This window comes from Tamandua tetradactyla, chromosome 8, assembly GCF_023851605.1.
Source record: "Tamandua tetradactyla isolate mTamTet1 chromosome 8, mTamTet1.pri, whole genome shotgun sequence".
In the NCBI taxonomy this organism is placed as follows: domain Eukaryota; kingdom Metazoa; phylum Chordata; class Mammalia; order Pilosa; family Myrmecophagidae; genus Tamandua; species Tamandua tetradactyla.
In genome coordinates this window covers 122,408,230-122,984,945 of record NC_135334.1, presented here as the reverse complement: position 1 = coordinate 122,984,945, position 576,716 = coordinate 122,408,230, and the positions used below count along the sequence as shown (strand labels likewise).

The 576,716-nt window shown below is 43.9% G+C and overlaps 8 protein-coding genes and 5 long non-coding RNA genes across 47 annotated transcripts; 4 read left to right on the top strand and 9 right to left on the bottom strand.

Moving 5' to 3' along the window:
- Nucleotides 1-1,686: 1,686 nt before the first annotated feature.
- LOC143645287 (uncharacterized) lies at nucleotides 1,687-24,105 on the bottom strand. Its single transcript, XM_077114793.1, has 7 exons — nucleotides 23,857-24,105; nucleotides 23,505-23,645; nucleotides 5,548-5,789; nucleotides 4,999-5,212; nucleotides 4,654-4,707; nucleotides 2,248-2,381; nucleotides 1,687-2,153 (listed from the first exon to the last, which is right to left on the bottom strand). The coding sequence occupies exons 1-6, from the start codon at nucleotides 24,103-24,105 to the stop codon at nucleotides 2,331-2,333; spliced, it is 951 nt and encodes a 316-aa protein (XP_076970908.1). The 3' UTR covers nucleotides 1,687-2,153; nucleotides 2,248-2,330.
- On the bottom strand, nucleotides 12,969-20,543 carry LOC143644924 (uncharacterized). Its single transcript, XR_013156973.1, has 3 exons — nucleotides 20,403-20,543; nucleotides 14,070-14,178; nucleotides 12,969-13,055 (listed from the first exon to the last, which is right to left on the bottom strand). It is a non-coding gene; the product is annotated as an uncharacterized LOC143644924 (long non-coding RNA).
- A 19,209-nt stretch (nucleotides 24,106-43,314) lies between the features above and the next one.
- LOC143643786 (uncharacterized) lies at nucleotides 43,315-53,106 on the bottom strand. Its single transcript, XR_013156401.1, has 3 exons — nucleotides 52,968-53,106; nucleotides 45,235-45,348; nucleotides 43,315-43,729 (listed from the first exon to the last, which is right to left on the bottom strand). It is a non-coding gene; the product is annotated as an uncharacterized LOC143643786 (long non-coding RNA).
- Nucleotides 53,107-53,300: 194 nt separating this feature from the next.
- LOC143644923 (uncharacterized) lies at nucleotides 53,301-68,729 on the top strand. 4 transcript variants are annotated; one of them, XR_013156970.1, is made up of 6 exons: nucleotides 53,301-53,410; nucleotides 57,661-57,734; nucleotides 66,134-66,318; nucleotides 66,887-67,044; nucleotides 67,203-67,470; nucleotides 68,605-68,729. It is a non-coding gene; the product is annotated as an uncharacterized LOC143644923 (long non-coding RNA). The 4 variants fall into 4 exon arrangements; XR_013156971.1 differs by lacking the exon at nucleotides 66,134-66,318 and having other exon boundaries at nucleotides 67,206-67,470; XR_013156969.1 differs by lacking the exon at nucleotides 66,134-66,318.
- Nucleotides 68,730-95,049: 26,320 nt separating this feature from the next.
- On the bottom strand, nucleotides 95,050-97,941 carry LOC143643785 (uncharacterized). The gene is made up of 3 exons (XR_013156400.1): nucleotides 97,856-97,941; nucleotides 96,120-96,273; nucleotides 95,050-95,412 (listed from the first exon to the last, which is right to left on the bottom strand). It is a non-coding gene; the product is annotated as an uncharacterized LOC143643785 (long non-coding RNA).
- Nucleotides 97,942-118,444: 20,503 nt separating this feature from the next.
- Nucleotides 118,445-407,667, top strand: PHF21A (PHD finger protein 21A). 22 transcript variants are annotated; one of them, XM_077114525.1, is made up of 20 exons: nucleotides 118,445-119,034; nucleotides 121,681-121,861; nucleotides 151,080-151,120; nucleotides 152,474-152,585; nucleotides 159,938-160,076; nucleotides 165,491-165,523; nucleotides 167,979-168,065; nucleotides 370,286-370,492; nucleotides 377,431-377,682; nucleotides 378,838-378,927; nucleotides 382,739-383,032; nucleotides 387,851-387,949; nucleotides 390,664-390,715; nucleotides 391,514-391,593; nucleotides 392,052-392,112; nucleotides 394,662-394,825; nucleotides 401,277-401,432; nucleotides 402,701-402,776; nucleotides 404,056-404,159; nucleotides 405,967-407,667. In XM_077114525.1, the coding sequence occupies exons 5-20, from the start codon at nucleotides 160,023-160,025 to the stop codon at nucleotides 406,228-406,230; spliced, it is 2,073 nt and encodes a 690-aa protein (XP_076970640.1). In that variant the 5' UTR covers nucleotides 118,445-119,034; nucleotides 121,681-121,861; nucleotides 151,080-151,120; nucleotides 152,474-152,585; nucleotides 159,938-160,022; the 3' UTR covers nucleotides 406,231-407,667. The 22 variants fall into 22 exon arrangements, with proteins under 22 accessions (XP_076970640.1, XP_076970639.1, XP_076970643.1 ...); XM_077114524.1 differs by having other exon boundaries at nucleotides 121,650-121,861; XM_077114522.1 differs by lacking the exon at nucleotides 118,445-119,034 and adding an exon at nucleotides 119,992-120,130.
- LOC143644920 (uncharacterized) lies at nucleotides 373,975-377,539 on the bottom strand. Of its 2 annotated transcripts, none has more exons than XR_013156967.1 (3): nucleotides 377,474-377,539; nucleotides 376,727-377,100; nucleotides 373,975-374,265 (listed from the first exon to the last, which is right to left on the bottom strand). It is a non-coding gene; the product is annotated as an uncharacterized LOC143644920 (long non-coding RNA). The 2 variants fall into 2 exon arrangements; XR_013156968.1 differs by having other exon boundaries at nucleotides 377,411-377,530.
- A 3,465-nt stretch (nucleotides 407,668-411,132) lies between the features above and the next one.
- On the bottom strand, nucleotides 411,133-419,846 carry LARGE2 (LARGE xylosyl- and glucuronyltransferase 2). 3 transcript variants are annotated; one of them, XM_077114512.1, is made up of 14 exons: nucleotides 416,591-416,695; nucleotides 415,919-416,264; nucleotides 415,584-415,666; nucleotides 415,203-415,326; nucleotides 414,829-415,000; nucleotides 414,618-414,722; nucleotides 414,050-414,162; nucleotides 413,854-413,979; nucleotides 413,624-413,779; nucleotides 413,350-413,510; nucleotides 412,598-412,876; nucleotides 412,143-412,292; nucleotides 411,858-412,053; nucleotides 411,133-411,596 (listed from the first exon to the last, which is right to left on the bottom strand). In XM_077114512.1, the coding sequence occupies exons 2-14, from the start codon at nucleotides 416,201-416,203 to the stop codon at nucleotides 411,387-411,389; spliced, it is 2,160 nt and encodes a 719-aa protein (XP_076970627.1). In that variant the 5' UTR covers nucleotides 416,204-416,264; nucleotides 416,591-416,695; the 3' UTR covers nucleotides 411,133-411,386. The 3 variants fall into 3 exon arrangements, with proteins under 3 accessions (XP_076970627.1, XP_076970626.1, XP_076970628.1); XM_077114511.1 differs by lacking the exon at nucleotides 416,591-416,695 and adding an exon at nucleotides 416,345-416,390; XM_077114513.1 differs by lacking the exons at nucleotides 415,919-416,264; nucleotides 416,591-416,695 and adding an exon at nucleotides 419,828-419,846.
- On the top strand, nucleotides 419,682-425,974 carry PEX16 (peroxisomal biogenesis factor 16). Of its 3 annotated transcripts, XM_077114514.1 has the most exons (11): nucleotides 419,691-420,119; nucleotides 420,325-420,360; nucleotides 421,156-421,232; nucleotides 421,619-421,752; nucleotides 421,888-421,988; nucleotides 422,687-422,767; nucleotides 422,898-423,050; nucleotides 423,167-423,239; nucleotides 423,399-423,518; nucleotides 425,323-425,387; nucleotides 425,827-425,974. In XM_077114514.1, the coding sequence occupies exons 1-11, from the start codon at nucleotides 420,008-420,010 to the stop codon at nucleotides 425,883-425,885; spliced, it is 1,011 nt and encodes a 336-aa protein (XP_076970629.1). In that variant the 5' UTR covers nucleotides 419,691-420,007; the 3' UTR covers nucleotides 425,886-425,974. The 3 variants fall into 3 exon arrangements, with proteins under 3 accessions (XP_076970631.1, XP_076970629.1, XP_076970630.1); XM_077114516.1 differs by lacking the exon at nucleotides 421,619-421,752 and having other exon boundaries at nucleotides 419,682-420,119; XM_077114515.1 differs by lacking the exons at nucleotides 419,691-420,119; nucleotides 420,325-420,360 and adding an exon at nucleotides 420,386-421,014.
- Nucleotides 425,975-428,162: 2,188 nt separating this feature from the next.
- Nucleotides 428,163-428,834, top strand: FREY1 (Frey regulator of sperm-oocyte fusion 1). The gene is made up of 3 exons (XM_077114517.1): nucleotides 428,163-428,330; nucleotides 428,513-428,586; nucleotides 428,690-428,834. Exons 1-3 carry the CDS (start codon nucleotides 428,227-428,229, stop codon nucleotides 428,806-428,808), a joined length of 297 nt encoding a protein of 98 aa, XP_076970632.1. The 5' UTR covers nucleotides 428,163-428,226; the 3' UTR covers nucleotides 428,809-428,834.
- Nucleotides 428,835-428,908: 74 nt separating this feature from the next.
- Nucleotides 428,909-447,765, bottom strand: MAPK8IP1 (mitogen-activated protein kinase 8 interacting protein 1). 4 transcript variants are annotated; one of them, XM_077114509.1, is made up of 12 exons: nucleotides 447,623-447,763; nucleotides 437,357-437,462; nucleotides 435,247-435,546; nucleotides 433,795-433,876; nucleotides 432,693-433,499; nucleotides 432,455-432,530; nucleotides 431,814-431,986; nucleotides 430,638-430,747; nucleotides 430,384-430,500; nucleotides 430,226-430,296; nucleotides 430,003-430,101; nucleotides 428,909-429,645 (listed from the first exon to the last, which is right to left on the bottom strand). In XM_077114509.1, exons 1-12 carry the CDS (start codon nucleotides 447,721-447,723, stop codon nucleotides 429,573-429,575), a joined length of 2,115 nt encoding a protein of 704 aa, XP_076970624.1. In that variant the 5' UTR covers nucleotides 447,724-447,763; the 3' UTR covers nucleotides 428,909-429,572. The 4 variants fall into 4 exon arrangements, with proteins under 4 accessions (XP_076970624.1, XP_076970625.1, XP_076970622.1 ...); XM_077114510.1 differs by lacking the exon at nucleotides 447,623-447,763 and adding an exon at nucleotides 438,423-438,728; XM_077114507.1 differs by having other exon boundaries at nucleotides 430,226-430,500; nucleotides 447,623-447,765.
- Nucleotides 447,766-450,210: 2,445 nt separating this feature from the next.
- On the bottom strand, nucleotides 450,211-486,220 carry CRY2 (cryptochrome circadian regulator 2). 2 transcript variants are annotated; one of them, XM_077114506.1, is made up of 12 exons: nucleotides 485,997-486,220; nucleotides 479,077-479,185; nucleotides 476,884-477,026; nucleotides 475,138-475,322; nucleotides 474,313-474,401; nucleotides 469,975-470,115; nucleotides 463,718-464,029; nucleotides 463,318-463,469; nucleotides 463,010-463,212; nucleotides 462,630-462,722; nucleotides 461,344-461,485; nucleotides 450,211-452,467 (listed from the first exon to the last, which is right to left on the bottom strand). In XM_077114506.1, exons 1-11 carry the CDS (start codon nucleotides 486,209-486,211, stop codon nucleotides 461,346-461,348), a joined length of 1,782 nt encoding a protein of 593 aa, XP_076970621.1. In that variant the 5' UTR covers nucleotides 486,212-486,220; the 3' UTR covers nucleotides 450,211-452,467; nucleotides 461,344-461,345. The 2 variants fall into 2 exon arrangements, with proteins under 2 accessions (XP_076970621.1, XP_076970620.1); XM_077114505.1 differs by having other exon boundaries at nucleotides 461,344-461,497; nucleotides 485,997-486,193.
- A 19,003-nt stretch (nucleotides 486,221-505,223) lies between these two features.
- On the bottom strand, nucleotides 505,224-510,234 carry SLC35C1 (solute carrier family 35 member C1). 2 transcript variants are annotated; one of them, XM_077114502.1, is made up of 3 exons: nucleotides 510,165-510,234; nucleotides 508,278-508,804; nucleotides 505,224-505,964 (listed from the first exon to the last, which is right to left on the bottom strand). In XM_077114502.1, the coding sequence occupies exons 1-3, from the start codon at nucleotides 510,194-510,196 to the stop codon at nucleotides 505,405-505,407; spliced, it is 1,119 nt and encodes a 372-aa protein (XP_076970617.1). In that variant the 5' UTR covers nucleotides 510,197-510,234; the 3' UTR covers nucleotides 505,224-505,404. The 2 variants fall into 2 exon arrangements, with proteins under 2 accessions (XP_076970617.1, XP_076970618.1); XM_077114503.1 differs by lacking the exon at nucleotides 510,165-510,234 and adding an exon at nucleotides 509,813-509,884.
- Between the last annotated feature and the right edge of the window lie 66,482 nt (nucleotides 510,235-576,716).

Genomic DNA, 576,716 nt, shown 5'->3' with positions numbered 1-576,716 from the left:
GCGGCTCAGGCTGCTCGGGCTGCAGGGGGCCCCTCTCTTCTCATACGCGCCCCATGAGGTGTCACCCACTGGGAAAAACAACGATGACGTCGGCAACGGCAAATGCCTAAGTGAACCCCGAGAAACACCGGGTGCTAGGCTGAGCCCCCCGGGCCCGGCAGCGTCACACCCTCGCGGCCACGTGCGGCCACCCTGACCCATGCCCGCTGTGGGTTTCTGGCGTCCTGCTGTGCTACAGGCCCTGTCGTAGGCGCTGTGGTCCCCACCGGAACCGCCCCGTCAGCAGGGAGATGGGTCACAGGCTGCCACGCCCGCCCGCAGTGTCACACTGGGTGGGGTATCGTCGAGAGTGACAGGCCCCCTGTGCAGGCTCCGGGGCCGGGAAGGGGCACGCGTGGCCAGTGGGGGGCAGGGCAGAGGCTACAGGCCCCAGGTTCCCATCTTGCTCCCCCTTCCCCGCCAGCACCCCCAGCTCCCGTCTTGCTCCTCCCCCCACCCCCACACCCCAGGCATGCGGCTCAAGGGCAGGGAGGAGGCTGGCCAGTTCCGGGGCTTTGGACGTTATTCTGATGGGAGGGGCGCCTGCAGAGGGTTTGGCCGTGAGGACCATGCGATCCTGAGGAGGTTGTGACTCTGGCACTTGGGGGTAGCCCCCCCGCTCATGGGGGGGATCGTCGGGGTGAGGCTGCACACCGGGGTGAGGCTGCACACGCAGGCTCTGTCTGCATGGAACCCCGTGCTGGGGGCCGCTGTGCTGTGGTCTCCTTCCCGCGAAGGGACAGGCCCGTTCGCCTTGGTCTCAGGTGCCCAGCAGAGGGCCTGGCACACCAAGTGCCCAGGATGGGCTTGGGGGGGCTGATTCGGTCCCGCCTCCACCACTCAGCAAAGGCGGGCCTGGGCAGGTATTCGGGTCTTCCGGAGTCTCGGTTTGCTCATCCGAGACACCTGCGTCGTGAGCATCAAATGAGACTCGTGTGGGGACGGCCCTGTGCAGGGAAGGTCCGGCAGCGCCTGCTATGTAACAGCCTCCGTGCCCCCCATGCACGTCTCGTGACCTGGCCGCTTAGGGCACAGGCGTGTCTCGGCACAGGGTGCCCTGCCCTACGGGGAGGCACGTTTGGGTCCCTTGTCTTGCAGGTGTGCATGTGTGTGCGCACGCGCGTGTGTGTGTGTGCACCCGTACATTGGCCTGCGCTTCCAGCACGCAGGGAGCAGCTGCCTGGGCCTGTGTGGTCTGGGGGGCCCCGACCTCTCCACTTTAGAGAGGGAGTGGACACACAGGGACTGTGGCTACTCTCCCTGGGAGGGTCCCCCGATTCCTGGGCTCCTTCTGCACCATCTGTCCCAGCAATTCGTGATGGGCGGGGGACTACCTGTGTACCTGCCGCTCTGTGGCCCCTGCCCGAGGGCTCCTAGGACAGCTGCTGTCCCCTGCGGCCAGGGCGCGGCCATGGCGTCCGGGGTATAGTCGGTGCTCGGAGAGTGATGGGCGGCTGAATAGGGCCTGGATTCCAGGCCCTCCGAGGCTTCTGCATCCCCCCTTGGGGGTTGTGGGGTTTGTGGGGTCCACTCTGGCCTGTTGCTCTATCTGGGCCCCGGTTTCTCCTACAACGGGGCTTTTTCTACATTCATTCATGCACAGTCATTTCTTTTCTTTTCTTTTTTAAGGAAGACATTCTTGTCTATTTATTGTTGTTTTTCCAGTTCTTAGCACAATAGAGACTCAAATAAAAATAGAGCAGAGACTCAGAAATGTTTTTTTCCCTGTTTTGTGGAATCTGTATTATGAATGGCCCATGCTGAAACTGTGGAACGTGGACTGGTTGCCTGTGAAGTCGTTGGCGGGCTCCAGCCGCATCACTCTACACGAGCCCAGATTTTCTTCCCGGGATGTATGATTCGGAGTTTGTTCTCTTTCTTCAGAGTCATCACAGTGAGATGATACTGCGTGTGTCCTTCTGTGCCGGACCTGTTTCACTCAGCGTCGGCCTCTAGATTCATCCTTGTGTCACGTGCTTCAGACCTCCTTTTGTCTTACCGCTGTGTAATGTCCTCTCGTGTGTGTATACCACATTTTATTCATCCACTCGTTGTTGACAGGCACTTGGATTGTTTCCTTCCACACTCATTTCTTGTGAATGTGATGGTAGGTTCTGGAGGTTCAGAAAAGAATTAGAATCAGTATTGCCCTCAAGAAGCTGAAAGGGCTCACAGGCATGGGTAGCTGTAATTGCAGGGTAGCATTACCGTAAGTGCCACCACGGAAGACACTGAAGTAGCTCAGCGGAAGGAATGGTCTGCTCTGCACTTGCCGGAAGAGTAGGAAGCCTTCATAGATAGGGGCTTCTTGATGTGGGTCTTGGAGGATGAGTAGGAGTTTGCTAGGCAGACAAAAAGGGAAAGGACATTGTGGATAAAGGGAACAGCATGGCAAAAATCATGGAGCATGAGCAGAACCTGACTCCTTGGGGACTCTGCTTCATGTGTTGAGTACAGCAGGGTGGGGCACAGTGAGACACAAGGGCTGGAGAGGGGGGCCGAGGGCTGGGTTTCTGTGGAACCTCTATGGAATTCTAAAAATTATCCTGAAGGCAAAAATGGGAGCCACTGGTGGGTTTTGGGGAGGAAAATAATGCAATCAGGAATGCATTTGCACAGGCTGATGTGGCGTGGAGAAGACCGTAATCTGTGAGTGGAGCTGGGAGGCGGGTGCTGACAGGACGTGGTGAGGACCCGAACAAAAATGACCAGTGGCTGCCAGTCACTGAGCGCTGACTCAGAGCCAGCCAGGCCCCATGCCAAACATTTGCAAATGTTGTTGCATTTAATTCTCATAACTACGCTGTGCTGTGGGTGCTGTTATCATCGTCGCCCTCGAGCAGAAATGGGGGAGGGCGGCCCGGTCCCACAGCCTGCCAGTGTTGGACCCAGGTTTGAATCCATCGCCCTGGCTTCTGCATCCGCTGCCTTAACTAACCCAGTCTTCTGCCAAGGAGGGAAGGCAGCGGCTGTGGGCGAGACAAGGGCTGGGAACCCAGAGCTGGGTCGGAGGTGGGCACACCGGGGCGGCGGAGTGAGGAAGAAGAGGACATCAGGGGCTTTGGCCTGGAGCCCAGACAGGACAGCGGGTTTGCAGGTCCTTCCAGCTCCAGGCCCAGGACTGTGGGGAGGTGTCCGAGGCAGGGAAGAGGGTGCTGGTTTGTCTCAGAAACGGTCCCGCTGGCCGCCTTGGGGTGATGGCGTGGACTAGGCCTCCGTCAGAGGCCCGGGCGGGAGCTGGAGTCCGCGTTGCTTCCACCCTTTCCCTTTCCCGGTAGGAGTTCTGGGAAAACTGAATGCAGGCCCCGGAGCGCCTTTCGGAGCCCTCCCCTGTCCTGATAGGAGCCGGCCCCTCTCAGAAGGCCGAGCGTGCAGGCCACAGGTGGGGCAAGGCAGCGCTATGGGTGCGCGCGGGTGGTGGGTCCACCAAGCTCTGGTCACCACAAGGACAGGCCTCGGCTGGCGTGGGGACGCCCCACCAGGGAGGGCAGAGCTCCCCAAAGGAGTCCAGCCCTTGGGCCTGAGCTGAGAAGGTGGAAACTGTCGCGGCGCAACTCTGCCTGTGCGGCGTGTCCTGGGCCGCGGGGGAGGTGCCGGCCTGCCCACCCGCCTCCACGCCGCCCCGGGCCTCGTGGGCAGCTGGGCCCGCGGCGGCAGGTGCCCGACAGGTCGCCCTTGGTGCTGTGGATTCCCGCCCGGCAGGGCACGCTGCGGCCTCCACCCCAAGCTCCGCTTTGTCCTCGGCAGGCCGGGCTGTTAGTTTCCTTTTTTTAATAAATAAAGCTGAACCTGATTCACAGCTCGAGAGAGGCCGCAGCTTGCGCAGAGAATCAGCATCACCATGGCAACCATGCCATCCGCGAACACTTGAAAATGTCATTATCAACAGCTACGCGGCTTCTTCCTTCTCACCTCCCAGCAGCCGGAGCTCCCCGGCCCCCTCAGCCTCAGGACTGGGTGAATGGCTCAGGCCTGGACCTGTGCTCCCCCAAAGCGGGGGCTGGGAACAGGGGGCGGGACTCGTGTCCTCCCCAGTTCACCTGCCTGCCGTGTGCACACCCTCCTGGAAGGAGCGGGGAAAATCTCTCTCATGCTGGAATCCACAAATTCCCTTGGGAGGATAAAGTGATGCGGTATGTGTGGCTAGGAGATAAGGAGGCCGGCAATTAAAATGCATGTGAGGATGGCAATAGTGGCAGCCACCATTTATCAGCGCCTGCCACCATGGGTGGGTCAGGCAGGTGTGAGATGCTTTCAGGCCTTGTCTCCACTCCCTGCTGTGATTACTTACCTAGAGGCAATTTTAATTAATAAATCAATTTTAATTACCTTAACGATGATAATATCTAGCATTTATTGAGTACCAGACACTCTGCTGAGCACTTAACATTTAATTTCATGTCGGAAACACTATGGCCATGCCCATTTTACAGGTGGGCAAACTGAGGCTTGAAGGGGTTGCGTCATTAGCCTGAAGTGACTCACGGGAGCTGAGATTTGGGTTCAGGGCTCTCTGACCGGTGTCCGTGTGGTTTCGTTATGGTTTAAGGCTCAATTAAGTTCAAGCTATAGGCTGAGGAGATGGAAGCACCAAGTTTATCCAAGTACGACTACCTCCAGTCTCCTGATATTTTCCCCCAAAAGTGGCCCCTGACTCATCAGGATCACCTGTGAGATTAAAAAAAAAAAAAAAAAAAGCAGATGATAGGTGTGACCCCAGGATTCTGCATGTTAAGGCAACACTCCAGGTTGAACCCAAACCTTTGAGAATTTAGAAGTGACCCAGCTCCTGCAGGGCAGGGGCTGCACCCAGGACATGGCTGAGCAGAGGCCTCTGAAGCATCCTGTGCACCTGAGTGGAGACGGGCTCGGCCCCACCAGGACCCCTCACCCTGGCCGGGTCTTCTCCTGCACCCCCCCGAGAGTGCCCGCTCTCCTCCTGCTTCCACGCTGAGTTACCTGCCCCCCGAGGCAGGGGCGCCTCGGATCTAGTGCCCCAACCGTGCAATCTGCCCCCATCGGGCAGAGCTGCCTTCCTGGCCCCATCCGTCCCTCCACCTCCTCTGCATGGCGGGGCAGGGGCAGCGGCCGCCAAGGACCCTCATTCGTTAGCAGGAGCCAACTCAGCAGAGGTTGTCCTGGTGTCCAACAAAATATCCTAGGTGGGTTCACACTGGGGAGACAGGAAAGCCTGAGATCAATTCCTTCTGCAAATTATCAACACAGAAGAGGCTTATAGAGAAAACTGAAGCATTAATACCAAGGGATGAGGCACTGAACCTATAAGGAATGCTGCAGGCATCTTCTGGAATGTTAAGCAGCCATTCAAAATTAAGAATTTTGAAGAATATATAACGATGTGGGAAAATGTCCACCAAAAAAAATGAGAGAAAGCAGGAGGATACAAAACTATACAGTGGAAGGATGTTTGCAATATTCAGCAGAGACTTTAGCTGTCCCCCAGTAGCTGTCCTCCCCTTTGGCCATAGTAAGAGAACCCCTACTTACATAAGTATCTCACTTTCCAGCGGCCATGGGACCACGCCCTGGCTGGTGGGTACAGACAGCAGCGGTGCATGTGGATTCCAGGACACGTGCTCCCTTCTTTGCTGCTTCTTACTTTCTGCTCCCGGGCACGTGGACAAATCGGCCACCTTGGCAAAAGGTGGAAACTCTGCGTCTCTGTGCTGAGGAGGGCAGAGCACAGAGCGACCAGAACAGCCGGGGTACCTGCCTCTGGGCCGAATTTGCTGGAGAGAGATTTAACATCTTTAAGCCATTGTGACTTTGGGGTTTCTGTCGTTTGTAGCTGTAACAGTCATAATCAATATAAGATATATTGTTGCGTTAGCAAAAAAAAAAAAAGTGAGTTAAAAAATAGAATGAACTGCATGATTCCATTTTTATATAGAAATATGTTTATATATATTTACATATGCACACAGAAAGCAGACCAAAAGATTAAAAACTGAAGTGTTAGCAGAGGTTATTTCAGAATGTGTAGCTACAAGGATTGTGTAATGTATTCTTCTCCACCCCTCCCCACTCTTTTTTTTTTTTTTTTTTTTTGCTTATCTGCATTTTCTAACTTTTCTACAGCAAAAGTGTATAATATAATAAAAGGTAGAAATAGTATGGCTAATTTTTGTTTAAAAATATACCTTATTCATAATTGCATGGAAAGAAGACTGAAAAGAAGTGTACTGAAGTAAATATTAACATTTCAGGGCATGGGAAACTGGTCCTGATATACTGTTAAAGGGAAAATCAGGTTGCTAAACAACATCATTCCTTTTTTTTTTGTAAAAAGAAGTATTTGCCAGAAAAAGAAAGAAATAGGCCCTCATGTTGACAGGAGAGATTCTGGAGACATCTTCTTTATACTCACTGGAATTTTATAAAAAATTTCCCCATAAACCTATGTTGATTATATTATTTAGAAATGTTTTCATTTAGAGAAATTTTAACAACATAGAAGAGTATTTCACAGAGAATACTCGGACACACACTCACAACCCCGCCACCCAGAAAGAAAGCTATTGGTGCTTTGTTACACTGAATTTCAGTCTTTACTTTTAAGAAAGAAACACTAACAGTTACATCCGCTTTACCTATTTCTATCACCATCAGTTTAAAACATCTGGATTAAGGAGACCCTGCCCTGCCAGGGATAGCCAGGGCGGAGCGCTTGTGGTCGGTGAGATGCACTCAGGGGTTTTAGCTCTGCCTCCACCTCCAGGCAAAGGTCTGGCTCCAAGGGACTGTTTCCAGGACAGAGGCAGCCCGGGTGCAAGGCTGCCAGACTTGCCTGGCGCTTCCTCCGGAACCCAGAGCAGCAGGCAGGGCTGGGATCAGAGGGTCCCAGTGGAACACTTCCCTCCTGAGGTCAACCGGTGCCCAACTGGTGTTTACGGAGGGTGGGTCCTGCGTCCGGCCCTGCAGCCGTTGCTCCCGGGGGAGCAGCCCTTGGCGGCCCCGCCAGGGGACCGAGAAACCACTGTCTCCTGTGGGGATCGGCCAGCCCTCAGCCTGGGAGGGTTTTGGAAGATGAGGGCCTAGCGGCCAGGTGGTAACGAGTCAGAGGCACTTGTGGGGTTCCAGAAGGAGGACAGAGAAAGGAAGAGGTGGGGAGCAGTGACTAGGCACCTACTGATGGGAGGGTGCTATGCCATTCTACAGATGAGGAAATCGAGGCTCAGAGGGGCAAAGACACTCGCTCCCGGCCTCACAGCCCCTACCAGTCAGTGCTGAGATTCAGACGGGTCCCAAGGCTCCCCTGTGCCCGTGGGGCTAGGAGCTGTGCTGGGCGGACTGGCTGAGGAGCCTTTCGGCACTACTCAGAGCCCAAGGCGAGACTTGGGGCCATTTGGGCTCCATCTCAGGATGTGGCAGCCCTGGGGCTGAGACTTTCTGAGGCGACCTGTCCTCGGTGGGCATCCACGGGGCTGGCACCGCCCGGTACAGAGGCCCAAGAGGCTGGTGGAGCCTGAACCGCTTTTGGACAAGAGTTCCTTAGTGTTCCCTCTTCCTGAGTGTGGGGAGCACCGACGCCGGGGCCACAGCCAGCGCCCGGGAAAGCACAGGGCATCTCCTGGGAACCCGGAGGGAGAGAGGAAGGTCATCTTCCTCTGGCCTGCCCACTTGACCTGCCAAGGCCACAGCATTCACCCTCCCTGCCTGGGCCCACAGGGTCAGGCTGGGCGTGTCCCACGTGCCTGTGTGTGCGTGGGATGCGTGTGTGTGCACGCACATGAGCACCAGGCAGGGGCCACCTCCACGTGAGCCACACTTTTCAGGTCTGTCTCTTGGTTCCAACATCAGGTGCCCGTCCCAAAGGCAGACAGGCCTGGAAGCCCAGGCTGGACAGCGGACTGGATGTGAGAGCGACCAATTTTTCTCCGGCTGCCCGCCTGCTCAGATGCCAAGACCGTCACCCTCTCAATGCCAGAGCCACAGGCAGAGAGCCACGCACCACGTCCTCGGGCATTAGGCTGGATGTCAGCAGGGGTGGTTGAAATCCTGGCTGTGTGACCTCAGGTGAATTCCTTAACCTCTCTGGGGCTCAATGTGTTTATAAAGTGGGAATGTTATTGCTGCTGCTGCTGCTGCTGCTGCTAACAGGTACTTCTTATGCTGGTTGGAGGAGTAAACACAATGGTGCACAGAGCCTGGCATATGGCAGTGATGGAGCTGATCCTGTGTGGGGTAGCCCCTCCTCCCCTCCCTTCCCCTCTCCCCCTCCCCCACCTTCCCCCCCCTGCCCTGTCTCAGGATCCAGCCTTTACTCTGAAGTGGCAGGGGGAGATCAAAACCTCCACCCCCTTCTCAGGCACTGAATGTTCCCCTGCCTTGGGAACCAGGTCAGCTGAGTGAAAAGTGGAGCAAGTGATGCCTGAGGGCTGCCGGGAGGAAGGCACAAAGCTGAGTCTGAGATGCCAGGGAAGTGGGTGCCAGTCATTGGGGGTAGGGAGGTGGGCAGACGGCCCTGCGATTCACAGACCCCGGGCCTGACGCCCCCTTATGCCCTCTGCCTCTGCACTCTGCAGGGCCCTACAGACAGGCCACTGATGCCTCTGGTACCGCCCCGGCTATATTGTCATTGACAATAACAACAACCACAACTCTTGTTTCCTGACCACTGCCTGTGCCTGTCATTTCCCCGCCACGACCACCCGAGGAGGCCCTGTTACTTCCCCGCACCATAGAAGAGGACACTGATGGACACAGAGGTGAGGGACTTGTTCTGGTCACACGAGCGGAAGTGGCCCGGCTGGAATTCTTCTGAGGCCCAGGGAACACGAGTGACGGCGTGACTCCTGGTGGCGTGGGGATGGTCTGTGGACGGACGCGCCAGGGGCAGCTCTCCGGGTCTGGGGCCATCGGCTCCTGCTGGTGGCAGCGGGTCTTGCTGCAGGCTTCGGCCACCTCACACTCGGCAGTGTCCGTCCTGCCACCCCGCCCGGGAGCCCCTGGCCCGACCCTCAGCTGGGGGAGGCGGGGAGGGTCCTGCTTATTTCCTCCCAGCCTGGACCAGGCCCCGTCGGGAGGAGAGGGCCCGGGCCGGGGGACACAGCTGGCGGTGCTGGGGTCAGCGGCTGCAGGGAGCCATCGCCAGCTGCGAGATTGGGAAACAAGGGGGGGCCCAGGAGCCCAGGAACTGCTGGTGCTGGACCATGAAGGGGGTGCTGCCGTGGCTGGAGATGCCCCCCAAAGCTGGGGTGGGCCAAATGCCAGGCTTCTTTCCTCCTCCTGCTCCCCATGTCCCCCAGTGCCTTCCCTTGGCCTTCCCCCGGAAGCTGCTTGGCAAGGCAGCTGTGCCGGTTTCAAAGGACAACATACCCCAGAAAAGCCACGTTTAATCCTGATCCAATCTTGTGGGGGCAGCCGTTTCTTTTAATCCTGATTCAATACTATAGGTTGGAAACTTTTGATTAGGTTATCTCCATGGAGATGTGACACATCCAGTTGTGTGTGTGACCTTTTGATTAGATGCAGATGTGGCTCCACCCATTCCAGGTGGGTGTTGATGAGTTTACCAGAGTCCTTTAAAAGAGGAAATATTTTGGAGAGAGCTCAGAGCAGAGCTGACACAGATGCCAACATTTGGAGAAAGAGACACGGATGCTTGGAGATGCCTGGAGCCCAACAGACATTGCCATGAGATGCTAAGCAAGCCAGAGCCTGGAGGGAGCCAAGGGAAGCCAAGAGATGAAAGCCAGCCCTGGAGAAGCAAAGTGAGGAACCCCACAGGAACAGAGACTGAAAGCAACAGAGCCCAGGAGCCAGGGACCAGCAGATGCAGCCACGTGACCACCAGCTGACAGAGGGGTTCCTGACCCATGGGCCTTCCTCGAGTTAAGGTATCTTTCCCTGGATGCCTTACTCTACACCTTTTTATAGGCTTAGAACTGTAAACTTGTAACTTATTAAATCCCCCTTTGTAGAAACTGTTCTGGCAGATCACATTCCGGCAGCTTGCAAACTAACCCAGGAGTCGAGGGTACGTCGTTTGCCCCCTGAGATACTGAGCAGAGCAGAAAAGGGACAGAAAACTGACACAACAAATGGCCAGGGCAGGGCCTTCTCCAAGCCTGCTTCCTGCGCCCGCGACCACTGCCACCTGCTGCGGGGTCCTGCTGGGGGTGGGGGCGGGTGGAACCCTGACATCCTCCAGGCTCCCCCTTACAAAGAGGGTCTCTGCCCTCTGCTGGGGCTGAGCCTCTTCTTGACCCGCCCCTACCAACAAACCGGCCCCGCTCTGTGCACACGCGTCCTGGACAGCCTCGCAGTCCTTCGTCACCTTGACCTTCCCCCTTGTCCTCATTTCCTCTCGGTCAGCACTGACCTCATGGGGCTAAGGCCTCACCAGGCCCTTCCCCAAGGCTGCCCAAGCTACAGGGCCAGAGAAGATGCCACCACACTGCAAAGCTCTCCCACCAAGCTCTCTGCCGAAGGTCCCAGGGTGGGGCGGCTCTCAGCCTGAGGGCGAACCCAGCTCCCCCACTTACCAGCTCTAGGTTGTTTCCCCCCCTCTAAGCCTCGCTTTCCTTACCTACAAAATGGGAAACTACAGCAAGGATTGAATAAGCCACTGTGGGTAGAGTGTTCAGCATACAGGCCCGTAGGACAGCGTGGGGTGGATGGCGAGGGGTGGACGGCGAGGGGTGGACGGCGGGGGGTGGGCGGCGAGGGGGGGACGGCGTGGGGGGGACGGCGAGGGGTGAACGGCGTGGGGGGGACGGCGACGGGGGGACGGCGAGGGGGGGCGGCGAGGGGGGGCGGCGTGGGGGGGACGGTGAGGGGGGGCGGCGTGGGGGGGACGGCGAGGGGGGGCGGCGAGGGGTGGACGGCGAGGGGGGGCGGCGTGGGGGGGGCGGCGTGGGGGGGACAGCGAGGGGGGGCGGCGAGGGGGGGCGGCGTGGGGGGGACGGCGAGGGGGGGCGGCAAGGGGGGGACGGCGAGGGTGGACGGCGTGGGGTGGCCGGCGTGGGGGGGACGGCGAGGGGGGGGTCGGCGTGGGGGGGGCGGCGAGGGGTGGACGGCGAGGGGGGGCGGCGAGGGGGGGCGGCGTGGGGGGGACGGCGAGGGCGGACAGCGGGGGGTGGCCGGCGTGGGGGGGACGGCGAGGGGGGGTCGGCGTGGGGTGGACGGCGAGGGGGGGCGGCGAGGGGTGGACGGCGTGGGGAGGTCGGCGTGGGGGGGTCGGCGTGGGGTGGACGGCGAGGGGGGCGGCGAGGGGTGGACGGCGTGGGGTGGACGGCGTGGGGAGGTCGGCGTGGGGGGGTCGGCGTGGGGTGGACGGCGAGGGGGGGTCGGCGTGGGGGGGTCGGCGTGGGGAGGTCGGCGTGGGGGGGTCGGCGTGGGGTGGACGGCGAGGGGGGGTCGGCGTGGGGGGGGCGGCGAGGGGTGGACGGCGAGGGGGGGCGGCGAGGGGGGGCGGCGTGGGGGGGACGGCGAGGGGGGGCGGCGAGGGGGGGACGGCGAGGGCGGACAGCGGGGGGTGGCCGGCGTGGGGGGGACGGCGAGGGGGGGTCGGCGTGGGGTGGACGGCGAGGGGGGGGGCGGCGAGGGGTGGACGGCGTGGGAGGGTCGGCGTGGGGTGGACGGCGTGGGGAGGTCGGCGTGGGGGGGTCGGCGTGGGGTGGACGGCGTGGGAGGGTCGGCGTGGGGTGGACGGCGTGGGGAGGTCGGCGAGGGGGGGGCGGCGAGGGGTGGACGGCGTGGGAGGGTCGGCGTGGGGTGGACGGCGTGGGGAGGTCGGCGTGGGGGGGTCGGCGTGGGGTGGACGGCGAGGGGGGGGTCGGCGTGGGGGGGGCGGCGAGGGGTGGACGGCGGGGGGGGGCGGCGAGGGGGGGCGGCGTGGGGGGGACGGCGAGGGGGGGCGGCGAGGGGGGGACGGCGAGGGCGGACAGCGGGGGGTGGCCGGCGTGGGGGGGACGGCGAGGGGGGGTCGGCGTGGGGTGGACGGCGAGGGGGGGGCGGCGAGGGGTGGACGGCGTGGGAGGGTCGGCGTGGGGTGGGCGGCGTGGGGAGGTCGGCGTGGGGGGGTCGGCGTGGGGTGGACGGCTAGGGGGGGCGGCGAGGGGTGGACGGCGTGGGGTGGACGGCGTGGGGAGGTCGGCGTGGGGGGGTCGGCGTGGGGTGGACGGCGAGGGGGGGCGGCGTGGGGTGGACGGTGAGGGGTGGCCAGTGTGGGATGGATGGCGTGGAGCCACTGCAGACTCAAGAGGAAGCACCTTGGGGTCCTGGCCAAGCCGTCCATCCACTGCACACTTCCCCTGGCTCAGCACCGAGGCAGCTGCTCCCCAGGCACTTCCCCGGGCTGTCCAGGTGAGCAGGGGGTCAAAGGGCATCTAGACGCCCACGAGGCGCTCAGGGCTGGGGGAAGGGGATGTTTGCCTGGAATGGCTCACCGTCCATTTTTGGTAACCCTGATGGCAATCTGGATGACCAAGCATGGGGACGAGGAACCTGGATGTCCACGATGCCAGGCTGGCTGAAGGTGTGTGCAGCGCCCCTGCGAGGCGGGTCTCATCTGGAAGGCCATGCTTAGCTGGTCGGGGGCATCCGCAGGGCTTCCCCTTCCGCTCTCTGGGCAGGGGTTCTCATGGGCACCCGAACAACGTCTCGTGCTGAGCACAGCATTACCGGAGCTTGGGTCTTGGCCCTCAAAAATATTCCAATCTGAAGCCTGAAACTTCAGCGCTGCAGGGGCCCGCCGTAGGAGCGCAGGGCCTTCAAACGGGGCCCGGGGCTCTCGGGGAACTGCGCAGAGCTCACGCCGCAGGCGCCCGCGGACCTACGGGCAGATCCCTCCCGGCAGGGCCAGGGCATCAGAGGCAGCGGGGCCTCGGGCGTGGCCGCGGCCACCTTCCAGCAGGTCAGCCGCCTTACTCTATAGCCGCGTCCTCAGCGTCCTGTGTAAGCAGCCAGGGGTGAATGTTTTAGAGATGAGTCCGCGTGACCACTCCCGGTGTTCAGGCTGGGACAAAGAGAGAGAGATTCGTGTAGCTTATCTGTGAGATACAAGAAGAAAAGCAGCAATTGGACATTTGTTCCACAATTTATTGGCTCATTCTGTACACTGAGTTCTGGGCTTGCCACGGAGGGGCTATGAAGGGGAGGGAACACTGGGGGTAGGATGTGACAGGGAGCCAACTCAAGCTGGCTGTGCCAGTCTGAATCTGTGGTGGACCCCAGAAAAGCCATGCACTTTGATCCTCATTCAATATTGCTGGGTGGGAGCATTTTGATTGTTTCCATGGAGATGGGACCCACCCAATTGTGGGTGGTAACTTTTGATTAGATGATTTCCATGGAGGTGTGTCTCCACCCACGGAAGGTGGAGTTGCTTGCTGGAAACTTTAAAAGAGGAAACATTTTGGAGAGAGTCCCTTTTGGTAGAGCCACGAGAAAACCAGCAGAGCCGCCATGTTTGCCATGTGCCCTTCCAGCTGAGAGAGAAACGTTGAACGTCGTCAGCCTTCTTGAATCAAGGTATCTTTCCCCGGATGCCTTTAATTGGACATTTCTATAAACTTGCTTTAATAGGACATTTTCTTGGCCTTAGAACTGTAAACTAGCAACTTATTAAATTCCCCTTGTTAAAAGCCATTCCGTTTCTGGCATATTGCATTCTGGCAGCTAGCAAACTAGAACAGGGGCTTACCCAAAAGGACATCTATTGGCGCACATAACTGGGAGCCCAGAGGCGGGGCGGGCTTCAAGGTTGTGTAGTCCAGGATGCTGACTCCATTTCCCCGAGACCCTCAGCTCCGCCCTCCTCTATGCACAGGTCCCACCTAGGGTGGCATCGTGAGGACACCAGAGTGCCAAGCCCATGGCCTCCTCAAGCTGCAAAAGAAGCCTGGAAATGCGCTCCTGTGTGAGGCAGCCCAAACCAAGGCGTTCTATAATCAAGGAGGGGAGAATGGATATTAGCACCCCAGAGTCGCCCCTGCACACACCGATTAGCACAGGCCCAGCTTCCTGACCCAGTTCTCGGGAACGGCGGTGGGTTTACATCATACCTGAAGCCAAGGCGCGCGGACTTGCTCACGCCTCTGTAGCTGAGTCTGTGTGTCGTTTGTCCTCTAAATGATAAACTCTGCTTTGCATTGCCTGGGTTCTCTTAGGCAGCTGGAAGAGGGAGGGAGGGTGCCAGGCAGTCAACACTGCATGACCCGCCCTTGAGGTCTTCAGACTCTGGTGAAAGGGGCACATGTAAACAGTAACTATGGGTCAACGTGACACATGTTAAACTAGCAGCAATATATACATCTCAATGAGGGAAGAAGGAAGGATTCAGAGAAGGCTTCTTAGAAGGGGCAGTGTTCACTTTGGCTGGGTCCAAAGGGTATGGGAATTTTCCAGATGGTTCTGGGGAATGGCATTTCACAGGAAGGGAACAGCCAAGGTGAGGGGTTGTGAAGCCCACGGGGCGCGCTGGTGGCTTGGTGGGGTGGGAGAGGGGGAGCCTGGGAGGTGCTGGTCACCAAAGGCATTTGGGTGCCAGGGGGAGAAGCCGCCCCCCTGACCAGCCCCGGCACACGGCTCCGAGCCTGGGAGAGCCATGGTCATGGCTATGCCCTTCTCTGCGACAGAGACCAGAGGACGACTAGTTGGGAAGGCATTTCACAGATTCAGCTGAGTGGTGACGCGGGCCTGCATCAGCGCGGCAGTGGTGGGACCCGAGACCAGGAGATGGTTTGCAGAGACGTTTTGGTGGTAGGATTGGCAGAACCTGGTAACTGGGTAACTGAGGCGGGTCAAGTGAGGACGGGGCCGGGGGTTAGCTAAAGTGTGGTTAAATATGATCCTATATTTACATGCTTACGCTGAAAACCCAGAGAAGATATGCAGGAAAGGCAAATTTTGGGGGTGAGGAGAAAACAGCTTCCCCTGACCTGAGCCTGGTCCCTGACAATCGTCTTTTGACTCCCTGAATGTGCGCCACTCTCTGTTTATCTTATTTTATTTTTAAAATACTTTTATTGAAAACTCTCCACATATACACAGTCTGAACATATTGTATAAGCAGTGGCTCACAATATCATCATGTAGTTGTATACTCATCATCATGGTCATTTTTAGAACATTTGTATCACTCCAGAAAAAGAAATAAAAAGAAAAAGAACTTGTATATCCCATACCATTATCCCTCCCTCTTATTGACCACTAATCTTTCAATCTACTCAGTTTTTACCCTTTATCCCCCCATTATTTATTTATTTTTATCCTTATTTTTTTACTCATCTGTCCACATCTTGGATAAAAGGAGCATCAGACACAAGCTTTTCACAATCATACGGTCACATTGCAAAAGCTAAATTGTTATCCAATCATCTTCAAGAATCAAGGCTACTGGAACACAGCTCAACGGTTTCAGGTACTTCCTTCTAGTCACTCCAAACACACCATAAACTAAAAAGGCATATCTATTTAATGCATAAGAATAACCTCCAGGATAACCTCTCGGCTCTGAAATCTCTCAGCCACCAACACTTTATTTTGTCCCGTTTCTCTCTTCCTCTTTTTGGTCAAGAAGGCTTTCTCAATCCCATGATGCAGGGTCCCAGCTCATTCCCAGGAGTCAGGTCCCACATTGCCAGGGAAGTTTACACCCCTGGGAGTCATGTCCCATGCAGGAGGGAGGGGGTGAGTTCATCTGCCCAGTTGGTGTAGAGAGAGGCCACATCTGAGCAACGAAAGAGGTTCTCTCATCATTCTCTTAACTCAAGGCTTCTGAACATTCTGTCCCTACTCCATTGAACACTTCCTCACCCTCAAGTCTCCTACTGGAGAATTCTTCCAAGAGACTTTCTTGACCCCCTAATTTAGGTGATGCGGTGATGAACTCTCTTATATACTCTGGAGCACCCTCCTCCTCCCACACCTGTGACTGTGTGACGTCTGACTTTCTCCACTGAGCCCAGGCTTTCAGGAGGGCAGGAACCGCCTTTGCCTTGCTCATGGCCTTGTCCTCAGCACTGCGTAGGGTGCCTTGCACACAGCAGGCACGGGGCTGGGCGTGAGGCATCTGAAAACTGCCACTGGAAGTAGGAGTTTTGATCGGGACCCACTCAGATGCAATGCACGACAATGGGGCTGCATGGACACCGTATCGCTTTAGACTAGCCATTCCCGTGCCATGGTGACGTTGCCTCCTAAGGGGTGCACGGCATGACTGGGGATTTATGGTTGCGTGACTGAGAGGGGAGGCTGCCGCGGGCACGGCCAGCCTAGAGGCCAGGGATGCTGCTAAACACCCACAATGCACAGCACAGCCCCCCACCACGAAGAGTTCTCCAGACCAAAATGTCCATAGTGCCGCGGTTGAGAAATCCTGCTCTAGAAATGGGCCAGTCAGTTGGCATGTCTAAGTTCTGACTTGGCCAACTGGCTGCCATGGCCCAGTTGAGTAGGAGCAGGGAGAACTCAGCGGCTGTCACAAGAAATATGGCCTTGTAATGCGCAGCCAAGAGCCACCCTGGGTTGGGCCTCAGCCAGAGGCCCCGGCACCTTGGGCGGTTTCCCCTTAACTGATCCCACCGTAAGCCCAGCGGGCCCGGCCCGGCGCTGGCCCCTCTCTGACTCACTCCGCTGGCTTTCTCTCACTCTTTGGTAGAAGCAGCCACCACACTGTCTTCCCACCCTCTGCCTTGCTGATTATTTTCAGCTTGGCTTACAAAGGCCCAACGCTGCAATTACACCCCAAAAACCTCAGTGGCTCCTTCTGAAAATAACATTTGGGTCGAAGAAAACCTCAGTCTGGTGGGCTGGGTTTTATACTAAATGGTTAAAGAGTGGGTGTGGGCCTGGGGGGAGGTGACAAGGGAATGGCACAATGGTACAATTGAGAGGAGAATCTAGAAAAGGGGGAAGGAAAAGGAAGTGAACAGAGGGAAGGCGCGGTGGCGACAGGGCTGTTGCAGAAAGAAAATATATTTACTGGACAGGGGTCAAGGATCTTTCAGAAGTTTTATGCCAAGTCTTCATTTGTGTCTCTAATTGAGGGCTTTATTTGCAGTAATGAAATAACTCCATCCCCAATCACTGAGGCCTGGGAAATTCACGTTTGCCTGGGCCCGCAAGCATTAGTCGGAGGCTTGCCAGTCTTTATCCAAACTGGTGAGCACATTTTCCAACCGTACAATAGGAACCACATGGTCTGACATAAGATTTTTGTGCTGCTTCCAGGTGGGAAGGGCAGCCTGGGAAATGTAGTTTCGATGCTGACATGTGCAATTTCTAAGCATTTCCATGGCGAATGGAGAGAGGAGATAGGGTGTTCAAAATTGGGATTGTTGAGGGAGTCAGGGATGTGTGGGTTACTCTGGTTCGGAGAAGAGAATGAAACACCAGAACTGAGGCCATCTCTGCTCTCTGGCAGAGTGGAGAGCAGGGAGGCAGCCGAGGGAGGAGGGGGACACTGGAAGCATCTTGTGGATTCCAGAGGAGGCAGAGATAAAGAGGTTGTGGGGGCTGAGATTTGGAAAAACCGGCAGGGAAGAGTTCTGCCCATCAGTTAAAAACTCAGCGCCGGGGTCAGTCAGACTTGGTTTTAAATCTTAACTCCTTGGAGCCTCCATTTCTTCACCTGTTGAAACAGAGTTAGGGACAGAATCTGCCTCCCCTGATTGTTGTGAGAACGACGTGAGCTACTGTGCACAATGTAGGCCCGCACACGTGGCTAGCACGGCAGAAACAGGACATCAGGAGAGCTGCTGCTGGACACAGGGAAGGAGGAGTGAGGGGCCTTGGAGCACAGGGGCAGGCCTCCGCCTGTCACCTCTGCCCACCGTGGGCCGCCGACTGAACTAGCCCTGTACAGTGCGGGTCCCTTTGCGCCACGTGCTCACCACTGTGGAGCTGCCAGTGCAAGTGATTCAGGACCACTGTGTGCCTTTAAAACCATGATCTAATGGGTTTTAGCACCGAGCTAGGCACTAGAGCCACAGGCCCTGCCCTCGAGAAGCATCCTGTCTAAAGGGGGGAAACAGGTGACTACAATACATGGTATTAAGTGCCACAACCCAGGAAAAGACCAGATGCCAGGAGAGCACACAGGAGGGGCCCCGGACACACCCAGCCTTGGAAGGGAAGGAAGAAGCTGAGGATGATTCTGAAACGGGTGATAAGGGCTGAGCTAACCCAGTGAGGGCGTGTGAAGAAATTTACCACGGACATTCCACGGATGACGAAACCAAGAGGCTCGGTCACACCACTAGTAATGGCAGAACTACTGCCATTATTACTGCCTTATTATTGGCAAGGGCCCTGAAGGAATGAGCTACTTGAACCTGGGTGGCTGCCTCTAAACGCCCCTGGGTAGACCACGTGGGCTCGGGGTTAGAGCTTGGCCTTGAAAGAAGGGCAGGATTTGGACAAATCCGTGGGTCTTACCACAGGGCAGCGGCGTGGGCTCTAGACTCAGGCCAGCAGACTTTTATCCTGACTCCGTCATCTTTGGCAAGTTACTTAACCCCTCTGTGCCTCGGTTTCTTTCTCTGTAAAGTGAAACCACCCATCTCCTAAGGTGTCAGGAGGACTAAGTGGTTGAGAATACATAAAGTGATTTGAACCCTGTCCGAGACATCGTAACTTCTCAATATATGGTAACTCTTACTACCTCTGGAGTTTTTCTCAAAGTGGAGTAGTAGGTAAGACATTTTGTTAGTTAACATATAGATGGTTTTATTTTCATGGTTATGAATTTGTTTTCAGGTATATTAAAATAAAAGATTTGCACACCAAAGGTGTAGTTTCACTGATATTATCGCTTTCGGCAAAACTATGTAGAAAAAGGGAATCAATTTAAAGTTAATTTAGAGAAAAAGAAAAGTGAACCAAACGCCAGTTAAGTATACAATATAGATGGAGTGCAGGTACGGAAAAAAGACCATGAAGGTAATGCATGGGCTCGCGGGAGATTTCCGGAAACAGTGCGATGCCCGCGCCCCTCCTGCCGACAAAACCTTCGAGCGCGCGGCTGGGGAAGGGAGGCAGGGAGGGCACCGACCTCAGAGGCCTGCCCCTTCCCGCCCTCGACCCACTGCCCCGTCGAGAGGGCCGGAGTGAGGTCAGGGCGGGCGGGCCTGGACAAGGCGCCCCGGAAGCCCGGGGCAAGGCGGGGAGATCGGGGGCTCCGGGGAGGCTGAGCCAGGGCCCAGCTCTGGAAATGCAAAGCCGGCTCCCAGCTCCACTCTCCCGGCGCGGTGGGGACGACTCGGGCCTCTCGGGTTTCTTTGGATCACTGGGTCAATCACTCAGCCAAGGCCTCGGGAGAAGTTTAATTAAGCTCAGATCGCGCGGCGTGCGCGCGCGCGGCCAAAAGCCCCCCGGGCCGCGCGCGCCCCGCCCCACCCACATCCACGGCAAAGCTGCTCGGGGCTCCGCGGGGCGGGGCTGCAGCCCGCGCATGCGCGTCCTCCACGCGCCCGGAGCCCCGACGCCGGGCGCCGCTCCCAGAGCAGCGTTGCAAACTGTTGCATCAGACAGCAGGCAGCCGGCGGGGCAGCCGGGGTTTCTAGGAAGATGGGAAGGGTTTGAGATCTAGTTTGATCTAGGTTTGAGATTCCCCGAGAGCTCAGGCTTTCACCCGGCTGGTGAAAGGGCCTTGGCCACAGGGGAACCTCGCCGAATTCCTGCCCCCGCCCCCGGCCCCCGGCTGGACCAGAAGAACTGGACTCGGTCTGCTTGATTATTGGCGAGGGCCCTGAAGGAATGAGCTGGGTCGGATTTCTCTTCCCGAGTACAAGAATGCCCCTGAGGAATTTCTCACTCAGTGAAAGTGCAAAACTGATTTCCCCAGACAAGCGCGGCTGCCGGTTCCCAAAAGGGCTTGGAAAGGTCCCAGCAGGAGTGGGAAGTGGTTTCCAAATCTCCTCATCCCCAGCAGCTGCACAAGCAGAGATTGAGCGAGGGGCACTTCTGGCCACCCAGAGCTTCTTGGTGGGGGCACACACGTCCTTCCCAGGTGGGCCTTCTTTGGGGCACATCTCAGCCCCAGAGCCAGGGAATGCACAACCACAAACTGCCGCAGACACAGGCCCCCTATAAGGAATTCCCTAGATTCAAACGGCTCTGCGGCCCCGGTCAACTTAAAAGTTGTCCTCACTCTTCCCTGGTCTCTGGGCCACGCCCTCCCTCATGAGGGGAGGGGAATGGGACAATCTTGGGGTGGCCGTGGGAGTGGATACTCAAGAAGACTTAAGAGTACTGATTTGGAATATACTTTCTAAAAGGGTTTTCAGGGATAACCTGAATTCTACAGTTCAGTCCTCTTTTTTCAGTTTTCTTTTGGATGTCCAAATCATTTCATATAAATGGATTTTCCAGAAAGACAAAAACTGGCGACTTACCTTAAGCCTTCTCTTTTTTAGGGTGTTGATGGTGAAAAGCTCTCCATTTGAATAATCTTGAGAGCTAAAATAGGTCTAGTGTTCTTCCTTCCCTTATTATGAATCACTCATTCCCAAGATTCAAAAAAAAAAAAAAAAAAGACCCAAAAGGCTCGTAAGCATTATCCAATGCATCCCTTGCCAGATAGTCACTGCTGTTTGTTTAAGCCAGCATTTCTCTTTGAATAGTGGAGTATTATGTCATACGGGATTTTCACTGTAATAGATGCTTCATAAATGCGGCCCCAGCTATATCCAGTCACATCAGCCGTACTCTCGGGTGAAGGAATGGCTACTAAGATGGGAAGGCGTGTCAGCAAGTGCTGGGACTGAAGCATTTCAGGGTCTGTTTCGGAGGGTGTATCAGGGCACAATCTACTCCTGGAGGGCCAGCCAAATGGGTGCAAACAAAACAAAACAACCCTGGGGTCAGGGGGTGTGGGTCCTGGGAGCTGCCAGGAGCCGAGAGAATGCCAGCTGCGTCCAAGCAGCAGTGCCAGTTGGGGAAGAAAGCCATTTATGACTCCGGGACTTTGGTGAGGCATGAAAGTTGGCGCCATGAGGTCAGGAGCCAGGTAGGAAGGGGAGAAAGTGAGCTCAGAAGGGCAGGAGATTACCTGTTAGGGTCTCTGCTGTACCCCGAGCCCCTACACACGGTGGGCCCTCAATACATGTTTGCTGAATAAATTAAACAGAATGAAAACTGAAAGAATGACGGAAGGAGCAGAGAGAGGAAAAGGCAAAGAAGTCCAAGAATTTTGCAGAAGGCGTCTGAGATGCCAGTGTTCTCCTGTTTGGGGCTAAGAGGGGACCGTTCTGAGTTAGAGACATGGGGCAAGAGAGTCAGACCTCTCAAGTGACAAGTCCCTTGAAGGCCTCTCTGCCTTGGTTTCCCTCTGTGTGGAAGAACCTCCAGTTGGTGATTCCAGAGCCGAGCAGCCATTCCACTGAACCACGCCTAGGGATGTCAGCAGAGACTGCCTCACTTGGACTGAGTTCTCAGAGGAACCTTCTGGAAAAGCAAGGGGACTGAGATCCAGAGGTCAGGAACCCCCCCCCCCCCAGTAGCCACGCTTTAAAACCATAAGCAAAGTGATGGCCCAGACAGTGAGATGATGCAGACATACATTAAAGTGTGATTTGTTTTCCACATGTATCGGGCTCTCATAGAATCTAGACACTATACTGAACCCAGACCCAAACAAAGCTCGCGTTCTAAGGGCTCATGATCTAAATTCCTTGTGGAAAGTCTGTCTCTGAAATGTTTAAGGCACCTCATTTAATCCTCATTTCCACTTCGAGTCATGTACCTCCTTCCTGAGAACCCACCACATTTTCAGTTTGTAGCTGGCCTTCCTTCTGTTTTTGCTATTTATGTGCCAATTTAAAGGGTGGGGAGAGCCACATTAATTTTAAAATAAAACATGAATAGCAAAAATGGGGCTTGGTTAAAATAAAAACCACAGAAGGGATTTTTTTCTCTCTCCCATACTTTTCAGATTTTCCTAGAACCACCTTTATTTCCTCAGAACCCGACATAGAAAACGTGTAGGCCTCTCTAAATGCTCTTCCAAACCGAAGGGAAAAGCCTTGCCTCCATTCTCCTCTCATTGCATCCTTAGTTTTGCTTTTCCTTTTCCTTTTTAGATGTCTGTGTTCCAAGTTGAGGCCTAACAAAGTATTTGAGGGTGGGCCACAGTGGCTCAGCAGGCCGAGTTCTCGCCTGCCATGCTGGAGACCAGGGTTCAATTCCTGGTGCCTGCTCATGCAAAAAAAAAAAAAAAAAAAAAAATATATATATATATATATATATATATATATATATATATATAAAGTATTTGAGCCCCCAATTCACGTGTTGCTAAGCACTCAGAGTAGATGCTGGCTTGTTTTTGCATGATTTGGCTCCTGCCTCGTCTGTGCAATCACATCAGCTCGTGCCATCTGGGGGTGGAATGCTTGTGTCCCCAAGCAGAGCTGATGCAGAAGCAGCATAAACAGGAGAAGCTTGCTCTACAGTAACAGGGGCATGGCTTTCCAACCAGACGCTCCAGGTGGAACCCCTAAGCTGCCCTGTGACCCCATCTGTCCGAGGGGAATAGTGACCCCAGGCCTCGCAGGCTGTAGTGAGGATTAACGAGTCCACACGCAGGGCTTGGCCGGATGCCTGCCACGAAGCAAGCACCAATACGCGGTAGCTATTATGAAAATAGATCCTTTTATCTATCTCTTCCCTCTTTAATCATACCCTCACATTTTGGAGGGAAAAAAAGGAAAATTAGTTATCTGTTCGAAGTAATTCTAAGAAGATGAGGGCTCCCCATTCCAAAGCCCCGAAAGGGAGGCAGGGCCGAGCTGGACTGGCCAGCACCCGGCCCTCCTTATGGGACGGGGTCTGCGTTCCTGGCCCGCAGGACTGGGGGAGCCCCGAGGTCTGGCTGTGGGGCGGTTCCGAGGGCTGGGGGGGGGGGGAGCGGCCTGCTCGGGCTCGGGGGAGCGCGGGACCCAGGCGCGTGCGGCGGCGCCCTCTGCCGGCTGCGGGGCCCTGCGGCGCTGCAGGGGCGACCTCGGGACCCCGCCCCCGCCCCGCCCTTCGGAGGACCGCCCCGCCTGGGCCCCAACCGGATTCCGGAGACGCCTCCCTACCCGGCGCCTGCGGCTGGAGCCAGACGAGGCTCCCGAGCCACCCAATTCACCTGGGGAGCCGAGGCTACCGGAACCCGCCCAAACCCCGCAGGGACCCGGGGCCAAAGGCATCGCCTGTGGTCCAGGCTGCGGGTGCTGCGGACAGAGGAGCCTTGGGTTCGCTTTCTCCCTCATCCATTATTTCCAGCTAGGTGACCTTGGGCAAGGCACTTAATTTCCATGTGCCGTAGTTTCCTCCTCTTAAAGATGGAGAAAAGAATCCCGACCCTGGTGGAATGTCCTGCGGATTACACAGGACCCGACAGCCTGGGTTTGGGATTCGGGCGCTTACATCGGCTAGCTGTGTGGCTTGGGACAAGGTACTTAACCTCTCTGTGCCCTGACTTCCTGCAAATTAGGGCTAATAACAGTACTTACCTCCGAGGCTGTTGCCTGCAAGGCGCTTAACACGGTACCTGGCACAGAGTAAGCGCTCAATAAATGGTGGCTGTTATGGTAGCTGAGATTATTGCAGTTTCTTAAGAGCGCTGAGCACGCGAACAGAGCTCGAGTCGGCGGCTGCTGTTAGTCTCTTTCTTGGGCCCGGCTCTCTCTTTCCCGGCACTGCTAAAACCTGTCACTGCTGCGCGCGACCTCAGCCGCCGCCGCGGGACAGCCGATCTTCCCGAGTTTGGAAAATCGAGGTTCCCCTGGCTGAGCGCCGAGGACGCGGCCGCGGGCTGCGAGCACCGGAGCTCGGGGGAGGAAGCGCGCGCCGTCCGGTGCCCACGAGCCTCGGCGAGCTGTCACGAGCCGCCACGGGCCCCCACGAGCGCTCATCAGAGCCGCAGTGACGCCGCGGGGCCGCGGGGCGGGGCGGGGGCCGCGCGAGGCGGGGCAGGCTGCGGGGCCCCGCACCCTGCGGGAGGTGCCAGGTGGCGGCGGAGCGGCTGTGTCCGGCCTGCCAGCGCCGGGCGCACCCGGGAGCGGGCCGTAGCGGGCGGAGCGCGGGGCTGCCCTCCCGCAGCTGCTCGGCCATGTGCGGCCCCGCTCCCCGCCCCGCCGCGGCCCCCGATGCCCGGCCAGGTTCTCCCTCACCCCGGCTGGGGCCTCAGTCCCCGGCGCCCGCGTCCTCCGCCGCCGCACTTTCCTTCCCCCTGTCTTCCCCGGTTACTGCCCACCCGGAGGGTGCTGGCCCCGCTCCGTCACCCTGGCGCCCTCGGTTTCCCTGGACACCTCCCCAGGCACCCCTGCCGCTCCATCCCGAGCCCATGCACCCTCGCGCACACCTGCCAAGGTGCCCCTCTGTTGGCTGCTGACATATCCCCCCTTTAAGTTCCCCTTGTCCGCCTTCGCGCCTGCTTCAACCCCCCTCCATGGACAGACCCAGGGAGCCACCCCAGCCCCTGTGGCCGCCCCCCCCCGCCACCCCCCCCCCCCAGCTTCCTGGACACTCTCCCCTGCGGTTTCCATCCCACACACTGGGACCGGGCCTGGGTGGGGGCCCCGCTGTGTCTCCCTTGCTGCTGGGCTCCATCTACGGAATTAAATTCTCATTGTAGCCCGCAAGAGGCTTTCTCTTACTCTCCCAAACTCTCCCAAACAGGAGTCACCTCTTCGTGGATGCCGTCCTGCTCCCTCTTCTGGCTGGGTAAAGGGCTCTAGGTAACCACAGCTGTGTCCCACGGCCTCGGAGGCCTGGTTGGTCTCTGCTCCAACTCAGTCCCTCCCTCCCTGTGCTCGGTCCACAACGAGGGATCAGGCTCGGTTTCCCAGTCTCTGGGTTCAGCCCTCCCGCCCCAGGGTCTTTGCACAGGCTCTTCTGTCTGCCTGGAAATCCTCTCCTTCTTCAGCTCTTAGCTTAGGTGAGCACCGTGTCCTCAGAGAAGGCTTTCCTGCCCCTGCGCCCCACTTAGTCTGATCCCCCTCTGATGGGTCAAAATGCAAGGTAGAAAAAAAAGATTAAAGCATGCCACAACTACAGAGAATCATTTAATTGACACCTGCTTATTTGGTGCTTGCTCCTTCCCTCCCCTGTTGTTAAAGCTTGCCACCTTTTCTCCTGATCTTTTATGTAAGCATGTAAGCTTTACACACCAGGTGGTCCCTCGCCTAAGCCACCAGCCATTCACTGCATTTGGGGTTTATTCCCAAGCACGTTTTCATATTTTTGCCGTATATGTTTGTGTCTGTGAACACTATAAAATTGTTCACTGTGTTTTTGAATTTTGAAGAAGCGGCCTTATACTGTATATTATTGTGCAACTTGCTTTTCTCACTCAGCATTACATTTTTGAAATGCAGCCACACTGATACATGCATCTCTAGGTCATAGGTCCTCACTTCTGAGTCCTGTTGTGTGAGTGCCGCACACTTTGTACACGCATCTCACTCTGGAGAACATTCAGTTTCCAAGTTTTTTTTTTTCCTTCACAGTTTTTGCTTTCAAACAATGCTATAATTGATCATTTTGTACCATCCCCTTGTGGGACAGTGGGCCTTCCTGGGAGACACTTGGGAATAATTACCTTTTATTATTTGTAGGTATTCTTTATATATTCTGGATACTAATCCTTCATCAGTATGGTAGAATAAAAACCTTTGTCAGCTTTTTACTTTAAGGCGTCTTTTACTCCACTCAACCACAGCTTTAGATTGGTGTCCTCATTTGATTAATGCCTGCTTTGCTTAGTGAATATAAGACCCATGAGAAGAACCATTCCTTGCACCTGGTGCAGTGAGCGTCTCACTCATGCCAATTGTTGGGCACAGGTCAGACAGGTCAGCGGCTTTACTAGACCTGGCTGGATGGTTTCCCGAAGTGGTTGTTCCAGTTTACACTTCCATAGCAGTATATAGGAGTTCCCATGCTCAGTATCCTGACAGCACTTGGTAATGTCAGACTCTAAATGTTTTGCCAATTTGGTGGGTGTTCTAGTTTGCATGCTGCCAGAATGCGGCATGCCAGAAACGGAGTGGCTTTTAAAAAGGGGGGATTTATTAAATTGCAAGTTTACAGCTCTAAGGCCATGAAAATGTCCAAATTTCAGGCATGCAGGGAATGATACCTTGGTTCCAGAAGGCCAGTGATGGTCAGGGCTTCTCTCTCAAATGGAAGGGCACGTTGCGAACATGGCAGTATCTTCTAGCTTTCTCCCCAGGCTTCTTGATTCATGAAGCTCCCCGGGGGTATTTTCATTCTTCATCTCCAAAGGTCCCTGGCTGTGTGGGTTCTCTCATGGCTATAAAGCTTTTTCCAAAATGGTTCCCTCTTAAAGGGCCCCAGTAAGCAACCCCACCTTGAATGGGTGGAGACACATCTCCATGGAAACCATCTAATCACAAGTTACTACCCACAATTGGGTGGGTCACATCTCCATGGAAACAATAAAAAAGATTCCACCCAGCAATATTGAATGATATTAAAAAACATGTTCTGAATGAGATGAAAGGACATGTTTTTTCTGGAGTACGCAAGATTCAAACCGCCACAGGTGTGAAATGGTGTTTCATTGTTTTAATTTGTAATTCCCTGTTTACAAGTGAGACTGAGCATAGTTTTATTTGTTTACTAGTGTGCTGGTTTGAAAGGATGTATGCACCCTAAAAAAGCCATGTTTTAATCCTAATCCCATTTTGTAAAGGCAGCTGTTTCTTCTAATCCCTATTCTGTGTTGTGTGTTTGAAACTGTAATTAGATCATCTCCCTGGAGATGTGATTTAATCAAGAGTGCTTGTTAAACTGCATTAGCTGGAGGCGTGTCTCCACCCATTTGGGTGGGTCTTGATAAGTTTCTGAAGTCCTATAAAAGAGGAAACATTTTGGAGAATGAAGGAGATTCAGAAAGAGTGGAGCAGAATGACTTAGCCACGAGAAGCAGAGTCTACCAGCCAGTGACCTTTGGAGATGAAGAAGGAAAATGCCTCCCGGGGAGCTTCATGAAGCAGGAAGCCAGGAGAGGAAGCTAGCAGATGACGCCGCGTTCGCCATGTGCCCTTCCAGCTGAGAGAGGAACCCTGACCGTGTTCGCCATATGCCCTTCCACTTGAGAGAGACCCTGAACTTCATCGGCCTTCTTGAACCAAGGTATCTTTCCCTGGATGCCTTAAATTGGACATTTCTATAGACTTGTTTTAATTGGGACATTTTCTCGGCCTTAGAACTGTAAACTAGCAACTTATTAAATTCCCCTTTTTAAAAGCCATTCCAAGTCTGAGAGATTCCAAACAGAGTTGAGAGGTTATCCTGGAGGTTATTCTTATGCATCAAGTAGGTATCATCTTATTATTCAAGATGTAATGGAGAGGCTGGAGGGAACTGCCTGAAAATGTAGAGCTATGTTCCAGTAGCCATGTTTCTTAAGGATGATTGAATAATGATATAGCTTTCACAATGTGACTGTGTGATTGTGAAAACCTTGTGTCTGATGCTCCTTTTATCTACCTTGTCAACAAAGGATTAGAACATATGGAATAAAAATAAATAATAGGGGGAAGAAATGCTAAAATAAATTTAGTTTGAAATGCTAAAAAAAAAAAAAGAAAGCCATTCTGTTTCTGGTATATTGCATTCGGCAGCTAGCAAACTAGAACTGGCCATTTGCCTTTTCTCTTTTTAAAATTGTCCATTTGTTTACTTGATAGTGCTTCTGTTGGATTACCTTTTATTATTTGTAGGTATTCTTTATATATTCTGGATACTAATCCTTCATCAGTATGGTAGAGTAAAAACCTTTGTCAGCTTTTTACTTTAAGGCGTCTTTTACCCCACTCAACCACAGCTTTAGATTGGTGTCCTCATTTGATTAATGCCTGCTTTGCTTAGTGAATATGAGGCCCATGAGAAGAACCATTCCTTGCACCTGGTGCAGTGAGCGTCTCACTCACGCCAAGAACTCAGTAAATACTTCTGCACCGAATCCTGTTGGAATTATTTTTCTTTATGTTTGCCTCCCCAGCCCTTACCCTTGGTGCTCCACAAGCCTATAAACTTCTAGAGACCAAGCATCTAGAGATAGTTTATTCATCTTTTGGGGCGGTAAAAATGTATTTTTTAGGGGAGTCATAGGTGTTTTATTCATCTTTGTGTCTCCACAGCTGTCACAGCATCACACCTCTGGCACAGAGGAGCTGTTCCATAATTTTTGCTTACTTAATTTCCTTCCTTACTTTGAGCTTTCTCTTTCTTTTTCTTCCTTTCTCTTCAGTCCGTCTTCCCTCCCTGGCCCCAGTGTTATCATCTGTAGAATGAGTGAATAATAAAGCCTCCCAGTGTGTGTGTGAGGCTTGTCCCTAGAAGGTGTGCATGGTGAGTTGGCGACTTCCTGGCAGTGGCAGGCACAAATGTATGGTGACTTTTGTTATTCCAGCAACAATCATTTTCTGGACTAAAGGTACAGTCTGCTTAATTTTAACAGCCAGAATTCTTTCAGAGAGAGAATAAAAGTGAACTTCCTGAAGATCTGGTGAGAAAGCTTTTTTTTTTCCCTCCCTTTATTGGCATTTGACCCACAATATAAGGCTCAGTTCCAACACAATCTCTGAAAAGCATCAAGTGTCTTTCTTCTCCTTTTCTTTTATAAATTCCAGACATATCAAAGGCATATGAACCATACATAGAATTCAGAACTGTAAGTGGAAACATATAAAGGCCAATTCCATGTCCCTGGCCAGAAGTCAGAAAGAGAGCAGAAAGGAGGTTAGCTCGTGATGACATAGGTGGGATTTAGCCGCTGCAGCGGGGGACAAAAGCGGAATTCTTACATCTGTTTCCTCCATCTGCCATTGGTTGTGTGACCTCTGATCTATTTATAAAGTGAGGATAATGATTCCTGCCTTTCTCCGTAGGTTGAAATTCATTAATTACTCTGAAAAATGCTCTGAGGTCTTCTGTATGGGAGGCCGCTGGGCTATATTTAGCCCCAGTGCCCAGAGGTCAGTGCCGGCCCTGAGTGCCTCCCCAGCCCAGGTGAGGCCCGAGGGTGGGTTTGCGGAGTTGTTAGGTGGCCCACAGGTGGGGGGCGGGTGGAGCCCTGAGGGGCCACGTCCTCCTCCGGGCGCACACCCCTTCCTACCCCCCAGGGGGTGCGGGGACGGCACGCGCGGGGCAGCGTCACTGGATTGGGCGCGTGGGTGCTCAGGCCCGCGGCCCCTCTCCCGGGGGGGGCCCGCGGGGACAGCGGTCAGAGGCTCGGGGACCGCCCGGCCCGCAGCTGGCCCGAGACCCGGGCAGCCTCGTGCTGGGTCGGGTAGCGGGGCCGAGCGAGGCCGGGGCTGCGGCTCCGGGAGCGAGCGCGGGGGGCGGGCGGGCAGAGCTGGGCTGTGGGGAGCCCCGCGCGGGGCCAGGCTTCAGCGAAACCTGTGATCCCTGCGGCGCGGTCCCTGAGCGGGGTGAGCCGCAGCCCCGCAGCCCCGCAGCCGCGGGAGGCCCGGTGACAGCGCCCAGCCGCCCGGGTTTCGGGGAGATTCAACTAGGAAGGGGCGTGCCGGGGCAGGGCGCGCGCCAGGGGTGCCGGCCGGGCTGCCTAGGACCGGTTTACACTGAGCGGAGCTCGCTCCCTTTTGAACGATTTTTCTTTTCTTTCTTCTTAAAGTAATACCTTGTGCCTGGTTACAAGACAAGCAGCAGGAAGGAGAATGAAGTGGAAATGGGTGTCCTTCTCAGCCGGACGCCTTGTCTCCCAGTTCTTCTCCTTTGGTGACAATAAATATCACCAGATTCTAGTTAATCCTTCAAGAGATGTTCTATGCACACATCAGCATCTGTGTGGCTGTCTAACCATGCCTCCTTTTTACACATAACACGCTCTAAATGCTTTAATATTAGCTTATTTTTCACCTAAGGATGTATCCTGGAACTAATTCCAAATTCAGTACATTTAGCGCTACCACAGTCCTTTCAAGGCTGCATGGAATTACACTGCAGTGTTTTAGCCAGTCAGTCCCCTACTGATGGACATTTAGGTTTGTATAAGTTTCCTCCTGCTGCTATAACAAATTATGAAGACTTAGTGACTTAAAGCAACACATATTCATTATTGTACAGTCTTGGAGGTCAGAAGTGCAAAGTGAGTCTCTCTGGGTGACGGTAAAGGTGTTGGCAGGGCCGCGTTCCTTCTGAAGGTCCAAGGGAGCCCTTTCAGCTTCTGGGACCCACCCCACCTTCCTGGGCTCACCGCCTTCCCCCGTCCTCAAGGCCAGCAGTTGTGGCTTCAGTTCTCCCACCACTTCACCGATTCTCCTCTGCTTTCCCCATGTTCCACATTTAAAGGACCCTTGGGATTACACCCACACGGTTAGGATAATTTCCCTGTTGTAAGGTCAGCTGCTTAGTAATGTCAATTCCACCTGCCCTTTAATTGCTCTTTGCCATGTAACGTGGCATCGTCACAGCTTCCAGGGCTCGGTGTCTGGACTTTTGGGGGAAGCATTATTTTACCCACCATAAGGTTATTTCCTGTCCTTTGCTATTATAAACAGAACTGCTGAATATCCTTGTACAAATGTCATTTCCTACCTGTGAGTACATTTGTAAGATGGATTCTTAGAAGTGGACTTTCTAGGTAAGAGTGCATGTTTAAAAAATTGGGGGGGGGGAGAAATTTCCACATTTCACTCCGAAAGGATTGTACCAATTTACATGCCTATGCCAACTTGTTGATTCTGGTTTCCTTACCCCTCTGACACACAGTGCTCTAGCAGACTCTTTCCTTATGGCCAGTCTGGTAGCTGGAAATGGGCTTTTTTACTATTTTATTGTGCATTTCAAAAAATTGCAAGTGAAGTTGAACGTCTTTTCATATTTATATTTTTATTCCTGGAAACGGCTGTGCATATTCATTTATCTGTTGGTTTGCTTTTTCTTAATACATACAACCTTTTTATATAACAAGAATACTGGAAATTAGTATGTCATATTTTCTAAATATTTTGTCCAGCTTATTGTTTGTCTCTTGACTTTTTCCGTACAGAAATTTAAAATATTTATGCCAATTTATACATTTTTTTTTAATTTAGGGGACTTCTGTGTTTTGTGTCTTGCCTTTCCCAAATCTGAGATTTTACAAAATTTCCCCATTTCATTTCATTTCTTTATATTTTTACTTTTTACATTTAAGTCCTTGATACTGTATTTGGATATATTTAGATGTAAGGAGCAACAGAAGTCTCCAAGTGTCTTCTTCCCCATTGCCAGTCCATCAGGGAACGTTGTTCCAACATCATTTTCAAAATAATCTACTTTCCTTTTATTTACATACTAAATTCTGGTGGGCAAATGTATCTTTCTAGTCTTTTGCTTACCAAAACTTTATATTACAAATATTTTATATAGTAGTTTCAAGATGTTTAGTTCACAAACTAAAATTCACCCTTCTGAAGTGTACTCTTCAGTGTTTTTTTTTAGTATATTCACAGGGTTGTACAACCATTACCAGTACCCTAGTTTCAAAATATTTTCCTAACCTAAAATAAAAAAGCCCATACCTGTAAACGGTCATCCCCCTGCCTCGTCCCACCCCTGGCAATCACTAACCCACTTTCTACCTCTGTATAAATTTTATATCTTTCGTCTCTGTGCCAATTCTTGGCATGTAATATAAATGGAATCATACAACATTTGGCATTTTGTGTCTGGCTTCTTTCTGTTTGCATAATGTTTTCAGGGCTCATCCGTGTGGCAGCACGTGTCACTGCTTTATTCCTCTTTATGGCAGAATAATGTTCCACTGTATGGATTTGCCAAATTTTATTCATTCATCCAGCAGTTGAGGGACATTTGGGTTGTTTCCACTTCTGGGCTGTTATGAATGATGCTGGTTTGAACATCTGTGTACAGGATTTTGCGTGGACATATGTTTTCAGTTCTTTTAACTAGGAGTGGAATTGCTGGGTAACTCATGTTTAGCTTTTTTTTAAAAAAATTTTTTTTTAAGCATAGCAACATATAAATACAAACATCCTTACCATATGATCATTCCATCCTTGGTATAATCAATAACTCACAATATCATCACATAGTTGTAGATTCATCATCATGATCATTTCTTAGAACATTTGCATCAATTCAGAAAAAAAATTCATACATATCATACCTCTTACCCCTCCCTTTCATTGATCACTAGCATTTCAATCTACTAAATTTACTTTAACATTTGTTCCCCCTATTATTTATTTATTTGTAATCTATATGCTTTACTCATTTGTCCATAGGTGGATAAAAGGAGCATCAGACACAAGGTTTTCACAATCACACAGTCACATTGCGAAAGCTATATTATACAATCGTCTTCAAGAAACATGGCTATTGGAACACGTTTAACTTTTTGAGGGTTTGAGCCAAATTGTTTCCCAAAGTGTCTGCACCATTTTACATTCCCATCAGCAGTGCGGGAGGGAATTCCCATCAACATTCGCTATTGTCTGGTTTGCTTTGGGCATCTCAGTGGGCGTGTCTCAACGTGTGTTTTTGTTTTCTTGGCTGCGAACATCTTTATTGCTTATACTTCTTCAGTGCTTACTAGAGGGCTGCAGGGTGGTTGGCTGAAAAGATGCCTCTTGGCTGAGGGAGGGGCTCAGGGTTTGAGCCTCTGGGCTCCTGGGGCTCCTAGGGGTGCCTGAGGGAGCCTTTGAAGCGTGGCTTGCCCAGCCCAGTCTGCAGGCTGCTCGGCCTCCGGGGCTCGGTTTCGCCTGGCCTAGGAAATGGCTCTCCAGGAGTCACAGAAATGAGGGGCTGCGCTGGCAGAACCCTAAAAGTGAAGACACAGATGGGCCTGGTCCTCCAGGGCCACGATGGCTCCCATGGCGTCCAGGGTTTTGCTCCCTCGTCCTGGGGCGGCGTCTGCACTCCTGGGAGAGGGCAGGGCTGCCGTGCTGGTTTTCCGTCTTCAGGAGACACGTGTGCCCTGGCGCACCTCCTTCACCAACGTGGGGAGGAAGTGGAGCCTGTCCTGCAGGGTCACGTGTCCGTGGTCCAAATGGAAGTCCAGAGAGAGGTAGGTGTGGGACCTGCAGACACAGGCTGGCCGCGCTTGGCTGAGGCCTCCACCGGGATCAGGGAGCTCAGGGTTGGCTGGCAATGAGGGACTAGCCACAGAAAGGGATGTTTCCTAGTCCCAGAAGCAGGGACAGAGCCGAGAAGATGGATCCAGAGGGGCAGCTGGAGAGGACTTTGAAGGGGGTCGGGGCTGGAAAGGGGACAGTTCCTGAATGGTTCTGTGCAAAGACCGCCGGCGCCAGACACGGGCCCGTGGCAGCTCCAGGTGCCGTCCTTGTGCTTTTGGTCACCCTCCCTCTCCAAGGACTGATGGCGCTGCGCGCCTTTTCTCGTGCTTGTTGCCATTTGTACATCTTCTTTGGAGAAATGTCTATATAAATCCTTTGCCCTTCTCTTTCAAAATAAATTTTTGATTTTTTATTGGTATGTATTATATATTCCCACACCACGTAGCCATCCCAAGTGCACGATCAGTGGCTTCCAAGATCACCATATACTGTGCATTCATTGTCACAATCGACTTTTTCTCTTTTTTTAAAAAAATGTTTTTTATTGTTAAATATAACATACATACAAAGAAAAGAAAGAAAAAGATTTTCAAAGTGTACTTCAACAAGCAGTTATAGGACAGATTTCAGAGTGTGCTGTGGGGACCATTCCAGCATTTCAGATTTTTCCTTCTAGCTGCTCCAAAACACTACAGGCCAGAAGAAGTATATATTTTTCTTTTTTTGTGTGTGAAAAATAACATATATACAAAAAACCCAATAAATTTCAAAGCACATTGCGACAATTCGTTGTAGAACAGATTTCAGAGTTTGGTATGGGTTACAATTCTACAATTTTAAGTTTTTACTTCTGACAGCTCTAAGATACTAGAGACTAAAAGAAATATCAATACAGTAATTCAGCAATCATGTAATTTGTTAAACCCTACCTTCTCTGTATAACTCCACCATCACCTTTGATCTTTCTATCCCTCTCGTTAGGGGTATTTGGGTTATGGCCATTCTAACTTTTCCATGTTGGAAGGGGCTGTCACTAATATGGGGTAGGGAGATGGAACTAGCTGATGTTCTGGAGAGGCTGGGCCCTCTGGGTTTCAGGACTTATCTGGTCCAGGGGCCCATCTGGAGGTTGTAGTTTTCTGGAAAGTTACCCTAGTGCCTGGAACCTTTGTAGAATCTTATATAACATCCTGGGTGTTCTTTAGGATTGGCAGGGATAGTTTTGGTTGGGGTTTGGCAAGTTATGATAGGCAGCAATATCTAACTGAAGCTTGCACAAGAGTGTCCTCTAGAGCAGCCTCTCGACTCTATGTGAACTCTCTCAGCCACTGATACCTTATATGTTACACTTCTTTTCCCCATTTTGGTCACGGTGGAATTGTTGATCCCACGGTGCCAGGGCCAGTCTCATCCTGGCCCTCCCACGTCACCAGGGAGACTTTTACCCCTGGATGTCATGTCCCATGTAGAGGGGAGGGCAATGATTTCACTTGCAGAGTTGGGCTTTGCCCCTTTCTAATTGCATTATTCATCTTTTTATTGTTGAGTTTTAAGAGTTCTTTAAATATTTTGGATACAAGTCCCATATGAGATACATGATTTACAAATATTTTTTCTCATTCTATAGATTGTGGTTTTGCTTTCTTGATGGTGTCCTTTGAATCCTTTGAAACACAAAAGTTTTAAATTTTGACAAAGTCCAAATTTCCCTATTTTTTCTGTTATTTTTGTTTTAGGTATTGTATCTAAGAAATCCCATTCTGGTTACTTTTCTTCTTCCACATTATGCTTTAATGCCTAACAGTATCCATTCTCACTGTCTTTTCTTTCTTTCTTTTACCCAGATTCTTTCCTGTCTATTCAAAAATATATATTTTTATTGATACATCTTCACATACGTACATTCCATACATGGTATACAGTCAGTGGCTCACAATATCATCACAGCCATGCATACATCACCATGATCATTTTTTAGAACACTTGCAATACTCCAGAAAAAGAAATAAAAGGAGAAAAGAAAAAACTCATACATCCCATACCCCATACCCCCTCTCTCATTGACCACTAGTATTTTCATCTATCCAATTTATTTTACCCCTTATCCCCTCCTATTATTGATTTTTATCCATATTTTTTTGTTCATCTGTCCAGACCCTGGATAAAAGGAGCATCAGACACAAGGTTTTCATAATCTCACAGTCATATTGTAAGCATTATATCTTTATACAATAGTCTTCAAGAATCAAGGCTACTGGAACACAGCTCAGCAGTTGCAGGTACTTCCCTCCAGCCTCTCCAATACACCATAAACTAAAAAAAGGTATCTATATAATGCATAAAAATAACCTCTCGACTGAAATCTCTCAGCCACTGACACTTTATTTTGTCTCATTTCTCTCTTCCCCCTTTCGGCTGAGAAAGCTTTCTCAATCTCATGATACCAGGTCCCGGCTCTTCCCAGAAGTTCTGTCCCACGTTGCCAGGGAGACATGCACCTCTGGGAGTCATGTCCCACGTGGGGTAGGGGGAGAGCAATGCGTTCACCTGCCCAGACAGCTTAGAGAGAGAGGCCACATCTGAGCAACAGAAGAGGTTCTCTGGGGGTGACTCTTAGGCCTCATTTTAAGTAGGCCTAGTCTATCCTTTGCCAGAATAAGTCTCACAGGGGTGAACACCAAGATCGTGGGTTTGGCCTATTGATTTGGTTGTTTCCACTGCTTATGAGAATATCAGAAATTCTCCAAATGGGGAAGTTGAATATTTCCCCCTTTCTCCTCAGTTCCCCAAGGGGACTTTGCAAATACTTCTTTATTCACTGCCCAAATGGCTCTGGGATATATCAGGGCATCAACTAACCTGGACAAACCAACACAATCTCACGCCTTATTCAAAATTCCAGGTTCTTATGGTGTTCAAGTAAACTGACCATACAAGTTAAATTAGGAAATGTACTACCCAAAATATAAATTTTGCACTAAATGAACATCTCTCCCTTTAGTCGCACACACAAGTTGCAGTTTTAATGCATGGACAATAGCATCCTTTTCCCAGTCTTCTGGTATACTTTAGTCGTCTCCAGATCTGCTTCATTCATACATTTACTCGGTGTCTGATCCCTTTTTCAACTTTTTAAACATTTCTTGTATGGGGTACTGCTGACTTTTATAGCTTCAGAGCTCTAACTCTGAGTCTCAGGTGTCACATAAATACTCGATGTTTCTGGCAATGACCAGATTACATATAAACGGCTCAGTATCTCAGAATTTAGAAAATAGTTACACGTCGTGAAGAGATGTGACTGCTGTAACAGCTTGCAATCTAGGACCCTTTACAATAGACTCCAACCTAATAACCCATGCTCTCAGCTTTAGTTCACCAAGTTTATATATTATTGTTGGTCTGTATGATTGAGTCATGATAATATTTGTCCTTTTATTTCTGACATCTCATTCAACATACCTTAATGTTCATTCACCTAGTTGCATGCCTCACAGCTTCAATCCTTCTTGTAGCTGCTCAGTAGTCCATTGTAGGTAAACACCATATTTCCCCCTTCCGTTCCTCAGTTGTTGCACCCTTAGACCACCTCATCCATTGCGAATCCCAAACACTGCCACCAGAGACACCAGTGCAAATGTCCCTTCCTGTCGGCACACTCAGCTCCTCCAGGTACATATGAAGGAGCTGGGTTTCTTCCTGTCTAATCTTGCTTCTTTATTTTCCATGTCAGTTTTAGAATCAGCTCAACTTTTCCCAAAAGCAATCCTTTTAGCATGTTTTAAAGATTGAAGTCACTGAAATTCATAGATTTGTGAGACGTGACATCTGTACAATAATGCAGCTTCCTATTCAATTTAAGGCAGGTCTCTACATTATTCAGACTGTCAAGTCACACGACAGCATTTTAAAGCGCCTTCTAATAGATCTAGCACCTTCCTCACAGCTTTGCTTTGTGTTGTTGCTCATACAAATGGCATCTTTTCTTATATTTTCTAGTTTCTGTAGTTTCTGGTTGCATATAAGAAAATTACCAACTTTTGTATACCTACAGCTATTCATCTTATTTTCTTGATAATTGACACTGAATTATTTTATTGATTATTCCTTAGTGAGTTATCTTGAGTTTTCTAGGTTTACAGTCATATCTAAAAATAATGGCAGTTTTGCTTTCTCCTTTCCCATTTTCGTATTTCTTGTTCCTTTCTGTTGTATAACTGTAGGCCAACCCTTCCAGGATAATTTTAAATAATGACAGTGTTAGTGGAAATACCTGTGTTGCTTCTGACTCTACGGGAAATGCTTTCAGTGTTTATGGACTGCAGAGAGAAAGTGCCATGCTTCTCTTTCTGTGGCTTTCTTTTGTTATACCTTGTCAGGTTGCATACGGTGTAATGCTGGCTCCATAAAAGAATTTGGAAGTTTTCCTGCTTTCCGTATGCTCCAGAACAATTTAAATAGCAGGTAGAATTCACCCGTGAAACCATCTGGACCTGACACTTTTTTGGGGTATAACTCTTTGAAAACATTCTTGATGTATTCTGCAGTGTTTGAAATGTTTCATTTTGTGTGTGTTTTAAAAAGTCTCCTGGAATTAGTTATAACATTTTCTATTTTCCTAGAAAATCATCCATTTCTACAGGGCTTTAAACATTTTTCTTAGGTGGACTGAGGTAACTGCCTGTGAGTCTATCAATGAGCCAGTGTGGTTATCTCCCAATTCTCATGGCTTATTTTGTGTGTTTGATCTCCAAAACGCTGGTGGGAAGCTTGCCTTGCGGGACTGCTTGTCTGCAGGAGCATTGCCACCGGAGAGCCCTGATCCCCAAATCCCCCCACGAGCCTCGGATTTAGTCTGAGATGAGGAAAGACAGACATTTGTCCCTATCCGGGGCTGGGCTATGCCCAGTGGGGTCCCAGGCCCTGTGTGAAGCTCCTCACTTCCTTTTGATTCTCCCGCGCTCCCCCGAGGCGGGTGGCATGGCCCCCTCCCCACTCTGCCGCCGGGGAAATGCGGGGTGGGGGTGGGGACACACTAGGAGCCTGGAAGGGTGGTCGGCAAAGCTGGGGCTCCAACCCGGGCTGCCGCCCCCAGGCCCATTCCAGGCCTGCCGGGACTCGCCTGTCCTCGGAGAACTGCTCCGGAGGGCCGGCTTCCTGCAGCGCCGAGCTCCCCGCCCTTGGGGTGCTGTGAGGGTGCGCCGGGCAGGGCTGGGTGCGGGGAAATCGGGCGAGGAGCGGGGTCAGGTCTCCGCTGTCAAGACACGGGATTTCCAATCTGGAGGGGAGAGCGCTGTGTCACCAGCCGAATTCTGATTCTCATTTCGATAGCAGAGCCCCCCCCCCCGAACACCCCCAAATCAACACCGAGTCACAGCGCCGCAAGGGGCCGGGCTGGAGACACCTGGGGCCAGCGACCCACGCACGTCCGACCCCTGTGGCTGCGTGGCCGACGCAGGTCACTTCGCCCCCCCCAGCCGTCCTCGCACCTGTGGAAGGGGGCGGCATGCTGCCGCACGCGGCAAAGCACCTGCTTCCCAAGGCCACCTGGCAGGGTTTCTCTTCCTTACTGTTGCATGAGATAGCGGTGTGCCCTGTGGGTGGCCTTACTGATGACATGTGAGACAATCGCACAGTGGCTGCAGGGGTGAAATGACGTAGTATAAAGAGAGAAGCCCTGTACAGGTCAGGTCAAACCCGGGCAAGGCATATCCGTCACAATACCAGCCTGGACTCTATCGTCACGGCCTTGCTGGGGGGCTGTGCGCAAGTCACCCCCACCGTCTGGGCCCCCAAACTTCCTTCTCTGGTCTTGCTTCTCAGCAAAATAAGAGATGAACATAATTCATCAATTCAGCAAATACCTATTAAGCACACTTTCTGTGCCAGGTGCCGTGCCCCTGGGGGCAGGTGTGAGTCAGGGAGGGGCCAGAGTCAGCAGGAGCAAAGACTTCTGTGAGCCTTGCTACAGCGCAGGGCGAGATGAGAAGCGGGTGAAGTGTCAAGGTTCTCTTCCAACTTTAAGTTCTGTCCTTCTGGGCGTAGGAGGAGGGACAGGCAGGACAGGCATCTCTGTTGAGGCTGTATGCTATAGGAGGTTAATGTCCAGGCCCAGGGATCACTCAGCCTTGGGCTGGCTCTGTCACTTTCTGGCTGTGTGACCACGTGTTAACAACTTAACCTCTCTGAGCCTCAGGAATGTTATCTGTAAAACTTGGATGCCAATAGTCCCTATCTCATAGGTTTTTTGTGGAGATTTTTTTTTTAACGTTTTTTATTTGAAATATAACCTATATTTCAAAAAAAAAAAAAAAAAGCAATGATTTTCAAAGTACACTCCAACAAGCAGCTACAGAACAGATGTCATGGTTTGGTACAGGCTGCCATTCCACAGTTTCAGGTTTTTCCTTCTAGGTATTCCAAACATCTTGTGAAGAATGAATGAGACATTGTGTAAAGCTCTCAGCTCAGTACTTAATAAGCAACTAATTAATGATAACCTTTCTTCCCTGCCTCTTCTTTTCCTCCTCCTTAATTTACCTGCTGTACTTGAGCAGCAAACACCTTCTGGAGCAGCGATCCCCCTCCACACCTTTCCACTATCTTTCTATTCGGAGGCACAAAAACCTCAGCTCTGCTGAATAAACTGATACCCCCACTGCTAGCTTTTGCAGAGGCTTCCACCATTGCACAACTTTCTGATGCTGTCTGCTGTGTGTGCCCAGAGGCGGAGGGGCTCGATGGAACCGTGTCCTTGGTGGGGCAGGGTAGACACACAGCCCAAGGCCTAGGAAAAGGTTTGAGATGAAAAAAATATTATTGGTTCCAAAATCTGAAAAGAAAACTGAAAAATCAGGAAATGTTTAATTAAATATCTATAAAATGTAGTATTGTGTTAACTTCATTAATTGTTAAATTTAGTGTTTCTTAGCATTTGAAAACAATTTGTAGGCTGGATCTTTCTCACTTTGCAAGTTTCCAAGTATGCAGAATAATTGCTAAGAAATTATAGCCAATTGTAAATTAAGTGAGTTGTTTGCACTGTAAATTAAATGAGTACATTTAGCCAAATTCAATAGCAAAATTATAAAAGTCCTTTAAAAAATTTTACAGTTAAAATAGTTAATATGGAATATTTTAAAGTATTTTAAAGCCTCTCCAGGGCCTAGGAAAGTCTTAAAAATGCCTCGGGCTTGTGCTGAGGAGGCCATTAACCCTCTTTTTAGTTCTTCTATTTTTTTTCCCTCTATGATAGCTCATTTTTCTAGCCTTTTTTGTAAGGCATCTAATATATACAGAGAATTTGTAATCGTTTTTGAAAATGTTCACAATACAACACAAAATTCTGGGTTATTAAACTATAGGGTCAGTATGATCTCAACCAGTTAGAAAAATCTATGCAAGTGTTTAAGAAAAAGACTAGAAAGAAATATACTAAAATATTGACAGCTCTAGGTAAGAGCAACCTGCATACTTGTCTTTTCTTTTTTGTAGTTTTCAGGCTTTCTAAATTTTCTACAATGAAAATATATTACAATCAGAAAAATTTTTTTGCTAGTAAAAATTTTTTCTTACTCCAAAAGTAATTTATGCTCATTATAGAAAATCACAGAATACATGTAAGCATAAGGAAGGAAAAGAAACATGCGAATTCCACCCGCCCAGAGACAGCCACTGGATTCTTCCAGATCCTTTTTATGCATGCGTAAACATTTATATTTTTATCACAGAATGGGATCATTCTGTACATAGTACTGTTTTGAAACCTGCTTCTTTCCCTCACAATGTATATTGAGAACATTTTTTAATGTCAACAGCACATTTCTACAAGATGATTTTAATGGCAGCATACTTTTACATTAGAAGGATGAAGGATAATTTACTTAACCCCCAGTTATTAGACATTTATGTGGTTTTCAGTTTTCCTCTATTACAAATAGCGCTGTGAGTAAAAATATCCTAGCGTCTAAGACTCCTTCCTACTCCCAGGAAAGCATAGCCCACGACCCAGTAGACATTTACTTTTGAGTCCCGCCAGGTTCTGAGGACCCTCGGGTGTCCCATGGCAGTTCCTTTGTGGGGGAGTTTTCCGGCCAGCAGGACACAAACTTGGACCAAGAAAGCCAGGAGACCTTCTCTGGGAAGGTGGCATTGAAGTGGGATTTGACAATTGTGTAGGAGTTCACTGGGGAGACAGGGTGGGATGAGGCAGGGAGACCTTTCAGAGAACAGGACATGAGTAACTGGCAAGACAGCCTTTCACTGAACATCTTTGGATGCTGGGTACTTTCCTAGAAGTTTTTTCATTTATTCCCCCCTGGACCCTATTTGGTAACCATTATTATTCCCATTTTCCGGATGAGGAAATTTGCAAAAGAGAAAAACTGAAAACCACATAAACGTCTAATACCTGAGGTTCCAGTTTAGCCAGCGGTGGAACCAGGAACTGAGCACAGGTCTTCCCAACTCAGAAGCCCAAGCCCTTTCGTGCTTCCTTTCTTTTTCTTCTTTCCCCCAGTTCCAGGAAAGGTGAGGCTGCAGTCTAGTTCCTTTTCCTCGTCGGGTGCCTCTTGGCAGCAGACGTGCCCTGCATGTTGCGGCCTGCGCCTCCCTGGCCTGGAGAAGTCCCTGCACCCCAGCCGCGTGGGCTCCTGCAGCAGCCTTTTCAGAAAAGAGGAGGGGAGCGCCTGGCTGCCATAATGTGCCCCGTTTCCTGCCACCACATGAACAAGTCTGCACTTTCTCTGCTACTCCTCATTTGTCTTGGCACAAAGACACAAGTCAGGCTGAGAGTGGCCCGCTCTGGGAGCGGTGAGATATTTGGTGGAGCGGAGGCCTAGGGTGGAGAGGCTGGAGGGCTGGAGACACAGGGCCATGCTAAGGCATCTGCTGGTGGAAGGACTGGTCAAATGGTTCCTTAGGAAGAGGAGTCGGACGGCTGTGGGAAGCATGGCTTGGCCTGGAGAGAGACAGGCATTGGGGAAGATAGGTGATGGACCAAAAATAATAATAGGGGACATTTTTTTTTAATCACCAGACATTGTTCTTAGCATTTTACGTGTTTTAACTCTGCTAATCCTTAAGAGGTAGGTACTATTATCATCTCTGTTTTCCAGGTGAGAAAATGGAAGCCCAGACAGATTAAGCAACTTGCCCAAGGTCACACAGTAAGTAGAAAGTAAGAGATTTGGACAAAGGCAGCCTGCTTTTGGCCCCTTATCCAGTTCAGCTCTTGTAGAGTTGGGTGACGCCGTCTGTTAGCTCTGTGAGGGTAGGAATCATGAGAGTCTGGGTGAGCACTGGGTCCCCAGTGCACAGCTCAACTTCTGAAGCTGGATGGGCTCCACCAGTGATTAACCATGTGAGAGAAGAGTCTGAACCGAAACGGTGGCGGAGAAGGGAAAGGATGGACGAGGAAATGTTTCTGAGTCAGAATGGCAGGACTTGGTGGCGAGGGCGCATGGTCTGAGGGTTTCCAGCGTGGCCGAGGCTCCGCCTGCGCGAGGAGGGGTGGAGGAGAGCAGCTCGGGCCTGTGGGTGGCTCTGGCCCTGGAGAGCTCTTCGAGTGAGAATAAAAAAAAAAGTTTGTTCTTTTGATAGCAAAACTAGCAGGCTTGCAAACGTCTCACATGCTAATTAAGAAACTAATTTAAACCCACTAGTTCTTAAAGGCATATGGTTTGTTTAAGGTTGATCCAAGATTGAAGTTTTGGTTAAACAAAGTTTTAATAAATCATAAGATAAATTGGCTCTAATAATTGTAGTATGGCTTTCCAATTTTCATGTGGGCTTTTTTTTTCTCTTTCATTTGAAATGAAGTAAATGAGACAGTGTAGCTAAGAATGTCTACCACCTAATTGTCATTTACAGTTAGCTAGGGGAGCCCTTCTCTTCGAGCTCCAAGGCAGGCATGGTCTTCGCCCCAGTTACAGGTGAGCGAAACAGGTATAATTCAAAGAGGTCAGGGGTCCAGAGGAGGGCATTTGCACAGAGGTGGGAGAGTCAGGACTCATGTACCTAAATCTCCTCCCTGTTGCTGTATCATAAATTACCCAAATGCAGCAGCTTGAAAAATAAATATTTATCATCTCACACAGCTGTGGAGGATGAGGGATCTGGAGCCGCTGAGCTGGGCGATGCTGTTCAGGCTCTCGGGGTCAGTCGGGATTCTTCAGAGAAACAGAAGCGATGGGATGGATACGTGTATATATAAAGACGTTTATTTTAAGGTGTTGGCTCACATGATTGTGGGGGCTGGCAAGTCCAGAATTTGTAGGGCAGGCCAGCAAGCTGGAGACTCAGACAGGATTTCTGTGCTGCAGGCTTGAGGCAGAATTGCTCCCGCAGGAAACCTCGGTTTTTACACTGGAGACCTCCAGCTGGCTGGGCGGGGCCCCTCGCTGGCCTTAAGGCCGGCTGGGTGTAGATGTCATTACATCACGGCAGCATCTAGAGCTGCGTCTGATCCACTGCAAAATTAACCATCGCAGGCTCTCAGGAGGCGGCCGTCAGGCTGCTGGGCAAGTTGCCCTTTCCCGAGGGTGGACTGGAGTTGGCGGTTCCACCCTTGAGATCCTTCCAGGGCTGTTGGCAGTGGGCTCCAGTTCCTCGTCACGTCTCTCCATTGGATGTTGGGGACACGGCTGTCCCGAGCAAGTGACCTGAAAGAGAGAGTGAGTGATCCAATGGACGCCTCCTTAAGACCCAATCTTGGTCCAGCCCAGGCTCAGGGGGAGGGGGGCTCAAGAGGATGTGGCCATCAGGAGGCGGGTATCCTTGGGGACCCCTTAGAAGGCACCTTTCCATCCCATCATGGGTCTTGGTGTTTTCATCCTTGCAGCTACTACCCCCACCCCCACCCCCCATGGTACCTAAATAGAAGTACTTTATGAACTTCATAAAGTCGCAATGAGACCCGTTTGGGGCGATTTATATCTTCGGTAGATAACAGAACAGCACTGAACTACTTAGCAAACCAGGAAGTGGAAAATGGTTATAAACGGATCCAATTACTTTCATTGCCAAGGCAGTGGAAAAACGCAACATGTAAGAATGGACTTAATTGTTGAAAAATTAATTAGACAATTAAACTTATTTCTGCTTAAATACATCTAGGTGTTAACTGGTAATCTGAGTGGCAGTTTATTTTAAGGTGGATTTGTTATCTCGCTTGTCCCTTAAAAAGTGATCTCGGTTTAATACGCCCTGAGCCCGCTGGGCTGGCCAAGCACCTACGTCTGCTTCGTTGTCCCGACTCATCTCCAGACAGGACGGTTCAGGGTGACACGGGCCCGGGGGGCGCAGCATTGGCTCTGGGAGCGCGGAGGGGCCCGGGCAAGGCCGATGGTGCTGGCCGAGATGCGGGTTTGCCCGGGCAGGACCTGGGGCTCCTCACGCCGCCACTCACTGCCCCGTGGCGTGGGCAGGTCGCTTCTGCCGCCCAGGCCGTTTCCACGCTGCGGAATGAGGTGGGGAGGGGCTGAAGCCTGACTCCACCTCCCCGAAAGTCCCCTGACCTTCAGGTCCAGGTCTTACCGCAGGGGAGGGACCCTGAAAGGGATATCCCCCCCCTTTTTAAATCGTGAGCCTGATCTGCTTCGTGCATTTGTTTTACAGAGTGCCTTAAGTTCTGGTTGAATGTGGTGGGTTAAATGCACGTTTGTCTGCGCGACTCGCAGCAGGTCCCGCTTAGGTGAGCACGGGGAAGGGAGCCTTAGCGGGCGCGAGGCGGGTGGAGGCCCCGAGAGGGAGAGCTGGCCAGTGTCCCTGCAGGGCCCAGGAAGGCCCAGGGGGTTCAGGGGACCCCGCGAGCAGAGTGAGGAGAATGAATGCAAGGCTGCTGGAAGCAACGGCGGCCCCCAGCGCGCCCCGGACTTGCCCTTTGCTCACCAGCTGCGGGGCCAGAAGGGCCTTCTCTTTCCCGAGGGAAGCGGCCCTCCGCGGAAGAGCCCGGTGCCCGCTGGCCACCCCGCCGCCACCGGCCGGCCCTCCTCATGCCGGGCGCCCCTCCGACGTTGGGTGCCCCTCCTTAGAGTCAGCGACCAGCCAGGGGTCACCAGATTCGGGGGAGAGGCACGTGGGGAGAGAGAGCAGGAAAAGGACGGACCAAAGGAACTGGAAAGAAAGAGAGACAACGCAGGGAGCAGAAGGATGCCATTTTCCTCACCGAGATGGGAAGCTCCTCATTCAGGTTTCTTCTCAAATGCCACTTCCTCAGAAGGACTTCTGACCACTCTCTCCAAAATACTGTCTCCCGTCACCCTCTGCTTTCTGACTCGGTCTTATCTCAGCAAAAGAGAACAGGAGAAATGGTTGGGAGAGAAAACGATCGAATCAATAATATGAAATATTTTCCCAGACCTGAGTTTCCAGTCTGAAAGAGCCCACTGAGTACCCGGCCCAGTGGAGGAAAAGACCCACTAAGGCATATCATTGTAAAATTTTAGAACCCCAGGTATATAGGGAAAAGATCTTAAAAGCTTCCTGAGAGACAGAAAGGGAGGTTTTTTAAAAAAATTTTTTATTAATTAAAAAAAATTATAAGAAACAAACATTCCCAACACATACACTCAGCAATTCACAATATCATCACATAGTTGCATATTCATCATCATGATCATTTCTCAGAACATTAGCATCAATTCAGAAAAAGAAATAAAAAGACAACAGAAAAATATAACAAACAGAAAAAAAAATTTTACAGGCTGTTCTAGTTTGCTAGCTGCCGGAATGCAACACACCAGAGATGGATTGGCTTTTAATAAAAAGGGATTTATTTTGTTGGTTCTTCAGAGGAAAGGCAGCTAACTTTCCACTGAGGTTCTTTCTTATGTGGAAGGCACAAGATGGTCTCTGCTGGTCTTCTCTCCAGGCCCCTGGGTTCCAACAACCTTCCCTGGGGTGACTTCTTTCTGCATCTCCCAAGGCCTGGGCTGAGCTGCTAGTGCTGAGATGAGGAATGCTGAGCTGCTTAGCAGTGCTACATTGCAATCTCTCATTTAAGCACCAGCCAATTAAGTCAAGCATCACTCATTGCAGCAGACACGCCTCCTAGCTGACTGCAGATGTAATTGGCAACATATGAGGTTCACGTACCATTGGCTTATGTCTGCAGCAACAAGACGAGGTATGCTCACCTGGCCAAGTTGACAACTGAATCTAACTAACACACAGGCCATACCCTTACTGATCCCTTTCATTGATCACTATCATTTCAAACTAAATCTATTTTAACATTTGTTCCCCCTGTTATTAATCTTTATTCCATATGTTCCTCTCATCTGTTGACAAGATAGATAAAAGGAGCATCAGACACAAGGTTTTCACAATCACACAGTCACATTGTGAAAGCTATATCATTATACAATCATATCAAGAAACATGGCTATGGAACACAGCTCTACATTTTCAGGCAGTTCCCTCCAGCCTCTCTACTACATCTTGAACAACAAGGTGATATCTACTTAATGTGTAAGAAAAACCTCCAGGATAACCTCTCAACTCTGTTTGGAATCTCTCAGCCATTGACACTTTGTCTCATTTCATTCTTCCCCCTTTTGGTCAGAAGGTTTTCTCAATCCCTTGATGCTGAATCTCAGCTCATTCTGGGATTTCTGTCCCACGCTGCCAGGAAGATCCACACCCCTGGTAGTCATGTCCCACATAGACAGGGGGAGGGTGGTGAGTCTGCTTGCTGTGTTGGCTGGAGAGAGAGGCCACATCTGAGCAACAAAAGAGGTTCTCTTGGGGGTGACTCTTAGGCTTAATTTTAAGTAGGCTTGACCTATCCGTTGTGGGGTTAAGTTTCATATGAACAAACCCCAAGACTGGGGGCTCAGCCTATAGCTTTGGTTGTCCACACTGCTTGTGAGAATATCAAGAATTCAACTTGGGGAAGTTGAGTTTTCCCCCATTCTTACCATTCCCCGAAGGGGACTTTGCAAATACTTTTCCACTCACTGATCAAATCACTCTGGGATTCATCAGGGCATCACCTGGACAAACCAATAAAATCTCGTGTCCTATACAAAGTTCCATGTACTTAAGGTGTTCAATCAACTATCTACATAAGTTATATTAGGAGATGCACTAGTCAAAGTATAGATTTGTACAAATAAACATTTTTTGCTTTAGTCTCACACATTAGTTGAAATTTTAAACTATTAAGTACCATCTATTTTCAGCACACTGCAGTAATGACATTCTTTTGTTCTTCCTCACGCAAAAACATTTTTTAAATTTGTACATTTAGTCACTATCATTATACACTCTAGGCATTCCTAGATTATACCATCTCAATCTTTATCGTCTATCTTTCTTTGTGATTTCATTTATGCCCCAGCCTCCTCCCTCTATCATTCTCATATGCAGCTTCATTCAGTGTTTTAAAATAATTGTATTACAGTTAGGTAATATTGTGCTGTCCATTTCTGAGTTTTTATATTCAGTCTTGTTGCACAATCTGTATCCCTTCAGCCCCAATTACACAATATCTTACCCTATTTCTATCTCCTGATGGTCTCTGTTACCAAGGAAATATTCCAAGTTTATTCACTAATGTCAGTTCATATCAGTGAGACCATATAGTATTTGTCCTTTTGGTTCTGGTTAATCACACTCAGCATAATGTCCTTAAGGTCCATTCATGTTGTTACATACTTCATAACTTTATTCTGTCTTACAGCTGCATAATATTCCATCTTATGTAAATGTCACAGTTTGTTTAGCCAACTGTCTGTTGATGGACATTTTGGCTGTTTCCATCTCTTGGTAATTGTTAATAATGCTGCTATAAACATTGGTGTGTAAATGTCCATTTGTCCTTGGCCTCATGTCCTTTGAGTAGAGACAGCATATAGATGAGTCCTGTTTTTTAATCCATTCTGCCAGACTATGTCTTTTGATTGGGGAGTTTAATCCATTAACATTCAGTGTTATTACTGCATGGGTAGTACTTTCTTCTACTATTTTGCCTTCTGGATTTTATATGTCATATCTAATTTTCCTTCTTTTTACCTTTACTCATAGTCTTCCTTTCTACACTCTTCTCTACACCTGTCTCTTCTGTCTTCATATCTGTCTCTAGTGTTCCCTTTAGTATTTCTTGCAGAGCTGGTCTCTTGGTCACAAATTCTCTCAGTGATTTTTTGTCTGAAAATGTTTTAATTTCTCCCTCATTTTTGAAGGACAATTTTGCTGGATATAGAATTCTTGGTTGGCAGTTTTTCTCTTTTAATAATTTAAATATATTATCCCACTGTCTTCTTGCCTCCATGGTTTCTGCTGAGAGGTCTGCGCATAGTCTTATTGGGCTTCCCTTGTATGTGATGGATTGCTTTTTTCTTGCTGCTTTCAAGATCCTCTCTTTCTCTTTGACTCCTGACATTCTGATTATCAAATGTCTTGGAATATGTCTATTTGATCTATTCTCTTTGGGGTATGCTGCACTTCTTGGATCTGTAATTTTAAGTCTTTCCTAAGAGTTGGGAAATTTTCAGTGATAATTTCCTCCATTAGTTTTTCTCCTCCTTTTCCCTTCTCTTCTCCTTCTGGGACACCCATAACACATATATTCATGCACTTCATATTGTCTTTCAATTCCCTTAGTCCCTGCTCATATTTTTCCATTTTTTTCCCTATAATTTCTGTTTCTTGTCGGATTTCAGATGTTCTGTCCTCCAGTTCAGAAATCCTATGTTCTGTCTCTCGAAATCTACCATTGTAGGTTTCCATTGTTTTTTCATCTCTTCTACTGTGTCTTTCATTCCCATAAGTTCTGTGATTTGTTTTTTCAGATTTCAGATTTGTTTCTTCTTTTTGTTTTTTCCTTGCCTTCTTTATATCCTCCCTCAATTCATTGATCTGATTTTTGATGAGGTTTTCCATGTCTGTTTGTACGTTCTGAATTAGTTGTTTCAGCTCCTGTATGTCATTTGAATTGTTGGTTTGTTCCTTTGACTGGGCTGTATCTTTAATTTTCCTAGGGTGATCTGTTATTTTTTGCTGGCGTCTAGGCATTTAATTACCTTAGTTAGTTTAGTCTGGAGATTGCTTCACTTCTTTTACCTAGGGTTTTCTTGCTGGATGAATTTGTTGTCTATCTGTTCTTTGACATTCCATTCAGCTTTATCTGGACCTTTAGCTTAAGTTTTGTTCAACAGAGGAGAATTTTTCAGTTCTTGTTTTCTTGTTTCTTGCCCTGCTTGTGTGGTGCCTTTCCCCCCCACACACTTAGGTAGGTCTACTTAGATATTATAGACCCCAGCCAGATTTTCCCAGACCAAACTGGCCTCCTATCAGGAGGAAAGAGTCACCTGCGTTGGTTTTCCCTGAGGGTGAGACCAGCAGGTTGAAAGACTTTCCTGTGAAGTCTCTGGACTCTGTTTTTCTTATCCTGCCCAGTATGTGGTGCTTGTCTGACTGCAGGTCCCACCAGCATAAGATGATGTGGTACCTTTAACTTTGGCAGACTCTCCCTGCTGGGGGTGTGGTGGAGACAGAGGAGAGGTTGTAGGCTGGTTTTAATGGCTTCAAATTACCAAGCCCTGGTGTCTGAATTCCTTGAGGGAGGGATTCCACCTGGGTGGGGCTTCACCCCTCCCCTGGGGAAGGCACAGGCTCCAGATAAGCCCCCCCAAAAGATCACTTCTGCCTATGCCTGGGGAAGTTGCAGCCTGAAAAGTCCTGCCACTGTATCCAGAGGCAGTCAAGCCTTTGTAGATACACAGCCACAAAAACCTCTGTTTCCTTTTTTTTTTTTTCCCCCTTTTTCTGTCAGTCCTGCCCCCTTGGCGCTGGGGCAAAAATGAGCAACCTCCGCTTTGATCACATTCACCTAAGCTGGGGGCCTATTTTTTTTTTTTTTTTTTTTTAAAGAGAGAGGGAGGAAAGGAAGGAAAGACAGAGAAGGAAGGAAGGATGGAAGAAAGGGAAACATTTTTTTAAACATTTTCTTGTTTTATTATATTTTGTTTGTTTGTTTGTTTTTTACATGGGCTGGGGCCGGGAATCGAACCGGGGTCCTCCGGCACGGCAGGCAAGCACTCTTGCCCGCTGAGCCACCGCGGCCCGCCCCAAAATATTTTTTTTTTTTTTTAAACATTTTTTCTTATTTATTATATTTTGTTTGTTTGTTTGTTTTTTACATGGGCTGGGGCCGGGAATCGAACCGGGGTCCTCCGGCATGGCAGGCAAGCACTCTTGCCCGCTGAGCCACCGCGGCCCGCCCTGGGGGCCTATTTTTAGTAGTCAGAATTTGTTAATTAGTTCCACAATTGGCGTTTGATTGTGCCCAGTCCCTGCTGCTAGTAAAGTCCTTTCCTTTCCCCTCTGGGAAGCGGCCTGTGGGGGAGGGGTGCTGGCCACCACAGCTTTGGGAACTCACGGTTCTGGGGGGTGCTTGCAGCCGGTCCAGCTGGTCCAGACTGGGGTACGCTGTGTGACCAGTCACTATCGTGGCTCCGGGAGCTGTTCTGTACTGTTTCTGGTTATTTAGTAGTTGTTCTAGGGAGGTTTTTTTTTTTGACAAATGAACAGCAGGGTTACCCCAGAGCACTCAAAAAAAAAAACATCAGAAGCTGGAAGAAAATAGAGCAAGTTATGAAGGAAAATGATTCCAGCTCAGTTCAGCTATCAATTAAGTGAGGGTGGGAAGTAAAGACATTTCTAGACATGCAGATTCCCAAAAAATGTGCTTCCCACTTTTTGGAGTAAACTGAGAAAGGGGATGACATGGGAGGCAGGATACAGGAAACCCGAATCAGGTTTTCCTGAAAAGGAAAGTTTCCTGACAAAGGAAGTTCCCGGGATGAGGGAAAACAGAAGCAGCAGGTCCAGATGGAAGGAGAAGGGCAGGAGAGACCGAGGACCGTGGGAAGGGATGGCTGATCCGAATCACTCTATGAATGGAGATGCAGAAGGCTGTTAGGAGGGCTAAGCAAAGTTATTACCAGGACTCCAGCACACTAAGAAAATGGGAAAAAGAGCTAATTATTAACTTCAGAGAAAAGAAAAAGTTGTAGAACAAGAGAAGCATAGCTTCATACCCTTGACGGAGTGGACGGAAGTCCCAAACATAATCATGTTAATGTGGACAAGACTATAACTGCATTGAGCAGAAGATGGGAACAGGCTGTTCTTTAGAAATAAGAAGTTGGAGACCAGGAGAAATGTACAAAGAGTGATAGTGGTTGCTTCTGGCGGGAAGATGCGGCTGGTGGAGAGGTGGGAGAACGTATTGCTATTTTAAGTTAAAGGTGCCTTAGGACTAGAATTTGACTTCTAGAACTAACTGCAAGTATTAGGTAGAGACAATAAGGATTAAGTAAAAAACAAACAAACAAACAAAAAACCAACTCTGCATCCCAGGTACGGGCAGCTCACGTTATCTCTCCATCAACAACCAGCGTGAGCCGAATAAAACAGCCACGAGAAGTAAGCGCTGTCTCAGGCTTACGTGCCCCTTGATTTGGAGGGGCCCCTGGGCAGGCTGTTTGATCCTAAATCTCACCGATGATGGAAGGTCCACCATCATGTGGCGATGTGGAAAGAGAGCAATGGCCTTGCAGTTAAAGGACTTGGCTCAATTCCGTTTCTGCCGGGTATTGGCTGAGCGACATTAGAAAATAATGCATCTTAGACATTCCTCAAGCACCCACTAGGACAGCGTTAGACATGGGCCATGCTCGTCCCTGCCCTGGAAGAGTTTAAGGAGCAGGAGCTGGGGGGCGGGACAGGGGAATTAGTTTTCTCATCAATAAAATAGGAGTCCGTTTATTCACATATTCAGCAAACACGTCTATGGAAATGAAAACCTGTATCCTGTGACTGCCCTCCTTTGCATATTGGCACCAGATAACTTGTTTTGAGATTCATAGGTCCACAGCTAGAAGAGAATCTTTTGCACCTAATGTTGTTTAAGGTGATGCGTGTAGTTGCCAAGTTGACAAGAAGTGGACATGCGGTAGTTAGATTCAGTTGTGAACTTGGCCAGGTGAAGGCACCTAGCTCTGTTGCTGTGGACATGAGCCGATGGCATGTGAACCTCATCTGTTGCTGATTACATCTGCAGTCAGCTAGGAGGCATGCCTGCTGCAATGAATGATGTTTGACTTAATTGGCTGGTGCTTAAATGAGAGACTCAACGTAGCACAGCCAAGCAGCTCGGCATACCTCATCTCAGCACTCCCAGCTCAGCCCAGGCCTTTGGAGAGGCAGAAAGAAATCACCTGGGGGAAAGTTGTTGGAACCCAGAGACCTGGAGAAAAGGCCAGCAGAGATCACCCTGTGCCTTCCCACGTAAGAAAGACCTTCAGATGAAAGTTAGCTGTCTTTCCTCTGAAGAACTGACGAAATAAATCCCCTTTTATTAAAAGCCAATCTGTCTCTGGTGTGTTGCATTCTGGCAGCTGGCAAACTAGAACAAGCCCCTACTGTATGCAGGAGCCTGGAGAAGAGCTATTGGGATAAAAATGCTGAGGCAGCCTGGCTGCAGGACAGGGGCCTGGGTTCTGGGTCTCCAGACCCACACAGGAGAGGCTGGGGACTCATCAGCCTGCGACAGTGGCCTAGGCTCAACCCCCCTGGGCCGTGTGCTGGCTTCACCCTACGTGGGTCAAGCTGCTTCCTTCCCTTCTGAGGACTCTCCAGAAGGCTGGGATTTGGGATTTAGAGGTGAGTGCTCGAGAGAAATACCTAGGAGTTCATTCCCACACGTTTGAATTCATAAACCAGTAACATCTCCAAGGTGATTGGGGGACCAGCAGAGGGTCCCCAACTTCTTATTTGATAACGATATGAACAGGAAATATCAATACAGGGGAGGAAGAAAACCTCCAGCTCCCGTCTGCCATCCTTTTACAAAAGGCCGGTCCCCCACCACGGAGTCGGAAAGAAGTCTACCTCCGAATAGAGGGCGGGCTTTTAAATAGCATACAGTCGTTCATGAAGAAATGTCTTTACTTTCTCATTTCACCGCGGTCACCTGAAATCTTGGGTGAGGACTAGCACGGGACCGTGGCCAGCTCCCTCCACTACTGACCGTCAGGCCTGCACAGCATGAGCCGCCCAGCCTCAGCCCCGCTTCAGCCCCGCCCCAGCCCCGCCCATGCCCCGCCCCGCCCCGCCTCAGTCTGGCCTCGGCCACGCCCCAGCCCCGCCCAGGCCCCGCCCGGCCCCGCCTCAGTCTGGCCTCGGCCACGCCCCATCCCCGCCCAGGCCCCGCCCAGCCCCGCCTCCGTCCCTTGGGCCGCAGCACAGGAGCGGACAGCGCCGAGGGCCACCGGGCATCCCTGCCCGGGTGAAGGGAGGACAGACCGTCGGGAGAGCCGTTTCCGCGGAGGCTGGTGCGTCCCCATCACCCTGGCCTTCCTGGCAGCTCTCCCTTCGCCCTCCGACCAGCTTCCGTCTCCTTCCCTTCCCGGGGCGCCGGCCTCTCTCTGCCCCGGCGCTTGGCACCAGCGTCTCGGTTCCCTTCCGCTCCCCACAGCCCTCTGGCCTTGGCGCTTCCCCTTTTCGCCCTGGAGATGCAGGCCCCGCGGCCCGACTCCTGGCCACGGCGCCCTGGGAACCGCTGTCCCGGTGCCCCTCGGCCCCAGGCCTCCGCGTCGTGTGGCCCCCGGAGGTCCGGCCCTTCCACCGGGGCGCGCTGAGCAGGCCACGCCATCAGGGCCTGTTTCCTCCCCGAGCCCCGGCGCTCCCCTGCCCTTCCGTCCCGGGCACCCGGCCGCTCTGAGCCCCCGCGCCGGCCCGCCTCGCCCCCAGGCCCACCCGTCCCCCCGCGGGGTGTCTCCCTGACCGCCCCGCTGTCGCTGCGGGGGGTGTGGCCCCGCGGACCGCGGCCTCCCGACCCGCCTCCACGTCCGCCCGCGGCCAGCCCCCCGCACCCAGGAGGTGAGCCCTAGGGACTCCTGGCTCACGAGACCTGTCGGGGGAAAGTGAAAGCAATGGGGAGTGTTTAAAAGTGCGAGCCTCAGTTCTGGAGAGCACGCTGCCAAACAGGCGACCTCACGTGTTGCTAATAGAAATGCAATTTGTGAGCCCTTTTAGCCTGCATTCTAATGACACACGGCAAGAGCTTAAATATATCCAGTCTTTGACCCAGTATTTCCATTTCTGAATAGCTAAGGAAATAACCCTGTTTATGAAGAAGTTATGTATAGATTTATTTATTGCATCATTATATAGAGAAAACCCGGAAATAATCTAACTATGTTACAGTAGAAGTAATGTATGATACTGATGGCGATACACAGTCATTACAAATGAGTCTTGCTATAGAAAAAAGACAAAATAAAATACACCAAAATGCCAGTTGTGATTACTTGTACTTGTTGGGATTATGGATGCTTTTAATTTTATTCTTTGTAATTTTCTGTATTTTCCAAATTTTCTGTCATAAATTGCTATTGTAATTAGATAAGAAAGCTTTTTTAAATGATGCTTAGAATAAGTTTATAGTAACAGTGGGGGGAAAAGCAGGATACCAAATTGTATATAAAACATAATCACAACATAAACAAAAACAAGAGTGTAAGGAAATACAATAAACTACTCATAGTAGATGCCTTTAGTTACTGGCGCTGTGGGTGATTTCCTGGTTGATTCTATCTTTCTGATATTCTAACTGTGGTGCAAGAGGAGCACACACACACACACGCACGCATTTATTACTAAGAAGCTCTCTGCTACCTGCAGGATTTAATTGACATACTTTAGTACAGCTTACATGTCACAGTGACCCTCTATGGCATTTCCAAAAATTGAGATATAATCCACATACCATAAAATTCACCCTTTTAAAGTCTACAATTCAGTTTTTTTTTTTTTTTAACATACTCACAGAGTTATAATATACTGTCTAATTCTGGAACATTTTTATTTCCCTGAAATCAAGCCTCATGTCCCATCCACCCTCTCCAGCCCTGGGAATCCACTACGGTGTTTTCTGTCTCAATGGTTTTGCCTCTCCTGGACATTTCCTAAGAATGGAGTCATGTGGCATGTGGCCTTCTGTGTCTGGCTTCTTTCACTTGACGTAAGGTTTTCAAGGTTCATCCATGCTGTAGCATGTCTCCCTACTTTATTCCTTTTCATGGCTGAGTAATAGTCCATTGCATGGATATTCCACGATTTATTTATCCATTCATCCCTTGATGGGCACTTGTGTTGTTTCCACTTTTTGGCTATTATAATGTTGCTATGAATATTATTTACAAGTTTTTGTGTGGATGTATGTTTTCATTTCTTTTAGGTATATACCTAGGCGTGGAATTGTTGGGTCATGTAGTAATTCTATATTTAACTTTTTGAAGGACTGCCGAACTGTTTTCCAAAGCATCTTGACCATTTACAGCCCACTAGCAATATCTGTGGCTTCCTGTTTCTCTGTACCCTCACCAACCTTGCTGTTTTCTGTCTTTCTGGTGTTTTTTTTTGCATAGGCAGGCACCGGGAATTGAACCCGGGTCTCCAGCATGGCAGGTGAGAACTCTGCCTGCTGAGCCACCATGGCCCACCCTGTCTGTCTTTTTTATTATCATCATCCTTGAGGGTGTGAGGTGGTGTCCTGTGGTGGTTTGGTTTGCCTGAGGAGCTAACGGCATTGGACATCTTCACATGTGCTTATTGACAACTTGCCTGTCTTCTCTGGAGAAATGTCTATTCGGATTCTTTGCCCGTCTTTAAATTGGGTTATTTGTATTTTTATTGTTTAACTGTAAGAGTTATTTAAATAATCTCTGACATTTAGGTCTTTGATGTATCTTTGAGTTAATTTTTGTATATGGTGTGAGGGTAGGGGTCCGATATTATTCTTTTGCACGTGGCTCTCCCTTGTCTGAGCACCATTTTTTGAAAAGACTGTCCTTTCCCCATTGAATGGTCTTGGCACCCTTATCTCAAATCTACTGGCCATAAGTAGAAGGGCCACGATGGTGTTTTCTTCTTGTCCTCTTCTCCCCAGCGCAGTTCCCTCCTCCTGCCGGGCTATGGGCTGATGACCACACTTTCTTACTCACTGAGCAGAGAGGCCACCAGGACGCTCGTCTCCCCCACTAGACTTGCCGACGTCCTGGACCCCACCTGGGTGCTCTGACCTCCTCCCTGTTGCAGATCACACACCATCCTTTGCTTGGGCCTTGCCAGCTCGCCCTCCCCCGCCCACGCCGTGGCTGTCGACCTCCCTCACCTGCTGAAGGACGACTTCGACTGTAGTCAGCTCCTTTTTCATGGATTGCCATGTCTCCATCTCTCCTGGGGCACTCAGTGTACAACACCCTGTAAGGCCCCCCATCTTGAGACAGAACTGCCCCGTGGCGCTCACGGGCTCCCCTACCTCCTGTCCCACTTCTCTGCTCCTCTTAATAGCAAAATTCCTCAAACGAATTGTCCATGGTCCCCATTTAGTATTTCCCCAATTTGCTCGGTCAGTTCTCTCTACACTGGACTTCTGCTGTGGTCTGGACTTTCCAATTCATTCCTGCCCCAGTGCCTTTGTCCCTGCTGTCCCTTCTGTTTGGAAGACTCTTTCCGAAGGCCTTTGCATGGCCTGCCCATCACTTCTCTGTTTCAGTGTCATCTACCAAGAAGGGTTTTCTCTCCTACCTGTATCTGAAACAGTCACCAGCCCCGAGTACTGTGACCACACACTGGAGCCTGCCCAGCTTTGTTTTTCTCCACAGCACTCTCACGGCCTGACATTCTATATGTACTCATGCATCTGTCTGTGTCTCTTCCCTTGCTAGAATGGATGCCCCCTGGGGGCAGGGCTTTCTGTTGCTTACCATTGTATTCCCAGCCCCCAGAATATTGTCTGGCACATAGTAGTTGGTCAATAAATATGAATTAATGAGTGGGTAGATGGCTATCCAGGAGTCTAAGAGAGCAGCTAAGGGAAGATTCCTTCAATCAGGAAAAGCGGAGTATGGTCTGTGAGGAAGTGTGCTGCACGGAGTTCTGAATAAAAGGGGGCACCAGCTGGGGGAAGCAGGGAGGGACAGAGCTCTGGACAGAGAGCATGCAAAGGTCCTGAGGCAGGAGTGAGGGTGACAGGCCGGCCCGGGGGGAAAGGGAGGGAGGCAGCAGGCTGCGTGGCTGGAGGACCGTAGGCAGCTTGAGCTCTGTCCTGGGTGCTGAGGGAGGCCTCGGACACGAGTCAGGACAAGCTTCGAGCCGCAGTTCGGGGTATCCCGATCCGCTTATGATTGCTAGAGGTGACGACGCGGCGATCTGCTGCGCAACACTTCTTCTGTGCAGGAAAGGTCTTCTCAAAGCATTTCCACATTCTCTGTCCCTGCCTTGGCTTCTCCAACCCATCCATATAAGGATGGTGAAGTAAGGACATGGTGTTCCCTTGTGACAGGGATCATGCTTTCTGAATCCTAAATCAGGGCATGTTGTCTGACAAAGTATTATATATGTGTGTGTGTGCACACATGCACGCAAAGTTGTATGTTCCAATTGCATTTAATTACAAGTTTAACAAACCACCTCATTTTAAAAGAACAACATGCCCAGCCTTTGAGAATGTTCTAGAAAATTCCGGAAAACTTTTGCTGTTTGATAGCCACTCACCAAGGCACAACCACAACCCCAGTTTCAGATGAATCTGTGACCTGACTGTTGGGCCGAAGTTCAATGTGCTGTGAAGAGGATTGGAAAGTTAAGTAGGTAAGTCCCCCGCCCCTCCAAAGGCAGGTGCCCCTGTGAGTCCAGGAGTCTCCTCCCACCTCGGGGAGTGGCCGGCAAGGCTGGTGAGGCCTGAGCCGTGACCCTGTCGGCCCCTTCTCAGCCGAAAGTGCCTTCGGTGAGTCATCCTGGTGCCATCTCTGCTGGTGAAGGAGCCGAGCCCCCCGGGGTGTGTAAGTGGGAAACACAACCTCGGAGAAGGCAGAGAGGATGGGGGTGGGACCGGGGGCAGGCGGGACGGACAGACGCTCTCTGCTTAATGAGGAATAGAAATAAGCATGTCTAGACACGCGCAAGCACACGCACGTACAAACTCACGGGCACAAAACTCAAGGCCTCCCAGGAGGTGAGTAAAGGGACGTGGCTGACCTTGCACCGGGCCAGCAGCCCTCGAGGAGCCGCTGTGGAACTCTCCGGAGAGGAGCCCGGGAACAGACGGTGACTTTCCGCGATGTCTCTCGGGACCAGAGGATTTGTGGCAATCAGCCGACATCAATGAGTCACGTTCTTCCCCTTTGGTATTAGTAATTGGCATCACTTGGCTGGGAATAAGAGGCTGAGATGTGATTCTGTAACTTCCTTCCAGTAGGAAGATTCTCCTTTGGAAGATGGGCAGGAGCTGTTTTCAGCCTCCGGAGGGAAGCACGTCATTCCCTTGCTGGGTATAGATTTCAAGAGCTCTTCAGCTTCAACCTAAGAAGGGCCTGACCCCCGAGTTGGCTCTCTGTTGTGGTCCCGGAAGGTCCCAGAGGGTCCTGAGGGCAGAGGGGGAGGCTCTGGATGTGGAGGATTGTGCTGTCCCCTGCAGCCCCCGCCTCCAGGCCTTGGGGCAGCGGTGAGGCTAGCCCAGCACCTGCCTCCAGTCCTCCACTCTCTGGGGAGTCCCTGGGACCCCCCACCCCATGAAGACAGGACACTGGTTTTCCCAGCAACAGTTCACCCTCCTCCCTTTCTCCCGACAAGGGCACGTTTCTAGAAACCTCTCTGTGGTCACTTAACTGTCTTCCTACAGTTTTTCATTTTGGGGGTAGGTAGACGGAAAGGTGCTGTGGGCAGCAGTTTGATACCCCTTGCTCTCTGAGGGTGGGCCCCATCATTCCTTTATTCATGTCATAATTTCTGAGCACCTGCTCTGTGCAGGTCCCTCGGCTGGGTACCGTGAGCGAGGCGGAGATGTCTGTCGCTGCCACCATATGATTTGGGGGTTCCTCTTTCAGAAGATTACAGAATTATGACCTCAGAAGGCCCATGCCCTCCCTGGTGCCATGTGACAGGAGCGTAGGGGAGGGAAGCCACAGGGGCACGAGGCAGTAGTCTTGATTGTTTGTTCTGAACATTCGTACAAATGCATGTGGCCATGTGACCCCCTCCCCGCCAGGACACCCACCCCCCACCCCCCGACCTCGGAAGGGGTTCATGCAGGCGCGGGGATGGGGCATGGACACTATACACTCACGCTTTTATTGAATCATCATGAAATTCCTACGAGATGCAGTTCCCTCCCCGTTGTCCAGAAGAGAAAACCGAAACCCGGGTGGTGAGGAACTTGTCACACAGGCAGGGTCTGGGTGGAGCAGAGATTCGAACCCAGCGCCCGACCCCAACCTCAGCCTCCTCTTCCTCTCCAGGAGCTTCTCATTTTGCAAGCGAGCCGAGCACCTGCAAGTCTGGGGCCCCTTCCACCCTGTCTCTGCTCACATGTCGCCTCATCGGGAGGTCATCTCTCCCTTCCCTTAAGAATCGCCACCGCCCCTCCCTCTAACCCTGCTCTCCTTTTCTCCGCCGCACTTTAGACCAATGACATACTGTGTATTTGTGAGTTTTCTGCTCCCTGCCCTCAGGCTAGAATGTGGGCTTCCTGAGGACAGGGGACCTTAGCTGTTTTGTTCCTTGCTACGAGCTCGGTGCCTAGGACAGGGTCTGCCATGACGACGGTACCCAGCACCTATTACATCAACTGGCACCAGCCTGCATTTGATAAAACAGCCCACAGGTGTCACAGCAGTTAGAAGACTGACAGCGGGTCCGAGCAGGGGATTCTCAGAGCGGGTTTCCAGGAGGAGGCTGGCCCGTGCAGGAGGCAACGGAGGGGGAAGGTACGGGCGGGTGGCAGCCCAGCACGCTGCTTGGCATGCCTCCCTGCCTTCCAGCCGCCCTGGATGTGGGCTCCGCGCTATATTCACACATCATCTAAGTGGGTTGTTAAACACAGGCACCAGCTTCTGAGGGATGCTATGGTTTCTCCTTCCTTGGAGATCTTTAAAAATAGGCATATGTGATCAACTGTCCTAAATTATTTGTGAAGGGAAGCGCGAGCATTGTTGGCTCCTGCAGTGTACCAGGCAGATTGTCATCTGATACCATCGTCTCAGGAATAACAGCGGGCACTTATTATCCCCATTTTGCAGATGAGGAGACTGAGGCTCAGAGAAGTCGGTGCCCAAGTCCCAAGCCTGGGCCGAGACTCAGCTCTTTGCCCGCAGAGCTGTGCTTTTCCCACCGCACCCAGAGGCTCTCGAGGCTCTCTTTTGCAGTCTGGCTTTTTAGGATTTCATGTGTTCTGTATTAGAATAGCTTGTGGAGCTCAGTAAGGCCGGAAGTGGTCAGTGGACTTGTAATAACAGTGATGGAAAAAGCAGCTCCAGTCAAATCATGGAATTCTATTGATTTCAGGGCGTTTGCTGTTTGGAGGCTGGAGGTTGGACTGGACGGCCTGCTCATGCCTCGCTGTCACTGTGGTTCTATTCATGATGATGTGAGTGGCTGTGAACTGCACCCTCCGTAGTGGGCTAGTTGGGGAAATATGCATTAGAGCAATCACTGAATTAAACCCTGTTCCCAAAGTGAAGATGGAACTACATCAGTGCAGTGATGTGCAGTTCTACCCCTGCAGGAAGAGACGGTGAAGTAAGCCTATAAGAATTTTATAGGGAAGACTGGAAAGCAGGGGAAGTGAAGTCTCACGAGCTCCATCCCTCATGCATGGTCTGTGAGAGGCAGCAGGGGGCTTGGACATCAGTCCGAGGTTCAAATCTTCACGCTACCGCTTCTTAGTGGGCAGTCTGGAGTGCAGATACCATTTCTGCATTACGCAGCATTCTCTGGTTGCAGGCCACAGAAGCCAACCAGGGTGCCTTGCTCAGGAGCAGCTCACAGAAAGCACAGAAAAGTCCCAACAAAGGGCTGACCCATGAGCTCTTCAGATCTTCCACCATTGAGTGTCGCCCTGAGCTGAAGATGTCAGGGGGAGGGAACTGCGCCCTAGACCACCTGCTGGCCAGAGAGTGGATGCTTCCACCATCGGTTCCACCATTACCAATGAGGGAGAAGTTTCCCTGCTGGAAACACTGGACAGTCGCCACAACCTCTGAGCCTCAGTCTATCCATCTGTTAAATGGGGATGATGATACTTGCCTCACAGGGGCTGTTGTAAAGTTGAGAGTTAATATAAACTGGTTTGCGTAAAAACCACTTTCAATAAATGATTATTTCTATAATAAAGGCAAATCTCTATTACCCCCCCTTTTTCCAGATAGTGCATGGTAACTTTTATTTGCTTGTTAATTCCAGTTTGTACCTCTAAAAAAAGAGGTAGCTATCCCTCTCTAGCTAAAATAATATCGATATCACACTAAACACAATTAATAATAATTCCATAATGACATGTAATATATGCATATTCAAATTTCCTTGGTGACTTTTAAATCTGTGCCTTGCACAGCAGGCTCTCTCTTGGGCTCATGGAAGAGAAGCTCATTGTAATATTCATCTAAGCCAAACAGAACTGAGAAGTTAAATCTGTTACAGAGAAAAAAATTTTAAAAATCATGGGCTGTATTTTAAGACTGAGCAGAGGTGATCTGGGATTTCCCTCTGTTCTGGTGTATCCAGGTCGCCCCCTCGTTGGGGCTGGCTGTATTTAACACTACTGCAGTTAATGAAAACTTTCGTGATGAGACGCATGCGTGCACATGAAATCCCCGAGTTCTCCAGGGTCACGTCCAAGTCTTCCAGCGCCGTTTGACAAACATTTATTGAGTGCCTACTGGATGCACGATGTCTCTCCTGACAGTCATTCCTGTGGAGCTCTCCAGTCAAGCTTGATTTTTTTCCAGTAAGTTGTGTCCACCCAGAACCAGACTCAGTGTAAAGTGGGGTAGGATTAGTCACGGTAAAGAGCGACTTCCCAGTGAGTTGTCAGAATATAAAGGGACTCTTCCCGTTCCTGGGGGGACAGACATTTCATGGAATAAATGTTTAAAATCCGGCAAGGATTTTTTTTTAAAGAGGAAGGTCAGACTGTTTTCTTCTTCTCACCCAGTGATGCTTTTCCACTGAAGCTGAGGGCAGAGCCCTGCAGAGGTGGTCTCATACGGAGACCAGGAAAAAGCGGCCTTTTTGGCTTTGCTGAGTGAGGGACAGACAGCAGCTCCCAGCCTGGGGACGCCTTTCCAGTCCCTTGAGCCTGAAATCACTGCCATCAAGGCAGCAGAAGGAAAAAGGAAAGTTCTGGGCCAGGGTTAAACAGGTGCAAAAATGTTTTAGAAGACCAAACATGAGCAAGCAAGCAGGGAAATGGGCTCTCTTTGACACGGCTGGTGGGGGTGTAAATTGATACAACCTTTCCAAGGCCACTGTGGAAATACCATCAAAAGCCTTACAAGGCATGGTACCCTTGGAGTTGATCCCAAGGAAATTAATAGGGCTATCTTGGCAGATTTATCCATAGAGAGAATCATCGCAACATTGTTTAAAGTAGTGGGACATTGGAGAGAATGGAAATGTCCATCCATGGGGGACGGATTTAGGCTGGCCCAGTCCCTTTTGGGGATCCTCCCGTGAGGGACTATGACTCAGGCCTTAGAAATGAGGTGGCAGCCCGGAGCTCTCAGCTGTGGTCCACGGACACCCGAAGTGCGGGTGGGACACGCGCATGGGTGCATTTCGGGGCGAGGAGGGAGGAAAGGTTTTTATGGACTCTCAGGTAGATCAAGAGAGTGAAAAATGACCAAGGCAGTGAAAATCACCATTGTAGAAAATATTTCAAGCAGAAAGATGTTGACAATCTATTAAGTGAAAGAGTGAGAAGGATTGGTTAAAAGGAAATATAATATGATCCCACTTAAAACCACGTGTGTGTGTTTGTGTGCACGTGCGTGTGTGTAGGAGAAAGGTGAAAGCTACTCACTGGTTATCTTTGAATGATAGGATCATAAGCTCCCCCCCCCGCCTTTTTATTATTTTATGTCCTCTAAAACTGTTACCCAGAACATATTTTGCTGTCATGTAATTAAAAAGAAATACTGAAAAAAAAAAAAAAATCACAAGAGCATGGGTCCCGGGACTGGAATCACATTGCCTCGGCCCGATGTACCAGCTGAGGGATGTCCGGTGGGTTTCTGGACCTCTCTGGCTTCACTCTCTGAATCTGTCAGGTGGGGGTGTAAGAGCCCCGCTCTCAGGTTGTGAGCCCCAGGGCTGGCGCGCGCGGCGGGGGCCTGCTGGGGGCTTCGGGAAGCTCGGGCCCCGCTCGGCCCCACGCACGTGACCGCGCAGCTGGTGACCTCCTTGTAGAAGATTCACTTTTCCACTTTCACAGGTGGACGCAGCAACGGCTCCTTCATGGGTGGATCTTCAGAGGAAATATACGTGCCTGGCGCATAGCAGGGGCTCGGAAAATGACTGAAATGTTCCAACTAAAAACCATGCGCCGTGGCCATCGATAATAAATACTTGGAGAACCAATCCCCTCACTTTTTGCCCCACCTTAATACGAATCTCCTCCTGGGCTTCACGCTAAGAGCGCAGCCACGGCCCCAGCGGGCAATGCCCCGTGAGTGCCGCCTCTTGTTAGCGTTGCGCCGGCCCCGGGATGAGTGGTCTGCTCTTTCTCTGCGCTCACCCCAATCTCACTTTTTCCAGAACCTAGCTGCCGACCACAGGAAAAATAGAGCTCAGAAAAGAGGATTCCCCGGGGGCCGGGGTGTGGCCGCTCGCCCCTGCCGGGCCCCACGCGCCACCTGCTCCGGGCACCGGCCGCGCGAGCCAGCCACCGGGCACGTCGCCTCCCTGAGAACCGTGGTCTCTCCTGAAGTCGCGTGAGGTTGCGCAGTGCGCGCGCGCTCTGTTCCCTGCTTGGCCCTGTGCCACGTCTGTTCCAGGCGTCTCCCGCCGGGCCGTGGGCTGGCTGCTCTCTGGCCCTCGCGCTCCCCACTGCGCCACCAGGTTCCTGCCAGCCCTTCCTTCAGTTTATCCCCAATCCAGCCTCTTCTCAGCTCCCGCCCAAACCTCCACCTTCCTCCTCCTGCTCGTCCTCTGTCGCCGGGCCCTTGACTCAGTGAGCCTTTAAATGCCATTACATGGTTCTGTCCCAGTTCAAAGCCCCCCAGTGCTCTCCACCTCCCGCGGGGTAAAAGACAAAGAGCCGGTCCCCCTGGCCTCCTCGCACCGTGTCCACCGGTCTGCCGTGGGTCCCCTCTTCTCCCCCAGACTTAGGGCTGCCTCGGGGTCCTGGGCTCCCCAGGGCCCCCTCCCTGGCAGGTGTGTGCACCGCCCGCCCCGCTGGGCCACTTCCCGTGGCCATCTCGCCGCTCAGGGCTCCCCCTTCCTGGCTTTGCTCGAGGCCCCCCACGCACAGCCGCGCTGTCCCGTCACCCTCTGTGTCCCCATGTCACAGCCCCGGCGGCCCTCCCTGCTGCCTTCTCCATGGCACTCGCCACTGACAGCCTCTGGGGTCACGGATGGGTGGCGGTGGCTCCTGCACTTCCTCTCCCTCGCACGGCGAGTGTCCCTGAGGACAGAGGCCTCACCTGCTTGCCCACTTCTGCGTCACCAGTGCCTAAAGCCACACGGGCATTCGGCAAATTCTCGGTGAGCATTGTCCAGTGGGTTATCTTACTTAGATCCACATAAGGGGCTGGGGTGTTCACATTGAACCCCAGTATTTCCTCAAGATCATTGCGTTGCACAGGAGGCCTGAACTAAGACCGCTCAGCACTTACTGTGGCACCTCACTGTGGCCCCTCGCCCTGCCGCAGCCCCCTGGCCAGGAGGGCCGCCCCAGGCAGCTGAGAGGACCTCGCATCTCTAAAGTAAATGATAAAAACCTAAAGAGCTTACATTTTACAGCCTACATTCTACAGCCTTTGAAGTACCTTCAAGTACTTACCTAATGCGCATCTAAGGGCCTGCGCTGGGCGGTCATTACTGACCCCGCTGTTTGATAAGGAAACCGGGGTCACACACGTCCTGGACTGGGACTCAATTCTCCTGACCCAAGGAGCCCAAGTTCTCCACCATCTGAGCTTCCTCCAGCTATTCTCATTTAGGTTGACCACCAGTTTTAATTTACCATTTGCTGACTTCTACTCAGGGGCAGCACCCGGGTTTCTGATGGTTCAGATGGGTAGGGTGGGTGGGAGAACGAGTAGGTGCGGGACGCCATTGTTTGTGGCTTCCCAACATCGGTGCTTTCCTCTCTTGGTAACGGCCCCAATTTCCTCTTTGGACAATGACTTCTACTTCACTGGGGTGTCTTGGTTAGGCTGTCAATCAAGGTGGCAAAGGAGAGAGCCTTTTACCTAAGCCAAGCCAAGGTAAATTCAGGTCAAGGTCTTAGATCTTAACTGGAAAGGCAGAAGAATAAAAAAAAAGATTGCAGGCAGCAGTCTCCTAACGAGATGGTAACTGACTCCTGTTTCAGAACATCCTGCTGCCACAGCCGCAACCGTTCCAGCTTGGTCCTGAGCTGTCACTGACCCCGTGGGCAATCCCCATCCTCCCCAAAGATCCTCTTGGTTAGGTTTCTGTCACTCAGAGAATCCCGCTTAGAGGGACCATGGGAGGCTGGTCTCTGTCCACAGAGAGGCCCCTTCTGCCCCGGCAAGCTGGAGTGACAGCCCTGCGGTCCCCTCCCAGGGGAGTGGGTTGGGTGTGCCAACTTGTTGGCTTCTCACCTGAGACCTCACCACCTGGCACAGATGTAGGTCCTGGTAAGGGCTTGAAGCAACCCGGGGAAGGTTCAGGTTGATGAGAATGTGGGTGAGATGAAGGTTTGGGGTGCTCCCCAAGGGCCCAAGGAAGAAGAGAGAATAAGGAGGCTTTTGGATGTCTTAACTGAAGTTTCAGGAGTTCTCCAGGCAGGAAGAATGAGATCAAAACTTGGAAAACAATGTTCAGCTGTCCTAAAAAGTTCTGTGGAAGCCAGGATTTCAATGTCACATCCTCAGACCCCAATTCTCACATTGAACGTAAATGGCAAAATTATGAGACAATCAGCATGGAATGGGAGCAGTGCTGGTAGATTAAAGGGTGGTTTACTGCTGCCAACCCAAAAAACAGGGAACAGGGGCTTTTCTCTCAGCCTGCCCTTCCCCTGGCAGCTTCTGCATTGGCAGGCCCTCCCCTCTCGCCCCGATGTCACCGCTGTGGACAAAGCGTGCCGAGGTTTCTCCGATCGCTCTGGTGGGTCAGATTTGAAGAGCTGAGCCCTCCCCCACCCCCGTGCCCTGGTTGCTGTTTGCCGGGAAATCCGTGTCTGTGAAAGCACAGTGTGGACCAGGCCTGGGTGAGCGTGTCAGCCCTTTAATCCTCACGGCAACTTGGAGGGGAAAGTGTTATCCTTGTTGATAGATGAGGAAATCGAGCTGCCGAGAGGGTAAATAACTTGTGTAAGCTAGGCCAGAGAGCTGACGAGTGCCAACGGCAGGCTCTGAACCCACATTTATTGACTCCTAAAGCTCTTCAGGAGTCCCGGGGTTTAGTCCTAAGCCTGCACCTGCTGCTCCGTGGCTGGGTCTGTGAAGTGCCTCTTGGGTGCTGGGCTCTTTTATTAGTAAAATAAAGGCAGATGCCTCTGATTAATTGGCTGCTGGCCCCAAGAAGTACCCCAAGGCCAGGTCCAGCTAACTAGGAGAGATTTCTGCGATCGGTTAGTGATGTCTACCATGGACCTGGGAGGTGGGGGAGGCAGCATTTAGGTCACACATGACCCATCCCTGACCCAGGGGCTCCCAACATAGTTTAGGTTGTTAAATGCTATGATGCCTTGATTTAAACATTTTGAGTTTTTAATAATAAATAAGTCCACCCTGGTTATATTTTTCCTGTCCTCTTTCTGTTTTTTCCCTGCTTAGGTCCTTTCAGTTTTCTTCAACCGTCCAAAACCCATCATCAGCCTCCCAGGGGCACCAACAGCCAAGGGCTCTGCTTCCCCAGCCTGGACAGCACTGGTGTGTCGGCCATTCACTGCTACACAACCGACCGGGACAAAGCATAATGGCTTAAGCCACAGGTGATTCAGTACAAACCCTTCTGGGGCTTGTTTGGGTAGATGTGCTGCACAGGCCACCTGGCTGGGGTCACTTGTGTGGCTGCAAACATCTGGGGCCCCCGGGTTCTCCTCCATGGGGTGTCTGTCTCCTTGTGCCATCTCGCGTGCTCTTTCTCCAGCAGAATAGTGCGACCTTCTGACTCCTGGTGGCTGGGTCCCAGGAGGGAGCACTCCAAGAGGACAAGCCCCCACGTGCACGCGCTGACTAAGCCTCTTCCTGTGTTACCTTGCTAACGTGACAAGCACAGAGGCAGTGGGGAAAGGCCAGGAGGCGTGGCTCCTGTAACAATCACCCATAATAAGCAATTTAAACTATTCTCAGGATTGCTGCCACACATCTGAGTAACTGGGAAGCATTGACTGATGTGCTGGGTGCTGTGATAAGAGGTATGAGACAGAGTCCCTGTTTTGTGGCATTTCCAATCCAGCAGATGCTATGGAACATGCTCTGAAAGGTGACACAGTGCAAGTCAGTAGGAGCAGCTTCCGACCCACAGTTACATATTCCAGAATTACACTTGTACATAAACTGTGCGGAGTTTTTTCATGTATAGCAAATGACTGGGCCACAGAAGACTATATAACCCATATTCAACCGTGGTTGCATTTCCAAACCTCACACACTCATGCACCAGTTCATGACTTGTGCCGTTTACATGTACGCGGGAACTGTTATTTACTTCACGCTTTTCTTTGATTCAGTACTTTTTAATACCTAATTTTAAGATAAAATTTTATATTACTGCTGTAAAGGCAAAACCAGTATCATTTGCCACAAGTGTAAGATGGTCATAAAAGTAAACTCAGCTAAAATGAAATGTAGTGATAATACTAAATGCTAGTGAGGATGTGGAGAAATGGAATCACTCATATGCTGCTGGTGGGAATATAAAATGATACAGCCACTCTGGAAAAGAGTATGGCAGTCCCTTTAAAAACTAAAAATGAACTTACTGTACAACCCAGCAATTAGATTCTTGAGCATTTAGCTCATAAAAATGACATTTTCATGCAGGAACATGCATATTCATAGCAGCTTTATTACTAATAGCCCCAAATTGGAAAATACCCAAATATCCTTCGATAGCTGACTAATTAAACAGACTGTGGTACATCAATCCCATGGAATATCACTCAGCAATAAAAAAGAACCAGCTATTGACAACAGCTGGCATAAACCTCAAGGAAATTATGCTGAGGGGAAAAAGGCAGTTGCAAAAGTTTACATATTGTATGATTCCATTTATATAACACTTTAAAAAAGATAAAATTTTAGAAACGGAAAATAGAATGATCAGAGGGTAGAGATGGGGAGGGAGGATGGTGTGGTTATAAAGGGGTAAAGAAGGTAGTTTAGAGGTGATGGTACAGTTGAGCATCTTAATTGTGGCGGTAGTTATGCAAGGCTGCACACACTGATAAAATCACATATAGTGACACACACACAGAACAGGTGCACATAAAACTGGGGAAATCTGAATGAGCTCTACAGATCGTACCAATGCCAATTTTTTTGTTTAGATATTGTATTGCAGTCATAAGATGTTACCACAGAGGAGACTGGGAGAAGAGTGCACGAGACTTCTCCGTACATTTCTTTGCAACCTCCTGCGAATCTAAAATTATTTCGAAATAAAAAGTAAATTCAGAACCATTAAAATAAAAGACATTTGTCTTTACACTACCTAAAAGCACTTCAGAGATCAGCAGTGGTCCCGGGAGCCCGTGTGGGGTTGAGGCGTGAGGGCAGGGCACAGCACCTGCCACCAACACGTGGGTGATGGTATGTGCCGAGCTCGGTTCCAAGACCATTCCTCTGTGTGGAAGCGTCACAGGTTGGATTCCGTGGGGAACAGACATTAAGGCAGAGATTTGCACAAAGGACGTGGTGTGCTTTCAGGAACACCACCTGTGAAGGAAGTGGAACTGCGAAGCAGTTACAGCAGAGCACGCAGCATGATCTGTGGGCTTCTGTAGCTGGGCTTCCCAATTAAAGCAAGGGGGAGGAACTGTTTTATCTGCTCATTAATGAGTCAACGGATGCAGGCTGCCTCCAAGGAGAGGGCATAGATTTGGGTAAAGCTGCTTCCTCTGGCTGCGGGCAATGCCTGGAGAGGAACTGAGCTGTGAATTGTTAGCAACCAATACCTTATCCACTACAGTCCACCCCCTGTGCTCAGATTCACTTGCTTAACATAGTAAGTTCACCCACCTGGAAGCTGCCCAGGATACTTTTTCTGGGGAAACTCAGAAGAGGCAGGCAGCAGAAGAAAAAACTTACCTGACTCCCCAGGCCACTACTTATCCTCATTTCCTCCTCCTCTCCATGCATTCTAGATTTCCCCTCACTCTTGGTTAGTACCTCTGCTGATCTGGGCAGCTCGCTTGGTCTCAGGATGTGGCTGCTGCGTTTGTCCATCTACTGTCAATACTGGCCGGGGAGATTGAAGAGACGTCCCAGTGGGTCATCTGTGTGTCAGACGCATTCTTCCCTGTTCCCATTTGCCGTGGCATCCTGCTTCCTCTTGATGCTCAGGCTCAACTGCCCCTCCCGTGGTGCCGACGTCTTTCCTTTCTTGCTGGCCTCTTAGGACAGGAAACTGGAAGTGTTCAGGCAGCTTAAAGTTTAAGTGCATTATCAGTGTACCCCGTGGAAGGAAATGTCTAGGAACTAAGACCTAGAGCTGAGGTCAGTGAGTAATGAGGACACTCGGGATGCCATGGAGACGCCCACAAGGTGATGGGCAAGGCCTGGAGCAGCTGCATGGATGGGCGTGGGCATAGCCTTCTAATACCCACCACAGCCAGGTGAGTGAGCTCAGAAGTGGACTCCCATCTCGGTCGAGCCTGGATGACTGTCCCTCGTGAGGGTTGCAGCGTCCCAGCTTCCAACCAGGGTCCTGACCTTCACGTAGCAGATCCACTGAAGCGGAGGCCCCGTCTGCTCTGGAGTTGGGCTCCTCCTCTAGTTCAGCTCTGGGCCTGACCCCTAGGCCAGGTGCAGGAGCTTACAGGTGGCCAGAAAGCCTTCACCTGCTGCCAAGCATACCTGCTGGCTGTTGCACTCCACCTTATATTGGGATTCATCACACTCCATCTTCCATCTTCCATCTTCTTTCTCCAACAAGTCAATGCCCCTCCCCTCCCCAGCAGCAGCCATCTCTTTCTGCAGCCTTTGCCAGTGCTATTCTCCCAGAACTTTCCACCACTTGTTATCCCGCAGCCCTTGTGCACTGTCCTCCAGCCTGGTCCCGATCCCAGCTCGCCACCCGGGAACGTTGTAACGCGCTCCCTCACCGCACCCCAGGGGCCCTTGGTGTCCACCACCCACAGGGAGGGTGCCTGGGCGCTGGTCAGCGGGGCGGGTCCAGCTCCCCAGCCCGATGTTTGAGATCACGACTGATGACATCTGCTGTGGGTCAGGGGCCCTGGGAAACTGACGCCGAGCCAGAGAACCGCACGCGGGCAGTTTATTCCAAAGTGATTTGGGGAGTAACACCTGGGAGGGGAAGGGGGGACGCTGCGTCGGGCACAAGGAGAGGGTGAGCTCTACGTGGCTTCCACAGAGCCTCTGCGGGTTTTACCCGACTGGTAGAAGCTGGGAGGCCCCTTCGAGTTGTCCGCTCACAAACAATGAGGCCGGGTTGCTGCCACCCGCAGGGACCCGAGTGCTCCGGGTTGAGCCCGCGGGGCAGGACCCCGGGCCAGGCACCCGCCTGTGGCCCAGGGCGAGCCCGTGAAGGGACGGGCCGCGCGCACCTGCAGCTGCGAGGCTGAGCGTCTCGGGCGAAGCGAACCTGGGCGGCCCGTGAGCACCACATGCCCTTCCGCGGGTACAGTTGTTACCCCCATTTTACAGAGAGGTAAGACTGAGGCACAGAGAGGGACGTTACATGCCAGCCCGGAAGATGCAGCGCCGAGCCCAGGCTCTTAACTGCTACTCACTGACGCCTCTTTAGAGAAGGAGGAGGAGTGAATTTCTTCCCCCATTCCCGGGATCACAGCCAAGTCAAGGAATGAGTTAGAAATGCAAAGTCTCTTTTTGATATCTCCTAGCCTCCATTCTGGTGCCCCCTTCTGCTTCTGGGAGTCTCCTTCCCAGACCTGGAGAAGTAGGGACAGCATTCCGGGAGGTGCTGGGTGGGCGTGGACGCACAGCCGGGAGGCCCGGAGTCAAGGGATGTGGCTGCAAGAGGGAGGGGTGCAAAGGCGAGGAGGAGGTGCAGGGAACTTAGGAGCGCGAGGCTAAGGCCGCTGTGGACCTCTTTAAAGCCGCACGAAGGAATTTGGACATTCGTTTGAAAACAGTGGCGAGGGGTGGAGAGCTCTGAGTGGAGGGGCCTTGGGGGCTGGAAATGACATCCAGAGGGTTGTGTCAGGAAGATTTAATGTGGCCCTACAGCCAAGGGCTCTCCAGAGAAACAGAACAACAGGATATATGGGTACACACATGCACACCCACACATAAGGGAATTTATTGTAAGGAATTGACTCACGTGGGGGCTGGCAGGTTCGAGTTTCACAGGACAGGCGAGGGACTGGAAATTCCTACAAGAGGAGCGTTGCAGTCTTGAGTCAGAATCTATAGGAGAGGCCAGTAGGCTGCAACCTCAGGAAGGAAAGAAGATAACAGTCTTGAGGCAGAATTCCTTCTGATTCCTGGAACCTTGAGGCCTTGTTCTTTTTTTTTTTTTTTTTTTTTTATTAACGGAAAGAAAAAAAAAAGAAATTAACACAACATTTAGAAATCACACCATTCTACATATGCACTCAGTAATTCTTAACATCATCACATAGATGCATGATCATCATTTCTTAGTACATTTGCATCGGTTTAGAGTAACTAGCAACACAACAGAAAAAGATATAAAATGTTAATATAGAGAAAAGAAATAAAAGTAGTAATAACAGTAAAAAAAAAAAACCTATAGCTCAGATGCAGCGTCATTCAGTGTTTTAACATGATTACTTTACAATTAGGTATTATTGTGCTGTCCATTTTTGAGTTTTTGTATCTAGTCCTGTTGCACAGTCTGTATCCCTTCAGCTTCAATTACCCATTATCTTACCCTGTTTCTAACTCCTGCTGGACTCTGTTACCAATGACATATTTCAAGTTTATTCTTGAATGTCCGTTCACATCAGTGGGACCATACAGTATTTGTCCTTTAGTTTTTGGCTAGACTCACTCAGCATAATATTCTCTAGGTCCATTCATGTTATTACATGCTTCATAAGTTTATCTTGTCTTAAAGCTGCATAATATTCCATCGTATGTATATACCACAGTTTGTTTAGCCATTCTTCTGTTGTTTCCATCTCTTTGCAATTGTAAATAACGCTGCTATAAACATTGGTGTACAAATGTCCATTTGTGTCTTTGCCCTTAAGTCCTTTGAGTAGATACCTAGCAATGGTATTGCTGGGTCGTATGGCAATTCTATATTCAGCTTTTTGAGGAACCGCCAAACTGCCTTCCACAGTGGTTGCACCATTTGACATTCCCACCAACAGTGGATAAGTGTGCCTCTTTCTCTGCATCCTCTCCAGCACTTGTCATTTTCTGTTTTGTTGATAATGGCCATTCTGGTGGGTGTGAGATGATATCTCATTGTGGTTTTGATTTGCATTTCTCTAATGGCCAGGGACATTGAGCATCTCTTCATGTGCCTCTTGGCCATCCGTATTTCCTCTTCTGGTAGGTGTCTGTTCAAGTCTTTTTCCCATTTTGTAATTGGGTTGGTTGTCTTTTTGTTGTTGAGTTGAACAATCTCCTTATAAATTCTGGATACTAGTCCTTTATCTGATATGTCATTTCCAAATATTATCTCCCATTGTGTAGGCTGTCTTTCTACTTTCTTGATGAAGTTCTTTGATGCACATAAGTGTTTAATTTTGAGGAGCTCCCATTTATTTATTTATTTCTTCAGTGCTCTTGCTTTAGGTTTAAGGTCCATAAAACCACCTCCAGTTGTAAGATTCATAAGATATCTCCATACATTTTCCTCTAACTGTTTTATGGTCTTAGACCTAATGTTTAGATCTTTGATCCATTTTGAGTTAACTTTTGTATAAGGTGTGAGATACGGGTCTTCTTTCATTGTTTTACATATGGATATCCAGTTCTCTAGGCACCATTTATTGAAGAGACTGTTCTGTCCCAGGTGAGTTGGCTTGACTGCCTTATCAAAGATCAAATGTCCATAGATGAGAGGGTCTATATCTGAGCACTCTATTCGATTCCATTGGTCGATATATCTATCTTTATGCCAATACCATGCTGTTTTGACCACTGTGGCTTCATAATATGCCTTAAAGTCCGGCATTGCGAGACCTCCAGCTTCGTTTTTTTTCCTCAAGATGTTTTTAGCAATTCGGGGCAAACTGCCCTTCCAGATAAATTTGCTTATTGGTTTTTCTATTTCTGAAAAATAAGTTGTTTGGATTTTGATTGGTATTGCATTGAATCTGTAGATCAGTTTAGGTAGGATTGACATCTTAATTATATTTAGTCTTCCAATCCATGAACATGGTATGCCCTTCCATCTATTTAGGTCTTCTGTGATTTCTTTTAGCAGTTTTTTGTAGTTTTCTTTATATAGGTTTTTTGTCTCTTTGGTTAAATTTATTCCTAGGTATTTTATTCTTTTAGTTGTGATTGTAAATGGGATTCGTTTCTTGATTTCCCCCTCAGCTTGTTCATTACTAGTGTATAGAAAAGCTACAGATTTTTGAATGTTGATCTTGTAGCCTGCTACTTTGCTGTACTCGTTTATTACCTCTAGTAATTTTGTTGTGGATTTTTCTGGGTTTTCTACGTATAGTATCATATCGTCTGCAAACAGTGATAGTTTTACTTCTTCCTTTCCAATTTTGATGCCTTGTATTTCTTTTTCTTGTCTAATTGCTCTGGCTAGAACCTCCAACACAATGTTGAATAATAGTGGTGATAGTGGACATCCTTGTCTTGTTCCTGATCTTAGGGGGAAAGTTTTCAATTTTTCCCCAGTAAGGATGATATTAGCTGTAGGTTTTTCATATATTCCCTCTATCATTTTAAGGAAGTTCCCTTGTATTCCTATCTTTTGAAGTGTTTTCAACAGGAAAGGATGTTGAATCTTGTCAAATGCCTTCTCTGCATCAATTGAGATGATCATGTGATTTTTCTGCTTTGATTTGTTGATGTGGTGTATTACATTAATTGATTTTCTTATGTTGAACCATCCTTGCATACCTGGGATGAATCCTACTTGGTCATGATGTATAATTCTTCTAATGTGTTGTTGGATACGATTTGCTAGAATTTTATTGAGGATTTTTGCATCTATATTCATTAGAGAGATTGGTCTGTAGTTTTCTTTTTTTGTAATATCTTTGCCTGGTTTTGGTATGAGGGTGATGTTGGCTTCATAGAATGAATTAGGTAGCTTTCCCTCCACTTCGATTATGTTGAAGAGTTTGAGGAGAGTTGGTACTAATTCTTTCTGGAATGTTTGATAGAATTCACATGTGAAGCCGTCTGGTCCTGGACTTTTCTTTTTAGGGAGCTTTTGAATGACTAATTCAATCTCTTTACTTGTGATTGGTTTGTTGAGGTCATCTATTTCTTCTTGAGTCAAAGTTGGTTGTTCATGTCTTTCCAGGAACCCGTCCATTTCATCTAAATTGTTGTATTTATTAGCGTAAAGTTGTTCATAGTATCCTGTTATTACCTCCTTTATTTCTGTGAGGTCAGTAGTTATGTTTCCTCTTCCATTTCTGATCTTATTTATTTGCGTCCTCTCTCTTCTTCTTTTTGTCAATCTTGCTAAGGGCCCATCAATCTTATTGATTTTCTCATAGAACCAACTTCTGGTCTTATTGATTTTCTCTATTGTTTTCATGTTTTCAATTTCATTTATTTCTGTTCTAATCTTTGTTATTTCTTTCCTTTTGCTTGCTTTGGGATTAGTTTGCTGTTCTTTCTCCAGTTCTTCCAAGTGGACAGTTAATTCCTGCATTTTTGCCTTTTCTTCTTTTCTGATAAAGGCATTTAGGGCAATAAATTTCCCTCTTAGCACTGCCTTTGCTGCGTCCCATAAGTTTTGATATGTTGTGTTTTCGTTTTCATTCGCCTCTAGGTATTTACTAATTTCTCTTGCAATTTCTTCTTTGACCCACTGGTTGTTTAAGAGTGTGTTGTTGAGCCTCCATGTATTTGTGAATTTTCTGGCACTCCGCCTATTATTGATTTCCAACTTCATTCCTTTATGATCCGAGAAAGTGTTGTGTATGATTTCAATCTTTTTAAATTTGTTAAGACTTGCTTTGTGACCCAGCATATGGTCTATCTTTGGGAATGATCCATGAGCACTTGAAAAAAGGTGTATCCTGCTGTTGTGGGATGTAATGTCCTATAAATGTCTGTTAAGTCTAGCTCCTTTATAGTAATATTCAGATTCTCTATTTCTTTATTCATCCTCTGTCTAGATGTTCTGTCCATTGGTGAGAGTGGAGAATTGAAGTCTCCAACTATTATGGTATCTGTGTCTATTTCCCTTTTCAGTGTTTGCAGTGTATTCCTCACATATTTTGGGGCATTCTGGTTCGGTGCGTAAATATTTATGATTGTTATGTCTTCTTGTTTAATTGTTCCTTTTATTAGTATATAGTGTCCTTTGTCTCTTTTAACTGTTTTACATTTGAAGTCTAATTTGTTGGATATTAGTATAGCCACTCCTGCTCTTTTCTGGTTGTTATTTGCATGAAATATCTTTTCCCAACCTTTCACTTTCAACCTATATTTATCTTTGGGTCTAAGATGTGTTTCCTGTAGACAGCATATAGAAGGATCCTGTTTTTTAATCCATTCTGCCAGTCTATGTCTTTTGATTGGGGATTTCAGTCCATTAACATTTAGAGTTATTACTGTTTGGATAATATTTTCCTCTACCATTTTGCTTTTTGTATTATATATATCATATCTGACTTTCCTTCTTTCTACACTCTTCTCCATGTCTCTCTCTTCTGTCTTTTCGTATCTGACTCTAGTGCTCCCTTTAGTATTTCTTGCAGAGCTGGTCTCTTGGTCACAAATTCTCTCAGTGACTTTTTGTCTGAGAATGTTTTAATTTCTCCCTCATTTTTGAAGGACAATTTTGCTGGATATAGGAGTCTTGGTTGGCAGTTTTTCTCTTTTAGTAACTTAAATATATCATCCCACTGTCTTCTAGCTTCCATGGTTTCTGCTGAGAAATCTACACATAGTCTTATTGGGTTTCCCTTGTATGTGATGGATTGCTTCTCTCTCGCTGCTTTCAAGATCCTCTCTTTCTCTTTGACCTCTGACATTCTAACTAGTAAGTGTCTTGGGGAACGCGTATTTGGGTCTAATCTCTTTGGGGTGCGCTGCACTTCTTGGATCTGTAATTCTAGGTCTTTCGTAAGAGTTGGGAAATTTTCAGTGATAATTTCTTCCATTAGTTAGTTTTTCTCCTCCTTTTCCCTTCTCTTCTCCTTCTGGGACCCCCCCAACATGTATATTTGTGTGCTTCATATTATCATTCAGTTCCCTGAGTCCCTGCTCATATTTTTCCATTTTTTCCCCTATAGTTTCTGTTTCTTGTCGAATTTCAGATGTTCCATCCTCCAAATCACTAATTCTATCTTCTGTCTCTTTGAATCTATCATTGTAGGTATAAATTGTTTTTTCCATCTTTTCTACTTTATCCTTCACTTCCATAAGCTCTGTGATTTGTTTTTTCAGTTTTTCTATTTCTTCTTTTTGATCAGCCCATGTCTTCTTCATGTTCTCCCTCAATTTATCGATTTCGTTTTTGAAGAGGTTTTCCATTTCTGTTCGTATATTCAGCATTAGTTGTCTCAGCTCCTGTATCTCATTTGAACTATTGGTTTGTTCCTTTGACTGGGCCATATGTTCAATTTTCTGAGCGTGATCCGTTATCTTCTGCTGCTGGCGTCTGGGCATTTAGTCAGATTTCCCTGGGTGTTGGACCCCACAGGTTGAAAGATTTTTCTGTGAAATCTCTGTGTTCTGTTTTTCTTATCCTGCCCAGTAGGTGGCGCTCGTGGCACACGTTTGTCTACGGGTTCCACCAGTGAAAGTTGCTGTGGGTCCTTTAAATTTGGAAAACTCTCGCCGTAGGGGAGGTTTGGCAGCCGAAGCGTCTTGGAAGAGTGCCAGCTGGCCCGGGGGTCCGAACGCGGGGAGGGTCGCCAGCCGCAGCAGCCCGGGAGAGCGCCCGACCGAATTTCCTAGTCGGCCCGGGGTGCCAAGCGTGGCGGGAGGGCGCCAACCGCTGCAGCCCGGGAGAGTGCACTGTTCCCAGCCGGACCGGGGAGTCACGTGTTTGGAAGGGACCCCCCGGTCACCATTCTCCGCAGTCTGGGGATTTCCGACCCAACTCTCTCAGTTGGTCCGGGGGGCCTCGCGTGGTGGGGGCGCCAGCTGCCGCGGCCTGAGGGGACCGCCTGCCCAATTCTGCCAGCTGGCCTGGGAAGGAGGAAGGGAGGGACTCCGGCCGCTTGCCGTCTCGCCCGGGAAAGCCCGCGCCCCTCGGTGATCTCACCGGAGCTGGTTCTCCCAGACAGTCAGCCGTTCCAGGATGGGGTACGCCGTCCCTTTGATCTCCGTCGTGGCTCCGGGAGCTGCTCTGTATTGTCTCCACTCCCCCAGTAACTTCTGGAGGAGGAAAGGTGAGGGTGGCAAGGCTGTCGAGGCCGGTGGCGGAGTAGCCGGTGAAGGCGGAAGAGGGCACGGTGGTGGTTGGAGAGCCGCCGGAGGAGGGGAGAGGAGGGAGGGCGGGCCGGCTGCTGCGGGGCATGGGCGCCGGGCGTGCTGAGGCCTTGTTCTTAAGACCTCCGACTGATTGGACAAGGACCCCCCACATTATGGAGGGTCATCTCCTTTGCTTAAAGTCAACGGCTTGTAGACGCTAATCCCCTCTATGAAATACCTTCGCTGCAACAACGAGGTCAGTGTCTAGACACCATAGCCTGGCCAAGTTGACACATGAGATTAACCACCACGACAGGGAAATCCACTCGGAGATGGCTGCAATAGTGCACAAGGTGGAGGAAGCAGAGGCTGCGAGAACGGAAAAGACACCACGGTGGGACAGGCATTTAAGGAAGAATGTCGGGAATGGTACATATGTCATCTTAGATGTCGTCATGGACAACAGAACCTCGAGTCTTCTGAACAAGGGGTCCCGTGGCAAAGCTGTATATGAAACCTTTCCATGGAAGCGGCAACATAAATTGCTTTTCCGTAGAGGAAGTAAGTAGAGGAAGGCATGTGGGCACACGTGTGTATTCGTCAACCTCGGTAAGGATTTTATTTAATAACTTTGATATGGTGCTTGCTGTGTGTGTCAGGCACTGTTCTCTTTATAAATTTAAACTCAATTATTTATTGTCATCACAACTCTCCCGGGAAGACGCTGTTTTTATCACCATTTTACAGCTGGGGAAACTGAGGCACAGAGCGATTAAGTAACTTGCCCAAGTGTGCATATCCAGTACCCCAACAGTGCTTCTACATTCCAGGCCATTAAGCACTGTGCTTTGCTGATGACACTTCATAACTACGTATGATAAAAAGCAAAGTGGAGAGCAAAAGGTAACCACCCTTTGGTTGAATTATCTGGCGTGTAACTTTACCGCAGTAAAAGTGCATTAAAAAAAAGATAATCACCACTTACTAAGTCCAATTGGACTTTATATTAATTAATTACTGCGAAAAATAACATATATACAAAAAAGCAATAAATTTCAAAGCACACTGCAGCTGCTGGGGGATGAGCATCTCGTCCCGAAGTAGAATGTGGGTGGCCCTCGAGCTCTGCCTGCCCTTCAGCGGGACTGTTATTACCCCTTTCCAGGTTTCAGAGTTTGGTGTGGGTTACAGTTCCACAATTTTAGATCTTTCCTTCTAGCTGCTCCAAGACACTGGAGACTGAGAAATATCAGTGTAATGACTCAGCAGTCAGACTCATTTATTAAATCCTGTCTTCTCTGTTATAACTGCTCCTTCTCCTTTGATCTTTCTTCCAATCTTTAGGGGTATTTGGGCTATGCGCATTCTAACTTTTTCATGTTGGAAAGGACTGTCAATAATATGGGATATGGGATGAATTTAGTTGATGTTCTGGCGAGGCTGGCCCCTCTGGGATTTAGAATTTATCTGGCTTCAGAACCCATCTGGAGGTTGTAGGTTTCTAGAAAGCAATCATAGTGCGTGGAAACATTGTAGAATCTCAGGTAGAACCCTAGGTGCTCTTTAGGGTTGGCTGGAATGGTTTTGGTTGAGGTTTGGCAAACAATGGTAAATAGCAATATCTAGCTGAAGCTCGCCTAAGAGTAGCCTCCAGAGTAGCCTCTCGACTCTATTTGAACTCTCTCAGCCACTGATAGCTTATTTTATTACATTTCCCCCCCTTTCGGTCAGGATGGCATTGTTGATCCCACGGTGCCAGGGCCGGACTCATCCCTGGGAGTCATACCCCACACCACCAGGGAGACTTTCACCCCTGGGTGTCATGTCCCTTGTAGGGGGAAGGACAGTGATTTTACTTGCAGAGTTGGGCTTAGACAGAGAGAGGCCATGTCTGAGCAACAACAGAGGTTCTCCAGAAGTCACTCTTAGGCATAACTAGAGGTAGGCTTAGCTTCTCCGCTGTATAAATGAGCTTCACAAAAGCAAGCCTCAAGAGCAAGGGCTTGGCCTATTGACTTGGGAGTCCCTAATGTTTGAAACAGAATAAGGGGTTTCCCGGTGGTAAAATTTAATAGTTTCATATTTATTCTCCCATCCCTCAAGGGATATGTTCTAGTTTGCTAGCTGCCGGAATGCAACACACCAGAGACGGAGTGGCTTTTAATAAAAGGGGATTTATTTTGTTAGTTCTTCAGAGGAAAGGCAGCTAACTTTCCACTGAGGTTCTTTCTTACGTGGAAGGCACAGGATGGTCTCTGCTGGTCTTCTCTCCAGGCCCCTGGGTTCCAACAACTTTCCCCGGGGTGATTTCTTTCTGCATCTCCAAAGGCCTGGGCTGAGCTGCAAGTACTGAGATGAGGTATGCTGAGCTGCTTGGGCTGTGCTACGTTGAGTCTCTCATTTAAGCACCAGCCAATTAAGTTAAACGTCACTCATTGCAGTAGTCACGCCTTCTAGCCGACTGCAGATGTAATTAGCAACAGATGAGGTTCACGTACCATTGGCTTATGTCCGCAGCAACAAGACTAGGTATGCTCACCTGGCCAAGTTGACAACTGAATCTAACTAACACAGGATACTTTTAAATTATCTGCTCAGCATGCTCTGGAATGTATCCAGGCATTATGTTAAGCTATACAGAATTATAAACCCTCGTTTCCATTGTGGGCTCAATGTGTTTGGATTGTTTAAATGACCTATCCAGACAGGTTGCGTTAGATTATGTGCTAAAGAAAATTTAGGTTTTGGACAAAATAAACCTCTCTTCCTTTGGTCTCATAAAGTAGGTGAAGTTCTAAAATACAGGCAATGTCCTGCTTACCCCTGTGTTCTGATTTACCTTAATCCCGACCCCATCAACTTCACTCTTATCTCTGACTGAAGCCTGATCTATCTTTTTCTGTTTCTTTAACAGTTGTTTTATGTGGCAGTGCTGACTTTCAGACCTGCAGAACTCCTACTCTGAGTCTTAGTGGCCACAGGAGAGTTCCAGGCAAATACCAGGTTATATGTATACAGCCTCTCAAAATCTAGAAATAACAAGTACAACTCCAGACTGAATGTGACTGCTCTAAGAGCTTACAATCTAGGTCCCAATTTTTAAAAAAGTTTTTTTCTAAATGAGACCTTACAATATTTGCTATTTTGTTTCCGTCTTATTCTGCATGACGGAATGTCCCCCAGGTTCATTTACCTCATTGCATGCCACATGACTTTGTTCCTTTCTGCAGCAGCACAGAATTCGATCCGTGTGTGTGCACGACAGCTCACCATTCTACTTCTCAGTCAGTGTTTCCTTCAGCCACCTCCAGACATTGCCAATTGGACTTGAAAAAAATTTTGGACTTCTGATTTCTGTTGGAAAGCTGACTGCTTCTCCCACTTTTAGCCTGTGACCTTATTTTACCTTCGGTCTTAGATTTTCAGTTCATCGTGGTCTTTGGGGAAGCCACGCCCATATCATGTCTCATGTGAGACCACAAGTCAGCACAGCCCGAGTCAACCCCCTACCTACCCTGACAGTGAGAGGAACGTGTAGCCTCCTTAGCTTAGCTGCAGGAGTCATTTATTCTTCCATTAAGTTCTTCATTTATTTGTACAAGCAGCAAACATCCAATCCCTTCTGTGCACAGGAACTGGGTTGCAGATTAGAAATACGGAAGTGAGTAAAGCTTGGCCCCTGCCCCAAGGGCTTGTGGTGGAGAGACTGCCCCCTTCATCTCTCGTCATTCCTTGGCCTCTTTTCATCCCCAGATCTCCAGAGCAACCAACTGTTGGGGTGAAGAGCCTCTGTCCAGGGCTGGTGGAGGCAATGAGCAGGTGGGGGTCAGCTGGCTGGGGACGAGGCGTGCATGAGGGTCGCTTCTCCATGAGGGGAAGTGGTGATCACCGAGTAACGCTTTGCCTTCGTCCCCTTCTCCCCTGACGCTCAGATGCTTCTCAGCTATTTTCTCACAGCCTTCGAAGAAGCTCAGGGGGGCCCTATTTCATTGGCATCTTGACATATCAATGAAAGAAGCTGTTTGCTCAATGGAAGTAGAATTTTCTCTGTCCTCAGATTTTATAACATTTATTTCTATCCTTAAAAAAAGTTTGATAGATAAAGAATATCTACAGCATATATCTAAGTATGAAGCACATGATAAAATGAGCATTTGTAAACCACCCAACTTAACATTTCCAATCCTGTTCACCTCCCAGTGAGGTCCTGCCTGTCTCACAGGGAACTGCTGCCTGGAATCTCTGTGTTTATCGTTCCCCTGCTCCTTAGGAAAGTTTTATCACATGTATTTGTCATTTAATGATAAAGTGCTTAGTTTTGCTTGATTTTTTTAGCTTTATAAAAATGGTTTCTTTTGGTATAAGGTCACGTGACTTGCTTTTAGCACTCCACACTGTGTTTCATACAAATTGCTCTGTGCAGTTGTATTTCATTTTCACAGCCGCTTATTAATTCATTCAATAAGCATTGATTGGGCCTCTCTAATATTCTATTAGGTGAATACATCACACTTTATTTATTTAGTCTCCCGTTGATGGGTGCTGGGGTTGTCTTTCCCTTTTTTGCTCTTATGAATAATGCTGCTGGAACAGTTTTCGTAATGCCTTCTCACGCACGTGTGCGAGAATTTCTTGAGTCCTGGTTCCCCACCTGGGATTCATGATCTTTAATGGGTCATGAAATCAGTTCAATAGATTCAACCAACATTTAAAAAAAAAAAGAGGTAGCAGTAGAAACTGAGTGCATTTTATGTAGAAATGCTGAGTATTGCTTCACGACACTTGTTTTGGTTGTTCGTGTGTTCTGGGTTGCAACATGAAGAGTTTTTCTTACTCTGGGTCTCAGAAAAGTTTGAAAGCTCCTGCTCCAGGCTGGTGCTTCTTGAACCTTCTGTGGTGAATTTAAAAAATTTTTCCAATCTGCAGCAGAATGATACCTTTGTAAAATGCAATGAAAATGGATTACTAGAAAAATGAAATTAAAAAATCCAGACATTCAAAATATAAATCCCAATTTTAATTATTATATTCAATGGGTATAAATTATGTTTCAATAAATACAGTGTGGCAGTGTCAAGTGGCTATAAATTTTCTAAATGCTTATTTAAAATTTTTGTACTTTTCTTGGGGTGGGCTAATAACAGAGGATGATGGACTGGCGGCAGTCTGCGGACTCTACTCTGAGTGGCACCGTTCTCAGATGGTAAACCTGAGAACAGATGAGCTGAGATGTTGGCTCGGTGATGTTCAGTTCAACAGAATAATCCCAAATTGTCTTCCAAAGAGGCTGTTTCAGTTTACGCTCCCACCTGCAAGTGTATTAAGTTTCCTTTGCTCTCATCCTCGCTATTGCTTGGTATTGTAAAAAGAATTAATGTTTGCCAGCCTGGTGGGTGTAAAACAGTATCTTGTTTTGCCTTAATTTGCTTTTCTGATTTTACTAAAGTCGAGCATCTTTTAAAACTTTTTTTTATTGACTAATATAGCATATATACAAAGCAAAGAAAGAAAAAAGCAGTAGTTTTCAAAGCACTCTTCAACCGGTAGTTACAGGACAGATCCCAGAGTTTGTCATGGGCTACCATTCCATCATCTCAGATTTTTCCTTCTAGCTGCTCCAGAACATTGGAGGCTAGAAGGAATAAATATTTTGTTGTCATTGCTTTTTTTTACTTTTTGGTGAAAAATAGCATATATATTAAAAAGTAATAAATTTCGAAGCACATCGCAACATTTAGTTGTAGGATAGATTTCAGAGTTTGGTATGGGATACAATTCCACAATTTGAGGTTTTTCCTTTTGGCTACACCAAGAGACTGGAGACTAAAAGAAATATCAATATAATGATTCAGCAGTCATACTCATTTGTTAAACTCTACCTTCTCTGTTTATAAAGTCAAGCATCTTTAAATATGTTTTTTTGACCATTTGTGTCTTTTTATTTGTGAAATGCCTGTTTATCTCTTGCCCATTTTTCAATTCAGTTGTTGATATTTTTATTATTGTTTCATAGGCGTTTGTTTAATCCACAAATATTTACTGTGGATTAAATATTATGTGCCAGGCACTCTTCTATGTGCTGGTGATACAGTAGACTAAATTTCCTGCAATTTCGGACTTTATATTCTATCGGTGGGAAGAGAGACAAGCACATTAATTATTAAAATATAGTATGTATGGGAATGATAAATGTTATGACAAAAAAATAAGGCAGGAAAGGGTAAGAGTGGTGGCGAGCTTACAGTTTTAAGCAGCAGAGAAGATTTTATTAAGAAGGTGACATTTGAGCCAAGGTCCTGGAGGAGATGAGGAAGAGAGCCTGGAACAGCTGTGGGAGGGGCTGCCCCATGCCCATCCGTCGGGCTTGTGAGCCCCAGACATCGCCTCCCGTTTGGGGCTCACCCTTGTGCTTTTCTTATGATGTGTTTGATGACGGAAGTTCTTGATTTTGATACAGTCTGATTCATCGGTCTTTCATTTTATGGCTGATGCATTTAGTATCTTGTCTAATCAATCCCTCCTTGTCCCAAGTCAGGAAGAAATTCTTCAATATTGTCTTGTAAAATATTTCAAGTTTTGCCTTGTACACTTTGCTTGTAATTCAGATGGGATTTATTTTTAGATATGGCGTGTGCTAAAGATCCATCTTTATTTTTCCCCCATATGGACGGTAAGTTGTCACAGCGCCATTTACGGGATGAGCTGTTCTTTCTCTGGTGGTCTGCCGTGCCGGCTTTATCATAAATCCGGTTTCCATGTATGTGCAGGTCTGTTTGCGGGCATTTCATCCAGTTCCATTGGTCAGTTTGTCCGTTCCCTGCACCTGTACCATGCCATGTTACTCACTATGGCTTTATACTGTATTTTTATATATAATAGAGAAGGGGCTTCCACCTTATTCTTATTTTTCAGGAGTGACTCGGCCACAGTGAGGATTCTGCTCCTCTATGTAAATTTTAGAATTAGCTTGTCAAGTTCCTTGAAAACCCCTCCTGAGAGGTGGGCTGGAGCTGAACTGACACTGTCGATCAGTTTGAAGAGAGATGACATCACTTTCATATTATGACTTTTTATCCATGAACATGGGTCATCTCTCCATTCAGTTAAGTCTTATTTAATGTCTTTCACTAGAATGAAATTTCAAGAAAGTTCTTTTTTCTTGTATAGGTCTTCTATATCTTATGTGTATTCTCAGGTACCTTAATTTTTTTTGTGGGGGGGGGGGGTACGTGGTCCGGGAGTTGAACCGGCTCTCCTGCGTAAAGGCGAGCATCTCCTGCTGAGCCCCCGTGCGCCCAGACCTGACTTTTTATCGCTATTATAAAAGTCTTTTTAAAAAATTATTTTTCTAAGTGGTTATTGTTAAGTGTATAGAAATGCAATGGATTTAGATTGTTCACCCACCTTGTTAAACTTTTAAGAATTAATTGTAGTAATTTATCTATAAGGTCTTCCGTGTTGTCTAAATAAATAATTTTATTATTTGCAATGTCAGGCTTGCTTCTCCCTTTCCAGAACTTATACATTTTCTTTCTTCTCTTTTCCAATTGCACTGGCTAGGGCCTCAAGTACAAAGCTGGAAAGAAGAATTGATGTGGATACTTTCATCTTGTTCCTGATTTTAAAAGGAATGCTTCTAATATTTCATCTTGAAAAATGATGCTTGCTGTAACTTTTTTTGGTAGAAACACTTTATCAGGTAGGAAGTTTCTATACGCACTGATGATGCAGTTAGCAAATACTTTTTTCTGCAATCGTTTAGAAGATCATGTGGTTTCTCTCTTTTATTAATGCGGTTAATTATATCAGTATCTTTTCTAATGTTAAATCACCCTTGTGTTCTAGGATCAACCTAACTTGACCATGTTATAGTATCTTTTTTATACACTGCTGAATCTAATTTCTAGGATTTTTGCATCTGTGAAAATGAATGCGCTTGGCTCCTAATTTTCTTGACCAATTTCATTTCTTTACATTTTCCAGGAGATTTGTCATTGCTGCTAAGCACAGGTCAGTTGTCTCCAAATTGGCAGGCCCCTCCTCCCGGCCACCTGCTGGCCTCTCCGCTCTGGCCTCTCCTTACAGCAGAGCCCGGGGCGCCAGCGCAATGAGGCCAGATACAGCTGTGAGTGGTCGGGGGGGCCCGAGGAAGCCGAGCTCCTGAGGGCATGGCTGCATCTCAGTCCGCATCCCTGTTCGCCCCCGTCTAAGCTTTCCTTGATTATCGTGCCATGATCTACATTAAGGGCAGCAACCGTGTCCTGTGTCCCCATGTCCAGAGAGTAGCGCGAGGCCTCTACCGAGTGGGTGCTGGTGTTTGGGGAACTGAGTTGACCCAGCCCAATTCTAAGCTGTTCTTGACTCAGTTGACGCTGATTTTTGAACTTTCCTTGCAGTGTTCTTGAGCCTTTTGACGGGCATGTGCTGTGTGTTACGTGGCAGAGAGCGGTTGCTCTGCCATCACAACTGTACCCACTGAGGGATTTCTCGTGACTCTCCGACATCAGGGCCAGCGCTGCACTCACCCAGAGTCTCTCCAGTCGTGTTCCATCTGTGTTTCCAGCCTCATTCCTCACCCACTGGGATCTCTGTGCAGGCCTGAACCTTTAATGCTTCCAGGGCAGGTCATGTCTCCTGGCGCGTTCATGCAAACCTTTGCTCATGCCCGGCTCCAACCCCCCCGCCTGTGAGCGCCCCTGGCTTTTAAGAATTGTTCGAATGTCACATTCTTGGTGACGCTCCCTCTTCTCTTCTCTCCTTCCTCCTTCTTCCTCCTGGAGTTGATCTTCCCCTCGGTGCTCCCCAGACATGTACATGCAGTCTTTTGAAGGCTTTTTTTAAACCCCAAATGCGTCAGCGTGTATTTCCTAAGTTCAAGGACATTCTCTTACATAACTGCAGTACAGTTGTCAAAATCAGGATATTTAACATTGATACAAATCGTATTCTCTAACCCATGGTTCATTTTCAAATCTCATCCCTATCCCTTTACTTTTTTTTTTTAACATGGGCAGGCTTCGGGAATCGAACCCGGGTCTCTGGCATGGCAGGTGAGAATTCTGCCACTGAACCACCGTTGTACTGCCCTTCCCTTTACTTTTAGTGTAACAGCTTTCACACGGTTCCACAGACATTCATTCACATTTCCCTGCCCCCTGTGTGTCTGTGTGCGTACGCTGACCCTGAATCTGGGGTCCCGCCTCTCATCCTGGCTTCCTGTGAGGGGCCCCGTAAGTAGGCCTCGTTTCCAGGTGCACGTGTGTCTGTGTTTAATGAATGAACGGAACTACAGGCGTCGTCTCTGGCTCCCTAGTCTTCGTGTGTGCCCCCCTGTGCCCCCTCACGTGGTGGGGCCACCCACTCGGGCCCTCTCTAACCCTAAACTCAACCCCAGCGCTGAGCCTTCATCTCAACTAAGTAGTAAATGACTTATGGTGGCTCTCAGCGCCCAACCCCAGGGGGAGATAACGAGGGATTTAAAAAAAATGCACATGCCCCCTTCTGTCGCCAAGGGCCTCAGTGTCCAGGTCCTGAGCTTTTTTGTCCCCACCCCACCCCGAGGCCGGCACTGTGCAGTGCCCACAGACGCTAACCTGGGTTTGGTGCTTTAATGCAGGGGTGACAGGTGGGCCGTCAGGTGGGGCCCAGGGCCCCTCCCCTCCCAGCCAGGCCTGTTAGCCACGTGGACAAGAGCTGGACAGACTGTCCCAGACCAGGGCATGGTACTATTTTCCTTTAGCTCATTTAAAACCAACGTGCAGTTCTGAGAAGCATATCTGACTAAAATCTTGGACTGTTTTATGAAGGAAAAAAAAAAGTCACAGAGAGACCAAGGAGAGAAATTGATAAAGGATGGAAACCTGTCTGACGGTGGTTGTCACTGTTTTTAAAAGCTTGACGTCTTAGCTCCCGTCCGTTATCCCTGCACTCTTGCAGCACCAGGGGAGAAAGGGCTGCGGAGCTTGCAGTCAGGTTCCTGCCCTCAGTGAGCTTATCCTTTATGCTGTGCACTAGGTGCTTAACTTCTGGGCTTCCCCAGTTCTCTACTGGCCTGCCGACCCCTCGCGCCGTTCTTATGCTCATTTAATGGCCCCTCGGGACAGGCCTTCGTGGGGCACCAGTAGAATGTGTGACAGTGTGAGAAACGTGGAACTGGGTCCCACTGGGCTTATACCATAAGCCGGCAGACTTTTCGGGTCCCCCATCCATTTGCAGCCTTTCGTGTCCTCCTTGCCGGCTCCTTTTCCGTCCCTTCTTAGGCGGGCCCCAGCCTCTCCCCACTCCCTCACTGCGCTGTAGGCCTCCGGTCCCACCTTTCCCTTCTCTTTGGGGAGGTGTTTCAGAGCAGCGCCTGCCAAAATGGTTTGATCACGGTGGACAGCAGACAGAAAACTTTCTATCCTCTTCTGGGATCTGGCCCTGTCACTCCCCAGGCCTCCACTGGGATCCCTAAAAAGGCACGAGCCGCATCCAATGGCCCAGGTGTCCCCTGCCCCTGCCCGTGGGGAGGGGAGCCGCTGACAGCTGGAGGAGGGCGACACTCCGCCGGGGCTGCCCACCCCCATTGGGGTCCTGCCGTGGGGCCCACTTCGGGGGATGAGTGAAGCTCCTCTGCCGTGGCTGTCCAATCTCCAGGTGACTAAAGCTCCTCGTCCTCACCCCTCATCCCCCATCCCCCACCCCCACCCTGGTTCTGGCCCCTTCCCTAGGGGGTCATCCATCACCTGAACCCGCCTGCCCCTAACTTTCTGCCTGCTTTTGATTCCAGCCATCGCGTCCCTTTTCTTTAGTTTTGTGTGCTGTATTTTTCCATGCGAGTATTCCATTGTTGCAGCACCATTTTTTGAATTTTATTTGTTTGTTTTTGTTAGTTTCTTTTGTTTGTTTATTTTGGGAAGTGCATGGGCCGGGACTCAAACCCACGTCTCCCGCATGGCAGGCGAGAATTCTACCACGGAGCCACCCTTGTGTCACTTTTAAGCACTTACCAAATAGCCCACCCCTCTCTCTGATTCCTTTCACCTTGCTGGTGTTTGCAGATGGAATGATCGCCCTTGATTTATGAGCTGGCCAAGGTTGGCGTAATTATTTCTTCATCTTCACTCATGGATTCTTCCATCCCTTAATCACTCTTGTTTTTCCCTAAAGTGTCAGTTTCCTCTACATTTGTCTGGTAACGAGGCGGCCGTGGCCGAGCCCAGTCCCTGCCCTGGGGATGCAGTGGGACCTGCCCCGACCCCTTGGCCTGGGGAATCTGCTCATGCCTGATTTTTTAGCACTTAACACTCGTTTATTAAAAATGCGTTTTGACCATGAAATACTGTAGTTCCTGTCTCTCTCTCTCTAGTGTTTGGGGAAGGAAGCCTGGTTCTTATGAACATAAGTATTGTCTGCATTAGGTTCTGCAGGGACTTAAGACGTTTTCTGAATCTCCTGCTGTGTGTGTGCATTCCGTACTGGAGCTAGCTTCAGGAGTCCTGGGTTCAGATCCTGCTCTCTCCCTCCCCCTCTGAGCTGAGCGACCGTGGACAAGTCACGTAACCTCTAGAAGCCTAGCTCTCCTGACCCCTCCATGGAAGCACTGTTGCCACCTGCTGCGCTGTGAAGGTGAAATGGGTGACCCACATGCGTAGAAAGCTGGAGCGTAGCAGGCGCCCTGTCATGGAAATGTCCCCCAGTTCACACGCGGGGCCCCTTTCCAGGCCGATAACCAGACTCCAGGAGTGCGTCGACGAGCAAAATCTCAAAATACATTTTGGTGAGCAAAGTTAGTTTGCCAGCTTTTATTCAGCCACGTAAGAGCAGAAGAGAAAAACAACACAACTAAGCTCTATCCATTTTTGCTCAATTTTATAAAAGAATGTTTGAACACATATAATAAAGAGGACACAATTTAAGAGTAAAAAACGGAACACATTTAAAAATTTATGAGAAACTCTCTCGATTTTTCTTGTCCCGCTAGTGATGGGTGAAAACTTGGTCCCCAGATCAGCATTTGGGACGTGGTGGCCGCAGCCCCCGAGGTGGGGGTGGCTGGACAGGGGCACGACGGAGCAACACATTTCCTCAGTGTTATGATTTAAAAAACCGCTGAGGTGTGATTTCTGGGTCCGGGAACGTTGGGGCAATTAGAGACAAGAGCAGATGTGCGAAGTGGACGCGTGCAATATCCAGTGTCATGCCAGCCGAGGCAGACCATTTCATGTCTCTGAGTTTCAGGTAAAATAATGGCCATGTTTGTATTTGGGCTTTAAAACAAAACAAGCAAACAATCAGAACTTGCCCCAACCGTTGCTCAGTGTGTTCTGGCTCACCATGATTTCTCTTGGACCTTGTTCTGAATCGCTTGCGGGTTCTTTGCACACGCAGGTATACTTTGGGGTTGAAATTCTGTAGTTGGTCTAAGTCCACAGGTGAACTGTTTTGAGAAATTTGAGCTCACCCTGTTCAGCTGGCCTGCTTAGGGAAGTGCAGGAAATTCCTTGCTCCTTTCTGGGGGTGGGGGTGGGGGTGGGGCGGTCTTTAAAATTATTTGGGGTCTTTTAAAATTGAGCTGATGTATGCCTTGGCCTGGTGTGAAGTGCCTCATGTGTCCCGTCTTGTTTTACCCTCTTACAACCCTCCGGGTGAAATGTGATTATAAGGCCCATTTTACAGATGAGAAAACCGAGGCTTACAGAGTTTGGGTAAAGCTGTCGGCAGTCACATCAGAACTGATAGGAGGCAGGGGTGGGGTGGAAATGCTGACCATTTCTGACTCTTTTCTTCAACCACTAGGAACTTGAACTCTTAAAATCTCAGGCCCGACCTGTGTGAGGAATGGACAGGACAGTTCCTTGAGAGGACCATGTTGTTCCCCAGCTGGCCGGGTCCTCCCTCTGCACTTGCTGAAGCAGTCCTCAAATGCAGAGCATTCTCTTCCTTTCTTAAAAAGGCCACCTAGGAAGTGATCTGGGGGATTATTTAGCAATATTTATCAGAAAGCCTTAGAGTGTTTACGCTCTTTGACCCAGCTGGGCTGAGAAAGTCCCGGTCAGCAGTGTGTCCCCGGGGACCTGGGAGCCGCCTCCCCGCAGGCGCAGCCACCCTCGCACAGGCCCTCCTTGCACTGTCCTTCTGCACAGAGCTGCCCAGGCAAGCACTGCCTGTAGCCCTCAGCGAAGGTGGGCCCCCCCCCCAGCGGGGACTTGTCTCTGCCTCTGCCCTGTCCCCAGTGACTGACTGCAACTGGCACGTCGTGGGCCCCAGTGGGGGTCCACGCAGGGCTGCACACTCATGGGTCATAAATACCTCCATGCACAAGCCCCCCCCCCCCCCCCCGCAAGCAGCAGGCGCCCTCTCCTGGCTGCAAAGGTTCCCCCCACGTCTGCACCGCCAGCCCCGGCCACTGCTCAGGAGCCCTGTGGCGGGTGTGGGGGCCACTCAGCCAGGCCCCTTTGGCAGGGCCACCCGCCCCGGCCCCTGAGAGCTGCTCGTGGCCACACCCGCAGCTCCGTGAGGCTCCTGGTGGCAGCGGGTCGCTCCGGGCCACTGCAGCTCTCACCGAGTGACATCGGTGCGGCCCCGTGGTCCCAGCCTCTGCCTCTCCGCAGGGGCAGCCAGGACTCTCTCCTTTGTCCGGTTGTCGCCGAGTGTCCCTCAGCAAAGGTGCCTGTGTGTTACGGCCCCTCCTTGCCCACCAGGAGCACACTCAGGCACCCGGCACGTCGACTCGGGGCTGCCTGGAAGGGGGCGGGGTCCCTGGGCCCGGGGCCTATGCTAGACACTGGTCATTCAGCACCTGGGGGTGCAGGTGGTGGCAGCGAAGGGCAGGCGAGCAGGGTCCAGGCCCCACCTGCTTCCCTGGCGAATAATAGACCCTCCTTCCTGTGAGAAAACAAAACCCAACAAACAGAACTCTACCCTGAGGGTTTTCCTCCCCACATACCCCTCCCTCAGTATTCTTTCTTTCTTTCCTTTTTTTTTTTTTTTAATAAACTTTACTTTAAATTTACATCCATTTTTAATTTTTTTATTGTGAAAAATAACATATTTACAAAAAAGCAATAAATTACAAAGCACACTGCAATTAGTTATAGGAAAGATTTCAGGGTTTGGAATGTGTTTAGGTTTTTACTACCAGCTGGTCCCAGACACTGGAGATTTAAAGAAGAAACAATATAACGATTCTGCAGTCATACTCATTTGTTAAACCCGACCTTCTCTTTATAACTCCACCATCACCTTTGAGCTTTCTCCCACTCTTTAAGGGTATTTGGGCTATTTCATTCGAACTTTTTCGTGTTGGAAGGAGCTGTCAGTAATATGGGGTAGGGAGATGGAACTGGCTGATGTTGTGGAGAGGCTGCCCCTCTGGGTTTCAGGACTTAACTGGTCCAGGGACCCATCTGGAGGCTGTAGGTTTCTGGAAAGTGGCCCTGGTGCCTGGAGCCTTTGGAGAACCTTATCTAACACCCTAGGTGCTCTTCAGGGTTGAGTGGAATGATTCTGGCTGCGGTTTGGCAAGTCATGATGGGTAGCAAGGTCTAATTAAAGCATGAGGAAGAGTGACCTCCAGAGTAGCCTCTGACTCTATTTGAACTCTCTCTGCCACTGATACTTTATTTGTTATACTTCTTTCCCCCCTTTTGGTGAGAAAGGAAAATGCATCCATTTTAGGTGCACAGTTTAAAGAGTTTTGACAAATGTATAAACCCAGTCCAGCACACAAGGAAGGTATGGGCATTTCCATCACCCTCCCTTGAACCCCTCTGCAGTCAATCTCCCCTTCCAACCTCACCCTACCCCCACCCTTGGGGACCACTGATCTGTTTTCCATCCCTATTGATTAGTTTTGCCTATTCTAAAATCTCATATAAGGGGAATCATTTCAAATATATTCTATTGTGTCTGACTTCTCTTGCACAGCATATTGTTGAGTCTTCTGTGTTGATGCAAGTATCAATAGTGTATTCCTTTTTGTTGCTGAATACTTTTCCAGCATTTGGATATACCACCATTTTTGTATTCACTTACTTATTGATGGACATTGGGTTTGTTTCCAGTTTTTGACTATTACAGATATAGCTGCTATAAACATTCAGGAACTAATGTTTTGTGGACATACTTTTATTTCTCTTGGGACTGGAATGGCCAGCCAGATAGAAAGTGCATGCTTAAGAGAAACTGCCAAACTGTTTTCCAAGGTGGGTGTACCATATTTCATTCTACCAGCAATGTATGAGCATTTGATTGCTCCACATCCTCCCCAATATTTGTTGTTGTCAGCTGTAGTGGGTTGAATTGTGTCTTCTAAAAAGAAATTGTATCTTCTAAAAAATCCCAGGTTGGGCCATGGTGGCTCAGCAGGCAGAGTTCTCGCCTGCCATGCCAGAGACCTGGGTTCGTTTCCCAGTGTCTGCTCATGCAAAAAAAAAAGTCCTATCTCCCAGTACCTGTGAATGTGGCCTTATTTAGAAATGGGGTCTTTGCCAATGTAGTCAAGTTAAGATGAAGCCATACTGGATGGGACAGGATCTAATCCAACGACTGATATCATAAGAAGAGGGAAATCTGGACACAGAATAGACAGACAGAGAAGGAAGAAAGCCACATGAAGATGGAAGCAGAGATTGGAGTTACACTGCCACAAGCCACGGAATGCTAAGGGCTTCTGGCAACGACCAGAAACTAGAAGAGTCAAGGAAGGACCCCTAGAGTCTTTTGGGGTGCATGACCCTACTGACATCTTGGTTTTGGACATCTTTAGAACTGTGAGAGAATAAATTTGTTTTTTTTTTCTTTTAAATAATCTGTGGCACTCTTATGTCATTTATTTATTTATGTTATCTTTTTTTATTAATTAACGGAAAAAAAGAAATTAACCCAACATTTAGAAATCATACCATTCTACATATGCAATCAGTAATTCTTAACATCATCACATAGATGCATGATCATCGTTTCTTAGTATATTTGCATCGGTTTAGAAGAACTAGCAACACAACAGAAAAAGATATAGAATGTTAATATAGAGAAAAAAATAAAAGTAATAATAATAGTAAAAAAAAAAGAAAAACAAACAAACAAAAATCTATAGCTCAGATGCAGCTTCATTCAGTGCTTTAACATGATTACTTTACAATTAGGTATTATTGTGCTGTCCATTTTTGAGTTTTTGTATCTAGTCCCGTTGCACAGTCTGTATCCCTTCAGCTCCAATTACCCATTATCTTACCCTGTTTCTAACTCCTGATGGTCTCTGTTACCAATGACATATTCCAAGTTTATTCTCGAATGTCGGTTCACATCAGTGGGACCATACAGTATTTGTCCTTTAGTTTTTGGCTGGACTCACTCAGCATAATGTTCTCTAGGTCCATCCATGTTATTACATGCTTCATAAGTTTATTCTGTCTTAAAGCTGCATAATATGCCATCGTATGTATATACCACAGTTTGTTTAGCCACTCGTCTGTTGATGGACATTTTGTCTGTTTCCATCTCTTTGCAATTGTAAATAATGCTGCTATAAACATTGGTGTACAAATGTCCATTTGTGTCTTTGCCCTTAAGTCCTTTGAGTAGATACCCAGCAATGGTATTGCTGGGTCGTATGGCAATTCTATATTCAGCTTTTTGAGGAACCGCCAAACTGCCTTCCACAGTGGTTGCACCATTTGACATTCCCACCAACAGTGGATAAGTGTGCCTCTTTCTCCGCATCCTCGCCAGCACTTGTCATTTTCTGTTTTGTTGATAATGGCCATTCTGGTGGGTGTGAGCTGATATCTCATTGTGGTTTTGATTTGTATTTCTCTAATGGCCAGGGACATTGAGCATCTCTTCATGTGCCTTTAGCCATTTGTATTTCCTCTTCTGATAGGTGTCTGTTCAAGTCTTTTTCCCATTTTGTAATTGGGTTGGTTGCCTTTTTGTTGTTGTTGAGTTGAATAATCTCTTTATAAATTCTGGATACTAGACCTTTATCTGATATGTCATTTCCAAATATTGTCTCCCATTGTGTAGGCTGTCTTTCTACTTTCTTGATGAAGTTCTTTGATGCACAAAAGTGTTTAATTTTGAGGAGCTCCCATTTATTTATTTCCTTCTTCAGTGCTCTTGCTTTAGGTTTAAGGTCCATAAAACCGCCTCCAATTGTAAGATTCATAAGATATCTCCCTTCATTTTCCTCTAACTGTTTTATGGTCTTAGACCTAATGTTTAGATCTTTGATCCATTTTGAGTTAACTTTTGTATAGGGTGTGAGAGATGGGTCTTCTTTCATTCTTTTGCATATGGATATCCAGTTCTCTAAGCACCATTTATTGAAGAGACTGCTCTGTCCCAGGTGAGTTGGCTTGACTGCCTTATCAAAGATCAAATGTCCATAGATGAGAGGGTCTATATCTGAGCACTCTATTCGATTCCATTGGTCGATATATCAAATTTCTGTTGTTTTATGTCATCCGGTTTGTGGTAACTTGTTGTGGAATCCCCAGGAAACCAATACATCAGGTAAGTCCCGCTTTTATACCCAGACCCGCAAAGTCTCATCACGATGCAGGGATGGGGGGAGCGACATCTCCTCATTTCACTTGCCACATGAATCCCATTCCTAAGTGCAAATGGGCCTGTTGGACAGAGGGAGTTTTGGGTTAAATCCTTTCACCAGCCTTGTCTCAGCTCCGGTTCCTGTCCTTTTACAACTCAACTGAAATCATCAGAAAAATGCACCCATTTAAAAATATTTTCTCAAGGATGTTCATCGCAGCCTTGTTTAGAAATAGTAGGGGGACAGCAACCCTGGAAATAATCTGATTGTCAAAAATTAGTAGGCTGTTGGTTCTCAGGCTGGGGCAGGAATGTGCAAGATGAACCTGGAGCACCTTGCAGTGCTGGAAAGCAAAGACGTGCTCAAACGAACAAGCAAACAAACCCACAGTGATGAGAATATCTTGACTCACAAGAGTCAAATGAAAGAGTTTCCAAAGGACAAAACTGGAACAATTTGAGCAAGAAAGTAAATGAAGGATTGAATTATAACCCAATTTATAAAATAATGCACATGAGCCCATACTCTTATGAATGAATGAATGAATGAATGAATGGGGAGAGGGTTGGTGGTTCAAGAAACAAATACCCCATGCAGAAGAATATCAAATAATTTATGCACAAGTTCTCTGACCTGAAGTAAGGGCTGTATAACTCCCCACTCCTTAAGTGTGCACTGCACATAGTGAATTTTTTCCAAAAGTGTTTCTTCTAAGTTTAAATCAACAGGGATAAGCCAAATTGATAGTATGTACCCTTGATAAGATTTGATGAAAATGTAGCCTACCTTCCCAAAATGATGCTCCCAGTCTGATCATGAGAAGAGTGGCAGACAAATCCCAGGTGAGGCGCATTCTATAAAATACCTGAGCACTACTTCCCAAAACTGCCAAGGCGTTCAAGGCAAGGACAGTCTGAAAAACCATCACAGCCAAAGGAACCTAAGGAGACATGACAACTAAATGTAATGCAGTATCTTCGTTGGGATCTTGAAACAGAAAAAAGGACATTAGGTAAAAATTAAGGAAATTTGAATAAATATGGACTTTGTTAATAATAATGTATCAAATATTGGTTCATTAATTGTAGCAAATGTACTATACTAACGTTAACTGTTCATAAGAGGGTAATCTGGGTGTGAGGCATGTGGGAACTCTAGTACTTTCTTTCTTCACAATTTTCCTGTAAATCTAATGCTGGCCCCCCCCCCCAATATTTAAAATAAAAAAAAAAATAGTAGACTGTCCAAATTGTGGTAGCTTCATAATATGAAGTGTTTTCCAGTCTTTACAATGAATGCAGTAGATAGTTGTGTGTGGAAATAGAGAGATGTTTGCAAAACATAGTTAAACTGGAAAAAAAAAGAGTCAGTAACAGGATATTATGTATTCCCTTTTTTAAATACTTAGTCTTATGGGAAAAGTGTAGAAGGCTGTATCAACATGCTAAGAGGATTTTCAACTACTGACAGATTTTTCTTTTTGTTTATCTGCATTTTCTAATTTTTTAATGATGGCTCAGTATAACAAAGATGATGTGTAGGCAGAATTCTGAGTTGATCTCCAATAGCCCTTGAATAATCCCCTTTCCTTGAGTGTGGGCAGGCCATGTGCATATGGCAGATGTCACTCCTTTGATAGGTTACATTATAGGGCAAAGGTGAAGGAACTTTTGTATGTGTAATTAAAGTCTTTAATCAATTGGCTTTGAGTTACTCAAAAGGAAGGTGATCCTGGGTGGGCCTGACCTAAGCAGGTGAACCCTTTAAGATTTATGCTTTCCCTGGGATCAGAGAAGATCCCACTGCTCTTGAAGAAGCAAGCTGCCCTAAGTTATATGGCTGCAAGGAAGCAAATTCTGCCAAACAGCCACAAGAGCTTGGAAGAGGACCCCAAGCCTCTGATGAGAACTCAGCCCTGTCCAACACCACGAGTCTCTGAGCAGACCACCCGGCTAAGCTGTGCCCAGACTCCTGGTGGATGAAAACTGCCAACCAATACATGGGTTCTCTTTAAGACACTTAAGTTTGTGGTAATTCATCATGCAGGAATAGAAAATGAATACAGATGAAACAAAAAATAATAAAGAAAGGAAAAAAGAACTTAGGACAAGTGGAATGTGACAGTTTCATTTCTGAACAAATAATGTCATCCAGGTTCTTAGGTCGGTTTGCTGGGCTTGTGCTATTCATGTCACCCACGTCTCCTGTTCCAAAGTCTTTCAGACAATACAGGCAAAGTTGTTCGCATTTTATGCTGATGAATTAATCACACCAAGTGCTATGGATAAGAGTATAAATATTCCTAAAAGACACGTCACTGTCAGCCAGTGAGATACTGCGCTTGTGGCATAAGCAGCTGTAGAGGAAGGAGGCAGGGCAGCGACCATGAACCGGCTGTGCTGTTCCCTCCCAACAGAAAACTTTTTATATTTTTAAAACTGGCTGTGCTGTTCCCTTCCAACAGAAAACTTTTTATATTTTTAAAATACGTAATATAGTTTTAAAAATCCAACAGTACTGACCAGATGAAAAGACATCCTCTAGGAAAGTCGGTTTTACCATCAGGACGTCATCGGGGAAAGGGGGTGAAGCCTTCGGGAAGAGCTCCAGCTGCACTCCGCACCTGGGCGGGCACCTGGGGGGCACCGCCCCTCCCTCCCCGGCCCCTCCCCCTCCGTCCCCCCCCCCCCCCCCGTCCCCCCAGGTGACACGCCTGTGGCCAGAGTGGGAGGCTGTGAGCCTGATGAGGGAGAATGGCCCCCGCCGGCCCCTCCCCCCATCCCCCCGCCTCCCCTCCCCCCCGCTCCTCCCCCCCGCCCCCCCCACCCCCGCTCACGCCCGCGTGGGGAGCGCGGCTGCTCCAGCCCTGGACTGTGGTGTGCTTGCCAGTTGGCCTCCAGCACCCGTCTCAACACAGCTCGGCAAGGAGCAGGCTGGTGGGATGCAGCCCTCCTGTACTGCAGCCCAGGTCCTGGCAAGCCTTGGATACCAGCACGAGCATCTGCGGAGGCCACTTCAAGATGCCCCGGACCCCAGTGTTACGATGCCAGCGGCCACCGGAGCGGTATTTGTGAGGCGCCATCAGCTCGTGGGATCCTGGCGAAACCCAGCGGACGCTTCCCTTACCCAGACCAGCTCAGCCTGGACAGGGTGGGTCCTGGGCGACCCCCTGGGCCTCCTGACCCGGAGCTCGTATGCTTCCCCCCACCACCCCAGCCTTGCTCAGGCGAGATGTCGCAGATCTGATGAGGACAGAAGTGGTAAAATAACAGTAAATAAGTAAGTAAGGAGCTTCTCTGCGCAGTCCTCCAGGCCGATCACTCAGCCCCCAAACAACCCTGGCTTAGCTCACCACTAGCACTCCCGGTGCCTGACTCTTGTGGGCATTACAGCACAAGGACTTAAATGCAGTTCATTAATAACGCTCTTTCATTTCAAAATGTGCCCATTCCAAAGTACCCAGAGTAAATCTCCCTTCACCCGTCCTTGCCAAACCTAACCCATGTGCTGTGTTAATCATTAAGAGTTTTCTGAGGATTCTTCTAGACATTTTTTATGCATTTTTACACATAGATCTGCACACACAAATGTACATGTTTTTGAATGTATACAAATAGGATTTTACTATACATATTGTTCTGCAACTTGCTTTTTCACTTCGCTGGTTCTTGGAAGGCTTTCCATGTAAGAATGTGCACATTTGTGTCATTCATTTTAAACTGCTGGCCGGTGTTCAATAGCAAGTGCCGTGTTTTCCGAGCCATTCTCCCACCAAAAGACCCTTAAGTGATTAGCAGTTTTTTGGTTTTGCAGACAGTGCTGCAGCAAACAACCTTGTAATTGCAACCTCTTTCACATGAGTGTTTCCTTCTGATAGACACTCAGAATGAAATTCCTGGGTTCAAGTGTGCATGTAGTTTCTGTTTGGATAGATCCTGCTACGACTCCAGTAGCTGGTGCCATCACACTGTCTCCAACAGAGTGAGGACAGGAGAGCAGCCCTTTCCCTTCTCTTTGCCGCCGCTGGATTTCATTAATCTTGGAAATCTATATTGACTGGTGGGTGGACATTGGTATCTTGTTTTAATTTGTGTTTCCCTGATCATTGGTGAGATTGAACAGTAGGCATCTTTCGGTTCTTCATTCACTTCCCCATTTTTGGCTCCCTTGACAACTCATACCACACTCTCCTGGTTTTCTTTCTTTCCTTCTAGCCTTTCTCTCTCCAGTCTTGACTTCTCCTCACCTGCCTTTAAGTGCTGATGTTCCCCAAGGCTGGGCCTCCCAGCCTGGACACGCACACCGGCTTCTGAATCTCCCCTCACTCCCAGACAACCTTCTTCAGCCCCATTCAGGCTTTCAATGCTGTCTGCACACCAGTGACTCCCGTGCGAGCCTCCTCTCCCGCTTCATACCTGTCGGTTCACCTGTCTGCTTGGACGTCTGAGGGCCTGGTAAGCACTCCGGTTCAAAGCTGAGCCCACGTGCTTATCGCCCACACTAGCCCTTCTTCGGATTTCCCCCTCCGTGACCGTCTCACTGAGCTTCCTGTGGCCCGACCAGCACCGGAGGAGTCATCCCAAGGTGATGTCCTCACCACGACTCGAAGCCACCCAGCTCCCAGCCTCATGGCTCTGTGTCCTACCTCTGGAAAGTGTCTCTTTCCATCTCCTCGGCCCCATGCTCAGAACTTCTGCCGCAGCCTCCTACCTGGCTTCTCTGAACCCGTGCTTGGCCCTGGCCCATCCATTCTCTACAATATTTATCGTGACACTCCCTTGCACACAAACCTGTTAAGCACAAAATTGTTTATAATATTTAACAATAGAAGATTGATTGAACACGCTTGGTACATCCATTTGATGAGACAATATGCAGTTAAAAGTATGGTTCTAGCAAGTACTAAAGAGGAGATATTCTTATTTAAAATTTAGAGCAGCACTGTCTTACAGAAACATAATGTAAGCCACAAAAATAAGTTAAAATTTTCTAGTAGGCACATTAAACAGTAAAAGGAAACATGTGAAATTGATTTTATTAATATATTTTATTTAACTCAATATAAGAATGATCAGCATTAATCAATATCGAAATTATTAATGGAATCGTTTACATTCTTTTTTCATATTAAGTCTTTGAACCCCAGGGTGTGTTTTATGCTTACAGCATCTCTGAGTTCAGACACCAAATTTTCATCAGAAATACTGATCTGTATGTAGATTTTATAAAATGTACAGTTGAAAAAGTAGATTCACATATCACAGTTGTTCTAAGGATGCTTAAAAGTTTTCCAACAACTGAATGGAGGCTCAGTTTTAAAATTTAAATGCAAATTAAATAAATTAAAAAATTTGGTTCCTCACTTGCAGTAGTCATGTTTCAAATGCTCAGTTGCTGTACGTGGCTGGTGATTTCTGTATTGAACAGCACAGCTCTAGGTCAGGTAAAAATCGAAAATTTCCTAACTCATTTGAAATTTAGCAAACATTATTATAAAAATCCTTTAAAGGATAAAAATATTATAGCCCAACCTCTCTTGGGAATAAATGCTAAATAAAATATGAACAAATTGAATCAAGCAATATTTTAAAATTAGCATACCTAGATGGGTTATAGTTAAGGAATGCAAGAATGGTCCCTTCCTCCACTTTTCTATTGGTATAAAAGACCCCATTCACAATTGTCACAAAAATTAAAATGCAAGGACGCAACAAAAATGCATAAGGTATTTTTGAAGAAACTATAACACCTTGCTAAAGGACACAAAAGAAGACTCGAAAAATAGACAAGCACATAGCTCAAAGGGGATAGGCCCACGGGTTCACGGGAATTTGATACATACTAAAGATGGTATTTCAGCATGGTGGGGAAAGTATTGATTTTTAATAAAAGGTATAGGACTCACTGAATGTCCTTAGCAGAAGAAATAAAGTTGTCTCAAACCACACCCAAAAATAAGTTCCGCAGAGTTTAAAGATCTGGGAATTAACAAAACAGAAAATCTTGAAAGCTTGAGAACATAAAGCTAGAGGGCATTTTAAAGAATTGTGGGGTAGGAAGGGCCCTTTGGTGACATATACAAAGCTACAAACCAGTGGAAAACATGGACAGATTTGATAATTTTGGCAGTTGCTATTGGTCATCAATGAGAGGAAAGTAGAAATCCGTTGGGGGCGTCTAGGGAAGACGTTCTTCCCAGATGAAATGATAGAACTGTGAGATGAAATTATTTTCTGTCTTCGACCTCTTCTTTCCTGGTTGGAGTGGGAGGGTGCTTGGAGGTGTAACAGCTGTATCACCTGCAAGGGGAAACACTGCCAACACACTATGGATGACAAATCTGGAAAACATAGAGACTGATGACATCACAGACCCATCAAACCAATTCTGGCACCAGCTACCTTTGGATTTCAGTTTAGTCAAAAAGTAAACATTATGTAGCTTAAGCCACTACTACTTTCTATTACCTACAGCTGTTATATATATATAAAACTCAAAACTTTCTATGGCAAAAGATGCATCAAGTGAGAAAAAATATTTTAGATGTTAAGATTAATAACCTTAATATATAAAGGACTTTTACAGATCAATAAGAAAAAGTATTTTAATAAAATAGACAAACAGATAATTCATAAATTCAGTTCAGTGGAACAATAAAGATGTTAAAACATGCTCAACCTTACAAAAAATCAAAGACTTACAAATTAAAACCATAATGAAATATTTTTTAGTTATCGTACTGGTGAAGATAAAAAGGAGTGCCAAAGTTGAACAGGGTGTGGAGAATCAGTTGATCTCATACACATTGAGGAAATGTAAAGCAGTACAATTTTCTAGAGGGCAATTTATCAATATGAACCAAAATTTTAAAGATGTACTCTTTTTTTCCTCAGCAATTTTCCTTTCTGAAATTTTTTTCTAAGGGAACAATCACACATGTGGACAAAGATGTGTATGGTTTAGTGCAATATTACTTATAATAGCAAAAAAAAAGGGGGGGAAACAACTCAAATGTTTCCAACATTAGGTGATTGGTTAAATACACATGGTATGTCCAGTCAATGAAATGGAGTTCTATGTAGCCATTAAAATGGACGATGTGTTATGTGTAGTGACACGCATAGATGCTCATAGCAATAATGGGACAAAATAAGTTACAAAACACTACACGTTATGAGTCTATTTAGGTAAATGTATGTATATATGTATAAAAATGGGGAGATTTTCTAATAGTAGTTATCCTTCAGAGGTGGGATTATGAGGGAACTTCAATTTCTTTGTATTTGTTGAGTATTTTATACATCTGAAAAGCAGAATTGATTCCAATTTAGAAAGTAACAATTTTCCAGAATAATATGCAATGATGTTAAAAGAAACATATGATATACTGCTAGGTGAAAACATAGATACAAATCAGTATTATAGTGGGGCTGTTTTAAGAGCAGGGCTGATGGGATGGGAGATTGTCTGGGAGGTGGCACGCCAGCGTGCTAACAGTGGTTATTTCTGGAGTGGGAGTGGGGTACGTGGAAATTTGAATGATCATTTTTTACTGGTCAGACTTTTCTGGGTTAAAGGACAATTGAAAGGTACATGTGTCGCCTCCACAGTGAAGGAAGGAAAGAAGGAAGAAAGAGAGGGAGGGAGGGAGGAAAGAAGTAAGGCTCCACTGGAACAAGTACCCTCAGGAGCGCTAGGATGCTGAGATGCCCGCAGATGTGCGGGGCTTTGGTGATGACATTAAATCCAAACCCTGTTGTGGGGGGGTGGCTTGTTTGCTTGATTTTGTCTTCTTGTCTGGACCCAAAGGATTTGAGGCATCTCAAAAGAAAACATGTGATAAAACAAAAATTATGAATACAGAAGAATAGACAGCATGCAGGAAAATACAGTTGTACTAGAAGGCCGGGCCTGGGGAGGGCAGAGCCCTCAGGGGAAGTCTGCAGGATGTGCTGAGCTCCCACAGCCCCTGGGTGCCGTGCCCCCGGTGGGACTGCGTACCGGGCCTCGGGGCAGGGAGAGCCACAGAGAGGGCGCGGTAGGTGCTTCGCGGGGTGTCTGTCTGTCCAGCCGCAAACCACCCCTTTCCACCTGCCTCCCAGGGGCTGGTAGCAACCCACCTGGCTGTGCGGGGCGGGCCACGGCGTCTGGCCTGGATGCTTGGAAGTGGCCGCGGGCTGCCGGTGGCCTGGCCGCCCGGAGCACAGCCCGCTTGCCCCAGGCCCGCTGTCCCTTCGTGGGGCTCCGGCTGCCCTGAGAAAGCAAGAAGCGGGATTACAAAAGCGGCGGCGTGTCTGTAATGTTTATATTGAACAAATTAAGGCTTTTAACACCGAGAAACAGAGTGCCACCAAAATATTCTGTTCACAAGATAATTACAGGATTTATTAAAAATATTAATGCATGGTGCACTACAGGCGGTGTGGTCTTGAGCCAAAGGGGCCGGCGCCAGCCTCCTGCACCCTCCCGCCACATGTCCCCGGGGCAGGGGACCAGCTTCTCCAGAGCAGGAGAAAGGGACAAGCCCACGTGGACTCCTGGCAGGCAGGTCTGGGGGCTGGGCCCCTACATACTCCTGGCAGGCAGGTCTGGGGGCTGGGCCCCTACATGTCGCTGCTTTCCAGGCTTGGGCCCAGCTCTCCTGAGGCTGCCTTGGTCCCATGTGGCACCCCGTATCCTCCCCGCGGGGTCCCGCGCTCACAGCCCAGCTCCACAGGGACTCCTCTACTGGCAACCTAAAGAACTTCACCCAAGACAACTTGCCAGACACCCCACATTCCCATTTTTTTCACGGGAGGTGTGATTTTTCCACTTGTGATGTATTCCCCATTGAGGGAGAAAGAGAATTTTCAGTTCTCGTGGCCCCGGTGGGTCTGCAGTGAGTGCGTGGATGCTGTCCTAGGTGGCGGAGGATTGTTTAAAAGATGCTGAGTGGCGGGGGAAGAATGTCACCTCAGCGTCCCTCCGCCAGGCCCAGAGAGGTCTGGCTGTCTCAAGGAGGCAGGTTCAGACAAGGGCAGGCCTGCTGCCGTACTACCCCGGACTCTTCCCGAAGCTGAGAAGGCCAGGGAGCCTGGCTTCTCCTTCCAGGCCTCTCCAAGAGGGGTGAGCCCTAAAATGGGCGTCTGAGGCGAGGGAAGATGGGGAGGTATTTGTCCTCTGAGCATCTGCTTTGCTAACTCTGTTCCCTGGAGAAACAGGGCGGCTGTAGTGGCAGTCACCATGGCAAACTGCTTTCTCACAAAGGCCACCCCGAGACTTGTCAGGTCCCCACAGCGCCTAGGTGTGAGCCTCAGAGAAAGCTGACCCACAGCAGCTGTTTGCGGTACAGCACAGCCTTTCTGTACTTTCTGCTTAGGCAGCTCCGGGAGACGGTTCCAGGATTCTTCCCCTCCCCCGCACTGGCAACCAGAAGTCGTTCATTTAGTCACCAAGTATTTCCTGAGCATCTGCTTTGTGCTCGGCTCAGTCAGGCTGCTGGGATACAGGGCCGATGAACAAGACAGGTGCCGCCCTTTCTCTCTGAAACTTACATCTTTCCACTCTCCTCCCCCCCGGCCCCACCCCCAACATATATATATATATAATATATATAACAAAAACACAGGAAGTGGAGAGGATCGCGTCTCATTTCTCTTGACCCACAAAGAAGACCAAGAGAGAAAGAATGGAAGAGAGAGAGACATTCCCAAGGGAGGAAACGCCCAGCTTCTGTGGTAGTCCCCAGAACGAGGGGTCCATTTTTGTCATCCCTTGATTAAAAATCCCATGTCCCCCTCTCAACACGCAGGTGCACACATGTCACTTGTACAGTTTCCATTCACCACATGCACAGCTGGAGAGTGGCGAGGGCTGCCTCCCACGCTCCTCCGAGTGGACTGGCAGCTGGGGCTGAAGGCGATAGAAATAGGCTATTGATCAAGGGTTATAAAAGTCCTGCAACTGGGATCCTGTGATGCCTGCAAGCTGAGGGCAGCAGTAAAGTGCCATGCAAACGCAATAACATTTATACCCCGAGGGTAAGTGCTTCCTACGTGAAAATAAAAAGCTGATCCTCTGTTTAATTCTTTCCCCCTTCCTTGGGCTGGGCCCTGGCAGGGGTGGCCCCCAACTCTCCTAGTCATCTCAGCAGCTCTCTTGTCCCCCATGCTGGTGGCTGCTGGCAGCCCGTGGAGTCACCTGTGCTTTTTACACTTCTCTGGGGATGAGGGGAGGCTGAGTCATGCCTAGCCTTGGGGGTCTCACTTGGACTGCTTCGTGGGTGTCGCCAGGTCCCATTTGGGCTGAACTTTTTATTTGAATGGATGCTGGAAATCAGTCTTGAGAGGGTTTTTTTGTGTGTGTGTGTGACATTTGTACAGAGAAGTCTTATTTAGGGAGAAGTACACAGGTGAGAGTGACAGCCCTGGGTGACACCGGGGGGCCAAGGCATCCTGGCAACGGCGCTGAGGGTCCAGCTTGTTCTTCTGAAAGGCGACTGCCCACTGCTCCCCAAACACCAAGGCTGCGAGGTGCCCTGTAAAAACAGGCGGTAGAGGCAAATAAATCGGGAAAATGCTTCCACTTGGAGACTCACATTGCATCTTTGCAATTTAAAGACTCTGAGAAGTCCTGCAGGAAAGAAACAGTTTAATTGGCTAAGAGCATCTCCTGGATTTACTGGACTGCCAAACTGCCCCTCCCTTAAAATGCTTTTCACTCTTTCCCTTGTGGTTACCTAATGCCTATTAACACTGCATGTAGGAAATTCTGTCTAGATACTTCCAAAAGGGTGTGCTATTTTGCCTGCCATGTGTTATACGCCTACTATGTACAGGCACTTCACATCGATTATTTCTAACGCTGAAACAGCTCTGCGAGTATTATTATCTCCATTTCACAGATGAGAAAAATGAGGCTACAAGTGGACAGGTAGCCTGCCTAAGGGCTCTCAGGTAAATGGTAACTTAGCCAAGATTCTGGCCCAGGCCTTTTTGACTCCATAACCCACACTTTCCATCATACCATGAGTCTTCCTACACGGGACAGAGATTTACTTCTCCTTTTGCCTAAGAGCAGGCGGTTTGTTCTTGGAGTTTCATGTCTCAGGGTCCAGCCGATCTTCTAGAGCGATGCCTGGTCCATCTCCCAGCCTGGCCTTGTCCCCAATCCTTCCCTGGGGCTCAGGGGAATTCCCATTGGCGAGCCGGACCTGAATCTAAGAAGCCTTGGACAGGAATCCCAGTTTCGCCATTGTCTATTCCTGTGACCTTAGACAATTTACTTAACCCCTCTGTACCTTAGTTTTCTTATCTATGACATTTTAAATATGTATAAAACATCTGGCCCCGAATGCTTAGTAAACGGCAGCTGTCACGCTTATTGTTAATAATGAACAGTAAGACTTCACGGGGAAAAAAAACAGGAAAATTTTACGGATCCCTGCTTTAAACCCCCCAACTATCTGGTGTGATAAGATACAGATATTTTTGTGTTAAAGATGGAAAAACTGAAGCCTGTTAAACCAGTGACTCTTTCAAGTGTACAGCTAGCCAATATCAGAACTGGGGCCTGGATTCCCAGTGCACAGAAATTTAAGACACCCTGATGTGTCAAAAAGTTAAATGCACTTGAGAAGGAAGAGAAATTTTTATTTAAAGCTTCTGGAGCTGTTTCCAATTGAAATCCAGTTGGCAATGAGGATGAAATTTCTCTAAATTTATAAGTTTGGTAATACAAAAAATGAGAAACTCTAATTTTAAAAATGAGATCTGAACACATCTTCCTTTTGAGAGTTTGATTTAAAAAATCTGTAGCAAGTCTCACTTGTATTCCCTATTGTCATTTTTGTTTGTTTGTTTTTGCTAGTTTTGCTGACAATAACTCAGGCCCATGCCATTTTTCTTAAAAAATTCTTTTTTGTAAATTGACTCAAGTTCCAAGAGCAGAAGAGCATCGGATCTCTGCGTCAATGTCGCCGCACTCTCAGTTGGCTTTGCTCTGTGATCTTTTTGGTTTTGCCTAAGCTGCTGAAGCGAGGACACTCCAGGATGAAATGAGCTGTCTTTAGGCACAGTTAGTTACAAAGCTTAGATTCGAGCATTTCTGCTTGAAATGGGTCTGTTCTCATCAACCCAGTGATGTTTATCAAAGGAAATGTAATATTCATTCAGACTGGAACTGGAGTGAGTTTTTCTTTTCTATTAGATGAACAGTGACAACACAATGTACTTGGAAAAATAATAAGCTTGTGCTTATACTAATTGAGGAACTAGTATTGAAATAAAGTGTTTATGGCTTTGAGACTCACAACACCTGCACTTTTGGGGAGTCAAAAGACCCCAAGTAGCTATTGGAAAATGCTTCTTATCTTCTACTTCTCCCTCCCAGTAAATCAAGAGAGCATAATGTTGTTTCAGATCAACTTCTCTGTTGTATCCACATCTGCAGAGCCCCTAAGCCACTATTCACTGAGTGTCACTCACAACCCAGATGCTGGGATTAGTCGAAGCGCTGTTTTTAAACTAAAAGCAAAACTTTTTATTTTGAAATATGTCCAAACAAAAATAATACAAACCAGGGGTAAAGGATATGGTAGATATGGTATGTATGATTTATCTTCTGTTTTCTTTTTATTTCTTTTTCTGAATTGATGCAAATGTTCTAAGAAATGATCATGATGATGAATATACAACTATGTGGTGAAAAAAAGAGTGTCATTTTGTATGTTGATTGGTTTTATTAATAAAAATAAAAAAAAATACAAACCCTATATAGAGAACTCCAACATACTCCTGTACCCTGAGATCCCCAGATCTACCAATTTTAACTTCTTGCCATATTTGCCACATCACTCTATCTAGTCATGCATTTTCTGAACACTCGAGAGTCGGCTGTATACATCACACTCCTTGAACACTTCATTCTGCCATGTACATTTCCTAGGGACAAAGATATTCACTTACATATCCACCTTAAGTGTAGTTATCTAATTCAAGCAATTTAACATTATATATAGCTAATGTTCTATATTCCATCTTTTTCATATGTCCCATGAACCTTTTCTCCTCCCTTGCTAGGTTCCATCCAGAACTGTGCATTGCATTTAATTATCATTGTCTCTTTAATTGCTATTTTTTTTTTAAACTGGGGAACCATAATACAATATAAACTTTCCCATCTCAGCCACTCCATTCAATGGGATTAATCAGTCACTATAATAATAATGAGACCCTCATAATAATGAGACCCTCATCACTTTCCATTACTAAAATGTTTCCATCTCCCCCCCCAAAAGACCCTACACCCACTACACACTAACTTTCTGTTCCTCCTGTCACCGACTCCTAGAAACCTCTAATTTTTGTCTCTATGAGCTGACATATTCTCTGATTTTTGTTGTTGTTGTTGTTACATGGGCAGGCACTGGGACTCGAACCCGGGTCTCTGGCATGGCAGGTGAGAACTCTGCCTGCTGAGCCACTGTGGCCTGCCCTTCTCTGATATTGTGTTTGTAGTTATCATGGGGCTTAAATTTAACATCCTAAATCTATAGCACTCATTTGCTTTGATACCAACTTAACTTCAATATTATAGATAAACTATGTCCCTACATCCCTATATCCTCCCACCTTTATGAAGGTCTTTTTACAAATTGCATGTTCACACATTAGGAGTCCAAACCCACTGACTTACCATAACATTTGATGCATTTGCATTTTAGATCCTGCAGGAAGTAAAAAGTGGAGTTGCAAACCAAAAATACAATCATACTAGCCTTTACCTTTACCCATATCCTTGCCCTCACTGGATATCTTCATTTCTTTGTGTGGCTTTGATCTATCGTCAGTGTCCTTTCCTTTCCACCTGCAGAACTCTCTTACAGGGTTAGTCCAGTGGTGATCAACTCCCTCATTTTTTGTTTATCTGAGAATGCCTTAATCTCTCATTTTCAAAAGACAGTTTCACTGGATATAGGATTCTTGGTTGGCAATTTTTTGCTTTTGGCACTTTATGTCACCTCCCTGCCTTCTTGCTTTTATGGTTTCTGACGGGAAATCGGCATGGTCTTCCCGGGGCTCCCTAGCACATGACACGTGGCTTCCCTCTTGCTGCTTTCAGAATCCTCTTTTCTTGGCATTTGACAGTCTGACTATAATAGATAGGTCTATTTGGATTTATCCAGTTTGGAGTTCATTGAGCATCTTCGATGTGTATTTTCATATCTTTTGTTAAATTTGGAAAGTTGTCAGCCATTATTTCTTTGAATATTCTCTCTGCCCCTTTCTCTCTTTCTTTTCTTCCTGGAACCCCCACAATGCATATATGGGTGCACTTGTGTCCCCATATGTTGTCCCACAGGTTCCTCAGGCTCTGTTCATTTTTCTTCATTCTTTTCTCTACTTCTCAGACTGAGTGATTTAAATGGTCTTATCTGATTCTTTCTTTTGCCAGCTCCAATCTGCAGTTGAACCCCTCTAGGAATTTTTAATTTACTTTACTGTGGTCTTCAGCTCTGTTTGGTTACTTTTCATAATTTTCATATCTCTTTTGATATTTATTTATGTTTATCAACTATTTTCCTGATTTTCTTTAAGACTTTTTCTTGATTAGGAGCTCGCCCTGTTACTGTGGTCCTTTCCGGTTTTTCTGAGCGCTAAGCAAGGTGTGTCTGCCAGTTCTTGCTGGTTGTTCAAAGCTCCTGTGAGGGGATAGAGCCCTGAAGGGTCTCACTCCACCATCTTGATCCAGGCAGGACTTAAATATGCTTTTAAATTTAATAAATTCCTCTTTCACTTGTAGCACTAGTTTTCAGTAAATTCAATCTTTTGCAACTTCTAGTTTGCCAGTTCTCTGCAAGCAAAGAGAGAAAAATGAGCAGTATGGTATATCCATCTCACAGACCGGACAGTGTGAGCTGTACTCCGAAACGGAAACAACCTCCCTCCCAGCTCATCAGCATCATGGTACTGAAGAGATTTGATTTCTTTGTATGACATCCTTTAAAACACAAATGATTAGCCCGGAGGTAATAATGGTTTTCATCAAAGGGGGCTGTATCTTCAGAAATAATGCTTCAAGTCTAAAAATTTCTAGTTATGAGAGCCTTGAAAGCATTTATAATTTTAATAGTTCCCCTAACATTGCCATCTAGTAAATAGGTGAAATTAATATCCCATTTTAGAGATGAAAAGAAATGAGGTGAAAGAGAAAGCAGATTGGCTGGACCTAAAACGAGGTCTAGGGCTTCTGCTCATCCGCCCCCAGCACTTCGGGGTGCAGGTCTCCACTGATTCTAGCCTGGGGGCACACTGCTGGTGCCAGGTTCATCCAGAGAGGATGGCCTCAAAACAGGTAAATTATTCAGCAGTGGGGTTGATATGACTACTTATAGGCCATAAATCAGTTAGACATATGAGAACTGGTCCCTAAATAGAGAGGTCATTGTTACCTGTCCAGAGGTTTATTGTAAATATGCAGGGCTGAAGCCGGGTATTCATATCTGATACCCTTTGTGTTGGGTGTTGGGAGGAGAGGATAGGAAAAGGGTACGTTAATTATAGTGAGGGATGAGGGTTGAGTCCGGGTTTGATAAGGTGGATTTATATCATGGGCAAGCTCCAAACAATTGGTAATGACTGCCTGATGCACTGTGTTGAGAAGGGTTCTGAGGCCAAGTTCAGGCTCAGTGGGAAATCCATAGACCACAGATTTACCTGGCTTGATTATTTCATACCCTTGATTCATCAATAACAGATATTTCATGAAAGTGAGAACAACAGTTCACATTTATTGACCATAATTCTTCTGCTGAGTCTTATAAGCTGAAACGTCTCCTGCAACCAAATTGCTTCCTTTCAAAGACCCTTATCATTCTTATAGTGGTGATAAACATTCACAAGATTCAGATAATGAAGAAATAAGAAATAAGGTCCAACTGTGTCAAATCAGGTTGCTGGCTGGATTGGGGGAGCTCCTTATTGTCATCAGCCAGAAGGGGAGATTCCTCTTCCATGCGTAGGTTAGGAGACCCAGCCTGCCCCGAGCCTTTTCAGTGTTAGCATATCTCTTCCTCTTGTTCGGGATTCACGGTGACTCAAGTGCCCAATTACATCTTGTTTCAGCGTGAGAGAGTGCCAAGTCATTCACACACGACAAGGTCCTCTAGTCACTTGGTCTTGGATAAAGTCCTGTGCTCCTTGGAAGGACTTTCTAGGTTCTGACCCCCAGGATTATGATTCCTGAGGCTGTGTCTTTTCTTATTCTTCTCTCCAGGTCCACATCAAACAAGCTATCATTCTCAGACCTTACTCCAGTCTCTGAAAAATCAGGTCGTTTGCTGTTCGGATGCCAGGCACACCCCATGGCTGTCTGTTCAGAACTGCCCTGTCTTTACATCCACCTGGGTCCTTCCCTTGCACGCTGTCTCCCTGGCACTGCCCTCCAGAGCCCTGCTGTAGCTCAAGCTTCAAGCTCGAGCCTTTATTGCAGACCTGTCCTCTGTGCTGGTATGTATCCTGGGGCTCTGGGATAGCACCCCTTAACTATTCTGATCCAGCTCCCCTTCTGTTGTGAAATTTCCTTATTTTCTAAAAGAATTCTTGAGATCTCCAAAACTTCCTATCTTTCCTTGGGGCATCATCCTAAGCGGATGACAATAATTTGTATTAATTGAGAGTGCATGTACTAGATAGTCATCCAAGCCTTTCCATGTGTTATTTCAGTTAATCCTAACAACAATCCCACTGTTATTCCCATTTAACAGATGAGAAGACTGAGGTGCTTGAAGTAAATTGCTCAGAATCATTTAACAGGTGGCATGTGGCAATATAACGTTGGTAATCTGATCCTCACTGATTTTGCAGTATCTCGATGTGTAGGACTGGCTAAATGTTGCTCTAGCTTGGCATGTATACCTGACCCCACCTGCTCCATGTGAAAAGGAGGTCGTAAAAAACTTATTAGAACTTTATTTCAATAAAGGAAGGAGGATCTTATGTTATTGTGACCAACTTGTGTCCAAACAGATTTAACTTGGAAGATAAAAGGTTGCAAACTACAGTTTAATGCTGTTCTCACTTGATTGGAATTTGGGGTGCAACATATTTATAACAGGGTTTCATGTATATAGGTGCATTATTGAATTCTTCAGGTTTCCATGTTTCAATGTTCACATAAAATAAATGATAATAAAATGACATGTATTTGTGCGTATAACAGAGCTTACCAAAGGCCTGATGATAACTTTTATCAAGCATGGATGACACACATTATCTCATGTAAGCTCTATACAAACTCTATGATGTCCAATGGCTATTTTTGCATTTTGCATAGAAGGAAACTGAGGTTTAGAAAAGTGTGTCATTTGCCCAGGGTCAGCCCAGGATTGTACATAATTTCAGTGCTTCCAATTCCTCAAGAATAAGCCCTGCTACCTCTCATTAACAGCCCGGACCCCCACGACGACCCAGTGGATTAAATCTTAGTGCTTCCCACATTTTGGACAAGGAAAACAAGTCCTGAGAGAGAAAATAATTTGCTAGACATCTGCAGAGCCTGGACTCAAGCTCAGGTTCTCAGACTCCAAATCTGGTGCTGCTTTCCACTAGATAACACTATTGCTCGGGTCCACAGTATAATTTATTTATGTTGATAAAAGATAAAGTAAAGGCAGAAATAACTCAACAAGATGATAAAATTCTTTAAACAGCCCCGTCTCTCAGGATCTCTGGGTGATGCTTTTAGCAGATCAGCAGCTTTAAGGCAGGCATTTCTACAACTCTAACCGTGACCATTTCAGCTTTGAACAACAGGTCCGGCCGCACCCCTGACTGCGCGGTGTCCAGGAATCAGGACCTGAAGGCAGAGTGACACGCACACAAACACGTCCATGCTGTGTGGTCTGGCCCAGTGGTTCTCATCCAGGTGCAAGCTGGCAGTGTCTGGAGACATTTAGGTTCTCACGACTGGGTGGGGAGGGGGCAGGGGGACAGGGGGTGGTGGTTGCGCCGAGTCTCATGGGAAGAGGCCAGGGGACCCTGCCAAGCACCCCACATTGCACAGGACAGTGTCTCCCAACCCAGAATCATCCGGCCCAAAACATCCATGGTGCCGAGTTGAGCAGTTCTGTACTAATTAATTCGTTTAAACACACACACACACACCTGAAATTGTTTAGGATTAAATTGACCTTGCAGATTATGGCAAAGTAATGAAATTGATGGTGTTGTCCCAGGGTGGACCGCTTCTTCATCAGTATTTATTTATTTACTACTTATACCTGATCCATTTCCAGTTATGATTGGCTTACCATAAACACACCTACTAGACAGTTAGAATGGAGATTTATAAAAGATCAGAAACCATTGAGAAAGGGGGAGAAAGAAGGTACCGTCAACTTCTGCTAGTCACTGGGGATTTTCTGTCATAGCTGTTTAAAAATCACATCGATATATCTCCTCCACTTATTTAAACACTTTGTTGGCTTAACCTGGGTTTTCATTTATTCCAGCCCAATAAAAATTAGAAAAGAAGAAGACCTGACTTGAGTTCCAATAGTTATTTTCCTGTCTCGAGGAAGCCATAAGACCCTCAGGTTTTCAGACCGAGTTCAAATCTTTAGGCTGTCGTTTTTAGAGATAATGGGGTTACTTTTCAGCCTGGGGTATCAAAAAGGATAGGGGTTGAGTGAAGGCAGGATTGGATCATGAAGTTGGTGCCATCAATCCTTTTCAAGGAGTTTTCATTACTTTGTTTGAAATACTGTCAAATTCCAGAACATCAGAGATAGACATATTCAAATACAAGTATAAAATATCTTAAAATCCATGGGTACAGGTGTGTACTATGCTACTACAACATTGTAAACTATGAAAATTTAAAAGAATATACCACGCTAATAGAAGGTGTTAATAATGGAGTAGGGGGCGGTATATGGGAACTCTGCATTTTCTGCATGATTTTTCTGTAATCCTACAACTTCTCTAATAATAAAAAAAAATTTATAAGAACCCCCTTCTTTATTCATTCTCTATTATATATTTATAATGCCTCCATTATATTTTTCTGTATTTACAGTTTCTCTGCATTAGACTGATGGTCCTTATAGGGAGCTAGCTGTTTTATCATTTTGAATGTCGTTTTTTCATTACCCAATCCCAATATTAGTTAAATATGTTTTCTCAAAAGAAGCTGTGTAGTTCCCTACCTTCTATTCTACACCCGCCCTGCAAATTTACAAATGGTAACAAGGTAAATGTAAAAATGATAAGCCCTAAAAGTACAAGAATAATACCATGGGTATCCTCTAATCTTGAAATTTGGATGACCTCTTCAAACACAGAACAGAAAGTAAAAATATATATGAAAACACTGATGTTTAATAACATTCAAATTTTGAGTTTATCTTTGTCCAACAGAGGTTTTTTTTTTGTATGCCGTGGTCACATTTCATTATTTTTCCATGTGGGTATCCTTCATTGCAGAATCATTTGTTGAATTTTTGTTTCGCTTGCCTTTTGGGAAGTGCATGGACCAGGAATCGAACCCGGGCCTCTGCATGACAGGCGAGATCTCTGCCACTGAGCCACCCTCGCGCCCACCAGCGGTTTCGGTGGCTTCTAGTGAATGATCTTTTGGTGTGACGAGGTGGTAGGAGAGCAAACTCTAAGTTACTGTGTGACTGCTAGTATTGTTTCGTCACATTTGTATCTGTAAGTTGAACTTTTAGTGGTAAACTTTCAATTCCCAGCTTTTATTTCTGGGATTTTTCACAAACTTATACTAATTGTTATCTTTTTTTTTTTTTTTGACCCCCATCCCATGTAGCCCTCACCACAATCCTATAAGGTATTATCTTTATTTTATATATGGGATGCACTTGGGTTCTGAAAAATTAAGTGCTTTCTCTAAGCCCATACAGTTAGTGTGTGCCTACTGAGTGCCTTGTAACAGCACACAGAGATGCTTTGGGTCTGAGGGACACCTACCAAAATTCATCACAATACGAATCGACAACACTCCTTCAGTCCGCCCGAGACTCCTTATACCCCATCTGCCACCTCTGCACTCTTAACTTTCTCCAGGGCAGTTATGTCAACCCAGAAAATGAATTTGAGGGAAAGATGCATTACAAGTCCTATTTGTCAGGCACTGTGCTAAGCACTTTACATGCATTATTTCATTCAGTCATCTCAACAGTCGGATGGCATCATTGATAGCTGCATTTTACAAGATAGGGAAAGTGAGTCTGGGAGATACCTGGTTGCTCTAGGTGTGTTAGCTGAAAAGGAATAATGCTTCTTACACTGAGGAAGGATATATATATATATATCCTTTATATATATATATAAAAGAAAATGTGTCCCATCAATGAATCATAAGCTAGAGTACTCTTTTCCATAAAATTTTGTAGTTACAGGAGTATTACATGACTATTCAGTATTTTAAGTATAAATATCTATTGCATGACTTTGCCTGACAACTAATTTTTGATGGCTATATAGAAATTTCAATAACCAAGCACCCTCTCGTACAAGCCCATGGGGCTAGTCCACTAGTCTTCTATAGCAGGGGTCAGCAAACTATCCTGCCCACCCACTCCAGCCCACCACCTGGCCTGTAAAGCCCACAAGTTAAGAGAGGTCTTTACATTTTTTTTTAAGGTTGAAAAAAAAAATCGAAAGAGCAATATTTGGTGATGTGAAAATTTCACGAAATTCTTATCCTCAGCACCCGTAAATGTAAGTTTTATTGGACCACCATCATACTCTTTCATTTACATATTGTCTGTGGCCGTTTCTGCTCCGCACTAACAGAGTTGTGAAGTTGGGACAGCCTGTACCGCCAGCAAAGTTCATGATGGTAACCAGCTGGGCCTTTACAGCAAAGCTCTGCTGACCCCACGTTCTATACTTTTACACATTCAGTTACAATTTGAACTTTGGGAGTTTTTTCTATGAAATTCTAAAAAAATTTCCAGGAAAAACACTAACGCCGTCTTTCTGTGGAAGAATTCTGACAGTCTGGGCTGATGTGAAATGACACCATTCGGCTCCGGTTCTGGAAACTAGTCCGTGCCCGGCCCCTGCTATCCCTTCAAAATGTAAGCGCTCTCTTCATGGTTGAGGCTACATCTTACCACCCAACCTGTCCCTCCCTTATTCATCTTGACTGTGTCATGGGTTTATTTTCACGACAGTATGAGTTCATTGAGGCCTCTTGAATCATTTATAGAGGTTTTTATTTTGCTCTCAAACTCACATACTTTCTCTGCCGTGAAATTTTTGTAAATATAAAGCTCAGACTACTAAATGGCCTACACTTAAAGCCCTTACTTTTATTTTTTAACTTTAAGAAATCAGAATTTTTCTTCACTGCTTTCCCTTGAGAAGCAAAACTTAATTTTCAGATCACAGAAGAAAGAAAATACCTTCAATATATCCAAGGATCTCAAAGCACCACTGGTGAAATAACAAGGTAAAGAGAGGTCTGTTTATTTTAAAATACTGTTTATTTCTTGGAGGAAATACTGTTTAATGGCAAAGATGTGACTAGTAACAAATAGCGCCCAAGGTTATTCCTGGTTCTGCCAATGACTCACTTTGACTTTGGGCAAATCATCGCACAACTGCTGCTCTTTATCTGCAAAAACTGGACTTCATGCCTGTGGGAGCTGCATGGCTAATCAAGGCCTGGAAAATGAGTAGTGGCAGATGCTACCAAAGTGCTGAGCCTCAAAAACAGAACCGCCCCCACCCCCATTTGTATTCAGTTGAGGTTGGGGTTTATTGTTATTTAACATTCGTAGGCCAACACTGTGTTAAGTCCAGCGTGCTGCACAGCGCAGATAATATCATCGTCCAGTAGGGCTTGTTTTTTTTTCAATCTAGGATTTTGGACTTTTTTTTTCTTTATTGTGGTTGGGGGTTATTTTAGAATCCAGTATTAAAACCCATACACAAATATTAGGCTTTAACTTTAAAACTATTGATCTGAAACCTAAATAAACCACCACCACCAACCAAAAAAAAAGAGGTCCTCCCCCGCCCCGCCAAGAAACCTCTCCAAACAAGAATTCTTCTGTTTTTTTCCGTCTCTGCAGGTCTCCATGTTCCAGTCCTGGGAGGTAGATTAGGCATAAAATACTTTCACTAATAAAATACGACAAACCGCCAGATCGTACGTGGCCGAGTCGCGGCGACTGCCCTGCTGCACAAAGCGGAAAAGTAAATGCCATCATCCCCCTCAGAACAAAAGAATTTAGGACTAAAAACATGGTGGGGGCGGCAATCCTGAAGTGCGCGAGCGGCCCCCGCGGTAACCAGGCGGCCGGGGCCGTGCTCGCCGGGCAGCGGCTCGCGGGGGGCGGGGCGGCGGGCTGCGGCCGGCTCGGGCCGCGGCGCTGTCCTGCCGCCCGGACCCGCGCCCCCATGGCGGGCCTCCCCGCGCCGCCCTCTTCCCCCGGCCACACGGCCGCTCGCGCCGGAGGGAGTTGAGGCCGCTCCGGCCCCGGCGGCTCCCGCGGGCGGGGGGGCGGGTGCTCGGGCCGCGGGGCCGGGGGCAGCGGGCTCCGGCCTCGCCTCGGCGGCGGCGCGGCCCCAACCCAGCACTGCGGCGGCCCCGGAGCTGGGAGCCGCTCGGGCTCGGCCCCGCGCCGCGGCGCTGGAGTTTGGCCGCCGCTGCCCTACTTCACTCTAGTTTAGTTTCACTCACTTTACATCCGGGTTTTTTCCCTAGGCAATGGGGGCCGCAGCACACCCCGTTCCTTAGGCAAAGTGAAATAAATTCGCCGCACCGACACGTCAAGTAGTCCGCCCGCCCGAGCGCCGCCGAGCGCCGCCGCGGGCCCCCGCCGCGCCTTGCTGCCCCCGCCAGGGCCCGGGCGTCCCGAGAGCCGCGGGCCGAGGCGCGGGGGCCCGGGCCGGCCGCCGTACTGGCTCCGCTTGGCGAGGCCCTCCCTCCCCGCCGCGGCCCTCTACCCCGCGGTCCGCTCCTCCCTCCCTCGGCCCCGCTTTCCCGGCCCCAGTCCCCTTCGCCCGGCTCTCGGGAGCGGCGGGGGCGCGCACGGCGGCGGCGGCCGCGGGCCGGCGGGGCCGCGCCGCGGGCTCCCGCGCGGGCGAGTGTGTCTGGGCCTGGGCGGAGGGATCCCCGGGCTGAGGCGGCGGAGGTGCTGCGGCCCGGGGCCGGGTGGTGAATGGGCTGGTGGTGCTCGCTGCTGCTGCTGAGAGGAGGAGGAGGATGAAGAGTTGGGCTTGTTTGTCTCCCACAGTTTCTCTCCTGCTGCTCTGATTTCTCTCACCCCCCCATTCCGGCCCGGGGCCTGTGTGTGTCTCTCCGGGAGGAGGAGGAGGATCCAGTTCCTCCCCCCACCCCCTCCTCCCCACCCCCCCTTGCCTGGGGAAGAGGAGGAAAGAAACAGCCCAGAGAGAGAGAGAGAGAGAGAGAGAGAGAGGGAGAGAGAGAGAGAGGGAGAGAGAGTGAGAGAGAGAGGGAGAGGAGAGGAGGAGGAGGAGGAGGGAGAAGGGAACAACCTACCATCTTAACACACTAATATCTAAAAAGTGCGAGAGGCCCAGAGCAGCAGCAGAAGCAGCAGCAGCAGCTCCAGCTTCTTCCCTCCCTCCCCATGAAGAAGAGTTCCCTCCTCCTCCTCCTCCTGCTTCTCCTGCTCAGAGTTCCTGCCTCCAGCTGCCAGGGGGGACAGCCAGCCAGCAGCAGGAGGGTGCAGTATCCCAGCTTTTCCATTCTCTTCTCACTCTGCTCTCTCTTTTTCTTGAGTAGCTCTGTTTCCCCTCCCTCCTCCCCTTCCCCCTTCCCTCTCTCCCTCTCCCTCTCCCTGCCTGTCTCGTCTCTGGTGTTTGTCTCTGGGAGGGACAGGGGCTGCCTGCTCGGAGTTTGCGGTGGGGGTGGGGAGGGGGAGGGTTGTGTGGGAGGGCGGAGGGGAGGGGGTGCTCTCGTCAGGACCCCTCAGTCAACTTGAGGTTCGAGCGGCAACTTCCCCTCCGGGCGCCCCCCGCGTGCCCTCCCCATCCCTCCCCCTAAAAAGACAATGGGAGAGCCGCGGCGCCCCTCGCTCCCTCTGCCCTCCCCCTCCCCAGGGTAAATTGGAAGTAAGTTTACGAGCCGCCTCGGGAGCCTGGGCGCGAGCGCCGGGCCGGAGCGGGTGACAGGGCGGCGCGCCGGGGGCGGCGGCCGGGGGGCGGCACGTTGTCCCGCGGGGGGCGCGGGGGCGGGGGCGCGGGCCTCGCCGCCCCCCGCGCTGCCCCTCGGCCCGGGGGGACCGTCTTGGCTCCTTCGTCCTCCCCCCCCCGGGATGCTGTCGGGGGGAAGTTTTTAGGATAATCATTTATTTCTTTCCTTTTTTTTTTTTTTTTTTTGGAAAACCATCTTGTTTGGCGACTGAGGGATCTGGTTAAAAAAAAAAAAAAGCTGCGGCTGCTGACGCTGCCGGGCCCGGCCGAGTGTGAGCGAGTGTGTGTGTGAGTGTGTGTTGGTGCATTTGTCTTGGGTGGCCGGAGCCGCGCTGGGGAAATTCCGCTTCTTCTTCTTCTTCTGCAACTTGTTATTCGGGCGCCCGGCCCGCGCCCGCGCCCCCCGCCCGCGCCCCCGGCCCGCGCCGTCCGGCCGCCCCTCCCCCGCCCCGCCCCCGCCCGCGCCCCCGCGGGGGGAGGGGCGCGCGGAGTGGGACTCTTTCCGTTGGGTCCACCCCGGCGCGCACGCAGTTCCCAGCACTTCTCGTCATCCCCGCTCGGCCTCTTTATTCCGCCGAGCGGGCTGTTAGGATCCCCGGCCGCGGCCGCGAGGGTGGGCCGCGCGAGGTGGGCCCGCGGCGGAGGCTGGGGCCGGGCCCGGGCCGGGGGCTCCCTCAAGTTTGTCGGCGGCGTGCGCCCGGAGGAGGCCGCTCGCCGGGTGGGGCGCGAGGCGCGGCGGACTCCCGAGTAGTTGAGTTGTGGAGGTGGAGGCAGGACGCTGAGGGCAGGCAGGTTTGGCTTCCGTCGGCGAGCCGGTGTCATCCTATTCCGGTCCTCTGTTGAAATATTCTTTGTTTAGGTCTGGAAGTAGAGGATCTCACGCCGCACGTCCACATTGTGCCGTGTCGTAGCGATGTCTCTGGAAGGATGGCTTTCTAGAATTTCCAATGGGAGTTGAGGTCGGGGCGTGCGTGGGCCTCGACGCTGCCCTTGACAGTGAACTTTGTGGCTGGGTCTGGGATTTCGGAGGTCGGCCCCGTGGCTGGGTGCGAGCTGTGCATTCTTCATAGTAGGGGCCAGGAATGTGGATGCTTGAGCCGGGGCAAGTTTGAAAGGGAGGAACATTTAGATGCTAATCATTGATAGCAGAATGGGACAACCAGATCCTAATGTGGGCTGGGAAAGTTTTTCTTTTTTTTGATTTTTATTTTTAATAGCCGTTCTGCACTCTAGGAAGGAAGCTTTTTCGTGGGCATACTTTATAGAGATCCTGTAGGGCCGGGAACTCGACTATCTCCTTTTAGAGAGAGGATATTCATTGTCATCTGTAGCTTTATTGAGGGCCTGGTAGGGGGACTGAAATTGGAGCTAAAAAATCGAAGCATAATTTTTAGGTTGTTTGTTTACATCTGGTGTTCATTCGCATTTGGGCAATAGAAATAAATAGGTCAGCTTTTTTTTTTCTATTTCTGAACACTCGCCACCTCTTTTAAGTTTCACAATTTACTTGGTTCATAGCATTGTAGTGAACTGTTATACATTTTTATTGGGGACAGTATTATTCATATTCTATTTTGTAAGTTTCCTCTTATTATTTTCTGCCTCTGTTTGTATATGGAATCTGCGTTTTGGGCTTAAAACGAGATTTCTGGGGGCCGCTTAAAATATCTTCAGAATGCTTTTAAAACCCCAGGATATAATTTTTCGGTGGCAAAAACCAATTTTTTATGTGTAGTTACACTTACGTGTGTCAAAAAAATTTCTGTATTTAAAACTTCTGTGGATGTACAACTCTCAAAGTGAAGAGTAGAGTAATAGTGCAGGAAATTCTCAAAACACAAATGTCTGGCTAACATGTTAAAAATAATTCAGGTGCATTTCTTTACATCAGGCTTTTGCTTTTGTCAAACGTAATAGTGTTTACAGTTTAACTGGGGTTGTTTGGCTGGCCTTATAAAGTTAAAAGCTTGAGTGCTTTTGAAGTCCTTTTAACTTAAGAAATTTTGCAAGATGTAAGCATGTTACACTTTGGACTCAGGCAAGTCTTTGCGGAACTGGAATAGTAGTAGATTGAAACAGACGCCTGCCCATGCCAAATTTTATTTTTGAGAGGTATAAGTGATGGACGGGGCCCTATTTCTTTTAGCTTTGAAGGGTCCATCCTTTTTCCTATTCAGTCATCTGGAAGGAGCTGCTGCAGAAATATTCTTCTTCTGCTTACATGAAGAGCTCTAAATGCTATCCAGCAGGAGGTGCTACAGCAAGAAAAAGCATATCTGAATTTTGAGGGTCTTGACACTTAATACGGCTTCAGCCAAGCAACAGGATTAACACCTTAAAGTTCCAGAAAGATTTTGAGTAAGTCTGTTTTAAATTTATATTATTTAGTTACATTTGCTTTTTGAAACTGAACTATTTGACTGTTTTTTTTGTTTGTTTGTTTTTTTTTAAGACTGCCTACAAGTAGTTTTGTTATTGTGCATTGCTTAAGGGTGCTGGGTTTAGGAACAGAGTGCTGTTAGAATTAATTTATTTCTAGGGGAGTTGTATTCGTGAGTGGGGTGTTGAAAACATTTAAAAAGATGATGTGATGGCTATAAACAAAAATAGTTCATGTCATTTGGTGCCTTCAAGCTTTATGATTATCCCTTTAATTTTAATACAAGTGGGGTATAGAGAACTTGAGATTTTAGAAAGGAAACTATGGTGTGGTAAAAATTTTAACTTTGTGTAAGTGTGTGTGTTTTCACTCAAATTGAGGTACCAGCAGCACACAGTTTTGTAATTATATATGGCTCATGTATTTACAGTGGCCTCTAAAGTCTGTGAAATTCTTGAACTGTAAACGAAGCTATAATGATGGGCATAGATCATTGCTGATATGTCCATTACTTCGCAGATGGCAAGGTACAGGTGAAAGTAGCTGCTTTAACTATTTCACAGTATTTACAGCACATGGTCCTTTGAAACTCTTGTTAATGTTAGGTGAATTGATCATTCCTGGAAATATCATGCTACTGTGTTGCTTGTAAAGTTTTATGTCAGAGTTATAGAAACTTAGGAATGTATAGAAAATTTGATGAACCTGCTTTGAATTTTTTCTGTTTTCTAGGCATAATACTGTACTTTTTTTCTCAGTAGGATCAGATGAGATAATACATATCAAAGTTCCTTGTAAATTGTTAGAAGCCATGCAAATGTCAAGTTGTTGAGATAGGTAACTAATTAATACCTGAACAGAGGAGTCTGTCCTTAACATGCTTTTTCTATATCATTTAGGAAATAAAAGTGTACCCTGAACACTTTATGAATTTTTTTTTTTTAATAATGCTGTGGTCACCAAAAAGCTCTTTGTTACAGTTTTGAAGCTTTGTTTTAAACATGCTGCCTAAGCAGTTTTACATAATTCAAAAAAAGATCATTTTTCTTTTGAAGATCCTGTAAAATGTGTATCCCCTATTAAAGATTTTCTTCATTTTTCCATTGTTGTGATAATTTAGTAATTGATTTTAATTAACATTTAAGTGTCCAGAGTTTCCTGTAGACTCTTAATAACACACAGAGTAACATATCATGTTTTTGATAGGTTTTGACTGCTAACTTTCTGAAAAATTCTTACTGACTAAAGCTTTCGAGCTTGTTTCAAAGTGTAAAAAATGTTTATCCCAGGCTTGAGTATTAGGTACATGTGTGTATCATTTTTTGTTTTTCTATTTTAGAAGGATGCATGAGGAAATGACTTACTCAAATCTAGAGGGGTGCATTTAGATGTTTACTTGCAAGAGAGCCCAAAGGTTTAAAACTCATAGCCGTGACTATCTTAATAGACTGTCCACAAATTTGAAGTAGAAAAATTTAAAAATAAAAATATGGCTAATCGGGAGTTTCTGTATTTATGAGCATATCAAAAAGCACAGTATCTTAAATTTTAAAAGTGGTTATTCTTTGTGAAATAGCCCCAATGAGAAAGTAAATATAGAAACTTGCCTGAGTGGAAGGTGAGAAAAACATTTAACTGTTTAGAAAAAAATGAAACTTCTCAGGGCAATATTAACTTTTTCATCCCACAGACAGTGACTGCTAAAGTTTCTTTGTGAGGAAATAGTGAAATTAAGGTTATAATAATATTCTTTTAAATTTTGTATCCCTGGTATTTTATTGCTGAAGCCTTTTGTATTTAATTACTGTTTAAAGGGAGAAAAGGAAGGTATTAAAGTTTTAGGTCTCCATCCTTTGATAGAATTTCTTTAAGCCTATATTCATAGCTGATTTCTTGAAGTATGTTTGAATTTTCATGTTAATTAGTACTGAAAAATATTAATGATTGATGTTGACTTCTTATGAGCTTTTTTTACATGGGCTTTTTTCATAGGCCTATGTATTCTTTAGCAGCACGACAGTGTATTTTGATCACATTAACTTTACCAGGTGTGTTTTTGCTGCTTTGAGATATTTTTTAATAGGTAATATGTTAACACTGCGTTAAATTTTGTTGTAGATAATTATTTCTTAAATAGCCTATGTTTTGTTCTTTTTAAGTTTGTATGTATATGTGGCCGTACTAATTTGTAGGCTTTCATATAATTCTTGTGTATTAAATGTTTGAATACTTATCTTTTGCAGAATGTTGAAATAGACTTTTAAGAGTAACTTTTTTATTACTTGTCCATAAATCCAGTCTTAAAACTGGGGTGGTGGTGAACTTTTTCCTTCTACAGATTATTTGTGAGGTTCAGTCATCCTTTGGGCTTTTCTAAATCAACTTTCTTACACGAGACTGTTGTCTGGCAGTTTGAATACCCCTCCACTTCTCTCCCTTTAATATTCTGCAACCCCCCCCACCCCTCCTTTTTCTTTTTTTTAATGAAAAATGGTTAGTGAGCAGGTCTTGGTTGAAGGAAAAAAACTGTGTACAGTTTTTTCAGTAGACAAGACAGTGAACGGGCAATGTGGAGGTAGAAGGGGGTTGGGGACTAACTGGTTGATGATCTAGGCTTTATTTTGTCTCTGTTTGTGGGCCTAGGGGGAAAAAATAACTTAAACACAGAAGCCAAAAAGATAGCTTTTGTTTTATTGTTTTGGCTGCATTGAGAATACAAACTGTCAGTACTTGAGGAGAAGGAGCAGCAGAAAGGAATTGATTTTTTTTTTGCTGCTGCAGATCCAAGTATTGTTAACCATGTGCATCTCTAAAGCAGCATACTTACAGACCAAACAGTAGTTGATTCTTCCACTCAATTAATAGTCAGAATCCTCAACCGTCCACCCCCCCCCCTTTTAAATAAGTACCAAAAACTTCAGGATAATGACAATAATTTCCTGATAAGAGTGGGTGATAGTAACCATGGCAACTGCTATCTCTGGCCTTATGGACAGTATATTGTATTGATGAAGCTTCACATCCTTTAGTAGCCTGTCACTTATGGTGAAAGGTAGTAGCACGTGTTGCAGGTGATTTTTAGCTGGATTGTGTTAAATTTGTGTGCTGGCTTATCTTTTCTTGGACTGTTTTCCACAGCATGTTTGTGAAGGTGCTGTTGCCTGAAAATAACCCACCACCTGTGTTATAAGCCTCTTGATACAGATTGCTCTTAGTTCTTTCTCAGCCTCCTTCCTCAGTCTTCTAGAAAATAGGGGTGTGTAGGAACTGTATACGTATAAATTATAGCTCAAAATTATCTTACTGGGTTTGGACATCTTATGGATAGCTTTTTTTTAAAAAAAGCCTTTGTGCTTTTGAAAGAGGTTATACTGGATGAGAGAAATGGGCCTGTAGTTGGAGTGTTGCTTTCCTGACTATTCTGTCCAGAAACGTGTACATGTGTGTGTGTGTTTGTGTACATGGAATGAAGCGTGAGGGGAAGAAGGTATAAACACTGAGTAGAGATTTGATAAAAGGGAAACTTAAATATTTTTTTGTTTGCTTTTGTATTGGTGTTGGGTGTATGTATTCCTAAGAGAATATATTCCCTAGTGGGGACTAGAGTGATATTTTCTTATGAGAATTTCCTCTAAGAAAAATTATATATAAAATATAACTTGAAAACTATCTTTAAGAGAAAATTTGGTAAAACTATTAAAACTGTTTCTTTTTTTATAGAGAGCCTTAAACTGATCCAGCCATACTTTTTAAAAAATTGTTTTAGAAATTGTGTTTTCCATCATATATTATTTGATTCCCATCTTTTCATTTACTCATCTTGTATAAGGTTTTTCTAAGGTGAAAATGTTCATCTAAATATTAATAGTTTTTCCAGTATTTGCTAAAGAAACTGTGTGCCAGAGCAGAGAACAAATTTAGATCTGAATTTGCATAGACCCTGATAATCAAATGTAGTTAGATTGTGTTAGATAGTTCAGACTGGCTTGAAACTTGGTGTGGCAGGGGAAGTGGTTGTGCTTACTACAAGTCCCAGGATGCACTGCAGTTTCCCCTGCACTTGGGGCAGAGCATTGCATTGTGGGGCCTGTAGTTGATTTAAGCAGTGCAGGCAACCTTTCCGTCTTGTCTACTCCATTTTATACAGTCTCCCTCCCAGGCCACTCAGAACTTTCTGCTAAGTAAACTAATATGCTTGTTACCCTGCTGAAATTCTAAAGTGAGTCTTTAGAAACAACCTAGTGTTTTAATTTACCTTAGGTTATTGTTTTAATATCAGCCACTCTATGGCTTACATGTAGAATAACAACACCACACAAATATATATATATGTGTGTGTGTGTGTGTGATCAACACTTAGCAGTTGTAAATCATTTTTATGTCTGTGGTGATATAGGTCTCTTTATACATAAAATGTTACAGATTGCCAGTATGGGCTATTTGAAACCTATTATTGCTTAAATGGTGATATCTAATATCATTGTTAGGCCTGATATATATACATTTTTTTTTGAATGGAAACAGTTAAGTGAAGTTGGATGGAAGGCTTTTGCTTGTGTTTTGCGAGTATTAAGTTCAGAATTCTGTGATTCTGTAATAATTGTCGACATCTTGAACATTACTACTCCTTAGCAATAGGATTCATGAAAATAAGTATTGTTTTTGTGTATATTTAGCACTCAAACATGTAGAGGGTACGATTTTGTTAATAATGTGTTTGTTTTTATTTGTAAAATTTAAATTTCTGTCCTTTTGAGGGCGGCTAATATTTTAATTTTTGCTTTATTAACTAATGTCAGAGGATTATTGCAGGGATTAAATGTTGAAATCTGTGGAATTGCTTAGTACAGTACCTAGCACTTAATAAGGACTGAATAAAATTAGCAGCTTCAGTAGTAGTAGTGGCTCTTGTTTTTAAAAAATAACATGCTTTACATTTTCCTTCTTTTTACATTATGATTTGATCAGAAACAGGCTGTTCTAACTATAACTTGAGATTTTTGGCTTATGGTAATGATGTGGCAATTCCTTAGAATTTTTTGCTGTATGTAAAATGTCTTTACACCTCACTTCCTCCCTAAGGATATATGCCCGAGGTGAGACAACCAGCCAGTAGCAGAATTTTGACTAGGAAATCAGTCCTGCCTATGCAGTGTTCTTTGCCATTTTACCGCAAGCCTTTGGTTGGCTTTGGAAAGTTTAGAAGATTATGAACATTGCTTTGGTCGTAATGTTTGCACTGGTAGAATTTCCAAACTAGTTGATTAATGAAAATAAGGTGTTGCAGAAAATGCTCTGTGTCACATTGTACGTACCTTGGAAAAATTGTGTTGTGTTTAGAAGCATGTACCAGTCTGTCACTAAAGTAGACGGTGTTGTGACTGATATGTTGGAGGCCAGTGAGCAGACTCAGAAAGAAATTGTAGTTTCAGGTCTGTGTTGTACGTAGAATATTAGGTTCAAAAACATCTTTTAAAGGCTTTATATTAGATTTCTTTTTTAGGGCGCTCTTAACTTCTTGTAGGCTCTTGAAAAAATTGTAGGGCATTTTCATTTGCAAGGCTGATCTCTTAGCTTTTTGTAAAGGGAAAGGGATGCGTAGGAATATTGAAAAACGTAAATATAAGTTGTGATGTTTGTATCTTAGTTTGATTGTATGTAGAATCAGTTTGGCTGATCTGATTGACTAGTAGTATCTATTCCAGCTTTTTCCCTGGAATATTACTGCTGAGGGCTCCTATGTTTATTTAAAAGAACTCTGCTTCTAAATAATTATTTAAGTATTTGTTTACATAACAAAGCCACTTTGCTAGTATAACCTTTTTTCTTCGTAAATGTGATTTAAATTATTGTTAATATATTTGTATTAGACATTAAATAGATTATTTAGAAGTGTTGAAAACTTGTGGAATCTGGTCTGATGTTTCCACATTGTGAGTTGTTTTATTTATTTTTTATCAACTTGTCTTTGCCAGACTAATATTAAAATGAAATAAATTCAGTTACAAATAAATGAAATTCAGAGAGCTAACTATAAGGGGAAAAATGGTCTTGGGGATTAATTGGCCAATGCAGGAAATATCAGGCTTGGATGAACTCCCCTTTTCTATATTTTATGGTTGCACATACTCCTGTAATTCCTGAAGTACTGAATTTGGAAATAATGAGAGGAAATCTGGGTGGCCATGTGTAATTTTCCTGTAGAGTCCTCTGACACATCTAAATTATTGAGCACAGCTTTCTGTCTTTTTAAATGAAATGTCCTAGGCCAACTTACATGAAATAGTTTTGATGTTGTCAGAATATCTGGCTTCAAGTCCAGCCATGTCACTTAACTTGTGCGCTCTTGGGAAATTCAGCCTTAATTGGACTTTGTTTTTCCCAGTGGTAAAATGGGAATAATAGCACAGTCTGCTTCACTATGCTGTCATAGGATTAGATGAATTAATAATCATGAATGTACTTTATATACTGTAAAGCAGTATATGTAAGTGACATTTTATCACTAATAAATGACTGGATTAAAAAATATTTGTCTGTGTCAAGTATCAAGTTAATAATGTTAATATTAAAAACTTAAAATATATGAGAATCAAATGGATCATATTGATTCTCCCTACCCTCACCCCCTCAGTGGTAAAGAGACACATTCTTGGATTGTATTTACAGAGTGGTTCTTGACAACATGCATTGATATATTTGAGTGTGTAATATAAATCATAAATGTACCAAGTGTGTTAAGTTCTTATGATAATGAAAAATTTTAACTATGGGCTTTTATATTGAAAGGTATTTTTGTGTGTTAATATTCAGATTTACACAGATTACTCATATATATATTTCTTCTTCAAGTAATGGCATAGGTGTAGATTTTAAATGTTTGATTAGTTGTAAACAGTTTCTGAACGTTAGGGTTGCCCGTTATTATCAATTATATTAAAAATGATAATTAGCATTTACTTGAGCATTTATCATATTTAGGGCTAAGCCTTTTTACATATAGAATCTCATTGTACTTTAATCACGACAATATTCTGAGGATTTACTAATAACTGTCTTATGACCATTTTACCGATGAGGAAATGGAGGCTTCCAGGGATCACAAAGTTAGCAAATTGGATTCAAGCTCATATTTGAGTCCAGAGCCCATGATCATAAGAGTCCAAAATGCTGCTATGAACTATGTACTTCCCATAGAAACCTAGAAGATGAATTACTAAAGGAGTTTTCAATTTTACTGAAAACTCATTTTGAGAATGTTTCATGTTGATTTCGGTTTGGTACGGTTGAATATTTTGGATATATGTAATGGAAATGAAGACATTTGGGGCAGCGCGCATCATGTTTCTCATTGTATGCCCTTTTCCAACACGGTGCCTGTTATAGAGTGGGGTCTGATATCTATTTTTTAGAGATTGGAAGTTGGGCATTTTAGCATGGTAGGTTATTTTATACATTTTCTCAGTAGGTACAAATACTTTACACTTGTTATTTCAGTAAGTTCTTACTTAACATTTTAGAGGGTTAGATAAGTATGCTTTCTTTTAAGAAATGTTATAAAAGCAGTGCATCTGAATTATAAAAGTAATTCTAGCACTATAGAAATGTATAAAGTAGGAAATTAAAATTCTCATTCCCCTTGTACTTCTAAAAATTTCCTCTGCATTTAATGTTCTAAGAAATGATGAATATGCAACTATGTGATGATATTGTGAATTACTGATTATATATGTAGAATGGAATGATCATATGTTAATGTTTTTGTTTGTTAAATTTTTTAAATAAATAAATAAATAAATAATTTTCTCTGCATTTAAATATGTGTAATATATTTGCATTTTAGAAAAAATGGAATTATACCATAATACCCCCTTGTAATTTACTTTTCAAGGTGCTATTTTAAAAACTTGCCTTTAATTGAAAGTAGTGTTCATGTAGGAAGAGGAAATGAGGTTGGAGGGAGAGAGGTGGTTGAAATTTATTCACTAAGGTTATAAATTTAAAGCCCTATGGGGAAAAATCATTTTACCTTCTTCTTACTTGCACCTCATGCCTAAGTGATTGTTATTTTTAAAGTAAAAAAAAGTTAACTAATATAAAATGGCAACATTGTTACCTAGCCTACATAAGTAATTTAGAAGACATTTAAGAATTAAATTCAACTAATTCATTTTTGTAGCTCCTTATAAAGAGAAGAATTGTGATTTCAGGTAACTTTTTTTTTAAAAAAACAAGAAACTACTTGTTATATTTTAGTTAATGGAAACGCAAACCAGTGCTGCTTATTTGACATACAGATGCTTTCCATAGGAATTAGTCTTGTGAGTTCCAGGACTAATTCCTATGAATTAGTGTTGTCTGACCTCATCCCCATCCCCATACCTAGTCCCACCACTAAATGCTATATATCAATAACAGTATTTTTAAAACAACAGGGAAAAAAAAGAAGGTAAATTGATTGCTATTCATTTTTCTGGTATGATATTAAATAAAGGCATACTCAAGGCCTTATAATCCATTTTAAATATCTTTTGACTCTGGCTTTCAGAGTTTCAATTTGTTACTAAGGTCATAATACAGCTTTGTAATTTTTTATTTTAATTATGGAAGTTTTCTTAAAAGTTTTCTAATGCTAAAATTCATTCCTTGCATTTAAGATGCTTTATTTTTCTTTAGACCCATATTTCGTGAACTGCTGAAGCCTGGCCTTAAAATTCCAAGAATTGAATGTGATAAGACATAGCTTATTTAAACTGTAGCATAGTCAGAATTTTACCAAGCCAAATTGAATATTTCTCATTGGTAACATTCAAATGTGCTTTTCATTTTGAGTGGTTTATAGCATGCCCTGGAAAGTGTTTTATTATGCCTCATAATAGGCTCAGAAATGTACAAAAGGATCAGGTAATGTCGTGAATGGTGAAACTGAGGCAGAGACAATAATTTGAATATATTAATGGCACCAGCCTAATTTTCCTGATTTTCTTATTCTAGCCCTGGCTGTCTTGTCCTGTGGTCTCCGAACTTTCTTTTTAAAATTATGGCCACCAAGTCTGGCTCTGGCAACGTGGGATCAACAATGTCATCCTGACCAAAATGGGGAAAAGAAGTATAACAAATAAGGTATCAGTGGCTGAGAGAGTTCACATAGAGTCGAGAGGCTACTCTGGAGGTCACTTAACAAGCTTCAGTTAAACATTGCTACCTATCATAACTTGCCAACCCATAACCAAAACCATTCCTGCCAAACCTAAAGAAAACCTGTAAGATTCTACAAAGGCTCTGTGTACCGGGGTAACTTTCCAGGAACCTACAATCTCCAGATGAGTCCCTGGATCTGATAAGTCCTGAAACCTAGAGGGCCCAGCCTCTTCAGAACATCAGCTAATTCCATCCTTCTATCCCACAGTGTTGACTACTTCTTCCAATGTGAAAAAGTAGAATGGGCATAGCCCAAATACCCCCTAAAGAGTGGGAGAAAAATCAAAGGTGATGGTGGAGTTATACAGAGAAGATAGGATTTAACAAATGAGTATGATTGCAGATTCGTTACATTGATTCTTCTTTTACTCTCCGGTGTTTGGGAGCAGCTGGTAGTAAAAACCTAAAAACGTAGAGTTTTAACCCATACCAAACTCTGAAATCTGTCCTACAATTACTTGTGATGTACTTTGAAATTTATTACTTCTTTATATATATGTTATTTTTCACAAAAAAGAAAAAAAAGTTGGTTGTGATGATAAATACATAGCTATATGATGAAAAAATTATATATAAAAATTATGAATGTGTATTTATGTATAATAGTCTGAACTAGTGTCTTAGGCATGTTATAAAAAAGTGCAGGAAAGTTGAAATTTAAAAAGGATGAGATTTAAAAATGTAAGTTGTATTTTCTTCCCCTCCCCTGGCTGCTCGCAGGCACTTGGAGACTGGTGCTCTAAATAGGCGGTTCTGTCCACGAAGGGGTAGCCGTGGGGACGTCTGGAGGACGATTGGTACAAGGTGTGGGGCTTTGAGTTGGAGTGATCTTTTGCAGCTTTTTAATTTAAAAAAAACAGCCTTTCTTTCTGTGAAAGATTGAAAGATTGGAAGTAAAGGCCTTGAGAGAGTTGGGCTTAAAAGAAATATAAGCTTTATTTATTTTCTTCAGAATTGACCAAAAGGAAAAGGCTGGCTGCCCTGACACATTACTCCCGCCCGGATGGCAGCGCCCTTTTCTGTCGTTAGGCAGTTTATACAACGCAGGATAGCTTAGCAGTAGAGCTTGGTAAGCGTCTTCTCTGTGCCTGATATGACGTAACATTGTGGAGTATGCAGCATGCATATTAAGTACAAGTGATTGTATTTGGCTTGTTGCTGCAGCATTTTTGAGGATGTCTTAAAAAGCAGTTATCACTCGATAGAGCTGGATATGTGTAAATTATTGAAATCATCATTTCATGGAGACCAAACTTTATAACTTGAATTATTCTATTTATTTGTTTACTTCTCTCCCTATCTCCTGCCCCCAGCATCTCAGAGCAGAATTCTTTTTCTGAAAGGAAAAGGTGACATTAACTTATCAGGACTTGATTTTAAAAAGCCTGCAAAACCTTTCTGCTGTTTTATTTTCTTTATTTAGTCTTTATGCAAAGCCTATTGTAATCAGTGCTGTAAGAGGGTTTTTAAGCTGATGGTTCCTCCCCAAATCCCTTTGTGCTCAGGGACGATAGATTAGAAATTCCAAATTGACAACTTGGTCTAAAGAAATAATGACCAATGAAATAAAATAGAGGAGTTAAGGTAAAAAGCAAACCAGATACAAATGTAGAATGAAAATATCTTTTAGTAAAATGTTAGCATGCTGTACTTGGAACAGATGCCACATTAATTCAAAAGAGAGTCCAGAAAATGTGGCAACTTTACGATGTCAATGGGGGGAGCTGCAGTAGTTGTGCTCTTATTGTGTCAAGTTCTCAGTGCCTCCAGGTCTAGGCCTCTTCTATACATTTATTTACTGCATGTATTACATGCTCATGTTCAAAGATCAAATCCATGCTTAATATTTTTATCTCTGTAATTAAATACATTATCATCCTATTAGATATTAGGGTAGAAAAGCCCCAAAACTTGTAATGCAATAGTAATGATTCTTGTTTTAAATATGCATTTGAAGATATGCAGAATCTGAGGCATAAATTGACTTTTCTCTGCACCCTTCAGGGCACATTTATGATAATAAGGTAGTCTAAGATTTGAGTCTTTCACAGAGTCCTTGTGCTTTTTGAATGTAGAATTTGGATAAGTTACAAGACTGAGAATTTTACTTTTTTCCCCTCATTTAAATTTGTTATCATTGGACATTTGTTATGATTTTTAAATAGCTTAGATTCATTCATTCCTTTTGTGGTGTGTTTTTATGGTGTTTAGGAGAAAGAAGAAGGGATGATGGAAGGGTACTGTGTACACTTGGATATTTCCGGAGTGACATTCGTCTTATGGAAGGTTGCATTGGGCTATCTGAATGGCCTGTTTCTTGCAGTGCTTGGTTAGTGTGGAGAGAGATGGGCTGGGGGATTGTAACCAGATTTACAGTGTGCCACTTCCTGAGCAGTGCAGTGATCTAATCACCAGGGGCAGATCCTGTGTGCCTGTAAAGAAGTCTGGTATACATGCTTGGTAAAGCATTGCTAGTTTTCTCTTAATTGGTTTAGGCACAAAGGCTTACAATTTGATAATTTCGTTGTGAAAACATTAGAAAAGTTTTGTTTTCATGCAATTCAGGTTAAGGAATGTTTTTAGCAAGCCGTTGAGCACAGAGTGATGGGTGCTGGAACCAGCCTACATGGGCTAAGATGCTAGCTCTGCTCCATCATCATGGCCAAACCACTTAACCCTCTCTGTGCCTTGGTTTCCTCATCTGTAAAGATATGAGTCAGTGATGGTACCCATCTTCTGCAGTTGGTATGAAGAATAAATAAGTTAATATGTAAGCTGCTGAAAGTGTCTTATACGTGGGAGGCACTAAATAAATGGTAGCTAGTATTAGGTATTATTATTAATATTAGTTCTCATCTCCTTTCCTCCTGTCTCAAGGGTTGAGATATAGGTTGCATACTGAGAAGAGAGCCAGAGCTTTGGGGTCTGATGTGACCCTGGAAATCTCAGTGGAACCACTTAAAGTTGAGTGTGTCACCTTGGACTAATTATTTAAGCTCCTTTAGCATAGATACATCACTGATGCTTTGTATACCAAGCACTCTGCTGGTTGTTTGGACTTCATTTTCTTTGTGTATAATGTAGGAATGATAATACCAACTTCCTAGGTAGGGTTGATATGAGGATAAAATGAAGAAATCATAAGACACCTGATAGACAGTAGCTGCTCTTAGCATTATATTATCATCATCATTATTGTTAATTTAATTCCTATTAAAATTTTAAATATGTAAACTTTAATAATAGGTAAACTTTTAAAATTTAAAAAGGTTAATTTGAAACAATTTATTTGGAAAGGAGAGATTTTTCTTTACTGAAAATGTCATGAAGAGAAAAAATTATGGATGGGAAGGTGTATCTAATGAGTTTTTATTTTAGGACACTTTGTATTTATTTGAATCCCTGGTGATAATGAGTTTTTATTTTTTTAAACAAACAAAAAAAAAACCTGATGAAACCAGCACCAAAATATTTATGCAGATTATAGTGGATCACTTAGGGTCAAGTCAGTGTGGACTAGGTATTAACTCACATCACCCAAATACTGATCAGTTGATGAATCCTTTAGATCTACTTCTTAAAGCAAACTGTATGTGTTTAACCCTTGAGAACACATGCTAGTGTATTATAACTAATGCTAACAATTGTAGAACACCAGAGATATGAAAGTGGCATGGACATGCTTTCTAGAAATGATGGGTGCAATTTATTTGCTTTCTGATTGGGGGCACTTTGTCTTTGTGAAATTTCCTTTTATCTGGTACCTGGTCTTTTCTTATGGTAATTGTTATTTTCTTTCTATATTTAATCGTCATATGCTACCTATACTGAGCATAGAAACAGAGTCTGAGAAGAAGTTGGATATGAGAAAAGTCATCGTTTAAGTCTCTGTTTTACAGTGATGTCCTCAGAATTGATTTTTTTTGTTGTTAAAAATTTGGTTTTTAATATATCCATTAGAATCTGCCTACCTATCTCTGTCTGTTTTTCTGACAATTGAGGGAAGGAGAAAGATTTTTAAATGTGAAATGGAATTTTATTCACTTCTCTGATCTTAAACTTTTCTGACCTTTGGTCAGTGTAGTTGTTTTTTGGGACTCAACAGATGTATTTATGATGGATTACCAAAACAGTCTCCTCCCCAACCCCCGCAGCACACACACGTGTATTTATTCACCCATTCTAGTATTGACAGATATTTTCAGTTTTTGTATATTATGAATAAAGCTGTTATGAACATCCCCTTTTTTTTTACTTTTTTTTTTTTTACATGGGCAAACACTGGGAATCAAACCCGGGTCCTCTGGCATGACAGGCAAGCATTCTTACCTGCTGAGCCATCGTGGCCCACCCTTTTACTTTTTTTTTATTGTGAAATATAACATATATACAAAAAAGCAATAAATTTCCAAGTATATTTTAACAAGTAGTTATAGAACAGATTTTAAAGTTTGGAATGGGTTGTAGACCATCAGTTTTTTTTTTTTCCCTAGCTTCTCCAAGACACTGGAGACCAAAAGAAATATCAATATAATGATTCAGCATTCATACTCATTTGTTAAATGCTATCTTTTCTGTTTTCTGTTAATACTCCTCTTTTCTGTGAAAAATAATATATATACAAAAAAAGCAATAAATTTCAAAGCAAATCGCAACAATTAGTTGGAAACAGATTTCAGAGTTTCATATGGGTTGCAATTCCACACTTTTAGCTTTTCACTTCTAGTTGCTCTAAGGTACTAGAGACTAAAATAATTGTGAATATAATAATTCAGCAGTCATATTCATTTGTTAAATCCTGCCTTCTCTGTATAACTCCACCATCACCTTTAATCTTTCTCTCACTTTTTAGGGGTATTTGGGCTTTGCCCATTCAAACTTTTTCATGTTGGAAGGGGCTGTTGATAATATGGTATAGGGGGATGGAACTAGTTGATGTTCTGGAGAAGTTGCCCCTCTGCATTTCAGGACTTGTCTGGTCCAGGGACTCATCTGGAGGTTATAGGTTTCTGGAAAGTTACCCTAGTACATAGAACCTTTGTAGAATCTTACAGTTTTTGTTTAGGTTTGGCAGGAATGGTTTTGGTTATGGTTTGGCAAATTCTATGATAGATAGCAGTGTCTAACTGAAGCTTGTTAAGAGTGACCTCCAGGGTAGCTTCTCAACTCCATGTGAACTGTCTCAGCCACTGATGCCTTATTTGCTGCTTTTCCCAGTTTTGGTCAGGATGGCATTGTTGATCCCATGCCACCAGGGAGACTTTCACCCCTGGATGTCATGTCCCACATAGAGGGGAGGGCAGTGGTTTCACTTACAGAGTTGGGCTTAGAGAGAGGCCACATTTGAGCAACAAAAGAGGTCCTACAGAGGTGACTCTTAGGCATGTCTATGGGGAAGACTAAGCTTCTATACATAAGCTTCTTTACATAAGCTTCACAAGAGCAAGCCTGAAAATCAAGGGCTTGGCCTATTGTTTTGGGTGTCCCTAATGTCCCTAATGTTTGACATAGTATCAGGGGTTTCCCCTGGGGTAAAGTTTAACAATTCCATATTTTTTCTCCCATCCTGCAACGGACTTTGTCAATACTTTTTGATTATCTGCTTAATATACTCTGGGATGTATCCAGGCATTACTTTAAGCTGTATAGGATTAAAGGCTCTCATTCTTATTCTGGGCTCCCTGTGTTTGGGTTATTTAAAATGATCTATCCAGATAGGTTTTAGTTAGATTACGTGCTACAGAAAATCTTCATTTGGTCTCAAAGAGTAGGCAGAGTTCTGTTAGAAAGAAAGCTGTACCTGAAAGAGAAAAAGCACTCCATCCGATTTTGGAGAAGAAAAGAATTTATTCACAATCTTGCAAAAACGGGCATTCAACTGAAAAAATGATGGCTGGTGTTCCAGGCTATAGAATGCCACAGGTTTTTAATACCCTAAGCTTAACATTCAGGGCCCTCCTCTGTTTCTCCACTGATTGGATATTCAAGAGGTTACAGCCTATCCGGATAGTCTAATTCAGATTTCCCACCGAAGGTTCTCGCTTTTGATTATGCTTTACATTTCAGTGACCCTGGCTGAATTTAAACTTGTATTTATCTTTTTAAGGATTGGCGTCAATTCTAGGCTTGCATCAGGGGCCCTCCCCTTTCCCTGCCTGCAAGACCAGTCTGAGCCCTTTTGCAGCCCTTTGTTTAGTGAATTCCATTTCTCTCATCCTGTGCTATCTTGTGTGAAAGCTAAACTTAATTTTATTCTTACAGTTCTAAAATACGTCTTCCTTACCCCTGTATTCTGAATTACCTTAATTCTACCCCAATTGGCTTCGTTCTCCAAATACCGGGTTATACATATAGAAAACAGATTCTTAAAATCCAGAAATAACAATTTCCACTCTGGACTAAATGTGACTGTCATAAGAGCTTACACTCGGGGCCCCAGTTTCTGTAAGTATTTCTCAGTGAGATCATACAATATTTGCTCTTTTGTTTCTGACTTATTTTGCCTCACCAAATGTCCCACTGGTTCATTCACATTGTGCATGCCTCACAACTTGGTTCTGTTTTGTAGCACCAGTACGTTAAATCGTATGTAGACACCATTGTTCACCAGTCTACTTCTCAGTCAGTGTATCCTAAGCCACCTCTGTTCATTGGGCATCATGCACAATGCATAATGTCCAAACTCAGTAGTCTGACACTTCCAATTAAAAATAAAATTTTATATTGATTTAACATATAAACATACATTCTTAACATACCTATAAGCATTTCATACATGGTGTATGGTCTGTAGCTCACATAGCATCACATAATTGTGTATTCATCACCATGATCATTTTTTTGAACATTTGCATCACTCCAGAAAAAGAAAAAAGAAAAAACTCATGCAAACCATACCCCTTACTCCTCCTTTTCATTGACCTCTAGCATTTCCATCTACCTAATTTATTTTAACCTTTGTCCCCATATTATTTTTTTAAATTTTTTTACTCATCTGTCCATGCCCTAGATACTCTGGGATTTATTGGGATATCAGCTAACCTGGACAAACCAACAAAATCTCATGCCCTATTAAAGCTTCCATGTACTTATGGTATTCACCTAAAGTGACCATACAAGTTAAATTAGGAGATACTCTACCCAAAGTATAAATTTTGCACCAAATAAACTCTCCCTTTAGTCTCACACAGAAGTTCAAGTTTTAAAATATGGATTATTTCATCCCTTACCCAGTCTTCTGATACACCTTAGTCCTTTCCGGATCAACTTCATTCAGATCTCTATTCAATGTCTGTTCTCTTTTTCAACTTTTTAAAGAGTTCCTGTATGTGATACTGTTGACTTTCATAGCTTCGGAGCTCTAACTCTGAGTCTCAGGTGTCATATAAATACCTGAAGATTCTGGGACAGACCATTTTATATACAAACAGCTCAGAATCTCAGAATTTAAAATTAACAGTTACACTTCGCTGTAAGAGCTTACAGTCTAGGACCCTTTACAATAAGCCCCAGCCTGATAACCCATGCTCCCAACTTTAGTTCACTGAATTTTTATATTATAGTTAGTCGGTATGATTGAGACATGGTAAGATTTATCTTTTTGTTCCTGATGTTTCATTCAACATGAAACTTTAGAGGGTCATTCATCTAGTTGCATGCCTAATACTCTCAATTTTAGATAATTTCATTGTTCCCAAGAGAAAGATAACCAATAAACACACCCTCACAAATAGAAAATCTAAACCTCCCCTTAATTCTTGTCCCTCCCCCCCCCCTTATGTATCCCTGGTATAGCTGGGATACTGTTGATTTCCTGTTAAATATAGCCCATAGCATGCAATAACAGTTTTCCCTCTACACCCTCAAATTATACCCTTTTTGTACAAAATTCATACCCAATATGAATAGTTCATGCAGTAGTTCATGCAAGAACTTATTTATATTTGTAGTGATAATCAGTGGGACACATGATAACCCATTTCAATCATGTTCACCTTCAATGTGATAATAGTACTCTGAGACCCACTAGTGAACTCCCTTCACTAAAGTTCAACCTCTTTAGCTAACTGTTCACACATCTCAAGCTTCTGTGTGTCTCTAGGTCCCTTATATTCTGTGTTATGAGCCTCTGATTTTACCTGTACTGTGGTCATAAAGGATGGTCATATATATATCTATCCTTTTGTGTCTGGCTTATTTTACTCAGCATTGTGTCCTCAGGGTTCATCCATCTTGTTGTGTGCTTCGGGGTGTCATTTCGTCTTATTGCTGCATAATATACCATCATATGTATATACCACATTTTCTTAATCTGCTTGTCTGTTGATGGGCACTTGGATTGTTTCCATCTTTTGGTGGTTGTGAATAATGCTGCTATGAACATTGGTGTGAAAACCTCTGTTTGTATCACTACTTTCAGCTCTTCTGGGTATATACTGAGTAGTGCTATGGCTGGGTCATAGGGCAACTCCATATTTAGTTTTCTGAGGATCCGCCAGACTGTCATCCATAGCAGCTGTACCATTATACACTCCCACCAGCAGTGTGTAAGTTTCCCAATTTCTCCACGTCCTCTCCAACATTTGTAGTTTCCTGTTTGTTTAATAGCAGCCACTCTTATAGGTGTGAAATGTTACCTCATGTGTAGTCGTGATCTGCATTTCCCTTATAGCTAATGAGAATGAGCATCTCTTCATGTGTTTTTTAGCCATTTATACTTCCTCTTCAGAAAAATGTCTTATCATATCTTTAGCCCATTTTATAATTGGGTTGGTTGTTCTTTCATTGTTGAGTTGTATGATTTCTTAATGTGTTATGAACATTCTTGAACATGACTTTTTGTGTCATATAAACACTTCTTTTTTTTCCCTCTCTTTTTTAAACAAACACTTCCCCCAACTCTCCTGGTTACCTCTAATCTGCTTTTTATCTCTGGACATTTGCTATTTCTAGTCATGTCCTATAAGTGATATCATGCAATTTTTGCTCTTATGTGACTTGCTTCTTTCACTGAGCATACAGTTTTCAGGGTTTTTCCATGTTGCAGCATGTCTCATAATTTCATTCTTATGACCGGATAACTTCCTAGGTATGTGTAAGTACCACATTTTGCTTATCCATTCATTTGTTGATGGATACTTGGATTTGTTCTGGCTTCTGGCTGTTGTGAATAATGCCGCTATGAAAACTGATATGCAAATATCTGTTTGTGACCCTGTTTTTACTCTCTTTGGATATATTCCTGGAAATGGGGTTGCTGGGTTATATGATAATTCTGTATTTAACTTTTTAAGAAACTGCCATAATGCTTTCCACAGTGGCTGCACCTTTTTACATTCTCACTCACAATGCACTAGAGTTCCAGTTTCTCCACATCCTCTTCAATACTTTTTTTTTTTTTTTAATAATAGGCATCCATGTGGGTGTGAAGTGGTATTGATTTGTGGTATTGATTTGTACTTCTCAAGTAACTAATGATATTGAGCTTCTTTTCATATGTTTATTGGCCATTTGTGTATCTTCTCTGGAGAAATGTCTGTTGAAGTCCTTTGTCCAGTTTTAAATTAGGTTGTTTTTTTGTTGTTGCACTGTAGAAATTCTTTATTTATTGTGGATATTAAGCTTTATCTAATAGATGGTTTGAAACTATTTTCTCCCATTCTGTAGGTCGTTTTTTGCATTTTTGATAATTTCTTTCAATGTACAAAAGTTTATATTTTGACAAAATCAAATGTATCTTGTTTTTTTGTTGTTTCTTGTGGGTTTTTTTTTTTAATATATGTTTTTTAAGACAACAAACAATACACTTAGAACCACCAACAATGGACATCCTAGTTAGCTTAACCATACGCATATCCAAGCAAAGCATTCACATAATCGTTGTAAAGCCTGTGTTTGCGCAGTAAGTTTCATAAACCAATTTAAAAGTAAGACAACAAGGAAAAAAATCTACAAATCCAGAAAGCAAAGTTCTTAAATTCTAAGTATTAAGCACTAACTTAGATACCATTTGATCAGCTGTCAAAACTGTGAATGTTTTCATAATATCAGGTAGAAAGTTCTTACAAATATCTGCATTGCTATAGTAATGACCTATGTAACTAAATATTTTCCTGGTTTCAGGAAAAATATCAATATACAAATATTTTTGCAGTTAACATATAGGAATCTTAACCATCTAAAATAGATACCTTAGTTTGCTTAACCATAGGCATATTTTTAAAAATAAGTAATCACCATAAACTGTACAATATGAACAAAGTGTTTCATAAACCAACAATTTAAAATTAAAGCAAGGAAGGAAACAAATCTATACATACAGATATCAGAGGTTCCTTGTGTTTTGAGGTCGTATCTGAGAAGCCATTGCTGGATCCTAGGTCATGAAGATTTGCCCCATGTTATCTTCTACGAGCTTCATGGTTTTAGCTCTTATATTTAGGTCTTTGGGCAAAATATTTTGAATATGGTATATTTTATTAGTAGTGAACATCTGAGCTCATGTAGCATAATAGCTTTCATAAACTTTTTTATTCTTACATGTGCAGCTGCATTCTTTGATGAAGGCCTACTAGGTGGACATATAGATGTATTTTACTATGTTTTATTTTGTCTGTGTTCCTGAAACAGTGTTTCTGCTTTCTGACATTTCAGCAGAAATTTCAACAAGGTTTTTTTTGACAAAGTGCTTTACTTTACTCAACATATATATTTAAAAATTAAGCATTTTTAAAATAGGCTGTATAGTTTTCTTTCAACTTAAAAAATGGTAATGTTACCTTACAGTAGTTATAAAAGTAGTAAAGCTTTGTAGTTTTTACATTAGCCTAGCATTTGCATAGTTTTAGGTTTTCTTTACTTCAGAACATATGCAGGGCCTGTAAAAATTGTTTTTCTTGGTTGAATGGAGTTGTAAAAAGTTTAGAAGTAAATTTCATGTCAATAAATACATGAGATAGACCGTGCTGGGGTTGATTTAAGAAATTATACAGTTTTGAAAAATCAGTTTGTATCTGCCTATTTTTATTTATTTTATTTTATTATTATTTTTGCATGGGCAGGCACTGGGAATCGAACCTGGGTCTCTTGCATGGCAGGCGAGAACTCTGCCTGCTGAGCCACAGTGGACCGCCCTTTACCTGCTTATTTTTAAAAGGTGGTACTGCTTATGACTGGGGTGAACTTCTGTTACACCTGTGCAGGAATCTGTCAGGTTCAGTAGTGCTGTAACTCCTTTAGAGAGGCGCTGTTGATTGCCCCCACTCCCTCCATTGCCTTTCCTCTTCCGTTTTCTCTCCTGCCTCTTTGCTGTCTGTCCTTGGTCTCTTCTCTGCATACACCACCCCCTGTCTGGGTTTCTACTCCCTCAGAGTCACCACTGTCTTATTCTGTTTCCCTTTAATAAAACTTGTAACTATTGGTTGTGTTGTTTGTTTGTTTGTTTGCTGTATGGTGAGAGTCACATTTCATTGTTTTTCCATGTGACTATCTTGCCTAGAAATGAGCTGTGGTTACATGTTGCATTCGATTTAAATTCAATAGCCTCTAAGCTGGGCATTTAATCCATCATTTGATTATAGATCGAGAAAAACATATTTGAGACAAGAGGCTTAACTTTATAGGATTTTAAAAAAACTTCTTATTTGGGAAATTTAGAAACATATACAAAAGTAAAGTCAATGATAAAACAAACTCTATGTACCTATTTACCCAACTTAAACAGTCATCAGCATTTTGCCAGTCTTTATCTACAGTTTGTAAAACATCCTAGGAGAATAATTCTGTGTTTTCAAAACAGGCATACAAATATATGCATTGGTATAACTTAAAAAATGTGTGTGAGAATTTTAACTCTTTTCATACCTTGTAAATTTAATACTGACCCCCACCTTTTAGGACAAATTGTTTTCATTTATTCTTTAAATTGTTGAAGGTATCAACAATTTAAAGTTGTTAATGAAGAACCACATCTGCTGGAAAGGTTTTAGTTTTCTTACCCCTTCTGTATTTTAGAAACTCTAAGACTACTAGTTCTGAATTTACTATTTTTATGAATTGCATTTTATTTTATATACACTTCCTACTTGTAGCTTTGCTATGGGTTACCAGTGACAGTCATTTCTTCATGTGTAGACCAATTTTAAGCCAGCTTCACATTGCAAATCACTGGATCCTTTTCTGTGCTTTTTCCTTGTACATATTCTATTTTTGTTTGGCTCGTGTATATGAATTGAATGATTAAAGAATACATATTATAATTTATAAAATGGTTTGTTGAGGGAATTTTGAGCCACCTGTGATCCTTAGACCTGGTGACAGTGATTGAGAACTTTATTTGCTCCCTTGTACATTCCTGTTTGGAGGTGTAGAAACTTGTGCATGTGCCAACAGTCATGGGCCCTGTTTATTATTGGTCACTACAAGGTGGCAGTACTCTTATTTTTCAGATTTCCTTGCTTTTATTAGTCTAAATTAGACCCATGGGGGTAATTATTCCACTTTAGTACACGGGGAAGCATAGTTGGTTGAAGTTGTGCATCTAAACCCCTGTGCAGTGCATTGAAAATGTATCTTTAATGTTATGATGCTGTTTGGTGTATTAAGTTATTTAGCGGGACATTTAATAAACTCCCTCTACAATAAATTTACATATTTTAAAGATTATATGTAAGAAGACTTTCATATATGTAAGAAGACTTCATCTAGAGCTGCAAAACCTCTCTAAAATAAAACTTATTCTTATAACTGATATTAATTTAAGTGGGTTTCTCTTTACTTTGTTTCCATGGAAATCGCGAATAGCTAACGTTATTTATAAGGTGGTAAACTAGGGTGTCTAATGGGACCCCATGCTGCTCTGATGAAGAGACTTAGGGAAAAAATCGATGCTCATGGGATTTTTTTTTTTAACACGGTTAATGTAAGTCCTGATTTCAGTCTTAGGTAACAACATATTTTAGTTTTGTTTTGGTTTTAAAGGCTAGCATTAATATCAAAAGCAAATGACTTCTTTTTGAGGTCAGTATTGCTTTAATTTATAGGTTTTAGGACCACTTAGCATGATTGAGGCTTCATGCCTCAGACAACTGTTTCTTTGTGGTTTTTGTTTCAAAAGTTAAATCTCCAGCATATTGTAGCTGTTTCAATTTCCCATTGACATTTTAGAGTACAGATAAAATGATAAATGTTCATTAACGATAGCAAAGATGATAATCTATGTAGATTTTTAAAAATGTGAATATTATGAAACAATTTTTAGTGTTCAGGCCTTAAGTGAGTGTTCTTTATTATTTATGTAGTGTACCTAAACCTGTGTAGTCAGAGAAAGATTTTGATTTTTTTTTGGGTGTGAAAATGAGAATCTTTATTTCTCCTCTTAATCTTAAACATATCTTAATCTTAAAACATATACAAAAGTAGAGTCAGTGATAAAACAAACTCTATGTACCTATTTACCTAACTTAAACAGTTATCAGCATTTTGTCAATTCTTTATCTACAGTGTGTAAAACATCCTAGGAGGATAATTCTGTGTTTTCAAAACAGGCATACAAATATATGCATTGGTATAACTTAAAAAATGTGTTAGAATGTTAACTCTTTTCCTTTTTAACATATTGATGGTTACCAAATCCTTTAAATTGAAATAAATGTTAATTCTTTTAGTCTATGAAATATGAATTTCGGATAAACTTGTCTTCTTTTTTACTTTTAAAAGACCTATTCTTGGTTTTGTTAGGCCTACAGCAAAGCCTGACATTTCTTAAGGAATATCAATCCCTTTGTGTTTGTGTCTCGGTGTGTATGTGTGTGCATCTCCCTATAGCCTGAAAGGTGCCTATTGCTCATTTTCCAGCCTGGTGAATACAGCAGTGCCATATTGAGAAGTGAGGCAGGATGGAACACAATAAAGTGCTATAATTTTAATTTAGTTAGTTTTGGTTGTCCTTGGCAGCTTGCGATTGTTATCCGTTTGTCTGGAAGTACTTTGTGATTATTCTTGGCTATAAATGCAGCAGTTTTCCTCTGTTCAAAAGCAAGGATTGTAGTGTACTTAGGGCTCCATCAGGGAAGGAGTTTTTGTTTTGTTGTGTTTCTTTGGACTATCCTCTGACTGCATTTGGGTTTGTTGTACTTTGTTTTTTTTTTTAATTGTTCATTGTAACACTGCTGAATTTATTTTTTTGATGTATTTTATCTATAGCAATTCATGAGTTTCTTCTATGCATATTCTGTGCTGCTATTTTATAAAATAGCCTTAATGTGTTAATTGTTCTTTTACTTTAGCTTTTTCTTGTATATTTTTTCAACTAGTGTTTACCAGTGACCTTCCTTAGTGACTTTTATTTGAATTATCTTTGTTCTTTAGAGACATAGGAATTTGGGTCTATTATCCCATTTCTGAGAGAACAACTCCCAGAAGTTGCAGTTACTACAACGGAAAGGATTTTCACAGATGCGGTGCTGGGCATTGATCCTCCTCCTTGGTGCTTACGGTTTACCCCCAGAACTCCCATTAGTGTTAATAGGAAGCACTTGTTTAAATCCCTGTGTACCAAGATAAACCCACACAGTTTCGTGATGCCTTATAGGTACCTGCCTTGTTTTTTGTTGTTGGTGGCAAGAGTTTTGGTCCTCAGGTTAACTGATATTTTTTTTTAATGATTATTATTAAGATAAAATTTGAGTCCTCTTGGGATGTGGGGTGATTTACTAAATCTGATCTGTGATTAGTAAGTCTGAATTATGATAAACTCAAAACATAACTTTGTGAGCTATGGAAGCTTGTGTGAATGGGAATTTTTTTCCTTTATAGCATGATGAAGCAAGATTTTCTTCTTCCATTTATTTCTTCTACAACTTTTCAACCACAAAATAAATGATTTTATAAATTCTTGTGTTATTGTAAGAATACTTAGTGATAATTATTCTTTTCTATATAAGCGTTCTCACACTTATTCTCTTGCCTCTGTCTTTTGTCAGTTAGTTTGTTCACATTTTTCAAGCATACAGAAGTTAATAGGTACTGTCTTAAAGCTTGGACTCTGCAAATCACTGGTGTCAAGTATTAGATAATCACTCATCTCTATGAGTTGTGGGCTTTATTACTTTCATTTATTTATGCATATTCTAATGGAAGGATTCCTGGATGGAGAGCAGTGAATCTGAGTTTTAGGTTGGGCTTTGCCACTTACCATCTTCATAGCTTTTGGCTAGTCGGTCTATCCTCGTTAGGCCTCTGTTCTCCTGGGAGATGAAACTATGAATCTGGGTACTCTGGGGTGTTCATTCTAGCTGTAACCTGTTTGAGGACCTACTTTGCTAGGTATTGAAGGATGTAGAGGAGGATAAGGCAGTGGGTTTTATTTCTGACTCCAAGCAGAATATTCTGGGGAACTTTTAAAAAAATGTAGATATCTGGGCTCCGGATCAGACCTAATGAATTCATAATCTGTAAGTGTAGGGCTTGTGAATCTATATATATTTTTGAAGTTTTACAGGTTATCCTGATGTAGGATTGAGAACCTTTTTTTTAAGTGGGCAGGCACCAGAAATGAACCTGGGTCACTGGCATGGCAGGCAAGAACTCTGCCTGCTGAGCCATTGTGGCTCACCCAAGGATTGAGAACGTTTTTAGAAGGCATTATTTTTATTCTGCTCTTTTTATCTATGAGTCTCTGTGTGTGTATGTGTGTGTGTGTAGTCTAGCTAGGGAAATAAGATACGTAAGTAACAACCTGAGGTACTATGTGGTTAAATCTAAAATGAGTGAGAGAAATGATGAGCACTCCAGGAGTTCAAAGAAAGGAAGGGCTGGCAGGGTGGGATGTTAAGTTTGGGAAGGTTTCCGTTAATCAGCGGTATTTATCTGGACTCTGATGGTTGGGTGAGATTTAGTGTTTTTTTTTTTTCATGGATAGACTCTGGGAATCAAACCCCTGTCTCTGGCATGGCAGATAAGAATTCTGCCACTGAGGCACCATTGTACCACCTGATTGGGTGAGATTTACATAGGCAAAGAGAAGGTAAAGGAATATCTAGGTATAAGAAAGGACATGAATAAAAATTTGGGGAGGGGGACAATTCTGATGACAGTTTTAGTGTTTATTTCCTTTTTTTTTTCTAACTCTTGCAACTGCTATAGATTTTCTGGATATTTTGAGGGAGTGAACCATGAAGGTATTTGGAGGAGAGTATTCCAGTCTGAGAGTAAAAGCAAGTACAAGAGCCCTGAGAAGGGAACTTGCTTGGAGTGTTTGAGGTAGAGAAAGGAGGCCTGTGTACATGGAGCAGAGTGAGTGATGGGGAGAGGCAAGGAGATGAGGTGTGAGAATAGCAGGGCCCACACCATTTAGAGCCGTGGAGACTATTGTGAAGATCTTCAGCCTTTTCTTTGAGTATGAGGTGAAACTTCTGGAGGCGTTTGAGCAGAGGAGTAACAGGATCTGTCTCAGATTTTAAAAAGATCACTTTGCTGAGAGAGCAGCCTGTAGCAGGGCAGGGCTAAAAGCAGGTAATCTCCTGGCATTAGTTAGCAGCTAATGTAGTAATCTAGATGAAAGATGATGGTGACTTGGATGACAGTGGTGTTGGTGAAATTGAAAGAAGTGATTGAAGTCGAGATATTTTGAAGGTAGAGTTTTAACACATGGTATGCTACTGTATTGGATGTGGGGTGTGGGGCAAAAGTCAGTGATGACTTCAAGTTTTTTTTGACTGATGGGATAGAATTGCTACTTACTGAGATGAGGATGATTATGAGGAGGAGGTTGGAAGATAGGTTATCAGAAGTTTAGTTTTGAGATACCTCTTTGACAACCTTGTGGCAGTGTTGAATGGGCAGTTCAGTTTATGAGTTTGAAGTTCAGGGGGAAAGGTCTGGGCTGGAGATAAATATTTGAGATTCATACTGCTGTAACATGGCTATAAAAAGCCATGAGACTGGGTGAGGTTACATAGGGAGAAGAATTCTGAGAACTGTGCCTGTGAGGTCTTAGAAATTGAGGAGAAACCAACAAAAAAATTTGAAAAGAGTGGCAAAAGAGATTAGAAGGCAAATCTAGAGAATGGTGTCTTGGGAGTGAAGGGAAGAAAGGGTTTACAAAAAGGGAAGGGTCATTTGGGGAAAATAATGCTGCTCAAACGTGGAAATGGAAATGAAGACTGAGACTTCACTATTAGATATAGCAACACAGAGGGCATCGGTGATCTTGATGAGAATGGATGGAGCAAAAGCCCTAAAGGGCGGAAGACTGGGAGGAGAGGAGCTAGGGACAGTGAATATGGTTAACTCGGGGAGATCTTCTATAAACAGGAGCATAGACATGGGACAGTTACTAGAGGAAAACATGGAGTCATGAAAGAAAATGAAATAATCCAGTAATGAGGGAAAAATTGATGCTTCATGAAGCAGTGGGGAGAAGTGCTGGAGAGATGTCTTTTAGAGAAAAAGAGGGATGGGGCAAAAGGAGGTAATTTTGATGCTGGGCCTTGTAGAACTAAATCTGAGATAAATAGGATTTTGCTTTTTCTCCTAACCCCTTATCTGCATTTAAATTTATTTCAAACTTATTATGCTTTCTGTTTTAAGTTAGGAAGGGCAAATAAAAAGCAGTAAAGTTTACTGTATTTACAACAGTGTGTTAGGCTGCAGTCAGCTTGACTTAGTTGGAGAAAAGAAGAGTTTGAATCTTCTGGGTAAGGTGACATTTTAAAGTGTCTTTGAATGACAATTATCAGTGCTGTTCTTGTCCTTTATCAAAATTTATGATTGAGTACAAGCTATAAACTTAATCATTTGAAATTTGTGGTAGGGTGAATTAAATTTTAGTCTAGTTTAAAACATAGTCTAATGTTGAAATTTTTCTCTGCAAAACTTGTTTATTGTTTACTATGTATTCTTTATATGCAAAAGTTTTAGATACTTTACTTAAATGGCTATTAGTCACCTCTGATTTCTTTACAGTATTTTAACTTTTTCAACTATATCTGAAATTGAATGATTCATTTCTTTATAGTTCTCATTTAAAGCAGTTACCTGTGAAGTTCCTGAGAGGTGTATAATCTCCAATTTGCAAAAATTTGCCTGAGGATATGTTAGCAAGATAATATCTTTAAAAGCAAAAATAATTTCACTTGCTCTAACTCATGTGTTTTGAATGTATTTTTCAAGAATAAATCTGTATTGTCAAAATTCAAGCAAATATGGTTAATTAACATTTTGAACTATCTTAACTACAATTCTGAGTTGTATGTGAGAAACAAATGAAATGGGCTTTCAGTGAGTTTAACATGAGAAAATAAGGGTTGCATTCAGATTCAAAGCCTTTCCGTGAATGGTTAGTGTCAAAACGTAGAGATTTATTTAAAAATCTTACGTTTTGCTTCTCAGTCACTCTCTTATGGTGGTGTTTTTGTTTGTTTTGTTTTTATTAACAGAAGTTCTTTTTTAAAAAAATAGAAGTTCTTAATTTTAATTTAGTCCAATTTATCAGTCTTTTCCTTTTCATTATATTTTAAAGCAGTAATATTTTACTTCTTATTCAACAATTTGGGTAAAAACAGTTTTAGAAAGTTGTTCATTTAACAGATAATATTGTGGGAGATCAAGGCATAAGAGATTATCCCCTGCCCGAGAGAGAGCTAACAAAAGGCCTTATAAAGAAGATAAGTCTGAAACAGTTTAAATGTCCACTCAGTCAATTCATTCATTTTATAAACATTTATCGAGCATTTACTGTGTTCCTGGCACTGTTCTGTGTCTCTTTTGGGTGGTACAGAGTCCTGTAGGTCTCTGTAATCTTAAGAATTCACTTTTTAATAACCATGTTCTACAGATTGTTGTATAATTTTTCTTTTGGTTGGGAGTTTAATCTTGGTGATTGTTATTTTATGGGCCTGAGAACTTACAGTAGTTATATCATAGTTTAGTTTTTGTAATCTTTGCTTTGTTGCTTTTGTCTTAAAAAGGACTGCTGCTGAAGAAAAGGCAAGATAGATCAGCAAATTGAATTTCCTTTGGAAATTAATGTTAACTGCATGAACTAGGTCCTTTTAAATTATTATATTGTATGTTAGGTATAACTGCCCATGATTAACAAAGATTTATAATGTGTGACATGAACAGTTCTTGAAACATCTCCTGGGGAAATGGAATGGTACTTGAGTAACATCAGTCAATAAATATGCTATGTTTAAGGCAAAAGGAAGTTTGTGCTCTCAGATTTACAGAGCATGGCACATGGGATTTAAATGATTTAATGCTAAAATATTAGGGGTAAAGTTTTCATTTGTTTTTCCTAATTTTTATTAACTTTATCAGAAAAGAATTTTGAATGCAGATTTAAAAAAATAAACAGGATAGCCTGATTTGATTTTTCTGACTTTGAAGTCAACTTGGTTCAGTTTAGTTTATCTTCATAATACTTAAAAAAAATAATTGATAAAAGCATCGCTGAGCCTTGGATCAGGCATCCCAAAACTTTGGTTTTCTTTCTGTCTCTATCACTGATTTAGATATGTGGCATAGGGGAAATTACTTTTGTGGATTTGGTTTACTGTGAAAACATGGTAGGTCTTTAACAGTGTGAGTGAAAAGTTTAAAATTCTGTTCTTGTGTTATAAAATGCTGTGAATTTTTTAAGCTTATATAAAGCAAATCCATTTTAAGATTAATTGAAAAAATTTAAGTGTACCAAACTAAGGGTTGATGATGGTAGCATAATTTAGGTGAATTTCATTTCTGGTTTCTTAGGAAAGGGAAACCATTAATAACTTTATCTTTCCTTGTCTTGAAAAACTTGTGGAAGAGTAGAGATTGAATGGCCCTTGAGTTCTTTCTCTTGATGTAAAAACTGCTTTTCTTTTGGGTTTTAAACTTTGATGATTTTTATGTTTTGATTTTTCTTCATAAAATTAGATAGAAATCTTCAGCTTCTGATGATGATGTAAATCTGTGTTTGTAGTCTAATTCCCTTTTCCCCTTCTTCTCTCATAGGGGGCTAAAGAGCTGAAGGAGAGCCAGTTTCCCCAAAATTGGTAAGTATTTTTACCAGGTAGGCAAAGTGTGTCTGACGCAAGCTGAAATAAGAATTCAAATGTTCAGAATGATGTTTTACAAAAAAGCTCTCTCCCAAAAATGAGGCTTTGCTGGTTTCACTGAGTGAAAGTAAAATTTTTGTCTAATTTCACATAGGCATATCACAAATGCATTTGGTTTCTAATAATACTGCTAAGCTTGCATGTTCCTGCATTTGATAACCTGTTAAAACGTTAAAGTTTCTTTGCCAAAAATGTCCTTAATGCAGTGGTTAGGACTGAGAATTGAAAAGTCAGGAAATTCAAAAGTTAAGGTTCCTGTTGTGTTTTGTATTACTTAATACACTGTTGAATTTTATGGTCTTAGTATTATGTGCAGAATGGCTACGTTAATGTAACTGTGGAAACCTTGACTTTGAAATTTGGGCTTCTTAAGCATTAATATTCTTAAACTTAATGTTGGACTAGCTTCACATCTGCTATTACATTTTTAGTGTGTGTTGTTTTGTATTATGTTCAAAGTGGAAAAATTAAAAAAGAGAGAGAAAATAACAATGTGTGGGGCATTTAAGCAAACATTTTTTTCTTAATACCTAATATCTGCTTTAATAGTTTTTAACGGCTTATAAATTGTCACACAATATTTCTTTGTCTGATTCAAGATCACAGATTGCACAGGACAGTCTTGTGACCAAGCAGCAAACAAATATTACCCTTTTTTTGAGAGTGTGTATTAGTAGAAAAAATTAAACTCAGTAAGACAGTTGGAGTAGGGTAGTCCCTAACGTAAGAGTACTGTTTTTTTTTTTTTTAAATCCTCTCTCTCAAATGGTAATTAACTTGGTGGTTGGAGAAGATATTTGCTTAAGGCTTCTTTTTTGAGAACTTATGGTACTTGAGGTGCCTCTCTTACTTTTTAGAAATTGAGCTTTGAATACGAAAGAGAAGCATTTGAACTGGTTTAACCTTGCAATTTACCACTTTGTTTTCCTACTTGCCTTTCTGTCATGGAACCTTTTAAAATAAATAACCAAGACCCTACCAGCTTTTACTTTGAGATGCAATCAAATCATAGAATCTTAGGGTTAGAAGTGACCTTGAATATCTTTTCTTCCAGCTTTTAAACCTACTTGGCAATTTCTTCTCCCATATCCCTAACAGATTGTTATTTAAGTACACATTGAATACTTAAAAAAAAATGTACTTCACTGATTTCTGTTACATATTATCAGAAACTTTAGTTTCACAAAATCTGAGTAAATATTATTGGAGTGGGTGGGGGGAAAGGGTTCTGTGGTCAAATAATTTGGAAATGCTGGGTTAAACAAAGTTAAACAGGTTTTTTTACTGCAGGACTTCTCAGAACCTTTAATATGCTAATGTGCATTGTGAATCTCCAAGAGGGGGATATGATATGCAGCATTCTTGAATACTTCTAATGACAGGGAGCCCACTACCTCATAAGGTAACCCATTCCTTTTTTGTACAGCTTTAATCCTTAGTTCTTCCTTATAATGATCTGAAGTCTACGTCCCATAACTTCCACTTCTTTCTATTAAGTAATTTATTGATTATGCTGACACCACCACAGCCTCTTATGTTATCCTGTATGTGATACATCTTTATAAGACTTTGGCCAGGCTTGTCGGGATGTCTTTTATCATTAAATAGCATTCTGGTATACGTGGCAACCAATTCTAAAATCTTGGCCTCATTGTCACTTTGCTCTAATACACTACTCCCTAGCCGCCTCCTTTCTGAATTTCTGTAAATTTCTAAACTTATTTCATTGTCCCTGTTGTTGGGCGTGGATGGAGTAATTTTAGTGGACGTGCTTGATTTTGGTAAAGAAAGGCAGGAAGTGGAATACTGTATATGTGTAGCCGAGGCCTGGGCCCCAGGAAGCTAAGGTAGAAACTGTATGTTGGAATAAGCACTCACAGTACAGAGAGGTGCAGGATACTGCAGCAGACCTGAGAAGGAAGGCTGCTATGGCTTGATCCAGAACATCGCAGAAACCCTTGTGCTGCAGTGTATGACCCATAGAGGTATTCTGTGATGTTTGTTTGTTCTTTAAATGAGTAACTCCCCCCCTCCCCCAGATAAAATAGAGGAAAAAGATAAATATTATTCTCAAAAACATTCAGTCATTCAGATATAAAAAATCTAGTTATATTTATATATGTGCATGTTTATGTATTAATTTAGTAGTTAGGAAACATTAGCCTAACTAGCTAAGGTGACTTTTGTCAACAGCTGCAATAGCAGAGTTTGAGCACAATAATCTTGTCAGATTCAGCTTCAAAGGGGGTCATAAAAACAGGGGCTGCCAAGCCCTTTGTGTGATAGCATTTTCTGTTCACTTGCGGACTTTCACCAAAGAAATACCACCATGAGAATAAATCAAGATTTGTTGAAGATTTGCTAAATGATAAAAAAAAACATTACATTGAGTTTTTTTATGTTGTCACATATTGATTTATTTTAGTAAATGTTGAAGTTTTCATTACTTTTAAAAGATATTTTATTATTTTTAGCTTCCCTGGTAATTTTTAGTACTATCAGTTAAGTTAAAAGTTAAAGATATTATTTTGAATTATCTCCTAGCATGTTAAATACATGCTGGGAAATATATATTTTGCACAGACAATATCAGGTATCTGACCAGTCAGAATATTTACATCTGCCAAGGCGTTCTTATTTTTAGTAGACCCATATTTTTAAGAACTAATTAAACCTACTGTAAACATTGTGTCTGAGAAAATAGATCAAAAGAGGTAGAAGAGTCTTCCATCAAATAATATATGTTATAGAGAACATGGCGCTCTCCAGTTTTTAGGGAGTTCATTCTAAGGAGCACAAGGGTTTCATGGACTTACTACGAGTTAAAGTAACTGTTGGTTACTTTATATATGTGCATGTTTGTGTATTTAATAGTTAGTTAAATTAATTGGTTGATGAGTAAATCTTTGATTGGAAGAAAGATTATGCCCTTGCAGGAGCAGAGGACAGTGTTTCTTGGCAGTGAACTCAGAATTACATAGAGCTTTACCACAAGTTACCAGAACTGTAGTAGAAGACATAGAGGTCACGTAACTCCAGGCAGAACCGCAGGAAGAAGCCCCTGCTTTAGGGATTGGAAAAGAGGAGAGTCTGTGGTCTTCTCAGCAGTGTACCATGCTGAGCAGTTTTATTAAAATGTTTTTAAGTGTGTGTGTGTTTGTATATATAAAATAGTTAAGAATAGCATAGTACTTTACTGTTTACAAAGGGCTTTCCGTATGACTTTCCCATATTTAAATCTCATAACAATCTTATGAAGTAGATGAGATTGTTCCCATTTTCCTCTAAACAAACAAATAAACAACCATGAGGCCAAGAGTGGTCAGACAATAAGTAAGTGGATTCAGGTTTGTTCTGTCTTTTTTTTGACAGTGAATGTTCTTTCCAGATTTTAAAGCTGTTTTTTTTTTTCGTGAGATTTGATTGTTTTGTTTGCCTGGTTGGCTTATGGGGTTTTTGTTTGTTTATGTCTTTGTTTTTTGTTTTTCGTTGTTCGAAGGTAAGAGGCCATTAGATATCCCAGTGCTTTAACATATATAGCTTTGAAGATTCCAGACATTGGTTTTTTATAGTAGGTAATTGCCCTACCTGATGAAATTATATAGAACTGTTGGATAGCGTAAGGCACTAAATCTGAATGAAATGTGTCTATTACTATTTTGTGAGCTTGATTATATTCACCTTTAGCAACTAACTTGTAACTTTTTAATTTATTAGAATTGGTCCGAATATGATAAATCATGTTTTCAAATTCAGCAAACAATGCATTCTCCATAATGCTAAATATACTGCCCCCAAACCAGTCTTCAGATGATGGCTACATTAGTTGTCTAAGCCCCCAAAATATGTTTTAAAAGGATGCAACATGTGCTCGTCTTGTTTTCATAAGCTCTAAATATATCTATAAATTTGTTCCTTTAGGCAGATACCAGTCCCTTAAAATTGCTATCCGGAAAGAGACCTTTTTTTTTGAAAAAGGATTTTAAATGTATCTTCTAAACCTTCATAAGTTTTTCTGTAACTATTCACTATCTTTCTTAACCCTTTAGTTTTATTTTGAAATAAAATGAATAATTAGCATTTAGAGTCCTTGTGAAACAAAACTTCATTCTCTTGTGTGTCTCTAATAAGCAGACAGTAGTCTGATGGAGGAAGTGAAAGTTGTCAGCTCTTTATTAACTGAGTTGCAGACTTACTGTGAACATTTGGAGCCTCTAGGTTAAACTCTGATTTTGCTTTTTCTGTTCCTGACCACTTTGATCACTATAGAATTTTCTGTTACTCATTTATCAATCCTCAGTTATTTTTCCTTATTTAAAAATAAGTGCATGTTGTCTATAGAAAATTTTGAAAATATTGATACATACCCCAAAAGAATAAAATAAATATCACTTAGTGCTACCACCCAGAGATAATCATTATTAAAGTGTCATCTTACTCAAGCTCAAGACAGTACAGATTATTTTACAAAGGTTTGACAGTTTGAGAGATAGAACTTATCATCTTAAAATTTACATTTCTGTGATACTAGTCAGGATAAATATTTTTCTTGTTTGATGGTCATTTCTATTTCTTCTGTGAATTGCCTTTACATAGTTTTTTAAAATTTGGGAGAGATCTACCTGCATAACTATATTAACCCTTTGTCATGAATGTTGTATCTCTGTTTTTAACCTACTGTGTATTTCTAAAGTTTATGTGAGTTGAGTTGAGCTGGGGTGTTTTAAGTTACTACTAGTAAAAGCCTTCAATTTCAAAGTGATTTCTATTTTGACAAAAATTATAAAATATAATGTTTGGACACATTTTCTGTTAGAACCTTGCAACTAATTTTAGAAAAATTTAATTCAAGTACTGTTCTCAAGAAGAGCTCTAATATATGTCAAGATTTTGAATAGGGAAATTATTTTAGTATTTAAAATTAAAGTGATTGTATGGTTTTAAACTTTGCTGTTGTATATAGAATAAGCCGACATAGCAATAACAAAAATCTTGGTCTAAGTCAGTAGCTTAATGATACTGATATTTATTATAATAGTTCCAAAGATTTTTTTAAAAATATGTTTTTATTGATAAAACTTAATATACAAACATACAAACATTTCATGCATGGTGTACAGTCTGTGGCTCACAGTATCATCATATGATTGTGTATTCATCACCAAGATCATATTTTTGAAGATTTGCATCACTCCAGAAAAATAAATGAAAAAGAAAGAATGCATACGTACCATATCCTTTACCCCTTCCTCTCATTGAACACTAGTATTTTCCATCTACCCAATTTATTTTAACCCTTGTCCCCCCCATTATTTATTTTTTATTCATATTTTTTACTCATCTGTCCATACCCTAGATAAAAGGAACATCAGACACAAGGTTTTTACAGGCACAAGTCACATTGTAAAAGCTATGTCATTGTACAACCATCTTCAAGAAACAAGGCTACTGGAACACAGCTCAGCAGTTTCAGGTACTTCTCTCTGGTCACTCCAATACACCATAAACTAAAAGGGATATGCGTATAATGCGTAGGAATAACCTGCAGGTTAGCCTCTCTGTTTGAAATCTCTTAGCCACTGACACTTTTATTTTTTTCTCATTTTTCTCTTCTGCTTTTGGTCAAGAAGGTTTTCTCAATCTCTTGATGCCGGGTTCCGGCTCATCCTAGGATTTCTGTCCCATGTTTCCAGGGAGAGTCACAACCCTGGGAGTCATGTCCCACATAGTGGGGAGGGCCGTAAGTTCACTTGCCATGTTGGTTTAGAGAGAGAGGCCACATCTGAGCAACAAAAGAGGTTCTGTGAGGGGTGGCTCTTAGGCCTAATTTTAAGTAGGCTTAGCCTGTCCTTTGCAGGAATATGTTTCATAGGGGCGAACCCCAAGATAGAGGGCTCAGCCTGTTGATTTAGTTGTCCCCACTGCTTGCGAGAATATCAGAAATTCTCCAAATGGGAAAGTTAAATATTTCCTCCTTTCTGTGTATTTCCCCAAGGGGACTTTGCAAATACTTTTTTATTCACTGTCCAAATCACTCTGGAATTTATTGGGGCATCGCATTAGCCTGGACAAACCAACAAAATCTCACTCTTTATTCAAGCTTCCATGTACTTACAGTGTTCAACTAAACTGACCATACAAGTTAAATTTTGAAATGCACTACCCAAAATATAAATTTTGCACCAGATAATCATTTCTTCCTTTAATCTCACTCAGAAGTTGAAGTTTTAAAATATGAACAATATCATCCTTTACTCAGTCTTCTGATTTCCCTTAGTCCTATCCAAGTTGGCTTCATTCATATCTCACCCTGATGTCTGATCAGTTCTTAAACAGTTCCTGCGTGGGGTACTGCTGACTTTCATAGCTTCAGAGCTCTAACCCTGAGTCTCAGGTGTCACATAAATACCTGAGTTCCAAAGATTTTTAAGATAATAAGCAGTTTAAAAATCTAGGCTTGTTTCTTGATACCTATCCTTTTCCGAGAAGGATTCTACTTTCTTCATAAAAACTTGTCTCCTTTTCCAAATTATCTCCCTTTTAAATATATTGTCATTATGAAAATTTTTGATTGGCAATATCATACAGTCATCGTTTCCTAACTTCCCCAAATGTAAATATGAAGGAAGGTTACACTTTGGGAATTTATTGTTTTTCAGGTTGGAGTAGTTTGAGATTACATAAAAGCTCTTGGGGAGAGATAGCCACTGATGTTTTAAACCTAGCAAGAGTAAGCAAATATAATTAAATCTATATTCATAAGAATACATTCTGTAGTTAATTATTCCATCATAACTCTGTTAAATCAGTTTCCAAAGAACTTTTAGTGAAAACAGGTTAAATGGGCAGGCCACAGTGGCTCCCAGGCAGAGTTCTCGCCTGCCCTGCCAGAGACCCGGGTTCGATTTCCAGTGCCTGCCCATGAAAAAAAAAAAAGTTGAAAAACAAAACAGAACAGGTTAAATATGGGCTTTATCCATAGGTCAGTAATTTTTAGAAAATGTAGAGATCATGAAATATACTAATTTGATTTAAGGTGTTCTTTTCTTAAATTTGTAAGAATGCTAAGAAACTGCTCTAACTATAAGTTTTTAGATATAAAGAAGAGAAGAGACTAAATCCATTCATGCAAAAACAGACTTGTTTGGGGAGAATACCTATAATCATGTCTAAGGCCATATTTCAAGAAAAAGCAAAAAAGGGGAGAAATATTTCTGAGTTAATTTAGATTGTGGTAGTGAGGGGAGGAGGGAAGGAAGGTCAGGCTGGGTGTTGCATGAGGAGAGGACATCGTGTTTAGACTTTTGACATTATCTCCAGATGCAGTTATAGGCACAAAGAGATGTGCTGGCAAGCTTGAAAGATGTGGTGCATTGTGATGTTTGAAATGTGTGCTCTATTATGAAACCACCTCACCTGTGTGCCGAGTAGTTAAATTTTATAATATCTCTGTCATAACTTAGTGGATAGCACAGTTACATTATATCTTATTTGTCTGTGTTGTGTTAATTTGTTCAATATAAAATTATACCAGAGTTTACTCATTTTCTGTTTCTTCATTTTTTAAATAGCTCTGTCCAAATCAATGTGTCCTGACCTCTTGTTTTCTTTTTTACCTTTTAAAAATGGATTTAATTTTTTTCACTTTTTTTGGTTTTATTGTGAAAAATAACATATATACAAAAAGCAATAAATTTCAAAGCACACTGCAACAATTAGTTATAGAACAGATTTGAGAGTTTTGTGTGGGTTACAGTTCCACAATTTTAGGTTTTTCCTTCTACCTGCTCCAAGACATTGGAGACTAAAAAAAATATCAATATATTGGTTCACCAGTCTTACTCATTTGTTAAATCCAATCTTCTTTGTTATAGCTTTTCGTTCTCTTTTGATCTTTCTCCCAGTCTTTAGAGTATTTAGGCTATGCCCATCCTAACTTTTTCATATTGGAAAGGGCTGTCGATAATATGGGTTAGAGTGATGAAACTAATTGATTTCTGGAGAGATTGGACCCTCTGAGTTTTTTGACTTACCTGTCCCAGAGACCTATCTGGAGGTTGTAGGTTTCTGGAAAGTTACCGTAAGTGCATAAAAACTTTGTAGAACCTTATATACAGGCCTGGGTGTTCTTTCAGGTTGGCAGGAATACTCTTGGTTGAAGTTTGGCAGACCATTCTAAATAGCAATATCTAATGGAAGTTTGAGTAAAAGTATTTTTTGAAGTCTCTCAGCCACTGATACCTTATTTTGTATAATTCTTTTCCCCTTTTTGGGTGTCCTGGCCTTTTTAACCTCTGAGAAATCTTGAACTCTCTCATTCTGTCTGTGTGATGTTTAAAAATGTGTGGCCATGATGTTCTGGTTCTCTTTCTAAGGACAGTGTGCCCGGGGTGGCTGCGGTCCTCCCTGCTGGTCTCTGAACTCATCTAGGGCAGAGGTGGTCTCAGCTCTGTATTCTCAGTATGTAGCATGGGGCTGAGCATGTAGTGTGGGCACTTAGATATTTTCACAATCAGGTTAAATTTGCTTTTTTTTCTTCCAATTCTCAATTATTTGAATTGCTCTATAGAGGAATGCTCGAGGAATTAAACTAAAAAATTTTGGTACTAAATTATTTTGGAAAAAAATCTGTTTGGGAAAGTTCTTGCCCTGTGTTGGAGAGCCAACTATTTTAAATTAATATTTGTTTTCTTTTACATGAATATTTTCTTTATGCATAACATAATGCTCCAAAACGTTTTATGATCTCTACAGCTGCAGTGAGAAGAAGAGTTTGTTATTTTAAACAGAGGCTGAAGAAACTGTAGAATTAGCAGACAGAAAGTGGAGAAGGTAGAGGATGGAGTTGCAGACTCTACAGGAGGCTCTTAAAGTGGAAATTCAGGTTCACCAGGTATGTAGCATCATTGGCTTCTCCCACATTGTATTGTTAAATAATGGCTAAGATTAGTAAACAGGCCCATTTCTGATTTTTAGTTCAGTTTTTGATCATCTTTTAGACAATTTTCCAAGAGTCATATCATTTGCCTTTTATCAATACTCAACAAATTTATCACTACTGTATATTTAATTATTATTTTTAAGAGCTTTAATAAACTGACTCTTCCTTTCCAGAGAAAAGAACTGAAAATGTTTTTTTCATATCAAAGTTGTTTCTTAAAAAATTGTTTTTCTCATAGTTTTTGGTTCATCTGAGGGACTTAGTTTATGTGAACTAAGTTGCAAGTTTTAGATAAGACATGTTTAACTTGAATGCCGTGCATACTGAAATTTTTACTCATCTTATGACTCTGATTTATGCCTGATTCTTATCCTTAGTAAAGAAAATGTGATTGTTTAAATTTCACAGTTCTTACATTTAACCTCCAGTACCCATGCTGAACAAACCTTTAAAAAATGGGCAGGCCATGGTGGCTCAGCAGACAGAGTTCTTGCTTGCCATGCCGGAGACCCGGGTTTGATTCCCAGTGCCTGTCTGTGTAAAATAAATAAATACATACATACATACATACATACATACATACATACATACATACATACATACATACATACATACATACATACATACATACATAAATAAATTTCCTGATTAAAAATATATAACTATGTATGTGAAACTATAATCATGAAAAAAATTATCCTTAAATAACAATAATTAACATTTATTATGTAAACAGACTATCACTGTTTTACATGTTTTGTAGTTATTAGTTGGGATGTAGTTTTAAGCTAATCACACACAGAGACACATAGATACACATACATGCATATATATTTTTAAAAATTTGTGATACTCATAAGTAGTAAATGTTGATGAATTGACTACTTTTGAATGTGTAACAGTTGAATGTGGGGGTGGAGAAGAGAAGACAGAAACTATCTTTTAGGTATAGGTATTTTCTTGTTAGTTTTAGGTATTGTCCTAATAGAAGATTAATTTCTGAAATTGTTGGGAGAATATTTCAAGCTTTTTGATATCTAGAGCAAGTTGCCCAGAATTAGGGTGGAAAGCTTCAAAGGCACTTACGTTTTTTTTCTTTTTTACATTAAGTCTCTGTAGATATATTCAGAATTATTTCTAAGTATGCCATTGAAGTATTAAACTACCCTAAATTATACTTTTCTAGAGATGCATGGTAAATATTTAGTATACTGTCATAAAGATAAAATAGATTGACAGGTAAAAATTAGCTCCTTAATTTGCTCCTTTTTTTGGTTCTCTGATATAAGAACCTTTGCTTCCTATGCTAAATCCCTGCCGCTGCTTTGGCTCTTAAGTTTAACAAGTTTAGTATATAGTAAGTTTTGCATATTTTATTTTATTAGGCCAGGCTTTTGGTACTAAACGGGAGAGCAAAAATTTGTTTTTTAAAAACGAACTTCTCTTTTTCCCAGGTAAGAATATTTTAACTTAGAGTTATACTGAATACTCAATTTGGCTGAATGACAAGTGATGGAAAGTTAAATTCACTATTTGTTCAAAGTTGAACATCACCATCATAGAATGAATTTATAGGGTAAAATAATCAATCTGAAGTTTGTGTGGCTCAAAGACAACTTAATGGATATTTTATATGATTTTTGGATTTTATCATTCGCAAGAAAGTTTAAGATAGCAAAATCGACATTTAACTTTTAATTCATCTTCATCGAATGTAAGACCCAAATAAGACTTTCTTGAAAGACTCATGGCCTAAATTGAATTAAATTATTAAAAATTAAAGAGTTCTTAAATTTTACTTTCTTTCATATTTTGAGTTCAAGCATAATATTTTTATAACATTTACAATTATGAAAAATTTAGTCTATTCTGTTTTAAAATCCAGTGTAAAATTTAAAATTATATATGTTGACTCAAAAGGGATATATTATTCTTTGTAAAGTTAACCCAGCACACTTTTTTTTAAATTTTATTTTTTAACTGACAAATAAAGAAACAACATACAAACATAGACATTCTTAACATACAAACATTCCATACATGGTGTACAATCAGTGGCTCACAGTATCATCACATAGTAGTATATTCATCACCATGATCATATTTTAGAACATTTGAACTACTCCAGAAAAAGAAATAAAAAGAAAAAAGAAAAAACGCATACATACCATAACCCTTACCTCTCACTCTCATTGACCACTGGTATTTCCATCTACCTAGTATATTTTAACCTTTGTTCCCCCTATTTTCCAGCACACTCTTAATGTTCATATTAATTGTCAGTTTGTTTCCCTGTATATATGTATGTATGTGTATATATATATATATATATATATATTTATGTATATACACACACGTATACAGGGAAAATACATATATTCTTTTTGCGGGGGGAGGTGTGCATAGTCCAAGAATTGAACCTGGGTCTTCTGCATGGAAGGCAAGCATTCTACCACTGAATCACTTGTGCACCCTTCCCTGTATATTTAACTATTTTGTTTTTCAGCATAAAATTACTAGCTTTGATTTCATCCTTAATTATTATACAGCATTTTGTTTGTGAATAATAAACATTTATGGGTCTAATGATTGATAATATTTTAATATAGCCCATAAGATATTTTCAAGTTATATATGAAATACTTTTTTCTATTTTTGAAAAAAAATTTAGATGTTAACAGTAAATCCAAATTTAGACGTTAACAGTAAATCCAAATGGCATGCCTTGTTCATAAAATTAATGTTGTCTGATTGGATTTGATGGTAAGCTATAGGATCATTGATCATGACAACTTCTGGGATGCCAGAAATGACATCAAAGTAGACATTTGACTGTTAGGCTGATGTCAACACTAGATTGTATATTTGGTCAAATACTGGGGTAAAATCTATCCATTGATACATTCCCAATTGCCATTTTTAGGATTGAAATTAAGGATTGCTGGGTAGAAAGGTTATTATGAAACAAACTGGTGGGAGATACATTTTTGTTCTTTATGGACAGGGGAGATGGATAAGAAAGTAGTGTTGTAGACACAGTTATTGTTCAATAAGTGTTTAAATAATAATGGCTTGGGGCGGCATGATGATGGCTCAGTGGCAGAGTTCTCGCCTGCAATGCTGGAGACCAGGGTTTAATTCCTGGTGGCTGCCCATGCTAAAATAATAATAATAATAGTAGTAGTAGTAATAATAATGGCTTGTGATGGATATCTCATCTTTCAGGGGAAATAACCTTTTTTCTTCAGTTATTCTGATGAAGTTTGATGAAAGCCATGTTTAAACTTTCAGAGTATTTACTTCATATGGAATGGAGAATAATATAAAGCAGAGATTGGTAAACTTTTTCTGTTAAGGGCCAGATAGTAAAATATTTTAGGTTTTGTGGTCATATATGGTCTCTACCAGAACTGCTCAGCTACGCTGTTGTTGGGGACAAAGCAGCCATAGACAATATATAAACAATGGGTAGAGCTGTGTTTCAATAAAGTTTATTTATAAAAACAGTTGGCAGGTTGGATTTGTCCCCTGAGCTGCAGTAAGTAGAGATTTAGTGTTGTTGTCAGTTAATTTTTAAATTACAGTCAAGGAAGAAAGCTCTTTTAAATTTTTTTTTTTTTTTACATGGGCAGGCACTGGGAATCGAACCCGGGTCCTCGGGCATGGCAGGCAAGCATTCTTACCTGCTGAGCCACCGTGGCTGCCCTCTTTTAAATTTTTAAAAGGTAATTTAATATGGTATTCAGCTATCTGGTAACCAAGTCAAAAAGGAAAACCAAAGGGTTTTTCTCATTGAAGAGTATGGCTAGTGTTTAAGTTGTTTAATAAAAATGTACTTGTATAAAACTTTGTGTTTCAATTCCATTAAACTCTTGGCATGTGTATTGGTACTATTTTGTAGGTTGAGAGCAGGATATAGAAGAATCACTACTGTCAAATCTGAGGTAGAATTTAGTGACATATCTCATATTCAGAGGTCATGTGGTTGGCAACCTCCACTATCCAGAATGTATCATAGCACCAAGAAATAAAGCTTTTGACCAGCTATTATAAATGTCAGAAGTCATTCAGTGAAGATTATACATTTCATGCAAGGGGATTTCTTAGGCGTGTTACTCAAAATTTATTCATGCATCTTAAAGTTCGTCCAGAGAGCATATCATATAGCAGATCAGAAGCAGCAGATTTGAATTGGGTTTCAGAAGCTGTTAAGAGGAGGCACAATAATAGTAGCAGGATTTGCCAGCAGACTTTGGTATTAAGAAGTACACTGAAAAACTGAAGTGCAGACACAAGAACTCTTTAGAACGTAGCAGTATTGGCCCTGTTTTTGCAAGGGTCTTGTATTGTAGTATAGTATATTAATTGATGTTATCATTTCTCTGAATATCAATAAAAGCTTGACTTGTTTTTCTATTTAAGATAGCAGATAAATACATATTTTAGAAACATTTTTATCCAGTATGACAAAAAAATTTAAAAGTGCTTTGTCACGTGTGAATGATAGATTTTTCAGTTCTATGAAAAATTCACTTGGGGAATAGCTTATTCCCAGATATATTTAGGAAACAGCCTTCTGATACTCCGTTATCCTTCAAATTTTTCTGCCTGTGTTTATAGGTAACTTCGGGTAGTGATGTTTTTGAAACTTAGGTCCTCTGATACTAATTTTCTTTGTTTTTCATTTGTTTGGGCTTTTGTTTTCCCTAGTAAGGCCTTTCTGGTTCACTACTCAGGTAGTAGGAACCCCGAAAGGTAGAGATTTGTATTTCTGCTCCTCTTCTTTCCTTACTCTCAACTACTGAGCACTGCTGCTCTTCTGTTTTGCTCCTGCTGCCTCATGAGAAGACAGAGACAGAGTCTTGACACTGGGGCTGTTCTTTGTAAGAACCAGACAGACAGACCTGCCAGATCTGCACTTTGCTGTATACAGACAGACCTGTTTTGTGTGTGAGCTCCTTCTTTCCAGGCCTTGTTTGGGACTCTGAGCAAATGACAACATTTTAAGGGGATTTTGGCTCTTGGAGCATTTAGCTAGTTTAAATTGCTCTTGAAAAGCTACTTCCTCTCCCCTTCAGCCCCTCAACCATCCTGCCACCTCTCTATCTCCCAGATTTGTTAAAAATCAAGTGCTTTTTCACTTCAGTTATAAAGTGATAGTTTGGTTTTTTTTTCCCCCTGTTAAGCAGAATGTCTCATTGACCTTTTTTATGGATCACATAATCTTTTGATCTGTTCTGATTGTGGTATTGCTTGTTTTTTGTGTGTGTGTAGACTTAAAACCCTAGATGTCTTGGGCCGGTCCTGATTAGCTGTAGTGTTCGAATGTGTAAGACTGATGACTCTTTTTCTTTCTTTATTGCCAGAAACTCGTTGCTCAAATGAAACAAGATCCACAGGTAAAACAATTATTTTAATTCATTTAATTTTTTAATTAAAATGGTTTAAAATTAAATGATCCTAAAATACTAAAATGTAGACTGTACTTAAGTTTAAAGAACTTTCCTCTCCTTACTGTTACTCATTTTTAGCATACTTCATGTTTTAAGGGTTTAGAAAAATCCAGTCACTCTGTTACAGTATAGCTCTCATTTCATTTTTGTTAGTTACTTTACTTTTATATTAATTGCTTTAACTATTTTGAAAGAAAAAATGAGAGTTAATAGTCTTCATATAGTTTAAATTTTATTTATAAGCCCACTTAGTCAAAATCAGTGTCTGTGAGCCTTTCTGTTTTCTCAGCATTGTTGAAAGTGGCCCAGGACCATTCTTAATAACTCACAATGTATAGTACAGATACCGAATCCCACTATGTTCAGGGTAAGAATTTTAGAAGTATTATTGAAAATTTTATTCTCTGTCCCTGAATAGAAATCTTTCTAAAAAGTTTTCTTGTTTTCTAATGATTGTATTTATTGTCCAGGCAGTGTCTCTTTTGCAGCTATTATTTCAATGGGTCATAAATGTGGACAGTTCTTATCAGATTCTCTCAGGATTTCTCCCTGCATATGTCTACTCATAAGCTGTTCATATATATACTGTATATATACATACACACACACACGCATTTAATGTGTTACCTTTTATAATATGCAAATTAAATTATATAATAAAGTATAATATAAACACAATACATAAATATATTTATATAGTATATAAAGATTATATAAATATTTATTTATATAGTATAAATATATATATTTTTAGTTTGTTAAACTTACCCTGCATGCCTCATTGTCAGGTAAATTACATTTTTTTTTCTCAATTAGAAAATTTGTAGGTTTACAGAAAAATCATGTGTAAAATACAGAGTTCCCATATTCTACCCTATTATTGAACACCTTGCATTAGTGTGGCACATTTTTTACAATTGATGAAAGAACATTTTCATAATTGTACTACTAACAATAGTACATGGTTTACATTAGGGGTCACAGTGTTATACAAGTTTTGGCTTTTAAAAAATTTTTATTGTAATAACATATATACAACCTAAAATTTCCCCTTTTATCCACATTCAAACATATAATTCTTTTTAAAAAATTTTTTTATTTAAAAATTTTTAAAAATATATGACAACAAAGAAACACAACATTCTTAACATATGATCATTCCATCAAACATATAATTCTTGAATTGAACAATGATACTGAGGCAGTTCATTTTTGAAAGTACAAAATAATATTTATCTCTATCAATTTAGGGCCAAGTGGCCTCTGTTTTAACGTCCACTGATTCTGAGAGCTGGCCCACACTTAACTCTTTTTGTAGTTCATCTTCCATAGCAGCTTCTCCGTATTTATTTATTTACTTTGTATATTAGGCAGAACACCTTAGATTAACTGATCCTTTTATATCTAATGTTGGTAACCTACGTATTGGCAACTAAAATGTTAGAAAATTTTAGCATTTCTGATGTAACTGGTGATCGGTGTGACAGAACATGATCTCAGCCTAAGAATCTGAGGGCCTAAGTAGTTGGACTCTCTTGTTGGTGATCTCATGAAAGGCCTTACATTGAATGCACTTTTAGAAAGGGGGTTCTGGGACCCAGTCACTGTGAAACTCAATAGAGGAGGAGGATGTGTACCCCAACCCTGGCAGAAGACCAGAGTGAATTGAAAGAATTAGATATGGAATGGTTACGTAAAAGTAGTCTGTCATTGAAAGTGTTGTTCAGTCTACTAGTAGGCTGTTGTACATTAAGCATTTGAAAATTTTGATTTTATGTTTTTGCCACTTGAGTAAAATATAAGCATGATTACTGTTTTTTTAAAATCTAAAATAGTATTCTTTTTTTTTCCCTACACTTCTAGAACTAAGAAAATGCCCTGGTAGTCAGTGTATTAATGTGAATGATGTAGTGTTAAGGCAGTTGCAGCACTGACAGCTTTTCAAATCTAGGCTAAAATAACAAATGTATTCTACTAATAAAGGAGAGGGCAAGTGGAGAAAAACCTCTTATCTTTGTTGATAATGCAGTTAGCATGCTGCATATGCATACTTATAATCCCCATTTTCCTGCTTTGCTGATTAGTGGAGCTTTAGGTTTTTTTGTCAACTGACACTTTGTATAAAGAATAACAATATTTTAGTATAAAGGTATTATGTGCAAGATGCTAAAATACAAAACTTCCTCTAATTTAAAGCTATTGCAGAGAAGCTGCCCTTCTTTGGTGGTAGGAGCCTACATTTAGGATCTATGTGTTAGCTGGTGATCTAATATGACTGTATTGTTTAACAAGAGACAAATTTGGCTGGCTAAATGTATAACGTTGCTTTATCATTTTTAATACAGTATGCACAAAGTCTTCTTGCTACTATTTGTTAACAAATGAAATATCTTTCTCACAGATATTTTTTCTTTCCAATCAGAATGCTGATTTAAAGAAACAGCTTCATGAACTCCAAGCCAAAATCACAGCTTTGAGTGAGAAACAGGTAGAGAAGGGGGGTGGGGGGGCATATTTTTAACATTGTGTTCTAAAGATATGTCTCCTCGAGGCTTCTAAGAGAACTGCTGTTTTTTCTCATGTGTGAAAATAAGTGTGGGCAGCTAGACTCAGTTTTAATTTTGTTTGAGTTCTGTTTATCTATTTTTATTTTTGGTTGAAATCAGTCTCTAGAGTATTCCCTGGGTATATGTTACTGGCAAATATGTAAAAGCAATGTGGCAGGCTGCTGTTAACTGCGTCGATTAAGCCCTAGTTTACCCATAGGAGAGAGGGGTAAAGAAAGTTAGTAGGAGTGTGTGACAGAGATTCTTTGGGCTGCTGTATGTGCCTTGTTACGTGTTTTGAAGTCTTGAGATGACATTTAACTTACTGTGGAGAGAATCATTGTGAGAAGATTGCTCTAAATGTAGGTTTTCTATTCTGAATATTCTCATACCTTTATGTTAATCTCTATTAATCTGCTATTGCATGAAAAACACTTGGATGGAATCCTGTAAGATTTATTCTGTATAGGGCAGGAAAAGAACATCTTGCTTTTTTTCAAGGACCTCTGAAATGTATTCTTTGGCATCTCCTGTATCATGACTTTCACTTCCCTAATTCAGGCAGCTCCTACCACCAGGTGGAGTGCAGCCATTGATAGAGCTCTGATTAAATTTCTACGGTAATATGACAGTACATTCATAATCTTGTTCCTTCACCTTAGATTAAAAGGAAAGATTTTCTACCTGGAGTATGTGAATGTTTGAACCAAAAAGATAAGGTGATTTGCAGTTGATGTTTTATGCTAGTGACATTGAAGATTTTTGACTAAAACATTCTCAATAATTGAATTTTATGTTGTTTTCAAACTTGCATTTAGTGAAATAATAGCAATGAGAATAATTTATTCTTGGAGGTTTCTGATTATGTCTGTATTGTGTTTTCATTTAACTAAGTGGAGAAATAAACTTTGAGAACTGTGGTATATGAAATAGAATTAGCAAATCATTAATGTTTCAGAATAGAGTATTTTTCCAAGCTGAGTGAACAACTGCTTTTTTCTCTCTTTTCTTCTTTTTCCTGATATCCCATCTCATCTTCTACAAACTGGAGGTATTTTAGATTAGGAAATTGCTATACTAAAATTAGAGAGTGGGATGGTGGAGAACAATTTATAAGAAAAAATATAAGCAGAGTTTGCTTATATGTATATATTGGCTCGGAAATTGATTCAGTTCTTTAAGGTCAAAATGATGTGTTAGTGAAAGTATTCTAGCTTTAGAATTCTATTTGCACTGAACTTTCTTATAGTTTCAGTGTTAGTTTGACAAGATGCCAATGAATGAGTCACTTTTGCTGAAAAATTCACCTGTTTCAGCAGGGAAAGAAGATGAACACTGACTCATGGATTGGAGATGGGGGATACCATCACAAAATTGACATCCCAGTGCCGCATTTGGGGATATTGGGGCATTGTTTTTTTTTAATTTTATATTTATTTGAAACTTTTGTTCATGAAGACTAATGTAAAGGTTTGGTTTATGTCTGTAGCCTTTTTTTTTCCTGCTGTGAATCTCACTTAATAGACAATTGTACCCATTTATGTTCAGTCAGACATCCCATCAAGTGGCATACTTTAGTTGGCGTCTGAACTGAGTTTGCACTTTGGAAACTGGAATTAAAAAAAAAAGTTTAGCAAAACAAAGTAAACTAGAGTTGGAACCTGAAATGTAGTCTTGCAGTTTTATTTGTTTAACTGTTAATATAACCTTCTTGATGGAACAGAAAATATATCATTTGGGGGTAAGATAGTACTTGAAAGAAGCACAGATAACAGAGTTCAAAAGGTGTGATTCTTCCTCAGACTTCTTTCCAGCATGAAACATTACTATTCGGTTCAAAATGGTTTTATTTTAGAACAGCTTCCTAATGTTATATACTCACCCTTTTATTTTTAAACATTTTTTATTGTGAAATATAACATATATACAAAAAAACAGTAAATTTCAACGTACATTTTAGCATGCTTTTACAGAACAAATTTCAAAGTGTGATATGGCTTACAGTTCCACAATTTCAGCTTTTTCCTTCTAGCTGCTCTAAGACACTGGAGACAAAAAGAAATAGTCTTTTAGTAGTCTACTCACTTGTTCAGTCCTAACTTTTCTGCTACAACATCTCCTTCTCCTTTGGCCCTTCTCACAATCTTTAAGAATATTTGGGCAATGACCATTCTAACTTCTTCATGTTGAAGAGGGGTGTCAGCATTATGAGGTAGGGGATGCAACTGGTTGATGCTCTTAGAGAGACTGGTAACTCTGAGTTTTAGGGCTTATCTGGCCTAGGAACCATCTGGAGGTTTTAGGTTTCTGAAAAATAAACTTAGTGAGTGAAACTTTCGTTAAGTCTCAGATAGAGCCCTGGGTATTCTTTAGGGTTTACAGGAATACTATTTGTTGGTGCTTTAGTATATCATGGTATAGTCCTTAGGTTCAGGTATGAACTTGGTCAGGTGATGGTGCTCAGTTCTATTGCTGTGGACTTAAATAATAAGCATGTGAATTTCGTATATGGCTGATTACATCTGTGATTGACTAAGGGGAGTGCCTTCTGCAATGAATGACATTTAATTAAATAATTAAATTAGCTGGAGGCTTAAAAGGAAGAGTCAGAAGAGAGCAGCAGCTCAGTGCAGATCAGAGCTCAGAGCCAGCTCAGACCTTGATGTTTAGAGATGCAGAAGGGAAATTTTCCCCAGGGAAAGCCATTTGAAACCCAGAAGCCAGGAGAGAAGACAAGCAGATGTTTTCTTGTGCCTTCCCATGTGGCAGAGAAACCCAGATGACAGCCGGAAACTGTAAATTTGTAACTAATAAAGCCCCTTTGTAAAAGCCAATCCATCTCTGTGTATTGCGATCTGGCAGCCTTAGCAAACTAAAATACATGGCAATTAGCAAAATCTGGCTGAAGCTTGCATAAGAGTAACTTCTACAGTAGCCTCTTGGCTCTTTTTGAAATCTCTTAGCCACTGGTACCTTAATTTGTTATGTTTCTTTTCTCCCTTTTGGTCAGGAAGGCATTGTGGATCCAACAGTGCGTGGGCCAGGCTTAACCCTGGGAGTTATTTCACATGTTGCCATGGAGACTTTCACCCCTGGATGTCATGTCCCACATATAGGGGAGGGTAATGTTTTTACTTGCAGAGTTGGTGTTAGAAGTCACATCTGAGCAACAAAAGAGGTTCTCTGGAAGTAATTCTTAGGCATAATTATAGATAGGCTTACTTTCTCTGTTATAGAAATGTTTCATAAGAGCAACTCTCAACATCAGGGTCTTGGTCTATTAACTTGGGAGTCCCTTATGTTTGAGATATACCCAGCCTTTTATTTTCTTCCTTCTTGAAAGATTCACTTACTGTTTAGCAAAACTTACTGATTTTTTTTCTACTTTAAGAATAAAATCTGGCATGTGAGAATGATAGAGGGAGGAGGGCTGGGGACATAAATGAAATCAGAAAGAAAGATAGATGTTAAAGATTGAGATGGTATAATCTAGGAATGCCTAGCGTGTATAATAATAGTGAAATGTAAAATGTACAAATTTTAAAAATGTTTTTGCATGAGGAAGAACAAAAGAATGTCATTATTGCAGGGTGCTGAAAATAGATGGTAATTAATATTTTAAAATGTCGCCTTATGTGTGAGACTAAAGCAAAAAATGCTTGTTTATTACAAAATTTATATTTCGACTAGTGCATTTCCTAATATAACTTATGTAGATAGTTTGATTGAATGCCATAAGTACTTGGAATCTCAGGTAGGACGTGAGATTTTGTTGGTTTGTCCAGAGTGATGCCCCGATGTATCCCAGAGTGATTGAATCAGTGAGTGGAAAAGCATATGCAAAGCCCCCTTCTGGGAATGGTGAGAACGGGGAGAAATTCAGCTTCCCCAAGTTGGATTCTTGATATTCTCACAAGCAGTGTGGACAACCAAAGCTATAGGCTGAGCCCCCAGTCTTGGGGTTTGTTCATATGAAACTTAAGCCCCCAAAGGATAGGTCAAGTCTACTTAAAATTTAGGCCTAAGAGTCACCCCCAAGAGAGCCTCTTCTGTAGCTCGGATGTGGCCTCTCTCTCCAGCCAACACGATGAGCAGTCTCACCACCCTCCCCCTCTCTGCGTGGGACATGACTCTCAGGGGTGTGGACCTTCCTGGCAACGTGGGACAGAGATCCTGGAATGAGCTGAGACTCAGCAGCAAGGGATTGAGAAAAACCCTAGAATGAGCTGAGAATTAACATCAAGGGGATTGAGAGAACCTTCTCGACCAAAAGGGGGAAAAGTGAAATGAGACTAAGTGTCAATGGCTGAGAGATTCCAAACAGAGTTAAGAGGTTATCCTGGAGGTTATTCTTATGCATTAAGTAGATAGCAGCTTGTTGTTCAAGATGTAGTGGAGAGGCTGGAGGGAACTGCCTGAAAATGTAGAGCTGTGTTCCAGTAACCATGTTTCTTGATGATGATTGAACAATGATATAGCTTTCACAATGTGACGCTGTGATTGTGAAAGCCTTGTGTCCGATGCTCCTTTTGTCTACCATATCAACAGATGAGAGGAACATATGGAATAAAAATAAATAATAGGGGGAACAAATGTTAAATTTAGTTTGAAATGCTAGTGATAAATGAAAATGAGGTGTAAGGGGTATGGTATGTATAATCTTTTTTTTTCTGTTATTGTTTTATTTCTTTTTCTAGTGTCTTTTTATTTCTTTTTCCAAATCGATGCAAATGTTCTAAGAAATGATGAATATGCAACTATGTGATATTAAGAATTACTGATTATATGTGTAGAATGGAATGATATGTTAATATTTTGTTTGTTAATTTTTTAAATTAATAAAACAGGAAACTATAAAAAAGAATAAAATCTGAATTATCTTTTTCACATGACTGATATTCTAATTTAGCATTAACTTTCTGCTGCAAGAAATTTTTAAAATACAGAAAAATTCAGAGTAGTGTCATAGTTCTAGAAATAACAACCATTAACATTTTGTCCTATTTGTTTCCATTCTTCCATATGCATTTTTTCAGTACTCATTTTTCTGTATCTACTTGAAAAATTAATTATACAAGTTGTAGATATATAGATTCTCTTATTTTCTTATTTCCTCAAAAATTGTTCTTAATTTTTTCTTTTTTATCAGTTTTTAAAAAATTATGAAACATAACATATATAGGAAAAAAGCAATAAATTTCAAATTTATTTCAATACTTTGTGACAATTAGTTATAGAATAGATTTCAAAGTTTGGTATCAGTTACAGTTCCACAATTTCAGATTTTTCCTTCTTGCAGCTCCAGAACACCTGAGAAGAAAAAGGAATATCACTAGTGATTGAGTAGTCATATCATTTGTTAAATCCTAACTTCCCTGTTATAACACCCCCTCCTCCTTTGAACCTTCTCCAATCTTTAGCGGTATTTGGGTTATGTCCATTCTAACTTTTTCATATAGAAAAAGGGTGTTGACAATATGGAATGGGGGATGGCACTGGTTGATGTTCTTGGAGACGCTGGTACCTCTGAGTTTCAGGAGTTGTCTGGCCTAGGAACCCATCTGGAGGTTTAGGTTTCTGGAAAGTATTTATAGTGCATGGAATCTTTGTAGAATCTCATATAGAGCCACAGGTGTTCTTTAGGCTTGGCAGGAGTGGTTTTGATTGGAGGTTGGCAGACCATGATAAATAGCAATACCTATCTGAAGGTTGTGTAAGAGTAGCCTCTCAACTCTATTTGAACTGTTTTAGCCACTGATACCTTATTTGTTAAAATTCTTTTCTCCCTTTTGGTCAGGAAGGCATTGTTGATCTATGGTGCCAGGGCCAGGCTCATCCCTAGGAGTCATATCCCATATTGCCAGAGAGACTCACACCCCTGGACTTAATGTCCCAAGTATGGGGAAGGGTAATGATTTTACTTGCAGAGTTGGGCTTAGAGAGAGGTCACATCTGAGCAACAGAAGAGGTTCTCCGGAAGTAACAATTAGGCATAATTATAGGTAGGCTTAGCTTCTCCCCTACAGAAATAAGTGTCATAAGAGCAAGCTTCAAGTTTGGAGGCTTGACCTATTAACTTGGGAGACCCTGGTGTTTGACACAGTATCAGGGGTTTCCCAAGTGGGAAAGTTTAATAGCACCATATTTTTCCTCAGTCCCTCAAGGAATTTTGCGTATTTAATTATCTGCTCAACATACTCTGGGATGTATCCAGGTATTACATTAAGCTATATAGAATTAAAAGCCCTCATTCCTATTCTGGGCTCCATCTGTTTGGGTTGTTTAAATGAACTATCCAGACAGGTTGAGACTGTGTGCTATAGAAAATTTAGGTTTTGGACAAAATACAGCTCTCTTTCTTTGGTCTCATACAGTAGGTGAAGTTCTAAATAACAGACACTATCATCTTTTACCCTGTATTCTGATTTACCTTAGTCCCAAGCAGATCGACTTTGTTCTTGTCTCTGATTGGAGACTAACCTGCTTTTCTTTTTCTTTACCAAATTGTTCTCTATAACAGTGCTGACTTACAGAGCTGCAGATCTCCAACTCTGAGTCTTAGGTGTCACCCAGGTACCCAAAGTTCCAGGGAAATATCAGATTATACACATATAGCACAGCATCTTAGAAATAACACTAAGAAATAAATGTGACTGCTATAAGAGCTTACAATCTAGGCCCCAGTTTTCTTATTAGTATTATCTAAAAGAGACCATACAATATCTGTACTTTTGTTTCTGGCTTATTTTGCACAACATAATGTCAGATTTCATTCACCTCATTGCCTGCCTTAATACTTCGTTCCTTTCTGTAGCCAAACAATATCCTATCATACATATATGCACCACAGTTTGGTTTTCTGCTTCTCAGTCATTATACCCTGAGGCCATATTCACCCATTGGGCATTATGGATGATGTCCAAAATATACACTCCATGTCTAACAGTATTCTCACGTAGTTGTACAAGCATCATCACTCTCAAATTCTAGACACTTTTCATTGCTCCAAAGAGAAAAATAACAGATAAATACACCCTCATTAAAGAGAAGATCCAAAACTCCCCTTAATTCTTGTCCCCTCTTCTCCCAATTATTTACCCATAATATTGCTGTGGCAGTGTTGATGTCATCCTGTTAAATATAGACCATAGCATGCAATAGTAGTTTCCCCTGTACCCGTCAATTATTGACTCTTGTATAAGATTCTTACCTTTGGAATGGTTCATATAAAAATTATTTATATTTGTATTGTTAATCAGTGAGATACATGGCTCTGTATGACCCCTTTCAATCATATTCACCTTCAGTATGACAACATTACTTATATACTCACTAATGAACCGTCACATCTGTCCATTCTCATATACTTAATTTCACCCTCATTAGGTAACCATTCACTTCTCTCTAGCTTCTGTGGATCTCTAGGTCTCCTATATTGTATGCTTTAAGATTCTGAAATTACCTTTACCAGGGTTGTATTAGCAAAATCATACAGTATCTCTCCTTTTATGTCTGGCTTATTTCACTCAGCATTATGTCCTCAAGGTTCATCCATGCTGCCAAATGCTTCAGGATCTCATTACTTCTTACTGCTGCATAATATTCCATTTTGTTTGTCCACGTATCTCTTGATGGGTACTTGGATAGTTTCCATCTTTTGCAATAGTGGATAATGCTGCTATGAACACCAGTGTGCAAATATCTGTTCATATCACTGCTTTCAACTCTTATACTGAGTACTGGTATTGTTGAATCATAGGGCAACTTGATATTTAGTTTTTTGAGGAACCGCCAAACTGTCTTCCACAGTGGTGTTCTGTTATACATTCCCACCAGCAGTAAGTGTTCCAGTTTCTCTGCATTCTTTCCAGCATTTGTAGTTTTCCTGTTTGGTTAATGATAGCCGTTCCTGTAGGTGTTAGAGGGTATCTCATTGTGGTTTTGATTTGCATTTCCCTAATAGCTACTGAAGATGAACATACTGAAGATGAACATCTTTTCATATGCTTTTTAGCCATTTCTATCTCCTCTTCCATAAAATGTCTTTTCATATCTTTTGCACATTTTATAATTGACTTTGTTCTTTTGTTGTTGAACTGTATGATTTCTTTATATATGCTAGATATCAAACCCTTGTCTGATAAATGCTTTCTGAATATTTTTTTCCCTTTAGTTCACTGCCTCTTCACCTTTGAGACACAGAAGCTTTTGATTTTGAGGAGTGCCCATTTATCTTTTTTCTTTTGTTGCTTGTGCTTTGGGCATAAAGTTTAAGAAGCTTCTTCCTATTACTAGATTTTGAAGATGTTTCTGTATAATTTCTTCTCGGAATTTTATGGTACTTACTTTAAAAGTCTTTGATTCTCTTTGAGTCAGGTTTTGTGTAGGGTGTAAGGTAGGGATTGTTTTTCATTCCTCTGGCTATTGATATCCAGTTCTCCCAGGCTCATTTTTTGAAAAGTCTCTTCTGTCCCAGTTCAGTGGATTTGGGGGCCTTGTTGAAGATCAACTGACCATAGATTTGGTGGTCTATTTCCACACTCTCAATTTGATTTTATTGATAAGTATGTCTATCTTTCTGCCAGTATCATGCTGTTTTGACCGCTGTGGCTTAATAATAAATAAGCTTAAAAATCAGGAAGTGTTAATTCTCCCACCTCATTCTTCTGTTTTAGAATATTTTGGACTATTCGAGGTCTCTTTCTCTTCCAAATAAAATTGATGACTAGCTTTTCCAGGTATTCAAAGTAAGTTGTTAGAATTTTAATTGGTATTGTGTTGAATCTATAAATCAGTTTGGGTAGAATTGACATCTTGACTAACCTTCCTTTTCTTGAGCATGGAATATCTTTCCATCTATTAATTCTTCTTTGATTTCTTTCAGCAATATTTTGTAGTTTTCTGTGTACAGGTCCTTTAAATCCCTAGTTTATTCCTGAGTACTTGATTCTTTTAGTGGCTATTTTGAATGGAAGTTTTTCCTTGACTGTCTCCTCTGTTAAGTCATTACTTGTGTTTAGAAACATTACTACTTTTTACACATTAATCTTGTATCCTGCCACTTAGCTAAATTTGTTTATTAGCTCTAGTAGCTTCGTCATAAATTTCTCAGGATTTTCTGTGTATAGGGTGTTGGAAAATAATGAAGTTATATTTTGCAAATAATGAATCTATAAATAATGGAAGTTTTACTGTTTCCTTTCTGATTTGGATCCCTTATCTTTTTTCTTACCTGATTGCTCTAGCTAAAACTTTTAGCACAATGTTGAATAATAGTAGTGAAATTGGTCATCATTGTCTCTTTCCCAATCTTAGGGGGAATGCTTTTAGTCTCTCACTGTTAAGTATGATGCTGGCTGTGGATTTTTCATTTATGCCCTTATCATATTGAGGAAGTTTCTTACCTTTTGAAGTGTGTTTATCAGAAAAGAATTCTGAATTTTGTTGAGTGCTATTTCAGTGTTGTGCTTGTTTGAATCTGTCATGTACCCTAGAAAAGCATATCCTTTAATCCTCATTCAGTATTGTTGGGTGGCATCTTTCTGATTGTTTCCATGGAGATGTGGTAATTGTGGGTGGTAACTTTTGATTAGATGGTTTCCATGACAATGTATCTCTACCCATTCAAGGTGGGATTGCTTATTGGAGCCCTTTATAGGGAACCATTTTGGAAAAAGCTTTAGAGCCCACAAAGCCAGAGATCTTTGAAGAGGAAGAAGGACAGTGCCCCTGGGAGAGCTTCAAGAAACTAGAAGCTGGAAGAGAACACTAGCAGATATCGCCATGTGCTCTTCCAGCTGACAGAAACCCAAACTTCATCTGCCTTTCTTGAGTGAAAACCTCTTGTTGGTGCCTTAATTTGGACATTTTCACGGCCTTAGAACTGTGAACTTACAATTAAATAAATTCCCTTTTTAAAAGCCATCTCTGGTATATTACATTCTGGCAGCTTTTGCAAACTAAAACAAACATCAATCAAGATGATCCTGTGATTTTTCCCTTTTGATTTGTTAATGTGTTGTATTACATTGATTGATTTTCTTGTGTTGAAGCATACTTGAATACCTGGTATAAAACCCACTTGGTCATAGTGTGTAATTTTTTCAGTGTGTCATTGGATTCTATTTGAAAATAAATATTTTTTTATTGTTAAAAATAACATATATACAAAAAAGGAATAAATTTCAAAGCATGCTACAACAATTAGTTGTAGAACAGATTTCATAGTTTGGTATTGGTTACAATTTCACAATTTTAGGTTTTTCCTTTGAACTGCTCTAAGACTGGAGACTAAAAGAAATATCGATATAATAATTCACTAGTCATACTCATTTGTTAAATCATATCTTCTCCATTATAATTCCACTTTCTCCTTTGATCTTTCTCCCAGTCTTTAGGAGTATTTGGGCTCTGCCCATTCTAACTTTTTCATGTTGGAAAGGGCTGTTAATATGTGATCGGGGGATGGAACTAGTTGATGTTCTGGAGAGGCTGGCCCCCTCTGGGTTTCTGAACTTATCTGGTTCAGGGACCCATCTGAAAGTTGTAGGTTTCTGGAAAGTAATCATAGTGCATGGAAACTTTGTAGAATCTCAGATAGAGCCCTAGGTGTTCTTCAGGGTTGGTGGGAATGGTTTTGGTTGAGATTTGGCAAACCATGGTAAGTAGCAATGTCTATGTGAAGCTTGAGTAAGAGTAGCCTCCAGTGTTGTCTCTTGACTCTATTTGAAGTCTTTCCACCTCTGATACCTTATTTGTTACACTTCTTTTCCACCTTTTGGTTAGGATGGCATTGTTAATCCCATGGTGCCAGGGCCAGGCTCATCCCTGGGAGTCATCTCCCATGTTGTTAGGGAGACTTTTACCCCTGGATGTCGCGTCCCATGTAATGGGGAGAGTAATGATTTTACTTGCAGAGTTGGGCTTTGAGAGAGGGAGAGGCCACATCTGAGAAATGAAAGAGGTCCTTTGGAGGTAACTCTTAGGCAATACTATAGGTAGGCTAAGCTTCTATTTGCACGTATTTTGTTGAGAACTTTTGTATCTGTATTCATCAGGGAGTAATTTTCCTTTCTTGTAGCTTCATTATCTAGTTTTGGTATTAGAGTGATGTTAGCTTTATAAAATGAGTTAGTGTGGGTGGTGCGATGGTGGCTCAGTGGCAGAATTCTCACCTGCCATACCGGAGACCCGGGTTCGATTCCCAGTGCCTACCCATGTTTGTTTGTTTGTTTGTTTTTTTTAAAGATTTAGTGTTCCCTTTTCCTCAGTTTTTTGGAAGAGTTTGAGCAGGTTTGGTGTTAGTTCTTTTCATAATGTTTGTCTTATTTTTTTAATTAAAAAGCTAAAATAGTATAGTAGGACATTTAGAAATTCTTATTGTAGGTACTTATTAGTTCTTATTTATTATTGCCACCTCAGTTCTTGATACTTAGTAAATTTCTTCCTCAAGACTAATTGTGAAGTGATGCACCCCATTTGGGAAAACAGGGTCTTCAGTGAGCAACCTTCATGGCTAAATCTCACTGAGTTTCATTGAACTCTTTGTTAGAAGGTTCTAGCGCTTTTAAACTACGACTTGAAATTTCTGAATAAAAGCCAGCGCTGGCAGATTTTAATGTCAGCTTCCTACTCTACAGAACTTCACGTTAGTTTTTATTTATACTCATGCATATTTTCTAAGTTCTCTATAATGAATGTGTTTCTATTTTATCAGAAACAAACTGAAAGAATTATTTAAAAAAAAATGTAACACCAAACTCTTTTTTGTTTCAGTGATAATTAGCATTTAAAATCTAATGACATTCTCCTCATGGTGTATAAACTACTCTAATTAGAGAATCCAACTATTTTAAACACTAGTAACGCTGAAGTGTGGAAACAACTCTTAATATCTTTAACAGGGTTTAGTCTCATTCCTCCTTCTACCTTAATTTTTTTTTTTCCACTTTTGTTTTTGATGTGCGTATGTGGTCTTTTCCTTGTCAGAAGAGAGATTCTGTTATTGGAGCCAACAGTTGTTTTAGGTCTCTGCTTCCATTCTAAATCATCGTGGAGGCAGTCTCAACATTCTGAAGTTTGTTTTGCTCATCCATGTGCTGAGTCAGGCTTAAGCCATAGTAGTTCAAGCTTTTTGCTAATAATTAATGAGAGCCCTGTTTAGAAGTGTATGTGTGTGTAATTAAGAGTTCTAGCATTGGGAATGCAAAACAAGTAGGCTCTTTTAGGCTTAAATCTTAAAGAGAAAAATTAATTTAGCTGTCGCAGAGTTAAATTGTATTTCATGAGGCCTACATTAGCCCACCTTAGAGCGGTTGTTATGAGAAGAGTTAGAAGCATACTTACTGTATGTACTACGAAACACTTAGGAGGTGATAAAGTTTTGGCTTATAACTTTTGCTGCCGTACATTTTTTCATATTTTCTGACGTAAGATGTTTTGTCTGTAAGTTATTTTCATTAAATGTTTTAATCAGTTTTATTAACTTAATAGATCTCCAAATCTACACCAACATGTGACAGAATGAGCTAAGAGTTAAATTTAGCATTTATAAAATTTATTTTTCCACTAAGAACTGAAAAGACTAGTCAGGGGACTTTGGACTCTTCTGTCAGTTTAAAAGTTACAGCAGCTTGTTTTCATATTGCTTTTATTTAACAAGGACCATTAATTTTATTTTGCATGTATAAGAAGAAAAAGGAAAAACCTCAGGGATTTATTAATGTGATACATTGTCACTTATGAATAAAATATTTCAGGGTATCTCTGGGAAGAGTGAAAAAAAGCTTTGGATTTATTTCCCAGAACACAGATAGGTAAACATCCGTTATGGAATCCTTAATTTGTTGCTGTTACTAACAATGTCTTCATTTAAAAGGAATCAGCATATTGATAATGATGTTCAGAGCAAGCTGATGAGGACAAATTATCTCTTAGTTCTAAGTACAGATTAATTTGTTAATTAACATTTAAGTACTCTGTTAGCTATGGCCTGTTTCATATTAGAAGGTAGAAATTAATTTCATTATAAAAGGCCATTTTCTAAGTCATAACAGTGATCCTTACCCTCAAGAAACTTACATTTTAAAAGAGCCCTTAATATAATGGTTCAGTAAAAACTACTGATTTTTAGTCATAATGGAATAAAGCATATGAAAAACACTTTTTCCAGATTTGTTTCCTTTTGTTGAGTTAGGAACTATGGATAGAGTCAAGATATGAGAGAAAACAGGCACAAGGTATGTTTCTGAGGTCAATGATGGAAGGCCAAATAATGAGAAGAAGGGATAGAGGAGAGGTCTCTGTAGAACTTTGGTAGGATAAATGCCTTCTTCAGCAATCTGATTTGTAAGAAATGCATTAAATATAGGGATGTTACTGGTTTCATGGATTGAACATAGATTGCTACCAAATTTGCCCTGCAGGCTTCTAACTCATTCAGGTCTTCAAGAGAGCTCTGTATAGCAGCTTTTCATCTGCGAAAAGAGGAAAAATTCCTTGGGTGTTAAATATTCAAATATGTCTTTTGAGGTTTGTTCAAATTATTGTTTCTTATACTGTATTTCACATTCTGTGGAAATGAGCAATACTGTGTTTTTTCTTTATTATAAAAGTAATGTAATACGTAATTTTTGGTTAAAAAGTTTGTAAAATACAGAAAGATGCATCCTCCACTCAGTGATACGTACTGTTAATATTTTGGTGCATACTGAAACCACTATTATTTCTCACCTGAAGTTTATTGAAAGAGCTGGATTCTGTGCTTTGCCCATACTCACCCCACCATTCATTTTTCGCAGAGTGGTGCATGATCTTTTGAGCATGTAATATGACTTTCCTTTATTTGAATGATAAATTTCAGAATTCTTAACATGGTCTACAGGGCTTATGTGGCTCCTGCCTGCCACTTCATCCCTGTCTCAAACTATTTGCCCTCTATGATCCAGGAATATGCCAAATTCTGTCCTCAGAGCCAGTGCCTCTTTCGTTTTTCTGCCTGGAATGGTTTGCCACTTTACCTACCATTGCCTGGTCAGGCTTGTAGTCACAGCTTAGCTGTTACTGCCTCAGTTGAGCTACTCCTGAACCCTCTTTCTCCAGTCAAAATCATCTCTTTCTATTATGACCTCCCATTGGATCCTTCCTTTTATCTCCATAGCTGTGCCAATTAGGATTAGGTTCATCTGTGAATGGCTGAAAACGCAAAATAAAAATGGCTTAAACAAGGTGTAGTGATTTTTCTCTCTCATATAAAAGTTCTGTAGTGGGGCTAAGTGCTTCCACAGTGTCAGGGAACCCAGGCTCTTCCTATTCTGTTCCTCTGCCATTCTCAGCATGAAGCTTCTACGTCATAGTTCAAAATAGCTGCTCCATCTGCTAAGAAGGGGGAAAGCAAAGAAAAGCAAGCTCTTTGTTTTTCAGGATGCTTGCTGGAAGTTGCACACACCACTTCCAATTCGATCCCACTGGCCAGAACTGAGTCACATGATCTCACCTAGAAGGCTGGGAACTGTAGTCTATTCCAGGTGGACATGGCCAGTTAAAATTCTGTTCCTGAGTAAGAAGGGGAAGCAAAATGCTGGGGATAACTAGCAATGTCTGCCATAATAGTGCATCACAATTTGTAAATAGGCATCTGTCGCTATGAATATTACTTTAGAATTCACTTTCTTCACTAGACTGTTAGTTTCAAGAAGGCAGTGACTGTATTTGCTTTGTTTACTTCTGTATTCCTTATATAGTATTGAGTATACTGTTTAGCGTAGTATTTAGCACAGAAGAGGCATCTGTATGTTAAATGAATTAATTTATCCACCAGATCTTTTTCTTTGCTTGTTAATGATTCTCTTTTTAAAGCACAGTATATCTTTAATGCTGCTTTTTAAAGTTAATGTATTATGAACATCTTACACTTTTGAGTGTTCTTTGAGAAAATGATTTTTAAAAGCATCAAATATTTAGTTGTCTGGCTATATAATAATTTTACTTAATTACCCCTCTGTTACTTGATCATGGGTTGTTTCCATGTTTTTGCTACTATAAATATTGCTACGATAAATACCCAGTTATGTGCATCTGTGTTGCTTTGTGATTGCCTTAAAATAAATTCCTAGGTTGAGATTACTGGGTATATTGGTCAGCTACTGCCATAACAACTCTGTATACCAAATCACTGTTTGTGATTTACTACAATAAGTTTTTATTCTCACACTGGGTCTGTAGGTTACCAGAGGTCTGATTTAGGATGGGCTTGGCCAGCCACCTCTGCTTTAGTTTGCAGTTCGCTGTGCTTGACCCCAGGCTGCAGTTAGGTTAGGTCTGCAGTTGGAATAGGTCTACTCTAATTGTGTTTGTTCTGGGTTGTAACTTGAAGGGACAGCAGGTACCAGAGGCACACAGACTTGTTTCATGGTTTATTGCCAGAGTGCAAGAAAGCATTCCAAACTACCAAAACATATTTCTGGCATCAAGTTCATTAACATTTAATTAGCCAAATCAAGTCACATGGTCAGGCCCTACAAAGTTCCATGGCAAAGGGTGTGGATGTATACTATTCTAACAGAGAGGATATAAAGAATTGAGAACAATAATCCTCTACTATACTGTATTAAAAACAAAAACAAAACTTTACATATTTCCAAATAACTTCCTGAAAAGGCTCTATTAGATTAACAGTGTATATAGAGTACCCAGTTTTCCTCAGGTGATACACGGTGGGTGTTGGGGTGGGATAAGATCTTTGCTAATTTGGAAAATAGTTTAAAATGTTTTTGATGTTTATCTGGAGATACATTTTTCATAGAATTTACCATTTATCCATAATACAAATATTCCTTAGTATTCTGTTACCTTTCGGTTTTGATTTTCTTGACCCTTTTCCTCATTTTTAAAATTCCCTTTTAAAGAGACTGCCTTGTTATCTTTGGTCTTTGCTGTTAGTTTGCTTTTTGGATTTTATGTTTATGTTGTGTTATGTTCTATCCCTTACAGATTGCCTAACCTAGTACTGGATGAAATGTTTTCTGAGTTTAGTAAATAGTTGCTGTTTATGGAATCATTTCCCATTTTAACATATTTTAGTAAAGTGGATTCTGAAGCCTTTTGGGGGAGAAATTTCTCTCCCTGCCATGACTAGTTATGTTTCTGGTGCATAGAGAACATCATTAAAGCTGACTAGGTGACTGAACAATGAACCGGATAGAGGTGGGAGGGTAACATCTGGACTTTAATTCTATTTCTGAAACATAATTTAATAACTCAATATGTATGTAAAACCATTGATCCAATACTTTGTTGAGTATCTTACCAGTTGTGTACAAAAGACACCGGCTCCTTGTCCTCTGCATCAAATACAGGAAAGGTTAATGTTTCAGAGTTTTCCTGGTGAAATCTCCTACATTCACCAGGAGAAAATGAATGAAAGGATCAGAAATACCATTCAAGAACATGAGGGTTCTGAAGGATGAAAGGCTGGATGCCTGTGATATGATTCTGGTTCCCAGTGCTACATCATCTCCTGTTTTTTTTTGTTTTACCTTTATTAATGGAGTACAATTGTCTCTGCTAATAGAACCTAACTGGTTACAGAATTGATTGGCTTTCTAAAAAAGAGAAGCTTCATAAAGTAACTCATATTTTAATAATGTTTGTGCCATGTTATTGTAGGGTGTTGTACCTGAGAGTGGCAGAGGAAATCAAATAAATCGGAAACTTGTTCTAAATGTGACAATGTGCTTGCTGAGTAAGTTAGAGCAACCCTCTTCTGAGTTCATCCTAATAATTTATTCTTGGTGTTGGCAAATGGAATGACTTTTAAAATTCAAATTGAAAATCTTAACCCTCAGATCAGGATAGCCCAGTTTGTGGAACTATTTTCAAGCCTTTTGTTATCCTTTTTGATTTTTGCATAGAATATAAAAGTTTTATTGCTTTTTTAAACAAATACAAAGACTTTGAACATTTACTCAGCACACTAGTGAAATCCTTTGAGTTTGAGTATTTGTTTACTTATATCTTGTCTTGAATGAAGATTTGAGAATAATAATCACCATCATTATGATTATTTTTTAAATAAACTGAATTCCAAGTGTGCAGGTATCTGTGTTTCAAAATGTTTAGAGGCTTTTCACTTTGACCCTTGAGAGGACGTTAATGTAGTGTTAGGCTGATAGGTATTGTGCACAGCAAGGGATCTTTAGGGCTTTAGTTGGTGTGTCTTGGACTTCACCTTTCCTACTCTGTACTCTATCAGAAACTTAATGTGTCTTTTTAAATAACCATTCTCCTCAGTTTACTCCCTTTTTTGACTAGGAGCTGCATTTTTTCCAAATTCTTTATCTTTCCAAGATTCCCACTTACCTGTTTGTTCCACATACATTTATTGTGAGTTTACTATGATGAAGGGCCTGGTACTACACCCATGAAGGATAAAGGGAATGAAAATCTTACAGTGACACTTCTCTGTGACTGATCATCATCTATGAGATGTTCAAGTTCATTGACACTCATACCTTTAGGAACTCATCCTGTCTTGTGTCTCTTGCATCCTTTCCTGCAATACATACGCCATGTGTTCCGTATATGTTACCTTTCTTCATTTGGTTCTCTCTCGAGTCTGTGTATTTGCACATGCTGTTCTCTATACCTGAGGTTTTCTTTCCTCTTTGCCTAGTAAATTCCTGCTTCTTTTTTGAGGACTCTGTTTAAGCAGAATGTCCTCTTAGGGTGCTTTTCTTGATTTCTTTCCACTCTAGGCATTTAGATACCTCTTTTCTGTGTACCCATAGTACTTGTACCGCCCTCTCTTGTTTGTGCGCATCACATCCTGTTTTAATTTTTTTGTAAGATCCTCAAGAGCAAGGACTGTGTCTTGTTCATGTTATACTCCTCAAGCCTAGCAAGATAGATAAGTAGCCAGCAAATTTTTGCTGTTGATTTATTTGTTTTTAATTGTAGTATAATATGCATAATATAAATCATTCTAGTGGACAATCTTTGAGGCCCAGTATATTGACAATATTGTGTAACTTTCACCACTGTCTGTTCTCAGACTGTTTTCATCATTGAAGCAAAAACTCACATTCACTTAGCAGTAACTCCTCATTCCAGCCTCCCACCATCCCTTATAACCATCATTCAGTGTTCTGTCTCTGAATTTTCTTATTCTAAATGTTTCATATAAGAGAAATCATACAGTACTTGTCCTTTTGTATCTGGCTTATTTCATTTAACATGATGTCTTCAAGGTTCATTCACATTTATAGCATGTACCAGCACTTCACTTCCTTTTACAGATGAATAATATTGTATTATATGGATATACCACATTTGGTTGGTCCATTTATCTGTTGATGGACATTTGGAGTGCTTCCACTTTTGTTGTTGCAAATACCTATCTGAGAACTTGCTTTTGGTTCTTTAGGATATATACCCAGGAGTGTAATTGCTGGGTGTATAAGCTAGGGTTCTCTAGAGAAACAGAAACAGCAGGAGAGATCTATGAAAATAAAATGTGTAGAAGTGTCTCATGTAACCATGGGGATGTAGAGCCCAAGGTCTGAAGGAGGCCATGAGCTGGCAGTGCCAGTGAAGGTCCTCAACACACTCTCAGGGGAGGCTGACTGGGCAGCCGTGTGTATGTAAGAATCCAAGGTCTGTTCTAAGGCAAAATTTTCCTCTGGCACTGGACCTGCAAAATTCAGAAGTTATTTTCTGCCAACATACGAAGGAGGAACAGTTGTAAGATACAAATACCTGTTTCCATAGGGAGTAGTGGGAAGGAACACAGGGGTCACTGGACCCAAGCAGGTTTCAAAACCTGCAGGGCAAACTCCATTAGATTTCAAAGTCTGAGACTCATTTATCTTCGGGGCTTTAGAAAGCTCCAGTCCCACCCTTTCCAAGAGCCTACACAGCAGCCCGCCTCTCTCCAAATGCAACCTTGGGGGACATTGGGGAGACCCCCTTTTTCTTGGCTCCACCCTCTCCAAGCATTGGGGCCACATCCAGGCTCTCTGCTATCTCCCGGGTATGCGCTCAGCTCCTCCATGTGGTGGCAGCCAGGCTCTCCCCAACCCCCAAGAATTGTGCTCAACCCTCTCCAAGGCCTGAGGCGGCATGACTCTTCTGCTGCAATGAGGTAGAAGGCCCATCCTCTGCCTTCAGGGCAAACACACCCTCTCCACATGTTGGGTAGGTCTGCTCTCCTTTCCTCAGGTTTCTTGACTCTAGACATGAGCTTCCATAGTTCTGCCTCTGAAGTTATTTTTCCTCCGATGGGTCCCTCTTCTGTCCCTCTCAGTCCAGACTGGCTGTGAGTCTCTTTATACAGATCCCACAGCACTCTTGTTGGCTTTCTATGTAGTAAACTTGGATTGTGCCTATCAGACATAAGGAGTTTCCACAGATCCTTCCTAGATAACTCCATCTCCAATCCTGGCTTTCTCTGTAATGGCTGACTGGTTCCACATTTGGCCAAATTCTCTGTGGAGCACTATTCTCTGAGGTTTACCTTCCTGGAAGCCCAGAATTTTCCAGATCATCAGTTTCTGGTTTCTCTGTACCCAAGAGTTCAGTTCTTAGGTTATCTCTTTCCTGTCACATTTCATTGTAAGCTGCGAGGAGTAACCAGCCTGCATTTTCCACATTTAATTTGGAAATTTCTTCTGCTAAATATCCAATTTCATGGCTTTTAAAATCCGCCTTCCAGCCAAAGCCACTAGTCAATTTTGCCGGATTATCTGCCATTTTAAAACAGGGATTGCCTTCCAGTTTGCAATAGCACACGCCTCATTTCTGCCTAGTGCCTCACCAGAGGCATCCCTGTAGTCCACATTTCTGCCAACAGTCTTCTTCAAGGCATTTTAGACCTTCTCTATCAAGCTCTGCACAACTCCTCCAGAGTCTTACCTCTTTCCATTTAAAAAGCTGTTCCAACATGTTTGGTATTTGCAAACTGCAGCAGCACCCCACTTCTGCAGTACCAAAATCTGTTCTAGTTTGCTAGCTGCTGGAATGCAATATACCCTAGAAATAGAATGGCTTTTAAAAGGATGAATTTAGTGAGTTGCAAGTTTTCAGTTCTAAGGACATGAAATTGTCTCCATTAAAGCAAGTCTATAAAAACGTCCAAATTAAGGCACCTGTACGAGGTTACTAAGGCACTCAAGAAAGGCTGATGACATTCAGGATTTTTCTCTCAACTAGAAAGGCACATGGTGAACAGGGTGACGTCTACTAGCTTTGTCTCCAGGACTTCTTGCTTCATGAAGCTCCCCCAGGGTCATTCTTCTTTATCTCCAAATGTTATTGGCTAGGTGGAATCTGTAGTTCTTGTGTCTCTTCTGAATCCTCCTTAAAAGCCCTCTGATGATTAGATTAAGTGACACTCATTGCATAAAACACTCCCTTTAGCTGATTGCAAATGTAATCAGTTGTGGTCATGATTTAAGTCCATGAAATGTCCTCATAGCAACAGACAGGCCAGCACTTGCCCAACCAGACAACTGGGCACCACCATCTGGCCAAATTGACACATGAACCTGACCATGACACTGAGTCATATGATAATTCTAAGTTTAATTTTCTAATAAATTGCAAAATTTTTTTTACAGTGGCTGGACCATTCCACATTCCCACCAACAATGTACGAGGTTCCTATTTCTCTAACTCCTTGTCATACTTCTTATTCTCAGTTTTTAATATTATAGCCATCCTAGTTGGTGTGAAGTGGTATCTCATTGTGATTTCAACTTGCATTTCTAAAATGGCTAACGATATGATGTTGAGCATCTTCCCATATACTTATTGGCCATTTGAGTATCATCTTTGGAGAAGAGTTTATTCAAATCCCTGGACCATCTTTTAAAATTTGGGTGTTTGTCTTTTGGTTGCTAAGTTATAGGCGTACTTTATATATTATGGATATTAAATTCTTATCAGATATAGGATATCCAAATATTTTCTCTTATTCTGTAGGATTACTTTATTTTTTAATTTTTAAATATTTTTATTGGTAAAGCAACATACAGATACAAATTTTTTTAACATACGAACATTCCACAATTGGTGTACAATCAGTGCTTCACAGCATCATCACAGTTGTATATTCATCACCATGATCATTCCTTTGAACACTTGCATCACTCCAGAAAAAGAAATAAAAAAGAAAAACTCATACATACCATACCTCTTACCCCTCTCTCTCATTGACCACTAGTATTTCCATCTACTCAATAGGTTTTAACCTTTGTTCCCCCTATTTTTTTCTATATCCCTTACCACTTGTTTTCATTAATCACTACTGTTTCAGTCTACTCAATTTATTTTAACATTTGTTCACCCTATTATTTATTTTTTATCCATATTTTTTACTCATCTGTCCATACCATAGTCAAAGGAGCATCAGACACAAGATTTTCACAGTCACACAGTCACATTGTGAAAGCTATATCATTATACAATCATCTTCAAGAAACATGGCTACTGAAACACAGCTCTACAGTTTCAAGCACTTTCCTCTAGCCTCTCTAATACATCTTAAACTAAAAAGGGTATATCTAAATAATGTGTAAGAATAACCTCCAGGATAACCTCTCGACTCTATTTAAACTCTCTTAGCCACTGTTTGGAATACTTTATTTTGTCTCATTTCTGTCTTTCCGCTTTTGGTTGAGAAGGTTTTCTCAATCCCTTGATGGTGAGTCCCAACTCATTCTAGGATTTCCATCCCATGCTGCCAGGGAGGTTTACATCCCTGGGAGAGGGGTTGGGCAGTGAGTTTGCTTGCCGGGTTGGCTGAGAGAGTGAGAGGCCACATCTGAGCAACAAAAGAGGTTCTGTGGGGGTGACTCTTTAGGCCTAATTTTAAGTAGACTTAGTCTGTCCTTTGGGGGATAAGTTTCATATGAACAAACTGCAAGATTGAGGGCCCAGCCTGTTGATTTGGTTGTCCCCACTGCTTGCAAGAATATTGGGAATTCTCCAAATGGGGAAGTTGAACTTTCCCCTTTTCTCCCTATTGCCCTAAGGGGATTTTGCAAATACTTCTTTATTCACTGTTCCTATTACTCTGGGATTTATTGGAGCATCACACTAACCGGGACAAACCTACATAATCTCATGCTCTATTCAAAGTTCCATGTACTTATGGTGTTCAATTAAACTGTCCATATAAGTTAAATTGGAAAATGCAATAGTCAAAATATAAATTTTATACCAAATAAACATTTCTTGCATTAGTCTTAACTCAGAAGTTGAAGTTTTTAAAATATGACTGACCGTCTATTTTGAACACCCTGCAATATTGGCATTCCTTTGTTCTTCCTCATGCAAAAACATTTTTTAATTTGTACATTTAGTCACTATCATTGTACACTCTAAGCATTCCTAGATTATGCCATCTCAGTCTTTATCATCTATCTTTCCTTCTGGTCTCATATGTGCCCCCAGCCCTCCTCCGTCTGTCATTCTCACATTCAGCTTCATTCAGTATACTTACATTATTATGCTACAATCAGGTAGTATTGTGCTATCCATTTCTGAATTTTTATAGTCAGTCCTGTTGCATAGTCTGTATCCCTTCAGCTCCATTTACCCAGTCTCTACCCTATTTTATCTCCTGATGACCCTCTATTCTTAACTGAAATTCTCCAAGCTCATTCATTAATGTTAGTTCATATCAGTGAGACCATATGGTATTTGTCCTTTTGTTTCTGGCTGATCTCACTCAGCATAATGTCTTCATGGTCCATCCATGTTACTACATTGTTATATGATTCATGACTTTATTCTGTCTTAATAGCTGTGTAATATTCCATCATATGTATATACCACAGCATGTTTAGCCACCCATCTGTTGATCAACATTTGGGCTGTTACCATCTCTTGGCAATTGTAAATAATGCTGCTATAAACATTGGTGTGCAAATGTCCGTTTGTGTCCTTGTCCTCATGTCCTCTGAATAGATACCTAGCAATGATATTGCTGGATCACATGGCAATTCTATACTTAGCTTCCTGAGGAACCGCCAAACTGTCTTCCACAGCAGTTGTACCATTTTACATTCCCACCAACAGTGGATAAGTGTGCTTCTTTCTCCATATCCTCTCCAGCTCTTGTTGTTTTCTATTTTTTTGATGATGGCCATTCTGGTGGATGTGAGATGACATCTCATTGTGGTTTTGATTTGCATTTCCTAATGGCCAGTGAAGTTGAACATCTTTTCATGTGCCTTTTAACCATTTGTATTTTCACTTCTGAGAAGTGACTTTTGAAAAACTTTTTTTTTATTGTAAAGTATAATGTATATAGAAAGCAAGGGAAAAAAAGCATTAATTTTCAAAGCACACTTCAGTAAGTAGTTACAGAACAGACCCCAGAGTTTGTCATGGGCTACCATTCCACCATCTCAGAATATATCTTCTAGCTGCTCCAAAACACTGGAGGCTTGAAGGAATATTAATACAGTGATTCAGCAGTTATACTGGTTTGTGAAATTCTATTTTTTATGTTACACCTCCTCCTTCTCCCCTGATCTCTCTCTGAATCTGACTTTTTCATGTTGAAAAAACGGTGTTGACACTAAAGGATAGGGGGATGTAATCAGTTGATAATGCTGGGAGAGCCTGATCCTTCTGGGTTTCAGGATTTATTTGACCTAGGAACCCTCTGGGGATTTTAGGTTCCAGGAAAGCAAACTTAGTACATGAAACTTTTATAGAGTCTCAGTTTAAGACTTTATAAAAGGTGTTCTTAAGAGCTAACAGGAGTATTGTTCGTTGGGATTTAGCAGACCATGGCATTTAGTACTATCTAATTGAAACTTGCATAATAGCCTCCAGAAGAGTTTCTTGCCTGTATTTGTTCTCTCTTGCCCACTGTTGCCTTATTTTATTACATTTCTTTTCCCTTTTGTTGCGGAAGGCATTGTCAATCCCACAGTGCCGGGGCCAAACTTATCCATGGGAGTCACACCCCACCCTGTCAGGGGCATTTTCACCTTTGGATGCCATGTGCCACGTACGGGGGGACGTAGTGATTATCCTTGTGGAACTGGGTTTAGAGAGAGGCCACATCTGAGCAATAAAACAGGTTTCCTGGAAACAACTCTTAGGCCTTCTTTTGGGTAATCTTAGCTTTTCCCCTGGAGAAATAAGTTTCATGAGGGCAAGCCTCAAAATTAAGGGTTTGTAGGGGTGTCAAGGATATAGTTCAGTAGAATTCTCGCCTGCTAAGTGGGAGACCTGGGTTCGATTCCCAGCCCAAGAACTTCCCCTAGCCCCCAGAATACATATATATTTAACAAATGGTGCTTCAGTAATGGGATAGTTACATAGTAAAATAATGAGATGTGATTCCCCACTATATAGCATATAAAAAAAAATTAGGGGCTTGGCCTGTTTTTTGGGCATCCCCAATGGTTGAGAGGGTACCTGTATTTCCCAGATGGGATAGTTTAATAGTTCCATATATATTTTTTCCTTTGGACCCTCAAAGGACTCTACCTTTAATCAGTATACCACCATAGTCTACAATGAATCCTGCTGTTGCATTAAGCTGTATGGAATTATAAGGACTCATTCTAGTTCTGGACTCCAGGAGTTTGGGATGTTTAAATGAACTATCCAGACAAGTTGATTTAGATTATGTTATAGAAAATTTAGGTTCTTTTTTTTTTTTGTACTTTTTTTTATTGTATAATATAAAATATATACAAAGCAAAGAAATAAAAAAGCAATGGTCTTCAAAGCACTCTTCAACAGGTAATTACAGGATGGATCCCAGAGTTTATCATCAGCTACCATACAATCCTCTCAGATTTTTCCTGCTAGCCGCTCCAGAATATAGGAGGCTAGAAAGCATAAATATTTTTTTTATCGCCACAATGGACTTGTTTTCTTTCTTTTTTATTAAAAATAACATATATACAAAAAAGCAACAAATTTCAAAGCACAGCACCACAGTTAGTTGTAGAACATATTACAGAGTTTAGCATGGGTTACAATTCCGCATTTTAGGTTTTTACTTCTAGCTGCTCTGAGATACTGGAAACTAAAAGAGATACCAGTTTAATGATTCAGCAATCATATTTATTTGTTAATCCTATCTTCTCTGTATAACTCCACCATTACCTTTGATCTTTCTATCCCTCTCTTTAGGGATATTTGGCTGTGGCCATTCCAACTTTTTCATGTTGGAAGGGTCTGTCACTAATATGGGTAGGAAGATAGAACTATCTCATGTTCTGGAGAGGCTGGGCCCTCTAGGTGTCAGGATTTATCTGCATGTTTCAGGATGTAAATTTAGTTCCTAACATAGTAAACATCTTTGCCTTTGGTCTCATATAATAGGTGAAGGTTTAGAGCACATAACATTGTATCTTTTACTCTGTATTCTTATTTACCTTAGTCCAAGCCTGATTGGCTTCATTTTTATCTCTAATTGAGGCCTCATATATTATTTGGTTACATTGACTGTTGTTACATGTAGCTGTGCTAACTTTCAGAGCTGTAGCATTCAATTTCTGGGTCTTAGGTGTCATGGAGTTGTTTATAAATTCAGGGAAATGCCAGCTGATACACATATAACTCAGTGTTTCAGAATCTAGAAGTACATTTACAAGTTCAGACCAAGTGTGCTTGTTATAAGGGCTTATAGTCTAGGCTCCAGTTTTCTTAAAAGTATTTTCTGAAAGAGACCTTAGCATATCTGTCCTTTTGTTTCTGGCTTATTTTGTACAATACACTGACCCCAAGGTTTATTCAGTTCGTTGCGTGTCTCGCACCGTCCTTCCTTTTTGTAGCACACCACATTCCATCATATAAAGTTATCACATTTCACCATTCTGCCTCTCAGTCATTGTACACTTTGGCTCCCTCAATCTATTGGGCTTTATGGATAATGATCAAAGTAAACAAACCATGTTTTACAATATCCTCACTTGGTTGTAGAATCGGCAGCACTCTCAGTTTTAGACAGTTTTCATTAGTTTATATTCAGCGTTGAACTAGAAATCCTAATACAATGTAGTGATTAGACAGGAGAAAGAAATAAAAGGCATCTAAATAGGAAAGGAAGATGTAAAATTTTAATTATTTGCAGATGACATGATCCTATACTAAGAAAACCCTGAGAAATCTATGACAGAGCTACTTGAACTAATAAACAAATTTAGCTAAGTGGTGGAATGCAAACTTAATGTACGAAAATCAATAATGTTTCTATACACAAGCAGTGACTTATTTGAGGAGACAATTAAGGAAAAAATTCCATTCAAAATAATCCCATATCTAGGAATAAGCCTAACCAAGGGTGCCAAGGACTTGTACACAGAAAACTGCAAAACGTTGTTAAAGTAATAAAAACTGACCAATATAGATGGGTAGACAGTCCGTGCTCATGGATAGGAAGGTTAAATGTCATTAAGATGTCAGTTCTGGAAGAACTTGGGATTTTGATTGGTATTGCATTGAATCTGTTGAACAATTCTTCTGTTCAACAGATTCAATGCAATACCAATCAAAATCCCAACAACCTATTTTGAGGACTTGGAAAAGCTTGTTATCAAATTTATTTGGAAGAGAACAACCGTGAATAGCCAAAAGTATTCTAAAAAAGAAGAGCAGAGTGGGAGAGCTATTACTTCCTGACTTTACTGCCACCATGGTGAAAACAGCATGGCATTAGCACAGAGGTAGAAATATTGACTAGTGGGATTGAATTAAAAATGTGAATACAGACTGCCAAATCTGTGGATGACTGATCTTTGAAAAGTCCCTCAAATAGACTGAACTGGAACAGAATAGTCTTTTCAATAAATGGGCATGGGAGAATTGGATATCAGTAGCCAAAAGAATGAAAGAAGATCCTTACCTTATACCCTATACAAAAATTAATTCAAAAATGAATTAAAGACCTAATTGTAAAAGCCAGTATGATAAAACTTCTGGAAGAAAATGCAGGGAAATATCTTCAAGGTCTAGTAATAGGAGGTAGCTTCTTAATCTTTATACCTACAGGAGGGTAGGGCAGGATGGTAGCACAGTGAGTGGAATTTAGGTCGTCCTCCACGGAAATAGCCAGGAACTGTATGGAACAACTACTGGGGGGACATCAGTAACCAGGCAGACATCATACACCAGTATAGAAGGGTTGGAATGGCTGAGATCCCACATAGAAGTGTAAGTCCCCCAAGCTGCAGAGGCTGGTGCCTCTTCCCCGTGGATGTGGCACACTGGTTCCTGAGGGAAAAACAAACAGACCCTACTAGGAGAAAGGAAGATATCTCAACCAAGCTCCAGTTGCAGAATTAATGAACAATTTCAGAGTGCTGAAAATAGGCTCTGAGCACAGTTAAACCTAGAGTAAATTCTAAAGGAACCCAGAATTTTCACCCAGGTATGGAGAGGATGGGGCTCACGGAAAAATAAAAAGCAAAAAAGTCAACGGGGGCTTTTTGAGTTGAATAGCACAAAATACTGGAAAAGGGCTAGGCCCCAAGTAAAGGGGGTACACAGAGCCTGGGGACAGACACATAGGGCCATGTACGAATTTTAGCCCTTGATTTGCAAACCAGAGGAGCAGGGGTCTGGTTCTGGAAAGGCTTTCTTTTCTCTCTTGCTCTCTCTCTCTCTCTCTTTTTTTATCTTAACAGTTCATTAGATAGTCCTGCCAGCACTCTCAAGCTTCAGCACTGCACCATGCAATGGCAGAATTAAGACTTGTCTGAGAGAAAAAGTAACTAGTCAGTGAAAAAGAATAATTCCCTAAAGGGTGGTTCTTCCCCAAGAAAAGGGGGGAAGGGCCTAGCTTAAGAAGCTGCTTTCCACCCCAGGGGCTAGAAAACAGAAGTTCCTAAGCCTACCTTCTATCTCAGGCTTGGTCTCAAGCACACCATTGGCAAGGAGAGGCTGCTTAGAATTTAAATTACTGCATCATTTTATGCTGGTGAGAAGCTGCAGGCTGACAAGTGCCACAGGCTGGGTATGAAAGGAAAAGCACAGAGTCTAGATTCTAGAGGCTTCATTGGAAAGTGTGATAACCTGCTGGTCTCACCCTTAGGAAAACTTGATACTGGTTACACCATACTCCTGGACATGGGCCTCTCTGGTCTGGGAAAATCTGGTGGGGGTCAATCATATCTGAGGAGACCCTCCCCCCAAAAGGGTTCCATATAGGAAGCAGAAAAACAAAAACTGGGAAATTCTGATCCGCTAAGCAGAAACTATGGTAGTGCTCTCGAATAAGTTGAACCGAATGTCAAAAAAACAGAGCACAAAGCCAACCAACAAGAAAACCCTAGGTAAAAGAGTGAAAACAATCTTCAAAATAAACTAATTAAGGAAATCAAATGACTAGATGCCAGCAAAAAATAAGTCATACCAGGAAAAAATCGAAGCTATGGCCCAGTAGAAGGAACAAATCAACCTTTCAAATGAAATGCAGGAATTGAAAGAACTAATTAAAGATGTTTGAACAGACATGCAAAATCATATCTAAAATCAAATCAATGAGTTGAGGGAAGATATGGCAAATGAGATAAAGGATATAAAGAAGACATTGGGTGAACAAAAATAACTCAAATTTTGAAAAAACAAATAGTAAGACTTATGGGAGTGAAAGGCACAACAGAAGAGATGAAAAATACAGTAGAGACTTAAAACAGCAGATTTGAAGAGGTGGGAGACAGGATTAGGGAACCTAGAGGACAGGACATCTGAAATTCTACACACAAAAGATCAGATAGGGAAAAGAATGGAGAAATAGGAACAGGGTCACAGGGAATGGAATGACGGTGTGAAATGCATGACTATATGTGTTATAGGTGTCCCTGAAAGGGAAGAGAAGGGAAAAGGGGTAAACAGAATAATGGAGGAAATAATCACAAAAATTGCCTATCTCTTATGAAAGACATAAAATTACAGATCCAAGAAGCACAGTGTATCCCAACAAAACTGATCTGCATAGACCTACTCCAAGACACTAATAAGATTTTCAAGTGCCAAAGACAAAGAGAGGATTTTAAAAGCAGCAAGAGAAAAGCAATCCATCACATAAAAGGGAAGCTCGATAAGACTATGTGCAGATTTTTCAGCATACCATGGAGGCAAGAAGACAGGGATATGATATATTTAAGATTCTGAAAGAAAAACTGCCATCCAAGAATTTTATTCCCAGAAAACATCCCTTCAAGCATGAGGGAGAGTTCAAAAATTTTCAGACAAATTCACTGAGAATTTGTAACTAAGGGACCAGTTCTATAAAATTATTAAAAGGAGCATTGCTGTATGTTGAAAATCCTGAAAAATTTACAGCAAATCTACTAGAACTAATAAATGGGTACAACATAGTTGTAGGGTGTAAGATCCAAATCCGAAAGTCAGTAATGTTCCTGAACTTACTTTCTTCTTGAGGAAGAAATCAAGAAAAAAATTCCATTTCTCATAACAACCAAAATAATCAAATGTTTGGGAATGAAATTAAATAAGGACACAAAAGACACAGAAAACTACAAAAAATTGCTAAAAGAAATCATGGAAGACCTAAATAAATGGAAGGTCATACCACGTTCCTGGATCAGAAGACTAAATATCATTAATATGTCAATTCTACCCAAATTGATGTACAGATTCAATGCAATACCAATTCAAATCATAAGAACTGTCTTTACAGAAATAGAAAAATCACCAACTAAATGTATTTAGAAGACAGGGTGCCCTGAATAGCTAAAACTATCTTGAGAAAGAGGAATGAAATGGGAGGTCTCACACTACCTACCTTTAAAGCATATTACAAAGGTATAGTGGTCATGACAGCGTGGTACTGGCATAAAGGTAGACATACTGACCAATGGAATTGAACTGAGTGTTCAGAAATAAGACTGTCTTATCCTACAGACAGTTGATCTTTGATAAGGCGGTAAAGCCAACCCTCCTGGACAGAGCAGCCTCTTCAGTAAATGGTGTTTGGAGAACAAGATATCCATATACAAAAGAATGAAACAGGATCTGTATCTCACACTCTTTGTAAAAATCAAATCAAAATAAATCAAGGGCCTAAACTTTAGAACTGTTACCTTAAAAATTAGAAGAAAGTGTAGGAAATACCTTACAGATCTAGAGGTGTTTTCCTAGACCTTACACCCAAAAGCATGAGCAATGAAAAAATAAGTAGGTAAATGGAATCTCCTCAAAATTAAGCACTTTGTGCATCAAAGAACCTCGTCAGTAAAGTAAAAAAGGAAGCCTACCCAATGGGTGACAATATTTGGAAACTGCCTATCAGATAAGGGTTTAATATCCTGAATATATAAAGAGATTCTGTAACTCAGCAACAAGAAAAAAGCGACCAACCCAGTTGAAAAATGGGCAAAAGACATGAACAGAAAATTTTCAGAAAAGGAGATACAGATGGCTAAAAGGCATAAGAAAAAGATGCTCAACTTCACTGGCTATTAGAGAAATGCAAATTAAAACCACAGTGAGATATCTCACACCTACTAGAATGGCAGTTATGAAAAACAAAAAACAAAAAATGACAGGTCCTGGAGAGGATGCAGAGAAAGAGGCCATGGAAATGGAAAATGGTGCAACCCCTCTGGAAAGCAGTTTGAGAGTTCCTCAAGAGGCTAAGTATAGAATTGCCATATAAGCCAGCAGTCCCATTACTAGATGTATATTCAGAGGAACTGAAGGTAAAGACTCTGACATTTTCACACTGATGTTTATATCTCATTATTCATGATTACTAAGAGGTGGAAACAACCGCAATTTCTGTCAGCGGACACACACACAATGGAATATTATTTAGCTGTAAGACAGAATAAAGTCATGAAGCATGTAATAACATGGACGAACATCGATGACATTATACTAAATGAAATTAGCCAGGAACAAAAAAGGACAAATAGTGTATGGTCTCACTTATAGTAACCAATACTAAAGAGTGAATTTTGAAGGTTAAAAACACAGATTATCAGGAGATAGAAAGGGTAGAGATTGGGCATTTGGTGCTGAAGGAGTATAGAATTTGCAGCAGGACTGATTGTAAAAATTCAGAAATGGATAGCACAACACTGCCTGATTGTAGCACAATAATATAAGTACATTGAATGAAGCTGAATGTGAGTATGATAGAGGGAGAAGGGCTGAAGGGACAAATGAAACCAGAAGGAAAGATAAAGACTGAGATGGTATAGGTTAGGAATGCCTAGAGTGGACAGTGATAGTGATTAAATAAATGTACAAGGATAAGAATGTTTTTGCATGAGGTAGAACAGATGAATGTCAACATTGCAAGTTGTTGAAAATGGGGTGGTATACAGGTGAAAATACAATCAAAGCAAGCTAGGATCTATAGTTAACAGTAATGTTGTAATATACTTACATTGAATGTTACAAAGGCATTATGCCAAAACCAAATGTTATTAAGTGGGGGATATGAAGGAGGGTGTTCTAGTTTGCTAGCTATCGGAATGCAACACACCAGAGATGGATTGGCTCTTAATAAAAGGGGATTTATTTCATTAGTTCTTCAGAGGAAAGGCAGCTGACTTTCCACTGAGATTCTTTCTTTTATGTGGGAAGGCTCAGGGTGATCTCTGCTGCCTTCTCTCCAGGCCTATGGGTTCCAACAACTTTCCCTGGAGTGATTCCTTTCTGCATCTCCAAAGTCCTGGGCTGAACTGCGATTGCTGAGATGAGGTATGCCGAGCAACTTGGGCTGTGTTATGTAGCGCTCTCTCATTTAAGCACCAGCCAGTTAAGTCAAATATCATTCATTGCAGCAGGCACGCCTCCTAGCCAATTGCAGATGTAAATCAGCAACAGATGAAGTTCACATACCATTGGCTCATGTCCACAGCAAGAGAACTAGGTGCCTTCACCTGGCCAAGTTAACAACTAAATCTAACTAATACAGAGGGGTATGGGATTGCTTGTGGATGAAAAGGCAATATCCTCATAGATTGTGGTGGTGAAAGCATGGACTACACTGGGAACTATTGATTTTTCACTTATGTTGGATTGTATGAATATGCGAATAAAATTTTAGAAATAAACAGAGAGATGAGTTACTGGAGAAAAATATGGAGAAGGAGATGTACCTATTCATTGTGGGTTGACAATCAGAGTAGTGCAGCCCTCTGGAAGGCAGTGTGGTGGTTCCACAGGAGGCTAGAGGTGAGGCTGCTATATGACCCTGCAACCCCATTCTTCCAAGGTATATACTTGGAAGAACTGAGGATGGGGCCATGAATGGACATTTGCACACTGGTGTTTATGGCGACAGTGTGAGCAATTTGAAATGGGTGGAGGTGGTCTGAGGGTACCTCAACTGAGGAGTGAAGGGGGAACTGTGATGTATACATACAACGGACTACTGAGCAGCTCCAAGAAGGAATGATGTTGTGAGGTATGAAACAAGGTGAATGAACCTTGAAGACAGTATGTTGAATGAAATGTCAGAAACAAAAAGACAAATATTGTCATTCCTCACTCATGTGGACCAGCTATAATACACAAACTCAAAGATTTGAAGTTGAGAGCATGAGTTATGAGTTTGGGGCCTGTTGTAAAGGGTCCTATATTGTAAGCTCTTACAACAGACATACATATTCAGGTGCTCTAACTATTTTTTCTAAATTCTGAGATGCTGAAATATTTGTGTATTGCCTGGTCATTCCCCAGAACTTTGGGCATTTGTGTGACACCTGAGATTCAGACTTAGAGTTCTGAAGCTATGAAAGTCCACATTACCCGATACAGCAATAAAGTTGAAAAAGTGATCAGACTTCAGCTACTGATAGGAAGCTAATCTGAATTGGAGTAAGGTAAATCAAAATATAGGGTAAAGAGTAATATGTTCTATATTTTAAAACTTCAACTTTTGTGTGAGACCAAAGGAAGTGATGTTTATTTCATGCAAAATTCATGTTTCTGATAGTACATTATCTAATTTAACTTTTATAGTCAGTTTATTCAGATGTTATAATTACATGAAATCTTTTTTTAATTTTTTTTAAATTGAGAAATCTTTACCCACAGACAGTATAAAATCAGAGGCTCACAATATCATCACATAAGTTGTGTATTTATCACCTTAATTTTTTAGAACATTTGCATTATTCCAGAAAAAGAAATAAAAAGAAAAGAAAAAATTTATACATACCATTCACCTTATCCCTACCTTTCATTGACCACTATATTTCCATCTGCCCAATTTATTTTCCCTTTGTCCCCCCATTCATTTATTTTTTATCCATATATATATTTTAAATATTTTTATTGATAAAATTTAACATACAAACATATAAACTTCTTAGCATACAAACTTTCCAAACAGGTGTACAATCAGTGGCGCACAATATCATCACATAGTTGTGTATTCATCACCATGATCATTTTTTTGAACATTTGCCTCACTCCAGAAAAAGAAATAAAAAAGAAAAAACTCATACATACCATACCCTTTACCCCTCTCTCTCATTTACTACTAGTATTTCCATCTACCTGATTTATTTTAACTTTTATCCTCCCTATTATGTTTATTTTTATCCATATTTTTAATTCGTCTGTCCATACTGTGGATAAAAGGAGCATCGGACATGAGGTTTTCACAATCACACAGTCACATTGTAAAGGTTATATGTTTATACAAATTCAAGAATCAAGGCTACTGGAACACAGCTCAACAGTTTTAGGTACTTCCTTCTAGCCACTCTAATATACCGTAAACTAAAACGGGATGTCTGTTGTGGTAGTTAGATTCAGGTGTGAACTTAGCCAGGTGAACGTGCCTAGTTCTATTGCTGTGGACATGAGCCAATGGCATGTGAACCTCATCTGTTGCTGATTACATCTGCAGTGGGCTAGGAGGTGTGCCTGCTGCAGTGAATGATGTTTGATTTAATTGGCTGGTGCTTAAATGAGAGAGCTCAATGTAGTACAGCCAAAGAAGCTTAGCATACCTCATCTTGGCACTCAGCAACTCAGCCCAGGGCTTTGGAGATGCAGAAAGGAATCACCCCAGGGAAAATTGTTGGAACCCAGAGGCCTGGAGAGCAGGCCAGCAGAGATCACCCTGTGCCTTCCCGCGTGAGAAAGAAGCTCAGTGGAAAGTTAGCTGCCTTTCCTCTGAAGAACTAATGAGATAAGTCACCTTTTATTAAAAGCCAATCTTTCTCTGGTGTGTTGCATTCTGGCAGCTAGCAAACTAGAACATCTATATAATGCATAAGAATAACCTCCATGATAGCCTCTCAACACTGTTTGAACTCTCAGCCACTGAAACTTTATTTTGTCTCATTTCTCTCTTCCCCCTTTTGGTCAAGAAGACTTTCTCAGTCCTTTGATGCCAGATTCCAGTTCATCCTGGGATTTCTGTCCCAGGTTGCGAAGGAGATTTATATCCCAGTGAGTCATGTCTCACATAGGAGGGAGGGCAGTGAGTTCACTTGCCGGGTTGAGCTAGAGAGAGAGGCCACATCTGAGCAACAAAAGAAGTTCTCTGGTAGTAACTGCTAGGCCTGATTTTAGTAGGCTTAGCCTGTCCTTTGCAGGAATAAGTTTCATAGGGGCAAACTCCAAAATCGAGAGTTCAGTTTATTGATTTGGTTGTCCCCACTGCTTATGAGAATATCAGAAATTCTCTAAATGGGGAAGTTGAATATTTCCTCCTTTCTCTGCAGTCCTCCAGAGGGACTTTGCAATACTTCTTTATTCACTGCCCAGATTGCTCTGGGATATATCAGGGCATCACACTAACCTGGACAAACCAACAAAATCTCACGCCTTATTCAAGATTGCATGTACTTAGGATGTTGAACTAAACTGACCATACAGGTTAATTTAGAAAATATACTACCCAAAATATAAATTTTGCATACAATAAACATCCTTCCCTTTGGTCTTGTACTGAGGTGGAGATTTTATAATATGGACAATATCATCCTTCACCCTGTATTCTGGTATACCTTAGTCCTATCCAGCTATCTCTACTCAATGTCTGATCACTTTTCCAGCTTATTTAACATTCTCTGTATGGGTACTTCTGAGTTGCATAGCTTCAGAGCTCTAACTCTAAGTCTTAGGTGTCAGATAAATACCTGAAGTTTCTGGGGATGACCATGTTATATATAAACAGCTTAGTTTCTCAGAATTTAGAATTAACAGTCAGACCTCCTGAATATAAGTGACTGTTGTAAGAGCTTACAATCTAGGACCCTTTACAATAGGCCCCAGCCTAATAACCCTTGCTTTTGACTTCAGTTCACCAAGTTTTTATATTATAGTTAGTCCATATGATTGAGGCATGATAATATTTGTCTTATAGTTCCTGACATTTCACTCAACATAAGCATTCGTAAGGTTCATTCACCTAGTTGCATGCCTCATAACTTTATTTCTTCTTGTGGCTGTTCAATAGTCCACGGTATATGTATATACTATAGTTCCCCCTTCCATCCCCCTTCCATCCCTTTAAGCCACCTCCATTCATTGTGGATCAGGAACACTGCGGCAGTAAACACCATTGTGCAAATGTACATTTCTGTCCCCATACTCATTTCCTCCAGGTATATATTAAGATATACTGAGCAGTGAGGTTTCAGGATCATATGACAGCCCACTCCTAGCCTCCTGTGGAACTGCCACACTACTCCAAGGGGCTGCACCTTTCATTTTCCCTATTGACAGTGAGTAGGTACCTATCTTTCTCCACATTTGCTCTAGCACTTGTTTCTCTCTGTTCATTTTTAAACAGTTTTATTCACACATCATATAATCTAACCTAAGTGTATAGACATGCCTTTGGTACCATACTCTATCTAAAGACATTTCCTTTTCTTCAACAAAGAATCCATACCCCTTTCCCACACTCCTTCCTGTTGACATATTTAGTTCTGGCATAATACCTTTGTTAAATTTAGTAGAAGCACGTTACATTGTTATTGTTGACTATAGACCCTAGCTTCCATTGATTGTACCTTTTCCCATATACATTCTGGTTTCAACATGCTGCAATATTGGCATTCGTTTGTTTCTCCCTCATACAGAAATGTTTTTTAATATTTAATCACCATCATTGTCCACTTTAGGCATTCTTAAATTATACCATTTCAGTCTTTATCCTCTATCTTCCCATCTGGTTTCATACGTGCCCCCAGCCTTTTCTACCTCTATCATACTCACATTCAGCTTCATTCAGTGTGTTTATATGATTGTGCTAGTATCAGATAGTATTATCCTATTCATTTCTGAATTTTTACAATCAGTCCTGTTGCACAATCTGTATTCCTTCCACACCAATTGCCCAATCTCTACCCTATTTCAATTTCCTGATAACCTGTGTTCTTAACTTCAATTCTCAAAGTTCACTCATTAATATTAGTTCGTAATAGTGAGACCATACAGCAATTGTCCTTTTGTTTTTGGCTAGTTTCACTCAGCAAAATGTCCTCAAGGTTGAAACATGCTCCATGACTTTATTCTAGTCTTATAGCTGTGTAATATTCCATTGTCTGTATATACCACAGCTTGTTTAGCCACTCATCTGTTGATGGACATTTGGGCTGTTTCCATCTCTTGGCAATTGTAAATAATGCTGCTACAAAATTGGTGTGCAAATTTCCATCTGTGTCCTTGCCCTTATGTCCTCTAAATAGATACCTAGTAATGGGATTGTTGGTTCATATGGCGATTCTGTACTTAGCTTCCTGAGGGACCTCTGAACTGCCTTCTAGAATGGTTGTACGATTTTACATTCCCACCAATAGTGGATGTGTGCCTCTTCGTATCCTCTCTAGCACTTGTCATTTTCTGTCGTTTTGATAATGGCCATTCTAGTGGGTGTCAGATGATATATCTCATTGTGGTTTTTTGATTTGCAGTTCTCTAATAGCCAGTGAAGTTGAGCATCTTTTCATATGCTTTTTAGCTAGTTGTGTCTCCTCTTCTGAGCAGGGTAATGTGCTGGTTTGAAAGGATTTATGTGCCCTAGAAAAGTCATGTTTTAACCCGAATCCCATTTTTTAAAGCAGCCGTTTCTTCTAACCCCTATTCAGTACTGTTGGAAACTTTAATCAGCTTATTGGAGATATAACTCAATCAAGTGTGGGTATTAAAGTTGATTAGGTGGAGACATATCTCCACCCATGCCAGGTGGGCTTTAATTGGTTTTACTGGAATCCTTAAAAGAAGAAGCACTTTGGAAAAAGCTAGAGAACAGCAAAAGGGAAAGTCACAAGATTCTGAGAGCGCAGAGAATGCCACAGAACCTTGAAGCTGAAGAGTCCACCAGCCAGTGCCCTTTTGAGAACAAGGAGAAAGACACAGGACCATGACAGAAGGATAAGAGAACCACAGAGTCCATCAGCCAGCGACCTTTGGAGATGAGGAAGGAAAATGTCTTCTGGGGAGCTTCATGAAGCAGGAGGCCTGGAGAGAAAGCTAGCAGACACTGCCATGTTTGCCATGTGCCCTTCCAGCTGAGAGGGAAAAGCTGAATGAACATCACTGGCTGCCTTGAACCACGGTATCTGTCCTTGGATGCCTTAGATTGGACATTTCTATAGACTGTTTTAATTTGGTCAGTTTCACAGCCTTAGAAGTGTAAACTAGCAACTTATTAAATTCCCCCTTTTAAAATCCGTTCAGTTTCTGGTATATTTCATTCCGGTAGCTAGTAAACTAGAACAGGTATGTTCATGTGTTTTGTCCATTTTTTTATTTTGTTGTTTGTCTTTTTGTTGCTGAATTGAAGAATCCTCTTTATATATTCTGGATACTAAACCCAAATCTGATATGTGGTTTCCAAATGTTGTTTCCCATTGTATAGGCTTCCTTTTTTATTTTATTGACAAAGTTCTTTGATGCACAAAACTGTTAAATTTGAGGAGTTCCCATTTATCTATTTCTTTCTTCAGTGTTCATGCTTTGTTGTAAGGGCTAGGAAACCATTTCCTATTACAAGTTTTATAAATATTTGCCTACATTTTCTTCTAAAAGTTTTTTTAGTCTGAGCTCTAATGTTTAGGTCTTTGATCCATTTTGAGTTAACTTTTTGTATAGGGTATGAGATATGTATCCTCTTTCATTCTTTTGCATATGGATTCCAGTTCTCCAAGCACCATTTATTGAAGAGGCTGCTCCGTGCCAGGTGGGTTGGCTTGACTGCCAAAATCCGCAGGTCAGGCTGTGAAGCCGACGACTCCGATGGAGGGTCTGGACAAACTCCACAGGAAAGGCTCACCAGCTGAAGCAGGAAGAAGCCTATCTCTTCTGAATCCTCCTTAAAAGGCTTCCAATGATTACATAGAGCATCACTCATTGTAGAAGACACTACCCTTGGCTTATTACAAATGGAATCAGCTTTGGATGCAGCTGATGTGATCATGATTTAATTCTATGAAATGTCCTCATTGCAACAGACAGGCCAGCACCTGCCCAACCAGACAAACAGGTACCACCACTTGGCCAAGTTGATGCATGAACATGACCATGACATAAACCATATCAACAAATCAAAGCAGAAGAACCACACGATCATCTTGATTGATAAAGAAAAGGCATGTGACAAAATTCAACATCCTTTTTTGAAGAGAACTCTTCAAAGAATAGAAATAGAAGGTGTGCCAGTTTGAAGGGATTATGTTCCCTTGTAGAGGCAGCTGTTTCTTTTAATCTCTGTTTAGCACTGTAGGTTGGAAACTTGATTTGATTATCTCCGTAGAGATGTGACTCACCCAATTGTGTGTATTAACCTTTGACTAGAGAAAGATGTGACTCTCCCCATTCCAGGTGGGTCTTGAATAGTTTACTGGAATCCTTTAGAAGAGGAAGCATTTTGGTGAGAGCCGCAGCAGACCCAGAAAAACCACGAAAGCCCAGGCAGCCAGAGACCTTTGAAGATAAAGAAGGAAAATGCCCTTGGGGGATCTTCATGAGACAAGAAGCCTGGAGAGGAAGGTGGCAGACCTTACCATGTTCCCATGTGCCTTTCCAGTTGAGAGAAAAACCCTGAACATAATTGGTTTCCTTGAACTGGTATCTTTTCCCTGGATGCCTTACATTGGACATTGTTCTAGTTTGCTAGCTGCTGGAATTCAATATACCAGAAATGGAATGTCTTTTAAAAGGGAGAATTTAATGAGTTGCAAGTTTACAGTTCTAAGGCCGAGAAAATGTCCCAGTCAAAACAAGTCTATAGAAATGTCCAATTTAAGGCATCAGGGGAAAGATACCTTGGTTCAAGAAGGCCAGCGACGTTCATTGTTTTTCTCTCAGCTGAAAGGGCACATGGCGAACACGGTGTCATCTGCTAGTTTTATCTCCTGGCTTCCTGTTTCATGAAGCTCCCTGGGAGGCGTTTTCCTTCTTCATCTCCAGAGGTTGCTGGCTTGTGGATCCCTGCATCTAATGGCTACATCGTTCTGCTCTCTCTGAATCTCTCATTCTCCAAAATGTTTCCTCTTTTATAGGACTTCAGAAACTAATCAAGACCCACTCAAATGGGTGGAGACATGTCATCCCCTAATCCAGTTTAACAACCACTCTTAACTAAATCACATCATCCAGGGAGATGATCTCATTACAGTTTCAAACATACAGTATTGAATAGAGATTATTATACCTTCATGAAATGGGATTTATATTAAAACATGTCTTTTCTTAGGAGGCACACTTTCTTTCAAACCAGCACAGACATTTCTGTAGTCTTGCTTTAATTTGGACATTTTTCACAGCCCTAGAATTCTAAGCTTGTAACTTACTAAATTCCCCTTTTAAAAAGTCATTCAGTTTTTGGTGTATCACATTCTGGCAGTTAGCAAACTAGAACAGAAGGGAGCTTCTTCAACATGATAAAGGGAATATGTGAAAAAAACCACAGGTAACATGATCCTCAGTGGGGAAAGACTGAAAATGGTCCTTCTAAGATCATGAACAAGATGAGGATGACCACTGTCACTGTTGTTATTCAACATTGTGCTGGACATTCTAGCCAGAGCAGTTAGACAAGAAAAAGAAATAAAAAGCATCCAAATTAGAAAGGAAGAAGTAAAACTCTTACTGTTTGCAGATGACATGATACTATATATATTGAAAATCCCAAAAAATCTATAGCAAATCAACCAGAGCTAATAATTGAGTATAGCAAAGTGGCAGGATAAAAAGATCAATGCCCTAAAAGATCAATGCCCCCAAATCAGCAGTGTGTCTATATGCAATCTGAGGAGGAAATAAAAAAAAATTCTGTTTCTCATACCACTCAAAAGAATCAAATGTTTAGGAATAATTTTTTTTTAATATTTTTATTGACTAATCTTCACATGTATAAATTCCATACATGGTATATAATCAGTGGCTCACAATATCATCACATAGTTTTGTATTCATCACCATAATCATTTTTTCGAACATTTGTATCACTCCAGAAGAAGATGTAAAAGAAAAAAGGTAAAACTCATATATACCATACCCCTTCCCCTTCATTAACCACTAGTATTTCCATCTACCCAATTTATTTTACCCCTTATCCCTTCTGTTATTTATTTATTTTTAGCATATTTTATATTCATCTATCTATACTCTGGATAATAGGAGTGTCAGACACAAGGTTTTCACAGTCACACAGTCACACTGTAAAAGTTACATCTTTATACAATCATGTTCAAGGATCAAGGCTACTGGAACACAGCTCAACAGTTTCAGGTACTTCCCTCCAGCCACTCCAATACAACATTAAATTAAAAAGAGATATCCATATAATGTATAAAGAATAACCTCCAGGATAACATCTTGACTCTGTTTGAATTCTCTAAATACTGAAACTTTATGTTGCCTCATTTCTCTCTTCCCCCTTTTGATCAACAAGTCTTTCTCCCTCCCTTGATGCCAAGTCCTGACTCATCCAGGAGTTCTGTCGCACATTGCCAGGGAAATTTACACCCCGGGGTGTCATGTCCCACGTAGGGGAGAGGGCAGTAAGTTCGCTTGCCTAGTTGCTTTAGAGAGAGAGGCCACATCTGAGCAACAAAAGAGGTTCACTGTGGCTGATTCTTTGGCCTACTTTTAAGTAGGCTTAGCCTATCCTTTGCAGGAATAAGTTTCGTAGGGGCAAACCCCAAGATCGAAGTCTTGGCCTATTGATTTGGTTGCCCCCACTTCTTGCAAGAACATCAGAAATTCTCCAAATGGGAAAGTTGAATATTTCCTCCTTTTTCTTCAATCCCCCAGCGGTACTTTGCAAATACTTCTTTATTCACTGCCCAAACTATTCGGGATTATATTGGGCTATCACATTAACCTGGACCAATAAAATCTCATGCCTTATTCAAGATTTCATATACTTATGGTGTTCAACTGAACTGACCATGCAAGTTGAATTAGGTAGTGCTCTACCCAAAATACAAATTTTGCATCCAATAAATATTTCTCCCTTTGGTCTCACATAAAAGTTGACGTTATATTGACCAATGGAATTGAATTGAGTTTTCAGAAATAGTCCCTCTCATCTGTGAACAATTGACATTGGTAAGTCAGTAGAGCTATCTCAACTGGGACAGAGCAGCCTCTTCAATAAATGGTGTTTAGAGAACTGGTTCTCCATATCCTTAAGAATGACAGAAGTTCGCTCTCTCGCCTTTTATACTGTTAAAATGTAATCCAGTAGCTTTGATATTAAAGATGATTTAATAACTATAGTTCTTTTTAAAAAACTTTTTAATTGTAAAATATAATGATATGTATTCAAAGTAAAGGGAGAAAAAAGCAGTAATTTTTAAAACACACTTCAACAAGTAGTTACAGAAAAGATCCCAGAGTTTGTCATGAACTACCATTCCATTATTTCAGATTTTTCCTTCTAGCTGCTCCAAAACAGTAGAGGCTAGAAGAAATTTAATATAGTAATTCAGCAGCCATACTTGTTGGTGAAATCCTATCTTGTTTGTTATACCTCCTCCTTCTCCTTTGATCCTTCTCCTAATATATAGGGATTATTGGGCAATGTCTCAACTTTTTCATGTTGAGGAGTGGTGTTGCCACTAAAGGAGAGTGTGATGTAATTAATTGATAACCTTGGAGACTACAGAACTTTTTTTTTTTTTTAAGAAAGCCATGTGTTTTAATTTCCTTTGATGTTTTAAAAAGTTTGAAATTCAATAGTATTACTGACACCTTTGAAAATATTAAGTATATACATTTAATCCTTTTTTAAAAGTTGTGGTAACATATACATAACATAAAATTTGCCATTCAACCTTTTTTTTAAATTGACAAACCAGAACAACATAACAAACACGAACATTTTTAACATACAAACATTCCATTATGGTATACAATCAGTGGCTCACAATATCATCACATAGTAGTATATTCATCCCTGTGATCATATTTTAGAACATTTGCATTACTCCAGAAAAAAGAAATAGAAAAAAGAAAAAACTCATATATACTATACCCCTCTTTCTCATTGACCACTAGTATTTCCATCTACCCAATATATTTTAACCTTTGTTCTCCCTATTTTTTTTTCTATACACCTTACCATTCCCTTTCATTGATCACTTGTATTTCAGTCATTTAACCCTTTTTAAGTTTACACTTCAGTGGCATTAATTACATAGAAAGCTTTTAAGATATGGCTATGTATTACGGTTTGGTCAAGTTGCCAAAATGCCATATACCAGAAATGGAACAGCTTTTATAATCGGAATTTTAAGTTGCAAATTTATAATTCTAAGGCCATAGAAATGTCCAAATTAAGGCACCCAGAGAAAGATACCTTAACTCCAAAGAAAGGCCTATAAGTCCAGAACACCTTTGCCAACTGGGAAGGCACATGACTGGCATCTGCTGGGGTTGTTTGAAACAGCTTCACTTGGATGTTTACCTTCTGCATCTCCAAAAGTCTGGGCCTCGTATTTGCTCTAAATCTTTTTCCAAAACAAATCTCTCTTAAAGGACTCGAGTAAGCAATCCTACCTTCAGTGGGTGGAGAAACATCTCCATGGAATCCATCTAATCAAAAGGTCCCATCCACAATTGGGTGAGTCATATCTCCACGGAAACAACGTTACTCAAAGAGATCCCATGCAACAATACTGAATTAGGATTAAAGAACATGCTTTTCTGGGGGTACAAAAGTTTCAGACCAGCGTATTTTGTGATTGTGAAAACCTTGTGCTTGGCACTCCCTTAATCCATTGAATTGACAAGTGAATAAGAAAGCTAAAATAAATAAATAATAGAGAATATAGACTGTATGGGATGTTTTGCTTTTTCTCTTTTACTTTAATTCTTTTTCCTTTGGTGTAATGAAAATGTTCAAAAATTTATTGTGATAATGAATGTACAGCTTGCTTAAAGAGTGAAAAAAAGATTAAATGTGACTGCTCAATCATTTTATTGATACTTATTTTACTCTCTGGTGCCTTAGAGCAGCTAGAAGTAAAAACCTAAAATTGTGGAACTGGTAACGCATACCAAACTCTAAAATCAGTTCTACAACTAATTGTTGGGATGTACTTTGTAATTTATTGCTTTTTTTCTATGTATGTTATTTTTCACACAAAAAAGAAATTATATAGCTTGCTATATAATGATACTGTGAACCACTAATTGTACACTTTGGATGACTATATGTTATATAATTACAGAATATATCTCAATAAAATTGCTTTACAAAAATGAGTACAGGCTGTTGGGCAATCAGGCTCTACTACTAGAAAACCTGTGTTTAAATTCAGTCTCTTCATGAAAAGTCACAACCATGTGACTTTGAACAGGTTATTTAACCTCTGTGTGCTCCAGTTTCTTCATGTGTAAAATGGGGTAGTAATGATTAGTTTTAGGATTAAATGTATTTACATAAAGCATACCCCTGGCATATAGCATTCAGTAAATTTGAGATGTAATTTTTATTTCCAATCCATCTCTTATCCAATTTTATTTATACAAAAAAAAAAAAAGGAGGGAGAGAGAAGAAGAAAAGCTAGTTGTCTAGTGAGGTGGCCAAGAACATCCCAGGGATGGACCTGACCCTGGCACCATGGGATCAACAATGCCATCTGACCAAAAGGGGGAAAGAAGTGAAACAAATAAGGTATTAGTGGCTGAGAGAGTTCAGATGGATCCAAGAGGCTACTCTGGAGGTCACACTTACGCAAGCATCAGTTAGATGTTGCTGCCTGTCATAACTTGCCAGCCCCCAACCAAAACCGTTCCTGCCAATCCTAAAGAATACCTATGGCATTATATGATATTCTACAAAGGTTCCATGTACTAGGGTAACTTTCAAGAAACCTACAACCTCCAGATGGGTCCCTGGACCAGACAAGTCTTAAAATGCAGAGGGGCCAGCCCCTCCAGAACATCAAATAGTTCAATCCCTCTATCCCATAATTTTGACAGCTCCTTTCAGCATGAAAAAGTTAGAATGAGCATAGCCCAAATACCCCTTAAAGAGTGAAAAAAAGATTAAATGTGACTGCTCAATCATTTTATTGATACTTATTTTACTCTCTGGTGCCTTAGAGCAGCTAGAAGTAAAAACCTAAAATTGTGGAACTGGTAACGCACACCACACTCTAAAATCTGTTCTACGGCCACTTGTTGGGATGTACTTTGTAATTTATTGCTTTTTTTCTATGTATGTTATTTTTCACAAAAAAAAGAAAAAAAAGGAGAAGTAGTAGTACAATAGAGAACATAGGATTTCACAAATGAGTATGACTGCTGAATCATTCTGTTGAAATTTTTTTGGTCTCCAGAGTCTTGGAACAGTTAGAAGAAAAAACAAAAAAAACGTGGAACTGTAACCCCTACCAAACTTTAAAATCTGTTCTCTAACTACCTGTTAAAATGTACTTGGAAATTAATTGCTTTTTTAAATATGTGTTATATTTCACAATAAAAAAAAGTAAAAAAAAATCCTAAAATGCTATTTTCAAAATATCCAGCATATTCCTCTATGCAAAGCAAAAGCCAAAACAAAACAAAAAACTTATGTATTAGAGGGAAATTCTTTTCCTTAAATGCCTATATTAAAAAAAAAAGAAAGCAAAAATCAAGGAATTAACTGCTTACTCTGAGGAACTTCAGAAAGAACAGCAAATTAACCCCAAAGCAAATAGAAGAAGGGAAATAACAACAATTAAAGAAGAGTTAAATGAATGGGAGAGCAAAAGAACAATAACAAGAAATAATAAAACTAAAAATTGGTTCTTTGATAAAATCAATGTAATTGATGGACCACTAACAAGGCTGATGAAGAAAAAAGAGAGAGAATGCAAATAAACAAAATCAGAAATGAGAAGTGTGTCATTACTACAGACCCTGAAGAAATAAAAGAAATCATAAGAGATATTATGAACAGGTGTATGCCAACAAACTTGACAGCATAGATGAAATGGACAAATTTCAGAAAACACATGAACAAGCGACACTGACTCACAAAGAAATAGAAGATCTGAACAAAGCAATCACAAGTAAAGAGATTCAATCAGTCATCAAAAATCTTCCTACAAAGAAAAGCCCAGGCCTAGATGCCTTCACAGGGAAATTTTATCAAACATTCCAAAAAGAACTAACACCAACCCTTCTCATTCTTTTCAAAAAAAAAAAACTGAAGAAGAAGAAACACTAACGAACTCATTTTATGAGGCCAACATCACTTCAATACCAAAATCAGGTAAAGATTTAAAGCACGTTTATAGAAATTTCCAAATTAAGGTGATGAAGTTCAGGGTTTCTCTCTCAACTGGAAAGGCATATGGCGAACATGGCAATGTCTGCTGGCTGTCATTGAAAGCCAGCTAGTTTGAAAGGATTTATGTGCTCCAGAGAATCCACCACTTAATCCAAATCCAATCTTGTGGGAGCAACCGTTACTTTTAAACCCTGTTCTGCACTGCATGTTGGAAACTTGATTAGACTATGTCCACAGAGATGTGCCTCACCCAACTGTGGGTATTTACTTTTTAAAAAAAAAAAATTTTTTATTTTATTTTTTTAAATACCAAAATACACCAAACAAACACAAACGTTTCTATTTTGATCATTCTGTTCTACATATATAATCAGTAATTCACAATATCATCACATAGTTGCATATTCATCATCATGATCATTTCTTGGAAGATTTGCATCTATTCAGACAAATAAAATGAAAACAGAAAAAAATTTATATATACCATACCCCTTACCCCTCCCTTTCATTGATCACTAGCATTTCAAGCTAAATTTATTTTAATGTTTGTTCCCCCTATTATTTATTTTTATTCCATATGTTCTACTTGTCTGTTGACAAGGTAGATAAAAGGAGCACAGACACATGGTTTTCTCAATCACACAGTCACATTGTGAAAGCCATATCATTATACAATCATCTTCAAGAAACATGGCTACTGGAACACAGCTCTAGATTTTCAGGCAGTTCCCTCCATCCTCTCCATTACATCTTGAATAACAAGGTGATATCTACTGAATGCGTAAGAATAACCTCCGGGATAACATCTCAACTCTGTTTGGAATCTCACAGCCATTGACACTTTGTCTCATTTCACTCTTCCCCCTTTTGGTTGAGAAGATTTTCCCGATCCCTTGATGCTGAGTCTCAGCTCATTCTAGAATTTCTGTCTGTGGGTATTTACTTTTGAGTAGAGGGAGATTTGACTCTACCCATTTGACATGGGTCTTGATTACATAACTGGAATCCTTTAAAAGAGGAAGCATTTTGGAAAAGCCTTGCGATTCCAAGAGAGCCAGAGCCACAAGACAGTTCTGAAAAATTTGAGAACAAGGAGAGAACCACAGAAACACGGTAGAGCCACAAGGCTGAGAGTCCACCAGCCAGAAACCTTTGGAGATGAGGAAGGAAAACACCCCTAGGAGAGCTTCATGAAACAAGAAGCCTGGAGAGACAGCCAGCAGACATTGCCATGTTCGCCATGTGCCTTTCCAGTTGAGAGAGAAGCCCTGAACTTCATCACCTTAATTTGGAAATTTCTATAAACGTGCTTTAATTTGGATAATTTCATGGCCTTAGAACTATAAACTTGCAACTTAATAAATTCCCCCTTTTAAGAGCCGTTCCATTTCTGGTATATCACATTCCAGCAGCTAGAAAACCAGAACAAATGCTACAAGAAAGGAAATCTACAGGCCAGTCTCCCTAATGAACATATATGCAAAAATTCCCAACAAAATACTAGCAAATCAAATCCAACAGCCGTTAAAAGAATTATATACCACAACCAAGTGGTGTTTATACCAGGAATGCAAGGATGGTTCAACAGAAGAAAATCAATTAGTGTAATAGAGCACATTAACAAAAAGAGAAAAATCACATGCTCATCTCAATTGATGCTGAAAAAACATTCAACGAAATTCAACATCGTTTTCTAATTAAAACACTTAAGAAGGTAGGTATCAAAGGTAATTCCCTCAATATGATAAAGGGCATATACAAGAAACTGATAGCAAGGATCGTACTCAATCGGTAAAGACTGAAGGCTTTCCCCTTAACATCAGGAATGAGACAAGAATGCCCTCTGTCACTCTGTCACTGCCATTATTCAACATTATACTAGAAGTTCTAGCTAGAGCAGTCAGGCAGAAAAAAGAAACAAAAGGCATCCAAACTCTAAAGGAAGAAAGAAAACTTTCATTATTTGCAGATGGCATGAAACTATACGTGGAAGATCTTCAGCAATCTAGAACACAGTTACTTGAGCTAATAAACAGATTCACAAGGTGGTGGGTTATAAAATTAATGTGCAAAAATCAGTAATGTTTCTATACACAAGGAATGCTAACTGAGGAGTCAGTTAAGAAAATATTCTATTCAAAATTGGACCTAAAAGAATCAAGTACCTAGGAATGAAGTTAACTAGTGATGTAAAGTAAGTTGTACATGGAAAACTACAACACATAGCTGAAATAAACCAAAGAAGATCTAAATAGATGGAAGAAATTACCTGCTTGTGTACAGGAAAGTTAAATATAGTTCAGATATCAGTTTTGCCCAAATTAATCTGCAGAATCAATGCAATACCAATTAAATTCCAAGAACCTAGTTTGAAGACTTGGAAAAACTAGTTTACCAAATTCATCTGGAAGGGAAAAGACCCCAAATTGTTAAAAGTATCCTAAAAAGGAAGAACAAAGTGGGAGGATTAACACTTCCTGATTTTGCAACTTACTATAAAGCCATAGTTATCAAAACAGCATGATACTGGCACAAAGATAGAAATATTGACCAATGGAATTGAATCGAGAGTGCAGAAATAGACAACCAAATCTCAAAATTTTGACAAGGCGCTCAAATCCACTGAACTGGGACAAAATAATCTTTTCAATAAATGGGCATGGGAGAACTGGATATCAATAGCCAAAAGAATGAAAGACGACCCTTACCTTATACTCTATACAAAAATTAAGTCAAAGTGGATCAGACACCTAATATAAGAAATAGTACCATGAAACTGCTAGAAGAAAATGTAGGGAAACTTCTTCAAGACCCAGTAATAGGAAATTTTGCCTGAACTTTACACCTAAAGCATAAGCAACAAAAGAAAAAATAGATATATGGAAACTCCTCAAAATGAAGTGTTTTTGCACCTCAAAAAACTTTTTTTAAAAGGTGAAGAAGGAGCCAACTCAATGGGAGAAAACGTTTGGAAATCACACATCGGACAAAGGTTTGATATCCCGTATACAGAAAGAAATCATACAACTCAACAAGAAAAGAATAACCAACCCAATTATAAAATGGTCTAAAGATATGAATAGACATTTTTCTGAAGAGCAAATACAGATGGCTAAAAAGCACATGAGGAGATGTACATTCTCATTAGCTATAAGTGAAATGCAGATCAAGACTACACATGAGATAACATCTAACACCTGTAAGAGTGGCTGCTACTAAACCAACAGGAAACTACAGATGTTGGAGATGATGTGGAGAAATTGGGACACTTTTGTACTGCTGATGGCAATGTATAATGGTACAGTCTCTACGAAAGACAGTCTGGCTGTTCCTCAGAAAACTAAACATGGAGTTGCCCTATGACCTGGTTATAGCACTATTCGTTATACACCCAGAAGAACTGAAAGCAATAACATAAACAGAGATTTTCACACTGACGTTCATAGCAGCATTATTCACATTTGCCAGAAGATAGAAACAATCCAAGTGCCATCAACAGACAAGTGGAGTAACAAAATGTGGTATATACATACAGTGGAATATTATGCAGTAAGACAAAATGAGGTCCTGAACCACATGACAAGATGAATGAGCCTTAAGGACATAATGCTGAGTGAAATATGCCAGGCATAAAAGGATAGATACTGTATGATTCTACATTTATGACCATGGTAAAGTTAAAATCAGAGGCTTAGAATACAGAATATAGAGAATTTAGAGATACATAGATGCTAGAGACGGGTGAATGGTTAGCTGAAGACATTGAACTTAATTGTAAGGGAATAGTTAGAAGCGAAGGCGGTTCACTAGTTGGTCAAGAGTAATGTTACCATATTGAAATTGAACATGATTGAAATGGGTTACATGAATTTATATGTCCCACTGATTAACACTATAAATATAAATAAGTTCTTGCATGACCACTGCAAAGGTATGAATCTTGTACAAGGAGTGTATAATTTTGGGGTATAGGGAGAAAAACTGCTATTGTATAGTATGGGTTATGTTTAATAGGAAAATATTAATACTTCGGCAATACTAGGGGTACATAATGGGGGGAGGGGCAAATGTTGGGGAAGGTTTGAATTTTCTATTTGGTGAGGGTGTGTTTATTGGTTATCTTTCTCTTGGGAATAATGAAATTATCTAAAATTATCGAAAATTTTATTGTTCCCAAGAAATTATCTAAAATTGACAGCGTTGATGGACTGTTGACTTTGGACATTATACATGAGGCCCAGTGAATGGATGTGGCTGAAGGATGCACTGACTGAGAAGTAGATTGGTGAATGATGGTTTATACATACGATCTACCACTGTGCTACCACAAAAAGGAATGAAATTGTCAGGCATGCAACGATGTGAATGAACCTGTGGAATGTTTGGTGACACTAAACAAGGCAGAAACAAAAGAGCAAATATGTGCTCTCCTTTAGAAAATACAGGAAAACAGGGGCATAGATTGTAAGCTTTTATGGCAGTCATGTTTAGTCTGGAGTGGTATTCTGGTTTACTAGGTGCCAGAATGCAATATACCAGAAATGGAATGGCTTTTAAAAAGGAGAATTTAATCAGATGCTAGTTTACAGTTCTGAGACTGAGAAAATGTCCCAGTTAAAACAAGTATATAGAAATGTCCCATCAAATGCATCCAGGAAATGACACGTTGGTTCAAGAAGGCCGATGAAGTTCAGGATTTCTCTCTCAAGTGAGAAGGCACATGGCAAACACAGTCACAGTTTCTCTCTCAGCTGGAAGGGCACATGGCGAGCAAAGCATCATCTGCTAGCTTTCTCTCCTGGCTTCCTGTTTCATGAAGCTCCCCAGGAGGCTTTTTCCTTCTTCATCTCCAAGGTCACTGGCTTGTGGGCTCTCTGCTTTGTGGTGCTGCAGCATTCTCTGCTCTCTCCAAAGCTCTTTCGTTCTACAGAATGTTTCCTCATTTATAGAACTCCAGAAACTTATCAAGACCCACCCAAATGGGTGGAGACATGTGGTCACCTAATCCAGCTAACAACCACTCTTGATTAAATCACGTCTCCAGGGAGATGATCTTATTACAGTTTCAAACATACAGTATTGAATAGGGATTATTCTGCCTTTATGAAGTGGGATTTAGATTAAAACATGGCTTTTCTAGGGGGGACATACATCATTTCAAACCAGCACAAGTAGTCATTATTATTTCTGGATTTTGTGAGACTGTTTTATATGTGTATAACCTGGTATTTAGAGATAAGAATGAAGCCTATCAGGGCAGGATTAAGGTAATTTAGAATACAGGGGTAAGGAAGACATTATCTATACTTTAATACCCCATATGCTCTTTCAGACCAAAGGAAGAAAGGTTTATTTTGTCCAGAACCTAAAATTTCTGCAGCTCATAATCTCACTCAGCTGTCTGGATAGAGCATTTAAATAAACACAGAGAGCCCAGAATAAGAATGAGAGCCTTTAATCCTGTACAGTTTAATGTAATGTCTGGATACCTCCCAGAGTATATTAAGCAGATAATCAAAAATTATTGGCAAAGTCCCTTGAGGGATGGGAGAAAAAATATGGAACTACTAAACTTCACCACTGGGGAAAACCCTGATACTGTGTCAAACATCAGGGATACCCAACACAGTAGCCCAAGCCCTTGATCTTGAGGCTCACTCTTGTGAAGCTTATGTATGCAGCGGAAAACCTTAGTCTACCTTTAGGTGTCCCTAAGACTCACCTCTGTAGAACGTCTTTTGCTGCCGGGATGTGGCCTCACTCTCTCTAAGCCCAACTCTGCAAGTGAAATTATTGCCCTCCACCCTACATGGGTCATGACATCCAGGGGTGAAAGTCTCTCTGCCAGCATGGGAGATGACCCCCAGGGATGAGTCCAACCCTGGCACTGTTGGATCAACAATTCAATCCTGACCAAAAGGGGGAAAAGAAGTAGAACAAGTAAGTCATCAGTGGCTGAGAGAGTTCAAAAAGAGTTGAGAGGCTACACTGGAGGCTACTCTTATGCAAGCTTCAGTTAGACATTGCAGCCTACTATAACTTGTCAACCCCTCACCAAATCTATTACAGCCAATCTTAAAGAACACCTAGGGCAATATATAAAATTCTACAAAGGTTCCATGCACTAGGGTAACTTTCTAGAAACCTGCAACCTCCAGATGGGTCCGTGGATCAGATAGGTCCTGAAACCTAGACTGGCCAGCCTCTCCCACATTAAACAGTTCCATCTCCCTATCCCATATTATCGATAGCCCTTTCCAACATGAAAAAGTTGGAATGGGCATAGCCCAAATACCCCTAAAGAGTGGGGAGTACGATCAAAGATGATGGTGGACTTATACAGTGAAGATAGGATTTAACAAATGAATATGAATGCTGAATCATTAAATTGATATCTCTTTTAGTCTACATCTTAGAGCAGCTAGGAATAAAAACCTAACAATTGTGGAATTGCAACCCATATGAAACTCTGAAATCTGTTCTATAGCTAATTGCTGTGATGTACTTTGAAATTTATTGCTGTTTTGGGTATATGTTATTTTTCACAGAAAAGAGAAAAAAAGTCGATTGTGATGATGAAAATACATATAAATATATTCCTCTAGCTTCCAGTGTTGTGGAGTATTTAGAAAGAGAAACTGAGCTGATGGTATGGTAGCCCATGTCATAGTCTGAGATCTGTCCTGTATCTACTTGTTGAAGAGTGCTTTAAAACTTATTGCTGTTTCCTTTCTTTGCTTTGTATACATGTTATCTTATACAGTAAAAAAGTAAAAAAGCAAAAACAAAAAACATGTACTATATGATCCAAATTTGTTTAATACATGAAATATTGTAAACCTAAATTATTTTTTATATTTCTGAATTAAAAATTATTTGTCTATAAGCTATCATTTAATATTAATATACAGTGCTTTAAAAAATTTATTAAAAATATTAACAAACAAAAACATTAACATATGATCATTCCGTTCTACATATATAATCAGTAATCCACAATATCATCACATAGTTGCATACTCATAATTTCTTAGAACATTTGCATCAATTCAGAAAAAAAATAAGACAACAGAAAAAGAAATAGAATGAAAACAGAAAAAAAAAGATACATACCATATCCCTTACCTCTTGCTTTCACTGATCACTAGCATTTCAAACTAAATGTATTTTAACATTTGTTCCCCCATCATTCATTTTTATTCCATATATTCTATTCATCTGTTGAAAAAGTAGATAAAAAGAGCATCAGACACAAGGTTTTCACAATCACACAGTCACATTGTGAATGCTATATTATTATATAGCATCTTCAAGAAACGTGGCTACTGGAACACAGCTGTTCCCTCCAGCCTCTCCATTACATCTTGAATAACAAGGTGATATCTACTTAATGCATACATTGGTATGAGGGTAATATTGGCTTCATAGGATGAGTTAGGTAGCTTTCCCTCCTCTTCAGTTCTTTTGAAGAGTTTGAGCAGGATTGATACTAATTCTTTCTGGAGCGTTTGGTAGAATTCACATGTGAAGCCATCTGATCCTGGACTTTCTTTTTGGGGAGCTTCTTAATGACTGATTCAGTTTCTTTGCTTGTGATTGGTTTGTTGAGGTTGTGTGTTTCTTCTTGAGTCAGTGTTGGTTTTTCATGCCTTTCTAGGAAGTTATCCATTTCATCTACATTGTCGAGTTTATTAGCATAAAGTTGTTCATAGTATCCTCTCATTACTTCCTTTATTTTTGTGGGGTTAGTGGTTATGCTTCCTCTTCCATTTCTGATTTTATTTATTTGCATCCTCTCTCTTCTTCTTTTTGTCAGTCTTGCTAAGGGTCCATCAATCTTACTGATTTTCTCATAGAACCAACTTCTTGTTTTATTGATTTTCTTGATTGTTTTCACATTCTAAATTTCATTTATTTCTGCTCTAATCTTCACTGTTTCTTTCCTTTTGCTTGCTTTGGGGTTAGTTTGCTGTTCTTTCTCTAATTCTTCCAGGTGGACAGTTAATTCCTTGATTTTTGCACTTTCTTCTTTTTTGATATATGCATTTAGGGCAATAAATTTCCCTTTTAGCACTGCCTTTACTGCACCCCATAGATTTTTTTTTAATTAAAAAAAAATAGAACAACAAACACATTCTTAATATATGATCATTCCATTCTTCGTATATAATCAGTAATTCACAATATCATCACATAGTTGCATATTCATAATCATGATCATTTCTTAGAACATTTGAGTCAATTAAGGAAAAGAAATAAAAAGATAACAGAAAAAATTCATGCATATCATACTCCTTACCCCTTCATTGATCACTAGCATTTCAATCTACTAAATTTGTTTTAGCATTTGTTCCCCCTATTATTTGTTTTTTTTCCATATATTTTACTTGTCTCTTGATTAGATAGATAAAAGGAGCATCAGACACAAGGTTTTCACAATCACACAGTCACATTGTGAATGCTGTATCATTATATAATCATCTTTAAGAAACGTGGCTACTGGAACACAGCTGTTCCCTCCAGCCTCTCCATTACATCTTGAATAACAAGGTGATATCTATTTAATGCAGAAGAATAACCTCCAGGATCACCTCTCGACTCTTTGGAATCTCTCAGCCATTGGCACTTTGTCTCATTTCACTCTTACCCCTTCTGGTTGATAAGGTCCTCTCAATCCCTTGATGCTGAGTCTCAGCTCATTCTAGGGTTTTTCCCAATCCCTTGTTGCTGAGTCTCAGCTCATTCTAGGATTTCTGTCCCTCGTTGCCAGGAACGTCCACACCCATGGGAGTCATGTTCCACGTAGACGGGGAGGGCGGTGAGCTTGCTTGTTGTGTTGGTTGGAGAGAGAGGCCACATCTGAGCAACAAAAGAGGCTCTCTTGGGGGTGACTCTTAGGCCTAAATTTCAAGCAGGCTTGACCTATCCTTTGTGGGGTTAAGTTTCATATGAACAAACCCCAAGATTTTGGTCTCAGCCTATAGCTCTGGCGATCCACAATGCCTGTGAGAATATCAAGAATTCAACTTGGGGAAGTTGAATTTCTCCCTGTTCTCACCATTCCCCAAAGGGGACCTTGCAAATACTTTTCTACTCACTGATCAAATCATTCTGGGATTCATTGGGGCATCACTCTGGACAAACCAACAAAATCTCATGTCCTACCCAAGATTCCAAGTACCCACAGCATTCAATCAAGCTATCTACATAAGTTATATTAGGAAATACACTAGTCAAAATATAAATTTTGTACCAAGTAAATACTTTTTGCTTTAGTGTCACACATAAGGTGAAATTTTAAAATATTAATTACCATCTATTTTCAGCACCCTGCAGTAATGACATTCCTTTGTTCTTCCTCATGCAAAAACATTTTTTAAATTTGTACATTGAGTCACTATTATTATACACTCTAGGCATTCCTAGATTATACCATCTCAATCTTTATTGCCCCCAGCCCTCCTCCCTCTATCATTCTCACATGCAGCTTCATTCAGTGTTTTAACATAATTGTATTGCAGTGAGGTTGTACTGTGCTGTTCATTTCTGAGTTTTTACATTCAGTCCTGTTGCACAATCTGTATCCCTTCAGCTCCAATTACCCAATATATTACCCTATTTCTATCTCTTGATGGTTTCTGTTACCAACAAAATATTCCAAGTTTATTCACTAATGTCAGTTCATACCTGTGAGACCATACAGTATTTGTCCATTTATTTCTGGCCAGTCTCACTCAGCCTAATGTCCTGAAGGTCAATCCATGTTGTTACATACTTCATAACTTTATTCTGTCTTACAGCTGCATAATATTCCATCGTATGTATATATGACAGTTTGTTTAGCCATTCATCTGTTGCTGGACATTTTGGCAGTTTCCATCTCTTTGCAGTTGTAAATAATGCTGATATAAACATTGGTGTGCAAATCTCCGCTTGTGTCTTTGCCCTTAAGTCCTCTGAGTAGATACCTAGCAATGGTATTGCTGGGTCATATGGCAGATGTATATTCAGCTTTTTGAGGAACCACCAAACTGCCTTCCACAGCGGTTGCACCATTTGACATTCCCACCAACAGTGGATAAATGTGCCTCTTTCTCCACATCCTTTCCAGCACTTATCATTTTCTGTTTTGTTGATAATGGCCATTCTGGTGGGTGTGAGATGATATCTCGTGGTTTTGATTTGCATTTCTCCAATGGCCAGGGAAGTTGAGCATCTCTTCATGTGTCTTTTGGCCATTTGTATTTCCTCTTCTGAGAAGTATCTGTTTGAGTCTTTTTCCCATTTTGTAATTGGATTAGCTGTCTTTTTATTGTTGAATTGAACAGTCTCTTCATAACTTCTGGATACTAGACCTTTATCTGATATGTCATTTCCAAATATTGTCTCCCATTGTGTAGGCTGTCTTTTTACTTTCTTGTTGAAGTTCTTTGATGTGCAAAGTGTTTAATTTTGAGGAGTTCCCATTTCTTTCTTTCTTTCTTCAGTGCTCTTGCTTTGGGTGTAAGGTCTATAAAACCGCCTCCAAGTATAAAATTTATAAGGTAATTCCCTACATTTTCTTCTAACAGTTTTATGGTCTTAGACCTAATGTTTAAGTCTTTGATTCATTTTGAGTTAACTTTTGTATAGGGTGTGAGATGTGGGTCCTCTTTCATTCTTTTGCATATGGATATCCAGTTCTCTAGGCATCATTTATTGAAGAGACTGTTCTGTCCCAAGTGAGTAGTTGGCTTGACTGCCTTATCAAAGATCAGTTGTCTATAAATGAAAGGGTCTGTATCTGAACACTCTATTTGATTCCATTGGTCAATATATCTATCTTTATGCCAGTACCATGCTGTTTTGACCACTGTAGCTCCATAATATGCCATAATGTCAGGTACCGTGAGACTTCCGACTTCATTTTTTCTTCTCAGGATACTTTTAGCTATTTGGGGCACCGTGCCCTTCCAGATAAATTTGATTATTGGTTTTTCTATTTCTGAAAAGTAAGTTGTTGGGATTTTGATTGGTATTGCATTGAATCTGTAAATCAGTTTAGGTAGAATTGACATCTTAACTACATTTAGTCTTCCAATCCATGAACCTGGTACGCCCTTCCATCTATTTAGGTCTTCTGTGATTTCTTTTAACAATTTCTTGTAGTTTTCTTTATATAGGTCTTTTGTCTCTTTAGTTAAATTTATTCCTAAATATTTTATTCTTTTGGTTGCAATTGTAAATGGAATTCTTTTCTTGATTTCCCCCTCACATTGTTCATTACTAGTGTATAGAAACAATACAGATTTTTGAGTGTTGATCTTGTAACCTGCCACTTTGCTGTACTCATTTATTAGCTCTAGTAGTTTTGCTGTGGAGTTTTTGGGGTTTTCAACATATAGTATCATGTCATCTGCAAACAGTGAGAGTTTGACTTCTTCCTTTCCAATTTTGATGCCTTGTATTTCTTTTCTTCTCTAATTGCTCTGACTGGAACTTCCGACACAATGTTGAATAATAGTGGTGATAGTGGACATCCTTGTCTTGTTCCTGATCTTAGGGGGATGTTTTCATTTTTTCCCCATTGAGGATGATATTAACTGTGGGTTTTTCATATATTCCCTTTTTCATTTTAAGGAAGTTCCCTTCTATTCCTATCCTTTGAAGTGTTTTCAACAGGAAAGGATGTTGAATTTTGTCGAATGCCTTTTCTGAATGAATCGAGATGATCATGTGGTTTTTCTGCTCTGATTTGTCGATACGGTATATTACATTAATTGATTTTCTTATGTTGAACCATTCTTGCATACCTGGGATGAATCCTAACTTGGTCATGATGTATAATTCTTTTAATGTGCTACTGAATTCAATTTGCTAGAATTTGTTGAGGATTTTTGCATCTATATTCATTAGAGAGATTGGTCTGTAGTTTTCTTTTTTTGTAGTATCTTTGTCTGGCTTTGGTATGGGTGTGATGTTGGCTTCGTAGAATGAGTTAGGTAGCTTTCCCTCCTCTTCAGTTTTTTTGAAGAGTTTGAACAGGATTGGAACTAATTCTTTCTTGAATGTTTGGTAGAATTCACATGTGAAACCATCTGGTTTTGAACTTTTCTTTTGGGGAGCTTCTTAATGACTGATTCAGTTTCTTTACTTGTGATTGGTATGTTGAGATCTTCTATTTCTTCTTGAGTCAGAATTGGTTGTTCATGCCTTTCTAGGAAGTTGTCCCTTTCATCTACATTGTTGTATTTATTAGCATAAAGTTTTCGAAGTATCCTGTCATTACTTCCTTTATTTCTGTGGGATCAGTGGTTATGTCTCCTGTTCTATTTCTGATCTGATTTATTTGCATCCCCTCTCTTCTTCTTTTTGTCAGTCTTGCTAAGGGTCCATCAATCAGAACCAGCTTCTGGTTTTATTGATTTTCTCAGTTGTTTTCATGTTCTCGATTGCATTTATTTCTGCTCTTTGTTATTTCTCTCCTTTTTTTTTTTTATCTGAAAAACATTTTAATATCCAGCATATATAATGAAATCCTATAACAGTAACAATAATGAACAAATAATCGTCTATTAAAAATGGGCAAAAGACTCTAACTGACATCCAAAGAAGACATATATGTGTATATATATATAGCCAGAAGGCACATGAAAAGATGCTCAACATCATTAGGTGTCAAGGAAATGGAAATCAAAACCACGAGATACCATTTCACACTCATTAGAATGGTTACTATTTGAGAAACTTAAAATTACAAAAGTTAGAGAAGATGTAGAGAAATACAAACACCTGTTCACTGTTGGTGGGAATATAAATGGTGCAACTGCTGTTGAATATAGTTTAGAAGCTCCTGAGAAAATTGAAAATAGAATTAACATATGACCTGACAATCCCACTTCTAGACATATACTCAAAAGAACTGAGAGCAGGTACTTGAACAGATATTTGCACATCGGTGTTTACAGCGGCATCATTCACACCTGCCAAAAGAGAGAAGCAATATATCTTTTTAAATAGAACATAAATAATACAAGCGTCCAATCAACAGATGAACAGGTAAACACAATGTGGTATATACATATAATAGAATATTATTCAGCAGTAAAAAGGAATGAAGGTTTGACACACACAACAACATAGGGGAACCTTGAAGACTTCAAGTTAAGTGAAATAAGCCAGACACAAAAGAAAAATTATTGTATGATCTCATACAATAATAGTCCATAGTTTACACTATAATTCACTGTGTTGTGCAGTCCTATGATTTTTTTAAAAACAAAAAATATATTCTAGTAACATATATGCACCCTAAATTTTTTCTTTTAACCACATTCAACTATATATTTCAGTGCTGTTAATTACATTCACAGCGTTGTACAACCATCACCACCGTCTATTACCAAAGCATTTCCATCATCCCAAATAGAAACTTTACACCAATTAAGCATTAACTCTTTTTTTTTTTTTTATCATTTCCTAGTACTTTTGCATCGATTTAGGAAAAGAACTAGCAAAACAGCAGAAAAAGATATAGAACGTTAATATAGAGAAGAGAATTAAAATAATAATACTAATAATATATATATATATAAAAAGGAAAAAGAAAAAAACAAAAACAAAAGATACAAACACACAAACAAACAAACAAAAAACCATATTTCAGGTGCAGCTTCATTCAGTGTTCCAACCTAGCCACATTACACTTAGGTATTATTGTGCTGTCCATTTTTGAGCTTCCATATCCAGTCCTGTTGCACAGTCTATATCCCTTCAGCTCCAACCACCCATTATCTTACCCTGTTTCTAACTCCTGCTGGTCTCCGTTACCAATGATATATTCCAAGCTGATTCTCGAATGTTGGTTCACATCAGTGGGACCTTACAGTATTTGTCCTTTAGTTTTGGGCTAGACTCACTCAGCATAATGTTCTCTAGGTCCATCCATGTTATTACATGCTTCATAAGTTTAGTCTGTCTTAAAGCTGCATAATATTCCATCGTAGGTATACGCCACAGTTTGTTTAGCCACTCGTCTGTTGATGAACATTTTGGCTGTTTCCATCTCTTTGCAATTGTAGATAATGCCGCTATAAACACTGGTGTGCAAATGTCCGTCTGTGTCTTTGCCCTTAAGTCCTTTGAGTAGATACCCAGCAGTGGTATTGCTGGGTCGTAATCCATTCTGCCATTCTATGTCTTTTGATTGGGAAATTCAGTCCATTAACTTTTAGTATTATTACTGTTTGGATAATATTTTCCTCTACCATTTTGGCTTTTGTATTATATATATCATATCTGATTTTCCTTCTTTCTACACTTTACTCCATACCTCTCTCTTCTGTCTTTTCATATCTGACTCTAGTGCTCCCTTTAGTATTTCTTGCAGAGCTGGTCTCTTGGTCACAAATTCTCTCAGTGACTTTTTGTCTATAAATGTTTTAATTTCTCCTTCATTTTTGAAGGACAATTTTGCTGGATATAGGAGTCTTGGTTGGCAGTTTTTCTCTTTTAGTAATTTAAATATATCATCCCACTGTCTTCTAGCTTCCATGGTTTCTGCTGAGAAATCTACACACAGTCTTATTGGGTTTCCCTTGTATGTGACAGATTGTTTTTCTCTTGCTGCTTTCAAGATCCTCTCTTTCTCTTTGACCTCTGACATTCTAACTAGTAAATGTCTTGGAGAACGCCTATTTGGGTCTATTCTCTTTGGGGTGCGCTGCACTTCTTGGATCTGTATATTTAGGTCTTTCATAAGAGTTGGGAAATTTTCAGTGATAATTTCTTCCATTAGTTTTTCTCCTCCTTTTCCCTTCTCTTCTCCTTCTGGGACACCCACAACACGTATATTTGTGCGCTTCATATTGTCATTCAGTTCCCTGATTCCCTGCTCAAGTTTTTCCATTCTTTTCCCTATAGTTTCTGTTTCTTTTTGGAATTCAGATGTTCCATCCTCCAGTTCACTAATTGTAGCTTCTGTCTCTTTAGATCTACCATTGTAGGTATCCATTGTTTTTTCCATTTTTTCTTCTTTGTCCTTCACTCCCATAAGTTCTGTGATTTGTTTTTTCAGATTTTCTATTTCTTCTTTTTGTTCAGCCCATGTCTTCTTCATGTCCTCCCTCAATTTATTGATTTGGTTTTTGAAGAGTTTTTCCATTTCTGTTCGTATATTCAGCATTAGTTGTCTCAGCTCCTGTATCTCATTTGAACTATTGGTTTGTTCCTTTGACTGGGCCATATCTTCAATTTTCCGAGCGTCATCCATTATTTTCTGCTGGTGTCTGGGCATTTGATCAGATTTCCCTGGGTGTGGGACCCAGCTGGTTGAAATCTTTTTCTGTGAAATCTCTGGGCTCTGTTTTTCTTTTCCTGCCCAGTAGGTGGCGCTCGTGGCACTCGTCTGTCTGCATGGCAGTCGGCCCGGGAAACCGCGCGTGGAGGCGGGGGTCGCTGGCCGCCGCGGCTTGGGAGAGTGCCGGTCCTAATTGCCCAGCTGGCCCGAAACGCCAAGCGTGACGGGAGGGCCCCGCTATCCAACGTTCCCAGTCAGACCAGGGAGCCACGTGCGTGGAGGGGACCCCAGTCGCCAGCCGCCCCGGCCGGGAAAACACGCTCCCCTCGGGTATCTCACCGCAGCGGATTCTCCCTACCCGTTCAGCCGTTCCAGAATGGGGTACGCTGTCTTTTTGGTCTGTGTCGTGACTCCGGGAGCTGTTTCGTATTGTTTCTGTTTCTTTAGTTGCTTTTCTGGAGGAGGAACTAAGACCCGCGCGTCTTACTAAGCCGCCATCTTCTCCCGAAGTACCTATTTCTCTCCTTTTGCTTGCTTTGGGGTTAGTTTACTGTTCTTTCTCTAGTTTCTTCCAAGTGGACAGTTAATTCCTAGATTTTTGCTCTTTCTTCCTTTTTGATATAGGCATTTAGAGCAATAAATTTCCCTCTTAGCACTGTCTTTTTTTCGTGTCCCATAAGTTTTGATCTGTTGTGTTTTCATTTTCATTTTCCTTGAGATATTTACTGATTTCTCATGTAATTTCTTCCTTGACCCACTGGTTGTTTAAGAGTGTGTTGTTGAGCCTCTATATATTTGTGAATTTTCTGGCACTCTGCCTATTATTGATATCCAACTTCATTCCTTTATGATCTGAAAAAGTGTTTTGTATAATTTCAATCTTTTTAAATTTATTGAAACTTGCTTTGTGACCCAGCATATGGTCTGTCTTTGAGAATGATCCATGAGCACTTGAGAAAAAGGTGTATCCTGCTGTTGTGGGGTGTAATGTCCTATAAATGTCTGTTAAGTCTAGCTCATTTATAGTAATATTCAGATTCTCTTATTTCTTTATTGATCCTCTGTCTAGATGTTCTGTCCATTGATGAGAGTGGGGAATTGAAGTCTCCAACTATTATGGTAGATGTGTCTATTTCTCTTTTTAGTGTTTGCCACATGTATTTTTGAGCATTCTGGTTTGGTGCATAAATATTTATGATTGTTATGTCTTCTTCCTGAATTGTTCCTTTTATTAATACGTAGTATCCTTCTTTGTCTCTTATAACTGTTTTACATCTGAAGTCTAATTTGTTGGGTATTAGTATAGCTACTCCTGCTCTTTTCTGGTTATTTGCATGAAATATCTTTTCCCAACCTTTCACCTTTAACCTATGTTTATCTTTGGGTCTAAGATGTGTTTCCTGTAGACAGCATATAGATGGGTCCTGTTTTTTAAACCTTTCTGCCAGTCTATGTGTTTTGATTGGGGAGTTTAATCCATTAACATTTAGTGTTATTACTGTACGGGTAGTACTTTCTTCTACCATTTTGCCTTTTGGATTTTATATGTCATATCAAATTTTCCTTCTTTTTACCTTTACTCACAGTCTTCCTTTCTACACTCTTCTGCACATCTCTCTCTTCTGTCTTTTCATATCTGTCTCTAGTGCTCCCTTTAGTATTTCTTGCAGAGCTGGTCTCTTGGTCACAAATTCTCTCAGTGATTTTTTTGTCTGAAATGTTTTAATTTCGCCCTCATTTTTGAAGGACAGTTTTGCTGGATATAGAATTCTTGGTTGGCAGTTTTTCTCTTTTAATAATTTAAATATATCATCCCACTGTCTTCTTGCCTCCATGGTTTCTGCTGAGAAGCCTATTGTCTGCCTGCAGGTCCCACCAGGATAAGATGATGCGGTAACTTTAACTTTGGCTGGGGGCATAGTCGAGACAGAGGAGCAGTTGTAGGCTGGTTTTAGTGGCTTCAAATTTCCAAGCCCTGGTGTCTGAATTCCTTGAAGGAGGGATTCCACCTGAGTTGGGTTTCACCACTCCCCTGGGGAAGGCACAGGCTCCAGACAAGCCCTCAAACAAGCTTTTTTCTGCCTATGCCTGGGGCAGTTGCAGCCTGAGGAGCCCTTCCACTGTATCCAAAGGCAGTCAAGCCTGTGTAGAAACACAGCCACATAAACCTGTTTCTTTTCTTTTTTTCTTTTTCCGTCAGCCTTGCCCCCTTGGCGCCTGGGCAAAAATGAGTGTCTTCCGCTTTGAACCAGGTTCACCTGAGCTGGGGGCCTATTTTTAGTAGTCAGAATTTGTTAATTAATTCCACAATTGGCATTTTGTTGGGCTCAGCCCCTGCTGCTGGTAAAGTCTTTTTCCTTTCCCCTCTGGGAAGCAGCCTGTGGGGGAGGGGCACTGGCCGTTAGGGCTTGGGGATCTCATGGTCCTGGGGGGGTTCACAGCTGGTCCACCTGGTCCAGACTGGGGTATGCTGTGTGTCCAGTCACTTATGTGGCCCCAGCAGCTGTTCTGTACTGTTCCTGGTTATTTAGTAGCAGTCCTGGAGGACGAACTAAAACACGCATATCGTAAGCTGCCACCTTGGCGCCCCCTCTCTACTTATTGTCATATACCATGCTTTTGAAACAAAGCAGCCTTAATTTGGTTAAAAATTCTTTTGTGCTTCCTTTATTCAGGAAAGCCATGGTCTACCAAAAGACAGGGTGTTTATTAATTTCTGAATTTTGAAAATTTTGAACCATATAAATGACAGGCCAAATCACATATTTCTTCATTTCTTTCTCCCAACATACTACGGTGAAAGAACCAGTGTCTTTATATGGTAACTAACTGTTCAGCTGATTGGCTGCCTTCCAAAATCATCTTTACAGAAGAAACCACCCCCCCTACAGTTGATTTTCTCCAAATTCAGGAACCAACTGTTTGTGTGATCCAGCAGGGTTTCGGTAACTTCTCAGACTTACTCTGGCTAAAAATGCCATTGATAATCAGTTTCTGAAGGTTAACACCAAACATTCCTTTGTTCTGAAAAACGAGGCTCTGGAAATCTTCAAATAGGTTATTTAATTTGTCACCTTTTTTCTGCCATTCCTGTCTGCATCAACTCTTAAAAAGTCTTTCCTTCTTTTCAGAAACTAATTGTATCATTTTGACCAGGAAGAACACTAAAGAGTGTTACCCTTATGAACAGTAAATAAGTATCACTGATCTGGTTTTATCTAATGCTTTTGTCATCTAATAGTAATTGAGGAGAATAAATTTTAACAATCCCTGTCCTATGAAGTCTAGAGCACAAATGAACTCATCCTGAAAAGTTGTATTGCTTTAGGGAAAATAATTTAGTTAAAAGAGGGGAGTGTGTTAATTGACAGAATTTGATATTTTGTCTTCTGAGTATGTGATTTCATATATTAGAATTTCCTAACGTTTGTCATGAATTTGATGCAAATTTACATAAGTTTTTTTTAGGTAATCCACCAATAACCTTTTAATGAAGAACTAGCTAGCAGACTTACTTTTTTTTTTAGACATATGTCATTTGGACATCTATCTTTTAAAAAAGTTTTTTCTTAAATTGTGTTAACATGTATACAATATAAATTACCCACTTTATCCTTTTAAGTATAGAATTCACTGTAGTAATTACATTCACAATGTTATGATACTATCATTACTATCCATTAACCAAAACCTTTGTAACACTTCAGACAGAAATGCTCTAGCCATTAAACATTAATTCTCCATTGCTCCTGCCTCTATCGTTGCCTGTAATCTATGTAGTCTCCTTTCTGTCCCTGAATTTGCATATTCTCGATATTTCATATGAATGAAGTCATTTAATATCTTTTCTTTTGTACATGACTTATTTTCCCCAATATTATGTATTCAGAATTAATCTAGTAATATATCTGGTGGTAACATACACCAGTCGTTAGTGGGCTGTCCATTTTTCTTTTTTTTTTAATTAATAAAAGCAATCAGCCTACAAACAGGAACATTCTTCACATATGAACATTCCATACTTGGTGTGTAATCAGTGGCTCACAATATCATCACATAGTTGTATATTCATCAACATGATTATTTCTCAGAACACTTACGTCACTCCAAAAAAAGAAATAAAATGAAAAAAGAAAAACTCAGACATAACATACTCCTTACCCCTCCCTCTCATTGACCACTAGTATTTCCCTCTACCCAGTTTAACATTTGCTCCCCCACTATTTATTTTTCTTTATCTGTAGTTTTTTACTCATCTATCCATACTGTAGATTAAAGAAGTATCAGAACAAAGTTTTCACAATCACACAGTCACTTTGTGATAGCTATAACATTATACAATCATCTTCAAGAAACATGGCTACTGAAACACAGCTGTGCAGTTTCAGGTACTTCCATCTAGTCTCTCCATTATAGCTTAAACTAAAAAGGGGAGATCTATATAATACATAAGAATATCCTCCCGGATAACCTCTTTAACTCTATTTGAAATCTCTCATCCACTGCCACTTTATTTTGTCTCATTTCTCTCTTTCCCTTTTCACTCAAAAAGGTTTTCTCAATCCCTTGATGCTGAGTCCCAGCCCATTCTAGGATTTCTGTCCCACGTTCCCAGGAAGGTCCACACCCCTGCAAGTCATGTTCCATGTAGACAGGGGGAGGGTGGTGAGTTTGCATGTTGTGTTGGCTGGAGAGAGAGGCCACATCTGAGCAACAAAAGAGGTTCTCTGGTGGGTTTAAAGCATTTATTTTGTAGCCATCAGTTAAGCTTATGCTACTGAAGTGAAATTTATTAGTTCTCCAAAGATGGAAAGGCTGGCATGATTCTCTAAAGCAGTGATGGGCAAACTAGGGTATACACTCGGTCCAAATCTGGCCCACTGTCTGTTTATATAAATGAAGTTTTATTGGAACACAACCATATTCTTCCATTTTTATATTATAGGTATGTCTTGTAAAGCTTTAAGTATTTACTATCTGGGCTGTTATAGAGAAATTTGCCAGCCCTTTCTCTAGAGAAGTTTACTTAGAGAGGCACTTGACTCAGAAATGCTAGGCACTGTATAGGTCAAAAATGAATATGACACCTAAAGCAGAGTATATACTGAATGGTGAGATTACCCTTATTCACATATGATTCCTGCAGTCTTCAGTCCATCTTATAGCCTATCTTTTTTTTTGTTTGTTAGCCACTTTTTTCTTCTCTTTTTGGGTATGGCAGGCTGTTTAGCTACCCTTATTTTGGGTTCACTCTCATTTTCTTCCTCTGCTTTTCCCTCCCCCTTCTTTATTGAAGCATAGTTAACCTAAAGTAAACTGCACACATTCAGAGAGTACAATTTTTGAGTTTTGACATAGATATACACCTGCAAAACCACCGCTACAATCAAGGTAATGAATATATTACCTTGTGTTCTTGGTAATCCCTCTTGTCCTCCTCTCAGCCCTGTCCCAGGCAAACATTGATCTGTTCTTTCCTTATAGATTGTTTTATATATTCTAGAATTTTTGTAAATATAATTATATGGAATATACTCACTGGATTGCTTCCAGGTTTTAGCTATTATCAACAGGACATTCATGTACAAGTCTCTTCCTGTAAAAATTTATTTTCATTTCTCTTAGGTAAACAGGTAGGTTTGACTGGGGTGTGTAGTAGGTGTCTTTTTAACTTTTAAGAAACTCTCAAGATGCTTTTCAAAGTAGTTGTGCTGTTTTGCATTCCTACCATCAGTTGATGAGAGTTATTGTTCCACATCTTTATCACTTCATTCTTAAATGTTAACATAACTGCTATCTGTCACCAGATATTTAAGGGAAGCTACTAATGAGAAAGTTAGATCAGACCGGTAGAATTGGAAGAAACAGCGACCATACAGGAATAACTCAACATAAATGTAAACTTTGGATCATGAGATCAGTAAGAAAAGATGTTGTATCCGTGAAACAAGATCAGGGTTATAGGGATAAAGGAGCTATTAGAAAATGAAAATGATTCTTGGTAACAAAAAATGAAAAGGTTAGAAGACGAAATTGGGGCCGTCTCTCAAGTAAAATGTATAGAAGAGACAAAGGGATAAATGATGTAAGGGAGGAAAATCTCCAGGGATCGATCCAAAACATCTATACCTGCTAGTAGAAGTTCTAATACCAGAGAATAGAGAAAATGGAGTAGGGGAAATTATCTAAGAACTAATATAAGAACATTTCCTCAAACTTAAAGACATACAATTCTAGATTAACAGAATTCACAAAGTGCCTAAAACAGTGATTGAAAAAAGTCCCATAGCCCCACACCCAGACTCGTCATTGTGAAGCTTCAGAAAAAGAATAAAAGATCCTAAAAGCCTTCTTCATATATATAAAAAAAAAAAAACAGTTGCAAACAAGAATTTGGAATCAAAGTGGCATCAGATTTCTCAGCAGCAGTAGAGAAAACTGGAAGTCAGTGGAATAGTGTTTTCCCATGTTGAATTCTCTATCCGCCCAACTTTTGATGAAGTCTAATGGTAGATATTTTCAGATATGCAAGGTCACAAAACTTATCTCCTAGGCATCCCCCTCCTCCCATGCAACCTGTTTTGAGGAACCTACTAGAGGATCTTTTCCATCAAATCCGTAAAAGTAAACCAAGAAATACAAACACATGGATCCAGAAAACAGAGGATCCAGTACACGAGAAGGATGGGAAAACAAAATTCCTATTTGATGGAGGAAAAACCCAGACAACTAATATAGAATAGGTTCAATAGATTTAGAGAAAAACCAGTTCAGGTTAGATGGACAGGAGTATGCAAAACTCTAGGAAGAATGTAATTGCAAATAAAAAGAAAGGAAAAAAAGGAAGGGACTGATAGATTATATGAGTTTATTTTGAGCATCATTGAGAGATATAATTTCTTTGGAGAATATGGGAAAGATTAACAATAGAATACAGAAACCAAGCAAATGAAAAAGCGAGGCAATTTTTTGTTTCAGGAATAGCAACGTGTCGTGGAAGAAAATAAATATCATAGTAAACTAGTTGTCTTACCTATTACATATATAATTTTCATAATAGAAATCTTTGAATATGGATTTAGCTAAAAATTAATATGGTTGTAATGGGAGTAGGAGGTAGAAGAAGGGAAGGTAGTATAAGAACTAAATTTCCATTATCTGTATTAGGAATTCAGTAGATCATGGTTCAAATGAAAATAACCAAGAAATAGCAGTAAACGTTTCTTTTAAAATCTGAAGGTAAACACCTGAAGAAACCACTGAAAAAATTGGGAGTTGTTTCTTCAAAGGAACAGGTCTAGAGTGTTGAGAGGGTTAGTACAGGAGACTGCTATTTTGATAAGCCTTGTTAGTATCATTTATTTTTAGGCTTTGTATATATATTTATATATATGTACTCTTGATTAAAAAGTAAATGAAGTTTGCACTTACCATTAGGAAGGATGTTCGGTCTTTGTGAGGTTGCTCTGGACTCCTGAGGCAGGTCTTCTGCTGACTGGCCTCCTACCTATCTGTGTTAGGGGCCTTATGCTTGGGCTTTTCTCTAGTTTTCCTTTTTTGTTTAGTACTTGCCACAGGGTCTGTTCTGTTTGCTAGCTGCCGAAATGTGATACAGCAGAATTGGAATGTCTTTTAAAAAGGGGAATTTAATAAATTGCAAGTTTACAGTTTGAGGCTGTGAAAATGTCCAAACTGAAGCAAGTCTATAGAAATGTCCAAATTAAGGCACCGACAAGAGGTTACCTTCACTCAAGATAGACCGATGACATTCAGGGTTTCTCTCTCCACTGAAAAGGCACATGGTGAACATGGTGGCACCTGCTGGCCTCCTCTCCAGGCTTCTCGTATCATGAAGCTCCCCTGGGGGCGTATTCCTTCATCTCCAAAGGTCTCTGGCTGCGAGGGCTCTCCTCGTTCTCATAGTTCTCTCATCTTGTGGCTGTGTTCAAAAATGTTTCCGGGCAGGCCAAGTGGCTCAGCAGGCAGAGTTCTCGCCTGCCATGCCAGAGACCTGGGTTTGAGACCCGGGTTCGTTTCCTGATGCCTGCCCATGGTGAAAAAAAGTTTCCTTTTTTGAAGAATTCCAGTCAGGGGCGGGCCACGGTGGCTCAGCAGGTAAGAGTGCTCACCTGCCATGCCCAAGGACCCGGGTTTGATTCCCGGTGCCTGCCCATGTGTGGAAAAAAAAAAAGAATTCCAGTCAGCTAATCAAGACCCACCTAGAATGGGTGGGGTCACATCTCCATGTAATCAGAGGTTAATAGCTCCAGTTGGGTGAGTCACATCTCTGTGGAGATGATATAATCAAGTTTCTGCAGTAGTGAATGGGGAGTAAGAAGACTCCCACTAGATTGGATCAGGATTAAAACATGACTTTTGTAGCGCACATAAGCCTTTCAAACCAGCACAGGACCACTCTGAAACTTGGTTAAGATGACCCTTAGGAATCTACAGAAGAAGACATATCCTTTTTAGTCCTTCCCTGTGTGGAGAATAGATGAAGTTAATAACAGTAACAACACAACAGTAAAAGCCGGTCACTACCCGTGAGGTTAGCCCTAGAGCATGTTATGCCCCTTTTGCCCTCGACGGGGGGCTTCAGGCGTGCTCACTGCTGTTACTTTGAGGTAACGGGTTTTTATCTGTTTTGTCCATTGATGTACTGGCTTTCAGGAAACATTTGTTGAATAAATGTATATTTCCTGAATTATTTAAAATTTAACAAATGTATATTTAGAGCCTACTTTTTCAGGCTTTTTTAGAGGATATGGGATATGTAATCGACCAAGATAAATTTGAAGTCAGAATATGCATGGTGCCCAGGAGGGGGAGATTGTCATGGTGGGGAATTTTCATGGAAGACTTTACAAATGAACTGATATTTTACTGAGTTTTGAAGGATGAGTAGGATTGTCTCTATTGTCAAAGAAGGCCTTCCAGGCAGAGAAAAATGCTTAAGAATAGGAAACAGCAAGACATTCAGAGCTGCAAGTTCTCTGTGTGTAGTTTAAAAATAGCACTAGTATTTTGATTACTTCAAATATAATCTAAAAATTGTAGCATTAAAGTAGCTACAATTATCACAAGGGCATATATATGTATATATATGTGTTTGTGTGTATAAAGGGTCCCTATAGTATTGTGTGAATTTTTACTAGTATGTGCAGGATGAGTTTTTTTTCTTTTTTTCCTAGAGGTGTACGAGACCAGAATATTGACAGTGAGGGTTTTAGTCTATAATTTCTTTAATGTATTTTTTTCCTGTTTTTTGAATTTTCATTTTGAAAATTCAGCAAAAATAAAAATCAAATTTAAAACTAATCCCACATCCATGTTTTGGATCCTTGCATTCTTTTTTTAAATACCATATTATTTGCATTAAAACATTTAAATTGGTATTGCACTTATTATTTTACAAATACTATTTTTTATATATCTTCAGCATTTTCTCACATTCTTAAATATTCTCCAAGAATTTTGTTTTGTTTTATGGCTTGATAGTATTCTGTCATATGGGTATAGGGTTTTAAAAGCACTCCTTCAGACATTTGAGTTGTTCCTGGTGTTTTGCTATTTTATGTCTAGCTCTGCAGTGTATATCCTTGGATGTACATATTTGTTCACAATTCTGATTATTTCCTAGAAGTAAAAAATTGCTGGATCAAGAGTAAATGTTTTTAAATTTTGATATGTCTTGTGAAGACTTGTTTGTTGCATTTAACATGATCTAACTTTTTAACATGATCTAACTCTGGCTAGCTTAAGCATAAAGGGGAGTTTATTGAACCAAGTTAGGGTACCTCAGAAACCTAGAGGCAGCTTTGGAAACTGCAACTGAAGAGTCTGTCTCTTGTCTCTCTCTATCTTTCTCTACAAAGCCTTCTTTTCCCTTTTCTGCAGACTGGCTTTCTCAACTTCTCTGTACACAGGGCAGGCAGAAGACTTCTGGCCCCAGCACAGTTCTTGAGTTTGTATCTTCTCTATTCTGGAGACCATCCCAGACTCACTTGCCAGTTCTCATTTTAGAATAAGCCTAATTGGAGTCAGTTGTCCTGCCATACCCAGTCAGCTTTGACTTTGGTGGCCATGTCACTAGTATAAACATGGCTAGCTCAGAGAGCACCTTGCAGAGAAAGGGAGTCATAAGTGAGCAGATATCCCAAAAAGTTTCTGAGGCATTATGTTTTACTGGATTGTTTTCTAGAAAAATTGTGTCCACGTTTAGAGTTCAGTTAACATGTGGAATAATAAGTCCTATCCTGAATCTAATGAAAAGCTTTAATGATCAAGTTATTTGGCAGATATTTATTGAGCCTCTCCTATGTGCTAGGCGTCCTTCTTGGGTTAAGCATGTACCAGTCCTGCAAGACTAAATCCCTACTCTTCTAGAATTTATATTTTACTCATTTCTAAGTAGTTTGATAACACTTAGTGAACTGACCTTCATAATACCGTTTCTTCCTCCACTGGGCATATCTCTTCTTTCTCATGGTACAGCTTTTTAAGTCTTAATCAGATTTCATTTTACCAGCAGTATAATTCAGTGAAGCCTAGGGCAAAACAGGAACACCCATAATGCTTCCTGTTTTTGATATTTCCATCCACTTTTTCTAAGAAAATGATCAGAAGTTGTGAGGTTGTGAAACTTTGCATTGTAGAATATTAACAATTCTGACATACAGTATTTCTAACAATATTTATTCCTCTGATAAATGAAGGAATTAACAGTTCCTCCTTCCCCTCTTCTGTGATAAGGTAGGAGTGCTTAGGTTGCAGGTTTAAGTGATAAAACTAAATTTATCAAGGCTTTCTCATATGTGAGCTATGTGAGACTAGAGTTCTTCTCCAAATTCGAAAATTAACTGACAGAAAAACTTTTGCTAAATAGGGAAAGAGGTATATTTTTAATTGCTATCAAAAACTTGCTAGGAAACTCCTGTATTGCAAGAAAACTCTTCTTTACCGCCATTGTGTAGTTGCAGTCCTATTTCCTCTTGATAGCCAGTAAAATAATCCAGTTAGCTCTTTGCCTGTTGATCTAGGGGTGTGAGTAGCCCACAGTTCCCCGATGGCAGTCTTAGCTTTCAGCTCAATGGAATCATTGTTATATATCCTGATAGAAGCATTCCTCCTTCTAGAACTAAAGCCTGTAGACCAGCGGAGCTCAAGGTTGCAGGGCTAGGAAGAAAAAATTTCCTAGTGGATCACTAGGGGTGATACTGAGTAGTACCACTCCCAATTCCACCCCTTGATTTCTGGACCGTTGAATCCTGGCTATGGGAGAAAAAGAACTAAACTGTGGTCACTGATTCAGAGCATATGCAGCCTCCTGGGAAACACTGCCCAGCCTTACAAGGTGTTGTCACCTAGTTGGTACTGTAATTGGGTCTTCAAAAGGTCATTCCACCCATCTATCAATCCAGCTACTTCAGAATGATTGTAAACATGGTAGGACCAGAGATTTCCATATAGTCACATTAGCATGTGACTATTCCCACACTTCATTTGCTGTGAAATGGGTTCCCTGATCAGAAACAATGGTGTGTGGAATACCATGACAATGGATGAGGCATTCTATAAGTCCATGAATGGTAGTTTTGGCAGAGGCATTGCGTGCAGGAAAGGCAAGCGCATATCTACAGTATGTATCTTTTCCAGTTAGAATGTATCGTTGCCCCCTTCATGATGAAAGTTGCCCAATGTAATCAATATGCCACCAGTAGCAGACTGATTGCATTCAGGAATGATGCCATATTGGGAACCAAGTATGTGTCTCTGCTGCTGGCATATAGGGCACTCAGCAGTGGCTGTCACCAGGTTGGCCTTGGTGAGTGAAAGTCCATATTGCTGAGCCCATACGTAACCTCCATCCTTACCATTATGATCACATTAATGAGCTCATTGGCCACTGACAGGAGTGGCTGGAGAAAGAGGATGACTGGTATCCACAGAACAATAATCATCTTATCCACTTAATTATTAAAACCTTCCTTTGCTGAAGTCACCTTCTGGTGAGCATTCATGTGGGACACAAATATCTTCATGTTTTTTGCCCACTCAGAAAAATCTCCCACAACCTAAAAAGAGAAACAAACAAACAAAAAAACTTTCTAGACAGTTTTCCATATAATGCTCTGTACCTGTCCGTCAGGTTAGCAGTTAACTCACCTAAGGACAAACTTGAAAATGTGATGTGCAAGACTTGAATTTTAGAGGAAAGTTTGCTTAAAAACCTAAGTTAGTGGGTATTTAAGCCAAATTAGTTGCATTTCAGCCAAGTTAGTGGGTATTGCCTTCTCATGAGGACTGATCTGAGTTTGGGTGAGTCCTCCTTTAAGTGAATTGTAACAAGCTCTAGAGCAGTCTATTGCCTGTTTGCACTTGGGAGATCCTTGTTGCTGCTAGAGTTTGGATGTTAGTTGATTTTGTTTCAGTTTAATTATAGGAGACATTTTTAAAGAGATGTTCTAGTTTGCTAGCTGATGGAATGCAACACACCAGAAATGGATTGGCTTTTAATAAAAGGGGATTTATTTTGTTGGTTCTTCAGAGGAAAGGCAGCTAACTTTCCACTGAGGTTCTTTCTTACATGGAAGGCACAGGATGGTCTCTGCTGGTCTTCTCTCCAGGCCCCTGGGTTCCAACAACTTTCCCCAGGGTGACTTCTTTCTGCATCTCCAAAGGCCTGGGCTGAGCTGCTAGTGCTGAGATGAGGAATGCCAAGCTGCTAGACTGTGCTACATTGCGTTTTCTCATTTAAGCACCAACCAATTAAGTCAAATGTCACTCATTGCAGCAGACACGCCTCCTAGCCGACTGCAGATGTAATTAGCAACAGATGAGGTTCACGTACCATTGGCTTATGTCTGCAGCAACAAGACTAGCTATGCTCACCTGGCCAAGTTGACAACTGAATCTAACTAACACAAGAGATAAACCAATTCTCTCTTTTTTTCTCTATTCAGAAAACATGGAGAATGAAAAATGAAAAATTCCTATATAATTCAGAAAACTTCATTCCTTCTGTAATTTCTAAACTAGCCTAGGTTCAGTGGGAGAATTAAGCCCCAATGCTGTTTGCATCCATTATATGTACTGAATTAACATTACTATGCATCAGAATGGTACTAGTTATGTACAACTCTTGTGATAATTGAGAAAATAGTCACTGATTAGTCTTGTGTTTTGTGGTTCCAGTGAGACGTCGTGGTTGAGAAAGACTATTCTAAAGTGATGAGAAACCCTATCCTATAAAACTCAGACACCCAAGGATTATAGGCATGTGTGTGTGCAGTAATAAGGTACTGCTTATGTAGTTCTAAGATGAGAAATTGAAAAAAATCTCAAGCATTGATTGCCTGCTGTACATGATCCAGTGACAATAAATATTCTGCTTTTTCCTTTAATTAAACATAATATGAACTTGGGGGAAAAAACCCACAGCTGTGGTTATCATGTAAACCAAAACAGATTAATACCAGTAATATTTTAATTTATTTTTTGCACTAGCATTTTGGTTTTTTTCCAGCACTTACTTTTAGCCATCTTAATTTTTGAAGCTGTGTTTAACGCAATTAAACTGGAGTTATCTTTGTAGTATTTGACACTGATAAGTATTTACTGAATAGTGTTTAAAATAGATAAGTAAAAAACTGAGTGGCTGAGCTAAGGGCTTAACTGTTTGTGCTTGTAAATAATAAAACTTTTATGGAAGTAAGCCAGGGAGAGGAGGACAGCACATAGTTTCTTTACTGAAACTGATGGTATTCTCACAAAGCACAAGGATTCCATAGCTAATGCTAAAGCTTCCCTATCTGAAGTTCTTTTAAACAGGGGCATCTATGAATCTGTATTTTATTTTCTACAGCTAAATCCTGATCCACTGATTGGGAAACCCATTATTGGTAAACTAAATATATGGGTGAAAAAAACATTTTGTGAATAATAGAAATGACACGTCTATCTTGAACTGGTTTAGAGTCCTAGAAGTTGACAGAAATTGTTAAAGATTGTCTCCACTCTTTTTTTAAGAGGTTGTTAATAAGGGCTTGTTTTTAAAAAGGTCCAGGTCCTTGTAAATTTTTCACTGTTTGATACTAGCTCAGAGTAATTTGAGAACTGTCAAGGTTTACAGATTCAAAAAGTAAAAGTTTTCCTTTTGATATTGTTCTAGTTTGCTAGCTGTCAGAATCAGTATACCAGAAACGAATGGCTTTTAAAAAGGGGAATTTAATAAGTTGCTAGTGTACAGTTCTAAGGCCGAGAAAATGTCCCAATTAAACATTTCTATAGAAATGTCCAATCAGAGGCATCCAGGGAAAGACCTTGATTCAAGAAGGCTGATGAAGTTCAGGGTTTCTCTCTCAAGTGAGAAGGCACATGGCGAACATGGTCAGGGTTTCTCTCTCGGCTGGAAGGGTACATGGTGAACGTGGTGTCATCTGCTAGCTTTCTCTCCTGGCTTCTGGTTTCGTGAAGCTCCCTGGGAGGTGTTTTCCTTCTTCATCTCCAAAGTGCTTGCTAGCGGACTTTCTGCTTCATGGTGCTCAGCATCCTCTGCTCTCTCTGAATCTCCTTCATTCTCCAAAATGTTTCCTCATTTATAGGACCCAAGAAACTTCTCAAGACCCACCCAAATGGGTGGAGACATGTCGTCACCTAATCCAGTTCAACCACTTTTGACTAAATCACATCATCTGATTACAGTTACAAACATACAGTGTTGAAGAGGGATTATTCTACCTGTATGAAATGGGATTTTGATTAAAATGTGGCTTTTCTAGGGTCCATACATCCTTTCGAACTAGCACAGCTGTTGTCATCAACTCCATGTTCAATCTGAAATAATTTGAGTTACCTTTGTCATAGATGCTGGCTCACGCAACCCAAGCCAGTGAAAATGCAAGGTCAGTTTTGCTGTCATGACTCCTGCAGTTGTCCCCTGGAATGAAGTTGGAGTTAACAGTTCTGTTGGGAAAGGCTTAAATAAAAACAAAATTTCTAAAATTGCCGCCTAATTAAAAAAAATCTGTCTTCTTCTCACAAGATAATACAAAATTTACATTAAGGTGCCTTGTAACCTGGGAGTGGGAAAAAGGGATGTTATGACATCATTACAACAAAAAACTTGGTATGGAACACTTATGTCACTGAGATGGTATCACATTAGCTATAAAGAAGCAAGACTACTTTAAATTTCAAGACTTTCAGTAAAGTCTGCCTCATTTGAGACAGCTGCAGAATGGGAGCTTATTCTGAATTAACACAAGGTCCAAAACTCTCTGAAACGCATCAGGGTATTATATCAACTTGTACAGAATACTAAGATCTCATTCCCTATTCTAGATTCCATGTCAAATAAAGCTAAATTAGATTGTTTAAATAAACTGACCAGACAGGTTAAATTAGTGTGCTACAGAAAATAAAAGTTTTAGACAAAATAAATATCTCCTTCTTTGATCTCATGCAGAAATTAAAGTTTTCAGTTAAGCTCCGACAGTGACTGTTGTAAGAGCTAAAATCTAGGCCCTAATTTTCTTAAAGTATTTTCTGTTTGATGTTATTTCCAGAAATAAAAATAGTTGGCTTATATTTGGGTCATCAACCACAAGCACAGCGGGACCTTTGTCCTGTCCCACCTTTACACATTTACCGGGTATGTTAACAGATGGAATAAAATTTACATATAACAGAATATAATTTGCCTTGCTTCACTTTTAAAGTCCATTTTGTTAAAGATGAAGTTGTGACTTATAGCTGACCACATGTACTTTCAGAGAAACATTGGAACAAAGTAATGTAACTGACAAGGAAATTTGGTCATTTCCATGATCACTAACATTCTCAGGATAACTAAAACCATAACCAACAATATCATACTATTGTTTAACCTCATGCAAATCAGTGTCAGGATATAACATGGACAGTGAGAACATTGTCAGGTCTTTAGAAATTTTATACAATCTTTAAATATATGAATAACATTTTACCCATACAAATTTTATGGATAGAAGGTTAGAAAGACCCTTTTAATTATTGTAATAGTCTCCAAATGCTGCCTATTAATATATTAAAATATTTTAGCACCTCACTTTTACAAAGTGAAAAAAATTTTTAAAGTGAGAAGACTTGTCTTCTGAATTAAAGGATGATAAGATCATCTTACATCAACAAGGATGTTATTCTGATATCATATGGAAGAATCTTTGACTTCTAGACTGAGTACTCAGATGATTAAGAAAAACTCATTGTAACCTTTCATTAAGGACAGACCAACACATGGGAGATGACTCCCAGGGATAAGTCTGGCCCTGGTACCATGGGATCAACAATTCCATCCTGCCAAAAGGTGGAAAAGAAGTGGAACCAATAAAGTATCAAGTGGCTGAGAAAGTTCAAATAGAGTGAAGAGGCTACTCTGGAAGTCACTCTTACGCAAGCTTCAGTTAGACACTGCTGCCTATCATAACTTACCAAACCCTAATCAAAACCATTCCAGTCAGTACTAAAGAACACCTCAGTCAATGTATAATATTCTACAAGGTTCCATGCACTAGGGTAACTTTCGAGTAACCTACAATCTCCAGTTGGGTCCCTGGACCAGTTGGTTTCAGATAAATCCTGAAACTTAGAGGGTCCAGCCTCTCCAGTATATCAGCCAGTTCCATCTCCCTGGCCCATATTATTACAGTCCTTTCCAACATGAAAACATTAGAATGGCCATATCCCAAATACCCCTAAAGAGAAGGATAGAAAGGTCAAAGATGATGGTGGAGTTATACAGAGAAGAGAGGGTTTAACAAGTGAATATTATTACTGAATCATTTAATTGTTTTTTCTTTTAGCCTCCAGTATCTTAGAGCAACTAAAAGTAAAAACCTAAAATTGAGGAATTGTAACCCTTAGCAAACCCTGAAATCTGTTCTGCAACTAATTGTTGTGCTGTGCTGTGAAATTTATTGCTTTTTTTGTATGTATGTTATTTTTCACACACACACACAAAATAATCAGTTGTGATGATAAAAAAATATTTATTCCTTCTAGCGTTCTATGTTCTGGAGCAGCTAGAAGGAAAAATCTGAGAGGATGGTATGGTAGCCCATGACAAACTCTGGGATCTGTCCTGTAACTACTTGTCAAAGAGTGCTTTGAAAATTATTGCTTTTTTCTCTTCTTTCTTTTCTTTGTATATGTATTTATTATACAGTAAAAAAAAAAAGTTAAGGTAAAAAAAGAACAGACCAACAATCTCCATTAGTTTAGCAGAGAGAAAATTAAACTCTTAATTTTGTATGAATATCAGTTTGACACAAAAAGTCCTTTAAAAATACTGTAAACAAGCCTATCAAATTTTTGATCCACACCGGCCACGACAGTTTTCACAAACCCTTTACAACTTCCTTTATCCATTTAGGTTTTGTCTTACACATTAAAATTAGACATTTTACTTTAGGACAAAACTACACTCCCTTAGACAGGCTGTCAAATTTTAGTCAGCATTGACTACGAAACAAAATTCACTTCCACAAACTTCCTCAGCTTTCCACATTTACCCAAACTTTGGCCTACACGTTCTCGAGAACAAAATTATGCGCTTTTCTTTAAGAAAGCACATCATGTATACTTTGTTTGTTTGTTTTTTACATGGGCAGGTGCCAGGAAACAAACCTCACATCTTGTATACCTTAAATACCCACATACCGTAAGTTACCAAAAAGATCTTTGATACTGTCTTTAAACATCCTAATAAAGGTAATTATTTTTAATAGTTTTTCAAAATAATAATTTAATTTCATTAAACACAAACTTGTATTTTTCACCATCTTCAAAATTATAGGTTTACTGTTGCAAATATATTATTGGGAAAAAACCTGTAATTGGGTAATTCTCTCAGAACAGACATGGCCTATAAGATGGCTTTAGTGATGATGAGCGTTCCTGTCCCCTTCTTTGAACTGTTTCCAATTATTAGATCTATTTCACCTAAAGCTGTGACCTGGATAATAGTCCTTGCCATTTCCCAAGGCAGCCCTCTGCTGCTTTTGGGAAATTTTGGAGGGCGATTTCTTTCTAATGGCCAGGTTTGTTTATATTTATTACAAGAACTAAGGCTTTGAACCCTGGTGCCCAGAGAGTTTTTTTTTTCTTTTTGGGATTCCAGGAATACTAATATATATGTGTGTGTGTATATGTGGGCATCTATCTATGCCCTTACTTATCTTTAAGCAGTTCGAATAGAGCTCTTTTAAGAATTTTTGTTTACCAAATACCATTTTGAGGTAGGAAAATATACATTGCATAAAAACAAGACACAAAGAGAAAACATACAAAAAACCCCAGAAACAGAAATGTAAAATTCACTAATTTGAACCCTACTTTTTTGTCTTTTTCTGGTATGTTTCAGTATTAGCTCAGTTTTGGTTATAGGTTAAACCAGGCTTTCTGTTTTTTTTTCGACCTTCTCTATAGAGTAGGTTATTATTTTCCCAGTTATATAAATCTGTTGTGGAGAATGGGGTATGCACATAAACAAATCCTATTGGGCTTCCAGAGTGAGTGGTTGACCATTTCTGTCTCAGAGTCTTTTACCTCTGATAAAGAGGGATACAAAGGAGGAGAAGGAGGTAGCATAACTTCCTCCTTTACTGATCTGATGGCCCCTCCATCACTGGATAGAGGTAACAGATGAAGGAGTTAATAAAAGTTCTATTGAATCCTCTGGATTTGACTAAGGAAAGACATTTTTCTTCCCACTGATCTTTACAGGTATAATTTCACATTTACTCATCAACATTGATTGTTGGGAGAGACAAAAGGATTGAACATATGTCATCTCATCCCATTTCTGCTCTCTCTGCAGAACAATTCTAACTTCAATACAGTATTCTTTTCTATACCACCATTCTCAGGCCATTTTTCTGCACATTCTAAATCATTGAGGCCAGTCTGTGTTATAGAAATAAACTATTTTTTGTTTTTTCATAGGCTCGTAACTAAAGTCTTTCCAGTTTTTCAATATACAGCCCAAAGTGTATTCAGGGATGACATTTGAATCAGAATTTCCCATTTTACCAAATTTCAGTAACCAGTAACCAGTTAGGATCACTTGAACAATATAAATGCAATAACACACTAACTAACAATTTAAACAGATACTTAACACTTTTCTAGTAAGTAAACCAAACAGACCAATTAACAGGCATTAAATACTTAAACAGGCATCAAATACTTAATCTCATTAAATGCCAATTTATTGTTGGAGTACTTATTTTCCAGTAGTATACGCAACAAAGTCATATTAGAGCCTCGACCCCTGTGTAGAATGGTATGCAGAAAACAGAAAGGTGTAAAGGTCAGAGCAAAGAGGGATTGTTCTGGAAGTGGGACCCAGGGTCTCAAATTCCAGGTCCAGGGGACTGAGCCCTGCCCTACTAACTTTCCCATCCACTTTTACCTTGATGATGCACTCACACAGTCAGATGTCCAGACTTGGAACTGGAAGTGTTTCTCTCTTGGAACCTTTTTTTAAGGCGCTGTGGGTTTGGAGTGCTGGCAGAGCATGGAAAAACCTGGTTGCTGAGCCTCCAGACCAAAAGAATCTAGCGGCTACAAAAGGCTTGATGACTGTGCTTACCTGTCCAACTGGGACTCTGGAACTTCGGGCAGTAAGAGTCCTTGCTTCTTAGGAACCTTTGTCCCATCTGGGATGCCAAATTAATGGCACATCTGCCCGATGTGTATAACAGCAGTCCATGACACTGGGGTTTCAAAGGAAGAAAGAGTTTATTGCTGTACACAGAGTAGAGAGCAAATGGCCTGTTGGCCCAACAATCTCTCTCAGAGTCTGAGGAGTTTGGGGGTTTTATAAATTCAAACAAGGGAAGATGGAGTTATTACCATTACAATATCAAGTGTAAACAGGGCTGAGACTAAGTTAGAATAACCATTACAGGTATGTATGGCTGAAACTAGTTGAGCTTCAGTAATTTCAAGTGTAAGTTCTTCCTGTTTTAGAACAATTTAGAAAGAAAAAATGTCTACATAATGATTCAAGTCAAAATCATTTGCTAGTTCTTTAACTTTTTTTATTGTGAAATATAACATATGCAGAAAAGTGAATTTCAAAGTACTTTTTTTTAAACTTTTTTTTGTTGTACAGTATAATATATATATATACAAAACAAAGAATTCAGGAAGCAATAGCTTTCAAAGCATTCTTCAACAAGTGGTTACAGGACAGATACCAGACTTTGTCATGGACTACCATATGATCCTCTCATATTTTTCCTTGTAGCTGCTTCAGAATATACGAGGTTAGAGGGCTTAAATATTTTTTTATCATCACAGTCGACTTTTTTCCCCCTTTTTTCGTGAAAAATAACATACTGACAAAACTACAGATTTCAAAGCATAACACCACAATTAGTTATAGAACATATTTCAGACTTTGACATGGGTTACAATTCTAGAATTTTAGCTTTTTACTTCTAGCTGCTCTAAAATACTGGAGACTAAAAGAGATATCAATTTAATGATTCAGAGTTCCTTTTTCCTCATTTTTTTTGAAAAGCTTGAGCAGGATTGGTATTAGTTTTTTCTGGAATGTTTGATAAAATTCCCCTGAGAAGCCATCTGATCCTGGGCTTTTCTTTGTAGGAAGATTTTTGATGACTGATTGGCTCTTTACTTGTGATTGGTTTGTTAAGATCTTCTATTTCTTTTTTTTTTTTATTAATTAACAGAAAAAAAAGAAATTAACACAACATTTAGAAATCATACCATTCTACATATGCAATCAGTAATTCTTAACATCATCCCATAGATGCATGATCATCGTTTCTTAGTACATTTGCATCGGTTTAGAGGAACTAGCAACACAACAGAAAAAGATATAGAATGTTAATATAGAGAAAAGAAATAAAAGTAATAATAATAGTAAAAAAAAAAAAAACAAAAAAAACCCCTATAGCTCAGATCCAGCTTCATTCAGTGTTTTAACATGATTACTTTACACTTAGGTATTATTGTGCTGTCCATTTTTGAGTTTTTGTATCTAATCCTGTTGCACAGTCTGTATCCCTTCAGCTCCAATTACCCATTATCTTGCCCTGTTTCTAACTCCTGCTGGACTCTGTTACCAATGACATATTTCAAGTTTATTCTCGAATGTCCGTTCACATCAGTGGGACCATACAGTATTTGTCCTTTAGTTTTTGGCTGGACTCACTCAGCATAATGTTCTCTAGGTCCATCCATGTTATTACATGCTTCATAAGTTTATCTTGTCTTAAAGCTGCATAATATTCCATCATATGTATATACCACAGTTTGTTTAGCCATTCTTCTGTTGATGGACATTTTGGCTGTTTCCATCTCTTTGCAATTGTAAATAACGCTGCTATAAACATTGGTGTGCAAATGTCCATTTGTGTCTTTGCCCTTAAGCCCTTTGAGTAGATACCTAGCAATGGTATTGCTGGATCATATGGCAATTCTATATTAAGGTTTTTGAGGAACCGCCAAACTGCCTTCCACAGTGGTTGCACCATTTGACATTCCCACCAACAGTGGATAAGTGTGCCTCTTTTTCCGCATCCTCTCCAGCACTTGTCATTTTCTGTTTTGTTGATAATGGCCATTCTGGTGGGTGTGAGCTGATATCTCATTGTGGTTTTGATTTGCATTTCTCTAATGGCCAGGGACATTGAGCATCTCTTCATGTGCCTCTTGGCCATCCGTATTTCCTCTTCTGGTAGGTGTCTGTTCAAGTCTTTTTCCCATTTTGTAATTGGGTTGGCTGTCTTTTTGTTGTTGAGTTGAACAATCTCTTTATATATTCTGATACTAGACCTTTATCTGATATGTCATTTCCAAATATTGTCTCCCATTATGTAGGCTGTCTTTCTACTTTCTTGATGAAGTTCTTTGATGCACAAAAGTGTTTAATTTTGAGGAGCTCCCATTTATTTATTTCCTTCTTCAGTGCTCTTACTTTAGGTTTAAGGTCCATAAAACCACCTCCAGTTGTAGGATTCATAAGATATCTCCCTACATTTTCCTCTAACTGTTTTATGGTCTTAGACCTAATGTTTAGATCTTTGATCCATTTTGAGTTAACTTTTTTTTTTTAATTTTTTTATTAACGGAAAAAAAGAAAACAAAAAGAAATTAACACAACATTTAGAAATCATACCATTCTACATATGCACTCAGCAATTCTTAACATCATCACATAGATGCATGATCATCGTTTCTTAGTACATTTGCATCGATTTAGAGGAACTAGCAACACAACATAAAAAGATATAAAATATTAATATACAGAAAAGAAATAAAAGTAGTAATAATAGTAAAAAAAACCCTATAGCTCAGATGCAGCTTCATTCAGTGTTTTAACATGATTACTTTACAATTAGGTATTATTGTGCTGTCCATTTTTGAGTTATTGTATCTAGTCCTGTTGCACAGTCTGTATCCCTTCAGCTCCAATTATCCATTATCTTACCCTGTTTCTAACTCCTGCTGGACTCTGTTACCAATGACATATTTCAAGTTTATTCTCAAATGTCGGTTCCATCAGTGGGACCATACAGTATTTGTCCTTTAGTTTTTGGCTGGACTCACTCAGCATAATATTCTCTAGGTCCATCCATGTTATTACATGCTTCATAAGTTTATCTTGTCTTAAAGCTGCATAATATTCCATCGTATGTATATACCACAGTTTATTTAGCCATTCTTCTGTTGATGGAGATTTTGGCTGTTTCCATCTCTTTGCAATTGTAAATAACGCTGCTATAAACATTGGTGTGCAAATGTCCGTTTGTGTCTTTGCCCTTAAGTCCTTTGAGTAGATACCTAGCAATGGTATTGCTGGGTCGTATGGCAATTCTATATTCAGCTTTTTGAGGAACCGCCAAACTGCCTTCCACAGTGGTTGCACCCTTTGACATTCCCACCAACAGTGGATAAGTGTGCCTCTTTCACCGCATCCTCTCCAGCAGTTGTCATTTTCTGTTTTGTTGATAATGGCCATTCTGGTGGGTGTGAGCTGATATCTCATTGTGGTTTTGATTTGCATTTCTCTAATGGCCAGGGACATTGAGCATCTCTTCATGTGCCTCTTGGCCATCCGTATTTCCTCTTCTGGTAGGTGTCTGTTCAAGTCTTTTTTCCATTTTGTAATTGGGTTGGCTGTCTTTTTGTTGTTGAGTTGAACAATCTCTTTATATATTCTGGATACTAGACCTTTATCTGATATGTCATTTCCAAATATTATCTCCCATTGTGTAGGCTGTCTTTCTACTTTCTTGAAGAAGTTCTTCGATGCACAAAAGTGTTTAATTTTGAGGAGTTCCCATTTATTTCTTTCTTTCTTCAGTGCTCTTGCTTTAGGTTTAAGGTCCATAAAACCACCTCCAGTTGTAAGATTCATAAGATATCTCCCTACATTTTCCTCTAACTGTTTTATGGGCTTAGACCTAATGTTTAAATCTTTGATCCATTTTGAGTTAACTTTTGTATAAGGTGTGAGATGCGGGTCTTCTTTCATTCTTTTACATATGGATATCCACTTCTCTAGGCACCATTTATTGAAGAGACTGTTATGTCCCAGGTGAATTGGCTTGACTGCCTTATCAAAGATCAAATGTCCATAAATGAGAGGGTCTATATCTGAGCACTCTATTCGATTCCATTGGTCGATATATCTGTCTTTATGCCAATACCATGCTGTTTTGACCACTGTGGCTTCATAATATGCCTTAAAGTCCGGCATCACGAGACCTCCAGCCTCGTTTTTTTTTCCTCAAGATGTTTTTAGCAATTCGGGGCAACCTACCCTTCCAGATAAATTTGCTTATTGGTTTTTCTAATTCTGAAAAATAAGTTGTTGGGATTTTGATTGGTATTGCATTGAATCTGTAGATCAGTTTAGGTAGGATTGACATCTTAATTATATTTAGTCTTCCAATCCATGAACACGGTATGCCCTTCCATCTATTTAGGTCTTCTGTGATTTCTTTTAGCAGTTTTTTGTAGTTTTCTTTATATAGGTTTTTTGTCTCTTTGGTTAAATTTATTCCTAGGTATTTTATTCTTTTAGTTGCGATTGTAAATGGGATTCGTTTCTTGATTTCCCCCTCAGCTTGTTCATTACTAGTGTATAGAAAAGCTACAGATTTTTGAATGTTGATCTTGTAGCCTGCTACTTTGCTGTACTCATTTATTAGCTCTAGTAATTTTGTTGTGGATTTTTCTGTGTTTTCTACGTATAGTATCATATCCTCTGCAAACAGTGATAGTTTTACTACTTCCTTCCAATTTTGATGCCTTGTATTTCTTTTTCTTGTCTAATTGCTCTGGCTAGAACTTCCAACACAATGTTGAATAAAAGTGGTGATAGTGGACATCCTTGTCTTGTTCCTGATGTTAGGGGGAAAGTTTTCAATTTTTCCCCATTAAGGATGATATTAGCTGTGGGTTTTTCATATATTCCCTCTATCATTTTAAGGAAGTTCCCTTGTATTCCTATCTTTTGAAGTGTTTTCAACAGGAAAGGATGTTGAATCTTGTCAAATGCCTTCTCTGCATCAATTGAGATGATCATGTGATTTTTCTGCTTTGATTTGTTGATGTGGTGTATTACATTAATTGATTTTCTTATGTTGAACCATCCTTGCATACCTGGGATGAATCCTACTTGGTCATGATGTATAATTCTTTTAATGTGTTGTTGGATACGATTTGCTAGAATTTTATTGAGGATTTTTGCATCTATATTCATTAGAGAGATTGGTCTGTAGTTTTCTTTTTTTGTAATATCTTTGCCTGGTTTTGGTATGAGGGTGATGTTGGCTTCATAGAATGAATTAGGTAGTTTTCCCTCCACTTCGATTATGTTGAAGAGTTTGAGGAGAGTTGGTACTAATTCTTTCTGGAATGTTTGATAGAATTCACATGTGAAGCCGACTGGCCCTGGACTTTTCTTTTTAGGGAGCTTTTGAATGACTAATTCAATCTCTTTACTTGTGATTGGTTTGTTGAGGTCATCTATTTCTTCTTGAGTCAAAGTTGGTTGTTCATGTCTTTCCAGGAACCCGTCCATTTCATCTAAATTGTTGTATTTATTAGCGTAAAGTTGTTCATAGTATCCTGTTATTACCTCCTTTATTTCTGTGAGGTCAGTAGTTGTGTCTCCTCTTCCATTTCTGATCTTATTTATTTGCATCCTCTCTCTTCTTCTTTTTGTCAATCTTGCTAAGGGCCCATCAATCTTATTGATTTTTCTCATAGAACCAACTTCTGGTCTTATTGATTTTCTCTATTGTTTTCATGTTTTCAATTTCATTTATTTCTGTTCTAATCTTTGTTATTTCTTTCCTTTTGCTTGCTTTGGGATTAGTTTGCTGTTCTTTCTCCAGTTCTTCCAAGTGGACAGTTAATTCCTGCATTTTTGCCTTTTCTTCTTTTCTGATATAGGCATTTAGGGCAATAAATTTCCCTCTTAGCACTGCCTTTGCTGCGTCCCATAGGTTTTGATATGTTGTGTTTTCGTTTTCTTTCGCCTCAAGGTATTTACTAATTTCTCTTGCAATTTCTTCTTTGACCCACTGGTTGTTTAAGAGTGTGTTGTTGAGCCTCAACGTATTTGTGAATTTTCTGGCCCTCCGCCTATTATTGATTTCTAACTTCATTCCTTTATGATCCGAGAAAGTGTTGTGTATGATTTCAATCTTTTTAAATTTGTTAAGACTTGCTTTGTGATCCAGCATATGGTCTGTCTTTGAGAATGATCCATGAGCACTTGAGAAAAAGGTGTATCCTGCTGTTGTGGGATGTAATGTCCTATAAATGTCTGTTAAGTCTAGCTCATTTATAGTAATATTCAGATTCTCTATTTCTTTATTGATCCTCTGTCTGGATGTTCTGTCCATTGATGAGAGTGGTGAATTGAAGTCTCCAACTATTATGGTATATGTGTCTATTTCCCATTTCAGTGTCTGCAGTGTATTCCTCACGTATTTTGGGGCATTCTGGTTCGGTGCATAAATATTTATGATTGTTATGTCTTCTTCTTTAATTGTTCCTTTTATTAGTATATAGTGTCCTTCTTTGTCTCTTTAACTGTTTTACATTTGGAGTCTAATTTGTTGGATATTAGTATAGCCACTCCTGCTCTTTTCTGGTTGTTATTTGCATGAAATATCTTTTCCCAACCTTTCACTTTCAACCTATGTTTATCTTTGGGTCTAAGATGTATTTCCTGTAGACAGCATATAGAAGGATCCTGTTTTTTAATCCATTCTGCCAGTCTATGTCTTTTGATTGGGGAATTCAGTCCATTAACATTTAGAGTTATTACTGTTTGGATAATATTTTCCTCTGCCATTTTGCCTTTTGTATTATATATATATCATATCTGATTTTCCTTCTTTCTACACTCTTCTCCATACCTCTCTCTTCTGTCTTTTTGTATCTGACTCTAGTGCTCCCTTTAGTATTTCTTGCAGAGCTGGTCTCTTGGTCACAAATTCTCTCAGTGACTTTTTGTCTGAGAATGTTTTAATTTCTCCCTCATTTTTGAAGGATAATTTTGCTAGATATAGGAGTCTTGGTTGGCAGTTTTTCTCTTTTAGTAACTTAAATATATCATCCCACTGTCTTCTAGCTTCCATGGTTTCTGCTGAGAAATCTACACATAGTCTTATTGGGTTTCCCTTGTATGTGATGTATTGCTTCTCTCTCGCTACTTTCAAGATTCTCTCTTTCTCTTTGACCTCTGACATTCTAACTAGTAAGTGTCTTGGAGAACGCCTATTTGGGTCTAATCTCTTTGGGGTGCGCTGCACTTCTTGGATCTGTAATTTTAGGTCTTTCATAAGAGTTGGGAAATTTTCAGTGATAATTTCTTCCATTAGTTTTTCTCCTCCTTTTCCCTTCTCTTCTCCTTCTGGGACACCCACAACACGTATATTTGTGCGGTTCATATTGTCCTTGAGTTCCCTGATACCCTGTTCAAATTTTTCCATTCTTTTCCGGATAGTTTCTGCTTCTTTTTGGAATTGAGATGTTCCATCCTCCAAATCACTAATTCTATCTTCTGTCTCTTTAAATCTATCATTGTAGGTATCCATTGTTTTTTCCATCTTTTCTACTTTATCCTTCACTTCCATAAGCTCTGTGATTTGTTTTTTCAGTTTTTCTATTTCTTCTTTTTGATCAGCCCATGTCTTCTTCATGTCCTCCCTCAATTTATCGAGTTCGTTTTTGAAGAGGTTTTCCATTTCTGTTCGTATATTCAGCATTAGTTGTTTCAGCTCCTGTATCTCATTTGAACTATTGGTCTGTTCCTTTGACTGGGCCATATTTTCAATTTTCTGAGCGTGATCCGTTATCCTCTGCTGGCATCTGGGCATTTAATCAGACTTCCCTGGGTGTTGATCCCAACAGGCTGAAAGATCCTTCTGTGAAATCTCTGGGTTTTGTCTTTCCTATCCTGCCCAGTAGGTGGTGCTCGTGGCACACGTTTGTCTGCTGGTTCCACCAGCAAAAGGTGCTGTGGTTCCTTTAACCTTGGAAAACTCTCGCCGTAGGGGAGGTTCGGCAGCCGAAGCGTCTTGGAAGAGTGCCAGCCGGCCCGGGGGTCCAAGCACAGGGAGGGTCGCCGGCCGCCGCAGCCCGGGAGAGCACCCAACTGAATTTCCTAGTCGGCCCGGGGCACCAAGCTTGGCGGGAGGGCGCCAGCCACCGCGGCCCTGGAAAGTGCACCGTTCCCAGCTGGACCGGGGATTCACATGTTTGGAAGGGACCCCCCGGTCACCGTTCTCCGCGGTCTGGGGATTTCCGACCCAACTCTCTCAGTTGGTCCGGCGGGCCTCGCGTGGTCGGGGCGCCAGCCGCCGCGGCCCGAGGGGACCGCCTGCCCAATTCTGCCAGCTGGCCTGGGAAGGAGGAAGGGAGGGACTCCGGCCGCTTGCCGCCCCACCCGGGAAAGCCCACGCCCTTCGGCGATCTCACTGGAGCTGGTTCTTCCAGACAGTCAGCCGTTCCAGGATGGGGTACGCCGTCCCTTTGATCTCCCTCGTGGCTCCGGGAGCTGCTCTGTATCGTCTCCACTACCCCCAGTAGCTGTTCTGGAGGAGGAAAGGTGAGGGTGGCAAGGCTTAGTCGAGGATGGTGGCGGAGGAGCTGGTGAAGGCGGCAGAGGGCACGATGGTAGTTGGAGAGCCGCCGGAGTAGGAGGAGAAAGGGAAGGATAAGATGGAGAATGAAGCGCCGGAGCAGGAGGGGAAAGAGGAGGGCAAGATGGCAGCGGGAGCGCCACCGGCGGAGAAGGGGGAAGAGGGCTGGCTGGGTGGCGGCGGGAGTGCCGACCGCGAAGAAAGAGGGAGAGGAAGGCTGGCTGGGTGGCGGTGGGAGCCCCGCCCGCGTAGAAAGAGGGAGAGGAGGGCTGGCTGGCTGGTAGCGGGAGCGCCGCCCGCGGAGAAAGAGCGAGATCTTCTATTTCTTCCTGAGTAAGTGTAGCTTGTTTGTGTGTCTCCAGAAATTTGTCCCTTTCATCTGAGTTGTCTGGTTTGTTGGCATATAGTTGTTCATAGTATCCTCTTATGATTTATTTTATTTCTTCATGGTCTGTGGTAATGCACCCCTGCTCATTTCTGATTTTGTTCATAGCATCCTCTCTCTTTTTTTCTTTGTCAGTCTTGCTAGTGGCCCATCAATTTTATTGATTTTCTCAAAGAACCAACTTTTGGTTTTATTGATTTTTTTCTATTGTCCTTCCATTCATTTATCTCTGCTTCAATCTTTATTGTTTTTCTTCTCTTATTTGCTTTGGTGTTAGTTTGCTGTTCCTTCTCAAGTTCCTCCAGGTTTGCTGTTAAGTCCTCAATTTTTGTTCTTTCTTGTTTTTTAATATAGGCCTTTAGGACAATAAATTTCCCTCTCAGCACAGCCTTTGCCAAATCCCATAAGTTCTGATAAGTTGTATTCTCAGTTTCATTCATCTCCAGATACCTGCTGATTACTGTAGCAGTTTTTTTCTTTGAACCACTGATTATTTAAGAGTATGTTATTTAGTGTCCATATATTTGTGAATGTTCTCGTTCTTTGGTGGTTATTGAAATGTAACTTCATCCCATTGTAATCAGAGAAATTGCTTTGAATAATTTCAGCATTTTTAAATTTATAAAGAACTGTTTTGTGCCCCCACACATGATCTGTCCTGGAGAATGTTCCATGAGCACTAGAGAAGAATGTATAACCTTGTGCTTTGTGGTGCAATGACCTGTGTATATTTGTTAGTTCTAATTCATTTATCAAGGTATTTAACTTCTCTATTTCCTTGTTGATCTTCTGTCTCATTGTTCTGTCTATAGAGAAGAGTGGTGTATTGAAGTCTCCCACTATTATTGTTGAAACATATATCGTTCCCCTCAGTTTCCCCAATGTCTGTCTCATGTACTTTGAAGTTCCTTGATTGGGAGCATAAACATTTATGATTGTTATATCTTCTTGGTGAATTGAACCTTTAATTAGTATATAGTGTCCTTCTTTGTCTCTTATGATGTCTTTACATTTTTTAAGTCTGTTTTGTCTGATATTAGTATAGGTACTCCTGCTTTCTTTTGGTTACAACTTATGTGGAAAATCCTTTTCCATCCTTTCACTTTCAATCTATTTGTATCCTTGCGTCTAAGATGAGTCTCTTGTAAGCAGTATATAGCTGGATTGTGTTTCTTAATCCATTCTGCCAACCTGTATCTTTTAATTGGTAAATTTAGTCTGCTGACATTCAGAGTTATTACTGAAAATGCATTTCTTGATTCTTCCATCTTATCTTTATTTGTCAGCTCTATATATTCTTCTTCCCTTTGTGTTCTTTAAATTACCCTTAGTGGTACTCTTCAATTCTGTGCCCTCCTCCAGACCTCCCTCTCCTGTCTTTTTTTCCAGCCGGCAGAACTCGTTTTAGTATTTCTTGTAGGGGTGGTCTCTTGTTAACAAATTCTTTCAGGTCTTCTTTGTTTGTGAAAACTTTGATCTCTTTCTCAATTTTGAAGGACAGTTTGGCTGAGTACATAATTTTTGGCTGGAAGTCTTTCTCTTTCCAGATCTTGTATATCATACCACTGCCTTCTCACCCCCAGGGTTAGTCTGAACTCAGTCTTATTTGATTTCCCTTGTATGTAGTAGATTGTTTTTCTCTTGCTGCTTTCATGATTTTCTGCTTCTCTTCAACATTTGACAGACTGATTAGTATGTGCCTTGGGGAAGGCCCATTTGGATTTATTCTGTTTGGAGTTCTTTGGGCTTCTTTGACTTGTATATTTATATCCTTTATGAGGGTTGGGAAGTTTTCCCCCATTATATCCTCAACTACTTTTCCTAGCCCTTTACTCTCTCTACTCCTTCTGGGACACCAGTGATTCTTCTATTTGTATGCTTTGTTTTGTTATCATTTCCCTGAGTTCTCACTCAATTTTTTCCATCTTTTTTGCCATTTGCTGTTTTGAGTCTTCAAAGTCAATTATCCTGTCCTCTATATTACTTATTCTTTCTTCTGTCTCTTCAAATCTGGTGTTGTGTGCCTCTGGTATGGTTTTTATTTGGTCAACAGAGTCTTTAATCTCTGTGATTTCTGCTATTTTTCTATTAATTCTTTCAAATTCCCCTTTATGGTTTTCTACTGTTTTCTTAATCTCCTTTATGTCATTTGCTATCCCACTTATTTTAGTAAGTAGAGTTGTATGAACATCTTTGATTAATTGTTCCAATGTCCCTGTCTCCTCAGGTGTTTTAATTTGGTCTTTAGGCAGGGCTATATCTGTCTGCATTGTGATATGCCTAGTGATCTTCTGCTGTCTTCATTGCATATAAATATCTTGATTGATTTACTTTGGGAGCTGATTTCTTTCAGTTGTCTAAGGCCTTGTGTTTGTGGATGGTTGTAAAACCTGGAGCAGGGTATGGGGTGGGCATTCAGTACAGTGATTTGATTCAGAGCAGGTGTAGGTACAGGTTGGGGAAATTATGCCAATGCTTGTGAAGGTGGCACCCAACCTCCAGGGAGGTTGTAGCTGTGTGTGCACCGGTCTGGTGGGCGTAACCCTGGTGTGTGCTGGTCTAAGACACCGGGCCCTTTGTGTGCATGTGTAGAGCTGTAGCAGCAGGTTGGCTTTATTCCTTCATGGATTGGAGGCAGATGTGACCTGGCTGTGCAGGTCAGCACTTTCTCAGAACTGGGAAGTGAGGCTGAGGGCTGTGCTCATGCGCAGTTCTAGAACTGCTGTAAAGTGCAGTTCCCAGAGCTGAATGTCGTGATTGGGGTACCGTGCGCATGCGTGGGTCTGGGAGTGCCATAAACAGATGCACAGAGCTCAGGGATGGTGGGGTGAGGCTGTGCGACACTGTGGGTGGGGGGCGGGGGTAGCCTAGATATGGGGGTTAGTGCCCAGGCCTTTATGTGCTGGCAACAACCTGCAGGGAACAGAGAGTGGGAGATAGTGCTTGGGAGGGTACAGGAGAGGGTTGGGCTGCACTTGGGGTGGGCATACATGCACTGATGATTGGTGGGGGGGTGGGTGCCTGGAGCGTGGGGAATGGGAGCAAATGATGGGGTTGAGGTGTGTGGGGTATTGAGTGAATTGCTGTTCACTGGACTGCGCTGGTGACGGTAGTGTGTCCAAGGAACGTGGCCTGGCCAACTTCTAGTCCCGGGCTCCTGTCCATGCACTCCCACAGGCTCCTTGCCTCTGCGCCAGGTTCCAGCTTTCTTCCTCTCAGCTCCTCAGCCTCTGCAAACAGGGCTGCTGCATGTGGTGCAGAAGGCTCTCCCAGGTCAGCTCCACTCCCGAATCGCCACCTCAGTTACCCTCCTGTCCCTTCTCTGACTTTTCCGTGGAGCAGGGCTAGGCTCTAGCTAGTCTATTCAGCCATCTTCCCGAAGTCATCTGTCAAAGTACTTTTTAACGTGTAGTTATAGCTCCTAACTCTTATCTCCCCCCTAATTATTTACCCCTAGCATTGTCGTAGTACTAGGGGGTTATTCCAATTAAATATAGACATAGCTTGTAGTGGGTAATTTTTCCCATATACCCCTCTATTATTCACTCTTTGTACAAGTGCCATACCTTTTGAAGTAGTTCTTACTAGAACTTATTTATATTTGTGTTGCTAATCGGTGAGATTCATGGCTCTAAACAACTCCTTTCAATCATATTCACCTTCATTATGACACTGTTACTTATAATCCCCCTAACAAGCTACCATAACTCTATGCATTCCAATACATTTAAGTTCATCCTCATCAACAAGTCTGTACACACTAAGTAACTGCTCCCCTTTCTTTGGCTTCTATCTATCTCTAGGCCCTCTATATTCTACAACTCTGAGTTTGCATTTTTAGGAGGTTCATTTTAGTGAAATCCTATAGTGTCTACCTTTTTCTGTCTGGCTTATTTCACTTAGCATTATGCTACAAGCTATGCCCATGCTGTCATATGTTTCAGGACCTCATTTCTTCTTACTACTGCGTAATAGTCCTTTGTATGTATGTACCATGTTTTGTTTATCCACTCTTTTTGTATTGGACACTTGAATTTTTTCCATCTTTTGCCATTTGTGAATAATGCCATTATGAACATTGGCATGCAAATGTCTATTCATGTCACTGCTTTCAGCTCTTCCGAGTATATTCTGAGTACTTGTATTGCTGGGTATAGGGCACCTCTATATTTAATAATCTAAGGAAACACCAAACTGTCTTCCACTGTGGCTGTACCATTATACATTCCCAGTAGCAGTGAATAAACGTTCAGATTTCTCTACATCTTCTCCAACATTTGTAGTTTCCTGTTTGTTTATGGCAGCCATCCTTGTTGGGGTGAGATGATATCTCATTGTGGTTGTGATTTACATTTCCCTAATAGCTACTGAAGATGAACATCTTTTCATGTGCTTTTTAGCCATTTGTATTTCTTCTTCTGTAAAATGTCTGTTCATATCTTTTGTTTGCTTTAAATATTAATATTCAGCTTATATGAAATATTTTGAAGTTAGAAAGTACTGAGCCATGGATTTGGTTTTTTTTGAGTCACAGCATGTAGTTATGATTTTATGTATAATGAATAAAACCTAACTGGTGTCAAAGGTATTGAAAACATCTTAAAATCAAATCTTCTCTTAAGTGTTATTTCATTCATACTTAATCTCTAGGTCCAAGAATGTATAGTGCGTTCATTGTTTTTCTTTCTAGCGTTTGAAAAATATAGTTGTGTTTTTCTTATTTTTCTATTTATATCATTCAAACCAGGTCTAGAAATAAGTACCTTTACTTTTATATATTTGTTTCACTAAGAATCCTTCTTTTGTACTGATGTTTTTTTAGATTTTTACTCTTTCTGCTACCAGTGAGAAATGTGACTTAGTGTTCTTTTGGCAAGCATTTCATCAGGATGGTTAATCACAGTCTGAAATATGTATTTTAATTACAAATTTGTAATTTAAATTTAGTAGTTCAATTGTGCCCTTAGTAGAATAATGCTTTTGGAGGGAAGGTGGTGCTGTCTGGCACATTAGATGAGGCACTTAGAATTTTCCTTTGTTGTATAGGGTTTGCTTCTTTTCACCCCTGATTTGCCTTCTTGTGGGAATTATTCCTTAAACCCATCCTCTAGTAGGTGTACACGCATGGACACTTAGTACATAACCTTACAACTTCCCCTTTCCCCCCACATACAACTTGAAGATGAAGCTGTTAAATTGCCCTTTCTGTGATTCTTTCATATTAAGCTACTTAAAAGGCGTGGTCAGGGCTGTCCAGGAGAGTGGAAAAGCATTGTTAACTGAAAGTAAAAGGGAAAATATATAAGGTTTTCTAGGTGATTAACTGACCTGATAAAGATTTCAGATGCTTCACCAGGGCAAATGATGAGAAAACTGGTATAAGTAGAATGCTATCTTCTCAGCACTTGCAGCCAGGAACTATTCAAGTACATGAATATCTTAATTCTGTCCCTACCTTTTGTTTTATTTAAAACATCAATGCCTTGTGACTAGGTGAATGAACCTTAGGAGCTGTATGTTGAACGAAATGTAAGGGAAAAAAAGACAAATGTTATTATGCCTCAATCACAGACTAACTATAATAAAAAAAATCGGTGAAGTAAAGTTGAAAGTATGTGTTATCAGGTTGCGGCTTATCATAAAGGATCCTAGATTGTAAGCTCTTATAGTAGTCACATATATTCATGAGATATAACTGTTAATTCTAAATTCTGAGATACTGAACTGTTTGTATATAACATGGTCTTTCCCAGAAACTTTGGGTACTTATGTGACACCTGAGACTCAGAGTTAGAGCTCTGAAGCTGTGAATGTGAGCAGTACTCCATTATAGGAACTGCTTAAAAAGTTGAAAAAGGGATCAGACTTCAACTAGAGCTATGAATGAAGCTGATCTAGATGTGACTACGGTATACTAGAAGACTGGGTAAAGGATGATATCGTCCACATTTTAAAACCTCAACTTTTGGGTGAGAATAAGGGGAGAGATGTTTATTTGGTACAAAATTTATAGTTTGGGTAGTACATTTCCTCATTTAACTTGTATGGTCAGTTTAGTTGAACACCATAAGTACATGGAATCTTGAATAGGGTGTGAGATTTTATTGGTTTGTCCAGGTTAGTGTGATGCCCTGATAATTCCCAGAGCGATTTGGGCAGTGAATAAAGAAGTATTTGCAAAGTCCCCTTGGGGGAGTGGGGAGAAAGGAGGAAATATTCAACTTCCCCATTTGGAGAATTTCTAATAGTCTCACAAGCAGTGGGGACAACCATATCAATAGACCAAGCCCTCAATCTTGGAGTTCGCCCTTATGAAACTTATTCCTGCAAAGGGTAGTAGGCTAAGCCTACTTAAAATTAGGCCTAAGCGTCACCCTCAGAGAACCTCTTTCATTGCTCAGATGTGGATTCTCTCTCTAAGCCAACTCAGCATGTGAACTCACTGCCTTTTTCCTACATGGAACCTAACTCCCAGGGGTGTAAATCTCCTTGGCAACATGGGACAGAAAGCCTGTGATAAGCCAGGACCTGGCATCGAGAGATTCAGAAAGCCTTCTTGACCAATAGGGAGAAGAGAGAAATAAGACAAAATAAAGTTCCAGTGGATGAGAGATTTCAAACAGAGTTGAGAGGCTATTCTGAAGGTTATTCTTATATAGATATCCTTTTTTAGTCTATGGTGTACTGGAGTGGCTAGAGGAAAGTTCCTGAAACTGTTGAGCTGTGTTCCAGTAGCCTACATTCTAGAAGACCATTGTTTGAAGATAGAACATTTACAGTGTGACTGTGTGATGATGACTTTGTGTCTGATGCTCCTTATATCCAGGTATGGACAAATGAGTAAAAAATATGGATATAAATAAATAAGTAAATAATAGGGGAAATGAAGGGTAAAATAAATTGGGCAAATGAAAACACTAGTGATAAGTGAGCAGGAGGGGTAAGGTGTATGGTATGTATGAGTTTTTTCTTTTTCTGGAATGATGCAAATTGTCTTAAGAAATGATCATGGTAATGAATACACAACTATGTGTTGATATTGTGAGCCATTGATTGTGCACTATGTACAGAAAGTATGTAGTCTGAAGATTTCTCAATAAAAAAATTAAAAATATCAATCCGTTTTGTATAGTAGTTAATGCTTTTCAATTCTGTAGGGTATACAAAATATGTTTTCCCTCTTCTGTGAAGTTCAGAGAACTGATAATGCATTGAGGTTGAGTGACTTGTCCAAGGTTATATTGCTGGTGTTTAAGCGAAGACACTTAGTTTCAAATGTTAGAAGCTGAACTCAAAGTTATTGAAACAAAAAGGGAATTTAGTGGCTCCTATAACTAATTAGTTTAGGGATAGCTAGTTTCAGGCATGGTTTGATTTATGGGCTTTAAGCTCTCTTTCTTTTGGCTTCATTTTATGCTGACTGTCCTGTATTGGCAGAGGTGGCTTCTGGAAGCTCTAAGTTTGTAATCTATTTTATCAACCCTGATGAAGAAAGTAATTTTTTTTCTGAAAGCACCAGCACAAAACCTGAGCAGGATTTTCAGGATCATACTTGAACCAGTTGTTCTTTATTGTGGCCAGGCCTCTGGAATACTCTAATGGCCAGACCTGGGTCACAAACCGCCCCTGAAGCAGAGGTGGAATGATTCCTAGATGAACAACCTTCACTGAAAGTGGGAGAAGGGTAGTTTTCTGAAAAGATACTGTGCAGGCAAATGCCATAGGTCATAGGTAACTTACTGAGTCTGGATTTCTGATTCTAAAGCTGTTGTTGCTTTCTGTTTACCACTACTAAAAGTGTTAAGGAAAATAGAATCACATGTATTAAAATAGTTGTCTAAAGATAAGACGTATGATCTTAAAATTTGTAAGTTCTTTAATATCAAACCCTTTTTTTTTTCTTATTCCTTTAGCATGCTCAGTATTATCACTTTATCATGTGCTAGGGTCTGGATTCTTAAATAATCTTACCTTATTTTGACTGTTATCATAGGAAAACCCTTTGGAAGGCTACATTATTTTTGGAATTCTAGGAGTTTGATATGTATACGAAGAAAAGAGGCTTAACAAAAAAGTTGTTGTTGGATTGTTTAAAGTTCCATCATTTCAAGAGGCTCATCATTTCTAGACAGAAGGATTCTGTTCACCCTTTCTTCTTCTCACACTCTGCTCCTCCTCTATCACTTTCCTTTTTGTTTCTTAGTTTAAATCCATTCCTTCCTTCTATTCTTTTCCTCCTTCTGATCCCTTCCATTTCTCCAATCTCTTCCTCCACAGAGAAAGGGATTGAACAAATTCCACACTCCCTTGAGTTGAGTCATATGACCATTCTCTTCCTTCAAGGAAAATACTACAAAATAGAATCATACAATGACATGCTTACAAACGGAAGATTAATGAGAACTCTCCTGTGGTGAACAAGAAGCTTTATGTCTCTGATGTCCAAAGTCAGAGTATCTTGTTCCAGATTTCTTTAGACAGCTTCAACTTGGGTATCTCTGGAGATCCCAGACACAGCTTGGTTGCTGGAAATGTAGACTTAAGGGCTTCCCTAAACTCTCGTGCCCAAGATGACTGTGGGAATAGAGATGGGAGATAATGTTAAATGCTCTAATTTTCATTCCTGCTGTCACTAAAATAAAAATGACCTAACTGCATTTTGGGCACCCAGGCAGCACTGAAATGACATGCTACCTGCTGACCTAATCCATTTCATTTCCGGTACTAGAATAACCAAAGCAATTTGCTCAATTTGCAGGTGACTGTTTACTCTTTAATGCTGCAATGATTAGATCTAGTGTAAAAAATCACATACTCTTTATCAAGAATTAAAACTCTAAAGATGGAAAGTTTTTCTTTTTGGAAGAAGTCTTTTAAATGCACTCTGAGGTGTATTTCACCTCAGAGACTGTACTTTCAGAAAGCCACTCTTTGTTGCTGTCCGCCAGGAAGGAGTACAATCTGCTGATGAAATTTGAGATAACTGAAGTGTTCCTCAGCAGCAGCTGAATGGAGCAGAGAAATAGGAGACTACTGTATCTGTCTTAACGTAAATTTTGTAAGTTTACTAGAAAAAGATCTGTATAGCATGTAAACAGATTAACTCATGTTAGTCCAGCAGCTGCTTTTCTGGAAAATAGAAGAGGGGCTGTATGCAGCTGTAATCCTGCACACACATTCAGGTACTGGCCGTATTTCTTTTGTCTCAAACTCTGCCAAGGGCCATACATGCTGAGTTCCAGTTTCTTAAATTTTAACTTTTAAAAAATCTTAACTTCATTCTTTCTTACCTTTCAAAATGAAATGATTAAAATGTTTTAAGTTATAGTTTCAGGAGCTTGGACTCTCTGGTCTTGAACACTTGGGTTTAATAATTATGTATAGTACTGCAATTGATGAATTAGATTATAGAAACTCCCGCTACATTCCCTTTCCAGAGGTCCTTGTATCAGTAAGTAACATGCTGGCAGAATTGAGGTGTCTGCTTGCAGTTCAGCCCTCTTTTATTTCTTACTGCTTTCTGTGATTCGGCAGCTGTGGAATTTGCTTCCCTGCATGGGCCTCTCAGAAGCCAGCTCTCCTGCTCTCCCCAACATGCTCACAGTCAGCAGAACAGGGAAATCACACTGATCAGCACACCACTCATTTGATCAAAGGAAGCCAGCCACTTTTCTTCAACAAGACCCAGCGGTATTAGTCACTACACTTCCTCCTGCCGTGAGCAAGGCCACTGGAACACTGCTGGCAACATTAGCCTGTGTCTAAAAAGCTGCTTATGTTCCCTTTGCCTTGGCCTTGGCCTAGATCTGGGCAAAAAAGGCAGAAAAAGAGAAAATTGCCCCAACAACATGAGCTCTCCTTCCTAAAAGTTGGTATGAAGTCTTTCCCTCCAGTGGAAATCCCTAGAGGCGATCCATAACCTTGCAAGAGGAGAACTTCTTAATTTTCTTTTAATTGCAGAAGAGCAGAACCCCATAGCAAATTGAACATGTGGTGACTATGTAAAATATATGACTGACTATGGGCTTACTTTGAGTTAACCACGGGGCTGACAAATGTACAAAATTAAAATAAGCCACATTTTTTGGTACTTAATCTCTTGATTCTGTTACTTTTTATTGTTTGCTGGGTAGTCATATGTATTTTTTAAGGAACCTACAGATCTCAATGCTTATTTGTTAGATATAGGCAGCAGTTTACCATTCATGGTTCTAATGTGTGTATAATTCCCTTTCTTGCAAGCAATTGACATTTCAGTACAGTTTGCAATATGGAGCATGGAAGGGACCGCCTAAGTAGGACAGTAGCTGCTCTTTGTCACTTGCAGCTGTGTTTGCAAGGGAACCTGCTGGCAGCCAGCAAGGGAAGTGCCGTGACAGGTGGGAAGAACAAAACCAGAAAATAATGCTGCTTCTTTCACTTATTCTTTCTATTCCTTTCTTTTTCCCTCACCCTGTTCTACATGACCGTCTGTTTTTCTTCTCTTCCCCTTTTTGAAGCCATCTGTTTTCTTCCACCAATTCTGTTTGACCTGCAGAAGCCACCACACAGGAACCCACTGTGTTGTAGTAGCCTGTGTGTGACGTGTACTGAATGTATGTATAAGGGCTAGGCTTAACCTGATGCCTTGAGGGAATGGTGAAGGCCTGGCATATAAAATTTCATAAATTTTACACTCCAATTCTCAGACTCAAAAGACAATATAGTCTACTCACTGGAGCTGAGAAATGTGAAGAGGGCTTTTTAAACCCTGGCTCTACAAATTCCACATTATGTTTGATTAGAGATGAGAGTAACTTTAGTATTGTGTAAAATGCTGATTATGTTCCTTTGACATTGGCCAAGAGAAAGGAGGACAATGCCCACCTTTCTGAAAGTTGGTGTGAAGTATTTTCAGCCCTGATGGTAGCACAGTTGTTAACTCTACAGAGCTGGTTTACTGTTCCCTGACACAGGCACTCATTTAATGTTCTGCCTTCTAGGATCTCCCTTCAGTTATCCATTCCTCAAGCAATGAACCTTTAGGGGACAATTCAGTTTGTTCCTTTTTAAAGTGGCATCTTTTTTCCACCTTGGGGAGTATGTCAGGACTTTTAAGCTTTATATCAAAATTCAGGCCTTTCTGAGGTGAACTGAAAATGTAGTTTCTGTCTGCCACTGCAAAAGTAAACTTGCCACAAAGATATTTGTTTTTCTTCTTAAAAAAAAAAAGGACTTCCGGGTCAAGATGGCGGCTTAACAACGTGCACATTTTAGTTCGTCCTCCAGAACAACTACTAAATAATCAGAAACAGTACAGAACAGCTCCCGGAGCCACGATTGTGACTGGACACACAGCGTACCCCAGTCTGGACCAGCTGGACTGGCTGCAAGCACCCCCCAGAACCGTGAGTTCCCAAAGCTGTGGTGGCCAGCACCCCTCCCCCACAGGCCGCTTCCCAGAGGGGAAAGGAAAGGACTTTATCAGCAGCAGGGACTGGGCACAATGAAACGCCAATTGTGGAACTAATTAACAAATTCTGACTACTAAAAATAGGTCCCCAGCTTAGGTGAACCTGATCAAAGCAGAGGTTGCTCATTTTTGCCCCGGCGCCAAGGGGGCAGGACTGACAGAAAAAGGGGAAAAAAAAAAAATGAGGAAACAGAGATTTTTGTGGCTGTGTATCTACAAAGGCTTGACTGCCTCTGGATACAGTAGCAGGACTTTTCAGGCTGCAACTGCCCGAGGCATAGGCAGAAGTGAGCTCTTTTGCGGGCTTACCTGGAGCCTGTGCCTTCCCCAGGGAAGGGGTGAAGCCCCATCCAGGTGGAATCCCTCCATCAAGGAATTCAGACACCAGGGCTTGGTAATTTGAAGCCATTAAAACCAGCCTACAACCTCTCCTCTGTCTCCACCACGCCCCTAGCCAAAGTTAAAGGTACCGCATCATCTTATGCTGGTGGAACCTGCAGTCAGACAAGCACCGCATACTGGGCAGGATAAGAAAAACAGAGTCCAAAGACTTCACAGGGAAGTCTTTCAACCTGCTGGGTCTCACCCTCAGGGAAAACTGATGCAGGTGACTATTTCCTCCTGATAGGAGGCCAGTTTGGTCTGGGAAAATCTGGCTGGGCTCTATAATATCTAAGTAGACCCTCCTAAGTGTGTGTGGGGAAAAGGCACCACACAAGCAGGGCAAGAAACAAGAAAACAAGAACTGAAAAATTCTCCTCTGTTAAACAAAACTTAAGCTAAAGGTCCAGATAAAGCTGAACGGAATGTCAAAGAACAAATAGACAACAAATTCATCCAGCAAGAAAACCCTAGATAAAAGAAGTGAAAGCAATCTCCAGAATAAACTAATTAAGGTAATTAAATGTCTAGACGCCAGCAAAAAATAACAAATCACCCTAGGAAAATTGAAGATATGGCCCAGTCAAAGGAACAAGCCAACAATTCAAATGACATACAGGAGCTGAAACAATTAATTCAGAATGTATGAACAGACATGGAAAACCTCATCAAAAACCAAACCAATGAATTGAGGGAGGATGTAAAGAAGGCAAGGAAAGAACAAAAAGAAGAAACTGAAAGTCTGAAAAAGAAAATCACAGAACTTATGGGAATGAAAGACACAGTAGAAGAGATGAAAAAAACAATGGAAACCTACAATGGTAGATTTCGAGAGACAGAGCATAGGATTTCTGAACTGGAGGATGGAACATATGAAATCTGACAAGAAACAGAAACTATAGGAAAAGAAATGGAAAAATATGAGCAGGGACTAAGGGAATTGAAAGACAATATGAAACGCACAAATATATGTGTTGTGGGTGTCCCAGAAGGAGAAGAGAAGGGAAAAGGAGGAGAAAAACTAATGGAGGAAATCATCACTGAAAATTTCCCAACTCTTAGGAAAGACTTAAAATTACAGATCCAAGAAGTGCAGCATACCCCAAAGAGAATAGATCCAAATAGACATACTCCAAGACATTTAATAATCAGAATGTCAGAGGTCAAAGAGAAAGAGAGCATCCTGAAAGCAGCAAGAGAAAAGCAATCCATCACATACAAGGGAAGCCCAATAAGACTATGTGCAGATCTCTCAGCAGAAACCATGGAGGCGAGAAAACAATGGTGTAATATATTTAAATTATTAAAAGAGAAAAACTGCCAACCAAGAATTCTATATCCAGCAAAACTGTTCTTCAAAAATGAGGGAGAAATTAAAACATTTTCAGACAAAAAATCACTGAGAGAATTTGTGACCAAGAGACCAACTCTGCAAGAAATACTAAAGGGAACACTAGAGACAGATATGAAGACAGAAGAGACAGGTGTAGAGAAGAGTATAGAAAGGAAGACTATGAGTAAAGGTAAAAAGAAGGAAAATTAGATATGACATATAAAATCCAGAAGGCAAAATAGTAGAAGAAAGTACTACCCATGCAGTAATAACACTGAATGTTAATGGATTAAACTCTCCAATCAAAAGACATAGTCTGGCAGAATGGATTAAAAAACAGGATCCATCAATATGCTGTCTCTACTCAAAGGACAAGAGGCCAAGGACACAAGTGGACATTTACACACCAATGTTTATAGCAGCATTATTAACAATTACCAAGAGATAGAAACAGCCAAAATGTCCATCAACAGACAGTTGGCTAAACAAACTGTGACATTTACATAAGATGGGATATTATGCAGTTGTAAGACAGAATAAAGTTATCAAGTATGTAACAACATGAATGGACCTTAAGGACATTAGGCTGAGTGAGATTAGCCAGAACCAAAAGGACAAATACTGTATGGTCTCACTGATATGAACTGACATTAGTGAATAAACTTGGAGAATTTCATTGGTAACAGAGAGCAATAGGGTAAGATATTGTGTAATTGGGGCTGAAGGGATACAGATTGTGCAACAGGACTGAATATAAAAACTCAGAAATGGACAGCACAATATTACCTAACTGTAATACAATTATGTTAAAACACTGAATGAAGCTGCATATGAGAATGATAGAGGGAGGAGGGCTGGGGCATAAATGAAATCACAAAGAAAGATAGACGATAAAGATTGAGATGGTGTAATCTAGGAATGCCTTGAGTATATAATGATAGTGACTAAATGTACAAATTTAAAAAATGTTTTTGCATGAGGAAGAACAAAAGAATGTCATTACTGCAGTGTGCTGAAAATAGATGGTACTTAATAGTTTAAAATTTCAACTAATGTGTGAGACTAAAGCAAAAAATGTTTATTTGGTACAAATCTATACTTTGACTAGTGCATCTCCTAATATAACTTATGTAGATAGTTGATTGAACACCTTAAGTACATGGAACTTGTATAGGACATGAGATTTTGTTGGTTTGTCCAGGTGATGCCCTGATGAATCCCAGAGTGATTTGATCAGTGAGTGGAAAAGTATTTGCAAAGTCCCCTTCGGGGAATGGTGAGAACGGGGGAAAACTCAACTTCCCCAAGTTGAATTCTTGATACTCTCACAAGCAGTGTGGACACCCAAAGCAGTTGGCTGAGCCACCAATCTTGGGGTTTGTTCATATGAAACTTAATCCTGCAAAGGATAGGTTAAGCCTACTTAAAATTAGGTCTAAGAGTAACCCCCAAGAGAACCTCTTTTGTTGCTCAGATGTGGCCTCTCTCTCAAGCCAACACAGCAAGCAGACTCACCACCCTCCCCCTGTCTACATGGGACATGACTCCCAGGGGTGTGGATCTTCCTGGCAGCGTGGGACAGAAATCCCAGAATGAGCTGAGATTCAGCATCAAGGGATTGATAAAAACTCTAGAATGAGCTGAGGCCCAGCATCAAGGAATTGAGAAAACCTTCTCGACCGAAAGGGGGAAGAGTGAAATGAGACAAAGTGTCAATGGCTGAGAGATTCCAAGCAGAGTTGAGAGGTTATCCTGGAGGTTATTCTTATGCATTAAGTAGATGTCACCTTGTTATCCAAGATGTAATGGGGAGGCTGGAGGGAACTGCCTGAAAATGTAGAGCTGTGTTTCAGTAGCCATGTTTCTTGATGATGATTGTATAATGATATAGCTTTCACAATGTGACTGTGTGATTGCGAAAACCTTGTGTCTGATGCTCCTTTTATCTACCTTGTCAACAGATGAGAGGAACATATGGAATAAAAATAAATAATAGGGGAAACAAATGTTAAAATAGATTTAGTTTGAAATGCAAGTGATCAATGAAGGGATCAGTAAGGGGTATGGCCTTTAAAATTTTTTTTTCTGTTTGTTGTATTTTTCTGTTGTCTTTTTTTTTTTTTTTTTTTTTTTTTTTTTTTTTTTTTTTTTTTTTAAAGGAAAGACAGAGAGAAGGAAGGAAGGATAGAAGGAAGGAAGGAAGGAAGAAAGGGAAACATTTTTAAACATTTTCTTGTTTTTATTGTATTCTGTTTCTCCGTTTTTGTTACATGGGCTGGGGCCGGGAATCGAACCGAGGTCCTCCGGCATAGCAGGCAAGCACCTTGCCCGCTGAGCCACCGCGGCCCGCCCTCTGTTGTCTTTTTATTTCTTTTTCTGAATTGATGCTAATGTTCTGAGAAATGATCATGATGATGAATATGTAACTATGTGATGATATTGTGAATTGCTGAGTGTATGTGTTGGGAATGTTTGTTTCTTGTAATTTTTTTTTAATTAATAAAAAATTAAAAAAAAAAAGATGTAATGGAGAGGCTGGAGGGAACTGTCTGAAAATGTAGAGCTGTGTTCCAGTAGCCGTGTTTCTCAAGGATGATTGAATAATGATAGAGCTGTCACAATGTGACTGTGTGATTGTGAAAACCTTGTGTCTGATGCTCCTTTTATCTACCTTGTCAACAAACGAGTAGAACATATTCAATAAAAATAAATAATAGGGGGAACAAATGTTAAAATAAATTTAATTTGAAATGCTAGTGATAAATGAGGGTGAGGGGTAAGGGGTATGGTATGTATAATCTTTTTTTTTTCTGTTATTGTTTATTTCTTTTTCTGAATTGATGCAAATGTTCTAAGAAATGATGAATATGCAACTATGTGATGATATTGAGAATTACTGAATATACATGTAGAACAGAATTATATGTTAATGTTTTTGTTTGTTCTTAATTTTTTAAATTAATAAATAAATTTAAAAAAACTTTCTAAACTAAAAATCAGGAAGTCTGTTCTGACAGAATACTTTTGGACTACTTTTATGGAGTCTGGGATGGGTTATTTAGCTTCACAAAAACAACAAAAATGTGTTTAAATATTGACAAGTTTACGTAGGGGAAATTTATTATTTCCCTAAATGTAACTTAAACATTTCATTTGTTAAAAGAATGTGCGTTTTGTATAAACTGTCATTGGGTGTGAGTCCCAAATCCTGTATTGCTGTTTTACATCGTTAGAGGTGCTGGAATGCAATATACAGAAACACAATGGCTTTTTAAAAGGGTAATTTATTAAGTTGCAAGTTTAAAGTTCTAAAGCTGTGAAAATGAGCTAACTATGGCATTCAGGAAAAAAATAACTTGATTTAAGAAAGGCTAATGTGTCCAGAGCGCTTGTGTCAGCTGGAATGGCACATGGCAAAGTCTGCTAGCTTTCTCTCCTCATCTCATAAAGCTTCCCTGGGGGCGTTTTCCATCTTCATCTCCATAGGTCTCTGGCTCGGTGGGCTCTGTTGGCACTAAAGCTTTTTTCAAAATGGTTCCCTCCAGTAAGCAACCCCACCTTTAATGGGTGGAGGAGACACATGTCCATGGAAACCATTTAATGAAAAGGTCCCACCTGCAATTGGGTGGGTCACATTTCCATGCAAACAGTCAGAAAGACTCCACCCAGCAACATTAAATGAGAATTAAAGGACCTGCCTTTTCTGGGGTACACAGCTGTTTCAAACCAGCACAATTATGTTGATTAACTTGCTAATTTAAAATTTTTAGGCCTTTTTGGTCAAAAGTGATTTTCTTTTGAGAGACTTTGCCTCTCTGGAATGGTACCCTACCTCCCCCATGTTTATCTTTATTGTTAAGATTACTCAAGGTCATGACCAGTCATTTGTAGTTCTGCTTATTTCCATGAGTCAGTGCTTAGCAGAGAACTGAGCCACCAGAGTCATATGCTCGTCTTTTCTTTCTTTCTTTCTTTCTTTTTTTTTTTTTTTCATGGGCAGGCACTGGGATCAAACCTGGGTCTCTGGCATGGCAGGCAAAAACTCTGCCTGCTGAGCCACTGTGCCTTACCCCATATCCTCTTCTTGACTGGCAGTTCTATGTACTAGATGATCATTATTATGTAAAATGTTAAAAAACTGTGGAAGTGATTGAAAGATCACTTCTGTTCATTTTGGCCAAGATGAAAATTGATGAATCACTGTTTTAAATATTTTGTGTGTATCTCAGAGTTTAGAGAAGTTGCAAAACTCAGAAAAATAAAAATAAACCCATAAGACCTAAGAAAATATTGTGAGAGATGGTTCCCTTAATGAGATTAGCAAGCTGTGTATACCTATCAACCAAGTGTTTGGGAAAGTAGAGGGAACTTTATACATTCCAGATATCTTAGAATGAAATCCTTTGCAAACTAATTAAAAGGTTCTGTATCCAGTAATGGTCATGTAAACTTTTATCGGTGACCCTGTTTAGATAATAAATACAAACTCCAGAAAAAAATACAAAAAAAAACCATTTGAGTAAACTGGGAAGTGACCTAAAGCAGGCAGCTTCTGTAGAGGGTCAACATGTAAGTCCTGTTTTTTACAGCTTCTAACCTGATGGCAGGCCCTGGTCCATGAAATCCAGACAGAAAATCTATGGTCTTTCAGGCTTGAAGACCAGAAGACAGAATTTGGGGCTGGAGAGGAGAGCCAAAGAAGGGGGATGCCAAATTCTGCATGTAAACTCTGCCAACAGGGAGTGTGTAATCAGGACTTGCATGCAGATCTTTTGACCTGTGCATTCTCAACAAGGGTTGTTACACCCTCAGGGAGGCAATAATTGGTCCTTTGAGGTCAGGGGCAATCTTATATTTTTATGTAGAAAGCACAGAAATACATGCTGTGCACGATCTGTAAATTTCATGGAGTGAGAGAACAATTAAGGGAAAAATATTTCAAAAAGCCTTTTGGGAGAACAGTAATGGGGGAAAAAAAGTTAAGAAATATGGGTTTAACCTAATAGAGCTTAAGTTTTCAGTTTCTGTAACATACTACCTGAGTGCTGCAGTGGCCAACCTCTGTATTTTGAAATAATAGCAAACAGGGTTTTTAGTCTTGGGTTTCCCAGGATTTAATTTCAAAACAAGCTACTAGGGCAGCAGCCGACCCGCCCGCCCTCCTCTCCCCTCTTTGTCCGCCGGCCTGCCCTCCTCTCCCCTCTTCTGCCTTCACCGGCTCCTCCGCCACCAGCCTCGACAGCCTTGCCACCCTCACCTTTCCTCCTTCAGAACAGCTACTGGGGGAGTGGAGACAATACAGAGCAGCTCCTGGAGCCACGACGGAGATCAAAGGGACGGCGTACCCCATCCTGGAACGGCTGACTTCTGGGAGAACCAGCTCCGGTGAGATCGCCGAGGGGCCCAGGCTTTCCCGGGTGGGACGGCAAGCGGCCGGAGTCCCTCCCTTCCTCCTTCCCAGGCCAGCTGGCAGAATTGGACAGGCGGTCCTCTTGGGCCAAGGCGGCTGGCACCCCCACCACGCGAGGCCCCCCGGACCAACTGAGAGAGTTGGGTCGGAAATCCCCAGACTACGGAGAACAGTTACCGGGGGGTCCCTTCCAAACACGTGACTCCCCGGTCTGGCTGGGAACAGTGCACTCTCCTGGGCTGCGACAGCTGGCGCCCTCCCGCCACGCTTGGTGCCCCGGGCCGACTAGGTAATTCGGCCGGACGCTCTCCCGTGTTGCGGCGGCCGGCGACCCTCCCCGCGTTCGGATCCCCGGGCCGGCTGGCACTCTTCCCAGACGCTTCGGCTGCCGAACCTCCCCTACAGCGAGAATTTTCCAGAGTTAAAGGACCCAAAGCAACTTTCACCGGTGGAACCCGTAGGCAAACGTGTGCCACGAGCACCACCTACTGTGCAGGATAAGAAAAACAGAACCCAGAGATTTCACAGAAAAATCTTTCAATCTGTAGGGTCCAACACCCAGGGAAATCTGACTAAATGCCCAGACGCCAGCAGAAGATAACGGATCACGCTCAGAAAATTGAAAATATGGCCCAGTCAAAGGAACAGACCAATAGTTCAAATGAGATACAGGAGCTGAAACAACTAATGCTGAATATACGAACAGAAATGGAAAACCTCTTCAAAAATGAACTCGATAAATTGAGGGAGGACAGGAAGAAGACATGGGCTGATCAAAAAGAAGAAATAGAAAAACTGAAAAAACAAATCACAGAGCTTATGGAAGTGAAGGATAAAGTAGAAAAGATGGAAAAAACAATGGATACCTACAATGATAGATTTAAAGAGACAGAAGATAGAATTAGTGATTTGGAGGATGGAACATCTCAATTCCAAAAAGAAGCAGAAACTATCCGGAAAAGAATGGAAAAATTTGAACAGGGTATCAGGGAACTCAAGGACAATGTGAACCGCACAAATATACGTGTTGTGGGTGTCCCAGAAGGAGAAGAGAAGGGAAAAGGAGGAGAAAAACTAATGGAAGAAATTATCACTGAAAATTTCCCAACTCTTATGAAAGACCTAAAATTACAGATCCAAGAAGTGCAGCGCACCCCAAAGAGATTAGACCCAAATAGGCGTTCTCCAAGACACTTACTAGTTAGAATGTCAGAGGTCAAAGAGAAAGAGAGAATCTTGAAAGTAGCGAGAGAGAAGCAATCCATCACATACAAGGGAAACCCAATAAGACTATGTGTAGATTTCTCAGCAGAAACCATGGAAGCTAGAAGACAGTGGGATGATATATTTAAGTTACTAAAAGAGAAAAACTGCCAACCAAGACTCCTATATCCAACAAAATTGTCCTTCAAAAATGAGGGAGAAATTAAAACATTCTCAGACAAAAAGTCACTGAGAGAATTTGTGACCAAGAGACCAGCTCTGCAAGAAATACTAAAGGGAGCACTAGAGTCAGATACAAAAAGACAGAAGAGAGAGGTATGGAGAAGAGTGTAGAAAGAAGGAAAGTCAGATATGATATATATAATACAAAAGGCAAAATGGTAGAGGAAAATATTATCCAAACAGTAATAACTCTAAATGTTAATGGACTGAATTCCCCAATCAAAAGACATAGACTGGCAGAATGGATTAAAAACAGGATCCTTCTATATGCTGTCTACAGGAAACACATCTTAGACCCAAAGATAAACATAGGTTGAAAGCGAAAGGTTGGGAAAAGATATTTCATGCAAATAACAACCAGAAAAGAGCAGGAGTGGCTATACTAATATCCAACAAATTAGACTCCAAATGTAAAACAGTTAAAGAGACAAAGAAGGACACTATATACTAATAAAAGGAACAATTAAAGAAGAAGACATAACAATCATAAATATTTACGCACCGAACCAGAATGCCCCAAAATACGTGAGGAATACACTGCAAACACTGAAAAGGGAAAGAGACTCATATACCATAATAGTTGGAGACTTCAATTCACCACTCTCATTAATGGACAGAACATCCAGACAGAGGATCAATAAAGAAATAGAGAATCTGAATATTACTATAAATGAGCTAGACTTAACAGACATTTATAGAACATTACATCCCACAACAGCAGGATACATCTTTTTTTCAAGTGCTCATGGATCATTCTCAAAGATAGACCATATGCTGGATCACAAAGCAAGTCTTAACAAATTTAAAAAGATTGAAATCATACACAACACTTTCTCGGATCATAAAGGAATGAAGTTGGAAATCAATAATAGGCGGAGTGCCAGAAAATTCACAAACACATGGAGGCTCAACAACACACTCTTAAACAACAAGTGGGTCAAAGAAGAAATTGCAAGAGAAATTAGTAAATACCTAGAGGTGAATGAAAATGAAGACACAACATATCAAAACTTATGGGACGCAGCAAAGGCAGTGCTAAGAGGGAAATTTATTGCCCTAAATGCCTATATCAGAAAAGAAGAAAAGGCAAAAATGCAGGAATTAACTGTTCACTTGGAAGAACTGGAGAAAGAACAGCAAACTAATCCCAAAGCAAGCAAAAGGAAAGAAATAACAAAGATTAGAGCAGTAATGAATGAAATTGAAAACATGAAAACAATAGAGAAAATCAATAAGACCAGAAGTTGGTTCTATGAGAAAATCAATAAGATTGATGGGCCCTTAGCAAGATTGACAAGAAGAAGAAGAGAGAGGATGCAAATAAATAAGATCAGAAATGGAAGAGGAGACACAACTACTGACCTCACAGAAATAAAGGAGGTAATAACAGGATACTATGAACAACTTTACGCTAATAAATACAACAATTTAGATGAAATGGACGGGTTCCTGGAAAGACATGAACAACCAACTTTGACTCAAGAAGAAATAGATGACCTCAACAAACCAATCACAAGTAAAGAGATTGAATTAGTCATTCAAAAGCTCCCTAAAAAGAAAAGTCCAGGGCCAGTCGGCTTCACATGTGAATTCTATCAAACATTCCAGAAAGAATTAGTACCAACTCTCCTCAAACTCTTCAACATAATCGAAGTGGAGGGAAAACTACCTAATTCATTCTATGAAGCCAACATCACCCTCATACCAAAACCAGGCAAAGATATTACAAAAAAAGAAAACTATAGACCAATCTCTCTAATGAATATAGATGCAAAAATCCTCAATAAAATTCTAGCAAATCGTATCCAACAACACATTAAAAGAATTATACATCATGACCAAGTAGGATTCATCCCAGGTATGCAAGGATGGTTCAACATAAGAAAATCAATTAATGTAATACACCACATAAACAAATCAAAGCAGAAAAATCACATGATCATCTCAATTGATGCAGAGAAGGCATTTGACAAGATTCAACATCCTTTCCTGTTGAAAACACTTCAAAAGATAGGAATACAAGGGAACTTCCTTAAAATGATAGAGGGAATATATGAAAAACCCACAGCTAATATCATCCTCATTGGGGAAAAATTGAAAACTTTCCCCCTAACATCAGGAACAAGACAAGGATGTCCACTATCACCACTATTATTCAACATTGTGTTGGAAGTTCTAGCCAGAGCAGTTAGACAAGAAAAAGAAATACAAGGCATCAAAATTGGAAGGAAGTAGTAAAACTATCACTGTTTGCAGACGATATGATACTATACGTAGAAAACACAGAAAAATCCACAACAAAATTACTAGAGCTAATAAATGAGTACAGCAAAGTAGCAGGCTACAAGATCAACATTCAAAAATCTGTAGCTTTTCTATACACTAGTAATGAACAAGCTGAGGGGGAAATCAAGAAACGAATCCCATTTACAACCGCAACTAAAAGAATAAAATACCTAGGAATAAATTTAACCAAAGAGACAAAAAACCTATATAAAGAAAACTACAAAAAACTGCTAAAAGAAATCACAGAAGACCTAAATAGATGGAAGGGCATACCGTGTTCATGGATTGGAAGACTAAATATAATTAAGATGTCAATCCTACCTAAACTGATCTACAGATTCAATGCAATACCAATCAAAATCCAAACAACTTATTTTTCAGAATTAGAAAAACCAATAAGCAAATTTATCTGGAAGGGCAGGTTGCCCCGAATTGCTAAAAACATCTTGAGGGAAAAAAACGAAGCTGGGGGTCTAGCGATGCCGGACTTTAAGGCATATTATGAAGCCACAGTGGTCAAAACAGCATGGTATTGGCATAAGGATAGATATATCGACCAATGGAATCGAATAGAGTGCTCAGATATAGACCCTCTCATTTATGGACATTTGATCTTTGATAAGGCAGTCAAGCCAACTCACCTGGGACAGAACAGTCTCTTCAATAAATGGTGCCTGGAGAACTGGATATCCATATGTAAAACAATGAAAGAAGACCTGTATCTCACCCCTTACACAAAAGTTAACTCAAAATGGATCAAAGGTCTAAACATTAGGTCTAAGACCGTAAAACAGTTAGAGGAAAATGTAGGGAGATATCTTATGAATCTTACAACTGGAGGCGGTTTTATGGACCTTAAACCTAAAGCAAGAGCACTGAAGAAATAAATAAATAAATGGGAGCTCCTCAAAATTAAACACTTTTGTGCATCGAAGAACTTCTTCAAGAAAGTAGAAAGACAGCCTACACAATGGGAGATAATATTTGGAAATGACATATCAGATAAAGGTCTAGTATCCAGAATTTATAAAGAGATTGTTCAACTCAACAACAAAAAGACAGCCAACCCAATTACAAAATGGAAAAAAGACTTGAACAAACACCTATCAGAAGAGGAAATACGGATGGCCAAGAGGCACATGAAGAGATGCTCAATGTCCCTGGCCATTAGAGAAATGCAAATCAAAACCACAATGAGATATCAGCTCACACCCACCAGAATGGCCATTATCAACAAAACAGAAAATGACAGGTGCTGGAGAGGATGCGGACAAAGAGGCACACTTATCCACTGTTGGTGGGAATGTCAGATGGTGCAACCACTGTGGAAGGCAGTTTGGCGGTTCCTCAAAAAGCTGAATATAGAATTGCCATACGACCCAGCAATACCATTGCTAGGTATCTACTCAAAGGACTTAAGGGCAAAGTCAGAAACGGACATTTGCACACCAATGTTTATAGCAGCGTTATTTACAATTGCAAAGAGATGGAAACAGCCAAAATGTCCATCAACAGAAGAATGGCTAAACAAACTGTGGTATATACATATGATGGAATATTATGCAGCTTTAAGACAAGATAAACTTATGAAACATGTAATAACATGGATGGACCTAGATAATATTATGCTGAGTGAGTCCAGCCAAAAACTAAAGGACAAATACTGTATGGTCCCACTGATGTGAACCGACATTCGAGAATAAACTTGAAATATGTCATTGGTAACAGAGTCCAGCAGGAGTTAGAAACAGGGTAAGACAATGGGTAATTGAAGCTGAAGGGATACAGACTGTGCAACAGGACTAGATACAATAACTCAAAAATGGACAGCACAATAATACCTAATTGTAAAGTGATCATATTAAAACACTGAATGAAGCTGCATCTGAGGTATAGGGTTTTTGTTTGTTTGTTTGTTTGTTTTTTTACTATTATTACTACTTTTATTTCTTTTCTCTATATTAACATTTTATATCTTTTTCTGTTGTTTTGCTAGTTCCTCTAAACCGATGCAAATGTACTAAGAAACGATGATCATGCATCTATGTGATGATGTTAAGAATTACTGAGTGCATATGTAGAATGGTATGATTTCTAAATGTTGTGTTAATTTCTTTTTTTTTTCTTTCCGTTAATAAAAAAATAAAAAATAAAAAATAAATAAAAAAAAACAAGCTACTAGGTGCTTTCTTTTAATCTTCAGTATTTCCCTTTCTGAATGAAAAAGTGTAGAATAGCGTTGATGACTGAAATCTGCAAGTTATTTTTGCTTTCAGAAAGTTCCTAGGTTTTCTAAAATTCTGTTCTCTACTACTGCTTCCAATCTTTCTTTGCTTTCTCTGTCACTGCCTACTTAGTCTTTTGTTCATGTTAATGAGAGTTACTCCATCCCATCTTTGGTAATATGGGAGAGTTAGGTACTCTTCATGAAACTTGCTGGTTCTCTATGGAATTAGAAGGTTTCTGAATATTAGAAAGCCTAATTCTCTAAAACCAAAAACCTGTGTTCAGAATTAGCTATTTCAGTAATGAAATTGGTCTGTTTTGAAACTAGCCTTTTAGATATAATTAATGATAGTATATTTTCTGTGACAATAAAAAGAATTAGAGTTCAACCCCCTCTTTTATTACCACACGAAAAATTTAACTCACAGCATATCATAGATCTAAGTGTAAGACCTGAAACTATAGAGTTCTTAGAAAACACAAGAGTAAATCTTTATCACCTTGCATTAGCAAATCCTTCTTCAGAAGGATTGACACTAAAAGCACAAGTGATAGAAGGAAGAATAGATAATTGGACTTCATCCAAAGTAAAAACTTATGTGATGCAAACAGGAAGTCTGAAAAGACAGCCCACAGAGCAAGAGAAAATATTTTTAGGTCATATACCTGATAAAGGACTTGCATCCAGAATATAAAGAACTCTGACAACTTTGTAATAAAAAGATTAGTAACTCATTTAAAAAATAGGCAAAAGATCTGATTGGACATTTCTCCATAGAAGATACACAAATGACCAATAAGCATATGAAAATGTTTAACATTGTTAGCCATTAGGGAAAGACAAATCAAAACCACAATGAGGTACTACTTCACATCTACTAGAATGGCTGTTATTTTAAAAATGGACAATTGTGGGTTAAAAGATGGGCAACCGTGGGTGAGGATGTGGAGAAATCGGTATCCTCATATGTTACTGGTGGGAATTTAAAATGGTACCGCCACTTTGGAAGTCTGGCGGTTCCTCAAGAAAGTTAAACAGAGTAACCATATGACCCAGCAATTTCACTCTTATGTATATACCCAAGAGAAAAAACAATGTCCACGCAAAAACTTATATGTGAATGTTCATAGCAGCATTGTTCAAAATAGCCCCAAACTTGAAACAGTCTACATGTCCATCAATTGATGAATGGGTAAATAAAATATATCCTTATAATGGAATGTTACTCAGCAATAAAATGGAATGAAGTGCTGGGACATGCTACAATAGGGATGAATCTAGAGAACATTATGCCAAGTAAAAGAAGCCATTCACAAAAGACCACACATTGTATGAAGTATCAAGAATAGGCAAATCTATGGTGATGGAAAGTAGATTGGTGGCTGTCTGGGGTCTGTTTGTGGGACAGTGTCCGGAGGATAGGAAGGAATAGGGAGGGATTGCTGATGTGTGTAGGGGTTCTTAATAGGGTTTTGAAATGTTTCAAAATTGATTGTAGTGATGTCTATACAATTCTGTGACTATATAAAAAAACTATTGAATTCACACTTTAAGTGGGTGAATTTGATTATATGTGAACTATACCTCAATAAAACTGTTAAAAACAAACAGTGCCGTATACTTTATTTGGTCTGAGAACACTGAATTGTCTTTCCTAAGTTGTGACTAGAAAAACCCATATTCTCAATAAGGATACCAGTAATAAATATAATGCTTCATTCTTTACCCACAGTTCTCACAGACTTTAATTATCCTTGAATTATCCTCGCTGATCCCGTTTAGACATTAATACACGTGAAGATAGCATGACTTGCCTAAGAGTATATAACCAAATAAATGGTAGTGTTACATTTTAATCTCCAGCATCTGATTCTTAGTATACCACTTCATTATGAGAAAAATTTCAGAACATCACAAAGAAAGTAATGGTGACCCTTATTGTTCTCCAGGTGCTAAATAATATTTAACTCTTTTATTTCTTGAATATGACTAGAAAACCATTTCTCTGTCTGGGTTTCCTCATCTGGGAAATGGAGATAATAGTGCTTCCCACCTCAGGGAAATGAGCTTGCCTGCTTGATTTCTTCAACTAGAAAAGGAAGCTGGGAATGTTCCCACTCGCAGGTATATAATGAAGACTTATAAGAGAAAATACAACGTTTTGCTAGGCTATATATAAATTCTTCACAGTAAACCATCAAGGAGTATTGTTTTCCTCTTTTATGTTGTACCATCTCACAGCTTCAGCAGGATGTAATAATAATCACTTATATTACTTTTCTCTAAAGAGCACAAAGCACTTTATAGACATTATCAAATTAATCCTCTCTACTCCCTGTGAGTTATTTAGGAAACTGCTATCGGAGGCACTGGAATGCAGAGAGGTGAAAAGTACCTTGCCTAAAGCCTTTGTCAGGTCAGACCAGGTCTGAACTATACGGATTGCCCATTTATTTGCCCCTAGTAATATATTTTTGGTCAATTACATTTATTCGCTATGAGTTGATCACTTGTTAAACATGAAAAAAAAAATCAGAATAGCTATCCTGAATAACTTCAGATCAGCTTAAATTTTAGTGGTAGTAAACCTGTTTATTTTGACCTGGCTATGCCATACTTGATCTAGACTGGAAAACAATTCAGAACTCCTGAATATACAATTTTCACTTAAACATTCACTATGGGGAGCAGTGCCAACTGTGTGTCCTGCTGTGTAGACAGGAGAAATCCTTGATGAGTCTTTGGAAGCTACTCTCATTTGTCCAGACACTCTTTTTGGAGTGAAGGCAGACATCCTTCCAAGTTGCTGAGTTTTACAGTGTGTTTATATGAAGAAAGCTTATTTACCATCTGGATTACAACCTAGCTCTTCACCACTGCCATCAACATTTAGTATTATTTTAGTCTTATGGCTCAATCCCATAACCTGTCCTTCTGACAGAAAGTACGTGCAAAGGGGATGTATGTGTGGGATGATTAGTGCCTTTGAAATTAGTACCTATATGAGATTGCTTTACAGTGGCTCCTAATAGCCCACTAGAAAGCAGAGTGAAGCCTGATCCATCCACTGGAAAACATTCCATTCTGGCTTTTCTCTTTCTTTTGCATTATGCTCTGTTTTTTGCCGATTCTGACCTGGCAAGGTTTTTTGAGTTTTGTGATTTTTTTTTAAGTTTCCCTTTTGCCATGTTGTTCTCTCATTTTCCTTGATAGGGGTACAGTCCTCCTGCATCCTCTCCCCTCCCCGAAATGGGTTTCCGTTGCATATTAGCCTTGTTGATGTGCTGCCCCAGGAGAGATGGCCCCAGCGCTATTGGCACTGTCCTGCGCACAGTTAATTAAGCCTCCTGCTGTGGACCTGGATTTCTGCTGCTGCTGTTCACTGATGTGTATGAATTGAGTGAAGCATATGTACATAAGCTCAGGTGCACTTGCAGAAACACACCCTGGAAATAGCAAAAGATGACGTTGGGGTAAACCCTTTAGCTTTAAAAAAAAATTCAGTAAATGGCTAGTTGAATGCCAGAGTTCATAGAGCTGCGAGTTACATTTCTGAAGATGAGACAGGCTCTTTTTCTGTTTTTGCCTTTCATCCCCAAAATGTATTGTGTTTTAAGATGGTGCTTTATATCTGTAAGCAAGAAAACAGCGCCAGAGTTGCATTCATGGCCCACTGGGTCCAACCCAAAGAGTAGTTTCTTCTCATTTCTCTGGTGACCACATCCTCAGAGAATAAACCATATATCAGAGTCTTCTTCCTAAGGCACATCTGACTGTCATGTCCCCATTGCAGCATAAAGGTTAAGGAAATCACAGAAGGCCAAACAGTGACTTTCTAAAAGTCTGATAACCTGCACACTCTGATGAGCAGATAGAATAGCGATTTCCTTTGAATTTAGGCTCCTTTTTTATTTAGTTAAGCTTGCAGAAAGTCTCTTGATTTTCAACTATTTTGGGGGAAAGTACTTTAGTGCTTTGATCCCTTCTCATGATTTTGTATACTACGACATAGAATGCTTAAATCAGAAGCTCTGAATAATTTTTTCCAATTCCTACTTTTCTTACAAGGGTAAAATACTGCAAGCCGGCTGGGGTAATAGCGAAATCTTAAAAGCATATCAACCACAGAATCAGGTAACTTCTCGGCTCCTTCTCCACCCATCTTAACCCCTCTCAGAAGTTTAAACTATGTATTTTTATATAAAACCCATCAGCAAGGAGGTGCTTTTGCAGCCCCTCCTTGGTCTCAGTAACTCAGTGATGTGTGTTAACAGTTCTGGTCTTCAGTTGGGAGAAGGAGATAAACATATATATATAGCAGAAAAGGACACTGCATAGTGAAGAGTGAATCATGTGGTAAAGATAATGAGAAGAGGCCAGGGAAAGCTTGAGAATCCAGGGCAGACTTGGACCCAGATAGGCAGAAATGATGGAGCGTTCTAGGCCAGAGGAATGACGTGAACCAAGGCTGAGCTATAAAAATGAATATGATACATAAAAACTAATATAAAAATTTTGATGTACATTGAAATATTTCATTAAAAAGTATTGGGAAAACCATTCTGACCAATTCTAAAGAACACCTACGGAATTTATAAGATTCTACAAAGGTTCCATGCACTAGGGTAATTTTCTAGAAACCTGCAACCTCCAGGTGGGTCCCTGGACCAGATAAGTCCTGAAACCCAGAGGGGCCAGCCTCTCCAGAACATCAACTAGTGCCATCCCTTTATCCCATATAACGATAGCCCCTTCCAACATGAACAAGTTAGAACGGGCGTAGGCCAAATTCTCATGAAGATTGGGAGAAAGATCAAAGGTGATGGTGGAGTTATACAGAGAAGAGAGGGTTTAACAAATGGATATAATTGCTGAATCATTAAATTGATATTTCTTTTAACCTTGTAGTGTCTTAGAGCAGCTAGAAGTAAAAATCTAAAATTGTGGAATTGTAACCTATACCAAACTCTGAAATCTGTTCTACAACTAATAGTTGTGCTTTGAAATTTATTGCTTTTTGTATCTGTGTTATTTTTCATGAAAAAAAAAGTTGATTGTGATGATAAATGCACAGCTGTATGATGTTGTGAATGATGATATTGTGAACCATTGATTGTATATGTTGGATAATTATATGGTATATGAATATAATCTATCAATTAAAAAAAAAAACATCGGGGGAAATGAAAAAGGCACTTAGGCCTGGCCCTGGGCCTGGGCCTCACCCCATATTAGCTGATTCAAAATCTCTGGGAGTTGGGTATGGACATGTGTTTTTTTGTGTTTTGCTTTGTTTTTCAAAGCCTTAAATAAAACATTTCAATAACAATACAAATACAATGTAAAGTTAAAACAGTGCACAACTCATCAAAGTCTGTTAGTGGCATCTTCTTCTCTAAGGCAGAAATTTTCTTCTGGCTATGGACCTGTGAAACTCAGAACAACTTATCTGCTGCCAATACACAAAGGAGAGTCAGTCATAGGCTACATGTTTCCATTTTCATACGGAGGAATTGGAAGGAAAACGGGTCACTGGACCCATCCAGTTCTTAAAATCTGCAGGGAAAACTCCGCTGGATTTCAATGTCTGAGAGTCATTTATCCTCAGGGCTTTAAGAAAAGCCACAGTCCCACGTTTTCCAAGGGCCTATGCAGTGGCCTTGCTCTCTGTAAATGCTGGTGTAGAATTTGCAGCCTTGGGGGACCTTGAGGAGACCACCTTTTTTTGTTGTTGTTGTCACCTTCTCGAAGCATTGGAGCTACACACCTGGGTTCTCTGTCAACCCTGGGACACACTCTCAACCCCTCCAGAACAATGGGGTGGTAGCCAGGCTCTCCCTGATCCCTGGTTCATGTGCTCCACTGTCTCCAAGGCCTGATATGGTAGAAGGCCCACCCTCTGGTTCTGGGATAAAGTCACCCTTTCCATGAGTATGGGTCAGTCTGCTTTCTTGGCCTGAGGTTTCCTGGCTCCAAGCTTTATCCTCCAAGGTTCTGCCTCTAAAGACATTTTACCTTCACTTTGTCCTTTTTCTGAACCTTTAAGTCAAGACTGACAGTAATTCTGCTTATACAGATCCCACAACACTCTTGTTGATTTTCTATGCAATATGTTCGAATCATGCCCATCAGACAAAAGGACCTTCCACATATCCTTCCTGGATAACTCCATCTCAAATCCTCGCTTGTCCTGTAATGGCTGACTGTGTCCACATTTGGATAAATCCTCAACTGGGGCCCTGTTCACTGGGGTCTCAACTTTCTAGAAGCCAACAGTTTTCCAGGACACCAATTTCTGTTTTCTTTATACCTGTTCTAGTTTATTAGTTGTCAGAATGCAATATACGAGAAACAGAATGGCTTTTAAAAAGGGGAATTTAATCAGTTGCTAGTCTACAGTTCCAAGGCTGAGAAAATGTCTCCATTAAAACAAGTCTATAGAAATGTCCAATCTAAGGCATCCAGGAAAAGATACCTTGGTTCAAGAAGACTGATGAAGTTCAGGGTTTCTCTCTCAAGTGGAAGGGCACATGGTGAACACAGTCAGAGTTTTTCTCTCATCTGGAAAGGCACGTGGTGAAACAATCAGGGTTCCTCTCTCATCTGTAAGGGCACATGGTGAACACGGTGTCATCTGCTAGCTTCTTCTCCTGGCTTCCTGTTTCATGAAGCTCCCCAGGAGACATTTTCCTTTTTCATCTCCAAAGGTTGCTGGCTGGTGGACTCTGCTTCTCATGGCTATGTTGTTCTTCTCTGCTCTTTCTGAATCTCCCCTCATTCTCCAAAGTGTTTCTCTTTTATAGGACTTCATAAACTAATCAAAACCCACTTGAATGGGTGGAGACATGTCATCACCTAATCCAGTTTAACAACCACTCTTGATCAAATCACATCTCCAGGGATATGATCTAATAACAGTTTCAAACTTACAGCATTGAATAGGGATTAGAAGAAATGGCTGCCTTTACAAAATGGGATTAGGATTAAAACATGGCTTTTCTAGGGTACATACATCATTTCAAACCAGCACAGTACCCAAGAGTTGAGTTCATAACTTATCTATTTCCTCTTGCATTTTACTATAAACTTCAAGGAGAAGCCAGACTGCATTTTCCAGAGTTAGCTTGGAAATTTCTTCTGCTAAATATCCAAGTACATTATTTTCAAATTCTGCCTTCCATCTACAAAGAATGTCTTCACTCCAGTTTTCAATGACATGTTCATCATTTGTGTAAAACCCTATCAGAAGTATTCTTAGAGTCCACATTTCTACCAATAGTTTCTTCAAACATTCTAGGCCTTCTTTATGAAACTCCCCACAATTCTTCCAGAATCTTTCCCTTATCCATTTAAAAAGCTTTTCCAACATGTTTGGTATTTGCAAACCGTAGCAGCACTCCCCACTTCTGGTACCAAATCTGTGTTAGTTTGCAAGCTGCCAGAAAATGATATACCAGACCTGGGATGGCTTTTTACAGAAGGGGAATTTAATAAGTTACAAGTTTACAGATCTAAGCCTATAAAATGTCCAGACTAAGGCATCTGGGGAAAGACACCTTAATTCAAGGAAGACTGATGAGTCTGTAACACTTCTGTCAGCTGGGAAGTCCTCGGGGCTGTCAGCCGGCCTGTCATCTGTTGATCCCTTCCTCTTGGGCTCCATGGCTTCCGATCTCGGCCCATCTGAAGATTCCTCACTTTGCTTCTCTGGGGCTGGCTTTCAATCTTGGCTTCCCTGGGCTCTCTCCAGCTTCTGGCTTGCTTAACACCTCACGGTGATATCTGCTGGGCTCCAAGTATCTCCAGCATCTGTGTGTCTATTTTCTATGTGCCAGCTCTGCTGCAAAGTTTCTGTCAGCTCTGAGGCTTCTGTCATTCCTCTAGGCTCTGTCACTTCTCAGACCTATGTATTTTTAAAAAGCTCCCCAGGAAACCCCTGATACTGTGCCAAACATTAAGACATCCAAAACAATAGGCCAAGCTATTGATATGGAAGCTTGCTCTTGTGAAGCTTATTTTTGTAGTGGAGAAGGTTGGCCTACCTGTAGGTATGCCTGAGAGTTACTTCCAGTGGACCTCTTGCTGCTCAGTTGTGGCCTCTCTCTCTCTCTAAGTCCAACTCTGCAAATGAAATCATTGCCTGCCCACCTACGTGGGACACGACATCCAGGGTGAAAGTCTCTCTGACAGCATGGGAGATGACTCCCAGGGATGAGCTTGGCCCTGATACTGTGGGATTGGCAATGCCATCCTGACTAAAAGGTGGAAAAGAAGTGTAACAAACAAGGTATCAGTGGCTGAGAGAGTTCAAATAGAGTTGAGAGGTTACTCTGGAGGTCACTCTTATGCAAGCTTCAGTTAAGACATTGCTACCTGTCATAACCTCCCAACCCCCAACCAGGACCATTCTTGCCAACCCTAAAGAACACCTAGGGAGGTATTTAAGATTCCACAAATGTTCTATGCACTAAGGTTGCTTTCCAGAAACCTACAGCCTCCAGATGTATCCCTTGATCAGAGAAGTCCTGAAATGTGGAGGGGCCAGCCTCTCTAGAACATCAACTAGTTCCATCCTCCTATCCTATATTATTGACAGCCCCTTCCAACATGAGCAAGCCCAAATACTCGTGAAGAGTGGGATAAAGATGAAAGGTGATGGAGTTACACAGAGAACATAGGGTTTAACAAATGAGTGTGGTTGCTGCATCATTATATTGATATATTTTTTTGTCTCCAGTGTCCTGGAACAGCTAGAATTAAAACCTAAAATTGTGAAATTGCAACCCATACCGAACTCTGGGATCTGTTCTACAACTAATTGTCGCGGTGTGCTTTGAAGTTTATCGCTTTTTTGTGTATATGTTATTTTCCACCAAAGGGGAAAAAAAAGTTGATTGTGATGATAAATGCACGGCTATATGATGATATTCTGAGCAATCGATTGTTCACTTTGGGTGATAACATGGTATGTGAATCTGTAACGTTTAGCAATTTTAAAAATGCTAAAAAAAAAAAATTAAGGGGCAAAATATCCCTAAAAATTGGGAGAAAGATCAAAGGAGAAGGAGTTGTAACAGAGAAGATAAGGATTTCACAAATGAGTAGGAGTATGACTACCGACTCATGATACTGATATTTCTTTTTAGTCTCCAGTGCCTTAGAGCATCTAGAAGGAAAATCCTGAAATTGTGAAATTGAAATCCATGCCATACTTTGAAATTTGTTCTATAACTACTGTTTAAAATGTACTTTGGGGCAGGCCACCGTGGCTCAGCAGGCAGAGTTCTCACCCACCATGCTGGAGACCCGGGTTTGATTCCTGGTTGGCTTCCCATGCAAAAAAAATGTACTTTGAAATTTATCACTTTTTGAATGTTATATTTCATAATAAAAAATGTTAAGAAAAAAAAAAAAACTATTGGGAAAGGGGTTTACTGTCCCTGGCAACGTGAGACAGGACTTCTGGGATGCGTCGGTACCAGGCAACATGGGAATGAGAAAGCCTTTTTTGAGCAAAATGGGGAAGAAAGAAATGAGACAAAATAAGATTTCAGTGGCTGAGAGGGTTCAGACAGAGTCAGGAGTTTATCCTGGAGGTTATTCTTATGCTTTGTATAGATATCCCTATTTAGTTTATGGTACATTGGAGTGGCTGGAGGGAAGTACCTGAAACTGTTGAACTGTATTCCAGTAGCCTTGATTCTCGAAGACGATTGTATAACTATATAGCTTTTACAGTGTGACTTTGTGATTGTGAAAACCTTATATCTGATGCTCCTTTTATCCAGGATATGGACAGATGAGTGAAAAATAAGGAAAACTAAATTATTTATTTTGACTGTGCTTCCTACCCAAGGGGGATAAAGGATTAAAAAAATTGGGGTAGATTGAAATACTAATCATCAATGAAAGGAAGGGTAAAGGGATATGGGATGTATGAGCTTTTTCTTTTTTCTTTTTATTTCTTTTTCTGGATTGATGCAAATGTTCTAAAAATGATCATGGTGATGAATACACAACTGTGTGATAATATTGTGTGCCACTGATTGTACTTCAGATGAACTGTATGTGTGAAGATTTTTCAGTAAAAATATTTTTTAAAAAAAGTACTGGGAAATAAACAAACATAAAGTTAAATAGTTATGATAGGGCCAAGTATTTAGAAGGCATTAAATGATCATACTGCCTCTTGCCTAGAAATAGACTTGCGTAGAAAACTTTGGTCAGTACCTACCTATCTTGAATGGAATGCTTTAGAATTTGAAGGGTGGAATGAGTTTGTGTTTGGAGGAAATAAGGGCTCATGGATCTGTTTGCTTTTTTTGATTGGTTGTTTTGCGAAAACGATGTATTCAGGGAATTAATTCTCTGTTTTGTAGAAGGAAGCCTGGTCTGAAGGTAAGAAAGCAGGATTTCTTTCCTTAAAAGAAATTTTGTTTCCTAATTGTGAAGTCTTGGGATGTTTACTTATAAGTGATAATATTGATGAGTGAAAAGACAGATTTAACATTAAAAAGAGTTTGGATAGCTGTTGCAAAAGCAAAATCATTTATGACATTGCTTCCTAATGTAGAGCTCCCTAAAGTAATAAAAAGAATCCTACTTTTATCTCTGATAAGGTTGTATAGGCAGTTTGTTTAATGAAATGTGAGATCCAAATAGGGATGGTGATGAGGGGAAGGGAGTTGATGATCCAAGGGAACCTGCAAGTGTCAAGATTGGGCGCTTTTGTTGTAAATTATTGTTAGAAATTTGAGTAGGAACACGTGGTTCTAAAATGTCCAGTTACATATTATAATGATGAATTTTCTGTACTTACTTATTCATTTGTTTAAAGGATATTTTTGGTTTAATACTGTATTCTTAATAAAGCCAAAATTTACCTCTAGATATAATGTAGGTGTACTTTTGAATAGTTTATTTTCTAGAGTTCATTTTCTTCTATCCTGAGTTACATTGACAGTTGCTTCTATTTATCTCATTTAAGTTGAAACTTGATTCTAGTCAATTTTATTATTACAATGGGTTTACCATCTTCTCAAATGTAGTACTTCTCTCATGCTTTGTTACTATATGATGAAGGTAAAAACAAATTTACAGCTGTTAACTACAAACCTAACCTTTTTCAGTGTTCTTGATTAACTATAAATTAAATTACGTTATGTCTGATATAAATCATTAAGTATATAATTCAAAGCTGTTGCTGTGATCCATCTTTTACTGTGCAACTTCAGATCTATAAGGTAGTTTAATGATTAGGAAGCTGCCCTTCTGGATCTGCCCTGAGTGAACACTCACTTCCGTGTTGGTGTGTCACAGCAGGTCCTCCAGCTCTGAGTCAGAGGGATACACACTGCATTCAGGTTGACATGTCTGCTCCTTGACTTGTCTGCCTGATTTAAATATTCATACTTTACCAACAAGGAAGAAGCTGCTGACTTTTAAAAGTGGGTCAGTTTTTTTTTTTTTCAATGGCCCTTTTGGCACTTTGTAATGTGTTAATACTGCCTTAGAGATGGCGAATAGTTTGGCAGACCTCATCTTTATCACTTCAGGGAACAAAGTTTCATTAGGCTTGGAAGGAAAGAGCACTGCAGATATTAATAGCTAATAGGCTATGATATGGGCTTTATTTGCCTTTGTGCTTGCTTTTCTAGATGTAGTATGTAGTATGTTAACTAGAAAGGATTAATTTGAGAAAAATCTTTTATTTGTAGATGAATGTAAAGGTAACAATGTAAATAAACAGCAGTAGCCTGTTTCACTGTCTTCAAATGTATGATATTTCAGAGGAAATTCCACATTGCTTAAATTTGTTTTAAATTTTCTATGTGGATATGAAAACTTTTGAAAGAGAGCTTTGAATATGATGGGGTCATTGTTAGATTGCAAATCTTATTTCTACATTTATTTCAGTTTAATGATTATTTCAAGTCTACTTTATATTAATTGATTTTCTTACATCTAAGAGACCCAAAGGGCCTTTTAAATATGAATGTCATATTTTTATCTTTTCAAAATTAAAATTTAAAATATCTTTTATAGGAAGGAGGGGTAGGACAATAGGATGAGAAAGGAGGATACTAGGAGGAGAAAGATCTGGAGATCTAGATTACCATGCATTTGCCATAAGACAAAGGTGAGATTGAGATAGTTCAAGTTACTTGTCCAGGAGATGTGATATACGTTTCACAGTCTCTGTCTTCATTTCCCCTGGGTTTACAAAAATGATGCTATGATTTTCAGTCCAGTCATATAATGTATCTGTGGCTTGTACTGTACCTTACCCTAGGCCCAATTAAGAGTGGAAGACCCTCCCAGAATTTCACTGCTTCTTATAGGTTCTTCTTTACCATTGTCACATTCTAGCTCTCACTTTAAAAAGTGGACAGAAACCCATCCAGTGATCTGAAAATTTGGAATATATACCCTTTTGAAGAATTTGATTGGTTGTGTGGCTCTACCACAGGCCAGGGATGTGCTCACTTTTATCAAAATTATGTGCACTTTATTAAGTTGGCTGGCACCTTGAAAAATAACCAGAATATTATTGAGCTGGTGATTCTGAGGAATTATTTGCCTTCCTTTAGACATTAGTTGTGTTCCAGATGATTGTTTTGTAAATCTCAAATAATATTAAATATTCCAGATGAATTTGCAATTTCTAATAGTTAAAAAGACATTTATTCAGTACCTTTACCATGTGCTAGGCACAGAATTAAAAAATAAAGAAGAAATCACTGTTCTCAGGGATCTCATAGTGTAGAGTTTTAAGGAATTCTAGGATTTAACTTTACCATAAGGTACAGAATCCTTGTGTAAAAGAAATGCCGGCTTCATTAAGCATTGAATGTCATGTTGTCTACAGTTTACTTTCAGATAGTTCATGGGAGAAAAGGATATGCAATGGTCTAGGGTGGGAAAGGAGGGATATATTAAGTAAATATTGCAAAAATATTATCAATTTTTTAATTAGGTTTTTGGTTTATCAGATGGAATCCTTTGTACTTTTTTTTTTTAACCTTTCTGTAGGTTTGAAATGTTTTTAAATAAAAGGTCTTAAAAATAAAAACAAGAAATGCTTCCTAATCTTGTGAATCTAGTCTTCACTTATTGGGTCTGCTTGTTCCTTCAGAATTGTGACATGCATATCTTAATAAGTAGATCACACTACTCCAGAAAGAAGCCTGTAATCTTGGCCAGCTTATAATGAAAATTAAGTTGAAGAGACATGAATTTCAGTTAATATTCCCCACATAAACTTGATGAAAACGACTAAAAATCATGAATTTGCTGAAAAGAAATAACCACAACACCTGTTGACATAGTAATTTCTCTATTTATCCTAAATGTTTCTAAGATTTCATTTGTAATATTTATCTTTTCCATCCTCCTGACTTTTTTCTTTTCTAGCAACATATTGTTCTGTTTTAAAAAGCATTTGTGTGTTGAAGAAGTTCAGTTTAAAAAATACAACCGTTTCTGCTTCTATGTCTGAAACTGTGCTGGACGTTCATGGAGGAGGAGATAATGGAAGAGGGAGGGAGAATAGAAGGTTGGGTTTTTGTACATGTTGAAAAAGAGAGAGAAATAAGTACATGTATCTTCTGTTCACTGTATTATCTTCAGGAAAAGTCAGCAAAGGTGACCTGTTTATTGCACAGGTCAAAACACTAACGAAAGATGGGACCAACACAGGAAATCCTTACTCCGGCTAGATCAAGAACCTTAATTGTATATGTTATGTGTATATGGGTGGTGTTAGTGGTGGTATCCTACTCTGAGCCCTACTCATTGCCCGCTGGGCACTGAACATAGTGTACTTCTAAGGGTAAACAGACTTATATTTAACCAAGGAGGAAAAGGGGAGCTGTCTCTGGGCTTTTGTTATTTACTTTATTAATTCAAAGGTGGGACAAGATGGCAGCACAGTAAGGAGTGGAATTTAGTTCACTCTCTAGGGCAGCCTGTAAATGGCTAACAACTGTATGGAGCAACTGTTTGGGGAGTTCAGTGACTGGACACATATCCTGCACCAGGTGGAATTATGAAACTGCCATGATCCCATATAGAAATGTCAATTTCACAAGCTGTGGAGGTTCGTGCCACTCCCCCCATGGACATGGCATGCTGGTTCCTGAAGGGGATGAGAAAACCTGCTCTGCTGTCTGGGACCATCTGCTCCCGCCAGGCATCACGAATAGCAGCCCAACTGCGTGCTAAGAATAGTGGTCCCGCTGGATGTGAGAATGGCTGCCCCACCAGGCACCAAGAATAGCCATCTTGCTGGGCACAAAGAATAGCTGCCCCGTGGGACATTGAAAATAGTTGTCCCACCCTATCCACCGGGCACAAAGAATAGAGGCCCCACTAAGCGATGAAGTGGCTATTCTGCCCCATCCCATCTTGCTCAACCAGCTTCTGCAGTTGGGAGAGGCAGGGCTGAGGGAAAGAGGTGACTCAAAAGCACCATCTCTTGGTAAGCCTCAAGTAGAATTTCATCCCTTCTATGAGAGCTGGGCCTCGGTTTGTCAAGTGACTACTGACAAACCCAAAAGCAAAAGGAGAACTTCAGGACAAAACCTAAGCAAATACAAAACCTTAAATGGGTCATGGAAATCAACTTGGAAAGTAACCTCATCAAGATAAACAACTGCCCTGACCACAACAAAAAATCACAAAGCACATTAAGATTTAGACAGATATGGCCCAGCCAAAAGACCAAATTAAAGCACCAGAGGGGTGAAAAAGAAAAAAGAAAAAAAAGACAGGAGAATGGTGTCTGGAGGAGGGCAAAGGATTGAAGAGTGTCAGGGTAACTTAAAAGATACAAAGAAAGAGAAGGAAAAGATATAGCTCTGACAAAAACTAAAAGGAAAAGATGGTATATTGAAGAACTGCCTTTACAATAACAACTTTAATTTTAATAGACTAAAGTGACCAATTAAAAGATATTATCAGTTGGCAGAATGGATTAAAAAATATGATCCTTCTATATGCTGCTTACAGGAAACTCATGTTAGATCCAAGAATATAAACATATTGAAAGTGAAAGGATGGAAAAAGATGTTCTTTGCAAGCTGTAACCAAAAGAAAGTATGAGTAGCTATACGAATATCAAATAAAATAGGCTTTAAATATAAAGATGTCATAAGAGGTAAGGAAGGACACTACATATTACTAAAAGGCACAATTCACCAAGAAGAAAGAAAAATCATAAATGTTTATGCTCCTAGTCAAGAAGTGCTAAAGCATATTAGGCAAACATTGGCAAAACTTAAGTTATCAATAGACATTTCAGCAATAATAGTGGGAGACTTCAATATACCACTCTCATATAGATAGAACAACCAGACAGAGGATCAACAATAGAAAATGTAGTGTGATAAATGAACTGGACCCAACAGACAAATATAGATCGCTACATCCCAGAACACCAGCATATACATTCTTCTCTAGTGCTCATGGAATGTTTTCCAGGATAGATCATATGCGGGGACAAAAAACAGGTCTTTATACATGTAATGAGACTGAAATTATTCAACGCACTTTCTCTGCCCACAACAGAATGAAGCTGAAAATTAATAACCACCAAAGAACCCAAACTCTCACAAACACCTGGAGATTAAACAACATGTTGTGAAACAGTCAGTGGGTCAAAGAAGAAATTGCTAGAGAAATCAATAAATGTATGGGAATGAATGAAAATAAGAGTACAGCATTATCAGAATTTATTGGATGCAGCAAAGGCATTGCTCAGCGGGAAATTCATTGCCCTAAATGCCTATATTAAAAAAAAAAAAAAAAGAGCAAAAACTCAACTGCTCACCTGGGGGAACTAGAGAAAGATCAGCAAACTAACCCCAAATCAAATAGAAGAAAAGAAATAACAAAGATTAAAGCACAGTTAAAAGAACTAGAGAACAACAACAAAAAACAGAAAGAATCAACAAAACCAAACATTGGTTCTTTGACAAGATCAATAAAATCAATGGACCCATAGCTAGGCTGAAAAAAGAGAGAAGATGCAAATAAAATCAGAAGTGAGTAGGCGGTTGTCTTATGGATCCTAAAGAAATTTTAAAAATCATAAGAGGATACTAGGGACAACTTAGATGAAATGGGCAAATTCTTAAGAAACACAAGATATCTATGCTGATTCCTAGGAAATAGAAGATATCGACAAACCAATTTTAAATAAAGAGATTCAATCAGTTATAAAAAAATTTACTACAAAGAAAAGCCCAGGGCCAGATGGCTTCACAGGGAATTTTGCCAAACATTCCAAAAAGAGCTAATACCAATCCTGCTCAAAATCTTCCCAAAAAATTGAGGAAAAAGGAATGCTACCTAACTCATTTTATGAAGCTAACATCACACCAATTCCAAAACCAGATAAAGATCTGCAGGAAATGAAAACAACAGACCAGTCTCCCTAATGAACATAAAAGGAAAAATTCTCAACCAAATAGTAGCAAATGGAATCCAGTGATACATAAAAAGAATTAAATGTCATGACCAAGTGGGGTTTATACCGGAATGAAAGAGTGGTTCAACATCAGAAAATCAGTCAGTGCAATACAGCATGCCAGTAAATCTAAAGGGAAAAAAGCATGATCATATCAATTGACGCTGAGAAATTGTTTGACAAAATTTAGCATCCTTTTCTGATAAAGACCCTTCAAAAAGTGGGATCGCAGGAAACTTCCTCAGAATCATAAAGGACATATATGAAAACCCATAGCCAGGATCACACTCACTGGTGAAAATTTAAAAGCATTCCTCCTAAGATTGGGAGTAAGACAAGGATGCCCATTGTCACCTCTATTATTTAACACTGTCCTAGAAGTTTTAGCTGGAGCTAAACTTGGAAAAGCTTGTTACGAAATTCATTTGGTAGGGAAAGAGATCTTGCATAGCTAAAGATATCCTGAAAAAGGAGAGTGAAGGGGGAGAACTGACACTTCCTGACTTTAAAACTTACTATAAAGCCAGTGTTCAAAACAGTATAGTACTGGCACAAAGATAGATGTATAAACCAATGGAATAGAATCAAGAGTGTGGAGATAGACCACCAAATCTATGGTCAATTGATCTTCGACTAGGCCCGCAAATCCACTGAACTGGAACAGCATAGTCTTTTTAATAAATGAGCATGGGAGAGCTGGGTATCAATAGCCAAAAGAATTAAAGAGGACCCTACCTTACACCCAATTAAAAAATTAATTCAATATGGATTAAAGACCTAAATATAAGAGCTAGTACCGTAAAACCCCTAGAAGAAAATATAAGGAAAAAAACACCTTCAGGATGTAGTAATAGGAGGCAGCTTCTTTAATTTTATACCTAAAATACAAGCAACAAAATAAAAAAAAATAGATAATGGGAACTTCTCGAAATCAAAAGCTTCTGTGCCTCAAAGGATTTTATCAAAAAAGTGAAGAGGCAGCCAACTCAATGGGAGAAAATGTTTGTTTGGCAACCACACATCACATAAAGATTGGATATCCTATATACATAAAGGAATTATATAACTCAACAACAACAACAAGAAATCTCAGTTATAAAATGGGCACAGGATATGAATAGACATTTCTCTGAAGAGCAAATACAAATGTCTAAAAAGCACATGAAGAAAGAGGGTCCAAGATGGTGGCTTAGTGAGGAGTGGAATTTAGTTCATCCTCCAGAGCAGCTAGTAAATAGCCAGGAACAGTGCAGAACAACTGCTGGGGTCACATCAGTGACTGGACACACAGTATACACCAGTCTGAACCAGCTGGACCAGCTGTGATCCCACCCAGAACTGTAAGTCCTCAAGCCACAGAGGTTAGCGGTTAGCACCCCTTCTCCACAGGCTGCTTCCCAGAGGGTAAAGGAAAGGAACTTTACTAATAACAAAGGGTTGAGCTCAACCAATCTCCAACCGTGGAGTTAATTAACAAATTCTGACTACTAAAAATAGACCCCCTGCTCAGCTGGACCTCAAGTAAAAGCTAGAGTTGCTGGTTTTAGCCCGGCACAGAAGGGGCAGGGCTGACAGGAAAAGGAAACAAACAAGGGAACGAAAACAGAGTTTTTTTTTGAATCAGATACAGCAAAATACTTGAAAAAGTCTGTGCCCTGAAGGAAAGGAGGGGACACATAGGACCTGGAGATACACAGAAAATGTACCAACTTAAACTCTTGATTGACAAACCCGAGGAATGGGGTCCTGCACTGAAAAGGATTTTTTTTGTTTTTCTTTTTTGTGGCTGTTTCTATGGCTTGACTGCTCTTTGGATACAACAGTAAGGCTTCTCAGGCTCCAAATGCCCCAGGCAAGGGCGGAATTAAGCTTGTCTCAGAGGCAAAGAGGCTGGTTAGGTGAAAGCAAGTAATTCCCTGAGGCTGTGCCTTCCCTAGGAGAGGGGTGGGGCCCAGCTCAGGTGAGATCCCTCCCTCAAGGAATTCAGACCCCAGGGTCTGGAAAACTGAAGCCAGTGAAGCCAGCCTACAACCTTTCCTTGGTCTCAGTCACACCCCCAGAAGGGAGAGTCTGCAGAAGTTAAAGGTATGGCATCACTTTATGCTGGTGGGACCCTCAGGCAGACAAGTGCCACATACTGGGCAGGATAGGAAATGCACAGAGTCTAGAGGCTTCATAGGAAAGTCTGTCAACCTGCTGGGTCTCACCCTCAGGGAAAACTGACGCAGGTGACTCTTTCCTCCTGAAAGAAGGCCAGTCTGGTCTGGGAAAATCTGACTGGGGTCTATAATACCTAAGTGGACTCTCCAAACGGATGACCAAAAAAAAGGCACCATACAGGCAGGGCAAGAAACAAGAAAACAAAAACTGAAAAATTCTGATCTGTTAAACAAAACCTAAGCTAAAGGACTAGAATAAGCTGAACTAAATGTCAAAGACCAGATAGACAACAAAGTCATCCTAGGTAAAAAAGTGAAAACAGTCTCCAGAATGAACTAATTAAGGAAATTAAATGTCTAGACACCAGCAAAAAAAACAAAAAACAAAAACAAAAAAACCTAATCATACTAGGAAAATTGAAGATATGATCGAGTCAGAGGAACAAACTAAAAATTCAAATGAGATACATGAATTGACGCACTTAATTCTGGGTGTTCGAACAGACATGAAAAATCTCATCAAAAATCAAATCAGTGAATTGATGGAGGATATAAAGAAGGCAAGGGACAAACAAAAAGAAGGAAACGAAAGTCTGAAAAAACAAATGACAGAACTTATGAGAATGAAAGGCACAGTAGAAGAGGAAAAAAACAATGGAAACCTACAATGTTAGATTTCAAGAGGCAGAAGATAGGATTAGTGAACTGGAGGTTGGGACATCTAAAATCCGATGTGCAAAAGAAAATATAGGGAAAAGTGGAAAAATATGAACATGGACTCAGGGAATTGAATGATGACATGAAGTGCATGAATATATGTGTTGTGGGTGTCCCAGAAGGAGAGGAGAAGGGAAAAGGAGAAGAAAAACTAATGGCAGAAATAGTCACTGAAAATTTTCTAACTCTTATGAAAGACTTAAAATTACAGCTCGAAGAAGTGCAACGTACCCCAAACAGAATAGATACAAATAGACATACTCCAAGACATTTACTAATCAGAATATCAGATGTCAAAGAGACAGAATTTTGAAAGCAGCAAGAGAAAAGAAATCCATCACAAACAAGGGAAGCCCAATAAGGCTATGCGTAGATTTCTCAGCAGAAACCATGAAAGCAAGAAACAGTGGTATGATTTATTTAAGATGATGAAAGAGACCACTGATGCTGCAGAAATAAAGGAGGTAATGAGAGGATACTACGAACAACTTAATGCTAATAAACTAGATAATGTAGATGAAATGGACAACTTCCTAGAAAGGCATGAACAACCAACATTGACTCGAGAAGAAATAGAAAATGTCAACAAACCAGTCACAAGTAAATAAATTGAATTAGTCATTAAGAAGCTCCCAGAAAAGAAAAGTCCAGGATCAGATGGCTTCACATGTAAATCTACCAAACATTCAAGAAAGAATTAGTACCATTCCTACTCAAACTCTTCAAAAAAATTGAAGAGGAGGGAAGGCTACCTATCTCATTCTATGAAGCCACCATCACCCTCATGCCAAAGCTAGACAAAGATACTACAAGAAAAGAAAATTACAGACCAATCTCTCTAATGAATATAGATGCAAACATCCTCAACAAAATTCTTGCAAATCGAATCCAGCAGCACATTAAAAGAATTATACACCATGACCAAGTACGATTCATCCCAGGTATGCAAGTATGGTTCAACATAAGAAAATCTTTTAATGTAATACACCATATCAACAAATCAAAGCAGGAGAATGACATGATCATCTCAATTGATGCAGAAGAGGCATTTGACAAAATTCAACACCCTTTCTTTTTGAAAACACTTCAAAGGATAGGATTAGAAGGGAATTTCCTTAACATGATAAAGGGAATATAAGAAAAACCCACAGCTAACATCATCCTTAATGGGAAAAAACTGAAAATATTCTCGGTAAGATCAGGAACAAAACAAGAATGTCCACTGTCACCATTGTTATTCAACATTGTGTTGGAAGCTCTAGCCAGAGTAATTAGCGAAGAAAAAGAAATGCAGGGTATCAAAATTGGAAAGGAAGAAGTAAAACTCTCACTGTTTGCAGATGATATGATACTGTATGTCGAAAACCCCAAAAATTCCAGAGCGAAACTACTAGAGCTAATAAATGAGTACAGCAGAGTGGCAGGTTAAAGGTCAACACTGAAAAATCTGTGGTATTTCTATACACTAGTAATGAGCATTCTCGGGGAAATCAAGAAAAAAAATTCCATTTACAATTGCAATGAAAAGAATAAAATATTTAGGAATAAATTTAACTAAGGATATAAAAGACCTATACAAAGAAAACTACAAGAAATTGCTAAAAGAAATCACAGAAGACCTAAATAAATGGAAGGGCATACCATGTTCATGGATTAAAAGAGTAAATATATTTGAGATATTAGTTCTACCTAAATTAATTTATAGATTCAAGGCAATACCAATTAAAATCCCTAAAATTTACTTTTCAGCAATAGGAAAACCTATAACCAAATTTTATCTGGAAGGGCAGGGTGCCTGAGTAGCTAAAAACATCCTGAGAAGGAAAAGTGAAGTTGGAGGTCTCACACTACCTGTCTTTAAGGTGTATTACAAAGTTATAGTGGTCAAAACAGCATGGTACTGGCATAAAGATAGATATACTAACCAATGGAATGGAATAAACTGTTCAGATGTAGACCTTTTCATCTATGGACAATTGATCTTTGGTAAGGCAGTTAAGCCAACTCACCTGGGACAGAACATTCTCTTCAATAAATGGTGCCTGGAGAACTGGATATCCACATGCAAAAGAATGAAATAGGATCCGTATCTCACACCTTATACAAAAATTATCTCAAAATGGATCGAAGAACTAAACATTAGATCTAAGATCATAGAACTTTTCGAAGAAAATGTAGGGAAATATCTTGTAAATCTTATAGTAGGAGGCAGTTTCCTAGATTGTAGATGCAAAGCACAAGCATTGTAGAAAGAAATAGATAAATGGGAACTTCTCAAAATTAAACACTTTAAAGAACTTTGTCAAGAAAGTAAGAAGACAGCCTACAGAATGGGAGACGATATTTGGAAACAATATATCAGATAAGGGTCTAGTATCCAGAATATATAAAGAGCTTGGTCAACTCAACAACAAAAACATAAACAACCCAATTAAAAAATGGGGAAAAAACACTTCACAGTAGAGGAAACCCAAATCACTAAAAGGCACGTGAAAAGACATTCATCTTTCCTGGCTATTAGGGAAATACAAGTCAAAACCACAATGAGATATCATCTCACACCCACCAGAATGGCCATTATCAGTAAACCAGAAAATGACAAGTGCTGGAGAGGATGAGGAGAAAGAGATACACTTATCCACTGTTGGTGGGAATGCAAAATGGTACAATTGCTGTGAGAGGCTGTTTGCAGTTACTCAGGAAGCTAAGTATAGAATTGTCATATGATTCGGCAATACCATTGCTAGGTATCCATTCAGAGGACATGAGGGCAAGAACACAAATGGACATTTGCACACCAGTGTTTATAGCATTATTTACAGATGCTAAGAGATGGAAATAGCCCAAATGTCTATCAACAGACAAGTGGCTAAACAAGCTGTGGTGTGTATATATATATATATATATTTATATATATATGATAGAACATTATGCAACTGTAAGACAGAATAAAGTCTTGAAGCCTGTAACAATGTGAATGGACCTTAAGGACATTATGCTGAGTGGGATTAGCCAGAAAAAGACAAATATTGTATAGTCTCAATGATATGAACTAGCATTAATGAATGAACTTGGAGAATTTCCGTTAAGAACAGAGAGAGACCATCAAGAGATAGAAATAGGGTAGATTTTGAGTAATTGGCATGGAAGGGATACAGATTGTGCAACAGGACTGATTATAAAAATTCAGAATTGGATAGCACAGTATTGCCTAACTGTAGCACAATAATGTTAGCACACTGAATGAAGCTGAATGTGAGAATGATAGAGGGAGGTGGGCTGGGGGCACATATGAGACCAGAAGGAAAGATAGATGATAAAGACTGAGATAGTATAATGTAGGACTGCCTAGAGTATGCAATGATAGTGACTAAATGTACAAATTAAAAAATGTTTTTGCATGAGGTAGAACAAAGGAATGTTAGTATTGCAGGATGTTGAAAATAGATGGTCATTCATATTTTAAAACTTCAACTTCTGTGTGAGACTAAAGCAAGAAATGTTTATTTGGTACGAAATTTATATTTTGGCTAGTGCATTTCCTAATTTAACTTTTATGGACAGTTTAATTGAACACCATAAGTACATGGAACTTTGAGTAGGGCATGAGATTATGTAGGTTTGTCCAGGTTAGTGTGATGCCTCCGATAAATTCCAGAGTGATTTGAACAGTGAATAAAAGAAGTATTTGCAAATACTTGGGGGAATAGGGAGAAGGGGGGAAAGTTCAACTTCTCCATTTGGAGAACTCCTTATATTCTCACAAGCAGTGGGGACAACCAGATCAACAGGCTGAGCCCTCAATCTTGGGATTTGTTCATATGAAACTTAGCCCCACAAAGGACAGACTAAGCCTACTCAAAATTAGGCCCAAGAGTCACCCCCAGAGAACCTCTTTTGTTTCTCAGATGTGGCCTCTCGGACTCTCAGCCAACAAGGCAAGCACACTCACTGCCCAACCCCTTTCTACATGAGACCTGACTCTCAGGGGTGTAAACCTCCCTGGCAGCATGGGACAGAAATCCTAGAATATGCTGGGACTCAGCATCAAGGGATTGAGAAAACTTTCTCCACTGAAATGGGGAAGAGAGAAATGAGACAAAATAACTGTCAGTGGCTGAGAGAGTTTAAATAGAGTTGAGAGATTATCCTGGAAGTTATTCTTACACGTTCTATAGATATCCCCTTTTTAGTTTAAGGTGTATTAGAAAGGCTAGAGGGAACTGCCTGAAACTGTAGAGCTGTGTTCCTGTAGCCATGTTTCTTGAAAATGAATGTGTAATGATTTAGCTTTTGCAATGTTACTATGTGATTGTGAAAATCTTGTCTGATCTTCCTTTTATCTACAGTATTGACAGATGAGTAAAATACATGGATTAAAAATAAGTAAATAATAGAGGGAACAAATGTTCAATTGAGTAGTTTGAAATATAGTGAACTGGTATGGGGTATAGAAAAAAAATAGGAGGAACAATGATTAAAATTTATTGAGTAGATGGAAATACTAGTCATCAATGAGAGGGAGGGGTAAGGGGTATGGTATGTGTGAGATTTTTCTTTTTTCTCTTTAGTTCTTTTTCTGGAGTGATGCAAATGTTCTAAAAAAATGACCATGGTGGTGAATATACTACTATGTGATAATATTGTGAGCCATTGATTGTGTATCATACATGGAAACTTTGTATGTTAAGAATGTTCATGTTTGCATGTTGTTTGGGTTTGATAATAGAAAATAAATTAAAATTTTTGAAAAAAAGTACATGAAGAGATGCCCATCTCCATCAGCTGTAAGGGAAATGCAAATCAAAACTACAATGAGATATCATCTCATACATTTAAGAATGACTGCTATTAAACAGAAAACTACAAACGTTGGAGAGGATATGGAGAAATTTGAACACCCATCCACTGGTGGTCGACATGTGTAATGGTATAGCCACTGTGGAAGACAGTTTGGCAGTTCCTCAAAAAACTACATATCAAGTTGCCCACTGACCTGGTAATTCCAGTACTTGGTATATACCCAGAAGATCTGAAAGCAGTAACGTGAACAGACATTTGCACACCACTGTTCATAATGGCACTATTTACAATTACCAAAAGATGGAAACAATCCAAATGTCAGTCGGTAGATGAATGGATAAACAAAATGTAGTACATATGCTGTTCTAGTTTGCTAGCTGCCAGAATGCGATATACTAGAAACGGAATGGCTTTTAAAACTGGGAACTTAATAAATTGCTAGTTTACAGTTCTAAGGCCGAGAATATGTCCCAATTAAAGTAAGTCTATAAAAATGTCCAATCTAAGGCATCCAGGAAAAGGTACCTTGGTTCAAGAAGGCCGATGAAGTTCAGGGTTTCTCTCTCAAGTGAGAAGGCACATGGCAAACACAGTCGGGGCTTCTTTCTCAGCTGGAAGGGCACATGGCAAACAACGGCATCATCTGCTAGCTTTCTCTCCTGGCTTCCTGTTTCATGAAGCTCCCTGGGAGGCATTTTCCTTCTTCATCTCCAAAGGTCGCTGGCTCGTGGACTCTCTGCTTCATGGTGCTGCAGCATTCTCTGCTCTCTCTGAATCACCTTCATTCTCCAAAATGTTTCCTCTTTTATAGGGCTTCAGAAACTTACCAAGGCCCACCCAAATGGGTGGAGACATGTCGCTATCTAATCCAGTTTAACAACCACTCTTGATTAAATCACATCTCCAGGGAGATGGTCTGATTATAGTTTCAAACATACAGTATTGAATAGGGATTATTCTGCCTTTATGAAATGGGATTTTGATTAAAACATGGCTTTTCTAGGGGACATACATCCTTTCAAACCAGCTCAAATGCACAATGGAATATAACACAGCAGTAAGATGAAATGAGGTCCCGAAGCATATGACAACATGGTTGAACCTTGAGGACATAATACTGAGTAAAATACCCCAACACAGAAGGATAAATACTGTATGATTTCGCTGTTATGACTCTGGTAATGTAAATTTAGAGGCTTACAAAGTAGATCACAGGGGACTTAGACATATACAGAATCTAGAGATGGGTGAATGGTTACCCAATTAGGTTGAACTTAAATGTAAAGGAGCAGATGGAAGCGATGTGGTTCATTAGTGGGGTAATGAGGAACACTGCCATATTGGAGGTGACTATGATTGAAAGGGGTTGTATGGAATCATGTATCTCACCAATTAGCACTCTAGTTATGTATAAGTTTTTACATGAACTACTTCAAAGGTTTGATCTTGTATAAAGAGTCAGTAATAGAGGAGTATGGGGGGAATACTACTATTGCATGCTATGGCCTGTAGTTAACTGGAAGTCATCAGCAATACCACAGCAGTATCAGGGGCTAATAATTGGGGATAGTGGGGAGGGACAATTGGTAGGAACTTGTTTAGATTTGATATTTGTGAAGCCATGTTTATCGGTTGTTTGTCTCTTTGGATCAATGAAAACTGCCTAGAGTTGAGAGTCTTGATGATTGTACAACTGAGTGAGGACACTATGAGACATGGATTGTTTATTTTGTATGCTATCCATCATGACCAACAGGTGAAGGGTGCCGAAAGGCACAATGAAGAGAAGCTGAATGATGAACTGTGATGTGTAAATATGATAGAATATTGTGTGACTGCAAAAAGGAAGGAAGTCGTGAGGTATACAACAAAAGTGATGAACTTTGGGGACATTGTGCTGTGCGAAATAAGACAGAAACGAAAGAACAATTATAGTATGGTTTCTTTGAGAAAGTAATTACAAGAAGTCTGGAGCCCAGATTGTAAGCTCCCGTAGCAGCATGGAGTTGTAAGTGTATTTCTAGATTCTGAGATGTTGCGCTGTATGTGTATAAGGGGTGCTTCCCTGGAATGTTGGTCAAGTTTGTGATACCTGATACTCAGAGCTGGAATTCTGCAGCTCTGAAAGTCAGCCTTACTTCATACAGCAATTGTTAAAGTAACTGAAAAAGAGATCAGGCTTCAGTTAGAGATAAAAATGAAGCTGATCTGGTAGTGACTAAGGTAAATCAGAATACAGGGTAAAGGATGATAGTGTATGTATTCTAGTGCTTCACCTATTATATGAGACCAAAGGTAGAGAGGTTTATTTTGTCTAGAACGTAATTTAATGTAACACACAATCTACGTCAACCCACCTGGGTAGCTCATTTTAACAACCTAAATGCATGGAATCCAGAATGGGACAAGTCCTTGTAATTTGGTATGGCTTAATATAATACCCACATACATCTCAGACTATTGTGGGCTGATAATTAAAAAGTATTGATAGAATCCCTTGTGGAGAAAAAGTATGGTACTATTAAATTTCCCCATCTGGGAAGCCCCTGTACTCTTTGAAACATCAGGGACTCCCAGAAAATAGGCCAAGCCCTTGATTTTGAGGATTGTCAATAGGAAACTCATTTCTGTAGTGGAGAAGGTCAGACTACTTATAATTATGCCTAAGAGTTGCTTCCAGGAAACCTCTTTCATTGTTCAGATGTGGCCTCTCTTTCTCTAAGCCCCACTTGGCAAGGAAAATTATTAACCTCCCTGGAAATGGGACAGGACAGCCAGGAGTGAGTCTCCCTGAAAGCATGATTCCCAGGGTTGAACCTGGCCCTGCACTGTTGGATTGCCCATGGTTCTGTGGGATCCACACTGCCTTCCAGACTGGTGAAAAAATGTAACAACATAAGGTATCAGTGACTAACCAAGTTCAAATGGAGTAGAGAAACTATTCTAGAGGCTACTCTTATGCAAGCTTCAGCTAGATACTGTAATTGCCATGGTATGCCAAACCCCAACCAACACCATTACTGTTAACCCGAAAGAACACCTAGGGCTCTAAGTGAGACTCTACAAAAGTTTCATGCACCAAGTTTACTTTCCTGAAACTTAAAACCTTCAGAGAGTTCCTAAGACAGATAAATCTTAAAACCCAAAGAGGCCAGTCTTTCCAAGAGTATCAACTCATTCCATCCCTCTTTCCTATATTACCAATATTCCTTTTCAACATGAAAAGTTAGAATGGGCATGCCCCAAAGACCCCTATAGAGGGGTAAAAACTATTATATTTTAGTTTTTAGTAGAAAGAGGAGTTGTAATAAGGAAGATAGAATTTAACAGACAACTATGACTGCTAAATCACTATATTGATGTTTCTTTTGTCTGGTGTTTTGGGGCAGATAGTGTTAAAACCTGAAATTGTGGAATGGTAGTTCACGCCAAACTTTGAAATCTGTTCTATAACTACTTGTTAAAATGTGCTCTGAAAATTATAGCTCCTTTTTTTTCCCTTTTTTGTATATAAGGTATATTTCACAATTAAAAAAACTTTTTAAAAAGTTATGAATTAATGAATCAGAGCTGTAAGAAAAAATTGCGGTGTTGTTTAAATTTCAACATAAATGGAATCCATGCTCTCTACCATAGTATGCAATTTTATATAATGTATTCAGTGTTGAATATTGAACAGCTGTTACAGTGTAACACTTCCACTTCTTAGTACTGACCTGTTAATGCCTACTTTTATTTTCAGTACACTTGATTCCATTGTATTTATTGCTATAGCCTAATTTTCCATTATACCACAATAAAGAATAATCCAACTATTTTATTCTCAAAGCCATCTTAGATTGTATGAAGGACTACAGAATCCCAATCCCTTGGCCCCAGTCTCCTTTTAAAAATAGCTGTTCAAACATTTTCTCTGCTGATTAGATTGCTAAATTATTTTGGAATTTAAAGACTCCCTAAAAAAACTTTGTCTGTTTAACATTGTATTTTTCTTTGTTTATAAGTACCAGGATATTGTCACTGTTGTGCACTATTCTCTTTTACCACTACCCTATGCTGTCTCATCCTTCCTCCTTTCTGCTCTGTGATGGGACTACTATGTTAAACGAAATTCCATTAATACCTAAGTGACTTGTATTATATTATACTCACTAAAATGCAAGAGAAGAATGAAGAATCACTTGCGATTACTCCCAGAGGTTGTTCAAATGAAGCCATATCTACTAACCCTGTTACATCTAGCATAGTTCATATTCAGAAGGAGCACAAAAAGACTTGAAAGTTTACATGTGCTTTAGGCTTATAAAAGGACTATCTCTTTTCTAAAGAAAATGTTGTTTGTATCAAATAATAGTAAAATTATTTAAGAGTTTGTTTCATATGCATATTGCTTGTAAGGCTTGGAAAGATGCAAAAAGAAAAACAGATGTAACCACTCACCATTTTTCATTCATGCAGGTATTTTTAAGCATAGGAAAAATTTTTAATTATTCTGACTTTAGTCAAGGACTGTAGAAAGCTGCAGATTGTGCATTTTTGACTGACATCCTGATAGTGATCAATAATTTTAGTTCACGCTTTTTATTACTGACCTTTTTGTCTTTACTATCGAGAAGAGTTGGAGTGAAACACAGAACTGAATTCTGTTATTGTAGATCTGCAATTGAGCTTATATCTATCCTGATTTTTAAAATATTATTGATTGATATGAAGATTATGACTATTAGGATAAGGATATGGAAGGCTAGGTTTTAGAGCTTGCCATGCTCATCTGTAAGCTTCCTGACAATTAATATTATAATAAAAATTATGGTGAACTGCTCTCTTCAGGGTGAGCCCTGTACTTACCTGTCTTTTCCCAAGCTTCCTCATCCATTCACTTGCCTGGGACAAAGGCTTCTTCTGGAATTTTATGGCCACACATATATTGATTTAGTTAAACCTCTGTTGGTAAGGATGAGCAGGTGAGAAAATTACCAGTTATATAAAGAAAATCAGCAGCTTAAGAGTGGGGAATGAAGCTGAGTAATTAAAACATTTCCCATCTCACCTCTACTGAAACAGCCAATGCAGGAAAACTGGAGAGACCTTTTAAGTTTTTTCAGTAGCATTCTCTGTGAGGTTTGAGAGGATATTATTTTATCAGTAAAACAAAAACAGGCTAGAGTGGGCCATTGTGGCTCGCACGTCGAAGACCTGGGTTCAGTTCCCAATGCCAGCCTATGTAAAAACACACAAAAAAAGGCTATCCCTATTACCCTCTGAATAAAAGTCTTATAGCGGTCAATAAGACCTTCATGATATGTTCTCATTTCCTGCTCTTTAGCTTGCTTACTGTGCTCCAGCGAAACTGGGTTCCCTGCTGTTCCTCAAACCTGTGATGCCTGCTCTCACCTTAGGGCTTTATATTGGCTGGAAAAGTCCAGAAACCAGAAAGCTCTTCCTCAGATAGTCACACAGCTAACTCCTTTACCTCTCTCAAGAACATGGCTGGAACATGGTAGGTAGTCAATAAATAGCTGTTGAAAGAATGAAATATATAGGAGTATTCAAAATTAAATACAAATGAAGGAGCGAATAACAAAATAGACTCTGTAAGAATGTGAATTTATAATGTAGAAGAAACTTAAGGAATTCTATAACATAGCAAAGAGTCAAAGAGATGGGCAATATGAGAGAGAAAATAAGCAAGAGACTCTAAGAGATTTAAATATGTATAATAGCAGTTTCAGAGGGAACGGCACTTATCAAGGAAATTACAGAACAAATTTTTCTGAGCTGAAAAAAATGCTTCCGATCCCCAGATGAAGTTCTTACTGAGACCAGGCAATGTTATTTGAAAACAGAAGGGGAAAAAAGACCTATTCTATTGCTAAAAATTTCGAATTCTTAAGAGAAGATTCCCACAAACTTCTTAAGAATTAACAACAACCAAAAAAAAAAAGAATTTTAAAGGAATAAGAATCATATAAAAATTACATTTTTCATTAACAGCTCTGAATGCTAAAAGATAATAGAGCTTCATAGAATTTTGAAGTTATGGGATCATGACACTAGAACTCTATACTTGAGAAAAAATCATTAAGGTACGAGGGTAAAAGAAAGACATCTTTGGTTGTTCATGGGCTTACGAATACAGTAGTTATAGCTTTTCTGAAAAATTTTGCTTAAGGATGTACTCCAACCAAATGAAGAAGAATTAAAGAATCAAGAAAAGTAAACCAAACCAAAAGCTGATTCTTTGAAAAGATCAAGAAAGTTGACAAACATTTAGCTAGACTGACCAAGGAAATAAAGAGAAAAGACTTACATTACTACAATCAGGAAGGATAGAATGGACGTTACTACTGACCCTGCAAAAATAAAAAGGATAAGGGACTACCATGAACAATCTCATGCCAGAAAATTAGATAGCCTAGATGAAAGGGACGAATTCCTAGAAATACACAAACTATTAAAAGTGACTCAAAAAGTTGAGAGGTCATTCTGGAGGTTATTCTTAATGCAGTATACAGATATCTCTTTTCTGTTGTTGTGTTTTGGAGTAGCTAGAGGGAAGTACCTGAAACTGTGATAGCCTTGATTCTTGAAGATGATTGTATGACTACATAGCTTTTAAGGTGTGGCCATGTGATTGTTAAAACCTTGTGACTTACACGCCCTTTATCCAGTGTACTGATAGATGAGTAAGAAAAAAAGACAAAAAAATAAATACATACTGGGGGGATGGGATGGAGTAATGAAAGTGTTCAAAAATTGATTGTGATGATGAATGCACAGCTATATGATGATACTGTGCTCCACTGATTATAGAATTTGGATGATATATGGTATGTGAATATATAATATATATCAATAAAATTACATAAAAACTGACTCAAAGAAATAGAAAATCTGAATAGACATGACAAGTATAGAGATGGAGTTAATAATCAGAACACTTTCTGAACTCTGTTCTACTCCATTTGTCTGTTTTTCTTATCCTTGTGCAATACCACATTGAATGCTATAGTTTTATAAGTCTTGGTGTTCAGAGTTAAATCCTCCAATTTTATTTTCTTCAAGATAGTCCTTGCTATTGTTGACTCGTTGCATTTCTATATAAATTTTAGGGTCAACTTATATCAATTATATAAGAAAACCCCTCTGAATTTTCATTCTCTAGTTGCTTTTTTGCTAGGCTATTGACTTTGTACCATCTTTCTGAATTCATATATTTTAATAGTTTATTTTGTGCATTCTTTAGAGCACATTTTGCATATGTTCTCATATTAAGTGGAAATAATGAAAGTTTTATATTTTTTATAATTCTTATGCTTTTTTCCTTCCTTTATTGCACTGGCTCAGTGGTGATTGTCTCACTCTTGGTCTCAGGAAAAAAAGCATTCCTTATTTCACCACTGGGTATGACATTTATCATAGTTTTTTTTGTTTGTTTTTTGTTTTTTGCATGGACAGGCTCCTGAAATCGAACCCTAGGTCTCCAGCATGACAGGCAAGAACTCTACCTGCTGAGCCACCTTGGCCCACCCTGCCATAGATTTTTATAGATACCTTTTGTTAGATTAAGAAGTTCATAGTTTGGAATTCTGTGTAATCAGTAAAAATGATGTTGCTAAAAATATGCAACGATAGATAATTTTTCATGATAACTGAAAAGTAGTTAATAAAACAGTGAGTATAAAACCATTCTGATTTTATCTGTGAAGCAGGATAATCACCTGGAATGGTAATTGATGTTCTTTTCTTTTACCCATGGCTGTCTGTCTTTGCATGAGCAGTTCCCACCCTACCCCTATAATTACCCAAGGTCAGAGGAGAGGGAGGAGCTGTGAGAAAAGGACCAAATAACATTAACATTAATTTACAGTTATAAGTTAAAAAGTTCCATCACAATATGTTCTAGTTTGCTAACTGCCGGAATGCAATATACCAGAAACGGAATGGCTTTTAAAAGGGAGAATTTAATGAATTGCTAGTTTACAGTTCTAAGGCCAAGAAAATGTCCCAATTAAAGCAAGTGTATAGAAATGTCCAATTTAAGGCATCCAGGGAAAGATACCTTGGTTCAAGAAGGCCGATGAAGTTCAGGGTCTCTCTCTCAAGTGAGAAGGCACATGGCAGACACAGTCAGGGCTTCTCTCTTGGCTGGAGGGCACATGGTGAACACGGTATCATCTGCTAGCTTTCTCTCCGGTTTCATGAAGCTCCCCGGGAGGTGTCTTCCTTCTTCATCTCCAAAGGTCACTGGCTGGTGGACTCTCTGCTTCGTGGTGCTACAGCATTCTCTGCTCTCTCTGAATCTCTCATTCTCCAAAATGTTTCCTCTTTTATAGGACTTCAGAAACTAATCAAGACCCACTCAAATGGGTGGAGACATGTCATCCCCTAATCCAGTTTAACAACCATTCTTAACTAAATCACATCAGCTAGGGAGATGATCTCATTACAGTTTCAAACATACAGTATTGAATAGAGATTATTCTACCTTTACGAAATGGGATTTATATTAAAACATGGCTTTCTTAGAGGGCATATATCCTTTCAAACCAGCACACAACATATCCAGAAAAATGACTAAAATGTACACGCCAACAATTCTAAGTATGAATGAGAGTGTGGAACAACAGGAATTTTCATATATTGCTGGTAAAAGTTTACATTGGTACAACTACTTTGGAAAAGTATGTGCCAACATCTAATAAGGATAAAGCTAAATGTAAGCATCCCGTTTCCTAGCAACTGTACTCTTAAGTCTATATCCAGTAAAAATGTGCACTATGAGCACCTAAAGTTATACAGGAATGTTCATAAGAACATTATTCATGATAGTCAAAGACCATTTGTCCATCAACAGTAGAATGAATAATCAAATATTTATATTTTCATATAATGGAATACTGTATAGCAACAAAAAAGAAGAGACTACTACTACGTACAAAAACATAGATGGATCTCACAGATATGTTGAGTGAACAAAAGACACAGAAATATAAAAACTAGGATCCTGTTTATACAAAATTCAAAAACAGGCAATATACCTATGATGATAGAAATTCCAATATTGTTGCTTTGGGAATTTAATGAGTAGGAAGAAATGCAAGAAGGTTTGTGGGCTGTGGTGGTATTCTTTGTCTTGATTTTTGCTTACAAAAAAAAATGTGGTCACTACTGAAAAATCCATCAAGCTGTAAACATTTACTTGTGTACTTTAATATACATATAGTATATATCAATTAAAAGTTAAAAAAAAACAGTGAAACCAACAAATACTGTTTGTAGATTCAGCACAGTTATTAAAGGAATATAAAAAGTCCCTTATAAAATATTACTAACAATTTGGGGCCAAAATTAAGAGTTATGAATGGTTTTTAACTTTGTACATGCAACTTTCATATAATACATTTGAGAATGAAAAGAACAGTATTTCCTAACAGGTGAAATTGATATTGGTTAGCCTAATTCAGAATTTCACCTGCCACCTGGTGAAGGAACATTTTGAGCCTATCGCATGGTCTTTCTGCCATTGCCTATGCCAGTGTTTCTGAAACTTGATGACTTTTACACTGTGCACAATACGAACCAAAAGTATGTTTCATGAAGCCATATTTAAACTATTTTTCTCTTCTGTTTTATTTTTTAAAAATCCTGGTTACAATCTCTAACTTAATTTCACAACCCATTAACACTTTGAAAAACTCTGGTACATTGGTGGTTTGTGCAATTATTCGAGTATTTTAATGCATTTTTTAATTAAGTAGAAAACAGGAAATTAGAAAGTAGAAGTGTAAGAGTATAAATTTTGGTCATGTGAGAGCAGAATATTGACATGAGTTAATTTTAGGCACCTAGTAGGGCCCTGATATTAAAATCTGACAAAGTTTAGTACATTAAAACTGTGATTCCCTTTTACTTATGAATATAGTTCCAAAATTCCTGAATTAAAGTTTGCTAAATCAAAATGTGGCAATATCATAAAGCAGGGATGACAAAATATGGCCCACAGGCTACCTCTGACCTGCTGACTGCTTTTTTGTCCTGCAAGCTAAGAATGGTTTTACATTTTAACATAGTTGAAAAAAAAAAGAATGAAATCTTGTGACCCGTAAAAGAGATATGAAATTCAAATAAAGTTTGATTGAAACACAGCCATACTCATTCATTAGGTATGGTCTGTAAACAATGGCAGAGATGAGTAGTTGCATTATAGACCGTATAACTTGTAAAGCCTAAAATATTTATTTTTTGTCCCTTTACAGAAAAAATTTGCTGACCCAGTTAGTAAAAGAAGCATAATACATCCGTGACCAAATAGAGTTTAATCCAAACATTAAGGTTGTTTAACATTAGGAAATCTGTGAATACAATTAATTCATCAGTGGAGTAAGAGGAAAAACCAATGATCTTCTGAAATACAGCAAAAATAAATTTGAAAAAGAAATTGTTTTGAATAAAAATTCAAGATTGATAAGGAATAGAAAGAAACTTCATCATAAAAAATATTTATGTCGGTAATGACGAGGAAACATGACACTTGAATTGTTTGAGCTAGTCAAGACTACCCCCATCACTCCTCCTCATCAGCACTGTTTTGGATATTCTAGCTAGTGCATTAACCTGGGAAAAGGAATGAAAAACAGTACTGGAGCAGTAGATGTGTATTATTGTTACTTGCAGATCATATGATAGTATACTTAGAGAAATCAGGAAAATGAATATTATTACAACGAATGACAGTAAGGTGGCCAAATGCAAGGCAAAATCAGAACCAAGAGCTTTCCTTATGAGTAACCTGTGAGAAAATAGTAATGGAGAAAAATTGTCCCAGTGACAAAATTAAGAAGTATATTAAAAGCTAGAAATAATCTTACTAAGAAATGTATAATACCTTTACTTAGGAACATAAAAGGACTTGAATAAATGAAAATCTGTACCTTCTTTCTGGATGGGAAGGTTCAGTGTTGTAAAGAAGTTAATTCTCCTGAAATCTCTACATTTAATATAATTCCATTCAAAATCCCAATGAATATTTTAAGTAAGTTCATAGATTGGTTATAAAGTTCACTTGAATATAGTCAAGGAAACTTTGAAAAAGAATGAAGGGAAATGCTTCATTTCTGGCCCAGATCTGTAACTGAGCTACCTACTGAACAACTTCACTTGACTGTCCCACTAGCTCCTCAAACTCAGTGTGTTCCAAATGGATTTGTTGTCTTCTCTCCAACATGTTTCCCATGATGCTCTTTATGGCTGTAAATTTTACCACGGCCTACTATAGTAAGTCTGAAACCTTGAAAGATCTCCTTGACTCTGAAAGCCACCCTTGTTTCTTCCCTTTCACTAATCAAAATTTAGTCATCAGGTCTTGTCAGTCTTGTCAATCTTCCTCTTAAATATCTCTTAAAACTTTCTACTTCTTTGCATTATCATTCTTTTAGCCTATGCCACCATCATCTCTTGCCTGAATTATTAAAATAGACTCTTTGTTGATTGCTTTGCTCTAAATCTCTTTCCCTTCCAATTTCTGTAGCTGGGGTGAATCCCAAAAATGCAAATTGGAATCATGGCTTAATACCTCTCAATATCCACCTTGCCCTTAGGACCAAGTCCAAAATCCAAACCAGACTTTTAGAAACTTGTATGATATGCACCTCCTTTCTTCAACCTCTCTTCATTCCATTCTCATTCTCTCACAACAAACTCCAGCCATTTTTGAAATTCTCTCACTAACTGAATGGATCCTGATCTTTCTGTGCCTTTGAACTTAACATTTTCCCTTCCGAGGCACTGTTCTCCCTGCCTTGGTGAACTCATATGTATCCTTCAAGTCTCATAGTAGAAACTACTTCTTGCTGGAGGGCTGTCCTGACCTTTAGATTATTTAAGTCCAAATGTTAAATGTTTATCTAGTGAACCCTATTTCCTTTAAGTTAATATTGATTATATTTTATCCTAGTTACCCATTTATCTTTCCTTATGTTAAAGTCCATGAAAGTCAGGACTTCATCTCTTTATTCAAGGGGATAGTCTCTCTCTGTGCCTAGTACAATGTAGGTACTCAATTAATATGTGTTGTGAATGAATGAATTATCAGAATCAAAACATACTAGAAAAGGAGAAGCTAAGCCTACTTATAATTATGCCTAAGAGTCACCCCCAGAGAACCCCTTGCTGCTCAGGTGTGGCCTAAGGTATCAATCATAGAAAGGAAAGGATGGGTGAACAAACTAGGCTTCAGGAATGTAGGAAGCAGTGACTCTGCAGTTCCCATAGGCTAGACAGCTGCCAAGATACTCTGAGAGCTTATGTTCTCAGCTTCATTTTTTCCTGCCATAGACTGACTCTTTCTAGTACAGCTTCCAGTCACTTCCAGACTCAAAACTTTGCTACCTTTTGAAGAAAAGTGCTCTCCAAGCTTATCTTAAGGTTGAAAATCCCCAAGGCAGTATTTTGATTTGTATGTCAGGGGTAATGTGCCCACCATCACCATCTAAGGTGTAAAGCAATTATTATGTGAGGGATACAGGGTGCTGTGAGCTCCTGTACAGATTATATGTTGGTTTCCGTGGGTGCATATGTGTGTGTGTTCTGTGTACACACACACCGTGAGGACGGAGTGGTTGTGAGAAGTCCTTTCCAAAAGGCGGTGGGTAGCATAGCCATTGCCTCTAAGGGGCCTGGGATGAGCTGCACAGTCACCCCAATTTTTGCTTACTCTTAGCTCTATTTCACTTCATACTAAAAAAATAAATTGTAAGAGATTAGGGATTTAACTATAAAACGAAAAGTTATAAAAATAGTAGAAGAAAGCAAGAATACACTTAAAAAAAATCTTGGCATGTGGAAGATGTTCTTTAGCATGATAAGAACAGAAATTGTACACAACATAAGGTAAAAAGAAAAACACCTTCTGTAACACCAAAAACAAAATTTAAAGAATATTGATAAAAATTTAAGAAAATTATTTTCAACACATATCTGACAAAGGGTTATTAATCTTACATATAAAGTATTCTTACAAATCTCTAAGAAAAGAATGGGCATCTCAAAAGAAATGTTTAATAGGCAATTCACAAAAGAAGTAAAAATGCTAGTAAACACATATCTGACAAAGGGTTATTAATCTTACGTATAAAGTATTCTTACAAATCTCTAAGAAAAGAATGGGCATCTCAAAAGAAATGTTTAATAGGCAATTCACAAAAGAAGTAAAAATGCTAGTAACTATCAGAGATGGAAACATCAATGGGCAGTAAATGTATGAGAGATGATCAACCTTATTAGTAGTCAAATGCAATTTAAGGTCACAGTAGGTTACCATTTTACATTTCACAGACTGGCAAAAATTAAAATACTCAATAACTATTTGCAAGGATAGAGCAGCAAAAAAACCTTGTACACTGCTGAATGGGATGTACAAGTGTTTAACCATTTTGGAAAACAATTTTGTACTTTCAGCAAATTTTAACAAACATGACCTGCCAATTCTACTTGTAGATCTGCACTCTAGAACAACACTGTCCAAAAGAAATTTAATATGAGCCAAATAAATAGGTCATTTAAAATTTTCTTGTAGCAGCATTACAAATAAACGGTGAAATATTATCATTTCAACATACAATCAATATAATAAATGATTAATGAGATGTTTTACATTCAGTTTTTTTCATGCTAAGTCTTTGAAATCTGGTATTTTTATTCTATATTTGTAACACAACTCAATTTAGAGTAGCCACATTTCTAGTGCTCAGTAGTCATAAAGGGCCAGTGGCTATTGTATTGGACAGTGTAGCTCTCGAAGCACTCTTCCATAGTGCCAAGGAGTTGTAGGAGAATGTTCATAGCAGCCTAGTTAGTCACAGGAAATGGAAGCTAGCCAAATGTCCTTTGATAGGCTAGTAAATTATGGTATATTCCCACAGTTGAATCCTATGTCACAGTGGGCAAAACTAACTATATAGTTCATTTTTTATTATGGATTCATTCATTATGCATGAATTTCATAATGGGCAAATTATGGAATACATAAACTTTTTAAAAAATACATAGCTTATGGACAATTACATAAGTGGTAAAATTTATAAAGAAAAAGAAGGGCATGATTAGAAAGTTCAGAATAGTAATTTGCTTCTTGGGCAGAAGGAGAAGGATGTGAATAAAAAGGGGCACATGGGGCTTCAAAAAATACTGATAATAGCCTGTTTCTTAGGAATATACACATACACAAACATACACTTTTACACACTAATACTTTTTGTATGAATCATTAGCCACATTAAAATCATTAATGGCCAGGAAATATGAAGAGATGCTTAATTTCACTTATCAAAGAATTGTAAATTAAAACAATAGTCAACTACTTTTTGCTTATTAAACTGATAAAAATTAAAAAGTGTCAGTTCCATGACTTGCAAGGGATGGATAAACAGGTAGTTGTACTTAGACTGTTGATTATAGTATGCAGCCTCTCTGGAGAGCAGTTTTGAAATAGGAATCCAAATTTTAAATTGGCCTACCCCTTTTTTCTTTAAAAAAAAACATTTTTTTTGAGAAATCTTCACACACTTAAGGTCCAATCCAAAGTATGCAATCAGTGGCTCACAATACCATCATATAGTTGTGTATTATCACATGATCATTTTTAGAACATTTGTATCATTCCAGAAAAAGAAATAAAAAGAAAAAACAAAAAAGTTCATATCCCACACCACTTACCCCTCCCTCTTACCACTAGTATTTCAATCTACCCCCAATTTTTTTTCTCCTTTATCCCCCCCATTACTTATTTTTTATCCTTATTTGTATACTCATCTGTCCATGGATAAAAGGAGCATCAGACACAAGATTTTCACAGTCATACAGTCACGGTGTAACCTTCTAGCCATTCCAATGCACCATGAACTAAAAAAGGATATCTGTATAATGCATAAGAATAATCTCCAGGATAACCTCTTGACTCTCAGCTGACGTGGTCATTGAACTCACTGCCCTTCCCTCTCTACGTGGGACATGACTCCCAGGGGTGTAAACCTCCCTGACAACGTGGAGTAGCCATGTTTCTTGAAGGTGATTCTATAATGATATAACTTTTGCAGTGTGACTGTGTGATTGTGACAACTTTGTGTCTGATGCTCCTTTTATCTGTGGTGTGGACAGATGAGTAACAAATATGGATAAGAAATAAATAATAGGGGGAACAAAGGTTAAAATAAATTGAGTAGATTGAAATACTAGTAATAAATGAGAGGGAGGGGTAAGGGGTATGGCATGTATAAGTTTTTTATTTGTATTTATTTTACTGGAGAGATGCAAATGTTCAAAAAAATGATCATGGTGATGAATACACAACTGTGTGATGGTATTGTGAGCCTTTGATTGTAACCATGTCAAGAATGTTTGTATGTTTGTTGTTTACAATAAAAATATAAAAAAATAAAACAAAAAAAGAAAGGTCACATCTGAGCAGCAAAAGAGGTTCTCTGAGGGTGACTCTTAGGCATAATTATAAGTAGGCTTAGTTTCTCCTTTGCAAAAATAAATTTCAGCCTATTTCATTGGTTCCCCACTTCTTGCAAGAATATTAAGAATTCCCCACATGGGGAATTTAATGTTTCCTATCTCCCCAGTCCCCCAAGGGAAATTTGCAAATACTTTTTTATTCTCTGCCCAAATTATTCTGGGGTGTATTGGGGCATCACACTAACCTGCACAAACCGACAAGATTTCACTCCCTATTCAAGATTCTATTTAATTATGGTGTTCGAATAAACTGACCATTCAAGTTAAATTAGATAGTGATCTACCCAAAATATAAATTTTGCACCAAATAAACATGTCTCCCCTTGGTCTCACATGGAAGTTAAAGTTTTTAAAATACGGGCCACATCATCCTTTACCCTGTATACTGATTTACCTTAGTCCTACACAGATCAACTTCATTCATATCTGTGATTGAAGTCCGATCAGTTTTCCAACTTTTTAAACAGTTGCTATAGGGACAATGCTGACTTTTATAACTTCAGTGTGCTAACTCTGAGTGAGTCTCAGGTTTCACATAAATACCTGAAGTTTCAAGGAATGACCAGGTTATACACAAATAGTTCAGTATCTCAGAATTTAGAAGTAACAGTTATAACTCTTGAATATATGTGACTGCTGTAACACCTGAATATATGTAACTGCTGTAAGAGCTTACAATCTAGGACCTTTACAGTAGGACCCAGCCTGATAACCCATGCTCTCAACTTCAGTTCTCTGAGTTTGTGTTAGTCCACATGAGCAAAGTATGATAATATTTGTCTTTTTGTTTCTGACATTTCCTTCAACACACTGTCCTCAAGGTTCATTCATCTAGTTGCATGCCTCACAACTTCATTCCTTCTTGTAGCTTGCTCAGTAGTCCACTGTATGTAAACACCATAGTTCCCCCCGCCATTCCTCAGTCGTTGTACCCTTAGAGCACCTCCAACCATTGTGAATTGCAAACACTGTAAATTGGTGTACCTTAACTCAAAATTTCCTAAGAATTTGTTTTTAGGAAAGATTCATAGAAGTGAATACATATATTTACAAGGATGTTCGTGACAGTTTTTTTATAATAGTGGAAAATTGAAAACAACATAAATATTCATTGTGAAGGTCTGGTTACCTGAAGTATGGCCTAAGTGTAGTTAAGTAAAGGAAGAAGAGATGATATATATATATTGACATGGAAAAATAGCTCACGTCATATTACTTAAAAAAAATAGAGGGCAGAACAATATACATTATATGATCCCATATTATATAAAATTAGAAAAATATCAGAGAGAATAAATCGAACAGCAGTGCTTTTAAGTTATCTCATGGGTTGAAGGATGATTATATAATATTTTAATTTTTTAAAGAAATTTTAAATGAAATTATATTACTTTTATAGACAGGAAAATATAACAGATTTTCCCTTTTTTTCTTATGAGATTGGCATCGTTTTTTTGTGTAGCAGGGGTGATTCTAAGGGTACTGAATTTTCTTTGTACTTATCCAAATTAAACTATGATCCCTTCCCTCTTGAGAAATTTATAGAGATTAAGGCAATTTTCTTTTTAAAACAGCTCTTAAGATTTGGGCTTTGATTGTAATTTAAGCTACAAGTTAATAGAGCTATAGTTTTCATTTGGGTATGAAAAAGGGAAAAAACAAGGTGTGCATTTGGAAAAAAGTGGGTAACATGTGACCCAATCCAGGACCTTGGACCTGATAATGCTTAATCAAGTATTTATGTCTCACGTCATTTCCATAGCTTCTGTATGAGTATAACTCCTGAATGCTTAAGGATAATTCCAGCTTTTGAGAATATTGGAAAAACTAAGATTATTGCATTCTTTCCAGACACTGTTGTGCTTTTCATACAAAATCGGAGGAAAAGAATCCCAGTCAAACCCTGTTGATTTGACCTGCCTCAGAGCTCCTGGTCTAAAGGGGAAAGTATCTGCTAAGTAAATAATTAAAAATATGAACTGACTTATACACATTTATTACAGAATTTTAGAGGGCAGAATGAACTTGTGAGGTGTGCATGAACAATTAGGTTAAATGTTGCCAGACCTTTACCTTCATGGGTTCTGTGAATTGTGAGTTTGTTTCCAGGCTTCAGCTCCCATCGTCCTTCTCCTCCCCCTGTCTTTGAGCAGAGGGTTTCCGTGACTACCAGGGCCCTTTCCAACTGTAATAGTCTATGATCCCTTCCTGATGTTTTTAGCCAAGGAAGTGACATAATCAGTCTGAGCTATGCTTTCTTGAAATTAATCTGACAGCACTGAATGGAAAGGAAGAAACAGATGGCATTGGGAGTACAGTAGGAATTGTATTACTGCTGTTTAGGGGTGAGGCACTAACTATTTCTGACACAGGTAAGGGGCAAGAGGAATGGGGAGGAGAAGTTGGAGTGAACAATGTTACAAAATAAGAATCAACAGGATTAACAATGGATTGAAACTTGGCCGTAGGGAGAAAGAAACAGTGAGAGATGATTCCGAGACTTTGAGTTTGGGAGGCTAAAAATGTATGGAACAAGAATGCTTCTTCACTAAGTACTCCTTTGTGCATGAGCTTCCTGTATGTCTTCACACTTTGATACAGTCTCTGCTTCTTATGGTCCTGCCTTGTTTGCTGTTTAAAACATTTATTTACTCGTGAGCAAATCTGGATAGATGATACTATTCCAAAAATCATTATTTTCTCTGATCAGTTTTCCCCACCCCCAAAAGAACACAGCTGTTGATCTTGGGAACACACTCACACACGTGCTCACAAAATGTGGTTTAGAAGTTCTGAAGATTGTTGATTAAAAATAAATTAAGTAAGAATGGTTGAAAGAAAGCATAAAATTTACTTGAACACAAAGATCATGTTTAGTGAAGATTGGTTTTATAATGTTTATGATGCAGTTGTTTCTTTCAAAGATGTTTTAAAAATATGTTTTTGGGTTAAAAATCCTTTTCAGTTTTGTGTTCAAGATTGTTTAAAACTTCACATTTAGTAACATTCAAAGTGTTAATGTTTTTCAGGCTGAAAACAGTAGTTTCCTCATTGTCGGTTTTTAACATTAGTCTTAAAATCAGATTTTAGTCCTTACTGGTTTAAAGAAGAGTCTTATGGTCATAATGTTAGACAAATGTTGAAAACCTGTACAAGTCATATGATTAGAATAAAAGATCATGTAGTGTCCTCTTATTATGAAAACAGCATACTTCATTGGAGCAAGAGAGTTATAGAGGGAAAAAAATGTTTCAGGTTGTTTGACACCCACTTAAAGAAATCAGAGAGTAGAAACCAAAAATGTAGCTAATGTAGCTTGGTCATATTCTCTGGATGGCTCTTTTCAGAGTTTGGAATTCTAAACCTGCAGTAGCTTTTAATGTATTAGCAAGATGCTGTCCAGACAGAGTCAGCAGTTTGCTCTGTTGTTTGGTGTTGATTCTTTGTCCAAAGGCTGTGATGACTAACAGCCTGCTGCATTAGCTGTGTGTGTCGGGGCTTTCTTCTTACAGAGGGTAGTACATTACATTTTAGTTGTGAGGGTAAATTTTGGTAAGAAGGATAATTATCGAATCAAGTTACAAACAACAACTAAGAATAAGTCTTTTTTTAACATTTTCATAAATAATGAGTATTTTAACTGCTCCCAATTTAGAGATTCCCATTTTTATTTTTTTCTATGCCTTTGTTGTTATTTCTGCTGTGTAAGTGCAGGAAAGGTGAGGTGGGATAAAGTTGAAATACTTATAAATAAAAGCACTGCACTCAAGATTTGTTTTTAATCCAGATGCAGTACTAGAAATGACATGGAATTTACTGCCATTCTTTTAGGTTATATTTAAGAGCATATAATTTTAGCAGTGAAGAATTTTTTGAATCAGAACTGTAAGATAGAAACAGTCTGTGTTCAGAGCAGTTGCTTAGTTGGCCTCTTAATTAGGATATGTTATTATTTGGGGAACCTATTCTATGAGGAAAATTCAACTCAAGTAATTGTTAGACTTTGTGAAAGTCAATAACCAGTGAAAGAGCATTTCACAACATTAAGTGTAAAAAAAAGGACCAAAGATGTGGGAGAAGAAGTCATTGACTCCCAGTTTTAATAAACCCTTTTTGTCCCCAAGGTTTAGTCTATCATGACAGGTACCACTCTTTTGCACATTACATTTTTTTTTGAAAAGGCAAAGGCCAGATTAATAACCCATGATCTTATCAGCTTTAGAATTTTGGCTCAGTTTGGAAATATAAATTAAAAGTATGTCTAACAGTCTGTAGTCATCTGTATTCATTATAATCCCAATAAAATACATTTAAGCAAATGAAAAATTAAAAACACCCTAAAAAGGTATAAGGCTAAGTGTAAAGAATTATTTAATTTATGGACTTTAAAGTGAGCATTACAACTGAACTAGCAAGCCTTAGAATAACAAGACGGAAAAACCATTTTCTTTAAAAATGCAATAGATAGTATGATAATTATTCTGATTATAAAAACAATACTTTTGTTGCAAAACATTCAGTAATACAGCAAAACAAAGCTTACCACCCAACTGTTAATATTTTGATGTTCAATAGGTATTCTTTTAGAAATGAATGTGAAATTGTTCAAAAAGAACCAGGACTTTCCAGTTTAAAGTTCAGGAACATGTACTTGAAATAATTTTGCATTCTGACAGCAAATTAACTTTTTGGAAAGTTGAAGTTTGGGGGATAATTAAAAATACATTGTGACTTAAGGGCAGGGTAACTTTTCACATCAATTTTTTTGTCTTTTCCATTCACACCCTTCAAAAACATTTGTCCCCAGAGACTTCCATCTCAAATATTTAGAGAATTAGCTACCAGCCTGTTAAATAATTCTGTAGTTATGTGATCCTGTTTGTATTACTAGGCTGAAGTGAAATGAATTCTTTAATGGCAAAAAAAAGAAAGTGGTAGTTAAGACTGGCTTTCCATGAGCATGATATAAACTTGGATAGGGAGCTCCGTTACTGTGATGGCCACGCAGCAATTTTTTATGTACTTACTTATACCTCAAATAAAGAAAGTAAAATATTGGCCAGTTTGTTTACTGAGTATCTTCCAAACATGAATTATGTGCTGGAAATAAGATAAAGATAAAATAAGAATCATTGTTTAAACAGGGTCTCCTGAATACTGATTTCTGGGAAGGTAGCTTTTCCATATGAGAAAATGGTTCTCAGTCCTCCTGTGATGGAAGGTGAATAGGGAAAGTCTTTAGCATTTGGGTGTTTTAAGGATCGTAACCAGTACATTTAGTTGATTGGTTTGCTTCATTCTTGAAAGAGTTATATGCATTTAGACTTAATCAGATTGCATTGTATTTTGTGTTTCTTTGTGCAGGTGTCTGCATTCAGGTGTCTGTAGTACTGTTTTCCATGCCCAAAAGGACAGGGTGCTCAGTTCCCTTTATAAAGGCAATTTCTTGTTTGACTGCGATTGAGTACAGAATTATCATACTGAGGGCTTAATTTATCACAGAAAATGCTGGAGTGCAAACCTGTTAAGCCCCTTATACATGTATAAATAAGATAAACAATGGCAGATTACCAAGGAATATTGTTTGATGTGAATAATATGAAAAACAAATTTCCTTGGCCTGTGCATATTGTACCTGTTAGCATAGAGAAAACTTGTAGAAATCAGTGCATCATCTTTGAAATATAATAAAATAAGGGAGAAAAAGCAGAGTGATGTGAGACAGCTGCTGCTTGGATTGGAGCCTATTTATAATCTGGGGAGCTCATAGTTAGATTGCTGTGCTATGTGGTGTGCTCTCAAACATCAGAGAGGAATGATGATTTGCGTGCCTATGTGTGGATGTGATCCTTCTTTCAGACTTTTCATTCTTTCAGAAAAGGATTCCTTTTCCTACGTAGAAATGGAGCATGCTAGCAGAAGCAAATATTCTGAGTTCCAAAGACTCAGTAGTCTCTCCACAGGACCACTGGGCATTTTTCAGCATTGGAGGAAGATCTTTGGCGAACCAGGCATTTAAAGATGTCATCCCTTCTCAGTATTCTTCAGGAGGCTGCCTCTGCTGAGTGAGTGAGTCATGTGGGACAGAATGTCGCATTCCAGTACCTTTTGGCTATCTGTGCACGTTAGACAATAACGATTGCCAAGCCAGCGTGTCTCAGGTTTTTTAATTACGGATTTAAATGCCCACAGGAGCTCTGCTCATATGTTAATTCCACTGTTTGACTTTAAACGTTTTTTTTTTTCTTTTTCTAATTCAGATTATAAAAGGGAGTCAAGCATTCAATATGGAGACAGTTTACCACATAAACTTGTTGAAGGGGCTATCCGGATAAAAGAGATAGTTACGGATTTTCCACATTTTTATGCTGAGAACAGAAAAGAGTCTCCTCAGTACCCTCCTTAGGTTTGTTTTAAAAGATCAAAAAAGAAGTGCATTAATAAAAATAACTTCGACACCTGTTTTTACAGAGAATTGTAAAGCATTGGAATGGCATTCTTAAGTCTCACATATTGTCAGCTCTCACGTTCTGTGTGCATGGTATTTATGTCATAGACTGGATGCAGTTGAGTTTCCACATAAGGCAGTTTACCCTGAAGCATATTTGACTACAAAAATGCCTCCTATGCCACTGAGGTTGGGTGTTCAGAGCACTCTAATGGAATTTTAACTTTCAAATGCAATCAAAACATAATTAAATAAGTATATATATCCTAATAAAGACGGATGATTTAAAAGCCAAATATAACAGAATTTTAGATATTCTAGTATTTTGCTTTATCCCTAGCCTAGGTCCCTCACATAATCTTGAATAATTAGAGAAAGTTGACTTCCTCTGATGTGCCATCAGAAAAATAGAGAAAATAACATGCATTTAAATAACTTGTGCGGCATGATCTGGGATTTTCTTTTGCTTCAAAGACATTGGAGAAATCTGAGGAAGTTCTGTAGATAACAGTATTTTATCAATGTTAATTTCCTTATTTTTCCCCCAATATATTATGATGAAAAATTTCAAATATACAAAAAACTGGGAAGAATTTTACTATGAATGCCTGAGCCATTGTAAGCCTATCACATATACTTGTTTTATCAGATGTTTGTCCCTGAATCCATCTTATTTTTTTATGAAAATTTCCTGATTTTAGACACTGCTGTGTTTATTTGAGAGAATGTTCTTGATTTTGGAAAAGACATGCTGAAGAAATAAAGGAATATCGTGCCTGAAACTCATTCTCAGATAGTTCAGGGGAAAAAAAACTTGTGTGTGGTTGTGTGTGTATGTATGTGTGTGTGTGTCTGTGTGTAGAGAGAGAGAGAAAGAGGGGAATAAAACAAATGTGATAAAGAATTGACATTTGGAGAATCTGGGTAAAGGGTATAAGGAATATCTCTGTCCTTTATACAACTTTTGTGTAAGTCTGAAATAATGTCAAAATGAAAGTTTAAAGGCAAAATAATAAATTGAGATTGTAGGGAGAAGGCAGTTAATCAAATTAGAATGTTCTCAGGACATCAAGAGAATTCTCGAGTAAAAAAAATTTTTTTTTTAGAATTATAAAGAATTAGGATTTTATTATTATCTTATCATAAAGAGGACATCATTGCTGACAATCTATTATCATGGAAGGTCCAGACTTAATGCTAAAACAGAAAGAAGAGGGATATCTGGTTCAGCAGCAAAAATATTTACCTCCTACTGGTTACATCTGTGTGAAGGAGACACGGTACATTGGGCAAAGAGCAAACTAGTCTATATGAGACATGAGAAAACTCTACCCCTCTATTAGAAGATGGAGAAAAACTTTTTTTAATGAAACTTTATACATATGTCTGAGATAAAATTCTTCCCCTTCTATATACCCACGGCAATGATACCTATTTGGGAGGAAGCTTCTGTGGGTAGGCACTACATTCTCACTCTCACAGAGTGACTAGAGCACTATCACATCGCTGATGAATAGAATCTAATAATGACAAGAATAAGAACGAAGAATGGAATAGCACAATACTCATCTTGAACAGCCTCCTGTGAGGAATTATTTATTGGAAGTGATGTTCAATAATAAGGGGTGATGACTTTATAGACTAGTTTAGAGATAGGGAGTTTTTGTAGTAGAGAATAGGGAAATTAAAGTATCTTCTGAACTAGAGTTCAGTCTTAGAGAAGTCCTCAAGACTTAACACAAGTAAAGGAAGTATAGAGGAAAAAATAGAAGAGAACCTAAACTAGATGGCCACAAAAGGGGGAACTTAATATTAGAAAAACAAAAAGAAGGCAAGCATTTTTTTACTGGAAGAAAAGTGACATTGTATATAATAACATGTGGAAAGCTATGGAATGCATTTTTTTATGGAAGAGAAAGGGCTACTGACAATAAAAGGAGAAATTAGGAAAGAAATATGGGAGGGAGAGTTTTAATAGTCTAGACAAGTAAGTGGGAGAATTAACATTATTTAATGGAAGGTAGGTTTATGCCTAGACTATGGACCTTGTGATGAGGAGGAGGAGAACGAAAGAGCAGCATTCCAGTGGGTCTGATGGGAATAAAATCGAGAGGCATTCCCAAATATCGCCTAGCCTTTTCCTTGATTTCAAATCCAGTTGTACCTCAATCTAGCATTTTCCCAAACTGTGTTCTTGAACTGTTAGGGATTCCAATATTTTGACAGGTTTTCCATGAAAAAAGTATTCTGTAGTTGGAAAATTCTGAGAAATGCTGCATACCTTTTACCTCTCAGAGATTCTTAACACACATTAGCCATTAAAGACACTGAAATTGTGTAGTAAAAAAATCTGTTTAACTATATTTAGCCTGGTATTTGGCAAACTTATTAATCTTTTTTTCCAGGAACACAACTTCTCTTATCTAAAGGGATACCACCATTCCTCATTGCACAGTTTGAGAATGCTTTCTAGAAGGAGAAAAATCTTTCCTTCTTAATTTTTCCCACCTATTTTTGGAAATGGATTTTGGTACCTCCCAAATAGTGCCTAAATCTTTCTGCTTAGGCCTTCTTGGTTTGTGCATAACAGCCTTGTGCAAGAAGACTCACAAACTATTGAAAGCAGAAGGGACCTAATTATCCATCAACTCACCCTTCCACCAGCTCCTGTCCTGCTCAGAGAAGGCTAAAAAACCAGTGCTGAGACTTATACTCTAGCCTTTCATGAGACATTTTTTTTCTTTCCCAGGCTAACTAATAAAAATTCCTTTAACTTTTCCTCTGCTTACATTCTAACATTTTTAAAAAATTATTTTTGTACTCTCTCTTGGTTGTTTGCATATCATTCAAGGTGTGAAACCTCAGATATGCTATATTAGAAACTAACAAAACATGGTTTTGTTCTATAAAAGAAAAATAACAGAATCATACATGTATATGATTAGCTTTTAGTTCTTTTGTATCATTCTCTTGTGACATTATTTGCTTCTCTTTAAAGGAGATATCATTCAAAGGAGTTACGGTTATCTCTGCTTCACTAGTATAATCCCCCCCCACACACATACACACACTCTTTTCCTTTCCATTACATTAGCATGATGCCTGTATTTTTATTCTTCTGCTGGTTTTTCTTTTCCAAGGTGAATTGTTCTGCCCCTCCTCAGAAATTCTTGAACTGTGAGTTCAAAGAAGATAAGTGTTCCTCATTTTTATTGTTTTACATTGTACTTTCTGTGATGCTTGGCCCAGCTTGATGTCGTTCACAGATTTATGATACTGATTGAGGTGGTGGTGGTGTATACTTGTTAATAGTTCATAGTTGGTGAAGGTATTTTTTAAAATCTAACAATCCCTTTTATGTGCTTGAAATGCTTAGTTTAAGGATAATCTTTTTCAACTGTAACTATGATGGGTGGGCTTCACATATCATCATTCAAAACAGGTTACTTTTGAATTTTTGGAGTCAGTGCACTTAGTTTAGGTGCCAAGAGATAACTAAAGATATAAGGAGTTTAAAGTCATGTTCATATTTGAGAAATTTTATAACTTCTGGGGAAAATAGGACTAAAGAGGATAATACTTTTATTCCAAATCATCAGATGGTATGAGACACAAAAGGAGTAGAAAGAGTGAAACTGGGAGCGACTTGTGTCCTGAGCCAGTTTAAAAGACACAACAATAACACACATGCCTGGTGAATACTCCCATCCATTCCTCATGTGCAAGGAGCTTCATTCCTGCTGCTGCATGAAGACCAATCAAACAATATCAGAAGAAGCTATCCTTTTCCTTGGTGGCAGTTCTAATGAAAAGTTGGTTTGCTGCAGGGTATCAGCAACCACTTCAGGGAATTCTAGTGTTGTCCCCAAATATGTTACAGGATCTTACTCTACAGATGCAGTATGTGTGAATGAAATGCCATGTCTGAGAATATCAACAGGAAACAAAAGAAGACGTTAGGAAATGACACCACAGATGCCACAAAATAGGATCTAAATCTAAGAAAAAGTAATCATATTTTCAGGCAGAGTATTCTGGAGTGGCAGAGTTGCCCATTTACTGGTGGCAAATACCAGGTGAACAAGATGGAATGGTGAAACACCTGCTTTTACGAAAGTGTCTTTGCTTTTCAGAATTAGCCTAAGTTCCTATCATTCGGGTTGCACAGTCTCAAAAATGAAGGCAAAAAAATAAAAAAGAAGCAAAAATGTAGAGCATAGTGATATGCCCTTCAAGGAGAAGGATTTGAGATGCTATGGCATGATGATTACAACTACTGGGAACCCTGAAATTCACACACACTAGTTTTCATGCGTTATTAAGGTTGTATAATCCTTTTCTACCTAGGAGATGTAGCTCACAGATAGAGCATGCTGTGTTTAACTCTGTCTTTCAGTATTGTGTTATCATTTCTAGAGCAGAGCTTCTCTTTAGCTCTCAAAAAGAAATACGAAAACAAAGGAGCTAGTCAAATCCAGAAAACCAGACTAGTGGGACTAGATTTCATTGCTCAGTTTGGAATATAGTTTAATTATTTACGATAGCACAAAAGTAGAGCGTTCAGGTCTTAAAGTTTTGCTACAAGTGGATGGAGGTCAATTTCTAGGATCAGTAAGAGGGTGGTTCTTTATAATTCCAACCATAGAACTTACTCAGGACTGTGGCAGAGCTGTCTTTAACTCTGTTCCCTCCATTCCGACTAAGCAGAGTTGTCTTTAACTCTGTTCCCTCCATTCCGACTAAGCAGAGTTGTCTTTAACTCTGTTCCTCCCATTCCGACTAAGCAGAGTTGTCTTTAACTCTGTTCCCTCCATTCCGACTAAGCAGAGTTGTCTTTAACTCTGTTCCCTCCATTCCGACTAAGCAGAGCTGTCTTTAACTCTGTTCCCTCCATTCCGACTAAGCAGAGCTGTCTTTAACTCTGTTCCCTCCATTCCGACTAAGCAGAGCTGTCTTTAACTCTGTTCCCTCCATTCCGACTAAGCAGAGCTGTCTTTAACTCTGTTCCCTCCATTCCGACTAAGCAGAGCTGTCTTTAACTCTGTTCCTCCCATTCCGACTAAGCAGAGCTGTCTTTAACTCTGTTCCCTCCATTCCGACTAAGCAGAGCTGTCTTTAACTCTGTTCCTCCCATTCCGACTAAGCAGAGCTGTCTTTAACTCTGTTCCCTCCATTCCGACTAAGCAGAGTTGTCTTTAACTCTGTTCCTCCCATTCCGACTAAGCAGAGTTGTCTTTAACTCTGTTCCCTCCATTCCGACGAAGCAGAGTTGTCTTTAACTCTGTTCCTCCCATTCCGACTAAGCAGAGTTGTCTTTAACTCTGTTCCCTCCATTCCGACTAAGCAGAGTTGTCTTTAACTCTGTTCCTCCCATTCCGACGAAGCAGGTTTTGCCTGGATCGGCCATGTCAGAGTGCCGTGTGGGCCTGGATCGGGTCAGTTGTGTTTATAAAAGACCATCTTCTTTTTGGCGTACAAACTGACTACTGTAAGTCAGCTTCTGTAGTCTAGTTCTCAAATTTTAAAAAGTAAAGTTTATTTGCTATGATGCTTAATTTTTAAAAAATTTTTATTGAGTAATATAACATAGTACAAAGGAAAGAAAGAAAAAAGTATTAATTCTCAAAGCACTCTTCAACAAGTAGTTATAGGACAGACCCCAGAGTTTGTCATGGGCTACCATTCCATTATCTCAGATTTTTCCTTCTAGCTGCTCCAGAACTTTGGAGGCTAGAAGGGGTAAATTTTTTATCATCACAATTGACTTTTTTTTGTCTTGTGAAAAATAACATACATACATACAAAAAAGCAATAAATTTCAAAGCACATCACCACATTAGTTGTAGAACAAATTTCAGAGTTTGGTATGGGTTACAATTCCACAGTTTTAGGTTTTTACTTCCAGCTGCTCTAAGATACTGGAGACTAAGAGAAATATCAATAAAATGATTTAGTAATCATACTCGTTTATTAAACCCTACTTTTTTGTATAACTCCACCACCATTTTTTTTTTTTTTCCAACTGCTCCTCTACCATCAGTTTTGATCTTTCTCCCACTCTTTAGGGGTATTTGGGTTATGGCTATTCTAACTTTTTCATATTGGAAGGAGCTGTCTATAATATGGGGGAGGAAGATGGGTCTAGCTGATGTTCTGGAGAGACTGGGCCCTCTAGATTTCAGGAGTTATCTTGTCCATGGACCTGATATGATGCTTAATTTTGGTATGATTTTATTTGAAACTCAGATTCTAGATTCATCAAAAACAAAAACTTGTTTCTTTTATAGAACAAGTAAGAACGTTGACAGTGGCAGTCTTTTCCACTATCTCCTGGGAAGTATTAAAAAACAGTTCTTTCTTTTTCTCCTCGGATAAGATAAAGCAAAACCCGGAACTGAGAAATTAGCATACACTTAAGTTTGAAAATGGTGTCTGTGAATTTCAAGACTCCAACTTCAAAACATAAAAGCGAAGTAGATTAAGTTTCCAGAATGGAAGAGACTTATTTACTCTCTCTTTTTCTTACCTTATTTTTGAACAAATGAGCTTGTTATTAAACACGATTTTAGCTTCTTACATAATCTGTGTGTTCTTGCTGCTTACCATGAAGATACATTGATTTTGTCATAAGAAAAAATCTTGTGCTGGGGTGCATTACTCTGACATGTTATTTTAGAAATTGGTGATGTGCATCTGTGAGAGTGTGTTGTGGTATGCAACGTGCCATGCCTTTAAGCGTGCTGTCCCCATCTGCTCCTAGACGTTCTCGGTGCAGCAGCCTTTCCTTAGTGATCAGTCGCTGGGTCTCAGGTTTTGTAACTCTTTTTTTTGATTTGGTGTCTATGTCAGAGTTTTCTTCATATTTGCCACCTTATCTTTTGCCACTTGGGTGTGTGTGTGTGTGTGTGTGTACTTGTAATTGATGGAATCTCTTCCATAAGAGATTGAGTCAAATAGGTTAAGTGGGATTTAAAACACATTTGAATGGACATAAATTATGCACCGATGGCTATGTCAGGAGAGCTGTTTGCTCTGAATTCGTAAGAGATGAGGTCCTCAATACAATTTTTCTTTCGATTTTAGGGAGATTCTAATTTTTTTCCCTATTCAAGTACTTCAGAAATTAAGTGGTAATAATATATATTCTAATGAAGATGATGATGAGCTTGAGCCCAGATGTCAGGATACCCAACTAAAAGGTCATTAGGGCCTTTTATGGGGAGACACGTTTTAATGTTTTTATAAGAAAGCTTAAAGCATAGGGCACCTTTTTTTAAACCCCTCAACTAGAGTGGTGGATTTAACCAATCAAAATAGTAAGTCTTTTTGTGAACAATTGAAATGATAAAGTTGAAAAGGAAAAGTACATTAACATGCAGTTTGAGCAGCTTAAATTGCATTGTAATTTGCTATTTGCTATCTTTTGGATTCCTGACTTGTTTAAGGAATATTATTTTTTCCTGTCGGTCTGCATATTTATAATTAAAAGTGGTTTTCAGAGACAAATCTTCTTGTGTTTTGATTTGTATAATCCTTGTTATTTTTGTGGAAATTAGGAAGAAAACATAGTATGTTCTTTTCTCCATTTCTTAAGGGAAAAATCTAGAAGTATTGTCTATAAATATGGAGCTCCTTACTGTCAGGAATTCTAGTTTACCAAATAGTTCCATGGAGCTCCAGCACAGATGGACAGAATATCATTCGTCTGCATGCGTGGTGCAAGAAGAGCATCCAAGCATTCTCTGCAAAGAGCATCCGTAATCTTGTTAGTTTACGGTATACCTTAATACCTCCTGCATCTTCAGTCATGCTCGGTTCTACAAAAACCTAATTTTTCTTTGTAGTAGAGCTATGAGAAGATAGAAAATGTATCCTTTAAAAATTAACAGGTATACATTGTATGGGTATACAAGTCTAGTTAATTTTTTCTCTTTATGTACATATTTTTACTGAAAAATATATTTTTGCAGGTCTCATAATGCCTCACCTCTAAAGACTTAAAAATGTTTATCTCTAATGTAACCACAATACAAATATCACATTAAAGTCATTTAAGATTGATACAATATTATTCTCTAATAAAATACTTCTTACTCTATAGAAAGGAATCAATTTTTCAATCTATCACTGATGGACACTTTCATAAAATACAATGAAATGAATTGCAAGACAAATGAAATTTAAAAAGCAACATATATGTAAACTTAAATTTTTTTGTGTGAGATTTAACAGACATAAAATTACTCTGTCAAATTTGTTTAAAAATTTCTCAGTATTCTTGATTTTTGTACTTATTACAGATCAGTAACAGTTCATAGATGGACATGGGTCTGTGGCCCACCCTTTGAGTAGCACTAATCTAATGTGCACATTCCTCTGTTTCGCCACCGTGATTTTCATAGGGTTTGTTTTTTTCTTTTTTAATCCAGTATTCAAGGATCACACATTGCATTTGGTTGCTATTTCTCTTTGATCTGTAATCTTGAACTGTTTCACAGCCTTTTCGTTTTATTTACTTGCAAACATTTTGATGAGTCCAGTCCATTTGCTGTGTGAGATGTCCTGCAATTTTGATTTATCTGATTGTTTCCTCACGATTAAATCCAGGTTAAACATTTTTGGTAAAGAATACTCGTTAGGAGGTATACTTTCATCACATCAGGGCACATCATATCAGTTTGCCCTGTTATTGGGGATGTTTTATTTGCTCATTGGCTAAGGTAATGTCTGTTTAGTTCATTTTTTAAGTGCTAGAAGTCTGCATTCTAGGTGATACTGTCTTTTAATGATACTGCTCAGTTTGCCAAACATCAATGAGGGCTACTGAGTTCTAGGTAATGGACTGTAAAAATGAATAAGACCTAGTATTCTTTGTTTTCAAGATGCTGACAGCATGGTAGAAGAAATAAGTATGTGAACTGTAAATTGTGGTATAAAATAGATTATGGTAAGTGTCATTGTAGAGTTATAAGCAGGGTGCTGTATGAATACAGAAGATAGAGATACTAATCCTGAGTAGGAAATTGTGGAAGCATTTGTTAAGAAATGGTGTTTGATCTGGGTGTTTGGTCTAAATCTGTCTGAGATTGAGACAGGTAAGAGAGGTGTTGGGTGGAAGGGAGAGAATAAGCAAAGGTAGAAACACAGGTAAAAGCATTTTACTTCTGGAAATATCAGATAATTCAGAGTTGTTGGAGGAAGAGATCTAGTAGGAGATTAAGAACAATTATTAACGTACTTAAACACCTTCCCTTGGAGTTCAGGCTTTATTCCATATTTACTAAGGAGAAGATAGTTGGAAACGATAAGCAGACCAGTGACTGGTAGGGCCCCTTTTTGAGAAATTATTCTATCAGCTAAGGGATCTACCTGTTCTAGAGGGAGAGAACCATCAGAAAGCTATTATAAATTATCCTATTAAAAAGCCTGAATTACAGTGAGATAGAAGTACAAGACTGTGCAAGGACTAATTAGATGTAAAGAGTGAAGGGGATGATGGAGTGAACATGCCCATCCCAGCTTGGCCTATCAGGATGTCATTAAGATGGAGAACCGAGAGAGGATGAAGACTACGATGAGTTTGGTCTTGAACGGGACAGATTTATAGCGCTGTTAAAATATTTTAATGGAAGTGCCTGTTTTACAATTAGAATTGTAGATGTGGAATTCCAAAAAAGGCCAGGACTGTAGATGTAGATTTATTGACTCTTTTTTTTTTTACTATACATGGGCAGGCACCGGGAATCGAACCGGCGTCCTCTGGCATGACAGGCAAGTGTTCTTGCCTGCTGAGCCACCGTGGCCTGCCCGATTTATTGACTCTTACTGTATTCCAGGCACTGTAATAGGTACTTTGTATATGGTTACCTTGTTTAGTCTTCATAGCAGCGCTGTATGAGGTAGGTGCTATTATTTCTGTTTAACAGATGAGTAAATTGAGACTGAAGTTAATAATTAACTGCTCAAAGTCATATAGCTAGTCATGAACCAGGTTTTTACCCCAGATATGTGGTCTTCCTAGTTAGTGTTCCATGAAGGAGATAATTGCACCCTTGAGATCGAATGCAGTCCAATCCAGGGAACAAGTGTAGAGAGGGAAATACAAAGTGTCTGGGACAGAAGCTTGAGGAGCATCTGAATGAAAGAGGGTCTAAGAAGAAGCTTTTAGGGCCATGGGAAGAGAATCAAGAAAATAGTGACAGAAGAGCAGAATGTCCCGAGAAGAGCATGGTCTTTGCAGTTGCACAGAGAGATCAAGTAAGACAAATATTTGAATAGCTTCTGGGGAAAACTGATAGATGATCACAGAGTGAATAGAAGGAAGATGAAGTTGGCATGAATTTCAGAGCCCACGGCGTGGTTAAAGGATTTTTTTCCAATAGCAGCTCAGGGTTAAAAGAGAAAGAATTCAGCATGAGGGAGAGCATAGCAGAAGTAGTTACCATGGATTCTAGGGTAGACAGGAAGTAGCAAAGCAGCAACTGCCTCATCCATCTGCAAGTCTAGACGGAGGGAAGGACCTAGAGTTTGCAGTTTATTTTTGTTTGTGCATCAAGTTTTCAAATTAATGTTATACTAAAGAAGTTCTTTTTAACCATTGTTTTTGTTTTTGTTGCGTATACAGTTTTAAAATAAAAAGATAAGAGTTAAGAGTATATTCTTATCTTTGTAGTCAGTAAATAAAAACTACTCTAAAACTCCCCTCTGCCAAACTCATGGAGATGCACATTTTTTCTATTAAAAAAATTCCTGTTAGTTAAATACATTGCTTGAAATAACATCTCTCCTCTGTAGGAGTCAGAAAAGAAAAGGCTCTCAGCCAAAACACCTGTGCAAATTAAGAAGTGAAAGGTGATGCATAGTACATAGTAGGAGATGTCAAGAAATCATAAACTACCGAGAGCCAGAAGGTATCTTAGAAATCGCCAGTCTTTATTTCACCAGTTGATTCTTGGTGCACTTATTAAACACCCAACCATTAACCAGGCCAAAAAGTGAAGTTACAAATTAAAATAGTTAATTCTTGTCCTCAAGGAGCTCACAGTCTAGTAGGAGGTTCAAAGAGGCTAGCAACTCACTCAAGACGTTCAGTTAGTGATAAAAGGGAGAGGGGAGCTATAATTTAGTGTACGTCAGTTTTCTTCTTGATCCTCTGCCGTTCACTTTACATGCTTTATTTCATTTTCACCTGTTAGGAAAGGGAAGGAAAAAGGACAGTAGCTGTAGTGTATTATGTGTATGAAAGATACGGGTTAGTTTTATAGATGAGACTTAAGCATGCTTATAAGTTATAGTTGAAGGGGAAGGAGCCGGTGAAGAAGGATGTTGTTCACTGACTGGTTACTTTCATTGCTCCAGTGCACCCAGCGACTCAGCCTTACAGTTCAGCTCATTGTTAATCCCAGACCATGGGTCTGGCTGGGGGGAGTGGTTGGCGAGAAGACGGCCGTAGAGTTCTAAAATAAAGGCAAAAGAAAGTCACAGGCATAGATTTATTTTAACTCCCTGTTCTTCTCTAGCTTCTGTGGGCCAAGGATTTGCACACAGGTCTAAGAAACTTGCTACTTGTTCCAGAGCCAAGTCTACTTTTGTTTTTGTTTTGTGGTAGCTTTTGACTTGCATTATTATGAATTAGTAAAAGATGAGACCCCAAAACCACACTCCAGAGCCAAATGTAATATAATTTTGAGTTATCCACATGATTAGTCCCAACAGTGTTATAAAGCAGAAGGGAATATAGGTATTTGAATCTGAAAACAAGATTTGAGTCCTAATTCTGCTACTTAACTGTGTAACTTTGGACAAACCCCTAAATCTCACTTTATTCTTCTGTAAAATAAGTATCTTCACAGGATTGCTGTGAAGTACAAATGATATAATGTATTTTTTTTAAAAAAAGGTTTTACTGAGAAGCAGGATGGCAAACTGAGATACTTTTATATGATGAAATACGGTGTGGCTACAAAGAAGGATGTTGAGAGGTGTGCAATGAACTGAATAAACCTTAGGGATAATGTGTTATGCAAAATAAGCCCGGAATGAAAGAACAAACATGTTTCAGAAAATATTTATAAGAAAATTGGAGCCTAGATTATAGGCTCCAATATAAACCCTTATAGCAGCCACACTTAGTCTGAAGTGTGCTTCTAGATTCTGAAACAGTGGGCTATATGTGTATCAACTGGTATTTCCCTGGAACTTTGAATAACTCTGTGACACCTAAGACCCAGAAATGGAGCGCTGCAGCCCTGGAAGATAGCATAACTACGTACAAGAATAGTTTTAGTAACTGAAAAAGAGAGCAGGCCTCAATTAGAGATGAAAACAAAGCCAATCTGGCTAGGACTAAGGTAAATCAGAATATTGGGTAAAAGAAGATGATGTATGTACTCTAGACCTTCACCTGCTGTATGAGACCAAAAACAGAGAGGTTTATTATATCTAGAACCTAAATTTTCTAAAACACACAATCTAAATGAACCTGTCTAGATAGCTCATTTAAGCAATGCAAACTCCTGCAGAACAGGAGTGAGGCCTTGTAATTCTGTATAGCTTAATGTGATAGCAGGATACATCCCAGACTATGGTGGGCTGATAATTTAAAAGTATTGATGGAGTCCCTTGTGGGTCTGAAGGTGGGGGGCAATATGGAACTTTTAAACTATCTGGGAAACCCCAGATCCCTTTCAGCTATTGGGGGCTCTCAAGAAAATGGGCCAAGCTCTTGGTTTTGAGGCTTGCCCTCATGAAACTTATTTCTGTAGGAGAGAAGCTAAAACTACCTATAACAAGACCCAGGAGTTGCTTCCAGGAAACCTTTCATTGCTCAGACGTGGTCTCTCTCTAAGCCCACCTCTGCAAGGAAAATCATTACCCTCCCCCCAACATGAGGCATGACATTCAGGGGTGAAAGTCTCCCTGACAACGTGTGGCTCCCAGGACTGAGTCTGGCCCTGGCACTGTGAGAGCAACAATGCCTTCCTGACCAAAAGGAGTAAAAGAAGTATAATAAAATAAGGCATCAGTGGCTAAAAGTGGTCAAATAGAGTCAAGAGGCTATTCTGGAGGCTACTCTTACGCGAGCTTCAGTTAGATAGTGCTAATTGCTATGGTTTGCTGAATCCCAACCAACATCACTCCTGTTAACTCAAGAACACCTGTGGCTCGAACTGGTACTGTATAAAGTTTCATGTATTAAGTCTGCTTTCCTGGAACCTATCATTTCCAGAGAGCTCCTAGGCCAGATAAATCCTGAAACCCAGAGGGATGAGCCTCTCCAAGATTATCAGTTAATTATATCCCCCTTATCCTTTAGTGTCAACACCCCTTCTCAAAGGAAAAAATCAGAACCGGGCATAGCCTCAAGATCCCTATAGATTGGGAGAAGAATCGAAGGAGGAGGAGGTATAACAGAGAAAACAGGATTTAACAAACGAGTATGATTGCTGAATCACTATATTGATATTTCTCATAGCCTCCAGTGCTTTTTGGAGTAGCTAGAAGGAAAAATCTGATATAGTGGAATAGTAACCCATAACAAACTCTGAAATCTGTTCTGTAACTACTTGAAGTGTGCTTTGAAAATTACTGCTTTTTCTTTCTTTTCTTTGTATATATGTTATATTTCACAATTAAAAAACATTTTTTAAAAGAAAAGATTTAATAAACTGTAATATTAGTTATGTTTTCAGAATGCTGACATTTTAACAAAAATACATATCTTAGAGTAGTGCTATGCCTGGTCCCATTTAATTTAATCATTAAATCTCCATTATTAATTTTCCATGGAAATGCTCAAAATACATTGCTTCATGGGTATGAATTAGGAGACTGCTTTAGTTTTTATCTTTGTAAGATTATTCTTATTCCTGCAACTAAGTCTCAAACCAGACATATTTTTTCCCCATATGTTTTAGTGTGCTCTTATTAAATGGCTAGATGAATGTTCCTCAGACTTCCCCCAATTTTTTTATTCTGGACTAAAAGCAAGAATAATCTTTTGTTAGGAGCTGAGCATATTAAAGTTTTTATTTAATTAAAACATTGAAGTCTGGAATGACTCGTTATAAAGTTGAACTTCCCACAGGGTATAAAGTGACTGATGGCTCATGTCCCTAGTGTCAAGGAAACACCGGGCATCTCTTTGCATAGCCCAGAAAAATGCAAGGTAATAGCAGAGTTACACTAGATAAAATAACTAGTATCCTTAAAATCATACGTTCCGGGTCAAAAGACAAAACTGTACATATAAAACACTTAACAAGCAGAGTCATGGTCTAGTGTCAAGAGCTAGAGCATGGGCTCTGAGCCAGACTGCCCGAGTTAGAACCCGACTCTTTCTCTGCCACCACTACCTTTGGAACCTTGGGAATATTACTAACTTTTCTTTGCCTGAGCTTCACTTTCTTTGTCTGTGAAGTGGGATACTCACAGAACCTATCTCATAAGATTGCTTTGAAGGTTAAATTACGTAATACATAGTTAATGTGCTTAGAACTATGCCTGCCATGGTAAATAGCATTTAAATGTTTGTAGCTGCTATTATTGTTATAATTTTAGGTGTTAAAATATATGGTTCAGACATATGGTGAAATAGGTCATTTCATCGATCATTCTGTGCAGGTGGAGCCAAGAAAACTTGTATAGAGGTGACATTTTCAGAACCCTCAAGGGTGGATGGACAAGCTGTGCTGAAGGAAAGAAAGAAAGGTACTCCGGGCCCAGGGAATGTCATCAACAGAGGCATAAAAATGAGAACCAATTTGTTGAGTTAACAGAGCAGGGAAGAGACTCATCCTGTAGATCAATTTGATTTAGATGCAGAGTGAATATTCAGTGGGGGAATAAGAGTAGGTAGGGGAGACAAGATTATTATGTGAAAATACCATTTAGCAATTTACATTCATGTTTATTCACTTGATCCTCACACAAACTCGAGTATTCAGATATATTCATGTGAGCTATATAAACATACATGTTTTTATTCTTATTTTCATTTTTAAAATAATTACACTAGAGCTCAGAGAAAGGTGACTTGTCCGGCAACACCAGCTCTTCTTCATACGCCTGACCAGGCCTATTTCTAGCATACCTTACTATTGGGTATACCGGTAGATGTAACAGTCAACCCAGCCTTGTCTTTTCCTGCATCTTCTACCCTCGACCTATAGAATAGCTTTCAGACCTTTGGCACCTCTCTTGTAAAGCAAATCTGAGTCAAGATGAGATGTATGCCATCCATTTCCTTCAGGAAATCAAGAGAGGAGTTTTGATTAAATTTAGCTAATCTTAGAACCCAGGCCATTTGTGACCCATAGTGGCCTGGATATGCTTCCCAGTATGGAGGTCTGCTCATTGCTGTCTTTTATAAGGACACATGTACGCGTGAATACACACACACACAGGAAAGCCTCAGTACCCTTCAAGATCTCACAAATGTTACAGCATGTAATTGAATTGTCATCGGAACATTATATGTTATCAGTCTGATAATTTACGTGGTGGAGTGTATGGGCTTGAGTATGTGTATAAACAGATACACATTTAGGGGAAGGTGCTGAAATGTTAAAATTAACATTCTCAGATAGAAAATGTGATCGCGCTAAACACGTTTTACTTGAAGTTCCTTTCTGTTCTTTTCTGGAGCATGGTAATCCCTCAAAATGCAAAGAGGAAAAATAGGAGCAGATATGCTATCAGGAATGTAAGAACATAATAACACCGATTATTATGGTAGATCCTGTACCTTACTGGAGAGTGTAACATTCCAATAAGGATTAATCCCATTATCCTAAGACTTGCAAGTGATACAAATAAATCATTATCACAGAAGTTAAAGTAAGTTTTCGTTGCTAGATTATGTGAAGGGTGCACATCTCATGTTTTCTCAGATTAGGTTAGAATTATATTACTGTATTGAAATCAGGATGGATTTATTCATTTTTACATTTTATTTTTAATATGAAAAAAATTAACATTGAAACTATAAAAAAGATAGCTGTATCTTCTGTAAAATGCCACAGATTCCTAGCTCCTGTGCCGTGCTTGGCTTCTTGAGATGTCAGAGCCCTTTTTCCTCTCTTAGAACCTCATCTTTACCTTGCATGTTTGTGGGCACGAGGTGGGTATGCAGTGAGCGAGTGTGATAGATTCAGTATTCACATCATGGCAGGAAGGAAGAAAGATCACTTTGTTGATTAAGGTTTTTGTAACTGGGAATCATCTGTTAAAAAAAAAAAAAAAAAAAAACCTACCTTGAAGGCTAGCTTTAAAAATTAAAACTTTGTGCAGGGCCTGGCATATGCCGTTTAATAAATAAGTAATAACTATTGTTGTTTTAAAATTTTTATTGATTGACTGTTGTTTTGACTTTGACTTTACACTTTTCTGAGAGCTTTGAAAAAATGTATTGATTTATATTTTGTGCCTTTGAAGAAAAAAATAGAGATAGTATCCCCTTCTAAATAAGGATGTCTGGTCCTAAAGTATTTTTTTTTTTTTTTTGCTATTTTCATTGTAGGCAAGTTTACCACTTTTGTAGGCATTCAGGATGGTTCACTTATTAGCACATTTTAAATTAAGATATGACCAACTGAATAGATTGTAGTAACCTGTTCTGCTACAATCTCACTGATCCCACTAGATGGCGTTAATTCATTAGATGATAACTTCTTCAGCATAGGCAGAGCGCCTTCTTTATAGTTGAACTGATTTTGAATATCTTCAGAGGATGAATGCGACAGAACGCGCTTAGACTTCATGCTATTTATATAGAGTGATTTGTGGAAATTATTCAGAAGGGTTACGAAGATCAAATGGCTGAGGGCTTATTTATTCGTACTAAAAAGCTATATTAAGCTGCATCATTTTATTAGGTACTTGTTAATTCTGGCTTTGACTTCGCCTTTGCCCTAATTGTACATCCAAATGAAAGATTATGAACTTAATGGTTTCTTGTTGTTTATTGTCCTATTACCATACTTCTTGTTGGGCTTCTGGAAATATTGGAAAACTGTTGAAAATGGAAAGCAGACACATCTTAAAACATGTAGCTTATAACAGATTTAATTGTGAAATAATTTGATTCTTATTATAAGATCTAGATTAACAATGACCCACTTGTCCGTTTTTGTGGTTCTTTAGTCATAAATGTAAAATCAAAGTGAACATCCAGACTCATTAATTCTCTCTTATCTATATTTAAATTATTATCTTCAAAGGCAGCCTTGTATTACAGATTAATCCGTTTCCAAAGTTTAAAATTGTGCTTTTCCATAGTCCTTTCTAGGCTCCAAATAACTAAATTGTTTTACTGTATGTTTTATTTCCTTGCTCTTCCTTAAGAGTTCTGAGGTTGGAATTTTTTTTTAAAGAAACAATGAATACATTTCACATACAAAAAACTGTTCCCACATTTTCACTGGAAGTGATTTTTTTTTCTTTATGATCAGAGCCATACAAATAAAGTAAAATTGTTTCAGAATTGATAAGATTATCCATCTTGAGCTCTCAAGGCTTAATAGTTCTATAAATATTATTCTTTTATTCATTGCTCATGGGAAGTAGGTAGTTGGTACTGATGATTCCCTTAATGTTTATTTAACTATTCCAGTGTAAGGTAGTTCAAATTTCTTAGTAAAAAGATTGCCGATAGTTTCATTCACTGGTATCTAATAAAAAGATGAGAATAATCGGACTTTTGCCAGTAGTTAAAATACCCTGCTTTGAGTCGAGAGGTTTTCCTGGAGGTTATTCTTATGCATTATATAGCTATCCCTTTTTAGCTTATGGTGTATTGGAGTGACTGGAGGGAAGTACCTGAAACTGTTGAGCTGTGTTCCAGTAGCCTTGATTCTTGAAGACAGTTGTATAATAATATAGCTTTTGTAATGTGACTGTGTGATTGTGAAAACCTTGTGTCTGATTCTCCCTTTTTGCAGGATATGGACAGATGAATAAAAAAAAATGGAAATAAATAAATAATAGGAGGGATAAGGAGTAAAATAAATTGAGTAGTTGGAAATACTAATAGTCAATGAGAGGGAAGAGTAAGGTTATGTATGAGTTTTTTCTTTTTCTCTCTTTTTCTGGAGTGATTCAAATGTTCTAAAACTGATCATTTTGGATGAATGCTGTTGAATACACAACTACTGATGACATTGTGAGCCATTGATTATATAACATGTATAGACTGTATGTGTGTGAAGATTTTTCAATAAAAATATTTTTTTAAAAAGCAGGCTATAAAAAATATTCTGCTTTTTAAGTTAGAATAGGAGGCCTGAACGTTTGGGTCCATTAATCAAATTAATATCTCAAATTAGATTTTGCTTTTTATGGTGATCTTAGAAAACTCCAACTGAAAAAACCAACTGCCCAAGATTATTTAATATATACAAGGCATACCTGTATTGTGGCTGATTTTTTTGTGACTGATGAAAATGAATATATTTCTTTCTAATCAGACCTTTTGCACATATTTGTACTTATGTGTGTCATACAGGCATTTATTAACAATTTAATTGTATAATCTCATTTTCCGTGTTCAGAAAAATGGGTGATGAGAGAGAAATACTATTGTAAAGGGAAGAAGTACACATTGTTGCATAGTGCTTGAGTTCATCTATTTCCCTGTTTCTTCTTAGGGATAGAAATAAGAAAGAAGGGGAAAACATTTTGAATGTATGTGTGTAACTGTGTGTAGTGAATGAGAGAGAGGGGGAGATTGTATTTTCAGGAAGCATTAACTCCATTTTAGAAATAGATCTTTGGATGATAAGTCCCTAAGTTTTGAGGAAACAGTTTAATGAAAGCTATCCAGATTTGGCAAGATGCAGCACTCATCTGCAGTAAAACTTAAGTACTATATCAAAATAAATGCTTCTGTGCCGTGCAAACCAAATGAAGGAGAGTGAGTTTTTGTTGGATAAGAGGTCAGATGAGCACTTTAAAATTCTCATGTTGAATAAAAGGATTCTGTTAGAGTTGTTGATCATGTATTTTAGTGCATGAAATATCTGCAAGTACAGGTTTAAGTAGCTTTTAATATTTTAAAACAAAGACTTTATTCCCTCCTTCTAGTTATGTCATCCCCAAAGTCCTTATCTTTTAAAATTGAAATCTTTTTCCTTTGACCAAAATGCGAATTCAAATCCAAGGCACGCCAGGTGATTCAGTTTGTTATGCTGCAGCACTATTTCTGAAACCATTGATTGTTGTTTTGAACTCTTTTGCATTGAGTTGTTTGGTTTCATGAAGATGAATATCTGATGAAATTTTTTACTGGTGTGTATGGTTTGTTTAAAAATTTTAAGTTAAATGGGACTAAAAGGGAGGTTATATCTTTTTAATTTTCTACTTTCTGACTCCATTAAAAAAAACTTCGCTATTTTGAAGCAGAAATTCTGAAATTATGGCTTTTCTAAAATTCTCACAGCTAAAACTTAATATATTGAAGCATTTAGTTCTTGGGGATATTACATATTTTTATAAAGATGTATTTCCAAATGGAAACAGCACCAAGGTTTCTGAAATGGGGAACCTTTCCAAAACAGGCTTGTTGTTGCCTGGGTGAAGAATATTTGGTTGCAGCATTCAAAAAGGAAATCCTGGCATGGGAAGCGGTTGATGAAGCAATGAGTGCAGAGTCTAATGAAGCCTTTAAAGGCAGGTGTGAGTCTGCGCTGGGGCCACTCAAATTAAATATCACATGCTCCATAGTGTGCTGAGTCATGCTTGTTCTTCGATTTTTGCTTCTGTTCTACATAGTACATCATTCTCTTTTTAAATTTTCTATAAGTATTAGTCATCATCCGAGTGAGAATTGCAGCCTTTTCTCTTTCTGCCCTTCGTGAAAATGCCATCATAACAATGGCCAGCAGGGTGGCTTTATGGTGTTTTAAAAATCAAGGTTATTAGCATTTTTAAACTATAGGTTTACCACTTAGTGTCATTATTAGTGCTATGAATACAGAATTTTTTAAGTTAAAACTTTATAATTATGAAAACTTAAAATTTTATAAAAGGTTTCTCTGTTTTCTTTTAGCAAGAAATAGGTTTTGTCCTCAATTTGTAAAAGTTGAAACTAACACTAACAAGAGGCTGTGTGAGGACTAGAGTCATCACATAGATGGTGTGAAAGCAAAGCTAATACCCTGGGGTTTTTAATTTTTTAATCTTTAGCCCAAGCTCTTTACTCTATACAGTATACATAAAAGTTTTCAGGGCTATTTTTGTTTAAATGGAGCTCTTCATATGCAGATTTTTTTTTCAAAGCAAGAAATACCTGAGTTTAAAGAAGATTTTCCCAAGGAAATTATTCTAGTCCTGTTACAGCTTCCTCCTATATCAGAATGTCTCAAAATAATTTTAAATGGACGTATGCCATTTGAGAGAGAAGAAAACGTCACAGAAACTAATTTACCTGATGTTGCAAGTCCAAAAGAGTTGGGAATCATATATTCAAACTTCAGTAAAATGTTTGCAGTAGATGCATATTTATTCAATTAATTCATTTAATTTGAATTGTTTTTAGTTAAAAAAAATCCATCAGTCTACTTAATGTTGAAAAGTTTAATTTTTATTTTGGAGACTGCATTTTCCATTATTATGACAAGTATGGGATTTTAGCTTTTTGGAAGAAGGGACCTGAATAATAATGTAAACTAGGGGCTCTGTGGAAACACCACAGAGGCTTCTGTGGAGGGTGTCGGGATGGGGGAGGGTATCTCTGAATTCTCTGAAATGTGTGCAGAATTTGTACGTATGTTTCTGCACATGTTGCATTTTTCCAGAGACAAGGTTTGTAGTGTTTCATTATGATACTTAAACGGGTCTATCATCTCTCCCTATTCCCCGTGTGAGATCCATGCTCTAAATCAGTTCCCTTATTAAGTTTGAATGTAAGGCATTTTAATTTTCCCCTCAAGTGAAAAGGGTCACATATGAATACTTTTTTTCAAAATAGGGCTTTTAACTAGAAGTTTTTGCTGGGGTCATTCTCAAATAAATCATAACTTATAAATGGAAAAGATACAGTAGATTGCGCTCTCATTCTGTTGAAAAGTTAATAAACTTCATAAGTTATAGTGAGTACATCTACAAATTAGTTCTTTTCTGAAGCATTAGCCGTCTCACAACTATTATGAGAATTAAGTACACTATATTATGAAGGCCGAATATAGAAACAAATCATGAGGATTGAGCAAAGGAAAAAGTCGCTCGAAGGAGTTCAACTTCCCATTAAAACCTAGCCCAGTGAGAAATGTGCCAGATTGTAATGATTTAAGTCACTTAATGGAATTCATGTTATTTGAAAGGGATTTTTTTTTAACATTGTGAGATGGTAATTTTCCAGTAATCAAATTTTAATGAAAACATTTACTCATGTTAATTGGAGCTTTATTTTTATGCATGTTTTAATGTTTTATTTGTTTTTACTAAAAATAGTCATTCTTTTCCTTATATTTCCTCATGAAATCCTTCAGATCCACTTCTAGAAATGTCATAATTGTGCCGTAAGTTTTCTGCACCACCACCCCCATTCTAGTTTTTATGAACTAGTGCTAACTCTGACTTAATTTGATTTGGCATCCCTGCAATTGAACATTTGTAAAGTGTCTTGTATTATGTCCCATCTGGGTTGTCATAGAAACCAAGGTCCGCCATCCTCTCCCCTCTAGTTAAAAATGGAATGCAAACAGGGCTTCAAAGTGACGTTTTCCTAGTAGAGTGACAGCTCTATGAAGAGCAGAACAGAAAGTGTTCTTATTGGTTTTAATCTCCCATGGTCCCGTCATACCAGTTAATTCTGATGTGTATAGCTTTTCTCTTGAAAATCTGGCAAGATACTAATGGGAACTTTTAAAATCTAAGCATCAGGGAAGGAAAAGAATGCAGTTAATCCTCTTCCTCCTCTTTTCTTATACAAAAATGTAGTGTTAGCTAGTAATGTTTTTGTTTTTCTCCCTGCGCTATTAGTCTATCAAAGCTGTGGTACACGTGGCAGAAGCACCAATTAGTCACCACAATTTTGACTTTCATTGTTATACTCGTTTCTTATTTCCTAGGTTAGATGAATGTGGCTTTATCTCATTAGAACCTGTGGACCCATTGGTTAAGAGCATGACAGTAATTTATTATTAGAATAGAATTTGTTGATATGGCAAAATATACATGGCCTGGCATTGGACCTGAAGACAAAACATCTTATAGCCCCATTTCCACCACCCCAGTACTCACAGAATCCTTGACTTTACCTTGATGGTTTTTCAGTTTCTACATTCTTCTCAGCTTCTCTGTCAGAACCATACATCACTTTCATTTTTCACTTTAGACTTCTTTGATTTTTCTCCTTCTGAAGTGGCTGTATGATAAGTTCCAGTTTGTTGTTTCAGTTGTGTTACCAGGTTGTCTGGTTTGAAGACTAAGATTTGTTGAGCTATTGATGTGATATTACTCAAAATTTAGAGTATTAAATTTTTATTTTAACATACATTTTGATTATAGAAAATAATATCAGATAATCACCTCTGAACATTAAACAATGAAAAATTATCATATAAGTTTGTATCCTAATAGGAATGTTTCAGGGGGTTGGATTAAAATCATTATTATTTAACAATTGCTCTGAATGGTATTTCAGCAAAAAAAAGTAGAAAAAACACTTTAAAATAATACCTATACTTTGACCAATAGCTGAACCTGGTAATTGAGTACGTTCTCTACTCCCACATCTCAACTACCAGTCCTATTCAGCAGTCGGTTCACAAGTGTTATGAGTATTATCACATCATGATGAAAGAGACCCTGCAACTCCCAGTTGAGTATGAGTAAAAGCTGCCAGAGTATCTAAAAGTAAGTGAATATATTTTCCCAATATTACTATATTTGTTGGCATGTAATGTGGAAGTGAATAATGTGTTTCCATAGCATAATGTGATGGAAAAATGATATAGCAGTTTCTTCATGCTAACATGTTGTTTTCTTCTGTAAAGTTTGCTGCCCGCACTGATGATTCGGCTGATATGTTTGTTTTTCTAAATATCAAACATTTGAGAAGGTTAACAACTCCAGTTAATTAAAAAATTAGAATCTCCCTTAGATCATTATTTCTATTTGTCAGTACTTGTTAAAAAAAAAAAAAAAGACTAAGAATGTTGCTAGTTGTTTAGTGAATGTCATGTTGTTGTCAGCCTTGCATGAGATTGTGGCTTTCCCTACAACACAAGGAATCGTTCCAGCATTCCTGTTCACCACTCTATGACTCCTCAGGAGGAAAGTTAAGAAAAGGTAGGATTTTTGTGGACATTGGAGGCAATAGGGCCTTTAACAAAATGAAACTTGGTGTATTTCTCACCCAGTGAAATGCATCCAGTACCATGTAGGGATCATCCCTGTGCTTTGTCATCAGCCATTTTTGTTGCTTATCAGCAACATATTTGGTCCTTTCAAATCTGTGTTTTTACCTGTATTTCTGCATATAACCATTGTAATTCTTCCTCCACTGATCACCAATCCAGTAACTATTCATCTCCTTTAAAATTATCATTTACTTAAAAAATGTGTTCCTTCTAAAAGTTAAGTATGCATTCTGAAGTGCACTTGTAGGGTAGATGAATTCTACATTCTGTTCTCAAAGAAAACTCTTCTTAAATGCAAAGAATAGAGCTCAGTGAAAGACTATACCTATCTTTTCATTGGGTGCATATTACTTTATCTGTTTAGGGACCTATAACCAAACTCTAGCATCTAAACTTGCCTTACTCCATTTCTTCAAAGTAATAATTTTTAATTATTCTTGACAGCACGTTTGATTTTTTTTACTAAAAATTTCTTTAGCATTGCTCAAAATGTACAATCTTCCAGGTTTGATCTTAGCTTCTAGGAGCAGCCCAACTTTATGTATATACTTCTTTCTTCTCTTTTTACATGTGTATTTTTGTTTTCCAAAAACTTTGCGTGTTGATCGTCTTTGATATTATGGTTCTTTTGCCATATCTTCTGTCCCTTGAAATAGCTATATAAATTTCTTAAAGAATTTAACTTTCGTTAATATCCTACTATAACATCGAATGCTATACTATATACTCAGTAGGTATATTCAGTAAACATTATCTTCATATGTTTCATGGCACACCACCCTATTCATGGTCCTAATATCCTTTTAAATCTAAGATGAGAGAGCAATTAGCAGAGTGCATGCAAAACAGAAAGCAAATAATAGTTGTGGATGATTCAAAGGGTGTTTGGAGAACCTTGTCTAATACTGCTTTATATTTGTGTGCTAATAACACAGAAGGAAACCCAACTATGAATAAATTGCCAATCTTTAAAACAAAGAAGACCAGAATGGTTTGTATTTGCAGTTCATGCTCTTGTCCTCTGGGATTCAGTAATCTTTTTAACCTTTCTCCACAGTGGTATACATATATCCCTGGGTAACAGGCTGACTGGCGTTGATGGTGCTAAATGCTTTGGTAGGAACAAAACTACTGCCACCTTCCTTATGAGCCCAGCATTAGAAATGACCTGTTTACACCTGGGTGTGTGGTGTACCTTTTTTTTTTTACAAGAGCTGTAGAATAAGGTCTGACTTCAGTTGATTGGAGTGGTAGTTTTAGATACCAATAAGAGGACCTATTGCTGATGAGGGAGGTTGAAATTGCAGAGTGAATTTGCAGTGTGAAGCAGGTCTGCCCAGGGGCAGGCTGATTTGCACCATGAGACAAGTAGTACACATAAACAGATGGTCCCACAATGAGTCAAAGAGACAGACAGACCCTGAACACGTAGATGGGCTTTTGTCTACCACTCTTAAGGCTGTAAAAACAAGCGCTTAGTGAAAGAAATTCGATTTTAATTCATTGGGAAATAAAAATTATGCGTTAGGCAGAAGAGAAAACTGGCTGTCACCGAATCTGGACTTCGAGAAGCCAACACCTTCAGGCGCTGTTTTCTGTATGTATGGGCTGGCATTACCAGATGCCCTATGGCCATTCACCATCACTATGTTGAATGCTACTACAAGCAACATGCACAAGAAAATACTAATGATGTCTTCAGCATTCACTTTTAAAGAATTACAGACCCTTTAGTTGCAAGCACAAATCTGATTATGTGAACTAGGAAAAACATTTTTAAAAAGGATACTATGTTAGTAAGGGTCATAAAACATACTAGTAATGTGAGTTTGTAGTAATATGGTAAAATGTTTATGGAAAAATTCTTCAGTTTCATACATAAATCATAGGAAAAAAGAAAGAGTTAATAGGAATAAATGGGATTCCCAGATCTAATCACCCATCTTCAAAATGTAATTGTAAACAAATATGTCTAAACAATTTCAGAAGTACTAAGCATCTTATTAATTTGCAAAAAACAAGATTTTTCTGTAGTTTTGTATCTCTAGAAAAGGTACTAATAAACTTGTTTAAGTGGTTTATACATACATTTGATGAACAAATGGTGTACCACTTGAATTCCTTAATACTCTCTCAGATGACTCTATTCGGACCAACATCCTCAATGTATGCATTTGTGGTCAAAGAAAGCAAGTTAATATTCAGCAGCATCTTCAGGATACCCATTGCCCTTCCCTTAGAGCATTTTGAGTATGGATAATACCCAGAACACAGCACTGCCATGTGGAAACCTTACTCTGAGATGCTGTGAGGGCTACAAATGCCTTATATAGTATCTTTTGTTTCCCAAGTAATTGGGATCCTATTCATGATTCAGTGTGCCAGCACCTACTTCCCAAATAGGCTCTCGTTTTCTGTTGGAGCATGTACACATAGCCTTTGCTCAATCTACCTTTGTGCATTTGGAAAATAGCATTCCTGGCACTGCATTAAAAATTCTGAAAGAATGACTATTAACGGAATAGGTCTCTCTCTCTCACACTCTCTCTTCCTCTTTCTTGAAAAGGGAAATCATCTGTGTGGCCACTGTCAAGAAGGATATAAACTGACTTAGTGCTGGTTCTTATTTATTTTCTTAAAAGTAAATTACTGAGAGATATGTAAAGAGAAATACTTAAGTGAGTAAATTACCTTCACAGCATGCAGCTTGTAGACACCAATGTGATTACATTATAATATAGGTCATTCAGTAATTGTGTCACCCAGTAACTTTTACATATTGAGTACATTTCTTATAGGATGCCTATTATCAAATGTTAGAAAAGTAAATATAATACATTTTGGATTTTTAATATTTAATTTTTAATATTGTGAAGATTATCAAGAAATTTTCAAATCACTTTTGGTTTAAGTAGGCTTAATTTAATAATTTGTTTGCTGGTTTCCACCTTTGTGTTTTCAGTTTGTTTTTGTCTACACATGTATAATTGAGCTGAATATGCGTGCCAATAAGTAACAGAGCTGGAGCTGCATTCAGCTTCTGCTTAAGTCTGCAGCATTAAAGTGTTCCTTTTGTTACATGTGCTGGTCTCGCAGACCCTGTAGAGCCTTATCAAACGCAGCCAGTTGGTGCTGCTGGTATGAAAGCACAAGGGAGCTCTCATGTGGAAGGTTAATGGCGTGTAATTATAAAGAAAAATGAACTGCTCAACCACTCTATCTCACTCTACCTGCACCAAGAGTGACAAGTGCTCTGATCTTTTATAAACCCTGGAGCAGAGGTTTAACCATCTAAAATTATGACAGTGTAACTGTCACACAAACAAACACCCTGTGAAGTATAGGTATGTACCCCCATGTACGAATGATTCTTTCCTATTACAGGGAATCTCAGGAAAAGAGCACAGTCCACCACCAAGAAAAGGTGCTTTTAGACATTGCACTGTTCTGTCACTTCTTCTTTTCCACTCAGTTTGTTCCATTTTCTTTTCCTAAAGGTGGTCTCTGTCCTGTGATTATTGGTAAGGCTGACAGCCTGCACACAAGTAAATCAATTCCCTATATCCATCAGACACCAAATATCCCTGCTTTCTCCAAGGATCTCCATCATCCTTGCCCTCTCAGCAATTCTTAAATCAACTGTCTTATTCTAAAGGGGATGAAAGCAGTAGTCTCTTCTCACTCTTATTACCTAAGCAGAGTAGGCTGTAGGAAGCTCAAGTACATCTGACTGTTGGGTCTTTCCCCCAGGCCTATGTATAGCACAGAGATTACACACATTTCTATGGGCCCAAGATGGAGTTAGATCCTTATGTCTTTTGCATGAAAATACAAGAAATATTTAGTAAGGAAAAGGCAGCTATGAGGGACAAGAACAGAGAAAGACCAGGGAGATATTCAAAGGGTATGATAACTAGACAGTCTGTGTTACTAGTGTGTCACATTGCCAGTGAATGTTACAAAGTTGTCTTGCTACTGGAGCATCTGAAGGGTAAGCAGAGCTGGCTTGATTTAGTGCTTCTGCCAGCTCAGCCCAGAGTTGAAAAGAGATGTTGCATGCAGAATTATGCAACAACAACAAAACCCTTGACATCTTGTTCTTGCAAAGGCTAAAACATAACCACTGTTGGTGAGGCTGTGCTGCCTACTGAGATAAGTAAATTCAGCATCACATACGTTAGAGCCTGTGAAGACTAAACAGAAGTTACACAGCCATCTTATTGACAAACCCTGGCCTTGTGTGATGAGTGGGGGAGGGGCAGCCAGGATTCCTTGTAGCAGCTATGAAAGCTAGGAGGGTGATTTTTAAAACCTCTGTGTGTGTTTTATTATGTTAATTCCCCAGCCCCTTTGCATATGGGTTTTGATTACCTGCATTCTGTTTTTTTAATTATTTATTTATTCTTGATATATGGTATATATTCACATATCAAGTAATTGTCCAAAGTGTACTATCAGTGGTTCACAGTATCATCATATAGCTATGCATTTGTCATCGCAATCACTTTTTTTTTCTTTTTTGTGAAAAATAACATTTATGCAAAAAGCAATAAATTTCAGAGCACATCACAATTAGTTGTAGAACAGATCTCAGAATTTGGTATGGGTTACAGTTCCACAATTTTGGTTTTTACTTCTAGCTACTCTAGGATACTGGAGGCTGAAAGAAGTATCAATATAATGAGTCGCAATCATACTCATTTGTTAAATCCTACCTACTCTGTATAGCTCTACCATCATCTTTGATCTTTTCCCCACTCTTTAGGGGTATTTGGGCTATGTCCTTTCTAACTTTTTCATATTGGAAGTGGCTGTCAGTAATATGGGATAGGGGGATGGAATTGTTTGATGTTCTGGAGAGGCTAGCCTGTCTGCATTTTAGGACTTATCTGGCCCAGGGACCCATCTGGAGCTTGTAGATTTCTAGAAAGTTACCCTAGTGCATGGAATCTTTTGTAGAATCTTATATAATGCCCTGTGTGTTCTTTAGGATTCGCAGGGATGCTTTTGGTCGGGGGTTGCCAAGTTATGATAGGTAGCAGTGTCTAACTGAACCAGGCCTAAGAGTGACCTCCAGAGTAGTCTCTTGACTCTATTTGAACTTTCTCAGCCACGGATACCTTATTTGTCATACTTCTTTTCCTTCTTTTTGTCACAGTGGCATTGTTGATCCCATGGTGCCAGGGCCAGGCTCATCCATGGGAGTCACTTCCCATGCCACCAGGGAGATCTGCATTCTGTTTTAAAGGAAAATAGCTGTGTAGTTTTTAATGTTAGTAGGATAAATCTATTAGTGAATAAAAAATTTTAAATCAGATGCATATTAGTTAGTGGCTGGTAAGTAAAGTTCGCTGTGATTTACTCCCACCATTTTAACAGCCTAAATGTTGCCTGTGTCCATCCCACTTATTAAATTGAAATCATTGTACCAGAATTGAAGTTTTTGGCTTGAGGCTGGAAGATTGGCAATGGAATCTTGCAGTTGAGCATCGTACTCTATAGACGAGGAAGCGAATCATTCTTGTGGAGTTGGTTCCAGCCTGTATGCTTGCTCAGATGTGCAGTCTTTCTGACATTCTGAGGCAAGTTATTTAGCACTGCCCAGTCCCTTTAAGAACATGCCCAGCCCTTCCAAGTGTGCAGAGCAGTTTATAGGGAATATGCTTCAGAATGGGCAGCTTTGGTTTAATTCTCAAGTTATCACTTGAGCTATCCATTCCTTATCTATAGCTGCATGTTTCCCAATTTGAGTGTATCCTGTGGCTCTTCTCTAGCTTGGCCTCTACACTTGGTTGCACAGATTACTTTGCTTCCTTGGCTTTCAACGGACCGTCTTTGTTTCTTGGCAGTTTACCATACCTAGAGGCTGATGACCAGTAAAAGATTCCTGTCTGCTTTGGTCCAGCTTTCCACACCGAAGTACTCTACATTCGATCAGTCGGCTTGGATGTCATACAACCTCCTGTCAGCCCCAGAAGAGTTGGCTCAGAAAAATGAGCTCTAGCTCTTTGTTCAGTGAACAGAGCTTCATTCAAGCTAATTTTCCAGAGGATAAGGGTTCCATATTCTAATTCCGTCTTCCTATGAGGAGCTATTTAACTCTTGGTTGGTCGTCAATCACCTTGTATCTCAGTTTTCCCAGCTAAATAAATGACAGTTGCCTTTATTATCTAGTCCACACAGTTATGAGAATCTTATTTGATAAGAAGTTGTCAAAGTTTACAAGGATAAAGTGCCATATAAACTTAATAATTGATTACTTAAGCTAGGAAATCACTTCATCAGGGAAATATTGAGGAAAACGGTACTGTTTTCATTTAGGGTTCACTCAGAAAGTAGGATTCTTGAAAAGTTATTAAATTTATATGTTTTTAGAAATTTCCATTTTTCTTAATCACGTAAATTAAATTATTTTGAAAAATATGAATACTCAGGAACAGTAATGAGTTAAGTGTGGAAGATGTTTGTTTTAACATGTTCTAGGTGGCTGATGATTACGCTTGCTATAAATCCCTGGACAGCTTCAACAAGGTGGTCTTCATTTTTCTGACCTCTACTATGTGGCTGTTTAAACAGCTACTTTCTTCAGCTTTGGAGTTAGCTATGGTTCAGTGACAGAAAAACTGATTCCAGTTCATCCTTTGATGAACATTGGTATTACATGATAGGATGGGGGTTAAATTATCCATGAGTTACTTTAAGCTGTTCTGATAAAGTCAGCACAATTGTAGAACATATTATTACTGAGTTTTTTGTTCTCAAATTTATATCTTGTAGATCGTTATCTGTCTCCTTTGAATCTTTGGATGTTTTATATTGCAATATTCTTCTTAGTAACCATTGATTACCTTGTTTTTTATGTTGTGTATCTTCCGCTATAGTCAAACCCGAGTCTTTTTTTATTATGGTAAAATTTTGATTAACCAGAAGGCCAGTTGAATTTTCTGAGATCCCTTTTGGTTCACCTATTTTTGAAAATGTTCTAAGTAATGTCTGATCCTACTTTCCTCTCCTAGTAACTGCTGTTGAGTGAAGTAATTACTGTGTAGGGGTTAAAAACTGGTAGGTAGCTCATGGACTTAATCTAGCCAACAAAGACGTTTTGTTTGGTTTACAATGTCAACAGCAATTCATACACTAATGCCTTTAGACAGGGCACTGGTCTTCCCTCTCCAGTTGACCTTAGCTCCCATCACTCCCTATCGTCTTACCGCCGGCCGACTCTATTCTCAGGCTTCTCCTGTCTGACTCCTGTGCTCGTGAGTCTTCAGCCCTTGAATAAAGCTATTCTGTAATGATTTAGTTCCTTGTAGTGTGTCAGGATCATCACTATGAGCATTCAGTGCTATGGAAGTGAGAGGTATAGAGCAGGATATTGTATTCTGACCATTCAGAGAGATTCATAGAATTTTAAACAGAAGACAGTGTTTAGAAGCTAGGTGGAAAGGCAACTGAAACTGAAATGGGTTAGTGACTCACTCAAGGTTACAGAACTAGTCTAGTAACAGATATAGACTAGAATCCAGGCTTCTTGGCCCTTTATATTATTTCTAATATATAATACTTCCTCCTTATTTTTTTCAAAAGCAGAGTGGAGAAGAAAGAATATATATCCATATATAATTAAGGTTTTTACTATGTGCTTTATGGTTTGTCTAACTGTGTTATATAGTATACAGATGTGAGGGCTCCAAATCCTTACTAGTACCTAAAATAGCGATGTGTATAAGGGAGCTGGGTATGTGAGGAGGAGGGGTTATAGAATTAGATATCAGGAGCTAGAGCTCTTTAAGTTTGACTACCCCTGACTTGAGACCTAGGTCCAGTTACCTGCTCAGAACCTCGGCATTGTACTTGACAGATATTAACCATCTCATGTTATTGCTTCTGTTTTTATTGTAACCATTATAGAATTCAGCAGCTACCACATTAGCTGTATCTAAAAATCAAGAAGCTGATCTTAGCCTTAGTATAATGCCCTTCTCTCGTATGACCCTGCACCTCAGTAATTAAGTTGGATGTAGAAATTAGAAAACGTTGTAGTAGGAGAGTAAGCTACACCTTTCGTACTAAGAGGTATGCTAAAAGAAAATTAAAAATAATAAATAATTTTTGCTTTGACCACTCCATCCTTTCTAAAGCTTGGTATAGGTGTGTGGGTGTATATACAAAGCCTTTAAATATTTGTATAAAGATTTGTGGATTGGATTTGGTGATTTTCATAATCTGCAAAAAATGTTTTTCTATGGTGGGCCACGCCACGGTGGCTCAGCAGGCGGAGTTCTCTCGCCTGCCATGCCGAAGACCTGGGTTCATTTCCTGGTGCCTGCCCGTGCAAAAAAAAAAAAAAAAAGGTGTTTTTCTATACACTTAAGATTTAATAAAATACTTACATTTTTAACCAAACGTATTTTATTCGTTAAGAGACTGTTCTTCCTTTTCTTCTTATATTAGTGAACCTCTGTCTTTCTCTAAAAAAATTCCTAGTACTGATGATTTATGAAATAAAAAAGCAAACCTGCTCTGAAGTTCTGAAGTGTGAATTCTGTTTCCTTCTGTCTCTAATGCAGAAAACTCAGACTAAATACAAAATAGTGCAAATCATCCTCTGTCACATGTCTTGGAAGATCCAATCCCTTGCAGTTAACCATCTATCATCTTGGCAACACCTGTAGGTGATGGAATTGCTCCCTCCCTGTTTTTTTTTTTTTTTTACGTGGGCAGACATCAGGAATCGAACCCAGGTCCCTAGCATGGCAGGTGAGAACTCTGCCACTGAGCCACCGCGGCCTGCCCCCTCCCTGTTGTTTTATGCAGGATTTGTCAGAAAGTAAATTTATAACCCTGTTCATTTTTCTCTTTAAGTGATTATAACAAATACTTGGTGATAAATTCAACTGTTGAAAATTGTGGATACTTTGTGAAATTAAGGGGTATTCATTCAGTAGCTTTAGAATCTTTTTTAAATTTATGCATTTACAGTATTACTATAAATGATAAAGAATTATATTTTTAAGCATCAAGAATGTGATATTCAGAGTTAAATTCTTGATATTCTCACAAGCAGTGTCGACAACCAAAGCTATAGGCTGAGCCCCCAGTCTTGGGGTTTGTTCACATGAAACTTAACCCCACAAAAGATAGGTCAAGTCTACTTAAAATTTAGGCCTAAGAGTCACCCCCAAGAGAGCCTCTTTTGTTGCTCAGATGTGGCCTCTCTCTCCAGCCAATATGATGAGCAGTCTCACCACCTCCCCCCTCTCTGCGTGGGACATGACTCCCAGGAGTGTGGACCTTCCTGGCAACGTGGGACAAAGATCCTGGAATGAGCTGAGACTCAGCATCAAAGGACTGAGAAAAACCCTAGAATGAGCTGAGAATTAACATCAAGAGACTGAGAGAACCTTCTCGACCAAAAGGGGGAAGAGTAAAATGAGACAAAGTGTCAATGGCTGAGAGATTCCAAACAGAGTCGAGAGGTTATCCTGGTGGTTATTCTTACGCATTAAGTAGATATCACCTTGTTGTTCAAGATGTAGTGGAGAGGCTGGAGGGAACTGCCTGAAAATGTAGTGCTGTGTTCCAGTAGCCATGTTTCTTGATGATGATTGAACAATGATACAGCTTTCACAATGAGACTCTGTGAATGTGAAAACCTTATGTCTGATGCTCCTTTTAGCTACTATATCAACAGAAGAGTAGAACATATGGAATAAAAATAAATAATAGGGGGAACAAATGTTAAAATAAATTCAGTTTGAAATAGTGGTAAATGAAAGCGAGAGGTAAGGGATATGGTACGTATAGTTTTTTTTCTCTATTATGATTTTATTTCTTTTTCTAAATCGATGCAAATGTACTAAGAAATGATGAATATGCAACTATGTGATGATATTAAGAATTACTGATTATATATGTAGAATGGAATGATTTCTAAATATTTTGTTTGTTAGTTTTTTTAATTAATAAAAAAAGTTAAAAAAAAAAAAAAAAGAATGTGATTTTCAGAATGTACTTTTGTTGAAATACTTCCCAGTTCAGAAGGTCAATGTTTAGTGATTTATAGGATTTATTTTTATTTAAATGTAAAGGAAAATTATTGTAAACCTTAAATCTAAGGGAAAATCCTACATTTCATTATAGAATTTTTCTACATGATGTATATACTACATGGCACAATATATTGCTCTAATACCATCTTCTAACATTTTCTCTTTAAGAAAAAACAGAATTAAAGATTGTTTAAAGGTATCTTTTCCTTTGGAAATGGTTGATCCATGTTTTAGGAGATGTATTCTGCATAAAATTTGGTTAAATAATCTATTACATTAGCTTTTCCAGTGTCTGATCTTGCCTTGCATTTCTGTGTAAAGAGGGCTTTCTGCATTATTTCAAACGATGCCCAGTGCTTGGAGTAGACAAAACAGTCTGTTTTATCTGAGCAGTGTTGCAAAAATGGTAGGTTTTTGGTTTTGTCCCTCCCTCCATTTACCCCCATTTTAGGGTCATCACTATACTTAAACTGTATTTTTCATACTTATGTTGCCAAGGGCTGCTACTGTACAAAGACATCTCCAAGCATAATTCTTTGTGAGGAAAGCCATAGCAGCTTTAGGGCAAAGGAATGAGAGAATTTCTAGAGGGTATGGACAACTGTGACAATAACAAGGCAATGCTGCCTTTTCAGGCTGTGGGATGGGGCCATAAAATGGTGAATGACAAACTGGTCGCATGCACAACAATGCACTGTAATAGATAGCTAAAGAGAGGTATGTATTTTGCTGAACTGGTGCTTAATTTTCAGAGTCTGGTCATATCTTATGGTGGTACAAAATAGTGATTCAGGCACTCTTTTAGATTAGCAAACAGCTAAACTGTGTGTATTATAAATGGTTCTCGTGGTTTTTTTTCTGCTGTCCTCATTGCTGTTTAGGGTCTTTACTGGGTCAGGTTACATTTAAGTTGAACATCTATTTTATGCATTCAGAGCTATAATCCTAGGCCATAAAGAGGTATAAGAAATCTTGGCCATGTATAGATTTCTACACAGGGATCTCCCTAATGTGTTTGATTTCTGAGATGAAGAGGTAAAAGGTACCTTTCTTTCTTTTTTTAAAGCATAACAACATACAAACATGACCATTCTTAACATATAAGCATTCCATTCTTGGTATATAATCAGTAACTCACAATATCATCACATAGTTGTATATTCATCACCATGATCATTTCTTAGAACATTTGCATCAATTCAGAAAAAGAAATAAAAAGAAAAAAATCATACATACCATACCTTTACCCCTCCCTCTCATTGACTGCTAGTATTTCCATCTACCCAATATATTTTAGCCTTTCTTTCCCCTATTTTTTCTATACCCCTTATCACTCTCTTTCATTGATCACTAGCATTTCAGTCTACTAAATTTATTTTAACATTTGTTCCCTCTATTACTTATTTATTTTTAATCCATACGTTTTACTCGTGTCCATATCATCAATAAAAAGGAGCATCAGACTCAAGGTTTTCACAATCACAGATTGCAAAAGGTATATCATTATACAATCATCTTCAAGAAACATGGCTACTGAAACACAGCTCTACATTTTCTGGCACTTCCCTCCAGCCTCTCCAATATACCTTAACTAAAACGGTGATACCTATATAATATGTAAGAATAACCTCCAGGATAACCTCTCGACACTGTTTGGAATCTCTCAGCCATTGACACTTTATTTTGTCTCATTTCTCTCTTCCCCCTTTTGGTTGAGAAGGTTTTCTCACTCCCTTGATACTGAGTCCCAGCTCATTCTAGGATTTCTGTCCACGTTGCCAGGAAGGTTTACACCCCTGGTAGTTATGTCCCATGCAGAGAGGGGAAAGGCAGTGAGTTTGCTTGTTGTGTTGTGGCTGAGATAGAAAAGCCACAACTGAGCAACAAAAGAGGTTCCCTGAGGGTGGCTCTTAGGCCTAATTTTAAGTAGGTATTAGCCTATCCTTTTTGGGGTTAAGTTTCATATGAACAACCCCCCAAATTAAGGGCCCAGCCTATTGCTTTGGTTGTCCCCACTGCTTGAAAGAATATCAGGAATTCTCCACATGGGGAAATTGGATTTCCACCCTGTCTCATCATTCCCCCCAGAGGGACTTTGCAAATACTTTTTTATTCACTGTTCAACTCACTCTGGAATTTATTGGAGCATCACTCACGACAAACCTACAAAATCTCATGCCCTACTCATGGTTCCATGTACTTATGATATTCAATTAAACTGTCCATATAAGTTATATTAGGAAATACATTAGTCAAAATATAAATTTTGTACCAAATAAACATTTTTTGCTTTAGTCTCACCCTTAAGTTAAAGTTTTAAAATATGAATTACCATCTATTTTCAGCACCCTGCTATATTGACATTCCTTTGTTCTTCCTCATGCAAAAACATTTTTTAATTTAAAGGTGCCATTCTTAATCTTGTACATTTTTTTGGTGATGCTCAAAGAGAAAAAGTTTGAACTAACATTAATGTTTAATTAGGTATAAAAAGTCAAGTGATTGAAATACAATTGACATTAAAAATAAAAGTCACATTTAATTAGTTCTTGCTCTGATTTAAAAATTCTTGCTAAACAAATTGTGTTATTCATTGATTGTCGCCCCTATTTTCACATTGTGATTGAGGATTTCCTAAGGCCCCCCCATTAATTCATTTGATCCTCAGCATTCTCCTGAAACAAATAGTGTATTATAACTTCAAAGAAACATAGGAAATTTTAATGTAAGTCAATTGGGTTCTGACTTTGTCCTTCTTGGTCTTTTATGATAATAACACATTTCTACAGAAATATATTGCAACAACTGTCATTCCCAGCATCCAGTGTTCTTTTTTGGTCTGTGTATCTATACTATTTTGCCTTAGCATTTTGATATGTTGCATATTGGGATCTGAAGTCCTCCAGGAGCCACATCTCTTTGTTGAGTACAACAGCTATACTTTTTCTTGTTTGATGCAAATTAAAGGCAGTTCCCATTTTCTGAGAAAGGTCCCTAGATTTATGCATGGTGTTGCTATAGCAGTCTTAGCAGTTGTTTATAATTTATGCATAAGGGGGTTGGAAAAAAATGGGTTGAATTTACCTATTAGAATGTGAATGAACCAAGTAAGAAAAATGTAAACTGCATTTCAATCAGGGTATCAAATAAAGGGTCTAATCCCCTATAGAGATGGAATATAAGTCCCACTGATACGAATAAAAGGTCCAATCCCCTGGGGGAGATGGATTGTAAAACCCACTCATGTAAATACCAGCATGTGCACGCACGTGTGTGTGTGTGTGTTTTGAAGGAAGACTAAACCCCAAAGAATATTTTTTTAATTAAAAAAGTAAGCCAGAGTCTAACCATGACATATGTAGTTGCCACCATCTGTGAAGCATCCATGCAGAGAATTTTGAACTTTATCAAAAAAAAATCTGACAATTCCAACTGCTGCTATTCCTTCATTTGTTTCTATTCTACTGTCCATGACACTTTGCAGAACTGTAAGATAATTATCTATGTTTTCAAGTCTCAAAGACCATGAAACAAACCTTCTTTAGTAGACAACATATACAGTTCACTATATAAGATGACGTTATAGATACCCTCTCTGTCAAACAGGTGGCATTTTAAAAAGGAATATATGTAAAATTAGGAGTTATTGGTCTGACTCTAACCCTGAAATTGAATATCAGAGAGATTAGGGAAAACATGCTAGTGCCTTTCAAAATTAATAAAATGCAATTATTTTTAGCTCAGTCTATTTCTATAGCTGCTGTCCCTAATATTCCATGTTCCTCTTCCTCTGCCAGAGTTCTGTTCCGTCTCCCCTGGCAGGGTCCCTCTGATAACTTCAGTGCGCATTCTGCCATTGCATTTCACTTACTGCATTAAGAGGAAAACTGTTTTTAATTTGTTGCTTCTTTGCCATGGTATTCTCTGTTTTTGTTCATAAAGTGGTGGAATCTTCGCTTAAATTTCTTTTAAAAACACTCACTTTTATTTTCTATTGAAATTTTGTCATTATGGTTATGCCAGCAACATATACTCTATTCTTTAGAGGATAATAATGTGGCCACTTTCTTACATATCTCGTTCATGCATCCTTGGAGTTGGTGAATATTGGTGTTAGTTATAATTGCAGTGGTTGAATTTCATATCAGGCAACAGAAAGTGTTTTTTTGATTTGAGTACTTCTAGCTTCATCAATGAGTATAAATGTCTCCAGGTTAGTTTTTATGCATACACATTTAGTATCCCTGGTTTCGTTTTGAGCAATTGGTATGTTTGAAGATCTGGAAAAGTTTTTGTTGCATTTTGTGTATGAAGACGAGTAAGACATGTTCTTGACTTTCTGAATTTGTGATGTTACAAGTTTTTATCAGCGTCTGGTATGGATAAAGGTTCTATTTTCAAATTATATGGTTGATCCATGAAGAAAGAAAGGGTGAATTTTTAGTGCAAAACTTTGTAAAAAGGTGCCTGAGTGGGCGTGGCCCTCTCATACTTGATAGAAAACAGATAATGCAATAAAACACACAGAAACCGGGTTGAATGACTGACCATGTGCATAAATAGACAATTGACGCACCAAATTCCAGTTGTGGCAAGCAGGACCTTGTGCCTGGAGTTCCTTTCTAAAGCTTGTATGAGCATATGTTGATGGAAATAAACTGATTTCTTAATGAGAGGGGTGGGAGATGGTCCTTATATCCCTTTTTCTTTATTGACCAAGGCCATGGAACTTGGAATGATTGACTGGGATTGCAGAAAAACAAAACCAGTTTCTGTGGAATTTTTCTTTGGGACCTGTCTTGCTGTCATGTGAACATGGTGATAGTATCACAGAATGTCACAATATTGATCACCATGACTACCTGTCTTGGAAACTTGACATGAAGTATCAGAGGCTCTGTGAACTCTTCTGCCTGAATAAGCCCTGATGAAACTTACTGATGTGAATGTCATGGGAATCTGAGGTTGGGAATTACATGCTGGGTTTATGGAGCCGTTCTTGACAAATGGATCGAAGTGGGGGGTGGTAATAGCATTCTGGAGACCTGTTGTGTATAGGAAATATATTAAGGCCGGAAGATGATAAGTTATTAACTTTCTCTCCCTCCCTTCCATCTTTGTTCTTTCCAGGTTTTCCTTTTTCATTTCTTTCTTTTTTCCCCCCTTTTTAACTATCATTAACTTACTAGAGAATGATGAATGACTCAGTTTGTGAGACCTTTCTCAAAGCTGCAGGATAATGTTCCAAGATAATTAGCTACATTTAAAGGTCTTCCTTATATATGAACACCATTGAAAATATTAAATTGTTTATGCTAGTATAATCTTCATTAATAACCAAAAGAAATCACAGGTTCTTTGTTTAAAACACATAGCAATAAAAATCAACTGTGGAGACAGGAGGAACCCCTTTGTACAGGGGACACTGACAACTTTGCTTGGTGTTACTCAGCCAAGATTTATGAAATATTATACCTGAATTCTTTCTCTGGCCCACCAAGAACTGGCATTGAAGCAGATCAGGTCCCTGATCTGAAGTTAATGCGCTGTCAGAATAGGAAGACTGAATAGAACAAGACTTAGGAAAGCCAACTAATGCACATGGCGACTCTCCTTTTCTGGTCAGTCGTTCAAAGATTGTGCGTGAACTCTGTGCACCTGAGATGGACCTCTAGTGTAGAGCTCACTGAGCTTTGGACTGTTTTTTTCCTTAATTGCGGTGAGAGATATTTAAGTGGCCAAGTGACAGAATACATCAATGTTCCTCCAACCCTTGATTTTTAAAAATTTCAAACACATCCACACTCATACATCTGTAGGCTTAGTATTCTTCTAATCTTCTGGTGATCAACAAGAAGTGCAGGAAGGATGAATTTCTGTGGGACACTTTGTGAAATACCAGAGTTGTCTTGCAAAAAAAACTTTACCCAGATCATATGATCTGACCTGTGTTCAATCTGCACAGCTTCTTCTCTTGCTTCCTTTCTTTCTTCTCTTCTGTCTCCTTTTTTTCCCTCCTTCGCAAGGACTAATGTAAGTTTGCAAGTATTTTGATCTTGTTTTTCCCCCCCAAGCTTCCCTGGGCATTGTTTCAGGTGCTGGGGGAGGAACAGTTATGAATGCTGGGTGACTCACTTTACTCCTACTCGCTGACTCTGCTTCTGATTGGCCGTCACCTTGCTCTCACTGCTCTCACCATCTGGCTGAAGAGTGCTCTAGCCTGCCTCCCCTGCTTGCTCCTGTTTCCTTCTGTCGCACACAGTGCTGGGAGCGGGCTCGGGCTTTCTCCAGTGCTACTAGTCACTTCCCTTAGGCAGTAAAGTAGGAGAGTGCACTGTTGGTTTCTAAGCATGGCTGTAAAGGAGAAGAGCACCCCTTTCTTTTTTGTGCCTGGTGTAGTAATTTAGTTTCCTGTGCTGAGTTTGTTCAAAGTTTATTTTTTGGCAGGGGTCATATATATTTTGTACTATGTCCTCATGGTTTGTCTGCTCCCCCATGAGCTGTTGTATTTTGTTTTTTGTTTTGTTTTGTTTTAATAAGAGTTTCTTGGAGTCCCTTTCTCCGGCTGTAGATGTTATACTTTATGTAGTTTCTAAATAAGCTTTATGTCTGATGGGAGGGGAATAGAAAGCAACTCTACATAATTATTTAGTTTTTAAATGTTTAAATGTTCTGGCTGTCACCAAGCAATAAACTACATGTGATACTCAGAATTATCTGCAGCATTACTGCTGTCACCTCCCTTGTTCCCAAATTGCAGTGATTCATTTATTCTGCCCTTTATATTTAAGAAATAGAAGTTTGATGACTTGAAAGTTAATTTTTATAAGAATTTGATATTTTTATTAATTCGCATTTTTATGCATCTGCAGATGTTTTTTGGAGATATTTTGGACTCTGCCACCTTTTAAAAAAATATCTAACATCTCAAAGCAGTACTAACAAACAAATTAGAACAGAATCACTTTTTTTCAAAGGTTGACTTTTCTATGGTATTTTCATTGTCTGAAAAGAATAATAAAAATATTTTTAAATTGTCTCAATAATATATTTTTTATTGACTGGAAAATTTTAAAAATCCATTTTGCGAGTATTTTAATGTTCAGATATGTTAACTGAGTAGCCCCGAGGTTTGGCCCCTTTGGAGAATATGTGCAGTAGAAAGAGAGTTGGTTAGAAATCAGTGGCAGGGATTTGAAAGTCAACCTGGGCCTTATGGTTTCACTTAATCAATCCATTAGTTAAATTTCTTCATTTACTTCTTTTTATCCACCATGATCTGTATTAAAAATAGCAGTCTCGGGCAGGCCACGGTGGGTCAGCAGGTAGAGTTCTCACCTGCCATGCCCGAGACCTGGGTTCTATTCCCAGTGCCTGCCCACCATGCAAAACAAAAACAAAAACAAAAAAGCAGTCTCTTCTTATCAAAATTAACAAATCTCTACTGATGAACTCATTTCAAGTGTATGAGAAGAATGCTGCTTATCTTTTCTTCCAGCTATTAGGGAAGGAAAGTCAGATCCCAAGTCTTTTTCCAAATGATTATTATATATTCTCTGAGCCATTTGCTGGTCTTCTTCAGTCTTATGACTTCCTAGGTCATGTAAAGAGAACCAGAATTTACTCAGCAGCATAATTCTAAGCAGAGAAGGATATAGTTGTGCACAAAATAAATCCCTCATGGAGCTTCCATTGTGTTTAAAGGTAATATTATATCATAATGAAGATATCAAATGCAACTTTTTCTTGGATTAGGACAAGATCTAGGAATGTCAAGAAACTTTAATTTTAAATTTTCATCCCCTAGGGCTAAATCCTCACTTTACCTAAACAAAGGTATACATTTCCACAGATCCTGTCCCAACAAATAAGTCCTGCTCATGAATTATACATTTCAGTAATTTAGAATGTATGTTGTTTTTAGTACTGGGATCAGTAGTTCTCTGTTTAAGAAAATTTGTGTAATATTTTCAACTGCGATGGATACATGATTCTGTTTGATTAACAGAAGTTGGTATGGCTGGTATCTATGTTATCAGGTGCAAAAAATAATAATGATTACCAAAAGTGTTCCAAACACAGTTCTGAGTAGGTCCTTTGGTACCCGTAAGAACCGTAAGGAGTTGGTACTGTTAATCCCCTCATTTTACAGAACAAGAAATTGAGGCACAGATAGGTTAAATAACTTGCTCAGCTTCACATAGCTGGTAAGTATCACAACTGACATGTGAATTGAGGCAGTGTGGCTCCAGAGTTGTGTTCTTCACCACTGCTTCTGTCCTTCCAGCCTAGCGTGCCAGGCTGAAGTCTGGGCTCTGTTACAGGGTCTCCATTAGCTTTTTCTTTTCACTTTATGCCTTCGGTTTCCTATTAATAGTAATGTCTGTAAGTGTTTTGAATCTCTCAGATGTAGAATCTATGTACATTTTAGATGTACATAATTTTAAGTGAAGCTAGTTGAAAGGATTTCAGAGGTATATAATGGCAACATAATTCTGTGTGTGATAGGCCAGTATTCTAACAGATTATATTTCTTTTTTTTCTTCATTTGGTAGAAAAGAGTGGTTGAACAGCTACGGAAGAACCTGATAGTAAAACAAGAACAACCTGACAAGTTCCAGATACAGCCATTGCCACAATCTGAAAACAAACTACAGACAGCACAGCAGCAACCACTACAGCAGCTTCAGCAGCAGCAGCAGTACCACCACCACCACGCCCCGCAGGCAGCTGCGCCCTCGCCCAGCTTGACTGCTTCACAGGTAAGAGTGTACCCGGCACTGCAGGCCTCACACTGTAGACTGCTTTGTAGTTGTTATATAGGATTGGGTCCTGTTTCAGGTTATTACTAAATTCAGCTAGCACTAAACAGAGTTACTTAGATTACTCTTTTATACTATATGGGTTAAGAATCACTTGAAATTCATTGGCAGATGGAGATAACATCGCTGAGGAACAAAAGTTAAATCATTTTCCACCTGTCCAAAGAAGGGGGTGGTGGTAAATGTAGTCAGGGATAAAGAGAAACCACTTCTCTTCGTTAGAACAGAGTCTTATTTTAAATTTCTGGAAGTATTTATTTGTACTTGTTTTAAAAGTCTGTGTGACTTGACCTCTTCTGCAATTGTTTTCTGGAAGTCTTAGCAGTTAGGCATGGAGATAGTCCAGGACCAATGTCCTTGAGAGAAAGAGGCAATCAGAAGGATAATATATTTCCATTATTCATAGAAACAAAATATTAATTTCTGAGTCCATGTTCATGAGAATATGAATCTGTTCTAATACACTGAAGGAACTCTGAAATTGAAGTTTCAGATCAAAATTAGAGTTAAGGGATGGATGCTTACTAACATTCTAACTAGGTAATGCTGTGCAGATGTTTTTACAGTAAAGGGCATATAAGGTGAAACAGCCAAAATACACACAAAAAAGGCATATTTGGGAATGGAAATAACATTTAGTTAAGAAAACTATTCAAGTTCGATCTCCACATGTATATTTAATATGAGCATACCTTTTAAAAGGGGACCACTGGGCAGTGGTTTTTGATCTTTGGTGTTCCAGACCCCTTGAAGACTGTAAATCCTCCTCAGAAGAAACACATTCATACCCCCATACGCTCATTTTTACACATGACTTTAAGGAATTTAGGATCTCCTAAAACCTAAGGATGAGCACTCCTCACCCACCAACATTCAGTCTTCACTATATCTTTATATGTAGAGAATAAGATTATAGTTTATTCATGCACCATTTATGGACCCTGAGCTTTTTTCATATACAGCTTTTTGCAAGTGAACAATATATTGTTTCTAGAAATACTAAAATAGTTCATGTTTATATAGAGTTGACTAGATGCCAGCACTCTGTTGACTGCTTTACATATAGAATATACATAATCTCACCCCAACTCTGTGAAGCTGGTAATATTATTATCGCTTGTTTTTTAAAGGAGAAAATTAGGCACAGAAAGCTTAAGTTATTTACCTAAGATCATATAGTATTATGTGGTGGAACCAAGATTTTAACCCAGATGTTCTGACTGAAAACTCTGTCTGTTCAGCCATCCTTCTGTACTGCCATATAGTATTAAAAAGAGAAATGCCAACACTGCATAAATACCAAAGAAGGAAAAAGAAAAATCCATGTTGTAAAACATGTAGCTAGGGTAGTCCTACATAATTTTCACCCTAATCTCCGCTCCAAGGATATTTGGAAATTAGGCATTCAAAACTGACTTTAAAAATCTCCTGACCAGGACTTGTATTGCTTCTGAAGGATTGCTTATTAGATTACTTTAGTGGGAGTTTGAACAGAGTTGGGTTAGGTTGTTCTCTTTCCAGAGTACAGTTTGATCAGAAAGTGTTTACATGGAAGGAGTTTGGTATGTCTCCAGATATGCAAGAGTTTTCTTTCTCAGTCCGTGGAAACTTTCTGTTCAAGTAACATTTCAGTTTACACAAATGGGAGAAAATACTTAGAATATCTCTTCCCTTCCATGGTAACCTGAGTTCTGTGCTCCCTTGTGAAGGCAGTCAGGGAGGGTCCAGGGGCTAGCCCCACAGCAGTATTAGAGAGCATTTCTCCATCTGGCAGTCTGCCAGATACATTTCATTGTGTTAGCTCATTTTTGTTTTATATTGTTTTGTTTAATTCAAACTTTTAAAAGCCAAAGATCTTCTATGATTTTTGTTTGTGTGTGTGTTTTTATAGTAAACTATCAATCTGTATTTATTGGGTGCCCTCTGTGTGTTAAATTCTGCTATACAAAGAGGTAGCAGTGGTTTCTGCCCATAAGAGCTCTAGAATCTGGCACTCTATAGTACATATTTTCATTCATTCTAAATATTTTTTGAGTCCCTACTATGTAGAAGCACAGTGCCTAGGCAGTGTGGAGAATGAATTCACAACTAAAACAGAGTGTCTGTCTTCAAGGATTTAAAATATTTAGAGAAGGCAATCTAACAGAAAATAATAAAATCCTAGTACCAGTAAAGAGCTGTGAAAATACCAGAGGACAGAATAATTTTTTAAATAATTTTTATTTTAGTTACATATATACAACCTAAAATTTCCCCTTTTAATCACATTCAAATATATGATTCAGTGGTGTTAATTATATTTACAATGTTGTGCTGCAGTCACCATTCTCCATTATGGAAACTTTTCCACCACTCCCAATAGAAATTCTGTACCAATTAAGCTTTAACTTCCCATTCCCTAATCCCACCCCCACCCCGTCCCTGGTAACCTAATCTCTGTCTATGAATTTGCTTATTCTAATTATTTCATACCCCTGAGATCATACGATATTTGGAGGACAGAATAATTTTGACTAGAAGGATCCAAAAGCACTTCCCAGAGGAGGTGGGATTTGAGTGGGCCTTGACAGATGAATGAGGTTTCAGTGATGGGCAGAGGGGGGAGAGCCCCTCCCCATTCATCATTCAGGGAAGCGCAGAACTCAGATTGCCAGGGAAGGGGTGGTTATTTTAAGTATTTTCTCTGATTTGTGTAAGTTGGAATGTTTCTTGAACAGAAAGTTTCCATGGATTGAGAGAAAAACTCCTACATACCAGGCAACGGTGAATTCTACTGCAACCCTTCCATGCAAACACTTTGTAATCTGTTGAAAACAGTGTGAACAAACGTATGATGTCAAAAGAATAAATGGATTCCTGGGAATAGCAAGTAAGCTGATGTGACTAAAGTATGGATTTCATGAAACAATAAAGAGGAAAATAAGGCCAGAAAGGCAGAATGAGGCTAGCTTGTGGAAGCACTCCAATGCATGCCAAAACTTTGGTGTTTTGGGATTTTTGTTGTGGTGGTGATTGTTTTGAAAGTCAGAGGGGAGTCATTAAAGGTTCATGGGGACAAGAACAAATGGGAAGCTGAATATGGCACATATTCTATATGTAACTTCAGAAAGGAGGAACTGTTAAGTAGCAATCAGAGGCTGCTGGGAAATGCTAGGAGGAGAAAGTTGTTTGTTTGTTTTTTGTACATGGGCAGGCACCAGGAAGCAAACCCGGGTCTCCAGCATGGCAGGCAAGAACTCTGCCGCCGCCATCGCACCGCCCGAGAAAGTTTTTTACACTGTGTGATAAGCATGTACCAAGCATAGACAAATCCATGGGGAAGTCCTGTATGGGAGATGGTCCACTTTCCCGTACTTAGTTTACTCCAACTCATGTACTTTTTCCAGTCTACAGAAAAAATGAAATAGAACAGTAATACCCTTCAACAATCCTCTTGTTTTTAATGATGTGTAAAACAAATGTAAGGAAGAGTACAATTAATAACCAAATTAAAACTAAACAGAGAATGAACACTTGGAAGCAAGAAGGGAGTTTCTTTTTGTGGCTGTCTGAGTGTACAACAGTGACTTGTGGTTCAAAATTAAACATAACAATACAAATAGATGTGAAGGTTAATTGAGTCCACAATAACAATCTCTTTTGAGTACTGATTTGTACATTGGAGTCCATCTGTTTTAATGTCAATGCTTCATGCTTTGCAGGTAAACAATAACCTAGTAAAACAATAAATAGAAATGATTTTGCTAGTAGGATTTCTTGCCATGGATTCTGCATTAACTTCTGGGTCATGAAAATTGGGTTTTGCCAAACTTAAAGAATCCCTTCATGAAACTGTGGGCAAACTGCTACCTTCTCTTGAAGGACAGTGTCAACTAACCAAAGACTAATCAGCTTCCATAAAAATTCTTTTCTTTTTTTTTTTCCTTTCTGTGTCTTCTCTTCTTCCTGCCAGAGCAGTTCAGAAGTTTTCATTAGTCTTTGTTTTCAAAGTTCTAGATTACCTTTGTCATTTGAACTCCAATCTCTAAGAATTTGGTTTATTTTCCCTAATACTTGGAATAAAATAAACACCCAATCAGAAGTAAAATCTAAGCAATTCCTGTTTCCTGGTATCAATAAATAGTTAATAAATATATTTTTCAAAAGGTTTTCGTTGAAGTATGTAGTATGTAATAGTTAGGGTCAGGTGTCAGCTTGGCCAGGTGATGGTGCCCAGTTGTTCTGTTGCTGTGGACTTAAAATATCAGCTTGTGAAGTTCTTCTATGGCTGATTACATCTGCAGTTTGCTAAGGGGTGTGCCTTCCACAATGAGTGACATTTAATTTAATTAGCTGGAGGCTTTAAAAGAGAGAGGTCAGAAGAGAGCTCATCCCAGGAAATGGTGAATTCTACTGCACCCCTTCCATGTAAAAATCTGCTGAAAGCAGTATGAACAAACGTATAACGTCAAAAGAATAAATGCATGCCTGAAAATAGCAGGTAGGCTGATGTGGCTGAAGTATGGATTTCATGAAACAATAAAGCCAGGAGAGGCCAGCAGACGTCACCCTCTGCCTTCCCATGTACAGAGAAACGCAGATGAAAGCTAACTGCTTTTCCTCCGAGGAACTTTAAATTTGTAACTAAATAAATCCCCTTATTAAAAATCAATCTGTCTCTGCTCTGTTGCATTCCTGCAGCTTTAGCAAACTAAAACATATTACTAGGTCCTGTACCTGTTATACTGTACTAAAAGTTATATGGTTGCTAGAATAGTAATGAAATTAGCCACAGCCAAGAATTTATCAAGTAGGATAAAAATACCAAACTAAGATATGAACAAACTTGTTAGGTTTCAGTGTTTTTTAAGTCTTGTGGTTAATGGTGAGTGTATAATTCAGGTGTGTTTGAGATTTTACTGTTTTCTAGAATTATCACTTTAGGGTTATTCAAAATATTGATAATGATCTACCTGAACCAAAGAAGTTTCAAACAAAATTACGTAGACCTCTTTTAAAATAATAACAACACGCACAACTGTTTTCGAAATCTATTATCACTGAGTTCTGCTAACTAGAGTTCTACTTTCTCAACCCGACGTGGCAGCAGGAGTAAATGCCATCTGGTGTGACTGCTCATCACTTCAAAAGTTCTTCGTATTTAAATGTTTTAAGTTGAAAGACAGGGCTTATAATATATTGTTTAAAAAACACTTATTAAAAAGAGCCAGTAATGTAAAGTCAGTCCTTGCTACTGAACTAACATTAATATTTTTAATGATAAGTAGCATTTAGCTATTATTTGGTTTTCATCACACTGATAGAAAGTAGATAATCCACTACCCCCAAATTAAATAAGTATCAGCATTTAAATTTTACTCCCATTTCATTTTTGAGGAGGCAAGTGGAAAAAGCCACTTTTGTGTTGTTGCCTTTCAGAAGAAGCAGCAAAAATTCAGGTGATTTAAGTTATGGACATTTTAGTTATGGACATAAGTATTGCTGATTAGGCTGTGATGGGATAGATGAGGCCAGGTCATTAAAGTTTTTGGTTAAAAGAAAAATGAAAAAAGTTGTTAAAAGATTAGATAGTAAAAGCACTTGTTTAAGTCAGAAAATGGAAATAATTAATTGCTTAGAACCACATGCAGGTATTTACCATAGAAAATGAAACAGAAATTCACAATAGAAGTTGTTCACATCTGCTTCAGGAAGAGTAGGGTGCTTTTCACTAGTCTGGAGCAGTACGTCCAGTAGAACTTTTTACAGTGTTGGAAATGTTCTGTATCTCTGCTGTCCAACTTCGCAGCCACTGGCCACATATGACTATTTAGCGTTGAAACATGGCTAGTGCAACTGAGGAACTGAAGTTTTAATTTTATTTTGTTTTAGTTAAATTGAAATAGCCACATGTGGCTAGAGGCTATCAAATTGGACATTGCAAATATAGAGTTAGAAGAAAAAGATAGGCATAGCATCAGAATCAGACCTGACAAATTGGACCTGGTAAATTTTCATGCTTCTAAAATGCCTGTCTTGAGTAATTGTATCATGTAGGTGTATATTCCATGGAACAGTGTTGCTGTTATTTTCTTGTTTTGTAACTGACTCCTTTAATTGTTCTGGTAAAAAGTCTAGAAAAATGCAGCATTAGAGCCATAGTAGCACTTACGGAGTACCATTCAGTCCTTTTACCTCAGTTCATCCTCTCATCTGTAAGGCTCTCTGAAACTCCCATGTTCGTTTCCACTTTGTCAGGTTTTACTGGATCTTTGATTACTTCTCTGACTCATACAGGAACTGATATTTACTAAAGTAGTTGTTTAATGTGTTTCATTACTTTGAGCTTGGAATTTGCTGCTGCTGAGGCAGTGGTGGTTTAATCCTCACATGAGTTTCTCTTCCTCCTCTCCAGGGTGATATTCACAAAATGAAAAGACACTGTCCCATTACCCCAGCCTTTGTGTTATGGGAGGCAGATAACCAGAATTAAGGGGCAGCTTTCTTCACGGTGATGAAGTTATAGCATGTAAGGTAGAGATGAGGTATACCTCATGGGTATGCAACTCCTATAAGGGTTTTTAATTGAGAGAAAGCAAAGAATCAGAAGCAGCAGAAGAAAAAGGTATATACATATTATATTCTGTATCTGTGAACCCACCCCCGTTCATTGTTGGAAACCCTGTGCCCATACTGATCTGCAGTTATTAGGGAAGTTGAATTTGAGAACTCGAGCAAACTAGGGATTATCTTCCCCTATAGTGAGAAGTGTGCTGCATATATAGAAGAAAAGTTGTTATATGGAGAAGCCTGTTGATTAGAGCAGTGTGGCTTTGTATCCTTCTGGGGTTGATAGTCTATTCTTCAATGTCCTAATACCTGTTCTCCATGTCTCTTAGAAGACTGTAACTACAGCTTCTATGATTACCACAAAGACACTACCTCTCGTCTTGAAAGCAGCAACTGCGACCATGCCTGCCTCTGTTGTGGGCCAGAGACCTACCATCGCCATGGTGACTGCCATCAACAGTCAGAAGGCTGTGCTCAATGCTGACGTGCAGAGCACACCGGTCAACCTCCAGACATCTAATAAGGTCACTGGGCCTGGGGCAGAGGCTGTCCAAATTGTGGCAAAAAACACAGTCACTCTGGTAAGCTGGCAGCTGCTGTTTGTGTGTGAGAGAGTTTAGGGTATGCATTTTAGAGTACATCCATTTAGGCCCCTGCTGGATTTCTCAGCCTCCATCATTCTTCTACCATGCCAAATTCCCCTTTGGTGCTGATAAGGGCTCTAATAACTACAAAGGTGTCCTGATACCAAGGACCACAGCTCATTCAGTGTTACTTAAGGTCAAAGCATGACTTGGCTGTAGAGGAAAAATGTCTTTCATGGAGGCATGCACACTGTTTCATTTATCTTTCCCTCCATCATGTCCATAGTCTTCCCTGTAGAGCTTGAGTGCTTAAACTTTCTTATGCTATATTACTGCTTTGGGGAAAACTTCCTGCTAAATTCTTTAATTCACTATCCCTTTAAACTGGTCACACCTGAGGTGTACTAGAGTTGATTGGGCACTTTAAAAATACTCAAAACATTCACAAGGTGAGTGTCAGTGTCCAAGGTCTGTCAGAAAATAAAGATCCCTTGAAGGAGAGAATACTTGAACAAAATTTGTTCGTGAGATTTCGTGGTAAAGCCATTTAGGAACCAATGGTCTCAGAAGCTTGGAGGAAATATACCCAAATTTTTGGTTTAAAATTCTGTTCTTAAAATGGCAGCTAAGAGCCCTTGGTGGCTTTTGAATGATGCCCAGTGATGAGTGAAACCAGAAAGTAATAAAGTGAAGCATTACCGCTTACCCAGGAATTCTTAGAGAAGCTACCAGATAACTCGGCCATATGTTAAGAGAGGAAATTTTCTACTGGAATAAAACTGTTCACTGTTAGATAAAGCTCTTATATCAGGAAGAAGCCCATTTGACCAGGGAGCAAGTTTGATTTTACTTTGGATTCAGTCTTGACTCTTAAAATGTGTAAGTACAAGAGTTCTCAAATGTCAGTGTAAATTGCCAGGATTTCTGAACCTGCTATGTTCCAGCTTGTGTGTGAGAAAACAGATATGTGGTTGGTTCACTTTACTTTATAGGCAATCAGCTGGGAGAGTGAAAAAATGTCTTGATAGTAGAAAGTATTGTCTGATCCCCAGAAGATAGCGATGGTGAAAATATCTTAGGAATACCTGACTTTGGTTGTCAACAACTGGTTGTCCTCTCTAGTTTATTTACCCCCCCCCCCCTTTTTTTTAGCAGGTTCAGGCAACACCTCCTCAACCCATTAAAGTACCACAGTTTATCCCTCCTCCCAGACTCACTCCGCGTCCAAACTTTCTTCCACAGGTGAGTAAACCAGTGATGAGCCCAGTGATGGGTCAGGTGTGGCAAAATCCTCCTGAGCCTTTATCTGAGGAGGCTTTAACGGGGCTTGTCAGCACAGCAGTATTCAGCTGCTACTTGGCTAAGAATCTTGGCTGCTGATTTGCATACTATGAAGAAGTTTAGTGTTGTTAATAATGACCAAAGGCAATAGCAGGAGGAAGTGGGAGAAAAGGGAAAGTACCTAGATTTAAAACAATTGAGATAACACCTTTACAAACTTTATAACGTTAACCCCTGAAAGGATTTAGCCAAAACCTGCCTGGTAGTGGGAAAAGAATGCAGTGACCTCTATTTTTATTTCTTTTTATATACCAAAGAGTAGGGAAAGAAACAGCAGCCAAAGTAGGCAATAGAAACCTTTCAGTTCTACTTTGGAATATCATGGGCATCATATTTAAGTTCAAAGCTTTGCCTACAATAAATGTTTAAGCTGAGCATCTACACAGTGGACTTCCAACCTTGGCCCACGAAGTCTGACTTTCCTACATTGCTCTGAGGATATTCTTCCAGTATTTATTCAGAACTCACCATTCTCATGGCGTATTATCAGTATTGCCCTAGTCTGACCTTGGTGATTGACATAGCCTGGTAGAATGACTGGGAGTTCCTAACTGTTTTCACAGGTTTTAGGTGAAAAGAGAAGAAAGAGGCATTTTGTGGTCAGTGGCATAAGTAATGATTGAACAGTTCTGTTGGGCAGTGGTGACATGAGCTAAGATGATTTCAAGTATTCATCAGCTAAATCCTTAATAAATGCCTTCTGTTTATTAGACTGTGCTAAGCATTGTGGAGATGCCAGGCAGTTCTCTGCCCTCAGAGAGCTTCAGGTCTGGTGGGAGTTTCAGACACATAGACAAACATTTATTAGTATCCTTTATAGGAAGTACAGGGTAGGGTAGCCTGAGAACACATAGGGGGAACATGCAGTTCAGTCTTAAGAGTACTAGAGAGTGTTTCCTTGAAAAGTTGACACCCACTCTGAGACCTAAAGTCCTTGTAAAGTTATCCTGACAGAATTTGGGGTAAGAATAAAAATGTTCCAGGCAGAAGGCAGAGCATATATGCAGGTCCAGGGCAGAGAGACTCATATAAGCTTAAGTATGCCAAGGAGATTTGCTGTGGCTGAGCACAGAGGGCCCTGTGGCTGACTCAGACTAAAGATGAGGCTGAAGAGGCCTAATGGGGCCAGAGCCTGTGGAGCATTGTAGGCTACATTTAGGAATTTGGACCTTATTCTAAAATCCATAGGTATCCATTAAAAAGTTTTCAAACAGATACTGGACTTGATCAGATTTATGTTTTAGAAAAATCCCTCTTGCCACTATGTGCAGAACAGATTGCAGGATAGATTGGAGCTAGTCAAGACTGTGAGCATGAAGACCAGTTAGGACACTGTCAGTGGCATTAATAGCTAATGTCTGGAGAATCTTGCTATGTGCTAAGTACCATGCTAGGTACTTATCTCATTTGACCAACTAACAACAACCCTGTGAAGGTAGTAGGCATTACTCTGTTGTAGATAAGGAATCTAAGGCTTAGTCCATATTTTTCAAGTGGTTGATCATGACCAGTTAGTAGGTTATAAAATAAATTTAGTGGATTGTAACCAGAGTTTTTAAATAAAATAAGACATGTTAGAATACAAAGCACATAAGTAGAAGCATACCTCGTTTTATTATGCTTTGATTTATTGCGCTTCGCAGATTTTGGGTTTTTTTTTTTTTTAACAAATTGAAGTTTTGTGGCAATCCTGTATTGAGCAACTCTTATCAGTGCCATTTTTCCAACAGCATGTACTCGCTGTGTGTCTTTGCAGATCATTTTAATTGAAGTAGATACATTGTTTTTTTTTTTTTTAGACATAAGGCTATTTATTGCACATTAACAGACCACAGTATAGTATAAACATAACTTTTATAGGCACTGGGAAACAAAAGATCCTCTGTGCCTCACTTTTTTGTGATCTTTGCTTTGTTGTGGTGGTGTGGAACCGAACCTGCAAAATCTCCAAGGTATACCTGTATTGTTTCATGAATTTTTTGTTTTATAGAGATATAAATATATGTCTATTTGTAAGTACTGGCTACCAGGTGAAATATGTTTTCTACTATGCGTCTGCAGCACCCACCACATGTCTTCTTAGATTCAGCTGAACATTCAGACTCACAAGACCGTCATGGGCTATACTTGGTACCCGTCTTCTTAGAATGATAATAGAATGGAAGCCACATCTTGGCACTGGGCAGCATCAGACATTCCTCTTCAAGGGGCATCCCTACAGCAGCCCCTATAGCAGTCTGGACAGCTGTTCAAATAGAAGATATCAAAGTATGCAGACATCAAATATTGAGGGCAAGGAGATGCAGTCTTTATCGGGTGGGTACAAGAACCACCCTAGCATAGAAGTCTTCTGTCCTACAGGAACCAGTACATCTTGTAACAGTTTCATAGGCCTAACTTTCGAGGTCCCTGCCAGGGAAATGCCCAGTTACAAGAGTCACCCCACTCAAATCCCATCAAGTGATTCTAGTTTTCCCAGCCCCGATTTGATTTACTCAATGAGGGGTCATTTTTACCATAAGCAATGTTGCTTGGTAACATCTTAACATTCTTACCCTTATTACGTTTCCAGGGAAACAGCTAGAGAGTTTACTGAAGGTCAAATCCTCATGCTTAAGGAAAAAGGATTTTGCCCACAGGGTCATAGTCAAGAAAGTTTGGAAAATACTGGCTTAAAGAGACCAGATAAGTTGCCTGAGGTTACATAGTTAGTGGTAAAAGCTCAGGATTTGAGCCCAGCCAGGCAAGGCTGACCCTATATTTCTGACCACAATTTTCTACCACTGTTTCAGTAAAGCAAACATAAACTAGTAGCAGTAAGGATAGAAAGAAGTTCAGAGATTTACATAGTAATTAGGAAATTGAGGTATGAAGTCAATGATAATTGTCAAGTTTATTTAGTGAGAAAAGGCCATTTACTGAGGAAAGGATTAGGTGGGGAAGAGAGAAGAAGGATTAGATGGAGGAAGAAATTATGAGTTTTAGATAAGTTCATTTTGAACTTCTTGTGAGTTATCTGAACAGAGATGTCTAACATGCAGGTGAGCAGGTGATCTTAGAATTGAAGAAATGTACCTATCCTAGAGGTGCTTGTGTGAGATCTGCAGTGCATAGGTGGTGGTTGAAGCCACGGGTTGCGTGAGCTTCCAGGAAGAGCAAGAACATGGGGAAGACCAGGCATTCCAGGACAAAGTCCTGAAAACACCCACATTTAGGGTTGGGCAGAGGAAGAGAAAGCCTGCAAAGAAGACTGAGAAAAGGGACTCGGAGGGCCAGCAATGGGGTGAATGGGAGCCGTGGATATGAGGAAATTTAGAGTGTGAGTTAAGGCCATTAGCAGCAAGATCACTATGCTGGGCACAAGTCCTGGGTGGGGCCAGTTCCTGCATCAGGCAGTGTGTCCAGTTCTTTGACCTCAGCCTGGAGGAGCAGAGGGAGCTGATTGTTTAGAATGAGAAAAAATGTTTCTAGGGAAGCATCTGGACTCTTTTAGGAGCCAGTAAGTTTTGTTTTATAAGATTATATATCCTGAGATCTTTAGAATTAATACTACCAAAATGAATATTAATGAATTAATATTCATTAATAAATATATTGATAAACATGTTAAGTACATTTCACATGTGTAGGAAGATTTAGCATTGTCTTAGACTTATAGGACTTAAGAAGTTTCTTTAAGTAATACAGTAATTGTTCTCTCTTTCCCCCATAGGTTCGACCCAAGCCTGTGGCACAGAATAACATTCCTATTGCCCCAGCACCTCCTCCCATGCTTGCAGCTCCTCAGCTTATCCAGAGGCCTGTCATGCTGACCAAGTTCACTCCCACGACCCTCCCCACATCCCAGAATTCCATCCACCCTGTCCGTGTCGTCAATGGGCAGACTGCAACCATAGCCAAAACGTTCCCCATGGCCCAGCTCACCAGCATTGTGATAGCTACTCCAGGGACCAGACTCGCTGGACCTCAGACTGTACAGCTTAGCAAGCCAAGCCTTGAAAAGCAGGTACAGGAAGAGAGTGCGCCTGCTTTGGGCAGTAGCCTTGCCATTGAGCATATGGCTCCTGGGCTGTCTCTGAATACATCTTCTCAGGGCCGCTTCACCCCAACACCATTGTCAGTAACCTGTTGCTTATCATGTGGTAATTCACCCATAATGCAAAAGGGCCATTCTTACTAAAAAAGATTTCTTGGATCGCTTTTCCCAGCCTCATAGATGTTGTTTCAGGTTGCTGTGTGAGTGAGCGCCCCCTGCTGGTTCCGCCCGTGTGCTCACAACAGGCTCTGTTGGGCAGTCCGGGGGCACATTGGGGGCAGAAGGGCCGAGACAGACATCCTCTGGGAAAGTCAGGAAGAAGGAACGAACCAGGGAAAGGAATTTTACTTCAGAACTTTTCCTTTCCATTCCTAGGAGAGATAATAAAGATCTAACCCCCAAATTAAGGTTGTAAAAACGTATTCTTGTAGCTCTGAAGGATGCAGATGTTTTAGCTCAAATATTAAAACCCTTCATTTATATGTTTCAGAGTCAGATTGCCTCTTAAAAAAAACATAGCTAGAGAAATAACTTCCAAAAATGCTAAGGGTCCGATGGCAGGAAAACCTGTAAAGCATCAAAATGAACGTATAGGCAGTCCCCTTTTCCTGTGGAAGACTGGTGGCGAGAAGGAAGTATTCCGCATACACACGCACACACAAAAGCACCGATGCCTCTTTTAAAAGGCTTAAAAAGTCATTGACCTCTCCCTAACTACTAAGGCCCTAGTCCTCATTCATCTGAAAACAGCTCTGGTGAGCCTGAATCTTCTACTTCTGGATGGCTGGCCATGATTCAGAGGCTGGCCAGATGCTGAAGAGTGAGAAGGCTCCCTGCTTCTCTGGCCTTCTTGAACGAAGGAACCTTGTGCACAGAACACTAGGCCCTCTTTCCTGGGCCGCTCGTAAAGGCAGCAGACCTTTCTCTTGAAGAAACTGGGGTATGAAAGTTTTGTTCTTGGATTACACCAGAGAACACATATTTCTGTGTTCCTGAGGAAGCTGCTCACATCCTAGGAGATGCTTTGAGGAGCATTCAGAAATAAATCCACACATATTTTACATCAGAAGTTTTAAAAATTTTTAACAGCAGAACCTAAATATTAAAATATTGAAAGTAAGGTGGTACAACAGTGGCTCAGTGGCAGAATTCTCGCCTGCCATGCTGGAGACCTGGGTTCAATTCCTGGAGCCTGCCCATGCCAAAATATATATGTATAGAAAGTAAAATGTGCTCAGTCTTAGGATTTTGGATGGGGGCAACTTTGGAGGTGAGGTGCCCTCATGCCCTGTGCTGGCCCTTGAAGAATCTTTGATGAGCATTAGTGTTCCAAAGGATGTGATTTCAAAATACTATTTTAGATTACTAAATATTATTCTTCCTCATTGGCACTTTTCTGAGATATTTTTAGGAGACAGAAATTTTTTTTCAGTCTCATTTTACTTTTTTTCTGATTACAAAGGCAATACATGTTCATTGTTTTTAAAAAAATGAATGTTACAGAAATATGTATTGTAGAAAGTGCACTCCCCATGATCTGTGAAGAAAGTAAACTCCCCCATAATTTTACCCCTAAGAGTTATTTGCTATTAACAGTTTATAGTATTTTCTTCCAGATATTTTCTATGCGCATACAAAACACATTTTTAAAACAAAAAATCAAGCAATATATTATTTTGTAGCTTGCTTTTTCTCCAGTTAATAGATCTTGAACATCTTTCCATACCCCTGCCTTGTATATATTTATAGAGCTTTTTATTTTAATTGTAATACTGCAAAAGGGCACCCATAGACAGGCCACGGTGGCGCAGTGGCAGAGTTCTCGCCTGCCATGCCGGAGACCTGGGTTCATTTCCCAGTGCCTGCCCATGCAAAAAACAAAAAGGGCACCCACAAATAGTTGAAAAGTTTAAAAAGAATTATTTTATAGCAATAAATTCCATGGTTTCTTTTCTTGTCAGTCAAGTAGAGGAACCCAAACATCATTTTCATTTGACAGGCCACCTGACATTATAGTCTTACAGGTTCTAAGCTCAGGGATTCCCTTTGGACTTCATTTTCAGAATTCTCTTTCTGCAGATCTTTCTACTGAGCTTTTTTTCTCTTTTGTCTTTCATTCCTAATACATTTATGGCTCTTAATATCTCTCATAGCTGAGTAAGGGTGAAGCAATATAAATATTTAGCCATGGAAGTACCACTTACAACCTGCTCATAGACTTAATCAAAATCTGTCTCCAACATTCTTCATATGGCTAGGCTAGGTGGCTTCCTTTCTGCCCTCTGTTTTTTCCTTGAGAGTGATAATTTCATTCATCGAATAACAGTGTATTGTGAAGCACCACCTGCTTTGCTCATGTGGTATCTGTATGCAAGGGTGGATAAATCAAAGCCTTTACCCTCAGGGAGACCCTTCTCTGGTGCATTTGAAGCAGTCTCTGAGGCTCTGCCTCCAGGGAAGGAAGCAGGGCAAGTTTTGTAGGTTCATGTTGACCTCTATCTAGTAGCCTCTTTTCTCTTCTCTGGTTGTTTCTTAACGGGTTCTAGAATTCCAAAAAAGCTGATTCTGCCACTTTTTGTCAGCTTACTGGTTCCTTCACCTGAAAGACTGATCCTTGGAGCTCTCTGCTCTACAATTTCCATGACATTATTCTTCCATCCTAATTTTTGTTTGGTTTATTTAAGTGGCTTAAGACAACAAATATTTATTATCTTACACAGTTTCTGAGCATCAGGAATCAGGTTGCAGCTTAGCTGGATGGTGCTGACTTCAGGTCTTTCATCAGTTTGCAGTCAAACTGGTTTGCCAGTGCTGACATTTCAGGGCTCAACTGGGGCTGGATAATGCAGTGAGTTCCAAGCCCGGTCATGTGGTTTTGACAGGGCTCAGTTCCTCACTAACTGTTGGCCACCGCATGGCCCTTCCATAGTGCTGCTCATCACGTGGGAGATGGCTTCCCCCAGAGCGATAGAAGAGAGCAGAGTACCACTCTGATGTGTTGATGTAGCTTTTGATTGTTTTTCCATAGTGCTGCTCATCACGTGGGAGATGGCTTCCCCCAGAGCGATAGAAGAGAGCAGAGTACCACTCTGATGTGTTGATGTAGCTTTTGATTGTTTTTTGATATTCTTTATCTAACACTATGATACTTGTATTCTTCTTGCTTGAGATAAATTTGAACCCTTTGTAATTCCTTCGTGGAGAGGAGTTAGTTCCTTACTGAGCCTTAGAGATGGAAGTAAGAGACTCCAACGGGCTTCACACATTCCAGGAATGAAGCAGGGAACTCCCTGCTATTGACCCTTTCTTCTTCCTCTTTGCCCCTTACACTTTTCTCTTATCACATCAAAGAACAGTGAAAATCAGCTCTCTGACATAGCCTGGACCTTAAAAATTGGTCATTATAAACTGCTTTTCCATTGTATTCCTTTTAAGATGTGTTAGGTGGTTTGTTTTATGGATCCATTTTGGTTAAAAATTACGTGTGTGTGTGTGGGGGGGGGTGGCAGAGAAGGGACTTCAGTGCCTTGTCCGGTAGATCATATTCCGTAACCAGAAGATCAAAGTCAGCTCTTTGTTGAGTGCCTTGCTCTGTGTGAGGCACTGTACTAAGCACAGAGGGATGCAAAAAGGTGTAAAACAACCCTTACTTTCAAATAACTTAGCGTATAAGAGAGGAAACATGACATGGTGGCTATTAAAAGTGACAAGGCAGCGTTTGTGACAGATGAAGCACTCTCGCGGTAAGTGTCCCGGCGCTGATGAGGCGGATGCACACCCTTTCCTCATCTGATAATATGAAAGCAGGTGAAGATGTGCAAGTGGTCAAGAAAGAGAGTGAAAGATCTGTGCAATTGTATTCATTTTTTAGCTCTAGTAAGATAAATTACAGCATGATGATGTTTGAGAACTTTTAATGCCCTAAAGTAGGACTGAAGTCTTTGATTTGGCTCTTTTCCATTAATTTAATTACTTGTTGCTACATGGAAAGACCATTAATATCCTTGAATTTTTTTTTAATTTGAAAATGAAATTAGCTTTACAGTTTTATATCTACTTTTCTAATGTCACTTCAGTATTTCCAGGGGTCTTCATAAAATGAATTAGCTATCGGGCCATGGTGAGAATAGGAATGCCAGCCTAATCTACCAGTTTGCTAGATAATCACATCTGATTGATACTGGTGTTTCTTTTGTATGGATAGATGCTTTTGGAGTGAGGGGCTGGGGAAAATTAGGATGTCACCTTTTGCAAAATGGCCCTTCCTTGGCAATTGTGTCTCTCCTCTGGTGGGTGACAGTCATGTTTAAATATCCCCAGTGAGGATACTTGTGCAGCATCTCTTAGATTATGAAGATCATTCAGATCTTCACCTCACTGTGAGCCAAGCTCAACCCATATATAGCAATAGTGGGCTTGCTTCTGGGAAACTGCCCCCGCATTCTGAAATACATTGAAATCAGTGAGAGCAGTCTTCAGACTTCAAATGAAGCTTCAAGTGAAGCAAACTTCATTTGTGTACCTAGGAATTAAAATATGAGTTTTTTACTTTTTTTTTGTATAATTTAGGCTGTTGTATTTATAGGTTCATATTTGTTCCATTTATGGCTTTATACTTTTCCTCTCCTTTCCCCCCAAAAATGAAATCCATAATAGCTCGTTGTTTAAAATGTTCTCAATTTGAGTATGTTCTCCTTTTCTTTCTTGTTGGCTACAATTAAACTGTTGTTTTCATTCTTTTAATAAAAAGATGGATTCTGAATTTTTCTTTTGATTTTCCTCTTCTAGGCAATCAAATCCCACGCAGAAACAGAGGAGAAACAAACAGAAAGCCGCACTATCACCCCACCTGCTGCACCCAAACCAAAACGGGAAGAGAACCCTCAGGTAGGCCTGCCCCTCCACAGGCATTCTTAGTCTGTGGTGTGTGGTTTATTGTCACACACCAAGAGAATCACTTGTTTTCTGAATTACTTGTTTTTCCTTGGCCCCTCAAAGCCTTTTCTAGTACATGCTTATCCTTCAGTAATGTTACTGTCATGTCAGATTGGCATAGGACAGATTTCTTAGAGTGTATAGAGTCTGTGAGGGCCATGAGCTGGTATACAAGCATTTTGGTTGTTTCAGAAGAAAAGCTGTGAAACAGTATTGTTCACAGACATATTACAGATTTGAAATGTAAGATTAGTGATCATTTTCACAACTGTCCCATTGCATTCCTAATGATTGTTACATTCTGTTTGTCTCTGCCAAATGTTTCTAAGGTGTCTGTTTCTTTCAGCTAATGTCTATTTATGTTATCGATTATAGTTGTTAAGTATGCATTTTTTAAATTACTATTTTATTGCATTAGCTCCCCAAATCCCCAGTGAATCAGTAGCTCAAAAGTAGTTCATTGAAGCATAAAAGTAGGGATGAAAATAGTAACATCTGTACAACAACTGAAGATAAGCCTTGTAAATCTAAATAGCAAACAAGGCTCTTGTACAAATATAAAATGTGAATCTGTCCTTAGACAAGAGAATTTTTGAGTGTGCTGCTTTTGCACAAGCGGCTATAAAAGAAAAATGTGGATCAGTGCTATGATGATGAATATCTGATAGTTGAATTTTATTAGCCCAGTAATCCATTTCCCTCTATCCCTAGTGCATTCTGTGTAATGAAACCATGTCAAATAGTGGCAGGAAGCCATCTGAGCTTCATGTCAAATTTTTTTGAGCAGTGATTTATTGAGCCAGTCCAGGTTTTTTCTAAAACAAGTACAAAATAGAATTCTTTCTGAGATGACGTGGATTAATGTTTAATTTTATCTGCAAAAAAGAGACCAGACTTTGAACCAAAAGCAAGTACTAGTCACACAAATTGTAAAGAAACTTGTAACACCATCCACAAAATGAATGGCAAGTATTATGCTTGAAGGAAGAAAAATAGAGCAAGTATTAGCAAAATTTACTCGTGAAAAGAAACAGAAGTATCTCATATCTTTTTCATACGGTGTGGCTAAGCAAGTACTATCATATGACTTAACACATATTTCACTTTATAGTTGAGCAGAACCACTGCTCTAAAGAGAGCAGATTAGCTCTTGGCACATGTGTGATACATATTTGAGGGAAAGTACATTTCTGTTTATCGCTGAAAAGGTAAATAGAGGAGGGTTTTTGTTGTTGTTTTTTTCATTTAATAATTATTTTGTGAACCTGATCTAGACCGGCAAATACAAATTGTGGGTGAGTGGCCAAGAAGGGTGCTATTACTTGATTAAAAGAGGATACATCTGAATGTCAGTCCACACACTGCTTTATTGACAGAAAGCGGTTTATGGTCAGCCTTCTGATCTTAAACTTAGAAGGAATAATGAAAATTAGAACTGTAGGTAATTAGCAACCATGAAATGCGTACCATTTCATTGTGCAGTATAGAAAATGGGCAGTGAGCCTAAGAATGCTTTTCCTTCCTGAAATACTCTGATTCTCAAGAGATAGGAGCCCACCTAAGTTTTTGAAATAAGTGATAAAATTAAAACATTTGTTTAGGACCATGAAAGATATTTCTGTGTTCTCAGGTGGCTTGCTCAAGAGATTTATCTTCATAAACCACTTAGTATCTTGAATAGCCTGAACCTGTATCACTTTTGGCCAAAATTTCATAATACTTAATTTTGAGGATGAGATGTCAGGATCTTTAAAGACCAAACTGTGGTATGAATAACTCTGTGGGAGAGTGTCACCTAACAATCGATGGTGTTCTTTATTCATCATAGAAAGAAACTGATGATATATAATTTGGCTTATTTAAAAAACACATGCAGATTATATATGTAGAACGAAATGATCAAAAGTTAGGAATGTTTGCATTTGTTTGGTGTTTTTTGGTATTTAAAAAAAAATTTTTTAATTTTTAAAAAAAATAAATAATAATAAAACAAAGCAAAACACATGCAGTAGTACAGTAGAAAATGAAGACAAACTTTCCAGACCACTGCAACCAAAGAGCAAATAGGAATCAATCTGCTGCTCTCTCCATCTTGAAGTATCTAACCTTCCAGCTTTGAGATGTGGTATTCTAATCAGCCTGCCTTCTGATGGAGGCCTCAGAATTGTCTTCAGAGAGAAACCACTCCATAATTTCTACTTCCGTGTTTGACTGAAAAATCATAATATCAAGTAGAACCTCCTGGCACCATTTTCAAAAATCATTTAGCTTTGAGTTGGCATTGATTAATCAGTAGTAGTAAAAATTGACAAAACCCTGGTCAGTACAAGAGAAGAACTCGTCCATAGCGTATAAGAGCTTTGTTATATGGAATGTTCTCTCTAACCCTCTGCATGTTTTTAGAGTATGAAATCCTTTTTCCTTTACGAAGATTTTTCTGAAAACTTTTATAATTGAAGATACTGATTTCTGTCATTGAATAAGTTGAAGACTAGGCCACAGTGGTTCTCTTTTGGTCCCTCTTAAACTGGAAGGCTTCCATAGTGGTTCCATTGCTGCTGAGAGTGGTAGATGCCTGCTCTCTGAGTCTGACTAGGAATGTGCACTTGATTGGCTTTGTGTTAACCCAAACTGAAGTCTATTCCTCTTTTGTTTCTCTGGCACAGAAACTTGCCTTCATGGTGTCTCTGGGGTTGGTGACACATGACCATCTAGAAGGTAAGTGAAGGTATTCATGTTGCTGCCTTGCTTCTGGCCCAGAGTTTTGTTCCTGAAATTGGCTCTTGACTGTATTCTTAGAATAGAAAATTGGAATACAAATAGAGTGTGATTCAACCAGCATGGACTTTTATTTCCTTCAGAGGGAAAATGGCCTTCCCTCTGTGTAACACCTGGACCCTCCCCTTCCTGTCAGTGTCCACACTACTGTCCTGGGGACAACTCTCCAGCTCCCTGGATTAAGGTCACTGCTGTTCACTTAGAGGAACTTTTTTTCTCCTGACAGCATAAAGTAGCAACTGTCCCTTATAATGACATCTGACAAAACCTTGTCTATACTTTTCAGTCATGCTAGGTTATAAGAATCTAAAGAATAATTACAAAAGTGTACCTCTCCTTGTTATTTAATTTAAGAATGGTGAACTTTGGTCACTTAGTCTAGGTTTATGGATAAAGCTCTACACACCATTGTGTGCGATGATCTGAAAAGGCAGGACAGCTTATTTGCAAGTGCTGCTTATTGTTAAGTTCTTGCTCACAGAGAGCCACACTTTGGGACAGTGTGGTCTTGCTTTCTGAAAGGTGAGAGTAGATCGTCCTCCATACTCATTTCCAGCTCTGTACTTGCCTCTGCCTTGTCTGCCTAAGGATGCAGTGAAACGCAGTGAAACACAGTGTTTGCCTTCTGCTCCCCATTTCTGATTTGTCATGGGAAAACCAGTAGATAAACAAAGAAGTTAAGTGTTTTTTTAGTTTCTCCATACCTCTCTTCTAATCCGAACCTTCTCCTTTCCTAAGAAATCCAAAGCAAGAGGCAAGAGCGGAAAAGGAGAACGACAGCAAATCCAGTATACAGTGGAGCCGTCTTTGAGCCAGAGGTATTCCTGGCCAGCGCTTTTCCCTCCCTCATTGTCCCAGTTTTATTTTGTGACTTGACTAGTACCTCCCATCTGAAAACCTGCTTAAGAGCAGCACCCTAATTGCACTTGGCCAGCTTTGTGAGGTGATGGATTTTTCTCTGCTTATCACATCTCATTTTTATCCACTGCTTTCCCCTTAGTTTTTTTTCTAAGTTTGACCAGAAGCAAACCTACCTTAAAATTTTAATTTATCCTGATTTCATTACACCTGTTATCTGAAGCAGAGGTGGACCAATCTGGAATATTCTGAGAGCCAAGTTATATAATAAAATCCTTTAGCACTGAGACCTTGGGGTGGTTAGCACTTAACTAGTTGGCATGTTGACAGTCATGCTGTGCTTGGTCTTTAGCTTGTGCCAGTGTTAGTAGTAGCCATGCCATGCAATTAGTCACCTTCCATTCTTCAATTCTCAAAGCGTAAGAAGAGTGCAGTCACATACCTGAACAGCACAATGCATCCTGGGACCCGCAAGAGAGGTGAGTACTTTATTGTATCGCTTCCTTGCTGTTGCTTTTGCTCACTGTGTTGTTTCTTCTTCCACCCATTTCCCATTGTCCTAAGTGCTGTCTAACTCCTGTATCCCTTGAAATAGTTTTGTTGTTGTTCTCAGAAGAAAGTGAGGCTTCTTATTAAAGTTCTGCATGCTGAATCAAAAGCTGACTTTCCTAGGATTCTGGCAAAGCTGACTCAGGGGAATGGCTTAATGCAGCATTTCTGCCCCAAGCCTCCCAGGCCATCCATGAAGAGCATAGTGTATAGAACACCATGTAAGAGGCAGCATATTGGCCTCCTTAAGCGGAACAGAATACCAAGGTATTCTTAATAGTGTCCACACCATCCTCCTGCCAGCAAGGCCAGAGCACAAGGCTAAGTTGCTGTAAGCTGTAGACTTCCCAGGAAGAGGAGAAGTAGGTACACAGTGAATTTGGAATCTCTGAGAAGAGGGCCTCTCCAGATAAGGAAAAGAAGGGCACTGTCAAACAGGTTCCCCAAAGCAGAAATTCCTAAACAGCTCCATTCCCATATTTCCAACCTCTCCATGGCCATTCCACTTTCCTCTTAGAGCAGAAAAAATAACAGTAAAAGCAGCAATAGCAGCAACATCTCTCACCATGCAGGTCTGAATAGTTCTTAATAGCTCAGGGTTTGAGTTCATGAACAAGGTACTAAAATTGCTCTTTGCTGTCAGCAGTACACCCCAAGGTCCGTTTCTCCCCATGATAACGTGTCCCTGAATCTAAGGCTAAGAAGGTTGCAGAATGAGTGTAGAAGCATACTAATTTTTGTGTATGCACATACCATCTCGGCTACAGGAACCTTGGGAGGTCATCCAGACCCTTTGTCTGCCTTAGGCAGGACTACAACTATACTGTCACCACTTCTTCCTTGACAAAGAGAATGTACCCACTGTTAGTGACCCATTCTAATGTTTCTTCAGCCCTGTCCTTCAAGTGACTAAAAATATTTATATGGGAATCCTTAAGTTATTGCTTCATATTGATTCCTGGACCACAGTAACCTGTGCCATGGTTTTTTTGTTGTTGTTTTGTTGATTTCAGCAGTTTTTTTAGTGTGCTCTGATGCAGTTCTCAGAATGGAGCCCTCAGCCAGAGGCCACAGTTAATTGGCCTGCTAGTGGGCAGTAACTGCTAAGAGTACAGGGCTTAAATGAGCCAGAAAGACCTTGGCATCTCTTGTCAAGGTCAAAGGATAAAAGCCTGCATTCACAATGCCTCGGATGTGCCTTCTGTGAGTAGACAAAGAGCATTCGCCTTCTGCCTCCCCTTCCAGCAGCACTGAGTCCCTACAAAAGGCAGACCAAGAAGAGCTGCCTTTGTACTTTAGGCGTTGCCAGTTTTACACAGATAGGTAATATTTGTATAATGTGTGGCAAAATCATGACTCTTGTGCTTAATCCTAATATAAATTATAGTAGTTGGCAAAGCCATGATCCTATGTACCACTCACCATTGCTTGTAGACAATTTTGTACCTCTCTGGTTTTTTCCCCCTTTGCTATGCTGAAAATGCCCTCTGATCGCTCACAGCTTAGAATCCGTGTCCTTGACCCTTAAAGGACAAGGACCATGACTCTGTTGTAAAGCAGGAGTGGTGAGCCGAGACTCCGTGCACCCCTCAGGTCCTCTGTAGCCAGGGGTTTGACTGAATGTGCTCTTGCTCATGCCAGGTCTCTCAGCAGTGGTGCTGGCGACATGCTTTTCCTGAGACTTCAAAACAGTTGCAGTATTTAGACATATAGTTCACCAGAACGTTTATGATGTAAAGTAGGGGCAACCACTCTGAATCACCTGGGGTGGGTACTGAGCCTCGGTAAATGTGATAAATTCATTATCAAATACAGACATCTTTTTAGCTCTCAGTTTCTGGTTATTCCCAGACCTTTTTCTCTCACTAGATTTATCAGCAATGGGCAAGAATAATTAACTTGAGTTTTGCCTCTTTCCTTTGTCTCTTTTCACCCTGGCAAGAATGACAATGACCAAAAGGCAAGAAAGAAAAAGAAAAGCAGAAATCCTAAATAAATCAGTTTATGGGGACTGAGAATCATTGATATTATTGAAAGAATGATGGTAGCAGCGAAACCTTAGAGAACAATGCATCAAAAATATAAGAGAATAAAATAAACTCTTAGTCCTGGCCTTGATTCCCATTGTGCCTTGGCGTCTTGGTTCGCTAACTAGAAACTGTGTGTTGTGATAGTCCAGGAACTTCACTGCAGTCTGCACAAGGCAAGGCCCTTTAACATAATCCAGCACCTGCTGTCCTTCTCCAAGACTCACTAGTCCCCCCCTTCTTTTGAGATCCATGTAGATGTTTCTAATGACATTTAAATCTTTGCTTCTCTACCTCTCTTTGGAACTGTTATATTAACCTTCTGTCTGCTACCTCACTTCCTTTTCCATGCTAGCCAATGAGGAACACTGGCCAAAGGTATGTGAGATCATTTTTCCACCTTTCTTTCCCTCCCCCTTTTTTCCCTTTTGTTCCCTTCTCTTGGTATATAGGTCGTCCTCCAAAATACAATGCAGTGCTGGGGTTTGGAGCCCTTACCCCAACATCCCCCCCATCCAGTCATCCTGACTCCCCTGAAAATGAAAAGACAGAGACCACATTCACTTTCCCTGCACCTGTTCAGCCTGTGTCCCTGCCCAGCCCCACCTCCACAGACGTAAGTAACTTGGGAAAAGCTCATTTTCTTTCTGAGAGCTTAAATTGGGGAAAACCATTATCATTTGTTGTCTCCTTACCAACTTGCATCACATTGACTAATTCTGGAATAGCGATAATCACTACATGGCGAAATATCCCTACACTTTTGTGCCATGTAAGGCAGCATACTTCAGGCATTCCTAGTTCTTCCATATCCTTGAGAATCATAATAAATGTAACATCAGGAAGTTCAATCAGTTTTCAGAGTCTGAAATTGATGTGCTGTGAATGAGTTCTCTGAAAGCGGGATGGGGTGGGAAATTCAGTTCATATAATTGTGAGGTATGCAAAGTTTCTATTATCGGTGTTTTGGGGGTGGGGAAAAGGAACAAGGCATATGTTCCCCTAGCAGCCCTCATTTCCTACTTCACATAGAATTCAAGAACTAGAAGTCTTTTCTTTAAAGCAACATTTTTTAGGAGAGTTCATCAGAATAGGTTCCTGAAAAGCATCAAGTAACCCTTCACCCAGAGGCTGCAGGAGTGTGCACTGGTGCTCTAAGTTTCCAAATGAGCAGAAACACGACTGTGATAGCTTCCCATTCAGTCATGAATTTAACAAGTACCCGCTGAGCACTGCTCTGCAGCGTAGGCACCATGCTTAAGGCTGGAGACATAGCAGGGGACAAAACCACCTCTGCCCTCAGGGCACTTATGTTCCCTGCGAAGAGGTAGCTGGAAAACAAATGGATACATAATAGATCAGGTAGTGATAAGTGTTGTGAAGAAAAATGAAATAGAATAAGGACATACGGAGTTATGGCAGGTTAGAATTTTATGAAGAGTGATGAGAAAAAGACTCTCTGATTGGAAGTGAAGGAGTGAACCCTGGGAGTTTCTGGGGAAACAGTGTTCCATACAGAAGGAACAGCAGTGCAGAGGCCTAAGATGGAGTGTGCGTGGCATATCGGAAGAAAAGCAAGAAAGAGTGCCTGGATTGCTGGGAAAGAGCGAGCGGGCGAGAGAAGAAGAAGAGCTGGTGGGGCCGGTTGTGCAGGGCCTTGTGGCTTTCACTCTGAGTGAAATGGGAGACTAGTGGAGAGTTATGAGTAGGAGGTAATATAATTTTCTTCAGCTTTTATTTTGAAAACTTTGAAATGTCCAGAAAAATTTCAATAATGGTACAAAGAACAAAGGTATACCCTTCACATTTTGTTTAAAGTCACCAGTCTTTAACATTTTGCCACATATGCTTCCCCCTTCCATGTGCATAAACACTCACACCACACACAGACACGTGCATTTTTTTGCTGAAACAATTGAGAGGAAGTTACAGACATCATGAATCTTACCCCCAAACACTTAAAACCTTAGGGTGTCTCTACTCAGAACAAGGACATTTTCCTTTATCACCACAATGGAGTTATCAAATTGAGGAAACTTGACACTAATATAGTATTAATATACAATAGAGAGTTCCTTTTCAGATTTCTCCAGTTGTCCCAATACTGACCTTTGTGGCATTATTTTTTTCTGCTCCAGGATCCAATCCAAGATCACCCCTGGGAGTTACTGTCATGGTATTGTGTTTAGTCTCCTTTACTCTGGAGCAGTTTTTCAGCCTTTCTTTGTCTTTTATTGATATTTTTAAAAACAGCCCAGACTCAGCAGGCAGATTTCTTGCCTGCCATGCCAGAGACCCGGGTTCAGTTCCCGGTGCCTGCACATGCAAAAAAAAAAAAAAAACCCAGGAAGCTGTGTGGTATGTCCTTCCATTTGGATTTAATGATTGTTTCTTGAAGACTAGGTTTGGGGTATGTGTTTTTTATAGACCACTAAATAAGTGAGGGAGCCCTTCTCAGTGCATCACAACAGGAGGTACATGGTATCCACTGGGGGTGCTGTGAACTCTCATCTATTGTTCACAGTGGTTTCTCTCAAATGTCTCCACTTGTAAAGATGCTGTTTTCCTCTGGTGGAGATAGCTTTGAGTCTGTTTAAGTATCCACCTCCCCAACAAACTGTTACTCAGTGTTTTTAGCATCCTTTGGTGATTCCTTACTACATATATTGCTTTTAAGATATTTTCAAAATCATTTGGGTCTCTAAAAAGGATCAGCATGAATGTTCAATAAGGTTGATTGTAAAGGATCAGAAATGGATAGGGCAGCACTGTGTAATGGTAGCACAATACGTAAGTGTGAGTCACAAAGCTGAGTGTGAGTATAGTTGAAAGAGGAAGGCTAGGGTTGTGTGTATCACCAGAGGAAAAACTAGAGGATAAAAATGGGGACCATATAAAGTGGACAGTGACGGTAGTTACGTGAACTAGGACAAATGTCTATCACTGTTACAAGGTGGTAATAATAGTGTAATAAATGGGGGAAAAGCGGTATAGTTCACAGTAAACATTGTAATATTCTTTCATTAATTATAACAAAGGCAGTATTCCAAAGCTAAATATCAATAATAGGGGGATATAAGAGGTATGAGTTTTTTTTGTTTGTTTGCTTGTGTTTTCAGAAGGAATGAGCATGTTTCTCATTGTGGTGGTGAATGCATAATTATGTGATTATACCAAGAGCCATTGATTGTGCACTTATTGACATTGTTTAGAATAGAATAAAATTATTTAAATAAAAAATTTTAAAAAGCAATGTGATTAGGGGAAAAAAAAGGATCGCTGTGTCTGATACAAGAAGACAAGACTAGAGGAGGATAGGATGGAAGCAGGACGACCATAGGAGACTGTTGCAGTCATAAAGGCAAGAGAAGATGTTGGCTTGGCCTAATAGAATGGTAGCATTGGAGATGGAAAAAAGCGATGGAGCCTGAATTTATTCTGAAGAGTGAGCAGGATTGGACATGAGTTGTGGTAAAAAGAGAAGAGTCAAGGATGAATCCAAAGTTTTTGACCTAAACAACTAGAAGGATGAAGTTGCCATAGGCTGAAAAGTAAGGGGAGGAGGGTGAATACAAGAGGGGCAGGTTTGAGGAGGAGATCCTTAGGTTTGAAAGTATGTGTCCCATTTCTCTTGTCAGTTACAGAGCTTGTTTTTGACTATCTTCAGATAAAATGTCCTTTGGGCTTGAAGATCCTCAGAACTTACTGTTTATGGCCTTACCTCTCTGCAAAGAGCAAAAGAATACATTTGAACATTCTGATTTACATTCCAGAAGAAATAAAGGAAGTGTTACCTTTGGAGAACCAGGGTCATAGAAGAGTTGTGTTCTCTGGGAGGTTGTCTTTCTTGGACATAGCTGGTGGCTGCAGACTCAGCATTGCTCTAAAGATTCAGAATTGAGTCCTGCTTTCTGATTTTTTGGCATTAGTAATTGGTACAGGTTTTCTGACTTCACCTGTCCTATTAATGAGCACCTAGAGTCCCTTTCGGATATCTTGCTGGCTGTTACCAAAGAATTGTCCCAACTTTTCCTCAGTTAAAGCATGGCTGAAAGGATTGCCAGCTCATGGGCTTCTTGATAGAGGTCTCCCTCCAAAGTAGTACACAGAAGCCAGGGAAGATGGTTTTGTATTTTTGCACATGAGTCTCTTTCCTAAATAAGATAATTTTTGTTTTTTTATTTTTGGTTGAAGGAATTTATGGTTTTCTGTGAGACTGAACCGAAAGGATCCACTCAGATCAAATCACAAACTAAAAGCTTCATCAGGTTTCGTCTTAAAATGCAAACATTGTTCTTTTCAGAAATCTAAAGATAAAAGAAAGCTTTTCTGAAATCACTAAATATGTTCAGAACCTTTTAAGTAAAACCCAGTGGAATAGGTTTTTTAAAAAGATAATTGACTTCTACTTTTATAGTCTCCCAACAGTGGCAGTGATTAAAATCAACACTCAGGGCTCTGAATGTTTGCTGCTGGGTAGCATAAGCCCCAGCAACATTAATTAAACAATAACGGCATTTCCAGGGGATCAGTAACCATCTAGTAGTTGGTAATTCAAGACCCAGCCAGACACTAATCCTCAGGATGCACCTTGTTGCCACCATCATATTTTTATGAGAAGGGAAGATAAGTTGACATTACAAAAAAATTTAGCAAATGATGAAGTTGACATAGCCCAATCAAGGTGTTCCAGCAAATATGTGTCCTCAGTTCCTAGCAAGGAATCATGGGTCAGTTGTCTTTCAACTTACCGTTTGATTTATGGTAATAATTTGATCAGTCATTAAAGCCTCAGTCTTTGACTTGGTGCAATATCTCCTTGGGACTTTCTCTGCTCTCTTTAGGCAAAGAACCAATTCTGTATGGAAGAAATATTTTTGGCATTTTATATTCATTTCCATGGGTAGCAGTTCTCAAAGTGTGATCTGGAGGTCCCTGAGACTCTTTCAGGGTCCATAAAATTAAAAAAATGCATTTGCCATTTTCATGCTCCTTCTCTTAACAGTTAAGAGTAGAGGTTTTCAGAAACCATGTGACATATGATGGTGTCATTACCCTGACAGCTAATGGAATGTGTGTGCTTGTGTGTTCTTGTGTTTTAAAAATTTCTGGCATACTATTTTTATAACTTCCTGTGAATCTATAATTATTTCAAAATAAAAAATTTTAAAATATCGTAAATATCAGTAGATAATAAGTCACATAAACAAAAGCTCTTTGGGGTCCTCAGTAATTTTTAAGAGTGTAAAAGGGTCCAGACCCCATAAAGACTATGAACTGCTGCTATAAGATAGTAAATAGGATAGGGATTTTTAAATTTCCTTTAGAAATTTGAAATAAATTATTTAGCCTTTTTTATCTACGCTCTACCTTCCCTTTCTTGATGTTCTCCTTTCTCAGGAGCAATGAAAAGTGAGTAGAACTCTGTTTACCCTACCAAATCCCTCCGGATAAGATGTCTAATTTGCCTCATTTATGTCATATAGCTCGTGTAAAATGAGCTCTGAAATCATAATTTTTTATAAACTTCCTGAATTTGCAGACTTACAACTTGAGGTGCAGGGTCTTCTACTTCCTACTAGAAGAATATGTGCAGCCTTATTTTAAGAATGAAAGAAAAAAATCATTATTATCCTAAGGACGAAATTTTACCTCTTTTGGTGCCTAGAAGTTGTACTGTCAGACTGCATTCTCTTGTAGTATTTTGCACATGTACTGAGTATTGTTTTTACTCATCATAGATGACATTTCCTTACTAAGAAAGATTAAAATCCATCTGCCCTATGATACATCCTTTAACTTCTTGCAGCCTGTGTTCAGTGCTGCCAGACAACCTAGTGAATTCTAGAGAAAGTTTTCTTTCCTTCCAAGAACCTGTAGGTCAATGAAAGCATGCTTCTTCACTGGTCATTGTAGAGGGGGCAGTAGCATAGAAAGGAATAACTGGGTATTGCTCTATCATCGCTTCCTGTGCAAAATTTCCTTGTTAGGCCTTCTGGCAGAATAACCTAGAAATCTGAAACAGCACAATGCAAGTACTAAAGGGTCTAATCCAGGCCATGGAGTTGACCTCTGGGTCAACCTCCAGGGCACATCCCTCCCTCTCCCCTTCCCTTGGTATTAGTGGCAACAATCCCCATCTGAGAATAGGGGGGGGTTGGCTTGCTGGAAAACACCTCACTAATAGCTTCTTTCTTTTCCGTGGTTTTCTCTCCAAATTTTAAGCAGTTCTGTTTTTGTTGTTGTTGTTGTTGTTTGTTTTTCTGATGGTGCCTTCTATTCAGAGAGCTCCAACAGACTTACCTGAGTGCTAAAACCACTACTGATGGGGGTGGGAGAGAGAGAGACAGAGTGAATTGGAACTGCTCTTTTTCCATCTGGTGAAGTATTTTTTAGGGAGAAATAAAGCCGCTTAGAATAGAACAGTCCATTGAGTAGCAAATGCCAAATACTGATTTTAAGAGAAAATTGTCAGCTGTTGCTTTGGCTTTTTAAATTCTTTATGTTAGAACACTCTGTATGAGTTAATATGCTTTCTGACTTAATCTTTTTCCATTTGAACTTTCACTGTATTTCTCTTCTCTGAGCAAAAGAGTTTTGTAAAACTCTGTTCTTTTGTCTGACTTCTTTCTCAACCCTTCTTAACTCCCCCCCCAAAATGATAATGATTTGTGCTGTATTGTGAAATGCTTTGATAAATGGATTTTAGTTTCTCTGAACTTTCAGATTTGTGATTTGGACTCAACCAAAACAGTAATAAATGCTGAACTTCCACCTGTAAAGTTAATTTGGTCTAACTGACTGCAGGAGTTTTCAGTAAACTCTATGTTAAAATTAAGGAAACTCAGATTCCTGCCAGGGAACCTGAGCTACAAGGAGCAGGAGGGGCTGGTGCTACTGGGAATTCCTACTTTTCCTGGACACTCTTGAAAATGGTTGGAAGTGCAGTTACTATGCTGTGGCAGCCCAGTTGTCCTAAAACATTTATATGTATCCAGAATGAGTATGTCAGTGTTTAAATTTTACCTTTTTTGTCCTTTCTCTTACCTTTCCTCTCAATTTCATAGGGTGATATCCATGAGGATTTTTGCAGTGTTTGCAGAAAAAGTGGCCAGTTGTTGATGTGTGATACGTGTTCCCGTGTATATCATCTGGACTGCTTAGACCCTCCTCTGAAAACAATTCCCAAGGGAATGTGGATCTGCCCCAGATGTCAGGACCAGGTACTATGGGTTAGACAGGGTGAGGAGATGAAAGGAGGTAAAAGCAATGGGATGAGGCCACATCCTTTCCCCTCTGATCTAGCGATGGTGGAATCTCTTCTTGGTCCCCTTAGTTCTTCTCCAGACCACATTCTCCCTGTTTATGACACAACACTCACTCAGACAGCATTCGGTCCCTCAGAGCTTCTCCATTGTGCTCAGGAGGAAATGACTCCATGTACAGGTGGCAAGACCCTAGCTCTTCCTTTTAGAATGACTTCATCTTTTTGTCACCTTGACCCTTCAAGGCTTTCTGCTCCACTCTCTTAAGAAAACATTCCAAAGGCAGCATATGCTTTTGAAACTCTTCTTTGGAAATAAAATCCATAAATTAAAGTGCCCAATCAGTTGCTTAATTTAAATGGCAGTAGTTTCACTTTTAATCTCTGTTGGCCACCTCAGGATCGGAGAACTAACTGTAGTTAAAGTGATATCTTGATATTTTACAGACTTGAAAGGCAGACATATTAACTTTCCTAGTGTCTTCCCTCCTTCTCTGGTTTCTGATCTCTTTTTTCTCACCTATCCATGTATCTTTATTTCTTTATGATTTTATTATAAGCTTTTTTGGAAGCAAAAAACCTTTTTTAGAAGTATATAAAGTATTTATTTAAGCCCAGAAAGCTCAGCAGACTTTCTTAGGAATCCTGACTTGAGAGAATTCAGGTTTTCCCCTTTTAATCTCAGCCCATATCCTACTGTTTCTGTGCTGTAGTAGAGGTAATTCTCTCCATGTTCTCATCTTGATGCTTCTTCACGACCCTCTGATAATTTTGTACACTGAGTCTAAATTATTCTTTAGACTCAGTGTACAAAATTATTTGGAACTGATATTTAATTTCCTTGGCAATACTCCCTTTGAGAGGGGTATATAAAGCCAAAGTTGAGTCAGCAGCACATGTCAGATCACAGATGAGACTTCCATTTTACTGTTGGTGGTTCCGGTGTCAGAAGTGGTCAGACTCATGTGGCATATCCAAGAGAGCAAGATGAACTCCCTGGGAACAGGCAGGCGGACCCCAACCTCTTTCTGAGATGGCCCTTCCTGCCTTTGAGCCTCATTCCCCCAGGCTGACAGCTGAAACTTTGTAGCCCAGAAACTTTAGACTAGGGTCATACAACACTGCCATCCTTCCATTCTGTCTATGACAGACACCACTGCTTGCTGTGCATGTAGGGGATGTGTATTTATACCTCCTTCTCAAGGTACAATTCTAAAATCTTTTCAGATGCTGAAAAAGGAAGAAGCAATTCCATGGCCTGGAACTTTAGCAATTGTTCATTCCTATATTGCCTACAAAGCAGGTAAAGAATTACTGTATCCCCTTTTTTGTATGCCTTCTCTGGTTTAAAAAATACATATAAGCTGAAAATAGATAAATGGGGCCTCACAAAATTTTTTAAAAATTTCCCTCAAAGGACTACATCATCAAAGTAAAATGACATAAAAGCACAACCTGCACAATGGGAGAAAATATTTGGCAACCACATATCTGATAAGGGTTTAATATCCAGAATATATAAAGAAAATCCTTCATCTGAACAACAAAAAGATAAACAACCCAATTAAAAAATGGACAAAAGACTTAAATAGACATTTCTCCAAAGAAGATGTACAGATGACCAAAAAGCACATGAAAAGATACTTAGCATCACCATTAGCCACTTGGGAAATGCAAGGAGAAATCATGAGATGCCATTTCACACCCATTAAAATGGCTACTGTTTAAAAAATAGTAACAGGAACACTAATTCATTGGTGGGAATGTAAAATGGTACAGCCACTATGGAAAACAGGCTGGCAGTTCCTCAGAAATTTAAGTATAGAACTACCATATGTCCTGGCAATCTCACGTTTAGGTATATACCCAAAGACTTGAAAGCAGGGACTCAAACCCTGCTTCAGATATTTGCACACGGATGTTCATAGTGGCATTATTTACAATTGCCAAAAGATGGAAGGAATTAAGTGTCCATCAACCAATAAATAAAATGTGGTAATTCAGCTGTAAAAAGGAATAAGGTTCTGATACATGCAACAACATGGATGAATCTTGAAGACATCATGTTGAACGAAATAAGCCAGACATAAAAGGACAAATACCATATGTTCTCACTGATATGAAATAATTAGAATAAGCAAACTCAGAGTCAGAATCTAGAATATAGATTACCAAGGGATGGGGAAGGGGGTCGTACGAGCAGGTAAGGAATAGAAAATTAAAATATGTATATTGAAAAGCAGTATTTGTTTTGTTTTCAAAAGAATATTGAAAGTTAAAAATGAAAAGCTTTTTCTCAAAGTAGATTGTGTAGTTCCTTCTTGGGGAAGAAAAATAAGAAGTGGTGTCAGAATAGAACAGTCCATTGAATAGCAAATGCCAAATACTGATTTTGAGAGAAAATTGTCAGCTGTTGCTTTGGCTTTGGCTTTTAAAATTCCTCATGTTAAAACATGCCCAAACCACTGGCAGTTTTCTTAGCATACCCATTATATAAAAGGGAAAGTCTAGGTGGGCAAGTTTTGTGCAGTGACCTTTTCAAAGAATTTATTGTTAAAAACTGTCCCTATTCTTTTTTTCAGCAAAAGAAGAAGAAAAACAGAAGTTACTTAAATGGAGTTCAGATCTAAAACAAGAACGAGAACAACTAGAGCAGAAGGTGAAACAGCTCAGCAGTTCTATAAGCGTAAGTAAACCGTGTGCCTTCAATGACAGAAAGACGCACAAACACATGAGATCATAGATGAAGAACCTTCTGTGGACATAACAGGACATGTGGCTTTCAGGGGCTGACTCAGGTTCTTCCGTTTATTAACATTGGTCAGGTAAAGAGCTTGCCCTCCAGTTGGTATGTGATGCCTTAGCCAGGCTCTGAAACGTCCTCCTGCTTTGATCTGAGAGCAGTTTTCAGTCTCCAGGTTGAAGAGATAAGGTGGCAGGCACCAACTTCTTTCAGTACAGTGTGCCCGCCACCTGTATGTGTTATTTGGGAGGAGTGTAGAGCTTAGTCTGAAGCTGGGCAGACAGAGACCAGATCCCTTGTGTTTTAGTTTGCTAAGGCTGCCAGAATGCAGTACACCAGATATGCACCAGCTTTTATGAAGGGGATTTATTTAGTCACAAATTTACAGTTCCTCAGAGGAAAGACAGATTGCTTTCATCTGGGTTTCTTTGTCACAGGGGAAGGCACATGGCAATGTCTGCTGGCCCTCTTTCCCAGCTTCTGGGTTCAATCAGCTTTCCCCGGGTGTTTCCTCTCTGTATCTCAAAATGTCTGGGTCTGTCAGCTCTGAGCGCTTAGCTGAAGTGTGCTGGGCTGCTGTGCTCTGCTGAGCTGTTTCTCTCTTCTGACTCTCCTTTTAAGTCTCACTCATTGCAGAGAGCACTCCCCTTAGCCAGCCTCTGATGTAATCAGCCACAGATGAACTTCACAGGCTGATGAAAATCCACAGAAACAGAACAACTGCACCCCATCGCCCGACCAAACTACTAGTACTACACCATGTATGATTCTTTCCAGTAACTCAAGAATGGCTCCGCCATATAACCCTTCCCTTCCACACCATGCCGAAGGCATTCCTAGGTTTTCCTCACCAGCGTTACAAGTAAGAGGGCTTTCTAGAGACAAATATTGGAAGTAAGTACTGTCCAGCCTGGCCTGCCTAGGTAGGGAAAAGGGCTGTATTTGTAGGAGTGATACAGAGGCTTCTCCCTAAAGGAGCAAGTTTTCTTCTCTGTTGAGTAGGTCACTGTGTTTGGAGTGAGGTGGTCCCTTGGACTTGGCGGCAGTTGCACTGTCCTACCCGCCTGCTTCTGCCTCCTCACACCCCCCCAGGTTGAGCTGCTTATAGCCCACAACATGCAGGTTTTAACATCCCTTTCCCTGCCCAACCCCGAAGCCAGCATGTGTGGGAGGCCAAGGGCCAAAGGCCACAAGCCCAAGTCGGAGCAAAAGGAACTCTGTTTGCTGCAGTCCTTTGATTCTCCTAAGCATCACTTGCTTGCTCCAGGCCCTGCCTCTAACTTCTTGCAGACTGGAATAATCCTCAGTAGGCCCTCAGATTGAATCCACATATCACTGGCTCATTTTCTGCCCTAGAAAGCTCAGTCCAATCCTGAAGATCATCCATTAGCATGGCAAAAGTATACCAAAACTTTCCAAAATCAGCTTCAAGAGTAGCTGTGGGAACTTTTTTTTAAATGACTTTTATTTTATAATATTACAGTAGTAATGAGAGTTGGGTCTTTAACATTTTAAGTCCTGGTATCAAGCAGAGTTGGTTTTTAAGCCACTCCCTTGTTTCCTGAGCCTCCTTCTTTCCTTGGGTAGTAGCCCCCCACTCCACTGTGGAACAGGATAAAGGTCTTGGGGGCTGCAGACTAGCCAGCAGGGATTCTTTATCTGGAGATGGAGAGGGAGCTCCTCCCCTAAGAGACTGTCAGGCCTCCTGGAAAAGCAGGAGGCTCAGTGCTGTGCGTCTCATTTGCTGCAGAAATGCATGGAAATGAAGAACACCATCCTGGCCCGGCAGAAGGAGATGCACAGCTCCCTGGAGAAAGTAAAGCAGCTGATCCGCCTCATCCACGGCATTGACCTTTCCAAACCTGTAGACTCTGAGGCCACTGTGGGGGCCATCTCCAATGGCCCGGACTGCACCCCCCCTGCCAATGCCACCACCTCCACGCTGGCCCCTTCCCCTTCCCCCTCCTCCCAGAGCTGCACAGCAAACTGTAACCAGGGGGAAGAGACTAAATAACAGAACCCCGCCATGGGAAGCCTTGGGATCCCGGCAGCAAGGAGGAGCAAAATACTGAAGACTCTAGAGAAGCAAAGCCGGATTTCTTCTGGAAAGTACAGAATTCTTTTGGTTCTTTGGTTCCAGAGAGAGAGAAGATGCTTGTGCCAGGTGGCACCACAGTTTGCCAATTGATCCTTCTTATTCTGTGTGTACATGCAAAGATTGGACCATGTTACATGAAATAGTGCCAGCTGGAGGTTCTTTGCCAGCACCATGCCAAGTGAAATAATATATTTACTCTCTCTATTATACACCAGTGTGTGCCTGCAGCAGCCTCCACAGCCACGATGGTTTTTTTTTTCCTTGGGTGGGGAGCAGGGACGGGCGGAGGGAGGAAAGCAGGTTTCAGATCCTTATTTGCAGAGCTGTTTGTTTAGGTATAGAAGACAAGTCCAAAGAGTGTGTGGGCTTTCCTGTTTCCAAACTTTCACTACTATAAAACCAAAAAAAAAGGAAATTGAGATTGAACCAATCCCAGTGCCCAGAAGAGGTATGGGGAGGGGATGGGGGGATAGCAAGGGGTGGGGAAAGTCTATCAAATGAGCAGTATTTCATATGGTCTGGAGCGGGGGCAGAGTGCAAGGAGAGATGGACACCGAGACTAGCCACTAGGTCCTTCTCCCAGAGCTCTCTGCTACCCCACACAGGCACCCCCATCGCGCCCCAAGCCTTGCGCCAGTCCCAGTGCTTCCCTGCTCTGGTGGATTGGCACATTCACCTGGGGATGGTCTGGTTATGTTCCCTCTCCAAGAACAAGCAGAGCCAGGGGCCGCAGCTGGCCGCTGCCTGAGGCAGGGAAAGAGGCTGTGGATGTCGAGGAAGGAAAAAAGGTGGGTCAGTGATTTTACTTGAAAACAAGCTCCATCCCTTTTCTATATTTATAAGAAGAGAAGATCCTGAGCAAAGCAGCACACGCCCCAGGTGTGTGTGAATTGAACGTTTCTTTTCTCTCTTTTTGTTTTTTAATTTTTGTTTTTGTTCTTTTTTCGTTAAAAGAAAGTTTTATTTTGTTGTTTATTTTACTTTTTTTGTAACAAAAACTAAAATAAGGAATAGAAAAGCTGTTTTTCAGGCTGACAGTCCGATTAAGGGTAGTTGAGACCTTGCATGGTAGAATAGGGATCATAGTGTCAGTGAGGTCCGGTGAGTCTTTGTGAGTCCTTGTGTCATCGTTTGGGGCACTGTTTTTTTATGCAAGGGCAAAAATCTTTGTATCTGGGGAAAACAACAACAACTTTTTTTTAAATTAAAAGGAAAATAAAAGATATTGAGGTCTTCCTAGTGTTACTTAAATTAAGATCAAGGTAAGAAACATTGTAAAAAAAATTACACAAGTGCTATTTGTTTCCTAAAAACAGTGATTTCTATTAAAAAAGGTGTCAGAACTGGAGAAAATGCTGTGTAGTTATAATTTTTTAGCACAGAACCTGCTGATTATGATGACATTTTGCTGTGTTTGTGTCTCAAGACTGGTGGGCTAGTCTCCACAGTTCTGTCCTACAGATGGCTGCAGCCCTAAAGTGCGGAGGTGGAACTCTCCCCACCATTCTCCCCTTCTCAGAACAGACTGTCCTCTCTTCTTGGTGCAGGGATCTTGTCTCATTCTCCTGTTTTTGAAGCCCAAATGAAGTGTGGATGGTATCAGAGCCCTACCCCTTGTCTCCTCGGTCCAACAGATTTTACTAGAGCAAAAGGCTGGTGCCTAAATAAGATCCCTTCCTTTGGTGCTGCTCTCGGTCTTTCAGCCACCAGCATTATGAGTGCCGGGGGGACAACTTTGAGGGGCATGGCCACTAAAGCCCAGTGGTGCCCTTGCACCCTGTCCTTGGAGTGTGGGGGAGGGGGGGCAGACCACTGCCATCAGCTCTTGGTGCTTAGAAAGGAGGAGTGAGTCAAGTTGTCTTTTGAGAGTACATGGTGTCTCTGAGACAGAGAGCCTAAGGTGGCTTTTGTGTCAGTCTTGACTTGAAGAGAGGTCTGAAGCTCCAGCCACTTCTTCTGCCTGCAGGGCACCAGAGATGGAATTTACTCCATTCTGTCCACCCACGAGCTTCTTGGGTAACCCTTGGCTAGGATCTCAGTGCTTGCCTTTGCTTGGCCCATCGTGGCCTCCTTCCTTCTTGAGAAAACCAGGTTCTGAAAGGCTCAGACCATTACTATCATCTTGCCTTGGAGTAAATAAATTTTGTCAGATGTATGCTCCTGCTGGAGACCTTTGCCCATGTCTGGCAGGAGGGAGGCAGAGACTTGGCACCCTTGTCCTAATGAAGCATCTCTCCCAAGTCCACCCCACACCTAGCAGTGGCCAGAATCTAAGAGTGGCAGAAGTAGTCCCATTAGCTTCTCCCCCAGCCAGTTAGACCCAGAGAGACAAAGAAGGACCCTGAAAGCAAATGCAACCAAGAAGGACACTTCAAGTAAAACATGTGTCATCCATACCAGCCATTTCCATTCATCCTCCTAGGGACATTAGAGTAGGTAATTAAGAGCTTGGCTGCAGAGGCCTCAAGAGTCTGGCTCTTGCTGCCAGATTGGATGAGAGGGACAGAGAGCAGACCCCTTACCATTCAGCAACCAGAGTGCTATGCCTAGTCAATTTTACTTCGGAGCTGTCTGGACTAGTAGGAGGAATACTTGGCTGAGATTCAGAGAGCAGCTATAGGCTGCACACCTATTATTGTGCTCCCATTTGACTTGCCTGGACCCGCAGGCTGGGGGGTGCCATAGAATACCTATCTCTGCTTGAAAGAAGTTGAGAAGCTGTCATCATTAGAAGTCTTTGCTCAATGTTGAGCTGCCTAATGTCTGTCAGGGTCAGTGATGGGGTTAGGAATTGACCAGTGTTTTGCCTGCTGATATGAGCAGTCAAATTCTGAGCTTGCCTCAGCAAGACTGGGTGGAATGTGGGTTCTTCCCAAAGTCAGATGTGAAGTGTTTCGTGACAAGGCTAGCATGGAGTACGAGATGCAACCCTGCCCAAGAAACATATTCTGGACTCAAATTCCAAAAAGCCACTTGACTGCAAAGAAAAGGCCTTGGTCACCCCTGTTCCTTCACTGCCTGCTGCTCCACTGACCCCCAAGATGCACACTCATGACACTGCCCCACCCTAGCTGTCTCCAGTTTTCTTTCTTCTTCCCTTTTGCTGCCCTTTCGGGCATCTCTGGTGCCAGCGACCTCTGTGTGTGAGACCAGCTGGCTTTGCCGTCACTTCACAGTCCAGGGAGAGGCTGGACTAGGAGGAAGCTGCCTACAGGGCCCTTAACTAAGAGTCTGCTTGTCATTGTGTGGGGCACTGGGCCCTGGAGGCAGTGAGCTCACCGTTACTGTTGTCTTCACTTCATATTCCTGCCACCTGCAGGTCCTTTTTCTGTCATGGGGCCTGCTTGCTGGGTCTTGTCTCTGCCGAGTTCACTGAGAGTTACGATTTCTTCCTTCCTTTTTGGGCTCTTTAGGAGACCCAGCTCAGGGTAGCCTTCACAGGGCCTTACCTGTGTGGGGTCTGCCTCTAGACCCTGTGCCGTGGCCACAGGCCACCTCCAGCTGGCACCATCTGTATGTTCAGATTCCCTGCAGGGCCTGCCTTTCTGTCCTCGTTTGTTCACCACCTGTCTGAAACGCTTGGGTCTGGTTCAGTGGGTGATACGCATGGGTCTGTGCGTAGCTCTGTGAACCTAGCAGCTCCCTCCAGCCTCTTCCGTGAGGGTGGCTCCCTCGGTCTGCACATACAATCGCCTCTGCAGCTGTCTGCTATGTCCTCTCTGGGCGCCATCCGAGCCTCCTTGGGCTCTTTCCCCCGTCCCCCAACTCACACACTCTTAAGTGGTTTCTTCCTTTACACCCTCTTAGAGTGTGGTCTCTTATCTATCCAAAGGGCTTAATTTAGGAGCCTTTTACCCCAGGGGCAAAAGGCTCTTTGTTGGTAGCAGGACCAGTGGTAGCCTAAGTCTGCTCCAGGCTCTGGGTTTTCCAGACCCCAAGGCTTATGCTGGCCTGAGGCACCTTAACTCTGTGTGATTGTCCGACTGTGGGCCCCTCCCCACCTCTCAGCTGGGAACCTTTGGCAGGAAACAGGAGCCCCACTCTCAGTTGATCTACCACCTGTCCTCAAAGTCAGCGCCTCTCCAATAAGGTGTGTGTGGCCCCTGGAGGACTCTCCTCTGGCCCTCCCACCAGCTGAGTGAGGGGGAGGAAGCTGGGGTGAACCCCACTGGAGAGCCAGGTGGGAACTCTTAAAATTGGCCCTCGTGTAGGGAGGGCAGTGGCCATGGGCTTCGTTTGCAGACCCCCAGCCTGGCCGCCGGCCTGGCTCAGAGCCCCGTCCTCACCAAGGACTCCGCCCCACAGCAGTATCTGGCCCCCGCAGCCATGTCCAGTGTCATTCTGTCCTCAGCCCAGGGTAAGCTGCAGTCAGGCAGGCAGGATGGGGCAGGGCAGTGGTCAGCAAGCTCCGGGTAGAAGACAGCCAGCCCCCAATCCTGTCTCTCTTGTCCACATCCTTTGTGATTTCAGTCTTAGTAGAACTTGTATTTGGAGTTTTGTGCTTCAAAGTTTTTGTTTTTGTTTGTTTGGTTTTTGTTTTGAGGGGGTGGGGGGGGAACAGAGCAGCTGATCAATTTGTATTTATTTATTTTAACATTTTACTAAATAAAGCCAAATAAAGTTTTTCCGCCTCATGGTGTTGGGTGTGGGGCAGGGAGGGTGGGCAAGACACACTGCAGTTCCAGCCTCCCCCTGCCTGGGCTCAGGCTGTTTAGGAGACCCCAGGGCCTCCCGCCACTCAGGCCAGACCCAGCATCTCCCTTGGGATGCCTTAAGGCCCCAGAGCCCTTGATCCCCAAACCAGAAGTAACAGGAAAATAATTTTTAAAAACTTTAATTATGAAAATGGGATATAGAGAGTTGCAAGAGGGGAACCAGCCCCAAGCTGGCCAGGACAGAGGGAGACTAGCCCCCAGCCATGGAGGAGCAGCCAGGGGAGAACCTGAGGACCACTGCAGAGGCCCCGCCCCAACCCTCCCACAGACCTTAAATAATTTAAATAGCAGTGACGGGGGAAGGTGGCAGCAAGTGTGTGGGCTGAGGCCAGGGGCAGGGATGCGCCTGCGCGGGTCTCAGGCAGGACCCTGGGGCTGCTGCAGGGCAGTGAGGTACTTGAGGGCAGCAGCCCCATAGTGGCGGGATAAGTCCTGGTGGAATTCAGCTTTGAGGGCCTGGAGGCAGCTGCGGTAGGTAGCGCTGGAGCGGAGGCGGGAGATGTCAAGGCTTGGAGCATGGGGCAGGTGGATGGCGAAGGCCTCTGGCAGCACCAGGAACTCATATTCCTTTGGGGGTGGGGGGGCGCAGAGGTACAGTTAGTGCCTGGTCTAGGGGAAGACTGCAGCTCTGCGGGATGGCAGCAGACTGGTTCTGCAGCCCGAGAGCCAAAACACGTGACAAAGGGCAGATGATTTTAGCTTTGCTGAAGGGAGCCTTTCCTGGCAGGGCTGCCTCATGCTATGGCAGGCCATACACAGGTGGAGGGAGCCCCCGAGCGGGAGGTGTTCAGATCAAAGCTGGAGGCAGCCAGGTGCCACCCCCCTCACCTGTGCATCCAGCTCCATGATGTGGGCCACCTTGTTCCAGCCAAAGCCCACGAAGCGGGGGTCATAGCGGGGACAGTCGCGGGGCACCACCACGTATGGCTCGTAGTCAGCTGCCCACCGAACCTGGTATGGGGCCTGAGCCTCCCGCCAGCGGGCATAGTCTGTGGGCGCATGGCCCTGGGGCCACACGTGGTACCTGGGAAACAGGACAGGGTGGGGAGCCCCGGGAGGCTAGGAGCTCATGGGTGCTGGGGTCAGGGCTGGGCAGAGCCGGTCCACTCCTACCTGAAGGTATAGAGAGTGCCAGCGTCCAGCAAGGCCAGCAGTTCGGCCTTGGAGCTGGGGAAGCTGAGGCGGTAGTGCAGAGTCTCAAATGCTGGCACCACCAGAGCTGTCTTCCCCCGGCTGCCCAGCTCTAGCTGCTCAATGCAGGCCCTGAGAAGGTGTGACCGTGAGCAGGAGGGGGGCAGACCCTGCCCTCCCATATGAGCCTGCTGGCTGCTTCCACTGCCATTAGCCACAGAACTCCTGTTCACAACACCTCCCACCTGATGCCCGCACAAGAGGGGCATGCAGAGCTGCTGGCTGAGGCCTCCCCCACTTCCATGTGGCTGCCGGAAAAACCATTTGGGTCCCCATTTTACAGAGGACACAGAGGTCTCAGGTCACACAGGACCTGCCCCTCCCACACGGCCTGTGTACGGTTCCTCTCGTCCCCCCCACCCCCTGCCCAGGCCCACCTGAGGTAGTCATAGAGGGAGCGGGCAGGTAGGAAGTCAATGTCACTGAGGAAGACATAAGGCGTGAGGACCTGCGCCAAGGCCACGTTGCGGAGCTGGCTGACGGGATAGAGGGGCCCCCCGCGATACACCACGTGGTAGGCCACGTCCTGCCGGGCAGAGAGCACAGCCGAGGCCTCGACAACACGCAGGAACTGCTGGGCCTCTGCGTCCGTCAGGTACAAGGCCAGGCTCATGGGACCCGGCCAGTGGCTGCACAGAGTTTCCAGCATCTGCAGCCTGGGGTGAGGAGGATGGTCAGCGCAGGGACTCAGGGAGGGCTGGAGACTCCCAAAGTTAGCTGCCATGGACAACCCTCAGGGCTTCACGGAAACCTCCTCAAGGGATTCGCTGAGTACCTTCCAAGCACTCTCTGCACTGGGCCTTGTCTAATCTTTGCAACGACTCCAACCAGTAGGGTATTTTTTCATTCTATCTACACAGCTGAGAAAACTAAGGGCCAGAGAGATTCAGACTTGCCCATGGTCCCCCAGCTACTGAGGGGCAGGTCCAGGAATCTGAATGACTCCCAAATCCAAGTTCTTTCCACCAGATCCTGTGTCTCCAACTTCTGGAACTCGTGAGGAACAGGCAGCTCACTACCACACATCAGGCAGCGAGAGCTCTTCTTTCTACCAGACAAAACCCTCCTGGTGGAAACTTCCAATCCCAGCCCACGCCGTGCTGCGTGGGGCTGCCCTTGGCACCCTCACCGGTCCATGGAGAGCTGGGCCACCAGGGTAATGTCGTGGCGCCGAGATGGCGGTGGCTCGTGGGGCAGGAAGGTGAGGTGCACACGGTTCACGGTGAGCTGCTGCTGCCGGAACTCAAAGCAGGTGTCTTCCTCGTCCAGCTGTGCCAGGGCCTGCTGGAGCTGGGGGTGGGGGGGGAAGGAGGACAGGTGGACATAGCGCCCAGCCAAGGGTGGTCCCCGCAGAGCAGAGGGACAGGGCCTCCCCAAGACAAGGGAAGGTGGCTCTGTCTCACCTTCTCAGCCTCAGGTGGGGGCTGGCTGGGGCACCCAAAGAGCTCTCTCCTCAGCAGGTTCCCGTCAGACTCCAGGAAGGTCAGGTAGAGGTTGCGGAAGAATTCCACGTGCTTGTTCTTCACGCGCAGCTTCTTTGGTGAGTTCCAGTGGATCACCTGCACACAGGAGGGTGTCGGTGCTGGGGGCTCGGGCTCCCCATCCACCCACTGCTCAGCCCTGGCCCTCTCACCTTGAGGTCAGATGCCCCCGAGTAGCAGTGCTCTGCCAGCGTATGGTCCGACAGCTGCACATTCCAGACACAGGGCAGGGGCTGCACCAGCCCTGGGTGTTCCTTGATGACGGCATTGAAGATGTCCTAGGCAGAGAGAGCCATCACATGCTCGGCCCCGAGGCCACTCACCACCCTCCCAAAGGTCTCCCCAGACCTGATCAGCCAGTGAGGTGGCGGGCAGGGTGAGGAGCTCCTGTTTGGCTGTCAGCTTCCACGTCTGCTCCCAGCCGGCCTGCCGAAGCCGGTCCAGCCGCAGCAGGATCACGCCTGCCGGTGGGGAGAGGGTGTCACGGCCACCAACAAGGGTGCCTGGCTCCTGGGGCCCCAGGTTCGTGAAGGGATCTTGCGAATGTTTCTTTCCAGATGTACTAGGATTTTCTAACTGTTCACACATGAGCACTGGCTGCCTGTGTAGGCGGCCACTCCTCCTGGGGTGAAGGTGCAGTGCTGCAAAGCCTCAGACCATCTGCTCAGACTTGATGATTCCAGGGTTGGTAAAAGCATCCCCATTTAATAGATGAGGAAAACTGAGGTTCAGAAGGACAGACTTGGCCAAAGTCACCCAGCATGGAGAGCTAAGGTTGTTTTCTGGAACATCCAGTGTTCTGCCATAGCACTGTTCTTCCTGGGGGGTTCCTAGCATTCTGTGCTGTGCCCTCCCCAGTCCATGGGCCCCAAGGACCAGAGGCTAGCCCTCCCACCTGCCCCGTGACCATCCCCACCTGTGTTAAATCCCCGGCCCAAGGCAGGCCAGGGCCTGTGGTTCTTCCAGAGGTTGCCCAGGTACCAGTTGCTCTGGTTCTCCACAAGGCCGATCACCTGTGTGTCTGGGGGGGCGGCGGGAGGAGGGCATAAGGCTGAAAGCTGGACCAGAGGGAGTCCTGGACAGACCAGGTAGGGGGGATGGCTGGGGCAGGGTCCCAGGCCTCTCACCAGAAAAATGAGCAAAGAGTGCCCAGAGCTCCGCGATGTCAGAGGCAAAGATGACATCTGTGTCCAGTACAATGACCTGGGCAAGGTCAGGGGGCAGGGCGTCGGGCAGCACTAGCTTCAGGAGCCCATAGAGGCCAGAGTAGTGCTTGTTGGGGATCCAGGAGACCTGGGGCTGTGGGTGGGAAGGGCAGGGCATGAGCCTGGCTCACAGTAGGGCCTGAGAGTGCCAGCAGACACTAAGGGTGACATGTGAAGGAGGGTGAGCCCCAAGAGGACTCAGATATTTGAGCTTCAGCAGATGGGATACCCTCTTCCACTACACACTGGGAAGAAAGAGGGGGCCAGGCTGGGCTGCGGGTGGGTTGGGGGCCTGCCTTGAGCTCATCAGCATCATAGAAGCTGAGCTGCAGAGCAGGCACCATCCACGTGTGGAAGAGCGTCTCCAGGATGTTTCTGGCCACGGCGTCAGTCACCAGGTGGAGGTGCAGTGGATTTTTCCTTTGGGATAGACAAGGGAGAGGCCTGGCAGGCTGCAGTAGCCACAGCGTGGGGCAGCCCCCACCCCAAATGTGGTGCCAGTGGAAGCACCATCTTCTGCCCAGAGCTTTGCTGTGCCCAGCTCAGGCTCTCCTTCCGGGGAGGAAGGGCATGCTCTGCCCCTGCCCCGGGGGAAGCTGAGGCTCTGAGACCCAGCGACTCGCCCACTACCATGTGCTGTTCCCCACGGCCACCCGCCCCTGACAGCTGGCAGCTACCTGTAGAAGAGCAGGGACTTCACCAGGGTGGCCACATCTCGGCTGGAGTTCTGTCCCGCACACACAATGGCCACGTGTAAGAGCTGGGGAGGGGACACCAGGTCAGCAGCTGTTCCCTCACGCCCAGGGAGAGGGCCCAGTCTCAGCTGGATGGCTTAGGGCATGTGCCTTCTCCCCACCCGAGTCACAGCCAGGGGAGAGGGGGAATGGGGCGCAGGGACCAGCCCCTTCATTCCACAAATGAGGGCCCTGGTCAGCGCGGCAGCAGGTGCCAGGTGCCCAGACTCCCACAGGCGGCCCGCCGGGGCCCAGGGGCCGGCCGGGAGTGCATCTACCTCGCACTTGGGGGGCAGCCGCGGCGGGTCGCAGGCCGGGCGGTGGGGCGTCCTAGGGGCCGCCGTCGGGTCCCGGCCGAGGGCTGCAGCGCTCCGCAGCCTCCCGTCTGGGCTGGGGGGTGGGGGGCACGTGGCGCCGGCGGGCAGGGCAGCCCCCCGGGTCCCCGCCCGCCCCCCGCGCTCGCGCGCCAGGTCCCCGCCGAGCAGGAGGACTCCGGCCAGAAGCAGCAGCAACAGCAGCAGCGCAGCGGCCCCCAGCGCCCGGGGGCGCCCTCGGGGCAGCATGGTCGCGCGCGGGGGTCCTCAGGGCGGGCCGCCACCCCGGGCTGCAGCCTCCATCGCGCGCCTAGGGCCGGAGGGGAAGAAAGGGGTCACCTCGGCGGCAACCCGACGGCCGCCCCGGCCCCTCCCGCGCCGCCCCCTCACCTGCTCCCGCGGCTCCGACCAGCGCGGCTTTCCAGGCGGGGCGCGGGGGAGTGCGGGCGGCCGCGGCCCAGCGGGAGCCGGTCCCGCCCCCAACCTGGGCTCAGGTTTCACGCCGGCCCGGCTTTCCAACGGGCGGGGAGGCCCGGGGGCCCGGACCCGCCCCCCGCCGGGGCCTCCGACGGCCCCCCAGCCCGGAGGGACCCGGGAACCCCCATTTCAGGCCGCCCCGGGAGCCCAGCCCCGTACCTGTCCTCGAGCCCACCGCCCTCCTCCTGGCTCTGGGTCGCCCCCTCCCCTAGCCCCCCCCGAGGGCGGGGCCCCGCGACCCGGAGCCGGGGGTCAACAGGAGCCGCGCGGGCTCGGGATACAGGGCGGGGGCGGGGGCCGGGCCGCGGGCTCGGGACACCGGCTTTGGGGGCGGGCGGCGGGGACGGCTGAGCCCGGGAGCCGCCCAGCCCCCGCGGGCCCCGACCCCCTCCCCAGCCCGGCCCGGGGGCGGCGGGGGCTGGACAGGGCGGCCTCCCGCGAGCTGTCGGGCCGCGGTGACCCGGCGTGGCCCGGCCTCGCCCTGGCCCGTGAGTAGGAACTGCTGGGCCAGTCTAGGCTGGCGCTTTTGGGCCTCGTCTCAGCCAACACTCCCGGCGGACCGCGACGCTCCTCTTTCTGTCCCCAGCCTGGGGCCGTTTACCCGGGCCCCCGGCCCTCCCCGCGTCGGGCTGCTGCGTAGGCAGCTACCCCTCCCGAAGTGCTTCCCACCCCAGGACTTGGCTTGATGCCCCTAAAGCCTGGAAAGTGGGCTCCTCCTTGACCCCTTTTGTTTGGGTCCTAGAATTTGTCACCATTTGGAGTTATGCAGCCACTTATTGCGGACCGCCCCAAACTGCACAGGGCCAGGGACGCTGTGTGGGGACCTCTTGCGCTGCCCCCCCAGCACCCAGCTGCCCATGCACCCCAGGTACTCAGCAGATACAGCCTGGAGGTGGGAGGGGACCGGGGCATCCCCACCGCCTCACCTGGGCCACACGGCCATCCAGACCGGGCTTTGTGCCCAACTTCTGGCTATAAAAGGAGAGGACCTGAGAGGCCTGACCCAAAGAGAGGCTGTGGCAGGTCTGCCTTGCCTGAGCCCCCCGCGCCTGCCCGCCTTGCTCTGGAGATGGGGCTGCAAGGGGTCCTGCTTCGGGGCCTTGAGGGCCCGGCTGATGGATGCTATGGACACTGGTGGCAGTTCCTGTCTACCTGGGAGCTGAAGGCTATGAGGGGAACGAGGGGCCACCCACACCGGGTGGTGGCCTCCAGCATGCAGCTGGGATGGGAGGGGACAATTCCCTCCCCAAGACCCTGCACAGAGCGGGAGGACACTGAGAGAGCGGGGGTGGGGGGGTGGGGGGGTGCGGTCAGGGCCCAGGGTTGGCGGGGAGAGGGGAGCTGGCCCCACCCCTGCCTCAACCTCCAAAGATGCCTGCAGAGGGGAGTGCAGGGGGAAAGGGAACCGGAGACAGGCAGATGAAGGGTCCTCTAGGCCTGAGGCCCGGTTGGAGTCCAGCTCTGTCTAGGACTTGTTGTGTGACTCTGGGCCAGTCAGCACCCCTCTCTGGGCCACAGTGTCACCCGTATCTGCTGGACTGACTAGTTCTCTTCCACTGTGCCTTGGGGCAGAGTGAGGCCGGGAGGATCCAGCCCAACCTGCCCAGAGGGCCTGCAGCAGCCAGGTGGTCAGGGCCAGGCTGCCCGGCGCCTCCTACACACGCGGCTATTCTTTGTCTCCGGGCCTTATCAGGCCCTGGATCTGGAGAGGAAGCTCTGGCAGTCCTGCCGCTGGCAGACCAGCTGGGCCAAGTTGCCCAACTAGTTGGGTGGGAAGACACACAGGCTCTGGGTGCAGGGCCCCTCAGGGGCACGGTCCATCCTGGGGAGGCTGCCCCTCTGCCCTCCCCAGGAGCACAGGCCCAAGTGCCACCAGCCCTGGCAGTGAGTGCCAAGAAACCTCTCACTTCCAGGCCTCATTCTCTCCACAGCTGCAGAGGGAGGAATAGTCACTGGTGAGGTTTGGGGAACGATTTTTAAGGTGGTGGTGTGGGGGGAGGATGGGGGGAGGTGCCCCACACTGAGTGCTCTGAGCCTTGGGGCTGGGGCGGTGGGGCAGAGGCACTGCCACGCGTGACCTGCCCGGTAGCCCATCTGGCCAGTGCCTGGCTGTGCAGCCTTGGACAAGTCCTTTCCTTTCCTTAGGAAAAGGAGTCACCACCAACCCCACAAGATTGCTGGGAAGAGTCCCAGGAGGGAGCCTGGCACCCAGAAGGGGATGAAAATGATGCCACTGACCCCCAGCCCACCTCGTCTCTCCCCTCATGTCCTCCAAGGCTTTTGCCCCTCCTGGGGTCCCCAGACACATCTCCCGGGCTGATTCCTTCGCAATAGTACAATTCTTCATCTGCTATAAAAGAAAGTCAACCTGGGGTAGGGGCGGGGAGCAGTGAGGGCAGGGCGAGAAAGGAAGGGCTGCGGCCTGCTGCTAAGTGTGTTGTTCAAAACTCGGTGGTCAGGCCAGCCCAGGGTTGGAAGCGCCCTTAGGCAGTTGTTCTCGGCGCAGCCTGCAGGAGGGGACTAGGTGAAATAATCAGGGTGCCGCAAACCCACCAGCTGGCTCCGCAGCCGCTCGGCCTCGCCCCCCCCCCCCACGCACCCTCGTACCCCTCTCCCCAGAGCGGCCGCTCCGCGGGTGCCCCCGCCCCGTCCAGGGAGTGGACCCCGGGACTCGCTGCCCCGCTCAGGGCGCACCCGGGGGCTGGAAGACGCGCCGAGACTGGCTGTGGGGGCGCGAGACCAAGCCGGCCCTCACACCACTTTACGGGTGGGGAACCTCGAGGCCCGGGAGGGTTCACTTCCGCTCAAGGTCACCCCGAGTAGAGCGCGGGAGCCGGGCGAGGGTGTCTCCGCGGAGGTGGGAGCGCGGGTGCGCGCTCTGGGGGCCCAGCTCGCTGGAGCTGGGTGGGCCGCAGCCGGCCACTAACGCCGCTGGCCCGGCCATCGAGACTACGTGCGGCTGGACGTCCAGCTCCTCGCTGCCTCAGTTTCCCCAGCACCACCTTGGGTGGGGGGCGGGAGACGGGACCAGAGGCCCAACATGAGCCTTCCGCGACACAGTCCGACTATCCCCCGGGCTGCCCGCGCGTCCCCGAGCCCGGAGGGGCTGCTGGGCGCGCTCCCTCCCCGCCCTTGAAAGCCCGCCCTTCCCGGCCGAGCCTCTCGGCGTTCTACTGGAAGGACTCGGAGCGCCGGCCGCCTGCTCCGCAATGAACTGCTCGGCCTGCCGCCCGACCGTCCCGGCGCTGCAACTGCGCAGGCGCACGGGCAGCCAACCCGGAAGGCGGAAGAGCCGGGACCCGACGGCGTTTGGCGGGAGGGGGCGGGGAGTGTGCCCACCAATGACTAGAAGGAGCAGGGAAGGGGGGGATTAGGCCCGCAGTTGCTAAACTCTACCTGAGTAGGTGGTGGTTTAAGAGATGGGGTGAGGGAGGGATCGACGGCCTTTTACGTCATCATCCTTCGGGCCCGCGGAAGTTGAGCCGCGGGGAGGCGGGCCTAGAACCGGAAGCAGGAAGGAGGGCGCCGCAGCCAGTCGGACTGTCGGTCCGTGGGCCTGTGGATCCCGAGGGCAGGATGGAAAAGCTGCGGCTCCTGGGCCTCCGCTACCAGGAGTATGTGTCTCGTCATCCGGCCGCTACGGCCCAGCTGGAGACGGCGGTGCGGGGCCTCAGTTACCTGCTGGCAGGTGCCTCCTGACCTTTGACCCATTGCTCCGGGGCCCTGACCTATAACCCCAGTTGCTTCTTGCCTGTGGAGTCGGGGTAGCTGACCGCTGTGTGTTTGGGAGGTCCCTTCCACGTTCCCGTAGAGCGCAGGGAGGAGGCGTCCGGGAGCTCGAAGCCACCGAGGCTGGCGCCAGCTCACTGACTCCTCACGTGCCTTCTCCTCAGGTCGCTTTGCCGATTCGCACGAGCTGTCGGAGCTGGGTGAGCCGGGGTCTGCGGAGGGTGGTTGAGGGGTGACCTGGGCCTGGAAGAGCTTTCCGGAGAGCGGAGGGGAGTGCCCTGGCTCGCGGCCCTGGGCTGTCCGTAGATCACCTTGTCCTTTGGCTGCATCGGACTAAGGCCCATCGTCCGCAGTCTTGGGCCTTTCGTGTCTCCATAGCAGAGAGACACATCTGGAGACCTTGACTATCGGTTAGGTACTGGTCTTCCAGTCTTTGCCAGGTCACTGCTCCCTAGATCCTATGAGGCGGGTGCCATGATTGTCCTCGCTGTCCAGCTAAAGGAGCTGAAGTCCACTGAGGTTGGGAACCAGCCCCTGATGAGCCCAGCATCAGGATTCAAATCCACACCCCCCAGGTTTCAGGCTGTCCTGACTAACTTCCCCGGTGGTGTTCGCCCAGTAATCCCTGACGGTTAAGTCCTGAAAGGGTGAGGTGGGTATCGGAAGGTAGAGGTGGAGTAGAATCTCAGAGATAGGAACATGTCCATGGCTGTTCTGAGCACAGTGACAGCTCTGGGAAGCTGGGTGATCGGTCCCACCAGGGCAGCAGCTGGTGTATCACTGAGATGCCCCCTCCTTTCTCGGTCCATCGCGCCCACACGGGATCATGCTGGGGAGTGAATTGTCCCGAGGAGGTGGGTAGAAAGGTTGATTTCCCCATAGGCCGTGGGGGGCTGAGCGCAGCAGGTCACAGGTGATCCCTGCAGCTCTTGGGTGAAGGTGAGAGGGGTGGAGGCTGCAGAGCCAGCCCCTCAAGGCCACACTCTACCCCTCAGTGTTCTCCGCCTCTAACTTGCTTGTGCTGCTCAATGACGGGATTCTGCGGAAGGAGCTTCGGAAAAAGTTGCCTGTGGTGAGCATTCTGCCAGGAATCGAGGTCAGGGAGTATAGAGAGGAACAAAATAGTTACAAGCAGCCCACGTATGTGGCACATGTTATGGTCTCACGAGGTATATAAGACAGGCCTGCATTCTTCTGAGCCTCAAACCATCTCATTATGTAAGGGGTAAAAGTGTGAAGTGTCCCCATCTTCAGATGAAGAGACTGAATTTCAGAGAAGTGGAATGGCTTGTCTCGAGGACATCTAGCCCATTAGTGGGGGAGCTGGTATTTGAAACCAGACCTGTGCATTTTGGCTTGGAAAGGGTGAAAAACCACATCCCTTGTCAGAGAATTCCCTTGCGGAGGGGGGCCTGAGACTGGGGGAACCCTCTGACCTTGGCCTGGGCTTTTTGCCAGTCGCTGTCCCAGCAGAAGCTGCTAACATGGCTGAGTGTGCTGGAGTGTGTGGAAGTGTTCATGGAGATGGGGGCTGCCAAGGTGTGGGGCGCAGTGGGCCGCTGGCTCGTCATCGCTCTCATCCAGCTGGCCAAGTAGGTTGGGACTGTGGAGGGCAGGACTTGAGGGATTTGGGGGGTGACTGGGCCTGCAGTGCAGCAGGTGCTCAGTAGAGCACCCCCGTCCCTGCTGGCTCACCACACCTCAGCCTGCTGTGCTCCCCAACCCAGGGCCATACTGCGGATGTTCCTGCTGATCTGGTTCAAGGCCGGCCTGCAGACCTCGCCCCCCATCACTCCTCTGGACAGGGAGACCCAGACACGGCCCCCAGGTAAGCTGCGTCCCTGCTCTGGAGGGAAGGGGGCCTGGGGTGGATGTGTGGATTTAGGGCCGACCAGTACACACGTGGTGTCTGTTTATGGAGCACACCTTCCCCTTTCAGTGACTTTTTCCTCATTACCCTACTTTTTATAAAGAAGGGCCGCAAAGAGTAGATTGGGGACACAGTCAGAACCGGGACCTACGATTCCTGATGTCCGAGTCCTGCACTCTGTAGACAGTGTCAGTGGGAGCTAAGCGTCCTGCCAGCCTCATCTCTGGGCTTGGTTTCCTGAAGAGCCCCAGCCCCACGAGGCTGGGCACCCAGCACAATCGGCCCGTCACTGCTGGCCTCTGGGTCTAGCACTCTGGCCTTGAATGGGTCACATTGAAAGCCATGGACATGGCCCTTCTGGTGCTGTGGTCCTCATAACAGTGATCATGCTGAGCCCTTCACCCTTGCTGCAGCCCCTAGAAAGCCTTAGTTCCTGCTGGCTCTGGCCAGAAATGATGCTGTCCTTTCCCCATGCCAGGGATGGCTGCAGAGTGCCTCCCCCTGTGTTGAGCCACAGCTCTTTCCTTGACTCAGCTGCTGCCTTACCCCAGGCTCATCCTTCTTCTCTCAGCCTGTTCATTCCACCGCATGTTCTTTGCAGGCTCAGCTGGAAATGTGCCCCTCTGACACTGTGGCCTTCTGTCTGTCTCTGCTAGATGGTGACCACAGTCCTGGCAGCCAGGAACAGTCGTATGTGGGGAAGCGGTCAAACCGAGTGGTGCGAACGCTCCAGAACAGTGAGTGTAGGGCAGGGCTGGCCTGGGTGTAGGGGCTGGCGTGGGCCCGTGGGATCGGCTTCCATCCCTGCCTGCACTCCCTGGCCTGGGCCCAGGCCTGGCTCGCTCATCACCTGCCCTCGTGTTCCAGCTCCGTCCCTGCACTCAAGGCACTGGGGAGCCCCCCAGCAGCGGGAGGGGCGGCAGCATCAGCACCACGAGGAGCTGAGCCTCACCCCAACCCCACTGGGGCTACAGGAGATCGTCGCAGAGTCCTTGTATATTGCCCGACCCCTGCTGCACTGTATCCTTAGCATGGGAGGGGTGGGCAGGGCTTCGGACTGGGGCTGGGCTGTGAAGGGGGAGTGCACAGGTGCTGAGCCCACATGCTGGAGACATCCTTGACGTCTTGGCCGTCAGTGCTCAGCCTGGGCCTGTGGGGCCAGCGGTCATGGACACCCTGGCTCCTGTCCGGTGTTTTGGACGTGACCAGGTGAGCCTGGACCCACCCAGAGGTTCCCCTCCCTCCCTGGCCTTCAGCTACAGGCCAGGCCACGGCTCCTACTCCTTTGTGGACACCCAGCCCACAGCCCCTTCCGTCCCCTGGCTCCAGGTCACGCCTCTGGCCCTGACCGTGTCTCCCACCCTCCAGCCTGAGCCTCCTGACTGACAGGAAGGGCCTGACCCGAAGGGAGCGGCTGGAGCTGCGACGCAGGACCATCCTGCTGCTCTACTACCTGCTGCGCTCCCCCTTCTATGACCGCTTCTCCGAGTAAGGACCCAGCCCCCCCGGAAAGGCAAGGCCCACCCTCAGCAGGGGATGGGAAGGGGGGCCCTGCACTCCGCCCCCTGCCTGAGCCTCTCCTGCCTCCCTTCTCCTCCCATGCAGGGGCATAGCCGCTTCCCCGCGCCTGGCCCCTCCCGGAGCTCTCAGACCTGCTGTGCAGGAGCTGAAGCAGGGTGGGGCTGGCAGGAGGCACGAAGGGCTTGGGCTCGGGCATTGCAAGGAGGACCCACAGGGGTGGTGTGGGTCCCGGTTTCTCACATCCCCCAGCTTACTTCCACATCTTCCTGTCAGGTAGTTTGGATTATCCCCAGGAAAGGCTGTTGAGGTTCAGAGAGACTGAGCACCTTAGACAAAGCCACCCAGCTAGCTGGGGGCAGAGCCAGCTCTCAAATCCACGCTCACTCCAGGCTGCCCTGCCCCTCACTCCATCACCTGTGAGGACCTGCTGTGCCGGGCTGGACAGGACCTGAGCCGGGTCTCCCAAAGGCCTGTGATCCCGTGAGATCCGAGGACGGCGTCCCTGTGGGATGGCTGGGCTGGGAGATGGAGTAGAGGTTCCCAGGACCCTTTTGTCTGGGACTTAGCAACCTCACTGCTGGAGGACTGGGATGCTCCCTGGAGTTGCGTTTAATCTTATGGTCCTGCAGCCTCTGTGCTTTGCTCCAAAGTAGGAAGCAGGCTTTTATCATATTTAATAACACTTAAGTGAGCATAGCTTTTCCTGGCACTTCCTGCTATTTTCAAATGAGTGTGAAAGCTCATAGGTACCAAAGAACAAATCCACTTCAATGCTCACAGAGAAAATGTTCCAGGGCCTGAGGCAATCACAAATCGCTTTCTCCTGGCAGAGGGGACATGAGAGCCTAAGGACTTCACTGGCAGGGTGGGCTTCCAGGGTGGTGAGCATCATGGCGTGTTCCCCAGGCAGGCAGCAGGGCCCCCCTGAGCTGACTGGCCCGGCATCCTCCCCCAGAGCAGTGGCCCACACTGCCAAGAGTTCCAAAAACCTGTCAGAAAAGTTTCTTGTTTCCCCCAAAGGACAGGGAACAGGGTCCTGAGGGGAAGTGGGGGGCCATCTAGGATGGGGACAGCCCTCTCCCCCTTTTCTTTCTGCTCAGGGGGATGGTGTGTGTGGGCTTTGGGCTACTTCACCTCTTCGGGTGTCAGTTCTCCCATCTGTAAAATGGGCATGATATCATTGCCAACCGTGGAGGGTGGTTGTAGGGGTTAAACGACCTGTATTTGAAGTGCCAGTGTATAGTGAGCATTTAGCAGGGGCTCTGGCTCCTGACCGTTCCCGTTACCATCGTCATCCTTCGCTCTGGGCCCCCCTGGAGAAACCCCCGTCTCTTGAAAAGCCAAGGCCTCGGCCCTTGAGCCTCATCTGGCCTCCCAGCCTTGTGTTGCCTTCTGGGGCCCTGACCCTGTCATCGTTGGCTCGGGAGGTGTCCTGTAACTCAGAGCTCCTGCCAGGCAGGGGCTCGGGGGCAGTGGCCGTCCACTCTGAACTGCCCACTGCAGCTCCTGACCTGGCACCCAGGAAGCACTTGGTGGCTGTCAGTGGAAGGAAGGGGGAGAGGGAGGAAGGGCAGGAGGGGAGGGTGCCTGAGGGGATGCTGAGTGAAGCATCTACCGGAAGCCGGATTTGAGCAGCCCAGGCTGTGGCTGGGGGTGTGGCAGAGCCATAGCCACCCCCCAGGCCTTGCCCTTTTGAAATGGATTCCCACCTCCAAAAAGTGACTTCCCAGTCCCCTACTCAGCCTGTCCTCCCTTTTTCTTCTCTGTCCAGGGCGAGGATCCTCTTTCTGCTCCAGCTGCTGTCTGACCATATCCCTGGCATCGGCCTGATCACAAGTAAGCATGGCTGGGGGCTGGGACCTCCCACCGCCTTCCCCCCCGCCCCCTGTAAGCTGAGGCCAGGTGCTTTGGCAGGGGGAGCCCTGGGTGACAGCTACTGGACGTGGGCTGGGGTGGCTGGAAGTCTTGGGGACGGGAGCAGGGGTTGCTGTGGGGTGAGCGGGTCAGGCCCCACTGGCCTCCAGCCTTCTTCCTGCCTCAGTGTCCCAGGCATTATCCCTGGGGTGGGTGGGCGCAGATGGCAGGGAGAGGCCCCCTAGCAGGCAGGCCCCAGGTGGGCTGGGAAGATGCAGCATCTGCAGCCCAGCAGGCCACTGGCGTCCCTGAACCTGAGGACCCCATCTGGAGGAGGGACAGATACCTCTGGGAGGTGGGGAGCATGAGAACCCCAAGCTCCTGGCCTGCCCTCAGGCCCGTGCTTGCTCTCTCCCTGCAGGGCCCCTCATGGATTACTTGCCCACCTGGCAGAAAGTTTATTTCTACAGTTGGGGCTGAAGGATGGCCTGGGGATGGGGTGCAGGAGGGCTGCTGGGCAGGGGTGGCCCCCGAGCCCCTCCACCCTAATAAAACTGGCTCTGGCAGTATCCGAGCGCGTTGCCTCTGTACCCACCGCACTGGCACCTGCCACCCCCACGCTCCCGATTTCCCCATGCGGGCCCCCACTACCCTGTAGACTTGGAGCCGACGCTCCAGAGGTGGGCCCTGTGGCCCCCTCCCAACAGCGGACCGGGAAGCCTCTGCCAGGACTACGCTCCCGATTCCTCAGGCCACAGCGAGCTGGGCGCCAGCAGCAGACACCCCCACCTCCCCAGCACCAGGAGCAGAGCCGTGCGTCCCTGCGGTGTGGGAGCGAGCTCAGCTTCTCTCACCATCCCTGCTGCAGACAGACAAGGCTGCCCTGAGTGGGGTGGCGGGGCCCAGGGTCATTGGCAGTGCTGCAGCTGCCCTCCCCTGGCAGAGCACGGTGCTCCGGGGAAGGCTGCCTGGCGAGTGCCAGGCCTCGTGCAAGGGCAGAAGGCGCCCGAAGCCCTCAGTCTCGAGTTGAGAGCAAAAAGCTTCGTCCTGGGGCAGGGGAAGAATGTCAGGCACCAGCCAGCCTGGGCCCTGGGGCTTGGGAGGGAGCTGTGGGCAGGTGGGGGGCATGCGGGGGCTCATGCTCACCTGCAGGCTCTCTGCTTCCCAGTGGCCGGGCTGAGGCTGCCTGGCGCTGGGCAGGCCGGCACGCTGCTCACTTCTTGTCCCCCTTTCCTCCCTTGGCCCCTGCCCCTGCCCTCGTCGCCCTCTCCTGACCGGGCTCTAACCAAGGGGCCCTGTGAGTCCTGCAAGATTTCTGAGCACTTCTGTCCCTCTCTTTTTTTAAAAAAATGGGCAGGCACCGGGAATCAAACCCGGGTCCTCTCGCTTCGCAGGCAACTATTCCTACCTGCTGAGCCACCGTGGCCCACCCACTTCTGTCCCTCTTGGGGGGAGGGGAGGGCACCGCCGGGAGACGCCACCCTTGCCCGGGCTCCTCTTTTGCCCAGCGCCTCTGCGATGCCTCAGCCGGTCCTGGGCGCGGGAGTGAACGCACCGACCACGGGTGGCGACAGGGCAGGGCTTCCAGGCAGGACCCAGAGCCCGAGGTCCCGAGGCCTCCAGGCTAGTTGAGCAGGCCTCGCTGGGCACAGGTGGTGCCACGAGCTGGGTGGTCAAAGATGAGTGTAAGGTGGGGGGCGGCAGGGAGAAATGTGCACGGCACGGCCCACACTGGGGGTGGATGGGCTGGTGATGGCCCAGGGCAACGTGGGCGGGCAGTGAAGGGACTGGCCCCGCGGGCACCCCATGTCAGGAGCTGCGAAGGCTGGAGAGGAAGGTCAGGGCCAAGTCGAAAGGGGCATCACATGCCCAGTGCAGGAACGTGGGTCTGGGCAGGGGGCGGTGATGGGGTGACAGCAACCCATATGGGGGGGGGGGCGATGGCAGTGGGCGTGGGAGAGGCGGGGTCTACCCTTAGCAGCCAGTGGGGGCTGGGGGAGAGGGAGGTGGGAGGTACTGTGAGTGGGAGGCAGGAAGGGCCAGGGCAGGGCTGTTGGAGTTAGGTGGAGCACATGGGGACTCCCGGGTTCCAGGCAGGGTCAGCACCCATGGGGCAGAGGACACAGGCTTGTGGGAAGTGAGAGGTCCACAGGACACCAGAGGGAGGGGCGGGAGAGGAGGCCGTGGGTGAGCATGGTGGAGACTGGGCCCAGGGTTGCCCGGGTGGGCCGGGACTGCGAGCATGGGGCCACCCTCTGGGCCTCAGCACCCGCAGCGTGGGCCAGCTCTCCCGCACCTGGGTAACCAAAACCAGACCCTGGGCTCAGCCCACAGGGTCTGAGCGGCCACAGGGGTGTGTTAGATGCCCCCAGGGGTCAGGAGGGACAGGCTTGAACTGCCAAAAAAGGGGCAGCGCCAGGAGCCGAGGAGCCCAAGAAGAAGGGCTGCAGTCCGCAGGCTCTGCCACTCAGTTTATTGAGCACCTGTTCGGGTCAACGCTAGGATCCTGCAGTGGACACCATATCCCTGCCCTCAGGACGCTGACACCCCTCCTGGGCCCCACCTGCCCGCTCACAGGGCCTCAGCGACCACCAAAGGCAAGGGGGGGACCAAACCGGGATCTGCTCCAAGCTCTGCCCCTGGCCCTTGGGCGGTGGCGCTGCAGCATCTGCCCCAGGCACCTGTGGTCGCCTGCGCCACCGGCAGACGCCACCTGAGCTGCTGCCCCGGAACCTGGGCCTTTGTGAGGTGGTCCCCAGGCTTGGGCAGGTTCCGTCCTGCCGGGGGAGGGGTGGGCACCGCAGTCAGGGCCCCACCCGAGATGGTGCTCGCCATGCCGGGGGCGCCGCACCCCAGGGCCGGGCTGAGCCTGTTCCTCCTCTGCCTCCTCTTGGCAGCTGCACTCCTTGGTCCCCAGCCCCTGAGGTGACTCCCGGCGGGGGGCCCGGAAGGTGGGGGCTCTCCTGGAGATGAGGCGGCCCATCGTCCAGGTGTCCCAGGGCTGCCTGGCACGCCGGCCACTTCCCCGTCCTCAAGGAGGCACCGGGGGTGGCGGAAGAGCCTTCGGGGCCCTGGGGCCAGCGCTGAGCACCCCACCTCTCCCGCAGGCTGCAGCCGTCTGTTCCGGACGAGTTTTCAGCCCCCCTGGAGCTGTCGGGGCCGCTTCCCGGCCTGGGAGATGGTAGGAGCTCTCCTCCCCTGCACCCTGCCGGGCCTCTGGGGTCTCCACACCCCAACCTGCAAATGCTCAGGGGGACCCCCGCCCTCGCCCCTTCTCTCTGCAGACTACGGGATCCGACCCAAGCACCTCCGGCCGCGGGGGCCCCGGCCCCTGCTCTCCCGGGCGCAGCAGCGCAAGCGGGACGGGCCCGACATGGCCGAGTACTACTCCGATGCCCCGTGACAGGCTGTATAAAGCTGTTCTGTGCAGCAAGGGCTTGCGTCCCTGCCTCAGGGGGCTGCGGGGGGGGGGGGGGGGGTCGGCACAGACACGCCCACTGTGGTCCAGACGGGAAATGGCACTTTAATAGTTGTGGCTGGGGTGACAAGGCCGGAGGTGCGCAGCCTTGAGACTCGCTGCCCTGGGCCCGTGGAGGGGCTCCTTTCCCTGCCAGGCCAGCCCTGCTGCAGCCCGTCCCTGCCCTGCCGAGGTCCTAGGCTGGCCAGGGGCCAGCCAGGCAGGAGGTGAAACATCCCAAGGCCACCCGAATGACCACGCTAAGGTCAAGGTCCTCCCTCCCCCCAGCTGCCATTTCCTCACTGCAGAGTCCCCAGGAAGTGGCCAGGCTGGGCCTCAGCTCAGGGCTCTTCAGTGGGGGGCTGGGAGTAGGGGCGGTGTGGGCACTTGTTGGTGGCAGGGATGGGGTCAAGGCAGGGGCCATCAGCCAGGAGACCTGGACCCTCTGCTCCTAGCCACCCCCAGCCCCAGCCCCTCTCTGTCCCCAGGCAGCCCGCTCTGCCCTCCATAGGTGAATCTACTCCCATATATTACAATAAACTGCATTTGCCTCTCCCCGTAACCCCCACCCTCCCCCACCCCAGCCAGCCATCCCCACTGCCCCATCGCACGGTGGGGGTGGGGCCCTCCTCAAGCAGTGCCACCTCCCGCCAGCAGCCAGCTGTCCCGACACGGGCCTGGGGCCTGGGCGCAGAAGGTGGGCAGCACGGCTACTCCAGGTAGATGTCTTCCGTGGGGCAGGTGTACTCCACGAACTGCTTGTAGAACTGCTGAAACGCTCGCCTGGAAGCAGAAGGCAGGAATGTGGGGCGCCGGTGGAGGAAGCATGGAGGGGAGACAGGACCTCTACCCAGGGCTTTCAGATCAGAGCCTTGGGGGCTCTCCAGTCACAGCCACTGGCGAACTGGGTGCTCTGAGCTGAGCGTGCGAGTAGGACTGCGTCTGAAGAAAGGGCCCAGCAGCCATACGGCGTGGAAGGCAGTCAGCACCACCCAGCCCTCCCTTCAGGCCCCTGAACTGCGAGCTGGGGACAGGTGCCCGAGCTGCAGGGGGCACAGCGGGGGCACAGCGGGGGCAGGGGGTGGGAGTGCAGGAGGGCCCGAGGCTGTGGGGGGCTCAGCAGGGCGCAGGCACACATACCCCACGGACTCGGCCAGGGCCTTGGTGGACTCTTCAGACACAAAGACGTGGCAGGCGAAGCGGTGGTCAGCGGGGTGCTTGGTGATGAACCCAAAGTACCTGGGGGGGGGGGCAGCGGTCCATGGGCGGGGGCAGGGCTGACGCTGCAAGGACACTCGCGGACTCACACCCACCCGCAGCGGCGCCCACCTTCCATTGATGCCTCCGCCCCCTTCCTACTTACTTGTTGTTCTTTGGATGGTATCCACAGAAAGAGATGTTTTTTAACTGGAAAAAGTGGCTACATTTATTCCCCTGCAGAAGGGAGAAGAGAAGCGAGCGGATGGTCACCAGCCTGCAGGAGGCTGGGCTGGGGCCCCGGGAGGGAGGTTGGGGCGTCACCTGGGGCTCCGGGGCGTCCTCAGTCTGGACGCCGATCTTCAGCCCCCGCACGCTGATCTCCAGGACGCAGCTGGAGGGCGGGTTGAAGTGCACGGTGAGCCGGCGGCTGGTGGCGATCTGCGGGCGAGGCCGAGGCCGCGTCAGGCCTGCGTGGTTCCCTACCGCCACTGCCTCTAGGCACCGGCGTCCCTCCCGCCTGGGAGGGGTGGGGAGTGGCCAGTCCACCGAGAGGAGAGCAGGACAGGGGCCTGTACCTTCTGCATAGCAGCACAGAGGACATCGTTGCCTTTGTGGTAGGGGACCTGAACCGAGCCCAGGAACTTCACCCGGAACTGGTCCACCCAGTCGCTGGTTCTGGCCAGGGCTGGAAGGCAAGTGTGCGGTGAGGAGGGGAGGGCTGGCAGCGCGGGGGCCATTGGGACGCCCGAGGAGTGACAGAGCAGCAGAGGGTGCCGCAGCCCCGCGGGTCCCGGCTCACTGTGGGAGGGGACTCGTCACCCCGGCTCAGCCCCCCCCCCCCCCGGAGGGCCTGAGAGCAAAGGAGAGCTGCGTAAAATGTACAGGAAATCAGTGATTTGGGACTCATTACGTGTAGTTTGTGACAAGAACTATATAAAAGCGGAGAGATGGAGGAGCCTGGGAACTTCGTTCAGATACATGATTGAAATTAAGTTGCCGTCAAAGCAAACAAAACTGGTATAGATTTAGGGTGTTAGATTTAAGCCCCGTGGTAACCACAAAGATTTCAGGAAATATGCCAACCCACAGAGACAGAAATTAGAGGAGAGGCGGCCAGGGCCAGAGGCGGGGGGATGGGGTGTTAATGCAAAATGAATGTAGGGTCTCTTTTGGGGAGACAGGTGAGTTTTAGCAGTGGAAGGTGGTGAGAATGTGATGACGTTGTGTATATGTTCCCACAATTATGTATTTATATGTGAAGAGCAACTAAAGAGGCAGTGACAAAGGCCCGGATGGGAGCTAACAGGAGAGAAGGCGCAAAGGGACTTTATTGGGACATATGAAAAAACTGAAATATGGTCTGTAAGTTTATATCAATGTTAAATTTCTCGCATTTAACAACTACACTTAAGGTAGGAAAAATAAGGAATGTCCTTGTTCTTAGGAATGCACTGAGCGTTAACGTGGCCCCTAAATCTATGCTCTGGTGCCCAGAAAACGGGTTGAGAGTGGACAGACTGATAGGACAACACGGCAAATGAGGCGAAATGGTAGAATTAGCGGATGTGTGTACCGGTGGGCAGAGTTCGTCATATGGGGTGTGTATGGTTTTTGTGACTGTCCTGTAAGCTTGAAGTTACTTCCAAGTAGCGAATTTAAACTTAATAGGAAAAGGAAAGGCAGAGTGGAGCTTGCACCGCCCAGGAGAGGGGCAGGGTGGGCGCGGGTGCCGAGTGGGGACAGGTGGCTACCTGCCAGGTGCTCAGGCTCCTTGGCGACCTCGATGGCGTAGTAGGCGGGGAAGACACCCCGGGCGCCTGTGCGCATGTTGTAGGCCTCGTACCAGTAGTCCTCGGCCTGCAGCCCCACCAGCAGCGGGTCATCCACCTCCAGCTCCAGCTCGTCTTCGTGTCGAGGCACAAACCTGGACCCCATGAGCCCCTGAGGAACAGCACCGCCAGGGCCTCCCAGCCAGCCTGTACCTGCCCCTGCCTGGGCCAGGGCGCTGCGTCCCGTCGTGGGTGCAGTAAACATTCGCAAAGCATCTCCCCAGGCCGACCCAGGAAGCGAGCTGTGCCCCCAGTATTGGGGGGTGACCTCGGCCCCTGAGAGCAGTGGGAGGGGCTGTGGGGAGGCGGACGCCTCCGTCTGGAGGGGTGGGCTCAGGTGGGGGCTTGGGGTGTGCTCAGGCCTTGTCTCTCTGGCCACCCAGGCCCCACCAGCGTGATGCCCCCACCCCTCTCCTCAGCGTTCTAGAGGGCGGCCCCTGCACCCCGGGCTGGGGGGGATGCATGAGGGCTAAAGGGGCTCGGGCTTTGGCCTGCGGTGTGCAGGGTGGCAGGGGGAGGCCCAGCTGCTGCCCTGTGCAGCCGCACCAAGGCCCAGGCCTCACCTGAAGATGGCCCGGTGGGTCTGCTGCTGCTCCTCCCCATTGATGACGCAGGAGAACAGCCCGAAGGACTCGGCACCTGTGGGGTGTTCGGGGCTGGAGGCGGGGCCCTGGGCAGGCACAAGCGCTCAGGCCTGATGTCTGCAGCTGGATGGGGCCCGAGGCCACCCCCCAGGAACACCCTTCATTTTGAGTCTCCCCACCCAGGGAACCCCCAAATGCTTCTCCCTCGCCGACTCACTAGAGGAGCGAGAACGGCCGCTCATGAAGACGTTCAGGAACTTCTTGGAGAAGTGGACATCAGGCTCATCCGGTGTGGAGTCCTCGGAGAGGCAGGTGGGGGGCCGGGGCCGGAGGGCCTCCTCATACTCCTCACCGATGGCCGACTCGTAGGGTGAGGAGGCAGAGGCGCAGTTGTCGTAGACGGTGGCCGAGTCGCTCTCGTCGCTGTAGTCGCCAAAGCATGGCCGCAGGCTCAGCAGCTCCAGCTGCGCATGCTCATCCACCACCAGCGTGTACTTGACTGAGTCGTAGGACAGGGCGCTGGGGTCCGAGCTCAGCGAGGCCCGAGGCGGCGGCTCGCCCAGGCTCCCCGGCCACCTTCCGCCGGGCGGCGCGGCGCGCTCAGGAGATGAGAGGCAGTCGAAGCCCTCGTCCTCCTCGCTTATGGAGGGGTGCGGCCTCCCGGTGGCTGAGGGGTAGGCAGCGGGGTCGGGGTCGGAGCTGACCGACATTCTGCTCTCGGCTGGCGGGAGGAAGGCCGAGGTGGGCTCCACGGGGTCTGGGGGCCGCTGCACGGGGGTCAGGTAGATCTCCTCGGTGGCCTCCAGCCGCACGTCTGCCTGGTAGTGGATGCGGTCTCGATGTGAGTGGCCTCGTCCACCGGCAGGGGCGGCGGGGGGGCCTCCCGGAGGCGCCATCTGGGTGGCGGCGCTGCGGCGACAGGGGCTGTCGGTAGAGGTGCCTCGGTCCTTGGTGGGGGCGGGGCTGCCCGGGGGCGGCAGCTCATCACTCAGGCAGATGTGCTCGTGCGGCGGGGTCTGTTCCCCTGGGGAGCAGCAGGTCGGCGCTGGAGGCAGGAGCCCTGGCCCTCGCCCCCATGCTCCCAGCTCGCTCCTCCGCAGCAGCTCCACCCCAGGAGCTTGTCCCCTAGCAGCAGGCCCTGGGGAGGCTCCGGGCCAGGCCACTCATACCACGCCCCAGCTGACCTCAGCCCCAGAAGGGCTTGCTCGGGCTGCGGGACGGGCACTTTACCTCTGCTCGGGACTGCTGGGTTTGCTCTCGGAGCTGAGGGCTGAGTTAGGGCAAGATGGGGTCCAGGAAAGGGAAAGGGCCTGGCTTACCTGTCTTCAGGGGAGAGGATGACCGAGACACCCGATCCTGCCAGCTGTGCTTCTTGCCCAGAGAATTATTGTTCAGCGTGTCCTGGGCAGGGAACAAAGGGCCCTTATGGCAGGCGTGGTCAGCAGTGCCCGGCAGCGGGAGGCCCTGCCCTGCCCCAACTGGGCCTCCCCTGGCAGTCTGCTGCCCACCCCCACCCCAGCCTGCCCAAGGCCTCAGCTCCCTCCAGCCCCAACCCTTCTCTGAAGCCTTCCAGCCAGGCCCAGCAGACCTCCCTTCCGGGGCCAAGGAGATGCTCCTATCAGCCTTGACAAAAATGGCCAATGGCTGCATGGTGGTGAGTGAAGGAGAAGTTGGAGGGCAAAGTGGGTGCTCTGGGGACAAAGCCAAACTGCCGGTCCCAGAAACTAAGGATTTACATGTGAGTGCTCAATTTTAGCACAAGACAGGGTGATCCCTGTCCTGGAGCTCAGGACGCTATGGCTGTGGGGAGGGGCAGGAATGTTCTGGCAGAGCCTGAAAAAAAAGCATGGGGAAGAGTCTCCCAGCAGCTTGCCAGGGGGTCTGGGATGGCTCATCCAAGTGACAAATCCATAACATCGTTGTCTCCCCGTAGCAGTACATGGCTGAGGAATGACACGTGTAATTGTCATTTGCCCTCCTTCCTGGCTGCTCATGCCATGTTGTTCGCCCCTCAGGACCCCTGGGCAAGGCCTGCATACAAGGCTCCCTACTACCAACTCAGGCCCCCTCCCCTGGGAACATCCTCAGCAGCTCCCACCAGCCTCACATTCAGGGGTCCGGGGGCCAAAACCCATTCCAGAGGACGCTGGGAGGGGACCAGCCCTTTCCCCGCAGCCCCTGCACCATCCACCAACAGCCCCTCCCAGGAGCTCCCTCTCTATGCCTCTCCTGACTGGGTCTGCAAGACAAAGGGCCACAGTCGCTCTCCCCCACCCCCTCCGCCTTCCTTGGCATCCAGCCACCCAGGCAAGGGGCCCAAGGCCCCCAACTCAGCCGCGCAGCTCCAACTCCCCCTTCCCCCCTGGGAGTTCTAGCCGCCCTGTTATGCACTGGCGGCTGTTCCTGCGCTCCCTGTGCCGATGCTCCACAACCTCCCACGTCCTTCCCCTACCCTAACCACTTTCCCCCGGAACGGGGAAGCCCCCTTCCAGCCTGAGGGCCACAGCTCCAGACCCTCCCAAGCCCTCAGCCCAGTTCTCTTAGCCCCCAACCCCGCCACTGCCCCTACCAGCCCGCCCCTCCTCACCCCTCCCCAGGCTTCCGAGCCCAGCCACGGCATTCAGCCCCTGCCCCAGGACAGATCCCACCGCCCTGGGTGGCCCAAGAGCCGGCAGCAGACCGGCTGACTTTCCCCCGGCCCGAGACCCCTCCGCAGTCCGCCTCGCCCCTCCCCGAGCCCCGGCCCAGGGCGCCCCACGCCGCGCGCCCACCTGAGAGCGCGGCACCTGTGGGAAGAGGTTGAGCGTGGTGGGCCTCTTGGGCCGGTACGTGTCCCCGCTGCCCGGGCCCGGGCCCTGGCTCTGGACGCGGGGCGCCGGCTCCTGGCCCGACTCGGTCTCGGGCGGCCCCGCTCCCGGCCGCCGCGCCGCGCGCTCCAGCTCGTCGTCCTCGTCGTCGTCGTCGGCGCCGGGGGTGTCCCCCGCCGCGTCGATCAGGTCCATCTGCAGCATCTCGGCCTGCAGCCGGCTGCCCGCGCCGCCGCCCCCAGACAGCAGCCCGGCGCGCGGGGGCTGCGCGGCGCGGGCGGAGCACGTCAGGGGGCGGGGCGGCGGCAGCGTCAGGGGGCGGGGCGGCGCCGGGCCCGCTGCGCACCGCCCCCGCGCGCCGGCCGGGCGAGTCCATTCCGCGGTCGCGGACGGGGGGGAGAGGACGCAGCGCCGCGAGCCCGCCGCCCTTCTCTCCCCGGCTCGGGTCGGAGGCTCTGACAGTCCAAACTTCTTCCGCCCCCCCACCCCACTCTCGCTTCCCCAAGTCCGGCCTCCCTACGCCCTCCAGTTCCCTTGGCAACGCGGTGACCTCACTCGGCTTGTAAGCCGAGCCCAGACTGAGGGCGCCGCTGTTGCCATGGGGACCGGGGGTCGCCCAGGGGTTCGCGCTCCACAGGGGAGAAAGCTGGAGGTGGGGGGCGGGGGACACGGCTGACTTTCGACGGCGGGGGCCGTGAGGAGGCCGCGCGTCGGCGGGCGGGGGTGCGGGAGGGCCGCAGTGCGCACAGCGACCTGCGCGGCGGCGGGGACGCCCCTCCCTCCCCGCCGCCCCCACTCGGCGCCGGCCGAGGCCCCCGCCGGCGATTTTCCCGCCGCGCAACCCTGCCCGGTGCTAGTTCTGCAGGCGGGGGGGGGGGGGGGTGTCCCGTCCCTGTCCAGTTAACTGGGGCCAGCAGGCCTGCTTCCCAGCTTTGCAGAGCAAGGGTGTGGCGGCCCCTGGGGCCCGCCTGAGGCCGCCGGGGGTGACTGCCCGCCTGGCTAGTGCTGCCTGAGGCCCCTGCTGGGGGGGGTCGCCCCCTCCAAGGCTCGGTGTGAGGGTCCAGAGCAGGTGACCTTAGAGAAGCTATGCCAGGGCCCAGGGCCCGTTCTCCAAGTCCAGAAGAAGTGGCCTCTGCCTCCACCCCTTCTGGCCTGCCGGAGAGTGGAAAGTTTAGGTGGGAGGTACTGGGGGAGGGGGTATCTTCACCCCTCAGTTTTCTCTTGCCTGGCAGATCTTAACAGAAACTCTAGAAGAAGCAGGAGGTCAAGAGAGACAGCCCTGGACCCCCAACTCGCACTGCAGCTCTGCCTTGCTGACCACACTCCTAATCCCATGTCTACCCTAGGTCCCCACCCTTCTCGGGGGCTAAGAGAAGCTCTGGGCTCTACAGCCCAGCCCTGTGTTCACCTCCCATTTCCCGGCTAACTGACCCCTTCCTCTTGTTCTGAAAAGACACAGGGGGAGCAGGGTCTGACCCAGGCTCCCCGGCTGTCAGAGGACCTCCCGGCAGGATCCTGAACCCTGGGGACAAGAGAGACCCATCTGTCCTGTGGCAAAGCCAAGGGACCCAAAGCAGCAAGGATGCTGTGCTAACTCCCCCGTGGGGGCCGTTATGGCTAGGGGGCTGGAGAGAGTCTGGGCGACCATGCAGTGTGGCCTGGTGCAGTGGCAGCGGGCAACCAGGGGAGGAATTCCAAGAGGGCCCTGGCTCCTCTTTCCACCCAGGCACTGCAGGTTCCACCAGACTCCACCCTGCTCTGCCTCAGGCCCTCTGCCAGTGCTGCTCTCCAAAGGATTGACAGTAGTCAGTCCTAATTTCGACTGTCCAAGAGTCCAAGACCTCTTGCCCGCTCCCTTTTTGCTCCTGCCTTAGCTCTTGGCAAACATAAAACACAAGATTCTGATTGAGCACCCAAGATGCCAAGCATTGGACTGGATGTTCCTGCAAGTTGACTGACTTGAGGAGCCCCTGTGCAGGTGCTGAACGCCCCCCCTGCAGGAACAGGGAGGCCCCTACTCTCATCCTGCTCATCCTGCCACCACACTCACGCACTCATGGGGGCTCACCCTTACCCGTAAGGACAGAGTGTCTTTGCACTGCAGGCTAATGCCACACTCATCGGTGATCTCCGAGAGGTCTTCATCCTCAAACTCCTCCAGGCTGATGTCATGGGTGAGCCTGGTGGGGACAGGAAGCCAAAGTTATACCCCAGGGGGACGGCTAAGCCCGTGACGTCTCCCCATCACTTCTTCCAAGAGCTAGCCCCTGGAAGAGAGGTTACAGCCCCCAACGGTGGCACTGTCTGCCTGTGCCAATCCTGAGAGGCACCTAACAGGCAAGGAATGAGACTGGGAGCTATGCCAAGGGTGGAAGGGGAGGTGCCGGGTTACGGCTGTGCCTCTCAGCTGGGAGGTGCCCATCTTGGTGCCAACCATGAGGCAGGGTCTGAAGGGCCAGCTGGTCAGAGCCTAAGCTGCGAGAAATGCCTCCCAGGGTCAAGGCAGGTACCGACTCCCGCTCACCCAGGGAGGGTGGAGACAGTTGAGAAGAGCCTCCAAGGGATGCCAGGAGGAAGGGGGCTCCCTGTGTAAGACCCGAGGTGCCAGCAGACAGGTGGAGAGAGTCAAGGCCGTCCCCAGCCTCAGAGGAAGGCGCCACGTCCACCAACCCAGGAAGACCCACAGTGCTTGGGCCCTGGCGCTACAGGAAGGGAAATGTGGCATGTCCCATTAGAGGCAGGGCCTTCGTGTTGGGCTCTTGGCCTCATCTCTTCAAACACAAAATCTCCCTGCCCCGGTACCTGGGCCCTGAACAGGAGGCCGCACAGGCTGGGGCTGGAGGTGTGAGCTCCGGATATGGACAGAACACTTCACCTCCAGAACCCTAAATGGCTCCCCTGAACCCCCTGCCCCCACCCTCAGCCCGGGGTACCCACTCTGATTTGGGCGGGTCAGCTGGGAAGTCAGGAGACTCTCTGAGCATTTTCTTAAATAAGACCAGGAGACTGAGGCACAGACAAAGGGAGGCACCCTAGTCCAAGGTCATCCAGGAAAAGTGGTGGGCCAGCCCCCAGGAGAATCTAGGAGGCACCCCCTGCCTCTCACCACACTCTGTGCCCTGCACCCCCGCGCCCCGTACCAGTGCTCCCACTGATCCTCCAACCAGCTGTCATTGTTGGGGCTGGGATCCATCTTCAGCAGCAGCTGCATGAAGAGCCCTGCCCGGCCGGGGGGCTGGGGGGCCCCAGGCCCACCCTCTCATGCCAGAAGGGTCGGGGGGCTGGAGCTCAGGGCAGGGCTGGGTGCTGTGGCTCCGCCGCCGGGGCCTGCCTCTCTGTGTCCCGCTGCTGCAGCAGCACGGGGAGCTCATTAAAAATAGATGGGGCTGGAGAGAGGCAGCGGCTGCTGGCGGGCCGGCTCCTCCTGAGGCCAGGCTGCCCTGGCTGCCCGCAGCCCCCTCCCGGGCCCTTGCGCCTCCCCCGTGGAATCTGGTTACTGCAATCAATGCTGCTGGCTCCACCTGCCCTTCCAATGCCCCGGCGGGGGCTGCGTGGGCCCCCTCCCGGCCTGGCCTTGTAAGCAGATGGCAGAAATCTGGGATGTGTCCCCCAAAAGCCTGCCCCTGATCTGCTTAAAGGGCCAGCCACACTCGGCGTGCCTGGGTGGCGGGAGCTCCCAGGAAGGATGCCCGTCTGTCCTGCCAGGAGCTCGGCCCCTCACCCGTCAGGAGGTGTGGACGGTGGGGTGTGGGCTGCTCCACCGCCCATCTGGTGCAGGGTGGAACGCTTCCCCTCCCCAGGGCTCAGCCTTCAGGACTCAGGAAGGGCCTAGTTAGAGGGCAGGAGGCCCCACAGCCAGGGCCAAGGGCAGGCCGGTGATTGGGTGCCTCGGAGCAGGGGTGGGAGGGCAGCCTGGGGGGTGAGAGCTGGAAGGCCCCGAGAGGGAATTCTTAGAGGGAGTCTGGCCAGGGAAAGGGCCTCTTAGGACCTGAGCCCCAGGGTTGAAGTTCCCAGGGCCATGGAGGGGTGACTGGGCCAGCTGGCCTGGAAGTGTGTGGCAGGCCGGGAGGGGGGCCTGGGCCAGAAGCCAGGGCAGCCCTGCTTCAGCCTTGTGGGGCAGGGGGCACCTCCCACCCTGGCCTGAGGCCTGAGACGGCCAGTGCCGCGGGGAGGAGACCCTGGGAGCCAGACAGCATCAGGGAGCCTCAGACACTCTGTGCTCTGCTGGTGACCCCTGTGGATCTGTGTCCCCTCCCCCTCCTCCCATAGCCAGCCTGCTTCCAGCCCCCCACAGACCCCTGGTGGCCTCTGCCCTCCCAGATCATGCAGCAAAAGCCTGACCCCCCAGTCTCCCCATGCCTGAGCCCCTTCACCCCACCTGCCACTATCAGGCAAAGCGGCCCGAAGCCCCATCCTGCCCAGAACCCTCCAAGGCTCCCTGCCAGCAGCAGCCTTTTTAGACTAGCCTTCAAGGTCTCCAGCCCCACGTGCAACTGCCCGAGTACTGGTCAGTCCCTTCCGGAGCGGGTGCCTTGCTCACGCCCCCGCCTCCCACCCCGTAACCCAATGTGTGGCGCAGAGCCTGCGGCGGCCTCTTCACCCACACTCGCTGGAAGAAGGCTCTGTTCAGGCCCACTCCTCCAGGAAGCTCTCCTGGCTCCCCAGGGCAGCACTTGGGCTCACTCCTTTGAAGCCCTTACAGCCCTCCTGGAGACCCTCACTGGCCCGTCATCACCTCTCTCGTGGTGTGTCATCGTCTGTCTGGAAGTGAGGCGGTGGGGTGGGGCAGACAGAGGAGAGGCTTCCGTCAGAAACACCACACTGGTGCGTGGAGCTCACACCCCAGGCGTCCCCCACCCTGTACACAGCAGGTGCTCAATGCATGTCCCATCGCTCCCTCCCGACTCCAGTCTGATTGCTCCTGGGGGGCAGAGCTGGCGAGGTCCTGCAGGCAGTGGGAACTCAGTGCACGTCTGCCGGCGTCAGCCAAGGACATCCTCAGCCTCCACCCTCTCCTCTCAAGCTCAAGTGTCAGGGGAAGGGCCCACAGGGTCCAGCGTGGCCATGGGCTGGGCACTTCTCCTCTCATCTCACCCTCAGCACCGTCCCACATTCCCACTTCCTTGGATGGCTGGTGTGGGTGGGCAGGGACCAGGTATACTGCTCTCCGGAGAGGAGGGGCTGAGGTTGATGGGGCAGCGGTGAGAGCACTGAGCTGGGGGCAGAGAGCCCAGCTGAGCACCAGTGGCTCCACGGGGCGGCTGAGGGGTCCTTATCAGACTTCTTGGGAGCTTGTCATTAGCGAGGTGGAATGAGCCTGCTCACCGTCTCAGGCTTGGCAGCAGGAGGCCTCAGATCAAATTCGGACCCTTCACTTATAAGGAGTGGCCGCTCTGTCTCCTGAGCAGCTGCCCTGCCCGGCCACCAACCTTATGCCATGTGTCTCCCCTGATCCTCACTACAGCCCTGGCAGAGGGTTTTATTTTGCCCATTTTACAGATGACATACACTAAGGCTGAGACAGAGGCTGCCAGGCTTGCTTACCTGCCTCAAGGGAGCTGGTGAGGATTCATGGGGCCGACTGTTTGTGAACTGCAAAGTGCTATGAGGAGGTCACTCCATGGGCCAAGGGGGCGGCGCTGAATGGTCAAGGAGTCCGCTCTGCAAGCCGCTGTTCCCCCAGACTCCGCCCCCCCTCCCTCTCCTCCAGGTGTTCTTAGTTGCCTGGCAAAGGCTTGGGAGACCCAAGGCCCCTTTTGGAGGGAAAGCAAAACAGATCCGTTGTCCCTCCAGGCTCGTGGAAAGCAACTGTGGGGGGAGGGGGAGGGGCGGGGGTTCCCTCGACTCCGCCTTGCCTGAGCGCAAGAGCTCTAGGCTGCTCCTGGCCTCCAGGTCTCTGCAGACTTCTGCAGCCGCCCTCCTGGGGCAGCCCTGCCCACTGAGCAGAGCTGCCTGCCCCCTGGGCTCGCTGGTGCCTGGGTCTCTTCCATAACAACATCTGCTGTGGTCTCTGAGACCTCTGTGGCCTGGGGGGCTGACCTCTGTACCCGAGGCCCCTCGTCCTGCACGGACCTTCCCTCCTCCTGCTCTGGGCGCCCCAGTGTTCCCTCTGGCCAAGCAGGCCCCTGACTGCTCTCTGAGATGCCCGTCCCCTTACTCCCAGCTGAGCCTTCCTAAGAGGCCCTGGACCAAGTGCCTTTGCCTTCGCTGCTTTCCCCATGCCTTCCCCTCACCCCGCGCGGTCCTGCTTCTTGGTGCCCCTTGCTTCCATGGCAGCAGCCCTAGCCCTCATCTGCTGCTCCCGCTCACTCTCAGGCTGAGTGAGAAGTGTGTGCGAAGTAAAGGTTATGGGGTAAAGCTCTGGGGCTTTAGCTGAGCAAGGCCACCTCTGAGCAGGCACTGCTCTGCAGAGGCCATCTGGAGGCTGCCTGTCCCTGGATGGCCACGGGCAGGCGAAGCCACCAGTGGGTGACCTTGGGCCGCACCCGTGCTCCAGGGCCAGGGAGGCTCTCTCTGCGGCCCCCCGAGCTGGACTCCCAAAGCTTCCTCGGGGTGGCCACTGTACCCGCGCTGACCGGCAGGGTCCCTGCTGCCTGGTGGCCCTGCAGCCGCCCTCCACCAGAGAGCCAAAACCAGCACCAAAATGCAAATCTGCTCCTGCCTTCCCTCCCCAGCTCCGAGCCCTTCCTAAGCATCCCCTGAGTTAGGGAAAGAGGCCAAAATCCTCTCCTGTGACCCAAAGGGCCAGCAGGGCCTCCCCTGGCTTTCCTCCCCTGCCAGCGTGTATCATCTGCCCCTCCCACCGCGTCCTGCACACGCCCCCACCCCAGCAGTTGTGTCCCCTCCTCCAGGAAGCCTCCTCGGAGCTCCCTGCCCAGGCCCAACCCTCTGCCCTGCCGCTCGCGGCCCATGGCTGGCGGAAAGGCTCCCTCTGGGTTACGGGTGGCACTGGGCCCCCGAGGCTGGGTCCCTGGGGGTGGAGCCACGTCTTTCCTCCTCAACAGCCACGTGTGGTGCCCAGCAGGTACTGAGTACATGCTGATGGCACGAAACACTGGCGTCCTGGGCTTTCAAATGTTCCCCTTCCAAACCTCTAAGACTGTCCCCTCCAGCCCAGCATCCTGGGTCCCCACCCACAGCAGAGGGCGGGCAGGACGCCCGGGCATTCCGGTAGACCACGCTGGCTGAGGGGGGTGGGGGCACCGGGCCCAGCATCCCCTCTCCCCACCCTCCCTCCGGGCACACGGGGCCAGGCTGGGGCTGACCCTTTGGTCTGGAAGTGCCTCCCCACCACAGCCACACCCCAGTGACGGCCACATCCAACCCGGGAAACTGAGTCCCAAGCACAGCCCCTGCTTGGGGTGTCATGGGTTGCGTCTGCTCACATACCGGGTGCCAAGATGCAGCCAGAACGTGGGGATCCTGAGGTCAGAGGGGGGAATGTGAGGCTGTGCATGGGTTACTAGAATAATTTCTTCTTAAATCAGAGGACTGTACACCACCAGTGAGCCCTGATGTAAGCTGTGGGCCACAGATAACAGTAAATGATAATGCTGCTTCATCAGCTGCTGCAAAGGTAGCACACTAATGCAAAGCGTCGATAAGGACAACTGTGGGTACGAGGGGAGTGGCATATGGGAACTCTGTATTCTCTGCAAACTTAAAACTTCTCTTGTTAAAAACAAAAAACAAAACAAAAAACCCTAGGATCCAATGAACTGACTTTTGGGAAACATTCCCACAAGTGGAAAAACTTTCATACACAGGATATTTATTCATCATAACAGCAAACAGGGGAAACAATCAAACCACTCAGCACGGAGGAGGGGGTGGCAAACGTGGCCATCGCGCAAAGGCAGCATCATGCAGGCTTTGGGAACTCTGCTTTCATCATGATGAATCATACACAGGAAAAGAAGCTCTAACACGGACACGTGGTGGGGAGGTCTTTTCCCCTCTCTTTCCCAGGTCGCCAGCACCATGCTCCCAGCCCAGTTCCCCTCTCTTGGCACTGTAAGGTCCCTGGGGTCAGGGGCCGTCACACTTGCCTGGGCACTGGCTCCCCAGCCTTGCTCCGCCATGCACAAGGCCCAAGACCCTGCACACAGCAGGCGCCACGCCCGTTATGGTCACAGGCAGTTCTGGTTGGCGGGGGCACTGGAGGCTCCATGGGCGGGAACTATATGGCGGCCACTTGAATCCCCAGGGCCTCGAAAAGGCCAATGCAGAAGACACGCCAACATATTTTTTGAATGAGTGCACAAGCAGGGCTGAGGGACTCCGATGGCATCCTGGGATGGGTGGGATTCCTGAGAGGGGTGGTGGTGGGGACCCCTGGGCCTCAGGCTGTAATTGGGATGTAGCCCATCCCAGGAATCCAGAAACCAACTTGAGGGCTCTGAAAGAGAACGGGAGCTGAAATCCCGCCCTGGCCAAGTCCAGTCCGGGGGAAGCTGAGCCTGCCGGGCTCCGGGCTGGAGATCCTTTTCCACCCCCTCCATCCTCCCACCCAAGCGTGTCTGGCTGAACAGGTGTAGGGCGATCCTTTCCCCTGAGCGCCACACCCAAAGCCAGCTTGAACCCTGGGTCACCCAATGACCAACCTCAAATTCAGCAGCCCCCTCGATGACTTTACCGCCTCCCCTACCCCCACGTCTCTCATCGGGCACCGCCGCAGCCCACGGGGCCTCAGCACTGCCCTGGACCCCTGCCCCTCCTCCAGCCCTTATACACACCCCTTGCCAAGTTGCCCAGCTCACCTCTTCCTCCACATCCCAGCTTCCCTCCCAGAGGATGGCCAGTGTCCCTGCTGGACTCCCTGTCTCCCCACCCATTCCCTATCCAGCAACCACAGTGGCCGTCCCAAGATAGCTGCCTGATGCTGCCATCCTCCACCTAAGCCCTGAGGGCTCCCTTTGCCCCACAGTGAAAAGGCCAGTGTCCTAATGTGGCCTACAAGTCCCTGCGCATCCCACTTCCCCCATACACACCCAACTGGACGTCCAATACAGGCCACCAATCTCTTGTCTCCAGCCCTTCCACATGCTGCTCTCTGCCCCTTCATCCCAGGCCCGGCCTGAGATGGCTCTTCCTCCAGGGAACTCTCCTGGCCTGCTCAGCCCAGTCATCACCACACCAACCAGCCTGTTTGGTAAGGCCTTGTCTGTCTATCTGTCTGTCTCTACATCTTTACTTGCATGATGACCAGGCCCATGTCTGTGCCTCTGGAGTAGCTCTCCAGTTGATTCTGGCAAAGTGTAATTAGTTGTTGAGTGAATGAAGGATCCACCAAGTGTGTACAGCCTTATGATCAGGTAACTAAGGAGGCCCTGCCCCTCTCCGTGACCTCATCTCTCATCCCAGAGGCAGGGCAGTAGGGGAGAAAGATCCCCACCCAGGGAGTCATGAGGCCTAGGCTCCGTCCCTCCATGCCACCAACATGCTGTGTGTTCTTGGGAAAGCAACTCAGCCTCTCTGATGTCCACCTCTCTCAAAGGATGGGGGCTTGGTTTGGATGAGCTCATTTCTAAGGTCTTTCTTGGTCTGTGACTTTTTTTCCACACACTCAAGTTCAGCTGCTCCTGGGCTTTCCCTGAGCTGCACCCCCGACCCCCAGTGGACTGTCCCACCCCCTTCACCCCACCCACCCAACTCCATTTCATTCACTGTGTTCATTTCTAAATTCTCTTTCCTAGAATTTTTAAAATAATGAATGTATATCACTTAAACTTAGTTTCCTTTATTTTGTAACTTCCAGAAGTAACCTATGCTCATTGTAAAAACAAGAAGTCAAACAATACAGACATAAGTAAAATAAGTGAAATCCCTCATCCAATACCATATCCAAGGGTAAGTAACTCGGAGCATTTCTATAATCAGAAGAAATAAAGAAAACAACGACTCCACACATATCTATTTAAAACAACCACGAGCACAGTCGCTGTGCCTCCCCCCTGGCCCCTCCACAAGGTCTGCTCCAGCGCCCTAGCCCTCAGCTCTCTTCTGGTGATTCCGAAATCAAACTGCCTGGGTTTAGATCTCAGCTTGGCCACCTCACCTGCAAACCAGAGCAGCGCTCTTCTCTTTCCATGGCTACAGTGCGGCCTGGCTGCCTGGCCACCCAGAAGCCCGTGGGGCTGAGCCGGGGCTGAGCAAGTACCCCCAGTGTCTGGCACTCACCACTGTTATTCTCTGATCTCCTGCACTGATTTTATCTTTAGTGAAATAATAAACCAACACAGTTACTGAGCACCTAGTCCAGGCACCGAGGATACAAGTGTTTAGGTACTGACCCCTCGTGCCTTCCAGGAGCTGACAGCAGAGCCGGGGCCTAGGAGCACAGACACGATAATAAGAACAGCTCCGTGCGAACGCAGCTCTGGTAGCTCAAGAAACTCTCAGGAGGTGTCGCCTTACCCAGGACTGCTCTGAGCAGGGCTCAAAGCCAGCGACTTGGAGAAGGAAGAGAGGCCCAGGGGGCTAAGCACCCAATTAAGAAGGCTAGGTGGGTTCAGACCCAGGCCAGCTGGGCCCATCAGTCCACCAGAGAGCCAGGGGAGAGCACTAGCTGTCTGGGGTTAAACCAAGTGAGGCCAAGTGCTGGGACAAAGGAAAGGACAGCGGGGGTGGTGAGAGCAGGCGGGACAGGCCCTGTGAGTCTTGAGACACAGACTCTTATTATTCCCACAAGCTGGCCTTGTCCTGAGGGCCAGGCCATGCCTTACCCTTTTTGTAGACCGTCGCCCTTACCCCATCCGGCCCCGAGTTGGACACACTCCCGGGCTGGTGTGCATCTAGCCAGCTGCTCGCATTAGGGCCTCCGTGAGATTCGCAGGCGGGGGTGGGCGGGGATGAGGAGCTCTGGACCAGAGGTGGGGGCAGGTGGTGGAGTGGACAGAGACACCCGGACCTGGGTTCTAGTCCAGCCTCAGCCACTGGTGCTCTCGAGGTCCTGAGGCAAGCCACTCTGCCTTCCTCTCAACTCCCTCACCTTTAAAACGGGCGGGCCAAGCCCCACTCACAGGCCAGGGAAAGACTCCGGGCAGTTACGAGCTACACAAAGGGCCGCTAGCAGGGAGGAGGCGCCCTTGCTATGCCATGATTTAGTGTGCATGACCTCATTTCCAGGCAGGGATTCATATTAACCAGCCCATTTCACAGACGGCACTCGGAGGAAAACCTCTGCTCAGGTCCCGCAGCTAGGGAGTGGCAGGTGCAGGATTTGAACCCAGGCCCCTCTGGCTGCGGGGCAGGCACACAGGCAGCCTGTCATGGCAGGTGGAGCCTTACGCCTCGGCCTTCCCCATCTGGCACCCCTCCCTCTGGTCCCCCCAGCTCAGCTGAGGGCCGTGGGGGAGGTTCCTGGGCTTGATGATGCCATTAGAGATCCCCAGGGGTCTCTGCCCACCTGAGGGCCAGGGAGTCAGCGACCGCCTGGTCAGAGAAGGGGCTGGCGCCATAGCCCAGCTGGGGCCTGCCTGGGGTAGGGGCCCCGGGAGAGGGGAAGGCGCCAGCTCATTAGATGGAGAAGCAGTGAGGCTTTTCTAAGCCCCCTTCCACAAGGCCCTGCACAGCTGCACCCCTCTTCCTCCTCCCCACCTGGGGGCCAGGATTACAGGGCAGGGACATCTACCCCTGCCCCCACAAAACCCACCCTTCCCTCCTCTGAAACCCACTTTCTAGTTCCCTAACAGCAACAGCAGGTGGGGGGCGGGGTGGAAGGAGAGTTCGGGCCAGGGTCCTGGATACCCCCCCCACCCGATGGCCCTGGCTATTCTGGCTCTCCAAACTAAGCTCCCGACCCTGGCTGGGCCTCGGGCCCCCGGGAAATACTGAGTTTCCTGCACCTAGACACACGCCTGGAAGGTCGGTGCTGGCCCAAGAGCGCGGGATCGTGCCCGGGCGGCCTGGGCGTTAGGTCAGGCGGGGCGGGAAGGGGCCCGCGACCTCCTCCTCCCAACACCAAGGAGGTCGGCCGCCCCAAGAACCCGGGGCCGGCGGGGCGCGGCAGCCTGCTCCCGTCTCCACGCCGAGGCTTCGGCTGGGCACAGGCAAAGCCCCACCCGGCCCGCCGCAGCCCCCGGGCAGGCGGCCCCGGCGCCCTCCCCCGATCCCGGCTCAGGCCCTCCGGCCCGAGGGCAGGAACGGCGGCGGCCGCGGCACCACGAGACGCAGCGGCTCGGGGTCTGGACTCCAGGCTCGGGGGGCTCGGGGGGCTCGGGGGGCTCGGGGTCCGGGGCTCTGTCTAGGAGGGAGGCTCGCACCCGGGGCCGGTGCGCGCGTGCTGCGCTGGTGGAAGGCAAATCAGATTCAGCTGACAGGGGGCGCGCGGGACTCTCACCTGAAATTGGGAGGCGACGCGATGTGCAACCCCAGGAACGGGGAGACGGCCGGCGGGGACGCGGCCCCCCCGCCCAGGCCACCGCTCTCTCGCTCCGCCATTCTCCGGCACAGCTCTGGCCATCCGGGCGGAGCGCGGCGCGGAGGAGGCGGTGGCGGAAGAGGAAAGGGAGGCGGAGGCGCGGCGACAAGGCCGCGGGCGTCGCGGGGCTCCTGCTGGGGCGGGCGCGGCGGGCGCGGCGGGCGCACCTGCGCAGGGCAGCGCGAGCTCCGGCCCGCGCACGGCCGCGGGTACTGGCGAAAACCCCGCGGCGCGCGCCCGGCCCGCCGGAGCCCCTCACGCCCCGCCCCGCCCCGCCCCGCCCCGCCCGCCGGCGCTCTCCGAAGTGCTGAAGTCACCGCCCCTGCGCCCCCGCGCCCCCGCGCCCCCGCGCTCGGCCCAGCTCCTCCCCAGACCCGACATCGCCCCCCTCCCCGGGCAAGGCCCGTGGTCTCCGGGGCGGACTCGGTGAGCTCTGTCCGTAGGGGCGGACCTAGCGCCGGGCTATCAGGTGCCGAGGGCTGGACCCTGGGTCCCCAACGCTCCGGTTGGCCCCGTAGCAGACGAAGGCCAAGAACGCTGGCGGGAGAGGTTCAGGGAGGAAGACGGAGAGGGGAGAAAGGATGCGCCGCCGGATGGCTCCTCCGGCAGTGAACTTTGGAGTCAGGTGGCGTGAATTCAGTCTGACTCCCCAGGTGACTAGGTGGGGATGGGGGCCTTGCATTCGTGATTGAACAATCCTAAGGCTCAGCTTCCTCACTTTTGAAATGAGGACAAGCACAGCCCCTCCCAGAGTCGTTTCGATGGTGAAATGTAGTATGTATGAATGTGCTGTCACTGGAAACCAGGCCTGTCTCAACACTGCAGCTCCTGCACCTTCCAGGAGCTCCAGGCCTCCTTCCTTCCTTTCCTGTCTCCTTATCTTGACCCCAAGGCTCCTCCCTAGAGGCCCTCATCTCTAAAGATTGGTCCAAGGTTGCCTTTGGCCCCCAACAGGTATTAATGGTGACTTAAGCCCTTCCTCTAGGCCTCTCAGCTTCCCCTTCGTGTCAGAAATCCCCCAGCTTCTCTCTCTTCAGCCTCAACTGCATTTCCTGCACACTGCCCCTCTTTTGGGTGGGCCTACCACTGGTTTCTCACACTCTAAGGTCGGGGCCTTCCCCCCTACCCAATCTGTCAACTTCTTGAGATTCGAACCCTCCACCCCTGCTAGGTTTGGGCTGTGGTTCCTTGTGGTCCTCTCCTCCCTCAGAGCGCACAGCCTGGGTTTCCAAGCCTTCAGGGCCCTGTGTAGCCTGATTGAGTTCTTTCACAGACCATGAGATGCTTGGCACTCAGGCTGCTGACCAAGGCCAGGGCCCCCATTTCAGTGGGTCAAGGCCTCTGGCCAGCCAAGAGAACCAGAGACCCTGTCCTTCACCTCTCTGGAGAAGAGGCAGAACACTTCTTCACAGCTTGCAAAATCCTATTTGCAAACCTGAACTGCCCACTGGTCATGCTGCCCCCTTTCCCTTCAGTGTAATTCCCAGAAAGATGCTGCTGGTATTTATCCTGCAGAAAATAAGCTCTAGCTCCAGCCCTGACGGCATCCCAATACCTAGAGCCAAAAGCCCTGGCTGTGTCTTTTCTCTGCCCCTGGGGCCCAGATGGGTGACCCTTTACCTTTCCTTCTACCTTGGCACAGGCACTACTCCTGAGGCCCTCCCAGTAACCAGCTGCTGCCATGGTGCCTGGATTTTATTTCAAGGAAAGCACTTCTGCTGTCTTGGCTAATAAACGTTCCATGGACTGTGTGCTGGTCTCAGCTAGGGCGGAAGGAAAAGTCAAGAGTGTGTTTGTGTTTGGACAACCCCTTTTCCTTGGTTTAAGAACAGAAGAATCTTAGTCCAGGGGCCAAGCCAAAGCCACATTAGAAGGAATCCCGAAGGGAAGGGCGCTCCAGGTTCTGGTGGGAAGAGGGCCAGCAGACGCTTCAAAGCAGGCACGAGAGTGAGACAGGCCCCAGGGCTCAGTCCCTCTCTTTCTCCCCTTTCCCATCTGCGCAGGGACAAAGGGAGCTGGAGGGCGGGCTGCCAACACGCCCAGTCCCCCAAAGCCCAAGGCAATGGGAAAGGCCGCACCAGCAGGTAAGCCACACACTGTCTAGAGGGTCCTCATGGCCAGACGCCCCGGGAAGAAGACAGCATCCAGCCCGGAACCAGAGGGCCTGCGTCCCGTCCTTGCCACAGAGCAGCAGCCCAACTGGTACTACTGAGGTAAAGGACGGATTGAGGGCCATGCACTGACTGTCTCCTAGCCTGGGGGGCTCAAATGGGCTACAGGCTGAGGCCCCGCAGGACAGCACGCAGGAACCTCATCCTGGGCTTGGCCTGCTCTGAATCCTTCTGGCCAACTGAACCCCAGCTCTGGCCACCCAGTTTTGCTCCAGTAGGTCCCCTGAGACACCCCCCTCCCACCTACCCCCTCCCACCCACCAAGGAGGGGCTGGAAGAGAACCAGCCTTAAAACCCCAGCCCCCAGACCTCTCATAAGACTAACAGCAACACAGCTTTGCTTAGACAGGATTAGACATTTATAAAACAACTGAATATTCACAAACCGTGGGAGAAACACACCTTCCCAATGATAAAAAAATCTCTATAAAGTGCATTTTGCCTGCGACCATCTCCTCCCCACGCTGGCCCCTGGATCAGGACTGGAGCATCGCTCTGCAGTAGCCGCCTGGTTACCTGTGCTAGAAGGGGGGCACAGCCACTGGACACACCCTCACCCCAACCCTCCCCTCCCAGCCCCGGAGTAGACTGCTGCACCCCACTGGAAGGTTGTCCTGGGGACAGGCCAGCATGCCAGGGATGGTAAAGTAGGGAGAGGTGGTTTTTTACTTTAGGGGAGAGAGCTATCATCAAATATAGGCAGGACAAAGGAATCATCCCGATATTTGAAGGTGCTGCTAAACAAATAACCGACTCCAGCCCTAAGCCCTCTTGCATTCTCAGTTTCTCAGACTAGCCCTTCCAGACTTACTCTACTGCCCTTCTGGCAATGGCTTCTGATTCTCTTTCCTCCTGGAGGCTGGGGCTAAGGAACAGGTAAGTCCCCAACCCCATTCTCCAATACACACCATCACATGTGCCCTGCTCCCCTCTCTCCACGCTTCAATTATAGGACATTTCTAGGAAGAGTGACATACATACAACAGTTCGAATCTAAAGGCAGCTTTCTGGCTGAGAAAACCTGAGGACATCTCAGGAAGAAGCCTGCCAATGCACTGGACAGCTGTAGGAGACAGGGGCCTGGCCCCACGGTTCTGGTCTGAGGACAGAGGACAGGGAGGGACAGGGCTCGGGCCAAAGCAGTTAACAGCTATGAGGCTAGGTAAGGTCACAGGGGAGGTAGAGAGGAGATGGCCTAGAGGCCAGCTTAATGTAGCATATGAGGACAAAAATCCGAAGAGGAATCAGCCTCTCAGCTATGCACATACGTGTGGGCACGCACACGCACACACACACACACGTACAAGCACCCCTGTGGCTCAAGGACAGGCCATAGGGTAGAAGGAAGACTTGCTCCAGTGAACTACGCAGTCCCTGCTTCGTTAAGACTTTCTTAACACAGGCCTTTGACAGTGGGAGGGGAGGGGAGGCACGGCCACCTCTGGAATGCAAGGCTTGGCTTCTCTGGGTCAATCCTCCCACCTGCTGCGCTAGCAGGGTTGGTGTGCTGGGTCTGTTCTCTGTGTGGATCTCTGTCAATTGTCCCTGGCTGTCCCTACTCAGGTCCACCTGCCTGGTTTCTCAGAGTCCAGCTGCATGCTGGATGCTAGCCAGCGCAGGGCAGGTCCCGGAAGCCTACCGAATGGGCTGGAATGGCTTCCCTGGCTGAACTTCAGCTGTTCTCCCTGGCAGCACTGTGGTGCCCTGGAGAGTAGCCAGAGGGGCCAGGGGACCTGATGTCAGCAGGGACCTGATCTTTTCCTGTGGAGGGACAAGTCTGACCCTGGCCCCCCCACAGCTCCTGGAAAAGCTCTGAGGCTGGCTCCAAGCTTCTGGGCAAAGAGCTCAGATTCTACTCCTAACCTGAAGCCCTGTGCCTCCAAACATGTGCTGTTTCAGTACCATGTCCCCACCACACCACTCACATATTTAGGTGTACTTCCACATGACGGTGGAAACTTCTCAGAAATTCCTATCTATGGCCTTGTGGCCAGTCCCAGACACCCAAGGAATGGTCTGAAGGACAGAGGAGTGGGGAGTTTTAAAATAAGAAAGAAGGCAGACTAGGTGGCTTGGTCTACTCCAGCCTGCCAAGCCTCAAGGTCAAAAAGCAGGAACTCAAGCAGGGCTTTCTGGCTGCCTCTAAAGTCCCATACTCATGACAAGAGCCAAAACTGTTGCCTTAATGTCCCTCAGCCTTATGTAAAGAGGGAAGACTAGGGTGGCAGCTGTCAGAACCCCTGTTAGGGCCCTACCCCTGTGCTCCACTGGACAATGTGGGCTGGCAGGGATAGGTCTTAACTAAGAGTCACTGCTCTGACTTCCAGCCTTGTCTGGAGGCGGGGAAGCAGTGCTTGGGGTGAAGCGTGCTGCCGGCACTACTCCAGCCCAGGCAGCATTCAGAATCACAAGAGTGTAAACAGATGCACGCACACGTAGACAGGCACACCATTCCTTCCTGCGCACACGCGCACACATGCACACACGTTCTCTCTATCTCCATCAGTGACCAGCTTTGTCCGCAGGCTGCACTCTGCTGCCACGGTGGCTGCCCTGGCACCCAGGCTTTGCTCACGGAGCAGCGGCTCTGCAGCTGGAAGAGAAAAACAAATGCAAAAAGGAGCATTCAGGAGGCTGCTCGTTGCCCAGGGACACCAGCGCCTCTGGCTGCTTCTCTGGGGACACGGACTGGGAACTGGGAAGTGCCTAAATAGAGACGAATAGGCTCAGCAGTGCCTGGGGACAAGGCTGTTGCTGGGATGCCACTGGGCTGACTGAACACTGGCCCTGGGAAGTGCTCACCCAGGACACGCTCTCCCCTGCGGGCCCTTTGGCCCCCTCTGCTCCAGGTCTGAGGGTAGCAGTGGAGGCTGGAGACTGTGTGAGACTCACTGGAGGCCTGTGGTGGTACTTGCTCAGACATGATAAGAGCACAGTGAATCTAGACATGGTGTCGTTGCCACAGACAGAGATTCAGAGAAAAAAAAATGGTCAGAAGAGAAGCCAGCTGGGACCAGTAATTCTGAAGATGAAGGCAGTGACTGAGTTTAGAATCAGCAGGCGAGCAAATTTCCACATATAAATGAGAGAACCCTAGCACAGTGCTACAAGATTGGGGCAAGGAGACACAAGACGATCAAGTCAGAGACACTCATTTTGTAGAATTTTAATATCCTGATCTGGGACAGATGGAAGAAATGGCCTCATCTCTGTAAACAGAGGACAGGGGAAGCCCATCAAAATACTGGAATGCCTATTAAATACTTTAGTGAGACTGCGAGTCTGCAGAGACACACAGAGTTCCATTTTGTACAGCCAAAACGTTGGTGAGGCAAATAGCAGCAGAACTGCTCACTATACCTACTACGGGGCAGGCACTATACAAGTACAGTTGCATTAATTTTTTGGGTCCATTTTTACAGATGAGAAAACAAACTCAGAGAAGTTAAGTAACTTGCTCAAGGCTATGGCATTTATATGCCTTAGAGTCATCCCCAGAGAACCTCTTTTGTTGCTCAGATGTGGCCTCTTTCTCTAAGCCAGCTTGGCAGTTGAACTCACTGCCCTTCCTCCTAGGTGGGACATGACTCCCAGGGGTGTAAATCTCCCTGTCAATGTGGGACATGACTCCTAGGGATGAGCCAGGACCTGGCATCATGGGACTGAGAAAGCCTTCATGAACAAAAGGGGGAGGAGAAAAATGAGAAAAAAAAATTTCAGTGGCTGAGAGATTTCATAGTCGAGAGATTATCCTGGAGGCTATTCTTGTGCATTACATGGATATCCCTTTTTAGTTTATGGTGTATTGGAGCAGCTAGAGGGAAGTATCTGAAATTGCTGAGCTGTATTTCAGTAGCCTTGATTTTTGAAGACAATAGTATAACTATACAGCTTTTACAATGTGACTGTGTGATTGTGAAAACCTTGTGGATGACTCTCCCTTTATCCAGGGTATGGACAGATCAGTAAAACAATCAAGACAAAAAACAAATAAATAATGGGGGGGCAGATAAGGGGTAAAAAAAATTGGGGAGGATTGCAATATTAGTGGTCAACGAGAAGGAGGGGCAAGCAGTATGGGTTGTATGGTTTTTCCTTTTTATTTATTTTTCTGGAGTGATGAAAAAGTTCTAAAAATGATCATAGTGATGAATACACAACTATGTGATGATATTGTGAGCACTGATTGTGCACCATGTAAGGACTATATGTGTGTGAAGATTTCTCAATTAACAAACAAACAAAAAAAGACTCCAGTATTCATAAGTGCCAGAGCCAAGATAGGAAACGCAGGTCTGACTCTCAATTCCTATTTTTAAGTTAACAGTATGCCCACTAAGACCTTTAAAAGCTTGAAAAGAAATTCAACATGGTGGCATAAAGACTAATATCTCAGCAACATAAATGAAAATTAAGATGTTATTAGAAAAGGGAAAATGCTCTTAAGAGTTAGACACTAGATTCATGGATTCAAAATCCGTCTTCTGTCACATGCAACTCTTTTAAGGTCATATGCTTAATCTGGAGCAGATTTTATCCAGCTGATGATGATTTATGCAGAATCTGGGTAGAAGAGTGGATGTAGCAGTCAATACTGGTATGGATCAGTATTGTTTGTCTAATTCTTTCAAATGTGCATTATTTTTACCAATTTTCCCCCTTAAGTTTATACTATAACACAGCCATATTTTCACCACAAATAAATATATTTGTTGCTAAAGTGTATATATGTTTAGTCAAACATTCTGTGAGTATATATTCCATCACAAGTCTGTCTCAGTCCTGTCATTAAGCCAAAGAGATGGCAACAATTCTTCTGAAACAGAAAATTTCCAAATTTATTTATTTACCACTAGAGACTTTTCTTACCCGAGGCCTCCATTTTCTCTAACTTCTCTACCTACACGGGCAGGAGAAAGAAAGAGTACTTTCAGAGTTCTTAGAACAAAGGCTCTTTACTGGGGTTCTGGAGCCGTCAGAGGTCCAAGGATAGGCTCTGGGGCAGTCCATTAAGACCCTGAACTTACATGCATGTTTTTGTTCGTGTGAACATGTGCAATTTTCTGGGAAGAGATCCCTTCATCAGACTCTCAAAAAGGGTTTAACAATCAATGTTGAACTGGGATTGACAATGCCATCCTGATCAATAAGGGGAAAAGAAGTGTAACAAATGAGGTATCAGTGGCTGAGAGAGTTCACATACAGTCGAGAGGCTACTCTGGAGGTCATTCGGACACAAGCTTCAGGTAGACACCACTGCCTGTCATAGTTTTCCAAACCCCAAGCAAAACCACTCCTGCCAACCCTAAAGAACACCTAGAGCTTTCTAAGAGATTTGATACAGGTTCCATGCACTAGGCCTACTTTCCAGAAATCTACAACCTCCACATGGGTTCCTAGGCCAGAAAAGTATTGAAATGCAGAGGGCCCAGCCTTTCCAGAACATCAACTAGTTCCATCCCCCTGTTCCATATTGACAGCTCCTAAAGAGTGGGAGAAAGATCAAAGGTAATGGTGGAGTTATACAGAGAAGGTCGGGTTTAACAAATGAGTATGAGTGCTGAATCATTAAATTAATATTTTTTTTAGTCTCCAGTGTCTGGAGCAGCTAGTAGTAAAAACTTAAAATTGTAGAATTGTAACCCATACCAAACTCTGAAATCTGTTCTGTAAGTAATTGTTGCAGTGTGCTTTGAAATGTATTGCTGTTTAGTATATATGTTATTTTTCACAAAAAAGAAAAAAAAGTCGATTGTGATGACGAATGCACAGCTATATGCTGATACTGTAGGCCACTGACTGACACTTTGGATGGTTACATGGTATGTGAATATATAATATATAGCAATAAAATTGAATTAAAATAAAAAAGAATCAATGCTGGAGATGAGAAGACAAGAGGGATGAGGCAGAGGAAAGCAGACATAGTAACACTTCACGCTTACTGACTCAGGCACGATGTAGTTGTGGCCTAGACCCATGAAGGGAGGTAGTGATGTCCTGGCCTCACGTAAGTCCCAGTGACCCAAACCCCTGTAGGGTGGGTTGACGGTTTCATCAATATTGAAAACCAAGGTTTAGTGGAACCAGAGAGTCTATGTCTAAAAAGCTAGTCAAAAGTCTGCTTAACTAGTTACGCAACCTGCTTAATCAGCAGATAACTAGATCCAGTGCTCTGTTCTCAAGCTCGGGCTTAAGTCTGCAGAAAAAGGGAGCTGGGTAAATCAAATGAGACCTTGCAAAAAAGTGATGACATCAGCACTAAAGGGAAGGGAAGACTGGCCTGGGGAGAGGTACCAAGGGAAAAAATCAACTCATAAACATGCACTGAAAAATCAATCTCTCAGTGTCCAACTCCTCCAACCTGTCATTAATACAAGAAACACAGAGGCATATGTGACTATTTATCAGGCTGTGGCTTATGTGTGTAAAATGTCAGCATTCTTATATTTGACGTGAAGTCAGCGTCTTGGAATCAATTAACTTAAAAATGTATTAAGACAAGAAGAAATCTATTATTAGGCATATTTTGAAACACACAAAAACATTCAATGAGTAGTACAAGATGTACAATTCAATATGCACCTTCAAAGACACTGCCAAATGGTTCTCAAATGTTTGATGCTACATAATTCCTATAGGTATCTTTGCCAACTTTGGCTATCACTTCCTTTACAACATTGTAACAATACAGTGGTTGTATGCTGATTGCCTTGAAATGTAATGTACTTCTATTTTGAAGCATGTACTGAATTGCATTAAAAACCAGAGTTCTTGAATTATAAAAAAAAAAAAGAAACATAGAGGCAGCTGGAACAAAAAATAACTTAATGACTGCCTCCTGTGTGCCCCCATTTTAGTTAGGATGGTCTTCTGGACACCCCTGCTCTCATACCCCATCCTATCTGTTAGATGTAAATCCTCCCTTCCCCTCCCCTCATCCTAGCCCCGGTGGAGGGTGTGTGGGGGGGCATGCCTGCGCTTACGTTAGCAAACGGAACCCCAACAGCTGAAGGTCTGAAGCAAACTTTGTTCGGAGACTGTAATCAAATCCAAAATGTTTTCCTCTCCCCACCGTATTGGGCAAGGCACGGTGTCCAGGATCTGAACAGGCTAAGGCTTTGGTGCCAGCTCCCAAGCTAGAACCAGGAAAGAGCAAGAGATGCGGTTGGGCCTGGACGGGACACAAAGCCAAAGCTCTGAGCTCCGCCTAAGTTCTCAGTTAACCACACCCTAAGCCTTTTTATGCCATACAAATTATAAAAAAATGGCGGGGACATCACATATGACAACTATTTATTGAGCGCCAGGGAAGGGGCTGGGGGATGGAGACTGAGGCCTGACTCCCTCATTTTCAGTGGAGGCACTGAGACGAGATTCAGACACTGGTTAGGGATGTAGCCCAGGCTCTTTTCTGAAGGTCATGCTGCCTTCCACTCTAGTAACTGTAGCATTTTATAGATTGCCCAGTGCCTTTCCCATCCGTTATTCCAAGAAATGAGGGAGTGCAGAACTAAATCAATGTCAGACAATGAAGAGATGCAAGAGGGCAGGTGTTACTTAATGAAGCCCCACAGGTAGCAAAGCTTGAGTGAAGTACAGGCAGGAAGGGAAGAGGCAACCCCTGGCCATGACCCTTGTATCATGGGCTTCTCTCCGCAGGTCACCGTGTGAAGGGCAGACTGAACATGTGAGTTATTCCCCGGATGGTGAAACAATTGGACCAATGAGAGAAAAACCTGTAAACTATTCGAGGATAATGGAATCCTGAGCAGTCAGCAGCTTTGGGGATTACTGGGAATCGGCTGAAATGATTGCCATTTGGAGGCTAGCTTGTTTTTCGGTTTAGTGAACACTAACAAACAAAACTAAATGCATAATACACAGCTGGTGTGGATTTAGATAAGCATGGAATCTACTGCTGTCAGGAAATGTTTCCCCTGTATCAGTTTAAACTGTCAACGGCTGTGTTCCCTGTGCATTGCCACAGGCCTGAAACAATCACAGAACTACAGCACAGCTAAACGGGCCCTCAAAAGGTCTAGGACGGAGCCTTCAGGCCGGTAAAGAATTATTATTCGCATTTTACACCTAAAGCATTTCAGGAAGGTTATGTATCCTGTCCAAAGTCATACAACTAAAACCGTTGGGGGGTGGGGAGGTGGAAAAGAGGCAAGTCCTGCCTCGCAACATAATATTCTATCAACTTGGACCACACGGCCACTGCTTTGCAGTCCACCCAGCCGGGTGCTGGCGCTGACTGAAGTAACATTACACAATCACAGATGCCCTGGGAGGCATCTGCAAGCTAATCATGTGATTTTGCTTATTCCAAGACTTTGTCACATGTGGCTTTTCATTTTCTTTCCCCAATTTCTTTCTCTACCATGCTCAGTTGGTAGGCCAGGTGACAAAATGTTCAGGTCCCAGTCCAGTGCCTGCTTAATCTTCAAAAAATGCTACTTTGACCTGATGAGGATGCTGCACACCTTGAGGTCCAGACGCCACCACCAGCACACAGTGAAACCCAAGTGTGCTCTTTGCTCCGAAAGTTCCCAAGGAAACCTTCCCCAGTCTGTCTCGGAGGGAAACTGCATCTGCCCAAGTTCTCCCACCTCTTGACTTCAACTTCCAACCTTAACAGCCTAGCCTTGACTACCTATCCAATTAATCAGGGGATTAGGGCAGAGTAAACCTCTGAGAATCAATCCTTAAAATCCCAACAGGCTGACGGACAATCTCCTGGACTACAGGGTTAGCAACAGACACTTACCTCTGCATCCTAATAACATCTTCACTTGGAGCCACGTTACAGAGGCTCAGCTGCACTCCTCCACCCCACCTTCCCCACCCCCATTTCCTCTCCAGGTCCCAGCCCAAAGTCTGGTTAATCTTCCCAAAATACATTTGATTAGATCATTCTCCTGTTCCAAAATGTTCCTTAGTTCCAACGAATACACCAAGGGACTCAGTCTGACATTTAAGACCCTCCATGACAGGACCAAATCATAACCTTCTGTTCTTCTGAAACAGTGATTCTAATTTTCTGAGTATTTATTATGAGCCAGGCATATTATGCAGGCCCTGTTAGCTGTCTATCAGCATCCATACCTCCTAGCTATTAGATTTTCTTCAGGAGCCACGGGCTTGGCCCAGACAATGGATCATGATTAGTCTAAGTCAGTGATTCTCAAAGCCTTGTCCTTGGACCAGCACCATCAACAACTCCTGGGAACCAATTAGAAATGCAAATTCTCAGGTCCCACCCCAGACCTACCAAATCAGAAACTTTGGGGGCAGAGCCAGCAAGCTGTGGTTTAGCAAATCTACTAGGGGATTCTGATTCCCCCTAAAGTTGGAAAACCACTGATGTGAACGAATCCAAACAATCTTGATCCCCACTTTCCACTCTGAGGGTGACTCTGTGACTCAGTTCTGGCCAATGAGACCCAAGTGAAAAGGTGGAGGATGAGTGACCTGGGAAAGCTTTTATTTTTTTGATAAAAGGGAAAAGAGACCCACTTCCTTGACAACTCTATAAACTGCAATCTCCACTGTGCCCTCAATCTTTATTCTTTTCTTTTTTCTTTTTTTTTTTTTACACAGCACTTACAGACTCTTTACACATATACTGTTTATTGTCTATCTCCTCCCACTAAGATTCACCCAAGAGGGAAGGGACTTTGTCAGTCTTGTTCACATCTGTAATCCCAACACCTAGAATACTGCCTGCAAATTGTGGACATAATGCATGTTTACTGAATGAATGAGTGCAGCTGTGACTGTTCTTCCTCCTCTTTCCTACACTGAATGAGGAATTGATGGCTGCGGCTACGGCAGCCACTTTGAGACCATGAAGAAAAGGTCAAGAAAATCTCAGAAAAATTGGCTGACATTGTTGAGTCACCCAACCCAAACCAGCAATATCTGCCTCTGGGCTGTTTAAGCCATAGTAATCAGGTTTTCCATTCCTAGCAGCCCCTCATATTATTAACAGACATGTATATATTAATCATTTAATCTTTGCAACAACAAACCTAATTTATAGACAGGAAACCTGAGTCTCATGGCAGGTAAATAACTTATATAAGATCAGGTTTCTGTAAGCTGTTTTACTTATGTGACATGTCCTCCTCACTACCTAAATCCAATTTATCTCTAGGCCCCCACTGGAAATCTCTGGGATATACTCCCTGATCACCCCAGCCCACCTGTAGCTGTCTTCTGCTAATGCTGATAGAATCTGTATCATTTGTCTAGGAATATGCTATTTGTCTTCTTTTCTAGTCAGACCATTAAATCCTTATGGATGGGCATCATATCACATTTTAAATGTCTGATACATGCCCTTCCTCCTACTGACAACAATTTCATAGTAGTTTGGATGCCAACAGTTTGCTGAGCAAACCCTGACCCAGATATTTAACTGCTGTGTTCTTCAGTCTTCTCATTTGAAAATCAAAGATTTGTAATAGAGAATGATCTTTGCTTAGTACCACAGAGCTAAGAGATAACTAAGAGAGCAGATGCTGCTGCTTTTAGGAACAAGAGAACAGAAATATTCCCATCAGCAAGGTCTATGAAAAGAGCCTAGTAAAGGGCATAAGCATCAAACGTTCACAGGTTACTGAGCATACAAGCTCAGACACCCAAAAAAGATGGCCCCTGCCCTGGCCCTGAAGTGAGAGGATTTGGGAAAAAAAAAAAGAGAATCAATCAGTTCAGAGGAGAACAACCATTCTCCAATCTAATGATGCAATGACACACAGGGAACAGCTTGAGACAATGACTCAAAGTGGACAGTGATTGACATCACTGCACAGAGCCAGTTTTTTTGTGATGTTTAGGAGGCTTCCAAGAAAGATGAGAACTGACATTTTGTACTTTTCTCAAAGATGAGAAAAGTACAAAATGGTTAAAAAAGGCAAAGATATTGGGGAGACTGGGTCTAATGGTCCTTAGGAAGGCTGAACCTGCAAAACCCACTAGAGGGGCTGGGCTGAACCGGCCACAGCAGGGCTCTTCTGAGTGGTGAGTGCTGCCCTCTGCTGGCCGGCCCCTAGAGCACGCCTGCTGGCGAGGACGCAGGGAACTCGGAGCATCTTCAGTCCCTGCCAGGGGAGCGGGACCGTTTCTTCCACAGCCCATATCCCAGTCTCTGTGACATTTCTGTTGGATTTGCTAGGTTAGAAATAGCCACATGCCCCCAACAATTTTTTTCCCCTAAGCTGGCAAAAAAAGAAAAGGGCTCTCTACTTTTAAATGTCCTTCTATATTTCAGAAGGTATAGAAGTAAGAACAGTAGGATTTTTTTGAGCCAAGATCTGGAAATGTCATGCAGTTCCAGCCAGATTTTCACCTAGTTTACTGTATCTTAACCTCCAGCTGGGAGGACAGCTATTTTCAAAACCAACCCCACCTCTCTCTCACATTCCCTCCTAAAGGTAAGTCTAAGCTGTTGTCACTCACCCTCAGACATCCTTGCTCGGCAGCTCTGGAGTGGGCAACTCTGCCACCCTGGCCCGCTTGCTAAGTTCTTCACCAGGTGGCTCCTCGGCTGCTTCCAGCTTGCGTTTGGGGGATGCTGGACCGCTGGGTAGTGATCTTGGGCCTGCAGGGAAGCCTGTCATAGTGTCACACAGACTGCACATATGGGCACAATGACCCTAAATGATGCTGTGGCAGCTCTTTAGGGGACAGGGCACCTGCTCACTGATGGAATGCCAGCATGTTGCACTTATGACCTGCCCTTGGCCTTCCTTGGCCTGTAAATGTCCAAGGAAAGCATGACCAGGTCAACCGACAGCAGGGCCAGCTTTTAGGTCCCCAAATCCCAAGGGCTCCAGGCGAGAGACCGATTTGGCCTGTCTGCTGTCCTGGCTCTGAAGATGAAGCATTCCCTCTACGCCCTGAGATTGGTTACCAGAGCAAGAACGGGCAGGGCCTTCACCCATAGAGCCAGCCTGGCTGGGCAAACAAGAAAAACCCTTGCAATTCTTGCTTGTCTGGTGTTACAGCTATTAGGAGAAGAAGGCAGCCCATCTGTCTACACTCTCTCTTTTCTACCACCACCCTTGTCCTTGCTGCCACCTCTTGCATGGACAGCTGCAGTAACCTCCTTTCGAGTCTCCCTGTTCTCACTCTTACCCATATCGTCCACTCTCCACACAGCAGGCAGAGTCAACTCTTTAGAACACAGATCAGCTTCTACCCCGTCCCTGTTGGGTTAGGGTTAGATGCACTGATGACAGACTCCTACCCTCCTGACGACAGGGCGCTCATCCTCCTTGGGGACCTGCGTGCTCCAGGACTCTCCTCCTGCCTACATCGCATCCTCTCCTCGTTTGGGACACTCCAGCCACACTGGCCTCTCTTCACTTCCTTAAATGGGCTAAGCTAGTGCCTGTCTCTAGGCCTTTTCTTGCTAGTCCCTTTGTCTGGAATGCTCTTCCCCAGGCCCTGGAAAAGCTGGCTCCTGCTCAGAGAGGCGTTCCGTGACAGCGTCATCTAAACTAACCCAAGTCACCCCTCTCTTCTCAGTCCTCTCTTTCAAGCCACTCAATTTCATCTTCCCTGAAGCACGTGCTATCTGAGCTGATCCTATTTGGTTCTTACACCATTTGTGTCTCCCAGGTGGAATATAGGTTCGAGCAGGGCAGGGACTTGGTCTGCCCTCTCTCCGCACCCAGAATGACTAAAGCAGAGGCACTTCTGTAGTGCCCTTGAGACCAGCTCTGGCGACAGGTGCTACTCACCTGCACTACTCATGCTCACAGCCTGGCTCGAGCCCAGCTCTGCCACAGGGTTGTTGAGGTCTTCCACACAGGAAGGGACAGAGGCCAGCAGACCTGGAAGAGAGGCAGAGGAGTAACCAGAAGGTAATCTGACAGGAGACAAGGCGGAGAGGTCTGGACCAGCCGCTGAGCTTCCATCTCAGTTGCCCCACAACTATTCAGAGAGGCCCAGTATACAGTGTGCTGGGCTCCAGGAGGCCACATTAACTTAGCCTTAAAGACAGCGTTCGGGTCTTCCTGTGCAAATATCTGGAATTAGCCATCTATCCACCTCTGGGGCTGCAGGTATATCCTTCCCTTCAGTGGGCTAGGGGGTGGGGAGAGGGGGAGTGGCTCCTTACAGAGTCCCCGGTAGCGGGAGAGCTGCTGGTAAATCTGCTTCATTCGCTCAATGTTAAGCCGGCTGGTCTCGGCATGGTTGACGATAGGCCGTGGGTAATCCACGCCAATGATGCACTTGGCAGCCTTCTGTATCGTCTCAGGGGCATTCCAGGGCTCGTAGATGTAACGAGAAGGGAACCCTTTCAGTTTGGGCAGATATCGCCTGGAACACACATACCGGATGACCAGTCAACACACCAGGGACCTCCTTCAAAGGGCCAAAGGGATGCCATCTCAGGAGGAGCCCGAGTCCGGTCTGCAGCCTCACCTGATGTAGTCTCCACTGGGGTCTGTGCGGCGGCCAAAGCCCACAGGGCAGTAGCAGTGGAAGAACTGCTGGAAGAACGCACTGCAGGACAGCCACATCCAGCTGCCTGCATTCACACTGAAGTCTGCATCCAGCAGCAGCTCATCAAAGACCTACGAGGGGAAAGGGTGGAAGAACCAATCTCCTTGAGGACCTATCGCTGCAGTTCTTCCTAAGTAAGCAGTCCCAGGTAGAGAGCAGAGCCCAAGCCCTTCTGCTGAGGGAGGGCAAGCCAAGGGGGATTTGGAGGGGATCTCCTGGACCCAGGAATCCCAACCCAGCCCCCAGCCCAGGAGGGAGTTGCCCTTTGATGCACCTTCCCAGAAGGCACATGCCAGCTCCCCACTGAGAGAGCACTCACCCGGACCCCGCTCTCCCAGCTGACCCAGAGGTCCCCGCGGGTGAGGAAGCAGGCCACAGCGTGCCGGGCCAGATGGTGGATCCAGCCCTCCTGCCTCAGCTGGGTCATGATGGCGTCAATCCAAGGGAAGCCTGTCTTGCCCTCGGCCCACTTGGCCAGGGCCTCGGGGTTGCGATCCCAAGGGATCTGGATGCAGATGGGGTTCCCCTCCATGCGGTCAAACCTGGGGTTGTTGGTGGCTGCTGTGTAGAAGAACTCTCGCCACAGGAGTTGCCCAAACAGGGAGAGGGGTGGTGTGCTGTTCCGTCTCACCTGAGGGGTGGGAGCAGCACATGGGTGCAAACAGTTGTTCAGCTCTCCGCGCCATGTAACTCGGGCCTCTCCCACAGAGGAACTGGAGCCACCACACATTTGGTGGCCAAACCACCTGGATATGGAAGTATTATCCCCTAGAAGAAGTGCAGGCAGCATGCCTGCAGATTCAAAGCCCTCTCTTCCCAGTGACCCAGGGACTGACCAACATGGCGGCTGCAGAGAGTCAGGCAGTGGAAAGTGCTATCACAGCAGGGTTCTGCATGAGGAATCAAAGTCTCCCAGTCTGGGTCATGAGCCTTGTCTTCAGGGTTCCCTGTTTGGCTCCACTTTCGAGAAAGCCAAAGGGAGTTTTCCCATCAGCACACATAAAAAATGCTCAGTCTTAAATTCCAGAGCGATTTGAATAGTGAATAGAAACGTGTTTGCGGGGCCCCCTTGGGGGAATGGTGAGGGAGCTAGAATTCTACTTCCCCATTTAGAGTTTCTGGTGTTCTCGCAGGCAGTGGGGACAGCCAAGTCAGTGGGCCGAGCCCTCCATCTTGGGGATTGTTCATATGACACTTACATAAGCAGGGGATAGGTTAAGCCTACTTAAAGTTGGGCCTGGGAGTCACCCCCAGAGAACCTCTTTTGTTGCTCAGATGTGGCCTCTCTCTCTCAGCCAACAGGGCAAGCAAGCTTACCGCCCTCCCCCTGTCTATGAGGGACATGACTCCCAGGGGTATAAACCTCTTTGGCAACGTGGGACAGAAATCTTAGAATGAGCTGGGAATCAGCATCAGGGGTTTGAGAGGGCTTTCTCAGCCGAAGAGTGAAGAGAGAAATGAGACAAAGTGGAGTGTCAGTGGCTGGGGGATTTCAGGCAAAGAGAGGCTGTCCTGGAGGTTGTTCTTGTGCATTTTATAGTTATCCCCTTTCTGGTTTGGGGTGTACTAGAGAGGCTTCAGGGAAGTGCCTGAAGCTGGAGAGTTGTGTTCCAGTAGCCACATTTCTTGAGGATGAATGTACAGTGATGTAGCTTTTGCAGTGTGACTATGTAATTGCGGAAGCCTTGTCTCTGATGCTCATTTTGTCTATGATACTGACAGATCAGTAAAAAATATGGATTAAAAATAAACAAGGGGAACAAATGTTAAAATAAATTGAGTAGATTGAAATACTAGTGAACAATGAAAGGGAGTGGTAAGGGGTATAGAAAAAAAGTAGGGGGAACAAAGGTTAAAATCTACTGAGCACATGGAGGTGCCAGTGATCGCTGGGAGGGAGGGGTGGGGGATGGGGTGTGTATGAGCCTTTTCTTTTTGTTTCTTTTTCCAGAGTGGTGCGTATATTCTAAAAAATGATCGTGGTGATGAATATACTACTATATGATGATATTGTGAGCCACTGATTATACAACATGTATGGAATGTCTGTATGTTTAGAATGTTCATGCTTGTATGTTGTTTAGTTTTGATAATAAAAAATAAATTAAAAAATAAATACAAAAAAAATGCTCAGTCGTTCCGGGTCAAGATGGCGGCTTAACAACGTGCGCATTTTAGTTCGTCCTCCAGAACAACTGCTAAATAACCAGAAACAGTACAGAACAGCTCCCGGAGCCACAATAGTGACCGGACACACAGCGTACCCCAGTCTGGACCAGCTGGACCGGCTGCGAGCACCCCCCAGAACCGTGAGTTCCCAAAGATGTGGTGGCCAGCACCCCTCCCCCACAGGCCACTTCCCAGAGGGGAAAGGAAAGGACTTTACCAACAGCAGGGACTGGGCACAATCAAATGCCAATTGTGGAACTAATTAACAAATTCTGACTACTAAAAATAGGCCCCCAGCTTAGGTGGACCTGATCAAAGCAGAGGTTGCTCATTTTTGCCCTGGCACCAAGGGGGCAAGATTGACAGAAAAAGGGGAAAAAAAAAAAAAAGAAACAAGAGGTTTTTGTGGCTGTGTATCTACAAAGACTTGACTGCCTCTGCATACAGCGGCAGGACTTTTCAGGCTGCAACTGCCCCAGGCATAGGCAGAAGTGAGCTCTTTTGGGGGCTTACCTGGAGCCTGTGCCTTCCCCAGGGGAGGGGTGAAGCCCCACCCAGGTGGAATCCCTCCATCAAGGAATTCAGACACCAGGGCTTGGTAATTTGAAACCATTAAAACCAGCCTACAACCTCTCCTCTGTCTCCACCACGCCCCCAGCAGGGAGAGTCTGCCAAAGTTAAAGGTACCGCATCATCTTATGCTGGTGGGACCTGCAGTCAGACAAGCGCCACATGCTGGGCAGGATAAGAAAAACAGAGCCCAGAGACTTCACAGGAAAGTCTTTCAACCTGCTGGGTCTCACCCTCAGGGAAAACTGACACAAGTGACTCTTTCCTCCTGATAGGAGGCCAGTTTGGTCTGGGAAAATCTGGCTGGGGTCTATAATATCCAAGTAGACCCACCTAAGTGTGTGTGTGTGTGGGTGGAAGGCACCACACAAGCAGGGCAAGAAACAAGAAAACAAGAACTGAAAAATTCTCCTCTGTTAAACAAAACTTAAGCTAAAGGTCCAGATAAAGCTGAATGGAATGTCAAAGAACAGATAGACAACAAATTCATCCAGCAAGAAAACCCTAGATAAAAGAAGTGAAAACAATCTCCAGAGTAAACTAATTAAGGTAATTAAATGCCTAGATGCCAGCAAAAAAACCAAATCACACTAGGAAAATTGAAGATATGCCCCAGTCAAAGGAACAAACCAACAATTCAAATGACATACAGGAGCTGAAACAATTAATTCAGAATGTACGAACAGACATGGAAAACCTCATCAAAAACCAAACCAATGAATTGAGGGAGGATATAAAGAAGGCAAGGAAAGAACAAAAAGAAGAAACTGAAAGTCTGAAAAAACAAATCACAGAACTTATGGGAATGAAAGACACAGTAGAAGAGATGAAAAAAACAGTGGAAACCTACAATGGTAGATTTTGAGAGACAGAACATAGGATTTCTGAACTGGAGGATGGAACATCTGAAATCCGACAAGAAACAGAAACTATAGGAAAAAAAATGGAAAAATATGAGCAGGGACTAAGGGAATTGAAAGACAATATGAAGTACACGAATATATGTGTTGTGGGTGTCCCAAAAGGAGAAGAGAAGGGAAAAAGGAGGAGAAAAACTAATGGAGGAAATTATCACTGAAAATTTCCCAACTCTTATGAAAGACTTAAAATTAGAGATCCAAGAAGTACAGCGTACCCCAAAGAGAATAGATCCAAATAGACATACTCCAAGACATTTAATAATCAGAATGTCAGAGGTCAAAGAGAAAGAGAGAATCCTGAAAGCAGCAAGAGAAAAGCAATCCATCACATACAAGGGAAGCCCAATAAGACAATGCACAGATCTCTCAGCAGAAACCATGGAGGCGAGAAGACAATGGGGCAATATATTTAAATTATTAAAAGAGAAAAACTGCCAACCAAGAATTCTATATCCAGCAAAACTGTCCTTCAAAAATGAGGGAGAAATTAAAACATTTTCAGACAAAAAATCACTGAGAGAATTTGTGACCAAGAGACCAGCTCTATAAGAAATACTAAAGGGAACACTAGAGACAGATACGAAGACAGAAGAGAGAGGTGTAGAGAAGAGTATAGAAAGGAAGACTATGAGTAAAGGTAAAAAGAAGGAAAATTAGATATGACATATAAAATCCAGAAGGCAAAATAGTAGAAGAAAGTACTACCCATGCAGTAATAACACTGAATGTTAATGGATTAAACTCTCCAATCAAAAGACATAGTCTGGCAGAATGGATTAAAAAACAGGACTCATCTATATGCTGTCTCTACTCAAAGGACACGAGGCCAAGGACACAAATGGATATTTACACACCAATGTTTAAAGCAGCATTATTAACAATTACCAAGAGATGGAAACAGCCAAAATGTCATCAACAGACAGTTGGCTAAACAAACTGTGACATTTACATAAGATGGAATATTATGCAGCTGTAAGACAGAATAAAGTTATGAAGTATGTAATAACATGCATGGACCTTAAGGACATTATGCTGAGTGTGATTAGTCAGAAACAAAAGGACAAATACTGTATGGTCTCACTGATATGAACTGACATTAGTGAATAAACTTGGAATATTTCCTTGGTAACAGAGACCATCAGGAGATAGAAATAGGGTAAGATATTGGGTAATTGGAGCTGAAGGGATACAGATTGTGCAACAGGTCTGAATATAAAAACTCAGAAATGGACAGCACAATATTACCTAACTGTAATACAATTATGTTAAAACACTGAATGAAGCTGCATATGAGAATGATAGAGGGAGGAGGGCTGGGGGCAATAAATGAAATCACAAAGAAAGATAGACGATAAAGATTGAGATGGTGTAACCTACGAATGCCTAGAGTGTATAATGATGGTGACTAAATGTACAAATTTAAAAAATGTTTTTGCATGAGGAAGAACAAAAGAATGTCATTACTGCAGTGTGCTGAAAATAGATGGTACTTAATATTTTAAAATTTCAACTAATGTGTGAGACTAAAGCAAAAAATGTTTATTTGGTACAAATCTATACTTTGACTAGTGCATCTCCTAATATAACTTATGTAGATAGTTGATTGAACATCTTAAGTACATGGAACTTTGTATAGGACACGAGATTTTGTTGGTTTGTCCAGGTGATGCCCCGATGAATCCCAGAGTGATTTGATCAGTGAGTGGAAAAGTATTTGCAAAGTGAGAACAGGGGAAATGGTGAGAACGGGGGAAAACTCAACTTCCCCAAGTTGAATTCTTGATATTCTCACAAGCAGTGTGGACAAACAAAGTGATAGGCTGAGCCCCCAGTCTTGGGGTTTGTTCATATGAAACTTAACCCCACAGGGGATAGGTCAAGTCTACTTAAAATTAAACCTAAGAGTCACCCCTAAGAGAACCTCTTTTGTTGCTCAGATGTGGCCTCTCTCTCCAGCCAACACAGCAAGCAGACTCACCACCCTCCCCCTGTCTATGTGGGACATGACTCCCAGGGGTGTGGACCCTCCTGGCAGCGTGGGACAGAAATCCCAGAATGAGCTGAGATTCAGTATCAAGGGATTGAGAAAACCTTCTGACCAAAAGGGGGAAGAGTGAAATGAGACAAAGTATCAATGGCTGAGAGATTCCAAACAGTTGAGAGGTTATCCTGGAGGTTATTCTTATGCATTAAGTAGACATCACCTTGTTATCCAAGATGTAGTGGAGAGGCTGGCAGGAACTGCCTGAAAATGTAGAGCTGTGTTCCAGTAGCCATATTTCTTGATGATGATTATATAATGATATAGCTTTCACAATGTGATTGTGTGATTGTGAAAACCTTGTGTCTGATGCTCCTTTTATCTACCTTGTCAACAGATGAGAGGAACACATGGAATAAAAATAAATAATAGGGGGAACAAATGTTAAAATAGATTTAGTTTGAAATGCTAGTGATCAATGAAAGGGATCAGTAAGGGGTATGGCACGTAAAATTTTTTTTTTCTGTTGTCTTTTTATTTCTTTTTCTGAATTGATGCTAATGTTCTGGGAAATGATCATGATGATGAATATGCAACTATGTGATGATATTGTGAATTGCTGAGTGTATGTGTTGGGAATGTTTGTGTTTCTTGTCATTTTTTTTAATTAATAAAAATTTTTAAAAAATGCTCAGTCTAAACTTATATAAGTTAGATACCACAGCTTGGACTGAGAGCTGTGAAGAATTAAAAGAGATCAGACCTCCAAACAAATAATGATTTTCCTAAAATCATAAGACTATGATTCTCTCCCTAAGAGAGAGAAGGACAGGCCCTTTTCAGGGGGGACTGACTGGCCCAGAGGCCCCAGCCCACCAACTGCCCTCTATGGGGACCCCCCCCCAGTGGGGGATGCTGCCTTTACCGTGTCCTCACCTTTCTATACAGGTCCCACAGGCGGTAGTAGAAGAGGCGGCAGGAGAGGCACCCAAAGCGCAGATAGGGGCTGAGGCCCGTGGGGCTGGCCAGCAGGGAGTTGGCATTCATTCGAGGTCTCTCGTAGTTGGCAACCCAGGCCTGCAGGGAACAGAGAAGGTGAAGGGAGGAAAGGCCTGGAGGAAGCCTGCTGGTCCCTGACCTGACTACCGAATCAGGGTGGGCCCCAAGCTCACAGAAGCGGGCAGTGCTGGTCTCCCAAGCCTCCCTTTCCCATTTCCTCCACCATCTTCACGACTGGCACTTCCGCCCTGTTCCCTTCAGAAACCCAGGGCCTTCTGACCGCGCTTCCACATGGGCTTCCCACCAGGGCCAAGGCTCCTCGCTCCTCTCGTTCTCCTGCACAGGAGCTCACCTGCGTTAGCACATCCCTTTCCAATTCCCATTTTTTATGCTAATTCACATCAGGGTATCAATCACTGATAACTGAATTAAGAGAACACGTTGATCCGTGCTATCTGTGTTAAGATATAACTCTTGACTCAAAGGAACTAACTCCTAGTTAACTTCATAGCCACGTGCCAGGAAAAAGGGTTTTTGACAGGAGAACTCACAGGCAGCCACCTACTTATCTATTTAGAAAGTTGACCTTGCCCCAAAGTGGATTCTAATTGTGCTCTGTACCAGGGACCGCCTAGGCATTTCGCATATATTATCTCACCTTAATTTAAGGTAGCCCTACAAGGTAAGTCTCATTACCCTGATGTTACAGAGAGAAAAGACTGAGGCTATGGGTGCTTAAATAATTTGCATAAGGCTACAGAACAGAAAATCATGGAGCCAGCATTTGGATGACAGGTTCATTCCACTGTTCCATGCAAGTAGGTTCTGCACAGGAAACACCACCAGTCCAAATGATGGAGCCCATCATCTCGTCCTGTCTCCACTATTTAACTCACGGTATGATTTTAAACAACTTATTTTGTCTCTCAGCTCCTTAATCAATTAAATGAAAACAAAATTTCCCACCTCTGGGGGCAAAATAAAATGAAAGATGTGAAAGAAAACTGAAAACATTGAACAAACCCTGTACTATAGGAAAAGTAACGAAAGGAAAAAGGCTTCTACTTTCCAGGAAAAATGTATCCCTGTCTTGGCCCCTGCTCTAGTCACTAGGGGCTCCTGAGGTTGTTATTGCATCACTGGCTAGCCAGGGACCTCGCAGCACTGCTCAACAGCAGCTGGGAAAGGAGGGAACTCCCAAACCATTCCTAGGGAACAGAGAACGACATTTCTGGGGCTATTTGTCATTCAATATCACTGGTCTTATTTTCATCAACAATTGCTGCCGGCATAGAACTTTACTGTTTATAATTCACTGCAGCAGTACATGTGTTCTCTCCTCTGAGCATAACAATCTTCTGTGGCAGCATCTATCACTACTGCTTTCTGAAAATGAGGAAACTAAGTTCAAAGAGTTATGTGATTCTCCTGGGGATTCAAAGATGGTAAGGAACAGGGCTGGAGTGACTCGGCCTTCTGACTCCAGATTCTAGTCTCTATCCACCACACCTAATAACTGTGTCACCTTTGTGAACTCCTAGCACCCGTCCTCTCCATGACGACTGCTTCATAAACTTCACATCCTCCTCAAACCTCCAACCTCCCCTACTATCCTTTAGCAGATGACCTCGTATCCTGATCATAAAAGAAGCAGAAGACATCAGGTGAGAATCACCTCAACTTTCAGCCAGAAACCTCCACACTCGTCTGCATTCACACCTACCTCTTCTCTCTCTTCCCTCTCGCAATCCTGTCCAAGGCCAAGACCTCCACCTGCCTTGGAGTCCTCTTTTCTTCCTTCCCTCTCTTGTACTTTCTTTCTTTTTTTTAAAAATATTTTTATTGATAAATCTTAACATACAAACATTCCATACATGGTGTACAAGCAATGGCTCACAATATCATCACAAAATTGTGTGTTCATTGCCATGGTCTTCTTTTTTTTTTTTTTAAGAACATCTGCATCACGCCAGAAAAAGAAATAAATAGAAAAAAAAAAGACTCATACATACCATACCCCTTACCTCTCCTTCTCATTGACCACTAGTATTTCCATCTACCCAATTTATTTTAATTTTTGTCCCCCCATTTTTATTTTTTATCCACAGCTTTTACTCATCTGTCCATACCCTAGATAAAATGAACATCAGACACAAGGTTTTCATAATCACACAGTCACACTGTAAAAGCTGTATCATTACACAATCACCCTCTCTTGTACTTTCAACCTCTCCCTCTCTAGTTTCCACTCCAAAAATACCAGAAATACTATCTTATTTCTCCACTGTGAAAACAAAACACAAGAATATCTAGTACCCCATATCTCTTCACATCTATGGGTCCTCTCTCCTGCCTTCACATCCAGCGTCTCTCATTTACCCATCTCCACCTCCATGTTCTAGCCCACTCCAGTTTAGCTTCTGCTTTTCACTCCATCGAGTAGGCTCCCACCAAAGTCTGATGTGACTTCTAAGCTACTACATCCTGTAGGCATTTTATGTCCTCGCATTTCTAGACCTCTCAGCAGCACTCTACCTGCTGGCCACTCCTGGCTCTATACCTTCAATTGCTTTGGCCTCTGACACATGATTCTGGTGGCCTCCATCCTGGCTGGCTGTTCTCGGTTTTCTGCCCACTCCACCTCTTCTACAGACCTCTTAAATGCCGGTAACGAAAGGCTCTGTCCCGGGCCACCTGTTCAGTTGTCTTCCTAGGTGATCTCACCCAATCCCGTGGCTCCCAATACCATCTGTTCACAGACGATCACCATGTCCCGACCATTCTCCTAGACTCCCAAGCTGCCCCATCCAACTGCTGTTGAAGACTCTACTTGTCTACCTGTCAGGTACCGCAAATTTAATTAAATACTCCCTTCTTGAAACTCACCCCTCAATTGGCATTCCTTATCTCAGAAATACTTTGTCATTAACCAGGATGCCCTGATTTTCCCCTCACCAAATTCTGTCAACTCTACAATCCAAATATTTCTTCAATGTGTTTTCTTTCTATTCCCCATTGCCACCAGCCAGGTTCAGGCTGAGAACATATATAAACTGGACAACTAACTGTTCGACAGCGCCGGTCTGTTCTCCCTGCACTTAACCGTCTCCCTCAAATCCATTCTGCACACTGGAACCAGAATGATCTTTTAAAAACGTCCCTCGGGATCAGATGTGCAGTGGGCTTTCTGCTATCTTAGGATAGAAGCCTAAATTTTCAACACAGTTATGAGCCATGGTCTGGGAGTGCCCATCTTTCTAGCTGCCTCTCTTTCCACTCTTTTTTTTTTAACATGGGCAGGCACTGGGAACCGAACCTGGGTCCTCTGGCATCACAGGCAAGCATTCCTGCCTGCTGAGCCACCGTGGCCCACCCACTTGCCACTCTTCTTCTCTCCACTCCTGCCACATAAGACTTCTTGAAGCACCACATCCTCGCTCACCTTTGCACAAGCAGTTCCCTCTGCATGGAATTTTGCCTTCCTTTCCCCTCACCACTAATTTTTACGCTTCCTGCAAGTCACAACTTAAATGCAGACAGTCCCTGAGGTATGAGGTTAAATAACTCAAACAGACGCTAGGTATTTTTCCCTGCCCATACTCCTTTTAAAAGCTTTCTATTTTAAATGAAGTACAAATACAGAAAACCACCAAATACGCTGGCTTAATGAATTGTTCTAAGGTGAACACCTATGTAACCCCCATCAAAGTTCAAGAACCAGAACTGTGCTACCCACCCCAGAAGCTTGCCTATGGACCATCCCACATGCATTCCCCAGAAGTAACCTCTTTCCCAGTTCCTTCACTATGATTCTCCTTACACCATGTCCTTTATCCATCATAGCACTTACCATATTTATTACCAGATTCCCTCCAAATAAGGGGAACCTGCCCATAATATAAACTTTAGAATACCACAGAACAAGGTCTTGCTCTACTACTTACTAACTGCGTGACCTCAGGCAAGTTACTTAAATTCTCTAAGCTCAATTTTCTAATAGGAAAAATGGAAATCTTAATACCTATCTTGTAGGGCTACTGGAAAGATTAAGAGAGACAATGCAAGCAAGTGTTTAACTCACAAATGTTTGGCTCAGTGAACAGCACATGGTAAGGACTCCCAATACAAGGTAACTGCTTTTATTACTATTATACCTGTCAGGAAGGTTTTTCATTTTTCAACCAGTGAGCCTAGAGGCCCGAAGGGACATGAACCTGATCCCACAGTACGCACCGCAGGCGTCAGTATCTGCATCCCAGAAAAGGGAGCCCATACCTTCCGCTCCAAGTGCTTATCCAGCCGGGCCAGGGCTTCTGCCTCTCCTCCTTGCCAGACAGCTGGGCCAAGTCCTTCAGTGGGGAACCCTACAGGAAGAAGAACAAGTCAGAGACCGGAGACCGGGCCTCCTCAGGAGTAACTCAGCAAGTCTTGACCGGCTGGTCTGTTCTTTGAACCATGTGTTCCTGGTGCTACTGTGGCTGAGATAATCCTTAAAGTGTTCAGCGTTTTCTGGGTCACTGGCTCTCTTCCCACCACTTCTAGTTTCCTCCTTTCCCTTGCCATCCCTACCCCAGACACTCCCCATTCCAGGCATATTAGAACAACATGGAATTCTTGTTCTTTCAGACTAGCTGGCAATGATTGTGGTTCTCGGGAGAGAAATGCTAACTTTGTGCAGATCCAAAAATGGGAGAGGAGGCGGAAGGGAGAAAAGGTGTATAACCTGGGAGGCTGACAGTCCGACCCCTTTTAATAGAGGCAAATACTAGTTTCTGGTACTGAGAAGCCACTGATGGCAGCCCCAGACTGGGTCTATATGGTTTAAGAGGGGTAAGTACAAAAGTAGAGGCTTTTGAACTAGAAACAGAAGACTACATATATGGATATGCACAGAAAAAAGACTGGAAGGACATACATCAAAGTTAAGAGTGGTTATTTCTGGATGGTGGGGTATTGGTGATTGCTGTTTCTATTTTTGTTTTTCTGTATTTTCTAAGCTTTCTGTAATAACATATCTTATTGTGACAAAGAAAAAACAATAAAAGCGTCTTCATAAAAAAATCAGTGCCAGCATAAGAGGCTTTGGCACGAACTACGTACCCAGTTCCTCGAGGGAGGGCACACCGTAGGTTTCATCGTGGTTCTCCTGGATCTCGGCCCTGCAGCTCTCCATCTGCTGGCTGGTCACCGAGCCAACGGGCTTCTTGGGCAGCTCCATGCGGCTGATGACGGCCTGAAAGCGCTTGTAGGTAAGGGGTGGCTTCTGCCCATTGAGCTCGATGATCCTGGGGATCCCAAAGTGCACCTAATGTCACCACAAGGCTTTCGTTTCAGGTCCCTGCCCACCCAAAGCAGAGCGCAGACTTTGCAGGTTGTTAGGGCAGCTTTGCTCATTCATTCTGGGTCCCATCCCTAAGTAGGAAGGAGGGGACAAGGGAACCCACGTCTCCACTTTACCAAGGGGAATAAGGAAGCCCAGAGAGCTGAGCAGGTGCCTCAGGTAATGGAGCAAGGCACAGCCAAAGCTGGGACTCAATTCCAGGTTCCCCGATGTCCACATGGCGCCGCCTAAGGACAAAGATTGACCATATCTTTCTAATCACAGAAAAGTCCCTACTAGGCTCCTTGGCACGAGGTCTAGCCATCTGAGCCAGGGGAATCCTTCCAGTGCCAGTGAGAGCCTTGGAGGAAGTTCTTTGATAAAAACTACAAATGTGTTCCTTTCTGGGAAAATCATTCTTTCCAGTCCCCATTTACTAGAACAGCAAGGTGGAGAACAGCCTGTCCTCCTGAAATGAAAGAATGGGCCGGCAATATTAACAGTAATAACTAATACTCACTTGCAGTTCACAAACTATTTTTTTATGAGCAGGGGAAATAGAGCTTCATTCATGAAAGAAGGAAAGATACAGGAGGGTTAAGAGAAGTGACTGTTTACATAAGAATGAATTGGGATGATTTGGAGCCAGATTCCTGGGGTTCTCGTTGGCCAAGAAATGCCTTACGCAAGACCTGGCTGGCTGGGAGGTTCACTTCTCATCGTTCTCTCACTCCCTTCCTCCATGAGCAGACATATGAGTTTGGCTGCTGCCCATGCAATAACTCCCCACTTGTCTGGCACATGGCAGGAGGAGGAGCTCCACACCCAGCCTCTCCTCCTGAGGCCCCACTCACGTGCACAGCTGTGTGACCTAGCCTTCTGGCAGCTACCAAAGGGATGGGGAGATGGGGGCAGGGAGCACTGCTGGCTGCTGGCTTAGCAGCAGAAGTAAGAGGATAACAGCTTTAGCAGGGAAGGGGAGGAGAGGGTTTCCTTGCAGACTCTCTGCCTATCGCCTGGGGAGGGAAGCTGCTCTGCAGTTACCAGCTCCCTGCCAGGATATCTAGGGCCTCCTAAGCAACAGCCAAATCCATGGCCTGGAAACCTAGATAGCTGGAGGGGCCCAGGAAACTCATCTCAGTTTCTATTTGAACAAAATTGGGCCTATTTGAACAAAAGTCTGTTGGGGGGGGTAACAGGATGGGTCCACAGAGGTCAGAGGACAGCCCTGAGGAGCGGGACGGAAGTGGGAGTATGAGGAGCAGATGGACTGCACCCATACTTAGGACCATATTGGGGATCCCTACTGCTTTCACCACTTGGGCCTAACAGGCCTCTGTCATCCCAAGGGAGTAAAGCTCTCCAGAGTAAAACTCTGGCCCATTCTCCTCCAGCTTCTAAAAAAATGTAACACGTTATATGCCAAGTGTCTCTACTGCTGAATTGTCCTGAGTTCTGTTTAGCAGGGGCTCAAATCAACGACCCTCCCAACTGGTGATCTGATGCATGGGGCCTGTCCCCCTCACCTGTCCAGGTCATAGAGTGTGTGAGAGTTCTCGGTCACCACCTCCACACCAGCCTCCTTGGCCATCTTCATGATGGCTGCATCCCGTTCTTTACCAAAGGGTTCGGAGTCATATTCAAAGGTCAAGCGGGTCACTCCCCATTCCTGCAAGGTGAGAATGTGTTACACTCAACACTGAGTTGGGGAAGGAGGGGGAAGCTGGACACTTGACTCCTTTCTGAGAGTGAACAGACTGAGTCCAGAGACATGTTAGAATGGCCATAAAACAATCTGGGGACAATGACTCGAACTGGAAACCAAATAATCTGAGGTTCTTAAAGGTTGATGAGGGCAGGCCAGTTAGGTGAGGCTAACAGCACAGAAGCAGAGACTGAGGGTAGGATTCTCTCTTGTGGAGTCAGGAGAGAGGTGGCGAGCCCGGTGCACTTGCTGTGTTTCTGTAACAGGAGAATGCAGCAGGAAGCTATAAATACAGTGCTCCCAGGGGAGTCCTCAGTCCCAAAAAGAGGCACTGACTCACTGGTGCAGACAGCAGGGGACAGGATCACCACCTCCCGCCTGCTTGGCAAGCCTTTCTCAAACCTCCTCATGGCCCCGCAAACTTGTGGCCTCATTTTCTTGGCAAATTGTGCTATGTGAAGTGTCCTAATGGTTTCCACAGCAACACTCCTGAGTACAGTGGCAAAGAGAGCCAATGGGTCTCAGAGAGATGGGGAGAGACTCTGGAGCGATCCTTATTCCAGATGTCAGAGAAATCAAAGACTAGAGGAGCTGCATGCTGCAAAGAAGGGAATTCTCTTCTAAGCCTTTAATCATTTCTGGTAAGGATTTCTAGAGTCCTAGCAATGTTAGGAGAAAGTAGGCTGAGTGAAAGGTTGTTCTGACCACCCCCCAAAATCCCTAGAGTATGCAAATAGCAAAAGGGAAAACATATCCCAACCACGTCTCTGGTCATGGCCCCTTAAAGCTCTGAATCCCTAGGCAAATGCTCTGGCCTTACACAGGCTGACGTGGTCATGACATACACCTGTGTGAGATGCAGGTCCTGAGCAGGATGAGTCGCCCCTCATCCGAGGATAGCAGCAACAAACACTTACCGAGCCCTTACTATGAGCAAGGTGCTATGCTTAGCAGTTCACATAGATTCCATTCTAAATGCAATCACTCTGTGGGGTAATGTGGATGGAGAAGGAAGACAAATGCATCGATATGGTACAGTGGGTAGGAACACAGTTCTGGGGTCAGAGAGCCTCAGCCCAAATCCTAGACCACCACTTCTTAGCCTCATGACCACGGGCAAGTTACTGTTCCCACATCTGTAAGAAAGAAAACAGCACCTACCTCCTAGGGCTGCTGTGAGGAGTAAGTGAGTTAATGTATACAAAGCACCTGGAACACTGCCTGACTCATAGTCAGCCCTCAGTGAATACCAGCCATTATTTGGGCTGAGGGACTTGTGCATGTGTGCGTATGTGGGACAGTGGGTGAAGTGAGTGACGAAATGTCTGCTAAGCTCTTGGCCTTGACATGAGGACTTCCCTCCTGTTTTTTTCCCACAGGACAAGTAGGGAAGGAAGCTGGTTTCAAGAGGGGCATAAAAACAATTTTGTGTGCCCTCTGTCTATGAGTACTTTTGATGCCATTTGGGCTTTAAAACGTGTTTTTAGAGGGTGGTGGCAGGGAGGAGGGCTGGCCATCTGGTAGAGCAAACAGAGACCTATGTAATTCCCAGGTGAAGATTTTATCAGTCATTCATCCCAGGTAAACAGGGAAGCGCCTTCAGAAAGGCTGACTTCTACAATAAGAGAAGTAAAGCAAGATGGGAAACACTGCCTGATAAACAGGAAGCCCCGCCCTCAAACCCCTGGCATAGAAAGAGCCCTAACAAATCTTGCTGGCTCGAGTTGAGCAGACATCCAAGGGAGCCTGTGGTGTCCAGGGTGGAATGACTTGCCGCAGCTCATGTCTGGACTGAGCTGGGGACTTTCCAACGAGACACTGGTCTCACAGAGACAGTTTCCATTCTGTGGGCAATATGACCAGTGCTTTTGCTCCCAACTTTTCCAGCAGCACAGTCAGAACAGCCTCAAGCACTTCCATGTCTTATTCCATGTCAGAATATCATCTCATTCAAGCTGTGAGGACCCTTGGAAAGCAAAAACTCACGGTCTTCTTTGGGGCCCTCCACACTTACCTTGAAAAGCCTGGGGAACACATCAGCTGGCTGTCCCCGCACTACAAACAGGCGAGAGTTCAGTTTCCTTAAACTTGTGTCCAGATCTTCCAGAGACTGAAGCAGGAACCTGCAAAGTCCAGAAAGGCCTTATTAATGAGAACATGAGGTAGAGCAGTTCTCCTTCCTAACAAAACAGGGAGAAACTGATTCACTGTTTGTGCCAAACCTGAGCAGGGAGACTGGAGAGGCCCGGGTTCTAGCTCAGACGAGATATGGTTGTGGATCATTGCTACCTCATTTGAAATCTCAGCTTTGCCACTGACTAACTGGGTGACCATAGACAGGTACTTAATTTCTGTAATCATCTGTGATATGTAGTTAGTGTTAGCACGTATCTCAGAGAATTGCTAAAAAAAGAAAATCAAATGATGCCTGAAAAACATTTAGCACAGAACCTGGGCAGAGCCCAGGAAGCACTGGATGAACCTGAGTGGCTCCTACTGTGGTTTGTACGTGCTCACAAGTCACTTAGTTCCTCTTGACCTCAGCCCCTGCATGTACCTGGCCATCACAAGGCTGTTGTGAGGACAGGGAGAAAGCCACCTGAAAAACCGCAATACTGTGCAATAAAAGTACAACACTGTGACAGGGAAGCATTTGAGCCACATTATCAGAGGATGAAGACTGCAATATCTACCCTGATCCCACAGGCTCGCTCCCTTCTGGAGTCAGACCTTTGAGCTGCACAGCCTTCTAGGGCCACAGCCCGGCAGGCTGGGCCAGGTCCTCAGGCCCCACTGGGTTCCCAGGGCGTTTTCTGGCAACCGGCTTCCTCTCCAGACAACTCCAAGGCTCTGGCCACCAGGTTCTCATCCAAGAGGAAAAGGGCCTTGGAAGATCCTTTTGATAGGATGGTATTTCTTATGCTTTTTAAGTACACTTTCTCATGTGATTCTCTCAACAAATTTTGAAGGGAAATATTATTATCCTTATTCTATAGATGAGGAAACTGAGACCTAGAGAGATTAACTAACTAGTCTACGATCACAGCTATCAAGTGATAATGCTGTCGGCCAGGCTCTGAAACCCATGTTTTCTTCTCTGCGCCCCATTTCCAAAGCCAGGTCGTGGCACACCAAACACTACCCTAGGTGCCGAGGCTTTGTAGGACCTCATGTGTCTGGCAAACACAAACTTGACTACAGATAATCCACTGACATTCTTATCTTCTATGTGGGGTACCGAGCCCTGACAGGTCAGCCTGAGTTCAGAGACTTCCCACTCCCCGCTATCTACCCTTTGGTATCTCCCCAAATAAAATATTTCATTTTATTTTGAGCACGACGAAGCCCTGTGCCTCCTCTGCAGAACACCACATTCCCCGACTGCCAGAGGCTTACGGAGCAACCACGGCATGCAGGCTGCCAACCAGAACCAGCCTCTGAGGCTGTTCTGACGTACATAATATGCCACACTCCCACAATGAATGCCATAGAACCATATGCCAGTATGAGCTGAGGCCAGGGCTCAGCCCAAAGCCTCATAGTCACTTAAGAGCATGCAGGAAACTTTCTAAGGGTTTGGGATGGAAGACTCTGACAGGGTGAATAATGGTTTATGTAAACCAAAAGCTCCACCTCTGTGAATTTCTGTCTCTGACACCTTCAGAAAAGGAAAGCTGAGACAGGAGTGACGCACTTGTGCTGGCCTCTCACAAGGCCTTGCCACTCCCCACAGAAGGAAAGTAAGTGATACATGTAAAGAGCCTCATGCCACCTGAAACCTGGGCCCTGCCAGGTAGAACATTTAGAGATAACATTGGCATTTAAATTCTACAACCCCAGGACAAAAGTCCTCCATCGGCATCTCTCCAGAAATGTGCTTGCCACACACTTTGGGGACCTCTTCCTTCCCATTTTACCAGGCTGAGCAGGACGTTAGATTTCAAACTATAAATATGGTTGAAAATACAGATGAAATTTAGGCTCCAGAACATGTAGCAAGCTGCCTTCTACATAACTTTATTTCTAGACGTCACTTGTTAAAAGGAGATTCCTTGCAGCTTCTTTGAGGGACAGGTAACTCCAGGAGAATGTTTTCTTTGATAAGAAATGTTAATGGCTGAGGCAGGAAGGCAGAAGGCCTCTGAACTCAGCAACTAAATACTAATACTAATATTAATAACTAAAATTTAATAAGGATTCATAATGAACATGTTCTACTTGTTTAACGAACATTACCTCATGTGATTCTCACAACAGTCCTATAAAGTAAGTACTATTATTATTTCCATTTCACAGATGAGAAAACTGAGGTACCGAGAAATTAAGAAACTTGCCCAACTTCATACACCTAGCAAGTGGCCAGAATTCAAACCCAGGCAAGTCAGGCTCAGAGTCTTTTTTTTTTTTTTTTCACATGGGCAGGCACCGGGAATTGAACCCGGGTCCTCTGGCATGGCAGGCAAGCATTCTTGCCTGCTGAGTCACCGTGGCCCGCCCTCAGAGTCTTTTTAATCACTGAACACCACTGCATTTCAACCAGGACTCCCACCTGAGCACCAAGGTAGTTCTGTGCAGGTCTCAGTCAATAGGATGGGCCAGACTCAAACGCCAACACCTCTGCTGCCAGGTCCTTGGTACGAGTGTGGCCTGTGGAGCAACGGCACTGGTCTCAACAGAGGCCTGCTGAGATGCAGACTCCCGGGCTCCATTCCAACCTCCAGAATGAGAATCTGCACTTTAACAAGGTCACCTGTGGACTCATCGGCACATTAAAGTTTCAGAAGCAGTGCCCTAGAAAATGGAACTTTCCTTCTGGTTTTTGTTTACAAGTTGTCTTTCTGTGTTTGTCTCTACTAAACTTTCTTCTTTGAAATCATGGTTTCTGCCTCTTCTTTGGCCTTTTAGAAAGGTTGTGCTGCTTCGCGCTTCCCTCCTGAGTCAAGGCCTGCTTGGGAAAGATAAGCCACTATGGTACCACTGAGGCCTGCCGGGTGACAGCTTTCCAAAGGCGCCTGGAGCAGTCTGCTACCTGGCAAACTACTGGGGCAGAACCTTGGGCTTTTGCACCCCCTGAGCACTCTCCTCTCCACATGGCCAGTTTCTACCTACCCAGTGAGGGGGGATTCTAAAGAAAACTAGCCTAGGCATTGGATGGCGGGTGGTGGCGCCACCTTACCCTTGATCATTCCCAACTCACATGGCCAAAATTCAGAGCACGTGGTCCTGTGTGAGCAGTTAAAGCTCACCCTTTGGCTCAGACCACATGTGTATAGAATTACATGACATAAGTGCCTTAGAGCCAGAGGCAGACAGAACCAGAGAAAATCAAATTGGGATCTCCAAAAATACACGGTGGACTCTGAAATTCAGGGACTCCAGGGGGCTAGTCCTTTAGAATAAAACAGGCAGGTCCCTCTGGTTGAGTACTTACATTTAGGAAAGGTCTTACCAGGAATGGCAGATTTTGCACTGAGGAAAATTTTGTTTATTTGTTGTTGATGAGACCATAGGCAGTCCAGGCTGGCTACAAAGGATATAAATAGTAATTGGTTTCTTCTAAAGAATTAAGAGGGCTTAAGCCTCCTGGAAAAGGTTAACTCAAACCTACAATCCATGGCAGGATTAAGTATCATTCAGATAAAAATATATTTATTCTTTCTTAATTTCAAAGATGAAGGTTTTCTCCCTTTGGGGCAAACTGAAACGGTTTCCCCAGCAGCAAAACAGTGAAATAACAAGTGGGAACAGCTCAGAGAAACTCGAATTTCCCCGCCAGCAGCCCATAGCTCTCGACCCTCTTCTCGCTGACCAGGTTCTAAAAGAAAAGAACGACTCAGAACAATCAACACTGTTTAGCTCCAAGCATGTGGAAGGATAAATCATTGGCTCCACCAGGCGCCCTGGAGAGTTCCCATTTCACCTCATTTACTAATTCTGAGTTATACTGACTGAGAGAGAACCCATTAAGTTTGTACACATTTCTACCAACTCCCTTTGTCCTACTAGCTCCTGAATGCAGATGCAGCACAGAGCTAGGGACAAGACGTTTTAAATAAAATGTGAGGAACATTGCTGCCAACACCTACCTAAGTTGCAGTAGGGAGAGAAAAGTAATGAAAACTGCAAGGGCCTATTTCAAGTATCTATTTTAAAATCTAGACACTGTCACATTTTCCTATTTTTTTTGTTTTGATTGTAGCACTTCCTTCCAGATGCAGCATATGTGGAGAAGGTAAGGCTGGGGAATATGGCAAAGCCAGCCACTTTAACAAAAAAACCTCCTGAGGTTCATATAGCTACAATTAACCACAAAGTCCCTACTACCCCCAAGTCAAGGAGTATGCTCGTCTGCCACCCCAATCAATAATATACATATTTCTGGTTGTTTTTCTCTATCTTCATTTACTCTCAGAGAGTGTCATTCATGGTTATTTTAATTTGATTTTATCTGCAGGAAAAAAACTGGGCAGAGGTCAGTACAGGCAGTACAGAAGGGTTACGGAGATCACATCCACCCCTTGCAGACGGCCTGGGCCCACCCTTCCTAGGGACGCTTCTCAAATACAGCAGCTCAGCAGTTACAGAGCTGGGACTGTCATGAAGCAGCACAATTCTCCCAAATTCAAAACCAGCCGCTGGAAGATGACAGACTGTAGCTCTGCGGATGTATGTGAGGCTTCGACACCCTCCCTGCCTCCAGCCGTGTGTGCATAACAGCGTGCACCACTGCCTCTCCCCAGACCCCGGGAGCACAGTGCGGCGGGGGTGGCAGGAGTACGCCTGTTTCCAGGGCCTCACGTTCTACCTGTTTTGTGCTATTTCACCTCTCTCATCTGAACGCCAAGCTAGTTAAGACGGCCTGCCAGTGCACTGCAACGCATCTGCCAGGGGGTCGGGCTCAGGTTTGTGGCTCTCTAGTTCAGTGGTTCTCAAGCTCAGTTGCATATGAGAGTTTTAAAAATGGCCTGCTGCCCAGGCCTTTTCCCAAAAAATTAGAATCGGGGGAGGGGATGGGGTAGGAGTGAGGGCCAGGCATCTTTTAAAGATCTTTAGGTGATTTCACTATGAAGCCAAGATTGAGAACTACTGCTCTAGCCCACCCACTATTTATTATTTTTTTTTTCATGGCACTTAGTTCTACTGAATTATGGTTGCTTACTTGTATTCCCTCCACTAAAATGTAGTTTCTCAGAGCCCCATGTCTGCTTGTTCACTGCTACATCCCTAGTAGTACCTAGGACTGTGTCTAGCAGATATTAGGCATTCATTAAGTAATTGCTCAATTAACATCTACATTCCTATAGGACCTCTGACTCCACAATTTTACTCAGGCATCTGAACTGCCACTTTCCTTTTTTCCCTCACTTGCTTAAAAGCACAATCACAAAGGGGTGACCCACAAAAATCCATAAACACCTAGTTTCCAGCAAATCTAAGTTTAATCAGCAACAGGGTTTTGTTTTTAATCTCCCCAACTACCACAAAGAAGTTGGTAGTTCTATGAAATATCTGGCAAAACCCAATAAAAGAAGAAACTCCTTGGTGACAATGTAACAAGCAGGGAGGGAGATTCTATTTACTCTGCTCTGACTGGCACACTGCCACAGGAGGGGGCAAAGTCTGAGGCCTGGTTCAATGACATCTCTACGGATGGTCATTTGAATATGTTTGTCAAACCCAACCTCCTATCTATAGAAACTGGAGCAGAGAGATCAATAGAGCAGACTGAAAACTGTGTGGGCAGCTTCTCCACGGGATTATCTTTAGTCATTCCCTCCATAAAAATGTGGCAGGAGGGGGCATTTATTAGACCCATTACTAGAGGCACTCATTCTCCCAGCAGAGCAAAACCTTGGTGCTGAAAGAACAGCGTGTTAAGAGCTAATGTTTCCTGGGACTAAAGCAGCTTAGGGACGCAGAAAGGCCACAAGCAGAACCACCCCCCACCCCCCCACCCCCCCACCCGGCCCCAACGATGCGAACAAACCAAGAAACTGCTCCGCGGTGTGTTAAAGAGAGCTGGGTACGTGATGTCTCAAAACTCCTCGGTTTTGGATACTAGTACAGAGATAAAACACCAGCTCCCTATCTGTTAATCCTTTCCTCATGACCCTGTCAATGCATCTCCTGGGAGTCCTCTCAGGAGGGGCCCTCCTGTTCCCAAAACTTAGCACGGCAGCGCATATTAGTCTAACCTGTAATGGCTCGAGTGTCCTTTAAAACCAACGCATGAGAAGAGGAAGAAGGGGGTGATGCCTTGTTTGGTTCTTATTTTAGAGCAAGCTCGCGGCTGCTAGGGAATTCTCCAAAATGAGAGAAGTACTGCTCCAGGACGCAGGTACAAAGGACACCTCTGGGTTGTCATGATCGTGCAGGACCAGCATCTCTAGACAACCCCAGATGTCGATGTGGAGGGGAAGGCAGGATGGGACTCGGAGAACCCGGGGTTTAGGGATGACCTTCAGGAGCCTCAGATCCTACTAGAGAAATCCGCCCTGCCGTCACACCGCGCAGATCTTCTTTCCTGCCCTCCCCGGCACACCCGGAAGAGCCCGGGGGCAGGAGGCCCCGCTGTGCCTTCCCCTCGCTGCACGTCCTTGGCAGGTCAGCCTCGCTTTCCTAGGGCGCAGGGGTGTCAGCTGGGCTGGAGGAACACAGGTGTCCCGCGGGACACAGTGCGGCGCACAGGGGCCACCGCACCCGCGACAGCGCTGGGTCAGAGGCTACGCCCTCGCCCACCGGCGCGCGAACGAGCGCCCTAAGGCGACCCCGGCCCGGCTTCTCGCCCTTGGAGACCCGCTCCGTCTCCCTGCCCACCTCCCTCAGGCCGGGGTCTTCCCGCCGCGGTCGGGGCAAAGCCTCCTGGTCCGAGGGCGCCCCCGGAGCCCCGGCCGCGCGCCCCGGCCCGCGCCCCCGCCCCGGGCCCCCCCTCACCTCCACCGGTTGATCCCGACTGACGAGGAGGCCGCGAACCAAGGATCGAGGATGTACACGCAGCGCACGCAGCGCGCCCCGCGCACCGCCGCCAACAGCGCCGGGTTGTCGTGGAGTCGCAGCCCCTTGCGGAACCAGTGAACCGAGGAGGCGCCATCCGCGCCCAGCGCCGGTGCCGGGGCCGCCGCGCCCGCCATCGCCCCAGCCGCCGCCATCACCGCCGCGTCTGCGCCGGCCCCGCCGCTCCGCCCCGAGCGGCCCCTCGGGCCCCGCCCCCAGCCCGCCCATGGACCCATGACGCCGCCGCGCCTCTCGGCGGCCCGCCCCTCGGGCCCCGGAGCCGCTCTGCCATTGGCTGGGCACCTCCCGATTGGCCCCCGCGGCGCCGAGCCGGCCCCGCCCCCTCACGTTCCCGCCATGTGTGGGCCGGCCCGGGAGGGGCCGCGGGCCGCGCGGGTGACGCAGGCGGCTGTCCCTGCGGAGGCCGGGGCGGGGCCCGCGTCGCCAGGGGCAGCGCCGCGCTCTCTCGCCGCTTGCGGCAGGCCGTTGGCTGCTGCGGTTGCAGGCCCTAGTCCGGACTTCAGGACTGCCGGGCCGCCGTCCTCCTCGCCGCCCAGTGGCGTCTGTGTGCCGGCCGCGCGGTCTGGTCTTCCCGCGACGGTCCGGTTTCCCGCTCGCGCTCGGCAGATCCCGGGAAGGAACTGTCATTAGCTCCTTTTACAGATGAGGAAACAGGCTGCTGCACGGCGAGTGCCTTGCTGGAGATCATAAAGCTGAAACGGGAAGCCACCGCGTGGTTCTCACTCCCGAGCTTCTTTTGAGCTCCGAGTCCTGCTCCTAAGCTTCCGCCGGTGCTGGGCTGCTGGCTGCTTGCATTTGCCAGGGGCGGGTCCAGGCAGGGGCGGGGGGGCCTGATAATGCAGTAGCGGAGGGGCTGGGGCAGGTGATGGGGAGGACGTGGGCTGAGAGAGTCGTGGGGCCGTCAGATGAACTTATTTGCTTTTAGTTTTATATTTAGTAGACTGAAAGCACCATTGTGTGCAAAGCACAGTTTTGGGTTTTGTGTGGGATTCAGAGATGTGGCCCACTGCCCCAGACCTCTTCTGAGAAGCCACGTGGCCCTCTTGGCTTCTGGAGTCTGGCACAGGACTTGCTGATTGCCTGACTGAATGAATGGTAAGATAAGTATGTAAAGACCCCCAAGAGAGTGTTCAGGGTGGGCTAGGATGGGGCTCTGGGGTTATCTGGTAGAGAGCACTCTGTTTCAGCCACACTCCGGGTGATGTCCGTGCCGGGAGCCCTTCTTGAACTTGGGAATAAGGGATGGAGGAACTTGACTCAGCAATTTAGTGGCATCAGTTTGCACTGCTCTATAAACCAGAATGTCCATTGCAATCCTGGGCTTTCATTTCCAGGGTTTTGCACAAAGCTCTTCCCTCATCCTGGATCACACACACACACGCACACACACACACAATTCCAGGTTGTCCTGTGTCATTGCTCGCTACATATGTCAGCTTCTGTCTGGCCCCAGCCTGCACAGTGTCCCAACTCCTGCGCTTATTACTGGCCTTAGCACATGGTACTGGAATTTCTCATTTACTTGTCTGGCTGAATTAGACGTAAGCTCCTGAGAGCAAGGGCAGTGGCATCTTTACAGTTGTCTTTCCAGGGTCTAACTCAGTGCTTGGTCTAATGTAATGCTTGAGGATTAGTTCAATAGAAGGGATTATAATGACACTAAATAAGTGTCTGCCACTGTTATTCTGAATGGTAGCATCCATGTCTGATTTTATGTCCTTGCAATACTTAGCCCCGAGTCTTATATGTCCTGAGTGCTTCTTAAGTTGCTGAGTGAATAAAAGATTTTCCTACGTTAAAACAAGTGCTCACAATTATTCCAATAATGTTCAAAAGAAAACCATCAGCACTACCACAGCAACGGCAGAGGTAAATAATGGGGAAGGGGCAACAGTTAAGAGAAGGTTTAGATTTCCTATTTGGTGAGGGTGTCTTTATTGATTTTCTTTCTCTTGGGAACAATGAAATTATCTAAAATTGAGAATGTTGATGGACTGTGGACTTTGGGCTCTCTACATGATGCCTGATGAATGCAGGTGGCTGAAGGATGCACTGACAGAGAAGTAGATTAACGATGGTGTATACTTAAGAATGAAGGCTGTGCTGCTATAAAAAGGAACAAAGTCGTGAGGCATGCTATGATGTGAGTGGACATGTGGGACATTTGGTGAGACAAAATAAGCCAGAAACAAAAAAACAACAACGTTATGGCCTCCTACAGAAAATGCTAAGAAAACAGGGGCCTAGATTGTAAGCTTTTAGAGCAGACACATTAAGTCCGGAATGGTGATTATTTCTGGATTTTGAGAGGCTGTTTTATATATATAACCTGATATTTAGAGATAAGAATGAAGCCGAACAGGTTTGGGTTAAAGTAATTCAGAACATGGGTTAAGGAAGACAGTGTCTGTTGTGGTAGTTAGGTTCAGGTGTCAACTTGGCCAGGTGAAGGTGCCTAGTGCTATGCTGTGGACATGAGTGAATGGTACATGAACCTCGTCTGTTCCTGATTACACCTGCAGTCACCTAGGAGGCGAGCCTGCTGCAATGAATGACATTTGATTTAATTGGCTGGTGCTTAAATGAGAGACTCAACGTAGCACAGCCCAAGCAGCTCAGCATACCTCCTCTTTGCCCTGGAGGTTTTCAGAACGGTTTGGGTCTAGTGACCCCTGTGTTCCTTCCAATTTCTCCCTATGGAAATGAAAACCTGTATCCTGTGAATGTCCTCCTTTGCATGTTGGCTCCAGATCATTTGTTTTTGAGATTCATAGGTCCACAACTAGAAGAGAATTTCTTGCACCTTAATATTCTTTAAGGTGATGCATATAGTTGCCAAGTTGACAAGGGGTGGACATGTGGTAGTTAGAGGCAGTTGTCAACTTGGCCAGGTGAAGGTGCCTAGTTATATTGCTGTGGACATGAGCCGATGACATGTGAACCTCATTTGTTGCTGATTACATCTGCAGTTGGCTAGGAGGCGTGCCTGCTGCAATGAATGCAACATAGCACAGTCAAGCAGCTCAGCATACCTCATCTCAGCACTCGCAGCTCAGCCCAGGCCTTTGGAGATGCAGAAAGGAATCACCCTGGAAAAGTTGTTGGAAAGAAGGCCAGCAGAGATCGCCCTGTGCCTTCCCACGTAAGAAATAACCTCAGTGGAAAGTTAGCTGCCTTTGCTCTGAAGAACTATACGGTTTTCAACTAAATAAATCCCCTTTTATCAAAAGCCCATCCATCTCGGGTGTGTTGCATTCTGGCAGCATTGGTAGACTAAGAACATCTATATTTTAGAACCACACGTACTCTTTGGAGCAATGGAAGAAAGGTTTATTTGATCTGGAACAAATGTTCTGTAGTGCATAATCTAATTCAACGTATCTGTATAGCTCATTTGAACCATTGAAACACAGGGAGCACAGAATAAGAAAGAGGTCTTTTAATCCTGTATAGATTATTGTAATGCCTGGAAACATCCTAGAGTATATTAAGCAGATAACCAAAAAGTATTGGCAAAGTTCCCTGAGGGAGGAGAGAAAGACCATTAAACCTTACCATCAGGGAATCCCCTGATACTGTGTCAAACTTCAGGGATATCCAAATCAATAGGCCATGCCCTCGGTCATGAGGCTTACTCTTGTGAAGCTTATGTAGGGAGCGGAGAAGCTTAGACTACCTATAGGCATACCTGAGAGTTACTTCTGGAGGACCTCTGTTGTTGCTCAGATGTGGCCTCAGTCTCTCTAAGCCCAACTCTGCAAGTGAAATCATTGCCCTCCCCTCTAAGTGGGGCATGACATCCAGGTGTGAAAGTCTCCCTGGCAACGTGGTAGAGGACTCCCAGGGATGAATCCAGACCTGGCACTGTGGGATCAACAATTCCATCCTGATCAAAAGGGAAAAAAGAAGTGTAATTAATAAAGTACCAGTGGCAGACAGAGTCCAAATAGATTTGAGAGACTACTCTGGAGGTTGCTCTTTTGCAAGCTTCAGGTAGACCTTGCTACCTGTCATAACCTGACAACCCCCAACCAGGACCATTCCAGCCAATCCTAAAGAACACCTAGGGCAATATATAAGATTCCACAAGGGTTCCAGGCACTAGAGTAACTTTCCAGAAACGTACAACCTGCAAATGGGTCCCTGGTCCAGATAAGTCCTGAAAACTAACCCAGCCTCTCCAGAACATCAGATAGTTCCATCTCCCTACCCCATATTAGTGACAGACCCTTCCAATATAAAAAATTTAAAATTGCCATAGCCCAAACAACCCTAAAGAGAAGGATGGAAAGATCAAAAGTGATGGTGGAGTTATATAGAGAATATAGGATTTAACAAATGAATATGAATGCTGAATCATTAAACTGATATCTGTTTTAGTCTCCAGTATTTTAAAGCAGCTAGAAGTAAAAACCTAAAATTGTAGAATTGTAATGCATTTCAAACTCTGAAATCTGTTCTACAACTAATTGTTGCAGTGTGCTTTGAAACTTATAGCTTTTTTGTATATATGTTATTTTTTCCCAAAAAAGAAAAAGTGATGATAAAGAATATAGATATACTCCTTCTAACCTCCAGTGTTCTGGAGCAACTAGAAGGAAAAATCTGAAATGACAAACTCTGGGATCTGTCCTGTAACCACTTGTTAAATAGTGCTTTGAAAACTATTGCTTTTTTATTTCTTTAATTTGTAGATATGTTATACTATACAATAAAAGTTATTTTTTTAAAAAGTCAGTAGATGAACCTCTCCATTAAGTACATTTTCAGTCCTTTCCCACCAGCCTTGGAAGAAAAATCTCAAAAACATATCTCATTAAAAGTTAAAAAAAAAATCTCATAAAGAAGGGGCAGGTCCAGCCAGATGGGCCCTCCTTCTGACACTGTCTTTCTCATATTTTTAGCTATACTAAACCCTTGAAACTATACCTAATTTGAAGGAAAAGCCTGAGAAAAGTGGATTCAAATCTTATGGGTCACTGACTCCTCATCTTCTAGTTTTCTAGACACTAAATTTAAATAAAGCCCCAATAAGTGACAATTAAAAAAATTATACCAGCAATGGAAGTCAACGAGAAGTAATTACTATCAATTCCAGAAACCTAACAAATCAATTATTTTAATTTTCGTGTTGCCTCCTAAACTTTGTCCATAACTGTCTAAGTTTTACAGTTTTAATCAAAGCAGAGGTGCAGTTTTGAAAGCTTTTTAAAGTTCAAGGTATTAAGCACGGTCTTTATTGCTGAGTCACTGTTTTTTTTTTTTTTTTAGATTGTTTTTTGTTTGTTTGTTTTTGCATGGGCAGGCACCAGGAATGGAACCTGGGTCCCTGGCATGGCAGCCACAGTTCTGCCACCGAGCCACTTTGGCACCGCCCCACTGTGCTCTTCCAAGGAGTACTAGTCCTTCATCAGGTTGCTAGAGATGAGATTTCTTTATTGGGTAATTGCACATGGCGTATGTATATTAACAGGGTAACATTCTAGAATCAGGAAGTCAGTCTGGCACTGGACAGGACACTGGAGTGCAACGTCCACTTTTGATCTTTACACTTAGAAAGGATCAGAGAAATCAGAGACCTGAGACCTGTAAACTGCTGAGGAGGTGAGGTTGAAGCTGCATGATTATCTCTTTAAGAGAAAGGGTACCCATGGCTCATAGCTGCAGGCCTGGTCTTCTGCAAGCTTCTCTGACCCGGCGGTGCCATGAGGATCCAAACAGCTGCTCCGCGTTTGCGCTAAGGATGAAGCAAAGAAAAGAAGCTACCAAGAGTCAGAGATGTACGCAGGACCAAAGTGGCTTAAGGATGACACAGATTAGCCAAGAAGCGGGCGTGTCTTCGTTCTCCGAAGGTGCCTAGGAAGACGGACCAGCCCGTCTGTGGAAAGCCCTGCGTGGGGCCTGGCGCAGATGCCTCTCGGGTTCCACGGGAGGCACGGATGGGGTGGGCGGGCCCCGAGGTGCGGTTGGGCGCGACTCCGGTGGGGCGGCGGGGAAGGGCGCGGGAGTGGGCGCCGCGTTCCTGTGCCTTCTCCGCGCCCGGCCGCCACTGTGCTCATTCTTCGGACTGGGCAAGGACACATACCATGAGCATACAGGATGTCCTTTTCCAGCCAAGGTCTGGCCGTCAGATCCTGGGCTCACAGAGCTGAATGACTGGTGTGGGAGGCAGGAGGCTGTGCTCAGGTGCCCTGGGAACTTCCTCACTGGGGGAACCATGCCGCCCTCCCCTGAGAGCCTGGGACCCAGCATGGATAGTGGATTCGCCTGCAGTAGAGAGCAGGCGCAAGGACAGCCAGGAGGGGGCTTGAACCAAGGGAACTGGGCTCTGGTTCAAGAAAATTGCAACCACTCTTTAAGTTCAAGGAAAGGCATTGTGGTGTGTGTGTTTAGCTGTTTGGGGGGCCGAGGCTGGTGAGGGGTACAAAGGGATACCCTACATGCGCCTCTCAGCCTCCAGACAAAGGGCCTCATTGCTGAGACATGATGTACTCAAGGGGAGAGAGTGTCAAGGGCTCATCGTGGCCTGCCCTCATTGCATCCGCCAACAGAGGAGAACTGGAGCCCACCCACCGCTGTCCCAGAGAGTGGGCGTTTGGTCACTGATGTAGAATTGTAGTCCTCTCTGAAATACTAGCATTCATCTCATTTTCTCTGTTTCAGTAAATACATGCTTTGTTTTAGGAGAATGCTACGCTCGAAGTGGAGCCTACGCTCTCAGAGGCCTGGGCTTGGATCCCTTGGAAGGCCCATGGCTGGTTGCCTTGTGTGTGGAGGTCAACAGTCCCAAAGAGGGTGGGGCTTCGGGGGGTCGAGGGAGCTGAAATAGCTGCTGCTCCTAATGCTCTGGGTGGGGGAGGGGGCCCTGGCCCCTTGGGCCCATGAGGCAAATTGATGAGCTCTGCATTTGTGGCCTTCATCCAGGTCCTCCATGTCAAGTAAAGCCACTCTGAGCTAGCTTAAGGAAAAAGCAAACATGCCTTGGGAGAACACGGGAGCATCTGGTGGGACCCAAGGGCATGCCACAGGTCTCAGCTTTACCAGGGCCGAAACAGGAATTGGAGGGCCACTGGACATGGGACACAGGACAGCCATCCTTCGCTTCCCTCTTTCTGTGGGATGGCATGGCCTTCTGCTTGCTTCTCCTTGGATTGCTCTCCATTTTCTTCCCCTGCAGACCAGCTTTCTCTTCCCACTCTGCGTACAAGGCCAAATGTAGCTGCCCTTTAGCTTCTGGTTACTTCTAGGAGAGGACTGACCAGTGCCTTTCAAATCCCAAATCAAGAATGATGGTTGCGGGTGGGCCATGGTGGCTCAGCAGGCAGGAATGCTTGCCTGCGATGCCAGAGGACCCGGGTTTGATTCCCGGTGCCTGCCCATGTAAATAAAAAAATAAAAAGAATGATGGTTGGCCCAGCTTAGGACAATCTTCCAGTTGGCAGTGGGCAGGGGTTCCAAGTTGGAGCCAGGCTGCACCCCTGTGGGCAGGGGTTTTTGGAGATGGTGATTTGTGTGTTAGGTGGACACAACTCATGCTCACACCACCTTCACACAATGCACACACTACACTCACACCACGCTCATGCTGCATCACACTATGCTCACACATGTTTACACCATACCCATACTACACACACACTACACTCACACCTTGCTCACACCATGTACACATTATACTCACACCATGCTCACACTATGCCACACTATGCTCACACCACACACACCACACTCATACCATGCCCACACTATGCACACACTACACTCACACCACGCTCACACTGTACACGCCACACACCACACTCACACCATGCTCATAACACACTCACATCATGTTCACACCACACTCACACCATACTCACCTTACACTCACACCATGCACACACCACACTCATCATGCTTACACCATACCCACACTATGCTCACACCACATGCACACTGCACGCACAGCACACTCACCCTATGCTCACACCACACCCACACTGTGCACACACTATGCTCATACCACACCCACACCACACTCACACAATACACATACACCACACACTGCACACACTACACTCACACCACACAGATACCACGCTCACACTATGCACACACCACGCTCACACCATGCTCAGACCACATTCACACTGCACACACTGCACACACACTACACTCACACCACAGTTACCACGCTCACACTATGCACACACCACGCTCACACCATGCTCAGACCACATTCACACTGCACACACTGCACACACACTACACTCACACCACAGTTACCACGCTCACACTATGCACACACCATGCTCACACAATGATCACACCATACTCACACCACACTATGCTCACACTGCACACATAGTACACTCACACTACACTCAAACCATGCACATACCACCCAGACTACACACATACTATGCTCACACCACACTCACACTGCACACACACACTACACACACTACACCCACACCACACACATACCACACTAATACCATGCCCACACTGTGCACACACCATGCTCACACTGCACACACACTACATTCATACTACACTCACACCATGCACACACCACACCCACTAAATACACACTATGCTCACACCATGCCCACACTATGCACACACCATGCTCACACTATGTACACTCACACTACGCTCACACTGCAGTTGGGGTTCAGTAATGCTGGCTTCATAGATGTGTGGTTCTTGGCATAGTTTCTCCTCTTCGTGTTCTTTGTCTTTTGGTGCCTTTATCAATTTAGATGCCAGAAAACCCAACTCAAAGGGCCTAAATCAAGGGCTGGCAAACTTTTCCTATAAAGGGTCAGATAGTAAACGTTTTCTGCTTTGCCAGGAATACAGTTTCTGTTGTACCTCTGCCTGTATAGCAGAAAAGCAGCTGTAGACAATATGTCAACAAATGAGAATAGCTGAGTTCCAATAAAACTTCAAACTGTTTTCAAAACCTGGTGGCCATGGATGAACCCTGCAAATATTATACTAAATGCAAAAAGCAGTCACAAAGCTCACATGTTGTATGATTCCCTTCCTATGAAATGCCAGAACAGGCAAATGCATAGAGGACGGAAAGTAGATTGGTGGCTGCCTAGGGCTGGTGGGGGATGGACAGTGACTGCCAATAGGTGCAAGGTTATTTTGAGGGTGATGAAAATGTTCTAAACTTAGATTGTGGTGATGGTTTGCCCAACTCTACGAATATAGTAAAACCATCAATATACTAAATCACTTTAAATGAGTGAATTCTAGAGAATGTGAGTTTTATCTTAATAAAGCCATTAAAAATGCACACACACAACAGGTGGTGAACAATAGCTTGCCTGTGGGCTACAGCTTGCTGAACCCCCCCCCTTCCCTGGTCTTAATAATTAAATAAGCAGCCACAGAACCACTCTAGTTCCCTAGAACTAGAGTTCTCCCGCTTCCCTGCCCCGAAGCAGGGACACAGTAAACTAGGACAGTTAAACCTTTCACACTCAGAGAGCCTGTAAATGTTTATTATACTAGTTGCTGCTGGAAAATGGTAGAAGCAGCCAGAAGAAGCAGCCAGAAGATGCCCTCTGGGAAGCTTCTCTTCTGTGGAGGTGGAAAAAACAGGGCACTTTAATTGGGACAGGCAGCAGAGGATTCCCATTCGCTGATCGCAGAGACACCACCTTCTCTGCTCCGTGGACCTTCTGAGCTCCGTGGTTACTCACCTGCTCACAGGTGTGATGAAGCTGCCAAGGTATTTACATTCTAAGACGCTGTCTTGAGGCTGACTCTGGTGTGTGCCATGCAGCCTACACATAGTCCATGAATACAAGCCATTGTTTGAAAATTAGGAGATTGCATGTAAAAACTCAGGTTTCCAGCTCCTCTTGTAACATTGGAAGTTGGAGCAATATAGGCCTACGTTGCCAAATGGTGAAAAGTGGCGGGCGCTGAGAACTGGCTTCCAGGTTAGCACTGTCCAGTTCCCCACAGTCCCCAGCCAGCTCCCCTCTGTCAGCTGTGTAGCTGTCTGTATTTGATTGGGGCTAGCATTGCTAATGAAAACAAGTTTCCCTCCTACCTGCAGGTGGATCAGGAGGAGGAGGCGGAGATGGCTGCAGCAGAAGGGCCAGGCATCTTGCCTCCCAGGTCTCTGGCTCCTGCAGGCTGGACGTCGCTCCTGACAGCCTCAGAGCTGAGTCCACAGGTCTGGGTGACAGAGGAGACAAAGTCCCACCAGTGGTCCTGCTGTGAGTTGCCATCTAATGAACACATCTGCTCTTTATGTAACCAGATGGTGGGCCAAGCATGTAGCATGCATCGTCTCACTCAGTCATCGCACCGCTCATAGATAGCGCAAGAAATGTAATAATCCTCATTGTATAGAGTAGACAATCCAGGCTCAGAGACAGCAAGTCATTTGTCCATGGTCCCACAGCTAGGACATGGGCAGGAAACTGGGGCTGCAGAGATATTTATCACACTCACCAAACTCACCTGGCTGAGAGATGACAGAGTGGGAATCCACCTCAGGTCCAACTGACTCCAAAGACCAGAAGTTAAAAACTGATCGCCAGGGGAGCAAAATAATTTGGCCAGTAATATTTTCAAAAATTTGGAATTTGAGACCTTCTGTCAGGTTCACTGACCCCTTATGCAAGCTCCCCCCAGTACCTATACCTCACACCCTGACCTCTGCCCTCATGCATGCTACCCGCCTGGCCTCTGGGGCACTTGACAACCCCTGCCTGTCCTGTCCCCTTCCTGTAAAGCCTGACCTCACATGAGCTTGAGCTCCTTCTTCCAGGAAAGAGCCGCAGGTCTGCGTTTGTTTCTGTTCGCCACCACCCCGCCAGAACCATGAGAGTTGAGAACAGAGATCAGGAAAAGATGGTTTTGCTTTCAGGTTCAGTTCCACGACCACAGTACTATTCCAGAGCCCAAGATTTAGAGACAGACTGGGTTGGTGCAGGACCCACTGACACACAGGGGGTGGTGGCTGAATTGAGTTTATTGTTCTAAATCATTTCTTTCTATTTGAGATTCAATCCAAAGTGTTTACGTTTTATATCAGGGTTTATCAAATAAAGGCCGTTGTTTTAGGTGTGGGTTCTCAGTGTCCTTTCCCGGGGGGGCAGGGGAGGAGGCAGTCTGGACAACATGGCCAGCACTGGGGAAGAAGATAAGGCTGGCTAAGGACGAGTTGTTACCCAGTATTCTAGTTCCTAAAAGCTGCCGGAATCCAAAATACCAGAAACAAATCCAAAATACCCCTTTAAAAAGGGGACTTTATTAAGTTGCAAGTTTACTGTTCTAAGGCTATGAAAATGTCCAAACTAAGACTCCAACAAGAGGTTACCTTCACTCAAGAAAGGCTGGTGAAGTTCAGGGTTTCTATCCCAGCTGCAAGGGCACGTGGTGAACATGGTGATGTCTGCTGGCTTTCTCTCCAGGCTTCTTGGTTCATGAAGCTCCCCTGGGTGCGTTTTCCTTCTTCATCTCAAAGGTCTCTGGTTATATGGGTGCTAAAGCTTTCTCCAAAATGATTTCCTCTTAAAGGGCTCCGGTAAGCAACCCCACCTTGAATGGGTGGAGACGCATCTCTGTGGAAACTACCTAATCAAAAGTTAACACCCACAACTGGGTGGGTCACAGCTCCATAGAACCAATCTTGAACGACGATTAAAGGACAGTTTTTCTGGGGTACATACTGGCGTCACACTGGCACACTCAGAGCAGCCAGAGAGTCTAGGGAGCAAGGTTGTATGGTAATCCGGGAGGGGAGCTCAAGTTGCCCCAAGGAGGAGGAGGGAAGCCATACAGGAGTTGAGAGACTGGAAGCAGTTGGGGCCCACCAGGCAGGGTGGAAGGCAAAGGGGAGGACTGGCTGGAGTTGGGAACCGGGCAGGGGCCCAGGAGCTTGCTCTGATAGAGGTCGTTGGGTGAACAGGTTCAACTGAAGCCCCAGCTGGGACACACAGTCCTATTGTGCTAGCCTGCTTCTTAGGGCTTGAGACAGGACCACGCTAACCACAGGACAGAGACTGACTTGACCTCCTAAGATGACTCCTCTCGTGGCTGTAGAAGGCTGCAATGGCTCCAGGCATCACATGCTGAGGATCCCACAGAAGACCAGAGAGGAAACAGTCCTATCTTACCTCTCTTCTGAAGACTAAGGAACCCTCTCCAGAAGCCACGAGTTGATGTCTCATCCTGCTTAAATCAAGGATACTGACAAGGATACTATGATGAACGTGATCGGTTCTCACTAACCAAGATTCAGTGCCTCTCCGCTTCTTCCGAATGTCTTCCCAGAAGAGGGAGGAATACAAAACTGTGACTGTGTCAGCAAAGACAAAAGAATGGGGGTTGCTATCGGGCCCCAAAATACCACGGGGACTTCTGCTCTGCTCCCTGGCTGAGGAAGCCCTGAGAAGAGGCAACAGGCAAAAGCCTCCCAGCCTTGTCGGACTAACAAAATTTAAGTGCCCCCTCAATATGTCAATACAGACCCGGGGTAAATCTGGGTCTGCCCTGGTTGGAGCAGAAGTCTCCTTGGTTCCTCCTCTTGCTCCAAGGGGGCTCCTTGAGCTTCCCAGAACCAGCAGTCTTGCCAAGCCCTTCTCCCTCTACTCTACAGCCAAGGAAACGGAGCCATGGGGAGTTTAGGCGACTGCGGACGCACCGTCACAGAGCAGCCGATCTGAAGGCCTGGCCACACCGCCTCCTGTTAGGATGAAATGAGACCAAGGATGTATGGCGGTGCTCAGGCCCAGCACAGAGCAGGCACTCGACAGAGGCGGGACCCCGCTGCCCTCTGGCCACAGGAATGAAAGATGAGGGAAGGCAGGGATCCGGCTGACCGTGTCTGAGGAAGCAGGGTGGGGTTGGGGTGCAAGTTTGAATCTGTCATGTACCCTAGAAAAGCCACGCTCTTTAATCCTCATTCAGTATTGCTGGGTGGGATCTTTAGATTGTTTCCATGGAGACGTGACCCACCCAATTGTGGGTGGTAATTTGTGGTTAGATGGTTTCCATGGAGATGCGTCCCCACCCACTCAAGGCGGGGTTGTTTACTGGAGCCCTTTAAGAGGGAACCATCCTGGAAGAAGCTTTAGAACCAACAGAGCCCACAAGCCAGAGACCTTTGGAGATGAAAGAAAACGCCCCCGGGGAAGCCACTGGAGAAGCCAGGAGGGAAAGCTGGCAGATGTCACCATGTGCCTTCCCAGCTGGCAGAGCTGATCCTGACCCATCAGCCTTTCTTGAGTCAGTTTCTTTCCCTGGATGCCTTTGTTTGGACATTTTCATGGTCTTAGAACTGTAAAAGTAACTTAATAAATCCCTTTTTTAAACGCCGTTCTGCTTCTGGTATACTGCATTCCGGCTGCTCTTACAAACTAAAACAGGGGTCAACAGTCGGGAGAAATGCAGCTGCCCCCAGCACTGCTCCCTCCCCTTGCCAAGCCAGCCTGTGCCTGGACGGGGCTTCTAGAAAGAACTGAAGGACACCAAATGAGAACACTGGCTGCTCATGGAGAGCTGCCACCAGAGGCTCAGCCCCCGTCACTGGTATTTGGCAAGGCTCAAAGGCAGGCAGCAGTGGGAAATTTTTACGGTGGAGAAAAGGAGACGGTTTCAGGCGTGTCTGGTTGGAGGCCGTTGAAAGGGGCGGCGGGAGGCAGGTTATCTGGAAGTGGGCATCTCTGACTTGTCAGAACTGGGAGTAAGTGTTGGGGGGCAAAACATAGGCCAGGTCTGACCATTTGGGCTTATAGCTGCAAAGGTTAAGGGTCAGAGGTCCATCATCACACACGGTCTGGCCATCATCTTTTTGTATATTCCATCTCTCTGTTGGCAGAACGGAAACTCGGCTGTGTGATTTGGGGCAAGCTAATGACCTCTCTGTGCCTCGGTTTCCTCATCTGTGAAATGGGGATGTTGATAGTACTCCAATTTCAATACCTGTCGAGTGCTTAGAATAGCACCTGGCATGTAGTGAGTGCCCAACCGTGTTTGCCGTTATCACTGTTGTAACTGTTAGTGCTGTCACCAAGGGCACTGCCCTGGCAGCAGGGGAACTAGGTGGCCTGTGCCAGGCCACCGTGACCGTGGTGGGGCAGTCCCCTCTCCACACTCGGCCTGTCTGTAAACTGCTAGGGCAGGACTCTGATCCAAGTTTATTCCCAGCTCCCCGCTGGGTGCTGGAGGAGAGCATGCAGCTGCACCCACAGCAGGAGCCCTACCCTCCACACGCACGCACACGCACACAGCACAGCCTTCCTCCACCCGTCCTCCACCCGGAGGCTCCCCGCACACCTGGACCAGCTGCCTCGGTAGGCTGTGTCCCCGCTGCAGTCAGTTTCAGGTCCCAAATTTAGCCCCATTACAGGAGCGGAGGTGGGGGGGGCACAGCTGTGGTGATGGCAGCTTCTCCACCCGACGTGCAGCGGCGGGAGGCACAGCAGACGGGAGGGTCCTGAGAGCTGAGTATCGCATCCTATTTTGTCATCGAAGCACAGGCAAGTCATCCGACTCTTCGGAGCCTCGGTTTTGTCTTCTCTTAAATAGGGAACAAAACCAACCTCATGTTTATGTGAGCTGGGTAGATTGTAGTGCAATTTCATGTATGCTGACTCCTTAATCATCATGTTTTATGTTAAATCAGAGCAACTTTCCTTTTTGTGTATGAGAAAAGGATCAGAGAGGTTAAGTGACTTGACTAAGGCTGTACAACTAGTGTGTGGTTTGAGTCTTTTGATGCTAAGACCAAGTCACTTTTCACCCTTAGATACTTTCATCTTTACCTATATTATGGGATTATTATGAAAATAATTTTCAAACCAAAGAAACAGCATGATTTTATGGTGGAGAGCTCGATTGCCTATGTTTGAATCTTAATTCTGCCACTTATTTTCTGTGTGACCCATGGACACCATAAGAAGGGCCATTCGTCGTTCTCCCTTCGCCCACGAGAGCTGGGGTCTCCCTCCCTACCTGGGTCCTGGTGGACGGTGATTGCCTCAACCAATAGAGGATGGCCGAGAGGACACTAGGTGATTTCCAAGGCTGGGTTAGAAAAGGCCAAGTAGCTTCCACTGGTCCTCCCGGGACTCACTCTGGGGGAGGCCGATCACCAAGTACGAGCTTGGACTGAGGAGGCCACACGCAGGTGCTCCGTCACCAGCCCAGCTGAACTTCCAGCTGCAGCCGGCATCACCTGCCACCAGGTGAGTGAGCTCCTCCCCGTCAGCCTGGCCAAGCCGTCAAACACCTGCACCCTGCCAGCAGCTGCCGGCAACTGCACAAGAGACTCCAAGCAGGAACTGCTCAGCCGTGCCCTTCCTGACACATAAAGCTGTGAGTAAAACAAAATGGTTGTTTTCAGCCACCAGGTTTTGGGATGGCAAGTGGAACAGACTGTTCCTTAAGCGCTTTCTCCTTCACAGAGACTGCCACAGTCTTAACATCTCACAGTCAACTTGGCACCACCATGATATGTCCCAACACCACCCACCCATGTCTCAAACTTAACATGCCCCATAATAAACCATTGGTCCAAGCCCATTTCTCATCACCCCATCTTCCCTGTCCAATAAGGGGTATCTGTTGTCCCAGTTTCTTAAGCCAGAAGTCTGGGCACCGTCTTGCCCTCAGATGGCTGCTTGCTCTCAAGCCCACCTGCGCACCTCCGGTGGCTTTGCCCCACAATGCTTCTCAAATCCATCCTCCTCTCCCTGTCTCTACTGCGACCGCCCCATCCAAGATATCGTCAGCTCCTGCTGTGTCACAGGCATGGCCCCGTTCCCCTAGTTGTGCCTTGCGGTCCTTGTCCTTTGGGTCAATTCATGCTCCTCACAACAGGCAGAAGGTTCTGAAAACATGAGTCAGGCCACAGCCCCTCCCAGCGCTGCCCACTGCAATGAGAATGAACCCAAAGTCCACGCTTGGCCACCAGGCGCTGCCTGGCCGGACCCTGGCCTCCGATCTCCTCTTCCCCATGGTCACTCTGCTCCTGCCCGGGCCTTTATGCCGGTCCGGGACCACAACCAGCTCTTCCTCAGGGACCTCGCGTGGCTGTAACCTCTGCCTGGGAAACGCTTCCGTAACTGAGAAATTAAGAATTGAATTTATATGGTTACTGAATCATTACGCAGATGTTTTTTCTTCTTATATTGTCGAATAGCCAAAAGTTTATACCTGAAATTACTGAAATTCAACTGGCCTCAGCCCTGTGTACACCTGCCACTGTGATGGCTGCTCTCGCCCAGCCTCAGCGCTGTGTATACTTGATATTGTGATGGGAACAACTCCAACCCCCCTTGCTTGAATCCATTAAACCCCTGAACCCCTGAGACTCAGGGAGACAGGATTTAGGGCTGAGAGGCCTTCTGATCTCCTGTTTCATGTTTAGCAAAAAACTCTTTGAAACCCTGGGGTCATGCATTGGCTGTTAGGCACGTCCAGCGGAGAACCCGCTTTTTGTCCAGTTCTTTCTCTGGCTGTTTATTTGGGATCTGAAGCTAAATGTCTTCACAGAGAGGCCTTCCACGACTGCTCTATCTAAAGAAGGTTCCCCTCTGATAATCTCCATTTTGGCTTTTTGTCTGTTTCCTTCATTATCCTTTCCTCAGCTTTGCTTGTTTTCAGTGTCTTGCCCACTGTCTCTCTCCCTGCTGCCTGCTGCACCATGAGCGCTCAGTACAGACCGCCGTTTGTCCATGTCAATAATAGTGGCCCACGGTGAGCCCAGTACTATGCTGAGCGCTTTACATGTCATGTGCTGGGAAAGGCAAGGATTATCCCCATTTCTCAGGTCAGAAAACAAGCGCTTTTCAAAGGCCGAGTGCAGAGTGCTGGTTCTGAAGGAGAGGTGTGTGGCAGAGCAAGGCGGGGCCACTGGTCCTAGATTCTCCAGCCTCATCCACTGGTTTTAAGCGGGACAGACCGGCCTCTGCCTTCAGAAAGGGACGAGAGAGGGAGCAGCTGGGGTCTCTGGGGAAGGAAGACGACTTCTGCCTTCACGACGGGACATGCCAAGAGGCTTTGTGGGCTCCTTAACTGCCGCCGTGATGAGCTGGCGTGGCGGGTGCCTGCGCAGGTTGCACTGTGGCAGGCGGGTGCGGCAGGGTTGCTCCAGGTTGGGTGGGCCCCGGGCTTCACGTGCGTTAGTGCTGGGGCCTGTGGCTGAGTGCGGATCAATCCTGTGGCCACACGCTGCGTGTCTGTGCATGTGACTGGAGGGGGCTGCACACAGGGGTGGGCTGCTCAGTTCTCCCCGGAGAATGAATTCCTTCTCCCAGGATTAAAAAAAAAAGTTTGGTATTTGAGAAGGCTTGCATTTTTTTTTCTGTACTATCATTATCACATTTTGGTAAGAAGTTAAAATTTAGATTTTTCTTGAATCTTGTCCAAGAACGTGCAGTAACATGTAAAGTCTTGCCCCCTTTATCTGATCACACAGAGGGTGCGGAGACCATTGTTGCCCATTCTAAAGACCCTTGCCAGGGGTGAAACGTCTCGAGGACGCTGTGCGGACAGACCACGGTATCCGCGACCTCTCACGCCACAGCCCTCCCCACCTTCCGGCCTCCTCTCCACCACCAGACCCCAACCTCTCAGCGCTCCCCACATGTGCCCTTCCCCCTGCCCCCCTCCTGGAGACCCCTCCCCACCCACTGGGGCTCAGCCGTAAGGCCCAGCCCCTCGTGAAGACCTGGCTGAATGCCCCAGCCCCGGGCTCTCTCCTGAGTTAGGGCACCAGGGCAGGACTTGCAGGCCTGCCCGTTATGGGGCCACCATGAACCGACACGCCAGCCCTGGTCTTTGCACCCACACGACCTACTAGCGTTCGGCACATAGTAGGTGCTCAGTGTGGGGCACAGTGCAGGACAGTTAAGGCCACTGAGGCAGAGACCCAGGCGCGAATCCCCGGGCCACCTCTTCTCCCACCCCCACCCCCGCCAACCAGCGCCCCAGGGTGCGGGCGAGGAGGACGGGAAAGCACGCCGCCCACCCACGGACACAGGCACCTGGGAGGCACAAGCCTTCCTCACCCGGACCTGGAGTAGGGGCCCTGGCTACCCCTTCTGATCGGGTCCCTGTCCCTGCAGCTTTTCCACGGGCCCCCCATGACCCCCTCAGCCCCGCCCACCCAGCCCTCACTCACTGCACACAGGGTGTCTGGCTCAGGTCTTGTTATTAAATCACAGACAGCTTGGGGCATTAGGCCCACCAATTTCGTGAGACCACTGGGGCTCGAGTGGCCTGGAGCAGGCTGGTGAGATCTGCTCTCCCCAGCCCTCCGCTACGAGGTCGGCAGACATGGGACTCAGGCGGAGACCAGCACTGCGCGGCCCAACGGGAGGGGCGTGGGGGGCTGCAGGCTTCCACGGGCCCGACAGGAGGAAGAACTCACATGCGAGCATATGGCCTTGGCAAGGGCAACGGTCAGGCTCCATGCCCCCTGCCCCTGGCCTCGAGCGCCCAGCCCCTCGCTTCATCTGCCCAACCTGGGATGAGGGTGTGGGGACACCGTTAGGAGGCGGCTCCCAGCCCCCCACCAGGCGGCCGGGACTCGTGCCAGGACAGGTGCTGGAAACTAGAGGAGCTCCCGTTCCCCATGGCAGAGGCAGGGGGCAGGAAAGCCTGGGTGAGGGGTTAGGGGAGAGGGTGCTCGAGGCCCTGCTTAACCTGGAAAGGATGGGCGACTGCCCCGGGTTAATGGGGCTGGGGGGCGGTCCCGTGACTCATCCTGCTCCAGCTACTTTCCTTCAGCTCCCCTGCAGGGCCCATGGGTGTCAGGGCAGAGGGAGCACCAGGCCCCCAGGCCCGGTCCACGCTCTCCTTAGAAGGAAGGCTGGTTTGAGGGGCTTGGGCCGCCCCGCCACCTGCCCCGGGCCTGGGGGAGCCCAGGTGCCCTGATGCACAAGGTTTCCCGACTCCCTTCAGTTGACACGCGGCGGGTCATGCCTCAGGCCCCCGAGTCTAAGTGAGGACGGCAGGGCTCTGCCCACACTGACCCTTCCAGGCTGCAGCCCACCCTGGGAGGGGGGTGCCCTCTCTCCTGCTCCCCAGGAATGCGTGCTCTTCCAGAACCGAACTGGCTGTTCCCTTCCGGGTCCCCGCCCCAGGGGAAGGCCAAAAACCCAGAAATAGGAAAGAGGGTAGAGATGCATTTGGCAGCTTCCTGACATTTCTTGAAAACATTGGCTCTTTTCGGCCGTCACATTGCAGTCGGGTCTGGAGGCCCCCCTTGCTCCAGGGCAACATCTCAGGGCTCAGAGGGGCAGGGTGTGTGCCGGCCCGCCCACCGTGAGCCTCCCCCCGGCCAGGCCATCCCAGGGGCCCGCGCTCACATGCCCATGACACCCTTCTCGCCCTCCTTGGGGCTGGGCTCCTCCGGACCCTTCTTCATCTCCCTGCCCCGCACCCACGTGTAGGCGGAGGAGCCCCCCAGCACCATCATGTTGCTCGTCCACCAGAGGAAGCTCTTGGTCTCCTCGAAGTAGAGCACAGCCAGCACCGTTTGGGCGCAGGCCTTGGCCGTGCCCGACACGTTGTGGGACAGGGGGCTGGTGAACTTGATCTGCAGTCCCGTCACGTAGCCGATGGCGAAGCCAAACAGGCCGCCCAGTGTCATCATCCCCCAGAAGTGGGCGCTGCCCAGCTGGGCAAAGCTGTAGAGGGCCCGCAGCTCCCCGAGGAGCAGGAGCAGGGGCAGGAAGAGGACGCAGGCGTTGGCGTTGTTGTAGAAGGTCAGACGCCAGATGCTGTCGTCCACCACGGGCAGCACCTTCTTGGTGTAGATGGCGTTGAGCGAGACACAGAGGCTGGCCAGCACGCCGTACAGGGTGCCCGTCCAAGACAGGGTGCCCTCCGCCCCCTCCTGGTCCACGCCGAGCCAGAAGCCACCTGCAGTGGGAGAGGTGGGGAGGGGTGAGAGCAGAAGGGGGGAGGAGGGGCGGAAGTTCACACCATGGTGCATGGACAGAGCAGCCCCTGGCAGTGCCCCCGCCTGAGCCCTCCCTCCGATAAACCCGCCCAGAGTCTCCACTGCCTGCAGAGCACAGAGCAACGGCTGGGGAAACGGCCCAGGATGAGCCACACTTCTCACGGAGCTTACATTCTAGCAGAGGAGAAAGACTTTAAGACAATTCATCTCCCAATTAATCTTTTAATTACAACTGTGGCGAGGTCCATAAAACAGGACAGGGCGCTGCAAGGACCCAGGGTGGCTGCGCTGGCCTGGGGCATCTGGAACATGACATCTGAGTCAGGTTCTGAAAGATGAGCATCGTTTCCTGGTTAACGTGACCTCAGGCAAATGACTCAGGGCATGCAAGCCTCGGCTTCTTCTGTAAAATGGGGGCATGCCACATTATCATGGTGAGCATGAAGTCAGACTCTTTCAGGGCCTGGCATCATTTGGGACGGTTACTGTCATGTCACCTCCTGCCTGACAGCCTCCCTGCTCCCCACTGCCCCGTCGAATGTATCCTCCTCAGCCCGGTATACAGGCAGCCTGCTCTGTCCCCTGGTCATCCCATCCCTCCTCTCTCTCCCTGCTCCTCACCCCGGGGCTCCGTGTCCTTGTTTATTTCCTGTACCAGAAACATCCACTTCCTTCCCAAGGAGATTTCCCTCATTCCTCAAGATCAAAGCCACCCTCCTCCAGGGAAAGAGGTCCCTGGTATTCTCAGTCCCCAGCCCTCTTCCCACTTCCCACTGCCTGCGTTTTCCTTTGAAGCCCCTTGCCTGCCCTGGGCTCCCAGGCACCTGCCCATGGCAAGAGGAGGCAGGGGCCGGGTTTACAGACTTTGTATCTCCCACCACAGCACCTGGCGACATAGCACAGCGGAAGGCTGGAGCTCTGGGGTCAGAGAGAGTAGGCTCCAACTGGCCTCTGTCGTTCAGAAGCCACGGGAAGTCACTTAACCTCGGAGTTCATGTCCTTCATCTGTAAAGATCTGGGTCACTTCCTAGACCTTCCACTCAACCATTCTACTTCCATCTCGCAACCAGAGGGATCATCTTAAATCCCTCCTGGCCGGGCTCAAAGGTCTTCAGTGGCTCCCCAGTGCCCTCGGAGAATCCAGACTTGACCGGGCTCTGAAAGCTCTAAGCGGGGTCTGCTCACCTGGGCGGCCTTGTGTCTGCTGAGTCCTGCCCTCGTTCACAAAGACGTGAACACATTCTTCCTCCCACCTCGAACATTCTCTGCCCACTCTTCACCCACGCAGCCTCTCCTCCAGAAAGTCTGCTTAGATTGCCCCTTCCCAACCTCTGCCAGAGTTCCCACAGCATCGCTACGTCCCCAACACAGCCTTTCCCACTCTAGGATCAGTGTCATTTATCACTATGCCCTCCGTGTGTGCAGGGGCCGAGCCTGCCTTTTTCAAACCTGCATCCTCAAGGTCTGGCACAGCACCTGGCATGCTCCTGGCCATCAACTGGTATTTGATGAATGAGTGAATGGAGAGGTTGTGATGGAAGGGGCTGGGCGCATTAACCGGGATGAAGGACCTATTACATCGTGGGCACTCAACAAGCAGTCCTCTCCCCTTTCCTGAGCTAGCCTTTGCATGGCAGGTACCCACAGACCTGCTGTGTGTGTGTGTGTGTGTGTGTGTGTGTGCACGTGCGTGCGTGGCATCAGGCTGCATACCAGCTCACTTGCTCAGCTGGAAGCACCCTGAGGCCTCATGCTGGCTACTTCTGAGACCAGAAGGGGCTGTTGGCCACAAGGAGCTTTGGGAAGGCACCATGTGACATGGGGTGGCAAGGAGGAAGTAGACCCCTCTTCCCTCACAGGGAGGGAGGGGAATCGCTGCAGATGGGGGCCAGGTCCTGGCAGCAAGAGCACCAGTCTCCCTGGCCCCCTGCCCCAACCGCCAGGCAGGCGAGTGAATGCACCGTTCTCAGCTCACCATCAGCTACTTTGATTACTTTTCAAAATTAGGCCCAGTTTCCCTAGTGACTTTTGCATTCAAAAGCTCCCACGAGGAGCTCCCAGGCTCCTCCACTCCTGGCAGAGTCAGCAGAACTGGACAGGAGATTCTGGGCATTTGGGCAGGAAGTTAGGCCAGAGGATGCACTCTAGCTGCCCCACAGGAAGGGCCTGCAGCTATCTTCTCACTCGAGGCCCAGCTCTGCCCTAGGCACCAAGGGGCAGACAGGATTGCTCTTCAGGGTGTGGCCCCCAAGCCCCTGTCCCCCCACGCTCACCGATGATGATGCTGCAGGCCAGCAGGGCGTAGAAGGAGGTGGCCTGCCCGAGCAGCAGGTAGGAGAGCAGCACGTTGAAGACGGTGGTGAGCGAGCGGCCCACGTTGTAGAAGGGCACCCCCACGTACTTGAGGCACAGGTTATTGAAGGTGATCATGCCGATAAAGACCACCGACAGGGGCAGGACGCTGCGGGCCACCCGGAGGTCCAGGTGCAGCGAGGGGAAGTCCACGGAGCGGGGAGAGCAGGCGGCCAGGGCACTGAGGCCCCAGCACAGCAGCACGGTCACCAGGCACTGGTAGAAGGTGACGAAGATGGGGGTGTCCAGCCTCAGGGAGGGACTGTCCAGCAGGTACTTGTTAAGGAACACCATGGAGATGGAGGTGACCCAGTACAGGGCGACCACCAGCGTGATCTGCAAGGCCCGCAGCAGAAACCGCTTCTCCCCACCAGCCTCGGGTTCCCCCGGGGGGTCGGGCCCCCCCATCAGGGCCATGTGCAAGATCCGGGAGCGCTTCAGTGGGGTCCTGTTCATGGTGGGAGAGAGGCTGGTCACCCGCCGCCCAGGCCCTGACTCCCTGGCGGACAGGGCGGGGGGCTCAATTCTGCTGTTTTGTGAGACCAGCCCTGGACGGCCACATGGTGTCTGGAGGCCCCCGCGGTCCTCTAGGACGGGGCGGCCCGGCTGGGGTGAGCCAGGCGGCGCCACCCACACCCTGCTCCCACTCGGGGCCCGTTCACCCGACCCCACCCAGGGAAGGCTGCGGGGCCTGGGCAGGGATGAGCTGTGCGGGCGCCGGGGCTGGGGCCCGCGAGGGTGGGGTCCCGGGGAGAAGGGAAGGGAGAGGAGTGGGACAGGAAGGTGCAGGGAGCAGGAGACGGGAAGAGGAACGGAGGGCGACCGAGTGCGAAGGTTCCAGAAAAGCGCGGGGGGCGGTGCGGGGAGAGGGAGGCGGGGGCCGGGAGGCGTGCGGGGGGACGCGAGGACGGGGAGGGCGGGGGGACCCCGGGGGCCCCAAGCCCGTGCGCGCGGCCTTCTCGGGTCCCGGCTCGCGTAGAGCCCGGAGCCTCCGGACGTCCGAGGCCGCCCTCCCCGGCGAGGCGGGCCCGGGCCCCACTTCCTGACACGCCCCGGCCCTCCTTAAAGAGCCCGCGCGCCCGGCGGCGCCCCAAAGCCGCGGCCCCGGGGAAGCGCGGGGGGTCGCGGCGGCCCTGCGCGGCCGGTCGGGCGCCTGGACCGCGCTCCCCTTGCTCCCTCGCCCCGCTTCCTCCTCACCCCCGCCCCGGGCCGCGCTGCGCCCCACAGCCTCGGCGCCGCTCCGGGCCGCTGCGTTCCGGGGCCTAGCCGGCCTCCGCCACCGGCCGCGGGACCCGCTGCTCACCGCCCGGCCCGCCAAGGCCCCGGTGCCGCGCCCCCGTCCACGCCGAGGCCAGCGCGCCCGCTCCGCCCAGTCGAGACCCTCCCGGCCGCCCGGATCCGAGCCCCCGGGGCCCCCACGCAACCCCCGCCCCCCGCAGCCAGAACACCCACTCACCCCGCTGGCCCTGCCGCGAGCTGCACCCCGAGGCCGGCGCTCCCGGGCGGCCACGGACACCCAGCGCGCCCCCTCCCCTGCGCCGCGCGCGCCGCCACCTGCAGCCGCCGTGCCCAGGGCAGTGCCCGCGGGGCTGATTTCCTGCTCCCGGTCCCGCGCGGGCGCCGCGCCAGCCTCGCCCAGTCGCTCCCCGTTGGGGGTCGGGGGTGGCGGCAGGGCGACCCCTACCCCGACATGGGCCCTGCCCCGAGTTACCACGCCGGCCGTGGGAGCGGGCTCCCTCCCTTTTCCAAGGCCACCCCTGCTCCCCCCGACCCCCGGTGCCCCGCGGGGATCCCCCCGCTCCACTCACCGCCGCTGGCGCGTCCCGGGACCTGGCTGCATCCCCCGCCCACCGCGCACCTCGAGGGTGGAGGCGGCCAGGCGCGCGGGCCGGAAGGTCCTGGGGCCTTCCTCCCGGCAGAGTGGAGGGTCCCTGCCCCCAACCAGGGTCCCGGCCTGGATAGTCGGTCCCAGCCCAGGATCCGGGCGGCAGGGCTGGCCTCCCTCGAGTCCCTGCTCAGGCGCCCACCTTGCGGGGCGGGGGCCCTGCTCCCGGGCCTGGGTTGTTTTCACTGTTCACGGGAGGGTGGGCTGTGCCAGCCGAGGGCAACCTCCTTGTTCAGAGCTGCTTGGTATTGGGTGGGGGTAGGGGCTGGCATCTGTTTTTAATATTTCAACGGTTTAATTTGAAACATTTAATTTACGGGTGAGATGATATGATATGATGTTTGGGATATGCTTTAAAATACTCAATACTCACAAAGAAAAAAATGAAAAACAAAGTGGTCAGTAAAAAACAAGATTGGCAACACGTTGATGGCATTAAGCTGGGATGCAGGTACCGGGGCTGCCTTAGCCCCGTCTCTTCACTTTTGCCAGCACTTGAATGTTTCCAGAATGGAAAGGTAGACTCTGTGGGCTGCACTGCAGTCTGGCATGCTAACTGGGCAGACCCTTGCCGGCCTGGGTTTAGCACAGTCCTGGAGGGCTGCCGGGGTGGGTGCACTATCTGGGAGCCCGGGGCAGCTCTAGGCAACCCCCCAGCTCCGCCCCAGGCCATCCTCTAGCCCCAGCCCCACCCCTTCCTTCCTAGTTTAAGCTGGTCTCTGGCCTCCAGCTGGAGGATGCCATTTGGTCCCCTGGTCACCTTCAGGTTCAAAAGGAGAGACTTAAGGGACTGGGCTGCTCTCCTTATCCCTCCCTGGAGGGTCTCCTTGCCAGGTTTCATTTTATAAAGAGCAGCGTGTACCTGCTCCAAATCTCTCGGGCCAGGGACTTCCGTCTTCACCTTCACAAATAATTTAATGACAAGCAGAGTGAACTTCCTTCTCTTCAGCATGTTAAGAGGGATTAATTTACCTGGTGACTGTGCCTTGAGCCCCAAGGGAAGAGATATACACTGTTTATGGGATGTAGGCCAGGTGTGCTGCATTTGAGGGGGGCCTGGGGACAGGTTCTGGATGTGTGAGGGACGATTTAGGCTCTTCACGGGCCTGGAGCCAAAGTATGTCCTTGGCTCCTGTCCCCCCCTCCACTGCACCTGCCATTCCACCTTAGGGCCCCTCCCTGGGTGGAGGCGGCAGTAGGCCAGCATAGCTAGCTTCCGGGATTCTAATGCTTTTTATTGCTGGTAAGGGAAAGGGGAGGTGCGGTGTCGCAGAGGGGCCCAAGGCCCCAGGGGTTGTGCCATTTGCACAAACTGCTCATCTTTAGAATTTTCCTTAAGGTGAGGTACTTGTTTAAACCTTAAAGGGTGATATTTTAGGTCTTGTCACGAGCGACCACAGTGTGCGTTTGGGAGGTGACCCTGGGGTGAGGTGGACCGTCAGTTCAACGCCCCAGCAGGGGAGGGCTGACGAGGCCCTTTGTGGGTGCAGTCCCATTTTCTTACCTTAGTTGGGAGCCACTAGTCAGAGGAAGATGATTTGTGCCAGACAGGATGAATGCATCCAGGCTCCCAGGTGTGAGGGGCAGCGGGGCCGCCCCCTAGATGGGGGGACAGGGGTTCGACCCCATGGATGGGGGGACAGTGGAGCTGCCTCCCCTAGATGGGGGAACAGCTGGACCACCCCCTAGATGGAGAGGCTACGGGTCCACCCCCTAGATGGGGGCACAGCGGGTCTGCCCCATAGATGGGGAGGCAGTGGTCCGCCCCATAGGTGGAGAGACATAGATGGAGAGGCAGTGGGTCCACCCCATAGGTGGAGCCTGAGCCCTCTTGGGAGCAGATGACGTCAACCGTCTCCCCCCCTGAGCTCAACAAGGTCTGGCGAGCCTCCCTCTGTGGGGACACCCTCGTTGTCTGCCCACGTCCAGTCTCCCATTGGCCCAGCCCCCTGGGGTTCCAGGCACCCCGCGGGCAGTGGACGGTGGAGGGGGTGCCGTGCCCCTCCCAGATCCCGCTCCAAGCCCCAGCGTGCCCTGCAATATGTCCCTTTTCTGCTCCTCTTAGTCCAGACCGTCAGTGGTTCCATTTATACAGGTTCCACAACACTCTTGTTGGTTTCCTATGCAATAGGCTGGGATCATGCCCATCTGACAGCAGGAGTTCCAAAAATTCTTCCTGGATAACTCTATCTTCAATCCTGTTTTTTTCTGAAATGACTGACTGGTTCCACATTTGGTTAAATCCTCATGTAGGGCACTATTCTCAGGAGTCTCCCTTTCTGGAAGTCCAGAGTTTTGCAAACCACCAATTTCTGGTTTCTTTATACCCAGGAGTTCAGTTCTCAGCGTATCTCTTTCCTGTCACATTTTGTTATAAGCTGCAAGGAGAAACCATACTGCACTTTCCACATTTAATTTGGAAATTTCTTCTGCTAAAAATCCAAGCTCATGTCTTGTAAAATATACCTTCCATCTAAAACCAGTGGTCCGTTTTGCTAGATTCTTTGCCGTTTTAAAACAAGGGTCATCTTCCTCCCAGTTTGCAGTAACACATGCAGTGCTTCTGCCTAAAGCCTTATGAGTCCGCATTCCTACCTACAGTCTCTTCAAAGCCTTCTAGGCCTTCTCTACCAAGCGCCTCACAACTCTTCCAGAATCTTCCCGTTATCCATTTAAAAAACCATTCCAACATGTTTGGTATTTGCAAAGCGCAGCAGCACGTGATACCAAATTATATTCTAGTTTGAAGCTTCCGGAATGTGATATACCAGAAATGGAACGGCTTTTAAAAAGGGGAATTTATTAGGTTGCCAGTTTACAGTTCTAAGGCCATGAAAATGTCCAAATTAAAGCAAGATTATAGAAATGTCCAATCTAAGGCATCCAAGGAAAGACACCTTGGTTTAAGAAGGCCAGTGATGTTCAGAGTTTCTCTCTCAGCTGGAAGGGCACATGGTGAGATCTGCTGGCTTTCTCTTCAGTGGCTTCTCTGGGGTCTCTGTCCATTGTGTTGGCTCTGTCGGTTCTGATGGCTCTCGTGGCTCTAAGCTTTTTCCAAAATGGTTTCCTCGTAAAGGGCTCCAGTAAGCATCCCCACCTTGAATGAGTGGGGACACATCTCCATGGAAACCACCTAATCAAAAGTTACCACCCACAGTTGGGTGGGTCACGTCTCCATGGGAACGGTAAAAACGATTCTAACCAGCAATATTGAATGAGGGTTCAAGAACCTGGCTTTTCTGGGCTACACAACAGATTCAAACTGGCACAGATGAGCACTCTTATTCTCTCATTTTATGGAAAAGGAAACTGAAGTCAGAAAGGTAAAGTAACTTGCCTCAGGTCAGAGGGGTTTGCAATCGGCAGAGCTGGGCCTTGAACCTGGGAAGACTGATTTACACTTAACTACAAAGTTATAAGGCCTTTCCTTGTATGTATAGCACTTTACAAAATATTTGCACATAGATTAAAAAAAGATCTCAATATATCAGAAGTACCTCAGAGATCGTCTACTCCAAATCCCTCACATCACAAAGAAGAAAACAGGTCCAGAGAGGGGGAGTGAGTTGCCCAGGGTCACACAATTTGTGGATGGGAGAGACAGGACTGGAACTCAGCTCCCCTAGGTGCTTACAGTTTCACCAGACTCCAAGCTCCTTCCCTGGACTGTGAGGTCTGTGAACACGGGGCTGGTGCAGTGGGCCTCTCTGGACCTTTGGCACCTGGCACTATGGCCAGCACATAGTAGGTGCTCAGGAATTGTGTTTTGTGTGAATGTGAGTCAGTGCTTTGCTATTGTTACATTCTAATACCTCCATGGTATTTCTCAAGGCATGCAGCAGGACGCTTGGCACACAGTAGGCCTACCGGGGCGAATCCTGCTCTAACCCTCAAAGTCATGTCTGCTAGGAACCTCAAAATGTGACTTTATTTGGAAATGGGGTGTTTGCTGATGCAGTTAGTTAAGATAGGGTCGTCTTGGGTTACGTGGACCCTGAATCCAATGACTGGTGTCCTTAGAAGGAGGAAAGATGTGGAGACACAGAGACATGAAGAGACATGCAGGGGGAAGACCAGGTGGGGATGGAGGCAGAGACTGAGGGATGCAGGTATGAGCCAAGGGACACCTTGGATTGCTGGGGCCCAGCAGCTGGGGGGAACCTGGAGCGGCTTCTCCCTCAATTTCCCGAGGACCCAGCCATGCCGGCATCTTCACCTTGGACTGCCAGCTCCTGAACTGCGAGAGGAGAAACCTCTGCTGTCTTGAGCCACCCCATTTGTGGCCATTTGTTGCGGCAGCCCCGGGAGACGAGAACAACACTGCCGCGACAGAGGCTGCTGATTGCTGAATCCCAGGGGGCAGGACAGCCAGGGCTTCTCTCACTCTTGGTCCAGCGTGAGGGGAGGAGGTTTCAGCAGGCGATCTAACACTCAGCTCTGAATGGGACGGGGGACAGCCACGAAGGGGCTCCCCGTGGCCCCTGCCGTGCTTGCTTAGCGAGTACTGATCATCCTGGAGGGGCATCGAGCGTGATGGGGTACGCCCCAGACTTCCAGCTCGTGGCCTGACGACTACAGGCTGTGAGTCTGGGGTATCTCCTCACCTCTCTGGGCCTCTGTTTTCCCATCTGTAAAAAGGGAGGAAGCCAGGCTGGCTGGCCTCTGAGGTGGAAGGGGTTCCCATCTCAGGGGGAGGTAGGGGAGCGTCTGCACGCCACCAGGCTGCCCTGGAGAGAGTGGTGGAACGTTGTAGAGAAGTATGTAAGTGGGTTGTAACACAACCTATGTAAGCAAAATGGAGTTTGTTGGCTCGTGTGATTGAAAAGCACTGGGGAGTGCTGGCTTTAGGCTTCGCTTGGCCAGAAGCTCAAACAATGTCATCACACCTCTTGGTCTGAGCACTTCTCCAGGTTCAAGTGTGGTGGGAGAAGCACCGCTTCTCGAGCTGCACTCAGACCAGGCTGGCTCAGGTCCTCCGGCCACCTGTGACCAATCACTGTGACCAGGTGCCGGAGCCCCTCCAGCCAAGGGGTGGGCACCCAGGCCAGGCCGGTGAGCCAGTTGTGTACTTCTTCTCTCTCCGAAGTTGAATCTGGAGCAGAAACAACGAAACAACAACTAAAAATGGTTGGAGCTGGTTTGCGGTGGAAGCAGCGTCCAGAAAGTCCACGCTGCTTCCTGCTCCCCGGCCCTGCTGCCACCCCCCCCCCCCCCCCTACCCCAGGGCTGCCCTGCCTGCCCTTTCTCCCCACCTCGCTCTCCGGCTTTTCCTTCAGTTCTGTGAGCAATCCGACTCTGCCAGTAACTTCCTTTTTGCCTAAAGTGGCTGTGCCCTGTAGCTGCTGCTTTCAATCAGAGCACCCTCCTTGCAGCTGTGGCATTTCCCTGTTCCGAGGAGAGGGGTCAGGGCAAGCACCGGGCAGCTGCAGGAGGCGAGTCCGGGCATCACGGCCCACCTTCTCTGTGAGTGCTGCAGCTCCTGGCGCAGGAAGGGCAAAAGGGACAGGGCAGGGCAGCGGGAAGGAGGCCGGGGTATGTCAGCATCCCAGCGTTTGGGAAGGGCTGCCGTGGGCAGGTGCAGACTAGGCTGGCTTCCTTCCCTGGACTTTGTTGTAATCAGGCAGCTGGGACACGGTGGTGGCCGATGGGTGGGGTGAAGCCAGCCATCTTCCAGGTGCTCTTATCTCCCTTTCTCCCCACCGGGCAGGAACCTCTCAAGCCGCTTCTGGAATGGGTGCCTTGTTCGTTTCCGATGCCTTGTGGGATGCCTCGTGGGATGCCTTGTCCTGGCATGATGTGGGCCCTTTTTTCTGTTAGTGGGATTTGAGTGGTCTGAAATGGACATAAAGTACTCTACTTCGATGTACAGGTTATACGAATGAATTAATACCTATATAAACCGAACTTAAACAACTCCAAACGGGAACCACAGACTCCATTAGAGGTTCCTTTTGTTGCCTTTTTTGCTTACCCCTCTCTCGTGGTGCAGTGCGGCATGAAACCTCACCCTCTAGTTCGCCTTACATGCTGTGTGGCCACAGTAAGTTACTTAACCTCTCTGAGCCATGACAGCCTTATTTGTAAAAAGGGAATGGTGATAATATATTACTCAGCAGAGTACCTGGCACATAGTTACCTATTATTAGTATTCCTTGTGTGTATATTTTTTCAAAAAGTTCCAGGGTACCTGTTCTAGTTTGTAAAAGCTGCTGGAATGCAATATACCAGAAATGGGAACAGAACACCTTTTAGAAAGGGGAATTTATTAAGTTGAAAGTTTATAGTTCTAAGGCCAAGAAAATGTCCAAATGAAGGCAACCAGGAAAAGATACCTTGACTCAAGAATGGCCGTTGGGTCCAGAACACATCTGTCTGCTGGGAGGGCACGTGACGACTTCTCCCACCTTCTCCAGTGGCTTCCCTGGGGGTGTTTTCTTTCATCTCCAAAGATCTCTGGCTTGTGGGCTCTCCTGGCTGTGTGGCCTCTGTCGGTTCTAAAGCTTTTTCCACAACGGTTCCCTCTTAAACAGCTCCAGTAAGCAACCCCACCTTGAATGGGCAGAGACACACCTCCATGGAAACCATCTAACTACAAGTTACCACCCACAATTGGGTGGGTCACGTCTCCATGGAAACAATGTAAAAATCCCACCCAGCAATACTGAAGGAGGCGTAAAGGGCGTGGCTTTTCTGGGGTACACCACAGACTCAAATGGGCACAGCACCTCCTGGCACCGGGCCCATTCTCCATCTGTGTCAGCTATTGTAAGGTGACACACCACCTCGGAAGTTAGCTCAGCGTCTAGGGGACGTTCAGGCCATTTGTCCAGCGTGGCTGTGCGCTCCTGTGTGTTTGGTGGTCTGTTGGTCACAGGTTGGCCTGGGATGCCCGTAACTGGGAGAACTGGGCCCTCCCCAGTGGGTCTCTCGCCCTCCGCAGGCTACCGCCTGGGCGTCCTCTCCCCGTGGTCAGGGTCCTGCGAGGGAGCAAACGTGGCAAGGCCTCTGAGACCTCGGCTCGGAATTGGCACAATATCGCTTCTGCCTTATTTATTCTAACTGCCAAGCAAATTACAAGGTCAGTCCAAAGTCAGAAAGGGAGGGGCCTATAAAGCTACAGGGTGGGTGCAGGAAGGCCCATCACTGGGGTGGTTAATGCAACCAGACCCACCCCCACAATAGAGTGCTGTGACCGGTTACTTCTCCCTCTCCACCCAGACTGCCCTGCTCACCCCTGGGTCCTTGGTGCCTAGCGCAGAGCTCGGCACGGGGCAATAGAGGCTTGGGGACTGCAGGAATGGAGGCCAGGGCTGCGGAGCTGCTCCTGGCCCCCTGGGAAGGCACTCCCTGCCCACTCCCCGTAGAAGGCATGCCATGCTGGTGGGCCGTCCTAGGCCTGCATGCACGGCTGTGTGGCTTCAGCCCCCAGCTCAGCCACTCTTCTGTTCAGCTGGGCTTTGGCTGTTGGAAGGCTAAATGGTTGAATGCCTATTTGGGTGTCATTGTCTGACATACCTGAAATTTTGCAAGATCAGTGATTCTGTGATTAGGAAAGGGCCATCATATTTAAACAATATGCTTACATCAGGAGTACAAACAAGGTAAATCAATGGGGTTTATTACTAATATCTGAGTGCTCATTTCTAAGCACAGGTAAGCATTTTAGAAGTAACTCAAACTGAGAAACTACTTTCATGCTTTATATATTGAAATTATTTCAATCAGTTGATGAAAACACAAATATCTGTTATTTAAGGGTAAAATGGTAGCGTAATTAATGATAATTGTGAAAGCCATTAATTTTATGTGCAAAAGAAATTGTTAAGAAGTTTCAAATGTTTAAATAAGTAGGGAAATAGACTGATAGTTCAAATGAATATTGAGAGAGTATGTTAGCTAATAACTTTAGGAAGAATGTTTTATTCTTTTGGAACCAACAAATGTTTATACAAATTTAAATAAGAATACAAGGCAGAGTAATAGCAATTCAATTATCTTTTATAATGACAATCTTTATAGACTCATTTGGCAGAATAGCATTTTTAACTTTAACAGGATAATTTTTGAGGACTGTATTTGATTTGTAGTTATTCAATTTCATTTAGACTATTAGTCTATGTAGGAATTACTCATATTTTGTGGAATGAATTAAAAGCAAAATGCTTGTTTGCTACCTCAGCATTTCACAAGGAAAAAGGTCTCATATCAAGTACAACAAAATCCACGATAAATGAACTTCCACTCAGACATGACAGAAATTATTAAAAGTGTCAAGGAAAAAGGAAGGTGGCTAAAAAAAAGTGGTATCCCCCAAGTGTCTTGCTCTTCCAATAACCTCAGTTGAAAATGATCTTCTACTTAATATTGCAAACACACCATATAGGAATGCGAAAGCAATGTAACTGCGGATTGTCTGAGAAAGTAGCATTCCTGCATATAATGTCAAATTTATTTCAGGTTAGGTTTATTGAGGTGTGCATTGCACACGTGGATGTTTACCTTTTTTACGTGTGCCATTCTACAAACTTTTTTTGGCAAATGTAAGTGTTGGGTAACCATCACTGAGACCAGGGCACACAACTGCCCTGGCGCTCGGCGGTGGCTTGGAGCTATGTGCTCCAAGAAAAACCTGTTCTCAGTCTTCCCTGTTCCTGTGGGTTTGAACCTACTGTATGGAGAATCCTTTGTGAGATGACCTCAGTTAAGGTGTGGCCCAACTGAATTAGGTTGGGCCTTAATCCTATTATCAGAGGTCTTTCAGAGGAGGCCTCAGAGAGAGAGAGAAGACGCAGCTAGAAGCTGCCAGTCAGTGGAACCCGGGAGGGAAAGAAGAGTCCGCCATGTGCACCGCCATGGATGGAAAACCCAAGGACCGAGGCTCACTGGCCGCCAGCCCTGGTCACGGGAGAAGCATTGCCTTGCTGACGCCTTGCTTCTGGAGTCTTCTAGACTCAAAGCCAAGAGCCAATAAATTCCTGTCGTTAGAGTAACCCAAGGTAGGGTATGTTTTAGCAGCCAAGAAACTAAAGCATGGCCCCCAAAGTTCTCTCTGGCCATCAGTGAACTAATTTCTGTCCCTGTAGCTTTGTCTTCTCCAGAATGGAGTCACATAGTACGTGGTCTTTTGTGTCTGACTTCTTTCACTTCCAATAATGCTTTCGAGAGTCATCATGTTGTAAAGTGTATGTGTCGTGTGTTCCTTTTATCATATACTACAATTTGTTTATCCATTCATCAGTTAATGGACTTTTGGGTTGTTTCCAATTTTGAGTAACTATAAATAAAGCTGCTATAAGCATTTGTGAATAGTTCTTTGTTGAGCATTCTCTTGGGTAAATATCTAGGAGTGGGATTGTTGAGTCATATGGTAACTTTGTAAGAAACTACCAAACAATTTTCCAAAATGGCTGAACTGTTTTGCATTCCCACCAGCAATGCATGAGAGTACCAGCTCTTGCATTTTTGTCAGTACTTGGTATTGACAAATTAAATATTTTAGCTACTCTAATAATGTTAATGGTATCTTATTGTGGTTTTAATTTGCATTCCTCTAATGGCTAATGATGTTGTCTTTTCATGTGCTTGGGTTCATTCATATTTTTCTTTGGTGAAATGTCTGTTCTAATTTTTTGCCCATTTTTAAACTGGGTTGTTTGTTTATTTTTGAGTTATAAGAGTTCTTTCTATATCTAGGCACAAGCCCTTTATCAGATATGTGTATAACAAATATTTTCTCCCAGTCTTGGACTTGTCTTTTCATTTTCTTAATGATATCTCTAGAAGTGCAGATGTCTTTAAGCTTGATAATCCAATATATCAAGTTTTCCTTTTTAACTTTGACCTTTGTTTTCTTCTAGAAGTTTCATAGTTTTAGAATTTCCATTTGGATCTATGATCCATTTTGAGTTAGTTTTACACATGGTGAGAGGTAAAATTCAAGGTATTTTTTTAAAAAATATACAGGCATGTTGAACTGTTCCAGCTCTATTTCTTGAAAAGACATTTCCCTTGAAATACCCTGGCACCTTTGTTGAAAATCAATTGACCATATATGTGTGGATTTGGTTCTGAGCTCTATTCTGTCCCTTTTTTTTTTTTTAATTTTTTAATATTTTTTTTTATTAATTAAAAAAGATTAACTAACACAACATTAGAAATCAATCCATTCTACATACGCAATCAGTAATTCTTAATATCATCACATAGGTGTATGGTCATCATTTCTCAGTACATATGCATCGATTTAGAGAAAGAAATAGCACGACAACAGAAAAAGAAATAAAGTGATAACACAGAGAGAAAACACAAATAAAAATAAAAAGTACAAAAATATATAAGAGAAAAAAAACAAAAAAAAACTATAGCTCAGATGCAGCTCATTCAGCGTTCCAACATAATTACATTACAATTAGGCAGTATTGTGCTGACCATTTTTTTTTTTTTTTAGAAATCATACCATTCTACATATGCAATCAGTAATTCTTAACATCATCACATAGATGCATGACCATCGTTTCTTAGTACATTTGCATCGGTTTAGAAGAACTAGCAGTATAACAGAAAAAAATATAGAATGTTAATATAGAGAAAAAAAATAAAAGTAATAATAAGAAGAACAAAACAAACAAAACAAAACAAAACAAAAACCTATAGCTCGGATGCAGCTTCGTTCAGTACTTTAACATGATTACTTTACAATTAGGTATTATTGTGCTGTCCATTTTTGAGTTTTTGTATCTAGTCCTATTGCACAGTCTGTATCCCTTCAGCTCCAATTACCCATTATCTTACCCTGTTTCTAACTCCTGCTGAACTCTGTTACCAATGACATATTCCAAGTTTATTCTCGAGTGTTGATTCACATCATTGGGACCATACAGTATTTGTCTTTTAGTTTTTGGCTAGACTCACTCAGCATAATGTTCTCTAGGTCCATCCATGTTATTACATGCTTCATAAGTTTATCCTGCCTTAAAGCTGCATAATATTCCATCGTATGTATATACCACAGTTTGTTTAGCCACTCGTCTGTTGATGGACATTTTGGCTGTTTCCATCTCTTTGCAATTGTAAATAACGCTGCTATAAACATTGGTGTGCAAATGTCTGTTTGAGTTTTTGCCCTTAATTCCTTTGAGTAGATTCCCAGCAATGGTATTGCTGGGTCGTACGGCAGTTCTATATTCAGCTTTTTGAGGAACCGCCAAACTGCATTCCACAGTGGTTGCACCATTTGACATTCCCACCAACAGTGGATAAGTGTGCCTCTTTACTAATTCTTTCTGGAATGTTTGATAGAATTCACATGTGAAGCCGTCTGGTCCTGGACTTTTCTTTTTAGGAAGCTTTTGAATGACTGCTTCAATTTCTTTACTTGTGATTGGTTTGTTGAGGTCATCTATCTCTTCTTGAGTCAAAGTTGGTTGTTCATGTCTTTCCAGGAACCCGTCCATTTCCTCTAAATTGTTGTATTTATTAGCGTAAAGTTGTTCATAGTATCCTGTTATTACCTCCTTTATTTCTGTGAGGTCAGTAGTTATGTCTCCTCTTCCATTTCTGATCTTATTTATTTGCATCCTCTCTCTTCTTCTTTTTGTCAATCTTGCTAAGGGCCCATCAATCTTATTGATTTTCTCATAGAACCAACTTCTGGCCTTATTGATTTTCTCTATTGTTTTCAATTTCATTTATTTGTGCTCTAATCTTTGTTATTTCTTTCCTTTTGCTTGCTTTGGGGTTAGTTTGCTGTTCTTTCTCCAGTTCTTCCAAATGGATAGTTAATTCCTGAATTTTTGCCTTTTCTTCTTTTCTGATATAGGCATTTAGAGCAATAAATTTCCCTCTTAGCACTGCCTTTGCTGCGTCCCATAAGTTTTGATATGTTGTGTTTTCATTTTCATTTGCCTCGAGGTATTTGCTAATTTCTCTAGCAATTTCTTCTTTGACCCACTCGTTGTTTAGGAGTGTGTTGTTGAGCCTCCACGTATTTGTGAATTTTCTGGCACTCTGCCTATTATTGATTTCCAACATCATTCCTTTATGGTCCGAGAAAGTGTTGTGTAAGATTTCAATCTTTTTAAATTTGTTAAGACTTGCTTTGTGACCCAGCATATGGTCTATCTTTGAGAATGATCCATGAGCACTTGAGAAAAAGGTGTATCCTGCTGTTGTGGGATGTAATGTCCTATAAATGTCTATTAAGTCTAGTTCATTTATAGTAATATTCAGATTCTCTATTTCTTTGTTGATCCTCTGTCTAGATGTTCTGTCCATTGATGAGAGTGGTGAGTTGAAGTCTCCAACTATTATGGTATATGTGTCTATTTCCCTTTTCAGTGTTTGCAGTGTATTCTTCATGTATTTTGGGGCATTCTGGTTCGGTGCGTAAATATTTATGATTGTTATGTCTTCTTGTTTAATTGTTCCTTTTATTAGTATATAGTGTCCTTCTTTGTCTCTTTTAACTATTTTACATTTGAAGTCTAATTTGTTGGATATTAGTATAGCCACTCCTGCTCTTTTCTGGTTGTTATTTGCATGAAATATCTTTTCCCAACCTTTCACTTTCAACCTATGTTTATCTTTGGGTCTAAGATGTGTTTCCTGTAGACAGCATATAGAAGGATCCTGTTTTTTAATCCATTCTGCCAATCTATGTCTTTTGATTGAGGAATTCAGTCCATTGACATTTAGTGTTATTACTGTTTGGATAATATTTTCCTCTACCATTTTGCCTTTTGTATTATATATATCATATCTGATTTTCCTTCTTTCTACACTCTTCTCCATATCTCTCTCTTCTGTCTTTTTGTATCTGACTCTAGTACTCCCTTTAGTATTTCTTGCAGAGCTGGTCTCTTGGTCACAAATTCTCTCAGTGACTTTTTGTCTGAGAATGTTTTAATTTCTCCCTCATTTTTGAAGGATAATTTTGCTGGATATAGGAGTCTTGGTTGGCAGTTTTTCTCTTTTAGTATTTTAAATATATCATCCCACTGTCTTCTAGCTTCCATGGTTTCTGCTGAGAAATCTACACAAAGTCTTATTGGGTTTCCCTTGTATGTAATGGATTGCTTTTCTCTTGCTGCTTTCAAGATCTTCTCTTTCTCTTTGACCTCTGACATTCTAACTAGTAAGTGTCTTGGAGAACGCCTATTTGGGTCTAATCTCTTTGGGGTGCGCTGCACTTCTTGGATCTGTAATTTTAGGTCTTTCATAAGAGTTGGGAAATTTTCAGTGATAATTTCTTCCATTAGTTTTTCTCCTCCTTTTCCCTTCTCTTCTCCTTCTGGGACACCCACAACACGTATATTTGTGCGGTTCATATTGTCCTTGAGTTCCCTGATACCCTGTTCAAATTTTTCCATTCTTTTCCCTATAGTTTCTGTTTCTTTTTGGAATTCAGATGTTCCATCCTCCAAATCACTAATTCTATCTTCTGTCTCTTTAAATCTATCATTGTAGCTATCCATTATTTTTTCTATGTTTGCTACTTTATCCTTCACTTCCATAAGTTCTGCGATTTGTTTTTTCAGTTTTTCTATTTCTTCTTTATGTTCAGCCCATGTCCTCTTCATGTCCTCCCTCAATTTATCGATTTCATTTTTGAAGAGGTTTTCCATTTCTGTTCGTATATTCAGCATTAGTTGTCTCAGCTCTTGTATCTCATTTGAGCTATTGGTTTGTTCCTTTGACTGGGCCATATTCTCAATCTTTTGAGTGTGGACAGTTATCTTCTGCTGCAGGCGTCTGGGCATTTATTCAGATTTCTCTGGGTGTCAGACCCAGCAAGGTTGTAAGATTTTTCTGTGAAATCTCTGGGATCTGTTTTTCTTATCTTGCCCAGTACGTGGCGCACGTGGCACACATTTGTCTCAAGTGTTTGGAATGGGTCTCCCCCAGTCACTGATCTCCGCGGCCTGGGGATTTCGGATCCAATTCTCTCCGTTGGTTCAGGGGCCGCGCGTGGTGGGGGCGTCAGCTGCCGCGGCTTGAGGGGACCCTGTGGCTGGTTGCGGGTCGCAGCGGGCCTGGGGGATTCCCCACCGGACCAGGAAGCCTCCCGCGGGCTTGGATAGCCCTCCGATCCGAGACTCGTATCCGCGGACTTGATGCAGAGACTCGAAGCCGCCCGCAAAAGAGGGGTGCCGCCTGCCTCGGCTTGGGAAACTTGCTTCTCCAATACTCTCAGCCGGCCCGGGAAGGAGGGAGGGATTAGCTCGGACCGCCGCAGCTGCCGCTGATCGGGAAATCGCGCGCCGCTCAGGGGTCTCACCGCAGCCGAGTCTCGCAGTCAGACTAGCCAGCCCAGACTTTGGATAGCCCTCTGATCCGAGATTCGTAGCCGCGGACTCAAAGCCGAGACTCGAAGCCGCCCGCAAAAGAAGGGCGCCGCCTGCCTCGGCTTGGGAAACTTGCTTCTCCGATACTCTCAGCCGGCCCGGGAAGGAGGGAGGGATTAGCTCGGACCGCCGCAGCTGCGGCTGCTCAGGAAATCGCACGCCGCTCGGGGATCTCACTCACCGCAGCTGAGTTTCGCAGTCAGACTAGCCAGCCCAGACTGGGTTACGCTGTGTGTCCATTCCCTGCTGTAGCCCCTGGAGCTGTTCTGTACTGTTTCTGTTCACCTATTAGTTGATTTGGAGTCAGAGGAACTAAGACGCATGTACCTTACTAAGCCGCCATCTTGGATCAGTCCTCTATTCTGTTCCTTTGATATATCCTTTTTAAAAAAAATTTTGTATCAAATAAACATTTTTGCTTTAATTTCACACATAAGTTAAAATTTTAAAATATTAATTACCATATATTTTCAACACCCTGCAGTAATGACTTCCTTTGTTCTTCCTTGTGCAAAAACATTTTTTTAATTTGTACATTTAGTCACTATCATTATACACCCTAGGTATTCCTAGATTATACCATTTCAGTCTTTATCATCTATCTTTCCTTCTGATTTCATTTGTGCCCCCAGCCCTCCTCCCTCTATCATTCTCACATTCAGCTTCATTCAGCATTTTAACATAATTGTATTACAGTTAGGTAATATTGCGCTATCCATTTATGAGTTTTACAATCAGGCCTGTTGCACAATCTGTATCCCTTCAGCTCCAATTACCCAATATCTTACCCTATTGGTCTCTGTTACCAATGAAATTCTCCAAGTTTATTCACTAATGTCAGTTTATATCAGTGAGACCATACAGTACTTGTCCTTTTGGTTCTGGCTAATCTCACTCAGCATAATGTCCTCAAGGTCCATCCATGTTGTTACATACTTCATAACTTTATTCTGTCTTACAGCTGCATAATATTCCATTGTATGTATATACCACAGTTTGTTTAGCCACTTATCCGTTGATGGACATTTGGGCTGTTTCCATCTCTTCACAATTGTAAATAATGCTGCTATAAACATTGGTGTGCAAATGTCTGTTTGTGTCCTTGCCCTCATGTCCTCTGAGTAGATATCTAACAATGGTATTGCTGGGTCATATGGCAATTCTTTATTAAGCTTCCTGAGGAACTGCCAAACTGCCTTCCACAGCAGTTGCACTATTTGACATTCCCACCAACAGTGGATAAGTGTGCCTCTTTTTCCACATCCTCTCCAGCACTTGTCATTTTTTGTTTTATTGATAATAGCCATTCTGGTGGGTGTGAGATGATATCTCATTGTGGTTTTGATTTGCATTTCTCTAATGGCCAGGGACATTGAGCATCTCTTCATGTGCCTTTTGGCCATTTGTATTTCCTCTTCTGAGAAGTGTCTGTTCAAGTCTTTTGCTCATTTTGTAATTGGGTTGTCTGTATTTTTGTTGTTGAGTTGAACAATCTCTTTATATATTCTGGATACTAGACCTTTATCTGATAAATTGTTTCCAAATATCATCTCCTATTGTGTAGGCTGTCTTATTACTTTCTTGATGAATTTTTTTTTTAACTTTTAATTAAAAAAAATTTTTTTATTAATTAAAAAAATTAACAACAAACAAAACATTAAGATATCATTCCATTCTACATATATAATCAGTAATTCTTAATATCATCATATAGTTGCTTATTCATCATTTCTTAGAACATTTGCATCAATTTAGAAAAAGAAATAAAAAGACAGCAGAAATAAAAACAAAACGATAACAGAGAAAAAAAAAAGATTATACATACCATACCCCTTACCCCTCGCTTTCATTTACCACTAGCATTTCAAACTAAATTTATTTTAACATTTGTTCCCCCTATTATTTATTTTTATTCCATATGTTCTACTCTTCTGTTGATATGGTAGATAAAAGGAGCATCAGACACAAGGTTTTCACATTCACTGAGTTACACTGTGAAAGCTAAAAGTGATGAAGTTCTTTGATGCGCAAAAGCGTTTAATTTTGAGGAGCTCCCATTCATTTATTTCTTTCTTCAGTGTTTGTGCATGGGGTGTAAGGTATAGGAAACCGCCTCCTAGTATAAGATTTATGAGACATTTCCCTACATTTTCTTCTAACAGTGTTCTAGTTTGCAAGCTGCCAGAGTGCAACACACCAGAGACGGATTGGCTTTTAATAAAAGGGGATTTATTTTGTTGGTTCTTCAGAGGAAAGGCAGCTAACTTTCCACTGAGGTTCTTTCTTACGTGGAAGGCACAGGATGGTCTCTGCTGGTCTTCTCTCCAGGCCCCTGGGTTCCAACAACTTTCCCTGGGGTGACTTCTTTCGGCATCTCCAAAGGCGTGGGCTGAGCTGTGAGTGCTGAGATGAGGAATGCAGAGCTGCTAGGCTGTGCTACATCGCGTTCTCTCATTTAAGCACCAGCCAATTAAGTTAAATGTCACTCACTGCAGCAGACACCCCTCCTAGCCGACTGCAGATGTAATTAGCAACAGATGAGGTTCACGTATCATTGGCTTGTGTCCGCAGCAACAGAACTAGGTGTGCTCACCTGGCCAAGTTGACAACTGAATCTAACTAACACAAACAGTTTTATGATCTTAGATCTAATGTTTAGGTCTTTGATCCATTTTGAGTTAACTTTTGTATAGGGTGTGAGATATGGATCCTCCTTCATTCTTTTGCATATGGATGTCCAGTTCTCTAGGCACCATTTATTGAAGAGACTGTTCTGTCCCAGGTGAGTTGGCTTGACTGCCTTATCAAAGATCAATTGTCCATAGATGAGAGGGTCTATAACTGAACACTCTATTCTATTCCATTGGTCAGTATATTTATCTTTATACCAATACCATGCTGTTTTGACCACTATAGCTTCATAATATGCCTTAAAGTCAGGTAGAGTGACTTTACTTTCACTTTCAACCTATATTTATCCTTGGGTCTACTATGTATTTCCTGTAGACAGCATATAGATTGGTCCTGTTTTTTAATCCATTCTGTCAGTCTATGTCTTTTGATTGGGGAGTTTAATCCATTAACATTACTGTTATTACTGTATGGGTAGTACTTTCTTCTACCATTTTGTCTTTTGGATTTTATTTTTTTTCCTCAGGATACTTTTAGCTATTCGGGGCACCTTGCCCTTCCAGATAAGTTTGGCTATTGGTTTTTCTATTTCTGAAAAGTAAGTTTTTGGGACTTTAATTGGTATTGCACTGACTCTGTAAATCAATTTAGGTAGAATTGACATCTTAACTATATTTAGTCTTCTAATCCATGAACATGGTATGCCCTTCCATCTATTTAGGTCTTCTGTGATTTCTTTTAACAATTTCTTTTAGTTTTCTTTGTATAGGTCTTCTGTTTCTTTAGTTAAATTTATTCCTAAATATTTTATTCTTTTGGTTGCACTTGTAAATGGAGGGTTTTTTCTTGATTTTCCCCTCAGATTATTCACTACTAGTGTAGAGAGACACTACAGATTTTTGAGTGTTGATCTTGTAACCTGCCACTTTGTTGTACTCATTTATTAGCTTTAGTAGTTTTGCTGTGGATTTTTGGGTTTTTTTGACATATAGTATCATATCATCTGCAAACAGTGAGAGTTTTACTTCTTTCTTTCCAATTTTGATGCCTTGTATTTCTTTTTCTTGTCTAATTGCTCTGGCTAGAACGTCCAACCCAATGTTGAATAACAGTGGTGATAGTGGACATCCTTGTCTTGTTCCTGATCTTAGGGGGAAGGTTTTCAGTTTTTCCCCATTGAGGATGATGTTAGCTGTGGGTTTTTCATATATTCCTTTTATCATTTTGAGGAAGTTCCCTTCTATTCCTATCCTTTGAAGTGTTTTCAACAGGAAAGGATGTTGAATTTAGTCAAATGCCTTTTCTGCATCAATTGAGTTGATCATGTGATTTTTCTGCTTTGATTTGTTGGTATGGTGTATTACATTAATTGATTTTCTTATGTTGAACCATCCTTGCATATCTGGGATGAATCCTACTTGGTCATGATGTATAATTCTTTTAATGTGTTGCTGGATTCGATTTGCTAGAATTTTGTTGAGGATTTTTGCATCTATATTCATTAGAGAGATTGGTCTGTAGTTTTCTTTTTTTGTAATATCTTTGTCTGGCTTTGGTATGAGGGTGATGTTGACTTCACAGAAAGTTAGGTAGCTTTCCCTCCTCTTCAATTTTTTTAAAAAGAGTTTGAGCAGGATTGGTACTAATTCTTTCTGGAATGCTTGGTAGAATTCACATGTGAAGTCATCTTGTCCTGGACTTTTCTTTTTGGGGAACTTCTTAATGACTGATTCCATTTCATTACTTGTGATTGGCTTGTTGAGGTCATCTATTTCTTCTCGAGTCAATGTTGGTCATTCTCTGCCTTTCTAGGAAGTTGTCCATTTCATCTACATCGTCATATTTATTAGTATAAATTTGTTTATAGTGTCCTGTCATTACTTCCTTTATTTCTGTGAGGTCAGTGGTTATGTCTCCTCTTTCATTTCTGATCTTATTTATTTGCATCCTCTCTCTTCTTCTTTTTGTCAGTCTTGCTAAGGTTCCACCAATCTTATTGATTTTCTCATAGAACCAACTTCTGGTTTTGTCTATTTTCTCAATTGTTTTCATGTTCTCAATTTCATTTATTTTTGCTCTAATCTTTGTTATTTCTTTCCTTTCGCTTGCTTTGGGGTTAGTTTGCTGTTCTTTCTCTGGCTTTTCCAAGTGTACAGTTAATTGCTCAGTTTTTGCTCTTTCTTCTTTTCTGATATAGGCATTTAGGGCAATAAATTTCCCTCTTAGCACTGCCTTTGCTGCATCCCATAAGTTTTTATGTGTTTTCACTTTCATTTGCCTCGAGATATTTACTGATTTCTCTTGTAATTTCTTCCTTGACCCACTGGTTGTTTAAGAGTGTGTTGTTGAGCCTCCACATATTTGTGAGTTTTCTGGCACTCTGCCTATTATTGATTTCCAACTTCTTTCCTTTATGATCTGAGAAAGTGTTTTGTATGATTTCAGTCTTTTAAAATTTATTGAGACTTGCTTTGTGACCCAGCATATGGTCTATCCTTGAGAATGATCCATGAGCACTTGAGAAAAAGGTGTATCCTGCTGTTGTGGGGTGTAATGTTCTATAAATGTCTGTTAAGTCTAGCTCATTTATTATAATATTCAAATTCTCTGTTTGTTTATTGATCCTCTGTCTAGATGTTCTGTTCATTGATGGGAGCGTGGAATTGAAGTCTCCAAGTATTATGGTAGATGTGTTTATTTCTCTTTTCAGTGTTCGCCTCATGTATTTTGGAGCATTCTTACTCGGTGCATAAATATTTATGATTGTTATGTCTTCTTGTTGAACTGTTCCTTTTATTAATACATAATATCCTTCTTTGTCTCTTTTAACTGTTTTACATCTGAAGTCTAATTTGTTGGATATTAGTATAGATACTCCTGCTCTTTCCTGATTGTTATTTGTATGAACTATCTTTTCCCAACCCTTCACTTTCAACCTATATTTATCCTTGGTTCTACTATGTGTTTCCTGTAGACAGCATATAGATTGGTCCTGTTTTTTAATCCATTCTGTTAGTCTATGTCTTTTGATTGGGGGAGTTTAATCCATTAACATTTACTGTTATTACTGTATAAGTAGTACTTTCTGCTACCATTTGCCTTTTGGATTTTATATGTCATATCTAATTTTCCTTCTTTTTACCTTTACTCATAGTCTTCCTTTCTACACTCTTCTCCACACCTCTCTCTTCTGTCTTCGTATCTGTCTCTAGTGTTCCCTTTAGTATTTCTTGCAGAGCTGGTCTCTTGGTCACAAATTCTCTCAGTGATTTTTTGTCTGAAAATGTTTTAATTTCTCCCTCATTTTTGAAGGACAATTTTGCTGGATATAGAATTTTTGGTTGGCAGTTTTTCTCTTTTAGTAATTTAAATATATCATCCCACTGTCTTCTCACCTCCATAGTTTCTGCTGAGAAATCTACGCATAGTCTTATTGGGCTTCCCTTGTATGTGATGGATTGCTTTTCTCTTGCTGCTTTGAAGATTCTCTTTTTCTCTTTGACCTCTGACATTCTAATTAGTAAGTGCCTTGGAGTACGTCTATTTGGATCTATTCTGTTTGGGGTACGCTGCACTTCTTGGATCTGTAATTTTAAGTCTTTCATAAGAGTTGGGACATTTTCAGTGATAATTTTCTCCATTAGTTTTCCTCCTCCTTTTCCCTTCTCTTCTCCTTCTGGGACACCTACAACATGTATATTCATGCGCTTCATATTGTTATTCAATTTCCTAAGTCCCTGCTCATATTTTTCCATTCTTTTCCCTATATTTTCTTTTGCTTGTCAGATTTCAGATGTCCCATCCTCCAGTTCACTAATCCTGTCTTCTGCTTCTTGAAATCTACCATTGTAGGTTTCCATTGTTTTTTTCATCTCTTCTACTATGCCTTTCATTCCCATAAGTTCTGTGATTTGTTTTTTCAGACTTTCAATTTCTTTTTTGTTCATTCCTTGCCTTCTTTATATCCTCCCCCAGTTCACTGATTTGAGTTTTGATGAGGTTTTCCATGTCTGCTTGAACATTCTGAATTAATTGTTTCAACTCCTGTATCTCATTTGAATTGTTGGTTTGTTCCTTTGACCGGGCTATATCTTCAATTTTCCTAGTGTGATTCATTATATTTTGCTGGTGTCTAGGCATTTAATTACCTGTATTAGTTTATTCTGGAGATTGTTTTCACTTCTTTTACCTAGGATTTTCTTGCTGGATGAATTTGTTTTTTGTCTGTTCTTTGACATTCAGTTCAGCTTTTTCTGGACCACTAGCTTAGGTTTTGTTTAACAGAGGAGAATTTTTCAGTTCTTGTTTTCTTGTTTCTTGCCCTGCCTGTATAATGCCTCCCCACCCCCCCATAGGAGGGTCTACTTAGGTATTATAGTCCCCAGCCGGATTTTCCCAGACCAAACTGACCTCGCCTGCGTCAGTTTTCCATGACGGTAAAACCCAGCAGGTTGAAAGACGTTCCTGTGAAGTCTCTGGACTCTGTTTTTCTTATCCTTCCCAGTATGTGGTGCTTGTCTGCCTGCAGGTCCCACCAGCATAAGATGATGTGGTACCTTTAGCTTTGGCAGACTCTCCCTGCTGGGGGCATGACAGAGACAGAGGAGAGGTTGTAGGCTGGTTTTAATGGCTTCAAATTACCAAGCCCTGGGGTCTGAATTCCTTGAGGGAGGGATTCCACCTGAGCTGAGCCCCACCCTCCCCTGGGGAAGGTACAGTCCCCGGACAAGCCCTCAAAGGAGCTTGTTTCTGCCTATGCCTGGGGCAGTTGCAGCCTAAGAAGTCCTGCGGCTGTATCCAAGGGCAGTCAGGCCTTTGCATAAATAGCCACAAAAAGACAGAGAAAAATCCTTCTCAGAGCAGGACCCCCATTTCTCAGGTTTGCCAATCAAGAGTGTAAGTTGGTATGTTGCTTTATGTACCTTCAGACCCTATGCACCCCCTCCTTTCCTTCAGGGCCCAGCCCCTGTCAAGTATTATGTGCTATCTGATCCAAAAAACCTCTGTTTCTTTTTCTGTCAGCCATGCCCCCTTGGCGCTGGGGCAAAAATGAGTGACCTCCACTTTGACCAGGTTCACCTGAGCTGGGGGCCGATTTTTAGTAGTCAGAATTTCTTAATTAATTCCACAATTGGCATTTGGTTGGGCTCAGCCCCTGCTGCTGGTAAAGTCTCTTTCCTTTCCCCTCTGGGAAGCAGCCTGTGGGGGAGCAGCACTGGCCGCCCACAGCTTGGGAAACTCACAGTTCTGGGGGGGGCTCACAGCTGGTCCAGCTGGTCCAGACTGGGGTACGCTGTGTGTCCAGTCACCGACGTGGCCCCAGGAGCTGTCCTGTACTGTGTCTGTTGGTTAGTAGCTGTTCTGGAGGACAAACTAAATCGTGCACCTCGCTAAGCCACCATCTTGGCACCAGAAACTTGATTATATCCTTTAAACAATGTGTGTTAGTTAGATTCAGTTGTCAACTTGGCCAAGTGAGCATACCTAGTCTTGTTGCTGCGGACATAAGCCAATGGTACGTTGCTAATTACATCTGCATTCGCCTAGAACACAATGCAATGCTCTCTTGATCACTATAACTTTATTGCAAAAAAATTTTGAAATCAGATAGCATGAGTCTTCGAATTTATCTTGTTTTAAAAGAATGTTTTGATTATTCTAGGTCCTTTATTTTACCATGTAGAATTTAGCTTGCAGGTTTCTACCAAAATTGCTTGATGGAGTTTTGTTGGGATTGTATTGAATATATAGAACAATTTGGGGAGAAATGATCTCCTGACAATTTTGAGTTATTCAATCCATGAATATTGTATATCTTGCTGGTTAGGGCTTTGAATGGTCTCATCAATGTTTTACAATTTTTAGTATACAAATTTTGCACACATTTTGTTAGATGTATCCCTATTTCAAGTTTTCTCTTATTATTATAAATGACCCTTTAAAAAAAACTTTAGTTTCCACTTGTTTATATCTCCGTGTATTTTAATACAATTGATTTCGTGTATATTGACTTTGTATTCTGCAACCTTACTTAGTTCACTTATTACTTCTAATAGAAAAACTAATTAGCTCTTTTTCTCTCTCTCTCAGGGTTAAACGGTTTTACTTTGTGGAGGGGGGCTGACACGCAGTGAAATCACCACTTGTGGACCCACTTTTCCAGTGAAACAGCCCCTCCCTTACAGGTTTGCGGAAGTTTCCCCTTACTTGGCTTAAGCGCCCTCCTGCTCACGTTTATTCGGAGTAAGCAGCCTGACTGCAGGGAGAGCTCAGCCCTCCATGCTCTGCCTGTGCCCACCCATGGCCTCTCAGCCCACCCCCAGCTACCCCCTAAACCCACCCTCCCGAGACCTCGGGCTGTCTGCCTCTGGCCTCCTCGCTGGGCCTCATCACAAACTCTTTCTTAATCTGGGGAGGCAGGTAGCCTTTTTTTTTTTTCCTACAAGTCATTTTGTTTTGTTTTGTTTTAAATTTTTGTTCTAGTAACATATAAACAACCCCAAATTTCCCCTTTTCTCCACACTCACTCTCTAATTTCCTGGCATTAATTGCAGTCACAATGCTGTGCTACTGTCACACCATCTGTCACCGAAACCATCCCACACCCAGTGCAGAAATTGCAGTGTCAGCCCACTCCCCACTGCCTGTGCCCACCCCTGCCCCGCAACTTGGGCTCTGGTTCTGATTCCATGAATTCGCTTATTTCAATTTCTAATAGCTTTTTTTAAAAGCTGCATAACTGATATACATCACACACCATTCAATTCATCGGCTTAAAGTGTGCCCTTCAGTGGTTTCTGACATATTCACAGACTTGTGCAACCGCCAGCACAATCAATTGCAGAACATTCTCATCGGCTGAGAGGAAACCCCATTCCCATTTACACTCATGCCTCATGCCCCACCCCCAGCTCGAGGCAGGCAGTAATGGACTGTGTCTCTATTCTGGACGTTTCATGTGGATGGACTCTGACCTACAGTATATGACCTTTTGTGAGATGCTTCTTTTACTTAGCATAATGCTTTCACGGTTTACTCACGTCGGACCATATGTCATGTTTAATTTCTTTCTATGGCTGAAAAATAGTTCATTGTATGGTTACACCGCATTTTATTTACCCATTTATCATCCAATTGGCATTTGGGTTGTTTTTGCTTTGTGGCTATTATAAATAATCTTGCGATGTGCATTTGTGTATAAGTTTTGGTGTGGACATACATTTGCGGTTCTCTTGGGCATGTACCTGAGAATGGAATAGTTGGTCCCACGGTAACGCCACGTTTAATCGTTTGAGGAACAGCCAGGGTGTTTTCCGAAGCGCCTGGACCACTGCCTCAGTCACATTCCCATCAGCCACGTGTGGGAGTTCCGCTCTCTTCACCTGTCTGGCAACACTTGTTATGCCTGTGTTTCTGATCACAGAGACCCCTCGTGGGCGTGAGGTGGTGTCTCATCGTGGTTTTGATTTTAATTTCCATGATGGCTAGTGATGTTGAGCATTTTTTCTTGTTTTCATTGCCTGTTTTTATATCTTCTTTAGCGAAATGTCTATCTGGATTCTTTGCCCATTTTTAAAATTGGGTAATTTGTCTTTTAAGTTGTAAGAGTCCTTTGTATATTCTAGACATATGTCCCTTATCAGATATATGATTTGTTTTCTGTTTCTGTTTTTTTTTTTGCATGGGTAGGCACCAGGAATCGAACCCGGGTCTCCGGCATGGCAGGCAAGAACTCCCCACTGAGCTGCCGTGGCCCGCCTAGATATATGATTTGTAAGCACTTCCATTCTATGGGTTCTCTTTTCACTTTCTTGATGATGTCCTTTGAAGCACAAAGTTTTTAATTTTGATGAAATCCAATTTATTTATTTTTATTTTTGTCACTGGTTCTTTTTTTTAATTTTTAACCTTTTTTTAAGCATAACAACATATAGACACGAACATTCTTACCATATGATCATTCCATTCTTTGTATATAATCAATAACTCACAATATCATTGTATAGTTGTATATTCATCACCATGATCATTTCTTAGAACATTTGCATCAATTCAGAAAAAGAAATAAAAAGAAAAAAGAAAAAAACTCATACATACCATACCCCTTACCCCTCCCTCTCATTGATTGCTAGTGTTTCCATCTACTAAAAATATTTTAGTCTTTGTTTCCCCTATTTTTTTCTATACCCCTTATCACTCCCTTTCATTGATCACTAGCATTTCAATCTACTAAATTTATTTTAACATTTGTTTCCCCTATTATTTATTTTTAATCCATATGTTTTTACTCATCTGTCCATACTGTAGATAAAAGGAGCAATAGACACATGGTTTTCACAATCACACAGTCACATTGCGAAAGCCATATCATTATATAATCATCTTCAAGAATCTAGGCTATTGGAACACAGCTCTACAGTTTCAGGCACTTCCCTCTAGCCATGCTAATATACCTTAACTAAAAAGGTGATATCTATATAATGCACAAGAATAACCTCCAGGATAACCTCTTGACTCTGTTTGAAATCTCTCAGCTATTGACACTTTATTTTGTCTCATTTCTTTCTTCCCCCTTTTTGTCAAGAAGGTTTTCTCAGTCCCTTGATGCTGAGTCCTGGCTCATCCCAGGATTTCTGTCCCATGTTGCCAGGGAGGTTTACACCCCTGGGAGTCATGTCCCACATAGAGAGGGGAAGGGCGGTGAGTTTACTTGCAGTGTTGACTGAGAGAGAGAGAGAGCCCACATCTGAGCAACAAAAGAGGTTCTCTGGGGGTGACTCTTAGGCCTAATTTTAAGTGGCTTAGACTAGCCTTTGCAGGAATAAGTTTCCTAGGGGCTAACCCCAACACTGGGGACTTGGCCTATCAATTCAGTTGTTCCACCACAGCTTCATTTTTCAATCATACTCAGTGCCCCAGCACCACTGAATTGTCTTGGAACCCTTGTGAAAATTAATTGCCTATAAATGTATGCATTTATTTCCTGACTATTAATTCTATTCCATTGATCCATATTTATTTCCTGACTATTAATTCTGTTCCATTGATCCAAAGTGTATTATCGTACACTTTGAAATTGGGAAGTGTGAGTCTTCCAACTTTGTTCTTCTGTTTCAATATTGTTTTGGTACTCTGGGTTCCTTGCAATTTCATATGAATTTTAGGACCATGAAGTTTAGGACTTTTCTATTTCACCAGAAGAGGCCTTTGGAATTTTGAAAGGGATTGCATTGAATCTGTTGATCACTTTCTGGAGTATTGCCGCTTAACACCATTATACCTTCTAATCCATGAACGTAAGATATCTTTGTTTTATTTTGGTCTTCTTTAATTTCTTTCAGCAATGTTTTATAGTTTTAAGAGTATATGCTTTCTACTTCTTTTGCTAAATTTTTTCGTAAGTACTTTATTATTTTTGATGCTATTATGAATGGAATTTCTTTCTTAGTTATCCGTTGCTAGTATATTATGCAACTGATTTTTTAAACCTGAAAATTCGGTGAGTTTGTTTATTAGCTCTAGTAGTGGATTGTTTAATAAATAAGATCATGTAATCTGTGAATAGAGATAGCTTTACTTCTTTTCAAATTTGAATGCCTGTCATTATTTTTTCTTGCCTGATTGCTCTGGCTAGAACTTCCAGTACAATGTTGAATAGTTTCTATTGCTGTATGTTTCGTGCTCACTCATGTTTTCTTCTGCAGTGTTTAATTTATATTAATCTTATCCATTATATTTTTTCTTTTCTGATGATGTATATTTGAATCTCTAGAGCGGTATTTGTGTTTCTAAAAATCCTCCCATTTCTCTCCTCGTAGTACTCATTTCATTCCTTTACATCCCTGTCCCCGCCTGCGAATTCTCCTTGGTCTCTCATTTCTGGATCTATTTCTGTTGACTGATTTTCCTCTTGCTTATTCCCCATAACTTCCTACTTCTCTGTGTATACAGTACTGCTCTTTTTGGAGTCAGGCGTTGTGAATCTTGTGTTGTGGTGTCCTGGGTTTTGGTGCACTACTTGAAGGAGTCTAGGTGTTTTTTCTGGCAGGCAGTTAAACTACTTGCTGATTAGTTTGACCCTCCTCAGGCTTGTTTTTTTCTTTTCTCTCTTTCTTTTTTTAATCTATTAGAGTGGTAGTCTTTGTTCTGGGGCTGATTTGGTTCCAGTTCTCAGCTGCGGGGCCTCTTTCATCTGTACTGAATGCCCTGTGTATTCAGTGAGGTTTTTCCACTCTAGCTGGAGGCAGTTTGGCTGATTCCTGGTCTCCTGTGGGCTCTGGAAATTGCTCTGCATCTCCCAGGTAATTGCTCTTTCATTAGAAATTGTTCCTTTCTGGCTTTTCAGATTTCACCCTATGTATACACAAATTTGTGTACATCCAGACTCAAGGGGACCCCTTTGTAGATCCACGGGCATTTTCACGTGTGTGACTCTTTCCTTCAGGTACAAATTCTAGCCTTCTAGACCTCCCCCAGACCTGGTCTCTGTCTCCTGTACTCGGCGAGACTCCAGTCACTGCTCAGGTTTCCCTTTTCTTGCACAACATTCCAGGTGTTTCTTCCAGAGAGGGAGCCTTGGAGGTGGTTGGACTCACCTCATTTCCCTCCTATTTTCCAGAAATAATGCCCTGAACTTCCAATTCTTCAGGGTCTGAAAGTAGTCCCTTTCTGAGTTTTGTCCAGTCTTGCAGGTGTTTTGACAGGAGGGTAATTCTCGGCCATCTTACTCCCGCATTGCTAAAACCAGAATTTTTCTGATTTCTAAAAATTTTGAAAGTTAAAATTTAAAAACAATTACATTGTTCTTTTTTTTAAAAAGTAGAATTTCTGATCTATTCCTGTTTTTCCAACAAACCTGTTTCTCCGCCAGTCAAATGCGGACAGTTCTGTCTGCGCTGCAGGCCTCGCCGTGCGGTACAAGCGTATGGAGGGGCTCATTCATCCTTATGATGATGATACCCAGTTTGCCCTCAGTTCTGGCCAAAAGTCACTGAGGTTATTGGGGTATTTGGGCTTCTAAAGTAATTTCCATTTATCCAGCACTTCACAAGTAGCAAGCCCCTCCCTACGCTGTACCACACGGCCAGGCCTGCAGCGCAGACAGAGCTGTCCGCATTTGACTGGCGGAGAAACAGCTTTGTTGGAAAAACAGGTCTGTATTTCCTTCCTAGTGTTGCCAGAGCAGATAACCACACACCGGGTGACTTAAAACAACAAGCATTTGTTGTCTCAGGGATCTGGAGGCCCAGGTCCAAAGTCAAAGTCCTGGCACCGCCTTGTCTTCCCAGGGCAGCAGGGGGGCACACCTTCCTGCTCCCGCCAGGGCAGGGTGCCAGGCGCTCAGGGCGTGGGCAGCAGAGTGCCAAGTCCCCACTTCCATCGTCGCCAGGCGGTCCCTGCCCCTGCGCCTCCACCTGGCGCTCCCTGTCCCTGTGTCTCCACCCGGCGGTCCCTGTCCCTGTGTCTCCACCCGGCGGTCCCTGTGTCTGTGTCTCTCCACCTGGCGGTCCCTGTCCCTGTGTCTCCACCCGGCGGTCCCTGTCCCTGTGTCTCTCCACCCGGTGGTCCCTGTCCCTGTGTTTCCACCCGGCGGTCCCTGTCCCTGTGTCTCTCCACCCGGTGGTCCCTGTCCCTGTGTCTGTGTCTCTCCACCCGGCAGTCCCTGTCCCTGTGTCACCACCCGGTGGTCCCTGTGTCTGTGTCTCCACCTGGTGGTCCCTGTCCCTGTGTCTGTGTCTTTCCACCCGGCGGTCCCCGTCCCTGTGTCTCCACCCGGTGGTCCCTGCCCTTGTGTCTGTGTCTCCACCCGGCGGTCCCTGTCCCTGTGTCTCCACCCGGTGGTCCCTGTCCCTGTGTCTCCACCCGGCGGTCCCTGTCCCTGTGTCTCTCCACCCGGTGATCCCTGTCCCTGTGTCTCCACCCGGCGGTCCCTGTCCCTGTGTCTCTCCACCCGGTGGTCCCTGCCCTTGTGTCTGTGTCTCCACCCGGCAGTCCCTGTCCCTGTGTCTCCACCCGGCGGTCCCTGTCCCTGTGTCTCCACCCGGTGGCCCCTGTCCCTGTGTCTGTGTCTTTCCACCCGGCGGTCCCCGTCCCTGTGTCTCCACCCGGTGGTCCCTGCCCTTGTGTCTGTGTCTCCACCCGGCGGTCCCTGTCCCTGTGTCTCCACTCGGCGGTCCCTGTCCCTGTGTCTCCACCCGGCGGTCCCTGTGTCTGTGTCTCTCCACCCGGCGGTCCCTGTCCCTGTGTCTCCACCCGGCGGTCCCTGTCCCTGTGTCTCTCCACCCGGCGGTCCCTGTCCCTGTGTCTCCACCCGGCGGTCCCTGTCCCTGTGTCTCCACCCGGCGGTCCCTGTCCCTGTGTCTCTCCACCCGGCGGTCCCTGTCCCTGTGTCTCCACCCGGCGGTCCCTGTGTCTGTGTCTCCACCCGGTGGTCCCTGTCCCTGTGTCTCCACCTGGTGCTCCCTGTCCCTGTGTCTCCACCCGGTGGTCCCTGTGTCTGTGTCTCTCCACCCGGTGGTCCCTGTCCCTGTGTCTCCACCCGGTGGTCCCTGTCCCTGTGTCTCCACCCAGCGGTCCCTGTCCCTGTGTCTCTCCACCCAGCGGTCCCTGTCCCTGTGTCTCTCCACCCGGTGGTCCCTGTCCCTGTGTCTCCACCCGGTGGTCCCTGTCCCTGTGTCTCCACCCGGCGGTCCCTGTGTCTGTGTCTCTCCACCCGGCGGTCCCTGTCCCTGTGTCTCTCCACCCGGTGGTCCCTGCTCTTGTGTCTGTGTCTCCACCCGGCGGTCCCTGTCCCTGTGTCTCCACCCGGCGGTCCCTGTCCCTGTGTCTCCACCCGGTGGTCCCTGTGTCTGTGTCTCTCCACCCGGTGGTGCCTGTCCCTGTGTCTCCACCCGGTGGTCCCTGTCCCTGTGTCTCCACCTGGCGGTCCCTGTCCCTGTGTCTCTCCACCCAGCGGTCCCTGTCCCTGTGTCTCTCCACCCTGTGGTCCCTGTCCCTGTGTCTCCACCTGGTGCTCCCTGTCCCTGTGTCTCCACCCGGTGGTCCCTGTGTCTGTGTCTCTCCACCCGGTGGTCCCTGTCCCTGTGTCTCCACCCGGTGATCCCTGTCCCTGTGTCTCCACCCGGCGGTCCCTGTCCCTGTGTCTCTCCACCCAGCGGTCCCTGTCCCTGTGTCTCTCCACCCGGTGGTCCCTGTCCCTGTGTCTCCACCCGGTGGTCCCTGTCCCTGTGTCTCCACCCGGCGGTCCCTGTGTCTGTGTCTCTCCACCCGGCGGTCCCTGTCCCTGTGTCTCTCCACCCGGTGGTCCCTGCCCTTGTGTCTGTGTCTCCACCCGGCGGTCCCTGTCCCTGTGTCTCCACCCGGCGGTCCCTGTCCCTGTGTCTCCACCCGGTGGTCCCTGTCCCTGTGTCTCTCCACCCGGCGGTCCCTGCCCCTGTGTCTCCACCCGGTGGTCCCTGCCCTTGTGTCTGTGTCTCCACCCGGTGGTGCCTGTCCCTGTGTCTCCACCCGGTGGTCCCTGTCCCTGTGTCTCCACCCGGCGGTCCCTGTCCCTGTGTCTCTCCACCCAGCGGTCCCTGTCCCTGTGTCTCTCCACCCGGTGGTCCCTGTCCCTGTGTCTCCACCCGGTGGTCCCTGTCCCTGTGTCTCCACCCGGCGGTCCCTGTGTCTGTGTCTCTCCACCCGGCGGTCCCTGTCCCTGTGTCTCTCCACCCAGCGGTCCCTGTCCCTGTGTCTCTCCACCCGGTGGTCCCTGTCCCTGTGTCTCCACCCGGTGGTCCCTGTCCCTGTGTCTCCACCCGGCGGTCCCTGTGTCTGTGTCTCTCCACCCGGCGGTCCCTGTCCCTGTGTCTCTCCACCCGGTGGTCCCTGCCCTTGTGTCTGTGTCTCCACCCGGCGGTCCCTGTCCCTGTGTCTCCACCCGGCGGTCCCTGTCCCTGTGTCTCCACCCAGTGGTCCCTGTCCCTGTGTCTCTCCACCCGGCGGTCCCTGTCCCTGTGTCTCCACCCGGTGGTCCCTGCCCTTGTGTCTGTGTCTCCACCCGGTGGTGCCTGTCCCTGTGTCTCCACCCGGTGGTCCCTGTCCCTGTGTCTCCACCCGGCGGTCCCTGTCCCTGTGTCTCTCCACCCAGCGGTCCCTGTCCCTGTGTCTCTCCACCCGGTGGTCCCTGTCCCTGTGTCTCCACCCGGTGGTCCCTGTCCCTGTGTCTCCACCCGGCGGTCCCTGTGTCTGTGTCTCTCCACCCGGCGGTCCCTGTCCCTGTGTCTCTCCACCCGGTGGTCCCTGCCCTTGTGTCTGTGTCTCCACCCGGCAGTCCCTGTCCCTGTGTCTCCACCCGGCGGTCCCTGTGTCTGTGTCTCTCCACCCGGCGGTCCCTGTCCCTGTGTCTCCACCCAGTGGTCCCTGCCCTTGTGTCTGTGTCTCCACCCGGTGGTCCCTGTCCCTGTGTCTCCACCCGGCGGTCCCTGTCCCTGTGTCTCTCCACCCGGTGGTCCCTGTCCCTGTGTCTCCACCCGGTTGTCCCTGCCCTTGTGTCTGTGTCTCCACCCGGTGGTCCCTGTCCCTGTGTCTCCACCCAGCGGTCCCTGTCCCTGTGTCTCTCCACCCGGTGGTCCCTGTGTCTGTGTCTCTCCACCCGCTGGTCCCTGTCCCTGTGTCTCTCCACCCGGCGGTCCCTGTCCCTGTGTCTCCACCCGGTGGTCCCTGTCCCTGTGTCTCCACCCGGCGCTCCCTGTCCCTGTGTCTCCACCCGGCGGTCCCTGTCCCTGTGTCTCCACCCGGCGGTCCCTGTGTCTGTGTCTCTCCACCCGGCGGTCCCTGTCCCTGTGTCTCCACCCGGTGGTCCCTGCCCTTGTGTCTGTGTCTCCACCCGGTGGTCCCTGTCCCTGTGTCTCCACCCGGCGGTCCCTGTCCCTGTGTCTCTCCACCTGGTGGTCCCTGTCCCTGTGTCTCCACCCGGCGGTCCCTGTCCCTGTGTCTCTCCACCCGGTGGTCCCTGTCCCTGTGTCTCTCCACCTGGCGGTCCCTGTCCCTGTGTCTCCACCCGGTGGTCCCTGCCCTTGTGTCTGTGTCTCCACCCGGTGGTCCCTGTCCCTGTGTCTCCACCCGGTGGTCCCTGCCCTTGTGTCTGTGTCTCCACCCGGCGGTCCCTGTCCCTGTGTCTCCACCCAGCGTTCCCTGTCCCTGTGTCTCTCCACCCGGTGGTCCCTGTGTCTGTGTCTCTCCACCCGGCGGTCCCTGTCCCTGTGTCTCTCCACCCGGTGGTCCCTTTGTCTGTGTCTCTCCACCCGGCGGTCCCTGTCCCTGAGCCTCTCCACCAGTCCTTTTGGACTGAGGGCCTGCCCTCCTCCTCCAGCAGGACCTCACGCTAACGTGACCATGTCTGCAATAACTCTATTTCCAAGTGAAGTCACCTTCTGAGATTCTGGGGGTAGGACTTCAACATATCTTTTTGGAGACACAAACATATATAAGAGGGCGAGTGACCTGCTCAGGGATAGTCAGTGTCTGATCGGGAGGCAAATTCCAACCCCTATTTCCTCATTCTTCACTGAAAAGGAAGTGGCAGGAGTGCCGGGTACGTTTGTGTGTGTACGTGTGCGCACGCGTTGTGTTTAAACATTTGCTGCATACACGTACTGCACATGGGTGCGCTCTTTTGATCTTGTGAAGCAAGCAGACTGTTTGATAAAAAACATTTGATTGAACGATCCACAACTGCTTACCTCCTTAGAATAGATAAAATCTCAGAGCTGAGACTACAAAACATTTTCAAGAATGGAGAGCAACTGGAACTCTCATATACCACTGGGGGAGGCAAAATGGTAGAGTCACTTTGGAAAGCAGTTTGACAATTTCTTAATTATTTAAATATACGCTTCCTGATACGATCCAGCAATCTCACTCCTAGGCATTTACCCAAGAGAAATGAAGTCATGTTCACACAAAAACATATGCAAAAATTGTTCATAGTAGCTTCATCAACAATACAAAAAAGGATAACCAAATTGTGGTATTTTCATACAGTGGGATCCTACTCAGCAATATAATTGCTTGGTTCAAGCAATGACATGGATAAATCTAAAAAAAAAAAAAACATTTTACTGAGGGTGGGCCACGGTGGCTCAGCAGGCAGAGTTCTCACCTGCCACGCCAGAGACCCGGGTTCAATTCCCGGTGCCTGCCCATGCAAAAAAAAAAAAAAGGCAGAACACATAAAACATTTTACTGACTGAAAGAAGACAGGCACAGAAGGGTGTCTGCTTTACGAGTCTGTGTCTGTGAAATTCAAACGTAAGCTCTGGTCCTAGAGAATGGACACTGGCTGACCGGGCGTGGGTTGAGTACAGCGAGGCCCACGGAGGAACTTTCTGGGGCGATGGAAATGCTCAGCCTCTTATGTCCATAGCGGTGTCTCGATTGTGATGTGGTTACATTCGTCCGAACTTAAACTCTGCACTTAAAATCTGTGCCTTTTACTCTGTATAATTATAATTCATTAGAGCTGATTAAAGGAAAAGTTGGTTGAAATAGTATTTCTGGCCTTGTTTCTCAAGTATTATTAATTGTTACGGACCAGAGGTGGCCGTGTAACTCCCAAAGTTTACTTTTTCTTTTAGTGATATTCCTCTCCCCTCTACCCCCATGTCCAGATTTGGGGCTTTTGATGTCTAAATGATTTTCCAGCAAGTATGCATCTGTCTGGCAAAATTATTACAAATTTTAAAGTTTTTTGTTCAGGTTCGAGTGAATCAATGAGAGGAATTGGGTTGGAAATGAATGTTTACAGCCATTGGTTCTTGTCTTCAGGAGTTCCCTGGGGAGACCTCGCAATTTTCTCACGCGTTTTGAACGCAGTTTTGCTGGCTTTCTAGGTTGTTTCATTTTAAAAATTAAATTTCAGTCATTCATGTCTACTGTACTATTTAGCCAGGTTTTCACAAATCCCACAGACTATTTCCACTCTGTCAGAGGGGAATGCAGAATTGACAGTTCACAGAAACACCACCTAACAGGGCAGGCCTAATGGGTTGAGAATAGATTAGGACACTAAATAAAAAAAAAAATCCCAAAGTCTGAAAGTGGACTACGAAGATGTAGCAATATTGAGACAATAATTCCCCAATTCTGTCACTAGCTTGCTATGTGGTCTTGGGCAATTTTAACCTAAGCTTTATTTCCTGACCTGAAAAGTAGAAACTAATTATAGAACCTATTTTATGGCTATCATGAGGATTAAATAAGATAATTTACCTGGAAGCCCACACCTGAGGGCCAGGCACATAACATGGGTTTGATAATTTTTTGCTGTTTTTTTATTACATCCGTGGTGGTTAATAACTGCTAATAACGCTGAAAGAACACAGAGACTGACATATGTGGGCCTTTTGATTATTTCAGCTGGGCCATATGTGGCCGGCTGTGGGCTGGTGCTTTAGGAGGTGATTTTGTTACTGGGCTGAGAAGGAAAGGCAGCTGCAGCGCTGGGGAAGCTCTGAGATTTAACGTGGAGAGAGCTTTAGATCAAGTTCTGAAATCGCTCGTTCGGTCACTCAGCAAACACTGATCCCTCAATGCCCGGCGGCTAAGTCCTGGATCTCACTCACAGGCTAGTGCGGGGACCGCTGGGGTGGGGAAGAGCCAGCCTGACCGGCCTCTGAGACCACATCCATGCCCTCAGGCGGAGGTGAAGGCCCCAAGGCCTGGGCAAAGACAGGGCCCAGCCTGAGCAATTCCTTCCTTCCCACTCACCTTTACCTTTCTCCTAACTTGGATCTAAAGCCCCCCCAGGCTCCAGGGGAAGTGGAGGGGGGAGCGTGGGAGCTGAAGCAGAGTGACAGACGGCCTGAAGCAAATGCTGATGGGAGGAGGGGAAGGGGGTGAGGAGACCCGGGACCTTCTCCGAGGGGTACCCCTCTCCATCCTATGAGGGCAGTTGATTTTGAGGGGGAAATGGGGCCAAGCAAATTGGGCAGGGCACCTCTGCCAACATCGCCCCCAAGGGACCCTCTGTAGGTATGAAGTGGGTGGCTGGAGTCCCTGCAGTTCACGCGTGTGTGATGGTTGGGTGTGATTGTACGTTTCCGCTGCCCTTGAGTGAAGGGCACAGCAAGGCAGACCGTACAGGGTGACATCAAGGTTTGTGACGATTTAGACCATGTACCTTTGAAAAGGTGCGGCATAAAAATCCTAATATATGCTCATGCGCTGAGTTGGAAAAAACGCAACCCTCTCCATTCAAGAAATTGTCAAGAATCACACAGTTGGTCCAGAGTTGGAGGAGCTAAGTGAGTTGTTCCCGGGAACCGCAGGCCTGCCAGGCAGCAATGCCGCGCTAGTTATTATTACAGAAACACCTGCCCTGGCCTCCAGTGTGCACTGCTGTTCACACGCATCCAGGATTCCAATTTCTGCGGAGGTTTCTGGAGACCATCGGCCCGTTTTCTTAGTATTCACAGTTATTATAACTTTAACTTGTCCATTTCCTGTACAGTGTCATCCAACTGTTCTTTAAGTGGCGGTGTTGAAAAACGCACCTGAAAATCAGTAAGACTGGAAAGGAAGTGAGGTGTAAGGAAACCGTATGAAGAAGACCAACCCCCCCGCAGGAAATGCTGCGCTGTTAATTTCTAGCAGCCAGTGCACTGTGAAATATTAGAGATAATGCCGAGGAAATAAAGAGCGACATTAAAGCAAAAATATGCCACAGTGGGTGTAGATTTATGCACCATACCTTATCTACTTTGCATTCATTTCTGTGGCAAAATTAGTCTGGAATTATGCACGTTTTGAATTATGCAAGGTCTTCTGGCCCACATGCTTTGCATAAAGTACGGTTGTCCTGTGCGTATCAGCGGGGGTGGGGGCAGGCTGGGGGCTGCAGCAGGGGTAGGCTGAGGTGGGTGGGGGTCTGCTCCAGGCTCACAGGCACAAAGCCACGTTCCCCTTTTGTCACGAGGTTGGGCCTCGGTGACCGTCTGGGAACGCAGCCGCCGGGTGGGCAGATGTGTCTCTCTCGACTAGCCTTGCTATCGCCAGGGGCACAGCGCGCGGAGACGGCCTGTCCAGGGCGCAGCGCAGGGCGAGCACCAACCTCGCCTTGGTTAACTGCGGCGCTGGCCTCAGTACGTGCCGAGCGGGGGCGGCCCCTCCGTCCTCTGAACCCAGGCGGGAGGAACCCTGAGCGACCCGGCCCCGGCTCCCAGAGTCCCCCGAGGACGAGCCGCGGGCGCTGGGGCGGGTGGTGAAGAGGGCGGGGCGCACGGGCGGTCGCGAGCGGGGGGGGGGGAGCGCAAGGGGCGGCGGGTGCCAGGGGTCGCGGGGCGGGTGCGCAGGGCGCGGCGGGGGTCGCTGGGCGGGCGCGCGGGGTGCGCGGGGCGCGGCGCCGCCGGGGGGCAGCACTCGCACACAGCCGAGAGGCCGCGGGTACTGGCGGAGGGAAGGGCTGCCGGAGCCCCCCGCGGGCCGCGCCGCCCCTGGCGCCAGCGACACGAGGCTGGACAGGGCAGCCGGGTGTGCTTCCCCGGAAGGGGACTGAGGGACCATGAGCAAGCTGATGTAGGGTCTCGTTTCAAACGCGATGTGTTGGGATGGCGATCAAAGGCGGCGGGCGGGGCACCGTGAGAAAGGGGAGGGGGCTCGGGGCGGGCCACCCTGGGGAGGGGCGGGCCGAGCTGAGGCCCGAATGGCGGAGAAAGGGCTGGAAACCAGAGGACATGCATACATGTGGATATAGGAAGGGTCTGTTAGGGGCTTCCAGACGGATTGGGAAGCTCAGGTCGGGGAGAGCATTTTCCAAGAAAACTGAGAAATGAGAAGTCATCCAACTCAGAGTCACAGCCAGCGAGTTGGGGACAGTGGCTGACCAAGAAGAGCTTAACTGCCATGTCCTCATCTCTGCCCCTTCTCCAAACAGGGCGGTGACAATGACAGCCCCCCCTGCGGCCCCCTCCCCCAGCCCCCACCGGCTCTGGCCCCGAGAGGGAGGGCGTTAGGGATCAGAGGGGCTGAGCCCCGAGCAGGCCCGCGTCCCCTCCAGGCGTCAGCCTCTCGGTCCTGGAGGTCCCGCTTACGCAGGCTTCAGCCAGGGGCTGCACGTGGCCACCCTGTGCCAAGCCCCAACCAACAGCAGTTCTGAAAGTAAAGCAAACCTAAAAAGTTTTTCTTAGTAACTATTTTTTTCAGAAACTTAAGGACTCCAAGTGGTTCCTGTGCCAGATAAGCCCTGAGACCCTGAGGCACATAGTCAGTCTCACTCCTCTACTCCATCGTGCCCACTCCCCTTTTCAGCATGAAGTTAGAGTCCCTGCCCAGATATCTCTCGAGTGCGAGAACGTGATCAATTGAGAAGGAGGGGTTATAGCTGAGAAGTTAAGATTTAACAAATGGTTATGACTACCAACCCCTTATGGAGATATGGTAGTTCCTAGTGTGTTAGAATAGCCAGAAGGAAATATCTGAAATTACTGAACTATAATCCAGTAGTCTTGATACTTAATTATAATTGTATGTCTATATACAATTTTAATCAATTGTCTGTATACAAGCCAACTTGTGAACATGGATTGTGAAAACCTGTGACACTCTCTCTATCCAGTATATGGGTAAATGAGCAAAAAAATAAAGACAAAAAATAATAATAATAGTGGGAGATAAGGGGCATGTGTTGTTTTTATTTCTTTTTTTGGGAGTAATGAAAATGTTTTAAAATTGATTGTGGTGAAACTGCACAACCATATGATGTCTTAAAAAAAGTCATTGTTAAAATTTTAGAAACTGCAAATATGTCAAAGGAATAATAAAACAGTCTCCAAAATCCTAAAACAAAAACAAAACTCCCCATTTTAAGTCTCTTGCCAGGGACTCCTGAATTCTAGTTCTGACCTCCCTCTGGTGGTTAGTTTTGGAATCACACTCCCAGATGAAGAGGATCGTGGGAAAGCAGGCAAGATTAGAGGCTGGTGGATTCCAAGGTTATCATTGTGCGAGCATGCAAGTGGCTGTGCGTGCTTTATTTGTGTGTGCATGTTGGTTTGTGTGTGCATCTGTCTCCTGCATGTCTCTGTGCATTGCTTTCTCGTGGGTATATGCAGGCATGTTCTGTGTGTGTCTGTGCATGTCTGTGTGTCTGTGTGTGCTTGTGGGCACATACATGCATGCAGCTTTGCACATGTGTGTCTGCCCATGCCTCTGTGTGCTTCTGTATGATTTTATGTGTGTGCACACGTATTTATATGGGTGTGTGTTTTGACAACTGGCACATTATAAGGGCGATATGAGAAGTGCCGGCCTGTCTCACCAAAGCCTAATTGCCCTCCCCACGGCCAGCTCCCTCCTCTCCCTGAGCCTCGATCTGAGTTTCCTCCTCCACTGCTCACCTCTCACTTTCTTCTTTCACTTCTCACCTGCACTTTTGCAACAACCTTCTTTGACTATTTTTTCCCTTGAGTTTTTTGAGGCCCATTTGAATATTGCAGATCATGGTTGAGAAGTGATTCTTCTCCTCTATAACCACCCAAGCCATTGGATGGAACCCCTCGGGAGGGCTGCTCACCACTGCCCTGGCTGGGTCAGCCTCCTGAGCGTAGAGACCCGCCGGCTGGGCAAGGTGGTGCCCTGGGAGAGCTAAGCAGAAAGCAAGGCATGGTTAAGGCATTTGCTAATAACTGTTCCAAATTCCTCGTCCTCAGAGCTGAGGCAAGCAAGGAGGGATGTCATCCCCATTTTATAGATGACGACATTGAGGCTTGGGCAGAGATGAATAAAAATTGCCCTGCAGGAACCAGGCTACGTAATATGAAAACTCTCTCATCCAGTTTTCATAGCAGCCGTTATCGATTATAACGATTTCATAGCAGAATCGTTATTATCATTTCCCCTATTTAGCAGATGAGGAAACTGAGTCTTCAAAAGCATTAGGGGAGTACCTAACGCTGTCGGGGCAACCAGGAGCAAAGGCAGGATCTAAACCCTGCCCCGTGAGTCTAAAGGCCAAGCTGCTCAAGCACGGTGACAGGTGTGAGGGGTCCCTGGAAGTCACCGGCTCGGGTTGGCTGCACCCTGTCCCTCCGCATCCCTCCAGGGCTTGTTTCCGAAGAACACTCTCCTCAGGGCTTTCTCTGCCAAGGGAAGGGCAGCCCTGCGCCGGCATCTGCTCCTCTCCGGGGGAGGGGGTGGGTGAGTTCTGTTACCTGCGCCACTTTCAGAAGCTGCCCATGGGGCTGAGCATTAATTATGCAATAACCTCGCTGCGGTGTACCTAATTGCCTGATCACCATAATTGAATCTTACGGATTTCACCAACACCGTGGCAGGGAGCAGGCTCAGCCAGTTAACGGATGCCGCTTGCGCCGTGCTGCTTGCCTCCTGCCTCTGAGGGCCCGGGGAGGCCATCGGGTGTGCGGGCAGGCAAGGGCAGAGTGACAGAGCCCGGTACTGCACCTGCCGCACCCCGAGGCTGTGGTCTTCTTTACCAAGGACAGTCCACATGGCAGGGGGGATGGTCTTTGTTTAGACATGAGGACGTGGCACAGGAGGATTGAGAGTCGGGCTTGGTTTCTCCGTGGATCATTGGTTCCGGCCTTTACCGGCATCACCGGGGCCCTGGAGAAATGCAGAGTCTTAGGTCCCCTCCTGGACCTGCAGAACCAGAACCCGCATTTTAATATGATTCATATGCTTGCTGCTATTTGGGAAGTGCTGATTTACGCAGTTAGTTTTCTTTTTTGCCTCCTCAGGATTACTGCCCCTTATTGTGGTTAACAGCACCTTGCGTTTTCTTTGGGAAGCACCCCTCCCCCACAGTCTAAGAGGTCTGGGTGGGACCCATAGGTCCTACCTTTCAGGGCCCAGGGTTTGCTTCAGGAGAGGGCACTGACCCCGAGCCAGACTGATGAGTCAGTTCTAAGTGTTTTTTTTTGGTGCATGGTCTAGGAAACAAACCCATCTAAGATTTTTGGAGGAAGGTGTTGAGGAAGGTGTGTTTGGCGGAATTATTTGACGGCAGTTCTTCCTCTCTCTCCCCCTGCGTGTGGGTGAGTACCCTTCCCTCAGTGGTGGGCTTGGCTGGGTAACTTGCCTTGGTGAATAGAAGTGAGGGTGTGCCAGTTCCAAGCTGGGCCTTGCAAGGCTTCCCCTTGTCCCTCTTGAACTCCTGACCTTCACCATAGGTCCAGGAGCTATGGACCCTTCACCTGGAGTCCCAGGATGGAGATACTTGGAGCAGACTGACCCCCACCTGAACCTGGAGTCCAGCCTAACCTATCTGATATTAGCCAAATTCCTGCTAACCTATCTACCTATGTGTCTGAAATGAATGATTGTGACTGTAAGCAACTGAGATTTTGGGGGGTGTTTGTTACACAGAATCCTTATAGAAAACGCCTGACTGATACAAAAGAAATGATCTTATTAAGGGGTTGCAAAGCTGAATTTAGGCTTCTAGAAGTCATCTTGCCACCATAAGAGCAGAACCTGCCTAAGGGTGGGGCCAACACATAGGAAGGCAGATGTGTGTCATCTTAATCACGAGGCCAGCCTTTGTTTCCGTGGACCCACGCATACCTGAGTTAGCCAGGACTGTTTCAGTTTCAAGGGTGAGAATGCTGAAACCCTACAGGTTTGAACAATGAAGGAACTATTGGCTTGCATAATTAAAAAGTCCAGCAGTTGATATAGATTTCAGGTGAGGCTTGATCTGATAGCTCACGATGGATCTGTGTGTTTGCCTCTCCATTCCACCTTCCATTCTGTTGGATGTCATCTTGAGGCTGCCTCCCTTGGGACAGCACGATGCCTTCCTCGTCCACTTCTGCTAGGAGAGAGAGTTTCTTCTGTAAGGAAGGGCCCTTTTCCCCCAGGAGCCAGCAGTAAATGTCTCCTCAAGTCTCATTGCCTCAAATTGGTTCATACACTCATCCCTGAACCAGCCTCAGAGTCTGGGAGGGTGGAATGTATGCTAATTAATCGGCCAAGCCAGCGTTCTCATGGATCTCCGAAGGAAGATCAGGGAGAGGGGCAGGGAACACATGCACATATTCATCAGATCATGTATAATCAGCAAATACTCACCAGACCATAATAATTCTTTTATACAAAATAGGATTATATAATTCATGCTATTAAAAAACCTTTAGTTTGAAACAGTTTTAGACTTACGAAAAGTTGAAAAAGTGGTAGAGAGTTCCTGCAGTACCCTTTCCCCAGCCCCATCATGCTGCCATCAGCCACGGCCACAGCACGGCAATTGAAAGTTTACACGGGCAGCGAGCCTGAGACCCAGCTACAGGTGGCGTTTGGACTGTGTTGATTGTTATTACCACCCCTTCTCGGTTCCAGCACCGCTGCGGGACACCGCGCTGCACTCAGCGTCGTGCCTTCCTCATTGGGGCTGTCCTGCTTAGGCACCCGCAGGACGTTCTTCTGTCCGGGTCTGGCTGACGTGTCCATCAGGCCTAGCCTGAGGGTCCGTGCCAGCAGGACCCCCCGGGAGCACACGCCTGCTCGGGAGGTGGCGCTGCCTGGGCGTCTCCCTCCTCGGGATGCTAACCCCGGCCGACGGCTGGGGGTGGGGGGTGCCTGCTGGGGTCTCACTGGAGACTTACTCATTCTCTCTTTGTAACCGATAAATATCCCGGGTGGGGGGCAGGGGATACTTTGGGACTATCTACTTTTACCCTCTGATTTTGCATCTGTGGGTAGATATTGCCACAGCAGTGACTATTGTGGCGTTCTGATGGTGACTATTTTCCTTGTCCGTTCTGCATTTATCAGCTGGAAATCTCCCGTAAGGAAAAACTGCCCTCCTTTCTCTGCTGTCCATCCTGGGCTCGCCCCCCCTCCCCCCAACACTAACTCTCGGATACGTAGACTTGCCCTGCATTCCACCGTGTGACTGTGTCATGATTATTACCTAATCATTTCCCAATTGCTAGAAATTAATTATCCATTTTTCCCAATTATGAAGAACCCTGCAATAACGTCCTGTGAATTTATAATTGTCCCATTCTGGGATTATTTTTGAACTTTACCAATCCCCAAATAGAAAGGCTGAGGCAAAGAGCGTGAACACGTGTCATTTTTAGTAGATATCACCAAATTGGCGCTCAACAAGATTGCGCTGGGGGGCGATACCCTCCACAGTGTGTGAGCATCCTGCATTCCTTCTCTGGTTCCGTCACTGGCCTGCCGTTGGCCAGGTTGGCAGAGGGCAGGCGTTAGGGCCACGAAATCCCCCTGCAACCCCTCCCGCCCCACAGCCCCTTTACGACCTTAGCTCCCTCCTCCTGGTCTCTGTTTCCTTTCCTAGCTCAACTTCTTTAGTGTGAATAAATCCCATGCCTACATGCTTTAGAGCAATGCATGTTTAAAATTGAAATAAAATCCCCATAAAATTTAGTATTTTAATGTATACAGCAAAGTAGTTTTTAGAATAACTAAAAACAACGGTCACCACTGTCTAATTCCGCACATTCTCGCCACCCTGGAAGGAAACCCCACACCTGGTAGCAGTCACTCCTCTTTACTGCCGCTGCCCAGCCCCTGGCAACCTCTATCTACTTTCCGCCTCTATGGATTTGCCTATTCTGGACATTTTGCATAAAAGGGATCATGCAGCATGTAGCCTTTTATGTCTGGTTTCTTGCATTTAGTGTGTTTTCAAGGTCCATCCACGTTGTAGGATGAATTTTTTTTTTTTTTTTTGCATGGGCAGGCACCGGGAATCAAACCCGGGTCTCCGGCATGGCAGGCGAGAACTCTGCCACTGAGTCACTGTGGCCCACCCCACTTCATTCCTCTTTATTGTTGAATAACATTCCACTGTATGGACATACCACATTTTATTTACCCATTTATCAGTCGATGGAAATTAGCGTCGTTTCCACATTTTGTCTATTGTGAATAGAGCCTCTATGAACAGTTTGGTGGGAGGTTTTGCATGGGCGTATGCTTTCATCTCTCTTTGATGTATACCTAGAGAGGAATTGCTGGGTTTTATGGTAACCCTATGTTTATCTTTTTTAGAGATTGCCAAATTGTTTTTCAAAGTGGCTGTGCCATTTTAGATTTCCACCAGCAATGTATGAGGATCCCGATGGCTCTCCATCCTTGCCATCACTTGTTATTGTCTGTCTTTTTTTTTTTGCATTATTGTCTATCTTTTTTATTACAGTTCCTGGTGCGTGTGAAGTGGCACTGCGTATGACATCTGCCTGCTGCCCAGCAGAGCCGCACACTGCCCACGTGCTTATTGGCCGTTGGAACGTCTTCTCTGGAGAAATGTCTATCCAAATCCTTTGCCTGTTTTAAAAATTGGATTGTCTTTTTATTGCTGAATTGTAAGAATTCTTTATGTACTTTTGTATATTAGACCATCATCAGAGAAATTATTTGAAAATATTTTCTCTCATTCTGTGGGTTGTCATTATAACTTCCTGATAGTGTCCTCTGAGGCAGAAATATTTAAATTTTGGGGAAGGTACAATTTATTTATTTTTTTCTTTGGTTGCTTGTGCCTTTGGTATCATACCTAAGAAACCATTGCCTAATCCGAATGAGTTCAAGAAGGTTTATATTTTTATTTAAAACACTTGCATTTTTAAAATAAAATTTTTCTGGCCACCACCCACAAGTAGAAAGCATTATGCATTGTGACCCAGGACATATATCTGAAACAATACTCTTCCTGGCTTCTGTTCCATTCTATTTCATGAAATAAATGCTGGTCGAGACCCACTAAATTTCTCTCATGACCCTGAGTTGGCTGGGACCTCCAGTTTGAAAACACTGGTTGAGAGTTTAGACGGGCGCTGTGCGCCCACCCAGCTTCTCCTCCAGGAAAACGCATGCAGCAGGCGACCCGGGGTCTGCCTTTCAGACGAGGAGGACTCAGCTCATACAAGCGAAATGACTTCCGGTCCATTGCTGGTCCCTGCAGAGCTGGATTTCCACCCTACGCCTGTGCATTTCAGTCTTTGCACTCAACTCCGCTGCCCTGGTTCCCACACATTAGTGCACTTAGGAATTCCCGGGGGTGGGCTGTTAAAAAAACAGATTTTTAGCCTCCAGCCGCAGAGATTCTGACCATGCGGGTGGGGGTTGTTTTTTAATAACCTCCTCCTGGACCACAAAACAATGAGTGCAGTTGTGAATTTGTGGAAGGGGCAGTGACCTGGTCCCCTGCTGACTGGCCCTGGGACAGGCTTCCACGTCCTGGAAGGCAGATCCAGCATCTCCTCAGTGGCCGAGGGAGGGCTGGGAGCAGGAGTTAGAACATTCCAGATGACGGGGCTGGATTCTTAGGGGGTACTGACTGTGGTCAGTGGGCTGCGGCCAAGGAGCTGTGTGAACTGTGTTTGTTTCTTTTCTTAAATGTTTTGCCAACACATACGAATAGGAAGGTTTCATGTGATAATTTGAGTTTTGGCATTTCTTGAAATGTCAGAAGATTTGGAAACCCTAGGCTTGTGTCCTTGTGTGACCAAGATGGGCTGGACTTGATCTGGGCCTGACCCTGCTCAGTTCACCACAGTCCTCACCACTCCCTATTGCCTTCTATGTCACTCACTCATTTGCAGGCCCCCTCGCCCCGTGGGCACGTGAGAGTGTGAGCCTGGAGGGACAGCTCTGAGGGAGCAGATTTCTGCCAACTGCTTTTGACCAGCATTCCACCCCCTCAGTTCTCTCGTGTTCTTCCCTATGCTTCTTCTTTGTCCCCGCTCTGTGTGTTTTTTGGTGCAATGGCCGTGGAGTCATGGAAGGGCCACAGGCGCCGGAGCTAGGGAGGTCTGGGCTACAGTGCCACCTCCACCATCTTAGCAGTGAGCAACTTTGGGCAAGGTGCTTAGCTGCTCTGCTAAGTGACCTCGGTTTTCACACCTAAAGTAGCCGGGGTGGCACTTCCTGGCCTCTGCTGTAGTCTCCTTCCATAGGGAGCGGCCCCCAGAGAGGGGCTACACCTGGACCACCTCTACACACCTTGGCGGAAGGGGGGCTGCTGAGTGACCCTGGCTAGGGTCCCGGTGGCACCCTACCCAGCAGCCCTCCCCCTGGGGCCGGCACACAGCAGTCTGGGAATGTGGGGTTTGTCTAACTTTAGAGCTCAGTGTTGGGGGTGTCCCCTTGCCCACAGACCCAAGAGACCTTCTCCGGAACCAGCTTGATCAATAGTGAAGGGAATTTGAAATCTGTGTGCCTGAGCCCTGCGCCAGCTGTCTCAGCTGGTCTTGAAGTGCTGCCTGGAAGAGGGTCCCCTGTCCTGGGTTCCTTCGTCTCCCCTTCTCCCCGCAAATAGGACTCCCTTGGCGGTGGCGAGCGGCCGTGGGCGGCACGTAGCAGGCAAACAATCAACAGCACATTGCTCTTATTTTAAAATATTACTCCTTCTCTGGTGATACATTCTGGAATTCGGCAGCAAGCCCCGTGCCTGGGGGCAGGGGCAAGGGAAGCAGAAGGTGTGGGGAAGGAGGGAAGCGCAGCTCTGGAAAAGCTGCACTTGAAAATTGCCTCCCAGGTCCCAGCGAGGCTCATCCCGCGCGGGCCTCCTCGCCGGTGGGACAGCCTGGCCGGGAGTCCCCCTGGGTGCGGCCCTGCGGGGCTGCGGGCGGCGCTGACGTCCAGGCGCTGGGGTCGGAGCCGGGGCGACGCGGGAGGCCCGCTGCCCGGGAGCGGGGAGTGGCGCGCGTGTACAGGCAGGCGTGTGCGCGCGCGTGGAAGACGGAGTCAAACCCGTCGGGGCTGGGTGGGCGGGGGCTGCGCGCGCCCCAGGGCGGCCTGGGAGTGGGTGATGGGGCCGCGCGGCGAAGCCCTGCTGGGCGCTCCCCAGCCTGCCGCGGAGGCGTCGGCACCTGCACCCCGGGCTGCCCCGGGACGCCCGCACCTGGCGGAAATGCGGAGTGGGGTCCGGAACGAGGCCGGGCTCTCAGTTACACGCACTCCCGTCCCCCTCGCGTCACCTCCGGCGGCGGGGCCTCAGTTTCTCCTTTGTAAAATGGGACCTAAGTCCGTCTGCGATGAGGCGGGGCCGGGGCTCGGCGCGGGCCTCGGTGAGGGGGCGCAGCGGGCAAAGCCTCCGGGCGTCGGTCTCACGGGGCCGCCGCCTGCCCCGCACAGCCCCGCACAGAGATCCGCGCGGCAGGCGCTGTGTTCTGGAATCCCGCCCAGCTCCCCGTTAGGGGACGCGGTCATTGCGACCTTTTCACCCGGGAGGGCGCTGGAGACCCAGCCCCAGGCCCCTTCTCACGAGGCTCTGCGCCTCCTCCCCAGGCGTCACAGCGGAGGGCCTCGGGGATCCACAGCCACTTCAACCAGAGACTTCCCGGGATTTGCCGAGGGTCACACAGCCAGCTAGAGGCCGAGCAGCTGGACCTGGTGTCTGGTCCGTGGGTCCCGCAGCCTGCCCGCCGTGGTCCCTGGTCCCCCACTCTGAGCACAAGGCCGCTGGCCAGATGCACCTGGGCTCGCCTGCACAGGAGGCTGTCTTTGGGCACAGGGTTGTCTCTTCAGGGGGGTTTGAGGTTCTAAGTCCCTGGGGGTCTGGTGCAGTGCTGCTTGTGGGTGCTTCTGGGGACTTCCTGCGTCGCACCACCTCCTCTCTCCTCTTCCCTTGCCACCCCTGGGGGTCTCTCCTGCCCCTGCTCATCCTCTGTCGCTTCTGGGTTCCCAGCTCCAAGGCAGCCAGTGTCTGGGGGAGATTATGCAGTGTTGACATTGGAATATGAATTAGGTGAGAACGGCAGCCAAATGCTGGAATTAGGGAAGCAGGAGCCCAGGCTGAGATCCAAGCGTGGCTGGAACATCTGTGCCTTGGCCCTTTTAACGGCCTGACCCTGCCGCCCACCCCAAAACGGCTGGTCCCAGAGCCACAGACAAGCACTGCTGCAGCCAAGGTCTGGTCCTTCCCTGGCCAGCCAAGTCCACAGCTGAGAGGGCCAGAACTCGATCCGTCGGCCCACCTGATGCTGAGACCCCCCAGAGACTCCTGTTGAGATGTGAGGGGCAGAGGGAAGACTGCCTAAGGACATATCCTTCATCTAAGGGTCTGAAACCCCACTGCTGGGGCTTGGTTCCTACTGGTCAGGTCAGTATTTGCCGAAATGTGTTCCGAAGAACCCAAAGACTGAAGGCTGTTCGTAGCTATTCTGTGAAAGGGTTTTCTATGGTCACGTGTTTGGGAAATGTGCCTAACGGAGTTCTGCAGGACTTATCAGAGCCTTTAATACTGTAACAGGCGTTCTGATTCTTCAAAGAAGGGGATAGAGTTTGCAGTATTCCCCAAATTTGTTTGGCAGGTAGGCCTCTCCTCACACAATCTCTTTTTTTTTTTAGATCAGTTTTAACAGCTCTCTCTCTTGTCTAGCAGCTCCTGTGTCACTCCCCAGGGGCTGGCATAAGGTAGGCACTGCATGTATATTGGCCGAGCCTGAATCTGTCAGAACCTGCTTCTTGCATCTGCGAAATGGAATAGCAGCACCTGCCCTGGGTGTTTATCGTTTTGAAAGTCCAGTGAGAGGTGTCACGTATGAAGTGTCCTGTAAGCTGCATGGTTGCAGCACATGCTGGGGCCGATTCCAGTCGGTGTGGACATACCAGCAGCTTCATGATAATGCTCCCTCAGGGTTTTTTCTCCTCTTATAGTGGCCTTCAGGAAGGGGGCAATGTTTGGCCTAGCGTTTCTCAGCATGAGTTCTGTGCCTTCATTGGCCTCACCAGCTCAAGGCCATGGGTGGACAGGTGAGCCCCAAGCTGCTGGTCCTGGCATGGCCACGTGTGCTGCTGGGGGGCATGCCCTGGAGGCACTTCCTGGACACTCTGTGCCTTGATCAGCTCTTGGGGCCACCGTGTCCCCCACCAGGCACCCCTCCCAGCAACCCAGCCCTGCCCCAGGCTCTCAGGAGCCGACTATGCCCGCGGTCTGGCCCAGAGTGCTCCCCTTGGGGACTAGTTCCCAGTGCCCCCTGCCATCCAGACATGGGAGGCCATCCTTCGCCTCCTCAGTCCTTACTGCAGGGGTTACTGGGACATTCCCTGCCTTCCAGCTGGGGGCTGTCAGGATCAGGAGCCAAAAGAGGCCTGGTCCTAGAAAGCATGAGCCACCTCCTGCAAGAGGCCCAGAGAAAACCCCACGATCCCACTTCCTCAGTTTCCCCATCTGTAAGCTGAGGAGGCCCATCAGCTCTGGTAGTCTGCAAGGATATGGGCTCATAAACATCTTAAACTCCTGCCGCACCTACTTAAGAGGTAATTAAGGCAATCCCCTCTCCAGTCTGCAGAATCACACCCCCCCCGACCCCATGACCCTGTCATAGCTCCCCTGGGAGATTCCAGGGCCTCCTCAGGTGTTTCCTGGCCCCTGAAGTGCACCCACCCACGCTGCACCCAGAGAACTGTCTTGGTTCTGCTCTCGGCATGTTCCTCTCCTAGTTTCAAACTTGGGTGGCTCCCCACTGCCTCAGATAAGCCTGAGACCCCAGCTCACCCCTGCTATCCTGCCCATTGGCCCGTGGAATTCTCTCCGCACCTTTGTTTTGCTGTCCCTTTGGCCTGGAGCCTTTCCTCCTTCCCCACTGGATTCATCCTGTGCCGCCTTCAGGACCCCCACCGCCTTTCTCTCCTCTCCTCCCCGCGTGCTGTCTGTGTAAATTCCTCTGCAGTGTAGCTTTTCCACCTTGTATTATACCAGCAGTGTGCACACTTTCCCCTCCATCGACCTCATTGTAGCACCAGTCACACTACATATCCCCAAACACGTGGTGTTGTCTGTAAGATATAAAAACAATGCTGAGACACATCCAGAAGCTTCAGAAGTGAAAGTGAAATTTCCCCCTCTCTGATCACGTTGCTTAGGGGCATGTGTCGCTGGCAGTTTTTAGCCTCCTCGCGTTCTCCGGCCGGCAGGGGGTGCGGACCGAGGGCCCGTGCGCCCTTAGCTGCCCCCGCTGCAGGCTGCCGGGCGCTTTCCTCTCCACCACTACTGCCTTCCAATGCAGTGCTTCTGTAAGCTGAGCCCTGCGAGTGAGAGTGCTAGGACACAGGGTGTGTGCATTTAAAACGTTAATGGGGAAAACAAGACAAAACAAAAGATAAAATAAAATAGAAAGCCAACGAAAAAAGGATAATAAAAGTGTTAATGGACACTGCCTCACTGTCTTCAGGAAAGGCCGAACCATTTACCTCACCCAGCAGCAGGCCCCGGCGGTGCTCGCACGCTGCCCCCCCCCCAGCACAGGACGGCAGCCCCGGGCCCAGCGTGCGCCCAGGTGAAGCTGCGAGGTGGCCCCGGCCTCCCCGCGAGGGCACGAGCCCGCCTGGCCCCGGCCCGTCTGTGAGTCCGCCTGGGGGCCAGGAGAGCGCTCGGCTCTCTGGACCGTGGAGAATGAAGAGGATTCTGGGGCATCCTGGCACTCCCTTTGCAAGTGGGGGTTTGTGGTGTTTGTCTTCAAAGCTAGGCTCCAGGATCTGCGTTGCCATGGCAACTCTTGAGCAGGGCCGCCTTTTCCCTTCGCTGCGTCTTGGGAGCCCTGGTTGCCATAGCAACTTACGGGCCCACTCCTCTTCCTCCAGCCCCGCCACGGGCGCCCCTGCTCGCAGGTTTGGGGAGCCCTGATCCATATGGCGTTGGTCCTCGGGAGGGGTACCAGAGCAGCAGAGTGAGCGCTGTGAAGGGGACAGGGCAGCGGAGGAAACAGAGGGCCCTTCTCCTTCCCCACCCTGGAGAGTCACCGTTGCCTGGTGACCAGAGGGACAAGCAGTCTCCATGGGCCCTGGGGTGGTTTTGGGATCAGTGAAGTGTGGGAGCTTGTGGAGAACAGATGGCATGGACACTGCTGACCAGGTCTCCAGGGCTCCTCAGCCCAGGAGGACACAGGGGGCCCCTCCCAGACCCTGCCGAGAGCACCCAGTGTTCCGCATGTCCCCTTCAGAATGCCCAGCGGGGAGGGCTGGGGCGGGGGGAGACACGGTGCATTCACCAGCACGAGGGACATGCCTGTGGTCACACCAAAGAGGACAGCTGAGGATTCTGTTGACACTTGGAAAGTACTGCCAAGATAAAACAGCAGGACACAAAATGCTGGGTGGATGCCGACGGCAAGTCTACCTTACCAGTGTGGAATTCTAGGAACCGGGTTTGGAGGAATGTAATATAAATGCAGACACAGTTCTCCCCACACCTGCTTCCCCAGTGCTGCTTAGCCGTCTCCGAACAGGCCTGCCGTCTACCCTGTGGTCCCAACCAGAAATGAGGGGTTCAAGCTAGAACCTCCCTCTGCCCTCACGCCCCCTCCCTAGCAGTCACAAGTCCCGCTAAGTCTTCCTTTTAAATGGCTTTCGCGGGGGTTCTCCTGTCACGTGTAGACTGCCACTGCCCACGTCCACCCCTTGCCATCGCCCACTTGGAAACCACTGGTGTCCTCCCAGGCTTGGCCAAATCCCACGCTCTCAGCGCTCCTGCCTTGAGAGGTGCATCTGGATGTGCCCCCCGCCCCAATGCTCCCCACCTGCTCCAGGGTCAGAGATACACTCGAGGTCCTTTCTTGGCTCCTGCTTCAGTCTTTCCCCTCCTTGAGCCTTCCTGCCAGCCAGGCAAACTCCCGGAAGTTCTCTTTTTTCCCTTTCTGTTTCCCCAGGCAGGAATACTTGTCTCTGCTTTATCTGGCTGGGCAACTCCTACCACTCTTTGGGATTTAGCCCAAGAGAAGTCTTGGGAGTACTTGGGGAGTTTTAGGAAGTCAAGATGGTGGACAAAAGATGTTTCTGCTGCATTTTCCTCCTGAAAGCCATAAGGAAACCATAAGGAGAAGAGAAACAGAAGTCCAAACTCTGCCTCTGAAAGAACTAGGAGATCCTAGCTTCCCAAATCTCCACACACGGAGTGGAGAGCCACCAGAGGTGGGATGAGCGACTTGCCAGAGAAGAAGAAGATCAAGTCTCTGCATTTGTGGATGGGGAGGGTATAAAAAGTTAGTTGATTTTCTCTACAGAAACCCAGGAGGAGCCAGGGATGGGAAGCAGCAGGTGTCCCAGGAGGTGGGGTTGAGATAAGGCCTGAAAACAGGAGGGCAGTTTGAAGTTGAGGAGTTGGTAGATCTTCAAGTCCCCACCTCTACCTGTACCCCACCTGTACCCCAGGTGAGAGTCCATCTTCTTCCCATGGAGACCGAGCCTGGTCTCCGTGAGTCCGGGTGTAGACGAGAGGAGGGGAGGAGCCTACTAAAGTGTGTGAGGTGTTGAGTCTGCACATCAGCTGGTGAGTCTCGCAGCCGCCTTACTCCACCCAGCGTGGCAGGGCCAAAATCAGGCTCATATCTGCTACCCGCACCCCCGCCCCAACTCTCACCATGACCTCAAAGAACAAACCCAAAGAAATGACCACAGATTCTCTTATTTTGGGTCTATAGGAGATAAACTGGCAGGACCAACAATGCATCTAGCCCACGTGCTAAACTCAGGCACGTAAGCTTCTCAGAGGCCCATTAGAGCCCTACTCTTAAATATACACAAACACCAAGAAGCCCCGAAGCCAGGGACGTTTCCTTTGTTTTTCCCAGAGGAAAAAGTGAACCAAGAGGATGGGGAGATTTTTAAGACAGCAGAGTACAATGTCAAAGGTATCATGATTGATATCCTCAGAGAGATAAAAGAACATATTGTCTCCATGAAAAAAGAATAGTGGAATAAAAAAAGAAATAATCACAGAACAAGAAAGAATTCTTGGAAGTAAAAATGCTGCTAGCAAAAATTTTAAAATATCCAGAAAATTGGAAGAGGAAATCAAGGAACTCTTTTTGCAGATATCGGAGAGGCCATAGAAACAAGGGGCTACAGGAGCTACAGGAGAGAAGCGTGAGAAATTAGAGGTCAGTCCAGGAGGTCCAGCATCCGGCTAACAGAAGTTCTAGGAAGAGAGAGAGGGAGGAATGAAATTGTTAAAGAAATAATATAAGAAAGTTTCACTTTCTTTTACTTTCAGAATTAAAGGACTTGGATTTCCAAAGGGAAAGGTCCACTGTGCAGCCAACCCAACAAATTAAAAAAATGCCCCAATCCGAGCTCATCATCATGATATTTCAGATACAGAGATAAAAGGCAGTTCTTTAAAGTTTGTGGCGAGGCCAGGACGAGGTGAAGCCAGTGAGGCGGTCTCCTGGGGTCCAGGATTTGAGGGAGTGCCGAGAAACTCAGTGATCAAGAGCGAAAAAATGCATTATTATTATTATTATTAATTAATTAATTTATTTTTGCATGGGCAGGCACTGGGAATTGAACCCCGGTCTCCAGCATGGCAGACAAGAACCCCGCCACTGAGCCACCATGGCCCATCCGCATTATTTTTAAAATAAAAAATTATGCAAAATAATCCACGGTGAATAAAAGAGCAAAATCTTAAACAGAGACAGGACCTGACGGAACTGGGGTTAGGATGAGGTGATTGAGGTTGAATCATGCACGTGCAGGGTCAGATCCTGACTTTATTTAAAACTGATTTTTGCTCATCATGATTTTTTAAAATTTTAGTTTTGAAAAACTATGGCATTGAAATATTACGTACCTTGGTCGCTGAGGTTATGGTGCTGCTTTAAATGTGTGCCTGAGGGGAGTACCTCCTTCCCTCACCCTAGTCCAGGGACACCAGACTTCTTAGCGGCAGCACTGGGGGTTTGCAGACGATGGAACAGCACCATTACAATTCTGCCTGGAGATGTTTTCCACCTTCCATCCACACCAACCCAGGCTGTCAACTAAGTGTGAGGGTGAAATAAGGGCCTTTCCAGACGTTTAACATCACTTGCTTCCTTTCTACCTTTTCTCAGATGTGCTCAAAACCAGGCAGCCAAGCCAGAAGACATGGGGTTCAGGAATGGGGACCCCCTACCAGGGGTGAGGAGGGAGGGGGCTTCCTTGGCCAGCAGCTAAGGACGGCCTTAGGATGGGCTTCGCCTTGGCCTGAGAGCAACGGCACCAGCTCAGCAGGCTGCCAGGAGGTGCCGGCGGTGGAGGAGCGTCCTCGGGAAAATAAATGGAACTGACAAATTATCCGACAGGTTTAGCCATGTGGAAAATTATACTGAGGGCATGGAAAGATTTAGTCAATTGTTTAAAAAACAAACCTAAGTTGACGAAAAATGAGGTAATTATTAACAGGAAAAAAAACAAGATCGTAATCTACTGGATGGTCCAGGAAAGAAAGCATTTACATTGTCATAATAGTGAAAGTGTAGAATATGGATTTTTAAAAATGAGATATAATTATTTAGGGAAGATGGGGGAGGGGCAGAGGACATGATGAGAGAAACTCCTCTACTTCACTGAGATGTCAATTGACACTGTTTCAGAGGATGACTCAAGAGATGGAAGAATACAAGTATTTAGAAATAAGGAGGTACGTAGGAGAGATAGCTTCAGGAGAGCAGATGAGGGAAGATGGATGGGGCAGGGAGAACAAGAGTGCTCTGTTTGATTGTAAGGCTTCAGCTGTTTAGCTTTTAAAACCGTTTGCAGGTAATGCTTTGATTAAAAAAAATGATTTTGAAAAATTGATCTGGCTTCTGTTGTTTCCTGTATGAAGACTTCCCCAGCTGCCCCAGGAGCCCTGAGCCCTGCCCTCTTCCTCCGTGCCCCCCTGGCAATTACTTGCTCCTGAGCCTCCTTGTTCTCTGAGATCGCAAGCCTCCTGCGCCCCACGTCGGTGTCCCCAGCATGAGCCTCCTGCGCCCCACGTCGGTGTCCCTAGCGCAAGCCTCTCCCGCAGCACGGACCAGGGGCTCAGGGAGGGTTTCTTGAAGAAAAGTCAATGAATTCTTTTCTTTCTTTTTTTTTTTTTTCTTAATTAAAGTTGGTTAAGTTCAGAAGAAATTTAAAAAAATTTTTGTTTTTGAGGGAGTTAGACTGGAAAAGCTACGCTCACGTGAAGGGATATGTGCCTTGCATTGGCATCACAGGTGCTAATGACCCTTTTTTTGTCCCTTTGGGGGGGGGTAGATTGGGTTGAGAGCGCGGGCGGGTGGAAACAGACTGGGATTTAGAGACAAAGTCACCTGGGTTCCAGCTCTAATTCCACCACTCTGCAGCTGTGGGTTTGGGGCAAGTGCCTTGATCTCTCAGAACCTCAGTGTCTTTATCTGTACAGTGGGGAGAATAACAGAGAATAAAGACTTTTGCAGGGTGGCCATTGGGGATTAGAGCACTCTAAGCCCAGGGCCCAGCCCCCAGTAGGCCAATGGTTTTCTTAAGCTGTGCTCTATTCAGTGGCAGCAGCTCTTTCTTAGGTCCCATTTCCTGAATTCCTGTCCACACCAGAACCCCCCGGGAAGCTCTGGCCTCTGCCTCAGACACCACTTGATTTATTTCTTGGGCCCACGATTTAGCCAGGCTGCATATTAGGGGTTCAGAGAATCTAAACACTTTCAGAGTCATCTGAGCAATACCATTTTGGGAGCTGTGCCAAGATGGTTTCAGTGGCTTTGCCTGGTTTCTAAACAAAAATTATTTAGGTGGGAACAGATTCTACTTGAGGTTTCCATGATTTTCACATGACCTTTAAAATATCTCAAGTTTCCAATTTCCTTCTTTCTCTAATGAAAAACTGGGATCATCTTGGAAAACAGAAACTGCTGATTCCGTCGCCCCTGTGTTGCTGGCTTTCCCCTCCCGGGTTCGTTGGCTCAACGCCCTCCCGCCCCCATTGTCGCTCCCCCCGCGCCCCAGCTGGGCGCCCCCGCAGCCTCAGCCACTGCCCGTGGGAACAGCCTGCTTGGAAACCACCCAGCACCTCCCAGGGTCCATACCCAGAGGCCTTGCACAACTCCATCCCTAGGCTGAATCGAACCCCTTTTCATGAAATGTTCGCTTCCCTTTTGGCTTCTGGACTCTGAAAGTTCTACTTCTCTTCTTTTCATTTTTGACTTCTTTGTCTTGACTCTTGGCTCTGTGATTGCTTCTCAGGTTCAATTGTTTCTCTTTAACTCCTTAACCCTGCGACTTGGAGGAGCTCCTCTCTGCGGGTTGTTGCCTTGGCTCTCTCCCCACCCATCACAGGGTCTCCCCTCAGCCCTGGAGCTCCACTCTTGAGTCTCCAGTGGACCCCTGGACATCTTCCCTAGACCCCTCCATCTGTCCAACCCTCATCTTCTAACTTCTTTCTCGGAACTCTGAAGGCATTCTTTGCCCCGTTCTTCTTCATTTCCTCCATCCCTCAGCTTGACTTCTTGAGCCGGTATGGTACGGAGCCAACCAGGTATGGTGTCCACGCATCCCCAAACATGGGGCCATCCCTCAGTTATGCCTGTAGCACCTGGAGAAGAGGGCCCAGCGTCACAGTCTCGTTTCCCGCCAAAAAGAAGCCTTGGTGTCCATTGGTTGCTTATAGCTTGGAGTCCAAGAACGATATAAAGCATCCTTTGTTCCAATGAGACACCCACTTGTCCCCCAAAGACCAGTCATACACAGAAGCTGTGGCCTCACCATGGTGCCGAGGTCCTGCTCCCAAGAGGCAGTGGGGAGGCCTGTCCAGGTGTCCAGAGGTCCGGAGAGCTCTCCAGCACCTTGACTGGAAGGTGGGAGGGCAGGGGCTCCCTGAAGCCTGACATCGCTGTCTTCACTGATCCTGGCTCCATCCTGCAGGGTGGTGTGAGATGAACAATTCAGAGTCTCCAAACTCTTAACCTCTCTAAGACAAATCAGTGATTCTCTGGCTTCTCTGATGCATTATTATTCTAACAAAGTCACTATCTTTTTACTTCATCTTGCCAAGAAGACCCTCTCCTCAAGTGTAGGGAATGGAAAGAACCTTCTATCCATCAAGCATCTCACATCCATCCCCACACACCAGTGTTTATGCTGCTCATCGGCTTGGTGTAGCTGCTTCTCCCCCATCTATTAGTCACAGTATACTTATTTTTCAAGGTAGGGAGAAGGTCTCAACCATTTTTTGTGCCATGGACTCCTTTGGCCATCTGGTGAAATCTGCAGACCCCTTCTCAAAAAAAATTTAATGCATGAAACTAATTGTATAGGATTACAAAGGAAACTGATTAAAATACAATTATTTAGCTATTTTAAAAACCGACTTTGTGATATAGCAATATTGTGTTTCTTTATTAGCATATGAAATAACCACTTAATTTCAAAGTAGTGATGAGTGTAAATGATACTTTGAGCTACCTGCAACATGATAATGTGACAGGAAAATATCTGTTAGATATGCACTTGTGGTTGTAGTTTACGTTTATAATAGAAGGAAAGGACAAGTTTCAGTTACATATTAGGTAAACATTATAAAAAGAAGTAAAACAAAATAGAGTCACTATGACTAAGAAATTTAAAATGGAGCGGGGAGGTCATTTTTGGAGATTAACGCTTACGCAGATCTCACACACTGCAAAAGTATGCAACGCTCAGCTGAAGCAACCACGTTCCTCAAAACCCTGAGGACATCTGGACACCAGAAACAAGCCACAAGGAGCTCAGTAAACTACAGGATCTGAAGACCATCTGTAGCCCTGGCACAGCCACCAATCACAGACAGTACGTGCAAGCTTTTTCTTTAGAAACTCTTGCCTGGAAGACCCAAGATGGGAAACAAATTGAGATGCTCCTGAATTCTAATTTTAAGACCCCAAATGTACACCTTTGTTGCCTTGCAGTATAGTTTGCTGTTTCTCAGTTAACAACATAAAGATGTAATTTTTTTCCTCTTCCAAACTCACAGGCTCCTTACATGCTGCCCGTGGATGCCAGGAGTTTTCACATGTGGGCCTCGGTGGAGAACCCTAACTCCTGCTTCCTTCTTGAAGCCTTCTTTGATCACCACATTTCTATTTGAATTTGGCCTCTTGCTGAACGCTTACAACGTTCATTCATTTGACAAGCAGACCAAGGTTGTTCCTTTTCCTGCAAGTCACTGTGCCAGGTGCTGGAGATACATATATGATAAGCACGACCCAGTCTTAACAATCAGCAAGAAAGTACTTTTTATGTTAAAGCATAACATAAAAAGTGTCATGGGAGAGCTTTAAACAAAGGCTAAAGCATCGCATAGGAGGCAGAAGTTAACATTTCAATTTGGAGAGGAGTTGAGGGCGGGAAAGCTTTAAAGGGAAGGTGACATTTGAGCTTGGCTTTGCAGAGGGAGCACGATGTAAATAATTCCACATGATTTGGTTTTCTTTAGATCATGGTGCTATTTTTCCTAGTCTGTCTTTCCACAAGTGGCATTTGAAGCTCTTAGTAGGCAGGCACCATGTCTTATATGTGTTTTGTACTTCCCACAACCTATGACTGAACTTGAGGACTCAATCTATGCTCATTGATTAATTAATAGTGTTTTTAGAATGTGTATCTTTGTATCCATTGGTTATTGCCATGTAACAAATCATCCTAAATCAGTGAATTTAAAGAACAAAACTCTTCCTCTATTTTTTAATTTAAAGAAATTTAAAATGGAGTGGGGAGGTCATTTGGGAGGTCACCCTCATGCAGATTTCATGCTAGTTCAGCAGGAAGGGCTGCGAGGTTGTGCTGACCTGGCCCAGGACTGGCTGTTCCCGGGTGGACGCTGTGGTTACTGGAAGACTGGCTGGAGGCTGGCTGGTCTTGGATGGCTGTGGCTGGGATGACTTGGCTCCCCTCGTGAGACTTTTGCAACCTGCAGCAGCTTAGCCTCAGTTTATTCTCAGGGTGGTGGCCAAGAGAAGCCCCGAAAATGCACAAGCGATTTTTCAGGTTCTTCTTGGATCAAGTTTGCCATGGGCCAACATCCCAGAGCCAAGCCCAGGCCGGTGTGGAGAGCACTGCCAAAGGGCAGGGGTAAGAGAGGCAAGCGTGAGCAGATTAGCTGTCGGTATAAATCAGTCTACCAGTGTTCCCAATTCAGTGATCAGCCTCAGTCCTTGGTGAAATGAGACAGTCCAAATCACGAGATACATGCATAAATAAAATGAAATGCAGGGCAGTGATTTATGCCTTCACCTAGCGATGGGGCCTCTCCCGGGGCTGGACCCTACAGCCTGAACAGCGTTGCCAGCAGAGGCCGCTGCATCTTCCTCTCTCATGACTTTTTAAGCAGGATGAAACCCATTGAATTGTCCTTTCGTGTTTGTTGTTCCATCAGTTAAGCATCCCACGCAATTTTTCATAGAAATGTTTTTTCCCTCCCCTGAGGACATCTGCAACAATCCAGAAACTTTCTCTGGTACTGGACTCTAAGTTGCTATAAATATCAGACATTCTCTCAGCAGCTCAGGGTCACGGCTCAGGCTTTCTGAATCAGCCTTACTTGCCCCTCTGCCTTGTGTGGTCAGTGAGAGGCGGCGCTGGGCAGGCCGAGCAAAGTGCAAAACACAGGGCAGGAAACCTGTTCCTAGATAACCGAGATGTAAGCATGGGGCAGGCAGATCTAAACATGCGGTTGCTTCCTCTCCCGGGTCTGAATGTAGGTGATCCTGCAATTTGAGAAGCTGTGATGGCAGTGTAGACCTTGTGCAGAGCTGAGTGTAAATCCCGGCTCATCATAGGCTATGCAGTTGCTGGAAAGTGGCTTCAACTCACCAAGCTTCAGTTTTCCCTTATCTGTAAACTAGAATCACTAATATACCTACGTCTCAGTTTGTGGTGAGGATTAAATGGGCCACTGGGCTTAGAAGGTAAGTACTTAGTGAATGTTTGCTATTTCTTGCAGGCTTAAAGAAAATCTGAACACAGTCACCGATGGTGGGGACATGGCTCTGCGTTTTGGAGAAGGGCATTTTTTTCACACAAATGAGCCTGGCCACTGCCTGCAGGATCCTGGAAGCCTCACGGTTCTCGTCTGTCTAATAGAGTGAGGAATACTGTCTTGCCCTGAACTCATGGCTTTGTTTAGAAAACCAAATGGCTCATTGCACAAGGGGCTCCCTTGCATGAGTAACTTGAAGTCCCCTGCCCATTTGAGGTGTGCTGTAGCCACCAGCCCATCGAGGAGACTTAGTGGGGTGCTGCTTTGCACCAGCACTCGCGGCCCCTCCTGCTGTCGTCGGTGGTGTGAGTAGAAATTAAAATTACGAGAGTGTTTCCTTCCAGATGCCGTTGCTACAGGCTCGAGGTGCTCTTTCACTGGGACACCAGGCTTTCTGGAAATAGACAAGAATTCCAGAAACATGTCATTGTGCCTGATTCGCCACTGAAACGCCGCTGACTCATTCTCTCCTTGATAGTTTCTTCAGCAGTAACTTTAATTACATCGCTTACTTACTGTTTTAACTTGATATGCTCTCTTCCCACAGTTCGGCGATGGGCAGTATCACCTCTGATGCTTGCGTAAGCTTCTGGACTCTAGAAACGGGGCCTGCACCTCTCTCCATCGTGCATATACCCACAGGCTTGTGCAGATGAAATACAGCAGCAGAGAGGAAGACTTGACTTTGCTGGTGTTTCACAGAGCCTGCCTTCTTTACTGCCCTCAGCCACACTGCAAAGTAGATATTATGATCCAGTTAAAATACTCAGGAATCAAAGCTCAGAGAGGTTCCTGTAATTTGCCCAAGGTCAGTGTGGTAAATTGCAAAAATAGTCCCAAACCTTTTTTTCTTCCCTCTGCCCACACCTTGCAACATCATCTGCAATAACCTCCTTCTTGCTCTGGGCCTGGCAGGGTAACTCACCCTGGCCAGTGGGGTGATGGCTGATGTGACGTATGCAAAGGCTTGAAAAGCCTGTGCCCTCGGCTGGGCTTGCCTTCTCTCTTCACCTCTGACCTCACCTTGGGACAGGCCTGGTGAGCTTGATGGAGGGCGAGAGGCAGGTGGGTGGAGACTATCCAGCTACCCCAGATGCATGAGCTCCAGGAGCTTACTATTATTGTGTACAGCCGAGGTTTTGTGGCTCTTTGTGTCACGGCGTTATTGTGGCAATGCACAGCCGATTGAGTCAGCCCATCGGAAAGAGCAGGACGTGGAATCGGCCAGGCCTCACTTTGAATCCAAGCTCTGCTACCTGAAATGTGTGTTCCTTTTGAGACTTAATTTCCTGATTCTGAAAATGAGTATTGATGGGAATATTAAGCACAAGGAAACATAGAGAAAGCCCCTAGGAGAGGGCTTTCATCAGAGATGCCCAACACAGCTTCTTCTGGCAGTGTTCTAAAACAAACAACTGGGGGGTAAGGGCACAAACCAAGGATCAACCAGATGACAGCCAATACCTTTTCACATGATTAAGGCCAGAGTGGCTCGGTTCTCTCCTTGTAATGAAAGGCAACTTCCCACCCAAAGACCAATCCTTCATTGCAGTACATTGAGCAGGATGGGCCTTTAAAAAAATTAATGTTGCTTAAATTTAGGGAGCTGAGAAAAACAGCCAAATTCCAGATTTTCCTTTGGGCCTGCAGGTTAGCCAAATAGATGGTAATGATTTGGGAAAGGGACACTGCTTCTGCCCTGGGCATGGTTTTAGTTCAGGCTGAAGTCCCTAGAGCACTGCTGAGTGCGGTGGCTGGGCTGGCAACATTTGCTCGGATGCTCTGTTGGTTGCCCTCTTGCTCACATGTTCATTTTTGATGAGAGATCGTTCAGGAAATGTGAATACTACCCTAGGAAGTCTTGCTTTGTCACATGCCTTCTTTTCTGGGCCTCCAGTGGGGCTGCCCTTTTCCTTTCTTTGAAGCCATTGTCTTCTTGACATGAAAAATGTACTCAGGTAAGCTTATGGCTAATTATCTCTAAGGGGAAGAAAACATAAAACCAACCCAAGGCTGAAATGTAGAGCAATTAACTCTGAAGAGTCTAAGGCATAAGAGACTCTCTGAAAATTAAAGAAAAATATATAATATACTTTTAAGAAATTTAAGAAATAGTTCTCTTCCTAAACAGGATTAACTTGGAGTGTCAATTTTTTACAAAAGCCAGCTCCTTTCCCACTCCTCTTTCCCTCCTGCCCCAGATAGCTCCCTTTAAAAAAAAAAAAAACACTTTCTTTTTTATTGTGTAATTAATATATAGGAAGCAAAGAAAGAAAAAAAGCAATAAATTTTCAAAGCATGCTTCAATAAGTAGTTACAGAACAGATCCCAGAGTTTGTTTTGGGCTACCATTCCACCATTCCAGATTTTCCTTCTAGCTGCTCCAAAACACTGGAGGTTAGAAAGAATATTAATATACAGATTCAGCAGACATACTCGTTCGTTAAATCCCTTTTTCTTCCCCCTTCTCCTTTTTTTTTTTAACTTTTTTATTAATTAAAAAAAATTAACAAACAAAACATTAAGATATCATTCCATTCTACATATGCAATCAGTAATTCTTAATATCATCACATAGCTGCATATTCATCATTTCTTAGAACATTTGCATCGATTTAGAAAAAGAAATAAAAAGACAATAGAAAAAGAAATAAAACGATAATAGAGAAAAAAAAGATTATACATACCATACCCCTTACCCCTCGCTTTCATTTACCACTAGCATTTCAAACTAAATTTAACATTTGTTCCCCCTATTATTATTTTTGTTCCATATGTTCTACTCTTCTGTTGATATAGTAGCTAAAAGGAGCATCAGACACCAGGTTTTCACATTCACAGAGTCTCATTGTGAAAGCTGTATCATTGTTCAATCATCATCAAGAAACATGGCTACTGGAACACAGCTCTACGTTTTCAGGCAGTTCCCTCCAGCCTCTCCACTACATCTTAAACAACAGGGTGATATCTACTTAATGCATAAGAATAACCTCCAGGATAACCTCTCGACTGTTTGGAATCTCTCAGCCATTGACACTTAGTCTCATTTCACTCTTCCCCCTTTCGTCGAGAAGGTTTTCTCAATCCCTTGCTGTTAATTCTCAGCTCATTCTAGGGTTTTTCTCAGTCCCTTGATGCTGAGTCTCAGCTCATTCCAGGATCTCTGTCCCACATTGCCAGGAAGGTCCACACCCCTGGGAGTCATGTCCCATGCAGAGAGGGGGAGGGTGGTGAGACTGCTCTTCATGTTGGCTGGAGAGAGAGGCCACATCTGAACAACAAAAGAGGCTCTCTTGGGGGTGACTCTTAGGCCTAAATTTTAAGTAGACTTGACCTATCCTTTGTGGGGTTAAGTTTCATATGAACAAACCCCAAGACTGGGGGTTCAGCCTATAGCTTTGGTTGTCCGCACTGCTTGTGAGAATATCAAGAATTCAACTTGGGGCCCAAGTTGAATTTCTCTCTGCTCTCACCATTCCCCGAAGGGAGCTTGCAAATACTTTTCCAGTCACTGATCAAATCAATCCAGGATTCATCGGGGCATCACTCTGGACAAACCAACAAAATCTCATGTCCTACCTGAGATTCCAAGTACTTATGATGTTCAATCAAACTATCTACATGAGTTATATTAGGAAATGTTCTAGTCAAAATATAGATTTTGTAACATCCATTTTTTGCTTTAGTCTCACATATAAGGTGACATTTTAAAGTATTAATTATCATCGATTTTCAGCACCCTGCAATAATGACATTCCTTTGTTCTTCCTCATGCAAAAATATTTTAAAAATTTTTACATTGTACATTTCACTATTATTATACACTCTAGGCATTCCTAGATTCTACCATCTCGATCTTTAACATCTATCTTTCTTTCTGATTTCATTTATGTCCCCAGCCCTCCTCCCTCTATCATTCTCACATGCAGCTTCATTCAGTGTTTTAACATAATTACATTACAGTTAGGTAGTATTGTGCCGTCCATTTCTGAGTTTTTGTATCCAGTCTTGTTGCACAGTCTGTATCCCTTCAGCTCCAATTACCCAATATCTTACCCTATTTCTATCTCCTGATGGTCTCTGTTACCAACGACATATTCCAAGTTTATTCACTAATGTCGGTTCATATCAGTGAGACCATACAGTATTTGTCCTTTAGTTTTTGGCTAGTCTCACTCAGCATAATGTTCTCAAGGTCCATCCATGTTGTTACATACTTCAAAAGTTTATTCTGTCTTAAAGCTGTATAATATTCCATCGTATGTATATACCAGAGTTTGTTTAGCCACTTGTCTGTTGATGGACATTTTGGCTGTTTCCATCTCTTTGCAATTGTAAATAATGCTGCTATAAACATTGTTGTGCAAGTGTCCATTTGTGTCTTTGCCCTTAAGTCCTCTGAGTAGATACCTAGTAGTGGTATTGCTGGGTCATATGGCGATTCTATATTCAGCTTTTTGAGGAACCGCCAAACTGCCTTCCACAGTGGTTGCACCATTTGACATTCCCACCAACAGTGGATAAGTGTGCCTCTTTCTCCGCATCCTCTCCAGCACTTGTCATTTTCTGTTTTGTTGATAATGGCCATTCTGGTGGATGTGAGATGATATCTCATTGTGGTTTTGATTTGCATTTCTCTAATGGCCAGGGACGTTGAGCATCTCTTCATGTGCCTTTTGGCCATTTGTATTTCCTCTTCTGAGAAGTGTCTGTTCAAGTCTTTTTCCCATTTTGTAATTGGATTGACTGTCTTTTTGTGGTTGAGTTGAACAATCTCTTTATAAATTCTGGATATTAGACCTTTATCTGATATGTCATTTCCAAATATTGTCTCCCATTGTATAGGCTGTCTTTTTACTTTCTTGATGAAGTTCTTTGATGCACAAAAGTGTTTAATTTTGAGGAGCTCCCATTTCTTTCTTTCTTTCTTCAGTGCTCTTGCTTTAGGTGTAAGGTCCATAAAACCACCTCCAATTGTAAGATTTATAAGATATTTCCCTACATTTTCCTCTGTTTTATGGTCTTAGACCTGATGTTTAGATCTTTGATCCATTTTGAGTTAACTTTTGTATAGGGTTTGAGATACAGGTCCTCTTTCATTCTTTTGCATATGGATATCCAGTTCTCTAGGCACGATTTATTGAAGAGACTGTTCTGTCCCAGGTGAGTTGGCTTGACTGCCTTATCAAAGATCAAATGTCCGTAGATGAGAGGGTCTATATCTGAGCACTCTATTCGATTCCATTGGTCGATATATCTATCTTTATGCCAGTACCATGCTGTTTTGACCACTGTGGCTTCATAATATGCCTTAAAGTCAGGCAGCGTGAGACCTCCAGCTTCGTTTTTTTCCCTCAAGATACTTTTAGCAATCCAGGGCACCCTGCCTTTCCAGATAAATTTGCTTATTGGTTTTTCTATTTCTGAAAAGTAAGTTGTTGGAATTTTGATTGGTATTGCGTTAAATCTGTAAATCAGTTTAGGTAGAATTGACATCTTAACTATATTTAGTCTTCCAATCCATGAACATGGTATGCCCTTCCATCTATTTAGGTCTTCTGTGATTTCTTTTAACAGCTTTTTTTGTAGTTTTCTTTGTATAGGTCTTTTGTCTCTTTAGTTAAATTTATTCCTAAGTATTTTATTCTTTTAGTTGCAATTGTAAATGGAATTCGTTTCTTGATTTCCCCCTCAGATTGTTCATTACTAGTGTATAGAAACACTACAGATTTTTGAATGTTGATCTTGTAACCTGCCACTTTGCTGTACTCGTTTATTAGCTCTAGTGGTTTTGCTGTGGATTTTTCAGGGTTTTTGACGTATAGTATCATATCATCTGCAAACAGTAATAGTTTTACTTTTTCCTTTCCAAGTTTGATGCCTTGTATTTCTTTTTCTTGTCTAATTTCTCTGGCTATAACTTCCAGCATGATGTTGAATAGCAGTGGTGATAGTGGACATCCTTGTCTTGTTTCTGATCTTGGGGGAAGGTTTTCAGTTTTTCCCCATGGAGGATGATATTAGCTGTGGGTTTTTCATATATTCCATTTATCATTTTAAGGAAGTTCCCTTATATTCCTATCCTTTGAAGTGTTTTCAACAAGAAAGGATGTTGAATCTTGTCAAATGCCTTCTCTGCATCAATTGAGATGATCATGTGTATTTTCTGCTTTGATTTGTTGATATGGTGTATTACATTAATTGATTTTCTTATGTTGAACCATCCTTGCATACCTGGGATGAATCCTACTTGGTCATGATGTATAATTCTTTTAATGTGTTGCTGGATTTGATTTGCTAGAATTTTGTTGAGGATTTTTGCATCTATATTCATTAGAGAGATTGGTCTGTAGTTTTCTTTTTTTTTTAATATCTTTGCCTCGTTTTGGTATGAGGGTGATGTTGGCTTCATAGAATGAATTAGGTAGCTTTCCCTCCACTTCAATTTTTTTGAAGAGTTTGAGCAGGGTTGGTACTAATTCTTTCTGGAATGTTTGGTAGAATTCACATGTGAAGCCGTCTGGTCCTGGACTTTTCTTTTTGGGAAGCTTTGGAATGACTGATTCAATTTATTTACTTGTGATTGGTTTGTTGAGGTCATCTATTTCTTCTTGAGTCAAAGTTGGTTGTTCATGCCTTTCTAGGAACTTGTCCATTTCATCTACATTGTTTTATTTATTAGCATAAGGTTGTTCATAGCATCCTGTTATTACCTCCTTTATTTCTGTGAGGTCAGTGGTTATGTCTCCTCTTCCATTTCTGATCTTATTTATTTGCGTCCTCTCTATTCTTCTTTTTGTCAATCTTGCTAAGGGCCCATCAATCTTATTAATTTTCTCATAGAACCAACTTTTGGTTTAATTGATTTTCTCAATTTTTTTCGTATTCTCAATTTCATTTATTTCTGCTCTAATCTTTGTTATTTCTTTCCTTTTGCTTGCTTTGGGGTGAGTTTGCTGTTCTTTCTCCAGTTCTTCCAATTGAACAGTTAATTCCTGAATTTTTGCCCTTTCTTCTTTTTTTGATATAGGCATTTAGGGCAATAAATTCCCCTCTTAGCACTGCCTTTGTTGCATCGCATAAGTTTTGATATGTTGTGTTTTCATTTTCATTCGCCTCGAGATATTTTCTGATTTCTCTTGTAATTTCTTCCTTGACCCACTGGTTGTTTAAGAGTGTGTTGTTGAGCCTCCACGTATTTGTGAATTTTCTGGCACTCCGCCTATTATTGATTTCCAACTTCATTCCTTTATGATCCGAGAAAGTGTTGTGTATGATTTCAATCTTTTAAAATTTGTTGAGACTTGCTTTGTGACCCAGCATATGGTCTATCTTTGAGAATGATCCATGAGCACGTGAGAAAAAGGTGTATCCTGCTGTTGTGGGGTGTAATGTCCTATAAATGTCTGTTAAGTTTAGCTCATTTACTGTAATATTCAAATTCTCTGTTTCTTTATTGATCCTCTGTCTAGATGTTCTGTCCATTGATTAGAGTGGGGAATTGAAGTCTCTAACTATTATGGTAGATGTGTCTATGTCCCTTTTCAGTGTTTGCAGTGTTTGCCTCACGTATTTTGGGGCATTCTGGTTCGGTGCATAAATATTTATGATTGTTATGTCTTCTTGTTGAATTGTTCCTTTTGTTAGTACATAGTATCTTTCTTTGTCCCTTTTAAATGTTTTACATTTGAAGTCTAATTTGTTGGCTATTAGTATAGCTACTCCTGCTCTTTTCTGGTTGTTATTTGCGTGAAATATCTTTTCCCAACCTTTCACTTTCAACCTGTTTATCTTTGGG

What these genes read in the sequence shown, in the direction of transcription:
- MAPK8IP1 (XM_077114507.1), bottom strand. Translation starts at nt 447,723, where the DNA reads ATGGCGGAGCGAGAGAGCGGTGGCCTGGGCGGGGGGGCCGCGTCCCCG. An exon ending in ACCCACCGGGCCATCTTCAG is followed by an intron (nt 431,987 to 432,454) that starts GTGAGGCCTGGG and finishes CATGGGGTCCAG; the next exon opens with GTTTGTGCCTCGACACGAAG. An exon ending in GGAGCCTGAGCACCTGGCAG is followed by an intron (nt 430,748 to 431,813) that starts GTAGCCACCTGT and finishes CTTGCCTTCCAG; the next exon opens with CCCTGGCCAGAACCAGCGAC.
- PEX16 (XM_077114514.1), top strand. Translation starts at nt 420,008, where the DNA reads ATGGAAAAGCTGCGGCTCCTGGGCCTCCGCTACCAGGAGTATGTGTCT. An exon ending in GACCCAGACACGGCCCCCAG is followed by an intron (nt 421,989 to 422,686) that starts GTAAGCTGCGTC and finishes TGTCTCTGCTAG; the next exon opens with ATGGTGACCACAGTCCTGGC. An exon ending in GGTGTTTTGGACGTGACCAG is followed by an intron (nt 423,240 to 423,398) that starts GTGAGCCTGGAC and finishes CCCACCCTCCAG; the next exon opens with CCTGAGCCTCCTGACTGACA.
- LOC143645287 (XM_077114793.1), bottom strand. Translation starts at nt 24,105, where the DNA reads ATGGCCGAGCAGCTGCGGGAGGGCAGCCCCGCGCTCCGCCCGCTACGG. An exon ending in GTGACAGCTCGCCGAGGCTC is followed by an intron (nt 23,646 to 23,856) that starts GTGGGCACCGGA and finishes GACTAACAGCAG; the next exon opens with CCGCCGACTCGAGCTCTGTT. An exon ending in TGCAGGCAACAGCCTCGGAG is followed by an intron (nt 5,790 to 23,504) that starts GTAAGTACTGTT and finishes ATCTCTCTCCAG; the next exon opens with CAAATTCGGCCCAGAGGCAG.
- CRY2 (XM_077114506.1), bottom strand. Translation starts at nt 486,211, where the DNA reads ATGGCGGCGGCTGGGGCGATGGCGGGCGCGGCGGCCCCGGCACCGGCG. An exon ending in CTCCCGCTACCGGGGACTCT is followed by an intron (nt 462,723 to 463,009) that starts GTAAGGAGCCAC and finishes CCTCTCTTCCAG; the next exon opens with GTCTGCTGGCCTCTGTCCCT. An exon ending in TGTGAGCATGAGTAGTGCAG is followed by an intron (nt 461,486 to 462,629) that starts GTGAGTAGCACC and finishes GCTTCCCTGCAG; the next exon opens with GCCCAAGATCACTACCCAGC.
- FREY1 (XM_077114517.1), top strand. Translation starts at nt 428,227, where the DNA reads ATGGTGCTCGCCATGCCGGGGGCGCCGCACCCCAGGGCCGGGCTGAGC. An exon ending in CTTGGTCCCCAGCCCCTGAG is followed by an intron (nt 428,331 to 428,512) that starts GTGACTCCCGGC and finishes CCTCTCCCGCAG; the next exon opens with GCTGCAGCCGTCTGTTCCGG. An exon ending in GCTTCCCGGCCTGGGAGATG is followed by an intron (nt 428,587 to 428,689) that starts GTAGGAGCTCTC and finishes TTCTCTCTGCAG; the next exon opens with ACTACGGGATCCGACCCAAG.
- PHF21A (XM_077114519.1), top strand. Translation starts at nt 264,461, where the DNA reads ATGATGACTTTGTGTCTGATGCTCCTTATATCCAG. An exon ending in GTCCAAACTTTCTTCCACAG is followed by an intron (nt 378,928 to 382,738) that starts GTGAGTAAACCA and finishes TTTCCCCCATAG; the next exon opens with GTTCGACCCAAGCCTGTGGC. An exon ending in CCAGCCCCACCTCCACAGAC is followed by an intron (nt 394,826 to 401,276) that starts GTAAGTAACTTG and finishes TCAATTTCATAG; the next exon opens with GGTGATATCCATGAGGATTT.
- LARGE2 (XM_077114512.1), bottom strand. Translation starts at nt 416,203, where the DNA reads ATGCTGCCCCGAGGGCGCCCCCGGGCGCTGGGGGCCGCTGCGCTGCTG. An exon ending in ACTCTTTGCTCATTTTTCTG is followed by an intron (nt 414,723 to 414,828) that starts GTGAGAGGCCTG and finishes CCGCCCCCCCAG; the next exon opens with ACACACAGGTGATCGGCCTT. An exon ending in CCCCACCTGAGGCTGAGAAG is followed by an intron (nt 413,511 to 413,623) that starts GTGAGACAGAGC and finishes CCCCACCCCCAG; the next exon opens with CTCCAGCAGGCCCTGGCACA.
- SLC35C1 (XM_077114502.1), bottom strand. Translation starts at nt 510,196, where the DNA reads ATGCAGCCAGGTCCCGGGACGCGCCAGCGGCG. An exon ending in CCCGGGACGCGCCAGCGGCG is followed by an intron (nt 508,805 to 510,164) that starts GTGAGTGGAGCG and finishes CACCATGAACAG; the next exon opens with GACCCCACTGAAGCGCTCCC. An exon ending in GGCCTGCAGCATCATCATCG is followed by an intron (nt 505,965 to 508,277) that starts GTGAGCGTGGGG and finishes CTCCCACTGCAG; the next exon opens with GTGGCTTCTGGCTCGGCGTG.